The sequence below is a fragment of the Daphnia magna genome, linkage group LG2, assembly GCF_020631705.1.
Source record: "Daphnia magna isolate NIES linkage group LG2, ASM2063170v1.1, whole genome shotgun sequence".
Classification (NCBI taxonomy): Eukaryota; Metazoa; Arthropoda; class Branchiopoda; order Diplostraca; family Daphniidae; genus Daphnia; species Daphnia magna.
This window is the reverse complement of record NC_059183.1, coordinates 16,196,801-16,732,099: the sequence shown is the minus strand read 5'-3', so window position 1 is coordinate 16,732,099 and position 535,299 is coordinate 16,196,801. Positions and strand designations below refer to the sequence as shown.

At 40.2% G+C, this 535,299-nt stretch overlaps 82 protein-coding genes, 9 long non-coding RNA genes and 1 other non-coding gene across 182 annotated transcripts; 44 read left to right on the top strand and 48 right to left on the bottom strand.

The window, feature by feature from the left end:
* Positions 1–1,118: 1,118 nt before the first annotated feature.
* Positions 1,119–4,025, top strand: LOC116917686 (endoplasmic reticulum chaperone BiP). The gene is made up of 7 exons (XM_032923262.2): positions 1,119–1,278; positions 1,454–1,622; positions 1,681–1,912; positions 1,972–2,188; positions 2,251–2,588; positions 2,654–3,179; positions 3,240–4,025. The coding sequence occupies exons 2-7, from the start codon at positions 1,492–1,494 to the stop codon at positions 3,773–3,775; spliced, it is 1,980 nt and encodes a 659-aa protein (XP_032779153.1). The 5' UTR covers positions 1,119–1,278; positions 1,454–1,491; the 3' UTR covers positions 3,776–4,025.
* A 1,107-nt stretch (positions 4,026–5,132) lies between these two features.
* LOC116917690 (tubulin alpha-1 chain) lies at positions 5,133–7,459 on the bottom strand. Its single transcript, XM_032923268.2, has 7 exons — positions 7,300–7,459; positions 6,874–6,934; positions 6,788–6,809; positions 6,616–6,698; positions 5,672–6,558; positions 5,340–5,607; positions 5,133–5,284 (listed from the first exon to the last, which is right to left on the bottom strand). Exons 1-7 carry the CDS (start codon positions 7,417–7,419, stop codon positions 5,256–5,258), a joined length of 1,470 nt encoding a protein of 489 aa, XP_032779159.2. The 5' UTR covers positions 7,420–7,459; the 3' UTR covers positions 5,133–5,255.
* Positions 7,460–8,099: 640 nt separating this feature from the next.
* Positions 8,100–10,294, top strand: LOC116917695 (tRNA N(3)-methylcytidine methyltransferase METTL6). 6 transcript variants are annotated; one of them, XR_004391231.2, is made up of 8 exons: positions 8,136–8,260; positions 8,373–8,823; positions 8,993–9,220; positions 9,279–9,436; positions 9,600–9,642; positions 9,800–9,835; positions 10,005–10,046; positions 10,230–10,294. XR_004391231.2 is itself a non-coding variant. In XM_045169038.1 (6 exons), exons 2-4 carry the CDS (start codon positions 8,411–8,413, stop codon positions 9,433–9,435), a joined length of 798 nt encoding a protein of 265 aa, XP_045024973.1. In that variant the 5' UTR covers positions 8,100–8,260; positions 8,365–8,410; the 3' UTR covers position 9,436; positions 9,600–9,642; positions 9,800–10,294. The 6 variants fall into 6 exon arrangements, 3 of the variants coding, with proteins under 3 accessions (XP_045024973.1, XP_045024972.1, XP_032779167.2); XR_004391232.2 differs by having other exon boundaries at positions 9,700–9,835; XR_006643106.1 differs by having other exon boundaries at positions 9,700–9,835; positions 10,005–10,294.
* Positions 10,291–14,824, bottom strand: LOC116917679 (roquin-1). 2 transcript variants are annotated; one of them, XM_032923240.2, is made up of 4 exons: positions 14,667–14,824; positions 13,636–14,064; positions 12,888–13,578; positions 10,291–12,827 (listed from the first exon to the last, which is right to left on the bottom strand). In XM_032923240.2, exons 2-4 carry the CDS (start codon positions 13,750–13,752, stop codon positions 11,008–11,010), a joined length of 2,628 nt encoding a protein of 875 aa, XP_032779131.2. In that variant the 5' UTR covers positions 13,753–14,064; positions 14,667–14,824; the 3' UTR covers positions 10,291–11,007. The 2 variants fall into 2 exon arrangements, with proteins under 2 accessions (XP_032779131.2, XP_045024969.1); XM_045169034.1 differs by lacking the exon at positions 14,667–14,824 and adding an exon at positions 14,426–14,620.
* An 866-nt stretch (positions 14,825–15,690) lies between these two features.
* LOC116917687 (protein FAM102A) lies at positions 15,691–21,721 on the top strand. Of its 2 annotated transcripts, XM_032923263.2 has the most exons (8): positions 15,691–16,506; positions 18,764–18,884; positions 18,980–19,170; positions 19,435–19,583; positions 19,653–19,959; positions 20,187–20,603; positions 20,863–21,149; positions 21,231–21,721. In XM_032923263.2, the coding sequence occupies exons 1-8, from the start codon at positions 16,361–16,363 to the stop codon at positions 21,320–21,322; spliced, it is 1,710 nt and encodes a 569-aa protein (XP_032779154.1). In that variant the 5' UTR covers positions 15,691–16,360; the 3' UTR covers positions 21,323–21,721. The 2 variants fall into 2 exon arrangements, with proteins under 2 accessions (XP_032779154.1, XP_032779155.1); XM_032923264.2 differs by lacking the exon at positions 20,187–20,603 and having other exon boundaries at positions 15,708–16,506.
* A 419-nt stretch (positions 21,722–22,140) lies between these two features.
* LOC116917700 lies at positions 22,141–23,027 on the bottom strand. The gene is made up of 2 exons (XR_004391236.2): positions 22,419–23,027; positions 22,141–22,336 (listed from the first exon to the last, which is right to left on the bottom strand). It is a non-coding gene; the product is annotated as an uncharacterized LOC116917700 (long non-coding RNA).
* A 167-nt stretch (positions 23,028–23,194) lies between these two features.
* On the top strand, positions 23,195–26,608 carry LOC116917693 (adenosine receptor A2b). The gene is made up of 4 exons (XM_032923274.2): positions 23,195–23,332; positions 23,397–24,656; positions 24,985–25,098; positions 25,924–26,608. The coding sequence occupies exons 2-4, from the start codon at positions 23,961–23,963 to the stop codon at positions 26,254–26,256; spliced, it is 1,143 nt and encodes a 380-aa protein (XP_032779165.1). The 5' UTR covers positions 23,195–23,332; positions 23,397–23,960; the 3' UTR covers positions 26,257–26,608.
* A 696-nt stretch (positions 26,609–27,304) lies between these two features.
* On the bottom strand, positions 27,305–31,391 carry LOC123469756. The gene is made up of 2 exons (XR_006643108.1): positions 31,255–31,391; positions 27,305–28,618 (listed from the first exon to the last, which is right to left on the bottom strand). It is a non-coding gene; the product is annotated as an uncharacterized LOC123469756 (long non-coding RNA).
* On the top strand, positions 27,611–34,966 carry LOC116917684 (protein Fe65 homolog). Of its 9 annotated transcripts, none has more exons than XM_032923252.2 (16): positions 27,611–27,707; positions 30,565–30,692; positions 31,064–31,221; positions 31,300–31,472; positions 31,562–31,761; positions 31,845–31,969; positions 32,035–32,135; positions 32,190–32,433; positions 32,494–32,621; positions 32,749–32,754; positions 32,963–33,129; positions 33,216–33,338; positions 33,408–33,610; positions 33,679–33,858; positions 33,940–34,118; positions 34,188–34,966. In XM_032923252.2, exons 2-16 carry the CDS (start codon positions 30,647–30,649, stop codon positions 34,192–34,194), a joined length of 2,040 nt encoding a protein of 679 aa, XP_032779143.1. In that variant the 5' UTR covers positions 27,611–27,707; positions 30,565–30,646; the 3' UTR covers positions 34,195–34,966. The 9 variants fall into 9 exon arrangements, with proteins under 9 accessions (XP_032779143.1, XP_032779142.1, XP_032779147.1 ...); XM_032923251.2 differs by having other exon boundaries at positions 30,560–30,692; XM_045169035.1 differs by lacking the exon at positions 27,611–27,707 and adding an exon at positions 29,428–29,707.
* Positions 34,967–36,303: 1,337 nt separating this feature from the next.
* On the bottom strand, positions 36,304–39,274 carry LOC116917675 (putative fatty acyl-CoA reductase CG5065). Its single transcript, XM_032923233.2, has 8 exons — positions 38,978–39,274; positions 38,618–38,866; positions 38,412–38,557; positions 38,161–38,330; positions 37,961–38,093; positions 37,630–37,873; positions 37,304–37,557; positions 36,304–37,233 (listed from the first exon to the last, which is right to left on the bottom strand). The coding sequence occupies exons 1-8, from the start codon at positions 39,188–39,190 to the stop codon at positions 37,089–37,091; spliced, it is 1,554 nt and encodes a 517-aa protein (XP_032779124.1). The 5' UTR covers positions 39,191–39,274; the 3' UTR covers positions 36,304–37,088.
* A 133-nt stretch (positions 39,275–39,407) lies between these two features.
* Positions 39,408–42,209, top strand: LOC116917674. 2 transcript variants are annotated; one of them, XR_004391230.2, is made up of 4 exons: positions 39,408–41,015; positions 41,659–41,763; positions 41,839–41,956; positions 42,020–42,209. It is a non-coding gene; the product is annotated as an uncharacterized LOC116917674 (long non-coding RNA). The 2 variants fall into 2 exon arrangements; XR_006643107.1 differs by having other exon boundaries at positions 41,654–41,763.
* Positions 42,210–46,427: 4,218 nt separating this feature from the next.
* Positions 46,428–48,499, top strand: LOC116917672 (ubiquinone biosynthesis O-methyltransferase, mitochondrial). Its single transcript, XM_032923231.2, has 4 exons — positions 46,428–47,489; positions 47,549–47,915; positions 47,970–48,129; positions 48,223–48,499. The coding sequence occupies exons 1-4, from the start codon at positions 47,326–47,328 to the stop codon at positions 48,342–48,344; spliced, it is 813 nt and encodes a 270-aa protein (XP_032779122.1). The 5' UTR covers positions 46,428–47,325; the 3' UTR covers positions 48,345–48,499.
* A 556-nt stretch (positions 48,500–49,055) lies between these two features.
* Positions 49,056–50,248, bottom strand: LOC116917673 (coenzyme Q-binding protein COQ10 homolog A, mitochondrial). Its single transcript, XM_032923232.2, has 3 exons — positions 49,930–50,248; positions 49,656–49,859; positions 49,056–49,595 (listed from the first exon to the last, which is right to left on the bottom strand). Exons 1-3 carry the CDS (start codon positions 50,016–50,018, stop codon positions 49,148–49,150), a joined length of 741 nt encoding a protein of 246 aa, XP_032779123.1. The 5' UTR covers positions 50,019–50,248; the 3' UTR covers positions 49,056–49,147.
* Positions 50,249–51,143: 895 nt separating this feature from the next.
* Positions 51,144–55,823, bottom strand: LOC116917667 (4-hydroxyphenylpyruvate dioxygenase-like protein). 3 transcript variants are annotated; one of them, XM_032923226.2, is made up of 7 exons: positions 55,673–55,823; positions 55,517–55,591; positions 55,358–55,449; positions 52,021–52,774; positions 51,796–51,947; positions 51,610–51,722; positions 51,144–51,553 (listed from the first exon to the last, which is right to left on the bottom strand). In XM_032923226.2, the coding sequence occupies exons 3-7, from the start codon at positions 55,400–55,402 to the stop codon at positions 51,382–51,384; spliced, it is 1,236 nt and encodes a 411-aa protein (XP_032779117.1). In that variant the 5' UTR covers positions 55,403–55,449; positions 55,517–55,591; positions 55,673–55,823; the 3' UTR covers positions 51,144–51,381. The 3 variants fall into 3 exon arrangements, with proteins under 3 accessions (XP_032779117.1, XP_045024799.1, XP_032779116.1); XM_045168864.1 differs by having other exon boundaries at positions 55,517–55,596; positions 55,673–55,821; XM_032923225.2 differs by having other exon boundaries at positions 55,517–55,818.
* Positions 53,310–54,899, top strand: LOC116917670 (ubiquinone biosynthesis O-methyltransferase, mitochondrial). Of its 2 annotated transcripts, XR_006642972.1 has the most exons (5): positions 53,310–53,665; positions 53,752–54,124; positions 54,188–54,347; positions 54,408–54,595; positions 54,660–54,899. XR_006642972.1 is itself a non-coding variant. In XM_032923229.2 (4 exons), the coding sequence occupies exons 1-4, from the start codon at positions 53,499–53,501 to the stop codon at positions 54,533–54,535; spliced, it is 828 nt and encodes a 275-aa protein (XP_032779120.2). In that variant the 5' UTR covers positions 53,312–53,498; the 3' UTR covers positions 54,536–54,899. The 2 variants fall into 2 exon arrangements, 1 of the variants encoding a protein (XP_032779120.2); XM_032923229.2 differs by having other exon boundaries at positions 53,312–53,665; positions 54,408–54,899.
* Positions 55,824–56,442: 619 nt separating the features above from the next.
* On the bottom strand, positions 56,443–60,284 carry LOC116917664. Of its 2 annotated transcripts, XM_032923222.2 has the most exons (14): positions 60,148–60,284; positions 59,697–60,072; positions 59,258–59,448; positions 59,001–59,197; positions 58,775–58,928; positions 58,588–58,700; positions 58,429–58,519; positions 58,150–58,350; positions 57,957–58,079; positions 57,779–57,883; positions 57,607–57,717; positions 57,449–57,548; positions 56,799–57,381; positions 56,443–56,727 (listed from the first exon to the last, which is right to left on the bottom strand). In XM_032923222.2, the coding sequence occupies exons 2-14, from the start codon at positions 59,990–59,992 to the stop codon at positions 56,653–56,655; spliced, it is 2,340 nt and encodes a 779-aa protein (XP_032779113.1). In that variant the 5' UTR covers positions 59,993–60,072; positions 60,148–60,284; the 3' UTR covers positions 56,443–56,652. The 2 variants fall into 2 exon arrangements, with proteins under 2 accessions (XP_032779113.1, XP_032779112.1); XM_032923221.2 differs by having other exon boundaries at positions 56,443–57,381.
* Positions 60,285–60,404: 120 nt separating this feature from the next.
* LOC116917661 (pregnancy zone protein) lies at positions 60,405–71,804 on the bottom strand. Of its 2 annotated transcripts, none has more exons than XM_032923214.2 (13): positions 71,445–71,804; positions 66,542–66,852; positions 66,271–66,451; positions 65,991–66,159; positions 65,718–65,830; positions 65,233–65,637; positions 64,915–65,139; positions 64,437–64,820; positions 63,988–64,362; positions 63,120–63,926; positions 62,611–63,054; positions 61,715–62,539; positions 60,405–61,644 (listed from the first exon to the last, which is right to left on the bottom strand). In XM_032923214.2, exons 2-13 carry the CDS (start codon positions 66,760–66,762, stop codon positions 60,841–60,843), a joined length of 4,953 nt encoding a protein of 1,650 aa, XP_032779105.2. In that variant the 5' UTR covers positions 66,763–66,852; positions 71,445–71,804; the 3' UTR covers positions 60,405–60,840. The 2 variants fall into 2 exon arrangements, with proteins under 2 accessions (XP_032779105.2, XP_032779107.2); XM_032923216.2 differs by lacking the exon at positions 71,445–71,804 and adding an exon at positions 68,757–68,958.
* A 136-nt stretch (positions 71,805–71,940) lies between these two features.
* On the top strand, positions 71,941–73,946 carry LOC116917669 (tumor susceptibility gene 101 protein). Its single transcript, XM_032923228.2, has 9 exons — positions 71,941–72,150; positions 72,219–72,306; positions 72,371–72,436; positions 72,496–72,659; positions 72,718–72,844; positions 72,930–73,189; positions 73,252–73,383; positions 73,449–73,585; positions 73,650–73,946. The coding sequence occupies exons 1-9, from the start codon at positions 72,118–72,120 to the stop codon at positions 73,834–73,836; spliced, it is 1,194 nt and encodes a 397-aa protein (XP_032779119.2). The 5' UTR covers positions 71,941–72,117; the 3' UTR covers positions 73,837–73,946.
* Positions 73,947–74,114: 168 nt separating this feature from the next.
* Positions 74,115–75,234, bottom strand: LOC116917671 (60S ribosomal protein L9). 2 transcript variants are annotated; one of them, XM_032923230.2, is made up of 5 exons: positions 75,076–75,234; positions 74,774–74,920; positions 74,601–74,714; positions 74,326–74,539; positions 74,115–74,270 (listed from the first exon to the last, which is right to left on the bottom strand). In XM_032923230.2, the coding sequence occupies exons 2-5, from the start codon at positions 74,909–74,911 to the stop codon at positions 74,170–74,172; spliced, it is 567 nt and encodes a 188-aa protein (XP_032779121.1). In that variant the 5' UTR covers positions 74,912–74,920; positions 75,076–75,234; the 3' UTR covers positions 74,115–74,169. The 2 variants fall into 2 exon arrangements, with proteins under 2 accessions (XP_032779121.1, XP_045025658.1); XM_045169723.1 differs by having other exon boundaries at positions 75,024–75,152.
* A 604-nt stretch (positions 75,235–75,838) lies between these two features.
* LOC116917662 (la-related protein 1B) lies at positions 75,839–82,146 on the top strand. The gene is given in 17 exon segments (XM_032923217.2): positions 75,839–76,434; positions 76,621–76,703; positions 77,146–77,283; positions 77,349–77,652; positions 77,717–77,854; positions 78,014–78,401; positions 78,461–78,650; positions 78,717–78,815; positions 78,817–78,964; positions 79,068–79,132; positions 79,197–79,484; positions 79,555–79,746; positions 79,808–79,951; positions 80,024–80,136; positions 80,202–80,416; positions 80,482–80,894; positions 80,966–82,146. Coding segments are annotated over 17 exon segments (3,435 nt in total). The 5' UTR covers positions 75,839–76,133; the 3' UTR covers positions 81,182–82,146.
* LOC116917665 (rho GTPase-activating protein 1) lies at positions 82,061–84,844 on the bottom strand. Of its 2 annotated transcripts, none has more exons than XM_032923224.2 (11): positions 84,687–84,844; positions 84,502–84,616; positions 84,319–84,423; positions 84,025–84,258; positions 83,868–83,925; positions 83,584–83,802; positions 83,431–83,529; positions 83,170–83,363; positions 82,894–83,106; positions 82,716–82,822; positions 82,061–82,654 (listed from the first exon to the last, which is right to left on the bottom strand). In XM_032923224.2, exons 2-11 carry the CDS (start codon positions 84,542–84,544, stop codon positions 82,484–82,486), a joined length of 1,443 nt encoding a protein of 480 aa, XP_032779115.2. In that variant the 5' UTR covers positions 84,545–84,616; positions 84,687–84,844; the 3' UTR covers positions 82,061–82,483. The 2 variants fall into 2 exon arrangements, with proteins under 2 accessions (XP_032779115.2, XP_032779114.2); XM_032923223.2 differs by having other exon boundaries at positions 84,319–84,432; positions 84,687–84,843.
* Positions 84,845–84,923: 79 nt separating this feature from the next.
* On the top strand, positions 84,924–88,638 carry LOC116917663. The gene is given in 7 exon segments (XM_032923218.2): positions 84,924–85,181; positions 85,257–85,654; positions 85,735–86,557; positions 86,559–87,156; positions 87,222–87,667; positions 87,734–88,175; positions 88,178–88,638. Coding segments are annotated over 7 exon segments (2,988 nt in total). The 5' UTR covers positions 84,924–85,061; the 3' UTR covers positions 88,339–88,638.
* Positions 88,376–90,623, bottom strand: LOC116917668 (obg-like ATPase 1). Its single transcript, XM_032923227.2, has 11 exons — positions 90,470–90,623; positions 90,180–90,283; positions 90,036–90,119; positions 89,898–89,958; positions 89,706–89,833; positions 89,470–89,639; positions 89,337–89,414; positions 89,166–89,263; positions 88,869–89,106; positions 88,640–88,762; positions 88,376–88,575 (listed from the first exon to the last, which is right to left on the bottom strand). Exons 2-11 carry the CDS (start codon positions 90,274–90,276, stop codon positions 88,456–88,458), a joined length of 1,197 nt encoding a protein of 398 aa, XP_032779118.1. The 5' UTR covers positions 90,277–90,283; positions 90,470–90,623; the 3' UTR covers positions 88,376–88,455.
* A 1,779-nt stretch (positions 90,624–92,402) lies between these two features.
* LOC123470083 lies at positions 92,403–92,777 on the bottom strand. The gene is made up of 2 exons (XR_006643578.1): positions 92,539–92,777; positions 92,403–92,474 (listed from the first exon to the last, which is right to left on the bottom strand). It is a non-coding gene; the product is annotated as an uncharacterized LOC123470083 (long non-coding RNA).
* A 2,375-nt stretch (positions 92,778–95,152) lies between these two features.
* LOC116917660 (obg-like ATPase 1) lies at positions 95,153–97,545 on the bottom strand. 3 transcript variants are annotated; one of them, XM_045169720.1, is made up of 11 exons: positions 97,405–97,545; positions 96,944–97,051; positions 96,801–96,884; positions 96,667–96,727; positions 96,464–96,594; positions 96,213–96,382; positions 96,077–96,154; positions 95,897–95,994; positions 95,592–95,829; positions 95,408–95,530; positions 95,153–95,347 (listed from the first exon to the last, which is right to left on the bottom strand). In XM_045169720.1, the coding sequence occupies exons 2-11, from the start codon at positions 97,038–97,040 to the stop codon at positions 95,228–95,230; spliced, it is 1,200 nt and encodes a 399-aa protein (XP_045025655.1). In that variant the 5' UTR covers positions 97,041–97,051; positions 97,405–97,545; the 3' UTR covers positions 95,153–95,227. The 3 variants fall into 3 exon arrangements, with proteins under 3 accessions (XP_045025655.1, XP_032779104.1, XP_045025654.1); XM_032923213.2 differs by having other exon boundaries at positions 97,295–97,418; XM_045169719.1 differs by lacking the exon at positions 97,405–97,545 and adding an exon at positions 97,125–97,230 and having other exon boundaries at positions 96,944–97,053.
* Positions 97,503–100,972, bottom strand: LOC123466293 (sodium-coupled monocarboxylate transporter 1-like). Its single transcript, XM_045169718.1, has 16 exons — positions 100,838–100,972; positions 100,560–100,776; positions 100,083–100,242; positions 99,951–100,016; positions 99,827–99,878; positions 99,686–99,753; positions 99,464–99,618; positions 99,373–99,403; positions 99,198–99,307; positions 99,004–99,112; positions 98,777–98,886; positions 98,469–98,649; positions 98,289–98,375; positions 98,019–98,215; positions 97,758–97,953; positions 97,503–97,612 (listed from the first exon to the last, which is right to left on the bottom strand). Exons 2-16 carry the CDS (start codon positions 100,751–100,753, stop codon positions 97,586–97,588), a joined length of 1,743 nt encoding a protein of 580 aa, XP_045025653.1. The 5' UTR covers positions 100,754–100,776; positions 100,838–100,972; the 3' UTR covers positions 97,503–97,585.
* Positions 100,973–101,216: 244 nt separating this feature from the next.
* On the bottom strand, positions 101,217–105,015 carry LOC116917658 (sodium-coupled monocarboxylate transporter 1). 2 transcript variants are annotated; one of them, XM_045169717.1, is made up of 17 exons: positions 104,683–105,015; positions 104,237–104,542; positions 103,939–104,172; positions 103,592–103,751; positions 103,463–103,528; positions 103,341–103,392; positions 103,202–103,269; positions 102,987–103,141; positions 102,895–102,925; positions 102,721–102,830; positions 102,539–102,647; positions 102,364–102,473; positions 102,073–102,253; positions 101,913–101,999; positions 101,677–101,858; positions 101,402–101,622; positions 101,217–101,303 (listed from the first exon to the last, which is right to left on the bottom strand). In XM_045169717.1, the coding sequence occupies exons 2-17, from the start codon at positions 104,428–104,430 to the stop codon at positions 101,287–101,289; spliced, it is 1,977 nt and encodes a 658-aa protein (XP_045025652.1). In that variant the 5' UTR covers positions 104,431–104,542; positions 104,683–105,015; the 3' UTR covers positions 101,217–101,286. The 2 variants fall into 2 exon arrangements, with proteins under 2 accessions (XP_045025652.1, XP_045025651.1); XM_045169716.1 differs by having other exon boundaries at positions 101,427–101,622; positions 104,683–105,014.
* A 2,317-nt stretch (positions 105,016–107,332) lies between these two features.
* LOC116917986 lies at positions 107,333–113,735 on the top strand. Of its 2 annotated transcripts, none has more exons than XR_006643577.1 (3): positions 107,333–107,808; positions 113,239–113,365; positions 113,440–113,735. It is a non-coding gene; the product is annotated as an uncharacterized LOC116917986 (long non-coding RNA). The 2 variants fall into 2 exon arrangements; XR_006643576.1 differs by having other exon boundaries at positions 107,334–107,804.
* LOC116917984 lies at positions 111,759–113,863 on the bottom strand. 2 transcript variants are annotated; one of them, XR_004391357.2, is made up of 5 exons: positions 113,728–113,863; positions 113,234–113,326; positions 112,820–113,159; positions 112,327–112,752; positions 111,759–112,244 (listed from the first exon to the last, which is right to left on the bottom strand). It is a non-coding gene; the product is annotated as an uncharacterized LOC116917984 (long non-coding RNA). The 2 variants fall into 2 exon arrangements; XR_004391356.2 differs by having other exon boundaries at positions 111,759–112,752.
* Positions 113,864–129,612: 15,749 nt separating this feature from the next.
* LOC116917983 (transcription factor Sp9) lies at positions 129,613–153,165 on the top strand. 2 transcript variants are annotated; one of them, XM_045169714.1, is made up of 4 exons: positions 129,617–131,283; positions 147,230–147,352; positions 149,632–150,546; positions 150,662–153,165. In XM_045169714.1, exons 1-4 carry the CDS (start codon positions 131,197–131,199, stop codon positions 151,541–151,543), a joined length of 2,007 nt encoding a protein of 668 aa, XP_045025649.1. In that variant the 5' UTR covers positions 129,617–131,196; the 3' UTR covers positions 151,544–153,165. The 2 variants fall into 2 exon arrangements, with proteins under 2 accessions (XP_045025650.1, XP_045025649.1); XM_045169715.1 differs by lacking the exon at positions 147,230–147,352 and having other exon boundaries at positions 129,613–131,283.
* A 31,702-nt stretch (positions 153,166–184,867) lies between these two features.
* LOC116916149 lies at positions 184,868–187,381 on the top strand. 3 transcript variants are annotated; one of them, XR_006643160.1, is made up of 5 exons: positions 184,868–185,008; positions 185,130–185,628; positions 185,701–186,074; positions 186,139–186,455; positions 186,518–187,381. It is a non-coding gene; the product is annotated as an uncharacterized LOC116916149 (long non-coding RNA). The 3 variants fall into 3 exon arrangements; XR_006643159.1 differs by lacking the exon at positions 186,518–187,381 and having other exon boundaries at positions 185,130–185,502; positions 185,550–185,628; positions 186,139–186,403; XR_004390447.2 differs by lacking the exon at positions 186,518–187,381 and having other exon boundaries at positions 185,701–185,928; positions 185,985–186,074; positions 186,139–186,403.
* Positions 187,382–192,640: 5,259 nt separating this feature from the next.
* Positions 192,641–213,928, bottom strand: LOC116917617 (solute carrier organic anion transporter family member 74D). 3 transcript variants are annotated; one of them, XM_045170088.1, is made up of 15 exons: positions 196,110–196,179; positions 195,735–195,977; positions 195,482–195,661; positions 195,233–195,325; positions 195,047–195,169; positions 194,845–194,985; positions 194,610–194,771; positions 194,376–194,540; positions 194,094–194,301; positions 193,885–194,032; positions 193,619–193,821; positions 193,443–193,546; positions 193,254–193,358; positions 192,959–193,179; positions 192,641–192,876 (listed from the first exon to the last, which is right to left on the bottom strand). In XM_045170088.1, exons 1-14 carry the CDS (start codon positions 196,162–196,164, stop codon positions 192,965–192,967), a joined length of 2,145 nt encoding a protein of 714 aa, XP_045026023.1. In that variant the 5' UTR covers positions 196,165–196,179; the 3' UTR covers positions 192,641–192,876; positions 192,959–192,964. The 3 variants fall into 3 exon arrangements, with proteins under 3 accessions (XP_045026023.1, XP_045026024.1, XP_045026022.1); XM_045170089.1 differs by lacking the exon at positions 196,110–196,179 and adding an exon at positions 213,794–213,928 and having other exon boundaries at positions 192,876–193,179; XM_045170087.1 differs by having other exon boundaries at positions 192,876–193,179.
* Positions 198,118–201,075, top strand: LOC116917618 (facilitated trehalose transporter Tret1). The gene is given in 6 exon segments (XM_032923158.2): positions 198,118–198,713; positions 198,793–198,815; positions 198,817–198,994; positions 199,060–199,246; positions 199,336–199,440; positions 199,531–201,075. Coding segments are annotated over 6 exon segments (1,857 nt in total). The 5' UTR covers positions 198,118–198,383; the 3' UTR covers positions 200,565–201,075.
* On the top strand, positions 203,287–214,902 carry LOC116917619 (epidermal growth factor-like protein 7). Of its 2 annotated transcripts, none has more exons than XM_032923161.2 (9): positions 203,287–203,479; positions 213,196–213,321; positions 213,441–213,559; positions 213,626–213,721; positions 213,810–213,935; positions 214,031–214,113; positions 214,182–214,313; positions 214,387–214,513; positions 214,582–214,902. In XM_032923161.2, exons 1-9 carry the CDS (start codon positions 203,421–203,423, stop codon positions 214,629–214,631), a joined length of 918 nt encoding a protein of 305 aa, XP_032779052.2. In that variant the 5' UTR covers positions 203,287–203,420; the 3' UTR covers positions 214,632–214,902. The 2 variants fall into 2 exon arrangements, with proteins under 2 accessions (XP_032779052.2, XP_032779053.2); XM_032923162.2 differs by lacking the exon at positions 203,287–203,479 and adding an exon at positions 210,248–210,894.
* Positions 214,209–217,266, bottom strand: LOC116917620 (tyrosyl-DNA phosphodiesterase 2). Of its 3 annotated transcripts, none has more exons than XM_032923165.2 (10): positions 217,113–217,266; positions 216,743–216,859; positions 216,424–216,535; positions 216,304–216,348; positions 216,140–216,231; positions 215,871–216,066; positions 215,723–215,799; positions 215,553–215,658; positions 215,291–215,485; positions 214,209–214,334 (listed from the first exon to the last, which is right to left on the bottom strand). In XM_032923165.2, the coding sequence occupies exons 3-10, from the start codon at positions 216,526–216,528 to the stop codon at positions 214,287–214,289; spliced, it is 864 nt and encodes a 287-aa protein (XP_032779056.1). In that variant the 5' UTR covers positions 216,529–216,535; positions 216,743–216,859; positions 217,113–217,266; the 3' UTR covers positions 214,209–214,286. The 3 variants fall into 3 exon arrangements, with proteins under 3 accessions (XP_032779056.1, XP_032779054.1, XP_032779055.1); XM_032923163.2 differs by lacking the exon at positions 214,209–214,334 and adding an exon at positions 214,898–215,254 and having other exon boundaries at positions 215,315–215,485; positions 217,113–217,265; XM_032923164.2 differs by lacking the exons at positions 214,209–214,334; positions 216,743–216,859 and adding an exon at positions 214,898–215,254 and having other exon boundaries at positions 215,315–215,485; positions 217,113–217,161.
* A 912-nt stretch (positions 217,267–218,178) lies between these two features.
* On the top strand, positions 218,179–222,875 carry LOC116916542 (uncharacterized protein DDB_G0271670). 3 transcript variants are annotated; one of them, XM_032921798.2, is made up of 7 exons: positions 218,183–218,457; positions 218,857–219,498; positions 219,640–220,194; positions 221,320–221,536; positions 221,600–221,781; positions 221,846–221,989; positions 222,053–222,875. In XM_032921798.2, the coding sequence occupies exons 2-7, from the start codon at positions 218,857–218,859 to the stop codon at positions 222,164–222,166; spliced, it is 1,854 nt and encodes a 617-aa protein (XP_032777689.2). In that variant the 5' UTR covers positions 218,183–218,457; the 3' UTR covers positions 222,167–222,875. The 3 variants fall into 3 exon arrangements, with proteins under 3 accessions (XP_032777688.2, XP_032777687.2, XP_032777689.2); XM_032921797.2 differs by having other exon boundaries at positions 218,179–218,457; positions 218,839–220,194; XM_032921796.2 differs by having other exon boundaries at positions 218,180–218,457; positions 218,857–220,194.
* A 71-nt stretch (positions 222,876–222,946) lies between these two features.
* LOC116916540 (myosin-IIIa) lies at positions 222,947–234,858 on the bottom strand. Of its 9 annotated transcripts, none has more exons than XM_045170081.1 (29): positions 234,840–234,858; positions 231,359–231,542; positions 230,623–230,801; positions 230,436–230,540; positions 230,277–230,351; positions 230,154–230,207; positions 229,963–230,066; positions 229,793–229,874; positions 229,550–229,714; positions 229,317–229,481; positions 229,111–229,227; positions 228,914–229,049; positions 228,769–228,821; positions 228,497–228,699; positions 228,261–228,402; positions 228,001–228,193; positions 227,715–227,925; positions 226,599–226,785; positions 226,476–226,538; positions 226,301–226,388; positions 225,876–226,201; positions 225,211–225,805; positions 225,019–225,135; positions 224,744–224,958; positions 224,459–224,617; positions 224,289–224,353; positions 224,128–224,202; positions 223,762–223,971; positions 222,947–223,685 (listed from the first exon to the last, which is right to left on the bottom strand). In XM_045170081.1, exons 2-29 carry the CDS (start codon positions 231,489–231,491, stop codon positions 223,277–223,279), a joined length of 4,626 nt encoding a protein of 1,541 aa, XP_045026016.1. In that variant the 5' UTR covers positions 231,492–231,542; positions 234,840–234,858; the 3' UTR covers positions 222,947–223,276. The 9 variants fall into 9 exon arrangements, 8 of the variants coding, with proteins under 8 accessions (XP_045026016.1, XP_045026014.1, XP_045026017.1 ...); XM_045170079.1 differs by lacking the exon at positions 234,840–234,858 and adding an exon at positions 234,466–234,702; XM_045170082.1 differs by lacking the exon at positions 234,840–234,858 and adding an exon at positions 234,466–234,702 and having other exon boundaries at positions 226,599–226,755.
* Positions 234,859–236,860: 2,002 nt separating this feature from the next.
* LOC116916539 lies at positions 236,861–243,729 on the bottom strand. Of its 3 annotated transcripts, none has more exons than XM_045169524.1 (13): positions 243,468–243,729; positions 241,829–242,057; positions 241,375–241,580; positions 241,056–241,271; positions 240,685–240,963; positions 240,383–240,611; positions 240,185–240,305; positions 239,955–240,111; positions 239,305–239,877; positions 239,012–239,235; positions 238,726–238,885; positions 237,360–237,570; positions 236,861–237,245 (listed from the first exon to the last, which is right to left on the bottom strand). In XM_045169524.1, the coding sequence occupies exons 1-13, from the start codon at positions 243,523–243,525 to the stop codon at positions 237,233–237,235; spliced, it is 2,676 nt and encodes an 891-aa protein (XP_045025459.1). In that variant the 5' UTR covers positions 243,526–243,729; the 3' UTR covers positions 236,861–237,232. The 3 variants fall into 3 exon arrangements, with proteins under 3 accessions (XP_045025459.1, XP_045025460.1, XP_045025461.1); XM_045169525.1 differs by having other exon boundaries at positions 241,056–241,268; XM_045169526.1 differs by lacking the exons at positions 236,861–237,245; positions 237,360–237,570 and having other exon boundaries at positions 238,742–238,885; positions 238,995–239,235.
* Positions 243,730–245,653: 1,924 nt separating this feature from the next.
* LOC116916537 (chromosome transmission fidelity protein 8 homolog) lies at positions 245,654–246,596 on the top strand. Its single transcript, XM_032921793.2, has 3 exons — positions 245,654–245,773; positions 246,165–246,276; positions 246,346–246,596. Exons 1-3 carry the CDS (start codon positions 245,754–245,756, stop codon positions 246,547–246,549), a joined length of 336 nt encoding a protein of 111 aa, XP_032777684.2. The 5' UTR covers positions 245,654–245,753; the 3' UTR covers positions 246,550–246,596.
* LOC116916535 (NADH dehydrogenase [ubiquinone] flavoprotein 2, mitochondrial) lies at positions 246,544–247,866 on the bottom strand. The gene is made up of 6 exons (XM_032921791.2): positions 247,705–247,866; positions 247,476–247,598; positions 247,226–247,416; positions 246,937–247,144; positions 246,792–246,868; positions 246,544–246,717 (listed from the first exon to the last, which is right to left on the bottom strand). The coding sequence occupies exons 1-6, from the start codon at positions 247,741–247,743 to the stop codon at positions 246,624–246,626; spliced, it is 732 nt and encodes a 243-aa protein (XP_032777682.2). The 5' UTR covers positions 247,744–247,866; the 3' UTR covers positions 246,544–246,623.
* A 1,355-nt stretch (positions 247,867–249,221) lies between these two features.
* Positions 249,222–250,781, top strand: LOC116916534 (inhibitor of growth protein 1). 2 transcript variants are annotated; one of them, XM_032921790.2, is made up of 6 exons: positions 249,222–249,476; positions 249,537–249,818; positions 249,867–250,012; positions 250,070–250,160; positions 250,228–250,337; positions 250,402–250,781. In XM_032921790.2, the coding sequence occupies exons 1-6, from the start codon at positions 249,341–249,343 to the stop codon at positions 250,606–250,608; spliced, it is 972 nt and encodes a 323-aa protein (XP_032777681.1). In that variant the 5' UTR covers positions 249,222–249,340; the 3' UTR covers positions 250,609–250,781. The 2 variants fall into 2 exon arrangements, with proteins under 2 accessions (XP_032777681.1, XP_032777679.1); XM_032921788.2 differs by having other exon boundaries at positions 249,224–249,476; positions 249,876–250,012.
* A 136-nt stretch (positions 250,782–250,917) lies between these two features.
* LOC116916531 (ubiquitin carboxyl-terminal hydrolase 47) lies at positions 250,918–256,931 on the top strand. The gene is given in 12 exon segments (XM_032921783.2): positions 250,918–251,106; positions 251,808–252,053; positions 252,131–252,428; positions 252,491–252,910; positions 252,976–253,388; positions 253,459–253,664; positions 253,729–253,873; positions 253,942–254,509; positions 254,586–255,349; positions 255,408–255,835; positions 255,904–256,166; positions 256,169–256,931. Coding segments are annotated over 12 exon segments (4,206 nt in total). The 5' UTR covers positions 250,918–251,055; the 3' UTR covers positions 256,573–256,931.
* Positions 256,932–257,115: 184 nt separating this feature from the next.
* On the top strand, positions 257,116–260,921 carry LOC116916533 (zinc finger protein 12). Its single transcript, XM_032921785.2, is given in 12 exon segments — positions 257,116–257,273; positions 257,697–258,117; positions 258,119–258,340; positions 258,405–258,619; positions 258,680–259,067; positions 259,127–259,228; positions 259,296–259,527; positions 259,598–259,703; positions 259,769–259,917; positions 259,986–260,233; positions 260,302–260,508; positions 260,580–260,921. Coding segments are annotated over 11 exon segments (2,421 nt in total). The 5' UTR covers positions 257,116–257,273; positions 257,697–257,703; the 3' UTR covers positions 260,718–260,921.
* A 130-nt stretch (positions 260,922–261,051) lies between these two features.
* Positions 261,052–262,462, bottom strand: LOC116916536 (COP9 signalosome complex subunit 8). The gene is made up of 5 exons (XM_032921792.2): positions 262,431–262,462; positions 261,821–261,941; positions 261,689–261,759; positions 261,411–261,625; positions 261,052–261,343 (listed from the first exon to the last, which is right to left on the bottom strand). The coding sequence occupies exons 1-5, from the start codon at positions 262,445–262,447 to the stop codon at positions 261,108–261,110; spliced, it is 660 nt and encodes a 219-aa protein (XP_032777683.1). The 5' UTR covers positions 262,448–262,462; the 3' UTR covers positions 261,052–261,107.
* Positions 262,463–262,821: 359 nt separating this feature from the next.
* Positions 262,822–275,634, top strand: LOC116916532 (GAS2-like protein pickled eggs). The gene is made up of 11 exons (XM_032921784.2): positions 262,822–263,062; positions 264,507–264,789; positions 265,348–265,476; positions 266,897–267,046; positions 267,112–267,306; positions 270,262–270,369; positions 270,895–270,936; positions 271,040–271,091; positions 272,634–272,895; positions 272,989–273,173; positions 273,619–275,634. The coding sequence occupies exons 2-11, from the start codon at positions 264,568–264,570 to the stop codon at positions 274,962–274,964; spliced, it is 2,691 nt and encodes an 896-aa protein (XP_032777675.2). The 5' UTR covers positions 262,822–263,062; positions 264,507–264,567; the 3' UTR covers positions 274,965–275,634.
* Positions 275,635–275,800: 166 nt separating this feature from the next.
* On the top strand, positions 275,801–281,509 carry LOC116915927. 15 transcript variants are annotated; one of them, XR_006643414.1, is made up of 6 exons: positions 275,801–276,395; positions 280,254–280,860; positions 280,930–280,996; positions 281,095–281,228; positions 281,323–281,372; positions 281,429–281,509. XR_006643414.1 is itself a non-coding variant. In XM_045169522.1 (4 exons), exons 1-4 carry the CDS (start codon positions 276,894–276,896, stop codon positions 277,670–277,672), a joined length of 504 nt encoding a protein of 167 aa, XP_045025457.1. In that variant the 5' UTR covers positions 275,810–276,893; the 3' UTR covers positions 277,673–278,049. The 15 variants fall into 15 exon arrangements, 4 of the variants coding, with proteins under 4 accessions (XP_045025457.1, XP_045025456.1, XP_045025454.1 ...); XR_006643415.1 differs by having other exon boundaries at positions 275,804–276,395; positions 280,930–281,102; positions 281,200–281,228; XR_006643410.1 differs by having other exon boundaries at positions 275,811–276,033; positions 276,276–276,395; positions 280,930–281,228.
* On the bottom strand, positions 278,665–279,981 carry LOC123466279. Its single transcript, XM_045169523.1, has 3 exons — positions 279,346–279,981; positions 279,169–279,272; positions 278,665–279,098 (listed from the first exon to the last, which is right to left on the bottom strand). The coding sequence occupies exons 1-3, from the start codon at positions 279,727–279,729 to the stop codon at positions 278,810–278,812; spliced, it is 777 nt and encodes a 258-aa protein (XP_045025458.1). The 5' UTR covers positions 279,730–279,981; the 3' UTR covers positions 278,665–278,809.
* Positions 281,510–281,827: 318 nt separating the features above from the next.
* Positions 281,828–287,164, bottom strand: LOC123469935. The gene has a single exon (XM_045169289.1). The coding sequence runs from the start codon at positions 287,162–287,164 to the stop codon at positions 281,828–281,830; it is 5,337 nt and encodes a 1,778-aa protein (XP_045025224.1).
* Positions 287,165–290,547: 3,383 nt separating this feature from the next.
* On the top strand, positions 290,548–295,371 carry LOC116915922 (choline transporter-like 2). 2 transcript variants are annotated; one of them, XM_032921082.2, is made up of 14 exons: positions 290,548–290,658; positions 291,000–291,100; positions 291,169–291,367; positions 292,138–292,254; positions 292,433–292,596; positions 292,665–292,845; positions 292,971–293,092; positions 293,201–293,366; positions 293,436–293,667; positions 293,793–293,973; positions 294,039–294,313; positions 294,389–294,529; positions 294,600–294,967; positions 295,040–295,371. In XM_032921082.2, the coding sequence occupies exons 3-14, from the start codon at positions 291,352–291,354 to the stop codon at positions 295,126–295,128; spliced, it is 2,052 nt and encodes a 683-aa protein (XP_032776973.2). In that variant the 5' UTR covers positions 290,548–290,658; positions 291,000–291,100; positions 291,169–291,351; the 3' UTR covers positions 295,129–295,371. The 2 variants fall into 2 exon arrangements, with proteins under 2 accessions (XP_032776973.2, XP_045025452.1); XM_045169517.1 differs by having other exon boundaries at positions 290,938–291,100.
* Positions 295,372–296,539: 1,168 nt separating this feature from the next.
* Positions 296,540–310,656, top strand: LOC116915918 (GAS2-like protein 2). Of its 9 annotated transcripts, none has more exons than XM_032921071.2 (14): positions 296,540–296,665; positions 297,064–297,210; positions 297,342–297,485; positions 298,551–298,640; positions 300,368–300,742; positions 304,491–304,771; positions 305,799–305,940; positions 307,809–308,166; positions 308,551–308,878; positions 309,108–309,233; positions 309,346–309,389; positions 309,474–309,642; positions 309,721–309,978; positions 310,046–310,656. In XM_032921071.2, exons 5-14 carry the CDS (start codon positions 300,454–300,456, stop codon positions 310,298–310,300), a joined length of 2,250 nt encoding a protein of 749 aa, XP_032776962.2. In that variant the 5' UTR covers positions 296,540–296,665; positions 297,064–297,210; positions 297,342–297,485; positions 298,551–298,640; positions 300,368–300,453; the 3' UTR covers positions 310,301–310,656. The 9 variants fall into 9 exon arrangements, with proteins under 9 accessions (XP_032776962.2, XP_045025451.1, XP_045025450.1 ...); XM_045169516.1 differs by having other exon boundaries at positions 296,551–296,665; positions 307,809–307,935; positions 308,776–308,788; XM_045169515.1 differs by having other exon boundaries at positions 296,551–296,665; positions 307,809–307,935; positions 308,776–308,788; positions 309,105–309,233.
* A 136-nt stretch (positions 310,657–310,792) lies between these two features.
* LOC116915926 (UDP-glucose 6-dehydrogenase) lies at positions 310,793–313,241 on the bottom strand. Of its 2 annotated transcripts, none has more exons than XM_032921086.2 (8): positions 313,021–313,241; positions 312,491–312,858; positions 312,065–312,406; positions 311,866–312,003; positions 311,496–311,804; positions 311,291–311,431; positions 311,087–311,230; positions 310,793–311,014 (listed from the first exon to the last, which is right to left on the bottom strand). In XM_032921086.2, the coding sequence occupies exons 2-8, from the start codon at positions 312,827–312,829 to the stop codon at positions 310,982–310,984; spliced, it is 1,446 nt and encodes a 481-aa protein (XP_032776977.2). In that variant the 5' UTR covers positions 312,830–312,858; positions 313,021–313,241; the 3' UTR covers positions 310,793–310,981. The 2 variants fall into 2 exon arrangements, with proteins under 2 accessions (XP_032776977.2, XP_032776978.2); XM_032921087.2 differs by having other exon boundaries at positions 311,297–311,431; positions 313,021–313,237.
* A 1-nt stretch (position 313,242) lies between these two features.
* Positions 313,243–314,814, top strand: LOC116915933 (post-GPI attachment to proteins factor 2). Its single transcript, XM_032921096.2, has 6 exons — positions 313,243–313,406; positions 313,488–313,594; positions 313,675–313,817; positions 313,888–314,134; positions 314,206–314,418; positions 314,511–314,814. Exons 2-6 carry the CDS (start codon positions 313,564–313,566, stop codon positions 314,648–314,650), a joined length of 774 nt encoding a protein of 257 aa, XP_032776987.2. The 5' UTR covers positions 313,243–313,406; positions 313,488–313,563; the 3' UTR covers positions 314,651–314,814.
* LOC116915917 (polyamine-transporting ATPase 13A3) lies at positions 314,790–320,736 on the top strand. Of its 3 annotated transcripts, XR_006643401.1 has the most exons (18): positions 314,790–314,923; positions 314,981–315,036; positions 315,120–315,478; positions 315,550–315,754; positions 315,831–316,023; positions 316,086–316,207; positions 316,270–316,440; positions 316,511–316,720; positions 316,783–316,835; positions 316,899–316,980; positions 317,033–317,270; positions 317,330–317,542; positions 317,601–317,741; positions 317,814–318,014; positions 319,539–319,769; positions 319,833–319,912; positions 319,969–320,350; positions 320,419–320,736. XR_006643401.1 is itself a non-coding variant. In XM_032921068.2 (15 exons), the coding sequence occupies exons 1-15, from the start codon at positions 314,851–314,853 to the stop codon at positions 319,060–319,062; spliced, it is 3,288 nt and encodes a 1,095-aa protein (XP_032776959.2). In that variant the 5' UTR covers positions 314,790–314,850; the 3' UTR covers positions 319,063–319,153. The 3 variants fall into 3 exon arrangements, 2 of the variants coding, with proteins under 2 accessions (XP_032776959.2, XP_032776958.2); XM_032921068.2 differs by lacking the exons at positions 319,539–319,769; positions 319,833–319,912; positions 319,969–320,350; positions 320,419–320,736 and adding an exon at positions 318,083–319,153 and having other exon boundaries at positions 317,339–317,542; XM_032921067.2 differs by lacking the exons at positions 319,539–319,769; positions 319,833–319,912; positions 319,969–320,350; positions 320,419–320,736 and adding an exon at positions 318,083–319,153.
* LOC116936275 (glutamate receptor ionotropic, delta-2-like) lies at positions 319,310–321,619 on the bottom strand. Its single transcript, XM_045169518.1, has 10 exons — positions 321,450–321,619; positions 321,212–321,388; positions 320,995–321,153; positions 320,769–320,914; positions 320,669–320,703; positions 320,384–320,604; positions 320,214–320,322; positions 319,973–320,153; positions 319,815–319,900; positions 319,310–319,755 (listed from the first exon to the last, which is right to left on the bottom strand). Exons 1-10 carry the CDS (start codon positions 321,507–321,509, stop codon positions 319,430–319,432), a joined length of 1,500 nt encoding a protein of 499 aa, XP_045025453.1. The 5' UTR covers positions 321,510–321,619; the 3' UTR covers positions 319,310–319,429.
* Positions 321,620–322,060: 441 nt separating this feature from the next.
* On the top strand, positions 322,061–325,356 carry LOC116915920 (alpha-amylase). The gene is made up of 16 exons (XM_032921080.2): positions 322,061–322,240; positions 322,308–322,333; positions 322,406–322,413; positions 322,490–322,641; positions 322,707–322,864; positions 322,924–323,102; positions 323,161–323,299; positions 323,361–323,522; positions 323,579–323,723; positions 323,836–323,920; positions 323,990–324,128; positions 324,184–324,366; positions 324,434–324,627; positions 324,707–324,891; positions 324,962–325,056; positions 325,131–325,356. The coding sequence occupies exons 1-16, from the start codon at positions 322,101–322,103 to the stop codon at positions 325,280–325,282; spliced, it is 2,142 nt and encodes a 713-aa protein (XP_032776971.2). The 5' UTR covers positions 322,061–322,100; the 3' UTR covers positions 325,283–325,356.
* A 15,075-nt stretch (positions 325,357–340,431) lies between these two features.
* Positions 340,432–343,273, bottom strand: LOC116915921 (CWF19-like protein 2 homolog). Its single transcript, XM_032921081.2, has 8 exons — positions 343,050–343,273; positions 342,081–342,980; positions 341,743–342,018; positions 341,448–341,684; positions 341,233–341,388; positions 341,019–341,174; positions 340,769–340,951; positions 340,432–340,710 (listed from the first exon to the last, which is right to left on the bottom strand). The coding sequence occupies exons 1-8, from the start codon at positions 343,131–343,133 to the stop codon at positions 340,570–340,572; spliced, it is 2,133 nt and encodes a 710-aa protein (XP_032776972.2). The 5' UTR covers positions 343,134–343,273; the 3' UTR covers positions 340,432–340,569.
* Positions 343,274–343,441: 168 nt separating this feature from the next.
* Positions 343,442–345,036, top strand: LOC116915930 (replication protein A 32 kDa subunit). Its single transcript, XM_032921091.2, has 8 exons — positions 343,442–343,600; positions 343,667–343,746; positions 343,849–343,950; positions 344,108–344,221; positions 344,281–344,472; positions 344,524–344,661; positions 344,723–344,802; positions 344,858–345,036. Exons 1-8 carry the CDS (start codon positions 343,582–343,584, stop codon positions 344,937–344,939), a joined length of 807 nt encoding a protein of 268 aa, XP_032776982.1. The 5' UTR covers positions 343,442–343,581; the 3' UTR covers positions 344,940–345,036.
* Positions 345,037–345,085: 49 nt separating this feature from the next.
* On the bottom strand, positions 345,086–348,818 carry LOC116915925 (sodium-coupled monocarboxylate transporter 1). The gene is made up of 16 exons (XM_032921085.2): positions 347,982–348,818; positions 347,763–347,922; positions 347,631–347,696; positions 347,477–347,528; positions 347,345–347,412; positions 347,134–347,288; positions 347,034–347,064; positions 346,853–346,962; positions 346,676–346,784; positions 346,524–346,596; positions 346,424–346,460; positions 346,173–346,353; positions 346,015–346,101; positions 345,753–345,934; positions 345,492–345,659; positions 345,086–345,408 (listed from the first exon to the last, which is right to left on the bottom strand). The coding sequence occupies exons 1-16, from the start codon at positions 348,179–348,181 to the stop codon at positions 345,276–345,278; spliced, it is 1,812 nt and encodes a 603-aa protein (XP_032776976.2). The 5' UTR covers positions 348,182–348,818; the 3' UTR covers positions 345,086–345,275.
* Positions 348,819–348,973: 155 nt separating this feature from the next.
* On the bottom strand, positions 348,974–352,955 carry LOC116915923 (sodium-coupled monocarboxylate transporter 1). Its single transcript, XM_032921084.2, has 16 exons — positions 352,815–352,955; positions 351,615–351,942; positions 351,383–351,542; positions 351,241–351,306; positions 351,116–351,167; positions 350,969–351,036; positions 350,741–350,895; positions 350,643–350,673; positions 350,471–350,580; positions 350,282–350,390; positions 350,112–350,221; positions 349,867–350,047; positions 349,719–349,805; positions 349,476–349,648; positions 349,228–349,408; positions 348,974–349,139 (listed from the first exon to the last, which is right to left on the bottom strand). Exons 2-16 carry the CDS (start codon positions 351,884–351,886, stop codon positions 349,089–349,091), a joined length of 1,806 nt encoding a protein of 601 aa, XP_032776975.2. The 5' UTR covers positions 351,887–351,942; positions 352,815–352,955; the 3' UTR covers positions 348,974–349,088.
* A 28-nt stretch (positions 352,956–352,983) lies between these two features.
* Positions 352,984–354,040, top strand: LOC116915932. Of its 2 annotated transcripts, none has more exons than XM_032921093.2 (2): positions 352,984–353,582; positions 353,680–354,040. In XM_032921093.2, exons 1-2 carry the CDS (start codon positions 352,984–352,986, stop codon positions 353,885–353,887), a joined length of 807 nt encoding a protein of 268 aa, XP_032776984.2. In that variant the 3' UTR covers positions 353,888–354,040. The 2 variants fall into 2 exon arrangements, with proteins under 2 accessions (XP_032776984.2, XP_032776986.2); XM_032921095.2 differs by having other exon boundaries at positions 353,663–353,803.
* Positions 354,041–356,626: 2,586 nt separating this feature from the next.
* Positions 356,627–357,593, top strand: LOC116915934. Its single transcript, XM_032921097.2, has 2 exons — positions 356,627–357,131; positions 357,206–357,593. The coding sequence occupies exons 1-2, from the start codon at positions 356,725–356,727 to the stop codon at positions 357,429–357,431; spliced, it is 633 nt and encodes a 210-aa protein (XP_032776988.1). The 5' UTR covers positions 356,627–356,724; the 3' UTR covers positions 357,432–357,593.
* Positions 357,594–358,144: 551 nt separating this feature from the next.
* LOC116915916 lies at positions 358,145–362,549 on the bottom strand. 2 transcript variants are annotated; one of them, XR_006643336.1, is made up of 4 exons: positions 362,419–362,549; positions 358,778–358,941; positions 358,399–358,582; positions 358,145–358,325 (listed from the first exon to the last, which is right to left on the bottom strand). It is a non-coding gene; the product is annotated as an uncharacterized LOC116915916 (long non-coding RNA). The 2 variants fall into 2 exon arrangements; XR_006643337.1 differs by lacking the exon at positions 362,419–362,549 and adding an exon at positions 359,613–359,934.
* On the top strand, positions 359,970–363,644 carry LOC116915907 (beta-1,3-galactosyltransferase 5). Of its 2 annotated transcripts, none has more exons than XM_032921057.2 (2): positions 359,970–360,125; positions 362,464–363,644. In XM_032921057.2, the coding sequence occupies exons 1-2, from the start codon at positions 360,096–360,098 to the stop codon at positions 363,535–363,537; spliced, it is 1,104 nt and encodes a 367-aa protein (XP_032776948.2). In that variant the 5' UTR covers positions 359,970–360,095; the 3' UTR covers positions 363,538–363,644. The 2 variants fall into 2 exon arrangements, with proteins under 2 accessions (XP_032776948.2, XP_032776947.2); XM_032921056.2 differs by having other exon boundaries at positions 362,461–363,644.
* Positions 363,540–369,120, bottom strand: LOC116915905 (ataxin-7-like protein 3). The gene is given in 9 exon segments (XM_045169416.1): positions 363,540–364,031; positions 364,033–364,074; positions 364,076–364,102; positions 364,194–364,403; positions 364,508–364,620; positions 364,885–365,149; positions 365,220–365,488; positions 365,989–366,307; positions 368,973–369,120. Coding segments are annotated over 8 exon segments (1,326 nt in total). The 5' UTR covers positions 366,284–366,307; positions 368,973–369,120; the 3' UTR covers positions 363,540–363,926.
* Positions 369,121–369,210: 90 nt separating this feature from the next.
* Positions 369,211–370,972, top strand: LOC116915910 (arginase, hepatic). The gene is made up of 7 exons (XM_032921061.2): positions 369,211–369,421; positions 369,481–369,553; positions 369,622–369,728; positions 369,813–370,078; positions 370,163–370,219; positions 370,276–370,457; positions 370,513–370,972. Exons 1-7 carry the CDS (start codon positions 369,320–369,322, stop codon positions 370,734–370,736), a joined length of 1,011 nt encoding a protein of 336 aa, XP_032776952.2. The 5' UTR covers positions 369,211–369,319; the 3' UTR covers positions 370,737–370,972.
* Positions 370,973–371,480: 508 nt separating this feature from the next.
* Positions 371,481–373,490, top strand: LOC116915909. The gene is made up of 8 exons (XR_006643334.1): positions 371,481–371,663; positions 371,793–372,002; positions 372,071–372,298; positions 372,362–372,536; positions 372,601–372,760; positions 372,820–372,930; positions 372,991–373,084; positions 373,178–373,490. It is a non-coding gene; the product is annotated as an uncharacterized LOC116915909 (transcript).
* A 63-nt stretch (positions 373,491–373,553) lies between these two features.
* On the bottom strand, positions 373,554–405,540 carry LOC116915899 (cGMP-inhibited 3',5'-cyclic phosphodiesterase A). Its single transcript, XM_045169288.1, has 15 exons — positions 403,706–405,540; positions 400,300–400,992; positions 392,429–392,716; positions 388,065–388,206; positions 381,901–382,351; positions 380,599–381,169; positions 379,846–380,019; positions 378,005–378,116; positions 377,776–377,896; positions 377,231–377,250; positions 376,637–376,827; positions 375,640–376,005; positions 375,147–375,566; positions 374,907–375,086; positions 373,554–374,830 (listed from the first exon to the last, which is right to left on the bottom strand). Exons 1-15 carry the CDS (start codon positions 404,228–404,230, stop codon positions 374,807–374,809), a joined length of 4,278 nt encoding a protein of 1,425 aa, XP_045025223.1. The 5' UTR covers positions 404,231–405,540; the 3' UTR covers positions 373,554–374,806.
* Positions 405,541–407,672: 2,132 nt separating this feature from the next.
* On the top strand, positions 407,673–408,853 carry LOC116915914 (coiled-coil domain-containing protein 134). Its single transcript, XM_032921065.2, has 5 exons — positions 407,673–407,959; positions 408,043–408,164; positions 408,239–408,323; positions 408,390–408,565; positions 408,630–408,853. The coding sequence occupies exons 1-5, from the start codon at positions 407,815–407,817 to the stop codon at positions 408,801–408,803; spliced, it is 702 nt and encodes a 233-aa protein (XP_032776956.2). The 5' UTR covers positions 407,673–407,814; the 3' UTR covers positions 408,804–408,853.
* LOC116915903 (acylglycerol kinase, mitochondrial) lies at positions 408,798–410,928 on the bottom strand. The gene is made up of 8 exons (XM_032921047.2): positions 410,557–410,928; positions 410,366–410,485; positions 410,247–410,307; positions 410,014–410,182; positions 409,877–409,936; positions 409,400–409,807; positions 409,186–409,341; positions 408,798–409,124 (listed from the first exon to the last, which is right to left on the bottom strand). Exons 1-8 carry the CDS (start codon positions 410,664–410,666, stop codon positions 408,841–408,843), a joined length of 1,368 nt encoding a protein of 455 aa, XP_032776938.1. The 5' UTR covers positions 410,667–410,928; the 3' UTR covers positions 408,798–408,840.
* Positions 410,929–411,423: 495 nt separating this feature from the next.
* LOC116915912 (trypsin-1) lies at positions 411,424–413,138 on the bottom strand. Of its 2 annotated transcripts, none has more exons than XM_032921064.2 (7): positions 412,901–413,138; positions 412,694–412,818; positions 412,512–412,612; positions 412,187–412,448; positions 411,935–412,081; positions 411,769–411,859; positions 411,424–411,638 (listed from the first exon to the last, which is right to left on the bottom strand). In XM_032921064.2, the coding sequence occupies exons 1-7, from the start codon at positions 412,947–412,949 to the stop codon at positions 411,553–411,555; spliced, it is 861 nt and encodes a 286-aa protein (XP_032776955.2). In that variant the 5' UTR covers positions 412,950–413,138; the 3' UTR covers positions 411,424–411,552. The 2 variants fall into 2 exon arrangements, with proteins under 2 accessions (XP_032776955.2, XP_032776954.2); XM_032921063.2 differs by having other exon boundaries at positions 412,694–412,824; positions 412,901–413,130.
* A 1,130-nt stretch (positions 413,139–414,268) lies between these two features.
* Positions 414,269–424,201, bottom strand: LOC116915900 (sushi, von Willebrand factor type A, EGF and pentraxin domain-containing protein 1). Of its 3 annotated transcripts, none has more exons than XM_032921041.2 (15): positions 423,952–424,199; positions 423,849–423,889; positions 423,493–423,746; positions 422,944–423,359; positions 421,539–421,718; positions 420,012–420,224; positions 419,666–419,886; positions 419,368–419,579; positions 419,085–419,296; positions 418,839–419,015; positions 418,586–418,765; positions 418,320–418,505; positions 417,096–417,785; positions 416,947–417,028; positions 414,269–415,370 (listed from the first exon to the last, which is right to left on the bottom strand). In XM_032921041.2, exons 4-15 carry the CDS (start codon positions 423,002–423,004, stop codon positions 414,971–414,973), a joined length of 2,814 nt encoding a protein of 937 aa, XP_032776932.2. In that variant the 5' UTR covers positions 423,005–423,359; positions 423,493–423,746; positions 423,849–423,889; positions 423,952–424,199; the 3' UTR covers positions 414,269–414,970. The 3 variants fall into 3 exon arrangements, with proteins under 3 accessions (XP_032776932.2, XP_032776933.2, XP_045025350.1); XM_032921042.2 differs by having other exon boundaries at positions 417,096–417,209; positions 423,952–424,198; XM_045169415.1 differs by lacking the exon at positions 414,269–415,370 and adding an exon at positions 416,080–416,414 and having other exon boundaries at positions 423,952–424,201.
* Positions 424,202–424,359: 158 nt separating this feature from the next.
* LOC116934991 (pre-miRNA 5'-monophosphate methyltransferase) lies at positions 424,360–424,908 on the bottom strand. The gene has a single exon (XM_032942382.2). It carries the CDS (start codon positions 424,906–424,908, stop codon positions 424,360–424,362), a length of 549 nt encoding a protein of 182 aa, XP_032798273.2.
* A 1,511-nt stretch (positions 424,909–426,419) lies between these two features.
* LOC116915911 (solute carrier family 66 member 2) lies at positions 426,420–428,361 on the top strand. Of its 3 annotated transcripts, none has more exons than XM_045169417.1 (5): positions 426,420–426,841; positions 426,903–427,039; positions 427,267–427,302; positions 427,541–427,757; positions 427,824–428,361. In XM_045169417.1, exons 1-5 carry the CDS (start codon positions 426,561–426,563, stop codon positions 428,020–428,022), a joined length of 870 nt encoding a protein of 289 aa, XP_045025352.1. In that variant the 5' UTR covers positions 426,420–426,560; the 3' UTR covers positions 428,023–428,361. The 3 variants fall into 3 exon arrangements, with proteins under 3 accessions (XP_045025352.1, XP_032776953.1, XP_045025353.1); XM_032921062.2 differs by having other exon boundaries at positions 427,264–427,302; XM_045169418.1 differs by lacking the exon at positions 427,267–427,302 and having other exon boundaries at positions 426,422–426,841.
* A 42-nt stretch (positions 428,362–428,403) lies between these two features.
* On the bottom strand, positions 428,404–434,653 carry LOC116915901. Of its 2 annotated transcripts, none has more exons than XM_032921044.2 (12): positions 434,517–434,653; positions 431,335–431,443; positions 431,024–431,239; positions 430,483–430,961; positions 430,220–430,396; positions 429,888–430,151; positions 429,610–429,811; positions 429,397–429,532; positions 429,256–429,323; positions 429,089–429,130; positions 428,940–429,025; positions 428,404–428,877 (listed from the first exon to the last, which is right to left on the bottom strand). In XM_032921044.2, the coding sequence occupies exons 2-12, from the start codon at positions 431,372–431,374 to the stop codon at positions 428,695–428,697; spliced, it is 1,893 nt and encodes a 630-aa protein (XP_032776935.2). In that variant the 5' UTR covers positions 431,375–431,443; positions 434,517–434,653; the 3' UTR covers positions 428,404–428,694. The 2 variants fall into 2 exon arrangements, with proteins under 2 accessions (XP_032776935.2, XP_032776936.2); XM_032921045.2 differs by lacking the exon at positions 434,517–434,653 and adding an exon at positions 432,329–432,973.
* Positions 433,396–434,978, top strand: LOC116915908 (heparan sulfate 2-O-sulfotransferase pipe). The gene is given in 6 exon segments (XM_032921059.2): positions 433,396–433,837; positions 433,961–434,185; positions 434,187–434,217; positions 434,353–434,470; positions 434,560–434,726; positions 434,796–434,978. Coding segments are annotated over 6 exon segments (969 nt in total). The 5' UTR covers positions 433,396–433,564; the 3' UTR covers positions 434,951–434,978.
* A 100-nt stretch (positions 434,979–435,078) lies between these two features.
* LOC116915904 (flocculation protein FLO11) lies at positions 435,079–436,927 on the bottom strand. The gene is made up of 4 exons (XM_032921048.2): positions 436,787–436,927; positions 436,558–436,671; positions 436,366–436,498; positions 435,079–436,194 (listed from the first exon to the last, which is right to left on the bottom strand). The coding sequence occupies exons 1-4, from the start codon at positions 436,796–436,798 to the stop codon at positions 435,113–435,115; spliced, it is 1,341 nt and encodes a 446-aa protein (XP_032776939.2). The 5' UTR covers positions 436,799–436,927; the 3' UTR covers positions 435,079–435,112.
* Positions 436,928–437,225: 298 nt separating this feature from the next.
* On the bottom strand, positions 437,226–440,034 carry LOC116915902 (T-complex protein 1 subunit gamma). The gene is made up of 11 exons (XM_032921046.2): positions 439,896–440,034; positions 439,764–439,825; positions 439,313–439,489; positions 439,099–439,253; positions 438,857–439,043; positions 438,647–438,796; positions 438,432–438,590; positions 438,215–438,358; positions 437,955–438,152; positions 437,624–437,893; positions 437,226–437,561 (listed from the first exon to the last, which is right to left on the bottom strand). The coding sequence occupies exons 1-11, from the start codon at positions 439,918–439,920 to the stop codon at positions 437,445–437,447; spliced, it is 1,644 nt and encodes a 547-aa protein (XP_032776937.2). The 5' UTR covers positions 439,921–440,034; the 3' UTR covers positions 437,226–437,444.
* A 523-nt stretch (positions 440,035–440,557) lies between these two features.
* LOC116915896 (opsin, ultraviolet-sensitive) lies at positions 440,558–442,648 on the top strand. Its single transcript, XM_032921037.2, has 9 exons — positions 440,558–440,690; positions 440,761–440,895; positions 440,995–441,054; positions 441,127–441,246; positions 441,320–441,535; positions 441,600–441,730; positions 441,796–442,129; positions 442,192–442,293; positions 442,360–442,648. Exons 2-9 carry the CDS (start codon positions 440,852–440,854, stop codon positions 442,478–442,480), a joined length of 1,128 nt encoding a protein of 375 aa, XP_032776928.1. The 5' UTR covers positions 440,558–440,690; positions 440,761–440,851; the 3' UTR covers positions 442,481–442,648.
* LOC116915897 (peroxisomal membrane protein PEX13) lies at positions 442,568–444,427 on the bottom strand. Its single transcript, XM_032921038.2, has 5 exons — positions 444,205–444,427; positions 443,840–444,133; positions 443,515–443,762; positions 443,237–443,443; positions 442,568–443,166 (listed from the first exon to the last, which is right to left on the bottom strand). Exons 1-5 carry the CDS (start codon positions 444,297–444,299, stop codon positions 442,925–442,927), a joined length of 1,086 nt encoding a protein of 361 aa, XP_032776929.1. The 5' UTR covers positions 444,300–444,427; the 3' UTR covers positions 442,568–442,924.
* Positions 444,428–448,180: 3,753 nt separating this feature from the next.
* LOC116915895 (homeobox protein orthopedia) lies at positions 448,181–463,860 on the bottom strand. The gene is given in 6 exon segments (XM_032921036.2): positions 448,181–449,192; positions 449,279–449,393; positions 449,395–449,454; positions 457,237–457,360; positions 457,698–457,833; positions 462,497–463,860. Coding segments are annotated over 6 exon segments (1,803 nt in total). The 5' UTR covers positions 463,323–463,860; the 3' UTR covers positions 448,181–448,650.
* A 74-nt stretch (positions 463,861–463,934) lies between these two features.
* LOC116915894 lies at positions 463,935–465,187 on the top strand. 2 transcript variants are annotated; one of them, XM_045169414.1, is made up of 3 exons: positions 463,935–464,246; positions 464,893–464,993; positions 465,054–465,187. In XM_045169414.1, the coding sequence occupies exons 1-3, from the start codon at positions 464,056–464,058 to the stop codon at positions 465,128–465,130; spliced, it is 369 nt and encodes a 122-aa protein (XP_045025349.1). In that variant the 5' UTR covers positions 463,935–464,055; the 3' UTR covers positions 465,131–465,187. The 2 variants fall into 2 exon arrangements, with proteins under 2 accessions (XP_045025349.1, XP_032776926.2); XM_032921035.2 differs by having other exon boundaries at positions 464,854–464,993.
* Positions 465,188–468,461: 3,274 nt separating this feature from the next.
* On the bottom strand, positions 468,462–469,029 carry LOC116916290. Its single transcript, XR_004390578.2, has 2 exons — positions 468,801–469,029; positions 468,462–468,727 (listed from the first exon to the last, which is right to left on the bottom strand). It is a non-coding gene; the product is annotated as an uncharacterized LOC116916290 (long non-coding RNA).
* Positions 469,030–479,783: 10,754 nt separating this feature from the next.
* On the top strand, positions 479,784–483,378 carry LOC116917633 (putative mediator of RNA polymerase II transcription subunit 12). Its single transcript, XM_045168624.1, has 3 exons — positions 479,784–480,159; positions 480,647–482,696; positions 482,790–483,378. The coding sequence occupies exons 2-3, from the start codon at positions 480,658–480,660 to the stop codon at positions 482,917–482,919; spliced, it is 2,169 nt and encodes a 722-aa protein (XP_045024559.1). The 5' UTR covers positions 479,784–480,159; positions 480,647–480,657; the 3' UTR covers positions 482,920–483,378.
* A 2,430-nt stretch (positions 483,379–485,808) lies between these two features.
* Positions 485,809–491,132, top strand: LOC123469934 (adhesive plaque matrix protein-like). The gene is made up of 5 exons (XM_045169287.1): positions 485,809–485,817; positions 486,333–486,452; positions 486,655–488,203; positions 488,289–489,267; positions 489,317–491,132. Exons 1-5 carry the CDS (start codon positions 485,809–485,811, stop codon positions 491,130–491,132), a joined length of 4,473 nt encoding a protein of 1,490 aa, XP_045025222.1.
* A 4,666-nt stretch (positions 491,133–495,798) lies between these two features.
* Positions 495,799–497,757, top strand: LOC116915938. Its single transcript, XM_032921098.2, has 3 exons — positions 495,799–496,041; positions 496,110–496,607; positions 497,040–497,757. Exons 2-3 carry the CDS (start codon positions 496,114–496,116, stop codon positions 497,155–497,157), a joined length of 612 nt encoding a protein of 203 aa, XP_032776989.1. The 5' UTR covers positions 495,799–496,041; positions 496,110–496,113; the 3' UTR covers positions 497,158–497,757.
* A 2,821-nt stretch (positions 497,758–500,578) lies between these two features.
* On the bottom strand, positions 500,579–502,328 carry LOC116917463 (calcineurin subunit B type 2). Its single transcript, XM_032922931.2, has 6 exons — positions 502,177–502,328; positions 501,879–501,918; positions 501,642–501,818; positions 501,449–501,570; positions 501,270–501,392; positions 500,579–501,191 (listed from the first exon to the last, which is right to left on the bottom strand). Exons 1-6 carry the CDS (start codon positions 502,177–502,179, stop codon positions 501,144–501,146), a joined length of 513 nt encoding a protein of 170 aa, XP_032778822.1. The 5' UTR covers positions 502,180–502,328; the 3' UTR covers positions 500,579–501,143.
* Positions 502,329–502,610: 282 nt separating this feature from the next.
* On the bottom strand, positions 502,611–506,801 carry LOC116917459 (BTB/POZ domain-containing protein 9). The gene is made up of 13 exons (XM_032922924.2): positions 506,651–506,801; positions 505,944–506,146; positions 505,546–505,675; positions 505,439–505,477; positions 505,182–505,373; positions 504,918–505,112; positions 504,754–504,853; positions 504,465–504,681; positions 504,274–504,410; positions 504,119–504,211; positions 503,852–504,041; positions 503,407–503,593; positions 502,611–503,341 (listed from the first exon to the last, which is right to left on the bottom strand). Exons 2-13 carry the CDS (start codon positions 506,135–506,137, stop codon positions 503,045–503,047), a joined length of 1,971 nt encoding a protein of 656 aa, XP_032778815.2. The 5' UTR covers positions 506,138–506,146; positions 506,651–506,801; the 3' UTR covers positions 502,611–503,044.
* Positions 506,802–506,915: 114 nt separating this feature from the next.
* LOC116917458 (E3 ubiquitin-protein ligase synoviolin B) lies at positions 506,916–512,281 on the top strand. Its single transcript, XM_045170218.1, has 14 exons — positions 506,916–507,101; positions 507,157–507,318; positions 507,376–507,547; positions 507,610–507,780; positions 509,731–509,879; positions 509,945–510,037; positions 510,106–510,258; positions 510,328–510,376; positions 510,451–510,681; positions 510,758–510,857; positions 510,924–511,066; positions 511,127–511,326; positions 511,386–511,590; positions 511,659–512,281. The coding sequence occupies exons 1-14, from the start codon at positions 506,916–506,918 to the stop codon at positions 512,063–512,065; spliced, it is 2,421 nt and encodes an 806-aa protein (XP_045026153.1). The 3' UTR covers positions 512,066–512,281.
* Positions 507,333–509,387, bottom strand: LOC116917461 (speedy protein A). The gene is made up of 7 exons (XM_032922929.2): positions 508,912–509,387; positions 508,695–508,839; positions 508,439–508,616; positions 508,292–508,373; positions 508,149–508,236; positions 507,859–508,055; positions 507,333–507,775 (listed from the first exon to the last, which is right to left on the bottom strand). Exons 1-6 carry the CDS (start codon positions 509,276–509,278, stop codon positions 507,929–507,931), a joined length of 987 nt encoding a protein of 328 aa, XP_032778820.2. The 5' UTR covers positions 509,279–509,387; the 3' UTR covers positions 507,333–507,775; positions 507,859–507,928.
* On the bottom strand, positions 512,250–514,754 carry LOC116917462 (39S ribosomal protein L49, mitochondrial). Of its 2 annotated transcripts, none has more exons than XM_045170220.1 (4): positions 514,584–514,754; positions 512,778–512,960; positions 512,513–512,643; positions 512,250–512,436 (listed from the first exon to the last, which is right to left on the bottom strand). In XM_045170220.1, the coding sequence occupies exons 1-4, from the start codon at positions 514,660–514,662 to the stop codon at positions 512,290–512,292; spliced, it is 540 nt and encodes a 179-aa protein (XP_045026155.1). In that variant the 5' UTR covers positions 514,663–514,754; the 3' UTR covers positions 512,250–512,289. The 2 variants fall into 2 exon arrangements, with proteins under 2 accessions (XP_045026155.1, XP_032778821.2); XM_032922930.2 differs by lacking the exon at positions 514,584–514,754 and adding an exon at positions 513,072–513,246 and having other exon boundaries at positions 512,778–512,958.
* A 1,469-nt stretch (positions 514,755–516,223) lies between these two features.
* On the bottom strand, positions 516,224–522,431 carry LOC116917460 (homeobox protein unc-42). 4 transcript variants are annotated; one of them, XM_032922926.2, is made up of 6 exons: positions 521,544–522,431; positions 518,906–519,072; positions 518,393–518,500; positions 517,503–517,688; positions 517,291–517,429; positions 516,224–517,103 (listed from the first exon to the last, which is right to left on the bottom strand). In XM_032922926.2, exons 1-6 carry the CDS (start codon positions 521,947–521,949, stop codon positions 516,997–516,999), a joined length of 1,113 nt encoding a protein of 370 aa, XP_032778817.2. In that variant the 5' UTR covers positions 521,950–522,431; the 3' UTR covers positions 516,224–516,996. The 4 variants fall into 4 exon arrangements, with proteins under 4 accessions (XP_032778817.2, XP_032778816.2, XP_032778819.2 ...); XM_032922925.2 differs by having other exon boundaries at positions 516,224–517,106; positions 521,544–522,429; XM_032922928.2 differs by having other exon boundaries at positions 517,291–517,414; positions 521,544–522,429.
* A 10,837-nt stretch (positions 522,432–533,268) lies between these two features.
* On the top strand, positions 533,269–534,965 carry LOC116917457 (multiple coagulation factor deficiency protein 2 homolog). Of its 2 annotated transcripts, none has more exons than XM_032922920.2 (4): positions 533,269–533,584; positions 533,914–534,000; positions 534,113–534,303; positions 534,625–534,965. In XM_032922920.2, the coding sequence occupies exons 1-4, from the start codon at positions 533,382–533,384 to the stop codon at positions 534,720–534,722; spliced, it is 579 nt and encodes a 192-aa protein (XP_032778811.1). In that variant the 5' UTR covers positions 533,269–533,381; the 3' UTR covers positions 534,723–534,965. The 2 variants fall into 2 exon arrangements, with proteins under 2 accessions (XP_032778811.1, XP_032778812.1); XM_032922921.2 differs by lacking the exon at positions 534,625–534,965 and adding an exon at positions 534,406–534,576 and having other exon boundaries at positions 533,272–533,584.
* The last annotated feature ends 334 nt before the right edge of the window (positions 534,966–535,299 follow it).

Sequence of the window (535,299 nt, the reverse complement as noted above, 5' to 3'; positions counted from 1 at the left end):
CACTTTACGAGTCATGCAGTTGGCAAATTTTTCCGAAAGAAGAAAATTAAAAATAACTTCGTTCAACTCGAAAAGTTGTACAAATTGGAGACTGGTGTCTTTTCGGAATTTGGAAGGGAATGGTTTTTTGGGGCGAGTTCTCTCTTTTGCATACTTTAACAGCACTAAAAATCTATTTCCATGTTTGAATGGATAGTTGATCAAAAGACCATGAGGTTGGGGTACTTGCATATGGTATAAACTAGATATAAATCAATCTATATTTTCGGGAAAATTAATCGAAGTACATGTCCATCATGGTTTTCACCCTTGTGTTTCGTATATTTGTAGTTGTCCTTCTCCAACATTTACGTTTGATGCCCAAGGTTCAAAACAATTGTTTTTACCAATGCAACAGTTAACCAACTATCAAATTTTCTCAAGGACATGACATTATCAAGGGACTAAATAAACTATTCCGACTCACTACACTTCAGCTGGTCTCTTATTTTAAAACAAAAAATTAGAAAAGGAAAAATAGGGAAAAGCGAAAAAGTAAAATGGAGAATAAAAGTTATTTTCCACTTTTGGGAAGAAGCTGGAATTTGGAAGACAAAAGTGGTTATGGAAATTTTTGGAGGCAAGAAAACAATAAGAAAATCTGGTAAAGAGGAGGAAAAACGTTTCGCGCGTTTTTATATTTTTTTTAGGGACATGCGTGTGGGTATTTTTTGAGTGTCGAACCCCTTGTGTTTTACTATGAGAAACATGAACGTAACGGTTTTTTCATTTCTTTCCGATACAATGCTCATAGGTGTCCAACAGAGAAGAAGGGAAAATTACCCTTCATCTCTGGTGTCCAATAAGATAGTGACACGTCACGCAAACAAATTCGGTATAGCAATCGTAAGTGAAACTCAATGCTTCGGGAATCATCTCAAATAAAACAGAATTAAATAGATTTATTATTGCATCAGTTAACAGTAAAAACAAGGACGTATTCATGTGCAGCTGTCGTGGCAGTGTTAGATTTGAGAGAACAATTTTCTTTTCTTTTCTTCTGGAATCGTATTGCAATTGGCTAGATGGCCTGTTAGTCCTAATGTCGTGGACCAATCACAGTTCACCACGAAAGCGAAGCCCCCTAGCGGCCACGAGCTAGTTTTCTCCCTTAGAACATATATTCCGATCGAGAAAGAATTCACGTCATTACTACGTCAACTTCAAGACCGGCAAAACGAATTACACACTGTTCTTGCGAATTTCGATAGTTATTCTGATCCATAATCGTCTTATTGAGTAAGTTTTATTCCCACTTGTTTTTCTTAGTATCAACTAGTTCTGTTTGCTTGTGCATTGTATTCAAAGAGCTTTATACTTGTACATACCTTGCCGCTTCCCTTCACGTTCTGTCACGAGGGTTCATTCACCTGGACACGTTTGATGCTGACGCAGTTTTTTGCTTTTATAACAGGGTCTACTTCTTCAATACTGCAGTTTAAAAAACAGAAAATGAGATTCAGAGGGCAGTTTTTGTTGCTCACCTTAGCTCTTGTAACCCTGGCTGTGGCCAAGGAAGAAAAAGAGAAGAACAAGGAGGTAGGGACTGTAATTGGCATTGATTTGGGAACCACCTACTCTTGGTAAGTTTTGTTAGTATTCTGTTTTGGATAGCAGTTGCTTCACATTTTGTGTTTGTAGTGTGGGTGTCTTCAAAAATGGCCGTGTTGAAATCATCCCGAATGATCAAGGAAACCGTATTACTCCATCCTATGTTGCTTTTACTGCTGATAATGAACGCCTTATTGGTGATGCTGCCAAAAACCAACTTACTACCAACCCTGAAAATACTGTATTTGATGCCAAGCGTCTCATTGGACGTGACTGGACAGACCATACTGTTCAGCATGATATCAAGCTCTTCCCCTTTAAGGTGATACATAATTCTAAGATTTTCCATTGCACTTATGTCAAATCTTTTGGTGAAAACAGGTGATTGAAAAAAATGCAAAGCCCTACATCCAGGTGGAAACTTCTCAAGGAACCAAAGTGTTTGCCCCTGAAGAAATCTCAGCTATGGTTTTGGGAAAGATGAAAGAGGTTGCAGAAGCTTACCTTGGCAAGAAGGTCACCCATGCTGTTGTAACTGTCCCAGCTTACTTCAATGATGCTCAGCGTCAAGCCACCAAAGATGCCGGAGTCATCGCTGGTAAGAATATTAAAGAAATACTTTGTGCATCAGTTCTAGAATTTTTATTTGGTTTTTGCTAGGGCTCAACGTGATGCGCATCATCAACGAACCAACTGCTGCCGCCATTGCTTACGGTCTTGACAAGAAGGACGGAGAAAAGAACATCTTGGTTTTCGACTTGGGAGGCGGTACCTTCGATGTATCCTTATTGACCATTGACAATGGTGTCTTCGAAGTCATCGCAACAAACGGTGATACCCATTTGGGAGGCGAAGACTTCGATCAGCGCGTTATGGAACATTTCATCAAATTGTACAAGAAGAAGAAGGGCAAAGACATCCGTAAAGACAACCGTGCTGTCCAGAAGCTTCGTCGTGAGGTCGAAAAGGCTAAGCGTGCTCTTTCCTCGGCTCACCAAGTATGTCGGCATATTTCATGCTTAAAGAACCAATTTATTTATTCTAATTTCCCTTTCCTTTTTAGGTCAGAATTGAAATCGAAAGCTTCTTTGAGGGCGATGACTTCTCCGAGACTCTGACTCGTGCCAAGTTTGAGGAACTTAACATGGATCTCTTCCGCTCAACCATGAAGCCTGTCCAAAAAGTCATTGAAGATGCTGATATGAAAAAAACAGATATTGATGAAATCGTCTTGGTCGGAGGATCCACCCGTATTCCGAAGGTGCAACAACTGGTCAAGGAATTCTTCAACGGCAAAGAACCCAGCCGAGGCATTAACCCTGATGAGGCCGTCGCCTATGGCGCTGCTGTTCAAGCCGGAGTTTTGAGCGGAGAACAAGATACCGGTGAGATCGTTCTTCTCGATGTCAATCCTTTGACCATGGGTATTGAAACTGTCGGTGGAGTCATGACCAAGTTGATTTCCCGTAACACTGTTATTCCAACCAAGAAGTCACAAATCTTCTCCACCGCCGCCGACAACCAACACACAGTCACCATTCAGGTTTTCGAGGGAGAACGCCCAATGACTAAAGATAACCATCTTCTCGGTAAGTTTATTTTTGATAATCTACAATACTTAAAATGGCTTACGCGTTTTTTTTTTACAGGCAAGTTTGACTTGAATAACATTCCGCCTGCTCCACGTGGAGTTCCACAAATCGAAGTCACATTCGAAATTGACGCCAATGGTATCCTTCAAGTGTCGGCTGAAGACAAGGGAACTGGCAACAAGGAAAAGATTACTATTACCAACGACCAGAATCGTTTGACCCCTGAAGATATCGAACGTATGATCCGTGATGCCGAAAAGTTTGCAGATGAAGATCAGAAGCTTAAGGAACGTGTCGAGGCCCGTAACGAGCTGGAGTCTTACGTCTACTCTCTGAAGAACCAAATTGGTGACAAGGAGAAGCTTGGGGGAAAATTATCCGAAGCAGAGAAGGAAAAAATCGAGGGTGTCATTGATGAGAAGATTAAGTGGTTGGAGAACAATGCTGAGGCTGACTCCGAAGATTTCAAGAGACAGAAGAAGGATGCTGAAGATATCGTTCAACCTATCATCGCCAAACTTTATCAAGGTGCCGGCGCTGGTTCGCAATCCAAAGATGAGGAAGCTGATGATTCCAGCAAAGACGAGTTATAAACTAATTCACATAATTAAATAATTGCTACAAAACACTCTACTGAGAGCTCGAATCGTTTTTCCAATACGTGCGAAGTTACGACGTGTCCTGCTTCGCAATTCTCGAGTCTGTTTATAGGATAACACCATTAACTTATCCGTGATTTTATTTAGTTATTTTTGATTTTGCGTGAATGAGATGAAACAGTTTCTGTCTATGTTCTGTGAAGTTTATTTGGAGGGGTAATACATGAATGAATGTTCTTTACAATTGGGATTTTAATTGGGTTTTTGCTTGGTGGTTGAACGTCATTGGTGTGGCCTGAGTTATAGATTAGGTGGTTGAAGTACTCTTGTGTTAAACGCCTATAACCAACGCCCGTGCCCCACGTCAATTTTTGCAAGCCAGAGTCATAGATTACATGGTCTAACTACTTTGGTCGTCCGGCGTCACTTCTCACGAACCCGATTTTTTACACGGTGAGCATAGGCTGGCTCCCTTCGACAGTACTCCAACTACGCGGAGACCTGATGCACTACAATGCAAAAGGGTATCTTTTCCCAGTCAAACTCCACTTGGTGCAGTACTTTCGGAGGGAGCGAGGTTCGCGAAATTTGCAGGCGTTTTACATGGAGTTTACCATGTAATCTCTGACTGCCATAGGCTCGATCCCTTCGACTGACCAGCACCGTGCGGTAATCTGATATACTACAATGTAAAACGCTATTTCCCAGTTAAACATCCGCCTGGTGCAGGTCAATCGGAGGGAGCGAAGCCTGTGAAAAATGACGTGGGCGTAGAGTTGTTTGACCATCTAAGACTCTGGTATAGCGGTGGTTGGATGCTGAAATTTTAAACATTTTTCGATATCTATTGTCTTTTTGTTTGTTTTTTTACAATTTCAGAAAACATGTAATAAGTGTGTATTTGTAACAGCAAGCATTAAACAGTGTGGCTGTCTGATTTTGATGGTAAAATACATTTGCCTTTTTGGATGTCAAATCAAAAGTTTGAACTAGTTAAACTGTGTACTTTTAGTAATGTTTACATAGTACTTTTCTCTTAATTATTTTTACGACTGTATAGCTGCATATTCAAGTATTTCTTAAGTACTTGTTCGCTTAATAAAGACCAAGAATTATCATTTCATGCTTAGAACTTCAATTTCTGGTCAGAAAACAAGATATCTGTAATATTATTTAAGAAATATCAGTAATGATACATTACTGCTGTTCACACTAGTACTCGGTGAACTGCAGTGACGAACCATTCTAGCGTTCACTCAGTTGTGTTAGACACTGAGTGTAGATAGTAATAAGAGAACCCTCAGCATGCTTTTCACGACGAAATTTTATTGTAAATGAAAAACAAATGCAGTTGATTTGCAAATCCTTGTATTGAACGCGTGTAGCATGCTCTGCTGTGCTAGTAAAAGCTCGCGAGATAGATCTGAAGAAGCGGGAAAGTTTCGGTACGCAGAAATACCTGGATCGAATACCTTTAATATTCGTCGTTGCCTTCGCCTTCGCCTAGAATTTGGAAACATTAATATGTCACTTCTGTAGACGGTAAAACCGCAACTACCTTCAACGGAGTCCATGCCAACCTCCTCGTAATCCTTCTCGAGGGCTGCAAGATCTTCACGAGCTTCGGAGAACTCGCCTTCCTCCATACCCTCACCGACGTACCAGTGTACAAAGGCGCGCTTGGCGTACATCAAGTCGAACTTGTGATCGAGACGAGCCCAAGCTTCGGCGATGGCAGTCGTGTTGGACAACATGCACACTGCACGCGAGACCTTGGCCAAATCACCGCCCGGAACGACAGTGGGTGGCTGATAATTGATGCCAACCTAAAATGGTTAAGGTTTTGCTTTTAGGTTAGCCATTTCTTCCCGAACATTTCTCAAATTTTACCTTGAAACCAGTGGGACACCAGTCAACAAACTGGATAGTACGCTTGGTCTTGATGGTAGCAATGGCAGCATTAACATCCTTAGGAACAACGTCACCACGGTACAACATGCAGCAAGCCATATACTTGCCATGGCGAGGGTCGCATTTGACCATCTGATTGGCCGGCTCAAAACAAGCATTAGTGATCTCGGCCACGGTCAATTGTTCGTGGTAAGCCTTCTCAGCCGAGATAACTGGAGCGTAGGTGACCAATGGGAAGTGGATACGGGGATATGGAACCAAGTTAGTTTGGAATTCAGTCAAATCGACGTTCAAAGCGCCATCGAAGCGAAGAGAAGCCGTAATGGAAGAGACGATCTGGCCGATCAAGCGGTTCAGGTTGGTGTAAGTCGGGCGTTCAATGTCCAAGTTGCGACGGCAGATGTCATAAATAGCTTCGTTGTCAACCATAAAAGCGCAATCGGAATGTTCGAGGGTGGTGTGGGTGGTCAAAATGGAGTTGTATGGTTCGACAACAGCGGTGGAAACTTGAGGAGCTGGGTAGATGGCGAATTCCAGTTTAGATTTCTTGCCATAGTCGACGGAAAGACGTTCCATCAAAAGAGAGGTGAAACCAGAGCCGGTGCCACCGCCAAATGAGTGGAAGATCAAGAATCCTTGAAGTCCGGTACATTGGTCAGAGAGCTTGCGAATACGATCCAGAACAAGGTCAACAATCTCCTTTCCGATGGTATAATGGCCACGAGCGTAGTTGTTGGCAGCATCTTCCTTGCCGGTGATAAGTTGTTCAGGATGGAAAAGTTGCCGGTAGGTTCCAGTGCGAACCTCATCAACTACAGTGGGCTCCAAGTCGACGAAGACAGCGCGAGGAACATGTTTACCAGAACCTACAAAATAGGATTGTGGGGCAATGTTCCACAAAACTTCTCATACTCAAGTAATACCAGTTTCAGAGAAAAAGGTGTTGAATGAGTCATCCCCTCCTCCAATAGTCTTGTCAGAAGGCATTTGGCCATCAGGCTGAATTCTGAAAATCACAATTTTCGAATGAAAATGAGATACCATACAACCTGAAGATAAGATCGTGAGCCGTGATTAATAAGCCAAATATATTACCCATGCTCCAGACAGTACAATTCTGAAATATTGAAATAATAATTAATTATGTATTTTTGCATGTTTAAGAACTTTCTGTAACTTACCCCAGCAGGCGTTGCCGATCTGGACACCAGCTTGACCGACGTGGATTGAGATACATTCACGCTGGAAAACAGAATAATTTTATTTAGAAGCCCTGGCACCGATACGGCCTATTATTAAAAGACTTCCACGCCCAATATGGCTGCGGCAAATTATAAAATGCCGAAGGCAACGAATATGTACGAAAAAGGTGCGAGGGCAACTGACGCGCCCTGTGAGATCACCTTAACTTTAATACCGCTTTTAGTTGTAAGGTAGAATTTAAAAATTGAATCCGAAATAAAAGTATATTTAATTATTTAAATGGCAATACTGTTGATAAGAAAATTATAGTTCAAATGAAATTTTCTATCTGTGCAAATCTTATCTACGAAAAAACCATTACTACATAGAAAAAATGCTTAAATCCTTTAATTAACTTAACTTACCATGGTTAATTGTTTAGTTGGTAATAAATGAGGTAAACCAGGAATAAGAAGACCTTCGGACGCAGAATGGCCTAACAAGGATGCCGTTCCGTGGTGAAGTGGTGAAATGTACTCGAACATGAACCAATAAGTAAATTCTGGTGCTCGGCTGGACGATTATGATTGGTCAGACTGCAAAAGTAAGGCTCTCCCTGATTGGTTGGCTTTTCATCCGTAGTCGTCCGTTTCCTTTTGAGGCAAAACATAGCGCGAACCTTTGTTTCAACACCGTGGGTGGAAGAACCTTCACCAGTGTTACAATTTCCCAGCGGAAGTGCTTGGCTATGACTGATGGAGATATACTCTGGACGACAAGTGATATTCATTGTTTTTTTGGCAGAATAAAGTAATTTTCAGGAATTTGAAAATTTTGCTCTAAAGCTGATTCTGTTGATTATGATTCAAACTCAATAAAACTTCAAGCTAAAAAAAAAGTCAATTCAACTAGATTCAGAGTTGGGCGACAGGCGCGAGTTTGGAGGACCAATACTTTGATAGCCAACCACAAGTCCACAACTTTTGGATTTGGAAGTATTGGAAATTTGGAATTTGGAACCATGACAAATTCTTGCGAATTGCCTGATTGATTTAATGGCAACGCAGCTAAAATAACTGTTCTCTTTTTCGCTCGTGTTCTTGGTTCTTGCACACAAAAACTATTTCCTGTCAAAAACGGTCTGTGCTTCTTCTCTGGTTACGATTAAACATGGAGTTTAAAATTCGAAATGGAAATACAATTTGTGAGAAATAAATAAAAAAAAAACGAAGCCGTAGCACTGGCAACCATGGACTAGTTCCCTTTCTTGGTGCACCATCTTTTTCGATAGAAGGCTGAAAAGGATAAAAGCCCCGGCTAAACATGCTCAGAACTCAATTTGAAATCTTCATTTGAATTGAGGAGTACTCAATATGGCAGGAGTTGGTAAGTTGATATATTTTCTGGATGTATATACATTTTATTTCGAACATGTTTGTTATTGTCTGGGTATCGATGGATTAGATTTTTATGGATATGATTTAACTTAGATGTGCAGTTCTGTCAAGTGGGGACTCTTCCACATGTGCATCCGTCATGGAGAACATTGGATCGAATACCCAGCGTGTTTTGTCAGAAGACGAAGAAAACAAGTTGAAGAAACAGGATCAGACTCTAGTTTCTGAATTTAAAAGTATGAAGCTGGAAGCTGAAGCCAAGAGAAATTGGGATCTATTCTACAAAAGAAATGATACAAGGTTTTTCCGAGACAGACACTGGACAACTCGGGAGTTCGAGCAATTGCTTGGAATTGAAGGCGAGGGAAAGAAAATTTTATTGGAAGTAGGTTGTGGAGTTGGAAACTTCCTATTTCCGTTGTTGGAGGAAAATGAAGACCTTTTCATCTACGGATGCGATTTTTCACCTCGAGCTGTTGATTTTGTCAAGCGTGATTCCAGGTTTAATCCAGAGAGGATGAATGTGTTCGTCAGTGATATAACCGAAGACAGGTAATTTTTGTTTGTTTTCGTCTTTTTGAGCTACTTCTATGATGAGAAACTCTTGTCCTAATGACTGTGCAGGAAATTGGCATTTAGTCTTTCGCCCCTATCTGATGAAATATGGATAACGTTTTTCTTGCTTAGCTTAGCACCATATTGAATATCTTGTGTTTTCTAGTTTGAAGGATTTTGTTCCTGAACCTGTTGATGTAGTCAGCCTCATCTTTGTCCTGTCAGCTATACATCCAGACAAATTCCTTCCGGCGCTTTTCTCAGTTGCTTCGGTCCTTCGTCCTGGAGGTGCCCTAATATTTCGAGATTATGGCCTTTATGACATGGCTCAGCTTCGATTTGGGAGGGGGAATAAAATAAGTGAAAACTTCTATGTTAGGCAGGATGGTACCAGGTAACTTGTCCTGTGGGTTGCTGTCTTTATGTGGACTAAAATTTATTTACTGTTTTAGGTCTTATTTTTTCTCTGTGGAATGTTTGAACCAGTTGGCGATGGAGGCTGGATTTGATGTTTTCACCTGCCACTATGTAAATAGGAGGACCATCAATAAAAAAGAAGGGGTAGATGAACCCCGTGTGTTTATCCAGGGGAAATTCATAAAAAAATGAGGTGAGTGAGCATCTTGTCTCAACTATTTCCTTATTCTGATGATCCAAAATAATTTTCCTGACATTTTTTGTGGAGGAAGCATGTATTAGCTCTAACTGAATAACTTTGGTAAACTTGAACAATTTAGTGTCATGCCTTTTCTAAATTGTTATTGTTGTCATAGGTCTGACTGCTGCAGTGTTTCATTCAATATTTGCAATTTTGAGGTAAGCTTATATCTGGACTTCTGTGAATTAAAAGTAAAATGATTATATTCTGCATAGGTCATCTGAATATAAGGAAGATATTGCGTTCTGATTTAATTCTTGCTAAGACTCGTTTTGGAGATGCTTCACTGTTATAACAACGTCTTTTTCTTGTTAGGTTCGGCGATTTTGGAGTGGTGTTTCGTCTTCCAGAGTAAATATTTATCCCTTTCTCGCGTTACGCGGTGTTGTTAAATGATGATTATTATAATCATCTGAAAACAAAGGAAGAATATAAATAATTTGCCGATCTGAGGCACAGAAATACTTCCGTTGTTTGTGCTGTTTTTAATGTGGTGATGTAACCTACTGTCTTATTGCAGGTGATGTCTTCACAGGGGAGTTCCGTATGATTACTATGCAAGGTAAACATTATTCACGCAAAAAAAAACTTTGTCTCTAAATGATGGATTCTATATTTGCTACTCTTGACTGTTTGAATGACGACAGCCTTGACCACCAATCACTTTCTGATTTTTACAGTTTTATAGTTTTATGACTTCATTGTATTTTTTATTTTTACTGACAAATTGTCTTTTCTTCAACAGATGTAGCGGAATTTATACTATATGAGGAGTTGGAATTTTGGTCAATAAAATAATTTCAAAATTGACGATTGATTTGTGTATTTTCATTTTCCGAAAATCTTATTTATCAAGCACGTCTTGTTACACACGCAAAAGACGAAAAACCACAGATGCATTTGAAGAAAGATTAAAAGTTGCAATGAACGCCCACCACGGTGTCTTCAATCGAGCGAAGGGAATCGACATACTGGAATCTTAAGGCTACAATTTTCCATACTCGTTTTTAACTAGTAGAAATTTGACACGAATTGTAAACTTCGAATGAAAAATAGTAGAGCCGTAGGAAGCAAAATACAATAGCCAAGGTGGAAAACTTACTTTTTATGCAGTAACAAATATGTGAATCGATTATTTCAGACATTTGTGGGGGCGACGAGTGGTTCTCGCGAATAAAGGAGAAAAAAGAAAGTCTATATAACTCTGCCACAGTCCGCCAATGCCGTCGTAACGATTCGCATTAATATAATGCAGAGAAATATTGACCGTAACACACACGAAGAAAGAAAACTCAAGTGAGGATTTGTATAGTTTTCCCAGACGTAATTACTCGGATGCGGGGGGGTGAGAGAGGGAAAAACAACATACAATTGACGTTCGGTGACAGAAGAGTGTACGAATTGTCAAAATGATCCAACACGGATCAAGTCTGTGAAATTTGGGAGAAGATGAAACAAGCAAAACGCAGCACTTCGTTGAAAACGACCACTTAAATGTTTTTGTTTGTGAACTGCACAAAACGTCATTCCTGTTCCTCCAATTCATGCTGGAGACGAAGTTCCAGTTCTCTCATACCGTTAGCTATTCCCGTATCCTCATCATCACCGGTGGTAATTGCCAAAGGGTCACTGAAGCCGTTAAAAAATTTAACATCCCAGTCGATTGGGGCTTTGCCATGGACGGGTGTTGCCACACTACGGCGCTTCCGCTGCGTCAGTCTCAACTGGCGTTCCTTTTCGCGGATATTCTCCTCTATCATGTGAAGCTCTCGCGATAAACGTTGGCGACCTTCTGTCATACAACCTATAGAAGCTTCGCGTGTGGCCATTTTAAGTTCATCAATTTGCTGTTTGATTAATTCCAGTTCGTATTTCATCCGTTCAGATTCCGCAAGGAAATCGGGCACGGGTTCCACCGCGGGTGGCGCTGAGTCACCTTTAGACTCTTGGCCATCACCGTCTTCTTCGTCTTGTCCCTCATTCCAATCATCCCCCAAGTCACGACCGGTGGAAATCAGTGGAGTTCGCTTCATGGGTGTTGAAGTGAGCGAATGGCCAAAGGAGGACGCAGCCTGGATTGGGTTTGAGGCTCGTGGGATGATCCTTGAAAGTCGCGATATTGGACCGTATTTGCTACAAATGGGTGCGCCAAATGGGATGAAATCATCGTCAAACAATCCTTCTGCCCGATTATAACCGGTGGCGCCCTGAGTAGCGGCTGCTGCTGCTGCTCGTCCATTCCAAATTGAATAGTTCTGACAGCTGATATTAGTTGTGCCAATTTTCTCCAGCTGATCCAAAATTTCTTGTTTACGGCTCTGCAAAACGCCCAAACTTTGGCTGGCAAGTGATGGAATCAGACGAGCAGTTTCGATCGGCCGGGTCGGATAATCAGCCATCGGCGCCTGCGTTCCGTATTCTGGTTGAGGCGGCAGAGAAGGCGCTCCGTAGAGATGCGGTCCAGCACCGTAGGTTGGCGGCGGAGTCGGGTAGGCACTTGCTCCATACTGTCCACGTGAACGAAACGGAACGTGAGCGGCAGTGTAAGGCGGGGCCCCGTAATTCGGACGACGGCTCAATACGGGCGTGCCATCTGCGGGTGCTGGGTTAAAGTAAAAATTGGTTGGATCTGTTTCGGTGATCATGGCGATACCAGCTGCATCCACGCCCACCACTAAATTCTCCTGAGAACCTATACTTCCACCTTCGCCTGTTCCGTTCCTGAGTTTGCCAGAATTCTTTCGGTGACGGGATCGGTACCTGTCCAGCTCTTCTTCCGAATGGGCAAAAGTGCAATTGGCTCCACGAGGGCAGCCACCACGTAGCAAGTCGCGACACAGACTGGTCTTGTATTTGATGCCATGGGATCCATGAGCGGATTGCTCCGATTGTCTTCCATTGGATCTAGTAGCTCCGCCGTGTGAGGAAACAAAATCGATTAAACCACGAACAGTCATCCGGGCCGCTTCCAAGGCACCGTCGCATTCCGACCAGCTGGGCAGAGTGGCATCAGGGCAAGGATCAAGAGCGGCAAGCAGTTCCAGACTAGGTCGGAGATTGGACAGGTTGTGTGGATCACCTGTTCGTTGCAGGGCGATAACCAATTCCTGCACAGATTGGCCAAATGATTGCGGAGTTTGTAATTTGTCAATGATGCTTTGCATGTGCGATTTGTGGGCTGAGTCGCCGTACAGTAATGACGACCACTGATCGGGAGCGATTCTTAGGCCAGCCTCGGTGGCTATCTGCACAATCTGGGCGTCGTGTTCGCGACGCAATGAGTCGTAAGTTCTAAATTCATCTTTTAATTGCATCAATGAAGAATCGCCTTCTCTTTTGGACACTGGGAAAAAGAAAAAAAAATTGTCTAAAGATTGAAACAAATTTTCATTTTAAAGTGTACCTTTAAAACAGGAGGCACGGTATAAAAGCTGAACAACGTGGCCGATGCTTGTCTTGGATGCTTGTGGAAAGTGGGGTTCCAATCGCTGGACGACAAACATAACAAGGACTTTACGTGACAGGGCCGATCCATCTTCCAATGCAAGCAGAACGAGTCGCAGAACTTCTTCTTGCATGGCCGGTCCAAGAAATTGGCAGCCTCTAGCCCGGACAGCTGCCCAAAGATTAGCTGAAAGTTGTTGCGGATTTTGATGTTGCAATATCAGTTCAGTGACGGTGCGTTCTCCCAAGGAACGAGCTGCCCGAACAGCTCTGGCCCGTCCTTCCGATTCGGCAAGTTGGCAAGTGATCAAAGTCACCAATTTACGTTGCATAGGCCGAGATAGTAGCGGCACGCCTCCGCTGATTTTCAGAAAAAGAGCCAGCTCTTCGACACAGCGTCGACTGGAACGATACAATTGCCATTCATCCTTGTTCAGGGAAGACAACAGCGTTGTTGTTGACTGTAATTCTTCTTCCATAGGCTGATCTTCTTCGTGATTATCTTCATGGTGAGCGCAGTTGTTGTGGTGGACACTAGAAGGCGAGATCAGTTGTAACAGGGCTGTATTGACGGGCAAGTCTTCAGCTTCGATACTGACACTGCTTTGGTCAAATGGACATTGTCGACGGTGCAGCTTTGCAAGACATGTCTAGAACAGTGTTGTGATTAAATATATAATTGCATAAACACATGACTATAAAAATACCTTGCAGAGGGTATGTCCACAAGCAAGGCTGATGGGTTGTCGCTGGACACGGTCGAATTCGTGACGGCAGATGGGACAAGAAAGAAATTCAGTCCACTGAGGAGCTTGAATTGGCATTCTTTAACGTTTGTCCGCGCTGTCTTTGGTTTTCTACTTTTTCTTTTCTTTTTTTTAACACAATTGAAAGTTGATGACGGTTCTATTGTCACTTGTGTTGTCTCAATATGGAAAGGACACTTCAAAAAAAGGGAGCGGGAATCAACGTCAGGGGGATGAAAATTAAGAAGAAAAAAGAAAAAAATTGGTGTAGGAAAAAAAAGGGGGTAAAAATGGTGATATATGCAGCAACTCCTGTGCTGGGGCGGAGAGGGTTTAAGCAGTAGCTGGGCCTCCCGCCCGGTCCCAACTTACATGCTTCCCATAATGCCCCTAGAAAAAATAAAAGAAAAAAAGAAAGAGAGAGATTAGTTAAGCTGGCCAAACAGCAAGCAACTGAATGAAGAATTGTAAAAACGGGAACAGTGAGAAATTCACGAAATTAACTTATGTCCAGCAAAAACAGTTAGTGAAGTCAGAGACTCCTAATAACCAGATCGGACTGGTTATTCTTTTTATAAAAAGACCGAGGAGGTGGTTCAGGGTCTATCCCGTGCAAAAGTAGCCTCGGGAGTCCCTCTATTGCACAACGACACCGTCACGTTTCATCAAAAAGGGACACTAAATGTTATTTCTAAATTAAACTAATAAAACAGAGTTATGTTAAGGGATTAGAACAGGAAAATAAGAATACGTGTTTTACGGATTCCAAGGGAGGAGATGGTTAAAAAAAAAAAAAAACCGTCGACAAAATATGTCTTTGTTGCCTTGGGCCTGAGCCACATACACACACGACGCAGCACAGTAGGCACTTTTGTTTTACGAATTTCACGACGAAAATAAGATTTTTACACCACAAATTTCATCTCAAAATAGAGAGGAAAAGTTAGTCGATCGAACAAGATGCTCGACGAGTTGAAGAAATGAAGATTTACCAGTGAAAAGGTCAATAAAGTCCCGGGTCGATGATAAACGCTGCCTTCACTTCCATCGCGAGACTCGGCCATACTTTCCCCTCCCTCTGGCTCTGTTCGCCGTTTCCCCATCCCAGAACTCTTGGCCTTAGCAACGCCCTTCACCGCTAGCGTCGTCTGCTTTTCTTGTATCACGGCATTCCGCTTGGTGAAAACCAAAATTATTAGGTTTTCATTAATGTTTTCTCAATATGTTGAATATTTTATGACGTACCCAATGACTACAATTTGTTCAACAAATTTTAATCAGGATTGTTTCTTAAAGTGTAATACGTTGGTAAGATTTTACTGATCCAAGTCTTTGAAAAAATGGCGTCGATTTTCTGCTTTTTTCCGGAAATTCTCCATTAAAAAAAGCTCAGTGTCTAAGCAACGATTCAGAATCCAGAAAACCCATTAATTCGGATCACATTTTTATCTAGCTTTTATTTTTATCGATAATTTTGTTAATGACGATGCAAGGACCCTCATTTCTGAACACAACAAAATGTGTTACGCACTTACCTTTTTTGATTATCAAAAGGTCAGGTTGCCATGCCCTCATTGTCTTTATCAAGGGCAATCAACTGATTAACATCATTTATTCTTATCTTGTGCTATACACGCGGGAGGGTTGTCATGAGAAAAACAGATGAAGCCGCCACGTTGTTTCGCAATAATTCAGCAATTTTTCACGTTTCTTCGATGCGCCTTTTTTGTGTGTGTGTGTGTGTGAAACCCCAAGGATTTTGGCGCTTTTCTGTTTCTCTTTCACTCTTCCGCCATCATCAAGTTGTTAAGGCCGAATGGCGTCAGTGCCTTGTATTTCTCCATCCATGACTGATTGAGCCTTTTGAGGCGCAATACCTTGTAGGTTGCACGTGTACTTGAAAAAAAAATTAAAGCTAGATTAAAATAAAAAATACAGCGCCTTCGGAAACCACAAGCGCTTCTGGCATAAGTGCATGGGAGGGCTAAGTGCTTCCAAAACCGACCGCTAGATGGCTATCAAGGATAGCATTGTTGTCTCGCAGAAAGAACAGAGAAACAGTTAGGATAAGCTTGGAAGTTGTGAAGGTAGAAAGGCTGAAAGTTTTGTCAGCAAACAGTCGTGTTTAACGAAACGAGCAGTGACGAAGCTTTGGTCTTTCGATCGGTCGGACAAAAGGAGAAAAAGGAAAGAAAAGAACTCGCGATTACGTGTCGTGTGTATGATGTTGTTGATCCCAGTATTCTGTATTTAACATTGCACGCCATAGTGACCGATCGTTGGCGTCTTTTCCCCCCCTTTATTTCACAACCCTAAAAACGTTGTTAGTTCCTTTTTGGTTAGTTGGCTGTGTATTTGCAGCTGTCGCATTTTCCCACCTACAAGACGAAGCCAAAATTCTCTCAACATCCTACGTCTTTTTCAGTGGCTGAGAAAGAAAAACTGACCAAAATTATTTTATCCTCCTAAAAAGAAGAAAAACAAAATGGAAACAAGCCTTTGGGGTTTTGGTTTCAACACAGTTTGTCGTCTGCTCTCGCCTACGGATGCTGTAGCTGGGATATGCCATCAAACTAGTTGATTACAGTATTATCAAACATCAGTTAGCAACACAGTGTTTCTCCCTTTTTCCTGGAACAGTTTAACGACAACCCCCCTCCAAAAAGAAAAACTTTCATATCATATCATGGCGTTTATGCTGAAGAAGAAACGTTACAAATTTCAAGTGGAATTGTTCCTAGAAGAGTTAAATGCCGTCACCTTTCCGAGTGCTGTCCTTTTCGCCAAGTTGCGGCTACTAGACGGTGGTAATTTCTGCGAAATTTCTTCCAGGTACTAATTCAAAATTCATTATTTAAAAAAAAATAATAATAACATAAACGGAAACGGGAAACGGCGATCACGCCAGATTTCCTTTCAATCATTCGACCTCTCTCGTGAAGAATTGAATTCCCATCGCCACCCAGACATCATTGGCTTAAGACTCGTGAAATTCAACCATTCGTCACTGCGTACAGCCATCTTTCTTTTTTCTTTTCCTCCTTCCAATCATTTCAATTTTTGGCACGCATCTGGCATGCTGTGTGCATGTTTGAAAATAGCCAAATGTCCCTTCCCCTGGCCACATATCGCGTTATTGGATAGCGATATCCGAGAGAACCCGTGAAAGCGTTAAGCCCAGGTTTGTCGATGTGGAAATCAATGACGTTAACAAGTTTAACTCGGGAACTATCAGCTATATCCTTTATGTCTCGTAAAATTATTATTTTTTTGTCTTGTCTGGTTCTCGTCAAAAATGTCGGAATTCTTCATCATCTGTCGGCTTTTTTCCCTGCCCGTCTCGGTGGGAATGGCTTATCCTTGTTTTCATTATCTAGTCCATAATTTAGTGAAATACGTAATGGCTTTTTTTGCCCCTATTCGGGAATCGAGTAAGTTTTAAAAAAAAGTTGTACTTAAAGGAGAAGGTTCAAACGGCCATGACCGGGAGAAATCAGTATATTCCTTGTACCCAAAACGTTGAAAAAGTCCTAATCTACACTTAACAGCAAGGACGTTCAGACGAGAAGGGGACGGGAAAAAAACTTTCACGTGATATTGCATAGTTTCTTATGAATTGAATAGCTGCGGTTTTTCGAAGTCACGTTCAGCCAAGAAAAAAAAAATTCTTTTGTTTTGGTTGGGGGAGTAAGGGGAAGGTTATTTTTATAATCCAAATATTATGTGCGTTTTCCTCGTATATTATTTATTCAGCCTCATTTCCATGATTCCTTCCGGTTCCCAAATACTTTTCCAATTATTTCTTTTTCCTGGTCTCTTTCAACAACAATAACTGGATGCGTGGAGAGAAAGTCCGAGAAAGAGAGATTGAAAAAAAAAAAATAGTTGACAAAAAAAGAAAACCGGTGTGACTCTTGTGATCCGATTTTCTTTCTTCTTAATTCGTGTCCCCCCCCACTTTGTTCTCTCTTCTAAAGTGTCAAATGAGAGAGTATCTCTCGTACATACTAAACACACAAAACCATACCGGATTGACAGCAACACACACGAACCGGTTGCGAACCGGAAAGAAAACGTGATCTGGATTCATTCACTACACAAGTCTCTTATCTCTTTCTAATTGAATTACCAGTGCACCATATCTCGGGGAAAATGTCGGATTTTTTTATATTTTTATTTTATTTATTTATTTATTTTTTTATTTTAGATTTTATCCTTTTTGTTTTTGACTGTCAACTTTTTGTTTTTCCCCACGGACTGCGAGAGAGTGGAACTGAATCAAATCATCTTAGATCAAGGACGTAACTGATAAACCAAGTAGAAATCGGGGACTTTTACGACGTCTCCTTGTCGTCCGTTTTTATTTATTTGATTCGCCTAACTGACCGAATTCCGTTTGATCCTTCGAGAAACAAAAAGAGAGTCTTCATGCTCATCGTAGCGTGACTTTTCCTTTCAGTCAAGGATAAACAACAAAAAGTCTAATGATCTATTTTTACTTTTTTGCCTGGATTTTCCCATTTCTCCGTGGCTCCGTCGTGTTGTTTGTTGTTGCAAAGAAGAGGCCACAGGCATTGAATGCGATGATGAAAAACAAGGTCGGCATTGCAACACAGAATGGGCGGCGGGAGCGGCCAAGTGTGTAATTGAACGCAAAATCCCTGTACGTGTGTGGGTGCTTCATACTGACGTCGGCGTCGATACTTTTTCTTTTTTTTCGTCACTTTTCCTTTCTTTTTTTCTTATGGGTTGTTTAATTAAAGAAACGGGTGACGTCATTTGGCGGCTGTTTCAAAAGACTCGTTAACGATTCCTGCAGGAGAATGGACAGAAATAAATCGCATACGACATCAGAAGTCTAAAGTGTCTGGATTGAAGTGAGAAAAATGAAAAACAATTTTGTTTTATATCCATGTAGGAAAATGAAAGGACGAAGGAGAAACTGGGCGAGGGCGTTGGGTGTTGTTATGGTGTATCGATCCAGACTTTGTTTATGATGAAATGGCTTAGAGAACGTTTTTGTAGATGTAAACAAAAGTTCCTGGAAAACTCTGTTTTTTAACTTACTTTTTCTTTCCCACAATTCTAGGGAAGAAGTTCAGCAACACACAGTGCGATGGGCAGCGAAATTCCCGTTTGTTTGCAAAATGTCGGCCAATGCGTCCACAGGCGTGCTGGAGCCGTGCCTTTTGCGGATATCCGTCCGCAAGGTATATAAATATTTGAGCAAACACTCGCACTAATTACACATCACGTTTTCTTTTAAACACGCGGTTTTTTTTTTTTTCTTTCTTTGGTTTCACAGGAAGTTAAAGGAGGTCGATCGTACCAGAAATTAGGATTTGCCGACTTGAATTTGGCTGAGTTCGCTGGCTCGGGTTCCACTTTACGCCGCTGTCTATTGGAAGGCTACAACACGCGACACCGCCAGGATAATTCTATCCTTAAAGTCACCATTCTTATGACGCTCTTATCCGGCGATCCATGTTTCAAAGTGTTCGTACTTTTTACTTATTATTAGCTGCAGCAATAAGCTATTATTACGTGCGCAGATGTTTGTCTCTTCTAAATATTCTTTTTCTCACAATAATTTAAGAAGAAAAAAAACTTTGGATATTTTCCTTGCTACTTAAAAAGAAAAAGTCATTAAAAATCCGTTGTTTTTTTTTTTTTAAATAAAGCGAACCATCTGTTTGTTACGTCTTCACATGTGTAAACCGTTTAATTTCATTTCGTTTTGGTTGGGTTGTATTTGCACAGGCCAACACCGCGACAGGTGTACATTCCGGTGGATTCGCCTGTCGACAGCTCGACTATGGTGCCATCTGGCGATTTCGTTTCGGATGGTTTCGGACTAGTCGGTCCTTTAACTGGACCCTCTTCTAATAAATCCAGATTAGCTTCTTCAAGTATGAAATGAATTACATTTATTTGTGAGATCGTTGTTGGTTTTAAAAACATTTGTTTCTCTCTGCCAGGTGTAGGTGGCGGTGCAGAGACTCCAGAGCCGGATGAGATCTCTGGTGGTAGTAGTAGCACACATGATGTATATTCCGATGTCATGGGCGGCCTAATGGGCATACAGCTTCCCCAGCATCGAGATGAGCTGACTGTCGGTTCGACGTTACCGACATCCGCAGTGTTGGCCGAATTGCTACCAGGTCATTCTAGGAATTCTTCCGGTACCAGTCATTCTGGCAGCGGGTCTGCCTCCGGTTACGGGTCGTTGGCCAGTCAATCCCAGCACAGCCGACAATCCAGCTCTGGTGAGCTGGGGCATTTCAGGTCCGTTCTCCCTTTTCAATATTTTTTATTTTATTTATTTTGTTTTTTACCCCCTTGTTTTCGCCCTTTTTTCTTGTTCGTCGTATCCCTCCGCTTCTGTTATTTGTTGAACAAAAAAGAATCCTGGGGAAAGTTTTTTCATATTTTTGTTCGTCTTGTTTTTTTTGTTGGTTTTTTTTCGGATTCTTTTTTGGTTCCATTTGTCGATCCTTGCTGTGCGGATGTAGATTTCCTTCGTGGCCTGTCTGTTCGCCGCGCCTCTCCGCGCTTCGTCTATCAAAGCGCGGTGGCCTTGGCCATCAGCCTCTCCCCATTATTGCACCGCCCGTCTCGCTGGTGTCAGCCGAAGAGTTGGCTTGTAACATATCTTCCGGCTTTGGCGGCGGTGACGGTGGTGGACCGGAAACAGTAACGATCCGTTGCCAATCTTGCAGTCATACAAGCCCAGTACTACCCAGACCTCATACTAATTGGCGGCCCATCAGTCCGTTGGCTATTAACCGGCCACAGCCGCTCGGTTTAACGGCTTTAAAACTTCCTTCACCCGATGTTCCGCTCCGTTCTCTTGTACCGCCAGCCACTGTTGCCGCCGTCGCTGCCATCGTAATACCATCCCCGCATGAAAGTAGTCTGGGACATTCCAGGTATACTTGACGCCCACCCTCCCGCACTACCCCCATTTGTTTGTTTGTTTGTTTTTTTTTTTACTCTAATTTGTTTATCCGGGTCGTTCAATGGCCTCTGAGCTAGAATGGGTGGGGTGCGTCACCACGGACATTTTATGATGTCACACGTCGCGTGCTAATTTCGAAATGATTTTTCGTTTTTTGTTTTTTTTTTTTTTTCGTTTAGACGATGTTTGAAAATAAGAAATTCTTAATTTATTTTTGTCATTGGGAACAGGAATCCGAGCAACGGTTCGGGATTCAGCGATACGGGCTCGATGGAACGTCCGAAAATAGTTAGCAATTCCATTGGCGTCGCTGGAGCACCATCTGTCGGCTCGACGTCATCTTCTTCGGCGAGTGCAAGCAACACGAACACGTCGACTTCTTCCGCTTCCAGCACAGGCACTGCAGACAAGCGCAAAAAATTGGAAGAGCAAAGCAAAGAATCGAGGATCGATGCCAAACAGGTGATTGATGACCTCATCAAATCTGCTAATCTGGAACACGACGTCCACGCTGAAGGTACATGGCCGTTTCATAATCAGAAATTGTTTGTTTTGCTTTTTGGTTTTTTTTTTTGGCTAAATATTTTTGTTTTCCTAGTGTCTGGATTGCAATTGAAAGACATCACTAAGAACGCACAATCCAACCAGTGGGATCACGGCAAAAGCAAAGTCTATGGCGGGATATGGTGATGTGTTTGAACAGCGCAAAGTAAATGAAATCATTGCGTGAGGATTGGGAAAAACAAAACAAACTGGTCATATCCACAAAAAATGGGGAGCGGTTGTTGTAAAACAAGAAAAGAAAGCAATCGAATTCTTTTTAAACTTCCCGATGTTGAATGCCTTGTTAGTTACAAACAAAACAAAAAAAGAAAGGTGATTTTCGAGGATTGTTTTTTTTTTTGTTTTTTTCTAATTAATTTTTTCCCGTTCTCGTCGTTTGTCGTTTCGTGACGCTGTATTGATTAATCCTAATTGAAGGGGGAAAATATGAATAATAATTCAATTGGCGGATGGCAATGTCCGAAAACAAAATTATTTCTCCTACGTGTTCCGTCTAGCCTCTCGTTATCGCCGATATTTTTTGTATAAAAGAAAAATCCAACATTTGTTTTTCTTCATTTGTTTTTTTTTTTTGTTTCGCAATCCGTTACGTGTCATTTATTTGCCGGCCAACGCCCTTTTTCAATGTCGTCGATCACGGGCGCCTCATTGCTTCGATATGTTTTGAAAAATAACAGCGCAAAAGAAAAACTAAATCGGCCACGGTCGTCAATAAGTCGCCATTTGGAATCATTTCTCTTATCTTTCCGGTCGTTTCGCTCCGCATGCGTGCACAACAATCCGAAGGACAGGCAACAACAAAGTCCCTATATCTTTTTTTTTTTTTTTTCCAATTTTCTTTCCTGTTGTTTGTCATCAATTGTTATATATTTAATTATATATATGCTGTGTACTGTACGTCTCGCCTATAAAAGCCCAAATAAAAAAAAAAAAAGGGAAAAGTGTTGACCTCATTTTGTTTTTCTTTTTTTAAAATAGTACTATTATTTTATTTCGGTTCAATAGACGTGGACAAGTCGTTCAATCAAGTCGGGTTAGAAAAGCGGCAAAGAGAAACACTTGAAGTGCGTCTGTGTGTGAAGAGGGATGCGAAGATTGAATTGACACACGTTTGCTGGCCATCAATCAAGTCGGGTACAACTATATACCCCGTATTAAAGGGGAAAAAAACAACAACATAAAAACAATTTAAGTTAAATAGCATTTTCTATTGACTTGTTACCATGTATCGACGCTTGTGTTGATTACTTATTTTTTATATGTTCTTTGATGGTGGTGTAACTGGTCTTTATTTATACCGTTCCAACTGTTACGTACGGTATGAATCGATTGGATCACCATAGCGACAAAAGGTTTTTCTTTTTAGTTATGGCGGTCAGATAAAGGGTGGCAAACACGATCCCTTCGGCTATAGACTCCGTGTTTGCACGAATGCCTCCTACTGGATCTTATCGATATCTATCGCCTACTATTTGACCGTTTGTTGCAAATAGAGCGAGACTGGTTTCAATCACCGGCCATTCTTTTTTTTATTTTTATGCTCTCTTGTTCGATCCTTCTGGCTCGATAGAATAGTCTCTTTCAATCATGATCGTTTTTTTTTTTTTACTTTTTTTGTTTTGTTTTTATAGCTTTCTAAACTTTTATTCGTTTGCAGCATTGCACCGATAAGTCAGGTTAACAAACTGCTGACGGAATCTTGTTGTCGAATTTGTTTCGCTTTATTTTTCGTTTGTGTTGTTCTTCCTTGTTCCGATTTCACCTTGAACATTTCCAGATTCTCCATGCATTTGAAATTAGGCGGAAAAGCTTCGCATTTCAAACGTGGGTCTCCATATTGGGTGAGGCTCCCGATCTGTCTCTCTCTCTCTCCGAACCGTCTGTATCTGCTTAGTATTTTACCAACATTTCCATAATGCCAACAGCCAAGTTCAAGGAGGACGTGCACATGTATCGTCGGCGACTGGCGCAAATTTTGCGATAATATTAAAAAAAAGAAAAACAAGAAATCCAATTTCAAAATCCAATTAAATCTCGTTTCACTTCGAGCTCGCCGCTCACGTTACACCGCCTACTCGCTACTTGTTTGATACATCGGTGGATGCCTGATGTTTTTGTTGCATTTATACAGGACAGGTCAGTTCGATATGGATAAGAAAAATTATATATAAGGCTACTGTATACATTAAATCCGCCCTAGAGATATCCGGACATGGATCAGGTCGTGCCCGTCGGCTCACCAGCCTTGACATCCGTACTTTGATTTTGATTCCCAAACGAAGAGGGGAAAAAAAAAAAGAAGAAGAAGAAGAAGCGGATATGAGCCTATATACTATGCGTAGGGTCTCTCTTGGGCTGGGACACTGTGCGGACGGAAGGAGGCGTGACGACCTGCTGGCCATGTCACAGCAGGAGCAAGCGCAACAGAGGCTTTTTGGAAATAAGGCATACAGCTTCACGGGATGGAGCGAGAGAAAACAAAAAGAACTACTGCAAATGTCTTTTCGAGGTAAAAGATAGAAGAACGCTCGGAAATGGACGAAGGCCATGAAGAGACATTGAAAGAAGGATTGAGAGAACAGTCGACTCATACCCTGCCTCCTCACTACACCGTCTCCCCCCCTTTTTTTTTTTTTTTTTAGTTTCAAGTGTTTCGTCTTGTGCTGTCGTTTGGAATTATTTGTAGTGATGGACGTGAGGAAGAAGAAAAAAGTGGTGCGTGAATAATGTGAAATGACAGCAGTTTTGTGTGCTGGAAGTTGAAATGTCGACCCGGAACAGCAGCGTGAATAGTAGCAGCGAATCCGCCTGTCAACTGATGAACGAACATTTCGATATCGCAACGGGTGTCATCGTTTCGTGTAACTTGCTCATCTCGTTGCTTGCCACTTTTGGCAATCTCCTCGTCATTGTGGCTGTGGTTCGTTATTCCATCCTACGGACGCCTACCAATCATTTTGTGGCCGCCCTCGCCCTGGCGGACCTTCTGGTCGGACTCGTCATTCCGTTCTACGTTTCATTCTATTTCGATTTACCCGATTACGCTTGCAATCCAACCATTTGTCAAATTAAAAACTTTGTAGCCATGTGGACGACGTTGTGCTCTTTCATGTTACTCATCGGCGTCGCTCTCGATCGCTACGTGTCCATTATTCATCCGCTGGCGTATCCGAGGCTCGTCAGTCGACGCATCTCACGATCCATCGTCGCTTTTGTGTGTCTTTACGTCACCGGGTTTGTGACTTTACCCTACCTTTGGACTGGAGCCCTTAAGGATTTGACGGTAATGACCGAATGCGATCTGGTTTACGTCTCAGCCGCCAACTACGCCGTTTTATTCTGCGCCCATTTGGCTCTGTCTCTTATCGTCACTACTTTCCTTTATGCCCACATTTTTCGCGAGGCTTGGCGCCAGAATCGACACCATTTGCATCACGAAGCCAAAACTGCTCTCATGATGGTATGCACATTTTTCTATATTTAATTAGTTATTCCCCATTTTTTACCGTATCACCTTTAAACTTGTATTTCATTAGTTTCTGATTGTTATTTGAAGATCGTTAAAAAAAATGGGATTATAGTTCCAAGAGTAGATAGTACACAAGGTAACAGTTTATGTCGTTAATGACCTTTTACGATATGCATAAGAACCGTCCAGGTAGTTGATTATTGTGCGCGTCACGTGCACTGACTTTTATTACATTTTTTACGACACAAAAAAACTAATAACGCAACATTTTTTTCCCCCCATCCGATTTTCAACCCTAAACACCCACGACAAAACGCAGGTGTTGATCTTTGGAGTGAACATCGTGAGCACTCTACCCTATCTGATAGTTGTTGGCATCCGATATCGACACAACGAACAAATCGACCAGACGGCACTCAGTCGAGCTAAAAAGGTATTGTAGCAAGTTGAATGTTGACGCAAACAAGGGTGAAACTAAAATGCGACACGCAAGGCTGAAAATTAACACAATTTCCAGCGAAACTTTATCCAAACTCTTTTATTTATTTTTTTAAAGAAGAACAAAGTAGCAACTTTCGATCTGCAACAAAACGACGATAAATAACTATAGAGCTACCTCTGTCTTTGATGTTAAGCACTCTTCGTTTGAAGTCTGTTCGATCCGCCGAAACATTCAAAAAGTTTCTCTTTTCTCCTTGTATAGCCTTGGTGAACGCGTTTACCGAATCCCCCAAACCTCCAAAAGAAGTAAGACAATCCAACTTTATCAGACCATGTCTGAAATATAAAAACAAAAACATGATCGATACAGCTACGTGCATCCCGCGAACGCTCTTGATATGGATGATTTCCTTGTATTTGGAACCCGAAGGGCGGCGCTGTTGATGCAAAACGCTTCACGGGGATAAAAGGAATTTGTTTTTGCGGTATGACTCGAAAACAGTTCTTCAATTATTAAAAACAGTCATTTCAGCTGTTTGTCAGTACTTTCTTTTTTGAAATTTTTGTTTTGATGGAATCTAATTTCTGCGTAAGATCACGAAGCGAAATCGTGATAACAACAAGCGGTTCAATCTGGACATGCACGAGTCACTTCATCAACACTTGCGATAAAATAAATGATAAGCATTTTTTTTTAAAGAAGTATCTCATGCGAGTTATTGCCCAACCAAGCAGCAAAGTTCATGTCAGTAAAAAAACAAAAAATGGCGTAAACAAATTCTAAAAAAAAAAATGTTTTTCTCAACGCCCTTTGCAGGTTGTCATGATCTTGTATTTTGGAAAATCAGCCATCAATCCTCTCATTTACGGTTGGAAAAATCGTGAATTTCGCATGGCTTTCGCGCGTTTATTACGTTACGTTCCTTGTTCCAAGTGGGCAATGGAACGCTCGTTGAGTTCAATGGAAGTCGCCACAGGAATGGGATCCAGAGCTGGATCTATCCAGCAATCCGAGCGACGGCGATCGAGTAAAATCTATCAGCTAGAACTGCCACCTATCGAGTGGACGATGAACTCGAACGAACTTCCCGGTGAATATCTCCAGCAAACACCATTCACAGCAGACGACCATCACGTCACTCACTTGTAAAATTCCAATTCAATCGATGCGTTTCAAAAAGTTTTCACCCAGTATTCGGGTACGCCAAGGGTTGTTCAAGTCAATTCCCTCAATTCTCGGTTTTTATGTTTATAGATGCTTGCCATTATGCTGATAAAATGTGTAATACGATATCCCATAGACTGTTATTCTAAATGGCAATTGAAATGTGTTCTCGTTATGTTTACAACCACGTTTTATGTTATTTGTATTTCCTCTTTATCCGTCTGTAACGCATGCTAATACTCGTGTCTTTGTCAAATCAAACACATCTTATAAATAGCACCTAACTGGCTGAAATCCCCCCCCCCAATTGACGTAATAAAAAAAAATATATGAATCATTTTGCGTGACGCATTTTTTTTCTTTCTTGGTCCTGTTTCAACCTTCCATTCCATATGTGTACCCTATTCTCGTGGCCACATAACGAAAGTGTTCAACCTTCATCTGTTTTACCAAACACTCGAGTTCGATGGACGCAAGTCTGTTCGTTCGAACACTTATTTCATAAACAGAGGACATGTGTACAATGCTTCGATTGTGTACAAAAAAAAAATCATTTCGAGAAAAATGTATTCTTAATGGTTCGACAACATAGCTGTCGACGATTGAAACGTAAGTTAAAGTTATTTGGTAATTTCTGGATATAATAATTTCCAGCATTTAACTATTTAAAAATCCATCCAAATCTGCTCCTGATTTAATTTCATCTCTCCCTTTTCACATCAGTCTAGTGTAGCGTGAAGGCGACCGATTTAGAAACCGTTTATGGAAATTTTCCCTGAGTGAACACGTCGCCTGGAATTCTCATTCAACATTCTACCCAGCGGCTCTACAAAATGGGCAATATTAAAATGGCCTTATTTTAATGTTCACAGTGAACCCCAAAAGGTGTGCCGATGGAACAACATTAAACCCAGGACTACTTCAGAATGACGTCAATGAAAGCCAATGGGACTTCTTGGGAAAGGCTGAAGGAAACAGGAAAGTTTAATCATGTAAAGTGTTTTTGAGATGTTCATCTTCTCGAAGTAGGGAGTCTAATAGTTGGACGTTTAATTCCACATTTTATTTACACAGTCGCGTTAAAATGCCGCAATAAAGCAATCGCTAGCGCAATAATAATGCGAAATTTATGAAAACGCAGAACTCAGTGCTCAAGGTGCAGTCAGATGCAGCTAATAGAAATGTTTACTGCATTTTTATTTCAATTGAAAACTTTCCAAAAGTGAAACCGTGATAACCCGCATGCCGTGACCTTGGTAAGATAGTCATAAAATTTCACGGTAGATGGCTTGGGAATCCGTCGAGTCGACAAAACAAATTTGTTGTCTACAATCTATAGGCGTGTGCGTCGGCTGCAGAAAACGAGAAAAGTCACAATAGTTTTTAGGTTGTCGAGTGAGCGATGTTTGGTCAAAGATTATGACATCTCCCGACGGGTAAGTGGATTCTTATCTTCCCTTTTCACATCTAGATTGACAGTAGTAAACTTCTTTGTTTTATTTGTCTTCTCATTCTCGTTTGATCTATTGAGATGTCGTTTCCTCGTCTCGGAGGGTGGTTTCATTCTTTCTGGCATTGCTTTGGCTCGTGCCACACAAACCAATTCATCATCACATGTGTCTTGGTCAGTAGATCGTCAAAAAAAAAGCCACAAAGATTCGCATTATACAGCAGTGGTTCATTCGTGGCGTCTGGTCAGCGTTTGGTCGATATTTTTGCGTCAGCTGAAAACAAGTTGGAATCGGTTTTGTCGCAAAAGGGGTGTGGAGAGAAAAGGGGTTTCACAGAATGTTATACTGGCACTCACGTCATGTCGCCATCTTCCACCACAAAAGCAGAAAACAATTTCGATTTCGTTCATCGATTGCAAAACTGGTTTCAACCACACATCTAAATGCTAATGCGTATAAAACACTTTTTCGATCCTTTTGCTCTTCGTGACTTGCACTGAACCCTTAACTTTTGTTTGGCCAGACAATGCACTAGTCTTGTAATATCTTTGGCGAAAAAAAGACATCAGGAAATAATCGATCCCTTCTTTTCGGCAAGACGTGTGACTAATCCTCCGGATCACCTCGATAACCAAAGTTGTAATAGGTTTTTGATCTTGTTTGCTCGTTTTTCAGAAGCCTCTAGTTTACAATTAGAATCACACTTCTTTTTTTCCTTTTTTTAACCAAAATATCTACATGCCTGTTAGATGAAGTGGAACTCCTTCCCCATATAAATAGCTGATCATCAACGTAAATCAGAAAACGGAGTTCGTGTTTCTTGCAGTCAATGAATCACAGATAGCGGGTCGGCCATGAATATTGAGTGAATTCGAGGCACACGGCATAATCAAGTTCTGGAAAAGAAAGAAAAAAAAAAAGACTGTGGGATTACTAATGAATCCTTTCTTAAAGCTCGCTGTCGGAATGTTAAGAAGTCTCAACAGTGATATTGCCTCCTCCCTCCTTGCTACGACTGCCAGATCATTAATCAGCCATGCATGCCTCTCCGTCTCGCTACACTTAGGCTGCACGCGTAACTTTTTTTTTTTTATTTCTTTCCTCCAACTCTTGCCGGCCCAACGAGCTGGCTAAATAAAAACGTTGAATATTGGAGAAGAGCTTTTACGCAACTAATGTCGCTGAATAGGTGGCAAATGGGACTTGTTCTTTTTCGAATAAAACGAATCTCCTTAATCTAATTTTAGCTAATCTTTTTTGCTGCAAAAATTCGTTGACTAGTTAATGAGGAATTACTACCAGCACATCGTCGAATAAAACTTCCGCACCGAAATGAGAAAACAATCGTGAAAATTGCTGTTGGATTGAGGAAACCAATTACTGGTCGACGTCGCGGAAATTACGACTCCCCCCCAAGTTCGCGCGACAGCCATTAGGATCTTTACGATTTATGTTCTGATTTGTGTGTCTTACGAAAAAAAAATGCATTATGGAACTTTTGACCGCTAAGCGGAGCAATATCGTTCATCAGCGCACATCCCCCGCAGATGCTATATTTCTCTCCCCACTCGGCCGACTTTGATGGAGGAGTTGCGCAGGATCAATTCCGCCCTGCTAATATCCGAAAGATAGTCTCTTTCCTTTTTGTTTTTCATAGTGCATCAAACAGCTGGGGGGGTAATAGGTACGACGACGACGACGACGAGAGAAAGAGCCTTAGTCGATATGCACTGTGTATCGTTCTGTATCGGGGCTTAAGACCTACTACACTGGCACTCGCTTGCGCGCACACACACACACACAGCCAGTCCGTGTCCATCTGTCGATAACGTCGCCCACATCTCTTTTCGTTCTCGACGGCCATCAGTTGGATTATCCTTTTATTTTGGTGCTAGAATCCAATTAGTATTTTTGACCCGTCTCTTTTGTCTATTTTGATTGTGGCATCATGTTTGACCATTATCGGCCCGCTGTCAACAATTGCGGTATGTTTCCTAGTTGGTTGCTTCATTTTTTTTTCCTCTGTGTTTTCGACACCTTATTAGTCAAATGTCAATTAGTGACAATGGATTGTTTGGGTTCGAACGCAATGACACACGAGCAACAAAAAAACGTACGAACTTTCACATTTGGTTTGGATGTGATTAATTTCATTTCGATCGATCGCTGAGAGAAACGTCGTATGAGTCACAAGAGTTACAAGTTGGTCGGCCATCTTTCCCCGCCGTTGTATTGATCGGTTGGTTGCGAAGCGACGCCATATACCCCTGGTCCTTGCACTGAACACACGGGCGCCTACCCCGTTCTTTACTGTCCTTTTTTTTTTCCAGTTCTTTTATTTGAATTTGTTTTTATTCTACTACCCGCACGACTCACGCTAAAATTCACTTTCGCTGGTCTGTGACGTCCCTGCAACTTCGATTTTTATTTCTTTATTTCTTTGTTTTTTCTTTGTTAAAAAAAAAAACTTTCTCCGGTTGTTGTCACTAGGCACTGTTCCCTACCCCAGTTGCGAAAGTGTCACGATGACATAAATTATGTGAGAGGGCGGAATTTGTTTAGTGGAGACAACATTTTCCATCAGCATTTCTTATGTTGTTTCTGGCTGTGTCTTTTCTCTTCCGGTGATCTTGCGTCGTGATAGACGCCATAGGCGTCATTGCGTTCGAACCCTTTCACACGGTCACGATCGATGCAGCCCAAAAATATTCGTTTCTCCTTCTTTTTTTCATTGCTGTTGAATTATCGCCGAAAAATTCATTGAAGCTGTGGTTTGTTTTCATTTTGTTGTTGTCATTCTTTTCTATTTATTCGCGGGGGCATGCTCGGAATTGCAGTATAGCCTGAGCACGCTACGTTCAAACTTTGGTTCGGTATAACTGCTGATCGGTATAGGAGGCGGGGGGCCCTTATCATTGTTCAAGATGGGCGACCAGCCGATTCCTGGCCAAGACGAAGACATTTTTCTAGGTACTAACCTCTATGATTTTTTTTTCAAATCTTATTATTGTTCGTATTCGTTCTGCCCGATTACCGGAACAACGTTATGTTCGTTGGTTTTATTTTTTTTTACCATCTTCTTCGGTTCTTTTACGCGGAATTTCCGTTTGCCACATTGCACATCGGAATTTTCGGTGATTTTGTTATTTTTTTTTTTTTTTTCGGTTCGGCTCGCCTTTATTATGTTATGGCTTCTTAATGTAATTTTTTATGTTTCGGCTGCTTCCTTTACGATTGATATTTTTGGCTCGGATCCCTCATTTCTTTTGTGCCTTTGTCCAACTTGCATTTGCAATCTGATCCTTTCCAGTAATCCAATCGTCGCTGTTTGTCATCAACAGAGAACGGACGATTGAGTTACGAGAATCCCAACTATCAACTTCACTTGAACGCTGTTCGCCTGGAAGACGCACTCAACTCGAATACTGAACATTACAATCTGAACTCGGCTTTGCTCAGCTACAGCATGGACGTCATCTCACCGCAACTTTCAAACATGGTACGTAAACAATGACTTAAACGTAAAGCTTACCTGGTTACGGGGCCTAAACTGTATCAATTTCGTATCTAATGACAGGATCTCGGTATGGAACTCGAATTGGCCCGCACTGGTTCTAGCACCAGTTTGAGCGGCGGAAATGCCACCCGTCAAAGACGACACTACGCTTCACTTGATCCCATGTCCATGGGCGTTGACGTCCAAGTGGGTCCGGTGATGAATCTTGGCAGTCCAGATTTTGACAACAATAGGTGTGTGCCGCGATATTTTTTTAAAACACGCACTTTGGATAGATGGGAATACCAATACAATGTGTGTGTGTGCGTGATTTTATTTCCAGGGGCGTGTTGGACAATTACGGCACGTCTGTCGATATTGAACAGCGCAAGTCTGCAATGGAAAGACAAGGCACTGATAGCAGCAGCGTTGACACGGGCTCTCCGTCCGCGTCGGAGAGTAGCTGCCCTACAGCCACTGGCTGCGATAGTGAACCAGAAAGAAATGAAGATCAACTGCCGCCCGGCTGGGAAAAGCACGAAGGTCGATATTGTTTGACGCATTCTGTAACAACTAGTCGAGTGCTTTACTTCAAAAGATTTTTAATTTTTTTTCTGGTTGTACAGATGACGATGGGCCCTATTATTGGCACATCAAAAGCGGAACTATTCAACGTGAACCTCCTGAGAACAAAGATTCATCTAGCCAACCGGCAATGAATTTTCAACGTCAAATCGTGCGCGAAGCTGAGGTTTATCTATTTCTTACAGCAGTATTTAAGACAGAGATAATTATACTCCTCTCTATTATTTTAAGGCTATAAGTGCAAGCTTCACTCCAGTGGTTCCCAGAAGCACAACCAGCTTCACGCTCTCTGATTTGGATAGCATCCGATCCAAAGAGGATATGGCCTTCAAGTAATTTTGCATGAAATTTAGAAATTAAAATGCCCATCTATATTTCAATTCCAGTCTTAATCTTCACGATAGAAGGCGAAGTTTTCCCGTATCGCTCGGTTCCAGTGTTTCTACAGAATCGCGGAATTCTGCGCCAAAATCGCCAGCGATCCGATTTTCTGTCCGCTCCTTGGGTTGGGTTGAAATAGCTGAAGAAGATCTCACCCCCGAGCGTAGTTCGAAAGCCGTCAACCGTTGCATCGTCGACTTGAGCTTGGGCCGTCATGACTTGCTAGATGTGGTCGGTCGTTGGGGAGATGTAAGACACTAAATTTGTTCTTTTTATCAACTTTAACAAAAACTATTAATTTTGGTACAGGGCAAGGATTTATTCATGGATCTCGATGAAGGTTCGCTAAAGCTGATTGATACGGAGAACTTTGCCGTTTTGAATAGTCAGCCCATACACACTATCCGCGTCTGGGGCGTCGGTCGTGACAACGGACGGTAATTTCCCCCCAAAAGAAATTGAAATTGTTTTAGATGCTAGTTTCTTCAATTGGTGGAGGTGTTTTAATACTCATTATTCTTTCTTCCTACACTTCAACATCCTTGCGACTTTGCGGGAATACAGGGAAAGGTAAAGAAAAAAAAGGAATAAACCAGCCTGCTCGTTGCATTTGGTTGCGTTTCATCCAATTATCATTCCCGCAACCCATGCATGCTATGCACTTTTTGCAAAAGAAAAGATGGCACGCTCTGTTCTTTTTGTTTTTGTCGTTTTTCGTGACACCAATATCCATGTAAAACATTTCGTGATAATGGATCTCATCGCTTTTATTCGATAGGGATTTCGCTTATGTCGCTCGTGACCGTGTAACACGGAAGCACATGTGCCATGTATTCCGCTGCGACACACCGGCTCGCACCATTGCCAATACACTCAGGGACATCTGCAAAAAGATTATGATCGAGCGTAATCTGCAGCACGGCTTCGGCAAACCTGCTGAAAATGGTAAGCGACTCGGTTCTGATATTCATTCTTTTTTTGTCCTCCTCGTGTCGTGTTTTATCCTTACGTCCTTTATTACCTTTTTTTAGGCGCTAACGTGGTTGCTAACACACTAGGATGTAGCCCTCTTCCTGCATCTCGTAGCCGTCCCAGCAACTTGCCATCAGAACAACGGCGCCATACCAGCAAAATCGGACAGATATTGTTGTCGAGTACGTTATTGCGTAACGAGCCCGTTCAAATCGGTTCTCAATTCTCATCAATGGTTCATTTGTATTCAGGCCAGAGTTTCCCTACACCAATGGAAGAACCGCGTAAGGTGCTAAAAGCGCAGTACATTGGCAGCCTTCAAGTGCGTCGTCCCAGCGGTATGGATACGCTGAACGACGCCATCGATCAAATGGCAAGCCAAGTACCAGCTGACCAATGGCGAGACGTCAATGTGGCCGTTGCACCTTCAGTAGTTACCATCACCGATGCAGAGGTGAATTTTATTTTGCATTTAACACACGTCGTATCGGTTTACTAAAGAATCTCATGTTTTTGCAACAGGACGATGAGAAGATTATCGTGGAATCACGTGTACGATTTCTATCCTTCTTGGGCATTGGTCGTCAAGTAGAGAATTGTGGTTTCATCGTTCATACAGCCAACGATGTTTACATCGCTCACGTTCTTTGCTGCTATCCTTCATCCGGTGCCATCTGTAAAACAATAGAAGCCGCTTGCAAGGTATCATTTCTTGAAAAGTCATACCTGATATTGAATTTCTATCCAATGTCTTTCCCTTTTGGGTATCGCCGTCTCTTGCAGTTGCGTTATCAGAAATGCCTGGATGCTCACGGTGCCCTTAGGGGACGGATCACCAACTCGTCTTCGACAGCCCAGACGCCGACGGGTCGCAGCTTGGAATCATTGAGTGCTACTCTCAAGTCTGTCTTCGGTTCCATTAGTCTTGGATCGAAAAAGACGAACAAAACTACCGGCGAATCGTGAATGTTTTGCCTCCACCGCCGATTAAGTCTCCTTTTTATTATATATTTTTTTTTTCTTTCGTTCAGTGAATAATAACGGTGCGATATGAACAAAAAAACCAGATAGGACTCGTCTTTCGAGGATGGTCAAGAGGGATGTTCTAATAAAAGTATAAGAGAAATGGATTACATTTGCCCTATTCAAAGAAAACAAGATATATCCGCCCCATGCACTTAGTGTATTTACGCTCCTCTTTCGTCTCACAATCCCAAGCATCGTTTATTCGTCCAATCTTCTTCGCTTTCGTAGAGGTAACTCTCAACTTGTATTCTTTGTTTACCAGGTCAAAAGTTTTGAAGCTACCAGAACACGGTTTCTGTACATGAAGAGTGCTTACAAATCTATTTGATTTTGTGTTCCGCCTGACGCCGAACCTCTTTTTCAGGTTGGACTGTTTTCTCTCGTTTTTTTAATTATCTGCTGATTTCTTGTCCCAGTTCAGTTTTTTTATTGGCATTTCTCCATTGCTGGATGTCATACCTTAAAAAAAATTTATTTAGTGCCATCGCCGGTGCGAATTTATGCCCCTCTTTTTCTAGCATCTCAACGTCATGTTTGATGAACCCATCTAGTTTTGTTGACTATTTTTGCCCGCACCAACTCTGTAATCTCTATACATACAATGTGCGACGCCTCAAGATATCATCGTTAATCCACGAGTGTTTCCAAGAGCTAGACGGTTCGATGAGTTATGTTACTCGGTTCACACACATTACACATAAACATAATATCTTTTACTTGGTATTATAACAAAGCGACCGTTACTGATGTCACATTAACAATAAACATTTGACGTTAAAATTGATTGATCTATACTTTGTCCTTTTTTCTAACTTTGGCTATTACTTAATTCCCCTTAACTCACGACGAAAAGACAGATGCAAAGCCAAACATACGTACTATACACATAAACCCTTAATGAACCAGCTGTTGCTTTCATCGCCCTTGAATTTGACGGAAGCTACATCCTTCTGCCGGGCATCCATTAAAAGGAAACTTGTTCTACCAAGCCGAGACACCTGCTCTTCAAACGACGCTATATGCAGCTGTCTGCTTATCTCTATGATTTATGATTGGAAAGCAGCCTACTTCTGCTACACTGTGTTAACCCAGTCACATTTTCTTAACCCAGATAATGTAAAATGGTAAGGGGCAACTAAATGAAGTTTATTTTATAAATAAGTGACGTAAATGCAAATGCCCACAAGCATTCTTGGTTGGTTAGTATGCTTTATAGACTCCACTTGATTTATCGCCTCAAGTAATTGTTCCCCCCTTTGTCCCATCAACCTTTTATGTTTCTATTTTTGGTTTTTTTACCCTTTTGCTTTGGCAAATTTCGAGGAACTGCAAATTTTTTAGGTAGGGAAGTCGTCAGTACGGTGGAAGCGAAGGAAGAGAGACCAAAAATCCTTAATGGCCGCGTGTTTTTCTTTTTCCTTAATTTCATTTCTTCTGCCCCCCCTCTTCCCAGCGTTTACCTTTAAGGGTTTCCTGTGTCTGACTAAGTCAATTAGCATTTGTGTCGTGCCTGAGCAGTTCACTTCTTTATTTCTGTCTCCAAACAAATCTGTACAGGACAGTCAAAACCCAAGTGCTTCTCATTGTTTCTCAATTGGCCTATAACTGTAGCCTCTCCGAGATTGTTTAAACACGTGAAAAGAGAGATGACTCGAAAAAAAAAAAAAAAGGGAACTCTCAACAAGTGGCCTTTCTCCCAGCATTTTCTGTTCACTTCGCCACGTCTATTTAAAGGAAACTGGAGCAATCTAGGAGGACTGGTCCACATCGAAAGCAAGGTCAGTTCTGAAATTCTACTACGTCCACCAGTTGTGTCACGCCACCGTTAAGTAATTACTACAAATTTCAAGTTACAACTGTGCACAGGTAACAGAACATTTAACAGTTGTACAAGTAATAACTTACTAACAGTCAACGGCGGAGGCTGTTTTGTGACAGTGTCAGTTAGGGATAAAAATCGTCTCTTGTGCTCCATAGTCGTAAACTTAACCATTTCTCTTACCAGAATGTGCAAGTTTGCGTAAAAAATGTAGTGTAACACCCTAAGTACAAAATTGAGAGTGTAATCCTGTCTATTATTTAGGTAGTGGATTTGTTTAGGGCTTTTTTTTATCCATATGATATTTGTTATGTGTTTTTTTATTGTTAATCGTACTTTTAACGTTTGACAGTACAGCGAAGCGGTAAATGAAAAAAAAAACATTTTTCAGAATGAAAATAGAACAAAGAAAAGGATTGTTTTTCAATAGCTGTTAGAGTTCTAGCAAAAGTTGTTTGGGTAGGTTTTTTTGAGCAATTGTTTCTGGGGCTGGTCACTACTACACTTTCACACAGATATATTGTTAACAATAAATCCTCAATGAAAGGTAGGTCTTAACACACTGCTTATCGCTGAGGACGATTGCGCGCGCGATATAAGAAGCAAATATAATAACTTTAACTTTCCGACAAAAGTTTCATAAATGAATTCTGTTTTGAATTTGTTTTTATGGGAACAAAAGGGGAATAAAACCAGTTTTTCAAGTAAAAACCAAAGGTTGTTACTTTCTCTAAAGATTTGATTTCAAAACAACTTTAATAACAGTTGCCTAAAAACTAATTTACTAGATTATCTGAACAATTTTCCATAATACCTGGTCCTAAACCGAGCCATTAAGACAAGATATTTAACAAGTTTGCCAGCATAACTAAAGACATCTGAAGAAAAAATGCATAATGAGAATTTTTGAACATGAAATTCAAAGAAATTAGAGTATGAAAATGCCGATTAATTGAATCAATGAAAAGAGTTCTTCGAAGAAAGTTAGAAAGTAAAACAACCTGCTGATTTACCTACCAGTCTTTCACTAACTATTTATGCCATTGGTAAAAAAAATTGTGGCTTTTCGTTAATTGCAAGACAAAATTTACACTGACAAAAACTCGGCTAATAGGAAAATGGCAGTTTGCAGACAGATAGCTGGAAGTAAAAATGGCTTGAAAGTGCGCAACAGTACTGTGAAAACACTAAAGAAAAACAGGAGACGTAGAAACATTCGTGCCATGTACAACCTGAAAAATTTATCAATAATATTAATTCAAATAATAATTTTAAGATAGTTTCATTTTTGTTTTTAGATACCGGTTGAGGTTGCGTCTTGCAAGTGGCAAAGTACTGTGATCATCTTTAAGGACGTAACGTCGAGCTCCCTGTATGTAAGTTTCAAAGTAACTTTTCCAATCAATTTCGCGGACGTCAAAATAAAATGTTTTCTTGTCTTGATTTGACATCTCTTCCAGTAGACGAATGGGATTGTTACTGATGAATCGCCACTGATGTGTCGTAAAAAACTCCAAAGAAGAAAAGGCAAGAGTTGCTTTAGCGTACATTCGAACCTACGGATTGGTAAGAAACAGCGTGAAAAATTTCACTGAATTTTCTAACTTGTTAAGAAAAATGGCTCATACCCAACGACTGCGTTTACCGGTCAAGGTGTAAAACATGTCAAACAAATGGGCTGGGATAGTGTGAAACAGGGCTTGATTGGCTTTGAACCAGACGTCGTTGATTGTGTAAAAAGCGCTGGGATACCACATCATATCTTTGGTAGGATATTTCAACCAAGAGTCTACAGTAAAACGTTTCAAACCGCCCCAGGTGAGTGGGTTTCGATGGCCAGTGGTACAACTATAGACAGGCACTTCGTTTGGTCTGATAATAAAGAAAATGATGTTAATAAGCGTGCATATTACTTGTCTGCTCAGCTTCTTCTTCAACACATTGTTTTGTTTTTTTCACCTACGAATGGCTAAATGCCAGGCTGCAGCAATCATCAAATTGATTGGGTAATCAACGGGGATGATGTCACTGACTAGTTCTGCGTTAATCTTCATGATACGAAAGAATCCTTTCCCAACGGCGGCTATTGTTCCTATACCGTTAAGTATGATAGTGTTAGCAATTATTTTAAATTATATGATGGTAATTTTTTGTTGTACCTGTTGCCCCGTTGTAATTGTCAACCCAGCCTGGAATAGGTTCCTTGAGAGCTGCGGTAACGATGGATGGCCTCACGATTGCCAATGGAACGTTCCCACATTGTTCCTCTAGCAGCTGCTCGGCCAAGGCTTTGGTGTAAGTATATGTATTGGGGCAATTTCCTATTAGTCTAAATAATATTATCACAGTCAGACCTAGTGAAATTCACAGACTGAAAAATGTAAGATTGTTCTCTTAGGTAAGCCCTTACTCTGGCGCAATCTTTTTTACTACGTTATCGTCGAGGCAGTCAAGCAATTGAATTAATTTGACAGGATCAACTTTGGAGCGATACACCTGTTCTTTCATTTCCTCCCGGTCCAAATTGTTAAAAGCCGTGGATACGTGGACGAAAGCCTGCATGAATTGATTGGTAACGTCTCTACTCTAAAACTTTTTATAACGACGTAGAAAAACCTCGAGACGCTTCATTTGACGGCAAATGTTCAATAGTTGCATGGGTCCTTTCACATTCATTTCGATGGCATCCTTGAGCTCTTCATTGAATTTGATAGTTGCCGCGGAATTGAAGACAATAGAAACGTTTTCAATTAAGAGGTGCATATCAGAGACCGATAATCCGAATCCAGGAAGCGTCACGTCACCCGTCACAGCCGTAAGTTTTGCCATAACATTCAATTGCTCTTTCCTGACCGCATCGAATATCTGCGAGAAAATGTATTGCTATTTAGGCACTACTCTGTCCCTAACAATTTTTTTTTCTAGAATAAGTACAAAGATGTATTATTTTTTTAATGCAGAATTTAAAATTCATACCTGGTTGTTGATCAGATCCTGCAAGCGACATTCGACACTCTGGCCCTTCGACGGTCTCATTAATAGGTAAATACGCTCAATGTCAGGACAAGATCGTAAAAGCTTCTCCACTAGCACTTTACCCATAAAACCCGTCGCACCGGTGATAAAGACCGAACGGCCTTTATAAAACTCAGGTATACTCAGTTGTTCCATGTTTGTATTTTCTGACATTGAGGTAGTCGGAAAAATACGAACAGCGTTACACCAATACAAGACGCTTTCTCGTGTATCACTATTAGGTGACTTGAGTTTGTGAAGGTAGGTTGCCAGAGCTTTTATTTCCTCTTTTCGTCCCACTATGGAGTGACTGAAAGTCTTCGATAGATCCGTAAGGCAACAACATTCTGGGGCACGGCTACAAAAAATCAAGTTTAAATGAGAAAGCCAAATTGAAAGTCTTAGCGAAAGTGAAAACGTCTATAGATGCTGATCAACATTTCGACGCAATAACTTGACAGGTTGGTATGCTACGCGGTACGATTTCAGTCTTCGGATAAGCATCGATAGTCTCATCGAAAGCATAACCGGTATACATTTGTCGCTAGGATAGGTTGTGTTTGTTAGGCTAGCGGGTTTCTCATTTCCTAGATTATAAGACAACAACGTGCGCAACTGAAAATCCTTCAACTTGAGAAAATTTATCAAATAAGGGTAAACTTTCTGACGATATAGAAGGAATCAAGTTTAACAGCGAAAGCCATCCGACGACTGAAAGTCTTCGCAAAAGTAAATTTTTCCTGTTGACAAACTTATATAATTATCTTGATTTCCGGCGAAAAGTCGAAATCGAAAGTTTAAAAAACATTCTACGAGCTCGCCATTATTACCAACGTACCAGGTTCGGTGGAATCTTTTGTGCCACTAAACCCGTATGTAGATATAACAATCCGTATGTATAACAATCTATCCAAACAAGAAACTTGATTTAGTTTTCGACTTGCCAGCCTGCGAGGTTAATCACGACGAGGATGAGTATTACAAATGATGCTAGAGGAAATGAAAATTTGTATTACGTTAATCTCTAGCATGCGTGGGAGAGTGTTAAAAAGGAGGATATTCATCAACGATATAAAACTATCACAATTCCTTATTATTTTTTTTCTACATTAATTTGCGTCAAAATCTAATTATCCGTGAAAGCGACTCTCTGAATGGCTCTTACGTTTTCTATTTTCAAGTACATCATACGAATAAGTAATACATCTCAGATAATTAAAACAACTTTCACTTTTACCATGACCGACCGGATCCTGATTGACCTAGTTGTTTTGCTTGCCTGAATGTATATAGTCATCTTATGCCAAAAAAACACATTCCTAAATGCGGAGAGATTTAAATTGGCACACAGCTGAATGAGGTTCATACAGGTTCGTTAGTTTGGTCGATAAACCAGTTCCAAAGCGAATGTACAGAATGGATGAATACATGCATATCTCAACGACGCCTAAGAGGTTATCCATCTTCTCCAATTTTCCGAGGACTAAGAAACAAATTACTTAGGCTCACCTTCATAAAACAAAGATTGTCAACCAATAGGTAACTAGATCAGCTGAAAAACAACCTTGTGGGAGGCGCCTTACTTGACTTGGCAGCAATCAGCATGACATAGTTTTAAATGCAATTTTTTATGTGAGATAAAAAAAAAATCTATATCCCGATAGGGCTTCAATCAAACCTCTGGGGTACCCAGTGATACACTCGGTTTTCAACCACCTTTTTTCCGAGACTTTACTTCATAGATGGATAAATATTAATACCATTACATGAATAAGTGGAGGGTTATAAAAATATAAAACTGTAATTCCTCAAGGCATTTTCATTCACGCATGCGCAGCAGTTGGTGAGCAGACGAATCATTGAAAGAGCCTTGCGCAGTTTAGCTGCATCCAGCGAGATACTAGTAGAACCCGAAACATTGTTTTGACAAGTACTGTCACATTTCGGTTGCAGGTTTTCACTAAATACCAAGAAAGTCACGGGTTTAATCGTGTTATATGTATGATTTTTCGATTCAAGTCTATTTAGGTGTCAGAACTGAAATTGTACTTTTAGAACTTTTAAAACACCGCATAACTTTTATTAACAATAGTTTAATTTGACAACTATCAAAATCTTGTTAACCATTTAAAGGAAAATAAAGCTCATTTTTTAGATTTCCGGAATTTCAACTTTCGGTTTTAAAATGTAAAAAAAACTCCTTATTTAATGGTCTGTCACGAAAAAGATTGACATTTTCGTGATCCTGGTCAAATTTGGGGTCAACTCCATGTGTCAGCCCAAAATACCCGAAATTGTCAAAAATCGCAAATTTTTCTGAACATGAAAAATTGTTGTTGTTGAAAATTTTTGTTCATGAAATTGCAAATTTGGTCAAATCCAACTTTTGGCTAAAAACACGTCATTTGAACTCTAAATTTTAGAAGGATCACGAAAATCCTACTCGTTTCGTTATGGGATTACTATTTCCGGAGGTATTGGCTACTTCCGGTTACTTCCGGAAAAATTTTCGCGACAATTAGAAAAAATTAGAAAATTTTATGTATTGTTCTAATAATTTCAAATATTTTTCTTGAATTCGTTAGGGTGATGCGCTATTATTCCGTGTTTTTTTGTTTTGTTTTTTTTCGCTATCAGTACAGGCTGAGCAACGACAGTTTTAACTACAAATATTTTAGCGCCTCGTCTTGCAACTAGTAGTTGATATTCTAGGTTTTTATATTTAAAATTGGAATCAACTGTCTGAGGTTAGTAACGTTCAAGTACTTAAAAGCAAGAATTATACTAATTTAAAAATAAAATCTATTTTCGTTGGGTTTCAGGACGAAAAACTAGATGGCGTTGACGTGCATTTTGATAAAGATCGTGAATGACAAGTAAAATGCGTGTTAGAATCGTCATGGTATAATAACTTTTATACCATGGTATCGTAATATAAAAGTATCGTAATGTATTTTTTATTAATTTCACGGGATGCTGATTTGTGTGTGTGTTTTTGTTTAGGTAATCAATGCTGGCTGTTCTACACTTGGTGAATAATGGTCAGTTGAATAACATTTCTAGACTTGGGGCCCTCACTCCGTTCAGGAAGTTCCCGATAGGGTACGGCCTGGTCGCCAATTCGCCATAATATCTCGGAAACCGTTTGTTCTTCCGGCAAAACAGACTCCGTATACATGTCCTATGAGGCGTGCGCTGATCATCAACGCCTTCATCCCGCCTTCCCACTTTTGTCAAAATCGGCCAAAAACGACATCTCATGAAATTCTCCAAAAATCAGACGGCATAATCGAAATTGAACGCTGATTTCGATTTAGTCATTGGTTTTCTCTTTAGACTAGCCGTTTAAAAAATTAACGAAAACAGTTCTGTTAGCGCACCAACTTCATTTATGGTTTTTAACATGTAAATGAAAAACTATAAGACCAATAGAAAAATAAACCTGATTTCCGTGATTTTCATTCAATTCTGAATCTAAATCATGTATTTTAAGCAAAATTTGAAATTTGGCCAAAAATGAAAAAGTGGGAAGGGTATAGCCTTTCCACTTTTGTCAAAATCGGCCAAAAATGACATCTCTTAAAATTCTCCAAAAATCAGACGGCATAATCGAAATTGAACGCTGATTTCAATTTAGTCATTGGTTTTCTCTTTAGACTAGCCTTTTAAAAAATTAACGAAAACAGTTCTGTTAGCGCACCAACTTCATTTATGGTTTTTAACATGTAAATGAAAAACTATAAGACCAATAGAAAAATAAACCTGATTTCCGTGATTTTCATTCAATTCTGAATCTAAATCATGTATTTTAAGCCAAATTTGAAATTTGGCCAAAAATGAAAAAGTGGGAAGGGTATAGCCTTTCCACTTTTGTCAAAATCGGCCAAAAATGACATCTCTTAAAATTCTCCAAAAATCAGACGGCATAATCGAAATTGAACGCTGATTTCGATTTAGTCATTGGTTTTCTCTTTAGACTAGCCGTTTAAAAAATTAACGAAAACAGTTCTGTTAGCGCACCAACTTCATTTATGGTTTTTAACATGTAAATGAAAAACTATAAGACCAATAGAAAAATAAACCTGATTTCCGTGATTTTCATTCAATTCTGAATCTAAATCATGTATTTTAAGCCAAATTTGAAATTTGGCCAAAAATGAAAAAGTGGGAAGGGTATAGCCTTTCCACTTTTGTCAAAATCGGCCAAAAATGACATCTCTTAAAATTCTCCAAAAATCAGACGGCATAATCGAAATTGAACGCTGATTTCGATTTAGTCATTGGTTTTCTCTTTAGACTAGCCGTTTAAAAAATTAACGAAAACAGTTCTGTTAGCGCACCAACTTCATTTATGGTTTTTAACATGTAAATGAAAAACTATAAGACCAATAGAAAAATAAACCTGATTTCCGTGATTTTCATTCAATTCTGAATCTAAATCATGTATTTTAAGCAAATTTGAAATTTGGCCAAAAATGAAAAAGTGGGAAGGGTACAGCCTTTCCACTTTTGTCAAAATCGGCCAAAAATGACATCTCTTAAAATTCTCCAAAAATCAGACGGCATAATCGAAATTGAACGCTGATTTCGATTTAGTCATTGGTTTTCTCTTTAGACTAGCCGTTTAAAAAATTAACGAAAACAGTTCTGTTAGCGCACCAACTTCATTTATGGTTTTTAACATGTAAATGAAAAACTATAAGACCAATAGAAAAATAAACCTGATTTCCGTGATTTTCATTCAATTCTGAATCTAAATCATGTATTTTAAGTCAAATTTGAAATTTGGCCAAAAATGAAAAAGTGGGAAGGGTATAGCCTTTCCACTTTTGTCAAAATCGGCCAAAAATGACATCTCTTAAAATTCTCCAAAAATCAGACGGCATAATCGAAATTGAACGCTGATTTCAATTTAGTCATTGGTTTTCTCTTTAGACTAGCCTTTTAAAAAATTAACGAAAACAGTTCTGTTAGCGCACCAACTTCATTTATGGTTTTTAACATGTAAATGAAAAACTATAAGACCAATAGAAAAATAAACCTGATTTCCGTGATTTTCATTCAATTCTGAATCTAAATCATGTATTTTAAGCCAAATTTGAAATTTGGCCAAAAATGAAAAAGTGGGAAGGGTATAGCCTTTCCACTTTTGTCAAAATCGGCCAAAAATGACATCTCTTAAAATTCTCCAAAAATCAGACGGCATAATCGAAATTGAACGCTGATTTCGATTTAGTCATTGGTTTTCTCTTTAGACTAGCCGTTTAAAAAATTAACGAAAACAGTTCTGTTAGCGCACCAACTTCATTTATGGTTTTTAACATGTAAATGAAAAACTATAAGACCAATAGAAAAATAAACCTGATTTCCGTGATTTTCATTCAATTCTGAATCTAAATCATGTATTTTAAGCCAAATTTGAAATTTGGCCAAAAATGAAAAAGTGGGAAGGGTATAGCCTTTCCACTTTTGTCAAAATCGGCCAAAAATGACATCTCTTAAAATTCTCCAAAAATCAGACGGCATAATCGAAATTGAACGCTGATTTCGATTTAGTCATTGGTTTTCTCTTTAGACTAGCCGTTTAAAAAATTAACGAAAACAGTTCTGTTAGCGCACCAACTTCATTTATGGTTTTTAACATGTAAATGAAAAACTATAAGACCAATAGAAAAATAAACCTGATTTCCGTGATTTTCATTCAATTCTGAATCTAAATCATGTATTTTAAGCCAAATTTGAAATTTGGCCAAAAATGAAAAAGTGGGAAGGGTATAGCCTTTCCACTTTTGTCAAAATCGGCCAAAAATGACATCTCTTAAAATTCTCCAAAAATCAGACGGCATAATCGAAATTGAACGCTGATTTCGATTGAGTCATTGGTTTTCTCTTTAGACTAGCCGTTTAAAAAATTAACGAAAACAGTTCTGTTAGCGCACCAACTTCATTTATGGTTTTTAACATGTAAATGAAAAACTATAATGCCAATAGAAAAATAAACCTGATTTCCGTGATTTTCATTCAATTCTGAATCTAGATCATGTATTTTAAGCCAAATTTGAAATTTGGCCAAAAATGAAAAAGTGGGAAGGGTATAGCCTTTCCACTTTTGTCAAAATCGGTCAAAAATGACATCTCTTAAAATTCTCCAAAAATCAGACGGCATAATCGAAATTGAACGCTGATTTCGATTTAGTCATTGGTTTTCTCTTTAGACTAGCCGTTTAAAAAATTAACGAAAACAGTTCTGTTAGCGCACCAACTTCATTTATGGTTTTTAACATGTAAATGAAAAACTATAAGACCAATAGAAAAATAAACCTGATTTCCGTGATTTTCATTCAATTCTGAATCTAAATCATGTATTTTAAGCCAAATTTGAAATTTGGCCAAAAATGAAAAAGTGGGAAGGGTATAGCCTTTCCACTTTTGTCAAAATCGGTCAAAAATGACATCTCTTAAAATTCTCCAAAAATCAGACGGCATAATCGAAATTGAACGCTGATTTCGATTTAGTCATTGGTTTTCTCTTTAGACTAGCCGTTTAAAAAATTAACGAAAACAGTTCTGTTAGCGCACCAACTTCATTTATGGATTTTAGATCAACTCGGTTGGTCGAAGTCGGACTAACCAAGTTTACATTTCAGTTGACACCAAAATGAAAGTTGAGCCGAAGTCACGCCCACCACTAGGGCTCGGCCCCGTTTCCAATGGGTAGGTATTTGGGCGAATGGGTAGGTCTTCTCGGCAAAAAAATTGGATCTGGTGGGTAACGGTTCCTAAGACTTTGTGCCCAATACCTACCCGGGTACCATCTACCATGTGGGTAATACAATTTCGAAAACCGTTTCCATTACCCGGGTTCAAAACCCGGTTATCCCTGATTTCCTACCCGATTACCCGAGTTTTTCCCTGAAATCAAGTGACGCCCTTTGAATTTCCCGCCACAAAAAAATTTTTTTTGCTACCTTCCCTTTTAATTTAACTTGGGGCTTTGCAAGCCGCCATTTTCCAAGATGGCGGTGAGTATACCCGGTTTGCCCATCAAATCCGCCCAGCTACCCACTTTGGCAAATAGACTACCCGGATCGCTCATGGACGACTTTTTTTGGCGATGAACCGTGGTTAAACCGGGTTTTCGAGAACCGGGGCCGAGCCCTACCCACCACTTCATTATTCGGCGAAAACCACATTTTTCATAAAATGTGGCAGTGGTGTTGGTGTCCCCTCTCCCCTTCTCTCTATCTTAGGTTGTCTTCTATGTGCTGTCAATATTTATTAATTTTATAATTTATACGCTGTCGATTCTCGATTCAGTGTGCCCAACTGATTACTGCATCAGGTTTGAAAGTTTTGTTAATTCTTTTATTTTCTTGTTCCTAATTTTACCCCTTCTATTTTTTTCCGCCAGTCTTCAAGAAAAATGGTGGACAAGGGAAAATGAAAAAAAAAATAATAACGTCTGCTAGTTTTTTTTTAATTATTCGTGAATGCTTTGTTGCCATATAACAATTGTATTCGGCAAAGAAAAAGGGGTTGGGTCGTCTGCTTCGGTTCTGGTTCTACCATGCTCTAGGACCATGGTAGAACTCGGCCATATAGACTGGCGGTTGAAGTTGAACCTCAACCAAGGGGGGAAATATCAGTTGTCGCCAAAACATTGGTTCAGTTCAACCAGGTTGACACAAAAATGCGGTTGATCGCAACTCAACCTCATTCCTGATCAACCAGGTAGACGCCAAAACGCGCCTTTGGTCTCCACGAGACGGTCTCGAAGGGTCGAGACCGTCACGGCTACATCCCAGTGGGACTATTCCGGCCCTCTGATTGGCTCTCTCCTTCTCCTCACCCTAAAGCTCCTCCACCCCTACTGCTTGTGGTGTGTAGTGTGTGTGGGCTGTGGGGCGTGTGTGTGGAGTTTTTCGTCGGGCTGTCGGGCTGCTCCACTATGGCTATTTTCCCTCTCAGAAAAGGGGTACCCTCTTGCGGGGATTACTAAACAAAAAAATGAGGGTTTTGGGTCGGGGCATGGTCGGGGCGTATGAGTGATTTTCCGCCCGGTGGGACTGCCATCTAATGACAAATGAGTTTTTGTTTGTTTTCTTAGTCGAGTGAAACAGCACACCCGTAAGAGGCGCTCCCACCGGGCGGAAAATTACTCTTTCACCCCGACCACCCTGACCCAAAACCCGGGGCGGGCAGTTAACCCGATTATGGCTAATCGGGGCCGATCGCTACACTAGAGCCCCGTATATTATAGATCGTAAACATACTCGGACGTCTAAGAGGGTTCTATTTGAAAACACAAAATGCTATTAAAACGTTCGATAATAGCAATCCGAAATTTACCCAGAAATTACTGCTCAAAATCAACGTTAAGTGAAGATGAGATACAAAAATTCAGTAAAATGGCAAATGAATGGTGGGATATTAATGGGCCATTTAATGGTTTACATTCGCTGAACCAACTAAGGTAGTTTGATATAAAATTTTTTTAAAGTCCAGAATCAGACTTAAGTGAAAATTTTTCAGGGTACCTTTTATAAGAAATGGAATATCTTCTTATCAAAAATCAACTATCATGAATGCTACTCCTGCAAGCCTTTTGGCTGGGTGTTCAATCCTAGATGTTGGATGTGGTGGAGGCATTTTAAGTGAAAGTTTAGGTCGTTTGGGTGCAAATGTTACAGCAATTGATCCCAGCGAAGAAAATGTTGCAGCTGCCTCTCTTCATGCACAGAAACTAAAGCTTAAGAATGTTACATATGAAGTCAATTCTGTTGAAAATTTTCAGACCTTGAATCCGACTACTCTTTTTGATGCAGTTACTGCATCAGAAGTTATTGAGCATGTAGAAAATCCTGAATTTTTCATTCAAACCTGCACCAATTTGCTTAAGGTATTTGATCTTGCCATGTTTATTTTTATTTTGTAATTGAAATGTTTTTCATAGCCAGGAGGATCTCTATTTATAACAACAATAAATCGAACTGCTGCTTCATGGGCACTCGCCATTTGTGCTGCAGAATATGCCCTCAATGTTGTTCCAAAAGGGACCCATGATTGGAACAAGTTTGTCACTCCAGATGAACTTAATTCCTTCTTTACTAAGAGTATGTAGTTTGTCTGAAAAAAATTATAGTTACAGTATTTGTATCAGGTTTTCTTTCTTTCCTTTTTTTTTAAAATTAATTAATTAATTTCAGATGGTTGTCAATTGCGACAGCTTCATGGAATGGCCTACAATCCTTTCTTAAACAAATGGCATTGGTCCAGATGCACCAGTGTCAACTATGCTCTCCACGCTACAAAATCAGTTCACAATTAGCTTCGAATCTTACGAAAGAATTTGGATTGTTATTGTTTGTCGAACACTAGGTTACGATTATGAGCCTTAACGGTGATTTGTGTTATATTTTGTATTTAGTTGAGGAACCAACAATAGCTCATTGTTAATAAAATAAAATAAAATTGTGAATACTATCCATGAGATGCATCTTAAACAGGCCTCTTATTTAAAAAAGGCGCTATTGCCTTTTAGTAAACGGATGCAGCTGCCTCAACATGTCCACTTCGTCGTCTCGCTTTACAAGTGGTCAAATCAGGAAAAGCGCAGTGTGTTACATGAATTTCTTTTCTGATACAACTTCAGTAAAATCTTCGCGCGGCCACATCAGCTTGATTTTGCTTCGCTTTGAGTATTGTACGCACGCAATGCCCTCCACCAGAGCTGCTTGTTCTAATTTAAAAAAATTGATTCTATAATATATGTGAGACGGAAGCAAAAAGATACCAGAATTCCAACAAAGAATTTCGCGCCAGAACTTTACAGCTATTTCTTGGGAAGGAACTCAGTTACCGTACCCATTAGCCCATAGACTACCGGCGCGCTGTCGTATAGGCCATGGTCTGCCCCTTTTTACGATAACAACCCCCAGCTGTTGGAGCCAGTTGAGCGGAGTCGGCTCTTGTTTACATCAAAGCAGTTTCTTCCTATAAATTTTCCGTAACTGCTCTATTTGAACATAAAAACGTCTGATTCCGTGAACTAAAACCTTGTAATAGAGCAGATAAATGATGTAATATAGGCTACCACAAAAACCATACAATCTTTAAGAATTTTATAATTAATTAAACACCATACGATTTTATCGGTAATGCAGTACCATAACGTCTTTTTGCCTCTGCTGTGTAAGCAGTAATCATTTCTCTGACAACTAGGTCTGAGAACATCCGTGACAGTTGCGTGTGGAATAACGAACGGAATTCAAACGACAAGTAAAAGTCAAGGATGCAAGTGTTAGGGTTTCCGTTAATTCCAGGACTGAATTTCCAGATTGTCACCATGTAATTGAACAGATCTCTATCCACGCATACTGACTTCACCAATGTTGGTGAAGTTAGCGTGAAACTGCTTGTAAAACTTTCTACTGGAAAAGGTGGAAATCCAAATGATAAATCGGCTGTCAGATGGCAAGGTGTTTTGTGGGATGTGACTACTGAACTTGTACAGTACGGAATAAAATCCTTGTAATGCTCAACGTCATAGACAATATTAAATAGTTTCTCCATAGAATACCTGCAAAAATGTATGATCTCCAATCAACAATAAAAAAATGTTGGCCTACAAATTGTCTACCCTAATAAAAATTTTTCAGAATAATCCTTTCTTTTGTTTTCCTTTTGCAGCGCAACTGATAGTTTAAAGCCACGATTTGGAACAAGTAGGTTCGTTGCTTTAAATTCTCTGTGAAGTGTACTTAGTGAAGAGAATTTTTCCTGGTGGACAGGATGCCTTTGTCCAGTAGCTTGTGTGGAAATGCATTGATATTTAATGCATTTTCTACATAAAATAAAAACAAAACTTCTAGTCAAGATATCAGTTGTATGAAAAAAGATTAATAATAATTTACCTCGAAAAAGAAATCACGTTTTTCCTGGTTAGTTGAGTTTTACTACCACGAAAAAGGACAGCTAGAGGTAATGAGAAGTTTTTCGACATATTTTTTTTTTTACTGGCAAGCTTGGCGAAAAAATTATATTTTTGCGAATCACGAAGCAATATTTGGTTGCGGAATATATTAGCACACACGATTTAATTAAGGTTCAGGACTCTAGCATGACGCATTACAACAGAGGTAGGTCATGCAAGAGCAGTTGAAACTGACGCAAACGAGTAGGTTCCACAGTGCTGGTTGAGAAACGACTGAGCATGGCCTCTTTCTAATCAAGCCATCCAGTTCTCCAGCTTATCGTTTTATAAAAACCTGCATGAGTGAAAAAACTGGTATCACCTGGTATGCCTTTAAAATGAGCGCAGCAGCGCTGGACAAAAAGAAAAAAAAAACGTGTGCCTCATTAACACGATGCGGCAGATAAGTGATATTCTTTCTTTTTCCTTGAAAAAATACGTTATTTACCCAACTATTTCTTCCAAAGCTTGTTTAAGCTACTTAAAAAAAGGGGAAAAAATGGAACAACAGGTTAATATCTGGAGCAACCTGGTCGTTCAGGACAGAACATTCAACTAGTCAACTTTCAATCGTGCTCCCTCACTATTTCACAGAGGACTCATTGAACTCAAGAGAGAGTTGCATGTGCAGTGGAGTTATGCGTAGGTGTACTATACTTAAATAGAAGTCAAGTAACAGGTTAGGCTACATACGAACGCTAAGCAATGTCAGTAACCTGTTTTTGCAAGCTTGTTTTTTAAAACAAAAGTATGTTAGACAGTTTGATAATTGGGAGTTACAAGTTTTTCTTACTTCTTGGGCTTTTCCTATCGGATAAATGAAACAAATTTTATGCCAAGGAAAGACACATTTAGCCTAAGTTAGTGATGGGTCGCTAGGTCATACGTGCATGAAAAAGTAGAGCATAAAGTAAAATTTAAAAATAAATACAGTAAGCACCAAGATCAAAACAACTTTCATAGTTTTATTTAGTTGACTTATTTAGAAAATGCAACCTGCAGATCTTGGACAAGAACCTTTTCTAAAAATGAATGTGTAACGATTTTCACTCATAACTTTCCAACCCTCAATCTCTTTTGTTACAGCAAATTGTGAAATAAGAATACGCAATGGCAACTTCTAGTTTATCTAGTGTTCTATATAGATCAAACGAATGAATTTACCATATGTATTGAATACCAGCGCAAACAAAAAATAGAATGCAAACCGACAGCTTGTGCGACGACATAGTTATTAGTTAAGCTTATTCAGAAACTCCATATTGTTTACGAAAAAAGTTCCCCGTTGAGTGCATCATTGCACTCTTTATATACGTGCACTACCAGAATTTTTAGATCCAATCATTTAAACGGTAGCATTATACTTTTGGTAGAGAAACAAATGTTTAGGGTCTTATATCTTAAGCGATGCTGCTTCTTTCAAAATCAGGTTTTCCTCCTCAATTGAGCGAGCTAATGCCGTTACGTTACCGGCTCCAAATCCTCGCGCTCCTTTCCTCTGCATCACTTCCATGAAAAATGTTTCTTCTTTGAACAAGGGTGTTGTAAAAATTTGCAAAAGATACCTGTCCAAAAGACATGAGAATTATTCATGCACGGTCACGTGAAGAACTTAAATTACCTGTCGCGACTACTTGTATCTGCGGTATCTGCTTCAGAATCGAGGAGAATACCCAACCGTTGAAATTCGTCAATGTTGTAGCCTGCCGCTTGAATTTCTTTTCTTTTCCATTCCTGGAAACAAATGAATTCGCATCTAGTAAACTAAAACTCGTGGCGATATTTTGCGTTCTTGAGGATGTCATACATTTCGATAATAGGCTCTAGGTGGTGTCCGGAAGAGAACTTGTTTGCGAATCATGGAACCTACGCAGCTAGTAATGTCATGTGTGGCGAGGCCGATGTGTTGAAGACCCGGTCCACCGTGGCCTTGGAGAAAGGCACTAATATGAGTATTCTCTGTTTCAATATGCATCAATATAAAACAGTTATTCGATAAATCGTCGTAATGCACACTAACGAGAACAAATACCTTTCTCTGGAAGAGATTCAGCGATTACGATTTTTAAAGACGTGTCGTCCATTGCGTCCGGATTTGAATTAGAAATTCCGGATTCAGCACAGGGCCAGTAATCCATAACGCGCAATCTCATTCCTACACCATCTTTGATTACTAGACCCTCATTCAAGTCTTCGGTTGGATTCGTTTGAAATTTCTGCATGCCTAGGCAATTCTGATACCATTTGATGATGTTCTGGGATTCACCGGGATGGCACACATATGTCAGGTGGTCAACATGTGTAAAAGGTTCTTCACCTCGGGCTGTAAAAGACTCTTGAAATGTAGGAAGGAATGATCCCTGGTATTGCGATTTGTCCAGGAGTGTGTGGATGATATTGCCACAGCAGGATCCAACAATTGAATATCTTACTTTTCCCGTTTTGTCTTCCACTTCTGTGACCGGATGGAATAGCTTTCCCCCACCTTTCTGCATTTTATTTGTGACATGTTCCAGGTTTTTCACCTCCAACGCAACGTTAAAAACGGTATCAACCTGATTAACGGATGACGAGAATTGAGAAAATGGCACAAATTCTGGGCGATAAAGTTTCTTATTTTCTGTGACGATGAAAATGGATTTATGACTTCCAATCACCCACTGTGTGTTCACTGCCGTTTCTCTTCGACCTCTGAGAGAATATCCAAGTTTGTCCATAAAATATGAAACGATTTTTTTGCCATTAGAAACGGCCAACTCGATGTGATGTAACGCACTTAACCGCATCTTGAAAAAGAAAAAAAAAAACAAAAACAAAACAAAAAAAACCGAATAAATGTTAAACAAGTCCTTTTTTTCTTTGCTGCGTCTAAGACACTAAATGATTGGGAGGCAGAAGCAACGTTGGGTCTGTTAGGAGTCTTTTAAAACTATGATTACAATTGTTTTGTGTTGCGTCTTATAGACAAGTCTAATCGTTTTGTTAAAGAGGTCGCGTGGTCTCCGACTTCTCACTTCGAGAAAGTTTTTTTCCTTTCATCGTTAGTTATTAGAACAGGACTTTTTTGTTGGCTTCACACATTCGAAATGAAATGGATATCAAATGAGATAGGTATCCAACTCGCATTATTATTCTAGGCGACTGACGAAGCAAAATAGTTTTATCCATTACAATTGGACTAGTATGTAAAGCTTGGGTCACTTTCCAATCAATGCAGCACGGCAGGTTGCAGTAGTAATTTTATAATACAGAGCAGAACCTGTTCAAAATTAGATTGTAGTACTCGACGACCAAAAAAAATCCTGGATTGAAAAGCAAACATTTTCTGGCATTTTCAGTTGCTAATTCGTTCTCGTCAGTCTCGAGCGCTCATTTCTTACTGTTACGTAACCCTTTTCGTGTTACTTATACATTGTTACCTACCAGAAAATTTTTAAAATTAGTGAAAAACGCAATCCGTTTTCCCCCCTTTCTTCATTCTACTAAATTGTTTTTAACAAGAAATTAAGAATGCTGTGTTTTAAACGTACGATAACCGCAAATCAACGTTTCTGTAGAAATATTTCTCTGAAATCAACTGTAAGTGTTGAAGAGCTTCGAAAATTCAATGCAATGGCAAAGGAATGGTGGGACGTCGACGGACCAGTCAAGCCCTTACACTCGTTCAATAAACTAAGGTGATTTATCGACACTAAAAATTTCAAACCTTAAAAAATGCAAGAAGTGAGCAGAACGCTTTTAGAATTATTTCTTTGTTCCATAGAGTACCTTTTCTTGAACGTGGCATTTATTCTTGTCAAAAATCAGTCGTGACAAACGCTACCCGCGCACTTCCTTTAGCCGGATGCAAAATATTAGACGTCGGGTGCGGTGCGGGCATTTTGAGCGAAAATCTAGGTCGTTTAGGAGCAAGTGTTACAGGCATCGATCCGAGCGAAGATAATATTCGAGTAGCTCTTCTACGCGCCCACAAAATGAAGCTAAAAAATGTGTCTTATGCAGTCAAAACTGTTGAAGATGTCGACCCATCTAATGCTCATTCTCCAACTCTATTTGATGCCGTCGTCGCATCGGAAGTTATAGAGCATGTGGAAAACCAGAAATTTTTTGTCAAGAAATGCAGTCAATTGCTAAAGGTATTAGATTTTTGGAATCATTATTGCTTAATTAGAAAATTAGAACGCAAATCCTTGCTGTAGCCAGGAGGTTCTTTATTTATAACCACCCAAAATAGGACTGCTGCTTCTTGGGCCTTCGTCATCTTTGGAGCGGAATACGTTTTTAATATTATACCAAGAGGGACACATGAATGGACAAAGTTTCTCACTCCGGACGAGCTCATTTTTGAAACAGAAAAAAGTATGCAAGTCAACATCATTTACAAAAATCCAGTTAATTGTATTTTGGAGTGATTTTTAGATGGTTGTCAACTGCGGCAGCTTCGTGGCTATTTCTATAATCCCTTCATTGACAGATGGACTTGGTCTAAATCCACTAGCGTCAATTATGCCTTACACGTACAAAAATCCCATCATAGCAAGTGGTAAATAATTGATGGAAAATATCAAATTCACTATATAGCCTCGTTATGGAGATCTTAACAAATGGTGGGTCGTTTTCAAATTCACGTCATGCAAATTACTTATGCCACAATTTTCAACCTGAGTACAGTTTATGGAAATTGACTCTTAGCACGAACACATTCTAAGCAAAAATCGGCAAAAATTCATGTTAGCGTGTCCGATACTTTGACAACTACTTTGATCAAAAATGTATAAAAATTGTGATTGGGATATTGGCAGAGTTCTACACAAAATATTATATTGCTTAAATTAATACAATGGAGGGAATGAATAAATTGAACATGTAGCGTACAGCCCTTGAAATACAAGCCACAACGTGTATCATTTAGCTCAGTTTTGTCGGCGATCCTTACAGGTAGAAGCTGCATTACATACATGCATTTAAAACGTGAAGAAAAAGGACCACCGTGGATTTTCGATTCTATCCTATTTTAAATAAGTTTTTCCTTAAATTCCAGCTCTCTAACAAATTCCATTGCTAAACAATTTACGGCTCCACCGTTCTCTACGATATGAAGATCAACCCGCCAATTTGATACAGAACTAGCAGCCGTTAGAGCGTTGTTTCAAATACCCGTTTTATCCAATATTACGCAATCTGTCCAGCATCCGTGCTGTTATCCTCGTCAGTACTCACACCCCGCATATAAAAAAATAACTACTTGCTAATACACATAGTAGGAGTAAATGACCTTCCTATTATAACTCATACGTAGTGTAACCTTAGTCTATGTAACTTGAACAAACGAATAAACAATCAGCATATCAGGCAATTTTTTGACTTACCGGCAAGAGATGGGGTTCCCTTTTTGTGAGCAGCGCCGAGTTCATTGAGTTGGCCGTGTTTACGAGCGCTTAAAATTCAGCCTACGTTCACTCTGAAAAACAAAATAATTAGAAACGGGCTACGGAACATTCAACTGCTTTTAAAGACTTGCGGTGTACCTTCGGTTCATGAAACGCGTGTTGAACAACAGTAAGAATGTTGTTGATCAACCGCGATGTCCTACATACACACATCTAATCTTTCAAACACGAAATACAACACAATCATGTCGGCTAACTGGCAGTGCGATGGAAAAGAAACTGGAATAGACATACCACAACACTAAATCACTGACAGAGCTTGAAATTTTACAGCGTTTCTCTAGCACAACTGCAAACAATGTGTCGTTTTGCAACACACACTCGACTGGTATGCACCACAGATTCGGCAAATGACGCTCCTTGCCCCACTGAAATAACTGACTGCAGCAGAATTATAAATGTAAATAAAATTTTTTGAGGATGAGACAATGAGGAAAAGGGGGGGTAAGGAACTATTTGCCTCCCAGAAAAAAAAACGACACGTGTGACCTTTCTTTTTGCATTTTCCGTTCCACGACTCTAAATTTTAACCGACACATAACCTACAAGGACACAGGTAAGTATGGAGGATAGGCGATCATTTTAAGGAAGGATGAGTCGTAGAAACTTGTCACCTAGAACAAAAACAAAAATTGTCACCCATAAAAAATGCTTTTTCAAACGGAACACTGTACATTAATTAACTCAAATCAATTTACCTTGGAACGATCCATGCCGTATTTAACGGCGACTTAACATGGCCAGTATTTTACGTCGAACAGACACATTAGCGCTTGTTACAAGTCTGATTATTGGACCAATATAGTGACTTCTATATTTTACTGGTCGGAATTTTTCTGATTATTGCTTTCGCAGCCGTGGGTTTCCCTATTTTCTGGCCAGGTCGAAACGACCCGAATCATTTCAGCTAGTAAACCTGCACGTGCTGCTTAATTGCTGGGAAACGGTGCGTTAATCGAAGTTTTATGGCAGACTGTTGCGGAAAATGACGTAAACCAAATACGTACCTAGTGAAATTAGTAGATTTATTGTCATTCTGCACAAGTACAAGGAGGACACAAGAAGAGATACCTTAAAGAAAGCACAAGAAACAAATCATGCCTGCACGTACGTTATATTATATTATTTCAGAAAGCCAAATTGTTTAAATAATTTACAATGGATAGTTACATAATATATTCGTAATACATTAACTACTCGATTACGAAGCGAATTTATGGCATCAAAACGATTTGTTCCACGGTGTCTTCTTTGTCTCGTTTAACACTGGACGTTGGATGCGATCCATACTGAGGAAAGAACGAGCCAAGCGATGATTAATTGCTTCATTAAAAGTTCCATCAGGAAATGAGGGTTTTACCGACTGCTTCTCTTCGGAAAAAATCTCTTCAGCAGCAGCTACGAAATCCAGAGTCTGATGAGACAGCAATGACAAAGATCGAAGTAAAGGTGCTGTCGAGTCCATCGAAAAATTAAGCGATGGAGGTCCACAGCTACACGCTCCTGGACAACCGCAATCCGATTCTTTGGGAAGAATTTCGACTTCACTAACCTCTGCAACCGTTGGATAATCACTGCTCTCTCTTGTTGAGAGCGCTGCGTCTTCTTCTACCAGCCGAACGATGTGGAACGGACTGTCAAGATTAATCTCATAAGGCGGTGGAGGACTGGTTGGAATGAAAGAATCTATGGTATGGAGATGACCCGCGAGAACGGGAGACAAAAGCTGCACGGGAGTACGGCGGACCCGATTACGGTTCGGGGTTGAATTTCGTGAGCGGGCAGGGGTGGAAGACCTAGACGATGTCGGGGTAGCATTCAACAACTCCGTTGCGCCTGTTGGACATCTAGAGTGCCTCATCAGCTCCCGTCGTCTTCTGTTACCAGGTGTTGGTGTCGGCATCACTGAAACTCTTCCACTTTCGCACATGTTGCCGCTTGACCTACAAATTTAAGAAAACATGTTTTCTTAGTTTACCTAAATCGCAGCAATCGCTATCAAGTTTTCACTTTTCCAACTCAGCTAGTTTGCCAATCTCCGCATAATCTGGCGGTGCTTCGTAGCTTGGTGGGTTTTCTATTTCAATCTCTCTCTCGTCTGAATTATTGACTAGATTTCAAAGAAAGTATGAATTTTAAGCAATTCGTTTTCCACTTATGATACGTACTTATTTGGGAACGAATAAAATCTAGTCGGGCTTGGCGTTCTCTCATCAGTTGTGAATGAGATGACATGCGATAGAGTAAAGCCAAAATGCTGGCAATAAAAAGCACGACACCTGTAACAATTGATTTGATTGCATGTAATTTTAAGGTACGTTGTTAGGTAGTAGTTTATACCTAAGGTGGCAACGAGGAGGACAAATGAAGTGGCACCAAAGTCACCGTAACTGCTTATTTTCGGAAAATAATATTTCGGTGTATGTGTCATCCACCAGGTGGGATCTTTTGAAGACAACACGCAATCGAGTTTAAAGATAGTCAATTCATTTCAGTAATAATATTACCAGTGAAATACCTTTATCGCTACAACTTGTTTGTTCGTCGCTATCGTCTCCGCAATGGTTGAATCCATCACATCGCAAATCAGAGGAAATGCAACGATGATTCAAACAGACGAAATCTTTGAGTGCGAAGCATTCTGCGAAAAACATGAATGGTCAAGACAAACTTTCTAATTTCCCTTAAGCAACTTGTCGTATTATATTTACCGGTGTAACTGAAAACTGCGTAAGCGATGGCCATTTTGAATTCACTTGTCAATCTTCCTCGTAATCGTATGTAGAAACCAACGTCTACTGGAACCAGGTATTCTGAATTCACGGACTGCGGGCTAATCTCAGTTGTTAAGGATTCCATCAACGGTGCCAGCGATATCAGTCCCTGACGGATTTCTAGCATCGTTCCTCGTTCTTTTTTCAATCAGCAAACAACGATTACTTAGCATATCCACAGTTTTTGAAAGAAAACTAGAAAAATAAATGATTTACCAAGACTGCTGAGTTGTTCCACTCGAACGAGCAAATGAGATTTAGGAGTTTGTTGATAATTTGGCAACGGTTTGATCAGCCAGATGCAGTCCTGCCATTTAAAGATTTTATCTCATTATTCCATTGGTAAAAATGTATCTTTTAGATAGATGACATTACATATAGTTTGGCAGAATCTGGAGATGACATGTTATACATGGTAATCACACCCCCATAATCGTCCACCAACCCACCGCAATCCGTAAAGGGAATCTCGATTAACTCTGCGGATTCTATTCAATGAAAAGTTTTTCGAAAATAAATTAACTCAACGATTTATTATGGTGGATAATTTTGATAGCAGTACCGTTAATGAATCTGTAGCTAGCTCGGTAACCCGAAGCCCTTCCGCCATTAGCGAAAAACCGGATGGCTAGCTGATTGCTGTGGATCAGGACAACTGGCGGTCGGAATAATGCACTTCCAAGTGCATACTGTCTGACCTCGTCAGCATCACTTATCTGAATTACAAAGATAACCAACGTTCCTTACAGACACAGAATTAAACGAATAATAAACACAAATTTAAATACCTCGATAAACGATGACAATCCGAGCGCAAAATCGTCGAAAATTAGCATGATTGACCCGGTGAAAGAGGAGGAATTGTTGTAATCAAGGTTCAGCAACTTGACTTCATTGCTGTAATCTTGTGGATAAACAGATGGGAAATGAGGACTACTAATGTAGCCATTGTCGCCATGCCTGCCGCCAATCGTCCTTGTGTTGACTGCAGCAAAAATATGATTAGAGTTGATCTATCTCCTTTAGAGAAGGTGAACAATCTTACCAACGGATGCGAATTCAAGTAGGAAAGCGTAATCATAGCTACGACTAAAAATGAAATTTATCGTTAGTGTTCGGCCGACAGAATGGTAGTGATCCTGCGTGCGTGAATCATGCGGGAGCTTGAAGGATTTGCCACAAATCAGACGTGGAGTCGAATAAAAGTTTTCTTTGATAAGTAAGTGATCGCATGCACTGTTACGAAAAGAAAGTGAACGTATTAATGTGTGGATTCGAGAACGATCTAGAACGAAGCCAAACAAATGGTATGAGACGTTTACGTAAAAAACTAATCGGATTCATTTTTAGAGTAAAAAAAACAAAACAAAACAAGACCGTGCTATTCTTTGATAGGTTTCCAAGACTTGTGCAAATATCTTTACGTCATTTGTTATTGTCAGCATAAGTAAAGCCTTAAGTTACAAAAAAATTAATGAATTTACCTGCACCGGTTTGCGGCTGTGGTATTGGCAGTGATTTCGCAATTGGGAAGATTGAGAATTTTCACTCGCATTTGAATAGAGCAAGCTGGACAAGTAGTCAGCTCTACTGAACAAATACGACTGTTTCCAATTCCCACTTGCTGTTGGCCGAACAAAGTTGAATAGTAGCTGCGGGACGTGATAGAAAGGATCCGATCATAGTCGAGATTCTTTGCTATAATAGTGCCATTTTCTCCCTGGTCGAAGAAGAAACGTTTCGGTGCGTAAGGATTCTGAGTGCAGATATCATGCAGCATCACATTGGTGAGAGTCGGCTGTTCCGGCAGAGCGGAACGGGCCGTAGATTTGCATACTGTCCATAGCAGCAACAAACATCCTAACAAAAAAAAAAAAAACAATCAGTTAGTTTAAAACTATAAGTAAATCGAAAAAGAAGAAAGAAAATTCTCACCTAGAACAGACGCCAGTTTGGAATAGAACAAGTGTGTTGAGTAGTTTCAAGACAACTGAAACATCGAAGCAATATTTGCCTGCCTGATGGATGTCCACGTGAACAAAAAAGAAAATCCAATTATCAACTCCCCAATTATTTAGCGACGGGAAAGGCCAACACCGCATGAAATAGACGCGTGTACCAAACTGCGCACGAAGCCAAAACAATGCCGATCGAGAAAATACCAAACGAAATGAGTCACGGGGCAGAGGTGGTCAGAGTCACAAAAAAACTGTATTTTTCGCTATTGCTAAATTTAGAAACAAGACGCTGGTAATAAAGAGTTATTTCATCATTTGTTCTGAAAGAAGTTAGAACGAAGAAATTAAAAATTAAAAATGTGTTCAGGAGGAGACAAAGATCAAATGATATGCATCAATTGTCTACGTTGCTCACAAGTCTCGCCATGGTAACTACAATGGCACAAATACATTTGACAGTTTAATTGTGAGAGAAAAAAAATGATAAAAAAAAAGAGGAGGCGTCGTGTGATTGATGTACATTGGAAAAAAACTAGACACAAAAGTGTGGACGGCATCATATCGTTCAACTGGCGAAATCGTCTAGATCGTTCAGAAGAGATACATTGTGGGAGATTCAATCCAATAAAGAATCATGGATAATCTCGTTAACAACGAAGGGAAAATTTGTTCATCGTTGATTTGCAGCCGTCAAGAGGAGAGAGATTAGGGTGGCAATCATTACAAACGGTGAAGTCATTAAACCTTTGGGGGCGTGATTGTAGGTGGGACAATAAGTGCACTGATAGCTACCACATACCTGACAAATATCCATGACATAAAGTTCATACGTTTCTACGACCGTTTCGTTGAACCGCTCGGGAGCGTAGTAATCATAGACGCGAACGGGCAAATAACGGGTCATATTGGCAACGGGATGCCAGCGTTCAAATGTAAATTTGACACAAGTTTGGTCGCCGTCTAACGCGTCAAAGTAGAAAACCACTTTGTGGTCAAGGAATTTGGCCCGTCTGAGATTACGTACTCGTCTCGACAAAATGTACTCGTCCAGCACCTGCTGCTGCATGTAATAGCCAGTAGGAATGGCAACGTCTAACACGGCCATACCAGATTGGTTCGACTCCCGCTGATTAGTCCAGCTAGAGCAGATGTCGTAAGTAATGTGCGAATTATTGCGACCTGAGAAACTTAATCGAGGCAACACAGAGAATGCCTTCACGGCTGGAGGCGTCACGAAGCGATTGACGTCCACGTTGTATTGCAAAGAGAGCTGGGCAATGGCGTAACCAGCTCCGCGGGCCTGAATTTTCACCGTACCCCAAGCGTTGGGTATGTCCATAAACTGCGGCGTCGCCAAATTATTCTCCGTAATGTACATGGTTCGTTGCAACTGCGGATTGGATGTCGCCTCCACATGGAGAGTCAACGATGTCACTTCACGGATTCGGTGACGTACCGTATACTCAATCAAAGCCTAAAGGTAAAAAAGAACAATTGCACGAATTAAATTCTGTACTATGTGTGACAAAATTTTTCGATAGTACCTGAGTAGCGATGATCGTATCTTGAGTGGAAGCCCAACCCCCGTCAGTCAACCTGTGCGTATTGAGCCATTTGACGATGGGTTCAACGAAAAGCTCTTGACGCCCAACATACGTCAGCAAAGCATAAGCTGTGGTTTCGACATTGGTAGCGTCAAACGGATTAGGCAATCGAGGAAGAAGGAAAGGCCTTTGATTTTCAAGCCTTTGCGCAGGTAAGGGAACGGGTTCACGGCCCCAATAAATGTAACCACCGTCTTCGCGAGCATGTCGACGCAAAAGGCCAAAAGCCGCTTCCGCCGACGTACTCTTGGCCAACATCATGGCGTAGGCTACAATGGCCACTTCGTACGGATCACCAGCGCGATCCAGTAAGTTGAGATTACGATCGAGCCAAGAAATGGCCCGAGAACGAGAGACCGCAACTCTCGGGCCTAACTCGCCGGGCAAATCGCGAATGGTCGTTAAGGCGATGACGACATGAGCCGTTAGAGAAATGTTGCGATGGCGAATAGGATCGTTGAAGCCCCACGAAGTTGAACTGTTCATTTTACGATCGGCAAAACGAGGCGCCACTTCATAGAACGCACCTTCGGGTGACTGAAATTGAATCATCCAATCAACCGCCTTTGCAATGACACCTGGATCGATGTACAAGTAATTCTCCCATTCGTTAAAATTGGCTTCGGCCAGGATACGAGCACAAAATGCTGTCAACCAGACAGATTTAGACGAATAATCCCAATCAGCTCGGAAATACGAAAACGCGCCGTCTCTATGCTGGAACGACAACTGACGTTGATACGCGATATTCAGATGGTAAAACGCCTGCAATACACATCCATTTAATTAGAAGGTAATCCATTTGAATACAAAAAAAAAAACGAATATTCGCTTACCTGACGATCGATTTCACGTTTCCTTTGGGTAGTTAAACGCATGTACTTTACGGTGTAAAGGTTTGCGGCGAAGCTGAACATGTTCTGTTCAGCACAATCCATTGGCAGTGACAATAGGGATGTAGCATTGACGGGCATGTTTGGAAAAGCCGGGCCAACAACGTCACCGACCACCGAAACTCTGGCTCGGTTAGAGCCAAATACGTAGTAACGATCCTTCTCGTACGGGATGATTGGCGTCTCAGTCACGTTGACGTAGACATATTGCAAGAACCAGGCACGGTTGCTCAAGTCCAGCATGACGGAAGTATGACGGAATTGTGGTACACCGTCAGCTTCTACCGTGATTCGACGGACAACTTGATCTTTGCGAATCAACGATTTCGCTTGGATTGTCACTTCGATATCGCCGAGTTTCGTCGGAACGATGGGAATATAAACCACCTGTCATACGAAAGGCGTTATTAATTAATTGCTAGAACACAGGGAAAATGAAAAGAATTATTAACCTGTGAACCTTGGGCAGGTATCCATGTGAGATGTTGTTTTTCACCACGGGACGTACGGGCTTCGTAAGATTTGACTTCACCAAACTCTTCGACGTGAACGAATTTGTAGTCGGGTGAATCCATCAGGGTGACAACCACGTCAGCTTCGATAGTGGCGTAATTAAAGAGCGTAATCCTGATACCCACTTGCTCTCCTTGACGACAATGAGTTGGCATTTCAACGTTCATATAGAACGGCCGATATCCAGCAAATTCGCGGGCTGAACGGACGAGACCGAAACCGTTTTTAGGACTGACGGAAAAAGCGGAAACCACCCAATGAGTTGGAATTTCGGGGATCTGAACGCTAAAGATGGAATGGCCATGCGGTCCAATGTTGATGTCCTTCCAAAGCCACGAATTCTCGTACATGCGAAGCAAACGGTTGATCCGCTTCAAACGGTACTGAGCCAACTCTTGACGTTGATTTGATGGACATCCTGCTTCGTCAGATCTATCTTCGCAATCGTACTGGCCGTCGCAACGACGGTCGGATCGGTAACAAGATCCAGACATGCAAGCCAAAAGGCCGAGTGTGATGTTACAAGAATCCGGTCGTCGAATAACGTTGGCATCGGTGAAGACGACCAAAGAAGCATATTCGAATGTACGATTAGCATCAATGCCAAAGGTCGAAGCCGGATAATTAACCACCGTCTCAGCATCACCTTCGCGGGACGTCCAGTAATGCCTCAATGTTCCGTTAAGAGATTCATCAAATGACGTCATTTTCGTAATGACTTCTGCGTAACTCAGTTCGTTTCCAGCCTGACATTTCAGCATAAATTTGCAATTGCATCGAATATGAAAGTTGTAATTTCGATGATACCTGCATGTTGAAAAATCCTTTATCGATGGCGGAAATCCCAACGTATGCACCAGGATCACCAAGGACGACTACTTCGACAGTGTCACCGGTTTTGTCTTTCATCGGATTGAGGGTCAGCGTGAAATTGTTACGGGAAATTCCGTTAACAGGGAAAGTAAGACTGTCGGCGACCACCTCACCGTACTTGGCCACGTGATAGATAACCACCGTAGCAACCGGAGCCATTTCGGCGCTCAGAGGGATGGACAATGTTGTAACACTTGGAGAACTGCCATGAGAGCCCGTCAAAAGAACAATACCCTTGGATACGACAATGTAATTGAAAGTCTCTGCGTAAAAGTTGGTCCTCACGTGCAAGATGAGGTATTCACCCACCTGGAGAGAACAACAATAACACAACACTGTTAAGTCAATGGAATTAAAGAAAAAATCAAACATGAGTGACATACTCTTGGGCTTCTGGTAGATGTAAGAACTTTGATATGTTTGTCGCCAATTGAATAGTGAGTAAGGGCCAGTAATTCGGCAGAGGCCCGCTCTCCGTATCCGTCTTTATAGTTAGCAGTTAGTTTAAGAGCACTGATCTCATTCACTAAATCTTTGACGCGTTTATCGCCCGTCCCGACATTGCTCCCAGTGCTCTGAGCAAGCTCGGAGCGTAAATCAATCGTAAACTCCCAAATGCCCGGCTGTTCTGGCAAAGCTTTAGCCTCTCGGGCTTCTAGCGTGCGGGAAGCGCTCGAGCGGAACTGCACTACGGGCCGGATCTCTAATCGGTCGTATCTAAACCGCTCCGCTGGTAAAATCGATCCGTCGTGGAACGACACAGCCAACTGAAAAGAAAGAAAGAAATGAAAGAAATGAAAGAAATTTTCAAAATGGGCTTGCCATTATCCCACGGGTTGTTAAACATAGTAATCGACGTACGAAACAAGTGAAAGGCATGGCCGGCTTGATGACTTGCGGGCTTCCGCCAAGAAAGTTCAGTTTCAGAGACGAATTATAAATGCGAGCCGTCGAGAAGCCTTCTACGTAATCTTCACGGTAGCGATCACCCACGATGGCCGTAATTCGCAGCTCAACTCCATCAAGCTTGGGAACCATTCGTTGCAATTCAGCCATAGGGTATTTGAATGTATAAAAGCCTCGAAACTGCAACGTAAAGAAAGTTGAATGAATGAAAAAATGGGAACAGACAAGACACTGAAGAAAACGAAATTAACAATTTAAAAAAGAAAAACATACGTCTTTGAGAACTTCTGATCCCTCGTGGGTGTGGGGCGTAAACCAGCCACCGCGCACTTCTTTAAACGTAAGATTTCGTTCAACGACAGACTCGCGAATTGAACCGGGTCTATCCAGATTCAAAGTGTTGAGTCGCAGTGGTTTGAATGTGGCCTTAAGGGTTAAATTGCCTCTGACAGGTGCGCCACTCGTATAATTGGCCATAACAGTGCCATGGATAAAATCGTCGGAATCGAAATAAAAGGCTGGCATCGTCACGTTGACCTCAAATCGAGTTTGATAGTATTCCTCGACGTGGAAATGTTCCTCCTCGGTCTGACCCTGGGCCGTCACGCGGATCGTCCACTCACCAAACGTGGGCTGGTCAGACAGGGCGTAGTCCAGGCTGACGGCACCAAAGTTGGACTGCGGATGGCATGAAAAGAATGGGAATGATGCAACGATGATGATGACGCTAATTCACCTTGATTATTGCATTATTATACCTGTCTGGAGAGCCAACGGCGTACGACGAACCCTCGGGGATCAATCATGTACACATCGACGGCATCGTCGAATGCACGCAACTCGGTGTTGATTGGTATCGTCCTGAACCTCACTATTATTGCACGACGAATGGGAATAAAAATCATTAGCCAGATATAAGAATACTTTCAAAAATGACGACTGCAAAAACTCCTTTTTTTTCGGGGTTTTCTTTTTGGTGTGTCAACAATCGTATAATTTGCATACGAATCGTGAAATGTTACGTGATTTACCGATTTGGCTTTGGTGGTATACTGGTTTTTCAGTTTGGATGAAAATCGTCATGGAACGCTGAGAAAAATCGAGAATAGTCTCATTGAGGAAAGCGGTACCGCCCAGGGCTCGATCAGTGTTGCCTTCAACACGGAGACGGTATTGGCCTGGAACCGTTGTGCTTGGTATCTGTAACGCCACGAGCGGAATAACACACACACAAATAAAGGGACACATTAATATTTCATTGTTATGACTTCATTTTTAAGAAAGAGAAAAAGAAAGCAAATGAAAACTTACTTTAATGAGAAGAGTTTCCGGAATGCCCGGCTTGCATTCTTGCGTGGCCGAGCCAATGTCGACGCCGTTACGTAAAATAGAGGCACGGACTGAAAGAGTAATGGGTGAACTCAAAATGGAGACGGCCACGCGATAAATTTGACTTGGACGGATGATCCGGCTGGCCACAATAAAATAAGTCCTTAAAAAAACAAAAAAACAAACAAGGGAGGGTATTAGTTTACACGGTGCAACTCAATTTTCCTGGTTTACGACTAAACGATCATCTTACGGTTCTTCAAAGATAGCGTTTGCGTTGTCCCCAACGCCAAAAGGCCGGCGGGAGAACGGGTCAATATTGTTATTAAACAGATTTGGCCTTTGATTGTTGTCTCTGCTGGTATCCTGAAAATTGATACGAGTCGGTTGCGTCGGAGCGCTCTGTTGGGCGGCTGTCGAATCCAGCAAAAGTAAAACAAAAAGGGACGATGCGGCACCGAAGAAAGGCTTCATTGTTCCAAGAAATATTTGTTTATGTTTAGCTGCTTTTTCTTGGAGAAAATGGCGAGATCTGCTTCTATCGCATCACTGGACAGCACACGCCTGTAAAAAAAAAAATCAAAACCAACAAAAATGTTAAGCTGCGTGGATTGACCCCGGTTCACCATAAAAAAACGGGAACCAAACGCAAAAAAGAAAAATAGGGAGGGATAAATAACCGGGCGAAACACGACACCCAAAAATCCCCAAAGCCGGAAACGGAACTGTGGGGAGTCTTGTACGCTTTTAATTCCCATGGCGGCGTCGTGTTATTATACGGGACAAGCGAAGAGAGAGTGATTCCATTCATAACTTTTTTTTTTCATCATTATTATAACATTACCAGCAGCCGTGTTCGGAAAAATAAAAGATGAACTGCGGCTATTACAGCCGCCTACATTCTATTGTACATAAAGTCTCTTTTCAATTTCCAGGGGAAAAATATGATTGCGGATGTAATCCAACCGGGATTGATGGCAACAGCATGAGAATTTCTCAATGAGCTTGTTGTAAAGTTGACATTTCAAGAAAAAATTTTCCCGAGATTTTCGTGAATTATATGCACTGCATGTGTATAGACCACATCGGATAAGCTTGTATGCTAATCGTTTCGATTTCTAAATGTCATTCCCTTTTTAGTATGCTAACCAAGCAGAGGAGAGGGAAGAATAACAATTCGGGTGATCCGTCTCTCTCGCCTGATGTAGAGATGGCCAGAACATTTGCATTTTCTTTAGACAACAAAAAAATGAAATACTCTTTTGTGTACAAGAGAGGGGGAGAAAAAAAAAAGAAAACACACACGCTCCATCGAGTAAGGTCACACTCGAGATTTATCTATGAAAATACGGCGCCAGGGTGGAAAAAAAAAAAATACTAGCGTCGAACTTCTATTTATTTTTAAAATATTGTTCCAGCAGCTGCCTAACTCAATGCTGGCCTTTTTTAATCTTCTATGGTAAGGGGTCCGGCATATGTTTTAACGGTGCACAGTAGGACCCATCCCCTCTTCACCACCACACTACCTTTCTGGAAAAAAATAGCAATGATTTCCGGAGTCTTTGTACTTCTGTTAAAAACGTCTATATTTATCCCGAACGCCGTGACCCTTTGAAACGACCTTTTAAAAGCGACTAATAACATTTTTGTCCTTTCTTTTTTAAGTCGTGTTTTCGTATTTTCGCCCGTTACTTTCCCAGAAGAAGAACAAAAAAATAATAATAACAAAAGATGAGGGGAACGTCATCCGCAAACACGCAGAGTTGACATGACAGGCTTCGTGATTTTTTTCCAAAGAGAGGGGAGCCTCTTCATATGATGCCTGTCGATGAACACACGCGCGTCGCGCGATTGGATTACAGCAAATAAATCTCCCCCCTCTTCACTCAAGACTGATAATGATGATGATGCAGAAATCAATCATTACGTTCTATACAGAATCAAGAGAGGGGGAACAGGAAAAAAAAATCATTTCTGTCAGCGTCTTCCATTTAATGTTCCCTGAATGCGTCGTCGGGTGTACAAAAGAATAACACAACCGGCCGTTGCAATGGTCGATAATGGAGCACTTTTGATTTATGTTTTGTTCTGAAAACACCGGCCATTCGTCTACGCAATATGGCGCGTTAGTTTCTGTCAGAGCACGCGTGCAAGAGCCGGAAGTCGTCATTACCTTTCTGCCTTTTAAATAACAGAAAGAAGAAAAAGAAAAATACAAATAGAAGAAAGAAAAACTCTACCGGAGTTACCGTCATCATAAACGACTGTTCTAAACGGAGTTGGTTTCGTTAGAATTCTCTGAAAGTCATTTAGAAAAAGGTACACGAAAAAAAATGCTTTGATTGGGCCATATAGTCAGCGTTAATTCTATCTTTGTTGATACAGGAAACCTGCACCGTCTGACGTTACAACAAAAGGAAGAAAGGAGAGAAAAAAAAAATGTTTTTGTCGGAATGACGGGAAATTACCGGCTCGACGATGACCGGACGCACTATCGTAAATAAGCGGCAGAAACGCACACTGCGCTGGATAGCGACGCACCTCGTAATACAAAACCTTATAAAATCCCGTCTGCACCTTGTGACACGAGTCCGTTGATGATTGAACACTCCTGTCACTGCCGGTTGTCAACAAAATTCCATTACATTCAACACTTGACAGTTCTATCCGCTATTTTTACAGTGACAACGAAAATACTACGAAGAAGGTATTTTTTTTTTTTTCTTTTCAAGAGGAGCACCAGAAGAAAACACAAATCCCAGCTGTAATACAAAAAAAAAAACTATGACACATACAAAACTCTTATGAACTTTACGGGAGACCGACTTTGGAGCAACTGCAGCTGGCAGCGTACAACACGGCATACCCAACACGGACCAGGCTGGTCCGCCGATATTAGGGGAGGAGCTGTTGATGGTCTTATACTTTTATAGTAGTAGCTTCCACACTACTGTCTCTATACAGACTGTGTGAAAAAATAGGGTGTTCTCTTGTGTGTTTGAGATAACAAAAGACTTTGAATAGCCTCGAAGGGGAACGTAAAACCGTATATCCGTATTGAGAAAAAAACGTTGGGAATAGCTATTACGATAAAAAAAAAATGTACGAAAATCACAGTCAAGTGATCACACACAAGTCGAGAAGGTAAACCGTTTTCCACAAATCGTGTCTATTGAATAGAGCGCATAAATTACTATTTACCTGACGAATGAAAGAGAGAGAGAAAGAAAAAAAAAATAGCTTGTAAGGGACTGATCCATTGCGCTACATTAGATTAGAAAGAGTCAATAGTCGTCTCGGCAGATACATATAGATTGACTTAACAATTCCGTTTAAAATGCCCGGCACGCTACTGTTTTCCACTTCCCCAAATCTGGTGGTTTTTTTTTCCCGAGAGTTCCAGGACATGGTAAAATGAAACTTTTAGGGACAACAAGGGAGTCGTAACATTTGAAAGTGGAGAAAAATTCTTCCGCAAAATCCTCTAGAGACGTGCGCGTTTCCAGCGAGCCTCTCATTCCACATCGGTTCAATCGTGGGAGCAATAGTGTTCGAGGAAAAAAAAAAAGATAACAAAGAACAAAAAAAAGAAAAGCCATTTCCTGGTGTTTTCATTTAGCGTAGTTCAAATACTTGTGTTCTCTCACGAAAAGCTCTTGAAAAAACGGAATGGGAAATCGAGTGTTGCATAGAAGTTCGTCCCCCTGCCAACAAAACACGCCAAATTGCTGACAACTTCTTGATTGTTTTACACCATCCGTGTCGCTCCACTCCTCACGTCTGGTGTTTTCGAAAGACATCTGGAGCACATATTACAGAGTGCTAGCTAATGACGGAAATAACAATAGTGGCACGCGACATCCACGTTAAACATCACAAAAGTCTTTTTTCTCCCCCGATGATGACTTTGTCCCTGTCAACACCCACAACACACAAAAAATGACACGTCTTTGTCACAACGAGTAGCGACAGATGGGCATGAATGATCAGATAGAATTTTTCTTATAAAAAAAAAAAGGGGTTACAACGGCTGTTTTGGAACAAACATTTACTACCAATCTAGTGGATGTATGTTTCAGCATCTGTCGTGATATATTTCGCCAGATCATCAAATCATTCACCTAGACGATCAAAATGTCGATCCCACGGATCCGTGACCGATGACAACAAGTTCCCATTTGCTCTTTTTTTTTCCAGCGTGTTATCGAGACGACAATAGGGGCGAAAAGCCGAACATGATGTCTGTTACGATGTGACCCGAACAATAACGCTTGACCCTCCCTTACCACTAGCTTGAATTTCAACCCCAAACAGGGTGCGTGGGAGGGTACTTCATCCGCGACGGATTACCCTCAGTACCAGCAGCATAAAAAGTAGTAGTGATAGGCTCGTTCTTCACTTCTACTCGAGTGGATGAGTGTCCGAATCGTTTTTAGAAACGAAAAAAAAAAAAAAAAGATCAATAGAGACATCTGTCCAGTGATCCCTGCGTTTCACCTTAATTTTCGATGTTTGTCTCCCATCAAGAGACGTATTGATTGGGGGCCAAAAGTGTACGCTAAACACGCGAGACAGTGCTTAGTCGTCGTAACCCATCTGCTGATGTATTTAAAACGTTCAGTTCAGCAAGATCAGCACGCAATGTGAAGCATTGCACAATAACACGCTCCTATAATTTCCCGCCCATCGAAAAAAGAAAAAAACAAACAAACATACAAGTCCAGTATTTACTGGGGACGATAAATGATGACAGAGCACCTAGAAAACTAGACTTCATATTGAGAAGGATTATGCTCAATACTCATCGCATTTATCGGTTATAATTGGAAGGCGATGGATGGAAGATTAGCATTAACGTTATTTTACGTTAGAAACCTGACCGCAGCCAAAGTCTTTACATAAACTAACGTGGTACTAGGATTCACAATTTGGTACAAGACTCAAAAATACGGTGCTACTTTTAAGGATTCTTCGTTCTAAGTGATCAATGTTTTTATCACTACCTTCTCCCAAAACAACAACGTAAGGATTCGGCATCGAAAAATCAACGATGCTGAAATTTACAGAAATGTGACACAAAAATTTAGGCACAAAATTACACGTGTTGAAAAAATAATTTTTTTCTAGTTACTAGTTAAAGAAAATGTAAAACTAACCCGAAGTATAGGCCTTCGAAATGGTGAGAAGAAAACAGTGTTGAGGAAGACGGCGTGGTTAGTTTTTTTTCTGGGTGGGGCCCTCCACACACACACACACACACGCACTTGCACACACCCCAATGTCTTGGAAATTGAGGAATGCCTTTAAGAAATTATGTACAAAATTGAAATTTGATCACGTTGGCATTGCACTAACACGTCGTCGAATACCAAACGATGATTTGTTGAAAATATAAAAAGATGCACGTCAGAGTGCCAGGTTTCGGCAAACTGTACACAACAATCAGACTTGAAGCTTCAACAGTTACAAACTTTTTCAAACCAGACTCTAAGGCTACCTGCGGACCCTAGTTAGACTCAGGTGATGCCCACCCCTCTTGTCACAGGTGGCTCTAGGCGGAATTAAAGAAGAAAACCAATGCCACCTAGGGTTCAATTCAACAACGTGTAACCATCTAGCGGTAACTATGACTACTTGTAGTCACTACCAGTTGTAGTCCAACTCCCTATAGACAAGACTATGGAAAAGACAGACGGCGAGATTTCTTGTTGAGACAACAATCTTGTTATTGGTTTCAATTAAACGAGTTAACAGCTATTGGAACACCAAGGTTAAGTATCAGTGCGCTGCCTGGAAATTCGTCCTCTTAGCGCAGAACGATATTCCAGGATGGATTCGTACGTGAGTTCGCATTTGCAAAAGGTGAAATCACAACTAATGATGTCGCAACTTGGAAAAATGATTTTGATTGATCTCCATCTATTTTTTAGTATTATAAAAATCCGGATAAAACCAAACGGGATGTACAGAACTTGCTTCAACACTATAGAGGCCTACAGCCTAAAGTGGAAACCTTTGGTAACCTATTACATGCTGTTATCTACTGCCACCTTCAATAAACTATATTTGTCTGTTTTGACAGTGTTTAATGATGGTGCATCAAAACAGCTCTTGTGTCTTGGTGGAACAATTCCTGTTCATTACAAAGGTATTGTAATAAATAGTTCATCAGAATAAAGAAAGAAATGCATGGTAGCCATTCTTTAGGAAGCGACTACAACATTCCTGTTGCCCTCTGGTTATTGGAGACCCATCCAATCAATGCCCCAATGGTATTTGTCAGACCAACATCTGATATGAGATTAAGAATTTCCAAGCATGTTGACCATAATGGAAAAGTTTACATGCCATATCTTCATGTTTGGTCAGCAGTAAGTTCTTAAAGACCTAAAAAAAAATTCTTTTGATGACTAATTACTTTGCAAATAGAATGAGTCAGATCTTGTTGCACTTGTGCAAGTAATGATAATCATCTTTGGAGAACAGCCACCTGTGTATTCAGTTGCTGGACAACCCCAGACAAATCCCGCGGCAGGATATCCAGGATCGTTGGCAGGTGGATGTGTTTTTCATCTATGAAAAAAAGAACATTTTAACTATTGCAGACCTTGAGAAACTATTCACGTTGTCTAAATCTATAGGTTATCCACCGTATCCGACATCTGCCACTGCTTACCCTCCTGCGACTCCGTATCCACCATATCCTCCGGTGAATGGACCAAGCTCGAACTACCCAGCTTATTCGGGTGCATATCCGCCATACCCTCCTACTCCAGGAGCGATCACCGCTTCAGCATACCCTCCGTATCCAACTTCGACTGGTGTAACCAGTACACAGTCCACTGGAACCATTTCTGAAGACCATATCCGAGCGTCGTTGCTGTCGGCAGTTGAGGACAAGGTATGCATAATCGGTTTGGTCGCATCATGGAAAAAAATGAGATGTTTTTAATCGTTCTTTAGGTTCGAAGACGTCTTAGCGAAATATTCGCCCAGTCTCAGGCGGAAATTGAAACGCTAAAAAAGACAGAAAATGAGTTGCGCATGGGACAAAGTAAGCTGGAAGACTTGGGAAGACGACTGGACCAAGAACAGGTAACACTGAAATGAATAATATTTGTTAGCGAACATTCAAGGGAGTTACATTGATGAAATTCAAGAGCGAAGTTGAACGTAGCATCGCCTCACTTAGAGAGCGACATACTGAACTGGAGGACTCATTAGGAAAACTCAAGTCACAAGATGCAAATTTTGACGTTGATGAAGCAGTCGTTACCACGGCACCGATATACAGACAGTGAGTTCCAATTTCAGGAGTCTTTTTATTATTATTTATTTATTTTTAAATCTAATTCACCTAGACTACTGAATGCCTATGCTGAAGAAGCAGCAACAGAGGATGCTATTTACTACTTAGGAGAGGGATTGAGACGAGGCGTTATCGAACTGGACGTTTTCCTCAAGAATGTCCGCTCTCTTTCACGTAAGCAGTTTATGTTGCGTGCATTGATGGAACGGTGCCGACAACAAGCTGGATTATCTGCTTAAACATGGTTATTCGACATTATTATTACTCCTAGTTTTAATGATCTTGGTTTTTTCTGCCTTTGAAATTCATCAAATCTGATTTCTGTTCTAAATACATTGTTAGCCCTGAATTTTCCCTTTAAACTATTACTTATTAATATTAGTCTGGATGCCCTTAAGATATTGTGATTAATATACAAATAACTAAAATCTAATATCCTCAAAATTGCTCACACAAGTACTTTTGAGTTGCTTGTTTACTGTACTGTATTATTTTAGGAAAAATTGAAGATAGTTAATTCAGGCACAAGTACTGTGTATTCAGTTTCCTTCTTAAACAGTACAAAACCCGCTTTACTCCTTATCTACAGCTGCTTTTTCAGAGACGTAGATACCATCAAGGAATTTTCTGATGTCCTTGTTCTTGACCTTAACACACTGTTGGATGAAGGCAGCTGTAAAAAGAAATATGTTAGCATTTGTTAAGACAACTTATTTCTAAAAATTTACCTGATTGGGAGACTGCTTCAATGTCATTTCCCTGGAGTATCAGCTCATCTTTTTGGCCAGCAGAGTTAACTACAGTGACTCCCTTCATCATCTTTACTTTCCTGATGAACTTTTCACCCAAGAAGTTACGGATTTCAATGACAGTGTTGTTCTCAGATGTGACACAGTTGATGGGGAAATGGGCATATACAGCACGCATTTTGTATTCAAAACCCTGCAAAAGACAAACCCAGTTAATAGACCTGTCATTTTACAATTTTAATTCCAAATCTCACCTTGGTTACTCCTCTGATCATGTTGGAGACGTGAGAGCAGACAGTTCTGACAGCAGCGATCTCCTTCTTCTTACCAAACCATTTGTTAACCTGGAGTTCATCTTTAGCGATCATCTGCGAATGGCAAAGCTTCAGTATCCGGCATACCATAGTGACCAAACTGCATTGTTTACCTGCATATCTAGTGCCAAGTGTTTGAAATCGCGGGTCAATTTACCGCGAGGGCCAACAACGGTCACTCGCCTGGCATTTACTTTAACAGTTACACCTTCCTGAACTTTGACGGTCTGAGACACCAAAATCTGCTTCATCTTAGCGGCCTAGTGGAGCAAATATACAAAATTAAAGAATGATCGGGAACATTTATAGGAACTATAATGTATATTGCAATAATTATGAGTTTCTAGAGAAACTGTTGCTTACTAGGAGAAGTGTAAAGTTCACCAGATGAATAACGATAAATAACTATACATACCTTGGGTTGCCTCCACGAAAATCGCCAACCAAAAAGAATTAAAAAGAGGACTAAACAGCAACCACTTGGCCTTTTTTCCTAGAGGAAGAAACCGGGAGCACAGCCTTGCCAAATCGAAAGACACTCAAATGCGTATCGACAAAAAATTTACGATTCGGTGGTATCGATCTCGTTAAACGGCTGCTAACCTGCTATTTATTAATTTTCCGTTGGTTTTATATATATTTTTTAAAATATAATTTTTCTCTAAAATAACAATTAATCCTATTGATTGTGCTTTCATTATACAGGATACAGCAACTGCATGCATGCAGGGCTTTAACATATTTCTAGTTTTTCTACAAAGAATTTTGTTGCCAGAAAAATTCCAGATCATTTTATTAAGATAAAATTGAAAAATTTCTTTGCTATAAGATATTCTCGAAAAATAATAATTTTAATTTAAAATTACAAGCTCAAAAATGTGCTTTTTCAAAAAATGTCTAGTAGTGTTCTAACTTCCATAACTTTGTTTCGCTCTTTTTGACATCTTTCCCTCCGCTTCCCACTTTCCACATTTTACTGTGGTAGTCGGCAGGGTTTCCAGACAAAAAGGATTATAAAAAATAAAAAAATCGATACAGTTTAAAGTACTGTACATAACTAAAAAAAATTTTCTTTTGGATATAAGGGAATTTTATAACGTTTAATATAAACACGACAAATTACATTACGTTGAAACGTCTCAGTTCCCAGGATCCGGTCGGTTCTCGACCATGCCTGGCCCTCTGTCTGTAGACCGAGGTGTATGTCTGTGTGCGCATACATTCAGCGTATGTTGTTTTCCGCGTGTCAGTTTTTGTCACGCACTCTCCATTCCTCATCTCATTTACACGTGAAGAGAAGAAAACTCGCAGTGATCTATCGGATGGATGATGAAGAGTCATAGAAAATTGTTCGAGTGTATGTAAACGTTCTTATAAGTTATTTATCAAAGCCTGCATTATAAGATTATCTGTGACTGCTAATTGGAATCCACACGTGTCAGCCAGGGCAGTTGGTTAAGACGTAAAATAATCATGGCGACCCTGACAGAGTCGACTACTGTCGACTCGCCTTCAGCGAACGGTAACCATAAAGAAACCACTAGCGACTCACAAAAGAGTGGGCCTCCTTGCCAAGTAATCTCTCCCAAGAATCCCGATATCAATGATGAAAATGCCTGTTCTATTGAAAAAGCTACTGAAGAAGCATTGAAGGAAGGAAGTGAGAATAAGAAGTTTATTGAAGCCCCGATTCCTAAAGTAAATCCATGGACTGTCAATCGCGCTGGTTCACAGCAGACTGGGCCACTCAAGCCGTCATCAAGACATTTCCTAGGTAAGAACATTTTAACCCTTTCGCTTTGATCTGTCCTCATTCTGCAAATGGGTTTTTCTGAGAGTAAACACAGTTGTTCATGCCAGTAGGTGCACACATGGCCATGTACGAGGAGAATGGCAGTGTTAAGAGGCATATTTAAAAAATTAATAAAGGGATTGGTCTAAAATATGCATTGTTTCATAGGGAGACCACTCCAGCAACAAAGGCAGCAGCAACCTACAGTTGTTAAAGCCAACATAATGGATAGGAGAAAAGTCAATGTCAAGGTAAATAAAAATAAAAAAACTCAACAGTTGTCTTCTTGATGCAAAGAGAAATATAAGTAGGTTAAGATAAGATAAGGTGTTCAAAGTTTAGAAAGTATTGGTTTTTTAACGTTATTTAGTAGGCAACGTAGCGAGACCACGTGCGCTTTTTTTGTTAAGTTAAACCAGTTAAACGTCATAGTAGTTCTCTCGCAGTGGTAAGGTATGGTTGCCGTAGGGAAGTTCCATTCCTCCCCACCCATTGCAGAACATAATAGTGCCATATAGTATTTTGGAATGTGTAAAGGGAAAACAAAATATGATGCTTTATTTATCAAAAGAGATTATTTTTTAAAAATTATATCCATTTAACTTTGCCAAAGAGCACATTGAATTTTTTATTTCAGTTGTTGTACTGGTCACAGTTTTAGTCTTTATTTTTACTTGTTTACATGATAATTAGGCTAGCGATTTCAGTGACGTCGGTGACTGGCCGACCTTGGGGGAAGCTGCCGTCGCAGCTGCAGTTGTACGTCCGAAAGAGGAAATACCAACCGTTACGGTTTCGGTAGTCAATAAGCCTCGCACCTGGGCAGATGAGGTATCTTCCATTTCTTATTCTGTTTTCAGTTGAAGTTTACATATAATACTAATTAAAATATTCAGGTCATTGTCGAAGAATTGGAAGAGGGTGAAATCGTCGAGAATGATGAAAGAAAAAAGAAGCATGAAATTACAGGTCGTGTGGAGAAAGCCCTTACACCTAAAAAGAATCTGCGTCGTTCCACTGGGGAAGAGTTGGAAGAAGGAGAAATAGTGAGCTCGGACGAGGAGGCTCATGCACCTCAAATAACTGTCCGAAAAAATGACAAAAAAATAATTCAGTCTAGCCCAAACAATGCAACTTCAAACAATAAAGATAAACGAGGAGTAGAAAATAAAGAAAATCGCGCTGACAAAAGGAAAAAAGGTTGGTTGATCTTAGAAGCTAGTGCAGTTTGTAACGTGTGTAATATTTTTTATTTCTAAAATAGGACCGAAACCCCGTTGGGTGCCGCTCGACATCGAACCACCATCAGTGCGACCAAAGTCCCAAAAAAATAAATCGTCTCGATCACCAAAGGATGTGTCTAACAGTACTGCTCAAGATGGACGGAGAAGCGCTGCAAAAGGTTGTTGTTGTTTTTTGGTTTTTTTTTTTTTTTTTATGGGGGTGGGGTTGTTGTGTTGTGTTGTGTTTTGTTTGCTTCTTTCTTTCCTACACTCCTTCAAAATTGATTATCATTGCATTTTATTTGTTCACTTTCATTTAAATGTTTTGTAATTTGTAGGAGAAGTTAAAGAAAGGAGAATCAACGGCGACCAACAAGAATCTGGTGGTCCCCAAAGGAATAACCGTGGAATGTCCGGCTCTGGTCGTGCAGGACGTGGACGTCATCGATCACGAGGGAATGCACTTGGTCGCTCTCGATCAGCACCTCACGGCGATGGAATTATGGAATATTCAGATTTTATGGCACCCATATTCTCAGCTGGATTGGCAGATTATGGTACTCAAGACTCTCCATTTGTAACTCCGTTTGTTGGCATGGCCGTCGGCGGCGTTGGATTGGGTCATGTTCCTACCAACGTAGCTCTTCTCGTTCCCGCTGTTCTACAGCCACATACGAAATCGGTTGGAGATGCATCAGTTGTGAAAGATCTTGTGAGGAAACAAGTGTAAGTGAATATTTCCCGATCTCTACAGCCAAGTTTAATCATTTGTTTATATATTACAGTGAATACTACTTCAGTGAGGATAATTTGCAAAGAGATTTTTTCTTACGTCGTAAAATGGACTCTGAAGGTTACCTACCTATATCGCTAATTGCATCTTTTCATCGTGTTCAAGCATTAACACAGGATGTCAGTCTGGTTATACAAGCACTTCAACAGTCCTCTTTGTTAAAAATCAAGGACTTGGTGAAGGTATGTCAAGTTCCTTCTGTCCAATAACTGATAACTGAATTACATTTCGTGTTTCTTCCTGAAAAGGTTCGAACTGTTAATGACCCTGAAAAATGGCCCATTCTTCCTGAAACGATTAAAAGTGAAGAGCAACCAGAAACAATTATGACATCCACAGGAGGCAGTCTTGAAGGAGAAATCTGTAAATACTGACACAGCTAATTCCACGATGCCTGAACCCGAACCCGCTAAAGTGGAAGTGATAAAAACTGATACAATGAAAGTAGGGCCAGCCAAATCTAAATCACCGAAAAATGGACCAACTAAATCTGAAGGTTTGCAAAGTTTAGCTGTACAATCGCGTTTTATTAAACAATGCAGTTCTTTATATATATCTATATATATATATTTTTTTTTTCGTTCGATTTTTTATTTTAGTCGTGACTACAAACGAAAATGAAAAGACTAGTCTTCCTAAAACAAACGAAGAAGAATGGAAAGAGGTGAAAATACTTTTGCTATTTGAAATATTTATTTCCTGTGAAATTTCTCAATGCATATCATTAGGTCAAGCGCCGTGTTAGAGATAGGCAGTCATCAGTTTCATCCTCTAGTGGAATCTTACCCTACGAAGCGGCAGTGGAAGAGAAAATAGCTGGTCGATCGAGACAGTCATCTGTCAGCTTGTCCAAAAATACAATTGGCCCAAAATGTGAAGATAGGGAAGAACTCGATTTCCAATTCGATGAAGAATTGGACCGCCTACCAGTGGTGAAACAGAATACTTTTACCACTGATTGGTCTGACTCAGACGACGGTGAATACGACGAAGTCGGCGATGATTTCATAAACAAGGTAAACACCAGTAGTTGTTGTCCTTTTGCAGGTAGTAGGAAGGCTATTTAAAAAAATCTACCTATTTTAGATTTTGATCGTCACGCAAAGCAATCGGCCAACCAAACACGAAGGATATGACAGAACAGGAGATTGGACTACGCGCACCAAAATCACACAAGAGCTCGTACACGACATAGAGGATGGATTGCGTTACTACGAGCAGGACTTGTGGAACGATCACGAATGGGCTCCATCGGTTAATCCGACTTCATCTTTCAAGGTACTGGACTTCCTATAATTTTGAGATAGCATGGTTATTGTAAAAATTGTATTATTGTTAGACTGTCAACTTGATATCACGTGAAGATTTTGAAAAGATAGCACCGAAGTCGCAGAAACAAGATATTCCTCAGCCTCCTCCACCACCTCCACCTTCTCTAAGAATTTCTTCCATGCCCAATCGGGGAAGAGGAAGAAAACAAGAAGTATTTAAACATCATTATTCCATACAGCATTCCGTAGCATTAATGTAATTTCCTGTCGTGTTTTCCTTCTAGGTGCCACGCTTTTATCCGGTTACGAAAACGGATCCAATACATTTCGATGAACGCACACCTCGCAAAAGAAAGACGAGGCATGGCGAAAATCCACCTGTAGAGTGTCACGTTGGGTAATAGAAATTGCTACTAACTTACGTAGTTTGTTGAAAGGGTACATTGCTTTTTTCCGTGTTAGGTGGGTGGTAGATTCAAAAGAACACAGAGTACGAACAACCAGCGTAGGAAGCTGTGACTTGGGCACTAGCCCTGCGGAAAAGAGTTCAATAGCAGGTAGCTACGGTAGCACGCCGCAGTCGCTACCGACTTTCCAACATCCATCACACGCACTGCTAAAGGAAAATGGTTTTACCCAACAAGTATACACCCGCTATCGTGCTCGATGTCTCAAAGGTAAGATTATACGATTTTTGTCCTATACTTCTTGATAGTTGAGTTAATTTATCATTTATTTGTAGAACGTAAACGTGTTGGAGTTGGCCAGTCACCAGAAATGAATACGCTTTTCCGTTTCTGGTCCTTTTTCCTTCGCGCCAACTTCAATCGGAAAATGTTCGACGAATTCCGTCGCCTCGCACTGGAAGACGCAGCAGCTGGCTACCGTTACGGCTTGGAATGTCTCTTTCGATATTTTTCATATGGTTTAGAAAAACATTATCGCAACGAACTCTACCAAGTCTTCCAAGAAGAAACTATTCGTGATTACGAAACGGGTCAACTCTACGGTCTTGAGAAGTTCTGGGCATTTTTAAAATACTATAAGAATGGTAAAAAACTATCGGTTGACCCCAAACTCAAGGAATATTTGTCGAAGTTTAAAACTATTGAAGATTTCCGTGTTGTCCAGCCTGCAGATCAACGAAGATCCAAGGTAAGATTCCATCCATGTTTATTCTTGAGATACAGATCATTAAAGCATGTATTTTTCTTATTGATCAACAGTCACTAGGCAACAGGAAACGATCGGAATCTGAAAGCTTGGGTGACGCTCGCAGATTTACAAAGCAATCGTTTCATCATCAGATGACGAAGAGGTATGGTTCCGGAAGGATTGTTCATGTTTCCTCTGACGAACCAACGGCTAAAAACGTGAATACCGCTCCGAAAAACAATCGTCGAACGCGTTCACAGAGCTTTACTGACAATTCGACCGCGTAGGAAGAAAATCGGACTGAGAAGGGTGGGGAGGGATAATTCGACCTGATAAGGAAACACGAGTACAAAACGCGAAATAATGAAAGTCGGTTAGTTTACTCATAAAAAAGTCTGCCCCAACTTTTCAGATTTATCAATTCAAACAGACGTAACATCTTGAAAAAAAAAAATTATAAAAATAAAAAAAAAATTTTACGATATAGGACTCCAGTGAAGTAGTGTGCCTTTGGGTGGGGTGTAAACTTTCCTTTCCTCGTGTTTGCAAAACAAATCCTACACCTAACAAAACCATCACGCGATTTCATTTTGAATTATCCATTTCCCAACGGTGCGCTCGAAAGACGCTTTCATTTAGTTATTTCACTTTCAGTGTGAGAATTTCTTCTGTATTCTGTTTTCTACGTCGTTTTCTGGGTAAGAAGTGTGGACTTTCTTTTTGTTTGTTCATTTGTCCTGGAGAAAAAAGAAAGCTCGGTTTCGGGCATATGTATAATTTTTTTTCTTTTTTCAAGAAAGACGTCTAGGGGAAACATCAACATTTCATATTTAGAACGTCTCATTTTTTTGAGAATCTTTCGTGTAAGACTTCTATGTTTGATGCTCGTAGATGTAGAGTTTATCGAGGAATTCCTTTTTGGTTTTTGCGATGCCAAAACAGCGATTCATTTCGTAATTATTTAGAAACAGAAAATGTCCTTGGAATGTCAAGCTTTTTCATTTTTCATTAAGTGCATGGTAAACGTGCGTGTCGTTTTTTTCGTGGGATTTGGTAGGGATATTTTCATCTATCCTTTTTTGTGGGCTTTAAAAACTTTTGAACTCATTATTAATTCAAACGTGGCGACTCATCAATGAAGCAAAAAAAAAAAAATCAACTAAAAATTGTATATCATACTTTGTATTTTCTTATGCTCTTTTTGCACTTTCTTTCTTTGTTCATAAGTGACAAATAAATTAATATAGCCCAACTGGTTTTTGGTATTTTCTTTGTTATTAAGTTTTCTCATCAAACAAAACAAATATGGAAATGAGCTAAAAATCTAGCCTTTGTCCTTTCTCAGCAAAAAGTCCATTACGTTTCTTTTTATAGTTCACTAATGAATTGCTCACCGATGTTAGAATATTTATAATTTGAGAGGTATTTGTATACACCTTGACCTGCAAAACACTCACTTGACACAACCGAGAACTAAACTTGATAAGCGCGAGTCTAATCTTATAATGAAGAGGCTCCAAAAAGAAAACAACAAAAAACAAAATATAAATAGCAGTCGACGAGACTAGGTGGCCATTGGAATGTCTCAATTATAGGATGAAAATCTCTGCATAATGAGACAGTATGTGCTCTGTTAGGGCATTAATGGGTCCAATGGCCGATAAAGACATTTGCTGGTTCTGAGACCAGACTAAATTGGGCCCAAACACCACAGCAAGATTGAAAGATGTCATTTTGTTAAGGTCGCTTCTGTCTTGAACCTAAGACGCAACACAATTATTACTGTAAATATGTTAAAAAGGTGAAAAATGGCAATCCTACTTTAGCAAGAAATTGTGCGAGGTATTTCAGCAATATGTAATTATCTTCGGGCAACCGTTCCAAGATAAGCGTTTTTACCATTTGAGCACGTTCCTCCTTGTTTAAACCTATTGATGCATAGTGAAAGTAAATTTGGGTGATTGAGCTAAAAAATGACTTATGAAACAAAATAAGTTACGCTGAAAATTGATGACATCATCGAACAAATCGAAAGTCATAAGGGGTTCTTTTAGTTCCCGCAAAAACGTTTTTAACGTTACTGCAGCTAGATGATAATCGCCAGGAAAGTCATGCTGAAAATCGATCGTTTCACCCCGATTGATACGGGATTGGACATCACGAACCAATGTTACACTTGCTGAACGGCGGAATAACCCTTCCGTTTCGAGAGCTGTAAAATAAAGTTTACATTACAGTAATAGATTGCCTTCAGTATGATAACTCAGAGAATTACCATCCGGTTGGCTAAGAAATTCCACACATCGGCAAACTATCGGCGGAATCACCTGTCCGTTGTTGTGGTTCTTGATAAATTGCAGTGACACACCAAATTGTTGGGTGGGTAAAGGCTGGCTGGAGAAGGAGGAATCCACTTGAGAATCCTGTCCAGATTTATTTGCATTTTTTGACATCAACATAGCATCATGTCTACAATTCCCCGGAGAAATTAATAATTAATAAAGAAATTTCAACATAAATGCATGGATGTTTTTACATCATAACAGGTGGCGGTATGCAAACTTGATTGAGGTGGATATGGTTACCCAATTCACTGAGATAATTAACGTACATCATCTTCCGGCCAAATTTGATGCTGTAAATAAACTATTATTCTTCTGAAAGCTGTACACATTAAGAAGAGCTATACCTAATAAATGGCTTGAATAACTGCCAAATGACTCTGATGAAATTTGTTGGATGTACAAGGTACAAAGCTTTCAAGTTCTTTTTGTACTTGCGATCGAAAGCCCGGTATGCCTGTAATAGCCACCGAAAAGATGGTTTGTTCTGACTGTTAAGACCATGATGGAAGTACACAACAGTGTAATCAGTTTCAACATAATTGTCTAAAGTGTGCATCAGGTAGCTGAAAAGATGGGAATGTTTAGAATATTGATATGAGCGTGAAGGAAACTTGCATATTGATGTTACCTCAATAATCTATTATGATCCAACACTTTGTTACTTGGTAATCTGCATGCAGAAACAACTGAAATAAAAGACATTACAAAGAAGTGATTATGAACAATTACAATCAGGATTAGTAATAACATATAAATAAATTACTATAAAATAAATATAAACCAACCAATAACTTTGCGGCCATATGTGTCATCACCCACCACATCCACAATCCCATGTTGAGAAACATCAATGAAATCATCTACAACTTCCTTTGATAATTCACCTAAAACTGGAATTAGGGATGGATATTCTGGAATCAGAGATGGCAAGCCAAAGGCTTCTTCAAAATTCTCTTCGATGGTGCCATCAGACACAGGAGTTTCTAGAAATTCTTCTGCTTCTATTCCAATGACATCACCTTCAGCAAGAAAATGTTATTGTACTGTTTAGATGATGCCACATGAACTACTGAATATACCTTCTGCATTTACTGGTTGTTGAAGTTCAGTATCATCAAATTCCAAATTTGGTTCATAATCATGAATATCGGAAAGGCTTGGATATGGATCTTCTGCATCTCCTACTAAATATGCTGCCACAAAAATGGTGGTTTTTAAATTTAAAGAATGTGCATCATAACATATTAAAAACCATAAGTTACCAGGTATTGCAGATTTCGGTTTGCTGGGATTATCGCGATTCATTTCCTGACTCTTTGATGTGGCATTTGATTTTGGTTCTCCAAAAGATCTTTCGACAGAATGGAGAACAGTAACCTAGATAAAGCGAATGTACCAAATCACAAGCTAGATTTAGTAAAAAACGAATAATCGGTTCCGAAAATACCTCAGAAAAACTTATACAATCTGAAGCGGAAGATCGTTTTTTTGTATGTAATCAATCTGTTGCTATAGCTTTTAGCCGCAGGCAGCTGTCAAACCCTCATAACAAACACGAATGGTGCCGACCTATGTAGTGTGTGTGCGTACACCCCTTGATATGAGGAAGAGGAAACGAGCATTGTACTGTACACAATCGTAATACGGCAACTCTTTCGGTTTCAAAAAAGTTATGGTTGTTGAACCTTATGGCCCCGCGGTGTCTGAAAATGAATAAACGATAGCAGACGAAAATGCGATTGAATCCGCCAGGGTAAAATAAATGTATAGGAACTAAGAATCGTAATTGAAAGAAAAAATTGTGAATCTCATTAAAATTAAAATGTTGTCTCCTAGTAAAAAGTATTCTTTACCTAATTCTTCTGCTTGCTACTCATTTTCAAACTACCCTTTTGAAGATTTTCTTGAAGAATACCATGGTTTTTCTGACATCCCCATCAAGGTAACTCAATTAACACACTGTAGGTGACAATGACAATTTGAAAAATCAAAGAAAACCAATTGTGACATTTTTTAGGTTTTAATTTTGTCCTGTGGAGATTTACCTTTTGCAGTACATTCTACCACTCTCTGTTCCAATCAGAGAATTACCAACATCACTGTTACAGATGAATCTCCTATCACAACAGCAAGAAATGTCTTGTTTGTGAAAATTATTAGTGATACAAAATTTGATCCTAATAGTGATAAAGATCTACAATACTTATGGAATGTCTGGTATAATATGAAGTGGTCATCAAAAACTAAAAATAGATTTTTGAAAGATGTAACAGAATTATACACAGGGAAACTCCCACACAACTTGAAAGTTCCAGTAAAAAGTGATATGGGTTTGCTGCAGATTATTTGGGGTGTCTGGATTTCATCAGTTTCAGACATGAATCCAGACTCTATGCAACAAATTTGTGATCAAAGGTACATCTTATCATTTAGCTGAACTGTAAGAATGAATATTTTATTTTATAAAACATTTTTTATGCACTTTTTTTCAATAGATATGAATCAATTATCAATCACATTCATGGAATTGTGTCAAATAATGTTACAAAATCAAAAAGCAATGTTTACAAACCAACATTGGCTGAAGTTTGGGAGTGGTTGGTTGCTGTGACCAAAGATCATACTGATCATAAATCGACAAAAAACGCCAAGGAAATCCGTATCTATTTTGAAACAGGGAATTGTTGTGAAAGCCAAGACATTAAGGCCTGCATTAATCCAACATTTTTAAATCCAAAAACTGGTCGATGGGCACTGGATTCTTCCGTTTCTCCTTTTGAAACCTATTTTAATCTCAAGCAGTTGCCTCACCACGATTTTGAAAATGATTTTCTCAACTCATGCAAGAGAGGCTTATACAATCAAGTTAAAAACTTCCAGAAATGGTTGTCGAACGCCACGTTGTCGTTAAATATTGGTGATCCCTTAGAACTTTGCTATTGCAAGACATGGACAGAACTATTTAACATTGTAGACTGTTCCAAACTTCCGGATCATGTTGGGTTGGCAAACATTCTCAATGCTGCACGGCTCGCATTGGTTGACGATCCTCACGCAGTTCTATTGACTCACTCATCTCCGTGGCGTGACAACACTACTGGTGTGCGCTACGATTCCGCCAAAGAATTTATTGAAGAATCTCTCTGCTCTTCTGTACAAATGATACCGACTTTGTATGGTTTGATGTTAATTAATCATGTTCATCTGGGAAATCCTTTACCACTTCGAACAAGCTGGCGTCCATCGGTCCGTCTTCAGTGGACACACAGCCCAAGCTTCAAAAACATGCACATTAAAAGCGGTGGCGCCATTGGCGATTGTTTTTGAAACTATTCAAGCAAAATATTTGTGCAATTTCGAGTCGGAAAAACCCAAAATATGTGAATCCTCATTTACTCTCCTTGCCTATTGTTATTTGGTAAGCTCTTTCATCGCACGAGTGGAACTTGTTGAAACCCATCGTGAAGGTCTAGAACATCCGCCTCTTCCTCCGTCACTGCAACTTGCGTGGAATACTCTTCTAGCCTGGATGAAGGGAAGCAGGGTCCTCCATATGAAAATTAATCTTCTACTCACAAATAAAGAAGATGGGCCGCTACGGCTAGTATTGGCTACTCAAAATGACGCAACTGTACAGTATATCGATTACTTTGGATTGAGTTGCGATGGATGTGATATAGCGGTATCCTTCATGCTTTTGGAAAATCATAATCTTGACCTAGAAACTACGGCTTTGTATCTTACAAGTGGTATAGCGCAAACAACGATTTCGTCGTCTTGTTTTTTAGCTGATGCTTCCTCTACACTCTTCCATTTTCCACCGCCATTCAGACCCAAGGACAATTCAACAGCTTTTCTAACGTGCCTCGAGTTTGAAGATTTCTATCATGTTGATTTACCAGGAATTGCACAAGACGGTAATTATGTACACATATAACTGAGCAATCCACATTTAAATACTAACCTATCATCGTCTGTCTAGATATTATCTTGTCAACAGACAGGGAGCCACCGTCTGAAGCGGGGCATTGTGTGACACTTTTAGCTGGTGCGATTTGTCAGGAATTGATATTCCCGTGGCCGTTCAAAGTAGTTGATGTTCACACTTCCTGTGATGATGACGACAAACGTGTTCGCCTAATCTTACCAAAGTCGATGAACGAACCGCATCCCTTCGAGTGGAAAGATCGTAGAAAATGGGACATCAGTTTATTAAGTCCATGGAATCCCGAAAGTCTGTTGAAAGACCTTAACTTCCATCTTAGCGCTCAATTTGACTGCTGCGAGTTGAAACGTCAGATGTTGAACGAGGCAGAGAGTGATGCAATTAGCCCTATCACATGTCTCAAAGGAGTAAGAGAAATAATTCGAACACTTTTCCAGTCCACCATGCTGGATGGTAATCTTCTATACGTTATACGATCCAAGGTAAACATTTTCTTTAAAACAAGAAATTACTTTGTCTAATAATTTCGGAAACAAATAATTTTTTAGAATGACCCTAAATTGAAAAATCTGTGGTTCATTCGGGTGCATCTTCCAATACTAGTTTCCCCGTCTGGGGCTCCAATATTACTGTTGACTGCCAATGACCATCGTTTGGCACAGAAGTTGGTTGATTGTGGGAAACTTGAGCAAACCACTGCTACAGAAGACTTTAAACGTATTTTTGTTGAAGGAGTGTCTTCCTCCGAAGTATGTCCTATCTTCGTCAAATCAGAGGAAGAAGAAAGTGTTCTACGTTATTTACTGCGCGTTAATGCTACCAAAATATTCACAAATGTATGGCCCATCAAGCAGATACCTGTCGGGGAAACTAGTCCATGGCTTTGTACTTTTGTTTCCCCGAGCTATGCAGATCAAACAGGAACTGATGCTGAAATGGAGGAGTTAGTGGCTGCTACCAATAAGGTTTCCATCCAGACACAGGAGGGGAAAATATATTGTTTCAAGAGCGTTCGCTAGCATCGAGCGGATGTTCAAGATGTAAACAGATTAAGGAAAATCTCAAGCGTTGCTCACGATGCAGATCCGTGAAGTATTGCAGCGTCGATTGTCAACGTTCAGATTGGCCATCACATAAAGCGTCATGCCTCTAGAACGCAGTCTTCGTTGGCAATAAACTTAATGCATGTATTATTATTGGTTATCTTTCCCATTGTATTATCCCTTAGTTAAAGATACCCAAGGAACATGTGCAAGGTTGATGCAAGATTTTATTTCTTTTTGGCGTCTTTCCCAGCAGTGAGACCAGCCCCGGCATTGAACTTGAACAAGATAATATCTCCATCTTCAACGACGTAAAGCTTGCCCTGTTGTCGATACTTTCCTCCTGCCTATTAAGAAAAAAAAAATACAGGTAATTACCAAGAAATAAATATACCTACACTTTACAATTACTTTGACAGCTGCCTCACTGCCTTCCTCTTTTAAGTCGTTGAATTTAAAAACTTCCGCCATTATAAAACCTTTCTCGAAATCCGAATGGATTCGCCCTGCCGCCTGTGGAGCCTTAGTTCCTTTCTGAAGAAAGAAAAGGAGTGAACAACAAGGAGAGAGAAAAAAGCAGGATATCAAGAAGTGTTAAAAAAATAGAAATATAACCAAGTAGTAGGAAACATTAACAGACCTGTATGGACCAAGCTTTAACCTCATCATGGCCCGCAGTAAAGAAGTACATTAAATGGAGGCATTTATATCCTTGCACAATAATCTTCTCGAACGTACTGTTCGCTTTATTTTCTTCGCAGAAAGCTTTCCTTGCATCAGCATCCATGTCGGCTATCTTTCCTTCGAAGGCACCAGAAAACGGAATCATCATTGCGCCAGGGTCATTGGCATCAATCCATTCTTTGAGCTTCGGTAACCTATGCAAATATCAATGAATAGTCAGCGATAGCCATTAGGTAGGCATAGTCTCAAGCACCATTTATTCTTCTTCCGGATATAATCTTTTTCTGCCATGTTAACCAGATAAATAACTGGCTTAGACGTAATGAACAAATGCTTGTTCAAAATTTCAATCTGTAATGAAAAGATTTAGAAACACTTAATTTCTTGATACCATTTAAAATATTATCCACGTCATTTTCTTTACTTCTTGTACGTTCCAGTCACCATACCGAATATGCTTTGCCTGATCTACAAGGTGCGCCTTAACTTTGCACAAAATATCCTAAGGATGAAACTGCATTAAAAAACAGATACTTAATAAGTATAATTTCTATTACGTATTCTGTCTTCATCTTCTTATCGCTACGCATTAACGATTCCGTTTTTTTTATGGTGGCCAAAAGATATTCTTCATCTTTTAACCTGAGTTCTTCGTTGATGATTTCAATGTCGCGAACAGGGTTGACGTCGCCTTCAACGTGGGTAATTTCTTCACTTTCAAACGTACCTTTTTATTCAAAAATTTTCTTAGTTTCTTTTTTGGCGTGTTTTGTTACTTTTTGCGATTACTTACGACAAAGATGAAAAATCGCATCGACGCTTCGGATATGAGAAAGAAATGCATTTCCCAGTCCTTGACCTTCATGAGCTCCTTTTACTAACCCAGCAATATCCACAATATTAAGATAAGCTTGGACTTTACTATGTAAAAAGTGAACAATGATCATGAGTACTTTATAAAAGAAATGATATTTTTAAATCTTACCTAGCTGGTTTGTAGTGTTCACAAAGCCAATCAAACCGCTCATCAGGAACTGCTACCCTACTTACAAAAAAAAATCAAAGTTTAATATCACAGTTAGACAATTTTTTATAATTCAAAAACTAAAAAAAGTAGACTTATTTTCATTAGGATCAATGGTACAAAATGGGAAATTTTCTGCAGGTGCTGCACTTTTAGTTAAAATATTGAAGAAAGTTGATTTTCCTGTGTATAGAAAGATATTTTGTTACCGTTCACTTTACAGAAATTCATGCAATAACTAACCAACATTTGGAAGTCCGACAATCCCAATTTTAAGACTAGTACCAACACGTCCAATGAGAGGTTTAGGTTCTGGGGCAGCTTCTTTCTTTGGTGGCATTTTTTACCTAAAAAACGTCCGAAAAAAACTACAATTAATGAGCACATGGGCTGTAGGACAACTGAGTGACAGATTATTCAATAACATTAATTAAACTGCTGCTGCTGAAGGATCTAAAATAACCGTAAGACTCAGATTTTGAACTTGTACAAAAAATATCACTTAATGAAATAAGACGAAACATCTTACAAACCTGGAAGAAGAATTTCACGAACTCGATTCCAGTTAAACTAAAACAAAACCAAACGTTAAAGTAGTTATTCCCCAAAAGAGGGCGTAAACGTAGCTGAAGTGTATCTTCTAATCGCTAGATGCCTTAATTGCGGAAATGCTTTAAAATAAGAAAAAGTCTATTGCCCCTCAACTCCAGAGGGCACTAGTTACGAGGAAGGGTAGGCCTTCTGACCGTTTATTCCTTTTTGTTATTATGTGAAACCTTCTTGCAGTCTTTCCGCTGATATTCTGTTTTTTTTCGTTAACTATTTTATTAAGATAAAATCCTTCAGTGGTTATTTATTCTAAACGCATTTATTTCTCCAGAATCGTGCGTGTAAGCGTGTCAATGTGTCATAAAATGATGCTTTAGGTATTATATTTGTCATCAATGTCATTTGAAATGACAGTTATCATTTAAACCTATCTGAAAAAACAAAACAATACCAAAAAAGCATCATCGACGAAGGAATCACATAATAATAAAAAAGAAAAAACAGTCAGAAGGCCTACCCTTCCCCGTTACCAATGCCATCTGGTACGGAACGCCGTTTGACCAGTGCTTCCACGGCAGAGGCTTGGACTATCCTCACAACATTGCCAAATTATCCGAAATTATCCTTTTGCTCAGTCGTAATTATCCTAAAATCATGGTCTAACCAGAGTAATAGCAGAGTAATAGAATATTGGTGTAGCCACGCTTATGGCGGGCCCTCCCATTGCCTTTTTGGCCTGAAAGTCTTTCTGTCCCATAACGAAAGCGCCACAGCGGCTGTGTTGTGAACTTGTGATGTATTACGTTTTCGCTAGTTTTCGCTCATTTTCGTCGTCTGTACTTCAGAAAGTAAACAAAAAGTGGCTTAATTAATTAGTGTGAAAAAATGTATGTATAAACATATGGGTTGTTATAACAATAACAACCCTTAAAACTCAATTCATAGGTGGCAGTTACGGTTATAGGACACTTAAATCGATATCTTGCCTCATTTTCTCACAATCGATACGCGAAATTGGCAACAACTTTTGGGAAAAAATCCGAGAGGGGGAGTTAACATGGCCGTGGCTACACCAGGATTCCATTACTCTGGTTAACAAGAGTAATAGATGCCAACACAAAGAAGGTATATGAGATAAGTGTTCATAGAACATACGCAGTACATGCACGAAATTAAAAGATAAAAAATTTATATTTTTAAATATTTTTATTGTTTAAGTAGTCGTAAAAAGTTTAAGGCAGTATCTCCACTTGCCATTAACCACGACAAGCCGACACACTGCCTCAATTGAATTTGAACCCCCGGGGAGATTACCCGGGGCGTGGCTAAGAGAAGCCGGAAGAGGATGGAAGGTTTCGGACAAGTTTTTACGTGAGCGATTAACCGTTAATTCGGATTTGTGGGTAGCCTCTTCGCCCTCCAATGATATCATAGAACTTGAGGACCCCCACGTCCCCTTTCCGGACAGCGCAATCACAACCTTTGCTGCTGATCACAGTAGGGGCATGACCCCCTACGGGCTTATCACAAGTCAAGGGGAAACGGGGCCACAGAAAAGAAGGGAGCCCAGATATTCACTGCAACATATTTGTATAAATACCATAACATGTGAGATAATAAAAGAATCCGGAAATCTTCGGTCGCCCTTCCAACATTTTACACATACTTTTTCACACCAAACCTCCATCAATATCCTCTTCGAACTCACTATGATTGCGAATTTAAACTAAAGAAATAAAATGTGCATCGGTATAATATTCTTGCTGATACACTTACTTAACACAGCGAAACTCTGTTAGCATATTTCTCACGAATTATTACCACGACTTTGCAATTATTTTATCTGCATTAAAAAAACAAAACATGGATGATTAAAATTCTATTTAATGAACTCATTTAAAATGGTAAAACACCTACTCAATCGTGATCATGTTTCTCCCACACAACATTCTTTTCCCCATGAATAGAACCAATGGATCAATAAGATAACTAAAACATACAAATTATAATAGTAATGATGCAGCAAATACTCATACTATTCTTTTTCTCTTACCAGGCTTCAGCATCACTCAGAGGATGACCAACATCAATGTTTCTTTTTACTTTCTTTGCAAGACACTTGTTGGTTTCAGACATCAATACCTTTAATATTCCTGTCCACACAAAGCAGGAAAAGCTTCTTGGCTCAAGGGTCATTCTTAACTTTTGAAAACATGAAGTGTATACATATGTTTAGGGCCAAGTTAACGAAATGGTTGAGTTGAGTCAAATATGAATTTTACATTACTTTTGAACAGGTCCCACAAAGGGGGGGGGGGAATTTTCCCCCCCCCTTTTTTTTTTTTGGTATAATTTTAAATTTTGCTTAAAGTACATGATTTAGATTCAGAACTGGGAATGAAAATCACGGAAATCAGGTTTATTTTTCTATTGGTCTTAAACTTTTTTATTTAAATGTTAAAAACCATACATCAAGTTGGTGCGCTAACAGAACTGATACTTCCCACTTTTTCATAATTGGCATAATTTCAAATTTTGCTTAAAGTACATGATTTAGATTCAGAATGGAATGAAAATCACGGAAATCAGGTTTATTTTTCTATTTTTCTTAAAGCTTTTCATTTAAATGTTAAAAACCATAAATTAAGTTGGTGCGCTAACAGAACTTATTTTAGCTATTTTTTGAACGGCTAGTCTAAAGAGAAAACCAATGACTAAATCGAAATCAGCGTTCAATTTCGATTATACCGTCTGATTTTTGGAGAATTTCAAGAGATGTCATTTTTGGCCGATTTTGACAAAAGTGGAAAGGCTACACCCTTCCCACTTTTTCATTTTTGGCCAAATTTCAAATTTGGCTTAAAATACATGATTTAGATTCAGAATTGAATGAAAATCACGGAAATCAGGTTTATTTTTCTATTGGTCTGAAAGTTTGTCATTTACATGTTAAAACCATAAATGAAGTTGGTGCGATAACAGAACTGTTTTCGTTAATTTTTTAAACGGCTAGTCTAAAGAGAAAACCAATGACTAAATCGAAATCAGCGTTCAATTTCGATTACTCCGTCTGATTTTTGGAGAATTTCAAGAGATGTCATTTTTGGCCGATTTTGACAAAAGTGGAAAGGCTATACCCTTCCCACTTTTTCATTTTTGACCAAATTTCAAATTTGGCTTAAAATACATGATTTAGATTCAGAAATGAATGAAAATCACGGAAATCAGGTTTATTTTTCTATTGGTCTTATAGTTTTTCATTTACATGTTAAAAACCATAAATGAAGTTGGTGCGCTAACAGAACTGTTTTCGTTAATTTTTTTAACGGCTAGTCTAAAGAGAAAACCAATGACTAAATCGAAATCAGCGTTCAATTTCGATTATACCGTCTGATTTTTGGAGAATTTCAAGAGATGTCTTTTTTGGCCGATTTTGACAAAAGTGGAAAGGCTATACCCTTCCCACTTTTTCATTTTTGACCAAATTTCAAATTTGGCTTAAAATACATGATTTAGATTCAGAATTGAATGAAAATCACGGAAATCAGGTTTATTTTTCTATTGGTCTTATAATTTTTCATTTACATGTTAAAAACCATAAATGAAGTTGGTGCGCTAACAGAACTGTTTTCGTTAATTTTTTAAACGGCTAGTCTAAAGAGAAAACCAATGACTAAATCGAAATCCGCGATCAATTTCGATTATGCCGTCTGATTTTTGGAGAATTTCAAGAGATGTCATTTTTGGCCGATTTTGACAAAAGTGGAAAGGCTATACACTTCCCACTTTTGGGAAGGGTATAGCCTAATTTACTTATCAATTTACTTATTAAAGTGGAAAGGCCCTTTCCACTTTATCATTTTTGGCCAAATTTCAAATTTGGCTTAAAATACATGATTTCGATTCAGAATGGAATGAAAATCACGGAAATTTTTTTTTTTTTTTTTTTTTTTTTTTTTTTTTTTATAAAAAAAAAAATTTTTTTTTTTTTAAAAAATTTTTTTTTTTTTTTTTAAAAAAATTAACGTAGTCTGTTTTGCCGGAAGAGCAAACGGTTTCCGAGATATTATGGCGAATTGGCGACCAGGCCGTACCCTATCGGGAACTTCCTGAACGGAGTGAGGGCCCCTAGTATAGGTGAAACGGAGAGAGAGTGTATGATAACCGACAGAACGTACAAAACATATATGAACGCTTATGAAACCTGTGTCGAATCTCTATTATCGCTAACGCCATCTGTTGAGAAAAAATACGTAAAAAACGGTGTCGATGGCGTACTATATCAATCATCTAGACAGAACAGAATCCCTATAATGAAATTCTCAGCTACCTGCGTTAGCAAAGTACCCGAAGGGTTATTCTTTGTTTTTGTTTCATTTTAACAAAGTCACAAAAAGGAAAACATTAGATATTCTAACTTAAACTTACAGGTAAAACTTGTGACTTAAAGGTAAAGTTTTCGAAGAACTAAAAAAAATCTCTTGTTTGTTTTATTTTTGGGTTTAAAAAGAAACAGGAAGAATTTTTGAAATACCATATAACGGCAACGCCTTGGTTCACCTTTTGATTAGCGAGGCGGAAAAGCTCTCCTTGATGCAATAAAGCACACGAGTCGAACTTTTTTTTACCACATAGTACAAACGGTATACAAAAGAAAAAAGCGGGAATTTCATTTTTGGGTTTTATTTTCCTGGTTCACCCATGTTTCCACGTCGGGAACAAATGTAAACAGAACAAAGGGCTCATTTCTTTTTTGCATCTTTTCCAGCTGTGAGACCAGCCCCAGCATTGAACTTGAACAAAATTATATCTCCATCTTCTACAACGTAAAGTTTTCCTTGTTGTCGGTACTTCCCTGCAGCCTGTATGAGACACGTTAACACTGATTAAAACGTACACACAAAAATTGTCTATAAGATTACTTTAACGGCTGCCTCACTGCCTTCTTCTTTTAAGTCCGCGAATTTAAATACCTCCGCCATAATGAAACCTTTTTCAAAATCTGAATGAATTCGACCACCTGCCTGTGGCGCCTTGGTTCCTCTCTGTAACAAGTAAAATTTTGCTCGAGAATTACTTATATTTACGAGCATGTGCGTGACTGACTTGAATGGTCCAAGCTTTGACCTCATTGGGGCCAGCGGTGAAGAAGTACATTAAATTCAAAGATTTATAGCCCTGCGCAATAATCTTGTTGAAAGTACTGTTTGCTTTTTTTTCTTCGCAAAAAGCTTTACTTGCGTCGGCATCCATATCAGCTATCTTAGCTTCGAAGGTCCCAGAAAACGGTAACATAATGGCACCTGGATCATTTGTATCAATCCACTCTTTGAGCTTTGGTAACCTACGGAAGAATAAGGAGTAACTTGCCCGTCCATTAGTGTATATATGCAGCAATATTTCTTACGCACCACTTATTCTTCTTTCGGATATAATCGGCTTCTGCCATGTTAACCAGATAAATAACTGGTTTAGATGTGATAAACAAATGCTTGTTCAGAACATCGATCTAGATCAGCACAAACAGTTGTAAATCCGGATTTGGTAGAGAAATCACAAGTTGGGCATTTAATCTCTTATTTATTCCTTACTTCTTGCACGTTCCAATTTCCATAACGAATGTGTTTTGCTTGGTCAACAAGATGAGTCTTAATTTTGCAAAGAATATCCTGAAAATGAGGACGCATATAAAAAGAGTTCAGAGTCTGAAAACTATTACTTGATTACGTATTCTGTCTTCATCTTTTTATCAGTACGCATAAGAGATTCCGCCTTTTTAATTGCAGCCGTCAGAGATTCTTCATCTTTCAACCTAAGTTCTTCATTGATGATTTCAATGTCACGAACGGGATTGACGTCCCCTTCAACGTGAGTAATTTCATCACTCTCAAAAGTACCTGTTTTTGTTCAAAGAATCAAAAATTCACAACTGGTAGCTTTCCTGATAATTGGTTTAGTTCCGTATGACTATTACTTACGGCATAGATGAAAAATCGCATCGACGCTCCTAATGTGAGAAAGAAATGCATTTCCCAAACCTTGACCTTCATGAGCTCCTTTTACTAATCCGGCAATATCCACTATATTTAGGTAAGCTTCAATTTTGGGACTGTGATAAAGCTACAAAGTGAAAAACAATCAAGAATACAATGAATGAATGATATGATTCTTCAAACTTTACCTTGAGGGTTTATAATATTGAAGCAGCCAATCAAACCTTTCATCGGGGACTGCTACCTTACTTGAACACCAAACGAAAAGTTTAATATGACAGTTACCAAAAGTTTTGTTCTTAATCACTAAAAGAACACTTATTTTCATTCGGATCAATGGTGCAAAATGGGAAGTTCTCTGCAGGCGCTGCACTTTTTGTCAGCACATTGAAGAAGGTAGACTTGCCTGTGCAAAGTTGAAAGGTGAGATCCTGTCATGACTATTGGAAGAAAACACTTACTTACCAACATTTGGGAGTCCAACAATTCCAATTTTCAGACTTGTACCAATACGCCCAATAAGAGGTTTAGGTTCTTGAGTAGCTTCTTTTTTAGGGGGCATTTTAATCTTCTCTAAAAAAAAAAAAGGGGGAAAAATGTTTAAAAATAGAAAAAGCTGGTTACAAAATGGGAACATGTCTCAAACCATTGTCAGTCATATATTAAACAGAAAAAATGACAGCTTTGATAGATAGATATGCCTTCTGCCGACAGCTTATTCTTTCTGTTCGACGATTTTTTTATTCTCAAGGCAATTTATTATTTCACTAGGTCTACATCTAGAAATATCAAATATGTCCCACAATTTCAACATACCTTGGACAACAAGTCACAAAATTAAGAATAAGGTTAACTAAAACGTGCGAAAACCAAACCGGCACAAGTGATGGGGCCTAAAACTTTAAAAGCTACGAAAAGGTAACCACCTTGAAGTGTACGAAATACCAGCTAGGTGTCCAAATAATTGAAGCGGGAGTTTTTTGTTTTATTTGACTGCATTTATTTGACGAAGAAATGAGTTTTGCTGGTTTTGTTGCAAACTTTTGTTCAGAATGCGTAGATCTTGGCTATACCTCCTAGTATGATTTTTAACTTCCCAAGAAATTTTCAAAGCAAGGAACCGGTCACACGGTTCTGAAACATCATGGCAAAATGAAAATTTAACGAATTTTTTATGATAAACAAGCATATGAACAATGAAAGATGCAATCACAATTATTTCTTTTTTTGTTTGTTATCTTATCATAAAATAAGGAAAATTAGTTGCTTATTTACTTACTTCATCAGCAGTAGAAAGTTTACGAATAACAGTGCGGTCTCTAAGTTGTTCGGCAGGCATATCAATGGATCGCGAAACAGTGTTTAATGCATTAGTGAGCAGGCTGACTAGCGCTCCAAGTACAAGGGCAATAAGCATTCCAATCACTGTGTACCACAGATAAGAAATCCTTAGCAGAATAAAGACTGCCTGCTGCCTAAACAGAAAAACTAAAGTGACCATTATATAAACAAAGAACGATCAGGCGTGCAGTTTAAGTACTCATCGGGAATCGACGAATTGCCCCAATTTGGGCTTATAGGTAAAGAACCGAAACTTTCGTTATAAGCGGGACAATTTTCTATGCTGAAGGATTTGGTTTGACTGTTATGGACAACTCCACTGGATTTAGCAATTTGCGCGCTTAATCCGAGCCACATCATAAATCCAAATGCAGTAAGCATACCCACTGCAGCTCCCTTTGAAAAATTAAACAAAGTGTAACGCCAAATCTGATTTCGTACTGCATAGTTAAATTAAGTGGTTGTTTACGATGGGATTAGCCCAGGGAACGAAGATGCCAAGAGTAAAAACGCCTAATATCGATCCAGCCATAGCGCCATCAAAACTCAAAGTTGCCTGTTCGGAGTTCATAAGCAAATTGAATGAAGTGGAAAGATATAAATTCATGAGTTAGGCCTACAAAAAAACATATGCTTAAGCTATACATACGTCTAAAATGGTTTTGATTTGAGCTACAAGAAAAACCATGCTGAAACTAAGAACTCCAAATACAAATGACACTCCTTTGACAACACGAGTGGCGGTCCGCTCTCGCATGTTTGGAAAGACGGGTCGAATAAAATCCTCCAGAACTATAAGGGCTACTGCATTAAGGACACTTGATAAAGTGCTGCATGAAAGATGTTAACATAGCATAAGTTCCAGGTGCTTGTGTAAGATTTGAAAACAGTCACATTAGCCATTGCATACATGGAGTTATGAACTTTGATAACGAAAAATGTAATCAGAAGGCCTACCTGAGCGCACCACTGAAAATGCCAGCAACAAAAAGTCCTGGAAGACCCGGAAAATCACCAAGAACATCCATGACAAAGAATGGCACAATCTGATCTGCTTTGTCGATAACCTGTTAACCAAAAGCTGCCAAATTAATACATCATTGCTACATATGGCGTCTTTTCGTACGTTGAAGACGAAACTTTGAGTGTATGTGTTTGAGCGCTACCTTTTCGGGTTTGCTTACCTTGGCAGTTAACGGATCACAATCAAAGTACTTCGAGTACATGACTAAACCAACCACACCACAAAGAAGAATAATGCCACACACAGCGACCAAATTGCTCCACATAGATCTGATAAGAATGAATATGAATTGGTAAAGAATATTAGATAACGCTCATTGCTATGAAAATTGAGAAAGTGCATGTTCTGTTATACATTTTTGCTTTACGTAGGGTTTTCATCACAAGGAAACGTTGAACAGTGGTCTGATCGACTGCATACCAACTCATCCAGTAGAAGAAGCCTCCAATAACAAGTGACCAAACCTAAGATAGGGAATCGTCAGCTGAAAAACAAACGATACAAAATGATTTGTAAAAACACAGTTTACCGTATGCGGAGTTGTAGGGTCGATATCAATGCTGTAAAAAAAATAAACAATGTGAAAAATGAATTGGCACAGCCTCTAGAAAAGTGCCTACTTCAATAGTTCGATACGGGACGTGTTGTAATTACGCTCCCAAACTGGTCCCCAACCTCCAACGTCGTATACTCCTTTGATTATGAGAATGATAATTGAACCATACATCATTACAAATTGGATGGTATCCGTCCATACAACAGCTTTGATTCCACCCTATAAGCCCAGTTTTTTAAGGTAAAAAATTGCACTGTAATACTTAATTTCATGTATTTTAACTTACTATTGCTGTGTAAAATGTGCAGACGGCGAATAAAATGCCAACTGATGCCAAGGTATGAATTCCGGTCACTAGACATAAAATAGCGAACAATTTAAAGAAAATCTGAATCGAAAAATGGATGAAGAAAATCAAGAGCGCTACCTTGTCTTAGGGCCCAAGAAGGTCCAATTGCCACAATAGATAGATATAACAACTGAAACAAAGTACATTACGCGCTTAATTTATGACTTTACGGTACAGCACCAACTTAACGTGGACCCTTTACCTGCTTCACCACGAATAACACTGATGCGAGGCGTCTTACCACCAAATTGAATCGGATCTCTAAATACTAAAATTGAAGCGCTAATGGGGTAAAATATTGTTGACTCAATTTACAGATGCATTCAAAAGTTACCTGATTTGCTGAAACAATTTTCAATCGGTAAAAAATGGGTAAATACACATGAGTTGCAGCGGCGATCGAGAGAACTGCAGATACAGTTAACCAAACATACATCGTTCCATTGAGGTAAACCTCTGTTGGTGCACCTAGAAGTGTCGTTGCAGAGATTGAGCTGTAAAAAACGGAAAATATTTCATTAATATTCTGTCAATAGATTACCCTTTGTACAAAAAATGCTTATGAGCCAACTAGCGCATTTTGCATAAACAGTGGAGGACCAGAATTTCTGTTTCGTAAGACCCATTTAAACAAACGCGATAAAGGGTAAACGCTTGTTTGAGAAAATAGCCAGAAAATCTAACGTCAAACGCACGCAATAACGTTTACAGGGATTCATAGATGGTACCCTGTTCTCCAAGTAAGGTGGCAGAGGTTCTTGTGCGATGGAAACTTGAAAGCTGGAAAAGGTGAAAATGCTGTAAATAATACCTGGCGGCAAGAGACATAGCTACAGGGAATATAGGCATTTTTCTTCCTCCCATCAGGTACTCAGAGGTCGAATCACTGGCGCCTCGCCAAGCGTGGTAAATACCAACCAGTGATGACACCAGGAGAGTCACAGCGAAAAGAAGGTAATCGACCCATGTGAAGAGTTTTGGCCACGAATCTGATGTGGTCGCCATGGTATTTGCAAATGCAGAAATTTCTGTTGAAAAGAAATAAACAGTTGGAAAACACTAAGCAACTATAAGGCAAACAAGAAACACTTTTTTCGATCTGCAAGTCTTTTAAACTCTCTGTTGGAATGCGTTAGGGAAGTGGGTGTGACCGTTGCGGCCAAACCTGCGCTAGGTGACTGTCATTCTTTTCTACAGGCCACAACTTTTGGGTTCGCTGCAGCCTCTTTTTGTCGTCGAGGGTTTTCCTTTTAATTCTTTTCCTCGTCTCCCCATTTGCGTAGCCTCCAATACAAGCTGCGCCGTGCATGGACATTGTGCCATCTTTCCCTAAATGGCGTTAGTTTGCTGAATGTTTTAGCTTCTCTTAAACTTTTTATTTTGCGCTTTGCGTTTCAATTTCGCAAGTTTGCAGAAAGGATGTAAATTCACAAATGAGCTACAAAACGGTCCGATAAAATGAAAGCAATTTCAGGTTTTGTTGTGAACTGTGCATATATTCAGCACTCTACTGAGGCAGTTCGTTCAATGCGAACACTTCATTCACGTGCATCTGCTGTGAGATTTAGACGATATTAATCAATTACGTTAAACCAGTAACAAACAAAAGTGATCATAAATATTAATTATCTAATAACAAATGATTTTTAAAACATGGTTTTGGTCTATACAAACTTACGCGATCGTTGGAAGTGTTTTTTCTATTAACGACTTCATCGTTGAGCTGTTCGGTAGACATTTGCACGGGACTTGCAACGCAATTGAATGCTTTAACCAATAGGCTGACTAAGGTTCCAATCATAATGACGATTAGCACACCAATAAGCGTGTACCATAAATAAGAAATCCTTAGTAGAATAAAGGCTTCTCCCGGCCTAAAATAAACCAAGTAATGTAACCATATTTATTAACGCAACGTAGCCTAATACTCTTCAGAAATCGTCGAATTCATGAGTAAGGTAGTCGACGTCACGTTAAAGGCAGGACAATTTTCAACGCTGAAGGGTTTCACTTGACTGTTTTGGACGATTCCACTGGATTTCGCAATCTGCGTGCTCAGCAAGAGCCACATCATCAATCCAAAGGTGGTTAACATGCCCACTCCAGCCCCCTTAAGACAAAACGTAAACAGACGTAGAATACAGGAAACTATGAGTCTACTTACGATGGAATTGGCACACGGAACAAAAATGCCAAGAGTAAAGACGCCCAATATCGATCCAGCTACTGCACCATCGAAACTCACTGTTGCCTGCATAAAAATGAAAGGCGGTTGAGAAAAATCATGTGGCCATTAAAAGGGACATCGTGATTGAATTTCATACGTCTAAAATGGTCTTCACTTGAGCTACCAGGAAAACCATGCTGAAGCTGAGGCCGCTAAATAGAAGGGACACTCCTTTAACAAGCCGAGTGGCCATTTGATCAGGTAAGTTTGGGAAGAAAGGCCGTACGAAATCTTCGTAAACGACAAGTGCCACCGCATTCAGGACGCTTGATATCGTGCTGGAGTAGAAATTTGAAAAAAGTTACCTTTAAAATCGTTCGTGGCAACATGTTGTTATAGCAAATGTGGGCTGTGTTTCATCTGCCTAATGGTAATTTTATTTGTGAACCTGAGGGCACCGCTTAAGACGCCGGCAACGAAGAGCCCTGGAAGTCCCGGATAATCCCCAAGCACATCCATGACGTAAAATGGAAGTATTTGATCTGCTTTATTAATAATCTAATAAGATATAGCCATTTGTTTACTAGGCAAGTTAAGGTCGCCAATATCAATTTGGCAATTACCTGAGAAGTTAAAGGATCACAGTCGAAATAATTGGCGTACATTACAAGTCCGACGATACCGCAGAGGAAGATTATTCCACACACAAAGGCCATGTTAATCCACATTGATCTGTCATTTTAAGGAATACAAAAATCCCATTTCGACGGCAAAATTAAACATTTGTAAGGTTAAGGCGATTTACATTTGCGCTGTGCGTAATGTTGGCATGGCAAGTGAACGTTGGACAACTGTTTGATCCACTGCGTACCAACTCAGCCAGTAAATTACGCCTCCAATCGAAAAAGACCACACCTGTTGGGATGTTAACACATTATTTTTTAATCGAGGCACAAGAAATGTCGATGGAATGTCTGACCGTATGCGGAGTCGTAGGATCCGTGTCAATGCTACGAAAAATGGAATAAATTACACGGGAAAAGAAAATGAAACTATTGAAAACGTAAATACTTAAAAATTTCGATGCGGGAAGAATTATAATTACGCTCCCAAACAATTCCTAGGCCACCAACATCTGTCACTCCTTTGATTATTAAGATGATAATTGATCCGAAAATCAGTACAATTTGTATGGTATCTGTCCAGACAACGGCTTTAATTCCACCCTGTATAAACGGTTAATCAAGCGTTAGTTTTTACGATTTTATTTTTTCTTCTCTACGTACGGTTGCTGTGTAAAAGGTGCAGACGGCGAACAGAATGCTGACAGATACGAATGCATTGATTCCAGTGACTAAAGAGAACAGGTAAAGGTAAATCATAGCAACATGATAAATGTAAGAGCTCAATAAAAGCTATTCCCACCTTGGCTAAGGGCCAATGAAGGTCCATAAGCCACAATTGACAGATATAATAGCTAGTAAAAAAGAATATTCAAAAGTTAAAAAAAAAATTTTGCTTTATTGTGATGATGATTCGCTTTTTACCTGCTTCACTATGAAAAGAATTGATGCAATGCGTCGGACGAAACGATTAAATCGTATCTCTAAATACTGTCCGATGTAACTTGATAAACAATTCACTTGGCACAAAGAAATAAATGTATGTAAACTTACCTGATTTGCTGATACAATTTGCAGTCGATGAAAAACAGGTAAGTAAATATAACTGGCAATCGGCGTGCATAAAACCACGGAGAAAATAAACCACAAATACATTGTGCCATTCATATAGACGTCAGTTGGGCCACCGAGGAGTGTCGTCGCTGAAAAGGAACTGAAATAAACGAACGGGAAAATATGAAGTGATTAACTTTTCCGTTTCCCAATAACCTTTAAATTTAAGGTGATCTCCGCTCATCCACACTTCCGTTTGAACACTTCCCAACTCTTACCTACATTGGCATGTGGTTCAAAACGTAACACACACCAGAAAGTCGAAAAATGTAAACAACAACACATACCTGGCGGCAAGAGACAAAGCTACAGGTAAAATGGGCATCTTCTTTCCACCCATTAGGTAGTCAGAAGTCGAACCGCTGGAGCCTCGCCAAGCATGATAAATCCCAACTAACGAGGACACCAGCAGAGTCAAAGCAAAAAGAAGGTAATCGACCCAGGTAAAGAGTTTTGGCCATGAATCTGATGTTGCCATGGCTTTCACGAATGTCGAAACTTTTGCTGCTGCAACCAAAAATCAATTGTTAAAAAACATAACTGTTAAAAGGGCGATGAGTTTTGTGATGAAGTATTATTTTATACCGTCTTTTACTGATGCGATGATCCTTTCTCTCAGACCTACTTTTGTTGACTGCCATTGATTTCCCCGACGCAGACCTCCGTCGTATTCTGCCAAAGGTGCAGCTTCTTTTTGAGTTGTTCCACTTATAAAACTCTCTTATTTCTCCACACATGGTCCAGACTTTCAGAAACCTGGTCTCTATATCTATATTCATAGATCTATCTACTCCATAGATATAGAGACCAGGTTTCTGAAATTGTGCTGCTGTTTGTCATGGCATAGAGATATTGTTGTTGTATAGTTGACCCATTTCGATCTCGCTGAACCTAACCCCAATCGTTTCTCTTTACTAACCCTGACAAAGCTAATTGCAATCAAAGTATGCATACAATAAAGACAATTAAAACGTAACACAGTGGTTTATACAACGAGAATCGGGATTCAGCCAGCTTGACCAGTGACTAACCTTTCGAATGTAAAATTTCCATATCCTGTCCAGAGTGTTACGTTTGAAGCTATCATCAAGAGTTCTGCATAATCCGTTATAGCCCATGGGGACAGTGGCTATAAGTTAAAAACACAGGTAGATCCAAAGAACGACTGACAATATTTTCACTTGGGGCTTTCTTTGCTAGGGAGTGCCGCCACCTTTGGAGTTGGTTTTAAACGTTTCTTGTCCTATTTACGTCCCTCTGTTGTGTAACAGGAGTTTAGACGATGGCGGGCTTTTTCATCGTATAGAGACACTAGTGACTTATTGGCTTTTCATTTATGTCCAACAGCTTGAAAGGAATGAGGATGACAAGTCGATTTCTTACCTGAATTTACGTAATCAGGTAGTAGCATCTTTAAGCTCGGCCAAGGATTCTATATACAACTAGTAGTTACTGTTGTCGTATCGTACCTGTGACACACCAGGTAGTGCTACTTGACTCACCAAAGTCAGCCGCCTTTATAATAAGCGCAGCACAACGAAAACTTTAAATAGTTTCTTGGAAACGCACCTTTACACGGAAAAAATGAGTTGTAATTTCATAGCTGATAAGCATGAAGGTCGCTACACGGGTAGTAAATTGCTTTGCAAATTAAAAATGTTGTCTCGTCATCGCATAAAATGTCCACACCAGCAATGATTTCATGGTTGTCCTCTTCTTTTTTAAAAATGCAGCTATTTTTCTGTATAATGTAGCGTAAAAATGTAATAAAAATAAGCTGGATTTATTCCTAGTTCAATACGATTAAACACTCAAAACATACTGGTCGAACTACGTAATGTGTGCTTTACTTACCGAATTCAAGAAAAAGAAAACCCGCATTAAAATCCAGCAAATGTTGACAACTATCTCGACTATGTACCAATGAAAAACATGAATACCTGATGAACTTTGAGGTGTATTTTTGTTTCTCGTCAATTTGTACGAGACATGCTCTTCTTTTCTTTAAGGTGCGGTACTGTATGTGTATACTTTCTATTTTGCCCTCATCTTCTACGTTTGTTATTGCGATTGTTTCAATAGTGAAGGGTTTTCTCTCCTTTATTTTGGGGGGTCCGTGCTCGAGCTGTGAGGCCCGCTCTGGTAATTTGAGGGGTAATTAAATGGTGTGTATACTTCACTCCAGTATATAGGGGATGGGCCCTCTTGTTCTTTTCTCGCCTCCAAAAAGTCTCAACAAACAAGTCAGAATAGATATAGATAGACATATAGAGCCAGCCTTGTTGATGGCTGTCTGCTGAACGCACCAGATTTAGAGCCTATCAGTTTTTTTTTTCGGCTCGCTCTGTCGGTACATACAGACGGCCACTTTTTTCTTCATCTTTTCCTCCTCCCTTATTTATCCAAACCCCAAGATGTCGGTTCTTCTCCTTTTTTTTTTACTCTTTCTTCGTGTGTGTACACATTCGTAGGCGCCGATACTTGTCAGCAATTACAGGCCGCTCTCTATAGTTCTTTTTCATGTAGTCTCTGTCCCGCTACATGTGTATACACACACCTATACAACAGAAAGAGTGGGAGGTTCCTCAGGGTCTTTTGTTTTCCTTTGATCTTTCTTTTTTTTTAGAGACTTGTCCGCTCACACTCTCGAACATCTACGATCCGCCTCCAAACCGCTTTTCTTTTACCCTCCACCGGTAGAAACATAAAGCTTTTACACGTATGCTGCTGCATCTAATACATATAGACTCTATATATATACATATACCTCCCTGCTAGACTTTCTTAAAAAACCGAGAGATAACGGCAAATACACATCAAATGTAAAGAGTGTTTGTCGGCGCCCGTCGAGAAAAGAAATGATCAAAGAAAATGCAGCCCTTTTTTTGACTCGTGCTACGAGCGGCTCGCGCTATATAGCTGCAATAGGTGGTACTTCATCAACACTCAATTATATAGCGGTGTCTTATTGTATCTATATAGGTCTTTCTATTGTTTCCTTCTCTACAAGGAGAGATCCTACACAGAAGAGTGTCTAGGTAAATTGTGTTAAAAGTTGATTGGTAGAGGTCTAAATATACATGTAGAAATCGAATTGAAAGCGAGGAAAAAAAAACAAACCAATTTGGCTCTGAACGTTTAAAAAAATTTCAATGTTGGACGATGAGTAAAAAAGAAAAATTTAAAAATGATTTCGTCGGGAAAGATCAACCAAAGAGGTCGTTAGATGTGCGTCTCGACGGCGGCAAAGTTATATTGTTTGGTCGCGTCGGATGAATTTTTCTTTCTCCGGCTAAGGTAAAGTCAGTGAGGATGTGGTTGTTTCTACATAGGTAGATGCATATAAAAAAGGAAAAGAAAAAAAAGGGAATGAAGAAAAATAAAGGACTTGCGCGCTCTATTGCGGTCCTGTCATTACCAGCCGATATAGTCCACCACGTTCAGTCTGTAATTTAGTTCTGGTCAAATTGTTATTACCCACAAAAAAAGAGGAGGAGGATCCTTTTTTCTTTTTCATTCTTACAGTTGAAAAGGCCCAGCGTGACACAGCGTCGCCGCCGCCATATACGAAAGGTACAAAAAAAGGAGGCAAAAACAACAGATATGTGTAAAGGATGATGAAGATTTCACCTGCTGTTAGTCTAAAGACTTTCAGACACACATGTTCACAGACATTTCAGACCTGACAGCAGATGATGATTCTCCCTTTTTTCTTTCTTTTCATGAAAATCTTTTGCTTTGACCTGTACATTCAACAGTCATTCAGTAACCCTCTCCCCTTATGTTTCTGTGTTCCAGTAGCTAGTGAAAAGACAACATCGTGGGAAGCATTTTCTTTTTCTTTATCGTACAGTTAACTGCTAATATTATCCAACGTGCCACTTGAAATCGTTCAAAAGGGAAAGGCACTCTTTGATTTTCGCATTGATGATCCCCGTGAATTATGGGCGTTTTGAATATTACCTTTACCCCGAGTGCCGCTATTTTGGAATTTATAGATCCAACCGCCTCACGAAACATTGGCAACATTCTGCAGTCAACATAACAAAGATGAATCGATTGACTTTGTCTTTATTTTTGGAACGAGAAAAGAAACATACCTCAACACGCTAATCATCAATCGCAACAAGTCACGTTTGGCTTCATCGTGCCGGTAGGTAACAATCATCCTTTTCTTTTTAATGACGTTGACTTATCGACATGCTTCGAAAAAAAACAAAAACAATTGAATAGTCCTTCATCAGTAGTTGGTTTACTGTGTACTCGGTTAGTTTTACTAATTCCAGCACAGCGGTCTCAACTTAACTAGGCCTAAACCTATTGAATTTGTACAAGGATATATAGGCTTAGTGTATTAATAGACATCTTGCGCCCCTCTCAGCCTCTTCTTTTTTTAACCGCCGCCAAAGCCGTCTTTTAGACCAACGAAGTTCAAGTGAAAAAGAAAATCTATTGCTCCTCTCTGTTTCTTTAAAAAAAAAAAACAACTCGAAAAAGATGAAAAAAGGGGAGTCAATTTAAAGGGTATTGTCTAGTAGAGTAAAGCACCGACGGCAAGTATTAGTTTTCTATTTTATTTAAAAGAAAATAAGGGAGGGGAAAAAACATTGTGCAATGTGATTAAATGAACCAGCACGAAACGGTTGAACTCGTATAACCATTTGACCCCACGCGCGGGAGTTTATATAGAGCCCACTATAAAGCTGTAGATACCTATTTTTATATCCATATGGGCAGTTGTATGTGTGTATATAAGTACATATAGTTGTACAAGAATGATAGGGAATGATCGCGAGCCACGTAAGATATTGACCCCTCCTATATAGAGTCTATCTTTTAATCTTCTCACCCCTCATCATGTCTCCCCTCCATGGTTTGCTTTCTCTCTCTCCACATAAAAAGAAGAAAATAGCTCTAGGTTCATCCCCTTAAATCGGTTTGATCACGATATCTTTCACCACGATACAGTTCACGATAGGGCCGTATCAGACCCCCTTTTGATTTCTATAAAAAAGAAACCGAATACAATAAGATCTATAAAAGGCAATGAATCTTTTTGTCTCTTAACAGATACACGATAAAATGGTCGTCAATTTTACGTACAGGCCTAGGCTCATTGTGATGTGTGGAGCCATAAAAGCATGCTGGACAAAACGTTGGAAAAGATAGAAACGTTTCGAAACAGTTCCAGGAATGATTCGCTTTCGCTTATTTTTTTTTTATCACTCTGCACGTTTGCCTTAGCCCAGTGGGGAAGAAAAACTAAATTATACCAATTTTGATTTAAGATCACTTTGTTATGCTAAATGAAAAATGAACAACGGCAGATTTATATTCAATCACAAAAATTGTATAGATTTCTTTACTTACTTTTTTCACCCTCTTTTGTGCAGCAAATGACAATACAAACACAGGCCTAGACATAGACTTTTCTGCCCGTTAAACAGATGGTTTGCTTTTGACTCTTGACACACACCATCAGTGAAAAGGAATACGTAATCTCTCTAGTTGTATTCCATCGCCATTATTGTGGTGCTCCGCCATGACATTGGCAGCGGGATAACAAAAGAGCTGCTGATGAAACACTTTATCTTAAAAGGGAGAGAATAAAAAATTGAACGGCATACTGTGCTCTTGTTACTTTTTCCTGGCAGTCCATGTTGTTGGCCGTCAGCAGCTAATCAAGCTGGAACATGTCACCATATAGGCAATCTCTCTTCACATCCCTTTCCCCCACTCTATTGTGGTAGTATTGTCACAGTAGACTTGCATAATAGTCAAGACCCCCTCTTTATACGTGTGGCTTGACAAGCACGACTGGAAATTATTCATCCGCAATTCATCTGTTAGCTAAAAAAAAAAAAACAGTTGGCCGACACACTTTTTTCTGGTATCCTTTTATTAAAAAATAACCATCATCCTAGCACTGATATTAATTTATAGAATCATCATCATGTCATTGTAGATAGAGTTACGTTGCATGTGTTAATAACCTCGTCAATCCCTCGTCTTTCTGGCCTAGTTATCAGGAGGACAAAATAACGAGGGGCCTCTTTGTGTCATACGAGAATATCTATTTGATATTGGCTAATACTTACTGCGAATGACCAGCTGCTCATTACAGCAATGCTGGTCAATAGTTACAGAATCAGATGACTGATGCGCAAAAATAGCCGGAAAAAAGGGAACAGGGCGTGTATCGTAGTGTTCCATGAACTCGTAGGCCTGTATTGGTTTCCGATTTCATCTGCAGGTGTACAAACACATCCAACGGATGACATCGTCAACAGATTATTTCACCACTGATGCATTACGTAGAAGCTTTTAATGCTAATTCTGTTTACTCGTTACTCGCTATAGAACCCCAAAGACAGCACGAAGGCTGAAAATAGAAAGAAACAATACGGATAGCAAGGAAGAAGTTTGTTACTTTGCTTTTTAGTGCGTCTTGCATTCATTTAAGCAGAAAAGAAAAAAGCAAATACATTCCCACATAGCTTGTCAAATGTAATTATTGAGTTTTTAATAGTAATACGCCATAATGATACATTTATGTACGCCGTAAAAATTGCCAGTTGAAAAAACATTCAACCTGGAATAATAATAATTTGGATTGGTTGAAAATTCACTTCGTGTAACTGGATGATATACGCACGACGTCGTCTTTGACGTAGATGATTAAACTTGATTCTTATAACAAGCCCCACCCTTTATTTTGGAATGTTACGTGGCATTAACGAGAAGCTTCATCATCATCATGGGTTTGTTTTTGTACACTTTTAAAAACTTCGGCCCGCCCTGAAGCAAAGCGCCAATTTTTGTTTTCTTCTAGAAGCTAAAACGTAATGAGAAGGAAAGTTTGTGTTATTCCATTCATCGCCTCTTTGTTGTATATGGTCTGATTATATGCACGCTCAAACGATGAGACGATACAATTTCGCTATATAGAATCTCAAAAATTAGATTGACCTCAGCGGCATTTCGTCTGCCTTTCAAATGAAAAAAAAAGTTAACGACTGTGATTATCATTCGTGAGCCAATAAATGTAAAGAACTATTTTTCTACCTCATCTTTTGATGACTATTCATTTTCGACTGCAATTTCTATAACGCATAGAGAGTTAACTCACAAGTCATGGCATGTTTGCAATAATTTCAGCCCTTGTCTGTGGTTTTTCATGCAGCTATATATACCTGGCGGTTTGGTTGGATTCTTTATTTCGGTCTGCACGATAATGTTTTACCTCAAGAGAAAAAAAAAAGTTGGCAGAAATACGGTAAACTAGTTATACAATGTCAGTTGAAATGAAGGGGAGAAAAAGAAACGATTTACAGAGAGATGATGATAATGATTAGACTAAAGAAGGAATAAATGAGCTTGTAACTCTGTAAATCTTTAGGACAAACCGCGAGACACTCCTTCGTTTTCTTGCACAGTCTTGACAATTCATTAGAAATTGCGAATATTTATTCGTGGGGGGTCTCTGCTTTTCAATGGACGGGTTTTTTTTTTAAATTCCTTGGCCTTTTTGGCTCTATCCCAACGATTGAATTTCAGGTATCCGTCAAAAACAAGAGATCGGCGAAGCATTTATTAAGATTGTTGTCTTGATGAATACCAGAGCATTACGCAAACAACGATCTAGCAATAAAGAATATTTAAATAACGATATCCCGCGTCGCTATAAGTCACGGCCCTGCCACGACAAACCAAAATAGGACAAACCCTGCTGTTTTTACGTTCGAAACTCTTCTTATCTCTCTTTGCTTCTTCGCTGAATGTTGCCGAACTCTCGAAAGAAAGTTTCCTCCCACCTCGTCACGACCGCAGCAGAGTGACAAGCAGCAATGTGCTCTTCTTTTTGGCTTATAGATTATCACCGTAATTTTCTAAAAATGTCTAAGTCTAATGAATCAGTAGACTACAGGTTAACTATATAAGAATATGCACTTGTGCATGTGTCTCTATTCGAGTCACTAAAGACACCAACTTTCAAAATTCGAACTTTGAAAAGGGGTGGATTCATCCTATCTAATGAATCTCATGCAAATGTACACGAATGCAATTCATATTCGAATTGCTGGAAGAAACTTTCGAGTCAAGACAATACAGTTGGATTATGGATATATTTAATAACGGGGTTTCGTGCGTACGTTCCAATCGAGACGGTTATCATTCATTCGGTTCGTAAAAAAAACAGGATACATACGAAAAAAGAAACAGAAAAAGAAACGAATAGAAAAAGAGAGAGAAAACGAGAAATTCATTACTAGAACGGACTGTTGTATGCATATCCGCTCCAGCCATACCGGAGAAAAAAACAAAAAAATACATTTCGGGGTGTGTCTCCAGGACTATGGTGAAGTTGGATGATGGAGCAGCAGATGATGATGGGCAGGACGAGTAATGTCCTTTTTTGGAGGGGAAGTTGCTGCATGATCCCGCTGATGTATAGGCTATGCCCAACGAGGAGGGGGAATCTATCGTGGACCATCGAAGATGGATCAGCTGAGACTCTTGTACAAGAGTTCTCCGTAGATACGTTCGAAAACTTGGCAGTCGGTCAAAACATGCTATTCCACCGAAGGGGTTTCTTATTGGATTTGTTTTCGGGTTATAAAAGTATAGACGGAAGCTATTGGAGACATTAGACTATCATAGCAAAAACCATGTACCTATGGCTGCTTGTATTGATCCAGTCCATATAGTAGCTCCAGGAAAGAATTAAAGGCAATGGAAGAAAATGGTTAGGATCGTTGGGCGTGGCTGTTCTATAGTCGTTCGGTCCTCTAGAAAAGAATGGAAAGCAATAAATATGTTAGTGTTTATTATCAGACATTCGTGTGTGCCAATAAAAAAGGTGGTCACGCAAAATTCGATCATCTCGTCTAACGTGATGCGTATACGCAAGTGTAACAACTGGTGTTGCCATTCACGCAACATTTGAACGCGGGAGTACCGATGACAGTCCATCGGGGTCGACTGCCTTGTTAACGTGTCCCTTTATACTGTCGTCACGTAAAATAGGATCGATGACTAGCATTCGTTTGTTATAACGCAATGAATTTGATAAGAAACACCATTTTTTATTGCGTCGCTTTCTGAAAACGGAGTAAATTAAAACTTGGTTTAATTTAAATAACTTTCCAATGAAATGAAAAATCCTACTTGAGATTATGGTGAAACATTTCTTTTATCGTCGTCCAGACGCAGAAGAAACCTTTAAAAATAAATGTGACTGAGCGCTCGCTGACGACTGATTTCCAGATGTCCTAGGCCTAAAACTCGAAAATTCTGGTCACAAAAGATTTTGTTTTACCCGCGGACACAGAGAGGGTGGGATGCCCTTTTTCGATAGTTTCTTTTTCTTTTTTGACTTCATGTGACAGTTTCGAAAACGTTCCGATCCGATTCCAGTCGATGGGAAGGGTATAGGAAAATTTCCAGTCTATATACCCACACGTCCCACAGTTGGCCATTTTCCACCATATTTTGTCTGGGGCAGACACTTGAAAAAGAAAACAGTAATTTCGATGTGACAGTGCTGAAAGTTTAATTCATTCGAAAATTTTTTGTTATTACAACAGCGACTTCGGATTCCGAAACGAAGAAAATTGAAGACGGAATTAGCGAAGTCGACGCTACTCGCCGCAGAAGTTTCCACGTTCGTAAGGCCTAATTCCAATTGATAAGACAAACACATATGGTAGCGAGGTAGCCTATACATTCATATAGTTTTTAAGTTAAATACAAAATAAAAGCGAATGATGGTATTTTCTTTACAACAGGATTTTTATGGAGTGGAACACTGATGGAGAATGGGAAGTCGGCGGAGATTGAAGGCCGGATGCACAAGACACATACGCAATAAAGTCTAATGCGCGCAGACATAATCAAAACTTACAACTAGTAGTTTACGTTTTTATGAAAAAAAAAAAAAAAAATAGGCATCCGCCTATTTTATTCTTTTCCTAGTCAGGGGGAAAAAAAAATCTGCCGAGCAAACGTCAATTCTACTATGGAAATACATTAATAAGTTTTAAACTCTCTCTCTCTCTCTCTCTCTCTATACTTACACGTCAATATAAACTTCCGACGACGAACTTTTTCTTTTGTACTTTGGCTTTATAGCGACTATACGTGCTCATTTTCACGTATGCATAATGTGCTTTGTGTGTGAACATTCACGTCGGAAGGGTCACGTTCGTTTCATCTTTCTTTCTCATTGGTTTAATGTGCTGGCCTTGTAGATATTAAGGTCTATGGGAAAAAAGTAAAAGAACCCAACAAGAGAATTTCGACTACAACAACAAAAAATCCTATTGGAAACGGTGAAACTATTCAAGACACTCGAAATTTCTACTCGAGAATGATTTCACGTTAGATTGCGTGATTGCTTGCGATGTCGCTTTTTGATCAATAAACAACGTGAAGAGAAGAAACAAAACTGCGCTGGCTGTATTATCTATACTGACGGCGGGAGGGAGGGCTCCTCCCTCGGCTTTTTTATTCCAACAAAAAGTTGTTTTTCCTTTTTGATCCCGAAATATAGATTATCCTTTTTTATATAATAAATTTTCATTTTTGTTTCTCTTCTCTAGCCGGCCCACCCCTTTTTTTAGGGCGAAGGAAATATAAAAGAATGCGTAGCAAAAGAGAGAAAAAAGTACACGCACGCGGAAATCACGAACGACGTAAACGAACGACGTAAAGGGGGGGAAAAGAAGAAACTAGGACTTTTTTTTCTCTCTCCTTTTGTTAATCACGTGAGTGCGTATGGCTGTTTTTCGTGCCGCCATCGTTCGTCATTGCCGTTTGCTATATCCCAAGCCCAGACTTGTTCTTTCCTAACCTACACCGTAGCATATAGCGAGAGAGGGTGGGTAAGAAAAAAACAAAACAAAAAAAGATGGCGTCGCCGACGCTTACGATTGGCCGGCGCACCTGAAAACGCCAAAGGTATATATACAACACAGGCGGATGCAAACACGCTTGAACACCAGTCGACCAATCAGAGACTCTTGTGTTTTTGTTGCTAGCTATATAATTGTCTCTGTTATTTTTTATTTTTTTCCCTACATCGGCGGTGTGCTGCTCTCGGTGAATGTGGAGGGGAAACAACTTGGCTCAATTATAAATGCGTTCCGCAGTGCCATCATCATTGGAGCGGTGGAAAGAAAAAAAAAATATGGGAGTCCGTGATGCCCTTTTTTGCGTTCCTTATGCGTTTTCATAAAGCCGGTAGAAAAAGTTGGAGGGAAATACGTTGAAGGAGAGAATACGCCAGTTACACTGGGAAAATGATCAATTCGAAATCCTCGATTCTTTGACCGTATTTGCACAATTGTTCTTAAAAAAGAAATGTTTTTGTTTGCTTTTGAAATGTTTCCAGGTTGTTGTTAGAGTGGCACATTGCGTATAGATTCAACAATGCCGAGTTTGATGTAGGGATTTTGATATTTCAAATTCCATCAGCCGTTCTGCGTTCAAGGGACGCTGCTGTTTTTCGTGACTGTGCCATTATATCGGACGCGATGGGACACGCAGCTGCAAGCAAAAAAGTTCAAAAAGTCAATGATCGTGGCGGTAATGAGGTGACGCGACCTTCTGCGCAAGAAAGAAACGCAGAGTTTATTTATAGAGGAGGTCACCCTCCCCCCCTCCCAAAAAAAAATGTCGTGGCCTCTTTCTTTAAAATTGAAACACTATTTTTGCGGGTTGCGGCGGTGACTTAACGACCCTGCACATGTCTCTTCCTTAAGAAAATGAGAAACTTTTTGTATTTTTTTTAATGGAACAACGTAATATGAAACGTGAATATCCTATGCAAAGCAGCTATCGCATAGCCTAGGCTACATAAACTTTGAATAAATCAAAAGTGATGATTAGATTACTCATTCCGGTTTTTACTAGATGGATTACCTATTTTCTCTTTTCCTGAATTTTAAGAACAAAATAAAATTAACAATTTTCTAGCCAGTAGTAGAGGAGAACTGTCATTATCCATCTCGACAGCCAACATGTGCCTCTTGTGATGCATTGGGCTTGCACGTATCGATCGGCAACACCATCCTCATTTTATTATTATTATTTTTTTAAATCCATTGAGTCTCTCTCGAATGTTTCACAGAGACATATACGAAAGGCCATACGTCATACATATACGTCTATCTCGTTCTATGTCTGAAAGGAATTAGATACGGTGTGCAGGTTGCACGATCGTATCAATCAAACAAGATGGCCATCGAAATGCACGGTCACAAAAGCACAACTTTCCAACTATGGCATTATAATCGTATTAATACGAGAAATATTATACGAGGTTCAACATACGATTGCCCATGCTGCAACATTCCGATTTTGTCGATATCATTCCTGATCAAAATCTGCATTTTCCTTTTCGGTATGGAGAAAAAACACGTAACCTTTCTTGCTTTGATAATGGATTTTTCGAATAATGTAAACGACCGCGCGTATATATAGTCCTGATTTGATCTGAATATGGCCGACGGAATCGCAGTCGAACACGGCATGAAAAAATTCCCTTCCGGATGGATAAATGATACAGATTGAAGTATTTTGACAATTTTTTAGTTTGTACATATTCCTTAAATCTGTAAGAGAATCTGTTTTTACTCCCCTCAGTGCCTAATCGGTTGCATTCCGGCGGAATCATCCGGATTATTGTTGAAGCATGAAGGATTCGTACGTTATTCTTAACGGCGGAACACAGCAGACGGAGGGAGACAAAAAAAAATGGAAATACTCAGAAAATTTAGACGTCTGAGCTTTTTCTCCTTGGGTTGTCGTCAGCCCGTGCCCCCCTCGCATCCATACATTGTAAGTGCACTGGAATTTTGTTTGGTCTGTTTTTTAAAAGAAAAAATAAGAGGGGGAAGATACGGGAGAACCGTGACAATCGGAAGAGACACACTTCCAGAAGACAGTCGAAGAAACCCGTCGACAAAAAAAAAAAATGTTGGGTCACGTGCGTCTCGAACGACTGTGCGTCTTGACGTCGTTTCACCAATTTTCTTTGCCATAGGCTCTAAATCAAACTATTTAAAAGTGTAATTGAAACCAGCGATATTGCTGTCGAAGAGGGAAACAGTTCAGCATTGCTTCAAATGGATGTCTTTTTAACTTGTATAGTCTACATGGGTTAGTTTTATTTAACCATTTCATTATAGGCCTGATGAATGCTGGACAACTGGGCAGCTTTTCTTCGATGTTTTGAATTTACTCTAATAGAAAATCAGTGACGAACGGGGACAAACTAATGAAAAAAAGATACGACCGACGGCGAGCATTCGAAAAGAGCTGATTATTCGGATGACCCAAACTCTAAATGGCTTTGACTATTGCATTTTCTTTTATTGATTTTGAAAATAACCAGATACTTTGATGTCGACAACTTTTCTATGTAACTGATTTGGAGCTCAATTATACTATATTCGAGGACAACCAATCGTCTGTTTTACATCGTTTCTCTCTTTGTCTGTGCAACTCACGGCTCGTAAACGTTTTAAAAGTTAGCGCAGCAGCATAACTATAGAGAATAAATGGTATAGGGTCTAGCTTTATATATATATACCACAATTTCATGACGGCAAGAGCAGAAACTAAAACCGTAAACCAAAAATTGTTTTCGGGTAATATTTAAAGATTGTTTGAATCCCCTAGAAAACTTGTTTACATATCCCAACTCCACTATGTTTTCTTTTTTCTTTCTACACTACCGTATCTTTTTTTCATCACCAATTGCAGAGGGATAACATATCTTTAACTTTTTATACCTATAGGCTCGGTGTGTGTGCTGTATAAATATACGACATTAGGCCAGAAATGATGTTTGTTTTGGAAATGATCGTGATTAACTTTTCAGAGACCATCATCAGCTGATGAGGAGAGCCTGATATATTTGATCCACACACACAAAAATGCACAGGGAATGATGAATCGAGAGCAACTAAGAAGCATATATCATTGATTCGGTATATTATAATGGATATGCTCTCTTTGGAAGCTATGCTGTTGACGTCTGATGCTCATCTCATATTTATTTAAGATGATGGGTGCCACCGATTTCACATACAAGAATGCTGGAAGACGGAACGAAAGGAGTGCTCGGTGTTGATATAATCACTCATATCTAAAGAAAAAAAGAAAAAAACTATGTAGACTGCATATACATTTTTCCAAAGCGCAATTTAATATGAAAATAATTGGTCATAGGTCTTCTCTACACCACGCATGTGTTTATAAAGAAGAAAAAAAAAAGTTAATGTACATTGTTCGACCTTCAAAATCGAGACGAATAGACACCACTAGACTGTATATATACGTAACTCATTACGGGATGGTCGATGCTTCGGTTGCGGTCATTCATCCGCCCCGAAAATAGACCGAGCCAGCTATATTTCTATATTTCTCTTTGGTGTATATAAAAAACAATAACATACACTGAGCGTGTATGTTTGTACACAATCGTAATTTTTTTTTTTGTGGGCTACTGACAATGGGTAAGAATCTCCCCCCCCCCCTTCATTGTGTCATAATTCTAATACATTCATAACTAATCTACGTACGTAGAATATCAAATTAGATCACGTCCTTATGAAACATTTTTTAGTCAATGTCCTAGAGGACTATACGCAGGATGCAATAACCGAAAAACCCGCATATACAGTCACCGTGTACATAGATTTAACAGCTTCCTATATCATTACGGCACATTATCGGTCTAATGCGAAAAATATCCAACATCAATAACACATCAGCCCACTGTTCAAAGAGTTGTAGACACACTACATCAGTAATTAGCAAACCATTCGATAGGGGAGATTGCAATTCTATGGAGGTCTATTCAATCTACGTGTATAGTTATCACGTCCTGTGTAATGGTGTTTTTCTTTTCACGAAGAGTTTTGAACGAGGGAAATATTTGAGAATGAACCATTCCCTCCGGATGGATGAATGCGGTCGGTTGGGTTCTACTGTTTCAGTTTTTTTCTCAACACTAAAAAGAAAAAAAAAGTAGCACCGCAGAGCGTCTATATATATATACGAGACCGTGATTATTATTGTCGAAACCACCCAAATAAAAAGCCCTACTATTCATCAGCCGTAACGTTGCGGGAAGTTGAACGACATCCAACCGCGTTCTGGTTCAAACTGTTTTTTTTTTTCTTTTCTTATTCTCCTCAGCGGCAAATGTTTAAAAACCTGAAATTTTGAAATGGAAAAATTAGATGTTCGAAAGAATTGATGCGCTAGCAATCCGTGGAATTGAACGACCAAATCAAGTGACTGTATTCCATTCAAAACGGGCAGATTGTTTCATTTGTTACGTGTATATGACACTATACATTTTTTTGCTAATGTTTTTAGTTATTGTAGTGCGGGAAAATTGTACTATCGACTTGATAATCTAACAAATGCAAAGAGGTTGGGTTCCGTCGTGGTGGAGGAGGGTAGGTGGGAAGGAAAAGCCAGGGCGGAGCGGTGGGCCGCTCGGAACTTTTTTGTTTTTTTTGTTTTTTCTCTCTTCTTTTTCTTTTGAGTGGGTTTCGTGTATTGCTGTTGCTGGAGGAGAGCAAGCACACGGTCGTTAATTTGAAGGAGTAGGGAGGAGTGGAGGGGGGAGTGGGTAGGCGGAGGGTAGGTTAAATTGTTCATAATGATACGGTGCCGCTTGCGGCGCGCGGGAATATATAAAAAGGGGGAGGAGCGGACGGGCCAGCCAGCAGCCCAAGAAAAAGAAAAAGAAAATAAGAAAACAACAACAGAAAGAAACAAAAAAATGGCGCCCATCTTTATTTTTGCCTAAAGCTTTCATCTTGTTTTCTCTTTGCCTTTTTTCTATAGCGCATCATTACATCGAACTCTTTTTGTATGAAACAAAAAAAATACAGCGGCGCTATCATTTATTTCTCGTGCAGAACACCAAAAATGTGAACAACGTTCAATCGGCGGCGGCGAGAATATCAAACGAAAACAATAACCCCCCTCCCTGCCAATATTCTGCGTTGTACAAGGCGAAATTTGATTACTACGTGGACAGCATAAAATAATTAGCGATTTAAAAAAATGTTTTCCCCTTCAAGCTATTCGCATCCAAGATCACGAATAATTTAGCATTACATTTTAAAGCTCGTCATCAGCCGAATAGCCAATTTTTCTCCATTAACGTGAACACTTCAAATTGTCGTCATTTAGATATTCATGAAAAAAAAAAAAATGAATGGCGCCTATAGAGAGAATGACTGACAATTTTTATGTGTTCATCGACCCCCCAATAACGCTTCGTCTAGTCATGTGACATGTCAGCGTGTTTACCTAATACGAGAATAAGAATGAGATGATGATGGGCTTGAAAGGCGGAGGAAGGACGAGGCGTTTGGACGTGTGTGATGGCAGGTGATGATTGCGACTGTTCGTTAAAATAAAATTATAACGTTTGTGCATCAAGTATTTCTTATATACTTATGATCGTTATTTTCATATGTGCAGGCTTATCATGCTTTCCCTTTTCTCATTTTAGTAAGGACAAACTTGAAAGAAAAAAGAGAGACGACAAAGCGAAACAACGAAACATATTTTTCTATTCAAATGTAACGTGTTTACGTGTTGTTGAAAAGGAGAAAAAAAACAAAAAAACAAAATCACCTGCAATAGTATTAAAATGGGATACATCATCGACTGTGTTCGATATATATCCCCCGAGAAAAATGTTGGTTTTCAACATTTTGGCCTTTCATTTTTTTTTGTTCTCTTATGTCTCGATTGTTCCTAGTTCTTTTCTCTTGCCTCCCCGAAGATCAAGTGGGAGGTACTCGTCTGCGGGGAAGGGGGGCGTGAAAAAAAAAAATAGCCGCGACCGCCGGCGTGCGCGGTTATTTTTTTTTTCTTTTTCTCCTTCTCTCTCTCTCTCCCCGAGTAAAAAATTTAGAAAAAAAAAGAGCTCGCGCGCCTACTCTGCTTACGGTCCATCTTGATGGTTCCCTCCTCTTCTGAAGCGCACATGTAAGCTACATGGATGTGATCCAGCGGGGGGAACGAAACGAGAATAACAACAAACACGTCGAATCCAGACCCACCCACAGATCCATATAGACTGGCGAAACTCATGTCCAACACTGAAAACGCTTTAATTGCCGGTTATGCGCACCAGCATCAGAAAAATCAGGAATACAAGAGTTGTTCTGTATAGTCTATTCTGTTCAGTCAACAACAGCCTGGACAACATCTAAAGAAAGGGAGAAAAAAAAAACAAGGTTGAAAAAGAGTGGGGTGAAATTGGTCTCTTTAAAAAAAAAAAAAGAAACAAGTATACCGTCTAATTAGAGCGGGCGTGACAGCCCAAGAAGAAAAAAGGCCGCAAAAAAAAAAAAAATAGACCTGCATCCATGGCGGTAGGTGTGTGTAGTTGTGTACGCGGAAACAAAACAAAAAGGAGGCCGATAACACAAACAAGATAACAACTCTTTTCTTGTCTCTTGTTCTTTTTTAACCCATTATTATTGTATTTCCTATATAGAATGTAGTACAATCTTGTTTCTCTACATTTATATATGGCGTATAGTATAGATGTGTCATGGGAAGTTCCACAGTCGGAAGAAAGGGAAAAATTAGGGGCTCATGTGGAACATGGTGTTTAAAAAAAAGACAAAAAAACTCATTGGTTCGTGTATGATCAAACGAGGTATAGACAAAGCCGCTCCTTGGCGTGAAACAACTTGTGTATGTTATGCTCTCTAGCCAATCACACCACAGGCAATAAACGATGTATACCCAGAAATTAGAAGACGCTTCCTGCCTCTATAATTGTGATCTATTTTTCCAAAGGGAAAAAATTTTACGTTTAAATTGTATTGCGGTTTTCCAAGTCTATTTACACGTTCAATACAATCATATCATTCAGACTGGCATATCAAGAAAACATTTTTTAAAAAATACCTGTCCTAGAAATTCACGCAATGAAAGGCTGTAAAAATTGGCAAAATTGGTGTATTCAAATGTGGGAAAAGGTTATGAAGTTACATCGAAATATGTTTGAACTGAGAAGGCCAAGTTTTTGAAATCGCATTCGAACGCAGAGATTGCGTGCTATATACACTATACATGTTGCTGTCACTTGAAATGCGAGAGATAAAAATTGATAATATAAATCCAATCAACGTGATGATGGATGGCTCCTGGAAAAGTGTCGGCGCTTTGCACGACTGCGTCTCTGCCGCATGATAGACATTTTTTTTTCTTCTCTTGGACACCGCGATACGTTAGAGAGGCCCTTCTTAAACGAGGGGGGAAAAAAAACCGCAGCTATTATCTACAAGGAGGTGGACGTTGACTATTTGAGAGACTTTTGGGGAAGGAAGCCGGCGGATAATTAAGGCAAAAGCAGCGCTTTACAAGATAAGATTCAGCGGGCTAAAAAATGTCACCATCGTCCGCACATGAAAGAGTTCAAGTTACACGCAGCGATGTTGAGCGGCTCGCTCGTTCTCATTTTCTTTAGCGGTAAATCGCATAGGAAGGTACTTGACACTATATACCCAGCAGTTCGTCAATAACAGCTATCCTACGTACAGCGGCTTGTTGCATTTTATTTTGGAAAGAATGAAGATTTTGCTGAAGATGATGAGGCGGCAAAGATTTTTGAAAAGAAGGCGCACGGAACGTTACGTTGTTTGCTGATGATGTCACATGAGGAGTTAAGTAGTCAACAACAAGATTATCATCGCGGCAGAGCAGAAAAGAAAGGAGGACGTTTGTGGCTTTTTAATGAGGTCGTCCCTGTCACCCTCAGTGAGATGGTCTTCGCATCTGTGACATTCTTCCTCAACGCCGTGTTTTCATCTCAATGCAGATCACTATTGGCTATATAACTAGTGTGAAGTTCAGATCAATTGCTTTCCCTTTCATTTGTCGTTTTGATTTGCATTGTAATTAAGTTGAAACACAATAGAATCTTTGTCAACTTAGAAAGGTTTTCGATGCTCACCATCTTCGTTCGGTGGCAAATTCCGACATTAAACCGCTTCATAATATCAGGAAATAATAATTCAAACAGATATTACGTATATGGTATCGTATAAGCGAGAATCGAACACTGGGCTTTCCGGTTATGGGACAGTGCTATATAACAACTGGACTGTCAATGTCGAACTATTTCAAGAACTTGTAACTTTATACCCTATACATCATGTTTATGATGGAAGAATCCGTGATGATCAAAAGATTCTTTAGGTTCACCGTCTACGTATATAGCTCGAATATCTTGCCACGTCCACCAAACTGCACTTGTAAAAGTTTTAACCATTTTCACGGCATCCCCAGCAACGCACAAGCATCGATCAAACCGCTTTTTTTCGGGATGTAGATCCTCCTCCCATCTGGCCGATAGTTTCTCCAGCCAACGAGACTCCATGACGCGTTCAACACCGTAAAAGAAAATGTATATCAAATTCGCGTGCGGCTCATATAGGCAACATTATAATTATAGACATCATCCTTTTTTCTCCCCCCATCTATACTCGTTGTGCTATGCAGTTCGTTTATATACATTTCTATATAGCCAATGCGTTTGTCTAAAAAAAGGTATAGGCGCAAGAAGTATCAAAATACACGCCCGTGATCGTCGGCTTTGTATATATGGAATTATTATCGCATTGGATTTAGGTACAGAGGGTTGGATGGCCGGCTGACCCGAACCTTATAATTGTTGAGTGGGAGTTATCCATCAACCACCCCGTCTATGATCCTGCCCTCTTTGGTCCAAGGGGTTCTGGACGAGCCATCAGGGATATACGAATTGAGTCCCCGTGATATTTTGTTCAACTTTTTTTTTTTTTCATTCCCATCTTTTGCTACACAGCAAAATTATTTGTTATTTTCCCTTTTTTTTTTTGCAGCGTTTGGAGACACGCCTCTATAATAACCGATGGCTCTTGTTTTTCCTGCATTTTGGAGGGTAGAAAAATCCAGGAAAATATGAAAAAGTATTGATGAAATAATTACCAGGTTGAATACATGCGTGTGGGCGAGGCCAGGGGGTGTCCGACTGGCTATGACGGCTTTTCCGATGTGAATTTTCTGTTCGTTTCCACCTCTCCGCGAACATGAAGAATAACAACAAAATGGCCCTTTGTTTCTGTTTGGTGTCTATCAGTTTTGTCTTATTAACACGAATATAAGAACTGAATGCGTATGCGGATGTGGAAAAAAAAAACGAAAGACAGGAAGTGAAAGGGGGGGATCGGCAACAGCTCGTAGAAGGATTGTTGAATATCGAATGACATTAGCAAGTCAAGCAATGACTATGTATACATAACAGGACACGCCCAAATTTCGAGTTTGATCCAATGTTCCTCCTACCTTTAATCCTTTCCATATATAAACACAAGCAGTGATGGATCAAAGGGCTACTGTTTCTTTCTTTTATGCACTGGTTGTTCCAGCGAGCCGCTAGAAGGCTTCCTCCTTGTCCTCTTTATATTGTTTCTTATTACCATTATACTCGCTAATGAATATGCATACGAGTCACGGCCTGCTGACGTGACACAGTCGTTCAACGACTGAGAACAAATCCAATTAAAAAGCTGACGGGGATTTTTTGTGCGTGTTGCCATTCGGGAAAATGTAATCCTATTTGCGATCATATATATAGACAGAACGTCAAAACACTGGACATGGTTAAATATTGATTATATATTACAAAATCTGTATAACTATAAATTTTGTCTTATAGCGTAAATGGATCAAATTATTTTCTTTTTTCTAACTCTCTGCTGATTTATTTTTGACCTTCCTCCAGTGGAGCTCGTGACGAACGAGTTGGTTATCATGTCGGTTCGTGAGAAACCAGCAACCATATAGAGGAAGTGGTTTTCATTTTCAAACTGCAGGCTATCTACGTGCTGAAATGAAAATAGATGGATGTCTGATAGTTATATAATACACATTACAGTTATCTGTATATAGGTACTACACAGGTATCATTATTTACTATAGTCTACATATCTTGCAGCCCTCATAGATCCACTCTTTTGTTTATAGTCATCGGTCGTCGATCGAGAATCCCAATTTGTCACCCCACTGCCAACGTGTATATACTTGAGCCATTTATGAAAAACCTCCTCCCATTCATCTCCTCCTCTTTTTTGGGGGGTTTGTTTTTCTTCAGCACACCCGTCCGCCAAGATTATATAGTTCTAACACACAGCACACACACACACCCATTGGCGTATATATTTTATAAAGAGGTGGGATGTGTTGTTTGTTGCTTCTGTTGGCACAAATTACGACAGAATTCTTCTTTTTTTTAAGGTGAAACGAGGAAAACAAAATTTTGACTGACGTTTGTGTGGCTAAAACAAAACGCACACGACTTCTGAATGATTTATTAATTTTTTTAAAGATGCATCCGCCGTTGTTCTTTGGGCGGTCTACGCTCCCCTTTTTTCCAACCAAGTAGACGTAATATATCGATCCCACCCAAAAGACACGCGCTGCTTATATGTAGAAAGGGGGGAAGTTAAATGAAACCATATAGGCCTATAAGCTCAGTAAATACAGCAGCTACTAGAAAAAAGTCTATCAAGTGTACAAAAGTCTCCATTTATTTTTTTTTCAGAGAGAGACACAAGGGGAAAGAAAAGGGGAGAAAAAAAAAAGGGGGGTTTCAATATCGGTGGACCGTGAGCGGCACGACTTTAACTGTCTTTGCCACGTCGGGTTATTTATCAAAGAGAGGGAGGCTATAACTGTTATTGTGTATAGAGTTAAATTATTTGTCACTGGAATGCATGAAGCACTCGTGCTGTGTTTCAAGACTAATGTCTCTCTTTCTTCTTGTAGCATTCAAATGGGGGGGCAACAAACGCATTTGAATGGTTCCAATCGTTGCAGAACGAACTCAGGCAAATGGATGTAATCTGCAATCCGCAAGATTGGAACTTTGCGGGTGATAGATGAATCAAAATGGGCGGTCCTGTTACCTTGACTGTTGGAGTTTAAAAATTAAACGAGGCAGGGATGACATGTCGTTCGGTTTGCGTATGGCTTCGTTCATCGAAAAAGAGCAACAACTTATTCTGAGAAAGTTAAGGCTGATGCATTAAAAGGGAGAAGAATTTTGGTTACATGTTTACGTACATAGTATTTAGCCTTCATTGTACAAATGAAAAATTATATTTTGTTCGAAACCACAAGGTATATTTGAAAAGTGCGGAGTCGGCCTGCGAATTTTCTCATGTCGATTTCCTCCTTTTCAATGTCTCTTCTTTTCCTCGTTTCATTTTATTTCGGTTTCTCTCTTTGTTTCTCTTATTCCGCTGCTCTACCCCAACTCTGTTTATTTCCTGCTTTTCCATCATGGCCGAAAATCCTCTCTCTCTTCCTTCGTTCTATTCCCCCCTTCCAGATTTTTTCTTCTTCTCGTCTAACTATTTTTGCCATCACGAACGGGATAACAATTTTCTTTCCGAGTTTTCAAACAGTCGCGTGATGCCGCCACTCACGAACGATATCCCGATGTCATTCAACTTTGCATCGCTCATCTTATAAACCCAAAAACCTCAAAACTAATTCTTTGATGTGCTGTTCTCCTAGCATTCACTTAAAGTATTTTCAATTTAAGTTAAACCTTGCTCTAGCCCCTCAATTCATTTCACGCGCTTTGTATATATTTAACTACTGGAGACGGAGACATAAATCTAATGGCGGTTGCTGCTGGATGTGCCACTACCGTGTTCCATCGCGCTGATTAGCGATTTCAGAGAGAAAAGTACTGGGATATGCTGCCGGCTCAATCTAATCATTTTACGGAAACATGAACGCCGTAGCAACGCAACATCTTAGCAATTTATTCCTATATCGTAAAACTCTTCTTTCTAATCCAACGTGCCGTGCCTCACTTGATTTATTGGTCAAATTGGCGAGCTAGGCAAACGCTGTGCTTTTGAAACACGGAACGTTATAGAGGAAATCATTCTATATAGTTGCCATGAGAAGAACGAATTTCGGTGGGGAGGAGTCAGAGGAAAAGAGTTCACATGTAATAATAAAAATACATGGGAAAAGGGGTGGGAGAAAGGAAGAACGAACGAACGAACGAACGAAAAAATAAAAAGACGCCAAATATATTTTAAGAATGCATGTAATCATGGTGGTCGGCGCCATCAAGCCGGTGACTAGGAACCAACCAGTTACGACGAAGAGGCGACGCAAATAACAACAACCAAATGCTTTATACGTACATAGATAGCGTGAGTGTTATTCGTGCGGGAAAATTTGATTCCCCTTTCTTTTCTTAGTTTTAATTTTTTTTTCTTTGCTTTTTAAGTTTGTGTAGTTCTACGTATACGCAAGTGAAGCCGCTCTTCTGATGTATGGCTCTTTTTACGCACAACCGTATTTTTCATTGACGTATGTATATAAATACGCTCTTGTGTGCTGGCCTATGATTGCACAACAACGTCAAACGCCGCCTTTTATAGGCTACACTATAATAAAATATTAAAAGTATTATTAAAAAGGGTAATGCTATACATGCGCTCGTGGATGTCTCGAAAATATATTGCCCTTTTTTTTTCGTCTGTGTGTTCACCTCGCTTCGTGATTGGTTCAAGTCAACTGGCCCTATAGGCTATATTTACTTTTGTAGAAACCCACGTACACGCCGAGTGCAGCAGTAAAAAAGAAAAACGGAGGAAAACGACAGGAAGGAACAAAGGAGGTCCATTTATAAATACACACAAGCATCTCGACTGTTGATACACGAAAGACTGGCGTTCTGTTTTACATCCTCGCATCGCATTGGCTGGTGCTGTGTCTCTTTGAGGCATAATTAACCTCCAAGATACACAAAGAAATGGGCCGGTAGTTTTCAAAAAACAAACCCGAAATTGACGTTAAATTTAAATTTCCAAGAAAAACGACAAACCGCTTCTCACATAAAAAGAAAAAGTCCGGGAATAAACTGATGAGAATTCAAGTGGATGCGGCCTGGAAAGTTCAGGATGTTCGCACAGACCTTTAAACTTAAATCGTCTGTCTGCAGCAAGGAAGGAAGTCTATATAAAGGTATAAACGACAGGCAAAAACTTTAGCTACGGTTACTAAAGACATTAACTGACTGTTTTTGTTTCCTCCCAGCGCATCAACGGGGGAAACAGGTCACGAGGCATCACGCAACGATCGTATCGTCATTTTCACGAAATCAGCACATCGCGGGATATGCTACATTTCAAGATAAGCATTTCATGCATTCGATGGATACAATGGAAAAGTTTATTTTCATTTATGTTTCGCTTATTTTTAATCCGCATTTTTTTTTATTATTTTAGTTATTTCCTCTTTAAGAGAAAACAAACAAAAAAAATTCACGTCCAATCCGTAAAAGTAAACGAATTGGTGAGACTGCTGAAGAGTGACATCTGTTGGCCGACTCGCAAGAATTCCATGGCTAATAAGTTAAGTCGTTAAGTTCCTTTTTTTTTTTAATGACTCACGCCGTTCTACGGGAACAAGCAACGGCAGCTGGTTTTGTTCTTCCTGTCGGACCGTGACTAGCAGTCAGCCCATTGTAAGTGAGGAAAAAATAAAAGGAAAAATAATAAGATTGAATTATGGCTGTATATGCATCTTTGGTCTTTTGGCTGATGGTCTTGTTCCAGCAACTGTGTAATATCCAACTATACCGCCATCGAAGGCCAAAGACTCGTCTTTTCTTCTCTTAACAACTCGCTATCAAAATATATCGCCTTGTTGAAGCAAATTTGAATGAAAGGGGGGAAGGGGGGAAACCCACAAAGAAATCATAAAAATAAATCTTTAGAAGAAGCGGCAAAGGCATTGCCGTTTGAAAATTTAGAAAGGAAGAACCCGAAAGAAGAAAAAGTGCCGTGTCTACATATAAAAGTCGATGACTTTGTCCTTTTTTTTTGTCTATTAGTTACATCGTCTCGGCAGTTTCTCACGCTTCTTCTCCACAACGAAAAGAAAAATCAAAATGTCTGTCAACTATATTATAAGGCGCTATACAAGCTCAGAATATTTCATCGATTCGGTTTCAAAACGTCCGTTTTAAATATGATTGCGCTTTTTTTTTTTATTGTAATAATAGCCTACACTATAACAAACAGGGGGGAGGCGCTTTCCGGTTTGTTTTGCCCCTCAATTCGGAACGGGTCGTCTCAAATCTCTTTATATACAAACAACCATCAAGAAAAATGTATCACGTTTCTCAGAACATCTTCTAAAATCCTCATCATCGACTATCTATTCAGTTAGGATTGATAGATCGCTGATGTGCTTGGGGAATCTGCGAAGAATGAACCACACGACCCGTGAAATCGAATCAATTTTTGTGTGGAATTTGGATGTCACCTGAAATGCACACATGCAAGTTACTTGGTATACCAACCAAAGAGGAGGAAAAATGAAACGTGAATAATAATGAGGATAATAACACGTTATGGGGGATTGACGAGATGACAGTTTTGGCTGGCCGAACCAGTTAAGGCAGTAGCAAAAAAATAAAATAAAATAAAAAAATAGCAACCACACCTCGTCTATTATATCGTTGCTCCTGTGGTCTGCATATTTATAGACACAGGCACACACATCATAATAACGAATAAGGTGACAAGGAAATCCCAACTCAAAAAAGAAAGAGTCTCTCTCTCTTTTTCGTGAAAGAGAAGGGAGGAGAAGAGGGAAGAAATAGGGTGGGCTAGGAGGTGGAAAAGGGAGGATATGGGAGTCGAAGAAGGTGTGGTCCGATCCTCCTCCCTCCCTGAGACGGCCGAGTGACAGGCGCGCGTGAGCCACAGCAACGACCATATTTACATATTATACGCTGTACACCCATCAGTCAACAGACTTTTTTCTTTCTTTCTTTCTCATTTTAAGGAGCTCTTTTACATACCACAGAAAGGTTTCGTTTCATTTTTTGTTTTACTTTTTTAGTAGATGGAGGCGAATTATTATTACTCGGCTGGACAAGTCCGTCATGTCAATCATCGTCTATCCTTTGCACTGTACCCCAATGATGATGATGGAGATGGTGTGGAGAGTCTTCTGATAAAAAAAAAAAAAAAGAACGGTGGATAATCATCATCATCCGAGCATCATCATCTATGCAAATTTATAAGAAGACGATCGTTGAACGAAGAAATTCTACACATTTCCCTATTTAGCATTTCAAAGTCTGAATTGTTTGGCTGTTATAGGAGGAGGAGCTTACACATAGGCATAAGATACCTATACACACGTAAAGAAACGAAACAAAAAATTACATTTTCGTTTTTTTTTCTGTGTGTGTGTGTAACTCTTGCCTTATAGATGGGCGGTGTAGGAGGAGTGAACGAGTGGCCATCCTTCTAGGCATCATTGGTTCCAGCCCTCCTCCAATTGTTGCCCGTAAGGTCTCGGTTTAGTAGGGTATGCGGGCCCACCAAGTTCTTTTGGATGTTGTTTTTTTTTTAGGGAGGGTTGGGTGGATAGAGTGGGCTAGTCCGTAAGACCCGTGCTGTGTGCCGTACGTGCGTGTGGGAGCCGCCCATTGAACGCCCCTTTCCTCGCCACACCTACTGGAGAGGCTTCGGTTTATTCTTCCACCATTTTTGATTTTTGTTTTCCCCTCGTATTTTTATTTTTTTTTTCCTGTAATTTTTACTTCTCCCTTTTGTTTTCTTGTTCCATGTTGGTAACCTCCTCCGGTTCTTGGTCACCACCCCTCACCAACCCCCCCTGCGGTGCTCAAATAGGGTGCGGATGCACGTAGGAGAAGAGGAGGGAATAATAATTTGAAAAAAAGGTTCCAAAAAGGAGGTGGATAATGTACCGCCCTCTTCTTCCCTTTTTGCTCTTCTTCTTCTGCTGCTTTCCTCCTTTTTGCTGTTAGCTCTACCCTGCCCCCCCCCGTGCCCTTCGTGGAACGATAGACCAGCGATTCCAGCGCTCCGACTCTCGTCAGATCCTGCTGAAGCGGCGTCCAGTGCGGGCCGCAGCTCATTTTCACTCTCTCAAACGATTTGTTTTTATTTCTTCTCAATCCTTTTTTTGAAAACAAAAAAATATATACACACAACAACATCGTTCATTACCTTTCATTTCACGAAGAACCTTCCGACTTGTGCGTTTGTTGTTTTCGGTTTTCATTGTTTCGGTGATTCGGTGATTCATCTGCGAAATCTTCGAAAAGAAGATTTGCGATTTTGTGTTTCGTTTTGCAAAGTGACGGTAGAAATTTTTTTTTTTTTTCATATCCCACCGTCACATGCGATCAAGACAAGTGTGTTTTATTAATCGGGGCAGTTCTCTTCGTGACTTCTGTCAAATTATCAATTTTTAAATAAAAATTTGTTATTTCCAGTTCTGTGAGAGCTGGACGCAACCGAGTTCTGTTTCAACTATCCGTCGGGACGAGAAGTGTAATCAAAACAAAAATACAAGTGCCAAAAAAAGAAGAAGAAAGAAAGATTTCTCTTTGTGAGCCATCGACATAAAAAAAAAAAAAACAAACAAAAATTGCAACAATGTTGACCGACGTACCGGGAATGTTGACCCGCGCCGGCTTGTACCCCCACAGCCAACCGACGGCAGCCGTCATTCACGACAAATCGGTAAGTCTTTATTTGCCCCCCTCCCTATTCAAATGAAATGTCACACAGTGTGAAATGTATATCAATCGTTTAATTGTATCGGAAGGGAAGAGATAATAGGCGTATTCTAATATTGATCACGTGATTTGATAATACGTAAAGAGAAAGAAATTAGGTAAAGAATTTCTGATTATTGCCGACGTGTTTTTACGATTCAAAAATTTTAGATTTTTTTATTTTATTTTCTTTCGTTTATTTTTTTCACCCTCCCTCCGAAAAAATTCAGTCGCGTTTCGGTCTGTTATAATTGACTCTGCTCATTTGTGTGCGATGGGTATTACACGAGCCTTGCTGCCGAACTTATTTTCCTTAGCGAACGGGTCCGATCGGTAGACGAACTCATTTGGTTCGGCTGAGACAGACGGTCGCGCCTGCCTCTTCTACCCGGCGCCGCCGCTTCCTTCTAAGGGGGGGGTATGGTGTTGGTACAGAAGAGGAGCAACACATCCAGCAAAAGTAGCCTATCTTTTAATAGAGAGAAAAAGAGAGAGAGAGAGAGAAAGAAAGGGAATAAGAAGATGAGGATTTGACCTCGCCGCGATCGTATAATCATCACCGGCTCCAAACACCTTTTCTTTTTTTTTTTTTACCTTTCGCTTGAGACCTTCTGAACTGGCCGCTGCCTTTTAAAAAAGTAAGAACCTCTCGTGCTATCCGACATAAAAAAAAAAGAGTCTGCAGTGTTCAATACATCGAGAAAAGGGAGAAGAAAGAGGAAAAGGTTCTTCTCTTTTTCCAGCAGGTCGGGAGCCTCGTTCATTGATTTACATTCTAATGACTTGATATTAGTTAGCCCACAGTCCCGCGTCTATTGTATATACATTTGAGATATTTATTCATCATCATGATATAGGCTCCTATATATAACAAATATATACACGAATGGATTTGAGTTGATTATATTTATCTGATCGTATGCTGTGACGGTGGAAATGCATACACAATCAGTTGGTCGATAGATCCAATGCATCAGGTTGATTATAGGCCGTTATCCAATTCTTATCGATTACTGAACGCTGAGCAAATCACCGAAACGTTTCGGATCGTATATATTCAAAACACGCGTCTTCGAAAAACAACAAGAGAAATACAAACAAGCGATTTTGAGTGCCGGATGGATTTTGCCATCACGTCGTTGCGTGATCACGTCTAAACGCGAAGGTGACGAGCTACAAGCCTATATATAAGCCGAGAAAAATCAAATTGACTAGAATGAAAACTATACACACGTCTCTCTCTGTATATAAATGTATAATGAGCTAGAGCCTATATTGAGATTTGCGTGCCGCCACGTCGGCTGCATCATTAGCAGCGCGCGGTCTCATAACGAGATTCACGCAAACCAAACGGATGCTGTTTATTTGACCTCCCCCCCAAAAAAATTCCTCATTACATTTTTTAAAAAGAGGATTTCGGAACATCCTCGTTTTAACAAGATCTTGTCGTCGACTTTGTTGAAGAGGCGAAAAGGGGGTTCCCCACTTGTCACCTCGTAGTAACACAACAACAAACAAAACAAAAGGGGGGACAAGAGATTTTTGTCCCGAGATAGAAGCTAGGGCTATATATTCTCCCCCCCCCCCTCTTTTTTTCACTTAGTGAAGGGCTTTCGACATTGTGTACACAAATTCTTTCTCACATCTTTGTCAGCGATCTCAATCGGTTTGGGTATGCGCATTTGCTCGTTGGTGTCGCTCCATTTTACGGCCGTGTGTGTATGAGCATTAGGCTAATGCACAGCAGCCACAACTGCGAGGCTTTCTTGATGGATGCGCATCCGCCGCTCTGACCTTTTCCCTTCTTTCCCTCCTCACTCGAGTAGGTCTATATAAACTTCGAAATTTTAGCCATCGAGAGTCGAAAGGGAAATAACCAATTCCCACTAACTTCTGATTCGTTCTTTAAATTGATGCTGGAATTTTAAAACTTTCAAATAATTAAAGACAACTTCGATCGCCGTGTTACAGCTTATTAGTTGGCATCGCTTATAATCAGCGCGATTGTCTCCACCGTTCGAAGAGAGAATACAACGAAATCAATACATCGAGAATGTTGTTGATTTCAATTTGAAAGACGTGAAACAAAAGCACGAGCATATCTTTTCACGTCTATGATTTAGGATATTTAAAAAAAAAAAAGACGGGAGAAAAAGTTTGTGTGGCCTGTGGCCTTCTTTTATGTATATCTTCGTCTTTTTGATGCTTATTAGTTCTTGGCTGTTGGGCGCCAATGGGGTCCTCCAGTTTTGTTTCTTGTTTCCCGGACTTTTGTTAACTCTTGCGCCCTTTTCTTTCTTTCTTTCTTCCCCTAGCGCATCTTCTGCTTTTTTTTTCTTTTTATGAAGCTCAAACTCGTTCTAGTCAGTTTCGGTGCCTGCCACTCGATCATGCCAGCGTGTCACAAACAGGCACACCATTATCAACAGTTGATGCCTTTTCCTCTCTTTTTTTTTCTTCTTCTTCTTTCATCCTGCTCATCTTCTCTGCTCTCCGAACCGCAGCAAAGTCTTTTTGTTTTTTGTTTTTTCTTCATCATCTTCACGTTCAGTTTGGGGTTTTTCAGAGTAAAAGATTATATTCTCACACTTTTTTTTTTTTGGGGGGGGGGGGGGTTTCTTTTCGAATGGAAAAACCCTGGCCAAGTTCAATCATTGATGTGAACAACATGCAAAAATTGCCCAACTTCCTTGATATGTTCGTGTGTCGACATTTTCATTTGGGCAATCGCCTTCCAGCGGTTGCCATTAATATATAACGTCATTCAGTTGGATTCGTATATAGATAGACGGACCCGATGCATTTTTGCTTAAAATCAATCCAACACTTGAGGATTGGAAACTGTCTCACTAACGCCGTTTTTTGTTTGTTTTTTTTGTGTGTTTTTTTGTATTTGTTAATTACGTTAAAGCCCAACATTCTTTTGTGTGTGTGTGTGGAGAACTGCCATTTCCTACCGAGTTCTAGTCACGGGGTTAGCAGTCGTTGTCACCTTGCGTGTGTATAACGTTGATGACTGTATGAGAGTGAACGTCTAAACTTGCAGGTAGGAGAATGAAGGGCACGTTTACGTCAGCCTTCAAGAGGGGGGGAAATAAAAATGAGAACGAGAAACGTAGACGGAAAAAAACAAAAGTTAAATAGCCATCAAGGTCTCTGTTGTTATATAGCTTTCTTCCAACTTGTACTTCGTCTAACATCGTGCGCAAGAAACACACACAAAAAAAAGAGGGAAAATCAAAAAGGAAAGAAAAAAAAACAAAACAAAAAAAACTGCCTTGTCTGTAAATCTCCCATCAGTTATTGCCGAACTATTAGCTGGCCCATAGTCGATAGATGGCCTGAAGCCAAGGCTCAAGAACAATAAGGCCAGAAGAAGAAGAAACGTATATAGCTGCTGAAGCAGCAGTCCGTTCAATCAGTGGAAGCAAAGAAGTGGTACGTGTTCCAGTTTGGTTCTTTAAAAAGAAAAAAATTAAATAATCATTTCTTATTTTTCGGGGAAATTATATAAAGAAGAAGAAAAAAAAAGAAAAAAAGAAGGGACTTTTGAATTGAACCAATGATAGCGTTTTTACTTGGATATCATTGCGGGCTGGAAATTCGATCGACAGCTATGTGCCGGCTGATGCTCATCGGTCGCCGTAACCAAAAGAAGCGGATACATTGTCTCATTCACGTCATATCAAATTTGAAAAGGGAGGGGGAAAAAAAAAGTCGGCTCGCAAAAAGGACATAAAATTTAAAAAAAAAATAAAAGGAAGTAAAAAAAAGAAAAAGGCTTCGGATGACCGACACAAGTCTCTCGTTTCACATTGACGGAATGTAAAACTTATATATTATCCTATACGTAATATGTGTCTAACATGACACAATCATAGAAAACAAAAGAAGAGATATATAGTAGGCTTTAGGCTATATATATTCAAAGCGACAACTAAAAATGGCGTATATACAGTCATATATTTCTAATTGAGTTTCTATTTTTCCGCACGAAAAGAAAGAAACGCTTGCGCACATCTAAGTTTGAAAGAGCTCATTGCGCTATAAGCGGAAGAAGCGTAACCAAAAAACTCGTTGACTATGGCGGCCGAACTCTAATGAGACAGCTGGTCTGCATATATGGAGTATATAAGCACAGGTATATATGGTCGTGCCGCCGTCCTATAAGAGAAGCTCAACATTTTCTTTTTACTCCATCACGCTGGGAATTTCCGATTTGAACCGACACAAATGTGAATAAATGGCTGCAGCGTCGGTGTGTGCATCAACACGGCGGCTGCTTATTCGTGCCGAGTGCTGGAGATGTGTGTGTGTGTAACCGGAAGGGGGCGGTCACCCTCCAACGATCCCCTCTCATCTTTTTCATAGGTCCTGACGGCCAACTCTATAGGTAAAACAAAAAAATAAATAAATAAAAAGAACTTTGTTCTGTTTTTTTTGAGCGGGTTGATCTATCGAATTTGTTTTTTTCATTTATTTTTGATTTAATAGAAAATTTGAATTGATTGAATTTTCTATTTTGATGATGCGGATGGAGGGAAGCAAAAAAAAAGCAGAGATTGCGTGTCGTTCTTTTTTATTTTTCTATTCTTTTCGATGATTCTCTTATTCCTGCGTCGGCTGTGCTTTACCTGGGCAAAGGGTGATTTCATCCCCCCCCTTTTCTTTTCCCTTCTATTATCATGTGAATGAGCCTGTGGGGTCCACCTTTTTTTTCCTCTTGTTCTCTCTAAAAAGAGCCTCCAGCACATGTGCGCAGTCGATAATAACGTCTAAAAACTGAGTGAGAAAAAAGATCTGAGAGAATATACATTTGGATATAATATTCATTCCGTATATTAGGTCGTTCTTTAGTTGCGGTGTGTAATCTCAGGTATATACGCACAGATTGGCTAACAATGTGTATAAGGAAAACATCTTTTATGGATTTCTTCTTTCCAACGGCAACGCAAGCTATTTACTTGCATTTCTATCTATTCGATTTTTACGTGAATATCATGAAAAGACACACAAACTTCATGGGAAATTCGTTTACTTTTGGCCCCCTTCTATCGAGAGACACACACACACAAAAGTGTCCCGGTCATTTGTCGTTTCCGCTTTTATAAACATATTACCACTCTCTTCTCTTTCAGCTTCAAATAAAACGAGCATTTTCAAGAAATGCTTCTATAGGCCCTATATATAGCCTCTCTCTCTCTCTCAATTTTTATTCGATCAAAAACGAGCCAAGAAAAACGAAACGCCAACGAAAACAATTGCGTTTAATGACACGAAACGGCCGCCGACTTTCTTGATCACATTCAACAGCAGTTACGTCTTTTGAAAAAGATATATATATAAAGTGTACCAACACCTTATTTGATTTTATATTTGATTTTTTTTGTTTTTTATAGTGCATACATAGTGTTAACAGAACATAATATAATTGGGAAATGAAATGCAATCGACCGCTGAGAGAAAACATTTCCCCTCCACATTTTTACAACTTGGCATTAAACAAAAAAAAAAATTCGTATTGAGCGGCAAAATGTTTATGCTTTCATGTTAGTACATTTTTTTTTTGGTTTGCCACTTTGATTCGATGAGAATATTGCGACAAAAAAAAAATCAAAACGGTTCGCCCGTTAAACATGAGCCAACACGCAGACGGTATTCAGGTCGCTGAAGTGTCAAATATATAAGTTCTATTGATAGACATTATTACGGTGGGGAGGGCAATACGTTACAAAAGAGGCAAAGAGAATGAAAAGAAAGAGAGAGAAGGAAAAAAAAAAGGTAAAAGTTGGGAAGAAAAATTGTTGGCTTTTCTATAGTGTACGTGTACGTACATTCTACGTAACGTACTTATTGTGTACATACACTACTACCAACACACACGCAGGGATCCTATTGTGTTTTTGCGGCGTCAGCGACCATTTGATATAAAGTGGCAAATTTGTCGCCATAAAATCTGTTTTTTTTTTTCATTCCACATCGCCACGAATATTAAGGATTCATGTATAACCTTTTTTGGATGGGGCTGCTATATTTTGTACGTACAATATAGCCAATAATAAATGGTCTAGCCTCACTATAGTATTTAGCCCCCCCTTCCCAGACTTTGCAATCTTGTAGCCGTACGTATATTTAATTCTATACTCCGTTTAGACACGCCACACACGTCTAGGCCTTATTAAGAAAAAAACTCTAACCTTATTTGAAGTTAAGAAAAAAAAACACATTTTTCAAAGTTGAATAATACGAAGAATTCAGCTATAGGCCTTATGGAGTGATAATCATTTTTGATTCGCATTAGTGCTGCCTTGTCGATCGATATTAATGAAGCCCCCCCCCCCCCACAAAAGGTCCCGCTTTCAACGGTTGCTATTATTTATTTTTATTTTTGCGCGTCATTTGTTGACGGTGTTGGGCAGCAACGGAACACAGCAAACCGCGTTTAACCTTGTTCCATGCACTGCTGCTGGCGCTGTATGCCTTGTAGCGGCAGTGATGGCCGTGGCAATTTGTCCGCTTCTTTTGATTATTCGGCTCATTTGCGATTAGAGCACACTAGAATGAACCGGCCCCCTTTTTTTTTTGTCGAGCCCGTCGGCTTCACTGTTGAATATTGGATTAGGTTGTGGGCCCCGTCCACCACCAGCAAACAGCCACCAAAGCATTATAGCCTATGCCCATGCATGCGTATGTTGATGTGTGTGTTCCAGGCTCTTTTTCTTTTTTTTTTCTTTTCATCCATTTCTCTTGATCGATTTCGCGGCCTATAGATCGCCCATATATTTTGATATTATAAGTTCGAAAAGAAAAAGAAAAAAAAAACCCACATGGCAATCAGCTTCACCACCCAATTCAGCACACATTTTCCAGAGCTGATTGAAGCTATTCATTGCCATCGTATATATATATATAGTGTCGCTGTATATATAGGCCTGCATTTCTACGTCTGTATATTACGTTGGGAAAACTTTGCATATGGTTATAAGGCCTATATATATACGTAGTATAATAAATAGAAGAGAAAGAAGATGCATAATGAACTGGCGGCTGTTGAGTTGTCTGGCTGCGGCCTATATGTAATAACATGCACACAGTCAAAACTTTCATGGTCCGCTCGAGTTTTTTTTTTTTCTTAGCTGCATGAGTCAGTAACAAGAGGAAAAATATCGCCACTATGTTGCCGCTTATCTATATAAAGAAAGAAGAAGAAAACAAAAAAAAAAAAAACAAAAAAACCTAAAGGGCAAAAAAGGAAGAGGATACATGTAAGGACTCTGGTTCTGGGTTTTTTTTTATTCAAATTTATTCCCAGCTGTGGCTGATGATCTATACGTTTTTAACCTAACCTTCTGCGGCCGACTCAAGGGCCTTTCGAATATAAAAGCCTGTTTTTGGATGGTGATCGATGAGAGCCACATCGAACGTATAACCATAAACAAGAGCTACATATCTCTCTAGTATTATTATCATTATAATACACATATAGTTCTAGATATATATTTAAGAACCGAATCAGTGTTTTCATTAATCTGCTCACATTCGACTGTTATACGTTTCTTTGTCCATGTATAGGTCTACACTAAGTATATAGAAAAGGCTCGGATTGAGAGAATAGAGACTGTTCGTTTTTTCTTTTTCTTTTGAGAGTGACATCACACACAGACACTTTCTTTGACGGTGGGATTAGCGCAAATGTCAATGGGGGGTATGTGCTGATTCGATCGAATAACAACCTTATATACATTAGAGCAAAATCTAGGCAAAAGGCTATATGGATAAGAGCTTGCAATTCACTAATGTGAGGGCCTATACGTTAGCAGCCACACGCTTTGGTTGTATAGTCATTGTGTCAAAACCAGCTGCTACCAGGTTTTATTTTTTTTTTTTTACTTAGCCTACCTATTATTTGCCTCTTTTTTTTTTGTCAACTGTCAAACAGCATCGCTTCTTTTGCACTCACACGTTTTACCGAATGGACACGGCCAACCAGACCGCACCTTTTGACACCTTCCCTCCTCTCGGCTTGGGGGGGAGAAAGGAACAATAATAATAAAAGAGGGTCATCGCAAACAGTTGTCGCGATCCGACCCTTTTCATCTAATAGTTCTTTAACACTACATATATATGTGTGTAGACTACAGTATACGATAATGTTTGTTCTCTCTTTCTCTGGCTGTAAGCCGATTTTCATCACTTGATTCCGTTCATGTAAGCATGTAACACGACGGGAAAGATATAGGCCTACTGTCTATCTAGTTCATAGACGAACTATAGGGATTTGCGCTTCGAACATTTGTACGCGTTAATGTTGGGAACGAGCAGCGAAAGGAGGCGGAGTCAGGTATATACCATAACAGCGTGTACGGTTCTTCTTGTATACGAAACTGTTGATGCTGTTGAGCTCAAAGTTTGCCTATTGAATTGGTTTTTGTAAAGAAGAAAAGGAACCCTCCGACCATCTTTGTTGGTTTTGTGCTCAAGTGGCTGCTGCTGCTTATTTTCGTATATTTCTACTCAGAATAGAACAAACAACATAAAAGCTCATCGTTGCGTCATTCACTAAAGATTGCTACTGCTGTTTGGCTGCCTCTGTATATACTTTTCGGCCAGACATATAAGTGGTAAGAATCATCTGTTTGCGTTATTATTATTGGTTTTTCCTTATAGTCAGTGGCTGGTTTTTTTTTTGCGCTTCAAACCCACAAAGTATTTCTTTTTTTTTTTAGAGCCATTTCAATGTGTTCGCTAAAATCCACCGTATTTTCTAATAGGCCATTTTTCGACACACTTGCGTACCTCAGTTGAGTGCGTGTACAGAATTTTATTTTATTTTTTCTTTCCCCTTTGCTGATACTACATGACAGAGATGTCGACATTTGCTTCATCCGCTTGCCGTGTCGCTGGGCGCTCCACGGAAGCCAACGATGACACAATTTTCTCTTCTTTTATACACGCGGCACCGTCACACAGAACACATTTCAATGCAGCAGTTGCGCAAGCTCGTCTTTCTTTTACACTTTTTTGTGTTTGTGTGTGTGTTTCGGATGGTGCACCAAACGTTCACCGCCGTCAACAGGAAATCCCGAATATAATATTTTATTTTATTTTTTTTTCTTCTTGGAAACAATAACGACTTTGCATATAAAAGAGATAGTGGCAAGGTATACAGAAAGCACAGTCAACTAATACTAGGCCGTGCATTCTTTTGTCGGTAAATTATGCGCTCATGTTTTTCTTTTCTTTTTGCATGACCAATCAGAAGCTCTTCAGTTATTGGTTTAAATTAGAGATGACTGTGATTTGAGGAGGAAAAAAAAAATCGATGAATTCACCTTGAAAATCGGTGGACTGAAAGAGAAAATGCGTTCGTAAGAAAAGTGAGTGTAAAAAACTTAGGAAAAAGAAGAAAAAAAAAAGATTGGCCTTCATCATCATCATCATGACCGTCATCATCATCATCAACGGCAACACAGCAGCTAGGGCATATAAGCAGGGAGCAAGAAAAAGAAAGAAGCCATCCAACCCCCGCTGGGTTGGACGCGCTTCTGGCAACATTCAAAAAGAAAGAAGAAGAAACGTACATAGAAAGACAACGAAATAATAATAATACTACTACAAAAAAAAATGAGAAACCAAAGGAAAAATATATTTTTTTTTACGTAAAGAAAGACGAAGGGGGAGAACATAAAATAATTTTCGAAAAAATAAAATAAAACAAGAAAAAGGGGCTCTTGGCCGCCGCTCCGTCGGAGGTATATAGACTGGCAACAGTGGTGAGCGCACCTAGCAAAAGGGGATGAAGGCGGGCTATATAAAAAAGCCATAAGTTAGTCACCTGTCGAAGTTAGGAGGAGGCCAACTGGCGCCTTGTCTGCTGCCCACTATATGTGGCTGGAAGTGTATATAGAGAAGAAGGCTGACGTTATATAGGCCTATGTCTATAAATGCACCGCCTTGACTGGATTGCCGCCACTCGCTTTGGCACGCAGAAGGGAGACTCGATTGCTTCTTCTATATGAAGCGAGACCAATCAAATCGTCTTCAATCTTGGTTCAATTGTCTTCTCTACAAGATCCTATCTGAAAAAATGGGAAAGAAAAAAAGAAGAATCATTGTTACCTTTCGTTCGCTTCGATGGTCATTTGCATATCAGCTTCATCCATTCTAGGTGTGTGTTGAGGGGTGAAGTTTCAAGTAGAACCAACGTACATCACATATAGGCCTATAAGTTAGAAAGGAAAGAAAAATAGAAAGGATGATGGGTCATCCATCACCACCGACTCGGTGGGGTTTCTGATTTAAACTGACGCGAATGGAGGTTGGTGGTATATTTTTTATGACGTTATATATGTTATAGACAGTAAGCTAAGTGTTTGAATTGTACATATTTTTGCAATAGGACTTGAACGAGATCGAAGCAATGCGCGCTTGAATTTTTTTGTTTCTTTGGAGTTTAGCGGATTATTGCGTATCACATATTCCCACGTGGTGACTTTCATTTTAAAACAAAATATGTACTGTATATATTTCACATCGTGTTCTTTCTCGCCCCATTTTGAGTGCAATGTCGCGCGCTGGCTCATCATCAACTTTGGCCGACCGCAGGTTTTAGATTGCTAAGCAAACACGACATGACAGCTCACGTTGAGAATATAGACAGATAAATGGTGAGGTGGGGCAACAGCACACTCACACACAAGAAGTTGCATTGTGTGATGACGTTCTTCCATATATCCAAAAGCCGATGAGTAACAGCTTTTCTTTTTCTTTTTTTTTTAACAGCCATCATCATGTGGTTTTAGCGCCTTTTTCTCTCTCATCGTTCCGTTTCCGTGAGCGGTTGAATATTGGGCCGTTCTCAAGCGTGTAACCATAAAAATAAAAATTTCAAATTGTGTATATGAAAAAGGAAAAAGAAAATATATAGAGAACAGCCATTCATCAATGGCCGTCTTTAGCGGCAGGATACATCGAAAAAACAAAACAAAAAATCGATCAGATCGGAACTGGAGTTTTAATTGAACAATTTGAAGCACCCGTTCTAAAGTGTATAGTTTTCTTTCTTTTGCAAGTGGTCAGTTGTTTTTTGTTTTGTTTTATAGATTCTTCTTCCTTTTATTTTCTAAAGTGATGGCTCCCAACTGTGCGGAGCTCCTTTCAAAACGGCAGGCGGTCGATGGTTATATATATTTTTTCAAGCGCTACCTGCCTTTTTTGCCCCCCTTCTATCTATATGGCCTGTGTGTGCACATTACCAATCTATAGATCTATATACCGTGGTTAAATTATACTTAGTCGGAAGCAGAGCCATCAATTTTGGTTTGCCTTTTTTTTGTTTTCTTTTTAAACACGGCTATAGTCATATAGTGGTAAAACTTGATTAGGGCGTTTCCATCTCTTCCACAATAGAAATTGAATGCCGTTAAAAGATGACCAGCCTTTAACGACGTCATCATCCAATAAGAAACAAGCAAAATTTTCTACGACGCAATCGCTTCGTGAATTTATTTTGACATTCGACGTCGGTCGTACTAATTAGATAACATATTGTCTAAACAATTCCATGGAATTAGAAACTGTTCTATTCACACACACACACAAAAAAGAGAAGGTTTGTTATAATGAGATTCGAACTTTGTTATTGCAATTGTATATACCGAGGCGGCGCGGCACCGAGTCGCGACATTTATATCCATGTCGTCGATTAGGGCGATAAAATATTATGACATAAGACCGCGCGCATTAGGAGAACAGTGTCGACCTGCAATCTCTGTTCCAACATTTCGTTCCTTACTTTAAACTAATACGACACAAAAATAGTAAAGAACATGATGGCAAAGGCTTCCTCTTCTATTCGTGTATGGACGTTCACTGCGTGTGTGTTGCGTGTTGGCAATGCTCTCCTTTACGACACCCACCGCACACAGTACCACCGACAAAAACAACCAAAAATTGGTAGGGGAAAATAATAAAAAAAAAACAAAAAAAAACCGCGGCTATATGAACGAACGATGCTCCTCCTCCTGAAGCACATCACCAGCAGCACCTTTTCTCTTTCCCCTTGCGTTTCGAAAAAAAAAAATCCCTCCGGAAACCGTGACATTCGGTCGTTAGGTATAGACTATACTATATATAGTATACACAGTATATATATGACTATACTATGCATTTAGTATATAGTTTGAAACTTTCTTTCCCCCTCTCCATTTTTTTTTTTTATTCTTTTGAGTTTGGACGAATAATAACCTCGTGTCTTTAAATAATGTCCGGGTTGTTTGTGCTAGGAGTTTTTTTTTTTTTACTCATGTGTGACCTCTTCAACCAACTCTGTGGACTTGCGCCTCCGGAACTAGTAACATTTAATTGCAATTGAAATGTTGGCAATCGTGATGATGACGTCAGGCCGAATTCATGTGACTGTCACGCTCGTTAGTTAGTTATGTAGGGTATTTGAGTTTATCGTCAACTCAGGACCTGCTGCGTGGCGTGGGTTTTTTTTTTTAATGAATTTTCTGTAACGGTTTTTCTTTTGTTTTGCGGGATAAAATGTCTTTTTAAACAAAAAATGTTTGAAGTAAAACGTTATTTCCTTATTTTGGGGCTATTTTGTCGAGCGTGTCGTTCCTTTTTCGCACGTTCCGATAAACGGACCGCCATCCACGTCCAGTATCCCGAGGCGCAATACTCCCGTTACCAACCGAAAATGTTTGAAACGATTTTAGAATTAAAGCGCTCGTTCAACGGGTCCGAGTAGAAAATAAACGAAAATGATAATAATAATTTATGTTTTCCATTGTTTTCAAAATTCAAAAGAAAATGGAACCCCACTCTGTCGAAAGTAACTAACCGATTGAATAGCGGAAAGTTAGAATGATGAGTTTATTTGCTTAATGAATAGAATTCAGGTATGTTCATAGCCTGAAGGATTCTTACGCCTCTACAAAAGAGATTCTTTGAATTCTGACCAAAAAAAAAAGAGGAAACCGGATAAGATCCTCTTTTTTTTTTTTAAAAATTTGAGATCGTCGGGTTCATTCAACAAAAATAAAACAAACACATTTTCCACAATTTCAACCGAAAAAAAATAGAAAAGAAACAAAAATATTTGCTTTTTTCCTTCCTTAAAAAAAAATGTATTTATTTTTTTAATGGACTCTCTGCGTCACCATTAAAGAAACTTATGACTTTTCTTTTCCGAGGTCTAAGTCTCCTCCAACCGGCTTTCCCTGATGGTTATGAACATTTTTTATGTTGCCGTGCTACTCGCCTCTCTCTCTCTCTTGCGTTGTGTCTATAAATGTTTCAACCCCACACCGGGAAGAAGGGAGGGATGGATAAGAGCAGCTAAAGGGGGAAAAAAAAATAAAATAAAAATACGCCATTGGCTCAGCTCTTTCGGTGCGCTCCGCTTGACAACCGCAGCCAGGAAAAGAAAACCGTCTCGTTATAAAAACTAATAATAAAAAATATTAAAAGAATGTTTCGAGGGGCTGAGACAATGGGAAAATAACAGCATCCCCTCTTACCCCTCTTTCAAAAATAAAGAAAAATGGAGAAACAAAATGCGAGGATTGGACAGAAAAAGAAAGGAAAATCAAAATGGTCGACGATCTAATCACATAATTGGATCGCCGACCAATGGCTTCCTTCCAATAAAAATAGTTCGTTTTTTTTCTTTAAATCTTATTTTTTCCCTTTCTATTGGAACACACACACACAAAAAGCGCCATCTAACCTTCAAAATGTGTTTAATATTTTAAAACACAAATGAGGAGCCTCGCCCCGCTTTATTATTCAAAGTGACAGATAGGAAAAGAGAGAAGAAAAGTTAAAAATAAAAAAATGGTTAACTATAGTTGATCGTATCAAGCCCCGTCATCAGACGACCATTAGCGCTTCGTATATTTCCTTATCTTATTGAAAAGACATCGAAATGTTGAGGGAAGAAGAATTTTTTTTTTTACCTTTTTCGGTGGACATAATTGGTCAAGAGTGATGCGGTATCTTACCGTTAAGAAGAACTTGATGGTAGTAGCTGCCGCGCGACAAAACTGTTTGTTAACATCCCCTCCACACACACACAGACACACACAAAGAGATAAGAAGCGGCAAGGTGTTCTTACCAGTTTTTGAAGGACGGCAGAGGGGATGCACAAATGGCCCCGCCATCAAGTTCACACAATTGTTGTGTCCATCTCTTGAAAAAGAAAGAAAGATGGCAATCAAAAGATCTAGTATAGTCATGACGGTCTTGTTGGGTCACACTCGGCGCCTTGATCAATTACCTTCAAACGTTGTCGCCTTTTCTATAGAAAAAAATGATGACGGTTGCGGCTCCCGGACCTTCCGTTTTTCTTCTCTTTGTGCCGAGCAAAATTGTAAAGATTTAAAATAAAAAAAGAAATGTGAAAAGAAGCTGAGCTGGACGACTCATCGTCGAGTTGGGGATGATCCTAATCATCCGCTGGAGCGCTCTTCATTTTTTTTCTTTTCACTAATGGAGAGAGAATGCAACACATCTTTTAAAATAAAGAAATAACAAATAGGGATTCAGCCGGACTCAGCTGATGACATTCTGAGAAAACTTTCAACAAGAAATCCGAGATGCGACTATGTATAAGATGTTTGGGTTTGAAGGAGTCGGAACGCGAGTTGATATTCTTATATAATCGTGTCCAGCCGACGATGGTAATCCGATACGGATTGCAGGATTCGTTTCCTTGTTGTTATTTGTGTCCCTATATACTTTTTAAATCTCATTTTTCTATAAACAAGTCCCAGATTTTTTGTTTTGTTTTTGTTCTCTTCTTTTGGTTGTGTTAGTTTCGCTAAGAGGTACGGATCAAATTCAATCGTAATTCCAGCAACATAGGCGGCCGAGGAAGGGGCGATGCCTTCCAAAAATGATATATACGAAACAGAATGAGAATTTTGGAAATGCCCCTATTATATAACCCTGGGGCTAAAAGCAATTAAGGCCAATTGAAACGTTTATTGATTCGTCGTTGGTTTTGAATGATATATATAACCGCGGGACAAGTTTCAAATGAAAGCTAGACGATGGGGTGTGACTGTTCAATTTTTGGTTGTTGTTGTTGGGCGGGTCCGCTCTGGTTGATGCGGACAGAGTGTTCATCTATGCATATTGCTCTTACATTCAAACCTTATTTTTGTATTTCTTTTCTTCTTCTTCTTTCTGAAAGAGGAAAGAGACAGAGAGGGATGAATAAGAGTATGGCGGCTTGAGGGGGAACAGTGTAAAAGAGGGAAGGGGGGGAATGTTTTCGCCTTGTGCCAGGGCGTGTCCCGCCGATCACGCAACACACAGCAGACACTTCCAGTCTGGACGAATCCCATTGGCCAGTCTGGCCAATCATTTTCTTCAGTCGTTTTTTTTCCTTTTCCTTTTCTTTCTTTTGCTCAGATGTAAACTCTGTCTTCCCTCTCAGGAAGGGATGAATGCTATAAAAATAGGCAACGAGCACGAGATTTTCAGAGCTCGAGTCTGTATAGCCAGCGATATCAGGTTGAAGAAAAAACCAAAAGAATCATAATAATAATAAGACAAACTATTGAGCGCAGCAGACACAAAGTGAGCGCGCCCACGTTGACCTTTTCGTCTCTCCGTCTCGACGAGCAATTAACGGTAATGAACACCCAACCGCTGGATGGCTGTAGCGCACGTTCCAGCACACACTTAGTCCTTTGCGCATATAAAGATGGTGCAGTCCTCATCATCATTAAATCTCCTTGTTTCCGTAGGGTTTTTATTCTTCGATTCTTTCTCAAGTCGAAATCATTTTCCTGTAAATAATACGTGAAAGTTGATGAACAAGAAACAAAAGTTAAATAATTTTTTTTCATTAATTAATGAACTGGAATTTTGTTATTATTATTATGGAAAAAATTAGGCACAAGAGGCTCAGGCAGCGGCGGCTGCAGCGGCGGCGGCGGCGGCGGCCGGTCTGACTGCCGGCGTCCACGGTCTTCTCCACTCCAAATCGAGGCTGTGGCATTCGGAGAAAGACATTCTGGTATGTCTTCTTCTTCTTTTTCTTTCCACCATCCCACATTCACGCACATTTTGTTTTTCTTTATACCCACCACGTATCCCGAAACCAATCAAAGCTTTTTTTTTAGCTTATAATCATCTGCTTTCCTATCGCAAAAATAGACACATGCCGCACTTATGTCATACGACGGACGTGTAACGATTGACGCGTACGGTCATTGCGTGACGACGTGACAAAAGGTGCGCCGCTGTTGACGTAACACGATAGAACTCGATCAAAAAATGGTGTCTCTAATCAAAATGGGGGACCGCAAAAGAAACGAGAATCAGTGGAGGGTGAACCGAACGGATGGTTGACAAACACCGACCGTGTTGTCGTTTTCGGAAAAATAATGGCCAAGGTTCATTTAGACCTGTCGCGGTTGCCAAGCACCTCCATCGACCACACCCCATAATATCGGCACTATATAGTGTGTTCTTAATGATAGAGGGCAGCTTTGGAAGACAGGTTTGTTCGACACATTCAACCGTCACGTGTCGTTCAAAACGAGATTACCATACGCAGTCCGACGAGTTTGCCATTGTCTTTTGTTCTTTGTCACACGCCAAAAACAAATGGGACATTTTCTTTTTTTTTTTTTTTAAAGCAAAAATGCCGCTTCATTTTTAAGAGGAGCCATTGTTTTTTTCTAAAATTAGACCTACCGCAGAGGAAGAACTTTCTTCTTTGACTGTTCTTCGTTTGTGATGTGATTTAGTCGGCGTATATAGAGAATAGGCCAAGCTAAGCAGGTGATTGACACTTGTCAATGTGAAAGGGGTCAGCCATTTGACGAGCCATTGAACGGGACCACCGTGATTTCACTAGTTTTATCGGCCATTTGAATATCATCGTTGACTTACGATCTCGGCTGTGATGTCATTGTTTAACAAATCAAAATCTATACGTTGCCTTTTTGGATTGGCTTTCCTTCCTTGTGGTTTGAAAGCTTTTCTACACACACATCGACATGCACAAATGATGTGTATCAACTTCATTTACAGTCGGGGTGGTCTCTTTCTCTCTGAAACACACACATGCATAGATTAGATGGCCTATAGCTCATCATTTTCATTTGCTTTTGAATATCCTCAAGGACCTATTTAGAGAAGGAAAAAAGAAAAAAAGCTATATACGTATATATATCTCTCTTTTTCTTTCTTGACTGACTCGTTCCGTTCCATCTCCGCCCATATTCCTTCTTCCTCTTTAAGATCTCTTTCTTTTTCCCCTTTTTTTATTCATGTGTTTAAGGAAAGAAGAAAGAAAAAAAAAAATTAAGGCCTGCGGTATATTCCTTTGAATTTAGCCCCAGCTGAAAGAGGCCAGTAGGGAAAACTACGGACAGCCAATCTTTGTGGGACGCTTGTTTTTGTTTTTTTATTTATCCAGCAAAAAAACACACAGTTTTCCCTAAGAAAAAGGACCCATCAATTGACATATGTATATAATACAGGAACAACTTGCAGGACGAAACATTGAAATCGTCATCACAGCGGCTTTTTGTATTTTATTCTCTGAGGCGACCTTAACGCCGATATCCATGGATAAGTGGGCGGAGGAGGGGATGTACACTTTATATATACTGGCATATATCAGACCTGATTTCTGCTTTTTCTTGCCCTCCTTCCCCCTTTCGGTTTTGAATGTTTAGAGCGCGTTTGGTGGGCCTTTCTAACCTAGCCGCTAGTCTATTTTTATTTCTTTCTAAGGCCGATGTGAGAACATCTCGCCAGTTGTATCACAAGCACAAGTTTCAATGTGTACATAATTTTTTTTTAAAAGGTAGAAAAATAAGAGAGTTGGGGAAAAAAAAAAGAAAGAGGCCTGACAAACCAAATATTTGAACTTTGGCTTTTTTTTTTCCCTCCTTTTGTTCGCATTGAAACCCTCAAAATCTTTTTTTATGACCTTTTAAGAATCTCCAGAAAAAAAATTTTTCAAAAAAAATCAAATAAAAAAAAGGGGATCCCTTCGTATTGGACTGTTGGAGGTCTATACGATCGTATAAATTCTAATGCAGATGGGTCAATATCTCTCTACACACGGAGTTAAAACCTTGTTGAAACGCTTAAACGATACCTTTTGCCACCCCTCTGCGCTCGTTTTCAAAGCCAATGATTACGCAATATACATAACGATGATACACTACTATACTCTAAAAAGATATGTCACTCAACTCAATCTGAAAATAGCCCAGCCAAACTTGAAAGTAGAAGAACAGATGAAATAACGTTTCTTTCCATCATCCATTTGTGCAGGAGCATCCAGGATTGAGAGGCACGCCTTTGGCCATGTTGGCTGCCCAGTGCAGTAAGTTGTCGTCCAAGAGTCCGCCACCCCTGGCGGACGCAGCCGTGGGCAAGGGATTCCATCCTTGGAAGAAATCGTCAGCCGGAGGTAACAACACGAACGCATCCAGCACGACGGCGACAGCTACGAGCGGAAACAACACGTTGGCCACCTCTTCGGCATCGAGCGGAGGCCTCAACAACAACAACAACAACAACAACAACAGCGGCCAATTCAACGGCGTTCAGAACGGACAGTCTGGCCAGCGACAGGCCAGCGCCACGACGACAAACAGCAACACGTCGGCTGTAACGAGCTTGGGCGCCGCAACGGCTACGGGACTGGGCATGGCCGGCTATCACCAGAGACCCGGAATGGGAGCTACAGCGGCTGGTTCTTACGGAGGGGATCTGTACTTCAGCCATCCGCATCAGACGGCGGACATGTACCCTAGGACGGCCCATCATCCGTACGAGCAGGCTTGGCAGTTCCAGCAACACGTCAAACAGGAAGCGGCGGCCGGAGTGAACGGCTCCAGCTGGTGGGATATGCATCAAGCGGCGGCTGCTGGCGGATGGCTGGATATGAGCGGAGCGGCGGTCAATATGCCAGCGCATCACACGGCCTCGGCCATGCACGCGGCGGCCGCAGCGGCCGCAGCATCGGCCGCTTACTCGGCCAGCGATTACTCGGCTTCGCTGGCCGCTGCCGGAAGCACCGCCCATTTACTGTCCACCGGCCAACACCTTCTGCAGGACACGTACAAATCCATGCAACAGCATCACTCGTCCGTGACAGGCACTCCGTTCGGAGTTGGCCTCGGTTCGACCGGACACCAACCGACGGCTGCGTCCGTCTCTTCCGCCGCCACATCAGCCCATCAGGTAAACAATAAACCATTCCGTTTCCACTCGACAACAAACAGCCTGGTCATTGCCATTATTGCCACCACAATGCGATGTACTAACGTCACACATTCGTTGTTTGATTGGTCGTCAGGTCCCTTCGCCTCGTTCATCGCGTCGCTACACGGGACGGGCCACTTGCGACTGCCCCAACTGTCAGGAGGCGGACCGTCTGGGCCCGGCTGGGGCTCACCTGCGCAAGCGCAATATCCACAGCTGTCACATCCCTGGATGCGGCAAAGTCTACGGCAAGACGTCCCATTTGAAAGCCCATCTGCGCTGGCACACGGGCGAACGTCCGTTCGTTTGCAATTGGCTGTTTTGCGGCAAGAGATTCACGCGCTCCGACGAACTGCAGCGCCATTTGCGGACGCACACGGGAGAGAAGAGGTTCGCCTGCCCAGTTTGCAACAAGCGATTCATGCGCTCCGATCACCTGAGCAAACACGTCAAGACGCATAGCGCCGGTGGAGGCGGCAGCGGCGGCGGAGGCAACGGAAGCGGAGGAAGCGGTAAAGGGGGATCGAGCAGCTGCGGATCGTGTTCGGAGTCGGAAGAAGGAGCCGAAGATCGTGATTGCAACAGCCAATCAGAGCCGGGCAATCCTGGAAGTGTCAGCTCGCCCGGAGCTAATTCTTCCGTTAACAGTCCGACTCCGATCCAGCAGCAGCAACAGCAGCAACAACAGCAGCAACAGCAACAGCAGCAACAGCAGCAGCAACAGCATTTGCATCACGCCCATCATTTGCCGATTGTTGGGCATCATCCGCACCATCCGCATCATCACCATCACAACATGATGATGTTGCAGCATCACACGGACATGCACCACCATCACCAGCAAGTCATGCACTCGCTACACCATCCGGTGCATCATCACCATCAGCTGGGCATCGGTGGCCACCATCACGCCGGCCATCACCATCACTTGGGAGTCGTTGACGCTGTTGGCGATCACATTAAATCGGGCCATTAAAATTCTTTGATTATTATTATTATTATTATTATGAATGTATATATCTATAATTTTTTTTTTTTTTGTTTTTTGTTTGGCATGGCGCCAAATTTTTTGAAAAGAAAAAACAAAATGCAGAAACCCTTTTGATTTTGAAGAGGTTGACGAAAACCAAATTTGCATAAAGTAAATTTTGAAGGCACCAATTTTTTTTTTTTTTGCTTTGTTTTTTAGATACCACGCTTGCATTTTGGTCCCCCTTCCTCCTCCGTCTCCGAAGGCAATATTTTTTTTTATGTTTGCCTTCCCCGCCTCGTCCCCCCAAAACTGAATGTGAATATTTTTTTCTTAACCCTAACTCTAAAATGTGTATGCAAATGAATCGCCCAGGAGCTGAATTTGAATGTCGAGTGGAGACGTTGACAGAAACCAAAATTAGAAAAAAACTAAAACAAAAAACAAAAAATTGAAAGAAAATGTTTGCTTCAATCACGCGCGAACTTTGTGAAGGTTCGTCATCGCATAACGTGAATCACATATACTAAATATACTATATGTAAACTATACACATTATTACCACCCAATCATCGTCTAATGTTTACACCTGTGTTCCCTTTTCGTGTGATTTTCCCCATTTGTACCCCGAAATCGTCGATTCTATTTCATTTTCATCGTTTGTTTCATTTCTTTTGTGTGTGTGTGTGAGTGAGTGGACGACTTTGAGCGATCGGCTTCACGACCGCGACAAAAAATTCAATTTGACACAACAACAAAAAAAAAAACAAAAAAAAAAACTGCTGACAGTGACAAATGAATCAGCCTATTATTAAAACGACTATACAGTACATATTTTGATTTGAATAGTTAAATGCGATGATGACTGTTGGGCGAGTAATAGTCCAATTTCTCTGATCGTCGACAATGGCCCTCCCAGCAGCGTATTGTGTAATATACATCCTCTATAGCGAGTGAATATGTCTGATTGTGTGTGTGTGTGTGTAATGAAAAATGATTGATGATGTGATGTCAAACATGAAACAATTTCCTCGTCTATTTTCTTTCTTTCTTAATATTTCTCCCTCCACTTAACGGTCTGTACAGAATTTGAAAAGGCACGCCTAAAATGTTGGTCCGCTCATTTGTTTTTTGTTTTCTTTTCATTCTCTTCAATCGATTCTTGTTTTTCTTTTCGATTATCATGTGGCAGACACAACACAACATTTGACAGACAATAAAAAAAACAAAAAACTGGCAAATTTGCGGTGACTCTCCCAGTGTTTTTTGGTGTATCGGCTATCTGTCCAATCAGAATGAAATATTATTATTATTATTTTTTTCACTTCTCTATTAAACTTCATCAAAATGCACCCTAGACAGGATACAAATGTACGTGGACATGATTTTGTTTTGTTTTTTAAGCCATCAAACTCTCGTTGTGTTGTACCGATTACGCCCCCGTGTCTTTTCCCACACCCACTTCATCTAGGCTCTTTGCCTTGATCGCCTCCCCCCGATTGTGTTGTCTCTTTCCTCCCCTTTTCTTTTGGCCACACTGTTTCTGATTATAAAAGTACATACGATGATTCTTTCAAATATTATATCGATCAAACTGAGCTTTGTTATATACACGAAACAAAACAAAAGACGAATGGTTTTCATTTAACTGGCGAAACAAAAGCGGCCGACATTTTTCGATCAGAAACAAAATGGTCGCGACAATTTCGAATCGCTTCGCATCTCATCGATCATATGAGCAGCGCTTTCATTTCGTATCTCGCCGCGTGTTTCGATGTAATCACGACTGTGTCTAGCAACTCATTCAACGCAGATATATTTGCACACACACGTTTCTGACACACAGATGCTAGCAACAATAGCCTTAAAAGGTTCGTCAGCCAACACACAATTTTTGGTGTATACATTTGGAATAGGGAAGACTCGTCTTCATCATCAACATGGCCAATATCTCCATCAGCTTTTTTTTTGCTTTATTATTAACCAATTAACGGGAGAATATATCGAGTAGATGTACGATATGTACACAACTTCATCATTTCTGTATAACAGTCGTATGTGCGTGTCTATTTTTCGCTGTTGTGATAAGCTATTCAAAGTAGATGGGAAAGCAAAAAGAAAATTGTGATTAAATCGGGACCCGACAAAATGGCCAGGCCGTGACACGCAACAGTTGGGAATCTTCTTCAACGTTCTGCTGTAATGGAATTGTCTACGCACGTAGAGAGTTTTTTGTTTTATTAGCAAATTAGTAGTACAAATTCCCTTTGTTTCTCGCTCTTTCATTATCGGAATGTATTAATGCTGGCCGTTAATTTAGTGCAGGGGAAATGATAATGGAACAGAAAAGAAAACAACAACACAAATAATAAGACAATGGGATTAACCGTGGAGAAGGAAACACATCGGCCATATTGTCTCTGTTTTCAAAGAAAAGTATATTTAGACACACAACGTGGCATTATAGGGAAGAAGGCTGGCCTGGAGAGGGGCGGTACTTTCAGTTGACTTCGGAGCAAATCACGAGCTATAAGAAGCCCTAGTAAAAGAATGGTCCCCTTTCTTCTTACAAAAACAAAAAAGAAATCCGTCTGGAAATTTATTATTATTTTTTTTTAAGTGATGGATTTAAAACCAAGAAAATTCTAAATGGAGTAGAAACGGGAAAGAATTTTTTAAAAAATATTGAACATTTCCATATCGAAATCTTATAAAACGTGTATACGTCACCGAATAGAACAAAACATTTTGATTTCACGTTCTTCTTTTCCTCCCCCAAAATAAAAAGGGACCTTTTGTTTCTTTATTTCTTTTATATATAACTCGTCCCGCTTATATTTTTTTCTTCTTCTTCTTCTTCTTTTTCCATCTTCAGAAACAAGAAGAAAACCCAGGAAAAAAAAAAAAAAATTATTCTTAGTGGTTGCGTCTTAACGGCGCCGCCGCCGCAGACCTTTTTCCTTTCTTCCCTCCCACCCACCACCCTCTTATATACCTTTTTTTTTTTTTAATTTTATATACATAAATGGCGCCACGCGTGCCCGCGTCCAAAAGGTATAGTACACACTCAAGAGCCTACCCTTCTTTCTTTCTACCTTGCTTCCCCCCTTCTTCGACTTCTTAGATCGTCGTCGTCGTTTTGTGCGCCAGCCATTCGAAGAGCGGCGGCGGCCATTGAACATCACGACGATGCCCTACGGCTTTGAAATTCTTAATTTAAAATAAAAATTTAAAAAAGAGACAGAGGGGGAGAACATAAAAAAAAAAAACAAAATCTAATCCCGGACTTATTTCGGATAGGCCTTCCGCGGTCTTCCAATAGAAACACGCCCTTTTTTTTGGGGTCCCATGTCTATTCTAAAGAAGAAAAAAAACGTCCCCCCCCCCTACGTCATCCCCAGTATATAAGAAAGTCGGCATTTCCACGTATATAAGATGTACCTGCCGTGTTTGTGTAATAAGCCGGCCTGTAAACAAGTCGCAACGTTAAAGAGAGAGAGAGAGGGACTAGTAGTACAATCGTAAGGCTTCCGTATATCAGTGAAAATTAAAATGAGGGCAGGATAAAAAGTCGTATATAGTCAACCCTTATTTGTCATTGTCAATAACAGGTATATACGGAGAATAAATCTTTCTTCGTGAAAACGACACGACCGCGTGACATTTAGCGAAAAAACATGCGACCCGCCTCGCTCTTTGTTAATTTGCAGATTGTTTGTCTTATTATAGCTACACACTTTGTTGCATGTCGTAAGGTAATAAAAACATAGTTTGCATTTCCGGTGGAGTGCCATCATTACAGCTCCCCAACGACAAACGATTATATAATAACACGTAAAGTGTGTCTATATGTGAAGTGCATCACGTCGATTTTTATTTTTGAATGAAAACCGTTTGAGGTTTTCGGGAATGATGACTGGCTTTATTTGATTATTTATGGTTCTCTCGCCACGTTGGACGCACGCAGAGCAGCCAGAACATTTCAACTGTCGAATTTGTAAAAACGAATTTCGTTGAAAGGGCCGTAACGCTCATCGATGTTTGAAAATGATACAGGTGCGCCAGTCCCTGCGTTCCATTACGGAGGAAATATAAGCCATAGGGGATAATCGTTTCTTAAATATATAACGGGCCAACCATAACAAATGGTTGAACCATCTTAATATACTTGCTGAGTTAGTGAAGTCGTTCAACTGTCAATGTCGATGAGAGTCAAACAAATTTCGTTCTTATTCGTTTCAAAACGTTGCCTCCCAAACAATCTACGCTACGGTAAATATGCGTATATAGTAGCAGCGTACATATAGCTTTACGTATATATATGCTGTATAAGAAACATCAAAGAACTGGACCAGCCACAATTTTTTGGTTGGAAAAAGTGACAAGGCCTTCAGACAGCACCTGTAATTAAACAACACCTCCTCCCTTTTTCTTTTTTTTTTTTTAGCCCGGAAGAAAATGGAGAACACATTTCTAAGAATCGCTTCGACTCACTTTGAAAATTTGAGAAAAAAAAATGGCTAAATTACACAACGTTTTCTTTTTTCTTTTTCTTCTCCTATTTACTGTGTATATTATATAGGCTTCTTCATGTGTGTGTGTGTGTGTTAAATCCCCCCCTGTTGCGCAAAAGGATCTCACCTTTCACGGGTCCGCACCGCCGCGGAAGTTGTCGCTGATATCGCGGCGGCGTCGGGCGGCAGAATATGATGACACCTCATGCGTCTTTTACTCAAATTCAACCCGACGCCATCACTATAGACAAACATATACGATGGGTGTTGCTGGGGCTTCGAGTGATGCAGTGCGCAACGCATGTAGATATAAATAAATTGTTTTTTTTTTCGGTTCTTGAATTTTGTTGTTGCGGTAAAAATCAAAATAAAAAAATGATGTAAAAAAAAACAAAACAAACAAACAAAAACTGGCGGTAGTTTCTTTTGCGTAAGCTTCTTCTATGAGGGTATTATAATGCTGTTATGTACTGAATAATTTTTGCGCCATTGCGAAGGGCAGACGGGCCCCAGCTGCTGGCCAACAGGAAACGGCACGACATATGAAATATACACACAAGTGGGCAGAGAAAATGAATATACAAACAAGCAGCCATCATAATTCACTGCTTTAGAGTTTGAATAGATCAAAGAGAAATGCAAGGAGACGCGGAAGACAGGAACATATAGACGCAGAACGTGATCACCATCAGTCATTAATCAGCTGTTAAGCCATTCTTTAGCCGTGTGTCTATCTAACGCGCGGCTAAGCAAACATGGCCGATTAGACGAAGAAGATGGGGGGAATAAGGAAAGAAAACCTTGTCTGCCATCTTATATCGTTTGCCCTTTTGATATTTAAATCAACTTGGCTCGCGCGCTATACGAACGGCATATAAGGCGCTTTCGGGATGCGTTGCTAATGGCGACGTGCGCCGTCGTATACAGGTAATCCACGAAGACGAAAGACTTTATTATTTACGACCGGACATAATAAATAGATTTTGTTTGTTGTTTTTTTTTTTTTACCAAAAATATAATGCGGTACGTGTGTGTGTGTGTACGTCTTTTCTAAAACGGTTTGCAACAGAACGGCTACAAAAATCTGGAACCCTCGCCGTATATTTTATACAAAAGAAAGATGGGCCGGGGTCAACATATCCATGACCAACTATGAGAGCTGATTAGCATGCCAGTGGGGGGAGAAGTATTGGTGAGCGACGAAGAGAAATAAAAAATAAAGCACAAACGAAAGAAGAAAAGGTGAGAAAGAGAAGCCCAAAATTGAATGCGCGTCCTTTGGTGGCGCGGCATATAACTCAGGTTATGGTGTATGATGATGGAATACAATAAGCATTTCTCCAAAGAAAAGTTGCTGGTGCTGCATTAGATGACCTGTTCCCGTTGGCAACAACAGTGTGTATAACGTTCTGACTGATTTCCGACCTGTCTGCGCTTGGATGTTGGCCCCTTTTTTGCATATGACGTGGCAGCCATTATTCCCTTGAATTCTTTTTCATTTCCTATCTTTTGATTTCACTCACTTTTTTTTTTTTTCTTTTCTTTGTGAGATGCTGTCAGCAACTCGGCAAGTGCTTCAAACGCCATCACACAGCACACATGTACCGACGAGAAAAGGAAAACATCAAAAATGACTGACTGATTCCTTCGATTGGTTTCCCTTTTCTTTTTCTTTTTTTTTTACATCTTGCGGCGGCATCTTTTTTTTTTACCGAGTATCTAAAAGAAATGATAATAAAAAGAGCCGCTGCGCCACATCAAGACATTCGGAATCCATAATAGAATGTACACGTCAAAGATAACTGTAGCCAACGGCGCAATATTCAACGATCACGATGCAAAATGAGATCGGCCATTCTATACGAACGTCTGATGTGTAGTCAATCAATTCATTTTCCAATAATTACGTCACGAGGTAAAAACAAGGACTCCACAAATAAGCAATGGATGGTCTAAACAAAAGAAAAACAAAAAAACAGGGTTGTATTTCTTTTCATTCAAAATAGATTTTTTAAGGTTATGTAGCGCAGATGGACATGCCAAACACCAATGTCTATAAACGGAGACAGCCGTACATGGCGCCGTTGATTCTTCTTTGAAATGATCTCTGCTGGAACAAGATCGGGCAATCGGACGTACGAAGCCCAAACCAATTGTCTTGCCCTTTATATATATTTCTACGAATTTTGTGCTGCAACTGTAAGAGCGGCGCGGCTGTGTAGAGGTCGATCTTTTCTCATTTCGTTCCCCCTCTTATGCATAGCGTGCATGAAGCATCATGTCAGACAAGAGACGGCCGAAAAGAACAGCAGAAGGGCCCCAGCTCTTTACAGCGCCAGGAAATTAAACTCAAACTTCCCAAAATATTCATTTTCTCTCTTGCCGTATACACGCCTTCCTCACCACCCACCCTACCACATATATATACCTTTCGTTTTTTTTTTTTTTTTGACCTATGCGCCGTACCAATGTTGCGGTCGTGCTGTCCGTGTTGTTCTTCTCCTGTCTTCTTTCTTTTTTTTCTTCTTCTTTTCTTCTTCTTCTCCGGCCGCGCGGCACATGGCCGGTCTTCTTTTCTTCTGGGGCCTGGGCATTTTTCTTCTTTTGGATGGAAGGAAAAAAAGAAGAGAAAACAAGGTATAAGCCAGCACCCTTCAGGGCAGGTAGACTGGCTGTCGCCGCTCCCGGCCGCCATGCATATACGTTGCTAACAACAACGCACCGACTACCTTCTTCTTCATTTCTTACAACAACCTGAGCGCAATCATTTATTGTAAAATGCATGTTTAATGTGCTACACACAATATAGGCCCTCCTATTATTATCGTTATCAATTTGATTGAATAGTGTCCGAAAATGAGCCCCAAAAAAAAGGATTTTTATTCGTTGAATTATTTTTTTGTTTTGCGCTGGATTTCGGAGAGGGGGGGTCCCAATTCGTCGCGTATTCAGCGGCCTATAATAACACAAAATGTTTGGAGAGGGGAAAAAAAGACGCACAGCGGGGCGATGACAGATTTCATGCGGTGCAATTTGCTTGTCAGGCTCAGAGGGGGGGATCAAGGCCTGCAGCATTCCAGCCTAAGAGTGTGTATACCTACTACTGGAAAGTGGGGGTCAGTCAGTCAAAGAAAAAAAGAAAAAGTCTGAATATCATTTTCTTTTTTCCTTTTTTTTTTTTAAATTGAGAGTTGAAGGGAAAAAAAAACTCTAATGGAGTGCGTCTCAGGTACAGGGAGACACGTCACGATTGGAAAGGTGAGGCAGCAGGAGCGCCGTTCTTTTTGAAGTTGTCAGTTGTTCGTCAAGGAGAGGGGGAGAATAAGAGAATCTCGCCGCTCGACATCGGCCATCGTCCGCAGAAGAATAGAAAGAAAATAAAAGAGCTTCTTTGAAGTTGTTATTTGACTCTGGGACTCGAGGAGCTGATCTCTAAAGCAGTAGGGAAAAGAGAGGGGGGGAAATGTAGACTTCACTCAACGAAGACGAGTTCATAGGTAAACCTTTGTGATGAAACGGGGGGGGGGGGAAGAAAAAAAGGAATAAACTGCAAGTGTCCGTCAAACGCACGCAGCAATCGCTTTAGGGCTCTTCCTATATGTGTATCAAACTGACCAGCAATAAGACATTTCTCAAGTCGACAGTCGGGGAATCAAAAATAACGTAAGCACGTTTTTAACTAAGATATGGTGTGTGTTACGGGCCTGGATGGATACACTTGTAATATTTTTCCAATCAAGAAATACGTTGAAACGAGGGCGGAGATTTGCCTTCTTCATCCCCCCCTCAGACTTGTTGTTATTGTTGTTGTGTTTTGTTTGCCTTGATTATCTGGGATAGTTTGCCTGCTGTCTCGTTCTCCTTTGTGTGCACAATAACAAGATATCTAGCAGTGACCCTCGTTGGTTATTGTTCGAAATCGAAAAAATATTTAGGCCGGCCTTTATAACCTGATCTGTTTTCTTATATAGGCCTGTTGGATGGACAACTGATATTTTGTTTTCCCTAGAAAAGAAAAGAAAAACAAAAATGATTACGATTGACCTGGATGAAGAGAAAATACCATTAGATTAACTCATTGAGAAAAATGAAATGCTATTAAAACTATATACAGAGGAGGAATTATATCGTTTAATGGCTATTATTTGCAACGGCTGTCTGTTATAATATGTGAGTGCATTTAAGGCTGGATGGATGGATATAGGGATATTGAGTTTCGACGACTCTCTGATGGATATCGAGTATCGTATGGCCTTTTTGACTCCGGCTATATTCGGTTTTGTTTTTCAGTGAAATAAAGATGGAATTCCAATAGGCCAATGATACACACACACACATGTAATGATGCTGGAGGCCTAAGGCTTGACCAGCCAAACATTTTTACAGGAACCAGGCTCGTTCAGAAATTTAAAAAAATAAAATAAAATGGAGCGCTTGTTACACTCCATTTTGTTGTTGTGATGTAATCAAAAGATACGCGCAAGGAAAAAAGAACCAGATGGGTGCAAACTATTGGCTCTCTGTCAGCCTCATCAGTTTGTGTTGGGGAACGGGCGATCCATCTTATTGCTAATGGCTCTCTCTCTCTCTCTTTTTCCTTTCTCTCCTTATTAAGTGCGGCTATTGCCCGTTGAATCCACGCGCCCTTTAGCTGTTCATTTGTTTCTCATTCATGTTTGTTTCTCTTCTTGCCTGTCAGTCTTCTTCTTCTTCTTTTTTTCAAATGATTTTCCCTTTTTCTTTGTTTTTTTTTGCGTCATCTCAAGTTGTATACATTTGCCTATAAAGGCCAAATAATTCAAGCAATTGTTTCTAGATGTATATATACTGTCAGACTATTTTGACTCCTCCTCGTCGATGTTCAATGCGTGTTTTTGTGTGCGATGCCCTTACGTGCGTTTGTGTGGGTGTCTGCGGGAAATAACGAGCTCTTTTTTTTTCTTTTTGCAGAATCATCACGTTTCTTTTTTTAGTCGGAGGGAAATGCCGCCGCCGCATTGTAACAAGTACCGCAACAACATCAGCAAACAAAAACACACACAGACAAAAACGTTGAAATCTCTTCGTTTCTCTTTTTGATTTCTTCTTCTTGGGGTTTTGCATTAAAGGAACGTCGTGCATCAGGTTTGTGTAACGTGTGTCTATAACCCGTCTGGATTTCCAACATCCCATGGCATTTTTTTGGGGGCAAAAAAAATGAAAATTACAGAATTCCATGGCATCAAGCGCACGTCATCTTTTAAATAGATGTTGGCCAATTTGACGCCGGCAAAATCGGTTCCACGCGCAACAAACTATCAAATTGTGTTGTTGCTGTTGCTGTTATATACAGGATGATGGGAACGCGGCGCTCTGTTCAGCTGTGCTATAGACAGAATATTGCTGATCAACATGCTGGATGTAAATTAGCCTATAGCTATATACAATGAGAAACCTTTTCTTTCGTGCCGCTAGAAATTGTTTTGATTGGAATTTTCTTTTCTCGTGCAATCTGCAAAATTCAAGTGATCACAGACGAAATTGAAATGAAATGTTTTATTTTTTGTTTTCTTCTTTCTGCACACAATTGAAGAGAATAGACTCACGAAGAACAATCGGGGTAGAAGAATTTTCTTTTATTTTCGCAGCAACTTTGAATGTATAGCGCACGCCACCTCAACAAAATGCGCACAGTTAGTTGGCCGTTTCACGTGGACTATATGTGAGCCAACTAATGCTGTCCAGTATCCTGGAACCTTGGCAAATGAAGAAAAAAAAATCAAGAGGGGGAAGAAAAAAAAATAATGAAAAGACGAGTGCAGCATTCGCCCACCGGAACGGAATATAATTTCAATACACGCAGACCAAGACAGAATATACATAAATACGAAGATGGCCAGCTATATAGCCCCTAAAGGATATAGCTAATATATTTAGAGAAAAGGAAAAACAAAACAAAAACCTCATTTGAATGGATCATGCGATGCGTCCATCTCCTCAAAGAGTCCAGTCTATACGAAGCGTTGTACTTTTTTTTTTTTTTTACCTTTTAAAAATAAAAAATAAAGGAGAAGGGACAAGCCTATATAGACGAGAACCTACAGCAGACGCATTCGAATCTGATGGCCAGTTGCGCGTTGATGAGTTTCTTGATGCCCTTCGGGAGCTACTCATTTGATCTCATCGTGATGCTGTGTGTGTGTGTGTGTGGATTATTTTAATGTCTCGCCTAAACTATAAGAATAACCCAACAACATCTAACGGGGCCTTTGAAAAAAAACCTTAAATGTAAAGAAGAAAAAAAAGGAAATGACACGAATCGATGATAATGAAAGGATAGAGACAGGGAGATTGAGAATTGAGGGCCATATTCGACATCCATATATTTATATGTATATTTTGTATACATAACCAGTTGCTGTATCGAAAAAGAAAACGATATATAGCCACAGTCGATGATGAGCCGAGTTTTCTTTGATTATGTTTTGGGTTTTTGTTTCGTCCGTGCAACCGTTTCCCTTCATTTCTAATGCATTATTATTAGATGATTGCCTTATTGGTTTGTTTTCTCAGTTGATGTGTCCTCTTTGCATATGAGTAGATCTCTCTATATACAATCTGTATGCAGATATCGGAAACGCGGGAACCAGAGAAACTTCAAAACAACAGCAAGAGATTAAAAAAAAAAGGCACTTTATGTTCCACGGGGCTTTCTTATAATCAGCCATGAACTGTTCAATCTATAGTAATAATATAGGAAATGTTAACAATTATTATTTTTTTTTAAACTCATTTTTTTTTTTTTTTCAGAGCGTCGGCCAGACATTATTGTCCATCCGGCGTATAGTAGGACAACAGAACTCTGATGCGTTTTCTTCTCTTGAAAAGATTTGATCGCGACTAATGATATATGCCATGCACAAAACGAGTCTTCATTTGTTTGTAGGAAGTCAAGGTTTTTTTTTTTTTTTAGTTGTCTAAGACGCGTGAAATGGAATATTAAAAAACTAGGCAAATGAGAGTCTTTCCAAAGGTGTAAAAATGGAACACACACACACACAAAACAGCTGTGAAAATAAAAGAACGAACGCTGTTGGATGAGGACAAGTTCATTTGTATTACACAGCTAATGGTGTAGGAGGATTGCTAGTACAAGAGTCAGGGTTACTATTAAGTCGCCATCAAACGGAATTATTCTCACAAATTCAGTCGTATATGCATATACGTGTGTGTATTATTATACAGTAAAAAATACGAAAGAAATCTTCTTTTACGGTGCGAGAAAAAACTCAACAGTCGACGCCAGTCAAACAGCAAACGGCGTAAAAAAATGGGAGAACAAAAAAAAAAAATTCAAAATAAATACATCAAACGGAATTATAATTGAAGGGCGAGCACATTTTTTTTTGTGGCCTTTATTTATGCAAACAAAATTACAGATGCAAACCGGCCACCAACGAATTCACGATTGACCAGAGCTGTTTCACGGAGGACATACAGAGGCGGGGTGATAATTCAGCATTTTTACACAGCGCACACAGAGAACAACAACAGTCTGTTATTATAGATTAGATATATATAGTGTGAGCTTAGTTATATAGGACTATATATTTTATATTTTTTTTGTTGTTGTTGTTTCTCTTGACATGTCGTGTGAGTGCGGGTTGGAAACCGCAACAAATACGACATGTACTAACCCTCCCGCGAACGGTCTAGTACATTTATATAGTAGTCGAATTATAGATGGTGGGGGCTGGACGCATCAGTTAACCAATTGCATGTCTTGCGGGAGTAGGAGATGCTCCACCATATGACGGCCGCATTCGGTGTGAGAAAAAACTGTATACTGCATGTACGACATTCTGAAAATTAAATTTGTTAAAAGGAATAGCTTAGAGAGAAGGGGAAAATACAACCGCAGGGACTCGGGGTAGGGGGGGGGGTTGTAAACGACCGCAAAAATATTAGAGGATGAACTTCGTTCACGCCGTATTGGTTCGATTATAGCATTCCTCGCTTTTCTCGTGAGCTTCACTGCCCGATTCGCAGGCCATCTTTTGTGTATGAATACGGATATACGAGTGATGTGATAACATTCATTTTGCGATTGCTATTTTTGGCTATTTTCGATTGAACTTATAAGAAAGAAATGAATCCATAAACTGATGGATGTTGGTGAATGTTAAGAAAAGGCTGCGATTGATGGGGAGAAGCGTTTTAGCTTTCAGATTTTGACTATAGGCTGCGTGCCAACCCGTTTCCTCCGTTCTTGCTCTCCATCATCGGTCGCTCATATTCTTTTCAAATAGGAGCGTGTGTGTGTGTTAGAAGGAGAACAAGTGCGTGATGGGGTGGGTGTCTGAATGTTTCTCGCCTTATTTTTAATAGCTTTTGATCTACAACAACAACAACAATACACCACGCTATTACAGACGAACGAGTCTCCCCCCTCCGCTCACGGAAGGATCTCGGCCTCATTGAACTTTCTGGCTGCTCTCATGACACTTTACAAAGGCCCCCATTCAACCGGCTGTGCCAGTTTTCTATGTTCACACACACACACACACATGGCAAAAAACAGGTTCTTTTTTTCTTTTTTCGTACAATCTAATTTGATAGTGTCCGTAATTGGATAAAGCTGCGCAGTAAATGCAATCGACATTGCGAGGAGTTGGCCGTTGATCTTTTGACAGTAAATTACAAGTGCGCAGCGCTGTAAGAATTTTTTTTTAGCGATTAAAAGCAGTCGATGAACTTTCTATGCGTACATGTGGAACGACTTGTTATTAGCTGCACCATCCCAGACATGCGTAACCAATTGACATTAAAAGCCACGGCTCTTTCTTTTGAAAAGCCTATTCTAACAAAATTAAAACATGGAAATTTCAATAGATCGCTAAAGACTTGGAGCTGCAGTCATAAACTGCCATTCCATATAGACACTGGTGTTGGTTATCATTTTTTAAAGGAAAATGGCCAATCATTTGGAAAGACATCAAAACGGTGGTCGTTTTCATTTCTATTGTGTCCACATAACGCAAGTCCAAACTGAGCCGCCGCTGTTGCGCTTCTGCTTTATATTTTACTTTGGATGAATAAGACCATGCAATGTCCGCCCTCTCGTTCGCATCGACGCCGCCCGTGCGTTGCTTACCGGCCTCTTTTTTTCTTTTTCTTCTCCGTTTTAAATGATTAAGTTTGGGTTTTTTTTTCTTTCCTTTCTTGTTGTACCATCGGTGGGTTATGTGTGATGTTGCGCGACAAAGGAAAGAGAAAATCGAAGGTTTCTTTTTTTGTGCATGTATGTGTGTTTAAGTATAGAGTGGGAGGAGCTGGGCGTTATATGGATGTAAGTCTTCTTTTTACAGGGACGTCCTTCAAATGCCGCGGCTACGGTTGCGCTGCTCGTCGCCGCCGAATAAGAGGAAAGAAGACCATTGTATATTGATATACAAATCCCCCTCTTCCCATACATGCTCAGTCTTAAAAATATATATATATATACAGTACGTATATATGTGTATAGCTACACGCATAAGCCGTAGACATGTGTGTTGTTTGTTGTGTAATTCCATTGTTTGCCTCCAGTAAATTGAAGCTCAGACGTTATAATATGGAAGGTAATAAATAACAAAGAAAACCTATAATAATTCGGATAGAAAAGAAAAAAAAAGAATAAAAATTTATTCGTGTAATCCGCAGTTGGCTGCCGTTCCGGCGGGAGTATCAAACTGCGGGTATATTTATTTCATTTTTCATTATTTTTTTTTAAATACATTTTTAAACGCCTCACTTGAATTTCTTCCCATTGGTTGTACACGATTTGAAACCTTGACTGCATACAGTGTATTAATTTTTTGGGAGTTTGATGACGGCGGATGGAAACATATAAGTCACATAACCCGGCGTTTGTGCCTCTTTTCCCGTGTGGCCCGTCGACTTTGCGTCGTGTTACTTTAACGGCGGCAACAAAAGAAAAATGAACCGCGACGGAGCGATCAAGTCCGACAGCAACAACAACAGCTATATGCGCCGCTCATTTCCCATAGCATTTCATATTTTTTACCTTTTCCCACTTGCTGCTATGCCGCTACTCGTTCTCAACTATATAATTATCATCGCAGACACACAGACAAGAGTGTAGGCAACTGTATTTGGCTGCCGGTTGCGCCTTCTTGTAGATAACGTCGAGCTTATTATCGTGTTCGCCGCCGCGTAAATGAACGCGCAATAAAAATGGAGTTTTACACATTCACACACACACACACACACACACAGACAGTCAAGATAGAAATGTACATACAGAATTTGACAGACTTGTCTGGCAAATCAATGTCGTTGTAGTCTCCGGAGTTGAACAACTCTGACGAGGTGTAATTCTCCATTAATTCATTAATTATGTTATTCATATATGGCCTGATTACATTTTTGGAAGTCTGCCTGTTCATTATCGTTGTAGTCGTAGCAGGACGAACGAATTGATTCGTTGGCAAATTTCCATACGAGCGATTAGGGCACAGAAGGAAAAGTGGTTTAAAGAAATCGGATAATTGCGTTACGATGAAATTGCGGGACGCTGCTGGTCATAAGCGCAGACAAGCCGTTAGATGCAGAACAAATCCATTTTTTGATCAGTTCCTTTTATCCATTAGATTCGGGCAGCGATTCGTAGAAATCAGCGAGCGATTAAAGGGAAACATGACGACGCATTTGAATTTTTTTTTCCTTTCAACTCGTTTTGAAAAGCGGGAAAACGGGATACTTTTGATTTCTTTCCTCTTCACTGCTGCTGAAAGCCTTTCCATTGTACAAAGAATGATCTCGATTTATAGCATATCAAAAAAGGAGAGAGCCATCTCTTGAGCACAATTTTACCTGAACTTGATCATTTCTTGTTTCGTTCGTTATACGATGCGGGAACGAAAGAAAAACAAAAACAAAACATTTCGCCGTTATTTCTGATTGGTGAACGTTCCATAATTGTCCGCGCCCACCTGTCTCCCGCGATGTGTAATAACTCTTTGGCCTTCATGTCTCCTACACGCTGTTGTTCCAGAACGCTGTGTGGAACTAATAATAAACTGGATGAACCCACCTCGGCGCGCATAAAAAAGAAGAAATGCTGTGCGCACATTGCAGATTGGATAGATCCCAACAACCAACCCCATTTTCATTTTGAAAGTTCAGTTTCAAAACCAACCAGTAAGCGAAAAGAAACATTTTATTTATTTTTTTTTTAACAAGAACAAAAACAAAATGGTTCATCTAAAGTGATCTAATCAAAACACTCCCCTACTAGAAAAAAAATATATAAATGGGTCCATTTATAGAGAAAATAGAGGCCCCCTGATAGGATAGCATAGACACCTATAGCAGCAGACAGCAAAAAAAGAAAAAGGCCAACCCCTTTTATCTAATCAAACCTGCGGTTCGCCAGGTGTGGGCTATAAAAAAATTATTGCTCCATCTCACGCACCTCGCGTAAGACAACTATAGGCTACGGCCGAGAAAGAGAAAAACAAAAAGTGCGCTCACACAGCAGACTGGCGGATGGAAACGAAGTCAAACGAAGCGTTAAAAAGAAAAAAAAAAAAATGGCTCTTTGTCACGAACGTTGCCGCTAAGTCCGCCATTGGAAACAAAAAAGTGGGCAGGTCTCGCATCGGGAGGGTCATAAAGATGACACGCCATTATAGAACCAAACATCGTATCGGCGTTCTATTGGTTCTCCCGCCGAGCCGCAAAACACAACATTGAACGTTAGAAAAAAAAAAACACTGCACGATATTTGTTAGCACAGGTGACATCATTACGAGAAGAGCTCCTCAACTGGTTATTTTTGGTATCTTTAATGGCCCTTTCTTTATTTTTTTGGCCTATAGTTCTCCACCTATTAGAGTTGACTCTAAAGTCGGGTGCCAAATGCCAACGATAAATCATGAACGGGACAGGTCGTTAAGTTTGTTTGGTCTCCAATCATATCCCGCCAGCACACGGTCGTTGGAAGGGCAAGACAGAAATGCTCATCCCGTGCATAATGAGACGTTCGACTTAGAGCTTTCTATGTACGCCGCACTATTGTGGCATTCTATAGCCAAAGGGAAATAAACATTTGCTAAAGCCATTTTAAAAAAAAATATGTATAGGCTATACATAATGACCGTAAAGAGCTTTGTCATCGGCATATAGCCTCGTACGTAATGATTATAGTGCCATTATAGATCAAAGAACTTGTGAGACTGTTTCGTTACTGAACGTTTCGAAAATTGAAAATGAAGGGTTTTGGTCCCTTTTTTTTCTTCTGGGAAAGTTAAAAAAAAAAAAAAGGAAAACAAATCCAAACACATTTAGCGGCTATATTTATGCATAAATAACTAAACGTGTACAGACAAACTTCTCCTCTACTGCCTTTGAAAAAAAAGATGCGTAGTTTTCCTTAAATTTCTTTAAATAGCGGAAACACTTACAATCTTACAGACGTGTAGGGTCGCATATACAGTCCAACATGGAGGGCAATGTTTAAGGGGGTGGGGAGGAAATGTACTTGAAAAGATTTTTTTTTTTGTATATGCATACACGTGTATAAGTGTGTATGTGTAGAAAGCTATAAGAATCAATAGATTCCCATCGTTTTGAAAAGGGAAAAGATAATTTGACGCTACTGAAACCTTCCCACCCCCCACTGCCTTCATGCCTCTACACGGTGGGTTCCGGTATATGTAAAAAAAAAAAAAAAGGGAGAACCTTTTGGGGTCTTGTCGTCTCATTTTCACAACTGCCAGGTCTAATGAGGGCCATTAAAAGAAAATATAGGCGCGCATATATTCGTTTTTTTTTCTTATGGAAATTGATCGGTTTCTTTCGTTCGAGGTCACAACACACACACAAGGCCCATCCATTTTTGCATGTTGGTTATACTAGAGAAAAGTATACCTCAATTATCTCCGATCCAAAAGTTAAGTTTTTCATGGGCAAAAGAGGACCGAAGGAATAAAAGAAAAACGGGGGCGACTGGGGCATGTCGGCAGCTAAAATGTTCCATCCTCCTCCCTCTTGATGTTCTCTCTTTTTAGAATCAACCGGTCTAACACACACCCCAGTCATCAATGAGGTCTCTTATCATCATTTGTTATAATGTCGTTTAAAAAAAATGTGTTTGAATAAACAAACAAAATGGAAGTACAAAATCAAGAAATGGATATGCACAATTTTTCGATTGCTTATGTAAGATGAATTGGGGCTAGTTTGGTTCGTTTGCAGAAGCCATTCCAATCAGGGGATTACGTGAATAACGAAGCTATTCATAATGCCTAATAAATAAGGTGGGGATCTGTAGTTACGTCGTAGATTGAGTCATTACAAGTCCTGTCTATGTATAGCCAATAAGACGTAACATCTTGTAGCTATTTCTAGCCATTCACTGAAACGAGATAACGCGCAAATCAATTATTAATTATATTTTTTTTTTTACCTCTATCCCAGTTTCAATTTCAAAGGACCACGTGATGTTGTACGCGCAACAAACGGGTTTAACTAAGGTTTAATTTAGCTGAATGATTTGCAATTTCCCAGGGACGGTATAGTTTAATGATCTCATTTCAAATGGGACGCTAGAAGGAAAATGATTGAAAACTTCAATGCGATAGTGAAGCCGAAATCGTATCTCAAATCTCGTTTGATGACGCACACACAGATTTGGAAATGAAACGAAAAAATTCAGCGATGCGTCCATAAGTCCAACGACACACACGCATCAAACAGGAGTCGCTTCCTCGTCAAATGAATAGCGATTGTTAATGTTTGGTATAAATTGGCCCGTGTGCCAACGCTCTTTCAACTCTGTCGCTTGTGATTGTGTCACTGTGTGCACGGCCGTTCCTTCTCTGTTGTCCCCCCCTTTCATTTTATTGCTTTCTGTCATTGCCTCGTTGACGAAATGAAAAAGAAAAAAAAGGATGTGATTTGCTTTTCAAATCACCAGGTCGGCGTTTGCCGCTCATCTTCCGGTGTACAATGAAGTCCTTTATATTGGAACCCTCCTTTTTTTTTTCAATACGACGACGATTACGTACATTTGTCTATACACTCTGCGCACCGCTTTTTTATGGCGAAAAAGACCATGTGTTGCTTTGCAACCTGGAGAGTCCTATGTCCGCACGGGCGGGGGCGGCTTTCCACCCATTCATTTGACATCCAATTGTGTGTACATGTATTTCTATTGACGCCGAAGAGTTGGCAAGTTAAATGCTAGATACGTAACGAGACACTGTTAGCACATATTGAGGCTTTCGTGGGGTTTTTGCGATATAGGTCTTCTGCTTCGGCAGTCATCCGCAGAAATGGAAAGGGGGGAGCGTAAAAGAGGTTAATAGAGATCATCCAGTTTAAAGTTCAAATGCATTCATCAACTGACGCAGATGGCGATCTTTCACCGGAATTCATTTTTCCCGTTTTAATGAAATTCATCTGGATTTCTTTACAGAGGTGAGTTTGCTTTTTAAAGCGCCGCAATGAATATCGTTGATATCGGATGTATATTAGAATTTAAATTGTTTCTGTTTGATGAGATGCCGGCCAACAGAAAGTAAAACGAGTTGCAAAAGAGCGGAAATCGAAAGAATGAAGAACAAGAAAAGGAAGTACAGAGAGAAAGAAAAAGGATTTCCTTCTTCTCGAATGATGAAACCGTTGCCAGTGTCGAATTTCATCCGTCAACCGGTTCAGACTTCTTCTTCTTCTTCAGACGTCCCTTTTTACTAAGCAACTATAGTTGTTGTTTTTTTACAGACATTTTAGCACGTGCTATCAGCGTTTTAACGGTCGTACCTTATACAAGAATCCTGGCTATGTGTATGACAGGCGAACGAAACAGCTCGATCAAAAGGAGCTTTTTGGTATAACCCCCTTTTTTTCGGTCGTGTCTCTCTCTCTCTCTATTTACACACCATGTGTACTGCACATTGGAAAAACGAAGAGAAAGAAAGGGAAAACTGGTAGCTCTTGGTCCGACCACTCCCATTTTTTTCAGAGGGGGGGGGGGAGATCATTGCGAACAGAGAGCAATAGGGCGGATGCAGAGCTCAAATGTAATAATAAAATAGAAAAGAAAAAGAATAAGAATAAAAAAATTATTTCTTTCTTTAAAAAGATTGTGCGCTATATAGTATAACAAAAGACCAGCAACAAACCCAGGAGCGGTACATATATACCTCCTACAACTACCCCCTCTATACCCCTGCTCGACATGCCTATCCTTCCTATTTTACCTTTATTCTTTCTTGTCGTAGATTTTTTTTTATTATTATTATTTATATCCATCCTATTCAACGTGAAATGTCTGTGTAATTGCAGTTGGTCCCAAGAGTGGGAGGAAGGTCTGCGCTGGGACGATACACATTTTCCTATTCAATCAACACGTGTGCTACGCGATGATGTAAGAGAGTCACATATCGCCTTACTCTTATACGTCCCTTTGGTTGATGTCTATAAAAATCGACGAGGTTCTCTTATAACGCCCCATTTTGGTCTTATTTAAAAAAAATATATAGAATATACGTATATTTCTTGGATCATAAAACTACAATGTGCATTACATAGTGCAGCCTATTGATTCTGCTATTTCATACGAATTGAATTTTTATAGATGAAGAAAAAAATTGGACAGGAAGTTGTCATAACGGCCGTTTCGATTTAAAGATTTACAGCCTAACTATAAATTCTCGGTCTTACAATCGGCTCTTTAAATGATCTCTCTTAGGCTATATGCACTTTACAACACAACAAGGGATTTCATATTCAAATATGTTGGAAACGCAGTTCAAATTATCCCGGGTATTTTCATAGCCATGTCCAAATGAATTTAAATCGCTAAACTTAACAGCGCACTCTGTTTCTTTAGACTTTAATCGCCCTTGCATCTGTTAGTGATTGATGTTAAACGGGCCGGCGCCGTTTACCTGTAAACCGTGCCGTTACGGTATATACTTCACCCGGCGGCCAATGAACGTCTATCTGTTTTAAATAAATGCAACATTAACTGTGACTTTGAACGCTAATAGCCTATACTACATACACACGTCTGTCTGTGTATATTTGCTCTCCATAGTCCCTCAGCAATAATGAGAGAGAAACGAAAGAAGAAAAACAACGGGAAAGCATGTTGGTGAGCACGGATCGCGTGCCGTGCGGACGTCTAAATGTCTATAATACACAAATAGGATCCAAAGACCTATATGTAGCCATCCTATAAGACTACATCTACATATATACATACACCATTTATGAGTGTTTATGTATTCCCAAACAAACAAGCAAAAATAGCGCTGAGAAAGGAGCAGACGTACGGACGTATAGATCCATGGATGATGAGGGCAGTTACTGGCCTTCATAACCGTTGATTATAGGCGCCTGAATAGTACAAGAACTTTACAGTTTTATTCTTTTTGATTTTTGTTTTTTTTGTTTTTTTGTTTTGTTTACAAGGCCCTGACATAGGAGAAACGAACCGGCAGTCAGTGGCGAAAGGGGGGAAACGGGAAAATGAGTTGGAAAAAAAGGGCAACTCTAAGAAAACCCACACAGCGTGTGTCTGATGTTTGTTGCCGAAGACGACCGAGTCATTTCGTGTCGAGATATTTGCATAGAAAGCTCATCATTTCCTTTAAAAAAAAAAAAAAATGCCGCCGACCGAAAAAAACAAACCAATCATGGCTTTTAAGGATGGCGCGGGGTGGGCACGATCAACAAAATGATATTCTTCCCACTGCCTTAAAAAGAAAAGAAAAAAATGGCTGTTTATTTGTTCATAGCAGAGAGAGAAAAAAACCATTAAACTAACGCGTCACGCATTTATTTTAGAGTCAAAAGTAAAAAAAAAAAATAAATAAATAAACTCCCCAAACAATACATTGAGGGGAGCTCTGTTTTGTTCTTTTCCTTTTCCCAAGGTGCCTTTTTTTTTTAAATTATTATTATTGTGATTATATTCCTGTGGACCCGTTTTGTGACAATTTCCTTTACGTCTAGCCCTTTCTTCTTTACCTGTCCTCTATTATTATATCTGATTTTTATTCATTTTTTAACTCTCCCGCGGGTGTGATGACTCCGACACAAAGAACACGACATTTTGACCAGAACATTCATTTTTATGGATGTGTCTAGTGATGCGTGTTCTCCTAAAGCCCACGAGAAAAAGAAAAAAAAAAAAAGGCGTTCGACGCTATTTTGTCATATCATTACACAATTGTCACCGGGATAAAAAAAAAATAATAATAATAATTTATTGCACATCATACAGAGACCGGAAATGTTCTTTAGTTATTTTTCGAATGAATTATGTATCCTCTTTTCTCTTTATGTTGTATCAACATTTATTATAATCCATTGTAGACCAATGGAGTATGAATAATCGAGAAACGCATTGTTATCGTCTTTCCTTCGATTCTATAAATGTGTTAAATATATACTTCTTGGCTCTGTGTGTGTTATGATTTCCTTTTTTCCATTCGATTAAACCACATTGCGCCGATGCAGCCCACCGTGGAGCATTGTGTACATTATCAAAAATAAAAAATAAAATTCTTTTTTTTTTAAAGATATTTTATAGTTGAGGTTTTGGCGGTTTTGATGGTCATGACGGAGGGACCCTCCACAACCGCCAAAGACGGACCCAATAAAAAAAACAAACATGAATGAATGAAAACATTTTTCCCCCCCTCTCTCTGCTAGAATTTTGCCTTGTACTAGACCAGTCTCTAATAAAAAAGAACATCGAAACTAGTGAAAATGGTCCGATATACTTTTGGTGTACGATGCGAAAAAGGTCGTTTGTCAACGTCATCACCCGCTGAGAGCCAAAAGCCACAAGCTCAGCACAATGCGAAAGGGAAAGAAAGGGAACACACTCCATCCGTCCCACCAACAGCTTCCTCATTTCCGTATAATAAACAGCACAGTGTGTGTGATGATGATCCTCTGCGTGCTTCTCCCCCTGCTGTGCTTTTTCTCTTATTTCTTTTTCCCTTTTTTTTTTCTTTTTCACAAGCGACGACGATGCGCATCTACACTTTTTAAACGACCGCAACATTATAGTGAGGGGATAGGCTATACTATTGTTGTTATCTCTGCCGTTGGTCAGTGGGGCAACCCTTTTGCGAGTCGCCAACGATTAGCTGCAGAGCGTCGTTTTCAACTATACCCTGGGCGTCCACTTGAGTTTGATACTCAGACATGGGATCGAGCGAAAATTTAGACACACTTGCCATTTTGGATAAGAGGCCTAATGTATACAGACCATCTGATAGTTTGTCTCCCCCCCACCCATCGTTTCCATCTGCGTAAATTTCACAGATTTTTCAGCGTGACACAAGTCTCTATCGATATATATCTGTGCAGCGATAAGATATTAAATCTTCCCTGCCGGATGAACTGGGTCGTTTTCAACTGAAATGCGATACGAAGCATTTTTGGAAAGTATATGGAAACTTTAGGGTGAGTGGGTTTAGTATTGACAGCCTCTTTTTCGAATTAATTCCAGCTGACCGAATCGAAGCGGATGTGGCAACTTTCATTTCTTTTCTTTTTCGATTTTTTAATGGGTAAGTTCTGTTGCCCCCTCTCTTACATTTGAAGCGGATCGAATGGGCACTCAAAAATTCTATTGTAAACACAAAATAAAAAATTATTTGTTTATTTTTCAACCTCGCCACATAGTGGAAGGTTACGCCGCTCTATACAGCTTCCTTTGGGTTACACGATTCGAAATATTAGGAATCAATCAAGTGTGAAACATCTTCTCCCCCTCTAACCTTATTCTTTAGTGTGGATCTTCTTCTTATGTTTGATTGTTATTGTAAGTTTTTCTTCTTCTTTTCTACACGGCGGCGGGTATTCAAGTCAAGTGGGAGTGTCAAACGGTGTCCAATCCGGACGCAAAAGTCCCTGAATACACAGGATGATGACCCCCATTCTGTTGGAAATTCAATCTTGAACGAGCTAGAAAAATCCAATTTGCCATCAGTAGATTATCAGACATAAACTGATGCTTTTAGCCTCTATTGGATTACTGGGAGGGATGAGTCGAAAACGTTTTGATTGAAAATTGGTCTCATAGATTTGTGGAAACTTCAAACTGATTGCCAGATTCGACTAACGCATACAAATTAGGCGGCCAAAACTGTAACGAAAACATATCAATCACGACTGATGAGGTAGATGATTTGAAAGATTGTCAATTGAATTCAATCAAACGGGTTTAGTTGACTGTATAGTTGGTATATACTAGTTAGAATTCAATTGAAACGCCGTTGTTATCGCCGACTCTCTCATGCCCCCCCCCTTTATTGTGATGCTAATTCAATCTCGGCTCGTTGAACGGTAAAAGGAAGGGTGCATATATGATGCGAGTCGAAGGGAAAGCAAAAAGAGAGGGAAAAACTGAAAATAGATAAATAAATAAATTAAATACAAATAAAATATATAAAAAAAAAAGCCCGTCAGAAAAATCTAACTCAATCAAGCTGTCTGATCGGTGCGATCAATACGTGATTGCCTGGCGCTGGGCGGTTATGGGTATACATATATACAAAAATGTATAGGCACGGTCCTATAGACGAAGGATTATCCCGTCCCCTCCCCCACCTTCTATATTCCTTCAATCCATCATGACTTTGTTAACAGAGCCAGAAAGCTTATCCATCATTGCAACGTGATTGTAACGCGACGAAGGCACCCGCTCATTCCTTAATCAGCTCTGGGCAGTCAGGAACTAGCCCTTTTCTGGTTTCCAAGACGTTTGTTAAACAAACAAGAAAAGAAACAAAAAAGAAAAATGCTGCACAGTCGGAGCATCAAATCAGAAAATTACGCATTGTATAAACTTGCACACATGCGAGTGAATCAAAGAACCAAACATGAAACACATTTTTTTATGTGGCTGGATTGACGGAGGGGAAAGGTCAACAGGCCAGCAGGTTCGTTTTGTCATTCGTTGTATTGATGATGAACAAAAGAAGAGGTCGATTCTGCATGAGTCAAGTCATCGCGTGTTGGTTGTTCATTTTGGAGAAAAAGAAAAAGGGATTTTTCACATAACAAACAAACCTTCTTCAAGGTTGGATATGTATAATGTAGACTGACGAAAGGCCGATGGACTCTTTTGAGTCGAGCAATTTACTAGTCAGACTTTGAAAAAAAAAAAAAATAAATAAATCAAAAATCAAAAGAAAGAAACAGAAAAATGATGATGACAGGTCTGCGCGGGTAGCCCGTCCACACAACCCCATCATCTGCCATGTTTTGTTTTGTTTTTTTTTCATTTCTTTTTTTGAAATAAGAAGAATCTACTCATATAAGGACAAGGCGAAAGAAAGGGACAAGAGCTGACGAGACTGCAAAAGGAATACGCACTGTACATGTTGACATAGTTGTCGGTTAGAAAATGATTACAAGAAAAGGACGCGAGCTCTTTCATGTGGAAACGGGTGAGACGGCCAACATTCCCCCTCTCTCCACTTGTAAGACGATGTTTGGTATATTTCCACAACTGTAACTACTGCCCTTTTATTTCTGGAACGAGAGCGTAACTGGTGGAACGTTCGTTATCGTCAAATGTACCATATCTTAGCAAAAATCAGAAATCTCGATTTGTAAACGTCCCTTTGCTCAATGTACGTTGTCCAGTTGGAAATAGATTCACTGTGACGATGTACAAACATCATCGTAGACTGGTGGATGACCTCTTTATTTTGTAATGCGATTATCTTACGGGGATAACGCTGGACCCTATTTGTCCCAGACTGACTGATCGGCCAATAAACCAAAAAGAAGTTGGGCAGTGTTCCAGACCATTAACTTTTTCTTTTATTCTCTTCCATGTACGAAATGAAAAAAAGAAAAAAAACAAGTACATGAAAATGATTTCACCTGCATGCTCCACTTTGGCAATTTATTCGTTGAAAATTATTCAAGAAAGTCGTGCAACACGTTCTTTCCCCCCTCCTTTTCAACGAACGAATCGATTTTTCTTTTCAGTTGCAGCAGAATCACTGGAAAATGAGAGCCAGTTCGTATATATAGTTAAAGTTCACTCGAACGATTGCTCAATTGAAAGAAATCAATCGGAAGAATTCTCCTGTTACAGATGTTAAAGAAAAAAAAGGTTTCCATGTTATTGGGACTGCTCCGCTCTGGTGCTCTTGTAACAGATGACTTTGTCTCCACCCATTTTGTTCTATGTCCTCTTCATGCACGGGGGCAACCCCCCTCGAATGTGTCACATACCCGCATTTCGCCACACATATACAAAATGATGTGATGACCCTGTATATATATATACAATCCAAACACATCCATATAATACGTATGGGCATTAATATGGATGCTGGAGAAAAAGAATGGACTCTTGCAACTTTTCATGGCTACTGCTCTACGGAGGGGAAAAGGGCGTGACTGCTGGTAGTGACCTAACCAGCTGACCTGCCAACTCTCTGCATTTTAGTAATAAATACACGCATAGATAGCCATGACCCTCTCCAGTGTAAAATTCTCATTTTTTCTTCTAGTCTCCGAATTATAAAGAAACTATTGTCCGTGGTTCAACAATCGTAAGAATAACTGTCGGTCCCGACCATTTTCGTGATGGAATCTCCGGTGAACGAAACCTTTTTTTGTTATTATTTATTTATTTTTTATTTTTTTCCTCATCTGTGAAAAGTTCACGTCAAATTACACAGTAAGGTCGTTTTGACGGATGTGGAACGTTTGAATTTGCAAGAATTCGTGCAAGCCCAACAATGAAATTCTCTTCTGGTTTTGGCCTTTTTTTTAAAAATTGCATCTGATTCGTGAATGAAAGGTAAAACGCACACGCAGCTACGATTCGCATTCTGTTGGCTTGTTTCCTAGTATACAAAAAAAAAAGTTATAATTCTGTCTAAGTTTGCATGTATGTGATTTTGAAAGTCGACTATGTGTGTATTACACTGGAAAAAAAAAACGACTGATGAAGGTGGACACGGCGTCGGAATGACCATCGCTCACGCTCGCTGTTTATTACTGTTATTAAGACTCAAGATGGAAAACGTTCAAACGACCATCACCTCAGGCGATGGCCGTTTCTTTTATTCAATCTGAAACCCGAAGGGAGAACACAAAATTCACGCAATGATCGCCAAACAGCTGATTAGAGCAAGTAACAAGTAGGCGTCGTTGTACTAGCGATCTAGTTAACTATGATGCGAGATTACACAGTAAGAGGAAAAAATATATATATATGAAATTGTTATCGACAGGGTTTCAATTAGTTTCAGCTATATCCGTCGGAAAGAGATAAAAAAAAATGTCTTTATATTTTACTGATCCGTCGCCGTTGGGGTAGAGGAGTCCGTTCAACGACGACGACGACCGCACCGCCATGTTGTCTATTGTTATTGAGTTGGAAGTCACGGACATTTGAGAGTGAGATATAGCCGCCTTGTCTGTGAATGTATTGTAAAGCCTTACATGTTATGGTATGCATTTAAGCCGCGGAAGAACTTTTTAACGGCCAGTAAACTCCGTCTACAATTATAGTGTTTGTGATGCTCTCTCTCTCTCTCTTATACACAACAACTGCTACTACTACCCACACTATATACACAGCCCTTGCAAAATTATTTCAATGGCCCTGTATTTTTTGAAGGTTTTTTTTGTTTTTTTCCTCCACCAAAGAGACATTTTCATGTGCGTCAGTTCACCTCAAAATGACTGCCTTCTTCTTCGTAGAAGAAGTTAAAAAAAAAAAAAACATGGAACAAGAGCAAGTGGACTGTTGAGACTATCATAAACAGGCCATTGCACACAGCACGTTTCGAGTTCTTCTCATGGTGGTGCATAATGTTATACTTGTCGGTTGATGATGGGGCTGTTGGCGGCTTTGGGGCACTTGTGTGGGCGTGTAAATAGTACGGAGAACACACTAGGCCAGGGCACAGCAGCAGCAGGGCACAAGAAAACAAATGAGCGAATAAGCCATTCCCAGTCTTGTTACATGATGCCTTATGAGATACTTAAGAACGCTCGGCCAGCAATAAACATTCAACAACAACAAAAAATAGAGAAGAAAATGAAGAATATTATATACTGGAACTGCTTATTGTTTGCGGCTTTCTGAAGACTTGGTTAAGAATTTTTTTTTCTTTTCAAGTTCACATTTTTTGAATAAAAAAAAAAAAAGTCCAGCAAAAGAAATAGTGGAATGATGAGGGGCGTGGTCGACATGTGCCCAAGAGAGAAGATGCTGATGACCATATCGTCGTTGACTTGAGAGCCTAACTGCGCAGTCTTTAAAGAGTTTTGACTCGACCTTCGCGGTTTCGTTTTGGCTCAAAACTGAAATGAATGCGACACGAGACGTTTCCACGTGTCCCGGGCGGTTCGTCGTCGTGTTGTCACATTTCGACTTAATGAGCTCGACAAAACGCGACGCCCCCTTTTACCTCTTTAGACGGCGGCAGATTTCCCAGTGACAACAACGAGTTCTCTCGTTTCCATCCATTCCTACACCTCCCCCCTTCTCTTTCAACTTTGTGCTCATTTCGAAACAGTTCGCCTTTCTTTAGTTGTGTGTTTCTGGTTAATGAACTTTGTTCTTGTGCGGAAAACAATTGACCAGCGCGTACTCGGAAGTTCTTACAGGCAAATGATGAGGATGCTTGCCGGAAGAGAAGAAGACCGGCGCGCGCATCCGTACACCGCAGACAACAAAACGCCCCTCCCTCATCATGTGGCGCAGATATGTATATATAAGATCGTCTCTGTACTATACGCACTTTGAGGCCGAAAAAAAAGAGCTGATGGGCCTCGACTAACGATCTCCAACCAACTCCGCCCATTTTCATTCCCAATCACCGCATCGCGCGGACCGACTCTCCTTTTGTTTTGTTTTTTTCTTTTCTTTTATATAGTACATAGGATACACTTGAATGTTAGTGAGTAAGTAAAAAAAAAAAAAAAAATCTACGTACCCCCTCCCTCCGTGTCGCTGTTCTTTTGTTTTTCGGGGGGAGTTTAGTTTTAAATTCAATTCACTAAGCATATTCATTTCAACGGTCAATACACAAGGGTTTATAGGTACGCATTAGGCATAGGTCTAATTAGAATTGGGTATACATAAAGCCGACAAAGTTAATTAGTGAGTCAGATGCAATAATCATTGAAACTGATGTTATGTGTATGTGGAATTACAGTCACCGTTTCAGCTCGACTTCTCAAACATTTTCGCTAATTATCGATCACGTCTTGAGGACACTGTCCATGTAGAAATATGGTCGAATAAAAAAAAAAATTGCAGCTGATTGAAATTTGAACCGTGTCCACACCAAAAACTCATAAACCGCGAATCGTTTGTCGCTTTCCGTGTTGTACAAGGGGGAGGAGATTAAATAAAAAAAACAACCGTTGGGTGGATTGATGCCGTATTTTGGTGGTGTCTATGCGTGTATATACGTGTTTATATAGATTTATACACGTTGTAGACTGCTGCACACGTCTACAATAATAACTATGAATAAAGGAGAGACAGGGGGGGAGGGTGTGCGTATGCGTGGGAGTGCGCTGCCAACACACAAAACACACGAGCTCTATTATCTAATATATATATTATATATGTGCTGCTGCTTATTTGTCGATCAAACACGCAGTTGGGTGGGTGTGCGGATGGGCGGGCGGGACGGAGCTGCTGTCGGTGGCGGCTCGTGTTTCTTTCCTGGCAGCTCTGTACTCACTAATAATAATAATGATAATAAAATGATGTCGGCGCCTATGGACGAGCTCGTGCCCTCTGTGCATAACACAAGCAAAAGCATCTTTTATCACTCGTTCAAACCGTCAGGCTGAGTAGCCTACATCAAAACTCTTTGCATTCAAACGAAAATAAATGACCGGGTTTCAATTTACGTTTGGAGCGCAACCCAGCACACCAGTCGTCCATAACAAAAAAGAAACACAGATGGGATATCGTTGATGTATAAGAGCTACACTATAATGCATGTAGGAGGAGTGGATGTTTATTCACTGGATGTTACAGTCAACGTGAACCGGATTCACTTCAATCGACTATATTTATTCTTTAAAGTCAACAAATCAATGGTCTTTGGGGCAGCCCAATCGTTTTCTGTATATACTATGTACTTTTATTGTTTCACGGAACAATACTTTAAACAAAATTCAAATTACACAACAAAATGGAATGGATTTTTCCATTTGGGGGGGGGAATGAGGTAAAAACATTTGGTGAGGAGTGGTTTGCTGCAAATATAGATGATGGCGATTGCCGTGCCTTCGAGGGCGGTTGTTGTAGGTGAGAGAACTAATGGCCACGTTGGCGCCTGCCATAAGACGAAACCCTTCAGTATTTCCTCCTTCATATATTACATTTTTGTTCGTCTCTATACGCTAAGTCCGTGTATGTATGCTAATAGGCTGTGGCGTGGCGGCGGCTAAAGCGGCGCTGCCGTCCGACAGAGAGACGTATCCAGCGCAATCGATAGATTGCCCCTATGCCTATATAGTTCGTTTAGAATAAACGTAAAGTGTGTACACAGGGATTACTTCCCGTAAACTCCAAAAGACTAGACAAAATGAGGGGGTTCTTCATGCGTAGGTATAAGTGTGAAAGGCGCCACCTTTCTATCCGAGAAAATCAACTCCAAGCCGCCTATATTTTAACTAGCGCTTCTTCCATCCCTGATTCAAAATTTCCTTTAAAACCACATTTACCAATGTAAGGAAAATTCAACTGTATGCTGATCTTTGGCTTGCAATATGCTCCGCATCTAATCAATCTTAGCTCTGTATCCACATCTTTCTTTATTTGATCGGATTTAGCCGCCTGGAGAGCAGCAAAGAATCAGCCGGAAACGCACGTCTTCGTACGTTGTCAAAGAAAACAAAGAAATTGAATAGACTTTTTAGAAACCATTAAGAGGTGCAATCAAGGGCTGGAGAACAAAGGGGAGATGCAGCATATAGAAGGCCCTTTTTGCATATCTTTCTTTTAATAATACATCCACCGTGTGTGTGTGTGTGTGTGTGTGTGTGTAGCTTACAGAGAAGAAAGGAGGAGGGAAAAAGGGTCGTTTGTGTGTGACTTTGAATTCTAAATGCTCATTTCCAACGTCATTAGAGGACACACAAGTATCTGCTGGATGAAGAGTGTTTCATTTAAAAAAAGAGGTCGAGTCGTAAAAATGTCTTCATTTTCCTCACATTCTCTCGCTCTGTTAGTCCATTGTGAACGAAGGGGAAGCCTCGAGAACAAAGGTGATCTAGTTTCCAGCTGCGAAAATGGAGACGTTTTGTACATCGACTAATGTTATGGAGAGGGGAAAAAAAAACCAATAGAAGCGCGGGCCTTTGAAAAGGCAATTTGGATTTGGCAAATTCTCTCTCTCTCTCTCTCTCTCTCTCTTTATGTACACGCATAATATGACCATTTTTCGACCACACACTCATCCAAAATGTTTCTATTCCCCGCCGCACCAAGTAGTTCGCGGTCGGAACTTTTTCTCTTTCGCTTATTCAAAACCAAGGCGGTCGGCTCTTGTCATCATGTTGTTGTGCAACGGCCTTTTGCTATACGTACATGAGCCGATTCCGGAAGTCATTGGGCCGCCCAAACGATGGCCTAAGCAAAGGATACATAGGCCCAGTGAAGAAAAAAAAAAAAAGAAACTAGAAACCGGAAAGGAAGTTTTCAAAGCCTTTTCTTATTTTTATCCTCTTTCATTCTTCCTCCCTATTGTCTGTTTTCCTTGTGTGTTGGCCAAAGGCCCAGCATTGTGTTTGCAAGCCCTACATGCGCGTGCGCGTCGCTTCTAGTCCGCTATTATATTTACTTTGTCGGAAGTTGAATGGATCTGTTGGAAAATGCAATATCAATAAAAATTCTAGCGAAAGGCAGTTTTTGTAAGTGCAGCAGTAAAAAGGAATCAAAGTCAGCACAACTCAGAGTGCTGATCGACTTTGTTGGAGACTTAACAAAAAATGTGAATGTGTGCTGTGTCTTGTCGTCTGACTCCGCCCTGCCACTGACCATCCATAAGAGAGGCTTCTTTTGTTGTCATATGCTACACAGTGCCTTGTATAACAAGGCCATTGCCTTCACAGATCGGTCGTTTGCTACTGCAGCAAGTCTTCTCTAGAGGAACATTTTTATGATCCATCAATTGAGAGAAGAAGACAGGCCACAGAGCCCCAAGTGGCAGACAAGGCACCGCAAACATTAAACACAGGCAATGCCATCAGCTTTGCCAAGGGAAAAAAAAAGGGAACTTGCAAGACAAATGACCAGTAGAAGCCCTTCTTGTACGAACAGTTGGTGAACCTGGCCAACATAATTTCGCCCAAGTTTTTTTCCTTTTTTTCTTTCTTCGAAACAAGCATATCGTGTGCGGCAAAATCCACTTGGGGTCGAAATATGTCAGCTCGATCTGGCCACACAGAATCCATTAAGGTGATGAGCCCTTTCAGAGTCGTTTGAAACATATCAACCAAAAATGATTGTCAGAAACCTACTGCCACCGGCTATCATTGTGGATCGTTAACATTCTTTCGAGTATTTCGTTGGCCAGTAGAGAACAGGTTCTATATTTAAACATTTTTACTGTACATGGCGTGCGACGTACGGTAGCTGCTGCCAATTTTCGCTTCATTCACATTGTTGCTGGTTCCCATCACGTCGATGATGAATGATTGCTAAGACGTGCTTGTTCAGCCAAGAATCAATTCTAAAAAATGAGATTCACGAAAAAGAAGAAAGAAATAAGTAACATCGACTTGAGCGATTGGAATAAATTACGAGGCACGTTTGCGTTATATATCATGGCGCGCGCCAGGTCAGAAAGAGAGAGACTGATTATTGTCCAGTATAATGTAGTGAGATTGGCCCACCTATTCACATACCGTAAGATTATCTGAATTTAATTGAGCAGCGCTGCTACTGGGGGTGCGCGCAGAGGTGTGTTATTATCGAAGCATCGCGTGATCAGCACACCACACAGTGCATTGTCTTCTTCGTCAGTCTGTTCCAAAATATACTGTCTACACATTATGACTATGTAAGGAAAATCAAAGCATCCCAAATCAACTTTTTTCTCGTGCGATTAGGCTTTTTTTTTTCGTTTCTTGTTTTCTTTTTCTGTTGCAACAGGTCACCGATTGACCGGGAGCGCTTATTGAAAAATGATTTGGATGATAAATGCGAAAGGAGAATAAAAAACAAAACAACTGCTCCCCCCCCCTTTCTCCTGAAAAAAAAAAAAAAACAAATTTTATTCGATATGTGAATCAATAAAGGTGCTGATGAACTGGTGCGTTCCTCACGGCGCACTGACCGATGAGCTTATGAAAATGTACGGTTAAAGTAAATCAAGACATTAGCCATAGTATAATGAACGTGAAAAAAACAGGCACGGTTTTGAAATGTGCATAACTAGGTGGGTGACACTGCAGTTTCAAGCGGTTCAACGTAGTGTGGACAGAAACCAATTTACGGCAATCTATTCTCGCTATTCTCCAGGCATTTGAGAGCTAGTTTTTGACAAGTTTCAACATGAAGATGCGGTGGCAGCCTTCCAAGTCGAGTTGATTGCGCCAACAGAAAAGATGAGGTATGTTTGTTTTAATTATTTTGTTAACGATATGTTGTTAACGAGTCGAAGGTAAAGTAAGTGTTTATGCATTTCCCGAAGGGGATTTTTTTTTTTTTTTTACGAAAAGTATCTATTAATATCATTTTCCTCCACTAGATGACCGAACTGTTTCTAATAGATGGCGTTTGTAGCGGTTCTGATTCGAAAGAAACGAAGCGTGGTCTCTGTGGTTTTGATTGTTGCAAACTCGAAACCGAATTACAAGGTTTCGTTGCTGTTTAAAATTCCCAGTCTCTTTGAATATTAAATGGTTTTTTTCAGTGTCTAAAAAAGCCATTCCTATCAGTAAGGTATGACATACTAAAATATAAAGGTCTAAAACAGTGTAATGGCTGTAATGGTTGCATTTAGTTTCTATATGGCAAACCATTTGCATTTGGAGATGTAAAATGAAGTAGAATTTTATTACAGGAAATTTCTTATGAATTTACCACCAATTGTTACCTTGTGCTGGCTCCACCTCAAAGCAATATACTACGGAACGCCGTTTGACCAACTTTTTTTAGTCAACTCTACTTCGATGGTTGTCCGTTTATTTTGCAAATAAATAGATAACTTGCGTAGCCATCTAGTGGTCAAAATCGTCACTTGAAGGAGGGATTTGAATAGATGACGCCTTTAACGGAGGAGGAGTCTACCTAACTATTGTTGATCGATTGTTAGGTCGATTTCGATCGCCATTGTACAGTTAATGGCGTCGCGCATTGGAAGTATATGCGTGTGTGAGTTTCGATGGGCGTTGCACACCTTGGAGGCCTCGTTGGTTATCATATTGATAATAAAGGTATGTAAGGCAATTAGTTATGGAATAATTTCTCACTTTGTTCTTAGATTCGCCAGTTGAAGAAACGTGTGCACAGTGTTTGTGCTTGGCTTCCTCGAGAGGAAATTGCAGAACAAAGCCATACAGGTAAAAGTCAGAAGTTTTCTTGTTTTTGTTTAACATGTTTCATTGTAATTTCATATTGTATTGTTCATGCAGTATGGTGTCCTTCAACAATGTCCAACCATGGAATGAGTCACATGTGACTGAGACAAACAAATGATGCTTTTGCATTTTGAATAATTAAATTTTTATAATTGTATTTCATACAAGCTTGCGGCCTGCGTCAGCCAATAGGGTCCAGTAATCACATGGTCCGCTTTGACTGTGTAGTGTAACCTACATCCTTCCTAACTGAAAATGTTTGGCTATGTTATAGCTTCAACAGTATGAACAATTTTGTTAATTTATTTTCATTTTTATTGTTTTGGTTTTCTTTTCAGGTTTGGAACAAATTGTTGTGTGGAGGTCAAGCTTCAATTTGGGATGTGATTTGTCAACTGTTGGTTGAGATGGCAAAAGAGAATGGATTGGTAAGAATCGTATAATAATTGTTAATATTTCAACTCTGGTTATTTTGTCTATTGGCCTATACAGGATCAAAATTTTGTTCCGCACTCATCTTTGGAATCCTGTTGTGCTCATAGTTGTAGCGGAACATTCTCGTCTTTTCAGGTCAAAAATAACGTATGAGAAATCTATTATCCACATGAAATGTGGGGCCTGTTCTGGGTCACCGTTTTTTTCCCTGTGCGTCCGAAATTTTCACCCTTCCAGAGATTATTGTCCGCGTCCGAGAAAGTTGTACGACGATGATACCTGAATCGCTTGCTTAACTGACAAAAAATTACGAGCTAATGACCAACCCAGTGGAATCCTGGATACTTAATCATACGTGGTCAACACAATTTCAAGTAGTCAGCCCACCCTGATGGTAAATTGGTAAAATGAAACCACACATGACCTATTACTTTAGGTTCGACATTTGTGGATTGCAAGGAGGTTTCACCTTGGAGAAACGCGAGCAGCAGTGTAACGATTACATCCGGTGCACGGTCGGACGTGATAAGATCGTGCTAATGCTGGTAAACGGCGGAGTCGATTCCGCCGTTTGTGCTGCCTTTTTCTTAAAGCATTTCTGTAGGGTGACGACTCGTCGCGAGTGCAGGCCATCTATATCGATAACGGTTTCCTGCGTAAAGACGAATAGGAACAGGTCGCCACTAGTTAACAGCAACTCGGGCTCAATCTTCGGGTAATTTGAGATACTTTTCTGGACCGTTCAGAATCTTATGATTGGAAAAAATTTCCAAAATTCGTCGTCCTCTCACATCTCGGAATCTGTTTGTGTATAGCGTTTTGGGTTTAATCCTTACATAATTGAATGACCACCTTTGTCGAATGCTTTGTTTCGTTTACATCGATTATGCTTCAATCCTTTACAAGTGGGAAAAGGTTACGTTTAACCAACAAGAAGGTATTGTGCGTGACTACGTACGAATCATGGCTTAATGGGTGAGCATCAGATAGTGGCGCTGGATGATTGTGGATCAAATCCCATTAGAGGTAGAAAGTATACAATATGTTTGCTGATTCATTTTATTGACGTTATCATTGACAGTATACAAGCGTTTTTGTAATTTACCTTGGTAACTTTAAATTATTATAAGTGTGAACATGTTACCCTTAAACTCCTGGTAAAAGTTGAATCTTAAAATGTGTGATTCATGGTTCAATGGTAGAGCATAGGAGCGGTACGCCGAAGGTTTAGGGTTCGAATCCCAAAAGAGTTACGTTACATTCCAATGTAAAAATGAATATCCCAGAAAATAAAACGTTCCCGGCAATCCAATATCTTCGTATATAATTCTGATTTAAAGGTTACAAGAGTGCCTTCACCAAACATCTGTAAAGTCCTATTCTATAATAGCTGTTGGTTTACTCTGCTGCTGCTGATCGTACATACTAGAACATTTCAACTCAGATGAATAATTTGTAGTTGAACACATACTATGGTGATGAATCCTACTCAATATATTGTTGGTTGATTTCCCGATAGGGATTCTATCAAAACTCAAATATATCCAACCCCCTTATCAGGCACTCCTACCCTTCTACAACGACCGGTGAAACGACCGACACTTTTTCTGAGACTTTACCCCAGAGATGAAGCTGATGGCGCGGCGATTTCAGGGGTGTCGGCACTAATCTTTCGTTCGTTTTTTTATTTTAGATGCTTGGTCTCCTTTTGTAGAGGAAATAACGCAGCAGCTCCCGGTCGAGTCCCTGATTTTATCGGCTGAACGACGGAGTGTGGAGCAGTTTAGTCGGCACGTTCGAGTCGATTTCAGGGTCTCGTACGTATCTTTTATACGTTTTCTTATTTTAGATGCTGTGTCGCAAAACTTGACGTCATCTTGTAGAGGACATAACGCATAATTTTAAAAACGGCTAGTTTAACGAGAAAATCAATGACGAAATCGAAATCAGCGTTCATTTTAGATTATGCCGTGTGATTTTTGGAGGATTTCAAGAGATGTCGTTTTCGGCCGATTTTGACAAAAGTGGGAAGGCTATACCCTTCCCACTTTTTCATTTTTGCCAAATTTCAAATTTTGCTTAAAATACATGATTCCGATTCAAAATTCAATAAAAATCACGAAAATCTGGTTTATTTTTCTATTGGTCTTATAGTTTTTGATTTAAACGTTAAAAACCATAAATTAAGTTGGTGCGCTAACAGCACTGTTTTCGTTAATTTTTAAAACGGCTGGCTTTACGAGAAAACCAATGACTAAATCAAAATCAGCGTTCAATTTCGATTATGCCGAAGGATTTTTGGAGAATTCAAAGAGATGTCGTTTTTTGCCGATTTTGACAAAAGTGGGAAGGCCCTTCCCACCCTTCCCACTTTTTCATTTTTGCCAAATTTCAAATTTTGCTTAAAATACATGATTCCGATTCAAAATTCAATAAAAATCACGAAAATCTGGTTTATTTTTCTATTGGTCTTATAGTTTTTGATTTAAACGTTAAAAACCATAAATTTAGTTGGTGTGCTAACAGCACTGTTTTCGTTAATTTTTAAAACGGCTGGTTTAACGAGAAAACCAATGACTAAATTGAAATCAGCGTTCAATTTCGATTATGCCGAGGGATTTTTGGAGAATTCCAAAGGATGTCGTTTTTTGCCGATTTTGACAAAAGTGGGAAGGCTATACCCTTCCCACTTTTTCATTTTTGCCAAATTTCAAATTTTGCTTAAAATACATGATTCCGATTCAAAATTCAATAAAAATCATGAAAATCTGGTTTATTTTTCTACTGGTCTTATAGTTTTTCATTTAAACGTTAAAAACCATAAATTAAGTTGGTGCGCTAACAGCACTGTTTTCGTTAATTTTTAAAACGGCTGGTTTAACGAGAAAACCAATGACTAAATCGAAATCAGCGTTCAATTTCGATTATGCCGAGGGATTTTTGGAGAATTCCAAGAGATGTCGTTTTTTGCCGATTTAGACAAAAGTGGGAAGGCTATACCCTTCCCACTTTTTCATTTTTGCCAAATTTCAAATTTTGCTTAAAATACATGATTCCGATTCAAAATTCAATAAAAATCACGAAAATCTGGTTTATTTTTCTACTGGTCTTATAGTTTTTGATTTAAACGTTAAAAACCATAAATTAAGTTGGTGCGCTAACAGCACTGTTTTTGTTAATTTTTAAAACGGCTGGCTTTACGAGAAAACCAATGACTAAATCAAAATCAGCGTTCAATTTCGATTATGCCGAGGGATTTTTGGAGAATTCAAAGAGATGTCGTTTTTTGCCGATTTTGACAAAAGTGGGAAGGCTATACCCTTCCCACTTTTTCATTTTTGCTAAATTTCAAATTTTGCTTAAAATACATGATTCCGATTCAAAATTCAATAAAAATCACGAAAATCTGGTTTATTTTTCTATTGGTCTTATAGATTTTGATTTAAACGTTAAAAACCATAAATTAAGTTGGTGCGCTAACAACACTGTTTTCGTTAATTTTTAAAACGACTGGTTTAACGAGAAAACCAATGACTAAATCGAAATCAGCGTTCAATTTCGATTATGCCATGTGATTTTTGGAGAATTTCAAGAGATGTCGATATTGCCGATTTTGACAAAAGTGGGAAGGCTATACCCTTCCCACTTTTTCATTTTTGCCAAATTTCAAATTTTGCTTAAAATACATGATTCCGATTCAAAATTCAATAAAAATCACGAAAATCTGGTTTATTTTTCTATTGGTCTTATAGTTTTTCATTTAAACGTTAAAAACCATAAATTAAGTTGTTTTGCTAACAGCACTGTTTTCGTTAATTTTTAAAACGGCTGGTTTAACGAGAAAACCAATGACTAAATTGAAATCAGCGTTCAATTTCGATTATGCCGAGGGATTTTTGGAGAATTCCAAGAGATGTCGTTTTTTGCCGATTTTGACAAAAGTGGGAAGGCTATACCCTTCCCACTTTTTCATTTTTCGCCAAATTTCAAATTTTGCTTAAAATACATGATTCCGATTCAAAATTCAATAAAAATCACGAAAATCTGGTTTATTTTTCTACTGGTCTTATAGTTTTTGATTTAAACGTTAAAAACCATAAATTAAGTTGGTGCGCTAACAGCACTGTTTTCGTTAATTTTTAAAACGGCTGGATTAACGAGAAAACCAAAGACTAAATCGAAATCAGCGATCAATTTCGATTATGCCGAGGGATTTTTGGAGAATTCCAAGAGATGTCGTTTTTTGCCGATTTTGACAAAAGTGGAAAGGCTATACCCTTCCCACTTTTTCATTTTTGCCAAATTTCAAATTTTGCTTAAAATACATGATTCCGATTCAAAATTCAATAAGAATCACGAAAATCTGGTTTATTTTTCTATTGGTCTTATAGTTTTTGATTTAAACGTTAAAAACCATAAATTAAGTTGGTGTGCTAACAACACTGTTTTCGTTAATTTTTAAAACGGCTGGTTTAACGAGAAAACCAATGACTAAATTGAAATCAGCGTTCAATTTCGATTATGCCGAGGGATTTTTGGAGAATTCCAAAGGATGTCGTTTTTTGCCGATTTTGACAAAAGTGGGAAGGCTATACCCTTCCCACTTTTTCATTTTTGCCAAATTTCAAATTTTGCTTAAAATACATGATTCCGATTCAAAATTCAATAAAAATCACGAAAATCTGGTTTATTTTTCTACTGGTCTTATAGTTTTTGATTTAAACGTTAAAAACCATAAATTAAGTTGGTGCGCTAACAGCACTGTTTTCGTTAATTTTTAAAACGGCTGGTTTTACGAGAAAACCAATGACTAAATCGAAATCAGCGTTCAATTTCGATTATGCCGAGGGATTTTTGGAGAATTTCAAGAGATGTCGATATTGCCGATTTTGACAAAAGTGGGAAGGCTATACCCTTCCCATTTTTCCATTTTTGGTCAAATTTCAACTTTCGCTTAAAATACATGATTTCAAATCAGAATTAAATAATAATCACGAAAATCAAGTGTATTTTTCAATTGGTCTTATAGTTTTTTTAACTTACTGTGCCCTTCCCACTTTTCCATATTTGGCAAAATTTCAAGTTTTTTTTAAGATACAGGATTTTAATTCAGAATTGAATGCTAATCACGGAAATCAAGCTTATTTTTCAATTGGCCTTATAGCTTTTTTAAATTTAACGTTAACATCAAAACATAAAGTTGGGGTGGTAACGATACTTTATTTTTGTTTATTTTAAAATCGGCTAATTTAACGAGGAAAACAATTACTTAATCGATATTAACGGTTAGTTTTGATTATACCGTGTCATTCTTTTTTCTCCAACGCTATCGAAACAGCCCAACCTGATCGGGAACTCCCCGAACGGAGTGAGGGCCCCTAGTATTAGTTTTTTCATCAAGCCAGCTGTTTTGAAAAAAACGGGATAAACGGGGTGCTGGCGCACCAGCACTACGTTTATTTAAAAAACTATAAGCCTCACGTAAACCGGGGCCGAGCCCTTTTCCTGTCAATGTCAGTCAAGCAGGTAAGACCAGTTGTACAGACATCTACCGGCCAAAAAGTGTATAACAGTACTTAGATGGCATTGGGCGTCAACTAAACAAAATCAACACTAATATAAATTGTTGGAGAATTTTTGGAACACTTCATTCACTTACATCTGTTGCAGTTTTTTGTTCAAGGAATCAAATGAGAAAAATTCTGCATTATGGGGTTTGAATATGTAAAAAGAAAGACCAGAGTTAGGTTAACAGTTCGCCATACTAAATTTTTGACGTGTTCTTATCTGTCCATACTTTATCTGACAGAAAACAAGATAGAACCGTTGGCAAAGTAAGAAGGCGATTCCTCGATTCACTATGTCCACGGTTTCTTCACCTGAATGAAATTATCTGAGTTATTTGGTAAGAGCGATTAATAATGGCTTTCCCAAAATTGAAACTAATGATTTTTTGTCCCAAAATTTTCAGGTACTCATTGTTGTAAAAATGGCCTCTGTTGTCAGTAAGAGAATTGGATTGATGAGATATGGAGTGATGCTCTTTAGCCTGGCTTACCTTGGCCTTTCAATTGCTACAGCCATCTACATACTGGCATTGAAGAAGAGTATCATAGTAACCACCATAGCCATCTACTGCTACATCCAAGTTTGTGCCAACTGGCGAGCCATGTTTGTCAATTCGAACAAGGACTATGGAATACAAGTAGAAGAAGGCCTAGAGCAAGATATTCATAACTTTTGCCCAGAATGCAACATCTACAAAAACAAAAAATCCCATCATTGTCCTTTGTGTGAGTGCTGTGTTTTGCGGCACGATCACCACTGTTTCTTCTTAGGTACCTGTATCGGTTTGAATAACCAGCGCTACTTTGTGATTTTGTGTCTCTACACCGGCGTAGGCTCACTCTACCTCTCTCTGCAAATATTTCTCACATCTGATTGGGTTTTTAATCGTTGGTTCAATTATTTGGAACTGTTCATGCCGTTCGGGTACGCCTTTTCCTTAGCCAGAACAACAACCCTTTCAAGTGCATATATGGTGATTGTGTACAATTTGTCTGCTACCATTGGCATGTTCTGCATGTATATGTTTGGCCTTCCAAGTTCATCTTTTGTCTCAGAGCGTCACTTGGCACGAGTTTAACTCGAAAACGCACGTTTCTAAGAATCAGCAAATACTTACCACGTGGTCTAACTTCACGACCAATTTTGGCCACGGTTTGTTTCATTTCATTGTCCCAGTAATGTCCGGATTCCTACCTTCTAGTAAAGGTAAATTTCCTCGTACCAAGTCTGATGAAAGAGTTTATTAAAAGCGCATCAAATAAAATGGAACAACATTATATTAGAATGATCTTGAATATAAAAGACATACTTTTTACTATGCCTCCAAAGTTTTGATGAATTCTTCCTCGTTGAGCTTGCTGGTCGGTGGCGGCGGGCGAGAAGATAACATGGGTTGAAGTTCTTTATTGTTGGTTGAGGCGACCATTCCATTGTCCCCGACTTTCTCTTCGTTGTCTTCCGCGTACAGATCGAGATCGCGGACGGCGAAACATGTGAAAAAATCGAACACCACGCCAATCGTAACCACGCCTAGTTGCAATAACATTTTGTGAAGAATATGCTAGTTAAATTCTAATTTCATGTTAACGGTAATTGTAACTTACTGGCCGTAAGGATGTGTAAATACAATCGCATCTTTTCCTGGTCGTAAATCCAACAATTGCCCCGTACACCGCAACTGTCGGTTCGCCATAAAATGCACGCCTGATCTGAAGAACCCCAAAAAGCCAAAGAATTAGTCGAGTCCTAAAATTGCGTGCTAATAGTTTACGGATGATTGGCTCATTAATTACCAACTACAGCTCCGTAGACAATTGGGGCAGGAATGAAAGCAAATAGGCTGGTTAGCAGATAGCCAAGGCCGATGGCGAAAGACTTATCTTCTTCCGGAACGCATCTACGAGAACGGAAGTGAATAAAAGCATTGTCAAAGAGATAAAGGAAAATAAAAACGTGAATAAGCAATTACCGGAAAGTAATGAGTATGTTACTGACTCGACCCATTGAGCTCAGAAACTTGATGAAACCCATGACGGTAATGTAGATGAGGAACATTTGGAAGCAGTTGGAAGGACAATAGCCACCGATGGCTCGGCCGTTATACCACGATCCAGAATCCGTCATTGAAGTTGAGTTCTTCCATTCTTTGATACAACTGCAGTCGGAGAAAATCTAATAGTTACAAGAGATAAAACATGATTAACTTAGTTCTATGCTTTTCAAAATTTCCATTACTGTCTGGTCGCTGGTGTGGTTCATAATGGTACAGCCAGCGTGACATGCTGAGAAAAAATTGACTTCGCCATCCTCGGAGCAGGCCGGAGCGAAACGATTGGCAATGCAATTACAATCCTCGCTGCACGGTGTTACCGGAATGCCCAGCCTACAATCAGAAGGAAATGTCAGTTTTTGCGACGGCTTAATAGGATCTTAATTTCAATTACATGGCGCCGTCTCCATTTTCTGCATTTTCAAGGCCATGTATAGGTTTTGCGTTGCATCCTATGAATGCAAATGTGACTAGAAGAGTGACCCAAAGAATTCCAATGATAACATCCCAAACTTGAAGTTTCCAAGCGGGAAATTTAAACCGTGAAACAAGGTAGCCTGCTAGCAGCAATCCAGTGCACATGAACATGATACCAGTGAGGCCTAGAAGGAAAAGAAGAGGTCAATCTTTATTTTTACGTTTCCGGGGGTGGACACTTAAGACTTTTGTAATGTACCGTTAACGAGGCCTGACACAGAAGATGACTGTTGAAACTGTGTCTCCATGTACTTGGGTAAAAAAGTGAGGTATCCGCTCAAAGCGAAGACGAAAAAGACACCGGCGCAGTTGTTGAGCATGAGAATCTTATTAGTCAGCAATCGACGCAACGCAGCTGGGAATTCTAAAAACGAAACAATTTTTCAGTTACACATTTGTTCCCTTTAAATAAACGAATTCAGTTCTAATATACTTTTGAATGTTCGCGCTTCGGGTCTTTTCGCTTGTGTGTGTTGCTGAAGTGACGCAATCGTGCCGAAACCTTGGGCAGTGGTTGATTTTTTCGGAAGACGTCGTGGATAGCATGCCAATAACCAAAAGGCGGAAATTTGAATGATGCCGATCACCATAAAGCCTTCATTAAAAACAGAGGGGAATACGTCAGTCATCAATATGCAAAAGATAATTTGCAAAAGAAAAAAACTCACCAAGCCACCAAGCGCCAATCCAGCTGGGATCTCTAGGTTTGAGTGTCGTTGTTTCACTAAGGTTGACATAGATCCGCATGCAGATGGCGGCCAGACCATATCCGAAGACGGGGCCAATCAACCGAAGTGCCGACATGAGTCCTATAAAACCATTCGTAGAAGCTATTACCCAGCTCAATTTTTAAATGGAACTACAATATACCGATAAGCATAGGTGTCTGCTTTCGTTTGACATTGTCGTCAAGGTAAGTAATACCGAGGATGGAGAAGAGAGTTGTGCCGATACCGGACACGAATTGCGACATAAAGATGTAGATCATTGGACCTGTTGGGAAGAATGCCAATAAGATCTAGTCTATAGTTCTGAATGTATACATTTTTTATTTACCGATTTGCGTAGTGTCATCGCAGCTATCTTCCGGATTCATGGTGGGCATTACCGAGTCGGGCGATGTAGAACATACATCCAAACTTCTCGTCACTAATAACAATTGACAGCCGGTCAACAAAGAGGGGGAAAAGTAAAAATAAATAAATGAGTTCCAACATAATTTCCTGCACAGTTATGTAATCCCTAATCGGTGTTTCTTCACTTTGACCCGACAATTCTTATGATACGGTGTTTTGAAACTACTACCGTTCGTGATTGCTGTTGCTTGGCCGTAAATGAAGTGAGGGGCGACTACGAGTAGGGAAGCGGCGCCGGAAAATAGGACTCCGAGTGCAGCTAGTCGAGGCCTGTGTCCATGTCCGCCAAAGTAAGTCATCAGGAGCGAGAGCAAGATCTGACTCACTTCATTACCCGCCAGCAAAATACCTTTAAGAAATCAGGAGAAGAAAAATGATAATAATAAAAATCCCTCCACAAAGAAAAAGTGAAAATATGTTACCCGTCGTTTGACTTTTGAGCTTGAATTGTTTCTCGAGAGTCGTCAAAGTAGCAATAGAATAACTAACAAACATGGCCTGGAAAATGCCCAAGAAACTGTAGGTCAACAGGTACGATTTCTTTGTAGCGAACTTCTGCAGCCATTCGCCTTGAAAAGGACCAAGCCCACACCGAAGTGTCTTCGTCTTCCTCTTCCAATTTGCTCTTCTTAACTTTGCCCATGCTGGCCGCCGGCTTTTGGTAACTGAAAAATGGCAAGCCTAACGTGTGAGTCGATGCAGAACTTGACTACAGAACTAAAACAAACCAACTGACATAAATATAGACAAGTATTTGTCGAATTCGATTGGACTGCTAAGAGCGAAGGCCTAAGTACCATATCTCAATAGCATATCAGCGTAGAACTGGCCGTCGGTTAAGCTGTACTTCATCGTGCCGTCCAAAATAGATTAGATGACTTATCTCTTCCCCATCAACGTGGGCAAACAACCTATCGAGCACGGATGCGCACATTGATAAATCTCATCTCGTGGGACATTCAGACACCATCTCCGTCGCCATCCCAATGGCTTCTGTGGCCAACAAAAGAACGTCTGTGATATTGTTGCCGGGTCAATCGCGAGAGCTGATAACCTTATCCTAAACCACTACATTCCGAATGACCGATAAACTCTAACGACCACTGCCGGAAAGATAACACTGTGATGAAACAGATGGGAGAATATAAAAGAAACAAATCGTAAGCTGTTTAGGTTGTAGTCTATGGGACAGGATTAAAATCCGTTACATAATTGCTGATACGACAGATCGTAGCGATAAGGGTTGCAAAAATGACGTAGAAGCTGCAAGTTCATCATGACTTGAGAAAATGCTGGCCATCCTACTAGCCCCGTTCAGTCTTGAAACGTTGGTAAACCGCAACTGGTCAAACGGGTGCAGTTAAAATAGAAAAAAAAACACACAAATAGGAGAAGTGTTTAATGAATTGACACATTAGAACGCCGTCCATTAATGAAGAGAAATGATGGAAAATATAAAGAAAGATCCCTACCCAATAGGGTGGGACATCTGTTAGCAAGGCTATAAACACGGACAAAATGAGGGCGTGAAGAAATAAGACGAACACTCCATCCGCTATCCGGGCATTAAACACCCCAACGTTCAAATTTGCCGCTAGTCTGTCATTTCATCCCTGTGATTTCTTCCGTCGCAAAAAAAAAAGAAGAACTAAAGAAAGCAAGTGTACCGTTCATTCTCATTAATTCAAATCGCTCGTGCGCTTCGGCAGACGGAACGCGGAAGGGAAAATATAAAAAAAACACAGCACATGTGTACATCGGTAATATTCATTTTTGTTTCCACTTTGAAAGGATTGGCCAGTTTTCTTTTTTCTCCTTTAAATAAACCAGATTTATAACAACAAAAGAAATAGGAAAACAAAACACAAGATGCCACATTTTTTAGTGAACCGTTTTTACCATTCCATTAATGCGGTGTCCAAAAGAACGAGCAGGAAGAATGTCGGACGCGAAACGTATTTTTATTGTCATCAATCTAACGATTTTGAACGAACATTTTTACGCTCGTGTGAGAAAAGCTATTGCTCTGCGGTTGACTTCTATTCTGAATAGAGGTTTTGATTGTTTCACGCGGGAAACGATGATTTGTTTTGGTCAGAACGGCAGTGACACTTGGCCGACTTGGGTGTTTGAACAAACAGAGACGAACAGACGAGACGTGAGTAGCGCTGATAACACGTGTTTAAGTTGAAACGATAAACGGGGACAACAACACGTCTCGCGCTCCGTTATAATTGTAAAAATGAACAGACTGTCTACTACTATAACATAAACCAACTGCTTGTCCGCTATTTGACCTAATGGCATTGTACCTCAGGGCTTCCTTTCAACAGAAGCGTGTTAAGAAAATTATACAAGTGAGCATCTTTCGACTACGCGCGGCAAAAGGAATTTTCAAAGTCAGCAGTCACGTTGAAATTCTCCTCTAGCCCACGGCGGATATGAAATAAAAGAAAGAATGTTATACAATCCGAATGGAAAGCCATTGATCTAATCTGAATGCCACAATTGCAGCAGCATAAAATTGGCCATCGTGACAAACGAATCCACTGAACCCTAGAATTCGATTAATGCAGCGGGAAAAGGGAAATAAAACCCTACACCGCAATACAAGCCAGATGCGGGACGAATCGGCAACGGCCCAAAATAGTAATTTTACCAACATGTCAAGTAGCTACTATACGACATGACGGCACTGTGTGCTAACTGGCTGAATAAAGAAAGAAAGAAAGAAAAAAATTAGAAGACATATGGGACTGGAGTAGATGGTCGGTTTAAAACCGTAGGTAACAGTACCGTTGTGCTCTGCTAGTCGCCCGTATGTGCATAGCGGAACATTGAAAAATATTATCCACCGTAAAAGAAAAATAAGAAGCAAGCGTTGGTCGACGTGAAACTTCAGTTGTTTCTTTGAATCCGAGCTGATCGCTCCACAAAAAAAGACGATGGGTCTGGGAACTGTCTGAAGAATTTCAACAACGAATAACAAGCTGTTTTGTGTGGAATTAAATAATACGTTTTAAAAGATAAAAAACAACAAAAAAAAGGCAATCGTGTTTTGAGTTAAGTGAATGAAGAGCCCTCGTCAGGCCGCCAACGTTCCGGGCGTCCGCAGTTATTATCACGGACGGCACACCTTGGAGCGGATATGTCGCCGGATTGCCGCATCCAACGTAGTTGGCACTTTGACAGCGAGAGTGTCTAAGAAAAGCCATGGAAGTAGAAGGAGCAGTCAAGGAGCGAGTATTCGCGCTAAATCGTCCGCCAGTTCCATCCACCCGGATCATCCGCAAAGCGGAGTTTTACAGAAACGGAGCCATCAACTGTCGAAACAACGGATGGAACGGGCCAAGTCCCGGAGGAAAGCCAGAGAACGACAGCTTCAAAAAGTAGTGGAAAATGTAGATATTTAACTCGATTACTAATTTAATCAATCAAAACAAATTTGCGGAGCTTAAAATGGTGTGGCATTCTTTACAGGTTTGGGAGAACGACGTGTCCTCCGGGTTCAGAAGAAGTTTTGAGGAATTCAAACGATTCGCTAAACGCATCATCGATCGCCGAAGAAATTAGTACGGACGACTCTTTCGGTCATTTGAATATGAGCGCACGCAGTCGATCCAAAAAATCCAGCCAGCATGAACTGAGATCAGGCTGCTTACCAGTCGGTTACATTCCACAAGTAAACCAAAGGTTCTCTGTTCGATGCGTGAAACAAATGTTTGCTAACAGTTCTTTTCTGGTCAGTTGATGTGCGCTGCAATCCTTTCGTTGGGAAATTTGAATATCGGATTCATGTTGGCCTATCATAGCATTGCACCAGTCAACCATCTGCCGACCAATAGTCCCAACTGGCTCGCACCATGGATTTTGAATCTCTTCAACTTGGGAGGATTATTGGGAGCCCTACTTTCTTCTTTAGCTTTAAATAAAGGTGACTATAAATTAAACATTTCTTTTTTAGAAAAAAGAAAACCAGTTTTTTTTTGTTTTCTAACCGTGTCAGTTCTTTCTTTTTAAAAGGTAGAAAAAGGCCGTTGATGGTTACCGTCTTGATTCTAATAGCTTCTTGGCTGATGGTTATTTTATCGCACAACTCGTCAATGATCTTCGGCGCCCGTCTTATCGGTAAAAAAAAAACCGCTAGATGAAAACGGCCTTAGACGTGTAACAAACGAGTTCTGATTCCTAACGACGTAAATTTCTTTTCACACACAGGGGGGATCGCTGCGGGAATAATAACGGTGGTCAATCAAATTTATATCGCCGAGCTCGCCTCACCTCGACAGCGTGGAAGTTTAGGTGTTTTGCCCACCTGTTTCGGTTTGATCGGGACGCTTCTCTGCTTCGGCCTGTCATACGGCGTCTCCTGGCGAGACATTTCCATCACCGGAGCCGCACTCAACGGTCCTTATCTCCTTCTGTTGCTCTTCTACCTACCGGATTCACCGCGCTACCTGTTGAGACAAGGGAAAATACCATCGGCAGCTGCTAGTCTCAAGCGTCTCGCGTCTCTGGATCAATTGTCCGATATGCGCGATGCTTACGATCTACTGAAATTGAGCGGCCATGACGGTGGCCTACTCAAGAAGCCGTTCATGTTACCCGTTAGCATCGCTGGAGGGCTCATGTTCTTCAGTCAATTTTCAGGTGTTGATAGCGTACTGACGTACGCCGCTGATAAATTCCGCGACCATTCCAACTTCCCCATCGTGGTGCTTTACGGTGTCCAGCTGATCACGGCGCTCATCTGTTTCGGTACGGTGGACCGCAAAGGTCGCAAATGGCTTTTACTCGTGTCCGCAGCCGCATCGGCCTTGTCTATGCTTTCGCTGGGACTTTACGTCCTGTGCGAGGATATCGGTGTCTTGGGTCAAACAAATTTGCGTTGGATTCCTGTCAGTTGCGTCATTGTATATTGCGGTGCTTTCGCATTGGGATTAGGTCCCATACCTTGGCTTATCCTTGGCGAATTGTTGCCCATTAGGAGTCACGGAACAGCGACAGCCATCACTGCAGGTCTTTTTTGGGGCCCTTCATTAGTGGTGACAATGAGTTTCGGAGACATGCAAAACGCCATGTACTTGTCAGGCACCTTCTGGTTTTACACGATTTTCTGTCTGTTTGGCTATCTGTTTGTCCTTTTGGTCGTACCAGATATACGACCGGAGGCGACACTAGAACAGATTCAAATCTTCTTCATGGCTAGCGACAAAAGAGAACACGACCAATGGAGTTTCGCTGTCGCCTGAAGCATGCGCGACATACGCGCCCAGTTTTTTAACTTAAAATGAATAACGCCCTTTAAATTGCAGCTGTTCTACAGCAGGCATTTTAAAAAGAAAATCATAATCAAGTGAGACAAAAAAAAACAACAGTGGGATATCCCGGAAGACGATAATATACACCTGCTTGTACATATATATACCAGTATATCTATATTTTTAAACAGTAGACGCATAAAGCAAGATCCCCCATCAGTCTATGTACCTCAATTTAATCCCTCCTAAAACAAAAGAATTCTTTACATTGTATGATCATAAAAGAGCTGTGCCAGATGTCGACCTGTGTAACGCGGGCGTTGTTACAACGAAAGATTTACCTAATATTCAATTATTTATGGCAGCACCATAAAAGAAACAAACTCTGGTTTGGTACTGTGACTTTCTCATTTTCCCGGAGACAATTTTTGTTGTTGGTTGAGCAACTCTCTGCTTACAAGATTGTACAACAGGTCTATTAAACATCAGCGCTTATTGGAGACATTCCATTTCTCTGCCTATTAAAAAAAAAAAACCAAGAAAGAAAGAAGAGAGAAGAGACGAATAGATAAGACGATATCAGCATGCGAGCACGGTCCATTATTGGTTGTGTCGGATTGTCTGCTGTCTGGACGAACCGTCGCACTTTACATCATCGATCCTGGGCACTGAAAAGATCAAGCTTTAGGATCGGGCCATATTCGGTGTTCATTTTAGCTTGTCTGCTCATTTCCAAAAAGACTTAGCGCGGACTATAAAGAAAAGTTTCCATGTTTGTCACGACTCGGTGACAATAGGTCGACACAAGTCAGACGACAGTCGTGAAAGAAAAGAAAAAAAAAACTGATATAAAAAATGCGCAGCTCACGACGAAACGAATTACAAATCAGGTAGGCAAAATGAATAGCAGACAAGAAAAAATAGATGGCATGTCTGTTGAGGTGGTCGCATAAATTGTCGCGATCGTATAAGTCAGAGACGCGGGGCACAATCGTTACCATCCCGATTTTATTTTCACCTCTTCACTGTTTTCTTCAATGCCATGGCGACAAAAAAGAAATACCTGGAAACTTGTTGGGTGCCATCTTTCCAGTCACGAAACTCGTGTTCGCCATCGAAAAGTAATCGACGTCAATAGGAAGCTTATTTGTTACGAGTGTCATTAACTCGATGGTTTAAACGACATTTCACGCGCTCAAGCAAGAATAATAATTATGCCTGAAAAGAATTAAAAAAAAAAAAACCTCAATAATAATTTTAAAAAAAAGATCATCATAAAGACGTTAGTTATTATCAGTCAAGAGAAATGTTAGATGATAGAAGCCCTCCTCCGGATGTCGAACGCATATTCAAAGAATGTGATTTTACAGAGTGAGCTGTTTCAGTTTGGACACTGATGGACGAGCTAGACATTCCCGAATACATTTTTCTGTGGACTGGGAGAACCCAACGAGCTTTTCGTGCCGGATTGAATTCGAGAAAGAAAAAAAAAAGGTTTACAGACACAAGCGTTGTTCGTTCACCCGTGTAGCAAAAAGGGGAAAAGTGTGAGATCCATTCTTATTCTATTCTGTCGACGTAGACGTGTGCATGCGTGCGAGTGCCAGTCAAGTTGGCCAGTTCTCCGAAATATAGGCCTACTTTCAGTATTTCAGGTCCAGCTGTTTTCTCTTTTTTTTGTTTTTTAATGCACGGCACTAAAAATAAAGAACCCGGCCAAGTTTCTCGTTTTTCTCGAGCTACTGTCCATAAAGAAAGGGAAATGAAGTGGCCGCTCTAGGCCACACTTGATTTTTCGAGATATGATTCGGCGAGAACGGCCCTATATGGAAAGAAGCCTCCGATATATTTTTTAAAATGTGTATATAGATGGAGGCCATCAATTTATGGGATCACGACTGAGCAATCGGAGCGTGCTCTTGCATCAGGTGCGAAAACTGCAGTTTCTTATCATTTCCTAACCCAAATATGGCTGAAGATGGGGGAAAAAGCGGATACAGACTGGATCGTTGGAATCTTCCTAAATTAAACGGAATAAGATTGTATTTCACAAAGAATAAAATAACATTTCAAATAACCCCAAGAATAAGATATTACACATGGGTATAGTTCGATATGTGATTGCCCTCCACCGTAAAAGGGAAAGACACGGCGCGAAGCAATACATCTTTGCGTGCGCTGTTGTCAGATGGTAAAAAGCTCAGGAAATCTTGTATTCAACAGGGATATATAGGGGAAGTGAAAACAAAAACTTTGACGGTACGTAGGGGGTAGCGATGGGAAAAAACCCACAAAACTCGAGACTCGAAAGGGGAAGAAAAACGAGACGGTCTGGCACGCGCTTCAATGGGGAATCCAGTCGTGTGTCTCACTTGCAACGGTCGACTTGTAGGGTCGGTCGCAGAAGTATGACCACATGAAAAGGGTTTTTGTTATAGTTTGTATATGTTAGAGTATCATCAAAGTTTAGGGTATCAATCGACGAGCTTCATATATCGAGCGGAGAAATGCCAAAAATCATTTCTCTGATATTGCTGGCCGCGGCTGGAACACTGATGCTGAGTGAAGGGAAATGGATGACTGGCACAACAACACAAGTGACGAAAAGAAGCGGAACTGTGACGGATTTAGCCAGTATTTACGACAAGGCGACTAAACATCATCCAACGATTGGCAACAAACGTCGCCATCACACTGGCCGGCTCCATGCCAACGGATGGACCACTCGGTCGGCGGCGGATCAACATCCGGTAAACAATGCGTTTCTTTCATCTTCGACGCCATCGAGTGTAGCAACTGAAGAAGAAGTAGACCATCTTTTTCACCACCAGAGAAACAATAAACACGATGCCAACGCCACGGTTTCAAGCGCAACCACAACAAACAACGCCACATCCTTATAACGGGTAAAGCCCTAAATTTACTTTGATTTACTTTAGTTTTTTTTTACTTGCGATATACGATGTGTTTTGGTTTTCGGGATTAACGCCATTAAAAACGAAACGATAAATTCATTGGAATCAAGTCAAAGGACTTTCCCAATCAAGAAAATCGTTCCACTTTGATTGGATTGTGTTTGACTTGAACACGGAAAATCAGGTAAAAAAAAATCGGAGAATAATAAAAACAAGACGAAAATGCAAAACGTCATGTTCAACTATTTCTTTTTCTTCGTCTGTATAAGGCTATAAGTCAGAGTCCTGTTGGACAAGTCACAGCCCCTCCCTTTTTTGTTTTCTCACTCATTCTGTCTTCTTTTTTTGCTTTTAATCTTTCCCTTCGTTTCTAATTCCCGAGATAGAAATAATAATGAGACCACCTGTGCAGAAGTGAGGTCTTGTATTCCTAGCAGCGAAACAACAAAGCCCATCGTCTAGAAAATAAATAATCATAAATGGGAAAGAGAAAACCAAAAAACAAATTTGAATAAAAGCTTTTTTCTTTTTTTTTTCCTTTTTCTCTTTGTTTCGTCTCCTTTCAAGCAGCTTCGCTTTTGTTTGCTATAGAGAAGAAACAAAACAAAAAAAAAAAATAATAATTTCGTGTGTGTTGTGCGTGAACGATTGACTGACTCTGGGTGGGATTGAGGAAAAGAAAAAAGAAAAACCGGCTGCTCGATGACGGCATGGACAAGTTTGAAAGGAATGAAGTCTCCAGACTTGTATGTGCTGCTATACAGCTCATTAAGAGTCGAGCCCTTGATAAAGCTGCTACTTCTACAAGCAATACAACCTCAATGTATCTCTTTCCTCCTGTTTTTATACTTGTTGTTTGGTTTTTCTGTTTTTATCGTGTTGCCCTTCTGTTTTCCAAGTCCCTTCGTTTCTTTTGGCCATGGAGGAAAACGTTGTCTTGGTCGTTTTGGGAATCGTCTTTCTGCATATCCTTGCGCTCGGTTCTCTTATTAACAACGTCGGCAGGGTAATTCATAAAAGCTCACGAGGCGTGTTGCATAACGTCACGAGAGAAACAAGGGCGTTCTTCTTTTCTTTTTCTTTTCGAAAGAGCAAAAGTTTTCATACGGTAACGGAGGGCCATCGTGATCGAGTTGATCGTTAGCGCCCAAACAAAAAATGTTGTTTGTTTTCTTTTTTCTCTGCGTCAAAAGGTTTCTTGTCTTCTTCTTTTGAGGGCGAGAAGAATCTTCTTCCTGTTTATGGTTGGCATCTTTCTTCGTGTCGACTCTTTGGGCACCACCCGCAGTGCCTTTCCAAGGATTCTTCCAAGTTGGATTCACTCAAAAATCCATCCGTCAAATCTATTTCCAGTAGTTGTTACAACATAACAAACTCAAACGGCCTCCCCGACGATCACATCCAGACAGAATTTGTTTTTTCTTCTTCTTTTTATTGCCGAAAAATGAAAAAAACTTTAATTTCCTTTTATTAAACTACAATATCATATTACCGCCGCTCCACTCATCTTCAAAAGTATCAAATCACCCCCCCAAAAAAAAAGGGAATTGAAAAAAAGGATCGAGTGTTGGGGTCACAAAAACTTTGTAGCGGAAGAAATCCGTTTAGGAATTGCGGCGACCCTTTTAATATCCGTCATTCACGGAGAAACTCAAAACACTGCGGGCCGCATATTTTTATTTTATTTCTTTTTGAAGACTTGTACGTCATCTCTATGGAGAATGACCGACCAGCATTTTCTGTATAAACATCCAATTTCGAATGTTTTAAATAAGAAAAAAAAAAGAGACGAATCATTCGGCTAACGTGCGCCGACAAAAGTCTTTGCGAGTCAAAGAGAGCAGAAAACAAAAGAGAAACAAAAAGCGAAACAACCGCACACTTGATGATTTAAAGATTGTTGATGATGTCCTTATACATCGTTTCCAAACGAATTTACGGTTCTTCTTTCTTTTTTCTTAAGGCTTTTGACGATCTCGGCCGTAACTCACTTTAGAGGGGATCTTTCGTTTATTTATTTATTTTTTAATGATTTTCTTTTTCTTTTTGCTGGACAAGATGTTTTTGTTGATTCCCTCCTTTATGTTGAACTTTATACGTAACTGTGGACAAACTGATTTGAATAGGATGATGGGAATCACCCGTTTAGGTGGTGGGCAATGACGCAAAAAAAAAAATCCGGATTGAAATCAGCAACAATTTTTAAGATTTGGATCAGAAAAAAAAAAACTTTGCCAAAAATCTGTTTGGATTTTCTTTCTTTTTTTTCGAAGAAAAATCGTAAAAATCAATACGAAATGGGCACACGAGAAAAAGAAAAAAAAGAAAGATGTCCATAAACAAAGGAGCAACGAAAACGATGGCCGACGGCCAATTCGGTGTAGTATTTGTTAAAAATGGGCACGACGCAGGTTGTAACCAGAAAAAAGGAACGCGGTTCACGCGGTCCAAACCGACAGAAAAGGGAGGACAATATTTCATAATGACAACAATCCGGTCGTACCAACGTCGACGTAAATTGATTGTCCGGCATCGCAATAGTGATGCCTTTTTGATTGAAATTCAGCGAATGTGTGTGTCCCGCATGTCCACTGCCCATTCTAAAGTTAGAAGGCCTTTGCAGTACACACAATAGGTTTACATACCAAGGAATATGTAAATCGATGGTGATTGATTGGGCGTCGTAAAATGCAGCACATCAACAACCGCAATAGCAGCGCATTTAAAAAAAAAAGGAATATGACCATCCTATTTTTGTGTTGTTGTCCGCGAAGTGTTTAAAAGTGGACACTTTTTTTTTTTTTTTTTGCACGCGACTCGACCCAACTTTCCCGTTGTTTTTTTGTGTGTGTGTTTATAACACGTTGTTCGGTTAGCCGAATTCACGGATTGGCTCCTCTGAAAGAAAACAGGGGCTTTCAAGAATTTTAGTTTTGAAAAGTTTGGATTATTGGCCAATCGGAAAATGACAGACTTCCGCAATTCGGATATACGAAAGCTTTGTCCTCTACTCAAAAATAAATTCTTTTATTTGTTGCTTCTACGAAATCGGATTCGCTTCGATGACTTTTGTGATGGGGAAATCGAGCCGTGATTAAATCTACCTACAGACAGAGAGAGAGTCGTCTACGTGAAGCCTTTTCTTGTTGTGTAAAAAACTGTGCTGCATAAAAATATATGACACAATCGAAATGCGACCTGGCCATGTTACCGGCTTTTATTTTGGCGGTCGTTTTTGTCGAGCCATAGATACAGGTGAAAATACCAGCGGCCGTCCAAAGAATCTAAACATTCCAGTCCCATCCATCACTTTGTCTTCGTTTTCTTTTCTCGTATTCTTCGAGCGCCACGCAAAGAAAAGAAGAAACTTTTTTTTTCTGTTCAATTTTGCATGTGCATAAACAAGTGATATCGTCATTCAGAATCGCTCGAGTTAAAAAAAAAATTCGAAAGAATTTTCTTGCATATTTTTAACGATAATTGGTAAATGACTTCATGACCATATAGACCCTCCGGGCCGACGTGTATACGCAAATTCCCGTTATTCGGTTGCTGAATCATTTGCGATTTGAAATCATGAGCGATTCGTCTTCTTCTGAGGATGATCAAGAAAACAAGAGACGACGAAAAAAAATATATATATACAAATCAAGATGTTATTAGTAGCAGAAGCCGCCATGATAATACCATAGCAACCATCCAATAGTATACACGGCAGGTGGTGTCGGGCTGTAATAGTCGACCGTGTATAAATCACACCGTGTGTTTCCCTGTTTTCTCGTGAAACCTACACGTGGCGATTGGTCGTGAATGGCATCTAACGAGAAAAATAACAATAGCCGAATGCGCGTCCGACTGGCGTTTTCTCGCTCGTATCGGCCGGCGGGAAAAAGAAACACGACAAGATACGACGAAGTAGAGGTAAAAGAAAAACAAAGAATTATGGGCTTGTACCATGCGACATTGCGTGTGATTTAGAACGTCAGTCAAAAAAGATCTTTTTCATGTTTTCGTATAGTGAATTTTTTGTTTTTCTTTACCTGTCCGGCTGCGTTAAAATCTTGTGGCTTTAGTTGACACAAGGCACTAGACGTAATGCCCTCGTCTTTCCACGGCAAATGTGACCACTACACCATTTCCGAAGATAACTCGCATTTTACATAAATATAAACGAAAGGTGCCCCTGCTGGTGCCAACGCATCGGGTGGCCGCTATTTTTGGATGCGGTCGTAATGTAACGAGCAAATACGGTAGACGACATTTTTCGGCTTTTATTGAATACAAGTTACGGCAATAAATTCTAGGGGAGGGGGTTTAAATATTACGTTAAAAGCCACACCCCAAAAAGGGTTCAGCAGACGGTGAGAAAAAAAGGCTTGGTCAAAATCTTGATTTTTCCTTCATTCCAACAAACGCTACAAGGTAATCAGATACAAAGTGATGGGTGCAGCAAACGGCAGCAACTGGTCATTTGACGGGCAAAAGTGGAAGAAGAAGAATTGATTTGACACTGGATTGTTTAGAGAGAGAGAAAAAAACACACATTCTTTTTCTTTGAATGATAACCACACAGTTGTTGTATTTTCTTGTTTTGTTTTTTGTTTTTTTTTTTCGAAAAAAGAAAATTCTTAACAGCCGCCGGTCGTAAAGTAAAATCAACTCTTTTCTCTCTTGACTAAAAGGGAAAAAACTTATTTTCCCTTTAGTATATTTTATTTTTTTTTAACGAGCAAACGCCGTCTTCCGAAGAGACGACATTTTATAGACGTTCAACGATGACCACAAAAAGTCATAGTCGTCAAATTGAGTTAGTGTTGAACGAGACAATGACTTGGGCCATTAAAAATTATGAAACGAGAAAAGGAAAGAAAAAGTTCCAGATCGTTAAAAAAAATAGAACTGGAAAAGAAAAAGAAAAAAACAAAACAAAAAGAAAGAATAACATTACGCCGCATAGTCGTACAAAAAGATAATAAATCTACATACACAGTACACCTTTTCCCTATGCAGATACACTTCGGTCGGAGAATTTCAAAAAAACAAAACAAAAAACAAAAACAAAAAAGCCATATGTAGTTAATTAAATATACTTGCAAAGCCTGAGGGGATTACACCGTCAGCTGGAAATGAAACAACAGCAAACAACGCAGACACGCTTCATTACAATAAAGAAAAAGAAAACAATACGCTAGGACAGCATTTCTCAACAACAACAAAAAAAGGGACCAATAGATCGTAAAAAGAGCGACTGTCTCAATTCGATTGCTTTTTTCAAAGAGATGATGACTCGATTGATTAAGTAGTCGTGACAAGCGAAAGGGATCCAGGTCATCGTATACCCCCATTCTTTGATTAGCCCACCGTGGGCCGACTTAGCAACGACATTTAAAAATGAAGACAACATCAAAACCCCCAAACGATGAAAGGAATGAATAACAAATAACACGAAGCGATGATGAAGAGGAGAAAAAAAAGAAAAGAAGCAACAAGCATAAAATGATAAGAGCCCTATTATTTCCCTCTGATTAACTGTTCAATAGCTGTTGATGCATGCAATTGAAGCAGACAAGTCGAAAAATAAAAGTGAAAGAGACGCAATGTTGACTCTGATGGGATATGGTACCGTATGCACAGCCTTGAACAAATCCATTAAAAAAGCCTTGATTCGATCTGATGCTCAATCATCCATCCATCCAAGGATTGCAGCACGCAAACAGCTGACGGGCCCCGCTCATCGGCACTTTTATCCCTTTCTACTTTCCACCAGTTTCAACTTTGTCAGTCGACTATCGTCAGTATAGTAATGCATATATACATTAGAAATGCTCTTTTCTCCCCCCACAAACATATTATGTATATCAAACGTGTGTTGTATAACCAACACCTGTGTGCTCGTCTATCAATCTGAAATCAATCGTCCCAACCCCGGAATACAAATTCGTGGGAGCCAACCACCAGTCATGCGCCCAGCTGCTCTCGCACAAGGCCGCTATAAGAAAAAATTGCAAAACAAAAGAGAAAAAAAAAAGATTTTGTTTTTCCAGCCCGCCGGACATGTATGCTTAATGGAAGCAATGAGGGAATACCAACAACATACCCCGACTGCGTTTTCTTTTGTTTTTGTTTTCAAGGTGGTCACATTAAAAAAAAAAACCAAGTCACTACTACTACAAGTGCTGCTGCTGGAACCGCAAACTCACGTATGCAACATTTGTTTTTTCATTAAATCTTTGGCATCGATGGACGTGTGGGAGTAAGGATGACGACCGAAGAGAAAGAATGAACGAACGGACGCAACCAAAGACAGAGATAGAGAATGCCCTGAGTGGAAAGCGAAAAATAGCGGCTCTCTGCGCAAGATCATTCTCGTGCAATGCACGGGGCAAAACATTGGAGGCATGTCGTGAATCAAACCGTAGCTCCGGGAGTCTAAGAATCAAGGACATACATGCTTTTTTTTTTTCTATCTCTTTCTCTGTATCCCGCCATTCCATATTTAAAAAAATAATAATAATAATTTTATCGCGAGGCTTGGCATCATTAAATGAATGACAATCAACATCCGGAAAACGGGGAATCTCGGTTCCGGGATAGAGAAAAACAAATCACGAAGGGCAAACGTTGTTGATAAAGCGTAGTAAAGTAGCCACTATATAGTATTTAGTCGTTGTACTATTAGTAGGCAGGTAGTCGAAAAGTGCAGTAGAAAGCAGGCCAAGACCCGAGCGCTTCCTTTCTGCTGGCGGGGGGAACGCGTTCACTCACGCACCGTCTGCCCGTTCACAAGTGGCAATATGGTGGGCATGTTGGCTGGCTGCTTGTTTCAGTGCTCGTTCGTCTTAGTCAAGACAAACAGCCTTTTTGCTGGCTTGTGCAAAAGATTGTATCGCTCGCGTTTCTAGTACCATCATCAAGTGCCATGTCTTTTTGACAATCCGGGCAGTGCGGTAGCAGCCGGAACTGAAACGATCGATCCGGCCGCTAACTGACTAATTTATCCTTTAAAAAAATTTTTTTTTTCATATTTTTTTGCGGCCAATTAAGAAAATAATAATAAAAAAAATAATGTGCTCAAGTGCAGTGAAACGATCACTAGTGATTTTGATCATCCAGTGCTGCTGGTGTCTGACTGGCATCGTTGTCGACAGCAGTCGGGTAGGATTGACGGAAAATGAAAAGCAATCTGCCTTCGAGCAGTTGTTGGGTAAAACTGGCCGGTTAAGGATGTCAGGATCGTCTCAGACGTTACTCGAATCAACAACGACGTTACCTCCGACCATCATGTCGATTGCCATGCCGATCATGTTGAGTGATGAAGAGGCCAAAAGGCACGATCGGCGGCACGCCATCCACCATCAAAAGAAAAACAACAAAAAGGATCATTCCAAACGTCAACATCATGCTGGGTATTATACTTTTCAGTTCCATCTTGGAGAAAGAAAAAGAAAATTCCCATTTTTATAGATTTGTGTTCATAAAGAATCTCGTGAAAATCGTTTACGCTCTTCACGTGATGACCCACTTGTTTCAGGAAGGCAAACGTCTTTTTAAAGGGATGGTGTAGTGTTTGTTTTGTTTGTTTTTTGTTTGTTTTTCACTCGGTCGATGGGCAAAACGAGGCGGGAATTATTATCTCAACAAGAGCCGACACCCCATCATTAGCTCTAGTGATGAAGAATTGTTTTGATTAGACATGCCACTGTGGGGGCAAACCTGCAAACTTCATTTGTAGGCAACACCTGTTTTCCTCTCATTTTTTTTTTCTTTCTTTCTTTCCAACAAAACTGAAAGTTACGGAAATGAACAACAACAAATGGTTGACAGGAAAAAGACCCTTAAATAAGAACGGAAACGGCTGGAGCGTGTCACCAGTTGTAACAGTCTGGACTCGAATTTCCATGACTGCACTCGACTGTCTACGTGTCTTGCCTTGTGTCCGTGAGAAAAGATTAAGTATGATATGCAGCTTGCTTAAAAAACCATTCAATACGACTATACTGACGTCTAGTCATAACGAATCGTATAAGTAATAGAAGAGCAGAGCTTTAATTTTATTATTGTCTAACTACCTCACGTCGGATCATCCCCGCTGACGAATGTGACACAAGGCTGCGGTACCCGGCAGTCGTTAACCGTTTCCCGCGTTCGTATTTTTTTTGACGACAGTCTAATAACAAAAGCCCTCATCACACGGTGAGACAGAGCAAAAACTTTCGACCATAAAAACGATACAAGGAAGAAAATGAGGAGCATAAAAAATAGGCAGACCGTAATGATAAAAAGTCCTTGCCCGTTGGCACCAGACGCACCAACAGGGCCACGGTCCCCTTGCTGCAAAATTCGAAATCAAACAGCGCCCCCTATCCTAAGCCTCTTTAAACGTACGAGAGTGCCTAACTTTCTTTATTACAATATCCTTTCTTCTCCCCATGCGACTAACTCATATTTCCTACATACACTCTGACCTCCATTTGTTTTTTTCTCGTTTTCGTTACACGGCCAAAGTATACGTAACGTCATCGCATGGATCGATGCCAAAATTGCTCTTAATGGCCTCAAGTTATAAGAAACAGGGAGAGCGAAAAGAAGAAAAGAAAAATTCTAGCCAAGTTAGTTGTTGTTTTTAACGATTTCTAACGATCGTTAAGGAATACAGTGCCGCTTTATACGATACCGGATCAAAGAGAAAGAAAACACCTAAAAAAAAAATAGAATTAAGGAAAAGTAACAAAAGAAAGAAAGAAAAGGAAGGAGGTTTCCTTGTTTTCTTTTTTTTTTCCTTTTTTTTTCGCTAATAAAAAAAAAAAAAACTGCGTGAGCCAGAGGAGGCCGTCGGCATCCCGGCCTTCTTCGGCAATCACAAAGATCCTCCTCCCCAATTTTAAGTTCTCTCTAACAATTGAGAGACACTAAAAGAAGAAGAAAAAAAAAAAAAAGTCACCGTGAAAGATGTGGGAGGGGTAGCCAAAGTTTAAAAGGCTCGGCACGAGCGGCGACAGACGGATGACTTAAGACGCCGCCTCTATTTCTTTTTTCTTTTTTTTTTTCCCAGTAAAAGATCCTTGTAGGTGGATTATAAAGAAAACAAGACGAAAATGCGCGAATAAAACATACCTGGATTTCACTATAGAACTACTCGTATCTGCAATCACGATGGCGTGCCCTTTCTGCATACATATTCATCAGGAAACAATCAGGTTGCAGCATGACGTTGCAGCCATGTTGGCCAGATAAAGAAAAGGGAAACAAGATTGTTTGCAACAACAGCAAAAGAACTTTTAACGACATTGGAATGCTCTTTAGCCTCTGATCTGGTCCGTCGAAACACATTCCCTCTAATGGCTCTTCGATTTATCCTCTGTTGCATTGGGGGTCTCATCGCCTTTTTCGAGAATCGGCAACAACAAAGTTGTGCATTCGAAGGAGGGAAAGACACCAATAATAGAACAAGTTTGTCTTGTTTACCGTTTCCTTTTGCGCGACTCTTCGCGAAAGTCGTGAAGGGTATTTAAAGGGCGATCACGGTTGATTCGTCACATGTTACATCGACCCAATAGCCAATCGATGCAAGGGACACGAAACGAATTAGCAAATAGGAGAAGGAAAAACAATACGCAAAATTGGCGAGTTTAAAAACAAAATGTTCTCCGGCCGGGATCGTGTAACGATGTCAGAACAAAACATTATCTGATTTTTCTGTTTGACAGACGGCATGTTTGCACGCACGAAGAGACGATAACCCGACCAATCAGAGTGGTGGAATCCTATTGCAAACCAGCCTATAAATCGTTCACTCAACGCTGTAGCAACGGCACCATGTGCACGGCCTTCAGGTAAACGCAGCATTTTATTTCGATTTTTTTTTGCCGTTTTGAATTGTTGAATGACCGTGAAAAAGAAAAGAAAAAGGCAACGTCTGACGTTCTCTGTGACATCATACTGTTCACCACAGGGTGCAGTACGACACGGTCTACCGTACGGTGGTCAAGTACCAGACCACCACGGAGAAAAAACACGCCTGCTGTCCCGGATGGACTCACGCAGACAAACACACCCATGGATGTTTGCAAGGTCTCAATCAACTATTGTAACCCCTCCCAAGTCAGCCTATATCTAATCCTTTCCCCTTTGTTGCAGCTGTGTGTAACAAAGGTTGCAAGAATGGCGGCACTTGCGTCAAGCCTAACGTATGCACGTGCGCTCCGGGATACACTGGCCCGTCCTGCGAGTCAGGTATCATAACCGATTTGTCAACTGTCATGTACAGATAACGAACGAGGAAGTAAATCATGTTTTTTGTCTGACCTGTTGCCGTACGCAGACCTGGATGAATGTTCAGCACCCGGCAGCAATGTTTGCCAGCAAACGTGTATCAATTCCGCCGGAAGTTATCAATGTGCCTGTCACGAGGGTTTCCAGCTGCAAGACGACGGTCGATCCTGCAAATGTAAATCAAACGTTTTACATTCATGTTTATTCAATTATGCGGTAGAATTGAGAACATACTTCATGTATTTTTGTTTTGATCATTATTGTTGTTAGTTCGACTGGAATTGATTCCAGAGCTTCAAACACTTTTGATCAACTACGAGTCCATGTCTAAACGATTGGCCGCACTGGAGCAGGTAAAGTAAAACGTTTTCTATCGGCTTTGCTTTTGCTTCCATTGAAGTTTCTTTGATTGTGGTTGCAGGAACCCAAATTTAACAATAGCGTGAGTCAACCAATGCACACCGCACCACAGGTGGACGTTGTTGATTATCAGTCAACCATAGCCAATATGACGGATCATATTTTGTTATTGGAAGAAAAGCTGAACAAACTGGTACGCATAAAGATTTTGTATCTAAAATTAAAAACAAACATCTCTACTATAGTTGACTTGATCCGAACTGTAGCAAAACGAGACGACTTTGCTGATTGCTAACAGCAATAACTGCGTGGAATCCAGTGAATCCTCGAACAGTGATTCGCTAGAATCATTGAGCGCACAGATATCCATTCTGGAGGAACGATTGGCGGACTGTAAGTATTTGGGACGTTCTGTCTGCCTTGAATTTTTTGTTTACCTAACATTCGTCCTGAATTGACAGGTACATGCACAATGACCCCATCCGTTAACGCAATCAAGATGCGCCCTTAACCAACTTTGCGCCGTCCACCTTTCCCAACTATCTTGCCACCGAGCGGATCGTCACTTCCTTAAAAGTCCAATACATTCAAAAGAAACACGATTCGAACCAAGCCGAACTTCCATCCCCCTTATTATTTCGCATCATCACATCCAAGCCACTGACTGCCACGGGACGTGACTGTTTTTTGTTTTTTGTTTTTTTCTTGCTTCCTTTTTTAAATCGTTTTTGTTTTCGAATTCTGGAAGTTAACTGGAAATATATAGACACGCTATCATCGGATTTCACCTGGACTCTTTATATTTTTACAATTCAATTTCATAAGCGATCACAGGTGTTTGTCCCATCCTTACTTAGCATCGAAATCTGCTAAGAGCCCCCAATGATCGCTCGGGAAACACTGATACCCCGAAATTTTTTGTAAACCAATCAGACCAAAGAATTTAGGGACGGCAGAGGTGGACGTAGCCGGTCGTAAGAAGATACGATCGAAGCGACAACGCGGTTTGAATTGGCCAGGAAATTCCTTGTTGGTGTTTCGCATAGTGTCCCACGTCCACTGGCATTCCTTGCGCGAACCGCACGCTTCCCAGACGTCATACGTGCGATCGGGCAATCCCCCGACATTGGCCAACTAATAATAAAAAATATTGTGTCAACAGTCACTTACCATTTCAAACCACCAAACAGAGACCTCTTTATCGCGCATATTCAAATCGCCTCCCATTATGACGTTCACAGACTTATCGGTTCCAGTAATTTCGCGGAAACTGATGTTTAGTTGGTTCATTCGCTCATCTGCGAATTCTCCGGTACTTTCCATGTGAGTATTCAACAGCTTTAGCTTTAGAGGACCCATATGCGCCTTTAAATCATTTCAATCATTGTCAGATAATACTTCATAAATCGGCTTTTATCTGCTCACCACTTACCTCAACTTTTAGAAGATTACGTCCCATGGTGGTCTGTGGAAAACTGATGACGTCGTGGGAGTCGTAATGGATGGTAAACATGTTCAACATGGTAACCGTAAAATACCTACAAATCAAAGTAACATCTTGATATTGAACGAACGCACGACTACTGTACTTTACGTGCATACCCATCTTCATCTCCAGCTATGAATTTGTATTCAGGAAGATTGTTTTCCAAGTAGTCTAAAGTTTTTGGGATCACCTCCTTTAAATTGATTTAAATGCATCGTACATAAAGAAACAATCGATGAAAGAAATCGAGGATTTCCGTGTTACCTGGAGAAAAACAATATCGGGCCTTTGTGACTGCAGGATTTTGACGACTGATTTGGTTCGCATTTTCAGATTGCGATCGTCAAGTCCATCGATATTCCATGATATCATGCGGAATTCTGAAGGTGGTTTCGTAGTGGCGGTTTCGAGGAATTTAGCGACATCTTCTGCTTCGGCTAATTTGCTAGCAACATCCTTACTACGTAGAAAAACATTTGATCGATTCTTTAAAAATCTCAGATAACCTATTGATAACCTTATGTATTTTTTACTTAATATTAAAAACAATCTGTGGTTCATCACCATCTGTGAGCACATGTACTCCTCCAGATTTTTTTGCTCCAAAGTAAGCATCAAGTGACCTCTGTATAAAAAGAAATAGAATAAAATTAAGTTAAAGTAATTTATGGAATCAGATGCAAGCCAAATTACTTACTTGTAAATCCCAGTCTCTATCTTGCAAATAGAACTGAGCACATGCCTAGATGAACCATAATGAAAATACCCAGAATTAAATAGTGATGTACCATCAAGGGTAAAATGTTACATTACTTACCGTGTCTGTGCCTGTAACTTCTGCAAACTTGGTAACTAAATCGGCAGCCTCTTTTGCATTTGGGACATAACCATCTTCAGATTGAGATGAACTTGCCTCATTCATTGTGAATCTAAATGAAATTGAAAGTAAGATGTAGCAATATTACAGTATCATGACACACATCAACTAAATCTTCTTCAAACATTCTGGTAACAGCTAAAAAGAACAATAATTTAGAAGTTTAAGAATGAGAAAAAAATGGTAAAAAATAACATTTAAGAACAATAGAGAATGAATGAAGAAAACTGAGACTATTTGCTTAGTGGTTTCTTTTTACATGTGGAAAAGCTTCCGTTGATGGTTATGATGTGAAGCAGCAGAAATAAATGAAATCCATCCACACAAAATGTTTTTAAGTAATAGGTTTTGTCTGAATGCTGGTAAAATACCTATTCTGAAAAGTGAAATAGCATTGAAGGGAATATCGGGTTAGATTTTTAGTAATCAAGACGCAAATTGACGAATAAACGTTTCATGATGAAAGTCGTGGACAACGAATGCAAACGTTTTACAAAATCTTTCCTCATTACAAAAGTTAAAGAACCAACTGGGAAAAATTATGTCCTGATTTCTTTCATTTCTTGTACATGAATTTTTAGAATTAAAATTTTTATTTGAACATTTCATCTAAGTAGGCCTAAACGTACTTTTTAACCCTTCAGCCTTCACAAGGTGGTTACTACAGCAATGTGGGAATGAATTTTGAAAACATGCAGAACGCAGCGGCATCTGCAGTCGGAATGCACCGACATCTACAGGAAAGATTAATAACCTAGTTTTACTGGGGCAAGAAAATAAGAAATAAAGATTGGAGGAGAACCAAACCACAGATGGTAAGAACATTTGAACATGCCAGGCATGCCAATGTATGCCCAGGCAGCATCAGTCTCACCTGTCTGTGCACATATTCATTGTTCAATAACAGGTGATATTTGTGAGTCGTGACGTATTACGACAATCCGACAATTGCATAATGGAGGCAATGAATTACGTTGAAATGTTTATTTGGTTGCATGCATGCTGAAGCCCTAAAATTATTAAGTTTGGCATATCTGTCTGCGAGAGTCGGTAAAATGCACAAATCTGTTTTTATAGAAACCAGATTAAAAGTGTGCATTTCAGGCAATGCACACCTCTTGCTATTTACGAATAACAACAAAGCTAACTAGATTAGTTTAAATACCCAGTCTCCCCTTCTTTGGTAAAAGAATTAAGCAAAAACACAACTGATGAATGTTGTGACAAGCAATTTATTTTTCGTACACTTCAGTATTCATACCAACGAAAAATGAAAACATTTGGGTTTCGGTTTCTATTCTCTTTATGCGTTGTCACGCTCTCTATTGATAATCAAACAAGAGTTCCAAGAAAACGCTATAATGTCGAGCCAAACATGAAATTTTAAATATAAATGGTAAAAAAAGAGAGGGGGGGGGGTTTACTATGAAGAGGGAGTGGCGGATAATCAACATGAGGCACAGTAACTTCTAGGTAGTCTTCAAATATGCGTCATCATAATCCCAGCGAGGCTAAAATATCACACAAAAGAAAACAGCTATAAGCCTCTTTAACATACACAATAGACATATACGATGTCGACAGCAGAAGACCCCATGCGCACGTAATAATCGCGTCAAAGCAGGTGGGGGTGCATGAATGCCTGTTTTGCTAGACGGTTGCGCGAACGCCGATACTCGGGAAGAGGACAATCTTTGTCCAACTCGGCTCGTGTCAGGAGCAATCTGCTCGAGGGCAGACCCTTTCCCTAACCGAAACAATTAGTGACGTTGTTCATTTGTTTTTTTGTGTGTGGCAAAAGCAACGCCCACCGTCTAGGGAGATCTGCATTCGACGTAAGTGAAGTCACGAACACGGTGACTGAGATTGGCAGGTTATCCATCGCTTTTATTTTACTGACTGACGAATCTTCTGAACGTGGCACGAGACAGCAACGTCGACGTTGAAAATCCCTCATGCTCTTGAACGTTTGCTGTGAGTATACCGTTTTCTTTCCCTTATTATTTGACAGTTCTGTCCCCAACTGCACGCTGTCAAAATGGAACGTGAGAAACCATTATGGCGGCTGGCTGGTGGTGTTACTTGTTTGCTTTCAATTTCTCTTTTGCTATTGAAGATGAGAAGCTTTGTCCTTAATTGACAAGTGCACTTTTTTGCATATTTTCTGAGCAAATTCTTCTACTTCAGTATCTAAAGATCAATCTCGATTCCCTTTGGAATCTTATCTGCTACAGACGTAATGAATAGAAGCACAACAGTTGGGCTATTCCCTTTCTTTTTCGTTGAAAATAATCGTCGCATATACATGTCCTTGATAATAGTCAATAATGTCGGGTCAAATTGCCATAATCGAAGGTTTATGTATCACACCAGATGGAGACCAAATCCATTGAGACTGAGAACAAGAGTGAAGGTGAAGAACAACAATTGTCGCCAACCAAACCGACCCAACAACAGCAAGAGGCCGGCATACGTAGTCCACTTGGTTTTTTGAAGAAGCGCGTCAAGTCCGGCAGTGGCAAAAAGAGACGTGGTAGTGGTCATTCCGAAGGCGATTGCGAGTCTGTTAGCACGATCGACGAGGAACGTTCCGACAAGGTAATTGCATCACCGTCGTCAACGGCCGCCAGTCGTCGTCTTTCCCTCGACTCGGTATCAACGTCGCAACCGATCCAGAATCTGAACAGCAAGGAGAGACCTCGACAGTATCGAGGCATTGCCAAGGTTTTTCACGATTTGAAATATCGCTCTCGAGTTCGTAAAAGTCATTCAGCTCCACCCGCCGGTATGGATAATACCAAAGTATCGAGTCCAGTTTCGGTTGCAACAGTCGATGATGATTCGTTCTCTTCGTACGCGACGGCCATGGGAGCCCACAGTTCGGGCTATTCTACGCCGTTGTTGTCGTCCAATTTGGGCAGTCCAGAAACATCTTTGACAGAGAGTTTTGTCGAAGAAGACGAAGAACAGGCTGATGATACAACTACAGTGGAAGAGTCTCATAGTCCAGCTCAGGTAATTTTCAACCCGTTTGGTGCTTTACCCTTGCCACCCAATATTTCGCGCTTGGTATGCGGCGTTTATATTGTAGGTCCCACTCTTCGTCGCATAGATGTAGCTGATCCTTCTGCTTTGCCTAATTTACTGGGATCTCAGGTTGCTGCTGTTCAGTTGGTCAGTCCACCGTCTGAACCTGCCTCACCTTCTGCTACAATGGCCTCTTCTGAAACCTTAGCGGTGTCGATTCCCAAAGCTTCTAGTCTTGAAACAGAACCCGTAGACGTTGATGAAACCCTAGCAAGTCCCTGTAGCACTATCAACAAGCCTGAGTATCACCAACATAAAGAAGAAGAAGAAGAAGAAGCCCCTCCCGTTTCTACGGTGGCGTCTTCCGCCGGCGTTTCTACTTCCTCTTCTTCGCCTGCCATTTCCCGCCCAGCAGAGGTCACCACTTCGACTACCACGACGACGGCTGGTCAAAGGTCGAGAATACCACTTTTGTCGCAACATCGTTCCTCTGTTCCTTGCACGTCAACCATCCAAGAGCCAGCCGGTTCATTGAAAGCTCAACAGCCGGAACGATCTTCATCGAATAGCGAATTTCGATTCTGTTTCAGCGAATACGTAAACGGAGAAGCGACCATGTCGCCAACTAAAGGATTAATCCGTTCTCTGCCTATCGATCCCAAGCCGGAAACACCTAACAATACGGTACGTTTTGTTTCTATCCTTAGCCATTTTGGCTGATTCCGCGTAATTTTTTTTTAAAGCCTGAACGTAGGCCAAATGTGTAGCTGCCCCATCATTGGGAAAATTTGTTAGTTTTTTTCTTTTCGTTCGATATGCTTTTAACTGATAGAAAAGAGTCTATAGGGGGCCATGGGGCTCTAGGGAGAGAGATATGCATCTGTAGTCTTTCTCTGGAATCTCTCGACAGACATTGGTTTTTGTTGAAAGGGTGACGACAAGGACGCCTCTAGCCACTTTCTATTTGTTGCGTTTGACTTAGATTTGGTCCCAAAATGTTGTTTTTTCCTCGGAAAAAGAAAGGAAAGACCTTCATTTGCTCGCAGGATTTTGAAGCGGACTGTCTGTCAATTCTCCCGCTCTTTCTAATCTTGTTATCTTCTCACCGATCCGTGTGGTGCCTTTTCGAAGCTTTTCAGTTAGTAACGAGCCGGTTGTGAGACTAATCGCATGTGTCGCCAGCCCCTTCAACGTAACCTTTGCCCGTCTTTTCGAAAGAGAACGTTTCAACGTTGGTGCAATTCAATGTCTTCGAAAAAATCTTAAACCAACGCCTACAAGTGAACCAATAGCGAATAGTTTAGTTGATTAACTTCACGGATCAAAATTCACGTTTGCCCAGCAGCGAGTTTCTTGATTTTGACCGGCAGACCAAACTTGTTGTGTTGGGGGAAAGATCAAAAAAGGATGTCCACCACCAGAGCAGTTGTATCGCCAGTACGTCGGCCATCGAGCAAAGTAAAGTTTCCAAATGCAAAACAATAGTTTGCTTGTATTTTGAATGACGTTCAGTTTGAACCCGACCCCAGATGGGAACAAACAAAGGAAGCGATTGTTTGTCTCGGTATCTTATCGGACCGTTGTGTTCGTGTTGTTACGTTTTAGCTTTTGTGAACGTGGCAGCAAGCACGAAAGAGATTTCAACGTTTTTACGGACGTCATTACCTTTGCCAGCTTTCTCTTTTGTCCGCTGAACTCCATCTGTTTTAATTCACGTGCATAAAGTTGTGTCCGCTGTCACGATGTTTTCCTGTTCTATATTTTTAATTTCATTCATTTTTTTGTAAATCACCCTTGCATGTAAATTAGGCGGCTCATGATGCCAACGGCTATCCGAAGAATGAACACTTGTACAAAGTGCTGGTCATCGGAGAACTGGGAACGGGCAAAACATCAATTATCAAACGCTATGTTCATCAATTTTTCTCGCAACATTATCGAGCCACCATCGGCGTTGATTTTGCCCTTAAGGTCGTTCATTGGGACCAGAGCACCGTCATTCGCCTTCAATTGTGGGATATTGCCGGTATGTCCCCCCTTTCAGTTTCCATTTGCATGTATCGCTCAGCTCTTGTTTTGGAACAATCAGGTCAAGAAAGATTTGGTAACATGACCAGAGTTTACTACAAAGAGGCTGTTGGAGCATTTATCGTTTTTGACGTCACACGAAGTAGCACGTTCGAGTCGGTAGCCAAATGGAAACAAGATCTTGACACAAAAGTTCAGTTACCTGATGGAAGTCCCATTCCGTGCGTTCTCCTCGCTAACAAGGTACGCTAGGCTACACTAAACATCTGCAGAATTTTTGAATTAATCGATTTATTGCACTGAATAGTGTGATCAGCCGAAAGAAGGTATCGCAGCCAGTTCAGCCAAAATGGATGAATACTGCAAGGAAAAAGGCTTTGCTGGATGGTTTGAAACCTCAGCCAAAGATAATATCAATATCGACGACGCGGCGAAATTCCTCGTTGGCACGGTAAATACACTTACGAATTCATCATTTAAGATTTCTTTTTTTGCATTGACTTTTTTCGTTTAGATCTTACAAAACGATCAGTGGAGTACCAGCATCAAAGAAGAGGACTCTGACAAGCTGGATCTAAATGGCAAAGGAGGAACTGTCGGTGTCGATAAAAAGAACAATTGCTGTTGATTTCTCACGCCCTTTTTCACGAGCGTGTACTCTTTGCGTGCCCTATTGAGAGACTTGCGCCATTTCGTGTCAAGTGAAAAGCCTATACCGTTTGAGTTTCCTCGATTTCTCTTTTTCGCTAGTGGGGTATTTCCGGCTCTTTCCGGTTTTTTAATAATTATGTCGGGACATTGCGCCACTTTGAGGGATTGGGAGGGAAAAAGTTAAAGAAATGGCAAAAAGGGGGAAATGTGGGACTGTGTTCTGCTACTCTCCTAAAAAAAAATTATCCGTGTTTTATGCAGTTCTATAATTATGCTTTACGTTAAGTGAGCGCGCATCGACTATTTTACTAGTCCCTTGCCGGTTTATTTTTGTCTTGAAATGTTTCTTATATATCATAGTATTCCCTAAATGTGTCCATTTAATTTTCTCCAAAATCATCCAACTCAACCAATGGATCTGAATTCTGTGTTGATGGAGTACAACATCGCGGCAGCCATTGGCCACATTTTCTCTATTAATATCAGAGTAAAAAGTATATTCTCGCTAATCTGAGTTTTTAATGCAAATTTTTTTCGCGGTGTCTATTAATTTCAGCTTTTCTTTCTCTGTTTGGTTGGCATCCGCAAATGACGTCACTTTTCACGCTCGTCTTTATGCGAGTCTTGTGTATCTGCGCATCATCATATCATACGAAAGATGAATACATTATATTAAGCAAATAGAATCGATTCGTCTACTTGCTTTTTCTAACGTAAAGACTCGCACCTAGCACCCGAAATTTTATCGAAACGGAGATTGCTCCTTTCTATTGTATTTGAAGAGTGAATGATTGAATTATAACATGTGGGATCATTGCGGGTTCAGGTAACAAATGTTAAAAATCTATAACATGGTTCAGTCGAACACATTGTGTACTATACAAACGATTCCACACACCCTAACAGGTGGACGAATGGAATAGGAAATTGTTAATGACTAGATACTTGTCAAACTCGAGGTGAAATAAGCTGATCAGGTCAAATAGGAAAATTCAAACGGGGCTGTTAACTTGGTGTTATGGTCACGATAACATCGAACAAATGGACTTGAAGTAAAACTAGGAAATTGTGACAACATTTTTTTTTTTCATTCGTCAACTGATGTTGAAGATCGCTCTTTCATCTTTTTCAGCGTGTTTGTTGGAGCGTATTCCGTTTTGCGTAACAGTTGCCGGAAGTTGAACGGACCGTCTCCAGCATTGATGTCAGACTGTGGTGACATCAACGATTCCGTCACGGAAGTCTGACGTGTCATGCTGCTTCGCCGCAACGCATTGGCATCCTGGATGCTGCCAACACTCGTTTCACGTTGGAATATTACGTGCCGGGTCGGGGCACTTCCCGGACTAACCAGGTTCTCTTTACTGTTGCCATAATTGGACCTTGCCTTAACCGGATTGAGGATCACGTCTTTCTCTTTAATTCCAGAAGATCCTTTAAGGATTGAGGGTCGTTCCGCACTGGCGTCCGGGAATAATTTACCGATAGGTCTTTTACTGAAATGAAAAACAATTATGGATTTAGTGATGAATGATATCGCTAAAGAAATCGTTTCAAAGTTGATATAGATACCCTGTTGGTGATTCTTGATTGTCCCTCGCTCCGGCCAAGCCCAAAGGTTGCTGGACTCCGAGGAGACTGCTGGACGATGATTTTTTAAAGAGTTGCTTCCACTGCCCGATCATCTGGTTTTCACGATCGATGTTGATTTGATTCTGCGACATCAAACCACCTTCTCCTATTTGATCACGCATTTCTTGGTTGACATCGATCTTCTTCTCCCTGTTCACAATCACAAGCCATTTTTTTTTTATTTGCTCAAATTGAAGTCTTGTTCTAGCATCTACATAGCAGCAACGAGATGTTCTACTATTTAATCAGCCCTCACGTATGACAAAGTTCCAAACTACCATCAAGCCTGCTGGCCAACAGTGGTACCTGTCATGTTTGCCTTTCATTGCCCGCGTCAGCGGAGAATCCCATGACACATTTTCATCGAAATCTTCATCATCGCTGCGTCCACATTTACGGTTATATTAAATCATTTCTTATGCTATTACGAGTTTAAGTAATATTTGAAATGTTTTTGGTACTCTTACCTAATAGGGTTGCTTCCCAACGGATAGAGGAAAGCTTTGGAGTCGAGATTGTTGCCGGACTTGTACTAGAATGGACGGAATAATGAGAATATGAAATGTAAATGAAATAACGTAAGTAAAATGGCCGATGAAACAAGAGCTTAAAAGCACGAGAACAGAGAAAGGCGTACAGGAGTTTGAAGCAACATCTGTTGAGCCAACATGGCCGGCATAATTTTGAAGCCATTGGGACGGACGTAGTTTGCTGGCGGAGGAACCAGTTGACTGGACGAAATGCTGCCCTTACAACGACGCAATATCTGGTGATTCTCCTGGCTTAATTTGGTAATCTAACATGCACATAATTAAGAACAGATATTGACTGCAGACCGCCACCAAGGGGGATGGTTCAACAAGGTGATGAATTGAGACAGCGAGCCACACACAAAACACCCAACATAGTTTCCAGCTTGTACCTGAGCTGCAAAAGCTACCATTTCTTGTCGACGACGACGAATGGAGTTCTTAGTCTTTTCGTCGAGTGTAGCCGCCGACGGACTAGAAAGCACTTCTTGAGTGGCATCTTGCGGATATTGAGGTCTGCCATATTTTCGTTGCAAAGTGGAATTCTCCTGGAAACGTTCCATGAGTTCGTCTCCGTACTTGACTCGTACCTTATATCCTCGATAGGCTGATACAAACATCGTGAAAACGAGATACATTTTAAAAATTAATTTTAGTTGTTTGTTACATTTTTGAATGACGGTGGCAGCTTCATTAGGATCGACCTGTTGAGCCTTTCCAGCCATTTGCTTCATTTCTTGAGAAGTTCTGATTTCTTCAGCTTCAGTGAACGGCGTCATTACACCTGAAAGATGTAATCTCGATTGGTGAATTGACTTTACAACAATGTGAACGACGCGTGGAAATTCGATTGACTTACCGACTTTCTTGTTGTGCCGGGCAAGTCTCAGTTTGGCTAACCAGCGGCGGACGCAAGACTGGACTTGGATGATGCGTCTAATTTGTTGATCATAGACTTTAGACAGATACTCGACGTGGTAGTACTTGAGGAACACTTTCGTTTTCCCAACAGCCCAGCCGTCAAGTTTCAAGCGGACTAGTAACTTTTGACAAGTTTCACGATCTGCAACCACTCGTTCTTCGAAATCAAATGCCAAAAAGCAATATCTTTTGAGGAAATCAACAAAATTCAGTCGATGAGAGAAGCCTTGTTTGCGGATACGGACGGTCTCTAGGACGCCCGTGTAACGCAACTGTTGGGCTATTTTGGTCCGGTCGACATAGCCAGCCCGGCGAGTATCATTCGGTTTGATGCAACGGATGAAATGCGGCTCTCCTATGACACCTGGAGATCGTGCATCAGAACCAACTGATGAACAGCCAATCATTTTTTGCAAGAGTTCCATCAGAGAGTGACGGAAATAGGTGCTCACGGTCTGTTGAGCCCTCGTCTGTGACGCAAGGTCTTTGGCTAATATGGTACCAGGAGCGACCATACTGTTGAACACGACCGTCTAAGGGCCCAAAGAATATGAATGCGATTTTAATTTATAATATTTTGTAGAAATGTTGAAAATGGTGTACCTTGCCATCGTTCTTGTTATTGCCACGACCTTTCAATTCCGGTGTCGGCGTGATCAGTTTACGGCCGCTTGATGGTGATCCAAAGGGCGACTTGGAATAAAGATTGCCCGTTTTGGTGAGCGGGCAATTAAAGAGGAACTGAACGGTGGGATTCTGACTGTTGCGTAACAACTGAACCACTTCGTGTGGCAGGAAGTTACGATTTTTCTCCAAAAAGGACGTGGCCTCGTAACTGACGCGGCCTGCGTAGTGTTGGACCGTAAAGTCCAAACCGTGGGCTTTATGACGGATGTAATAGTCGGACGTTATGTTCTTTTGGAATTTTTCTGTAACGATTTCAAGAATCAGAATTTTACTTCACATTCAAAGATCATAAAAGAACGGACTAGAAAAATGCAATTCGTTTAATAAAAATTAGAATCAACCTATAAGAGAAATGTCTGATGCTCCAGGGAAACGGCTTTCCTCATCGAGAAGTGCCAGCAAACCCAGCGGCTTGGCCAGAAACATGTCCTACATTTTTGTGTTGAAAAATGACGTGTCAAAAAACCTGTTTTATGGAACCCCAACCATTAAATGTAAGCGTTCGGTGGTCCTTACCAAAACTGGGCGGTTGTCGGTGTACTCGACCACTTCAACGTTGATTCCCTCGGCCATATATTCCTAATGGAAATGCAATTTTAGATAAGAAACAAAACGATTGTCTTACGATTTGCATCGCACCTGTTGCTCCCAAGTGAAGACATGCTGATTAAAGAAATACTGGATCTGCTCGTTGGCGATATTGATGCAGAGTTGCTCGAAGGAATTGCGTCCTCCCGGACCCAAGTGATTCTCGAACCCGAAAATGTCCAACAGGCCAATGGACAATGGCTCCCCACTATTCAAATGAACATCGATGTTGGAATCGCTGATGAAGTGAATCATTGTTTACCATAAAGAAAAGAGGATAGAACAAGCAAAAATCCAGAACGTAAACGAAATAACCGTTCACCGCATAATTTTTTCCCTGTGTTGTATGGTCAACCGACCATTTCCAAAAATGAAGCAGAGCTTGTACTGTTTTTAGCCGAAGCAAAGAGCCGTGGAATTGCTTTTTTTTTTTTTTACTAGGTCATCTATTAACCTAATTGGCGGGAGAAGCAATGACCATCATTCAAAGATCAAATATAGCAGACTTGAGGATTTAGGAAAAGAAAACTATTTTTAGACTGTCGTACTAAACTTAAAGATGTTAATAACTTTCAATGATGTCGTGGATGGAAATATTTCAGGCCTCTAGTTGGCCGCGTGAAAGCAAAACAAAAAATGCGATATCGGTTTCGTTGTTATGCCTCCAGTCACCACAAACAGCTGTAACGATTAAACTGTCTTGTTATATCAGACAGTTTGGATTATCCGACCGTGACGACTTCATTCCTCCGGAACACATGTTATACAAGACGTGCCTGACCATTGAGCCTGATTGTAGTGTCTACTACCTTCACAAGTTACTATATACACGACCACCAAAGTCGTAGTAAGTAATTACCAGTTCTTGTGTGGTTTTCAATTAGCGCTTCTTCTTGTGGCTGATGTTAAATTCAAAAAAAAAAAAAAAAAGTCCTTTCTCTTTTATGTGTACGCTCCACAGAAGCGGAGATGTTCTGCATCGGTGACTATGGCATTTACAAATGAAGCGACCAACTACTTGTGGACGTCAACCCCACTGAAAACCGCATCCAAGGCAGTGGAAATAAACCAACGGCTCATCGCCACGGTCCATTAATTTTTGGGGGGAGTTTAGACGAAGACATGGCTGAAATGGCTTGGAATGAAAAGAAGAAAATGGCAACATACTAGACGAGACGCCCGAAGGATAAGTGCCGGTTGATTTGCTGAACGACCCAGTCGAATAGTCGTGAATAAAGTCCTTTAGCCATGGCCTCACGTGTGGCGCAGGCTGCGTCCAGTCCGTTGTGACGCGTGATCGTTTCGCCACGGGTCACTACACTCACTGATGTCAGAGCTTCCTCCACCGCCTCCGGTTCGACTCCCAGCAGTTTAGCCACTGTGTCCAAAACGTATTTCATTCTTGAACTAAAACGCCGACGGGTGAACATGTGCAATTTTTTAAATTATTTACCAATTTTAGTCTGAGCCGGATTTGCAATTTTGCATCGATCCGTGTTGTCTTTGCCGGGGCCGGCAGGGACGATATCCAGGTCGCCAATATGAATCACAGCCGCCATGACGGAGTAGATGGCGTCTAATTCGTCGCTAGCGAAACCCAGTTGGTCGAATCCTTTACGTACTAATTGATACTTTTCCGCGTTGATCTGTTCAAAAGAAAACAGAATTATTGATCTGATAGGACGCGCTTTCAAATTTAGAAACTCGTCTGACCTGTCGCTCGAGGGAAGTCAGCGGAGGAAGAGTGACATAACGATGCGATCTCCTTCCACTATCGAGGAAGTAATCGCCCAGTTTGTTCTCAGCAGCCAGTCCGTCACAAAGGTAATAGAAAATGTGAAAGTTCTTCTCATTTCTGCACACGGGAAATGGAAACGAGAGAAACTTGTCACGTCGAGGACAATTGACAGCGCCATTAAAGTTTATCTATAGTGCAGAGAAAGTCATACGCTGCTTGCTGGACGACACGCGAATGTTCCAGGAGATAGACCGACAGCCGGGCACCGGAAACCATACCGGCACTTGTGAACGTGACGTCCAAGTATTTACCGAAACGCGAAGAATTGTCGTTAATGCCCGTCCTCGCATTGCCAAATGCCTCCATGATTGGGTTCATCATGAGTATTTTTTCCTCCAGGTCCCGATTAGGAGCCTTTGTGTGTGTGTGCAGATAATAAGGTCTTACTGGTTCGAAAGATAATAATTTAAAATAGTGGAATACCTTGCCCAAGGTGACGAGTTGTTTGAGGAGAAAATTGGCCGTGACCGTTTTGCCTATCAAACGAATTACAAACCAGAAACAAAAAATTTAAACGAAAAGTGGGTGGGAGGGGGAGGGGGAAAGAGCCGGATTTTCTTTAACAAACCTGCTCCGCTTTCTCCGCTAATGACGATACACTGTGATCGGCGCTGGTGCAGCATGGCGTGATAAGCAGCATCGGCCATAGCGAAAACGTGAGGAGGATTATCTGATCGTGCTCGATTCCTGTACATGTAAACCTCCTACACAAAACTATGGAATTAGAAAGAAAAAGAGGACAGTTTTTTCTCTAGAGATAATTACCCTGTCGGTATAAATGTTTAATTCAGCGAAAGGGTTGACTGCGACTAGAATGTCCCCAATGTACGTGTAGATGACATTGTTCCTGTAGCGCTGCTCCAGCTGGTCTACAATACTTTCCTTTTGTTTAGAATGATATCATTAGGAACGGTAATTTTTAATGAATGTCAAAAATGGTAGCAATTCAAAAAGAAAAGAATTTTCATTACAATGGAAAAGTTTTCCAACGAAGCCAAATCGTCCAGGTAGATGCGCTGCAATTTCGCCTTGCGGTCCGCTTTCAACTTGCCTTGTTTAGTTGTCGGTTCCGGAGCTCTTCTTTTGTTTTTAGCTCCCATTTGCCTTTGTACTTCTCTCATTAAAGGATATCGAATCTGCAGCCACCAAAAAACGAATTTCAATTTCTGAATCATTCGTTTTAAAAACATCGTCATATTCATACCGAATCGGGATTGGGTGGCACTTGACTAAGGAATGGATGATCTAGCAAAGCGCGGGAGAATGGCCTCTGTTCGAAATCTTTCACCAGGCAAACGGCGATAAAATCATTGAACGCAGCGCTCCAGTCTCCCGGCTTACATAAAGTCGGTGGTGGATTCCGAGGAATCTGGAATTCAAATGAAAATTATACCTTTGCCTATTTCATGTTGTGATGAAGAAAGAATTAAAAAAAAAGGCAATGAACCTGAAAGAGGGCCCTCATCGGATGGAGATCAGATAGCGGGGGGTCTCCATCAGCCAGTTCGATAGCGGTGATACCCAAAGACCTGTCGATGTGAATTGGGCACGACAAAAAGGCAACGCTCATTGAAAATGGATGAGGAAACGGCTGTGTAAATTACAGAGAAATCCTACCAGACATCGCAGCGCATATCGTAAGAATAGTCCAGCTGTTGTTCGCATGCAATCACCTCTGGGGCCATCCAATAGGGCGTTCCAACCGACGTGTTTTTACGATCCTATGCGTTTAAAAAAAAAATAGAGAAAAACACCAGAGGCATGATTTAACGAGGATATTTCCAATGATAGGCAGCTCTTAATCGTACCAACGTAGCATCGGTATGAGACGAAACGCCATAGTCGATCAGCTTCACGCCAGCCTAAATTTGTTGAATAAATTTTAAAAAATAAGGTCAGCTATTCGTATCGTCCTAAATTTAAATAAATACCTCATCCGTCAAAAGTATGTTGTGACCTTTAATGTCCCGATGCATGCAGTGGTTCCTATGGAGGTAAACTAAACCCTGCAGCCAGGCAAAAGACCAACGTAAATCAGATTTAAGAAACATCGAGCTTCAGAATTATATATTGTGTAACGTCGAGCATACTTCGATGGTTTCACGGAGAATGTAGGCAATCTGCTCTTCAGTCAGCCGGCGATTATAGCGCTTCAGGCCGTGAACCAAGTCGGTGACGGAACCGCCACTGCACAGCTATATAGTTTTCAAACAAACCGAATCGCTTTCATTTCCCTTTTCTTTTTGTGTGTGTGTGTGTTGTAAATCGTTCACTCACCTCCATGACGAACCAGAGCTGGTCTTCCTCTCGTTTGGATGGATGTTTCTTCAGGTAGAGACCGTGAAAAGCCGGAATATTAGGATGGAGGCAGAGATCTCGGAGAACAAGAAATTCTTCTTCGATTTCTTCGATATTATCGGCTATTTGCTCCATGACTTTGACAGCCACGGACTGACCTGATCACACAATTAGAAAAAGACTGGTTTGACTTCAGTTTTAATCAAATGTTGCGGTTAGGTGGTATCCGTTCAACAACTTACCAATTATCGCCACCGTACGGCTGACCATCGATTGTATTCCAAAAATAGGATGTTTTTCTTTTCGTTTCCTCGTATATATACTTGGCTGGGTTCGCATAATTGGCGATAAATTTGTTTCATTCCTCAACACACCGGAACGAAATGACGAATTCCAGTGATAGTGGAGTTTCAGCCGCCTACCTTTTCCGTGTTGGCCGTGAAAAAAACCCAACGGGATGCGACTTCCTGCTCGTTATAAGCGGTCAGCGCCACTACAGGCACAGTGGATGTCAATTCCCATCACCTGACGAGGCCTATTCTTTTTCTCAGCTTAACACTTTGATTGGGCGAGAAAGCAAACGTAACTGGAGACGGGCATTCATCCTACCCGCCCCCCCGCCGTCCGATTAGCTCATCCATTGTACGAGGCTATACGTACGTAACTAATTGCTAATTCACGATACCGTTATGAAAGAAAGGGAGTAAAAACATACCCATTTCGAGATCGAAAGCTCGGAAGACTTCGCCATAGGTTCCCTCGCCGATGACTTCGTCCAAACGGATCCTGCCCGAGGGATTAGGCAGAGACTCGAAGTCGATGTGTTCACTCAGTCCCAAGTAGGACATGGTTAACAGGCCAGCGGGAGGTTGCTCAATCGTTTCAAGTTCTTATTATTCCTGTAAATCGTTGTAATAAAGTACAGGGTGAATCGTGATTGATGGCCAAACGGCAAGCACTATCGTGATGCGCTTAATGTACGTTCACTGAAGCTGAACGGCCAAACGTAACATTTTAAAACAAGGGCCACGAACATTTGAGATCACAAAAGTTTTAAAAAAAAACTGCTTTAAGGGCGAGTGCACTTTTCTTAGGAACAATAAAAATAAACTGTTCCATCCACCATGTTGTTGACTAATGGCTGAAATTTCAGCAACTAAATACAAATACCCCAAAGTCCTAAATGAATCATTTTTTTTTTCAGCACTCGATTTTGGGACGGGATTGAAGAGGGGGCACGATTTAGTTTTTTTTTTTTTCCAACTAAAATATAAACCGTGACCGATATATGAATATAATAATGTGACCATTATATGCGCTGTTGTTGTTTCAGTTTCTCTCGGTGTGCGTGCAATGAGCGTAAATTGTCGTGAAGGAAAAAAAGCACGGGCCTCCGACTAACCCACAAGTTCAATGACCAGATCGTCAGCAGATCTCTCAACGGAGGGAATATAGAAACAAACGTTGGCATCCTTTTTTTTTCTTTTCCCTTTAATTCTTCTTTTATCTCACAGCCTGAGGATTCAATTACTTGTGAAATGAGCCACGAATAAAAGGCAAAAACTCTTTTTTTTCCCTGTCGAAAGTGGCACGCCTTTTTTTTTATTTGAAATACCAAGACCTAAAGGATAGCAATTCGGTTATAAAAAGATATCTATTTTTTTTCAAATGAGTCTCCTAGATATAAATAAATAAAAACAATGTAAAATCAAGTAGAGTGATACTCACCCACTGAGGTTCTGGCTTACAGCCGTGCTGGTTACCTACTGAAATGTTGTCGAACATTTTCAACAGTTCCAAGCGAAAGATGACAAAGAGAGAAGGGTGGGGGGACGGAAGCCAAACAATAATACAAAGAACTATGCAGACGGTGTATATAGAATGCAGTGAACCGTCATGTTATTCACAGGATGAGGTCGTTGAAAATGTCAAACTCCCCCCTCTGGTGTTCTATCGACCCTCTTCCTCCCACCTCCTTTCCCAGTTGGAAAAAGTATAATTTAATTACGAAGAGCTGAAACACAGGTAATAACACAGCAGACCTACGTGAGCGCATCTTATCTCCCTTCTTCACAAAAAAAATGGGAAAACGTGGGCAGTGCATACAAGACTTCCGCGTTAGTCACACGCGTGAGTGTCCTAAACAGCAAAAAAAAAAGAAAAGATGTCGGAGAGATACCATAGAGCTGATACAAATGCCAATATGAAAAGGTACGACTATCTTTAAAAAAAAAAAAAATGGTCCGTCCAGATAACGTAAATATCACCACACTACACGCGTAATCGATTTTTATCGCAACTGGTTTCAATGCAAATAACAGTCAGACGTCAATCATAAAAACCTGAAAATCCAGGTCTTCTTTTCTTTTTCTCTATCTCCATCAAAATGATTTATTTCCAATAATGATGCGGCTGTCGTGAGAAAAGAGAAAAGAATAACAATGACGTTTGAATTCGTTAAAACGTCTTGGCCCTTTCCGTACAACTTAAAGTGCGGGGAGAAAGAGACCGACGAGTGACAAGTTGACCGACAGGTGCAGCCAACTGATTTCTCCCCGGGATTTTTTCAAATTTAACTCGTTGCCAGGAGAAAGTCCCGCTTGTACAATTTTTAAATGTTTCAGCAAGTGACCGTTTCCTTTTTTATTTTTTATCATTTTTGATAGACTGGACTATCAGGCCGCACCAGATGTTTACTTTTTCCTGCTGGATGCTGCAAAGGGAAACGTGCACAATTTCTCCACTGACACACGTCGTCGCCTTATGTTCTTCATTATAGAGATTCCCCCCCCCTTTTTTAATATTACACTGTTTATAAATTTCTGGTTTTCTATATTTCCATTTTTTTTCTTCTTTCTGTTGGTCATTTGTGTGACTAATTAGAGTTACCGGAGAAAGTAGCAAGAAGCTTCGGCTAAATTGTTGGAAAAAAATTGTATCCGGTTATTATGTTACGTCATTCTGGTCGGACGGCATTTTTTTTTTATCACCGCTTATCACAAATCAATAAAAGGAAAAAAAAAAAAGCCCAGCTTTTCTCTGTTCTATGGTACTGAAACCATCCAGCCGGATCAGCTTTTACCGATGGGGATAGAATTTATACTGGGTCGCATGTACCCAACGGGGGCAACTCGTAACACAGATTACGTTAAAAAAAAAAAAACATAAAAATAAATACTGCGGCCAATAAAGGGAAAAACCAAGGCATTTTTGGCGAATCTATCGCAAAGTGACTCGCTTCTTTCTTTTATTTTCCATGGGAATGTAACACGGCTAGCTTGAAATTTGATTACAAAAGAAGAAAAAAAGTTACAACTCTTTTCTAAAAGGCCGAAGGTGTAAAATCCTGAGCGGGAATTTCAAATAAACGATGCGAACCAACATAACAGGAAAATTAGCAAATGCGTGTAGATTTTCAAGGTTATAACTAATAAAGCTGATGTGAATTTCCTGTCCTTTTGTTTCCATTTCCATTATTGAATTGATCCTATTTCCGCTTATCCACTAACGATCACAAACACCGCTATTCTTCGATCGAATTAAAGGTTATAGTTTCCGAGCTATAAACATTTTAAACTGGTCATTTACGGGCATGTATATACGCTTACCGAAATACATCCACGCCTGTCAGGAATATAAAGGTTTTGACGTTTACAAATGTCGTTCATTCAATTTTCAAACTCGACTGTTGGCAAGTAGCCCGGTGAGAGATTACCTATCCATGCATAAATCTTTTTCTGTGGCATCTATTTCAGCTGTGTAAACTTACGACATGCAAAAGCGGAGAATCACAAGGAAAGTAGTCGTTAACACAACGCATACCTTATCGATTTTGAGGAGATGAGGAAATTCCGTCAAATGTTACATAACGATGGACACCAAACACTTGCACGGCTTTTCCTGACAGTTTTTTTTTTTTTTTTTGAGGCTTCAGGTCTTCCTCTCTTTTGACGGATGATAAGGTAAACAAACAAAACCAAAACAAAAAATGCCACAGGGAGAGAAGAGCAAAACGGTGAGCGACTTTCCAAGCCAACGGCTGATGGGCGACTGATTCAAAAGAGCGGACGGGCGTTACTTTGCTACTGCATGTATACACGGCGATATCTCTCTCTCTCTCTAGTTGGGAGGAATTTCTCGTATCTCCAGGTGAGAGATGGAAGGAAGAAAACGGCTGAGTAAATAATGTGGCTTACCTTGTTCAATGAAATTATCGCAATCATCGGGCACGCTTTTCGGTTGCTACCGCATTAAAAAACCACACGTAGCGGCATTAAACTACTTCACAAAAAAAATACATTAAACTCCCGCAATATTGAGAAAAGCTTTTTCCTCATACATTCAAATGGAACGAATTAACACCTAGCCCAATTTAATTTCAGAGATAATTCTGTTTTCCGTGACTTGTGTATACTGCAAGGGTTTCACCTACTTTATCGCAATCTCGTGTGCCAGCACCAGGTATTATAATATCGCATCCCTTAAAACGTTAGTGATAAGGCACATATTTACAATGATGTCTACTGGCGATAAAAATATGCAGCCGTATAACTTTTCATTCAAATCTTTGTCTCTCGTCAACTCCTGGTTTTTTCTTTTCTTTATCAAATATTTATTTGTCCTTACTGGAATTAAATAGTTTTTTTTTTTTAAAAAGGTCTCCAGTTCGTGTTCGACGACGCAACGCTATAAAGAGTGTTCTGTTACACGAAACACCAGGTGACTCGATTGAATGAACGCCAACACTAACAGCGAGCATCGTCCTGTTACGGTGGCTGGTTCGTCATCTAATCGCTGATTCGCTTCGACACCTTTTTTTTTTCTTCTTCTTCGTCGTCGTTCGTAACGGTTAAGGTTCTTTTCTTCTTCGTTGATGTCAAAGCAAGTGGCTTTTTTTTTTTTTTTTGGCTACAGAAAAAAAAAAAAAACGTTCCCTTCTCCCTTTTTCTCGTCATCACCCTTCACCACCCCACTCGTGTTATTGTGGCGCTTTACGGCCGGTAGGCGACACAATCTTCCGCGCACGACTGTATATGCCTTATACAGTCCAGTGAATATATTTAACTTGTTTTTTTGTTTAAATTGCGGTTGGAATTACATTTAGCCTATATGACGAGGCAAATTTAATCTGTTTTTTATTTTGCACGATGCAAATCGGTGTATTAAAAATAAAATGGTAAGGAAGAAAGGAAAAAAAAGACATCGTCACGATAACAACTTGTCCCGAGGACCCTTTTTAAAAAGATGCCAATTTTCCCACATGTTGTGTGTTTATCCAAACATAACGAAAAAAACATGTCACACGAAGGTCCACAAAATGTTCAATGGCCTGATGGATGACATATTCGATTTTCGCTTCGGTCGTAAAATTGAATTGCCACTAGCGAGTATTACCAATTTCACGAAACACCAATTTTTTAAACGAGCGCAAATCTTTTAAAGTCGTCGCATTTTTTTTATTTTAGAGACACCTTTTATGGATTTATCCATCGATGGAGTGTAATGGCCTTTGTCGAGAGTTTGCATTTGAGACCAATCCTTAGCAACAAAGCCATAAATCAAATTTCCTGTTTATTTTAGCTCATCCCCTCTCAAATGGATGAGATTTTCATTTGCCTTGAGATGATCTCTTTGAATATTCCCACTTGCGTAACCTCGTTCTACTTTAGTTTATTTTCTAATCCGAACCGTTTTACGTCTTTCATTTTCACGAAACGTTTTTATCACTGGATGTAGAACAAGCGACTATAAAAAAAAAATTTTCAAAGCTATATTTAAACGTTTCAATCAAGATTACCGTTAGAATATTTATCTATCACCGAGACAATCTATCTTAGCAGGTCAGACGATGGCCCACCAGTAAAACAAATCGTTATCAATCTCCTTCTTTTCATTTTCTTCAACAGATCTTAGCCTTAATTTTGAAGTTTGTTGGTGAATTATTGCAACACCTGACAGGTCACTGTTCCATCATACATGTGGAACATCAATCTTGAAAATCGCTTCTAATATATTTTTACAATAGTGTTTTGTCTTCTTATGACCGACTGAACCCAAAAAACATTGAAACACTTGCAAGGTGTCCTTGCAGCGTGAATAGCAATTTTCACCCAATTTTAAATGTTACGCTCGTCACTTGTGACGTGTACTGTTACAAATTTTAAAACTATTTAGAAGACCGAAAAAAGGAAATTAAATTGCCGAATATAAATCCACGTAACACACGAAAAGCTGTTTATACTTATTCAACGATTCCATTTGACAAACAAGGAGACGTGGCTGGGCAGTGGAGGAGGGAACAGAAATGTGCATTACGGGATTTATAACAGCAATATAAGACAGACACGAGCATGCGAAAAAAAAAGGGGGAGCTTTCCATCAATGCGGTTACTGTCGTTGTTTCTGTTATTGTGTATTTGATGGGATATTATTATTCTAAAAACATGTTTCGGGAAAGAAAATGTATGTCACAAAACAAAAAAGAAGACCTATGTCTTTTTCACGCCGGTCGACTCAAAGACGCGTGTAGCGTAACAAAAGCGAAAAGCTAAACAATAGGGGCCACATTTACATCTGGCGATGCCAAGGTTCAAAATGTTGTGCTTTATTAAAGAAAAACAAAAAAAAAACGTTTATGTATAATGCTATAAAGCGATTCAAATTTAGAAAAGGTTGGAGAATTGAATTTAGAGAGGGAAAGGTGAAAATGGTTTTACTCTATTTCGTAATGTGGCGCTTCAGTTAAGTGCGTTGATTTGAACGCAGCTGGCGAGTGAGGTGACCAACACTGGCGATGTCCAGTCGATGTCTGAATCCAGCAAGGGTGTCTCTTCCGATCACGAGCCACTGATGATAATGCATAGCGAAACGATGGGCAAAATGTCCTGGCGACCGATGCGGGACAAGGTGTGTAATCGCATAACTCGCCTGAGAAAAATAACAGAACAATTCAATCGACTGCATCTACAAGTCACGAATAATAATTATTTATTTTTTTTTTTCTCTCTCTCATTTTCTATTCTCTTACTAGCTGGAAATATATGGGACAGATGTCAGCTGTTTGTTGCCGACACCGTTTCTTTTTCTTTTGCGTCATAAAAATAGGGAGGGCTCATTAAATCTCTATTGCCGTGTCTGTATGGCCGGACATTGAACGAAATGGCCACACTTAATCCATCGCACATTAAGGAATCCGTTAAAAGCAAATTGCGTTAGCCCAATAATGAGAAAACATTAAAGGATTTTTTTTTTTTGTATCGAACCGGAACCCACATTGGACATTAGCAAAGTCGATGTGATTTGTTATCGGCTTTTCGCACACTTTGGAAAAAACGTGGTTGTGCGCTTTCCCACACGCAATCAGCACCGCCACGAACAAAATGTAAATGTTGAACAATTTTACACGTAACGCCACACTATATATCCAATGCCGACGTGGTGGTTGGCGTTGATTAATGATAACTACCTTTTCACTCCCAGCCCTTCCTAGTTAAAAGAAATCAAGATGTTCAATAAAAATACCGTCCGCCTTTTCTTTGGATTCCCACATCGGCCGCTATTATTAAGTTCGCATCATTTTTCTCGGAGGTCTTTTACATGTAAATTCCTTGTCATTCTATTGTGCATTTCGCTGCTTGTTTGCAACAAAAGATTTCATCCGATTCTTTTCTTTTTTAACGTTAATATTTGTGAAATCGAATTACAGCGCGCCACGTTCTTTGTCGACATTTGCAGGATTGAGTTCAAAGACCGTTCAACGTGAAAACCGTTAAAATCTGAGATAGCCTCTTATACTATTATTGCCGCTCGGCGTATTGTTGTGATTTGTGAGAAAATCATCGGAAAACCAATGAATGGATTTTTTTTTTTTCACAAGAAAAGCTGTTCAATTGTTCCGTCGCCCTCCTATAGAGACCAGCCGAGACGGGCCATTCAGCGCAGTCTACCGCAGTTTCAACTCGTCGATTTTTGTTTATCCTCTCACGATCTAGTCTCTTTCTCTCTCTCAAGAAAGGTGATGGGTACGCTTAGAAAAAAAAAGGAAAAAAAAAATCGACTGGATAATAAGATAGAGAAAAGCACCTTGGAAATTGGGCGGACAAAAACAGGTAAAATATCCAGGCGCTGCGTGAGAGTTGTCGACACAACGGCCACCGTTTTTGCACGGATTGGAAGCGCAGTACGTTCCCATTAGTCCCGCCGCTCCTTCGTTAATTGTTTTGTCGACTCGCGTCACGTCACCCTGTAAATGTATAAACATTTCGTACTTTGAAACGATACGGTTCGTGTCACGCGACCGATTCACTGTCCCGAATTGAAGCCAAAGTAGTTGATAAATAGGAGGGTATTACAGCCTATGGATATTTACGCGCAAAGAGCCGTTTTGACGATGATGACGACTGTGACGTATCCTGGCATGATGGTTCGAATGGCTTCGGCGCCGATGTTCACAGCGTGAACCGGTGAAACCTAGCGGACATGTGCAGTTCAAAAAGTCACGTCCTAGATGGCCTTTGACTTGTCGGTTGACGTGACACGTTCCCCCGTTCAGACAGTACAAAGTGGGACAGTACGGCGTCTCACAATGAATACCTTCATCAGAAAAGAAGATTGTCAACAGGCTTCTATCAAATCAACTAAAAGTATAGTAAGTATGTTGACCTTTTGTTCCGACTCGACACGAACATTTGAAACTGCTAACTATCCGGTTGCTGTAATCGGCGTAACGCGTGGACCGAAAACAAGTCCCTCCGGCCAGGCAAGGATTTGGCCAACACGGATCTTCTGGATCGGCCAATGTTTCGTTTATTGTTGTCAAAGAGTTTCGAGAAACGGCCTCTCGTCCGCTGGCCAGCTGGTACGAATTTTGATGATGTCTACGGTTTTTGTATTTGATGTGTTTGCTGTCGCTGCTCGTTTGTTTGTCATCGTCTTCGCGCAAAGTGTGTGCGGCTGCTGTTTTGCCCAGTTTGCCAACAGATTGCCGAGTTTGTATGGCAGGGGATCTGTCCAGTGACTTGCGGTTTGGTAATTTCGTTAGGGCTACAATTGATGGATGGACGGGCCGGTTAGGTCGGTGCTGACAGCGAGCATTAGAATGTTCAGATGATTTGACTACAGATGGGCGGTTTGGACAAGGCCGGCATTCCGTCTGTCCAACTCTGTCTTGATACGTTCTCGCCGGACACGGCTGACAGCTGCCTTTCAACTGGAAAGTGTTGACTGGACATTTTTCTGCATGGTTTAGATCAAAGAGAAAACGTTCATAAAAGCGGCCAGTTGAAATTTTGCGGATAGAGGATTTTTCTTACGGCAATTGTTGGTGGATGAATTGACGACGTAACCCGGCAGAGGACAAATCAAATCGAGTTTGGCCAGCTGAAAGGATTTGTTGAGGAGCTCTCCGCCTGCCGCTTCCAGTTTTTTGCGGAAATCCGCATTCTTTTGAATTAAAACTTCCGTTTCAGCCTTTTGAAATCGAATTTAAAAAAAAATGCAAATCACACAGAGAACTCACAACGTGCTGAAATGAAATTGGTACTTTTATCTTTTCAATGAGCATCTCGCCTTCTGGAACTTCGGAACCTTCGTAAAAATAGTCATCGTAGCTGAACGGCTGATAACTAGCGGCCACAGTCCACGACAAGTTGAGGATGGCAATACTGCGATTTTATTTTTAGAAGGAAATGATTTAAATATCCTTCCGCCCAATCAGTGAAAGGAATTTTTGAAAAGTAACCTCTTATTAGATGACATTTCATGATGACATTGAGCTGTCAATAAACTACAATTGGCAGTTTGACAAGCTTCTGCATTGTGATGAAGCAGGGCCGTCTTGGCCGTCTCCATGAGTTTCTCAACGCCAACTCTATCATCGCACCAGGAGTTTGATGGGTTCGTCGGTAACAAATGTCCGAGCTGGAACCGGAATTCAGCAAACATGACGGTGTTACCCGACGCGGGATCAACTAACACATTATTCAATCAAAAAAGTAAGCACTTAAAGTCAACAACTGAAGAAAAGCTGTAACATTTTTTTACGGTTGAGTTGGACGTCGTAGTTGCAGTTGAATTTGGCATCCGTCTCGTTGTTTTTCGCTACGCAAAACCGTTTGAAAACTAGGGGACTGTCAGTGTTAGAGCCATTGGAAAAGGATTTAGATTGGACGACATTGACATCACATGTGACGTGAACTGCGCTGTCGTTCGTCGTCGGTGCCTGGAACTTGGGCAGTGCCAGATGGACGTCCTCAAAATCCGGTACGGTCAAATTCAGACCGGAACACTGGCTCGAGTCCAATGGAACGGGGACTTCCAATTCTATCGCACATCCGGAAATCATTTGAATACATTAAATTGAACCCTTTCTAGAGGTCAAACATTCAGAAAGGTTCAAAACTGTTCAAACGTACTGATACATTTGGGAGGTCGGCTTGTTCCAGGGTCGCTGTAACAATCCCAGTTTTGTTGGACGAGATGGCGGTCAGTTTTGGGCGTCACGTATCCATTGTCGCACGTGTAACGACATGTCGTTATGCTGACGTCATCACCGACGGAAGAACAAGCCACTCGGCCGTACTCGGGCGACGGTGGCGGCCTGCACAGTCTCACCCGTTCCCGGCTCTCTTCTGACCCATTTGAGACGTAATCAAATGTTGATGATGTCCTCCGATTAGATTTTATGTGTTTCCCGAAGAAATTTTTTTGAACGGACTCTACTGCGTGTTTTACCTGTGGCTGATGCAGACGGCATAACTTGCAGACTATAACGACAGTAAGCGTGATGCCTAAAGGCTAAAGATCTATCAGTGATGTTGTTGTCACTGTCGTCCAGCTGATAAGCCACCTTGACAACCACCCGATGTGTTCCTTGATCCAACAGAGTACCTGGCTGAGGGCCGAGGACCACCTGCGTTCTCATCTTTTCTTTTTGATACCTTTTGCAAATAAAATTCGACAGAAAAGCGGTTATGCGTCATCATAAATAATTCTTTATCGTTCGTTTCCCATCCCTTTTTTTCTTTTTGAACAAAAATGGGGTGGTGTTCACTTGATTCTTTTCCTTTTAGATACAGTATGGCCTTGTTTTATGGAAATTGACTATTTTTTTTTTTCCTGTTGTTGTTAGGTGATCAATCAAACTCGAATATGTTTTGTTTTGTTTTTTTTTTGTTTAATTTTTTACTTGTTGGAATAGAGACAGGGGCGGATGATGGGCTCAGGCATCCGGACGGCGCCGTCATGATGGGCGTCTACCCCGTTGTACAACTCGGCGTCGTATCTATCGGGTGAAATCATTGAACTTGCCGGGCAGATAAAACATGGTCGACTTGCCCTTCGACTATGCCGTTTCAGGTTATTCGCCCAATGGCTTGTCGATATTTGGTCTGTTCTTGCAGCATCACCGTACATGCCTGTCATTTTTTTTTTAAAGAAAGGCACAAAGATTTTAATCATTTCGCTCTAAAAAAAAAAAAAAAGGGCGGTCGCCTTATTATCTGTACAGAGAGAGGAACTGGAAATGGTCAAGTGTGTACAGCAGCCAGAAAAGAGCTAGTCGTATAAGGTATAATGAGAAACGAATTACGTTGTGTGTATTGTACGGTTGGGAGAAAAAGAGCCAACGCCTTTTAGTTCTTCGTGTTTTGTCTATAGCTCAACACACGCAACAGTCATGTTCTTTTGTTTCTTTTCAATCATGCCCGCAAGAAGGCAATTGGTGAGAAAAACTTATTGCTGTCTCCCATTCGCTTCTTTCAGAGTGAAACCCCAAAAAAAGAGAATAAAAATCATCTTTTTCTACAAAGGAAAAGCTCGTTCGTTGAAATTTGCCTCCCTTCCAGCCATTCTTTTTTAACAGCTTCATGAAGGACGAATCAACTTTACATTACCCAAGGCTATATAGGGAACAAAATATGAATGTCTGGTTTGCTAAACAGCAAGCGTCATCTCCTTTAGCGGATTTTTACGTTGAGAAAACAAAACGTAAAAAGAAAACTGGAATTGTTTGGCGCCTCTGTGAGCACCAGGTGACACGTCATTCTGATCGAAGAGGACTGGCTGTCATTCCATGTTCCAATTTTTTTTTCCTTCGCCTTTTCAAACTAGCCGCCAAAAGGATTTTCCACAACATAGTCGCCCGAATTTTAAAGCTATGACATATTCGTGCAGATGCTGCGTGTTGCAGACACGGATAATATCTTCCAGACGCTGACGTATCTCGACTTCTTTTCACTTTCGCGATGTGCTACTGCCGTAACGCGCACTATATTTATATCCACTCTTCGCTGCTATATAAGCATCACGCAACACCATCGAAAAGACCAAACGCGCACACCACATCAGACACTCAATCTTTATCTTTTTTTTTTTTTTTTGTTTTGTTTTTGGCTCAAGAAAAACTCTATATATTTTTTCTTTTTTTATTATTATTATTAAAGCGCGAGATAAGAGCGCATTAAACACACAGAAACAGCAGATGCTTGACGACGAGATTATTTATCACGAAGCGCGTTGTTGTTCTACCACACGAAGAAAAAAAAATGCAGTTTTTTTTTCTACCATTTTTTAGGGGGGGTTTGAGGGTTTAGCGTGTCAAGTGTTGGGCGTCGACTTATTCAATCTCAAATTAAAAAATGAAAATAAATAAAGAGTTAGGAGAAGGAAATAAACCGTTGCAAGCTAGTCACAACACCAACGTTTTTATAACCCAATTTCCAAAAAAGCATATGTACGGCTATAAAAGTAGTAGACAGAATATTTAGCTACTGGTTCTCGCCTTACTCGCAAGCAACAACTTAATGTGGGTCGAAATAAAAACTTACCCAAAAAGACGAAGAGCAACGATACCAACAGTTGGCAAAGGAGGATCGGCATCATCATTGCTGCCGGAATAAATAATAACAACGGGAGCACGTTAACAATATCTTATAGAAACTTGAAGCGTCTCTCGTCTGTATAGGTTCTGGCAGAATTTTTTCTATGTGTTTTTGTAGCGTGCAATGTTTAGAGAGTCTAAGTGCGTCACGCCATACGAGCAACGTCCGTCCGGCGTGAACCTGCCGGCGCGACTGTAGCGAACGAGGGACTGCCAGTCGCACCAAAAAACAGCACGTCGGCCACTCGGGCGCTATACCAAAACTTTCTTCACCCCTACAGAGAAAGAGTGGAATGACTGGTATGAAAACAAACAAACAAAACGCAACAACAAATGAATAAATAAGAGAGACGAAATAAAAAAAGTGATGATCGACACGTGGGAAATAACCCCGCTGAATTTTTACCCGTCGCGTATAATATACGATTTCTTTCCCCTATATACTTTCGATCGTATTACACTAAAATAAGAATAATAGAATGCGGGCGGCAGAAAGCCAAAATTGGGCTGTCGTCGCATTATTCCGCGTGTATATTCGATCTTAGTTGATTCCTATTATTCATCGACGACATAGAAAACTAGCAAATGATTAGTCAACACATCTTTTTCTCTTCTCCTTTGCATAATCTAATTAACTGACATTTACACTTTGTTCGAATTCTCGAATACGTCCCTATGTAATATTGATCGCTATTTTCTTGAAAACGTATTTGTACTGGATACAGTTGATACTTGAACAGAATTGGCTGTTTTCTTTCTAGATGTCCGCCCATTCACGATTTGATGGGCTGATCTCGATCAGATCACTTCTTTTTTTAATAGACAGGATGTCACGACAAGAGGGAAGGATAGGAATCTGAAAAAAAAAAAATCCCAGAGTCAGTGACTGAAAGAAGAATATGAGAAGGCAAAAAAGAAACTTTTGGGCAGTGCCCCACGTCCTTCGAATATCGTCCCTCTATACTGAGACTCTGATGGATGGCTCGGGAATCTTGGGGGGGCAAACGGCGGAAGAGTGCGGAGGAGTTGGCTAGCGTGACGGGGCCTCGTATTTGTTTTGTGTCCTCTCGCATAAAAATAAAAGAAAGGGAAAAAAAAATATATAGTGCTAATAAATCAACGTAGAAGAGAAAACTTGCCTTTTTTTGTTGTTGTTGTTGTTCTGTCGTGGTCCTCTTAACACCGTGAACGTGTAGGGAAGATATGATCTGCTGAAAAGATGATGGCTTACCTAACCTCTTTGAAAGCTGTCTTGACCCACAAAAAAAACTATTCCGTACGTGCTCGGCACGCGTATTGATTTATTCTCGTTGTTTCGGGACTCCCGCCATCTTTTTCTTAAAACAAACACTGAAAGTTTTGAAAACGTGAGCGTCGTGCACGAACTGATTGAGAAAACCATCCGTCTCTGCAGCATGCAAAGCAAACAAAATGGTACATTTCTTGGACAATGCTAAACGTTTACACTTAAAACGCATTCTGTGGCATAAAATAGGTACTGCGCTCCATGGGAATGCTTGTATGGATTCCCATTTTGAATGGAAAAGAGCGCGATTTTCGGAATTTTATTTCGTTACAGTCTATAATTCAAAGAGTTTCATCGTATTACACGATTCCACACTGCAAGACAAAAGAAAGTGGGGCATTAGTACGTCGGAATGGGAAACCCATCACGAAAAGTCATTGTGACTAAAGGTAAGCATTTGATAGCCGATGCCACGACCAAGTGGCATAAACATCCGCTTTCTCATCTCAGCGTCTAGTAGTCGCCTGTAAATCGATGTTTGCCCCATAGCATCCAATTTCTTACGATGACTAGCAAAGGAAACCTTTTAGGAAGTCATGACTCGACTGCCTTTTTTTTCTCGATATCGTGATTCAATATCTTGAATCATGCAAAGACATGACTTATGATTGCGGACATCGGTAGCTGTATCAAAACGGTTTATTCTTTGATGGTTTCAAGGGGAAAACTTTGAGTGGCACATGTGGGATTACTCACAAGTCACAATGACTGCTTTCTTCTCATAAAGTGTGACGGATTGCTTTCCTTAATAGCGTCTCCGCGCCTCTCGCGAACCCAACCATAAATGAATCAAAGATGCTTCAGAGACTACGCCACCTGTCAACAAAGTCGTCAACTCCATTGACGGAACCGATGGCGGCAAACTATTCACTGGTATTGTTGTGTGGTGTATATACTTCCGTAGTTCTTGTTTTTTCGTAAGAAAGAATGCAAATCGTCATACAATCGTAAGTAAAAACTTTCAAATTTATAGTGAATCGTGTGAGTTACACCTAACATCATCAACTAAGTTGCATGATGGCTAGTGGCCTAGTACTTTTCATGCTTTCAATGCAGACCATCTTCAACATCAAGAATGTCGAAGGTTTCAAACATAAAAAATTGGAAGTTCATAATTTTTTCTGATGTGCTTCTGAACTCAAGCATTGTGCAAAATGAAGGAAGTGCTTGATTAGAAAAGCATAAAAGTTTTGTTTGCATTGAAACCAAAATCTGATGAATCTTGACTACTAAACCACTACTTATTTTTTTATGTTGATGCTTTTGACCAGTCCATCATTTCACTTCATGTGATGTTTAGAAGCCTTCCATTTCATTAATACCACATTTGAATTAAAGAACAGGCAACATCACTGAATATTCTATGATAGAATTCCAAGGTGATCTTGAAACCAAATCAGAAGAGGCCTTGGGAGGTAAGATCATTGGTGATTTACACTTTAATCATGAGGTAATTTTGATGCATACAAGTTAAGCAGAAAATGCATGAAGCTAACATTTTGATTAATAAATGGGATAGGGCAATCCAATCATGATTATTGGGCATCATATCCTCCATGGAAAAGTTCAAGATCTTGATAAACCCCTGGTAGTTATTACAAAAGAAAATGATGGCATTTCCGAAATCAATGTCAAATACGGTGTCACAGCCGTCATCAAAAGAAAGTTTATATTTAAGACTAGACCCAAACCGATTGTTGGCGAAATGATCAAGAAATTGTGATAATTTTGTATGTATTCACTACCTTCATACACCACTTTTATGGGTAATCTTTACAGTAAAGCCATTTTTGTGATTTACAAGCCGGGTTGGATTTTAAACCCCGGGCCTGGAGGTGGTTCCGTCAACGATGTAAGACCATCACGAGGTTCACAAGCAAAGCGCCCATTTCTATGTCACAAAGGATTACTTTTGTTGTTTCAGCTGGAAATATTTTAAAAAAGAATGTTTAGGCAACAACATACCTCGGACCAGCTTTTGGTTCGCGCCCAGCCTTCAGGTCATCAATAATTTCTTCGGTATCTTTCTCAGTCAAATCCTCCTGTGAGTAAAAGTTTGATCATGATGTAAGAAATATGTAAGTTTCCAAACAAAAGCAAAAAGTTTTACGTAATAGTTATCATTGATTTGAATCATGGGTGCATTGACACAAGCTCCTAGACATTCTACTTCCAACAACGAAAATTGTCCATCCGATGTAGTCTCGCCATTGTTGATGTTTAGTTTTTTTTTCAAGCAATTCATGATTTTTTCAGAACCCATCAACCAACATGGTGTGGTGGTGCAGACCTGAACAAAGTTCTTCCCAATTGGGTTCCTTTTAAAACAAAAGAATGCATACAATATTAAAACAAATTTGCTATTTCTTTTACTTATGGCATAGAAAAATAAAAATAACCTATTGAACATGGTATAAAAAGTGGCTACTTCATAGACTCTCATTTTTGGCATACTAAGCATATCAGCAACAGCATGCATTGCTGAAATTGGTAGCCATCCTCCAGCTTGGCGTTGGGCTAAATCCAGTAGAGGAATAACTGCAGCACGTTTGTGTCCCTCAGGGTACATATTGATGATGGCATTGGCTCTCTGAATAAGGGCAAATAATTGGATGAAATGATTCAACAACTCGGAAGGACTAGATGTACCCCAATGTTTTCTTCTGTAAAATTGAAAGGAACATCTGGGTTATTTTGCGGTGTGTCTCGGTGGACGAATAAACTATCACTTAGGGAAGCAGAGGATACTGTGAAGCTCCTAACCTGCAAGCTCTGGTAATGAGAAATTGTATAATAAGATCAGCTGTGCATTATGATAATTTCTGTTGGAAAGACTAGCTAAGCATGTCTAACATGAATATATTAAGAGGTAACTGACCAATGCCCTTCCAATTTTGTTTGCTGTTGAAGAAATCATTTCTTTTACAATCAACCAACAAATTGGTTGTTTTTACGAAGATATAATTTTTTCACAAATCTACTAGCAGACCGACGGCACCATCAAATGTGCACTAGCATTTGACTAACAAAAAGCGGCCGTTCCAAGATAACGGTACATGTAGCACTCAACCGCTTCACTTTTCTATTGACCCCAGTTGTACTTTACATAATCGATATACACAAAACACTCAGATAATATCGATCTATCCCTCGATCTTTAACCAATTCACCGTTCACAGGTTCGAAAAACAAAACCTAGGTTTACATCTGCATTTTCTACTGCAAACGAAGTAATGAGGTCTTAGTATCTCAGCGTCAACGGCGTAATACCACTACCGGTGATGCTGAGAAATCATCTTATTTCATCCGTTTCTGCTGCTTTCACAAACTGGTTATCACGCGCGCACTTAAAATCTCCCAAAACTGGCAGATCTGCCTAAGTTGCCCTACGAAAAGGGGTACTCGGCAGACCTACGTACATCCGATTTTAAGCATGTTTCATTTATTTACCAGTGCGAATCTCGACTAGGAAAAAGCGTAGAAAAATAAAACGTAGAATAAACTTAAAATTTCAGCAAAATTTTTTCACTAAATAAAGGATAAGTAAATGATTTCTTTAATCTTCTCACTTTCGCCGCTTTCCTATCCTTTCCATGTTAATTTTCCTCCTTGTTTTTAGCAGGCAGGCAGAGTTTTTAAATTTCGCAACTCAGCATTCAGTACAACTCTATGAGCCCTTCGAATGATTGTATTTGTATCTTTTATTATTTGCCTTTATATTTTGACTATTAAATCCCTGTTTGGCAGAGTGAGTGAACAATGTAACGCAATTTTCATGTCTTCGCACTTTCCGCCTTTTAATTATCAGGTGTATCACTATAATTACAAGCTTATATACAGGACGCACAGCTAGGATCAGCCTCGAGGCAATCGGGGGGCATTTCGCTGCTTCGGATGGGGTTTTCGCGGTTCAGGGCCTCAAATTTTTTGCCCCGCATCCAATTGAGGTCTGTAATCGGGGACAACCAATCGATTCAATGAAGGGATATAATCGATTGAGTTGTAATCGATTTCCCCAATAAAGCGACGTGATTACCCCGATTACAACCCCGTTATGCTCCATTCTACCCCCTTACCCTGAAACCCATGATTTTTCCCCAGTTGACGAAGTAGTCAACCGATCATTCCCCGATTGGCTTCTTTTTAGGACGGGGCGGGGACCCCGATTACAGCCAAGAGCCAAGAGCCAATCGAGGCCGATCACTAGGGCTTGGCCCCGATCATATTCTAATCGGGGACACCGCTAAGCTTCCCCGATAAAAATGAATCGGGGAAGTTCGGTGCGGGGATTTCTTTTTTCGGTGCGGAACGGTGCTATAATCGGTGCTGCACCGATAGCACCGCTCGGTGCGATCACTACACACAGCTAAATATAACGAAATCTGGCAAATCAGCACCTTCACTTTATCAACGCACAGTCAACAAAAACGTTTTAAGGCATCAACTCTTCAACTGCGTTAAATCAACTAAGAAGCTTCTTGCTTCGAAATTCCCTTTCGTTCCTTTTGGTCAAGATGCTTAACCAAGTTGCAGTGGAGGCCCTCTATTCGGCCACATACTTGGAGAACTATCTTGATAGTGTTGAGAATCTCCCCAACGATTTACAACGACATATTTCTAGAATGAGACAGCTCGACGTCGACTTCCAAGGTATATTTTAACAAAATTAATTTAGGTTCGCCAATTACCTTAGAGTTTTCTCGACTTTAGCCATTCTGCGGGACATTGAGCACTACAGCGACGCTATCCAAAAGGGTCCAGAGGCGCAAGAAAATCAAGTAGATTCTGGAGATGAAAAACCAAGTGGATCTGGTTTGACAGCCTCTACTGGTGCAAGTGCAGGTCACTGGAGAAAACGTCTCTTACAAAAAGTGCAATCTGCTCTCATTTCTTCACTAGAAATAGGGGATGAAAAACTACAGTTGGTGCAAACAATGCAAGATGTGGTTGAAAACAAATCAAGGCAACTGGAAACTGATTGCAAAGCTTTAGGTAAATTATAGTATAAGACTAGAATGAAAATATATGTAAAATTTGCAGTTGTTACAGAGTTTAGCAAAGACAGAGAATCAACTGACTGTCCAAAGGATCATACTCCAAACAGTCGGGAGGTGAGTTCAGCAACTGGAGGAAATGCAGGCAATACAGGAGAAAGAACCAAAAGAGCAAGAAGAGCACGCCCAGATGTAAGTTGGTCTATTTCTTTCTTTCCGACTTCTAAAGAACATTTTTTTTTTGTTCAGGACCGTGATTCTCCAGTTCCCACTACACCAGTAAATGTTGGTCCTTCTCAGAGGAAGACGTCGAATGCGACAAATTCAGCTACTGCATCAAGTAGATTATATTTTTTTCCAACTAGACAATAGAAAAACTTATTAAGACATTTTCCAAATTGGTTTAGCTGGAGCTAAAAAGAAGAAACGTCGTTCGGGAAGAGAGAAGGAAAGAAGTGCTTCACCTCAAGAAATTCCTATTGATCCGGACGAGCCGACATATTGTCTTTGCGATCAGGTGAGGATTTAAACTATAATTTATTTAATATTTTTTATATTTATTTTTTTAAATTTTGCGAAAGGTTTCATTTGGTGAGATGATTGGCTGCGATAATGATCTGTGCCCTATAGAATGGTTTCATTTTTCGTGCGTTCAACTCACAACAAAACCGAAAGGCAAATGGTATTGTCCGCGCTGTAGAGGTGACCGACCTACCGTTATGAAACCTAAAGCTCAATTTCTTAAGGAACTTGAACGGTACAACAAAGAAAAAGAGGAAAAGGCTTAAAATGTGTTTTTTGTGTGTATGTGTCACTCTTATCTCTACCATTTCGTTTTCTTATCACTTGTGTATGTATAAATCAGAAAAAAAGACTGCCTCCTTGTTATATGTAGGTAAATTTTTTTTTTTTTTTTACAAATTGTATTCCGTCAAAGTTTAAATAAAGACGCTCTACTTTCTATTCCCGTGTTATGGGGATGGGGAATTGGTGAACAAAGTCAGCTGGGAACGTGTTTAATCATCCACGATTTGGCATCGCCGTCTTCATAGCAGATGAATTTCCCGACAAGAGAAAACTGAAAACAGTATAGTAAGAGTTCTCACGAGAAAGGGTGTATAATTTGCGTTGTTTGATATTTATTATGAAAATTTCCGTCAACGAGCCCATTTCGAATATACTGTCGAAATTTCAGTGACAACGATTCAAGAAAAACAACTAAAAAGAGCTCTTTCATGGTTTGCAAAATGGTTCCAGGTGATAACACTCCTGCTGTCAAAGATTCGGTAAGAACGAATTCTTGTCCATATCAGCCATTTGTCGCCTGTGTAGAAATCGAATGACGCACTTAATTTACCTTTTCTTTCATTTTGTTTTATTGAAAGACAGTAGTATTAAAAATAGTGTTAAAGACATCAAGCAACATTCATTTAAGTATTTGCATCTTTATTGGGTGGTCTTATTCTAAACTTTAAGTTTAGGCACCATGGTAGTAACCAGGCCTATAGGTTAAACTATTAAACACCTAATGTTTTATGATTTACCACATAGTTTTATAGTGAGAAGAGTCCCAAATGTATTTCAAAAGGAGCAGTCAACTTTTACCATAGATTTTTCAACAAATAAAGCCATCAGAAGGGAAAAGTTTGTCATCAAGTTTGCCTATCATAAGAGTATTTAGAGGCAGTATGATGTGTGCTATTTCAGCAGAAGTTGGTCTTCATCCTGTTTCCAGTCCCTTGTGCCAAGAAAAGCTTGCATCCAACACTCTTCTTGTGTTATTAATAGACTACCCTTCAGCCTGAATATTGAAAAAAAGAACTCTGTTTCTAGCAATAGGCACGTTCTTCGCCAGACTGGACCGTGGGCTGGACCGTCGTCCTGTCGTGCAGTAGTTTTTTGTTGTTTTTTTTTTGCCCCATGATGCTTTCGTCTTCAAATTCTTTTGCTAATGCGTATGTATCGGTTTTACATGTCACTTTTCTAGGAAAGCATGATTTTTAGTGGCAATCCGAGTGCAACTTCGTCTAGTGGTCAACATGGAGAGATACGGATGGCTTTAATAGTTGTTCAGGATATGACGACAGCTACTCTGCAAATTGGCCATACAAGCCTTTCGTTGGCCTCCACTGCGTCAGTAAGAACACTGGTGCAGCAGGTCGCCACATCAACAAACTACATGAATGGCACGTTCTCTTTACTTTTACAGTCAACAAATTCGGAATCTAGTTCTGTAAGTGTAGCGTTTCGGCAACTTATTCCTAAATTGCTAGGCTAGGTTTGTATTGAAATTATCATTTATATTTGAAGGTACTGTTGAATGAACGTCTTCATGAGACGCTCGAGGCTGTCGGCTTTGTATGTGATAATGGGCATACAAGAAACAATCTTATCATCGCTAACACTGGTTCTGAACCTCCTAAAAAGGAATCACCCGTCAAACCAGAATTTTCGACATTTTGTTCGAAACGAACCATGGATCGTACCACAGATTCAAATACAACATTGTCGAATAGAACATGCTCCAAAAGAATCACAGATTCTTCTCCAGATGGCGATGTCAAACCGACAGATAGAATTAGCGACGTGCTTTCTTCCCGCCGAAGAGGTATTCGAAATCGCGTAGGTTTATCTAATGCTTTTCTTTAAATCAATCTTGATTCATTTCAGGATTCGTTGGGTTGGTGAATCAGGCAATGACGTGTTACCTCAATAGCTTAATTCAAACCTTGTTCATGACACCCGAGTTCCGTAATGCCATGTACAGGTGGCATTTTGACGGTACGGAAGAGGAACAGGCCAAGTCAATTCCCTTTCAATTGCAAAGTCTCTTCCTCATGCTTCAAACGACGGACAAATCTTCAATTGGGACTACAAATTTGACACGCAGTTTTGGTTGGGATTCAAGTGAAGCTTGGCAACAACATGACATCCAGGAGCTCTGCCGAGTCATGTTTGACGCGCTCGAACATAAATTTAAAAATACGGAGCAATCAGATCTGATCTCTCGACTATATGAGGGAAAGATGATGGATTACGTTCGCTGCTTGGAATGCCGAACAGATAAAGCACGCGAAGACACTTTCCTCGGTATGTAAAAATTTAATTTGTTAAAAATTCTTGATTATGTCACTCATGAAGGTTATTACTCTTAGATATCCCGCTCCCAGTTCGTCCCTTTGGGTCTCAGACGGCATACGCCTCAATTGAAGAGGCCTTAAAGGCATTTGTGGCACCGGAAACGCTGGACGGCAATAACCAGTATTGGTGCGAAAAATGTGGGAAGAAGTGTGACGCCCACAAGGGTCTCAAGTTTTCACGTTTCCCCTACTTACTAACTTTACACCTCAAGCGATTCGATTTTGATTATACAACACTTCATCGCATAAAATTGAATGACAAGGTCACCTTCCCAGAATTCCTACATTTAGACTCGCTTCTCGTTGATGATCGAAATGGTGATCCAAATGCTTCTAATAAAGACTCCCAAGATACGGCTATTGAAGACTCAATGTCTGAAGCTAGCGGGTCGTCGCGTGCAAATTCGAGTAACGGAATTGAATCTCAAGTTCGTCTGCGTCTTACTTTTTGTTTTCCCAAACATTGATTAACGCAATATATTTTTTTGCCTGTTGCAGGATGATGATGAAGGCATCGATGTAAGGACAGAAGGATGTACTTCGAGCACGTCCTGTGCTTCAGGTGCTAGTAGTGGCGATCAAAATCGCAAGAACCGTAGACAAGGCCAATACAATTATGAACTATTCTCTATCATGATCCATTCCGGTAGTGCATCCGGTGGCCATTACTACGCTTATATTAAAGATTTTCTTACACGTGAATGGTATGATTTGAGACATAACTTTATTTTACATTATCCTCGTTTAAATCCATATGTTGAAAATTAGGCATTGTTTCAACGACCAGACAGTGTCTAGCATTACGTACGATGATATTAGGAAGACTTACGGAGGAGGACCTTCGCGAAGTGCCGGTTATTTTACCAGTGCCTATACCTCTAGTACCAACGCCTATATGCTTATGTACAGACGGGTGAGATTTTTAGCCTACCAATTAAAGCTGAAACTTCAACAAAGCTAACATTTTTTTTCTGATGCCAGATTGATAAAGAACGTAACGTGAATTTCATGTCCCCGAGTGAATTTCCCGAGCACCTTCAACAACTTCTCCTACGAATGCAAGAAGAAGAAAAAAGCCAACGGGCTGTCGAAGAACAGGAAAGGAACACTTGCCGCATCCAGTTATATTGCCATCATCCAAAACGTGGTCGCATTGACTTGCCATTAAAACTTCACAAAGAAATTACCCTGCGCCAAGCTGTTTCAATCGCATATGAACAGATTGGCGATCTGTCCGATATTGGCGTCCCATTGAGCCGCTGCCGGCTAGTCAAGTATAATGAACTTTACGACAATGTAGAGTGCAGCTGGGATAATCGAATGGAGGAAACAGTCGACGATATCTTTGACGGAGTTCGTTCTTCCTACAAGTTTGACTTGCTCCTAGAAATTGTGCCAGAAGGTCAAACTTTTCAAATTTATGCTCCTGGAAGTCTTAATGCTAAGGTCTTTATGGTGGATGTGGATGCAAAAGAACAACTTTACCTGCCAGTTTCCATTCGTATGCCTTTCAGCAGTACGGTTCAAGATCTTAAGCTCAGCATTAAATGTAAGCGTATTGAGGTCCATCATTTAACCATCCTATGCTTAATTTTAAACTTGTCTTTTTAATTATTAAATTCTAGCTACAATGAACATTGCCGAGGATCCCGATCACATCCATCTAGTAACCATAAGTTATTCTAACGAATTACGTAGATTGACGCAAAAAGACCGTAGTTTAAGGAGCGAAGGCTTCCAGAGAGCGGAGAAGGTATACGCTACCGTATTTCCCTCCAGCGATGAGAGCGAATTCTTATCGTCCTGCAAGCCTCGCCTGTATGACCTTATCGATCAATATGAAAATGCCCTGACTGTTCGTATGACGCTACCCAAAGCCGATAAAGAGACACTAGATCGCTTGGGTATCGATATTGTTCTTCCTGTAATCCCCACGGCTTCCAATTCTCCAAACGCAGTCAGAACAGCTTCTCCAATGGAGTCGTACAGTCCCGAGGATGCTGCCTCGGACGACTCCCTATCCCACCTGGAGCGTGAACGCGCCTTGTCCGAGGGCGAGGAAGAAGAAGAAGAAAATCGTCGACGTCGTCTAGGAGACATTGAAGACTTTGCCGTCAACTCCGCCAACTCCCAAGAATGCTATTCAGAAGGCGAAGAACTTCCTCAGCGTCTTCCCAATTCTACCTCATCTGCCTCAGCCAGTGAAGACAGCAGTTTGAGCTTGACTAATAGTGAACGTACCCTATTAGGTGATCCTCCTGAGGTAGGAGAAGAGGACTGTGATGTTGAGATCGGTCTCGCCTCCCGAAGAAGGAACGCTTTAGTTCAAGCGGGACCTGAATCTGTTGATTCCGTACCGGAGCTGGAGCCTGTCAAATATTTTTTCAAGGTATCTACAATTTTCAGTGTGTTGCGTTTTTGAGCAATTAAAGTCAATTCTGTTTTAGGTGATTTCAAGCAGGGAAGATGCAGACGAGAGAATATGTACAGCCATGGTTGACAAACGAATTCCCTTGGCAAGTTTCAAATCTGAACTAGAGGTGCTCCTCAACGTTCCTGCCGAGTTTCTTTTACTGTACAAGAAGACCCCCACCACGGCATCGACTTTCGGTACAACCGAACGTGAATGGGCTCAACAAAACGAGACGCTGGAAACCCTAGGAGACGACCCACAAATAGCTGTTCGACTTGGCAGGGCACTTAGACCAGGCGAAGTCCGCGGAAAGATTTATCAGCTGAAAATCAATGATACTCAAGAGCGGACACAGTTATTGTTTGAATGGGTGTTGTCATCTGGTATTCAAATCGGAAAAATGAAACGAGACATTTTGGTCGAATTGAAGAGTCGTCACGGTGTTGAAATCCCTCCTGAGAAGTAATAAGGTTTTGCTCAAGACTGTCTAAGCCCGCTTTATTTACCATAGATGTTTTTGAATGATTTAGATGTGTTTTGCGCAAGAAGCACTGGCGCACACCTTCGACTGTCTATGGAGACGAAAACGAAGTACTGGATACGGAATTGCTGTACATTTTCAAAAACTGGGAAATGTTTTTACAAGTACTGGATGTGAATGACCCCTATGACGTTGCGTCCAAATATCGAGGAGCCGAAACTGTCATTTTCACCCGTCGGTGGCGACCGAGTACGTTTACGCTGGAACCGTTTGTTGACACACCTCTGGCTGAATTTAATCGTATTGTACTGGGCAAAAATTTTTCGAAATGAGCGGTTTAAAACCTGACCAGATCGAGATAGCTAAGGCACCTGGGACGTTCCCATGTGAAGGGTCCCTTCTAGGAATCCATGACGATATTACATGGGTGCCGTTGCTGACGACTGGTTTTGACGATGACGGCTCCTTCAAATACCCTTGCTCTGTGCAGACGGACGGGGACGTGGTCTATTGGCGTGAAAAAGGCGAACTGCTCAAGAAACTGACGGAACAGGAGCGCAGAGAGATTCTTAGCCGAGAGAATACCGATGCAAGCGTCTCCGGAACTTCCTATCCATCTGTATCCGCTTCACCTCGCAAGGAACGCCCGCTAAGAATCTTTATAGACTCGCCTAAATCCACCAGCGTAAAAGAAACTGTTGAACCCGACTTGGATTGATCCTACAAAGCTATATATATATATATAAATATATATGAAGTATATACCTCTCGATGAAAATTCTATTCAAATGGAGCGTAGGAATTTTTTCAAGAGCATCTTTAAAAGGCAATGGATGAGGCATGTGCTGAAAAACAATCTTCTTTTCTTAACCTTTCCCCTGCTCTATTTCGCTACGCTCTCATTCAACAACAAACCTTCTTCTCAAACAATCAGCCTTATGTGGAAAAAGTAATAATAAAACATAACTATTTGTCACGAGAAATTTCGTTTTTCATTACTCTTAAACATGGAATGTCGAGAAGTGTTCATCACCGTTACATTCAGAATAAAAATATACGATGATGAAGACGGCGTAATCTCCTTTTGTTATCCACGTAACATTATCAAGCCGGACTAATTAACGCCACCCCACAGCGTCGGTTCTGAGGCTCACATATTACGCGAACTGAGTTCCGGGGTGAACGTGGGGTGAAACGGTCATCATTTTCAAAACGTTTCGAAAAAAAATATATATATATATAGCTTGGCTACTATGCTGCCATCTGTCGCCTGGAGAGTTTCATTAACGACATCCCTCTCAACTTCTCGGGCAAGCTTGCAGTCAGCCATTTTGGCTCAATTCTTCGATAAATCCGCCTGTGCTTCGTTTCATCAGCTGCACGCTTCTTAATTCGGGTGGAGTTTAAGACTCTTCTAAGGTAGTTATCTTTAATTTTTGTCTCAAGATAATATAGAGTTAGGAACGGTTTGGCATGAAACATGGACATCGTCTATCGTCTATTTAGCAATCAGGCACACGAGCTGCCGAGGTTGTCGTGCAGTCAGAATTTTCGTTAGCGCGACGCAACGCTGCATTAAAAGCATATTTTACCATTCAAATTGCTCCGGTTTATTTTGACGTAGAATAACTCAGTTGATCTCGTTCTGTGTGTCTAATTTCGGGTCATGTTGGCTACCTTTGCTATGTTCGTACGTGTGCAACTACCTAACTTTTTCACTTCCAAATTTATCTAAAGTCATTTGTTCGTATTTCCTTCTAAACACAAAGTTTTACAGAGAGGAGCCGGTAAACGTTCATTACGTATATCTATTCCGATTTTATTTTATTTTTGGCTTCATAGATTGGAGATGTCTGATGGGATTGATAACCACGAGGAGACCAATGAAGAGGCTTCATTTGTCATCTTTGCAGAAGGGCCTGATGGGATGACTCAAATAGATCAAAATGATGAAAATCAGCAACTTTCTATTGGTGATGATGGAATCACAATAGTGGTAACACCTGAAAATGAACAGCAGGTTTCTGAGCTTTTAAGAGCTCTTCAAGCATCGCAAGGGGGAGAAGATGTCCAAATCCTGACAGAAAGCGGTGAGGAAATTCACCAATTCAGCAAACCTAAAGATGAGACAAGTGCTGAGGAAACAGAAATAGTAGAACCACCAAAAAAAAAAAGAGGACGTCCACCTAAACAACAACAGACTCCCATTACCTCTAGTAGTGTGACAGCAACTGAGACAGCTAACAAGAAAGCAAAACTAATTCGAACTAGCTTTGCAAGAGGCTGATGCCAGTGTTGCTGAAGGGATTTCCAGTTTAAAAAGCTCTCGTTTGAGGGAGAAGGCTGCTAAACAAGGGGGACTAAAGAAACTTTGGATAAGCAAGGAAGATCTGGAGGAATCTGTGGAACCAATGGAATCATTTGATCGTGGTGAATTAAAATCCGATGGAGAGAACGAAGTTTACGCATGCGATGAATGCCATGAGGTATGATAACATAGATCTTACGGAAAAAACGTTTCGTTTAATAACCACCATATTGTCGTCGTAGCTTGAATTTGGGTCTATCGAGGAATTAAAAGACCATAGAAAGGAAATACACCCAGCGACATTCCATTGTGATATATGTGGCATTGGATTTGAAGATCAAATTGGATTCTTCGAACATTTAAAGACTCACTACGAAAAACAAGCACCGAAGAAAGGACGTGGACGACCACGAAAAACACCTGCCCTTCCTTCAACCCCAGTCGCGTCCAGTTCAAAGTTTGTTTCAGTGAACTCCAATAGTACGATAAGATAATAATTATTTTTTCCAAAAAACAGAGCACCGGATGAGGCTGTCAATATGACTTGTGAAACTTGCCAGAAAGAATTTCGTAATGCGAAGGCACTGGATTCTCATGTCCGTAATGCTCATCCTGATGCTATCACAAAAGCGTACCATTGCGCCCAGTGCAACACTAGCTTCCGCTTTAAAGAAGCCATGGAGACTCACATGGAAAACGTTCATGGTGCTGATAGACCAGACGACGGTCCTCTCCCTGAGCCCGGAAAATCAGTTGAGGATAAAGAATTGGATCTTGCAGAATTTGAAGGAGAAGATATTGGCGAAGAAGTCATGGGAGAAGACGAACAGGGCTCCGAAGACGTCGAAGAAGACGAGGAATACGATGAAGATGGCAAAGATGAAGTCGACGAAGAAGAACTTCAGGTATACCTCTCTTTCACTGTCTTTTAATGTTTCGTCTTCATGTACCTATTGCACTCAAGGAAAGTGGTATAGCTGATTATGATCCAGCCATTGATGGTCATTGTTGTCAACTGTGTGGAGCAGTCTTCTCGGCAAAGAAACGCCTTATTCAACACTTAAAGGTCAGACAATTTTGTGGTGGGGGTGAGGGTAAAAGGTGTTTTATCTAAATGCTTATGGTTTTTGCAGGAGGATCACCATATAGGGTTTAAACGAGGCCGGCGGCCAAAGTATCCTCCTGTGGAGACCGCCGAAGATGGAACCTTTCCTTGTCCAGTATGCCAAAGGACCTTTACGCACAAAAACTCGTTGGCTTATCATGTGCGTACTCATGCCGGAGAAAGACCTCATCAGTGCGAGATTTGTGGCAAATCTTTTTTTGCCAATGGAGCATTGAAAGTCCATATGCGAGTCCATACCGGTAAATTGGGTTTAAAAAATTTGTTCAAAACACCTACTTCACTCATGTCACACTTCTAATTTTTCAATAGGTGCGAGACCGTATAAATGTGATGAGTGTGGGCGTGAGTTTCGCCAATGGGGTGATCTCAAATATCATTTCACTTCCTTGCATTCTGGTGTGCGACAATATCAATGGTAAATTTATATTTTCGAATGGAAGCTAATCAGAGATTTAATCCATCCTATTACCTTTTCTTTAGCGAGTTCTGTGGCAAGTCATTCGCTCGAAAGTATTCATTAATCGTTCATCGGCGTGTACATACAGGTGAACGTAATTACAAGTGCGAATTCTGCGGTAAAGGCTTCCGTGCTTCGTCCTACCTTCTCAACCATCGCCGGATTCATACAGGTAATATCGAAAAAAATTAAAGCTGGATATCACAGCAGACTAACTATTTATTTATGAACATCTTTCAGGAGAAAAACCCCATCCCTGCCCAGTATGCTTCAAACCTTTTAGAATGCGATCTGACATGAAACGCCACATGCAAATGCATGCGCGTGACGGCTCGGATGTTTCATTACTGCTAGCATGCGCTGAACAAGGTATCGATCCGCTTGAAGCGATTACGGCAGATCCGGATGCCTTGGCTGCTCTAAGAGAAAAGACTGCTAATTCTTCTGAAGTAAAAACCGTTGCTCCCCGTGCAAATCGTGGCCGCAAGGTATATAGTCTATTTGTTGCCATGTTTTTCATTTTGAATTGCATTAAAACATTCCTTTTCCACCTTAGCAACTGAAAAGTGAAGAGGCAACTGCCGTTGCCGCAATTCAGGACGATGAGGACCATGATGAAGGATCCGTAATGCTGACCATCGTTCCCAATGAAGATGGAGAAATGGTAGCTGTACCCATTCACGTACAGGATGAGAATGACGAAGATGACGATGGAAACAAAATGGAAGTCCATATGGATGGTGATGAAAACGCTGATTCAGAGGTATGGGGATTTGTAGGATATCCGATGGTATCGTCAAATTTTATCAAAATTTTTTCTTCTTGTTTGTGCAGGAAGTTCAGCAGCTCCAGCTTATTAACGAGGACGAACTTATTCAAGAAACTGACAGTCTTGGTGCAGTGACTATGCGAGACCCTAATACTAATACATTGTACGTATGGTCTGTGTTCCCAAATTCCCAGACTAAATGAATCAGTTGATGCAGTGACAAGCGTCCTAGTATTCTCAGGTGTGTGCGAATGGAATCGCCATACATTGGGATCTGTCATTTTTTTCCTGATTTTGAAGATCATTGCATAGAAAATTTTTGAGCTTCTCCTATTGAACCGTTGCCCCTTGTACAGATGTTGTACCATGACATAGAACAGCAGTGGAAATACAACAGGGAAACAAAACTTGTTTTTCGTATTTGGTTGTCTTTATCGTCTCAGCTCCAATGAATAATGACAAGATTGAGTACTGCATTTAATTACATACGAAATGGATCGTTATCACACACTCAAATGGTCTCATTTTTTAAAATGATTTTATCTTATTAATCAAGTTTATTTCCTTGGGTATAAACAAAAATGTTATGCTATTCAATTTTCCAAGAAGGAGACGAATTGAGTAAGACTCTGCAATTGCTCTTCATTTCGCATCAATGGGATATTTGCAGGTGTCGGTCGTTTAGGTATAATTAACTGGGAGGCCGGATCGCACGTCCATCCTTGTTCTGCTTGTAACTTAGCAAGTAGTTTTTCTGCATTTTCTGGATGGTCTACATAACCAACCAAGTCTGCAAATGTAGTTGAAGTTATGGAAAGATATGCTTTTCCTAAGCCAAGTTAGAGTTTTCATAAGAACCCAGAAAACATTGTTTGATTCAAAATTTTCCAAACTACCTATGAGCTGCAGTGACTTTTGTCGAAGATTTTCTTCAAGAGACGTCATGTACGGTTCAACAGAAGGAGGCCATTTCGTATTTCTAAGAAGGTTAAACACTGCATTGTGCTCTTTCATCCATAATTTTTTACCAACTTCCCAAATTTGCCCAAGCAATGGAAATGAGGTTTTCTCTTCATTTGAGATTCGTTTCCAGAGAAATTTGGCATGGCATCTGCAACCATAGTAAAATTCATTTTTAATAAAGAATATTTAAGAAAATGGCCAATGGACTTACAAGTCAAAATTGCACAAGTATATGCTAAGTAACTGGCAATGCAAATCTCCTAATGCCAAGCCATTGGCACCCTATGAGATACGAACGATTAGACGAACGATAGATGATTTCAAAAACAAGGGGAAAATGTACCTCGAGTTCCTGCTTTTCTAGTTCTTGTGCTGTACTTTCAAATAAAACTATTTTAGACGACATACCTCTTAGCCACACACAGAGATTTCTTTCAGTTAAAGTAAGTCGGCGATTTTTAAAGCTATTTCAATTAAACAGTATTCTAAAGTTTTTATGCCGAGTTTGCCTGAGCAATTTACGTGTTTTTGCTTTGACGGCAATGCTTTATCGTCTGTTGTGTTGGGAACATTAAGTAACAAGAAACGACGCTAGGCGACTTGGAATTTTTCAGAGAAACACGAAGGTGAATGATTTTCTAGGCGGGATGTCAGACTAGCGTAATTTAAAGAGTAACATGGAGTAACCATGTAACGTGATGAAAAGGAAATGGCTTTTCAGAACCTACACTCGTGAAAACAAGTATATGGCTTGTCAGATTCCCTATTAGTTCCTTTTAATGGCGGTGAAAAAGGTGAGTCCGAGTTTGGAACGAATAATGGCGTTTGTACAAAAACGTAACAAACTCATTTCGCATTGTAACTAAAAAATCAAATATGAGTGTATTTTCTTGTTTGGTAATTATGAAAAAAAAACTTCCATACACGTGGCTGATGAATCTTTATTATAGTACCTTTTGGGTCCATTCATCCTTGAAAATTGAAGGTATAATTATTTGTAAAACCTTGAAATGTTAAGTAATTGCTTTGCAAATAACTGCGACTGACTGAAAAATCTCTCATCATATCAAACGTGGCGGCAACTGTAAAAGGATGAAGGTTCTTCAGATTTGCTTTTATTTTTTTGTTTTTCGAAACTTTTATCCCTCCACTTAGTTCGTTTGACGGACGTTAGTAGGCGGCACCAATTGTCTACAGTGTTTTGGAATTTTTGCCGCCCTTGCCCTTGTTAGGGGAGGGGTACGAAAAGCAACCAATGGGAATTTTTTTCTAATGCCTGCAGGGTCCCCAGCTCTCCGTTATACAAATGAGTTGGGGGATGGTTAAAGGACGACGGAAGGCCGAGTTTGGCCACAGACACATTCTTGAAGTATACGCGTGAGGATATACCTCTTTGGCTCCTGCTGAATACGAGTCAGAAGCAAATGTTTATTGCTAGCATCTTGTCTGCCAACAGATGAAAATATAGTGAAGCATGTGTCGTTAGTGAGTGTATAACTTGGGTGTGGTGCGATCCTTATTTTCCACTGTACACGTGTCGTTTACATAAACATGATTCCCATCTGGGATAGTCATTTTTAAACCGGTAAGATCAACATTTCTTATGTCTTTTCATTTTCCCTCGCTGGGAGAATCTTGGTGTGAATGCATATTGCCGTCCTTGGTCAAAATACCGGCCGTTCAGGAATATCTTAAGTTTTTCAAAGTCTCCCTTGGGAATCGGGGCTCTCCGCGTGTCTGTTTCTTTGCATATGGTTCGCGGTTAAAACAAGAAAAGAGAACCACAGAAGAGAAAAAGAGTTTGTACACTTGTGGATAGAATACAAAGCCCCCTTTTTTCCAACTATCACACTTTGGCTTTAGAAATTCAAACGTTATCCGAGGCAAGCGAAACGTTTTCATTTTATGCAAATTTTTGGATTTCAAAGAAAAATTTAAATTTCGTGTTTCTGATTGAAGCCTCTTCTAACCTACTGTTGCAATCAATTCCTCGATGAAAGACGTGATGGTATAAATAACGACGATGAGTAACTGAGTTCGTAAAGGCTTCCAAGATGTTTGCCAACGGACGTGTTTTATTGATGAGTGTAAATAATGAACTAATAAAAAGTTGCCTAGTCCTTGAGCCAATCGTCCTAAAAGCCTAATCTTGGAATTCTTACATGCATTTAAGATGTTGGTTTTTCGTGTTACCATCACCATTTTTTTTCCGGTGGCGTAATGGATTACATTGGAATTTATCAAGAATTCTAAAGATAAACATTTTTTAAAGACAGCTGTCAGATTAGAGTTTCCTCGTTTCATCAAACTGATTTCGATAGCTGTCGATCATCATCGTTATTTTTGTTTTAAATCGTAGTTCACTTTAGAATTCCCCCCCCTGAGAAAAATGGTGCACCAAAATACGCTGTCTTAGATACTGGATAATAGTAATAATAATGTTTTTTTTTTTTTTTTCAGGAAGAAACAGTATAACCTTTTTGACATTCGTGAGAAAAAATGTGGCAAACACTATATTTAGGATCTTCAGATAATTTTTAACAAGACATATTGGATTTTAATCTTTTCTTTCCTTAGGGACTCTGTCGTTATGTGAAAAATTCTAAATAGGCTGTTGCCATTTCTTTACCCCAAAACATTCAAAATGCATCAAGTAGTAAAAAAAACGAACGATCGTCTGTGTGCCGTAAAACGTTTGAGATAGGGATCCCCTATTGGATCACGTATATCATTCCCCCCTCGCACTTTTATGCAGGCCTTTTCACATGTAGAAAGTCCATCCGAGTTATCACGGGGTTCATAAATCAAAGAAATCATGCACGATAAAAATTCATCCCATTTTTTTTGCTGTGTTGCTTTGCTTCAGATAGTCGACTAGTGACGCAGTTTTAAATAAAAAGTTAAAAACAAACAACTAGGTTAACCGTATGCGACCATACGTTAATAGAGACATAATGTTCCAGCATGCTGCAGTGATCATTAAAACGCCCTTGTTCTCGTTTTAATAATTATCACCCTTTGTTTCCCAGGCGACAACCCTTTTCCATTTTGTTGGACCGTGTGTCACACAAAAGTTTATTAGCCTCATCCATGTCTCGATTGGAGTGCATCGCTGTGGAAGCCGACTGCGAGGGACAAGAAGTTGTCCTAATGGAGCCGCGCCCTTTCAGACCTTTCAAATCCAGCGAAGAATATCTGGTGGCCATGAAAGAGGATCTAGCGGAATGGCTTCACCGACTCTACCACCCGCAACTCAACATCGACTTTGACAACTTTATGGACGTCCTGGAAGACGGCGTCGCCCTTTGCAAGGTATATTAACCCATTGGGTTTTTGCACGGCTCAAATGTCGTGAACCGTTTGTTTTTTGGGGTTGTCGTAAACAAGCGAAAGTGAAGTTAATTGTTTCATTCTTGGTGTATCTAACCTGAATATTTACTATACGTTGATAAGAGATGTAACACTGAGATAACATTGATAAGAAACAAACAATAGAAAAATTGCGTCGTATGAAACGGTCTGTTGAATTTCGTACTTTCTTGGCGAACAGACAGCGGCTTTTCAAAAAAAAATGCCGTAGAAGAGAAAGTTTTCGGAAATGCAAAGTTTCCACGCGTGGATAACAGACAAGTCATTGCGGAAATAATTTTACTTTTTATTCATTCACAAAAAGATTGCATCATTCAAGCCTTAAGATTTCTCTGACTATTGCCACAAGATGAAACAACGAGACACATCACGAAAGTTTTTCTTTGACTCGGTCTTTAACCGTGAAGCCCATGCATAATTATTGAGGCAAAAAAAAAAAAAAAAAAAATGGGACATTTAATGACGTTTTTCTTTTGTTTTGTTGTTACTTTTTTTCTACAGCATGCTAACAACGTCAGGCGGACAGCGATGGCCTACAAGGAGAAACTGGAGCAACAAGACAGTCAACGTCGCCGCAAGTTCAGCACTCACTTGGACATACCTGATCGCGATATACTCTTCCGGTCTGAGGTTGTTATACCGTTTTATTATGGTTATCAAAAGAAAAGCCTTGCCAATTTTCGTGTATTTTTAAATACGTGAATTGGGTGGACACGATAGAGCGAATATTATCCGTTGATAATTCCGTCATTGGCGCCTTAGTTCATTGGCCATTATCAATAATAGCGTGCTGGGCGTGTGTCTCGAATTGTTGTTTAATGTTTCCTTATTTAGGCGTTGATTGGATCTTCGTGCGGGGGGTGAACACCTGGAGCCTAGATTTCTTTAGACGGCACAAAACTTTCCATTGCACATATCTTGGCACAGTGTGGGTATACCGTTTTCTTTTAAAGCCATCACGGTTTTCGATCATTATGAAAATCCTAGTCGTATACACACAAGTAGGCCGCTAATGTCGTTCAGCCAACGTGAGTCACGCACGCAGAAGAAAATGGGAAAGATGCCCAGTTGAAGCTCCTCTATGTCGTGTAGGGTTAAAGAGAATCCGATAAAAGTTCCCGGATGTATCGGTATACCAGGAAAACAAATTTTTTGTTTTGATTGCAAACCCGCAAAAAGTTTATGTCGATCGATAGTTAAAAAAAAAAAAAAATCTGGTTTTTAATCGGTGAATGGCCGGAAACTTTTTCCGAAACAAATAAATAAGCGGCCAATGTTTTCTCAAGAAAACGATGTGTTTTGCAAGTAAATAAAAAGGGCTAGTAAAAAGAAGCGCCTTTTTTTTAACGGATGGAAATGTTTATTTTAGATACAATCCGTTAGATTTGACTTGCCTTCCATATTTTTCGACAACGCCCCGTTTACTGCATCGGTTGTTTGTCCGTGTCAAAGATTTAAGTTAGATATGCAACATGATTCGAACCCAACAGCTGAAATGACGACGAAACGTGTTTTTCTTCTCTCCCCCTTCCATTCGAATGTTTTCTCTTTAAACGCGAGACATTTCGGGCGTAACCTTTAAAATAAAGAATTCGATTCCAATAGGCGATAAGTCAAGTCCAACCAGTTTGGCAGTATTTACAAGGTCACGTAATATAAATAAACCACGTTTCACGTACGCAATTGTCTTCTATACAGCGAAGATCTATTCGAATTTCAGTGCATTTAAGTTAACCACATCCGTTAAAAACAAGTTTTTCTTTTTTTCCGCAGCTCGTATCGGTTTTGCTATTACAATAGCCGCGTAAAGAATTTACTTTGCCAATGGACATGCAAAGAAAAGGCAATCTAGAATACATACGTTTTTTTTTTTTTTTTGAAAAGTGTGTATAGTAAAAGCGCCATTTTTAAGTGCATGTTATTGCACTTCGTGAGAGTACTCGGCGGTTTGGAGGGAGGGGGTAGATCTGGTAGATGACCCGTGTACAAAGGAGGGGAACTTGATGTGTTTGCTAACCACACTTCGATATGGTGTCATTTTTTATTGTAGGTGAAACCAAAGAGTTTCTTCGCCCGGGACAACGTTCACAATTTCATTCAATGGTGTCGACTCTTAGGCATTTACGAATGTCTTTTATTCGAAACGGACGATTTGGTTCTACGTAAAAATGAAAAAAGCTTTATTCTTTGCTTACTGGAGGTATTCATAACTAACATGTTTTTTTTTCTTAAAAATAAGAATTAATTTGTAAACATTTAAATTAGGTCGCTCGACGTGGTGCCAATTTCGGTATGCCTGCTCCAGTTTTGGTCCAATTCGAAAAAGAGATCGATCGCGAGATAGCCAAAGAAGGGAACTTGGAAAATGGTAACGAGTACGACGAAGAGGACATGGAGTTAATTGAATATGGACCTCAGGCACAAATAGTTACCAACGATCTACGGAGTCTCGATGAAATGGTAAGTCGATTGTAGCCTATCCTGTAACATGCGTGTCCTTATACGTAAGACTATTTTTTTTTTTATCATCTGACTGTTTTTTTGGCGGACATCCGTGAATCCGAGAAGGGTTCTAATGGATTCTTGCCAGGGGAATGCGCTTTATCCGGCCGTAGGAAAAAATCCATCTCGAGTGTCTGTGACGTCTGCGTAATGATATAGCAGTGTCCATATAAGATAGTGATGTGATCGACTGGTTGTGTGTATAGACTTTCGAAACATCTTTTGGTGTAGGCTGTTTTTTTTTTATTTTGGGAGGAGGGCCCCATAGAAAGTCGTTGAAACTCATTGCGTGAAACGATATGATTTCTCCCAGCGATAGAAAGTCTAATATCCAATTGTCCATTTCGATCCCGAAACTTTCAATGTGATTGCACAGTGGGATATTCACTTGCGCAACTCATTACCGTTTCTTTTCTGCACTCTAAAAATATTTCTATTGTAACCGAGAAGAAGTATTTTAATTGAGCTCGTTTTCTAAAGATACAGCTGATGTCTTACAGTTTTGCACCCAAGTTAGTCGAAGCATAGCAAACAATCGTCTCATTCCCACGATCTCCATTCATTCACGAATCCTTATACACACCCTCTTTATTTTCATCTCTCCCATGTTTTGAAGAGAAATCTACAAAGTGTGTGATGCAATTCAACACGAATTATTTCTCCGATGTCCCCGTTGTGTTGGGAGTGGACAGATTCCAGACAGATTGGTCGAGCGTATTAGACAAGAAAAAATTATCCATCATCTTAGCAATAAGTAGATCTAGTGTTTCATCTTTCACGCTCGAACGCTTTGGTCAGCATTTTTGCCGCATCCCATTGAGGCGCATCGATTTACCCTAGTCGCAGTTCGGTCGGCCACACTCACGTTACAACGTAACGGATGAAAAACAAACGAGGGCGGGGGAGCATCCTATAGACTTTTGGTGGGCACCGTTACTGGAACACGCGAGGAAAGCGGGGCGTGAGAGCGCAGCGGCATGGAAAAGATAACCAAGAAAAATCCTTCCGAAGTTTTCTTTTTCCTGAAATAAACTCTCCGCTATTATTCGTTTTAGTTACCGCAAAATTTAGAGGATTGCACTTGGAAAGCAGGAAAAGTCCACGTTTTTTTTAATTTTATTATTGTGATTAAAACAGTTGGATGACGGCTACTTGCTATCAAAATCCCATTTGAATGCGGATATTCAGTGATCCATCCCGTTTGTTGCATAACACGAGAGATTGTGTTATTCAGCTTTTAAAAAGCAGGGCGTTATAAACCATCAAATTCGACAGCCATGAATTTTTGTTTGTTATCATTTTGAATAAATGTGGTATCGCATCAATCTTGTACGATGAAAGGGATACCTGTAGTTCTTGATCGATCTTTTGAATATTTTTTGTTCGAATGTTTGATTGACAATTTTATTGAATTCCACTCCGTGTTCCCAAATATGGAATAACAATTCATCCGGTTTGGCTGTATCAGATTATTCCGATTGCGCTAGTGATGGGAAGGGGTTATGGATGCCAACAATAATGAAGTAATATTTTTCTCTTTTTCCTTTGTTAAAAAGCGAGTTCGACCAAGATTCGCTCATGTTAGATGTCAAAATCGTAAAAGCGACCTACCTGCAGGGCTTTTTGCATTCACGACCGTGAAAGTTTCTCCTTTTCGGCTTTTATAATGAAATAATCGTAACGATGCCATTTAAAGAATTTTTATTTTATTTTTTTTTTTTGCCATCTTAAAAAAAAAATCTTAACTAATTCGACCTTCAAAACGTGTCGGCTGGGCATTTTTCGGTCGACAGGTACTTGGTGGACGTTGCCACATTTCGTGTACACGTCGACCGATTCTTCCTTGCAAATAAGTGGGACAAGGTCCAGATACTTTAAACCTATTATGTTTTGAAGTTCCTTTTGAAATATCAAACGGATTTGAAGGTTCGATTGTACGAAATGTCCACCACACAAGTAGCCGCTAAATCCTTGACACCAATGATTTTATTTTATTTTATTTTTTCGCCCTCTTCACGCGTGCCACATTTGACCTGCCCCGCAGTCTCAATGAATTGACACAAACTTGGGTAACATCTTTGTTTTCGATGTAATAGCGCGTGAAATACTTTTATGATTTTTTCCAAACTGCGTTCATAGAATCGCGGGAACAAACAGAACGTACGCCCATTGTTCTTTGCTGCCTTTTTTTCCCGACCTGAATTTTTTTGTTCGTCTTTAACGAACTCTGAATGTCGTTTATCTTTTATATTTCGGAAGCACCACCTGCCATTCTTTCGGCGCAACGAGATTTAAAAAATATTTTAGCTAACCAAAGAATAGCTGCCACATGATGTAAAAAAATTTTGATTCATTGATGTACATTTCGTGAGAATTTTCGCTACGTTGTGTGATAGATATATTGCGTGAGACTGGTAAAAAAACAAAACAACATCTCTCTTGTGTGTGTTGTACGAATAGTTGGGGATCTATTGATATTTTCACGTACGGCAACTCAAAGTCACGCGGAATTGGATCTGAGCACTGCTGAGGACACACTAGATTGAACTCAATGTCGAAACAATCGTTCTCCTCCAAAATGCCACCGGCAACTCCTTAAATGGATATGATTTTTTCAGGGGTCTCTCACGCACGCAAAGGGGGGAAGACCTTGAACTGGGTTTCACATCGTCCGCGAGTTCGTTGGTTTCCATGCACGTGTAAAATAAACGCCACGTACTTGCCAAGAATTGTCGTGATGCACAGCAAGAGAATTGTCAATTCACGCAAGTTTAAATATATTAATGCGGTTTTGTTTAGCGGTTGACATGGCCAACAATCAGATTTATCGCCTGTCTTTTTTCGTTCACTTCCCACCTGACTTATCGCTGATTACATTATAATGTCGCATTTTATTATTTTTATTATTCAAAGGTACGAGATCTCGTGGAAAACTGTTCGTGCCCGACTCAGTTTCCCATGATTCGTGTCTCAGAGGGCAAGTACCGGATCGGTGACACAAAAATGCTCATTTTTGTCAGAGTAAGTTATTTACACTTTATTTTCTCTTTCTATCTAATATTCACGCGTTCGCTTCGTCTCGCTAGTTTTGTTCAAATTTATATTATGAAATCATAAAATTGTGTAGTAAAAACCGGTGGTAATAAGTCTATATAAGGTGTACGCATGTCTGCGCATAATAAAGCGATAGGGTTGACTTTTGCCTCGGGTAGGGTAACCAATTATGTCCTAAACATGGCCTCCTGTTTCCATACATTCCAACTCTTTTTTTTTTTTTTACCTTAAAGGTAAAAACAAGTATACGTACTGACGTTTGTTTAGCTACTTACCAGTAACAACAGAGAAGTGAAACAAAGTAACATACATATTTATGAGCCTATCGAAGCCTTTAGGTTTTCGTTCACTAGTCTTCTTAAGTATTCCAATGGGTTCTTACGTATTCAATGGCTGTCGTCATTGTTTTCCCATTTACTAAAATGAACTCTGATTGATCACTGTTTCGCATTTTAAAACGCATCCTTTTGAATTTCTTTTAAATAAAAACAGGTTCTACGCAATCACGTCATGGTTCGTGTCGGTGGGGGCTGGGTAAGAGCTTTTTTTATTTTTTTGTCATCTGATTAAAAAACAAAAAGGAACACTCCGGCACTGATTTCTTTTAAATGTTTTTTTTTTTTTCCTTTTCTTGTAGGACACACTATCGCACTATTTAGAAAAGCACGATCCATGCCGCTGCCGAGCAGGTAGGAAGAAGTTTTAAATTGCCCTTCTCTTGGTGAAGGTTATAATTTCGAATCTCGATATTGGCTTATGCAACTGCTTTTTTTCCCTTCCAAAAAAACGGTCGATTCATTATCGTCAATATAGTACAAGGTGTTTTGAAAAAATTCGAGGGTGATGACTTGCGGAAGGCGTATACAAAGAACACTCGAAATCTTTGAAATGACTCACCCGAGCCTTATACAGAAACCTTAACCTCGCAGTGAGAAAAATACGGGGAAAATCTTATGCGCGAAAGATTCCATATATAGGACATCCTGAAATCGAACGCGTACGAATATCCCATGAGGAAGGTAACGAAGCTGAAAGCTATTAAATCCAAATCTTTAGAGGCCTATAAGACAGAGGGGAAAAGAAACCTTCTTTTAGGAGATCTAATCAGCATCTAGGCTATACCGACCGGGCTTTCTTTTACATGGAACAACAGTGAATCGTGGAGATGTATTTCTTTGGCTAAAAACTCATTGGTATTCTATGACATCATCGCAGGCGGTGAACACAAGATTCTTTTTTTTATCCGAAATCGGAGTCTAGTCCGTGCGGGTTTCTTTTTTTGTGATTGCATTTTTGAAAAAAATCAGAGACATCTATTTACATGTACGAGTGCGGGTTGAATAAGGAAAGTTAGCCGTCGAACTGGTCAAGGTAAACGGGATGCGATGGCGAATGCAAGGCCAGCAACAGATCACGATAAGATTTGAAATATACAAAAGAGACAATGTTTACAGGCGCGTGCAAAAGAATGGCGACCCAACGACGTGTTATGGATATGCCCAGTGCGGAATTGTGTTTCGCAAGGTTATATTCTGTAAACGTCATGGAACTGTTTCTCAAATTTCTATTTTTGACCGTTTCCCTATAAAGACTCTTGAATTATCAACGAAAAAAACAAAAAAAAACAATTGCATCCTGGATTGCCTTTTTCTCTTTGCAAATGACAACAGAACATTTATATCTGTCTGATGAAAAGCACAGTGAAAAAGAATCAAAGAGACACAAGAGGTTCTTTTAATGATAGCCCGGATCCATGGGCATTTCAATTGATGGTCATTAAACCGGGGAGTAACGAACATGCGAACTTTTGACGAATAGTTTGGCTCACGTCAAGAAAATTTCTTTTCTTTTAAATCATATGTTACCTTTTATGGGTGCACAATGCCATTCGTTTTGTTTTATCATGTTGAACGCATGGCGTCTTCTAAAATAAAAATTATCGGTTGCCAAAAGCTTTAATTTCAGCTTAACTGCAATGCGGCAATCGAGAGAATTTTTTTATTACTGAAAAAGGTTGACAACGAAATTTCAAGAGCTTTTGCATGTTGCACGGGAATAAAAATGTACACGTTTTTTCAGTTACAAACGCACGGGAGTGGTACACGCAACAATTCTTACAACTCCCAGCAACGCTACTAATAAAAATAGTTTTGCTTTTTAGCATACGGATTTGGATCAATGCCACTTTGTTTCCTATTCTAGTTTAAAAAATGTACATCTTCCTAATGTAGGTCATCGAACACCGATCACGTCCAAGTTAAGCGTCAGTCAGAATTCCCGTGGTACAACGCAAATGGAAGTGAGCTACGAACGGGGAACATCACCACCCAATTCCCGTCGGTCTTCTGGAGCGTCCGTTACTGGAACAACTCTGTCACGCAAAAATTCCATGACCGGAACGTCGATTTTGCCATACTCGTCATGCGATTCTTCAGCTGAAGCTTCCCCGAATCGGTTTCATGCTCGCCACAGAAGTCCGTCTCCCTCAATCAGGTACAAACAAACAAAATTTTTCCTTCGATCAAACAACTTGATCTTTCCTTTAAAAATAAATTTACATTTCTAATGCCAATGTTTTCACATCAGGCATTACTCTTCTGGAACTTTGGGAAGTAGTCCAATTTTCCAGAGGTCGGGGTCTGCTCGCTACAGTGTCAATAATTCATGCAATTACGGTCAGCCGGCTTATCAGCAAGAGAATAATAAAGTTATCCCGACTTTGCAAGGCAATGCAGACTCGATCGAGTCTGACGAAAGTTTGCCCGGTAAAAGTAAGTACATCAGCTGTATATTTCGTATTAACTTTAAGGCAACTTACGTATTCACTTGTTCAAGAGTCAAATGATCTTGTCACGTATTTGGTATTTACAAATTGCGTAATGACTTAAGTAGGGCTTAGTTACTCTTTCACCTTTACCAACTTTCTCGAAAGCCATAAAACAAAATATTCGCCTATAATCTTCTCTTATATTGCGTCGTTTAAGGTCATTCAAAGGACGTAATTTTGTAGCAATAAAAAGTACTTATCGCATTTGTTAACTTTTGTTCACTCGAGGTCAACACTGCCAAAGCCATTTGTTGCTGCAAACTCTTATCTCAGCAAACGTATCTTATCGGTTACCTTCTACTCCATGTCCCGCATTAGTTTCAAATTGTTTTTGACATTAATATTAATCTTTTATTTACATAAATTAAAACAACGATTGTATTTTACAGGAATTTGGAGCCCCGGTTACCGACGATCGCCCAGCGTGGGCAATACTCAACAACCAAAGCTATCTCGTCTACACGATGATCATTTCGGGAATAAAGCTAACCGAACGAAAACCAGCTCGATCAATAACACTGATAGTAGCTCAGAAATATCCGACGAAGGCTATAGAACTGGAATTGGAGCTGGAGATGTCAAAAGCGAAGAATTGGATGAACGACCAGATTCAAGTTGCACTCAAGTGTCGCAGTCGAGCTCTTTGGAATCGGGTGTGTCCTCTGCTGGACCACTAGATGATACCGATCCAGTCGGTAATAACTATAAACAAGAAAAACAGGAAAACAAGTACAATTATAGCAAGATCCCTCTTTTGGGAAGTCTACGCAATATGGGCAAAAGAGCCAATTCCCATTATTCGACAGAATCGGTCAGCTCGTCGAGAAAATCATCGCTCGATTCAGAGTATCGTTTGCCACTTCAGAGCAATGGCACCAGCACATCGCCTACTTTAACAAATTTGGGCTTCCGGCGTGAAGCATTCGGTAGACATTCTCTACGCACACGATCATCCACCACCGATGGTGACAAGTTAACTGTCAGAAACAATATCAGCATTGGAGATCCCGTACCGAAAAATACATTCACTTGGAGCGGAAGGAACAGACGACAGCGTCCAAGCATACAAACGGAAGCAACATTTATTGGCAATAGGAATCCGGTTCCTGGGTCTAGCTATCGATCTCGGTCGGTCAACAGTGCGGCGTCGCGTGAACATTCTCGAGCTTCTTCCACATCACCGAGTAGCCGAAGACGAAACATCTTTGTCGCTTCATCGGGATATGGAGCTCCTACCTCACCAGAAATAAAACCAATTCCAAATTTGAAATTGCAGAAACCGAGTCAATCAAAACAACAATCCAATTCGCCACTGCAATCGGATCCATCCAAAATATCGCCTCTTTTACGTAACATGCTAAAAGATGTCGAACTCGACAATGACGCATCGATACTAAAGAAAATGGAAGAAATTGTCAATCAGTACAAAGCGCGAGTTGAAAGTATTCTTGCTGCTGAAGGAAAGACGTTGAATGAAGATTACACGGCCAATGTCACACCGTTGGCTTCCAACAAGATCAGTGAACAGCAAAAAGAAGATCCAGCACAAAGGAAAGTCAAGAATGGGACTTCAAAGTTAACCAGACGTAATTCGCTAGATTCGAGCCTGTCACATTTACCAACTCGCATGTTCGTTTCACCAAGAAAAGATGTTGTATCACAATCTCCGTCAAAAATCCCAATGCCGAGATTCTATCGTCCGAAAGAAGACATGAGAAATCCTTGTTTGGTATAATCAGTTATTTCTTATATTTTAAATTGATTTACTTTTACTAATTGTGGGTTATAAAATAAGCACCTTAATCTCCTTCATTAATTTAATTGGTAATAATTAATTTAGAATGGTAAATAACGTTTTATTATGGCAAGGAAACCTTTCACTTTAGGAAAATCTTTTGAGCTACGTCACATTTTCGAGCCAGGATTGTGGGCTGGGATACATGACCGAACATGATTTTAAACATAACCTTATGATAAAATACTGGTGAAAAAATTTTTATAGAAAAAATATTATGTAAAAACATTTAATGGGAATGGTTTCAAGCTCAAACAATTTCTTCTCTATAACCCTGTGCAATGTTATATCTAATGGCAATTCGTTGTGATCAAGCTAGTTAACAAATACTAAAGTTGCTAATAACTCTTTGTGAAATCTAGCAATGGCATATTGAATTTCACGTGAAAATTCCAAGCGTGCTGTTATACAATCAAACTTTATGTAATGTTACTTAAAACATTAACAAGGGAGGTGTTAGAAACGCGGAAAAAGTTCAACAAGTTTGTTGTCCATCCCTTTGATTATTTTTTATTATTATAAAATTTTTCTGATGGAAGCAAACATCATTTTTCTGTAATTTCAAACCTTTGTACTGTGAACAATTGGAAAATAAACCTGCTTCGAGTTATTTCGTTGATCATGTTCCAAAGAAAAGAGATTTCCATGCCAACTGAGATTGCAGTCATGAGATGAGTCACGAGACATATGACCCAAGCGACACCTACGTGCGCGCTGACTTCTACGCAAACGTAACGTGATTACGACACGTTACACAGAATATTGCTGACAATCTTGACGAGAAATCAATTCGCAAGTTGGTCACTTACGCGCCATGCGCGCGTAAAAAACTCGTGTTCCAACCTTTTCACAAACCATCGTGTACTGAGCGCCATCTCTTATCCAAAAGAAATAACAGAATTGGTTTTTCTTAAAATGTGTTGAAACACAAGGCTGTCAAACGAGAAGCGGAACTAAATTGATAAATTACACATCTTCACGACTGTTTTTCGTCGAACAAAAAATGGAGGTAAGATAATACAGGTTATCCACGTGCATCTGAAGAGAAAAGAAGATCCGACATTTGGTAATAACTTGTTATACCGAGAATCTCACATTCCCTTGTCCTGTCACTACCTCCCACTTTGAGATGAATGGTCCCATTTTCTTCACCATGAACTATTCCATTTATAGTTTTCTTTTGCCTTATAATCCTATTTTCCAAACTTTCCTTTTTGTATAGCAGTACTTTTACCTCCATATTTACTCTAGATCGTCAACATTGGCCAACCAAATCGGTTGGTTAGTAATGACGTAGGCGAAACATTGGAAAGCGATGGAACGAGAACGATCTCTTCTCCATCCGTGACCATGCTGTCATCGTTAATCAAAGTACGTCGATTAACAAGATCTCGATCCCGTTTTTTCAAAGTTATTCTGTCTTTATTGAATTTTGGTCTTGGGGTTGAGCCAAGGCGCCTTTTTCATAGTACTTGGGTTGACCTCAAACATATGACAACTAGTGTTTATATTTGTCGTTGACATCAAACGTCGTTCTGCATCTCTCAGTTTACTGTTCCTATAGGATTTGAATTTCAGTAAAAGCATTCTGTTACGCACACGAATTCGTAACGGACACACACAAGGATTACCTACTGTGATAACTAAATTAGAGACGACATGGCTTCCATTTCCAAACATGTTGCAAAGTATGGATATCTGCTCATCCTCAAACGTTAATACCCCTCCCCAGATCGTATGTGGGAGACTGGGAGGAGGCATTTTTGTCTTTTCTAATGGCTCCGGGACTTCTCTACCTCTCCGTCACTGAATGCTGACCGCATGTCCTCGTAGCTGAGAGCTTCGTAAACGTTTATCTAACGTTCGCCTATGACGCGCCTGCCCATCATTTGCGTACGTATGTTCAATCTCGTTGCACGAGGATCTACGATCTAGTTTCAAACGAAAAATTCAAAGATAATAAGAATAGAATTAAAATGTCGGATTCACCGTCATCAGCAACAGCTGAGAAAACATCCATTCCTGAGAATGAGGAAACTGCTATTCCTGTGACTGCAGAAACTTCTACGCCTGGGACTGAGGTAAATTCTACCCCCGTAACTGGGGAAACTGCCATCACCGCGACTGAGGAAAATTCTATCTCCGTGGTCGAAGAAACTCCTCTCCCAGTGCCCGATGAAACTGCTACCCCAGAACGAGAAGAAACTTCTATCCCCAAGATCGAGCAAGATGTCATTCCTACGACTGAGGTGGACAATGACGAATCGAAAGAGCCGGAACTAGTCCCAGATCCAGAAGATCCGGCATTCAAGGAGCTACGCCAACTCTTAGACGACTTTCATCCTGTATGGAAAAGAAGCACTGAGATGGCCAATGCTACATATGGCGTTGTTGTTTTCTTCGTCCAGGTATTAAATGTCTTTTACTGTTTATGGTTTATAATTTCTGGTGTCATTTGCAATCCTTTAGTTGTGGGCCTTACTTATTTCAACAATGAATGTGGATATAGACCCTACTGGCTTGATAGTTGGTATCTACCTCGTTATGCTCGCATCATTCATGAAATTCGAAAAGTAGTTTTCTCCATTCATTTTCGATTGTATCTTATTCATAAAGTGTTTTTTTTTTTCTCTCAATTTGTAGGGTAGCGAGTGTCGATCTCACTCGCTATTTGATCGTTTTTGCCATAATGCTGGGTGGGATGTTGGTTGCTTTACATTCCTGGAGTGTATACGTTTGCCAGGATTTGTTTTGCCACTGTGTTTCTCGAGAAACTTTGGATCTATTGAATGCCGCAAGTTGCCGATGGGTTAATCAACGATTCATTATTGATTTATTGATGATTGGAACTGGTATTTCGATCGTGATTTTCAATGAATGTTTTCTGTGCGTTCTTATCTTCTTCAAACCTTAACCGAAGTTCTTTTGAAATGGAACTTAATGTTTAATCTTAATCGCATTTTCCGTAACCAGTTCTTTTTTTGCAAAAAAAATTCATGCATTTACATTTCATGTATACCAAGGATTTTGTCTCGTCTGTTTTTACCTCTATATTTACTCTAGATCGTAAACATTGGCCAACCAAATCGGTTGGTTAATAATAACGAAGGCGATGCATTGAAAAGCGATCGAACGAAAGCGATCTCTTCTCCATCCGTGACCATGCTGTCATCATTAACAATACGTAAAAAAATTTTTTTTTTTTTTTTTTTTTTTTTTTTTTTTTTTTTTTGGGGGGGGGGAAGGGAAAGTTTTTTTTAAAAAATATATGTTTTTATCAAAAAAAATTAAAACCAGTTTTTATATTTTTCTCGGCCCCCAAAAAGATAAAGGGGCGCAAAAGGTCGTCCCAAAAGAAGCTGAAAATGAAGAAAAAAATTAGGTAAGTATTCTAGGGTGTTTTCATTCGCCATTATAATTACCTTGGCCAGACGTCCCGGATGTTAAACATCAGCAATTTAGTAATTTCAAAAGGTCACGAGTTGAATAACAAACCCACACCTGCCCTGTAATTTTCCATATAATTTACTGAGGTGTTTCGCAACAGGAAAGATTTAATCAGCTTTTAACGAGAGATTAAAAGTGTCCAAAAGGGCGTATTCTTAATTGGCTAAATGTGAGGAAGACGCTTTCTAATGTTTTTATTTGACTGTTTCGTGACAGCTTAAAAAAAACTTGGTATACATGAAATGAAAATGCATGAATCATTTAGAAAAAAACTGGTGAAGAAAAACAGGAAACGAGGAAAGGCAGCAATGCAACATTGATTAAATTCTATTTCAAAACTATTTCGTTGTAGTTTTGAAGGAAAGAAAGTACAGAAGAACTCCGTTAAAAATGACAATCACACCACCACAAGCAACCATTAATGAATCAATAATGAGCCGTTGAGTGAACCATCGGCAACTTGCGCCAGTCGATGTATCCAAGGTTTCTGGAGAAGTACTAATCGTAGAACAGTAGTCATACAAGTTCCGGCAAAGGTAGACACTCCAAGAATGTAAAATAATCAAAGTCACCCCCAAGATCATCGCGAAAAAGGTCAAACAGCGAGCGATATCAATACTCCTGACCCTACAAATCAAGGGAGAAAAAACCCATTTTTATTAAGAAGACGCAATCGAAAATAAACACGGAAAATTACTTTTCAAATTTCGCCAGTGTTGCGAGCATAACGAGGTAGATTCCAACTAACAAGCCAGTAGGGTCTATATCCACATTCATTGTTGAAATAAGTAAGGCCCACAACTAAAGTATTATAAGTAATGCAAGAAATTAGAAACCACAAACAGTCAAAACATTTATGTGTTTAAATTTATACCTGAAGAAAGAAGACAAGCACGCCCAATGTAAAATTGATCACCCCAGTAAATCTTTCCATTCCTGAACCACAGTCGTCTAAGACTTCTTCCGGATCTGGGACAAGCTGTTGATCTTTTGGTTCGTCACTGCCCATCTCAGTCATGGGAATGTTAGTTTCCTCAGTCATGGGGATCGAAGTTTCTTTGGTTACGGGGTCGGCAGTTTCCTCAGTCACGGTGATAGAAGTTTCTTCTCGTACTGGGGTAGCATTTTCCCCAGTTACGTTAATGGCAGTGTCCCCAGTTACGGGAGCAGAAGTTTCTGCAATAACTGGAATAGCAGTTTCCTCGCTTTCAGGAAAGGGTGTTTTCTCAGTTGTTGCTGATGATATAGAATCCGACATTTTAATTGTATTCTTGTTATTATCTTTGAATTTCGGTTTTTTAGTTTAAGACTAGATACTCATGCAACGAGACTGAGCACACACAGATGTAATAATGAGCAGGCGCGTCATAAGCAAACGTTAGCAAACGTTTACGAAGCTCTCAGCTACAAGAGGACATGTGGTCAGCCGCGGTCAGCATTCAGTGACGGAGAGGTAGAGAAGTCAAGGAGCCAATCAAAAAGACAATAACGTCTCCTCCCACATTCGATCTGGAGAGTCGAGAAATAGCACTGCCAGTGCTCCCTAACCTCCTATGCCATACTAGGCTATTGCACCGTCAGGCCGCTAGGGGAACTGAGGGATTGCTATAGCGGCGCGCGGCGCAACATAGTATCCAAGTTGGCTGTTAATCTGTTTATTCTGTTATAGTGTTAGATGCGATGTTGGAACTGAGGTCCTGAGCCATTCAGTGCATTTCGGTTCATTTGCAATCTAAATAGCCAACTATTGTTAATCGAATCTCGAATCGATTTTTTATGCAGTTATCAAGAACCAGGGCAGCCAAACTGATTTTTCCTTCGTCGTTTCTCGTTTTAAATCCGTGGTATTTTGGAGCAAACCAGCAGAATTAGACGGTATACTGGCTTATCAAGTGGTTGAAGAGATGGATGAAGAAGGTGCTCAAGATTCGTCATTTTTTACTGTCAAAGAATTGTAAACAAGCTTGAATTCTAAAGGGTAAGCAGAAAGTGATGAAAGATTTTCTACTCTTTCGTTTTCTCAGTTAGGTTGAGTATTGCGCTAAGCCACGAAAACGAAAAAGTTTAGAAATTATAAAAAATGTATAACAAGTGATGTGCAAGTTTGTTCTATTTCTGTACTTTTTGTTTATGAAGATAATAATCTTGCGGTATCATACTTACAATTTTATAAATTTATTGTTCTGTTTCTGATGGAGGGGAAACATTATAAATAGGTTTTTTTGCAACAGAATTTTACCCTTTATTATCAGCTAGGCACGCTACTGAACTATACAACCATGGTAAACAAACATACCTTAATTTTTACCATGTGATGGCATAAGGACATGATTTTTCGCATTGCCATCAAAGTTGCAAAACTTAGAGCATAAAGGATGCTGTGCAGGAGGTATGTCAGCAATAACAGAACTAATATAAACATGAATTCTCCTGATTCTAGTAATTTTTATTGGTTCAGGGCCTCATGACACATCAGTGATACAACCAATCTACAGTGAGAAGATTGTACATCTATTTTGTGCCAAGTATCATCAGCCATCTTTGTTTCTGAATCCTTCTCCACATCTCTACTTTGCAACTAATATTCAGACATAAATTACAATCTTCCAATTTTGTACTTTAGTTTTCAAGGTTATCCAGTATTGCTCTTTAGTTATATGACTTTCTATGATTGGACTGTAAAATTATAATATTCTTTCTGCTTTTAACTGACCTCCCTACAATTCAGCCAGCTCCCTTCTCCAATTGACCTTATGAGTAAGTTAACTTGTATTTTCCATTTTAAGAGCATTAAAAATATTCATTTTTTTAGCTAATAACACTTCATTTGGTCATATTTTCATCCATTTAGAATTACTCAATGTTTCTCGATCCTCTCATCTAATCAACCATCAAGATACCGTTCGTCCTTTTTTGCTTAATGAGATGTAAAATTCTTATATCTTCGTTCACTTTAGGGAACGCAATAGTTAAGCAAAATAAAGAAGGTGTCATAAGGAGATGTAACACCATCAGTCTGCGGCGATCAAACAAGTTCATTAGTTCACCGTGGAACGTCTTGTCGTGGTATGTTCCCTCTGGAAACACCTTGACGAGACACTTCTCAAATATAATTTCTGTTCGCCTTTCTGGCTTGTCTATTCTCATCACACAGATTACAGTCTTGAGCACACAATCGATCAACTGTGGAAAAAATGGAATTATACGTTAGAGAGAGTTAGCTAGTCTCAGCGCGAGTGTGGCCACGTAACTGCCTCTGTCGCTCCAACCACCCTTTCAGCAAGGGAGAAAGGGGAGGGTAAACAAAGTATACAAAGTGACATCTATGACGGGAAAAACAGGCTTCAATTTCCAAATTATCCATTTAATGCTGTGCTGGCGGGAACATCGCCGGCATCATTTCCGCTGTCGTCGGAAATTAATAAGTTGTTCTCTTCTACGACGCACAGCTTGGAGACGGGGCGATGATAGACTCCATCCTTGTTCCGTACTAGAGCTGAACGAGGAATCCCATCCTTTCCTGGGTAGACTTCATCAACGTAACTGACAGGCCACCTCCCCCTTGTAACGTTTTGATCGACGATGAGGACCAAATCTCCAACTTGAATATGGCGACGATCGACATACCACTTCTTCCTTTTTAAGAGGGAGGGCAACACTTCCGCAGTCCACCTTCGCCAGAAGTGGTCGGCAATGATTTGCGCGTTTCGCCATCGCTGTCTGGAATTTGGACTTGACTCGTACACCACGTCTGCTGGGAGGCTGGGGTTAGCGCGAGCTAACAGAAGGTGATTCGGGGTGAGGACTGAGAAGTCGTTTGGGTCCGTTGAACAACGGCCGATCGGGCGGTCGTTCATGATTGATTCTACTTCGATCAAGGCGGAGAGAAGGACTTCATCAGGGAATGCATGATCTTGAAGAACGAAAGACAGCGAGTCTTTGGCTGACTTGATTAGGCTCTCCCACGCGCCGCCGAAATGAGGGGCCGAAGGCGGTGAAAATATCCATTCGATGTTCTGAGCACCCAACTCGTTCGCGATGGCGGTTTGGTTAAGACGGTCTAATCCAGCTTTCAACTCCTTTTCACCGGATGTGAGGTTTGTTCCGTTGTCAGAGTACATCACGTCCGGCCGGATTCTTCGGCGCGCAAACCTCCAAAAGGCCAGCAGGAACGAGGAGGTGTCCAGGTAGTACGCCATCTCGAAGTGTACCGCTCTGCTCACCAAACATGTAAATATTATTCCCCATCTCTTCTCTCTTCTCCGACCAACAGTCGTCAAGATCGGTCCGAAGTAATCAATTCCGGTATTCGAGAAAGCGGGTCGGTCATCTTGAAGACGATGAATTGGGAGAGCGCTCATGAGTGGAATGTCTGGTTGGGCGCGGTGACGCTTGCAATCAAAACAATTCTTGATAATGCGGTTGACTGATGATCTGCTCCGCGGAATCCAATACCTTTTGTGTAGTCCGGCGACCGTTCTCTCAACCGTCGCATGTCTGAGAAGAAGATGCTCCCTAGTTACGATCAGCTTCGTTACAAGATGGTCCGCCGGCAATAAAAACGGGTGCTTAATGGCCAACGGGAAGTTGCTGTAGCCCAAACGGCCGCCTACGCGGATTAATTTTTCTCCCGCGTCGAAGAACGGCGTTAACGTGACAATTTTAGACCCTGGACCCAATTCCTTTCCTTCGCTGAGCCTTCTGTATTCGGTTCTGTACTCTTCAAGCTGGGCGAGGCGGACAAGGATCATTTCGGCTTCTCGTAGCTCGAGAATTATTGGGTACGGCTTGGATCTTCTCTCGGCGGCAGGCCTAAATTTGTTGTGGATGAAACGCAACACCCAGGCGATGATCCTCCTTAGTCGGCACATACTGGAACTCCTCTGCAAGATGGGTAGAAGCGGATGAGGGGTGGGAACGGAGACATTCCCGGCCCATTTTGAAAGGTTGATCTCAGGGTCATCGACTGGCTGGACGAAATGTTCTGGCATTGCTGGCCAGTTTGCCCGGGGCTGAAGAAGGAAATCCGGGCCAGTCCACCATCTATAATTTTCCGTCAAAGCGGAGGCCTCAACACCACGGCTGCAGTCGTCAGCGGGGTTTAAAATACCCGGCACATGTCGCCATTGTTGAGGAATCGTGAGGGTAAGAATTTCCCCGACTCGGTTTGCCACCCAGGTGTGGTACCGACAATGCGTTGAGTTAATCCAGCGCAATACAGTAGACGAGTCCGACCAAAATATTTCGCCGTCTATCTTCAACCGAAGCTCGTTCTTGATAGTTCGGGCTAGGCGGGCGCCAAGTAGGGCGGCTGATAGTTCCAAACGAGGGATTGTAAGATGGTGGATTGGGGCGACTCTACTTTTTGACATTACGAAAACGGTCGTGCTGGTTTTCCTATTCTGCAGTAACAAATACGCCACTGCGCCGTAACCCAATTCACTGGCATCCACGAAGATATGAAGTTGGACGGACGTTGGGGGAAAAGGTTGAAGACACCTGGGCACGGCTACGAATTCCAGATGATGCAGATTGGAGACCCAAATTTTCCAACGTTCAAGCAATGGTTGTGGTAAGATCTCGTCCCATTCTGGTTTGATCCGGCAGATATCTTGAAGTAAAATTCTGGCAGTGAGAGTGACTGGTGTCCAAAACCCGAGGGGATCATACAGTCCGCAAACATCACTCAAGATGGTCCTGTAGGTGTCGGAGCCGGTTTGAATTTTCACTTTAAAAACGAAAACGTCTTCTTGCCAATTGAGTGTGACACCTAGCGTTTTCTCGGCCGGAAGCGCGTCTAGATTTAAGTTCAATTTTGGTTCAGACCTGAGATCTTTAGGGACAGATTGAAGCACTTTCCGTGACGTAGACATCCATTGTGTCCAGTGGAAGCCGCCTTTCTTCAAACCTTCTTGGAACTTGCTTCTAAATTCTATGGCTTCCTCTACGGTATTAAAAGAATCCATGTAGTTGTCCATGTAGCAGTTGGTTTCTACCTTTTCGACTAAACCCGGGAACTCCTCTTCGTTATCGGCGGCAGCTCGGCGCAGGACATAAGAGCAAACTGTGGGCGAAGACGCGGCACCAAAAATTTGAACTTGCATTTCATACACGTCCGGAGGTCCAGCGGTGTCGGGGGTTCTCCAGAGGAAGCGTAAAGCGTGCTTGTCGGCAGGACGGACGCGGACTTGGTGGAACATTCCCTTGATGTCCCCGGAAAGGGCTATCGGTCTTTCTCTCAAACGTAACAACACTCCAATTAAGCTCGTCAAAAGATCTGGGCCAGTTAACAGACAGTTATTGAGAGAAATTCCGCGAAATGTAGAGGCACCGTCGAAAACTACGCGACATTTTCCGGGTTTGTCCGGATGAAAAACTGCGTGATGCGGGAGGTACCATGTTAGGCCTATCGGGCCTTCCAGTTCATTTCCTTGCAATTTTATGGCATGCCCTTGCGTGATGTAGTCGTTGATGGTGGCTTCGTAAGACTTGGCTTTCACGGGACATTTTTTCAAACTCCTATCCATTGTGTGGAACCGTGATAATGCCACCGAATAGTTGTTAGGGAGGTTGGGTTGATCCAGCTTCCATAAGAGCGGCGCTTCATAGCGTTCACCTAAGTAGCGCACATTTTCTTCGAGCAGCTTTAGAGCTCTGGCGTTGTCTCCACTGATTGGCGCCTTCACATCCGGATGTGTACCAAAGGATTCGATTGACCATAACTGGTGGACCATCTCGTTTAGATTGGATTTTTTTAAATTCTGGGTGAGATTGATGGAGGGTGGTGAATGTTGACCGGTAGCTTTATAAAGGGGGCCGCGAGCGCACCACCCGAATACAGTCTTGATCGCCCATGGCCCGGGAGATTCGCTGGTCGATTTCCGAATTTGTAAAGGTTCGAGCGCTTCTTGATAGTCGGAGCCTAGAAGGATCGTTATCTTCGAGAAATCTACGGGCGGTAGATCTAAGTCAGCCAAGTGTGGGTACTTCTTCTTTTCCTTTGGCCAATCGACATATCCAGGATGGAGGTTGAATGTCGTTAGCGCTGGAACCTCGTAGGCGCTGAAAGAGAAGGAATCGTCGAGCGAGGAAATGTGCAGGTCCGCTCTTTGGACCGATAACAACGGTCCGTCACCGTGGAGGGTGCCCATCTGCATTTTTTCGCGAGGTGGATTCAATTTCAGCATACGCAGGACATCTTTGGTCACCAGGGTCATTTCAGCTCCGGGATCGAGGAGGCCGTAGGTCTCGAAGGAATAACCATTTGCTTCGATCTTGAGAAGTACGACGGCTAATAAAACTTGATCCAGTGAAGTTTTCTTGCTAGTAATGCAAAAGTTCTTGCCCTTTTTTAAGATTGATGGCGCTGCTGGGGCCGCAGGTTCTGTTTTAGGCGTGTCGGACTGAGAAATTTTCGGCGGAGCAAACATCCGTGGAGCTCCGTGTACCATCGGGTGATGGTAAGATTTACAATTGTCTTGGCCACAAGCCACCTTTTTTTCACAGGCTTTACTGTTGTGTCCAGGATGAAGGCACCTGAAGCAACCCCCTTTTTCTAAAAGGAGCTCAGCTCTGGCTTTAGGCATCAGTTTAGAGAATTTATTGCATTTTTCCAGCTGGTGTGGTCCGGAGCATGCTACGCAAGGCGCGCGGTGAGACATGTGAAGGATCCGCGGGTGACGGACGGCCGGCATTTTGGGCTCTTCCTTTCCTCTCTGCGCTCTTTCTCGTGTCCGGCTGACGGTGGGGATCGGTGGTAGCACTGGAGCGGCCCAGGTCCCAGCCATAACTCGCGATTCGAGCCACTGGTCGAAGTCGATAAGCGTGGCGGCTCTTGGTTGAAGGCTGCACATTTCGTCACCCCACTTCTGCATCAGGGCCGGTGGGAGCTTTGAAGTTACTTGGTAAAGTAGGCCTGGGGCGAGGAGATCATGTAAGTGACCCCCGTTGGTCAAATCCGCGACCGAGGCTTGGATTGCGCCAGAGAAGACGCAGAGGGCCTCGAAATCGCCTTCCTTCGGTCCGACGAGTTGTATTAAACTTTGTACATGGGCTCGGACCACCAGTTGAGGGTCCCCGTACCGTCTCTGTAGTTTCGCCAGAGCCGACCTATATTGTGCTGGATCGCGCAACGAATTCGCAATGCTGTTGCGTACCTTTTCGCTGAGGTAATCTTTAAGGAAGATGATTCTTTGTGCATCGTCCGGCACTACGTCATGGACCAGGCATTTGAAGTTCTGAATAAAATAGGACCAATTCCGAGGGTCTCCGTCGTAGGGTGCGAGGTTGATCCGTGGGAGCTTGGACGCTAGCCAAGATGATGGGTGGTTCTGCGTCGTGTTCCAGTTCGGGTCCGTTATCCAGCTATCCGTAGTTCGGCTAGGACTTGCCGGGTGTTGCTGAGGCGCAAAGGGTGATGGAAAGGTAGACGCAGTCGTGGCTGGGCCCAGGGTCGTGGCTGCGGTATGAAACGTCGGCGGAACTTGCTGCATGAAGGGTGGGTGGCTAAATACCGGATGAGGTTGATAGCTGTAGGTAGCCGGATGTCCAGGTGGAAACATAGCGGGATTGCTGGCTGGAAGCATAGCTGGATGGCTGGTGGGAGGCGTAGCCGGAGACGTCGTTGGATGGCTGACGGGATGCGTAGCCGGAAAGCTGGCTGGAAGCATAGCTGGATGGCTGGCTGGAAGCATAGCTGGATGGCTGGCTGGAAGCATAGCTGGATGGCTGGCTGGAAGCGTAGCCGGATGGCTGGTTGGAAGCGTAGTCGGGTGGCTGGCTGGAGGCATAGCTGGATGGTTGGCTGGAAGCGTAGCTGGATTGCTGGCAGGAAGCGTAGCCGGATAGCTAGATGAACCCATAGCTAGATGGCTAGCTGAGAGCGTAGCTGGAAAGCTGGTTGGATACATAGCTGGATGGCTGGCTGGAAGCATAGCTGGATGGCTGGCTGGAAGCATAGCTGGATGGCTGGCTGGAAGCGTAGCCGGATGGCTGGCTGGAAGCGTAGCCGGATGGCTGGCTGGAAGCGTAGCCGGGTGGCTGGCTGGAAGCATAGCTGGATGGCTGGCTGGAGGCATAGCTGGATGGCTGGCTGGAGGCATAGCTGGATGGCTGGCTGGAAGCGTAGCCGGATGGCTGGCTGGAAGCGTAGTCGGGTGGCTGGCTGGAGGCATAGCTGGATGGCTGGCTGGAAGCGTAGCCGGATGGCTGGCTGGAAGCGTAGTCGGGTGGCTGGCTGGAGGCATAGCTGGATGGCTGGCTGGAAGCGCAGCTGGATTGCTGGCAGGAAGCGTAGCCGGATAGCTAGATGAACCCATAGCTAGATGGCTAGCTGAGAGCGTAGCTGGAAAACTGGCTGGATACATAGCTGGATGGCTGGCTGGAAGCATAGCTGGATGGCTGGCTGGAAGCATAGCTGGATGGCTGGCTGGAAGCATAGCTGGATGGCTGGCTGGAAGCATAGCTGGATGGCTGGCTGGAAGCGTAGCCGGATGGCTGGCTGGAAGCGTAGCCGGGTGGCTGGCTGGAAGCGCAGCTGGATTGCTGGCAGGAAGCGTAGCCGGATAGCTAGATGAACCCATAGCTAGATGGCTAGCTGAGAGCGTAGCTGGAAAGCTGGCTGGATACATAGCTGGATGGCTGGCTGTAAGCATAGCTGGATGGCTGGCTGGAAGCATAGCTGGATGGCTGGCTGGAAGCATAACTGGATGGCTGGTTGGAAGCGTAGCCGGATGGCTGGCTGGAAGCGTAGCCGGATGGCTGGCTGGAAGCGTAGCCGGGTGGCTGGCTGGAAGCATAGCTGGATGGCTGGCTGGAAGCATAGCTGGATGGCTGGCTGGAAGCGTAGCCGGATGGCTGGCTGGAAGCGTAGTCGGATAGCTGGCTGGAAACAAAGCTGGATGGCTGGCTGGAAGAACAGCTGGATGGCTGGCTGGAAGCATAGCTGGATGGCTGGCTGGAAGCATGGCTGGAAGCGTCGCTGGATGACTAGCTGAAACCGTAGTCGGATGGCTGGCTGAAAGCGTGGCTGGAAAGCTGACTAAACGCGTCGCTGGATGGCCGGCTGAAACCGTAGTCGGATGGCTGGCTGAAAGCGTGGCTGGAAAGCTGGCTGGAAGCGTTGCTGGATGGCCGGCTGAAACCGTAGTCGGATGGCTAGCTGAAAGCGTGGCTGGAAAGCTGACTAAACGCGTCGCTGGATGGCCGGCTGAAACCGTAGTCGGATGGCTGGCTGAAAGCGTGGCTGGAAAGCTGGCTGGAAGCGTTGCTGGATGGCCGGCTGAAACCGTAGTCGGATGGCTAGCTGAAAGCGTAGCTGGATGGCTGGCTGGAAGCATAGCTGGATGGCTGGCTGGAATCGTAGCTGGAAAGCTGGCTGGAATCTTCGCTGGGTGGCCGGCTGGCTGCGTAGCTGGATTGCTGGCTGGAAGCGTCTCTGGATGGCTGTTTGAATGGCTCGTTCCAGGGCCGAAACCAAACGATGACGATTCGGAGCTGCAGCTTAGGGCTGTTTCTTCGTTTGCGTGTTGTGGGACTTCATGGTTTCCCCACTCACGATCTTCGATCATGAATTTCGATTCATCTGGAGCGGTGTATGCGATAGTTTCACGTCCTTCAACTTGCGGTGGGCGGACGAAGGTGCCGTTTCCAAACCCTATTGGCTGGTCCCAACCGTGGAACGCACCTTCACCTCTATAAGGGTCAAGTGAAGTTACTCTTGGTCTAGCCCCATGATGACCGTCGTCCACGTCTGGATGTTGAATCGGTGCGGAAGATGGTCTCGGTGGGGGATGTGGCGGCGAACGGCCTGGGCGTAGGCTTGGGCTTCCGGAATACCCGTGCACTCCTTGGAGTTCTAGTTGGTTTACCCGACGTCTTAAGTCGATCCAGTCGGGGTCAGAAGTCGGTCGAGGAGAATGCGTTTGATTCATTTCTTCATTCAATAATGGCTGTTGGGAAAGCCGCGAGCGGACCGATGATCTGCTTGAACTCGACTCACCTACTCTGCCGAGCAGATGTTCTTCGATGGTGTTGAGCCAGAAGTCGAGGTCTCTTTCGATCGTGCCGATCCAGACCTCACTTGTTAAATCGTCGGGGCAGATTGCTTTGTAGCACTCGTTGTGGTGATTGCATTCCTGGAAGGCGACGACAAGATCTTCCTTTCTGTTTTTTATTGATGTCCGACTACCATGATCTGCCATCAAATCTCGAACGAGATTTATTAGAATTGTGAATCGCCGTTTTGCGTTGGCTCGAAGCACTTTCAGTACTCTCGGGTCTTCTGTGTGTGATTCTTCGTCGTCGTCGGCCGTTGGGTCTGCCATGATGGTGAATCTGGGTGGCGAGTTGTTGGTGACGTTGTTCAGGGCGATAAAGTCAGCCGAATTGGCAGACTATAAGCTTACGATAGTGCCACGGCCGATAAACACAAGAAACTCGACGTCACACACGAATACAGTTTGTCACTTCGTGCCACAATTGTTGACTTAATTTCACAAGTTAAATTTGGATATACACTTGAACTACGTAATTACTCCCGACTTTTTCAGATGTTTGTGATAATCACCGATATGTCTGGTCCTGCCACGCGGGACTTGAGGGGGAGAAATCGTCTCGCCACGAGAGGCTGAGCGGGATCAGTTTCCCGGTCGATGCACCATTGTGTTCCCTCTGGAAACACCTTGACGAGACACTTCTCAAATATAATTTCTGTTCGCCTTTCTGGCTTGTCTATTCTCATCACACAGATTACAGTCTTGAGCACACAATCGATCAACTGTGGAAAAAATGGAATTATACGTTAGAGAGAGTTAGCTAGTCTCAGCGCGAGTGTGGCCACGTAACTGCCTCTGTCGCTCCAACCACCCTTTCAGCAAGGGAGAAAGGGGAGGGTAAACAAAGTATACAAAGTGACATCTATGACGGGAAAAACAGGCTTCAATTTCCAAATTATCCATTTAATGCTGTGCTGGCGGGAACATGGTATTTGCTTTGTTTTGTTTTTGTACTAAGTACTAGTTAACCCGTAGGCTGCCACCCAGTTTAATCCCCCTATTTTTTGTTTTTTGCATTGTAGGGACGGGCCAATTCTGCATCATGATCTACTTGCTATGCGTTGGGACAGTCGTAAATGCCATTCACCGCAATGGCCATGTCAGCCACTTGGGTTTTTCTGACGTTTAACGTAGTAAGAAAGGTTTTGGACTGGTATTATTGCTTTAAGTTAATTGTCGAAAACATTTTATTTTATTGTTGCGAACCGTCAAAGCTCTCAGATTGGTAATGACGTTTTACCTACGGTAGCGAGAAAAATTGGTTGTTTAAGTTAACAAATCACAACTTCCTTCCAGAGAATTGATTGCAAAAAAAAAAAAAAAATCAATCAATCAATCAAAAGGAAATTGTTTTTTACCCTATTTCCTAAGAAGAAAAAAAAAGGTTTGCATGTTTGACGCTAGTTTTGCAGTTTTCTTGGTAGACATGGCCATATGCATATATTTTAACGTCAGTTGTTTCCGGATATCCAAGTGAAGAAGACGTGCAATAGTTGGTGTCAGCTTTCCAAAAACGTTTTGGTCAAAACCGCCAAACAAGGATTAGGCTTTAATTCAAGACCAGACATCAACGAGGTGGAAAAATTCTATATTTATTTAAAGTGGAAATTGGTATTTAAATTAAGTTTTGGTAATTTTCTTAGAAATTCCCGATTGTCCGTGCCTGGCTCAACCTTGCAAACTTTTGGCTTCCTCGAGCTAAATTAAGTATTCCCTTCTGCCAACTGCCGACGTTGCTTGCCGTGCATAGTCTGGTCCTTGCTTGCTGAACGAAGAGTAATCGTTACTGATCACCTTGAAAAAGAGAACGCAAGTTCATATCCGCTATGATTGAAGAAGCTGGTACGTACGAAAAACTAAAAAAAGATCCCGCGATAGGAGCCATGAAACGTGTGCTCAATCCCACTCCGCTTTAGGCAATTCATACTCAAATACCATATTGTCTGTTAGTTTTTTTGTTGTTTTTTCGCTGTCCAAAAAAGGGGATGAGCAAGTCGCCAGCCATTTTTCGACTCAATGGAATGCAAATTTTTTTTTACGACTTGCCATAAGGGCAAGGGGTCGTGCACCTTTTATTTAAATTTCAGATTGGGAATCGTTTTTCTGAGGAAGAAGAGAAACTTTCACTTTTAGAGCGTAAGGCAAAAAACGCGAAAATGATGGGATGCACTAGATTTTGGAATACTTCAATAGAAATAAGCAAGATAAAAGATTCATTCCTGCCCATTTATTTTTAACGATTTCATAAAGACCATTTTAGTTGTTTTTTTTTCTTTCTTTTTTTTTTTTTTATTACTTATTTTTGCTTATTTTTGCTGATGTCACAGGATCTCTTCGTCCACGATGCATTCTATGAATTCGCTAATTGTTGTTCTTGCAAGAAAAATGGGTGGGGACTTCCATCAAGTTTAATGGCCTTGGGTTTTAGGATTTTTATTTTGTATACCACCGATCGACACTCCCGAGTCCCGACAGCATCTTGTTCCATCTTATCCCACCCCCCAACCCCCCCCGTTGGCGAGTCATAATCTGGATGCTTATACCTTTTTATGTGTTTTTTGTTTTGTTTTTTAAGTTTTTTTTAATTTGTATATTTACGTCTCTTACTCTAGATCTCGAGAGAGAGTTGGTTTATCGGGGACCTGTCAAAAACCGATCCTGTACTGACGTCGTCTGTCTCGTCATCTTTATTGCTTTCCTCGTTGGTTGGGGCATCATTGGCATTTATGGTGAGAGTCGAATTGGCATTAAATAAATTTCAAACTATTGAATCAAAAAGTACTGTTAAGTCACTCTGTTATACACCCACGCAGTAGAAAAAGTAAAAAACTGGGATGCGATGCATTATTTTGAATAGTTGTAGTTTGTTGCCTGATCAATATTTTCTTTTTTGTTTTTGGTTGCCAGGTTTCATTCTGGGTGATCCGCAACGGCTTCTCTATCCAACGGATAGCTATGGACGGATATGTGGTGTCGACGAGAAATTGAAGGATAAGCCGTACTTGTTCTATTTTGATTTGACTCAATGCGCCGACTCGTTTCTGTTTACTAGTGGATGCCCGACACCGCAGGTCTGAATAGTGACATTCCTAATCATTACTCTGCCATTAACTAATATTGATTTTCTCCAATCGTACAGGTTTGCGTCAAGACATGCCCCGTGGAAAACTTTGTGGCTATAGATGCAGCAGCCGAAACCGGAGAGGCCTTAACCAAAATTAAAATGATATGCAAAGAAAATGTTACTGTTAGCGAAATGAGCGTTAAAGAGCTCGTAGATAAGGGATATTGTGCCAGCTACTACATCCATAGCGAACCGTGTAAGGACACGCTAGTATAACCAACTTTTAAAAAATTAAGCTTTCAAACGACCTGATAGCATTTGTTATCTATCTAACCTATACTTTTGTGTACATTTTACCCTTCCGTTCCACCATTTTGACAGTGGCCGGCAGATGTGTTCCTTTACTTACCAACACGTCCGACATCTTCTCAAATTCCACCCTAGAGCCTGTGGTACCAATCGAGAAAATAGTCAACGTTGCCAGTTCCTTGGCACATTTTGTGGTAAAACACATTTTTTGTTTTTTTTCAAACTGATTCTCCCTTTTTTTTTAACCTCCTTTGCTGCTACCTACTCTGCTAGACATTTACGTTTTACTCGTTTTCATGCAGATTTTAGACCGTATTTTCCAAGAATTCTCTAAGACTTGGTGGGTTATATTGATTGGGCTGGCCATTTCTATGATAATGTCTTTTTTCTGGATTGTCCTGATGAGATTCGCTGCTGGTCTAATGATCTGGCTATCAATTGCTTTCATTTTAGTTCTGCAAGGAGTCGGTAATTTCTTTCCATATTAAACGATTTTTAAATTTTTCTTGGAGATTCAATGCAAATCACAATTCACAGGCACCTGGTATTGTTTTAAGTGCTACACGGAGTTAAAGGATTTTCCTGAAGCCAACAATCAAACTCTAGCCGAAAATGAATCCGCGACTAACCTGATTACATCGAGTGGGAGATCTATTTGGCAGATTATTGCTATTTTTCTCTGCATTTTCATGGCATTTACTATCTTAATGCTCATCGTTTTACGTAATCGTATTCGCATGGCTATCGCTCTAATCAACCATGCCAGCAAGTATGACTCAATTGATACAAAATTATATGTTCGTATTGAATTTTCTGTTTTAAATTTTGTTGTTGTTGTTTTATTATTATTATTATTATTATTTTGTTATTTATATTCTTTTTTGTGTGTTAAAGCGCTGTTGGAGATATCCTGAGCACTCTGCTCTTCCCCATTTTTCCGTGGGTATTCCAAGTCCTCGTCATTGGCTATTTTGCTGCAGTGGCGCTTTATGCAGCTTCCATTGACAAATCCAATTTCAGAGTTGTGGGTCCCGACAATAAAACGAACATCAACTGCAGTTGCACATCAGTGATCGTAAGCATTAACCAAGTAATTTTGGAAAATCATTAAAAACTGACACAAGCATTTTCTTGATTTAGGACTCAGTCGGGACTTGCATTCCACTCGGATTCGAGAAAATTTGCGACATCCAATGCCCTGGATCCACCTGTAGATTCTTTGATACTGGTGCCGATTTCTATGTGACACTCTTACAAATCTACAATTTTTTGGGTCTATGTTGGAGCATTTTTTTTGTCTCCGCTTTATCCGAAATTGTGTTGGCCGGTGCCTTCGCCTCTTGGTACTGGGCATTCAGTAAACCTCATGACGTACCAGCCTACCCGTTGGCTAATAGCTTCTTCAGGACTGTTTCGTAACACCATATTTTCTCATGTTGAAATTCCTATTGGAATTGCTTAACAGAATCTGAAACGTTTGTCTTCTGCAGATACCATTTAGGAACTGTCGCCTTTGGCTCTCTGATTATCAGCATTCTCCGTTCGATCCGCGTCTTGCTGGAAATCCTAGAATCGAACGCGCGTGAAAATTCGATCAATTGCTGCTGTTGTATCATACAGTTCTTCGTGCGGTAATATCTTTAAAGAATTCGTAATGCATGTCTGTCTTTAATTCAAATTTGACCAAACAAATCATTCTAGGATTCTAGAGAAGATTATTCGATTCATTAATCGCAACGCCTACGTTTTATGTGCAATAAACGGAACAGGTTTTCGTCAATCGGCATCAGATGCGTCTTCGCTAATTTGGCGTAATGTTGCAGACATCGTTGTGCTGGACAAAGTGACAGAATTTCTCCTGTTTCTCGGCCGATTCGTTATCGTCACAACGTTGGGCATTGTATCATTCTACGTCTTCACAAACAAAATTCCTTATGTCAATGAATGCATATCGCCAACCGATTTCTTCATAGTTCCAATCATCAGTACCGTACTGGGGGCTTATTTCATTACCGGGCTGTTTTTCAGCAGCTATAGCATGGCCGTTGATACCATCTTCCTCTGCTACCGTAAGCTACCCAACCATTTCTCTTTCGTTTATAACTTTAAATGGTTTATTTATTAATTCATTTGTTCGACAGTTCAAGACACGGAAATTAACGATGGATCCGCCGAAAAACCCTTTTACATGTCACAAGAATTAAAGGAAATCCTTGGGAAGAAGAACTAACCATAAAGCACAAACTATAAAGCTTTGCTAATATTGCTATGCCATCTTTGCTTTTGTCACCCCCTTCTCTTTTAAATTCAAAGTGCACAGGAATTTTTGGACGCGTCGCCCGAGTAACTTCGTTGTGTCCATTTGGAGGAATACCAATGTTGGCACATTTCTCTTGCCTTATTATATTATTGGACGTATGTTGCTCTCATTTACATTACTCTGATGTCACAGTACACAGATGTCTTAACATTTCCCGATAGGGCTTCTTGTTACATGACTTATCATGGCTGCTACAGGTACGACTACATTTGCTTTGTGACGGTTAGCTCGATGCCGGATTTCTGTGGGTTCATCAATGTGTTATGCATTTTGGTTTTTGTTGGTGCGTCACCTCACATTTCACTTTTCTCTGAAAATCATTAGTGAAAGACGGAGTGTGAAGCAATGAACGTCAGATTTCAATTTTGTTGCATGTTATTTAGTGCCACTAGATATCTATACGAAACCCTGTAATGTTGACAGTAGGCCCTGAGCTTTCTTCTACGATAGCTGTCGTTGCATGACGACCAAAACTATCTAATGCCACGACATCTTTCATGGCAACACACAAATATTTGTCTATTACCACGAACTAAACTGGGTAAAGCGTAAAGGCGTCGTTTGTTCGTTTCATTGGTAACCTGGCATTGGACCGATCACTTGTTTTCTTGCTAAACTTCTTTGTTTTTTCAGCCTTATTCGAAAAACAATGACAGTGGGAAGTAAGGAAATGGTTTGTGGGAACGTGATACTAGTGTTCTACTGTTGTACTACGACCTACGAGCACCGACAAATCGACTGCAGCGGAGCAGCGCCACTGTCGTGACTCGTGAGTTAAGTGGAGTCTACTCTGTATACGCGCTATACTATGCACCGACAGGCCAAAAATGCACTCGAGCACCGAAAATCTGTCGGTTAGACCCGACCCTGGAGAGTGGGATTAGCTTTTGAGAGTGAGCACTGAGCAGATGACTTCAAGCATGACTTCAAGTCTCATACTTTGTGACATATTTGGAAATGGAAGCTTTGTCGTCTCAGATTTAGTTATTACACTAAGTAAGCTTTCTGTGTGTTTGTTAGGAATTTATTTGTTTAACAGAATGTGCTTTAATGAAATTTTAAATCCCACAGAAGCAGTTAACTGCAGACGTTTTTTCATTTTGGAAGCATTTGCAACGCCATCTATTTAAGAAGTATTAAACCACAACAAAAACTTCCCCGCCCTTTACGAAATAAAAATTGAGGTATTCATGTGAAGAAACATTTTAAACTCTTTAAATATTCAAGGAGTTGCAGTAGAATTTCATTCTTCGTGACTAGCCTAGAACAGGTGAGAATGTCATTTAATGACATTACAACCACGTTTCGACCGTCTCATGTTTAGTCTGCTAGTGCATACCACGTTTACAGCGAAGAATGAAGTGTGCAGTTTTGCATTGTGAATTTCAACAACCTCAACGTGTAATACTAAGAAGACCTTTCAGATTGTAGAGCATAGTCCATTTTGGTAATTATGATTTCACTGATTTAGCAGCTTTGAGAGTAACCCAGGCTGGGACTTGTTTTAAAGCAGTTCATTGTAATGTGTAGTACCTTACAGAATGAACTTTATTTCTTTCACTTTCTAGTAAAAGAGATAAACATGCTGATGCATGATTCAATGTAAATAAGGGTTATCACCACTTTTGGTTGCTAATTTCATCCTTTTGAATCAAGCTTTCAAAACACTTACATGTTTCGTTGTGCTCCAATCTGTCACTGTACATTTCTTAGAAAGGAACATGTTGTTAACCAGTGGGAATTCTTATCTTTGGTCATAGAGAAAAATAAGAAACTATATAATTAAACAAGAAAAATGTATAGATAAGATAAAATTCACATATTTTATTTTGTTACATAAAAAAGGAAACAGGAAGAGAAAGCTCAAAAAGAGCTTATATTGCCAATCGATTTCCGCTCCTTGGACTTGCGCACCGGTATCTTACTCGAGCAAGCACGTTCGTATCAATGTAGACGGCCAACTGGATTTCTTGGTCATTGCTGATCGGCTCGGTAAGCTTTCGATTTCTCTCTTCAACCTCTTAGACTATTTGGCAGTGTGAATACCGTTTTAAAGAGCATAAATGGCTCTTAGTCAACAATCGGTATTGAAATCGTTACAGAATTCCTTTCTTGTCCAATAGAGGCGCCATGGCTACAGTTGATATCGACCCGTTTCGGAGCTGAAACAAGTTCAATAAAGTCGCCAAGAAGAACCCCACCCATCTTCACTGTGAAAAGTCTGTGAAAGAAGAAAATTTCAGTGGCTACTATTGCTTTAAAAATTGGTACGTATCAAGTTATTCTCAAGTTTAGTTCTTAATATTTGGATAACCACTATAATCTGCTCCAGAGATTTCTAAAGATGTTATTTTTATGGCCGCAATTAACTTTATGATACAGCTCTATATAATTTTAGAAACCACTCTAGTATGACTTTACCAGTTTCAAATGACGGTTGATCGCCCTGATATGATATTATTCCATTAGGAGCCGAGGGCACTAAAATTCTTTTAAAAATAATGAAATGGATCTTGTGTTTCGTCGTAGCTTTCGTGACAGTTGAGCATGCGCTGTGCTTTCATCGAGTTAGTTGATTGTTTTTATTCGTCAGCTGGTGTTTGTTAAGGGCGCAGCTGGTAGTTTCTTTTCTACGTCGTTTACGTCTACCTCGGACTAGCGTTTCTACACATCGCCAGCTCTTACCGGAGGTGACTATTCAGATAGCCTCTTGATCCATTCATCGCATCTTGATGCGTGACGAGTATCCTCTTCAGTCTTCCATCTATGCACACTCGTTAATGCCCTCCCCACTTGAAAAATGTGAAAGAAGTGCTAGTCATACGATAAAGAACTTTACGAAGCCACGAAAAAGTCCCAAACGAGCCCAGTAGTGCTTCTGCGCACTAAGAAAAACAAGTGAATTTTTTAAGGGAGGATATACCCACATTAACTGCTCACCTGTAAACTCGGAAAAAAAACTCATGTCGCAGTTTGTCACAGCTTAATTGACCGATTGGCTAGTTCAGTCCCCACAATAGTCATCATTATGAGCAGCCGTAACGGCCTTTTTTTTTTTATTGGCGATTATTTGTTGACACTCCCGTCGTCCTGGTCATGCGCGTAAAGTGTGAATTTTGTTTTTCCCCCTTTGGATTGCAATTCAACAGAGCGTAAAGGATTGCGTTGGTCGTGGTTATTTTTATGTATTTATGACTGAAGAAGCTGAAGATTTTCTCGGGAATGTGCATGTGTGCGTACCGCCATATTACTCGACTCATTCAATCACGGAGACTTTTCTTTTTTGCTTTCTCGTAACCTGGCTTCTTCTTTTATGGGCAATTTGAGTCCAGTTGGAGGTTGGACGTCGGCTGAATTCGTTCCGCGTGAAAACGTCATCGACAAGGGTCGGCAAAGAAGTCGGGCGGTGCCGTGAAGTACAGGTGAGATTTCGCCTCAACTTTCTCACGCCTCATCAGAAAAGCAAAAACGGCGAATTTCTGCTTCGTTCTTTGCTTTTCTTCTTTACTATGTTCACTATTTTATTCCGTGAAAAGAGAGTATAGGGAAGACGGCCTTGTATGTCGTAAGAATTAGCACCGCCATGTATAATCGCTATGCTGGCGTCGCCCGTATAATTATTCGCTCGCGCCTTATCCCCACTTGCCTAGCGTAATACTTTGGTGTTGTTCCTTTGTTTTTTAAATGCTGAAACAGGCAAGAAAATGCAAAGATTTTTTAAAAGAGGGGGGTTCGTGTGGCTCGCATTGCTAAAGAGGCATACATTTCCAAGTTGAACTGATGACCTGTTGTAGTGTAGATAGATAACGACGCTCTTATTTGTCCATTAAAAAACGTTCCAAATTGCTTCGCTGAACATCAAAGTTGTTTCACGCCTCGAGGACAACAGCGCACCGTGAAACCATCCCAGATCATGTTGCATTATCTATTCCCTTGTTCTTGTTTAATATCTCAGTTCATTTTTAGCAAGCCGTGTTACAAGTCCGGTTTCTCTTCCATTCAGCCTCTGGGTTCAAATGAATATGCATTGTATATGTCAATGTTTGAGCGGGGCGTACATAACGAGTGCGTACAATAATATTTAAATTCCGTGGTTCTAATGACACGCGGGCGGAACACTCCTGTCAACTACACGGGAAATTTTTGCCTCGCGATGTATACGATGATTATGTTGTTGTTGTTTTACCAGCCATTCCCTACACCCTTCTGGGTTTCTTCTTTTGGAAAATGATTACGTATGGCGTCATCATTTGCTCATCAAAAAGGAGTCACCACATCGTGATTGAACACACTGAATTCATTTCCTTGAATCTAGAATCAACGTGAAATCGCGATCCATATTCCCTCGGTTTACCCAATGACGGGCTTTGACGCCAGGAGCCACGTGAAGTGAACTTTGATTGGCTTAGACTTTTGTTTGAAACGCTGACCCGAATGAACTCCATCATGACCCCCCAAGAATTGCGCCGGAAACTGATGGATGAAAAGGAAAATCACGACAGTGATCCCTCTTTTTTTTTTTTCCCCCTCTCTTCCTTTTTATGTGCAGATTTACTCCGGCACGTTTGCCAGAGACACTTCCTCGTTTACTTTTGAAAATGTGTTTTTTATTTATTTATTTTTTTCCCATTGGAGAAGGTCACACGCACAAAACAGCGAGACTGGGTTGGAGATGACCAAATCGGGATCGAAGTTGAATGCCTATGTTTTTATGTTACTGTTGTGTTTTTCCCCTTATATATCGCTTTGTTTTCCAAAAGACGTAAAATGGGTAGGCAAATCTATTATTAATCAGACCGAACATGCTACAGTCCTTATGTTTGCCGAAGATGATAATCATGCCGCGTTATGCGAAGACTTTCGCCGACAATTTTTCTTGCCCGCCATTTTGTATAATTTGCTGGAAATTATTGTACACAAAGCAACCGTAAAGAAAACCTTTTTATCGTGTCGTGACGACTACCTAAAAGGAATAACGCAGCTGGTGTTGCGTTCAATTCGGTTCAAAGCGTTCCTTTGTTTACTTGTACACATCAAAACGTTTGTATTTCTATAAAGGAAAGCGAAAATTGGCCTTATCGCGTAATGACTAGCTGATTGAATAAGTGGTTAAGTAATCGAGTTGAACTATGATTGATGTCTCTTTCAGGTCAAAGGTGGGAAGAGAAAATTGACGCCAACGTTCCAGCAGCATCAATAACGCAAAAGAAGAGGCTTACGTGCAAGGAAAAGACAATGTCTTTTAGGCGTCAGCACAGACAAACTGGAACGGGAGAAGCATCTTCGCGATGGGCGTGGCCACCAATGGGAGGAGGTGGTAGAGCAAGTGCGGCTAACGGACCCCGAGGCGGTAGTTTGAGCGCGCTGGACCTGCTGGATCGGTCGGCCGATGAGCCAGACGTTGGCTGGCCGCAGACGGAAGCGGAGCTGGCCAAATTTTATCAATCTAGCATCATGGATCAACAACAGCGGCACTTGGAGCCGCTCCGTGAAGATTTGGCCGATTGGCTCAACAAAATCCTTGGTGAGTTCAGCCATCCATACAACATCATCACTTTTTCTTTTTCCTTCTATCTCTCCTTCCGTTTCTTCTTATCGTCCAAGACCCATTGTCGTTTGCTACATGTGTACATACTTTAGATACGCGCCGGCGTGACTTGAAAGTTCTCTGAAGGCTCACGGTCGTTGCACATATAAAAGATCCAAAGATAGGGATCCTTTTGCGTGCTAGTCTCTAAGTCAGCGGGCGGCTATTTTCCCTTTTTTTTTTGTTGAATTTCGTTTCAGATGGCAGTTGATTTGCACTTAAATGTTTCTATGGCCTTTTCCGTGATAACAAAACGCCACAAGTAAAGAGCTAGAAGTACATCCCTAAATTTACAAAAGAAAAAAAAAAATCTTGGCGAAATTTCCCAGACGGGCAAAAGAATTGTGATGGGAACAGTTCCAATAATCCATATCCTAGCTGTCTGTTTAGTTTTTTTCCTTGTCTGACTTTTTGGCAGATTCCCCTCTCAATCAAAAGTTTGGCTTTCGCTAGTCAGTCTCCATCACGTTGACCATCGATTGCGCAAAAAAAAAACAACAACAAAGAGATAAGCTTTTTGAACATGGTTTATTCATGGAAATGACCTTTGTCCATTCTATTCGCTGAACACATGTCATTCATTTTTTTTTTATCCCCCGGAACATAACAGAGGGATATAGAAATATCAAAAATCATTCTGGCGTCGTGTGTATTATATACTCCCACGAAACAACCTGTTGTCACGATCAGCAGAAATATTCCTTTATGGTGTTTTTTTGAATGAAAGCCTCTCTCGCAATTCACGAAGGCCGGACCATGATTTGCCAGTTAACTTATCGAAAATAGGGATAAAAGAAAGACGAGTACCGCCGCCACATATTGAGACCATTTTTGACCAGTCGAGAAACATGGGTAGGGCATACCTTATTGTTGTTCGTTGCGGTCGTTGCATAGTAATAGCTCGAAAAAATTCATAGTGTTTATCTCTATATGCACTGTTTGTTTGAAATGAGAAAAGAAGAAAAAAATGCTTGTTCGAAAGGACGATGGAGTGGATGCCGTTTTGAATGTGTAATCCTTTCCAGTTACAAGATGCGTGTACCGCATGTTTATTTTTTGTTTGTTGTGTGCTGTTCTGTCTTGTTCTCTCTGGATGGAATAGCGGAACGAACTAGGTGTGCAAACGATGCACGCATCAAATTTGACGAATCAGAGTATCAATTTGTAGTTTATCCTTTTTTTTTGTTCTCTCTCTTGGATCTGATTTTTTTTTTCTAAAGGCTATTTTATGATGTGGGAGTGTAAGCCAATGGGCAAACGGGCGAACAGTCATTAACAGTGCTGTCCGTCCGCTGTCTGACTATCCTCCGGTTTTCATAACAAGCGGGATTGAAAAAAACTTCTTGTGTATAACCGACGGCCATTCTGAAAATGGATTAGTCAACGAGCAGGGGGTTTGGTATAGCAAAAATAAGATGGAGTTGCTGGTTAGGAGGAGGACAGGCCGTCGGTTGTTTACGTGGAATCTTTAAGAAAAAAATCAGGAAAAAAGGGGGGCGCTTTTGAAATTTGATACTTGCCAGCTGAACGTTTTTGGGGGCGGACGGGGGTCGCTTTGGGTTGCTGACTTTGAAAACTAGATAGACTTTTGGGTGTGGAGGTTTGCCCTTTTATTTTTGCTTTTGGCTGTCTGAAACATTTGAAAAAAAAAAGGACACATCCGCCAGGCGCGAAACGAGTACCCTGCGACCCATTCATCATCGACGTATAGAGATGTACACAATATTTACAGGATATAAGAATTGTAAACAACCAAGGCCACAAAGCGTAGTCATGTTATATAGAAGGGGGGGGGGGACCGACATGTCGGGAATATTACGTATTATTTACGTAAAGAGAAAAAAAACCAAAAAAACAAGAAGAAAGTTTCTGCTTTTACGATCGTCTCTTGTTTTTCTGTGTTCTCCAGCCAGAGCCATGGGTCACCCCGCTGCGCTAGCGTCGGGATCGAGAAGAAAAGTCCCCCGGCCCTTCTTCCAACTACCGCCGTTATTATCATATCATTGCAACCACCAGCTATAGAAGGGAGAGAGAGTAGGTCGAATAAAAAACAAAAAAAGACGCATATAGTTAAGAAAACGATTGAAATTCATACGTGAAAACGTACTTACCAGGAAAACACAATCGAGGATCCCTGTCCTTTCCAAATATTGTTGGCCTGCTAGGGTTTTCATTTGATTAATCACGCACGAATCAGATTTATTTTGAGGAGGCTTCAAACCATTTTTGACAACGATTTAGTGTCTTGTCTTCTTGCCCCCACCCGCAGCGCGTGAGCATACACAGCCACGTCCCTTATAGGCTTCTTAAGAAAAGCAAATGAAAAGCAAACATCCCACAAAATATGTGTCCATTACGACATACAGGATGTCTGTGTGTGTGTGTGTTTCGTTGATTCAACTTCTTTTCGTTTTTATTTATGATTTTTTTTTTTTTGCGGGAAATTGTTTTCGTGTAGAGCGCTTGGCAATCTCTTTGCAAATGCTTCACGGCGTGTGAGATCAAACGTCTCCACCTCATCAAGTTTTTTTTTGTTTTCACCCTCAAGAGAAGGTCGTCATCCCGCCCAAACAATTTTGGGCTCTTGTTTTACATGGAAATTGCTGGCTCAATTTTTGTTTTTTCTTCTTTTAGTGTCAGAACTGATTGAGTCGTCAGAATAAGAAGCATTTCTTTTTTCTTCCTTTTTTAACACGCTACACACTATCCATCATCACAAAATATTATGATTGTAATGCGCAATCGGGAGATCGATTTTATTTTAGGTTCGGCTGATCCCGGTGGGCTTCTCCCGGTGTAAAGGGCGTGAAATTGGATATACTAGCTCGCAAAGTAGAAGGAAATAATAGTAACAACAAAAGAGAGGCCATACCATTAAAAATAGGCAACTACAAGAATGTTCAAACATAAAACGGAATAAAATATATAAAAAAAACCAGGTTCGTATTGCTTCACAAAACAGCTGTGTTTTAAAGTGCAAATATTCTGAACAGCAGCAACAAGCGGCGGCTGAATTATACCATTACACTTCCAAGGTCTTATGCTAATTACAGCGTCGGCGCGTGTGTAAATCATTTCCGATAACGATCCAATCGTAAATCGGCACTGTACCACAACAACAATGCCAATCAATTCTTGGATTCTCCTCTTTCTCAGATTTTTTACATTTTCGGTGGCTATTTTTCTTTTTCTTTCTTCTTGCCGTGTATGGTTTGCGGCTATGTTGGCATTTGTTTCTGTAGTGCAAAGATAGTCAGTAGGTTAATTAGCCCGTCTGTATGCACGATTGCGTGGTTGGCATTATTAAAAATGTGCAAACGCGAAATAACAAGATTTTTTTTTTTCTTTTCTTACTTGGACTTGTAGAAGCTCATTTCCTACCATTCGATTATTCAAAGATTGTATTTCGTAATCGCGCGAATTGTGCGACGTAATGACCAGCTGTTATTCATAAGTCACGTTCACGCATTTTCTGCTGTCATTTCAAGGCTGAATTGAAAGTGAAGATGAAAAAATGAATGGCGAATGAAGGAAGTTTTCGCGAGAATAAAAGAATTCGGAATATACCCAAGGTTGATTAGTCGTCAGATTCAATATAAGCTCCTTATCTGTTTACAACATTTTCCTTCTTCTTTTTCAATCTTATAGCTATTCCATAATCTTTTTGGTATGTGTGTGTTTTTAGATTTGGATTATTTGACGTCGTCCAACTTTATGGATATGCTGGACACTGGCGTCCTGATTTGCCACCTGGCGCGACGCATTCAAGGGATAGCCAAGGACGTTGTTACGAGTCGCTCGAGGGCTCTCTTCGGTGACGGTGTCGACGCTGCTGCGAAATATGACGATGCTAGTACGGCCGCTCTCCTCAACGTCCCGCCGGATAACGTGAAACAGGCACAACAATACCTCCAAGCGCTCCTTAGAAGTACCAATAATCAAGCAAATCTTCTAGCCGCTGCCAAGGTCTATTCTTTTTTTTTTTTTCTTTCTTCGTGCCATCCGTACTTACCGTCAATAGATATAGTATCGTAAAAAGAAAAGATGCATTAAATATGACTAGCCCAAGTAGTTGTGTGGACTGGTATAGGTTTTAGCCTTTTGGTGAAGAAAACGAATAAGACGAAATGGTTGGCCGTGGGGATGAATACGCAAGTAGCTAAAGTTTTTTAAACAGGCAGAATGTGAAATGACCGTAGTAAACGAATACGTTTTAGAAAAAAAAAAAAAAAGGAGCCATATTTACAAATGAAACAAAAAGTCATCTTATCGAATAAGTGGTCCAAGTTACATTTGTGTTTGTTCGCACTTTGACAGTTTTATAAGACGGATGAATTTGACACTTTTCCCGCGAAATGGGAGCTCGGTTCTTTTTCATTTTCTGCCTTGAATTGATCAATGACTTGGATTTGTTCCTAGTTGTCTGGTTCAAAGAAAAGAAAGGCCATTTCTCTTTTCAGTGTACGTGGTTTGTTCTCTTTCTGTGTATCTTTCCAACTTTTTAAAATGAGAGTTTGATGCCGAATATGGTCGTCTGCTTGGCTTTCTTAGTATCTTGAAGCCACATCCAGCTGAGTGATTTCCCTGTGTACGTATTTATTCTTGTATTTGCGTCTCGTCGTCTTGGATGACTAATGTTTGACTCGGTTTTCCAAGATGATACGAGAACAACTCTACCGCATATTAATCATGCAACTTTTCTCTTACTCAACCTTCAAGGCTGCCATTATGATTAAAATGGTAAAATGATGAGGGCCGTCGAGGGGCGAAAACAGCTTACAGGAAAATAGAAAATAGAAAAATGGAATTCAATGGCACCGTGAAATGGGAAAATGGAATAAGCCGGTTTTTTTTTTTATGTTGTAAATTATAGACTTGTGACTAAATAAGCAGAATGATTGAGCCAAGCTAGTCATGTTGATTAATAAGATCCCTCCTGTAAATCTGTTGTCGCCATTGCTGTTAAACTATTCTCGTTTCTATTACATAACAGGCTGTGCCGCAAGGAAGAGTCCGGTGCTGGGAACGAGCGGCCAAAGGCAGTTTCTTCTCGCGCGAGAATGCCTGCAATTTTCTGAATTTTTGCCGGCAATTGGGCATCCATGAAAACCTTCTGTTCGAGAGCGAAGATTTAGGTACGTGTTTTGTTTTCTGAATTATTTATTTCTTTCCCCATTTGTGATTAATTCCATCGGAAAATCTGACGTGCTGTGCCTGTAACTACTTTTTTTTTTTTTTGCGTGTGGGCCCATCCCGAATGATGAGAAAGGAGTGCGCTATTATCTTCAGTCTTCCCTTTAAAAAAAAAACATTTTTTGATTGTATGGAAACGTCCGGTTCTTCAAAGAAGGACCGCTCGTTTTGATAGCAATAGGAGGTGGAAGCTAATGGACCGAACCCATCCGATCCATTGTTCGTACGTAGGAACATGGGACGACGGGAAGCTCGTTACCATTTCCTCTTCTTTTATCAGAAAGAATAAAGAACTCAAAGATTCAATAGTATAAATGATGACAGCGATATTTAAATGGCAAAAAAATGGATCCGCACACGCCACTGTGCCACTGGCACGTGCCTAGCGGAACAATGGCAGTTTCGCTCATCATTTCTCCGGTCTTCACCAACGCAAGTTGAGGGGGAAAAAAAGGAGGAAAAAGGCCAAGACAATCACGCGTTTTTTTTTTTTTATGGGCTATAAATACCTTTTTATGGAATACTTCAAAATTTTTTTTTGCAGCAAATCCAACATAATATATATTTTTTTTTTGTCCAGGTAGATTTTCCCCACCTCCTTCTGCCCATTCTGTGGGGCTATATACAATCTAGACGCTATAGGCAGAGTTATCCATATCCGGAGCGAATGTGATTTGTGTAGTCTCTCCCGTTATCTTATTATTTTTGTATGTTTCCTTCATCGGCTTGAACACTCGTCAAGTTTCTTTCTAAAAAAGGCAAAAAAGAAAACAAAAATGAGGATAAGATTAAGATGAAGTCCCAGATTCTCTTAAATTCTTTCATGCGTGCTAGTGCCGTGATGTGTTGTTTAGTTTGTTCACGACACACACACAAACTTCTGAGGGAAAGAGAGAGAACATCATCATGACTGAAGGCGTGGGGGGGTTGGCTGACGTTACACTGTGGAGATAGATGGAGGCTCGTCTTCTGTACCTTTTTTCTCTTGAAAACGTCAATATCGTTGTTGGTTGGCTGGCCAGGATTGCGTGAGTCGACCTCTACCTGATGTTATGCTGTGTTGTTTGTTTTCTCTTTTGCTTTGATGAAGCATTGGAATTCCGTTGCCCCCCCACGCCAAAAGATTTACGTATTTTTGGTGCGATTGTCGTCAGGTGTCGAGAAAATGAGATGGAATCTCTTTATCTACCTTCATCACTTCATCTCTCGCACGTATATGTAATACTAGAATCGGCCCAAGTTTTTCGTTTTTCTTTTATTCATGCACCACCGCCCAGCTAAGGCGCTGAAGATCAATCGCCTTATAAGCCGGATGGACAGCAAACATTAAAATTTTATTTTTAACCCAGCACATAGTGTGTTGTGTGCTGGAATTGGAAATGAATTCGACGGGCGCAGACAGCTCTCTCTCTCTCTTTGGTTCAGCTTTCTCGGCAACTCCGAAATGGATCAATGTCGACGAGCCAATCGGCAAGACATTAGCATAGTTTTTGCACGGCGCATTGAAACTCCAACTCAATGATTATCATTCTGGCATAACTGTTTATGCTCGACTGTGAGAGTGTGGGAGCGAGAAAAAGAAGACGGGGAAAAAAATTTCATTCGTATGACTGATGACTTGGAGCCGAGTGTGTAGCTGTTTTAGGATAGATATCTACTCTCACCCTATGTTAGCTGTAAGGCGGATTCTGAGCTGTAACGATGATGGATCGTGCTTGCGTGTTATGAAATATGAATTAAAGACATGTTTTTTTTGTTTTTTTTCTGTTTTTGTTTTTATGGTGATTGTTGTCTGCGCGTGCTTGTATAGTGTTGCACGGACAACCGAGGAATGTGATCCTATGCCTACTGGAGTTGGGAAGGGTGGCTGGCCGATTAGGCATGGAGCCGCCCGGATTGGTGCAGCTGGAACGTGAAGTGGACCTACAAATCGAACGGTACCAATGCGGTCTGGAACAGATGACAGCCAATCTTCTTCGTCTACGTGACGATAATGATGATGACAATGATCACGCTCATAATGATCATAATAACCATTCCGTTCCTCAAACCACCAACGAACCTTTAACCCCCTCTGATGAAAGCAAGGCCGTCGATGAGCCGTCAAACAACGACGTGATGGGCCACGAACACGAGGCCGGACAAATACCTGTAGCTCACCTCAACAGGTCCGTTTCTTCTTCTTCTTCTTCTATTTCTACGTCTTCTCTTATTTTTCATTGGCTTTTGCTTGGCGGTGGATGACGTTTCACGTATTTATTTGTTTTTTAATGGCTTCCCACACGCGTGCCACCAAAAAAACGAAGTACTACGCCTCCTTCCAGTACAGTCGGCCTAATCTTCCTCTAATCTTCTAAAACATCCTACATACCTTCAATTACCTAATTCATTGGATTATTCATACAATACGTGAAACGGGCCTTTTTAATGATTAAACCACAGAGATTTAATTACCAGCTGTTGATTACTAGATAAATGAAAAGTCACGTTGACTCGAAATAAAAACAAACAACACAAAAACACTAAAATCGGACCTGTTCGCAAACTAGCAGATCTCTAACGTACTCGGTGAATGCCAAAATGGACGACCAAGACCCATCATTACTAACCCGGTGTGGCTCGCCAACCCGTGACGAATACCTTCCTTCATTACTTCCGGTAGCGCCGACCGATGACAAACCGGCCTGTTGTTCTCCCGTGTCACCATCTCCGTCCAATACCTCAACCACTTCTACCACAACGACTAACGCCAGCCAAACTCCTTCGATTGTTTGCAGACAAGCCGATGAGGTGAGTTCATCTCCTTCTTCTCCGACCAACAGCTACGGCAGATTGCCCTTCAGCCGGCCCATCAAAAATCCATCTGAATTAGACAAAAAGGTCAGAGTCGTCGAAAAAAATCCAGCTGAACACAACACTCGTAGAAAAGCTTCCATATTTACGCACAGCAATTATAGTGGCTTTTCTTGTGTGGGTGGTTTTTGCGAGACCATTCCGAGCTTCTTTTTAGAACACCATTTGATCTGCTGGCCGCTTCCCTAACGAAATTAGCAATTTCATTGTTTTGGTTTTTTTTTTTAATCGACCGCTTTACTTTTGTTTGGAGCAGGTGGAACATTTCTTATTAAAATCGCAAGCCGAGTGCCGTTGTGCGGAAAAGTATTGTGATCGTCTCAAGATTTACAAAATATCCGAAGGACTTTATCGGATCGGAGACCGGAACGTCTTCATCCGTGTATGACAATTTTTCTAAATAAATACTTGTTCCAACAGCTGTTTTTTTAGTTTTTTTAAAGGCTAATTTTTACGTTTGTTTTCTTTTGTTTCTGCTTCACTTGTTTCTGTAGCTTTTCAAGGATCGTCACGTCATGGTTCGCGTCGGAGGAGGATGGTATGACATTACCGTTAATACAAACGTATTAGATTTATTGCATATATTTGTTTGCTCTACGTCGATTGAAAAAACACAAAATAGGGACACGCTTGAGCACTATCTCATCCGTCACGATCCATGTCGTCGAGGCCATGACCACAGCCGCAGCCCTACTCCAGAGTGTGGAGGCCGGCCAAGGCTGTCTAACGGAACCATCAGCCCGGTTGGCCCGTCGCTTATGACCAGCTCCACTCCCTGCCTGTCGCACGAAGTATTAAGCCTTACCTTTAAGCCTCTTTTGCATTATTTCATTATTCATTTTTCTCTGTTTTCCGTCATGGCTTTCAAGGCAAGAGGCAGGACGCCGGAAAAAATTATGATCGGTACGGTGACACCAACGTCGTCGTCGACGAGCGTCGCCAGCAATGGTCGCAGGAGATACGTCGGTCGCAGTCTCACAATGGATCTGAATCAGCAAATCAACACTCATTTTAGTACCAACTCGATGGCAACGACACCGAACAGTCGGCGTAGTTCAGGAACGTCCAATTCAACTTCAAGTTTCACCACGCATACCAAGCTGTCCACATTGACAGCAGCCTACAAGGTATCCTCGAAGCTGTATATTCATGAAGATCGATGGTTAAAGATCGATCTTTTTCGTTGGAACATAGCAGGAAGGGACTCTCTCACCTACAGGTCTAACGCCTACGGCATTGACACCTACGGCACTGACACCTGAGCTGAGCAAAACGATGGGCTTCAACTTCGGAAGAGCTCCTATGATTCCGGGACGAAACGGTTCTTTCAACGCTGGAAATAGCATCAAGCGATCACGACCCACGCCTGTCTACAATCGTTCACGAACCACCGATCTGTCAGACCTGGCGCGTCGTACAAACGCTCTCATCTCACCCTCTCTACGCTAATAACTTCATACTCTTTCAGGTTCATTTTTAGTTACTAACGTTAACAACTACTGGTATAATAGTATACAAGTTAGCGTTACGTTTTCTGAAGGGAGGGAAAAACAAGAAACACATAAAAAAAAACGTTTGTAAATAACTGAAATAACCTTTAATGGGATGGCAATTCGCGGCGGGGAGTAGATCCTTGAGTTGTTTGCTACTCATAAGTTATACACATTACCAAATAATAATTCGTCGTTGCCATAGTTGCACGTACATAATGACAAGTTTTTAACTCTGTTCCTCTCTGACATTTGGTGCCAGATCTGTTGATTTGTGTTTTGTTAAAATAACCATTACAAGTTGTCTCACCACTATGCAAAGCTATTCTTATCTGCACCCAGGAAACCTGCACATTTTACAAAAAGTAGGGGATAGTTTGCTGCACATAGCTTACCAAGAAGGTCCTTTTTTGTCTGGTATAAAAGGTATATTAGCAGAAAACGAGTTGCATCGTTTCTCATTAAATATATTTGAGAAACTAAACTCTTAAGCGACAGAGAAGAAAGTAGCGTCTGATGATTTCAAATAAGTAGGAGAAAACCACACCAATTTTAGAAGATACCATGATATCGAAAAACACTGGTTTGTTAAAGAGGTTAAGATTGCACCAAGTTACGGAATAATACTTTCGCTTTCTTTTTAAATGCCATTCGTTCCGGCCCAGTTGTGGTCCTACAAATAAGAAGAGATTTTTTTTTTTTTGTGGTACGTATATAAGCAAGTAAAGCAATAACTTTTTCTAACCTGGAAGCTCTGCCCATGGCGTTTTCCAATGGTTTCGACATGGAAACCAATCTTGGCCAAAGCAGAATGGTTGAGAATTTTGCGGCCGTCGAAGACAAATGCTGGTTTTAGCATTGAATCATACATACGTTGATAATCGTAAGTCTATTGAATTTTAAAAGAAATTTTTTATGTAATCCATCATTTTCTTGAACTTTCACCGACGTTTACTATAAATTGGTCCCATTCCGTGCAGATTACAAGCGCATGGGTGCCCTTGGCAGCTTCATAGGGGTCCGTGTGAATACTGATGCCACTTTCTTCATCCAATTGATCTAGATCCAGTAGTATTTGAGCCTTTTCAACCTAAATAACAACAACATGCACCACTTTAATGGAAAAGCGATTGGTTATGGCAGTATGCACTAACTTTAGGATCGTAGATATGAAGAAAAGCTCCTTCTTCAAGAAGATGCTTTGCCACATGAATGGCGGGTGACTCGCGAGTGTCACCAGTGTTCTTTTTGAAGGCAAATCCTAAAATTGCTATACGCTTATCCGTGATAGTGTTGAACATTGATTGTACGATGCGCTCTCCAAAGCGCGATTTTTGATACTCATTCATATCGATGACTTGTTGCCAATAAGCAGCTACGCTCGTTAAGTTGAGTGATTCACTAATGTAGACCAAATTGAGAATGTCCTTCTGAAAACAGCTACCACCCCATCCGACTGAAGCCTGAACAAAAGTAGAGCGACACGTAGAAAAATTTCCCTACCAAAGTAATGTAATCAAATACCTGGAGAAATTTGGGTCCAAGACGGGAATCGAGCCCGATGGCCTTGGCCACTTCACTGACATCGGCACCGGTTGCCTCACAAACCGCGGATATGGCATTAATGCTTGAGATTCGTTGCGCAAGAAATGCATTGGCAGCCTAAACAGGATATCAGGTTAATCACCGCAGGAATGAAGCAAACATTATGATTTGCCAATACTAGTTTCGAAAGCTCGGAAGACCAAGTGTTCATCTCGATGATTTTATCCGCCGAAACCCAATGACGATACACCCAAGAAAGTGCACTAATGGCTTTTTTTCCCTCTTCACTTTCTTCGCCACCGATTAGAACTCGATCGGGATTTTTGAGATCATTAACTGCAGTGCCTTCAGCTAGAAACTCTGGATTAGACAGTACTTGATAGCTAACTCCCGGTTTTGTATTAGCTTTCAAAACGTTAACGATTGAAGCAGCAGATCTAACGGGAACGGTGCTCTTTTCTACGACAATCTTGCTTCGATCGCATACTTCAGCGATAAGCCGAGCGCAAGATTCGACAAACTGCAAAGAAAAAAATTCATTAGTTATCATAAAGTTCATTAGTCTGGGCAAAATTCGATTAAAAACCACTATTAGGCTCGTTACCTTCAAATCAGCGGCACGGCCTTTGCCCAGGCCAAAAGTTTTAGTTGGAGTGTTAACCGAAATAAAAATCAAATCAGCCTCTTTCAGGGCAGGAGCCATATCAGTAGAGAAAAACAAGTTCTTTCCTCTACACTGTTTAACAATTTCTTCAAGACCTGGTTCATAAATAGGCAGCTTTTCTGAGTTCCACTGGTTTATACGCAGTTCATTCCTGTCAACTACAGTCACTTGAATATCAGGGCAATTTAGAGCTAAAACACTGCATGTAGGGCCTCCAACGTAGCCAGCTCCAATGCAGCATATTTTGCGAACTGGAATTTCAGCAATGTTTGTGGCCATTTTCTTTTTTAGTATTTGTCTTGTATCACCTAGTCAAATGATATTAGTTACATTGTACAATTACTCATGCTTGAAATGGCAGACTTCAAAAATATATTTTCACAAAGACTTTATTAAAATTGAAGGTAAGATCAGAGCAATACCACATTAAGAACACAACCAATAAAATTGTATTTATATAATTCACATACCTTTAAAAACTCAACTGCAATGGAAGTTATCAGAATTCTAACTGGAGATCAACAAGTAGGACCAAAATGTAAAGCAGAAAGTAGGCGAGTCCTATCGTATACGTGGAACACAGTCGTGAAGTCTGACGTTCATGTCTCTGAGACACGTTGAGCTGCCCATTGTTTAAAAAAGGCCGATGACCGGAAAGGCTTTCCGGGGGAGGCTACAGGCTAGCAGGTGTAAATAAAAAAATGAAGTAATCGAGTACTGCTGCTCAATACAAGAAACTCAAGTATACTCATGCCTAATTGCAGACAACAAGAAATCTAGCAGACGATTTTCCACCCGATCTCTTGTTATTTCGTGCAATCCACTGATATACCTCAATATTTTTGTGTGAAAGAGAGTAAAATTTATTTTTTATGTTCCTTTTAACTCTTATCATGTCGTAAATTATATCCGTATCATACTGATGTGGATTTCGTAGGGTGTATCTACTGAGCTAAACTGTCACCATACTAGCCTTTACAGACAAACATGTTGCAAGTTTCAAAATATGTTGTATGACCTTGCATCCAGAAAAAAAAACAACAAGTAAGTTTTATGTTTGAAGAAGCTGCAATGTAACCATCATCACTCTTCTCTTTTAATTGACATTTTATTTATGCTTCTAGTTATCATGGGAAAATATGGTGGTCGGATGCTTTTTCGAACAGTAGCAGTGCTGACAGTTATGCTACCATTTGTTGGTTTTGTTGTATGTGTAGCATGGTCTTTAATCTTTGACTTTAAAAGTGCAACTGCAACCCATTGTGGAGTAAGTGATTTTAACACAAATGTGCCTAAAGATAGTCTTTGTTCACCTATATCATCTATATTGTGAACAGGTGCACAATTACCTTCCATCAGTATCAGCTGCCATTGGGGACTATTACCCTCAAAGATTTATTTGGAGAATTGCCATAGCATTACACACAATTCCTAGGATACAGATAGCTCATGTTTACTATATGTATTTCATTTCTATTCTCCCCAAATGGCATGAAAGTACTGTGTTACTTAACTGCCTATTAAATCTAGTGGAAGTTTTGTCTCTTTTTGGTCTCACCTTCATCTCCTCTACTGACAATTACAGTAAGTAACACTGAAACTTGTGATAGTTTGCATACTTTAAATGGAAACTTTTTTTGTGTGTTTATTTGCAGCCATCCACAAACTTTTTTTTATCACATTCCTCCTTACGTCGACAATTTACATGGCACTATCAATATACCTTCTTAGACATCGGATAACACCGCCTAGCGCATTGGAAGTTAAATCTGGTCGATATAAACTGCGTTTATTTGTAACCACTCTCCTTGCTGTTGTCGGAGCCGTCTGTTTCTTTGCTCGTCACAATAACTACTGTGAACCAATGAGTATGGAAATTTTTTTAGGCGGAAAGATTCCTGCCAGTCCATAACATTTCTTAGTATACTTCCATGTAATTATTCTTAATTCTTCCATTTAGTGTACACATGGTTTGCCGTGTGCGAGTATCTGGTCATTCTCTGCAACATGGCATTCCACATGACGGCTTATTGGGATTTTCCAAATCGAGAATGGAGCCTACGGCAATCATCGTTCATTCGCCAACAGTTCCGAATCTGACATCCTGCAACAGTGCAATTTTTTCCCGCCTTCCGAGTACCCCCTCCTTCCACCCCTCCTTTAGCACAACTTGCAAAGCGATTGACATACTGTGAAACACTTGATTGAGTAAAGCCAATACATCTGGCCTCTCGTCGACGCACCTGGAGGCCATTTTAATAGTCCCCATTCGATCGGCTCAGTTTAACTCGAGCAGCACCATGGGTAGGGTGTGGAAATTTTTTAATAAGTTAAAGTGTTCGGCTGCATGCAACACGTGTTGTTGCACGTACGGTAAGTGGATTTTGCACATTATAAGTATTATGTCATAATTTAACTTTGTATTGGTAGATACGTTGAAAGATGAGCAGTCTCAGGTCGTCAAATTGCCTAATGGAGATATGATCGTAACTTGAATCCTTCGTCGTTTCTTTTATCATGGCATTCGAATTATAATATTGTTTGTTTTGTTTTTAATTAAAAAATTCAGGTTATCTATGGCTATGAAAGAAGTTTTAAGGGATCCTTCGGATTAGCGATTCTGTCGTTCTTTACCTTATTTATCGGACTAATAATTGCAAGTGTTCGTCCAGGTGGATTGACGCCATGGTTTTATCGACGTTCGGCTTTATCCAGTGCAACAAAAGTCATGCTGACGCCGAAATCCTTTTTAAATGTTCAGCGTGATAGTGACGGTCGTCGATGGTTTATTTGGCTGCACTACCGTTTTATTTGGTGTGCTCAGTCTGGCAAATTTAAACGCATGCGCTGCGTGGATGAGATAGGACTGAGATTTTCCGACATCCATGGCTTAGGGAATGGCCTTGATCCCACTAACCATCGTTTAAGGTACAAGAAGTAAATTTGTGTGATTTACCTGTAATGTTTTACATTGACCTTACTTTTAAATACGCTAACAGAAAGGAGAGCTATGGCAGCAATACTACGGAGGTTGCCTATCCCAGTTTAATTTCCTTGTTGATCTCGACATCGATGAAACCTTTTCGCCTCTTCTATTTGGTTGCCATCGCTACTTGGATAGTCCAGAAGTACTACATCTATGCTGGTCTTATAGGATTAGCTGCCGTAGTAGAGGCGGGATCGAGCGTTTTTCTTCAGTTTCGGGTAATAGAGTTTCGTCTTGGTAATGTAAACCGTTTCCACATAATATATTTTAAATAAAAAACAAATCTTTTTCCAGCATCGACTTCGTTTTCATCGCCTGTCGCTTCTCAATTGCGAAATAACGGTTCTCGGTCCTGGTCATGACAGACGTTTGATAATGTCGCATGATCTAGTACCAGGGTCAGTCATTCAATTGACATCAAAAGGCAATATTACAATGCCGTGTGATGCTGTAATTTTATCTGGTAGTTGTATCGCTCGAGAATCAGGTATCTAAACGAATTGATTAGTTTGTAAATCATTATATCTACTGTGTATTGAAACATCCCAGTTGCAGCCAATCCAAAGCACAAGTACCAGCTGCCTAAATCTAGAATGGAACTGTACGATCGGCAAAAACACCGCCAACACACTCTATTCCGGGGATCTTCTATTGTTTTGCAAACTGAAAAAGTAATTTGAATAGCGTAACTTTCAAGACTCACAAAATAACTAATCGTTTTGTTAAAAAAAAGGTGATTGCTTTAGTTATCCGAACCGGGTGGAGTACGGAGAACGGCGGTGCCTTTGCAGCCAAAATGGCTAGTATTAGCTGCCCGTCGATTTTTGATCGCCATCGTGACCACCTGTTTTTACTTCTCGGCTTAACAGGGTTATGCTCTGCCGCATATGGAATTTACGTCAGAGTATGATGATCTCCCGTTACAAATTTATGTCATACTTTTAAACGTAATGAGTTTATGTTTCAATTTTTAGCATTCTTCACTTGATATTCCGAATCTTATCCTTACGGGAATGAGTTTAATCGTCATTTGCCTCCCACCGTTATTTTCTCCTGCGCTATTGCTTACCAGTCTTTATCCGCTTGTCCGTCTTTATCAGGATGGATTCCGTTTTAATTCTTTTGATGAACCTAGTTCCGTTTTAAATCGTGTAGGTGCCACCGACACCGTCTGTTTGCTCGAGGTAGTATATATTTATATCTATCAACTTGATCATGATGAACCGTAACATAATTGTGATTCCAGAATGCACTTCTGCGAGATGCAGCTACAAAATTGCTAAAAGTTTCATCCACCAGGTGCGTACAAGCTTATACATGGAAATCGCAGATGCAAAATTCTAAAAGAATTATGGTTAACAGGTACGATGAGTGGACACGTGATCCGCAGCTAACCTTATGCATGGCCTCCTGCGTCAACCATTTCACTCCGAATGACTTTCAGGTATTACTTTTACTTTGTTTCTTTTGCATACATTTACTAAAATGTGCCCCAGGTGTTTTCGACTGCGGCATGGAAAATTATTACCAACCAGAACAGCCACAGAGTGCAATCGGTTTGCAATGAATATGAAAGCTATCGCGTAACCAAAATCTATGCCGATGAGACCCATTCTTCATTACCATTCGTCTTGGTCAGAGCTGACCCAATTGAATCGGTAAACGCGACTTCGTGGTATTTCATACGAGGCCCATATTTAAGGGTTGTGGATTTCGCCGAAGAGTATTCGTTTGGTAACTGAACAAATGGAAACTACTAAATGCATTATCAATTCATTATTTGTTTTTGTTAGAACATAAAGAAGAACAGCTTGAGTTGGTAGCATTTGCTGGACGCCAACTGACTGAAACGGAGAAGTTGTCAACTCTCGAACCCGACTTAAGTCTTCTGTTGCGGAAATTTCAGCTGTTAGGCCTAGCCTCAGTGGATTGTAACATATCAAAAGATTCCAGTGCAGTTGTTTCACTACTTCGCTCAGCCAACATAAGAACCTTGATGATATCAAGTGAGTATTTTAAAGAAGAATGAAAGTAGGGATATACTTACCGAATAACCACACACAGAGAGGGACGTGAGAGAAGCCGTCCATCTGGCCCGCAACGCTGGGATTATCCTCAACAAAGAACCTGTGGCTCAGATAGAAATTCCGTCAATGGAAGGATTATATCCTCCATCGCTGAGAGTCATTGATCTTCCAGAAACTGGTACGAATTTTTCCAATCAAAACCGCTTATATTTTTAATTATTTCACCGTTTTTAAACTTTATCCTTTCCAGGTTCAGGAATTGATCTTGAAGAAAACAGCATTCCGCGTAAGGCCCACGTTGTTCTGACTGGTGACATGTTGGATGCATTGCTAGAATCATTTCCAGAAATGGTTGATCAGATTATTGGCCGTGTAACTGTGTTTGCCTCTACAGACACCCTCCAAACGAACCGTTTCTTGGAAAAACTGAATGGACTGAATCGCAAAATGCGTAAGTCATAATATTCGTTACTTCGTAAACTGTTGGAAGACCGGTTGTTCTATTCGTTCTTTGATTAGTTGTGTGCAAGGATGCTGAAGATTGCTACCTCACGGTGCCCGTAAATTGCCTGACTTTGGCTCCACAAGATGAACATCAAATTTTGCATCGTGATTTATGCAATAGTCAATCTATCAGCAGTATTAGGGAGTTACTAGGGCAGAGCCGAGCCTCTTTAGTGGGATCTCTTGGGATCAGCAAGCTTATGGTGTGCTATATGGCTGCCCGGCTTACTTCCACCCTATTACTGTATGATAATCCGTCTCCGGCTATTCAAACCCTCTTCGTCGATCTCGTTTTAGTTATGGCTCCTACGATGTTATTTGGTTTCACGCAGCCGAATAATCATTCTCTCTCGAAAAAAAGGCCATCTCAATCGATCATCCGTTTGAAAGAAATATTGTCCGTCTTTTTTCAGCTGGCACTCGTCGTAGCCACACAATATTTTGCGCTGATCATGGCCCAGCATCAGCCATGGTTTGAAAGAACTTTGCTCAAGACGAATTGGACAGATGATTCCTTTACTTTATCGGACGAAAACTACGCAGTTTACTCCTTGTCCCTCTTTCAGTATTTAAATCTGTTTGTGGTTTTTTCGTCAGGGGCTCCTCATCTCCGTAGAATTTGGAGTAATCTAGGTCTTACTTTGTACCTTCTAACACTGGCAATCTTTTGCTCTGTTGTGGTTCTAGAACCACCGGAACAACTCAAAATTTTTATGGCGTTGAAAACTCCACCTGTCTTTGACTTCCGCCTGGCGTTGTTCTCGCTAGCCGTCATTTACATATTCACTTCCTTGGGAATTCAATGTCTGATTGATTACTGCTTTGTTCCAGTTTGCTTCTCACGTGCCTCGCCTCGTAATTTATCGGATCTGGAAGGTTTAGATAGTGCTAGTGTCAACGTTTTATATCGACCTTCCACTTTAACGACCCAAACACATCAGCTTGCCAGCGAGAAACTTTCCCGACCCACCACCTTAAACTTACCCATCTTTTAAGTGCAGTATACCAAGATCGATCTTTCTGTTCTTGTGTGATATTTTATCGACTCATATGTTTTAAATAATAAATTATTACAGACAACCGAAACAGGTGCTTTCTCAGGAGTTAAGCTTAGCTACACTCGAACAACGAAGCTACTTAAAGCTGACATTTCCCATGCGTATGGGGCGTAGTAAATATGGCAACCTTATCGAACTTCTAGGCAAACAGGAGCTAATGTAGGTTTTTACTATGTGTCGTTCTCAACGCCACTTCGTCAGCTTCTATTGTTTGATGAAAGAAGAAATGGGAACAATGCCATTCCCTATTCCAAGGTATCGAGTGCGATTTCAAATGCAAATTGTGCATACGAGGTAACGTAAGTTATTTGGTATAAAATAATTCTCGTAGAATATATCCGATATCTTTATCAGTTAAAATCATGCGATCAATCTCTTCTGTCAGTTTCTCAATCTCTAACTCCAATTGATAGATATTTGCGTTTGAGTTGCTCTGCATGGCCACCGCAGGTTTGCAGACTGTAGAAACCGGAGATACAACAATTGGATTTGTTTTCTTCTTACGCCAAGATTTGCAGTACTGGAAAGACGTCTCCCAAATAAACGTGATGGTAGCAACGGCCAATCCAGTGATGGTAACACAGAACAGGCCAAGAAAGTCACCGAGTTGCATCGCTCGTGACGTATAACCTGTAATGGAGCTGGTAAGTAACGTACTTGTTTTTAAATGAATTAATATAGTTTTTTACCGCCTCCTATTGAACAAGGGTTTTTTCCAGAAAAACTCGGATGTCGTGAAAATTCTAGAATTCCCACTTGGTCAATCAGCCTTAATCTATAAACTCAGGTTTGCAATAAATTTATTCTAATTAAGTTTTTTTACAGCAATCTTTCGAATGGTAGTTACGCTCGGTTGAAAACTGAAGTGAGAGACGAGTTCTTAGCAAAGGCAAATCCGTATTCAACAGTTAAGTAGCTTTTATCAGTTATCAGAAAATAGCATTGCGTCACATTTTTTGCTTGATTAAGACGATAATTTGTTAGCATTACTTCAAGAAGCAAATCAAATGGACCAAACCATATGTACCCTGTAGAAAAACCATAATGTCGCTATCAGCTTTTCACCCATGAATAGTAATAATTCCAACCTCTTTTTGTTAGGCTAAGAGCAGCTTCAATGGAAGCTACAAGACTTCCTCTGCCCGTTTCTAGATGTTCGCTGAGCACTTCTAAACTTACGGCACTCGTCTGATTTGTCTGGAAAGTACCAATTCTTCAAATGATGGTAATACATTTAACAAATTACAGTGAATCAAACTTGGTTAAGTCCTCGTGTATGGTGTTGGTTTATAGGTATTGGTTTGTTGCTCAACGTTAGCCATTTCACATCCTTGTACGCTGACCACGATAGCTCGCGAGGATGCTGAAGCGACCGCTCTCGATAAGGCCGTGCCAGAGAAGCAGTCAAATTCGCTGTGTAGAACGTCGTTAAAAGAAGACCAACTATCCACCATGTGGCCATCAGAACGCGTTGGGAGTCTGAGAGCAATATTTTCAGTTAAAAATAGCATAAATAATATGAAAAAGCAATGTCAATTTTTACGAATTGAAATGCGAAGTTTGTGATCTTGCCGAAACCTTGGAAACGTTCAATGTAATTAGTAAGACAAACCTAGTAGATGAACTAATATTGTCAAGGTTACAATGAAACCACTACAAAGAGAACATAATCGCTAGGTCTTCCACGGAAATAGTTGATTGCTTGAGGGTGGAACTTCAAGTGAAGTCTGTAGAAAATGAGCATGACAGGGATCATGCCAGCGATTGATAGAGCTACCAAGAGCCATACCTGTCAGTCAGTTAAAAATAATTATGACATGTTTGGCTTCTTTTCTCTTTTTTTTCACATGTAGAAGCATTTCTTTTTACCTCAATTTCAAAAGGAGACAGTAGCGCAGTGAGTGAATTTACTCTGGATGGCTGTTTTTGTAGCGTTACCCATTCATCTTGTCCTAGCGGAATAGATATATCAATCACATCTCGCAAATGAGGCAAGGATGGGACGCGAGCGGCGATGACATCGATCTCCTTACAAGGTAAACTTTACGTCATAGCTTAACATTGTTTCCAATAAGGAAATAATTACATTTCGTTCTAGCAACCCAATTAAGCCGTTCCAGCTTCCGTTTTGTTGTCGAAGACCAATACCGCTAGCTTTCGGCAGTGTAATCAGTTGATAGGTGAAATTCAACTGGGACTGTAGTAGGTCGATAATTCTCAGCACTTGGTCATTGTGATCGGTTGCTCCTCGATAAGGGTCAAGCTGTATTTAAATTTACTTAATATCCTACGCGTTAGGTAACTGATATGAAATGTTAACCTACCGCAGAAGGTGCACTGATTCCCACTTTCAAAGTGCGCCCTTCTAGACTGTCTCGTGTCATATCGATACAAACAAACAACACCGCGGTTCAAAAGTCTACTATGCTGTTTTCGACATCCAACAACCAGCAAATGAGCGTCACTGCGACTCTGTCGGTATGTCTAATGTCGTCTTATCCTTATTTTTTCTTTATTTTGGCATGCGCATAACCATTGCTATTTTTTCTCGAATAATCAACAGGAGGCAAGTTTAGTTCTAAAAGGGGCAATGCAAAGCCATAATAAGTTTTTTACTTTGGGCATCAAGTAATAGATGTGAAAAACACAAAACCAATAGATCTTTATTTCATTTGATTAAAACGAGAAAAATAAGGCGAAGTATTAATATCGTTAATAAGAGTTATTAATTCCGTCTCTTTTAGGTAACGCTTACGTAATGAAGTACTTGACTACTGGAGACTGATAGAGCGTGAGAATTCCACCAGGTTTTGCGGCTGATTAAAACATACTGCGTGAGAAGTGCAATCCAGTCCAGCAGATGTTTCATTATTTACGCAATTGAATGATACGGACATCGCGCACCGTTTGCAATAAATAAGACAATGTAAATTCCAGCGAGCAGTGTTAGTTGGATAGGCCCTCGCTCAAGCAAAATGTGGAAGCTCGTCTTCTTTTTGGCTTTTAGCTTGGCCAGTCCGGCTCTGGGCCAATACAACCCTAATTGCGATGGCAAGCAAGTAATTGTCCACTTGTTTGAGTGGAAATGGACGGATATCGCTGCCGAATGTGAAAGGTTAGTAACAACAGCGACATAGACATGGAGAGAGAAAACCTTTAATCATTTGACGTTTCTCATTCAGGTTTCTCGGTCCAGCAGGTTATTGTGGTAAATAAAATAAATGTTTGTTTTTTTCTTAAGAAATTGTATCGTTCAGTAACACGAATTTTTATTTTGTAGGATTCCAGGTATTTTCATCGATCGCAAGGATGACTGAACAGCGGGATGAGGAATTTTTTTATTTTATTTAATTTATTTTAATAGGTTTCACCTCCGATGGAACACGTAATCTTGCCCAACGATAATTACCCCTGGTGGCAACGTTATCAGCCTGTCAGTTACCAACTTTATTCACGTTCTGGAACACCGGAACAATTTGCCGACATGGTTCGTCGATGCAATGCCGTCGGAGTCAGGTTAATATTGCCTTTATATTACGAATTTGCTTTGAAAAGCACTGTAGATGAAATGCCTTATTTAGGACGTACGTTGATGCTGTTATCAATCACATGACTGGATTGGGTCGCGTCGGTGTCTCCTATGGTGGATCTTCCTACAACGGTGATGCCCGCGATTTCCCCGGAGTTCCTTACACGGCAGAGCATTTCACGCCCAAAAACCTATGTCCTTCTTCTGACGGTATAGTCATATTATATTCATCTATATTTTCGTAGCTTCCTACTCTATGAAACTTTCAGGGAACGTTAATAACTACGCTGTTGAGGAGAATGTGCGTAACTGCTATCTGGTGGGTTTGACGGATCTTTACGGAGCCCTTGATTATGTAAGGAATGCCGTTGCTGGTTACCTTAACAATTTGGTGGATCTTGGTGTGGCGGGCATCCGAATTGACGCTGCCAAACACATGTGGCCTGCTGTATGTGATATTACTTGGCTATTATTCTGTGTGCTTGTCTGACTTTCTCTCTTAAAAGGATATTGCCAACATGCTTTCACGCGTTAAAGATCTGCCAACCTCGCATGGATTTCCCGCTGGATCAAAGCTCTTCGTTTACAATGAAGTTATTGATAGAAATGATGGAGCTGTTACTGTAGACGAATACTACGATACTGGTATGAAATGATTTTATACTATGCACATCTGTGTTGTTAAACAGTTTGTTGTGCGCACTAGGAATGGTGACGGAGTTCCGTTACTGCATGAAACTCGCTTGGGGTATTGCCGATTATGGGCAGCTGGGTGGTTTGGTTGATTATGGTTGGGGTATGGCTAGAGATGATCGTGCCTTCGTCTTTGTTGATAATCACGACAACCAACGAGGACATGGTGGAGCAGGTAAACGTCTATTTTAACGTATTATCGTTGTACAGAATTTTTACATCCCGTTTCAGGTGACGTAATCACGCACAAGACACCACGTGAATACAAACAGGCTGTTGCGTACATGACGGCACATCCTTACGGATTTGCGCAGGTTATGAGCAGCTACTACTTCACTAACACCGACGAAGGACCACCGCATAACGCTGATTGGAGGTATTTGAATGATTTTTAAGACAAACAAGCTCCAAGTACAATGATACTCCAAGTTCCATATTGAAACTGGTTGTGAAATGTTTATTACATATTCTTGATCCGATCATTGTAGTACGGCAGACGTTGTTATCAATGCTGATGGAAGTTGTGGTGGAGGATGGGTTTGTGAACATCGCTGGAACGTCATAGCAAAAATGGTGCTTAGCTAATTAAGTCTCTTTTCTTTTATGATGAGTGTTTATTTAACTTAATATTTTATGTCTAAGGTTCGCTTCCGCAATGCTGTAGCTGGCACAGCCATGGAAAACTATTGGAACAACGGTGGAGCAGTAGCATTTTCTCGTGGCAATAAAGGCTTCTTTGCGATGGCTAAAGGAGGTTCCATGGATCAAACTCTTTCAACAGGTAATATGTCGCTCCATCTGATGGTTGTTCTTATTCATCAATACATTTCGCCCAGGCCTACCTGCTGGAACTTATTGTAACATTATCGACAGCTGCGCAACCAACATTAATGTGGGTTCAGACGGCAAAGCAAGGATTCAGATCAACAATTATGAGGAACCTATAGTTGCCATTTGTGTTGGATGCACCGCCGATAGTGGCCCTACAAGTGCACCGTGCACGGGGTCGAACTGTGGAGGTATATATCTTTGCTAGGTTTATTGTTTATGAACATATGTAATGTTTGAAATCTTCTTTTAATCTAGTTACCACTGCGTCTCCTCCAGTTGATGGCACATGTACACAAGCGCCACCAAGTGGAACAAGCCGAACCGTAATATTCGTTCAGAAAGCCACAAGTGTCGGACAAGATCTCTTTATTAGAGGGGGAATCGATCATACCAAACGGCCGGGTTGTGTAGACAATGCTGGGACATCGGCCTGTGCAATTTCGATAACGGTGACCGCATCAAGCATAAATGAAACAGCAAATTCATTTAGTATTAGAGTAACGGATTCTTTTTCAACATCTTGTGTAGACTAATTCGTTGGGGACATCGACTCACTACGACAAGTATAACGCTTGGAGAGTAGGAGACACAAAATTGGATTGGTATGGTGTTCAATCGGGCCAGGGTTCTTATAACGGTCAAGCCTCCGCTGGTTCTCCTTTGGCCTGGACCTCGAATACCGCATCCAGCTCTGGATTTCAATCCTTGAATAAGTATGTTGTTAAATCAATGGATTTTTTGAACATGTTTGTATTCTTTTCTTTTTTTTCGCATTTGTTTTAGATGGGGCGATCACTATTGGATGCTGGATGTAAATATGGATTGCTCCGAAACAGAACAAGGATGGTTTGAGCTAAAGGCTTTCCTAACTAATTCTGGTATACACCATGAATTTACAGAGTTGTGTTATTGTTTTGAAAGCACGTTCGATGACGATGTTTTTTGTGTTTAGGTTCTGGTTGGGAAAATGACATTTCACAGGGTGCTTGCACGGGCACAGCTGGTGGAACGGCCCCGTACACAACTAAAAACCATATGGGACGCTGCGGCTACATCAACGTTTTTACGTTCAGTGGCAACAGTTGTGAAATCAATGCGTTTTAGGCCAAGGGAAATAGTTACAGTATCCCACGACTTTGAGTAGAACAAATAAAATACTTAAACAGGCTCAAACTTAACTCTGCTAAGAACACATAATTTTTTACTATGGTCATCACGTGAGTGTAGTTTAAAAATTTTGAAATATCCATTCCGATTAGATGGAAAGGGTGTAGCCTTCCCACTTTTTCATTTTTGGCTAAATTCTAAATCTAATTGCAAATACATGATTTCCATTCAAAATTGAACGAGGATCATGAAAATCAAGGTCTTTTTTGCCTAGGACTTGTAATTCTTTTTAATTTAGTAGAAAACGGAAGATAAAAGTTGTTGTGCCACTAGCACTTTTCTTCCAAAATTTCAAAAATTACTAAACCGATAAGAAAGCTATTACTATAATCCAAATCAGCGTTCAATTTGGTGTATAATGTGTAATTTTTATGGAATTCAGAGAGATGTCCGTTTTTGCAGATTTTGACAAAAGTAGGAAGGCTATACCCTTCCCACTTTTTCATTTTTGGCTAAATTCTAAATCTAATTGCAAATACCTGATTTCCATTCAAAATTGAACGAGGATCATGAGAATCAAGGTCTTTTTTGCCTAGGACTTGTAATTCTTTTTAATTTAGTAGAAAACGGAAGATAAAAGTTGTTGTGCCACTAGCACTTTTCTTCCAAAATTTCCAAAATTACTAAACCGATAAGAAAGCTATTACAATAATCCAAATCAGCGTTCAATTTGGTGTATAATGTGTAATTTTTATGGAATTCAGAGAGATGTCCGTTTTTGCAGATTTTGACAAAAGTGGGAAGGCTATACCCTTCCCACTTTTTCATTTTTGGCTAAATTCTAAATCTAATTGCAAATACATGATTTCCATTCAAAATTGAACGAGGATCATGAAAATCAAGGTCTTTTTTGCCTAGGACTTGTAATTCTTTTTAATTTAGTAGAAAACGGAAGATAAAAGTTGTTGTGCCACTAGCACTTTTCTTCCAAAATTTCAAAAATTACTAAACCGATAAGAAAGCTATTACTATAATCCAAATCAGCGTTCAATTTGGTGTATAATGTGTAATTTTTATGGAATTCAGAGAGATGTCCGTTTTTGCAGATTTTGACAAAAGTGGGAAGGCTATACCCTTCCCACTTTTTCATTTTTGGCTAAATTCTAAATCTAATTGCAAATACATGATTTCCATTCAAAATTGAACGAGGATCATGAAAATCAAGGTCTTTTTTGCCTAGGACTTGTAATTCTTTTTAATTTAGTAGAAAACGGAAGATAAAAGTTGTTGTGCCACTAGCACTTTTCTTCCAAAATTTCAAAAATTACTAAACCGATAAGAAAGCTATTACTATAATCCAAATCAGCGTTCAATTTGGTGTATAATGTGTAATTTTTATGGAATTCAGAGAGATGTCCGTTTTTGCAGATTTTGACAAAAGTGGGAAGGCTATACCCTTCCCACTTTTTCATTTTTGGCTAAATTCTAAATCTAATTGCAAATACATGATTTCCATTCAAAATTGAACGAGGATCATGAAAATCAAGGTCTTTTTGCCTAGGACTTGTAATTCTTTTTAATTTAGTAGAAAACGGAAGATAAAAGTTGTTGTGCCACTAGCACTTTTCTTCCAAAATTTCAAAAATTACTAAACCGATAAGAAAGCTATTACTATAATCCAAATCAGCGTTCAATTTGGTGTATAATGTGTAATTTTTATGGAATTCAGAGAGATGTCCGTTTTTGCAGATTTTGACAAAAGTGGGAAGGCTATACCCTTCCCACTTTTTCGTTTTTGGCTAAATTCTAAATCTAATTGCAAATACTTGATTTCCATTCAAAATTGAACGAGGATCATGAAAATCAAGGTCTTTTTGCCTAGGACTTGTAATTCTTTTTAATTTAGTAGAAAACGGAAGATAAAAGTTGTTGTGCCACTAGCACTTTTCTTCCAAAATTTCAAAAATTACTAAACCGATAAGAAAGCTATTACTATAATCCAAATCAGCGTTCAATTTGGTGTATAATGTGTAATTTTTATGGAATTCAGAGAGATGTCCGTTTTTGCAGATTTTGACAAAAGTGGGAAGGCTATACCCTTCCCACTTTTTCATTTTTAGCTAAATTCTAAATCTAATTGCAAATACATGATTTCCATTCAAAATTGAACGAGGATCATGAAAATCAAGGTCTTTTTTGCCTAGGACTTGTAATTCTTTTTAATTTAGTAGAAAACGGAAGATAAAAGTTGTTGTGCCACTAGCACTTTTCTTCCAAAATTTCAAAAATTACTAAACCGATAAGAAAGCTATTACTATAATCCAAATCAGCGTTCAATTTGGTGTATAATGTGTAATTTTTATGGAATTCAGAGAGATGTCCGTTTTTGCAGATTTTGACAAAAGTGGGAAGGCTATACCCTTCCCACTTTTTCATTTTTGGCTAAATTCTAAATCTAATTGCAAATACATGATTTCCATTCAAAATTGAACGAGGATCATGAAAATCAAGGTCTTTTTTGCCTAGGACTTGTAATTCTTTTTAATTTAGTAGAAAACGGAAGATAAAAGTTGTTGTGCCACTAGCACTTTTCTTCCAAAATTTCAAAAATTACTAAACCGATAAGAAAGCTATTACTATAATCCAAATCAGCGTTCAATTTGGTGTATAATGTGTAATTTTTATGGAATTCAGAGAGATGTCCGTTTTTGCAGATTTTGACAAAAGTGGGAAGGCTATACCCTTCCCACTTTTTCATTTTTGGCTAAATTCTAAATCTAATTGCAAATACATGATTTCCATTCAAAATTGAACGAGGATCATGAAAATCAAGGTCTTTTTTGCCTAGGACTTGTAATTCTTTTTAATTTAGTAGAAAACGGAAGATAAAAGTTGTTGTGCCACTAGCACTTTTCTTCCAAAATTTCAAAAATTACTAAACCGATAAGAAAGTTATTACTATAATCCAAATCAGCGTTCAATTTGGTGTATAATGTGTAATTTTTATGGAATTCAGAGAGATGTCCGTTTTTGCAGATTTTGACAAAAGTGGGAAGGCTATACCCTTCCCACTTTTTCATTAGCTTTGGCTAAATTCTAAATCTAATTGCAAATACTTGATTTCCATTCAAAATTGAACGAGGATCATGAAAATCAAGGTCTTTTTGCCTAGGACTTGTAATTCTTTTTAATTTAGTAGAAAACGGAAGATAAAAGTTGTTGTGCCACTAGCACTTTTCTTCCAAAATTTCAAAAATTACTAAACCGATAAGAAAGTTATTACTATAATCCAAATCAGCGTTCAATTTGGTGTATAATGTGTAATTTTTATGGAATTCAGAGAGATGTCCGTTTTTGCAGATTTTGACAAAAGTGGGAAGGCTATACCCTTCCCACTTTTTCATTTATTGGCTAAATTCTAAATCTAATTGCAAATACTTGATTTCCATTCAAAATTGAACGAGGATCATGAAAATCAAGGTCTTTTTTGCCTAGGACTTGTAATTCTTTTTAATTTAGTAGAAAACGGAAGATAAAAGTTGTTGTGCCACTAGCACTTTTCTTCCAAAATTTCAAAAATTACTAAACCGATAAGAAAGTTATTACTATAATCCAAATCAGCGTTCAATTTGGTGTATAATGTGTAATTTTTATGGAATTCAGAGAGATGTCCGTTTTTGCAGATTTTGACAAAAGTGGGAAGGCTATACCCTTCCCACTTTTTCATTTTTGGCTAAATTCTAAATCTAATTGCAAATACATGATTTCCATTCAAAATTGAACGAGGATCATGAAAATCAAGGTCTTTTTTGCCTAGGAATTGTAATTCTTTTTAATTTAGTAGAAAACGGAAGATAAAAGTAGTTGTGCCACTAGCACTTTTCTTCCAAAATTTCAAAAATTACTAAACCGATAAGAAAGCTATTACTATAATCCAAATCAGCGTTCAATTTGGTGTATAATGTGTAATTTTTATGGAATTCAGAGAGATGATGAGATGATGAGGAAGGCTATACCCTTCCCACTTTTTCGTTTTTGGCTAAATTCTAAATCTAATTGCAAATACTTGATTTCCATTCAAAATTGAACGAGGATCATGAAAATCAAGGTCTTTTTTGCCTAGGACTTGTAATTCTTTTTAATTTAGTAGAAAACGAAAGATAAAAGTTGTTGTGCCACTAGCACTTTTCTTCCAAAATTTCAAAAATTACTAAACCGATAAGAAAGCTATTACTATAATCCAAATCAGCGTTCAATTTGGTGTATAATGTGTAATTTTTATGGAATTCAGAGAGATGTCCGTTTTTGCAGATTTTGACAAAAGTGGGAAGGCTATACCCTTCCCACTTTTTCATTTTTGGCTAAATTCTAAATCTAATTGCAAATACATGATTTCCATTCAAAATTGAACGAGGATCATGAAAATCAAGGTCTTTTTTGCCTAGGAATTGTAATTCTTTTTAATTTAGTAGAAAACGGAAGATAAAAGTAGTTGTGCCACTAGCACTTTTCTTCCAAAATTTCAAAAATTACTAAACCGATAAGAAAGCTATTACTATAATCCAAATCAGCGTTCAATTTGGTGTATAATGTGTAATTTTTATGGAATTCAGAGAGATGTCCGTTTTTGCAGATTTTGACAAAAGTGGGAAGGCTATATCCCTTCCCACTTTTTCATTTATGGCTAAATTCGAAATCTAATTGCAAATACTTGATTTCCATTCAAAATTGAACGAGGATCATGAAAATCAAGGTCTTTTTTGCCTAGGACTTGTAATTCTTTTTAATTTAGTAGAAAACGGAAGAGAAAAGTTGTTGTGCCACTAGCACTTTTCTTCCAAAATTTCAAAAATTACTAAACCGATAAGAAAGTTATTACTATAATCCAAATCAGCGTTCAATTTGGTGTATAATGTGTAATTTTTATGGAATTCAGAGAGATGTCCGTTTTTGCAGATTTTGACAAAAGTGGGAAGGCTATACCCTTCCCACTTTTTCGTTTTTGGCTAAATTCTAAATCTAATTGCAAATACTTGATTTCCATTCAAAATTGAACGAGGATCATGAAAATCAAGGTCTTTTTTGCCTAGGACTTGTAATTCTTTTTAATTTAGTAGAAAACGAAAGATAAAAGTTGTTGTGCCACTAGCACTTTTCTTCCAAAATTTCAAAAATTACTAAACCGATAAGAAAGCTATTACTATAATCCAAATCAGCGTTCAATTTGGTGTATAATGTGTAATTTTTATGGAATTCAGAGAGATGTCCGTTTTTGCAGATTTTGACAAAAGTGGGAAGGCTATACCCTTCCCACTTTTTTCATTTTGAGCTAAATTCTAAATCTAATTGCAAATACATGATTTCCATTCAAAATTGAACGAGGATCATGAAAATCAAGGTCTTTTTTGCCTAGGACTTGTAATTCTTTTTAGTTTAGTAGAAAACGGAAGATAAAAGTTGTTGTGCCACTAGCACTTTTCTTCCAAAATTTCAAAAATTACGAAACCGATAAGAAAGCTATTACTATAATCCAAATCAGCGTTCAATTTGGTGTATAATGTGTAATTTTTATGGAATTCAGAGAGATGTCCGTTTTTGCAGATTTTGACAAAAGTGGGAAGGCTATACCCTTCCCACTTTTTCATTTTTGGCTAAATTCTAAATCTAATTGCAAATACATGATTTCCATTCAAAATTGAACGAGGATCATGAAAATCAAGGTCTTTTTTGCCTAGGACTTGTAATTCTTTTTAATTTAGTAGAAAACGGAAGATAAAAGTTGTTGTGCCACTAGCACTTTTCTTCCAAAATTTCAAAAATTACTAAACCGATAAGAAAGTTATTACTATAATCCAAATCAGCGTTCAATTTGGTGTATAATGTGTAATTTTTATGGAATTCAGAGAGATGTCCGTTTTTGCAGATTTTGACAAAAGTGGGAAGGCTATACCCTTCCCACTTTTTCATTTTAGGCTAAATTCTAAATCTAATTGCAAATACTTGATTTCCATTCAAAATTGAACGAGGATCATGAAAATCAAGGTCTTTTTGCCTAGGACTTGTAATTCTTTTTAATTTAGTAGAAAACGGAAGATAAAAGTTGTTGTGCCACTAGCACTTTTCTTCCAAAATTTCAAAAATTACTAAACCGATAAGAAAGTTATTACTATAATCCAAATCAGCGTTCAATTTGGTGTATAATGTGTAATTTTTATGGAATTCAGAGAGATGTCCGTTTTTGCAGATTTTGACAAAAGTGGGAAGGCTATACCCTTCCCACTTTTTCATTTTTGGCTAAATTCGAAATCTAATTGCAAATACTTGATTTCCATTCAAAATTGAACGAGGATCATGAAAATCAAGGTCTTTTTTGCCTAGGAATTGTAATTCTTTTTAATTTAGTAGAAAACGGAAGATAAAAGTAGTTGTGCCACTAGCACTTTTCTTCCAAAATTTCAAAAATTACTAAACCGATAAGAAAGCTATTACTATAATCCAAATCAGCGTTCAATTTGGTGTATAATGTGTAATTTTTATGGAATTCAGAGAGATGTCCGTTTTTGCAGATTTTGACAAAAGTGGGAAGGCTATACCCTTCCCACTTTTTCATTTTTGGCTAAATTCTAAATCTAATTGCAAATACATGATTTCCATTCAAAATTGAACGAGGATCATGAAAATCAAGGTCTTTTTTGCCTAGGACTTGTAATTCTTTTAAATTTAGTAGAAAACGGAAGATAAAAGTTGTTGTGCCACTAGCACTTTTCTTCCAAAATTTCAAAAATTACTAAACCGATAAGAAAGTTATTACTATAATCCAAATCAGCGTTCAATTTGGTGTATAATGTGTAATTTTTATGGAATTCAGAGAGATGTCCGTTTTTGCAGATTTTGACAAAAGTGGGAAGGCTATACCCTTCCCACTTTTTCATTTTTGGCTAAATTCGAAATCTAATTGCAAATACTTGATTTCCATTCAAAATTGAACGAGGATCATGAAAATCAAGGTCTTTTTTGCCTAGGACTTGTAATTCTTTTTAATTTAGTAGAAAACGGAAGATAAAAGTTGTTGTGCCACTAGCACTTTTCTTCCAAAATTTCAAAAATTACTAAACCGATAAGAAAGCTATTACTATAATCCAAATCAGCGTTCAATTTGGTGTATAATGTGTAATTTTTATGGAATTCAGAGAGATGTCCGTTTTTGCAGATTTTGACAAAAGTGGGAAGGCTATATACTAGCCTGTTTCATTTCCGCAACTTTTTAGAAATCCTTCACGTCATTTCAGATTGGGGTTAGGATTGTGGCAATGAGTATAAATACAAAAAATTTCGATCCTAAAGTGAAATTTACTATCCCCGCCGTGCTTTTTACATTTCGATTTAGGCTTTTTTCTATATTTTTTGGTGCGCTTTGGTATTGGTTTTCAGTTTTTTTTTACGTCACTTGCACCACTTATTAACTACTATTGTACAGATATTTGGGCCAAAAATAAAAAAAAAATAAGAAGAATTAGTATCCCCGCCGAGCATTTTTCTAAAAAAAAGTCATGTTTTTTTTCATTTTCAATACTTTATTATTACAAAATACATTAATTCATTTCAACTTTTACATTTTAGTAAAGTTTTACAGATGAAAAAAGTTAAACCATGTTTAGATTAGATTTATCAAAAGATTCTACTCGCTTCCTGTGGTCTTCGATGACTTGAAATAAAAATTCTTTTTGTTGATCGTTTTGGCAGACGTCCTTAAAATCGCTAATCAATTTGACCCCGCGTTCGGCACAGTCATTAACTACTTCTAGTTGATGAACAAACTGTTTAATTATATGATAGTCCCCCATTAAATTCCAATATTTTACAGGGAGTTGCATCCAGTCTGTTTGACAGTTCGATAGACCCATCAATGAGAACATTTTCCAAGATCGTGGACCGATAAGCGACAACAACAGTGGTATTTCTTCAATATTGAAATCAGGGAACGACGGCTTCCCCGGGGAAATTCATTAGGTTTCGGGGTATTGAACAGTTTATGAGCGACGAGAAATCGTGTGGTATCTGACAAGTTTTCATTGAAAATACACAACACAACAAGTTATTCGGATAGATACCACAAATGTCGCTTACATGACGCGATAGCAGCACCAGCAATTTCCTTACATTCCTTTTCATACCAAGTCATTGCGCCGATAAATTTAAGATCGTCAATTGGAGCAAAACAAGCAATACGTGTCCGAAGACGCGTATTGCGAAACAGGGCCATTTTTTAAATTGTCGAATAGTCTTCGTCATCCAATTCTATATGATCTGATAAGAGATACATTTTGAGAATGTATATACTCTTGCTCATAAACCTGGCGTGGTTGACAATTATACATTCTCAAAATGTATCTCTTATCAGATCATATAGAATTGGATGACGAAGACTATTCGACAATTTAAAAAATGGCCCTGTTCGTTTCGCAATACGCGTCTTCGGACACGTATTGCTTGTTTTGCTCCAATTGACGATCTTAAATTTATCGGCGCAATGACTTGGTATGAAAAGGAATGTAAGGAAATTGCTGGTGCTGCTATCGCGTCATGTAAGCGACATTTGTGGTATCTATCCGAATAACTTGTTGTGTTGTGTATTTTCAATGAAAACTTGTCAGATACCACACGATTTCTCGTCGCTCATAAACTGTTCAATACCCCGAAACCTAATGAATTTCCCCTGGGAAGCCGTCGTTCCCTGATTTCAATATTGAAGAAATACCACTGTTGTTGTCGCTTATCGGTCCACGATCTTGGAAAATGTTCTCATTGATGGGTCTATCGAACTGTCAAACAGACTGGATGCAACTCCCTGTAAAATATTGGAATTTAATGGGGGACTATCATATAATTAAACAGTTTGTTCATCAACTAGAAGTAGTTAATGACTGTGCCGAACGCGGGGAAATTGATTAGCGATTTTAAGGACGTCTGCCAAAACGATCAACAAAAAGAATTTTTATTTCAAGTCATCGAAGACCACAGGAAGCGAGTAGAATCTTTTGATAAATCTAATCTAAACATGGTTTAACTTTTTTCATCTGTAAAACTTTACTAAAATGTAAAAGTTGAAATGAATTAATGTATTTTGTAATAATAAAGTATTGAAAATGAAAAAACATGACTTTTTTTAGAAAAATGCTCGGCGGGGATACTAATTCTTCTTATTATTTTTTTATTTTTGGCCCAAATATCAGTACAATAGTAGTTAATAAGTGGTGAGTAAAAAAACTGAAAACCAATACCAAAGCGCACCAAAAAATATAGAAAAAAGCCTAAATCGAAATGTAAAAAGCACGGCGGGGATAGTAAATTTCACTTTAGGATCGAAATTTTTTGTATTTATACTCATTGCCACAATCCTAACCCCAATCTGAAATGACGTGAAGGATTTCTAAAAAGTTGCGGAAATGAAACAGGCTACTATATACCCTTCCCACTTTTTCGTTTTTGGCTAAATTCGAAATCTAATTGCAAATACTTGATTTCCATTCAAAATTGAACGAGGATCATGAAAATCAAGGTCTTTTTTGCCTAGGACTTGTAATTCTTTTTAATTTAGTAGAAAACGGAAGATAAAAGTTGTTGTGCCACTAGCACTTTTCTTCCAAAATTTCAAAAATTACTAAACCGATAAGAAAGCTATTACTATAATCCAAATCAGCGTTCAATTTGGTGTATAATGTGTTATTTTTATGGAATTCAGAGAGATGTCCGTTTTTGCAGATTTTGACAAAAGTGGGAAGGCTATACCCTTCCCACTTTTTCATTTTTGGCTAAATTCGAAATCTAATTGCAAATACTTGATTTCCATTCAAAATTGAACGAGGATCATGAAAATCAAGGTCTTTTTTGCCTAGGACTTGTAATTCTTTTTAATTTAGTAGAAAACGGAAGATAAAAGTTGTTGTGCCACTAGCACTTTTCTTCCAAAATTTCAAAAATTACTAAACCGATAAGAAAGCTATTACTATAATCCAAATCAGCGTTCAATTTGGTGTATAATGTGTAATTTTTATGGAATTCAGAGAGATGTCCGTTTTTGCAGATTTTGACAAAAGTGGGAAGGCTATACCCTTCCCACTTTTTCGTTTTTGGCTAAATTCGAAATCTAATTGCAAATACTTGATTTCCATTCAAAATTGAACGAGGATCATGAAAATCAAGGTCTTTTTTGCCTAGGACTTGTAATTCTTTTTAATTTAGTAGAAAACGGAAGATAAAAGTTGTTGTGCCACTAGCACTTTTCTTCCAAAATTTCAAAAATTACTAAACCGATAAGAAAGCTATTACTATAATCCAAATCAGCGTTCAATTTGGTGTATAATGTGTTATTTTTATGGAATTCAGAGAGATGTCCGTTTTTGCAGATTTTGACAAAAGTGGGAAGGCTATACCCTTCCCACTTTTTCATTTTTGGCTAAATTCGAAATCTAATTGCAAATACTTGATTTCCATTCAAAATTGAACGAGGATCATGAAAATCAAGGTCTTTTTGCCTAGGACTTGTAATTCTTTTTAATTTAGTAGAAAACGGAAGATAAAAGTTGTTGTGCCACTAGCACTTTTCTTCCAAAATTTCAAAAATTACTAAACTGATAAGAAAGTTATTACTATAATCCAAATCAGCGTTCAATTTGGTGTATAATGTGTAATTTTTATTGAATTAAGAGAGATGTCCGTTTTTGCAGATTTTGACAAAAGTGGGAAGGCTATACCCTTCCCACTTTTTCATTTTTGGCTAAATTCGAAATCTAATTGCAAATACTTGATTTCCATTCAAAATTGAACGAGGATCATGAAAATCAAGGTCTTTTTTGCCTAGGACTTGTAATTCTTTTTAATTTAGTAGAAAACGGAAGATAAAAGTTGTTGTGCCACTAGCACTTTTCTTCCAAAATTTCAAAAATTACTAAACCGATAAGAAAGCTATTACTATAATCCAAATCAGCGTTCAATTTGGTGTATAATGTGTAATTTTTATGGAATTCAGAGAGATGTCCGTTTTTGCAGATTTTGACAAAAGTGGGAAGGCTATACCCTTCCCACTTTTTCATTTTTGGCTAAATTCGAAATCTAATTGCAAATACATGATTTCCATTCAAAATTGAACGAGGATCATGAAAATCAAGGTCTTTTTGCCTAGGACTTGTAATTATTTTTAATTTAGTAGAAAACGGAAGATAAAAGTTGTTGTGCCACTAGCACTTTTCTTCCAAAATTTCAAAAATTACTAAACCGATAAGAAAGCTATTACTATAATCCAAATCAGCGTTCAATTTGGTGTATAATGTGTAATTTTTATGGAATTCAGAGAGATGTCCGTTTTTGCAGATTTTGACAAAAGTGGGAAGGCTATACCCTTCCCACTTTTTCATTTTTGGCTAAATTCTAAATCTAATTGCAAATACATGATTTCCATTCAAAATTGAACGAGGATCATGAAAATCAAGGTCTTTTTTGCCTAGGACTTGTAATTCTTTTAAATTTAGTAGAAAACGGAAGATAAAAGTTGTTGTGCCACTAGCACTTTTCTTCCAAAATTTCAAAAATTACTAAACCGATAAGAAAGTTATTACTATAATCCAAATCAGCGTTCAATTTGGTGTATAATGTGTAATTTTTATGGAATTCAGAGAGATGTCCGTTTTTGCAGATTTTGACAAAAGTGGGAAGGCTATACCCTTCCCACTTTTTCATTTTTGGCTAAATTCGAAATCTAATTGCAAATACTTGATTTCCATTCAAAATTGAACGAGGATCATGAAAATCAAGGTCTTTTTTGCCTAGGACTTGTAATTCTTTTTAATTTAGTAGAAAACGGAAGATAAAAGTTGTTGTGCCACTAGCACTTTTCTTCCAAAATTTCAAAAATTACTAAACCGATAAGAAAGCTATTACTATAATCCAAATCAGCGTTCAATTTGGTGTATAATGTGTTATTTTTATGGAATTCAGAGAGATGTCCGTTTTTGCAGATTTTGACAAAAGTGGGAAGGCTATACCCTTCCCACTTTTTCGTTTTTGGCTAAATTCGAAATCTAATTGCAAATACTTGATTTCCATTCAAAATTGAACGAGGATCATGAAAATCAAGGTCTTTTTTGCCTAGGACTTGTAATTCTTTTTAATTTAGTAGAAAACGGAAGATAAAAGTTGTTGTGCCACTAGCACTTTTCTTCCAAAATTTCAAAAATTACTAAACCGATAAGAAAGCTATTACTATAATACAAATCAGCGTTCAATTTGGTGTATAATGTGTTATTTTTATGGAATTCAGAGAGATGTCCGTTTTTGCAGATTTTGACAAAAGTGGGAAGGCTATACCCTTCCCACTTTTTCATTTTTGGCTAAATTCGAAATCTAATTGCAAATACTTGATTTCCATTCAAAATTGAACGAGGATCATGAAAATCAAGGTCTTTTTGCCTAGGACTTGTAATTCTTTTTAATTTAGTAGAAAACGGAAGATAAAAGTTGTTGTGCCACTAGCACTTTTCTTCCAAAATTTCAAAAATTACTAAACCGATAAGAAAGTTATTACTATAATCCAAATCAGCGTTCAATTTGGTGTATAATGTGTAATTTTTATTGAATTCAGAGAGATGTCCGTTTTTGCAGATTTTGACAAAAGTGGGAAGGCTATACCCTTCCCACTTTTTCATTTTTGGCTAAATTCGAAATCTAATTGCAAATACATGATTTCCATTCAAAATTGAACGAGGATCATGAAAATCAAGGTCTTTTTGCCTAGGACTTGTAATTATTTTTAATTTAGTAGAAAACGGAAGATAAAAGTTGTTGTGCCACTAGCACTTTTCTTCCAAAATTTCAAAAATTACTAAACCGATAAGAAAGCTATTACTATAATCCAAATCAGCGTTCAATTTGGTGTATAATGTGTAATTTTTATGGAATTCAGAGAGATGTCCGTTTTTGCAGATTTTGACAAAAGTGGGAAGGCTATACCCTTCCCACTTTTTCATTTTTGGCTAAATTCTAAATCTAATTGCAAATACATGATTTCCATTCAAAATTGAACGAGGATCATGAAAATCAAGGTCTTTTTGCCTAGGACTTGTAATTCTTTTTAATTTAGTAGAAAACGGAAGATAAAAGTTGTTGTGCCACTAGCACTTTTCTTCCAAAATTTCAAAAATTACTAAACCGATAAGAAAGTTATTACTATAATCCAAATCAGCGTTCAATTTGGTGTATAATGTGTAATTTTTATTGAATTCAGAGAGATGTCCGTTTTTGCAGATTTTGACAAAAGTGGGAAGGCTATACCCTTCCCACTTTTTCATTTTTGGCTAAATTCGAAATCTAATTGCAAATACATGATTTCCATTCAAAATTGAACGAGGATCATGAAAATCAAGGTCTTTTTTGCCTAGGACTTGTAATTATTTTTAATTTAGTAGAAAACGGAAGATAAAAGTTGTTGTGCCACTAGCACTTTTCTTCCAAAATTTCAAAAATTACTAAACCGATAAGAAAGCTATTACTATAATCCAAATCAGCGTTCAATTTGGTGTATAATGTGTAATTTTTATGGAATTCAGAGAGATGTCCGTTTTTGCAGATTTTGACAAAAGTGGGAAGGCTATACCCTTCCCACTTTTTCATTTTTGGCTAAATTCTAAATCTAATTGCAAATACATGATTTCCATTCAAAATTGAACGAGGATCATGAAAATCAAGGTCTTTTTTGCCTAGGACTTGTAATTCTTTTTAATTTAGTAGAAAACGGAAGATAAAAGTTGTTGTGCCACTAGCACTTTTCTTCCAAAATTTCAAAAATTACTAAACCGATAAGAAAGCTATTACTATAATCCAAATCAGCGTTCAATTTGGTGTATAATGTGTAATTTTTATGGAATTCAGAGAGATGTCCGTTTTTGCAGATTTTGACAAAAGTGGGAAGGCTATACCCTTCCCACTTTTTCGTTTTTATGGCTAAATTCGAAATCTAATTGCAAATACTTGATTTCCATTCAAAATTGAACGAGGATCATGAAAATCAAGGTCTTTTTTGCCTAGGACTTGTAATTCTTTTTAATTAAGTAGAAAACGGAAGATAAAAGTTGTTGTGCCACTAGCACTTTTCTTCCAAAATTTCAAAAATTACTAAACCGATAAGAAAGCTATTACTATAATCCAAATCAGCGTTCAATTTGGTGTATAATGTGTAATTTTTATGGAATTCAGAGAGATGTCCGTTTTTGCAGATTTTGACAAAAGTGGGAAGGCTATACCCTTCCCACTTTTTCATTTTTGGCTAAATTCTAAATCTAATTGCAAATACTTGATTTCCATTCAAAATTGAACGAGGATCATGAAAATCAAGGTCTTTTTTGCCTAGGACTTGTAATTCTTTTTAATTTAGTAGAAAACGGAAGATAAAAGTTGTTGTGCCACTAGCACTTTTCTTCCAAAATTTCAAAAATTACTAAACCGATAAGAAAGTTATTACTATAATCCAAATCAGCGTTCAATTTGGTGTATAATGTGTAATTTTTATGGAATTCAGAGAGATGTCCGTTTTTGCAGATTTTGACAAAAGTGGGAAGGCTATACCCTTCCCACTTTTTCATTTTTGGCTAAATTCGAAATCTAATTGCAAATACATGATTTCCATTCAAAATTGAACGAGGATCATGAAAATCAAGGTCTTTTTTGCCTAGGACTTGTAATTCTTTTTAATTTAGTAGAAAACGGAAGATAAAAGTTGTTGTGCCACTAGCACTTTTCTTCCAAAATTTCAAAAATTACTAAACCGATAAGAAAGCTATTACTATAATCCAAATCAGCGTTCAATTTGGTGTATAATGTGTAATTTTTATGGAATTCAGAGAGATGTCCGTTTTTGCAGATTTTGACAAAAGTGGGAAGGCCCTTCCCACTTTTTCATTTTTGGCTAAATTCGAAATCTAATTGCAAATACTTGATTTCCATTCAAAATTGAACGAGGATCATGAAAATCAAGGTTATTTTTGCCTAGGACTTGTAGTTTTTGAAATTTAGTAGAAGACGGGAGATAAATCACGTAATCAGTTTTCAGGTGCAAGCGCCACGTACCTTTAGGTAGTCGAAGCAAGTCATTTAAGTGGTTTCGTTATGTTCATATATTTAAAATTTGAACCTCATCCTAAATGGTAAAGAATGTTGTTCTCGTTTTGTAACTTAGTTCAATGACACAATTCAATACGAACACACTGAGCGATATTAATTTAAATTATTTTTCATTATTTTAACGACGCTGTGAAATCATACTCTTTCCACTCTGCAGCAAAATCTAGTACCTTTTTTCTTTGCTGATCAAAGTTTTCTCGACGAGGGCGACGCCATGCCTGCGGCTCAAGGTCCAAAATGCCCCCCAAGATTTCCTAGAAACATCACTATGTTTATTAGTCTGTTAGCTATTTGGTAGTTTTCTTTTGATACCTGTGCAAAGGCACTTGGAAAGCGTTGTTCATCTTCAATAATATGGGCGAATCCAGATTGCATACCGAAATCCACAAAGAAGTATGACATTCCCTTCGGGACAGCTTTCCTTACGTCTTTGCCTTTCAGATCGATGACTTTCTTATTCATCGCCCATTCAGACTCGCACTCCAATAAGGCTTTCTGCAGACCGTAAACTAAACATATTACAGCCTCTTATATATATATATATAGAAAAAACTTAATATACTTTAAAATATATCGGAGCGGTTTCTCCAGCCGATATAGATAGTGGGACACATTCCAATGCCATGTGTGGAAAACGGTTGAGATGCATAGCCGTTTCAAAGAAAATTGCGTCAGCTTCCCGTGCTTCGAACATCCTCGTCAAGGCTTTTCGGAACATCTATTTTAAAATTACAGAATGAAACTACTCATCGATAAAACTTCCGAATCACTAGAACCTGCATTTCTGCCCAAACATCTTCGTCTAATTGAGTGGAGCAAGTTACATGAGTGCGAGGAACGATTAAACAGTGTCCAAGAACTAATGACTGATGTACAGGTAATGACAGATAGCACTTTTGTCCAATGGCTATAATTAGATGTTTTTGCATCACCTTAAAGTAAGAGATTATTCAGTAAATTGCGGTGAAAAAAATGATACTTCGTGATATACCTGTGAATCAAGACAAAGCGAGCAGGAATCCAACACCTTTTCTCGTTTTTTATGCTGAGTTATGGCAGCTTGCCTATCTCGAGCTTCGGCCGCCACGTTATCTACCTCTCTATTTGCCCGGCTTTCAAACATATCATCTAAATCGAAATCATCATTGGTCTTATCCATCCGTTTTCCAGCCAACCGTGAAAACATGGCATCCTGATCTTCAGCCGTCCCCTGCTTTTCTCGTGTATACTAACAGATCATTCTTAAAATTAAATAGGGTTTTGATAAACGCATAATTTAACTTTACCATCTGACTGAGAGAATACTTGTCGTCATCGGCAAAGTAGCGAACGCGTTCGCCACTTTGATGAGTCTCTGCCTTCAATTTCTTTCCTTTGCCTTTACTTCCCTGCAAAGAGCTTTCGCCATAAAGGGGCACGGGCAAGGGGTGCTGACCGCCTCTAGCATCCGTTCTTGTCAGAACAGCGACATGCTCTTTGTTGCCCGCCAATCCTTCCTGTTTCCTCCGAGCCATAGTTTCCCTAGCTGACGCCAGTGTCAGTTTAAGGGATTTCACCAAATCCTGGACAACCAAATCCAATTAAATAAATAACAAAATTAGACAATGTGATAAAGGCAAACAACCAACTGGCCCATGATTTCGGCTTTAACAATTTTTGCACCAATGGCATTCAATTCCTGTTCGGTCCACGTTTTTTCATGATCTCTTGGCGATAGAGGTTTATTCTTTTCGTTTTCGCCTTCTGAAGATGATGAGGATGAAGAAGGCGATGAATCCATGCGGTGTTTTGATTTTGCTTCAGTTTTCTTCCATCCCTGCTGTGTTGAAGAAAGACGCTCTCTCGCTTGCGAAACTTCATCACCCTCACTCGGTCTTCTAAATCTTTCTTGAACTGTTGACGATTTTTTAATTCTTTCGGTATATTTTGTCTCCCGAGATCTTGATCTGGATCTACTTCTACTTCTGCTGCTTGTCCTATGTCGGCTGTTCCCAGCAGATTTTTTTTGCTTTTTCTCTTCAGAAAAACCACGAGAAGCACTCATATTTTCATTTGGTTGAGGGATATTTGCTTCACATCTTTCGGGTGGCAAGCCTGTTCCACCGTTTTTCCAATAGGGATTCAGTTCCCTACTTGTTTGTCCTGGCTTCTCCATCATTATTTTTCTTGCAGTTTCTTCTTCCTTGTTCAGTGATGTTCTTTTGAGAGGCATGCTGCTTTTACTGAATATTGGAAGCAGAGAAGGAACACTCATCCATTCATCTCTCTGAAGAGGAGCAGCAGGTGAGGATTCTACCATCTCTGAAATCTTCTCCACCCACTCGTCAGAGTCAGAGTCAGATGAATTTTCTTTTTTTTGGTTTTTTTTGTTTTTTTTATTCTTTTTATGTTTCTTGTCCTTTTTACTTTTTTTTGGTTTACTTCCAGACAATTGCGCATCAAGTTCGGGTAGCATCCATTTGTCTTCACCATTTAATTTTGCCAACTCTTTTTGGGCTTTTCTTTTCTCATAATCTCTTTCGGCCTAAAAGAAGTAGGAGGGAAGAAAATCGGATATGAAACAATAAACAAGTAGGATAAATGTTGATATCACCTTTTCTAGGATTAGCTGTCTCGCGTCTCGTTTCATTTGTCTGATTTCGTTCAAGTCATTAGAACTTTCAAAATTTATCGACATTTTGAAAATTGCTAATAATACAATGCCAAGTAAAATTGAACCCAGACAGTGCACCCAATACAAAATTGACACTGCAAATATTTACACCTATTGTTAAAAAAACGAAAACATTCGTTTGGACTCCCGATAGCTAGAAAAAACTAAACATTGCCAACAGTTCAAGTATTTAATAATTTTTTTCTCTTATGCAAGCAACTTAGTGAAATAAAATTTAGATACCTATTTTAAAAATCGTATTCTTCAAATGTAACTTATAATGTAGCAAATAAAATAAGAATATTTTTATTATTGTCAAGGCCAACACTGGTAAGAACTTTTCCCGCCGTCTGTCAAGAAAGAAGAAACAGAGGTTCATACTTCATAGCAACTACATCGCAATATTCCATGTTCAACGTTATAAGCACTTCATATAAAAAATTATTACCAGTTCCTGCAAGATTTATAAAAAATGTGGGACCAATCAGGAAGTAAGAAATGATAGTTTTTTTTTCTATTTCGGCGTTGAGTATGGCGAATTATTCTTTGTACTCTAGGTGAGTTTGGAAATCAGATGGCCGGTGGGTTCTTCACTGGAACTCCTGGTGGAGGCCAACCTACTCCTGGAGAAAAGAAGGTATGAAAAAAAAATTGCTTATCTCCAGTTGAATTTTCATAGCTTTTTGTTTGGTTTTTGTTTTTTGCCTTTTCAAATTTTTTCTTTTCGCTTATTTTGTAGGGGGGAGCACAACGAGCTCACAATATTGTACCAGTTAACATTAAGGATATATTGGATGCAGTTGACGAAAAACTAAAGATTGAGGACACTGAAGCTCATATGGTATTTCTTTCTTTGTAAATCATAATATTTTTAAAGTTTAAAACTGTAAATAAGTAAGTAAGGAATATTGATGCTGGGTAGATTTTACCTGTTTCTGCATCTCTTGAGACTGAGCATGTAGTTTTTCTTTTAACCTTAATTCCTGTTGTGGAATTAGGTTACATTTGTAGGCACTGTGGAACAGATTGAGTCCAAGCAGACAAATGTTTCATACACAGTAAGGGATGACACAGGTTCAATTGAAGTAATCCAATGGATTGAAGGTGAAGGGGTAAGATTCATTTCTTGCTGATTTATTTACAAATTGTTTATTTTTACTAAATGATACAGAATGCCATGGCTCATATTCAAGTTATGGAAGGGAATTTTTGTCGTGTTGTTGGGTCAATCAGGCAAACAAATGATCGCCGACACGTCATGGCCTTCCGTGTTGCGAACCTAACTACCGCAAATGAAATAACGACCCACTTGTTAGAAACGCAATGGGTTCGTATGAAATTGAGGCAGATGAAAAGAAAAATGGTAATTGAAATGAGTATGTGTTATGGGCAAGGATAACATTGTTTCATGTAGGGTCAACCAATGAACAATTCGTCGGTAGTGGGTGCTGGAATGACCGGGCCTTTAGCTTCTTTGTCCAATCCCTCCAGTGCAAGCGGCATCCCTGGGGGATTGTCGAGTTATCAGGCATTGGTTTACACTATTATCCAGGTAGCACTTCGTTTTCTTGTCGAATCCACATTGAGTGTTATGGCTTGCTGAATGATTCTAGGCAACAACCGCTGAAACTGGGATGGAAAAGTCTCAGATCTACAACTCTGTGAAAGGGAAAATGGGCCAGCGAGATGTAGAGTAAGTCTAAAATTTGTACACCCGGAGAATTTTACTAAATGGCTTTCTTTGATAGTGCTGCATTGGAATTCCTGTGCTCCGAGGGGCATATTTACTCTACGGTGGATGAAGATCATTTCAAATCTACAGATAGCTGAACATAATTCAAAGTTAGTTTATTTCCATTTTCGTCAATTGTGTTCTTATGTATTCAGAGTTGGTATCTACCAGTAAAGATACAATGTGCCTCAATTATATTGCCTATTGTTGATTGGTAATCCAACTTTTCTTTACGAATCTAATATCATTCTTCATCAGTCTATTTATTTTTCGTCGTCAGGAGAGTCACGTTAAGAAAAGTCAATTCGCACACTATCCAATTTGAAAAATGTACCCGGTAATACGATTTTGGCGCAGATATCCAGATTTTCAGAAAGCTTCAATGGGAGGTATCATATCACTAGCTTCCCTATTAAACGATTGGTAAAATGCTGTCAGTTATTAGGAAAATGAACTTCTATTATTGGGGACAATCTTCTTGGTAGTTCCCACAGCAATGTTCTGGTTCTTTGTCCAACACTCGCCGTAGGATGTACAGTTGCGATATTTGGTTGTGACGTAGCTTTACTATTTGTTGTTAAACATATAAACTCGTCAAATGGTTGAAGATTGCTTATACATTTTGTTTTAACGGTAAAGGCCGATCTTACTTGGAGTGACGACGTTGAAGTGTACTGCAAAGCAGCTTAGGATTCAATTGGGCAGGGTCTTGCGACCCAGCCAAAAAGCTCACGATAGTTCCCACGATCAAAACGATTGATACGCTCATCACCGTGTACCACAAATAGGAAATCCGTAAAAGTGCATTCACATCCTCTCTAAACACAAATATGAAATCGTATTAACATTCGAAATGTAAGATATTTTTTCTTCTTCGATTCTATATTTAGATAGATAGGCCAAAGTTATACTCTTGTATCAAAAAATGAACTGTCGACGAATTCACAATGGTTGAATTTGGCGAGTGGCAACCATCTGCGTTAAGAGATTTTATTTGATAGTCCATGATAAGACCGCCTGATTTGGCAATGTGCGTGCTTATTCCCAGCGTCATCATAGTCGCAAATGATAGGGCTATAGCCGTTCCAGCTCCCTTCGGCCAATGCGCCAATCAAAATAAAAAAAAAAAACGGTGAAGTAGGCCTTTGAATTTTTGGAACTATAAATACTTACAGTCGCATTCGCCCATGGAACAAACATACCCAAGCTGAAAACTCCAAGGATTATTCCTGCCATGGCGCTGACCAAACTCAGAGAAGACTGCCATAGTAGTTAAACAACAATATTAGAGCTTTGAAATATATATATTTTTTTATGTAAGAAATTCTTACATCCAGGGAGATCTGAAGTTTTGAAGTAAATAAAGCCATGCCAAAAATGACGCAGCCAAAGATAATTACAGTCACTTTGGTGACTAACGATGCTTTACTATCCCGCATGAGCGGGAAAAAAGGTCGTATGAGGTCCTCTAGTATAACCAGCGATAGAGAGTTTAAGTTACTGGAGAGAATACTTCAATCAAAAGAGAAGATAAAAAACGGTATGATTTTCTGATGCTTTATGCATTTGTAAATGGTAAAACCTAGTAACTCCACCGAAAATTCCTGCGGCGAAGATTCCTGCATATTGCATTTCAGATTATTATTATTATCAGGCTTTCAATTATTCTAGAATTTTTGTACCTGGTAAGCCGGGAAAGTTTCCAATAGTTTGAATAACAAACAAAGGGAAGATCTCATCTGAATGTTTAACTATCTACTAGAAAATACGTTTTAGCAGTATGTCGATCCGCAACAATAAATGAAAATACTGATGAAGTAAAAACGTCTCTCACATTAGCCTTAAGAGGATCACAGTCGAAGTAAAAAGCATAATTTACAAGGCCTGTTAAGCAACAGAGGGATGTCATGCATGCCAGCATTAAAAAGTTGATCCAATGCGATCTGAAAATACAAAGATAAAATATAAATAAAGATCGTAAACATTTCCGTCTGAATCGGAATGGGATTACATTACGGCTTTTCGCATCGTTGGCAAAGCTAAGCAGCGTTGAATAAACACCTGGTCCGTGGCGTACATCGCGGTGAACAGAAAAAAGCCTCCGATTGTTAAAGACCAGACCTAATTCCAATGGGAGAAATCAACAAATAACTAAATGTGACGTAAACAACAAAGGTTTTTGATAGTAATACTGTGTGACGGGTTGTAGGATCAAAATCGATGCTGCGAAGCGCAAGGAGGTAAACTAAAGAATTGTCATTAACAGCTGGGATTCACTATAACAAAAATTACTTTAAAAATTCAATGCGTGACGAGTTGAAATTGCGCAAAAAGACGTTTTCTAGTCCATCAACGTGTACAATTCCTTTGATGAGCACAATGATTATTGATCCGTACATCAGACATAGCTGTACGGTGCTAGTCCAAACAACGGCTTTGATTCCACCCTGGATTGTCATATAAATGTGTAGTTACCTTCTTTAAAACGTGGTTAGTTACATACGATAGCTGTATAGAAGATGCACACGGCGAACATGATACTCATCGAGACGTGCTCTTGGAGTCCAGTCACTTACCAATAAAAGATTGACAATTAATGCTTGGAATTGCTATGGGCTTTAAAATCCTTCTTTACCTCTTTTTAAAGCAATTGCTGGTCCACTTACCATGACAGTCAAATAAAAAATCTGTTTAAAAAATTCATTAGTACAGCCGTGGTCCAGCAACAAAAAAGAAATATATATGAAAGACATTCTTAAAGATTTAGCATTTTATGTTTAGATAAATACCACTTTGATCACGTAAAGCAGCGCAGCCAGTCTGCGTATGGTATGATTGAAGCGCATTTCAAGATACTGAAATACAAACAAAACGTAAAACAGATCGCTTGTTAAGCGGTACAATATTTGAGAGTGTCTTACTTGATGGATCGAAACAAGTTGAAGCTGGTGATAAATGGGGAAATAGATGTAAAGGGATACGGGAATGGAAAGACCGACGGCAATAATTATCCACCAGTACATTGATCCAGTAAGGTATACGTCTGTCGGTACGCTAAATAACGTTGACGCCGATAGTGAGCTACATGAAAGAGAAGATAAATCATGGACCAACGAATAAAGCTGTTAATTTAATACTACCTTGCAGCTAATGACATGGCAATGGGAAAGATGCCCATCGTTTTTTTGCCCATAAGATATTCGTATGTCGAATTGCTTACGCCTCGCCATGCATAATACATGCCAATCACCATTGAAATAAACAATGTAAAGACAAAAATCAAGTAATCACCCAACCCGAATATTGCACGCCCCATTTGGAAAGATTCGAATCGATCCATCACCCTTTCGCAACGATTAATTTAAGAAACACAGGTGCACAAGCACTACATTAACCGTAACGAAACAATAAATTTCGCTCGACACTACACCGACTGTAGTGCTGACCGCACTACACCGCAACGCGCAACACTGTTTTTTATCGCGGCCTTACGCCGACAAGCTAACAAACGAATGGCAACTGCATTGTATCTCGTATAGGTTTTACGCGTAAAACCAAATGAGCACGCATTTTAAGTGATCAACGGAAAATTCAATGAGTCAAATCTTGCAACAATGTGGTTCACCTTGACCGTTCCGACTAGAAAGGAGGTTCATAAACGTTGGCCCACAAAAATCCTATCCATGTCTCGCTAAGCAAGTTTAACTCGCCATAGCACTTTGCACCTCCAACGATTAAAAAAAATTAAGCCTAAAAAATGCAAGTGGTCAGGCAGGTGCCCTATCGATGCAAGTCCAATAAATAAAATTTATAGAAGGGCAGAGAAATCTAACGGTGTACACAGGGAATTCACATGCCCTTCTTTATTAGAAGTTGGCGTTCAACGTAAAACGCGAGAATGGAGCATTTTATAATCATTTCGAACACAAAAAGAGGTACTGAGCATGAATTGCTACGACCCGTTATTTTCCCACTGTGCCGTGTAATATTATACGAATCGATTCTCTAGATCAACTGCTACGAAGCGTTTCACTGGTTTGGGCTAACACGTTGCTGAAACGCATGTCATCTGAAAGAAAACTTGTAACGTAACCTTCGTTTCATTTAAAGATAAAGAAAAGAAAAACCCAGATTGTCATTTTAGAAGGTCAATGTTAACGTAGATGAATTGCGGTTACGAGAAAACTGTTAAGAATTGACCTTCTAGAACACCAAGGTCTTGCTGAAAGGTCAAAACGTATAAAAATTTAGTCTAGTTCAATGTTGTTGGTTTTGTTATTCTGGGGCGAGTCCCCAATCTGAAAAAAGGTATAAACGCAAGTATCACATACCAAAAACGAAAAATAGGCGATTGCAAATCAAGGAAAGTGAAAATGTAGACCTTACCTTGCACGATGGAAAGCAGTCACTGAATTTGCATAGGAGTTTGGGATCAAGTAGTCGCGGATTTTGTCGACCTGTCATAAAGCTAACTATTGTTCCCAGGATCAAGACGATCAGCATTCCTATCATAGTGTACCACAGGTAGGAAATCCTCCAAATAACAAATGGAGCTTCATCTTCACTCCTGGTGAAAGAACAAATGAGGTTTATGAAAATAATTATGTATCCTCAATCCAAACAATTTCATTTACCCTTTCATTAATCCTTGGCTGATTGCTGTTATAGTAGAATTGAACGATGCGCAACCCGCTGTGCTTAAAGTTTTCAATTGATTGTGACGTAATCCACGTGATTTTGCAATCTGAGAACCCACTCCGAGCCACATCATTGCTGCGAAGGAGATTAGCATACCGAATCCAGCACCCTTATGGGAAAAAAACAAAATAAAATAAATTAATAGCGCATACAAATTTCAATTAAAACGTAGCACTTACGATTGCATTGGCCGACGGAACGAACATGCCCAATGTAAAGACTCCGATCATTGCTCCGTTAACAGCTCCATTAAAACTGAGAGTGGCCTATGGCATTATGGGAGCGTCAATAGTATTATATTTTGAAGAGAATCTCGATTGAAGTTACGTCTAAGATGGTCTGAACTTGAGCTACCAGTAGAACCATTCCAAAGTTGATACAACCGAATAGAATTGCTACTCCTTTGGTGACTTTGGTAGCGGTTTGGTCTTCAATGGAAGGAAAGAAAGGCCGAATAAAATCCTCCAAAACTATGAGGGCCACGGAATTCAAACCACTCGACAAAGAGCTATCGAAAGTAAAACCGACATTCAAATCGTGGGAAAATTAAACGTTTGTAGAGAATTTAATACCTTAAAGCGCCTGAAAAAACTCCTGCGACAAAGAGACCTGGCAAACCCGGCAAATTTCCAACTGTATCCATGACAAATAAAGGCATAATCTGATCGGCTTTCTCTATAACCTGTTGGCAATTTCTGTTAGTGGAACACTTAAATCAAAGCTATTTGATTTATGTACTGACTTTTGAAGTTAAAGGGTCACAATCAAAATATTTGGCGTATACAACGGTGCCACCAAAACAGGCAAAACCGACAATTCCTGCTGCTGCAACCAAATTGCACCACATGGATCTGTAACCAAAAGAAGAGAAAAAGGATTGATGACCAACAAAGACATTATGCCATTATCATTATAATAACGACTACTGTACATTTGTGCTCTGCGTAAGGTTGGCATGGCTAAGAAACGCTGGACGATGGACTGGTCGACTCCATAAAAGGAGGTCCAATAAAAAAAGCCTCCAATTATCACAGACCAAATCTTCACGGAAAATGAATCATTTAATTAAAGGTCATTATCTGACAAGAGAAAGAATATATTACCGTATGGCGAGTAGTAGGATCAAAATCAACACTGTAAAATCCGAAACCAATATCGTGTAGAAATCATTGAGTGAAACTAGGGCACTTTGTTTCAATACTTAAAAAATTCCACACGCGACGAATCAAGGTTACGCTGCCAAACCGTTCCGAGACCTCCTGCATCGTTAATTCCTTTAACAAGGACGGTGATAAAAGAACCATACATGACAAAGATTTGCAATGTATCTGTCCAGACAACCGCTTTAATGCCACCCTATAAAAGATACGAAATATCTAGATATTTTAAATGAAACTTGTTAATGAAACATAAACGGGAATAACTATACGAGCGCAGTGTAGAACGTACAGACACCTAGCATAACGCCAACGGAAAGGTACACATTGATTCCTGTTACTATATTTACGAAGAGAATAGATCAAAAGAATCGTTCGCTGAGTTTCGGCCGAATTGAATGCTGACAATGTTTTAATACCTTGTTTCAATGCCAACGATGGTGCGTACACTACAATGGCCATGTAGAACAACTATTGTAAACAAAGATTAAATAAAATGAAGCCGCAGAATAATTTTCCATCTTGAATTAATTTAATCGATTACTTGTTTAATGATGTAAAGGACGGAGGCGATACGCCGCACGATGTGGTTGAACCGTAGTTCAAGATACTGCCGATATCCATATTTCGAAATAAAAATAACTTTTGTTGTATGCAAATAAATTTAAAGAATCAAGCATGCAAACCTGATTAGCTGAAACGACCTGAAGGCGATGGAAAACGGATAAATAGAGATAACCGGTAGCGGGCGTACAAAGAAACATGGCCAACGGCATCCATGAATACATCGTACCTGTCAAATAGATGTCCGCTGGGGTCCCTAATAACGTCGTACCTGAAATAGAACTTTTTGGAAGAATAATATCATCGCATAAGATGATATGTTGATTTGAAAATAAACCAATGTCTAACTACAACCTCGCAGCCAAAGACATTGCGATCGGAAAGATGCCCATGCTTTTTCCTCCCATCAAATACTCGGAGGTTGAATTACCACCTCGCCAAGCATGGTAGACACCGATCAGTAATGACACCAGCAAAGTTGAAGCGAAGAGTAAATAATCCACCCAGCCGAACAACAATTGATGGCGTGAAAGCGCTGAATCTTCCATCTTTTGAAGATGATTCAGGATGGCACGTTGCGGACCGTTGAATGGTCGTAGTGCGACTGCTGAACCTGTAACCCACATTGAAGCTGTTTCCACGCTGTAGTTGATGCCCTTTGGCACTCTTCACAATCTGATCTCTGTAATACAAAAAACAAAAACAAAATACTATTTAAACAGTTAAAAGTAGTAACACGAGATGGGACAAAAGGGATGTTTCTGTGCTCTCGCATAAATAACATTTCCGTCCGGTTTGCGTACTTCTGCCTTTTTTTGTTGGAATAGATATAAGGTTTAGAGCTTCACTTAATCTTGACCTAGTTTGCGATCAATGAAGAAGGAAAAAACACATAAAAATGGACGTTTCCTTATTGGGTGAATGCCAACTAGCTTAGTGACGTAGAAAACCATTTAAATTTTTGTCGTAAAATGTCAGTATTTTGAACTGTAAATTTCGTTCCTTCGTTTTGGCTATGAAATTCTTTAAACTTAAATTATGTATAAAAAAAAAGAATAATACAGCATGTTCAATAAATCAATTTCAAACGTTATCAAATAAGGACATGCGTTGCAATCGGGTTCTTTGTCAAAATCCGCCTTTTTGCGATAGCCAACGGCGCATTCCGGAGCTTTACGGCACCCCAAAAACAAAAAGAATTTGTGGAACGCATCTGATCGTCATCAAGAATTATTGCGCAGGCGTTCGCGCAATGCGCCTGGAATACATTATGTTTCAAGAGTGTTGTATCTTTTACAATCTTCAAACAAAGCAAAACAGAAATCCATTCGTAGGAACTGGAATTTCTTTTTTGTTGTTGAACGAGACCCGCTTACATTCGCGAAATAAAAATTTTATCGTCGCACTGTTTTCTTTCTATTTCGAATCAAACCCTGTTTTATTAAATGTAATTTTAGGTCGAAATTAGCGAACGTTTCTAGCGCTTTCTACGGGTATTGTAACTTCCGCACTTTTCTTAAAACTTGGAATATAGGGTAACATATAATAACTCACCTCGGTTGGATTGGTTTCTGCATTCGTGGTTACATCACCGACGTCAGCATATCAACTAGAGGTTCGCGCATGCTGCATAACTAGTCCATCACTCACAAATAGCAAGGGGAAATTCGTCGTTGTGGCGTGAAAAGAAACTTGGTGGACAGTTGTGTAACATGTGTAACAAATGATTGAACTAGTGAGGCCGCCCATTCCGAGTAGAAATCTAAAAATAGATAAATATAGTTTCTGTAAGAATATTAACATCAGTCAATTCTTACCTCCAAGTCGATCAGGTATTCAGCAAGTCGATACGAAGTTCGGCTGTAGACAGAGGATAAACAGAATGCAGCTAAAATATTATGCATTTTGTGGATTGCTTTTGTTTTCTGTCGTTTTCCAAGATCACTCTGTCGACGGCCAGCAACAAGACAGTAGCAAAATCGATTCTAATGAACATCGTCGTTTACCCCGGTCGATTTTGCTCGTTAAAAAGGTTATTGTAGTTGGCGCTATTGGACTTTTCGCTGGTCTTGTGATTGGCCACAAGAAAACCAGAGAGAAAAATCACATCCAAGCTTGGCATGTTCAAAACTACAAAAAGAGATCCATCAGTGACGTGAACGAAAAAAATTATACCAATCCTGATTACGACGATCCCGAGTTGCTTCGAGTGGCAAAGATTTTCGATAAACTCGGTTGTGGTGGCCGTCTTGTTTGCGAACTGCATCAACAAAATCCAGAGGACCTTAATGACACTGGGCTCAAGATTGTCCAGCTGTTTGGGTAACTTAAATTAATTTTTATAATATTCTGTACAGTCGATTGTAGACTTACTGTCAATCATTTTCTAAAAAAAAAACAAGTCTCTTTTTTCTGACAGTGATAAACAACCACCGACTGTTGATCAACTGAAGACCGACCAGAAGGCAGTTTTACAATATGCGGCATTCGTCGGAGCAGCTTTTCCCAAGGATTTGAAAATCTGTTCACGTTTGTTTCCCCGTTGTCCGATCGCCGGGCAGGCACTATCGCATGCCTTCAGCAATGCAAATGTACGTCCTCAGGTTGCTGAAAAGCGTTTAGCATAATAGCTTTAAGCTTTGGAAAGCGCCAACGTTTGCTGAAAATGCATTTCAACGATATTTCGTAACGAAATCAACTCAAGATTAATATGATATATTATGATAATAATTACTTCGCGATTGCCTGCGGCATTTAAATACAATTCACATTATATTGGTTATCGGAATCCTTACCAAATTGGCATTGCCTCATTATTTTGAATAATTATGATGTTTGGGCTAGTAGGACATGCATTCGACTGTTCAGTACGGCAGGCGAAACCCTGCAGATATAGCGTTATGAATCAAGCAAATGTTATCCACAAGTGAAATTGACATTTTTTGAAAAATCACGTTAAAAGTTTTTCCTTTTGCTGAGTACCGCAATTGGAGATTACGCAAATTTGTCCAACATAAACTTATTCCTGGCGCCCGTATTCATTGTAACTAGGAATAAATATTCGATTGCCGCCAAATACTTTCCGATAAAAAAAAGAAGCGGTTCCAATACAAAGAAAATTGATTTTTCCTCCAAACCTGTTTTGTCTTTAAAGTTTTTTGTTTTCTGAGGCAAAACTCAACGGGAATCCAAATCCAATTCACGAGAAACTAAAGACGCATCACAAAAAAAAAATATCTTATGTTAAAGAGTCGTATGCATTCAAGTGGATTACATTTAAATTTTGTGGTTGACAAAGCGTGTTTAATCCTTAAAAAAAAAATTCCCGAATGACCGATTTCCCTTAAGGCAAAACCGTGAAAGTGTGAAACGCTGTTTCACTCGTTTCCATGTTGGACGAAGGTGTAGCCAATTTTCACTATGCAAATTTTGCGCAGTTTATCATTTCCATACTGTTCGAAAACAGAAGAACAAATGGGGAGCGTTGTGTCCAGGCCCACGCAAGACGCGTGAAAAAAAAAAAAAGATTTGCATACGAGGACTGCACCCGAACAAGGAAACAGAAATTCGAAATAGCCAGAAGCGATTTGGCGCTACCGAATCAAAGTGTGATGTTCACGATGGTACCTATTAACGGACTTTCATTCATGAAGTAATCAACAACAGGCAAATTGTTGTGAGCTACATGACTCTGTAATGTATCGCAAGTAAAATTTGTAGAGCTGCAAGTTTACGGTGACGCCCTGTGTGGGGTTGCGTGCAACATAAATTACCCGAATGGATTTCAAAAATGAGATACGGGAGTTTCAAGTATTTTTTTTTTTTTTGGCAGCAGAGTCTAATAGGTACCCTGGGGAATAATCCAAGGTGGAACAGGTAGGACGGCACAGCGAGTCGGAATAATTTTTTTAAAAATCATCATCTGGTTTCAACCTGAGGGCTTTTGTTACTTCTGGGTGAATAATTTCGAGTGACGTTTCGTACTCGTCCAATCTATTCACAAAAAAACAAAAAAACAGCTGTGTCACAATTAAGAAAATTTAAAAAAAAGAGAAAGAAAAAAAAAAAGCTTTTTAAACCTGCCAGAGATGAGACAATCAGAAAGAAACCCAAGAAAAATCAAATGATACACGCATTTCGTCTCCGTTTTCGAACGATAAAGGAGTTCACGACTGATTCAAAAATGGTTTCTTAAGCGATTCAATAGGCAGAATGATTTTGAAGTTGCGCAATCAAAATGGAAGTTGCGCTTTAGCTTCACGACCAGGTGGCTTTAAAACTGGTACGTTTTGACCAATACGTGACCGATTTTGTGGACTCTCCGGCGCATTGGAACGCTGTTTTCTTGGTCAAATTACCGATTTCTCTTTTAACTTTCGAAATCAAACGGCCTCGTTAGATGCCGTTAAGAAGAAAAAAAAGGTCGCGCCCAGCATCCAGCCGATAAGCCTTCATTTTCTCAACGGAATTTATCGAGCATCAACATTTTCTGATGGGAAAAATGCTTCAGCTCGGATCGACATTAGATGCGAAAGGCGACGTGATGCAAAGAATGAAAAAGTAACACAATATAATGACGCAGTTATTTACGCTGCTGACCGTTTTGAAGAGGAAAGAGTTTATAAACGATGTAACGTTCGGAGTTCCAAGGCCGTAACGCACCCAAATGGGAAATCCCTTTTCGTTTGAAATTACGTACAAAATGCATACACAAAAGGACGTAATGAGTTCAATGCCAAATTCAAACATCAAAGGCTTTCACACAAAAAAACGATGGCCAGTGTTCATCTCTTACTATCAATAGGGTCGTCCTTGCAAGTTAACGAAATTACGCATCGCAGAATGACCAAGAACTGCTGCACTATGAGATCATCAAAGAGCCAATTCAATTCCTCAAAAACTGCCGTGTCACATACCTTTTCAGCCATCATAATTGAAATATCTCGGCATTGCAGGGCGTCTGACTCGGTTTAAATTAACACGCAATGGCATTCGAGTAAAAACCGCCAGTATGACGATAATTGAATTACGCCGAAAGAAAGTTATTTGACCAAATCGATAAACAAGAATTTTGAAAAAATAATAAAAAATACGCCGTGAAAATGTACGTAAGCTTTCGCTAGCCTGAAGTGATTTAGGCTTCAAGTACTTCGCCCACGGTGCGTTCCTCTTAGCGGTGCGCGTTATTATCGTAACTCACATTATGGACAATCGCGGTGAATCACGCAAGGTCGCCAAAAGCCCAAGTTACGCGCCTGGATATCTGGCACAAGATCACCCTGTGAGGATTAATTTAGCACCCAGAAGAGGATTTAAAAAAAAATTGGACAAGGTCTTGAGCTTATATAAAGAGACCCCACCAAGTTCCAGGAGATAGCACACACTTTCGATTTCTTGTCAACTCTGGTGCTCATTCGATAAACCTCTGCCAGAAATTCACAGTCGCCAAGATTCGAAGATCGTCATGTTAAATTCACGGTTTACCTGGTATTTGGTATTGCTCGTTTCCGTTCATCTGTTTGTCAACGTGCAAAATAGCGATGCTGCCGAAGAGCACCAGAGTGGACACCGCGTTGTCCGTCAACTCAATTCCCGCACCAGGTTATTACTCGGAGCAGCTGGATTGGCTGCCTTGGCTGGATCAGTTGGTCTAGTCACAGGTTTGGCTATCGGCAATCGCCATAGTCGACAACACGATGGGTTCCGCGTGAAACGATCCGAACTTGGGTTCGAAATTGACGAAGCCATGGTTCTCGAAGTCGCCGCCATGGACGAGTCCGGCTGTGGCGCTCGTCTTCTCTGTGAATTGCATCAAGAAGAACCTAGTCAATTAAATGGAACAATCTCACGTAGACTCGTTCAGATTTTCGAGTAAGCGACATCTACTGTTTTCAACTGAACAGCTATCGTTAAAAAATAATGAATTATTACATTTCTTACATTAGCGGTCAACAAGCACCCAACTTTGATCAGCTACGGACAGAGCCGAAAGCAGTTTTTCAGTACGCAGCTTTTGTGGGGGCCCGGTCAGCCAAGAATCTGAAAATTTGTGCCCACGTATTCGATCGCTGCCCTTTCAGCGCCAAAATCATCCTTGAAGTCCTCAACATCAAATCCGCGTCATTCGTCCCTGGACAAAGAGAAACAGCAGCAAAAGAAGAAAATGATTAGAATATTTATTGAAATCTAACTTAAATATCACTCAGTCGGATTTATCGTACTATCATCAGTATTAATCATACCACAGCAACGTTCTCTAGTGCATTGAATGTATCGCAATACGCTTAAGTTAATAGAAGCCATGCTAATAAATATAAGCGAATGTAAAAAGTGGATAGAAGTTGATTCCTTTCTTTAATTGAGATGAAGACATGTATATACTCTCTCAACTGTAAAAAATAATAAAAACTTTGTGCAATCAACCATCAGCACTCTTCTGCTACAATGAGTCTTATCCCCTAATTGAAAAGAAAGGGAAAGAACAACAACCCTGTGGAACGACTTGTGAGTTTACAACCACACTCGTATACTGCCTAATTGATCCTATAAATAACGACAAACAATGCAGCTGCTGCTGAGGGGGGGGGGGGGCTAGCTTGATGATAGAGCCTTTTATAAACAATGCGTAGATGACACTCATAAAATGATAATTCCTCTTCTAGGTAACATAATGTACGTATACGTGTTGCACCGACAAGACACCAATGGCAGAAGAGGGAGGGGGAAATGTGAAGTGGCGAGTCAAATGACTCAAACACACACACAACAAGTTTGAAGGTTATTCGTAGACCGGATGTTCTTATTCCGTCTGCCATTTCCGTGTAATGTCTAACTAAAGCCGTCTCATCTAACGAGTATACATAATGACGGAAATGAGCTCATACCTGTGATATGCCGACAAGTTGATTCTTCTACTATTTGGCTGTTGGTCTATAACCATCTGAGCAGACTATGATGCGGGAGGGATGTGTTCTTTGGAAATGGGAGCCGTTCTGTTATGTCTCGTGATTTGTAAAGGGTCGCACATGAATCTCAGGTTCCGTTGTTAAGTTACATGCAATGCATCTGAGGCCAACAACAACAAAAATGAACGGTTGAGTGGGAAAATAGAAAAGAGACAATTTTGTGCGGGAAAAACCTATACGGGCGTCAAAGGAGACAGTAAACGCAGAGTCGGTCACGGTTTCGTGATCGGCGCAATCTCTGCTGAAAGAGCAGCATTTGTCTCCATCACCGGTAGTCTGTTCAATGTTCATCACGGTCCGTCACTTTTCACGAAAATTCTTCCGCACTAGTTTTACCGTTAGCTTTCTTGTTTTCTCCTTTGCAATTCAAATAGAAGAAATACAGGGTGGGGAATCTCAGTAAATCATATGCAATTTCACATGGGGAAGACATTTGAACAAGGAATAAATTACAACTTTCCCACTAAAGGAGTTTTAGCTTTGCACCAGTTTCTGATCGATAGTTAATGGCTGAAGGAAAAGTTAATTTTGATTTACAGCAAGGGTCCTTACCTTGTGAATCTTCCGAGATTTTCCTCTTCTCCTCGCATTTGCCGTGGTGTTTCGTTGTCATTAGTAGTAAACTGACCGTGGACGGATAAACCGTTAACAGTCAAGCAAACTGAGTTCCGAAACCGTTAAGGCCTATCGTTCCATTCATAATCCAGGTAATTTATCTAGAGAGGGTGGAAAAATAGACACTATTTAGTGGATGTATGCTACATGTCAATCCCGTAGACAGACAAATCAGTCACTGTGCAACAGCCAAGAATGGTTCAGATAATCGGTTAGGTGCATAACGGTGACGACCGTTAAATATACGGAAAGCGCATCCACAGTGAAAATAAAAGGAAAGCAAATCTGATCGCCGTTTATCTTGACGTGAAAGCCGACTCATTTTTCTCCCCCTCCAAGTCTAGCAGGCAATCTCTCTGGCGTTGAAAAAAAAAAAATTATAATTGCTGACAAGTAAATCGTCGTTCACTAATTATAAGTTCTCTCTCTCGACGGCAGCTTGCTAAAAAAAAAAAAATCTAGAGTTTAACCTGGCGGCTAATTACTTACTCCGGGTTTACGCAAGGATTTCGTTATTCATCGATTGAACAGCGAGAGCGGAAAAGACCCTCTTTTTAAAAACATTTAACTCAGGTAGAATACTATCTCACCATCTATAGACGACACGGAGATGGTTGGAAATGTACACGTCCTAACTCGGCCTTGCTGTCCCATAAATTTAGTCATAAAAAGAACGTGTTCCCACAGAGAAAACTCTCCAACCAAACTTTGTTTTCGCTTTAAAAAAAAACAACATTTTGTTGTCTAATAAAGTAAGTGTTTATATTTTTACATTTTTGGTTCGATCGTTTGGAATTCCTGAGGCGGCCGTACGATAACAGCTTTGTTTGTGTTCAGTTTTTGCTTCATCACATATTCATATGAAAATGTCAGACGGTCAGACGCAGCAGCGTCCCGTAGATAAAAGATCATCCATAGGGATGCCGATCGAGAAGCAGTTAATCTTTTCACAGAGCCCCACTGACAAGTTCACGTAAAATAGGAAAATACATGCACACGCCCAAGACTCCCCCCTTAAAGGATACTGAGTCTAACCCTGCCAAGTACTGTTGATCAAGCCAAGAGAAGCCCCGCCTTTCCAGACAAAAACCCAGCTCCAAGTATAAAGCAGAAGAGTCGAAAGGTGCGGGGCTCAGTTGGGCGCCATCCGCCAGTGAACATAGCAAGGAAACACAAGACAGCAGAGAGAAAGTTGACTAAGCTGAAGACAATGTTTCAAAAATACCTACGCACAAAAAAACATGGATATTAGCGCATGGAGTACTTAACAAAACCCGCAAAAATGGTGAGCTGTCAATTTTGTTTTTCTTTCTCCTCCATCCCGCCCTAAATTTTTTTATAAAAGGGGGAATATGTCGCCCACCGACCAGTGTTCAGTTCTGCTCGATTTAGTTTTTGGCTCGTTCGTGGGTTTGGTCGAAAGCAGGTGCACGCCGCATCCCGCATTGGGGGTTCAATTAGTTTTCATCGTTCGATTGAAGGACACGGTGCGTTGCGCCACCACGAAGAAACTGCGTTTTCCATACAAATAAAATAATCTTGTACTAAAAAAATGCGTCTTTTCCCGATCATTAAATCCCCCCCTAAAAAACAAGAAGAAGAAGAGAAATGTATATGAAGGGTATCGGGAATTTGGTTGGTCGTTTTCCCGCACGTGCGCCTACAGAACCTGTTGCCGTTCAGTCGGCAGAGCGTGAAGTTACGGCTTCTCGTGAATTGCTTATAAAAATAGAGGGAAGTTTGTTTAAACCCCAAAAGTCATCAAAATGTAAAGATACAAAAGGTTGTCTCGCTTGTGCAAGTTTCCGGTTTCTAAATTCATCCACACACACACACACACAAGAAAGATGAGCAAATGAGTTTGCAGAATGGAATTAGTTCTCACAGGTAAGCCGGGAATCGTGTAGGCAAAGGACAAAGTTCAAAACAGAACCTTTTTTTTCACCTGTGTGAACTTTGACGCCAGGGAATATCAGACGATTTTCTTTTGTTTGAAAGTCTAATAACAGTTGGAGTCTTTTTTTTGAACGCCGCCCTTTGCTCGACGATCTTCACTTGATTGCCGTGCACGACCTTAGACTTTCTTTCGGGGCGTGTACTTTTCGTTCAGAAACCGAAAGACGGAGGAAAAAAAAAAACATTTTCTCGCGCTCACGTTATTGTGTAGATCATAGTAAACTAGGCAACCCGTAGCAGCCAACACGATAGAACAACATCTACCATTGCGTATAGTATTTAAGAATAGCGTGACCCGCTGATTATCTCCAGAGTATTTACGTGTTTTTTTACCCTTCATGCTATTCACTTTTTCTCTCTTTCACGAATGTATTTTCTTCCCCAATCTTTTTTCTTTCTTTCTTTCCTGACGTTTTTTTTTTTAGAGAGGATTCATTTGATCTACGTATCATTGTAATATGAATCTTTCGCCGTCAATTTTTCTCACGGAGGTAAAACGCCGACAGAACGGTGTAGCTCTAAGTTCGTGTTACGCGTGAATTAGTGAAAATGACCATGCATCATGGCAAAAAAAAAAAAAATGAAAGGAAAAAATATGTGTGCCCGAGGCAGTAAGAAAAAGAAGCCGCCACTGGTATTTGAAATGGCATACAGTCATTGATCACTGAAATGGACACCTGGCATAGCGAACGTAACAAAACAAACGACGCGGGTGCCCGTTTTCGTTTGTTTGTATAGGCGAAAAAAATAAATAAAACGAGAACAGGTTTATGCCGTTCGTTTATCAGAATTGATTACTCGAAGGAGATCTATATAAACTGGATTCAAGCGTCGGAGTACGCATAAATTTCACCGCCCGGTCTCTTTGTTGTTGCTTGTTAGTATACATTTTTTGCAGTTAAAGATTTCCTCATTACGAAGCTACGGCTTTTTTGCATGCGTGACTTTCCTTTGCACTACGGCGAACTTTATTAAAGGACGACCTTGCTCTGTCTTATAGTTTTTTTCCCTTATCAAAAGTAGTATAACCAACATAGAAGTTTAATGGCTCAGATAGAAACACCTAACTTTCAAACTTCCCCGACTTCATGGCTCCTCTCGTCGAGGGTTTTAAAGTCATCCTCGCAGCATCTGATTACATAAACTCGGTTTTTTCATCTCTCGCACTCTCAACGGGATATCTTATAAACTGACCATGCGTGAAGCCTTTCGGCCAAAAAAGAAAAAGCGAAAATATACAAACAAGAATTCTAACAAAGGAAAATGTTACAATTCCTTTGTAAATGCACTACGCCGGGGGACTGCGAATTGTAGGAGCCTGTCATTTAAAATTTGCTTCGTAAATTGTTCATTCCGTTGGCGGATGAAAGGGAAGAAAAAAAAAAGGGGAGATGAAAAGGAACAGTGCCATAGTCTTGTAGAGCTTGTCAGCTGCCGTCGCCAACTAGCACTAACACGAGAAACAATGACGCGACAGGCATTTCTGAATCATTCGTCAACAGTTTCTTGCCTTGTCGTAAGAAAAGGTTTAGAATCGCCGAAAGTCTTTTTTCGACTCGATAGTACATGTGTGGCATTCAACAGATGTAGTCGATGAAAAGAAAACTGTTTGTCGAAATTACCTTGAATGCAACATTTTCATGTTTTTGTTTAACAAAAAACAGAAGCAGTTGGACGGCTGTTGGTGGACTCCGGTTGGAGCGAGTCTTCCTCTGACGAACCCTGTGACGCAATCCCGTAGCGGCGGTATAACCATCCAGTTGATTGCTGCCTTCCTTCTTCTGGTCACCGTTGGTCTTTGTTTCGTCGGACGGACAACTACCCCGACGGAAGAATCCACAACTGCTGCGCTGCTGCAAACAAAGGGACTGTTAGATATTCGCCAATTTGATTATCGACTCAACAGTCCTCAAATATGTGCCCAACTTACCGTGCAGCCTTTCTTCTTGGCCCTCGTTCATTCGAAAGCCAATCATTTCCGGCAGCGGCAGGTCATTCGACAGACATGGGCGTCACAGCGCGATCTCATCCGCCACGTCTTCCTGATCGGCCTAGCCGATCAAACGGGATTAGAAGGCACGATGGACGTCCAAAGCCTCTTGGAATCTGAAAATGCGAAATACAATGACTTGGTGCAGGGCGAATTTATCGATCATTATCGAAATTTGACTTACAAAAACTTGATGGGCCTCAAATGGGTCGGCCAATACTGTCCGTCAGTGCGTTTTGTTCTCAAAAGTGACGATGACGCTTTCATCGATGTTGTCCAGTTGAAAAAGTTTATCGAGCGGACTTGGCCTAGTGGTCCGTCTGCTGAAACTTTGATCTGCAATGTCCACGAAGACGCTCCCGTGCAACGTTCAGGTAAATGGGCCGTCAGTCACGAAGAATATCCTTCAAAAACATACCCGGCTTTTTGTTCCGGCCTTGCTTACGTCATGCGACCTGAGCTGGCCAATAAATTGTTTCGTTCGGCCAATAAAGTTGCAGCTTTGTGGGTAGACGACGTTTTTGTGACGGGCATATTGGCCGCTAGTGTTAACGTGCGACATTTCTACCTTAATCTTCGCTACACCCATCAGCAAGATGATGTGGTCCAGTGGCTGGGCACGGACCTACCTTCAAACCCTCTTCCTTTCATCGTTTCCGAACTGGACACGAGCCGGCCTGAATGGCCCCAATTGGCTCACCGGCTGTGGAACAGAACTTGTACTTATAATGCAGTCGACAGTGATTCCTAAAAGACGGAGCAAGTGATTTAATTCGTTTCCTTCAAAATGTGCCATACACAATTCAATCCGCAAGAATGTCAATAATAATACACTTTAGTATGCGTCCGATCGTCAAAGTGGAGTTTGTTAGATTCATTTTCATTTCTTTTTTTTTGTGTGTCGTTTTTTTTTTTCTATATCCCCCCCGGTCAAAAAGCACGCCCATTGCCGGGCTTTTCTCATTTGATATTTATACCTTTTGATTGTGGGCTTGAGTGGCGTAGACGTCAAGGTTGCGGTCAAGAGAGAACAGGAAGGAGTGGGCGGAAAAGAGAAATCAATCGGAATGAATGAATAAGGTACGAAACAAAAAAATAAAGGGAAAGAAACAGAGAAGGAATAATAAATAAAGACATCGGTCAGGCATCGCCTTTGAACTTTTTGCCATTGTTCTTCTTGCTATTGGTTTTGCTGTTAATAACGTTGGTTTGTTGCTCAGTTCGACGTCTTGCCGACGAGGAAGTTGGAGCTTGCCGATGTTGAGGTGGATTCGGCAGGCGAGGCCTCCTGCGCCAGGCGTCGGTACGTCGTGACTCTGTTACAACAACAGCAAACGAAAACATGCAATCAAAGTCACACTTCTCTGTGGTGGCGCCATTCAAATTGAATAGAAGAAACCCACGCACCTGAGTAGTCAGGAGGGAAGCGATTGAGTCTCCTTCATCCCACGTATCGACGTCTATCATCTCTTTGTCCTTATCACCCCCAGTGCCGGGCAGGAGATGACTATCCGTTTCTGAATGGTTCTCCAATATGACTTGACGAACATTTTTCCGTTGAGAGTCCGTGTGTTGAGGACAACGAAGCGAGCGAGTACACATCCGGCCTGTATGCTCCTACGAAATAAAAAAAAAAATAAATGTGAAAATAAATAAAGAAAATACGTGATAAAAGGATATGTTCACGATTCAGACAAGGTTCTATAGAAATGAATGTCTACCGAGATGACGCCGCACATGGTGGTAAGAAGGGTCCGGCGCTCCATCAACCCCATCGTCTCCATTGTATTACCACCAGTTGATCCAGTATTCAAACTATCGCTCCCGTCAGCTCCTGCATCAATAATAATAATAATAAAAAAAAAAGTTTAATTGTCTTCTCAGTAACTGCAAGTCATCGTTGATAACAAGCGAAGATCACGAGCAGACGACAAGGTCATCTACTCATTTTAATGCAGGATGTTTTAGGGGGGGAATGTGTTGAAGCTTTTCATGCCTAATTATTTCTAGAGAATTGTTTGTCGCCCATAAGAATGGTTGAGTCCAGCATTAAAGAGGCGATGAAACAAGTTAACATTCGACGGTGTAATTTAATTACCCGGAACTGCAGACGCAGATGACGCAATGAACGGATGACCACTAGAGCTGTTGCTGTTGCTATGGTTGTCGCCATTGCTACCGTTCTTCCATTTTTTGCGCCTTGGTGAGTTTTTGTCTTTCTTGTGCAAGTGATGACGTCGTTTGTTCTTGTTGCCACCTCCGGCACCTCCTTCGCCACTCATAATTCGGTGGTCTTGCCGATCGCCGGCTCCGCTCGCCGTCCAATCGTCATCGTCGCAGTCATCGTCGCTCACCAAATCGGCCTAATGAATTAACCATTCCGCATGAGTTTGTCGCTGGCGAACGCAATGGATTAACGATTAAACAACGGACCTGTCTGCTGGCCGAAGTGGCGATACGCCTTGATGCCAATCGTGAACTGTTTCGCCCCATGCCCATACATTTTTCCAAATGCGGAGCAAAACGGGATGCGGCCATATTGCGCTGGCAGTTAGGACAGACGCATTCAGCCGGTTTTTTGCTATTGACCGCTACCGATGACAACATCTCTGACGCTGCATCGAAATCCATTGTTTCTCCACCACCGCCGCCTGTCGACGAACGGGTAGTCTCGTCTGCATCGAAATCGCATTGTGAATCACCTGAAAATTTATTATTATTTTTTTTAATGAAGAAGAAGAAAGGTCAAACTTTTATTATTATTATGCCGATGATTAGGATACGCCCAGAATTCTAAAAAGAACGAAAAAGAAAATTTAACGATCCTGGTTGATTGAATTCGTTCTTTTTACGACTGGTGTTTTATAGTCCACTAGTAATGGCCTGAAAGCAATAAAAACCGGTTGAAATGGAGATTCGACTCGGTTTTTTCTTTTCTTTTTACTAAGAATAACCGAATAGCGGAACAAGTTACAGAAGGCTAACTATATTCAAAACTCCGGTCTATTGAAAGCGGACGACTCCGGTGAAAATATAAACGAAAAAAATAACAGGAAACGTCTTTCGACGCGCAAGTGAATAAAGGCATCTATCAATCTACGCTTGACTGCAATGGCAATGAGAAATTATGGCGTTAAGACGTGTTTCTGATGAATAGATTATTTCCGTTTCATGCTGACGAGAAATGGAATAAATTTATTACCTGTTACGCCGTCTTCGAGGAGAGCGGTGAGTCCCAATTTAGCACCGCGATGGACTTCAAATACGATGCCAAGGATGACGTCGTCAACAATATCGTCGTAGAAAGACTGAGAGGCTTCAAGGATAGCTGCTTCGCTCAACGGCTGGGGTAGCACACCACCCCCTGTTTCGTCTTCATCGCCGTCCAGCCCTTGAACGTTTCCCAATGGATCGTCGAGCACGTTCAACGGAACTACCGTGATCGAAAGTGTTGGAGGCTGTTGTTGTTGTTGTGATCCTGATGCTGGATCCACCATTTCATGAATTTAGCCGCTAATATTCTAAGCACACGCAAGAAAAGAAAGGAAAAAGAGAACACCAAAACAAAGGCAGATCATTAAGGATAGCCAGGTGCATTCGATTTGTAACGTCATTGCATCAGAAGCGGGAGTTCAAGAAAAATTCAGTTCTCGTGAGTTTGATATCAGAATTTTGTTCCCCCCTCCCCAAGAAAGAAAAAAGTGCTGACGTCATTTATTTATGAATTCATATCAAATTGAATGTGTCCGACAATCGCTGGATTTTGTTGTCCAGTCACGATCGGCTGAGTCAATGTTGATTCTTGTCTTTTTTTTTTTTGTTGACTCCATTTTTTTTTTATCACTCTATTTTTGCGGATTCGTTCAGCTTAATTTAAACAAGCGACGCCATTGGATAGCAACAGGTGCGGGACACATGAAAAGGGAACGACAAACTTGGGTAGAAAGAGAAATTCGTCACGGTGCTGTAGGAATACTGCAGGATACGGGCCAAAATACTTTCCGCCCTTCTCCCCACCAGTTAGGTGTTTCTCTTTTGCCGTAAAAAGATGAATGATATCATCTAACATGAGGGGTGGAGTACACACAGACACACCTTATGAAGAAACCAGACGCTTACTTTTTGACGACCTTATAAGGGGAGGAAAAATAAAGAGGGAAAAAGCGAAGACAACGAGGAAAAAGAAGGGAGAAAAAAATGACACGTTGGGCGTTCATGGTAACGCAAAAAAAGAAAAAAGAAAAAACGGGACACTCGTAAAATTGGCACGGCTGGATAAAACACAATCAAATTAAATGGCCACTAAAGCCTGTTTTTCTTGTCTGTTGCCAGAGAAAATTAAAGCGGAAAAAGTTGGCAAGTTTCTTCCATTAGCGCATCCAAACGGAAATGGCGTTATAACTTGTCTCGATGGAAAAACAATGTCAAATATCAAGTTTTTAAAAAAATTTTATATTCAAATGTTCTATTCGAAAGAGGTCAAAAGATGAATATAGTTGGCCCGAGAGACAGATTGCATAGTAATCACGAGTACCGTTTCAAACGCTACGATCGTATCATTAAGGGAAGACGGGATGACGGATTGCCAAGAAGGCTTTTTACTTCATCCAGAGCTTCGAACACAACAAGGCTTCTAAATACAAAAAACACGAACAGTGAAAATTTTATCAAGGACTAACCAGCAGCGAGATAGTGTCGCCACCCATCTATTTTGATTGCCCGTTTCACTGTCAGTCTAACCTTCAAAGCCAAGAAAGAGAGATACCTTGCAACATGAAAAATAATTAAGTGGGGACCCAAGGATATAGTATTTCGAAATTCAAATGGAGAAAAACGTTGTGGTTCCAAAGGTATAACATTTCCATAACCACATGGTCGACGAAATGGTAAACCAAAAACTATGCGCGCCACATTTTCCACCCAAAAGAACATTGCATTTAGAACAAATGCGACACAATTCACGATGCGCATTCGATGACTTTCAATCATCCTGAACAAAGTTTTAATTTCATTTGTATCCCCTTCAGGGTTTTTCAAGACGTCTTTGCCGATGGCAACGCATGACTTGTAATTGATCGAGAAAAAAACCAAGACTAGCTTTATCAACGGGGCGGGAGGGAGAAAATTAAAATAAATAGTATTTGTCATAGTGCAGGTAATTTTCTATTTTGGTCATGGGAAAAAGGAGAGAAAAATCGGTTCAAAGCTGCGTCATCTACCATTAAATTAATCTAAGCAATTTTATAGGAATTCTTAATTATTCAACCCAACGCACAAAAGAAATGGAAAAGGCCAGGGGATATTTCTAGAGGCTTTTGACCGCGGGGTGGTGTGGCTGTGGTTATTGTTTTCTAAGAAGAAAAAAGGGGCTCCAACGAAAATTTTTATCACACAGAGCGCGGCCACGATCTATGACCCCAAAACCGCATTACCTTCAACCTCTTTTCTTAGCTCATTCGCTCTCACTCTTCTTTCCTTGTTTCATTGGAACCACCCACAGAACACCAGGGCAATCGTCTGCCAAATATACGCCCGATCGCAGGAAGTGAAGGTCTTCTATGAACTTGCATTTCCTCCGCAATTTCTTAACCTCATCTATTTCGTAAAATCTTGTGAAACAGGAAGCCCCACACAGGCTAGCTGAATTTTGAATTTTGTTTCCATCAAAACTTTTCTATATATTTACTGGGAATTATTACACGTCTCAATTTGAAAAAAAATAAAAATAAAACAGAAATCGATACCACTCGACAGCCTTGGGTGGAGGCAGCCTGTACAGATTTCACATCGATCATCTTAGTTTGGAAGGCATAACTATGCGTAGTTCATATTTACCTCCAGCTATTAAGTATACCTATGGTCCTATATAGGTATACTTCATGCTCCAGCTAAAAATACTTTCTTATAAAAATAACAGTTCGCAATTCTCTGCCATCTGACGGCCATTCATTGAAACTTTCACTGAAAACCAAGAATCCCTTACCCCAAAAGAGAAAAACGAAAAATAGCCGATCGATCCATTGGAACACATGATCTATATATGCAAATAACTCAAGGCCTATTTTTTCGCCATCTGCTTTTTACATGTACGCAAAAGAAGTTCTTTACTTTCACATGTCCCAAAAAAACTCAATCTGTCTCGATCATACAAAATTGTGATCAAGTAATGCATAAAGACCAACTTACTTGGAGATTTGATCACTACAATTTCGTGGGATGACAAGAACTCGATCTATATAAAAACAAACTAGCTCGTAAGGCTGAGGTATTTTTTTAAAAAACAAACAGTACAATACAAAACAGACGAGATACTTGCGGTGTTTTCTCCGAAGAGGACTGACTCAGCAGTCAACACTATTGGGGAGAAAACCTTCTCTTCTATTTGGAGAAAAGAATAAGCAGACGACGCGTCTGACGCTGTTGCTAGGCGACAACTAAGATTTCTGTAATTAAAGCATTCATGCTCGCGACCCAGTATCAAATATCAAGGCCACTATTGCGCAAATGTCTAAGCAAACGTATTAATTGTGAAAATGTTCAGGCCATTCTCCAACTTCCAGCAATGGATTTCCATTTTGTCCTCACGGAACTACTCGAAAATAGGAGTCATTGGAGCCCCATTCGACAAAGGACAAGTATACTGCCATTTTGCTATCGAACGTAATGTTATTTCAATAACATCCGCTTATTTTAGCGTAAAGAGGGTGCGGCCCTTGGACCAAGTTTCTTACGTCAGGCGGGACTTGTCAAGCATTTGGAAGCAATTGGTGATTTGAAATTTCCTTGCTGTGTTTCCTGATTGCACAGACCAGTCTTATAGGCTATGCTTCAACAGGTTGTGATGTTCACGATTTTGGTGATGTTGACTATCAGCCCAGTCAAGAGGATGAGACTGTTAAGAATGTACGGAATATGAAAAATGTCATAGCTTTCAATGAGAAGGTAATGTCTACAGCAATAAATTATACTATGGTTGCTAAGTTGTACGAAAGTGGATTTTAAAGAAAAAAAAACCTTCCTACACAGCTATCCCAGAAAGTCAGCAAGATTATAAATGAAGGCAGGATGTGCTTGACTTTAGGAGGGGACCATTCTATTGGAGTAGGTACTGTTCATGGGCATCTGAAAGCCCAACCAGAGACGTCACTTCTCTGGGTCGACGCTCACGCTGATATTAACACCCCGGCCACTAGCAATAGTGGTAATGCACACGGTATGCCACTTTCGTTCCACATCAAGGAGTTAACCGAATACCAACCCGAGTTACCTGGCTTCCAATGGCATAGCCCAATGTAAAGTTAACGCTTTTTTTTCTTCTTCAAATTTGGGTCAGCAAAACAAAAATAAATAAGTAAATATTAATTTTATTTTTAAAGGATTTCTGCTAGAAATATAGCTTTCATTGGTCTCCGGGATGTAGAACCTTACGAGAGGTATGGAAAATAGTGTACTTCACCACCATTTTCCTAAATGTTTCTTTAATTCATAGATTAATAATCGAAAAATTGGGAATGTGTGCCCTGTCTATGGAAGAAGTACATGGAATAGGCATCAAAGAAGCCGTCAAATATGCTTTAAGTCGAATCGACCCACGGAATACTAGACACCTCCATGTTAGTTTTGACATCGACGCCCTCGACCCTCTTGAGGCACCATCGACAGGAACCCCAGGTAATGGGGCTTTCTTAGTCGTTAATCGTCAAAAATAAACTAACCTTCTTTACAGTTCGAGGAGGATTGACGTTGAGAGAAGGAACCGAACTATTAAGGAGTGTGCATCGCACCGGTCGATTATCTGCTGTTGATATTGTAGAAGTAAATCCACTCCTTGGCTCAGCAAATGACTTGAAGATTACACTAGATGCAGCTCGTCACTTGGCAGCAGCAGCAGCTGGTTATTACCCAGGTGGATGGGCTCCAAAAGGTATCACCGATATACCCCAGTCTTAAACCAAAGAAGAAATTTGTTAAGTGCATCTTCAACTTTTATGATCTGTTGATTTTATTCGTTAATCATACATATTAAATTCAGCAAGGAAAAAAAACAAACAAAAAACCAAGGCCCAAGAAATCTTACAAGATCCTGTGCCATTCCCTAAAGATTTTCAAATGGTAGTCTATAACTATTGCTGCCTCGTTTATGGTGTTTTTGTTGCTGCTCATTAATAAAAATAACCTTGTGGTAATTAATAGTCCTTCTAGGCTCAACAGCATACCAAAAAGGCTTTCCGTTTCATGCACTTGGTACGCAGACTCAAGCAAAAAAAAATGTGCTTTGTGTCAAAGGGATAGGAATTGAATATATAAGAATGAAACTCGAAGTTTAAAAAGGTTAAAAAAATGGCCACTTTCTTACTTATGTAATGGATGCAAGAATTGTATCAGCAACTAGCAATTATTGGAATTTTAAGCAAAGAAAATATTTAATGATCAACTATTGGAGATGACGAATACTTACATGCAGGAGATGCAGACAGGACACAAAATGCGAGTATATAATACACCTCATATCTTGATCGCTATTTCTTTCTCAACTGGATAGCATCTAGCTCGACACGGTAAGGGGTTTTGTGCGTTACCACGTTTTCGGAAAGATTGCACCAAATATGGCGGGTGCAAAATTTCGCGGGAAAAATTTTTTTATTCGGCTGCTTCGTTACCTTTCCCCTTATTTGACGTTGAAAAGCCAGAGGCGTAGCTACAGGTTATTGAGTTCCTCTTGACCCTGGTGTGCAATTGTGGATTTTGTGGTTCAGCTGTCTTGAGTTGTGCCATAAGTTCCGGTGCTCAGTGCAGTCTTGACAGAAACACCAGGAAAATACCAGATATTACACATAATGAAACGTCAATGCAACAAAACAAAAGTGGACTTTAAAGGTAGTGGAATATTAAGTGACATTTTTTATGTCGGGTTTCCCACGTGGTGTGGGAACAAGTGTTTTGTTTCATTGGCAAAACCCAATTCCATAAGGTGGCTAATCTAAGTTTCTGAATTCTGATGCCTAGGATATGCAGGTCAGTTTGACGATGGATCTGAGCTACCCTTTGGAATCGAAATCAAACGTTTTTTATGAAAGTGTACTATCGAAAGTGATGAAACGAACAGATACAGTCATTTACTGTCCTTCGAACGAAACGGATTCAGCAGCCGGCATTCAAAAGGTGGAAATCGTTGGATCGTTGGCCGCCGTTGAATCTGCTCGTCTATTCATACGGGTAAAAAAAAAAATAGTTGTTTAATGTATTCGTGGCAATTGTATTTAACTTGACGTTTGTTTTTTAAGGATTATGTACCGATTGAATTTGTCACCAGCTGTAGATCTGATCGAGTCGATTCTCTCGGGATACACCTTCTTGTAGCTCATTTTTCCTCTACGTTCGGGGTTAAGATGGTTTTTAAACTTGTTGAAGAAGATTCTAGTTACCAGGTGAATATCCGTGGTCATCAATATCGATTTGAGCTGCTAAGGGAAGCAGTACACCATTTCTGCCACATCGTTCAAACTCCCTCGGTATACGAATTTATTTATTTTTTAGTTTGATCCGTAAAATGTTAATAGTGTACTTTTATTCAGGAATCAGTGGAAATGGATTTAGGGTCGTCTTCTTTTACATCGCAGACTCGTACGCAACTGCACTCAGCTAATAGAGGAAAAATCGGGAGCTCGTATTTGCTGCCCAGTTGACGGCAATTCAGTCTTAGTAAGAGGATCACTAGAATCCGCATATTTTGCCAGTGAAATGATAGCGGTGTGTTCCCTTCTTCGTGTATTGTGCATTTTTTCTAAGTCAATGATTCAGTATATTCTCCTAGGGCGTGACTCCATTGCATTTAAAGTTCCAGTGCCCATCGTCTGTGGAGATGAATGAACGCATTCGATCGATCGCCCGTCAAATGGATATCTCCGTTTCCACTGACAAAACAGATCCAGGCTTCGATGAGCTTAATTTATCTACATGTGAATGGAATACTCGTAAGTACAGGTTTTAATTAAAAGTTCCTAAATGGCAGCTATAATATCTTTGATTTTAGGTCACCTTTATGAACTTTGGCGTCTACGTCGAGGTTTGCACTTAAGTTTTTCCATTTTGCCAACACAGCGCCACCTGTGGTCGCATTTAGTAGAATTACCCCACAGCTTCTGTAAGTTGTTTGCGTGTCTTGCAAAGATCTACAATTGAATGATGGTCTAAATCTCTGTAGTCAGGAAAGTGAACTCCAAAATTTTCGGGCCTCAACGTGAAGAGCTAGCCCTAGAAGGGCATAGGACATCTTGTGATGAAACTTTAAACTTAAGGTTTGTCTTTAGTAATGTTCCCTATAGCATATAGCATTGTACCATATCTTTCTTGATTATTTGTATTTTATTAATTCCATGTTTGAACTACAGACGCATTTGAGGCAAGTTACACTGGGCCGATGGACGAACAATTTGGTTTCTACCTCAAGTTCAAGGCCCAGTTCACAAACCTGTGCTTCGTGCATTTTTTTAAATTTCCAAGCGTGCCTTTCAATGTGTTCAGCAACGTCCGTACAGCTTTAATACCCTATGTTAAAACCAATATCCATATCGAGCTTCGAACGAGAAAGAAACAAATTCCGTTCCTTTTTCATTTTGTTCAAAAATATAACGGAAGGTTTGTTTCTCCAAATAAAATTTACTTACCAAGAAAGTTTTGATAAAATAAAATGATGAAAATAAACTTACATTTCTTTCTTCTTGGTTCCAGTAGCCTAAAAAAATGCTTCAATGAGAGAGAGAAAAAAACGAGTAAACGGCAAATGTATTTGGTATATATAATTCAAAATTATACGTAAAATATGGTCAGTCGTCGGACGTCTAGTGTGCAGTTGCTTACTTGCTTTTACATCTCGTCATCGTTATGTGGATATGGAATAGTTTGTACGGTTTGCTAGGTCGACACTGACATACTTGTACGAATTCACACATTGTGATGTAAAATGATGTAAAGGAATCAACATGCAACATAACGGGATGAAGGAGACCACGGAACGGCGCAAAATATGTAGCAAGGGGTTTAAAAATGGCAAACATCCAAATTTGTACACGTATGTCACATCGTCATTATGATTTACACACGGATGAACTTTAAAATATCATTTAGTACGTAAAAGGGACTGAAATGATGACGGCAATCCGTCAAATATTTCATTTCTTGATTGCACACAATCACTAACACGGCCCACCAACGCAACGTACAAAACTCGTCATTAACTCTTTTAACTTACTGGCCAAACATGAACTGATGGACCATTTCTATTGCCACCCACATGAAATCATCCCATACAAATTTTAAATACTAGCTTCAAATTTGTAAAGAGAAGGCTGCTAAAAATGACCTATAAAGCCCGTCAAGAAACGCTATTGGAATGAAAGCAACCAGTTTAAAAAGGTACTGAATGAACAACAAAGTTTACCTTAACAGAAACGAGGATTCAGAAAAAATGCACTCACTTTAGGCCATATAATGATGTGATATGATCTATTGGGCCAATCTATTTCAAGAGCGGATATAACACTCATTTCTGTAGTATTGGCCATTTGGTTTTATCTGCCATTTGATCATGATGTATAGCCGGAATTTGTAATGTAATTGGCCTCTTTTCCTCACTCTGCGCACGAAGACGGGATGGCAACAGTACGAATAAAATCGTGTTAACAGTGAGAAAAGAAACCTTGCTAAATCAGCTGATTCTGAATTTTTTAAAACATGCACAAAACTTGGCGACCTCGTCATCCGCAATGCAGTGAATCTAGCCTTAACCACTAGGTGATACATTCCATTACATTACTTTTTTCGGCCACTCCATAAGCGTAAAAGGGTCATTGTCAGTGCGAGTTATCACAGGTGGGGAGGGGGGGGGGGAGGGACTAAATAGAACACATACGCAAGACGAATAGGTAAAATGGTTTAAAAGTGTTAAATAACACAACCAATTGGGTCACGAATACACCATATTAAGCCCAAGATGGGATGTCACATGAAATCGACTGATTTCAAAGTTTCGAATCTTCCTTCTCCTAAAACAATAAAAAATACGCAAAATAACAATGAATTCTGTAATATTAACTAAAGGTTAATAATATCAAAACTTACGAAGCTAAAACTGCGTTCGAACGATTTGGGACTATTTTCTTCGGCAATGGGTTCCATACGGTCTTCGCTCAGGCTAATTGGACTGGAATCACCCGAACTGTTATTGTCACCGGAGTCAGATCGGCCTCCGCCAGAACACGATACACCCGCATTATCAGAAGACGGCCGAAGCTCACTCTCCTGTTAAAAGAAAAAGTCACCACTATCCATTTTCTGCTTTATCTAAAAAGAAACACAGACCTTTATCTTGGCCACCCAATACTCATGATTCTCTTGAAGATGTTGAGTCTGTAGGCAAAGAATCTTGCGACCTGTTGGAGACCGTTTTCGATGGACTGGGGTGTCGGAATCGCTACCAGAGCCCGCAGATTGGCCAGGATCTCTTTCCAATTCGGGCACGCATGAGTTTTCTCCTGAACTGGCCCTCCTGTCGTCGTGGCATCCACTTCCATCACTGTAAAATGAACTCGGAAGGCTTTCGTCGTCATCATCTTGGATACCGTCATCCCACTCTCCGGGCAAAAGGCCAGCTTCCCCATAAGCATTACACAACGGAGCCACCAAGTGATTAATAAAAGACTCTTGTAGTTTGGCCAATTGCGGATTGTTACGATCCATGTAGGGAGAGATGGGCATGCCCAGGGAAGCTTCTTCGTCTCCCTGAAACAATCAATTAAGAAATCCATTCATAAATCAGGGAGAACAAAGCGTTAAGTTCTTGAAAAAAAATTACCTGCTCATAGAATTCTTCTGCGATGCGGTGAGTCCACCGGACGTGGATATCGTGTATCTTGCACGGACCATTAATATCTGCCAATTTGATACACATCTGCATGGCCAAAAGTCGATCAGTCTCGTTGTTCCAGTCGATGCCCGGTGCGTCAGCGTCGTTCATTTTCGCATTGAATTCAGCCAAGATTTCAAAATGGCGTTTAAGGTCCGTGGCGAGAATAGCTTCAATGATGAGGTAGCGAAAACGTTTGAATTCCGCCCGTTCTAAGTGAACAAGGAAGTTGAAACGAGGATCGGAAAGAAAAAGGGACCAAGCAGCCGCTGCGTGATGATTCTCCAAAACAGAACGGTCATTGTACAAGATGGCCTGGTGCATCGCACAAATCCAAGGGGAAAAAGAACGAAACAAGTTTAGATTATTTGCGCTACCTGCAAATTACGGTGAGTGCATTTCGTGAGTTTCTTTTTTTTTTCCTGTTTGAACCAATCTACTCAAATGGATATTCTCATTGAACCCTAAGAGCATGTCATTTTAATGAATTAAAGCTATTCAGATGTGTTGCAACGGTACTTGTGAAAGGGAACGATTCGTTCCAGAAACACGGTGCAAGTCAACAAGCTCTCCTTCCATCGTCTCTTATCCCATCTATATATAAAATCGATAGTTTCCCGAACAAAGACAGAAATAATGAGCAACTATCGTCAGCGTAGAGTCAAATGCAATCCGAAATTGGGTCCCCCAGCATAACCTCCACGAAAATGGAAAAATCTTTTGTTCCATCAACAATCTGGACATTGATGGAACGCTATTAGATCAATTCCAGCTAGACAATGTACGTATACAAAGGTACTTATTTACAGGCAAGACGTAAGGTTCTCTTCAACCGAAACGATATAGACATAATTATCGAACGGCACGCACTGAAGAACAAATTGCTTGTTATAGGCACCATCATCAAAGTTAAAACAAAATAATAATAATAAATTCAAAAAAGTACCTGAGGGGCAAGGGTAGTGACGAGAAAAGCATTGGTTCTGCCCGGATGGTCATAGTCGTGCATGGTTGCTGCTGTGTAAAGAGCCATCAGTTCCAGAGCTGGAAAATTGGCACCCATGATGCCGTAGGAATCTTCAAAATTGAACGAGGCCCGTTGTACAAGAGCAGGACTTGGACTAGACGAATCCACACCTGTTTCATCGCAAATTTAATACACACAATCAGAGTTAGTGGAAACGTGATGAGATTAATTCAATCCACTTTAGGCTAACACATTATTAACTCGGAGGAAAAATTAGTTTTTGTGCTGATTGACTTCCCTAGAGTGTATCAGCTTGAATGATTTCAGCAGTGCACATCTCATCAGGTGGTAATGTTACCATTAGAAAGGTAACTCAAATCTTTTATCCACTGGAGAATTTACAGCCTACTACCATTTCCTCACCGTTGCACATTATTTTTTTTTTCTAACCTTTTGGATTTCCAGACAATCAAGAGCCAAGTGGCAACACATTTCCCTCTTTGTCCGTTGCCATTGCGTCTTTATCTGACGTTATTGACGAAAGAATTCGGTAATCATCCACTCCACTTGTACTGTCATTTCTTTGCCGACTACTGAAAGACATAATACTACAGCCTTACATATTCTGTCGAATGAGTAGTTTTCCAGCAAAAGTCAATGAAAATATGATCCTTATCAGTTACTACTCTTTTAACGTCGTTCGGGCTCTTCCTTTTCATTCCGTCGTTTAGCAAATACAATGACCACATCACTCACGCGTATTGAGGGGCCATTAGCGAAGAAGAATCAATGCTGGTCACGAGTACGGCCTAGCAAATCATGTTCAGAAAACCTTCACTACTCGTTACCGGCCAATGAAAAAGGGACCGGAGAACCACTCAAGCAAAAAAAAAAAAAAAAGAAAGAAAAACTGTACAGTATTCCATTACGGTTCGTTCTTCAAAGAGTTCCAGCGCGTTTTATTGATCTTCTTCTTCTCTCTCTCTCTCCCTCTCTCAAGCAATCTAAGGGTTCCCAGTTTCTTACAAGATCAAGATAGAGAAAAAAAAAAGAGTGATGGAAGAATTCAGGATGAAAGAGAAGCAAGAGAATGGATAATGGGCGGAGGAGATACTCACCAAGAATTTTCGCCAGAGCTCGGATCGGAATCTAGCGAATGAACGGTAAATCCTGGAATCGGTTGTGATGTCAGATAGAAGACGGCGTGAAGCACGTCGGAGGCGTGCGTTCGGTTATGATCTATCAGATAGCAAACGTACAGTGATTAATTCAACAATGCGACGCATGAAAGCTCTCCTCAGTTTTCAAAAGCTATCGAGATGGAGCCAACCCCAAAATGAAACTTACATGGCTTATCGCGATATCCGAGTTCGAGGGCGTGAAAAAAGTGGAAGAATTCGCGCAAGGGAATCTTGAACGTATCAAAGAGTCCCACTTCTGCAAAGACTCGATAGCACGTCTGGCAATCAGAAAGAGAAAAAAAAAAATTAGAAAATCACCTTGAACAAGAATTTCATGAGAAAATAAGGGAATCACAGCTTTTACTATTTTTTTCGGGTGTATGGAACGGGAGATGGCCAGTGTATCGGGAATAGGAAAGAAAAGGGAGGTGCTACAACATTGCGCCAAAATAAAAAGGAAACACACGAGACAGCAAAAAAAAAGGCAGATCAAAAAGGAAGAAACGGAAGGCCACCCATTTCCTTTTCACCTTTGGCTTGGGTATAGCCTCATGATATGTATACAACACCATCACATTCCATCTACAGGCCTCGTTTAGTTCAGTATCCGGCCATATGCCATTTCCTTCCACGTGGTAAAGCACTTCCGGCACCACTCGCTCATCGTTCCTTTTGACATTTTCAATACATGTTTTGATTTCAATTTTTTTTCTACCAGCGATTAGATTTAGATCCTTGAACTTTGCACTCGTGTTCCCATTTCTTTCTATCTCCTCCCATCGCGGATACTGTTACCTTATTGCAATTCTTTTAGAGTCTTTTTTGTTTTTATTGTTGTTTTGCGGTAGCACATTCTACTAACACGGGCAGACGGATAGTGGAAAGAAATGCAGCAACCCAAGAGGATAGCCAATATCTCTCTCATGGGTGTCGGGAAATAACGAAATTCACTACTCGCAACTAGAATCCAGGCAAAAATAGTCGGGCTTAGATATTTAGAGTCTATATCATTGCTTTCACTAGCGTCACAGAATACGAATGTACATAAACCGGCGGCAAGATACTTTGGTCAATGATGCAAGTGCGTCAGCGAAAAAGTCGTGTAGCATGTACATTTGGAGAAATAAAAGAAGAGCGGGGATAGTCAGAGGCAATATCCCATTCCATGGCTATTTGGCCCCCAAAAGAGAAAAAAAATGAGATAGAGGCGAGATCATAAATCTTGTGTTCGGCTCTACTTGCGAATATAGCTGGACGAGTTCATCTTCATTGCAAAGATATCATCAATAATGAAAGGCGAAAAGGCCTTTTTTGCGCAACTCGCTAAAAGAGCCGAGCTATTCCGCACGATTTACAGGCAGTCGAGTGCGTGCGATGATTTTCTTTTTTCCACCAGACTGCACTTGTTCATTTGCGACATGGGCCGCACTTCTCACGCGTTCATTATCTATTCACAAGGAACAATGAATTCAACCAAGGAGTGTCGTCAGATTAGCAACGATTTTGGCATCACCCACCGTCATACACTTAATTCATCTTTTATTTTTACTTTCATCCGCTTTTGTTTGTTTTGTTTTTTTCCCTTACGATCACGACGCCTTCACGCACGTGCTAGCCGTTCCAAAACAGAAACCAAATTTATACGCCTTATCAGGCGTCCTGCCAAGAATGCATCGGCCTTGCAGAAATTCTCCAATCTTAACCGGCTATTCTTAGGAGGATCGAAAAGCAAAAGCGGATAGTTTTGGCACACCGTTTGAGTCATTCAATCCTACCAGTGCGTGACGTCAGAAAACTTTCTTTATCTATCTATTGAGGATGAGCTGTAATCCCCGATTTTATGGTAAGCAGTCAATTTCCTTTGCTTGGAGTTTGTTTTGTTTAGTTTTTGTTTTTTTTCCATCAGCTATTCGGGGACACGAAGCAGTTGTGGACTAGCGCAAGAGATGTTTACAACTAATCTTAAATAACTAAACAATTTTTTGAAAAAAAAAAAACTATTCTTACCGTAGACAAAATTCTGTCGGTGTAACGATCCAGCAGATCAAAGATGGGATAGTCCCATTCTTTAAGGTCGTTTAATAATTGATCGCATTCCAATTGGTCCAGGTCGAAACGAGATCCATCTTCGAGAAAAATTACTCGGCAACTTTGCTCATCTTCATGCACCTTGAACGACTCCTATTTCAGCAATTGAAACGGAAAAATACAAAACAAAACATGAATATTAAAACATAGAACACAAGCAAAGAAACAAGAGTGGAACTTGTCTCCCGATTGTATTTTATTATTTCCACCTGTCACACAATCGGGCAATATAGAATTTCACACACCCAATCAATGTCACCATGGAAACCGTTGTACTGCCATTTCTCCGTGTTAAAAGATGCAACTCCATTTTCACACGCTGAGTAGTAACACCCCCCGGCTTCTAACACTCAAAACTCTTCAACCTCCCTTTGCTGTTCGGCGAATCCCGGACCTCGGTTGGGGTTTCAATCGCAATTTACTTTCCACACCAACGTATTTCGAAACACTCACTTTGTATAAAAACGATTTTTGACGTGATCCAATAAAAACCAACAGAAAAAAAAGCCCGTGGCCAATGGAACAATAGTCAACCACAGAACAGGATTGTCGCATTAGCCTCGTAAACAAGACTCCGAGGGAATTACAGTAGATGCAATGAGACTAAGCCAATTTAGGCGCAAGTTCCAGTTTTAAAATCAATTCAATTACATTTCATTAACTACATCATACCCGATTGATGACGTAGTCTTCGTCAGTAAGATCCGTGCCAGGTGCATAGGAGCAATCGTACTCTTCCAACTCAGTGCGGATGAGTACTGGAAGCTGGAGGGATTCCGGCTGACTCAATGCAGTTCGGCTACTGGGTATCGATATCTCTTCGCAATGGTCACTCGAATTCGGGGAGTCGGAACTCTCGTAATCAGACGTCCGCGGCTTGACGCTGCCATGTCCAGATCCTCCACCGCGATGAGCGGAGCGTCGGCCCGGACGATTTTCTTGTTGAATTTCTCCATTGTCCGTGACGTCTCCACTTTCAAGTTCATCGTCTCCAGCTTCGCCGTCCCCATCATCGTCATCATAACTGGTTATCTGTCGGTTATTGTTTCCGCTTCGATTGCTGGTCAATGTGCGCGTTGTGACATACTCGGTGATCCGCAACACGTTAGAACTTCCGGATTCAGGAGCTTCGCAATCCGATCCTGCGCCCGTAGATCGTCGATCTTCATTTACGACGATCGGCTGCTGAGATCCTCTTCGGCTTCCACCTCCACCAGCACCGCTTCCGGCACCCGAACTCCGTCTGAAATGTACAAGTAATTAAGGCAAAGTTTAGAAAACGGCGACTTGCCCCCCCCCGCCCCCTATAAAGTTTGTCATTCGGTCGAAAACCAAACTCTCCCATTCTCTTCAATTTGCTCGACGTTCCCGCGTTGCTCTTTGCTCTCCCATGACCAAACTTTTTTTTAGGGGGGTGGTGGTCCACGTCAATGTAACCAGACTATCTGTCCAGACGGCCACGCGATTCGAAAATACGAGCGAGACGGACGCTACTCATTATCCATGCGAAGGAAGCTAGAGCACGAGAGAGACAAACTAGTAGGAAACCTTTACTTTAGCTCTGTTGCAAAGGATCCTTCAAACATTGAGTGAATTTATTTTTCAAAGCGATTTTTTCTTGCCATTCATTTCATCACAATCCGATTGATTGAAGGGCAGGGAATCTCCGTTTTCCTGGTGTTTACGTGTTTGACTATCTGAACTAATCATAGATGAGACGCTATTTGCTACTCGCATTTTCCCTCTGATAAAACGGCTATCAATTAGACGATCTTCTGACTGCTTTCATCGGTCTCGCGTCAATAATATCTACACACACACACACACAAAAAAACACGCTAGAAATCGATGAAATCCGAGACGTTTTCAGCGCAGGAAATTACAACTCGTCAATGATTAACGGGAAAGGCCAGATTGTATACAAAATGAATACGAACGATTGTCAATCAACCTGTCTCAATTCTTTATCAGTACCTGGTGCTCAGTCCGGAACCTCGTCGGCTGTCGACGGCAGATCCGGGCAACGAGAAACTAATCGCTTCATTTTCTGAATCGTCTCGATCCCGCAAATGTTGTTGTTGGGCAGTATCTGAATCAGCCGTGATGAGGGCGGAACAATTGGACGAATTATCGAGAGAAAGAAGACCTCCCGACGAGTAGTCATTGGCCGTCACCGTCGTCGACGACAACGGATGCAGACTGCAGACCGTCTTCCTTTCACGCATTAGTCGTTTGCCGTTCGGATGTTGATGGTACAACGACGTCGTCGAGTGGCTGCGGCTCTTGTTGCTGGCCGACGGCGTCGAATTGTTGTTGTTAATGTTGTAGCCTAATGTCGTTGACTCATTGGCGGTGAATGCAACTAGGCCCGGAAGCGACAGCTGACTTTGATTTGGGCTCGATGATGACGTCGCACCGGAACCATCTACATCAGAAAACAACAACATCCGAGGTAAAAAAAAAAAATTATGTAATAATGGAGTCGTGTGTGTATTCATACATTATGAAGTATCGTGCGATCGTTTCCTGTCTGATAGGCAAAATCGATTGGAACAATCACGCATGTCAACGTGTCCAGAGATTTCATCGTGGAAAAAAAAAAAACATTTATCTTCCTTTAACCTAAGACTTATAACACCTTCCTCGATCACATTAGACATAGCGAAGGATAATGAAGAGAAAAGGAAAAACACGGCGAAAGAATCGATCAACGTGACGCATGTCTAGCAGCAGAAGATCCTGCATGAATGGATCTTTGTTTTCATCCATTTCTTATTATAACGCAGCAACTGCATTTGCTCAGAAATAGGGATCACTTCTTCCCACGTCGTATAATACAATCCCTATACGTAACTTATCTAAATAATCGCTACTTTCTGAATAAACCTCTTTTCGATTGCGTCATTCGTCTAATCAAATAATCGAATGTCTACTAGAGAAAGAATTCGGCACGCGGAAGACGATCGGCGGTGAGACTGGAAACAATGCGTCGCATCATTCACCTTCGTTGAGTGTGTGGCTCACGTATAAACATAATGGAAAAACACGGCAAAAGAAAGACGAATGAAGAAAGAGGAAGAAAAATAAATAATAAGACGATGGAGCAGCACGCGTGAGAAGAAAGAGAGATTGTCACGCGCTGGCTGTCCAATTTGACGGGCGGAGAAAGACGTCTGGGGGGGGGGCTTGGATGTAGTTGAGTTGCATGGTTTAAAAGGTGAAGAGCAGGAGAGAGAGAGAAAGGATAATAAAGAAACAAATTGAATGCGTTAGACATAAGTGTTGATCCGCGATTTGTACGAACAAACTGCAGCCGCGGGACGGATAACGATCCGGAACGGTACAGAGGGAAAAAGAACCACATTTAGTTGATTCGTAAATGACGTCATACTCGGCATTGAACACGCATGAAAAAGTACGGCGGAAAAAAACGGAGATGACAAGAGCAAATGAAAGCAATCTCATCTTTATTTGGGGATTGAAAAAAAAAAGAGACTGGATTGTGGGTCGGATTCTATGTACGTCGACGAAAGATGAAAAGACCACCGCAATTTCACAAGGACTAACCGGATTTTTGAAGAGGGGACGAAAATGGGATAGGACAGGCATCAAAAGAAATGTTAGCCGTAGACTACGTTATATACAGAGGGAGAACGTTTTTGATTACAAGAACTTGATGACCGGACGATCACCAATTCATATGAAATGTCTTCTGGCTAATTGAAAATCGTCCAAGCTTGGTGAGCTCAGATTATTACGCGAGTGCATCAGTTTTTCTCGAGCATTACTTTTTATTTGTTTATTTTTTTACTTTAAGGATATTTGTTATTTGAACAGGTTTCTGTCATCCCGATATTGGTTGTCATCAAATTGGGTGGAAAAAAGGAATCAAAAGTTTTCATTTCACAAGAGATATCAATAAAAAAGATTGCGAATTTAATCACAGAAAGACTCCGCCAACTTTTCGAGATTATGTTGACTTTTCCCCCTTCCCAGATTCCAGTAAAACTACTCTGAGGTTACTTAAGCTACTGTATACCATAAAGCCTTTTCAAAGAGACCAATAGTGATGATTTTTTTAAAGATTAAAAGTGATCAATAATAATTTCTTTTTAAAAACTAAGAAGCCCGAATTCAACCACAATAGATAAGCAAACTATAAAGACACACACACACACACACAAAAAAAAAAAAAAGAGTTGTAGACTTTACTGGCAACAATTTATATCGATATTTAATACGTGCACCTCAAACGCTAAACCGCCTGCCCCGAAAGACAATCAAACATTTAGCGAGAATTAGTATTCGTACCGATTGTAATTAGTACGCTGGCAAGTAGTACGTCTGACCGTGATCGAAAAAAAAAAAAAACGTGCCGAGATTTGTATCTCGTGTTCTTCCCCCTATTTTCTCCTCCATCTTTTCATTCCCCTCTCTTCCAGTTTTCATTTCGCCACACGATCGATCCGACACTCCGATCGTTCTCTCCCGCATCCAACACTCGCACGCACACGCACAACTACACAGTTTTGAAACACCAGGTTTCTGCGCACGGCGGATAGAGGAAACTCGAGCGAGAAAATGCTTGAAAGCCGAGCCGTTGGGGCGTAGCTGCACAACAACTAGACCGCAAGCAAAAGAAAACGAGTAAAGGATTCAGAGATTTTTTGGGAAAAATGGGATGTTTTGTTTCTTGCAACGTGACAAAGGAAAACATGGAAATAATGAGTTTGCCTACGGCTTTACTAGTGGGGCGCACACGAATGCGAACAAGTATACAAACTGAAACGGGGAATGGCCTGCGCAAATGGCGCTAAACGTTAAGTTGTCCCCCCCCCCCGGTCGATAATCGTCCATTCTACGCTCTCCTCTGTATACACACTTTTCCCGTTGGGTAAATCGCGGCAATGGAGGGACCCACGTTGTTTGCTGAATAGCCCAAAAGAAAAGTTTGCGCAAGGCTGAAGAGTCAACGATCGAATTCCGCTAGCTGTTTCCTCATTTTCTCTGACGCGTGCCTTGTTAATGTCTTCCGTCACTTGCACTTTCATGGCTTATCGTCTCTGCTCCCACTTTGCTTGTGTAACACTTTACTCCATCCAAATTAAATCATAGTTTTGAAAATCACTCGGTTGTAACCCGTTTCTTTGGCAACACCTTCATGCGATCAAGTTTGAAACGCCGGACCGCATAGATCAAAGGGACGCCATTCGAACATCTTGACTTCGATTTCTTCTACGCGTTACACGCCCGTTTGTCCTTGCTCTCCTTTCGTTGCCAATCGATATCGACGATGTACAAACTTGCATCAAGAGAAAATAGAGAAAGATATACACACACACGCACACAAAAAATGGGTCTTTGGGCGGAGTGAATATGATGGATGAATTGAGATGGTCTCACAAAAGATGATGAAGCTGCTGCACGCCGGGGACTTAAGAAAAAATAAAATCTTACACATTGTGAGGCGGAAGAAAGCTGTTACTTATTCTGATCCATCGGGATTATTGTAGAGCCTTTTTTTTTATGTTTCATCACTCATCAATTTTCCGAAGAGATCCGTAAGAGTAGTCATCCCCCCTTGTGGGCCTTTCATCCTTTCTCTACTCATTTCCATAATGGACGGCTATGGTGCCACTAGCGTCTGATGACAGTCCGGCAGCATTCACCCTCGAAACTATTAGAGTGCGCAGTATTAAAAGAACTTGGACGTTTCATCACGGAAGATTGAATATGGTGGGGCCCCTGATGGATGTTCACCTTGACAGTAGATTGTCAAGTCTGTGTGTGTATACCTTGGTACGCTTGATTAACGTACTAGAGCCCATAGGTTGGCACCACTTTCTGTGCGTCTGAGCAATTTCCGGATATATATATTGCGCTAGCTCAACCAACGCACATCCCCGCTATATTGCTGTGTGTATAATCGGTTTCTAGTTTAGAGGTTGTATTTTTTTTTCTTTTCCAACGTCTTTGTTGGTTTCGATATTCGCTTTGAAATGGAAAGATCGAGAAGAAGGCAGAGAGAGAGGCTCCATTTTGATTACACGCTGAAACAAATAGCAATTTTTCTTATTCGGTCGACGCCCTGGCGCCAACCGACGTCAGCCTTTTCAAAACATCCATCAGTCTGAAATAGGAAATTGAGCCGTCACCTTTTGCCGTTCGTTGCCAATCACCTGCCGCTTTCCTGAAAGGGCTACTGTCGCTCGTGTGGAATAATTCGTTCTGCTGAACTTCAGATTGTCTTTCAAGAAGAAAATAACTCATTTATTATTTAAATAGCCTCACTTAGGAGAGAAATGGAGAAAAGTGATGCATGGAAGCGTGAATACGATCACGCCAATCACATAGCGTTCCATGGTGGAAGGCTTTGTTAAATGGAAGGCAGTAACTCATTGCAGACAGGGAATTTTTTTTCGACGCCCTAAAATTCAAGTCGTATAATAAATAGAAAACAGGCTGGCATCGTTGCTGTGCGTATATATCGCTCTTCACATTTTATCTGTTTCTGGAATCCATAGCAATATAATAAAGTGCGAGCGCGGAATAACTCGGCCGACGCGTGGCAGAGCTTGGTAAGTTGCGGTGGATAAAAACAAGACAATTTTCAGGCCTGCGAAAGAAAACGAGCGGACTTGGCGGGATTAAATGCATATGTGAAGGAAAGAAATACAGACTCGCATTTCGCTCGAGTGAACGCAGGCGTTTTGGAACATGTTCAGTTGGCCGATATATATTTTTTTTTGCCATAAATGCGGCAGAACTGTACATTATTATTCTTGCCTTTTCCCTATTTTATTTTTTTATTTAACCCTTTCATTTTTTTCCCCTACATGTCATACTCCCGTCTCTGTATGTACCCCCTTTTATCGTGTGCACTTTGCACACTCAATAGCGTGCCAAAATGAAGTTATCAAACCCTCTAGCGCGAGCTCGCTGCGTCTCCAGTCAGCGTCACTGGCGTATACGATCCCAACTCAATAATGATCTCTTTCGTATCCTTCAAATTTCTATCTTTATTGGCCTTTTTTTTCTTCCTCGTTCTACTTTTCCCGGCAACGCCAGGAAGGAATTCTCCGGCTGCTTAGGTAAAACTAAGTTCTAAAAAAAAAACGTCCCGCTACACCCCCAACGTACGACAATAAATTTAGAAAATGGAATGTTTGATAAGCTGATACAACCGAGAACTAACCATGAGTTGTTCAAAAGAAGGAGGCGAACGAAATGAATTGAATTAAAGTCTTGCCTACCAACATTCTCTGGTCTGCTAATGAAAAAATGTGAGCCCAACTTAATGAACGCCAGGGTCAGCCAGAGCGTAACTCAAGCCGAAATGTGGTTGCTGAAACGTACCAAAAATAATCAAATAAAATCCCGCAACACATAGAACTACGGCCAGCCACAGCCAGCAGGTTCGTAAAATAGACTCACGTAGAATAGAGGACGCATAGTAGGATGTACAGCCTGCTATACAAAATCGAATAAAAAAAAGGGCGAGGTAAGAAGTAAAATTCGATTACACAAAGTATAGGCGATATTTTTGAAGAGATAACAAGATTTGGCAGCAGAGAGGTTAGCGCCCAGCAAAAAAACACAATGTATGAGAAGACACGCACCGGCTGATATTTGGCTAGGGCTATGGATATACGATGACTTGGGGGACACCGTATATTAAAACTATATGCGAATTACATTTTGAATGCGTAAAGCGCGGGCGCCATATCTTCTATTAACGATGCCTGTAGACACAACGGGGCACAGTCTGTCTATTTTACTTTGTGTTCGCTATAGATTATAAGGCAATAACTGATACCCCTATGGATAGAAACAAATAGAGAGAGGAAAAAAAGCAGCGGGTGCCGCCATCGCACCAAACGATCAAATTCTTATCTTCCGTCATGTACGCGCTGTTATACCGACGCCCGTTACGACAAGGTACTTTTCAAAGTGGGCAACAACAATAGGAAAAACGACCGTTTGCGACGATGAGGAAGTTTTTAAAGTCTTTACGCGTAAAGAACACATCAACAGCAAGGCGACATATGAACAATGGCCCATTTGAAGTACATAGTAGGAAAAAAAAAAAATAAAATAAAAGGTAACTACTATTCGAAAATCTGTCGTGATAGACTCACCTAAACCACTCCTGAAACTTGCCGTGCGCTTCCGGCACGGCTCCGGTTCGATAGTCGGCATTCCGGTAGCTGATGTCGTCGTTGTCCACGTACTTGTCGACATCCTTCGTAAAAGATTGGGCGGCACGAAACGTTTGCCTTTCTATAAAAGAAAATGAAGAAGGAAAATGTCAAGTGTCACGAAATGTTTAACTTTGGTCCACGCTCCACTTTTTCTTCATGAGTAATCAATAGAATAAGAAAAAAACTAGAAAATTCAATCTCATAGGTAACACTAGTTCTCTTGTTGCTGTACATCTGATCAAAGTTGTTTTTAGGCTTAACAAGTTACGTCAACATTGGCAAAGGGTCGAGAAAGGATGGCCGCTAGAAAAAGCGCGAAAATTGAATTTGGCCAACGAGTAGTATAGTGCATTCCCTTTTCACAAAGTGCATATATATATAATGGCAAGAATTGTATGCACAAGCGGACAAAAGGAGACTGGAAAAAAAAGGATTGTTGCTTCTGCTACTTCTGCAGATTGAACTACAACTTTTCATCCATTACAAATAGGATCGAACGGTCAACAACAGGCTCCCTCACAATAGATCAATGTGTATTCTAACAAATGTATGCTGTTCATGTTAAAGTATCAATAATAATTTTTAAAAAAACTCTTTTGCATACACACAACAGAAAGCACATAGAAATAGGTTTGGTGTAAAGATTTCGCCAACATTCAATCTCAAATGTCATGAGCGAAAAACTCTTTGTTGCATCACTTGGCCCCATTTCCTTTTTGTGCTCAATGATTGCGCCATCCACGTTTCCCAGTTTTTTTTTTTAAAGGGACAATTTCCGACATTCTTTTTAATGCCCCCCCCCCGAAAAAAGCGCTTTACGTATTGATTCCAGAGTCAAAGTGTCAACGGAAAGTCATTGGATAAAATCAACTTGAAAGCAAAACTGTCGCTACTACAGACACTAACGTTCAAATCAAACAACTCGTTAGGGAACGCATAAAGAAAAAGAAAAATCGACCGTCTACAGATTTTAGTTATTTTCTCTTTTAAAGAACCAAAGACGCACGACGATATCGATTGATCGGTGCCCATAACGTGGATTAAAACCGTAGTTCTATTTTCCTGGCAATGCCGAGGTTAAGAAACAAAAAAAAAAAACAATATTCCGAAAAATACATAAATAATTCTATCAAGCTTTGTGCCTGCGTTGCCAGACAATGGACAGAGAGCCGTGTGAAGAAAAACAACTGTTGTTGATACAGTAATATCCTACGCATCTTCTTTACTCGGCATTTTGTCTTTTCAAGCTTTTTGTATGACCAATTTCTTGTTTCCATTGGCGGACTGACGACCCTCTAAAGAAATCAATTCTATAAATTGTTCTACTGTGCCACTGTTTTTAGCTTTGTAACGGATATGAAGAGGCTTTTTCTTTCGCTTTTACTAGCGAAAACGAAAATAAGTTCAAATCTTAAGTCGAGTCGCTTTACGTGGCATAGCACACGCATGGTGTCGCATGAATAGGTTACACAACGGATGACAAAGGATGACGAAGACAATGTCAATAGCAAGAACTCGGCAGACTGAAAGTGTTGCCACCAAAAAAAAAAACAGAAATAGTGAAGGAGCGAAATAAAAATGGAATAAAAACAAATGAAAACGAGAAAGAAAAAATGTTACGCCCAGTGCTCGGCAACCAACAGGCGCAAAAGAAGAAAGGTAAAAACAAACAACTCGACTCTCCTACCCCGACAAAAAGAGAGATAGAAAAACTATGTGTCGGAATAAAGTTTTTGATAATAAGAAGAAAATGGCGATCTCGCACCTCATTGAGCCCTACGTGTGTATCAATGTTTAACTTTGCAACAACAACAAAAATTGGTTCGCTAGAGGTTTTCGTTTAACACACAAAAAGAGTATCAACCGAAAAAGGTTGCACGGATTAACGGAAAGAGTTGCACGACCCTGGATTTTTTGTTAGGTGTAACATCTTCTGCGTTCCATCCCTTTTTGTGCTATTATCGTTTTCAAGATCTTGTTCTTTGAACTGTGCCTTTGTGCGTCGCCTCCGAGTTCCACGAACCTCGTGGGTGTTTTCCACAATATTCTTCTTTTTTACCGTTTCAGTATTGTCTATTTACGTCCAACACAATCTTTTTCTTTTCTAAATTTAGAAAATATTCTAGGCGTCCTGTGAGAGACTCGTGGCGGTTGATTTCAAATGCTAAAAAAAAAAATCGATTTCCACGTCTACGTTTCGCAGTCAAGATCGACAATCAATATGCTAACTCGGCTTACGATGCGACGACTCGTACGCGTACGTCAAACTGGATCATTAACCCTTCCTTATTTCAAGCTGCAACCGGCCACGGATGTCACTCATACTCTTTATCATAATCCTATTAGCATTGATAGTATTTCAGAAACGAGCAAGAAAATTGGTCTGTCAGTCGAAATACAATTAGAATGGCTGGACAATTAGACACGTTAATAGACATGGAAGCGAATTTTTTTTCTTTCTAGGCCACCTACCATTTGCGAAGAGAAAAAAACAAAATAAAGAACAATGAAAGATTGAAAAGAAACCATCTAACTGGATTAATTCTTTTTTTCAATTCGGCCCAGTGCGTATACGATGTGCGTCTTGGACAAAGTCAAATACAATGTTGTTCATTCTTCTTTTCCTCTCTGTCCATCTTGGCCCGATTGTTCTCAATTTCTCTCCGCCCAATATCTTCCGTTTTGTTGGCCGTTACAACTACACTACTATCCTCTGCTCTCTATTTCTTCCCCGATATTAGGTTTTTTTTTCTTTTTTGTTGTTGTTGTCTGCTCTAGAAACGTCGGCACGACAGACCGGTCGATATACAAAAAGGTTGTCTTTACAACTACGGTTGACTGTCTTTGCTGTTTAATATACTCAGAACTTGAACTTGTGAATTTCTGTTTGCTTTTCTTTCATGTTTTGTGTTTGCTGTGTAAATGTAAACATGCTAATTGAAGTAGTGAAAGCTCCCGAGTCCTCCAGCCCAGCAAAAATAAATGGAATATGGCAGCGATTCCCAGCAGGGCTTCAAAAAGAAAAGATCAATGTCTATTGCTTTTCTTGGTAGGGCAGCCACTTTGGGCAGGTCATGTGGATATTTCCATCACAAGTAACGGGAAGGATCAAGGACCAGAGGAACTAAATTCTTTGTCGTATTTTTGTGGGGCGTTGTTATGACAAAAATCATTCACTTTAACACGAATTTTTCTTATCCTACCCCGATTTGTGAGTTTAGTTTTCCTGCGCTTTCGGTTGTTATTTTCCACCACATGACATCACGAACATATTTTAAGCCGTCCAGCTCATACTCATTTGCATCGGACTATTGCCAACCTTCGATGGACCCAAGTCAAAAACGTAACTCGAGAACGAACCTGATGACGCGGCCGACCAAAAATGTTGGCAGCCATTAAAAAATAAATAACGAAATTCAAAAACCACAAGGACTTTAATCAATAATCAGAGAGGCGCTTGACGATTGGTTCCAATTAAGATATCGCTTTCTTGTTGAACACCTTTAGAACTGTCGTATGCAAACAAGCAAAGAAACGAAATTTTCGAATTACGTAAACTCAGTCATTATATGACGACAGCAGTCTGACAAAGGTCGACGTGCGTCAGCGGCGGATATCCCTAGAAATAAACCACCATTAAATCATTATTTTCCTTCAACTAACTGGTGTTGTGTCTCGTTTGTCTATTTCAATAATTGTACGAGGTCGCCGTATTCAACACGCGAAAACGTTTGACGAGCGGCCCCTCTGTTTGGGAAGTTTCCCGTCGCCAAATTCAATTTGGAAATTTTGCCTTATTCTCTTTCTCCACTGTATGCGTCTTGGACGAAGTTTTGATGAATGATCTGGGCACTGGAAGACCTTTGACGTCAACTAATATAATATCCCTCATGATTGGAGAGAGAGAGAAGGCGGAGTGAAGGATAAAATATGAAAAGAATCGATGGCAGAACTGAAAAGAAATGATTTTTTAGCGCCCGTTTTGTCAACGGGCATCCCCAGAAGAATACAAAAGTGCCTCCCTCTTACTCCACCTCCCCCTAAAAAAAAAAAAACGAGCAATGACGCACACAAAGTTCTATTCAACCAGCCCCATCGTATTCATCAGAGTCTAGGCGATTCAAGGGAGGCAGCATTTTACCGGAGCTCTCTCTCTCTCTCTCCCAAAAAGATTTAAGATGACACAAGGACGGCCCAATAAGGCCACCGGACGAGGATGGATAGGTTAGTTGGATGGAGGGGAAATTTGGCTTTGACATCACCAGTTGAATGAAGATGTAGTTTTTTTCTTTTCAATTTACCTTGGAAAGGTGCTGGAATAAAGATTCGCCCGTGTAGGGAATCTCCTCCGTGTCAGAGGCGTATTGAACGTCGGAGAGAGCGACGTGAGGCAGCGTATGGCGCGGTCGCCTGTCCATGATGGATCCACCACCCGATTGATGAGGCAAAGGTGGACTCAGCAAATTGGCCAATGCTTTCAAGCCGCTGGCCAGTTGCGGTGGCATCGTCGATGACTCGAGCAGCAAGTCGGTCACAAGACCGTGAGCTTCGGACAGCAAGGCCACGTCCAATCCCCAAAGAGCAGCACTCTATTTGTACAAATGACACAACGGGTAATTAAATTTGCCAAAAGTAGAAGATAGTTGACAGGGTTTTGTAGACAACAATTTTAACAATCAGTTCAATCAACAGGCGTTCGTTCAACGTTACAAATGAAATTCCTGGAACGAGTTTTTGTTTTCTATTTGAAGCACACGTGTAGTATTCGGAATTCTTTTTTTGGAAATGGAGTTTCAGCACGTCTGAGAAGAACTCGCCCTTGAGTGTACGTCAGCGATGGAGCGACGTCGCAGGAATTCCAAGTATCAGTGAATCATGGATCAACAATTTTTCGATTTGCATGTTGAAATAGGCAAGTCGCCGCAAAAATTCCAAAGAAACAAATGGCGCCATCACATTTTTTCTTCCTTTCTCTTTAAATACTATCTCATTTTTTTTTATTGTCCTTGTCGTCATTGCTTTTGTTGTTCACTGTATTATATATTCCATTTTTCTATGACTTGCTGGCATCCCATCATCATCCTCTACAGAATCTACAAGTAGACAAGAAAAAGAGACGAGAAGCGCGACCCCGATCAGCTTCTCCTTGGGATAGACCAGAGTAGTAGATTCGTAAAGAAATACGCTAGACACTATAGCACAGCAGCGCTCCTTTTTTTTTTTTAAATACAGCTGCAGTATGCGGGAATGGGTCACGACGTCAAGCAACGAAGGAGGGAAAACAGGGGGGAAAAGATTTTGTTTGTTTGTTTTTACGATTCTGTGGTTCTTTCTTTGCTATTCGCTCGCACTCGGGCGCAGGAATATATATGTATATTTTTTTAAGAACTCTATGACACGCAGTGTCACACAGGTGGTCCCACTGCTGGATTCCCTGTAGCGCCGTCAATGTCGTCCATTTTTTTTTGAAATCTTGCTTTTGGTTTCTGCGAGAAATCAGTTTGTATTTTCTCGATAAAGTGATATTGTATTCCTTTCAACTTTATAGGCATCATGTATTACGTAATCCAACTGTTATTGGTTGTACTCGTATTTAGATTTCCCCCAATCCACAAAAATGTAAATACAAAAATTATAGGCAACCAATAACAATCGCAGTTTCTCAATGGCTTTTACTCACACACACACAAAAAAACGATCATCAAACTCTTATTATTACACCCTACTGAAGGGAAACGTCGTTTAACTTTGATGCTTGGACAGTAAAAGAAAAAAAAAAAAGTTCGGGCCAGTCTGGGGTTCGTCGTCGCACATCGATCCGTCCTAACCTAAAGTTTCACGGTTACGAGAGTTGCGTGCCAGTACATTTACTGCGTACATACGTATATAATACCGTATGTCGTGGTAGTATAAAAATCCAGCCGAGTGGATAGCGTAGACACACAAAGAGTATGTCAGTTTTCTCCTCCCGTTTGGCGATCGAATTGTGCAGCATGCCCCACCGGCCGTCGCTGACTCGCATTACTCGGCCGACAGTTTTGAGAAGGGAGACTTTATTTCCTCGAGACATTATCAGCCGATTACCTAACCCTCCGTAACTCTACGGCTCCCCACCATTGTTTCTCTCCAGCAACCACCCTGTCTTTGTTCTCTTTGCTACTTTTCATTAGGACGTCTATCATGGAGTGTGTATCTGGTACGACGATGTACTTCCCTTTCTTGTACGAAGAAAAATGGGTGTGTAGGATTCTTGAGCCACGATGTCATCATTAGCAGCGTTTCGCACAAGAGTGGCAACACGTGTACGACGAGTTAATCAAGTTTAATCGTTACATTTGCGAAATGCGATTTGTTTTGCTCGTTGGCCTCCGTCGTTTGAAACAACGTGAACCGTGCCGATGACAATCGCATCGTTGCCAAATTTCACACGTCCAAGTGAATCCGCAAAAGAAAAAAGAAGAAGACAAGTTTTCATTTGCGAGTTGTAAAAACTGCGGTGAAATGAATTGCTTATAATAGTGATTTACTGCCGTGTTAAACCATGGCTAGACATTAAGAAAACAATGAAGGTCCCGAAGATTCAAACAAATTTTCCCGTTTTCGATCGTGATTCGATTTAAGAGACTATCGACCCGCTGCTGAATCTAGAAACAGACAAAAGCAAATTTTTTTTTCTCTCTTTTACATGTGCGAAAAGGAATAAGGGAAGTGAACAAAGGAAAGCATCGTAATAATTCATTTCGAGTTGCCTATCGACGATAGTGATGGGCTGTACGAAAAAAGCTTCAAAATCTAAAGTTTCGTCGTGAATATAAAATAAAAAGAGGCGGATTCTCTCGATATCGATCGCAGCTGTTAGCTGAGCCTTCCGAGACTTGCAGCAAAATGGGATCCCTCAATATTTTCGTCTTGTTATTCTCATCAGCAAACAATTCAGAGACAATTGCGATGAAAACTGGCAAATCTTTTTCAATTAAAACCGAAATATTTCCATCGCATCTTTCACGCTCCGCTTCCCTACACCGCATTCTCACGTAGAAGTCGACATCGTAAACTAAACAATAGAGGAAAGGCTGCTGATGTTTCTTCCCCTCTCCCCTATGACGTTTATGAAAGAAGGAGTCCTACGAACGCCTTGGATAATGAACATCTTATGAGACAAAGCAACGATGGCCTCACTGTCAAATAAAAAAGGGTCCAACTTCTGAGACAATAGGTCTGCCATATTAGATGATGAGCCATAAACCCAAAAGAAAAGGTAATGAAAAAAAAAAAAATTGCAGCTGGTGCCAACTTGAATTTTGATTAACGCATTTAAAAACTGGACAGGCAAATAAATTCGTGATTGTTGATAGCAAATAGAAAGAAAAAAAAACCAACCACTGGAAGGCCATTCAACAAGTTTGATTTCGTCTATCCCGAAACCTGATCAACGACAAGGCGCCATGTTTTTAGAAAAATCCCCCCCCCCCTTTTTTTGGAAGACCATAATAATTCGTTTTTCGGATGATGCGTAGTCGTGCACGATATAATGACCTCTCTAGAATCGTCTACATTCCACCACCCCTACCCGTTTGAGCAATAAAAACGAGCCGAGTTCCTAGTTTTATTGTTGGGGAATTTCCAAAGCAAAGGGCTTCGTTTTGCGTGTCAAGGCATCATCTGTCAACCCGAGATCTGTCAACGCCACCATCATTATAATCCGGGAAGGGGGGCATCATTATTCCTCTTCCCGATTTTGTTGATATAGTACAGACTGTTTTGCTACTTGCGATGGTATCAGGTTCGTGCGTACACGAGAGAAAAACAAAAGAGGACTGCCAGGGCCTGCTTCTCATGATGGATATCATTACTCAACTGGAGCTGCTGTAACGCCAGCAAAAAATGGGACACTCAAAAGAAGATGTTGCGGCCTTTTATTATTATTTTTTTAAGATGAGCGACACACTTGACGTTTCCAATTAAGGTAATCATCTTTGATGAGAGGGAATTTAAATCTATAATTCATAACGAAGAAACAAGTTGAAGACGACGTATCTGAAAGGTAAATCGGATGACGCCAACTCAAATTTCGCCTTGTTAAATGGAAAAGATGTCAGTAAGAACCTCACGCATGAGATGCTAATTATTTCTTTTCATTGACGAATGAAAGTTGAATAATTTCAGCTATTCGTCTCATGCCTCTGTAGCAATACGAAAGTTGCGTCGCCTTGGTAGCGCCACTAAACGGAAGAATTCCACAGAAACTGAGCAACAAAAAGTTTGTATAAATAATACTAAAATATAGAAAAAGCATAAAAAAAAAATACAAAAAAGTTGAGATTAAAAAAAGTATATATTAATATTATTTGGCTTACACTAAGCCTGAAGCTTGTTCCACTCACACGACATTTTCGATTTATTGGGATTAGGGTTCTATATGTAAGGCTTATTACTTTCAATCTGAGTTGATAATGGATGCCGCAAAGAGCCAATGGCGCACACAGACAGTACGACCAGTGAATTCAATGATGACGCACACAATGATCGTACGCTCTTATCAAACAACGGTAGGGGATTGCGGCCAAGAGATAAAATCAGTTCCATAAAGATATAAAGATCAAAGTTAATCCTTCCATCAGACTTATTAGGAGATGTCATCAACATTTCCCGCAGTCGCCACCGACTTTGTTATCAACCAGCATTTTTCACTCATGTCTTAACATACTATTTGAATATTATCGTAACATAAAAAAAAAAACCATAACAGATATGAGCTGTTATTACGCATCTTCTTCTGTTTGCGCATGTTTTTTTCTCGCTAGCGGATTGGGTACCAGTTTACTCTCGGCTCAGGAAGTAATCTGTAAAGTGCCCACGATCAAGGCGGTGCGCTATCCCCGTTAGCCTTTGACATTCGTTGGCGGAAACCAAACGAGTTGTAAACGATATTTTATTAAGCTGATAGCACAGAGATTGCGTGGACCCAAGTAATTAAAAAAATCTTGTAGCCCCAAGAAACCACTCCATTCCGTTAAGAGAACAACCTTCTGAATCAGCCGTTCTATGGAACTAATTGTTCACAATAGAGCCACTAATAATCAGAAGTAGCAATCCCACCCCTTCTTTGTAAATTACGGAACAAAAAAAAAAGTTTTGGGCATCGCGACAAGTGCCGTCCAAACGCTTTTCCTTGCCAATGACGTCAAACGTCGAGCCCCCCTTTCTTATTTTGGCAGGACAATAAAAACAAAAGAAATGTCACGAAGTAGTGCCCGGTGCGTGTAAGATAAAAACACACGAAACATCGCAAAGAGCACTAACAAGTCCGTCCTCAATCTCAACTTTTTTTTTTGCCCGTACAAAAACAAAACGTAGCAAATGCCATTTAGACAAAGCTGAGAGATTGCTGTTTCTGCCTATCTTCATTCGTAATCCTATATGATCTCACCTTCTAGCCGCCTAGACAACTACCGTGCTACTATAAAAATGCGTTTTATTATGTTGGTCGAATTCAATTGGGTTTGTAAACAACGCCGTTTGTTAAGTTTCCACGTCTTTGATGTCCCCGAAATGCAGCAAATAAAAGGCGGTAATTCTCCATTGCGTCATCTAAGATGGATATTCCCTTTTGTTTTTAAGGTCCCATTCCACAAGCAAAAACCTTTTACACGAAAAAAAAAAAGGAGGAAGAGACATGTACGAGTTCTTTATTTTTTACTAGGCAGAAACTAAATGGAGAAACCCGTGAAACGGCGCAGCAGCTTGGACGCCAAGGATTTATAGCTGGACTCAGCGGAACAGGCGGACGGGAGGGAATGTAGTAATAGTATACAGAGAGTTTCTTTTTCCGGGTTCTCGGCCTGGCGGCCATCACGCGCTGGGTCCATCTCGTGCTTTGACGTCATCAGCGACGGGCCATTTCATGTTGATGTACGCACAACGAAAAGAGAAAGAACAAGAGTGAGGGGGGGTTCCAATAAGCAAAAGTAATCAAACGAACCAAACGGCAATAGATGCAATTTTACGTATCACTGTATCACGACACGAAGGGGATTTGGAAAAATACAATTTGCCTTTTCTTTTTAACGCGATTACTGAAAAATCAGAAATTGCGGTTCTTCCAATCACACAAAACAACAATAGCAGAATTGCAGCGTGTTTTAGTTTAAATGAAACTTCGCTTATCGAATTGAAGAAATTGCTGTTTTCTTTTGTTTGTTTCTCCCAATCCGACGAGATTGGACAGCCGGTGTCCGCAAATCGATGGCCGAAACCCAATAGCAGAAGAAGGAACGTACAGAACAAACGCAATGAACGAGAACAAAGGAAGAATGTTACTGTCGCGTGCAAGTAGCCAAGCTGAAGAAACTTTATGCGTGTACCGCAATTGTATGCCTCGTCCAGGGGATTACACAAATCGATTCCGCATTTAGATTTTCACAACTTCTCTCCCAACAACGGATGTTGCACTCACGCAAAAAAAATAAAATAAGTAAATAAGATTACGCCATTTATACACATTCCAACTGACACACATTCGACTCGAACGCGATAACAAAAACCGTGTAAAATGTCGGCATTTTAAAAATTGAAAGAAAACTGGTTTTTCTAAGTCGGCTTTGGAAATCAAAAACACAGACACACACAAAACGACGTTGACATATCGAAAACTCATTGTGATTGCTGAAATATGGTAAGCGTGAAACGGATCGATTGAGCTAAGGCAACGGCCTTGAATTGTCGTGAAATTCTTCTTTGCCCTTCAATTGCAAGCGGCCCGTTACCGCACTGCTGTTTTTCTGTCAGATAAACGGGGAAACAAATAGCCTCTGTCGTTTTAGTCCGTTAGCGTTGCGGGCAGACATTTTATTTTGTTTTCTAGCGTGGAAAAAAGTTTCAAATTCAAACCCCGTGGTCTAAGTGTCTATACAAATCGGGAGCTGTAGTTGTCGGTAAAATGAAAATTCAAGACCCACCCTCATTACGTATTCGCCAGGTGCGCCCTGAAGCAGTTGCTGGACAATTCGGACATGTGTCGTGCTTTTCGGCCGTTTAAAAATACGAAAACGGCCACGCATTTTTGATGTGCTATAGAGAATCAACAGCACGCAGCTCCCGTTTGGTCAATTTAGTGGCCTGGAATCGTGTCGATTCTCGGTTGCGATTACCCTCTCAATAAATAACATCATCAAAACAAAAAGAAAAGAAGTTAAAGTTGAAAATTGCAGTTTCATTTGTATAGAAAAAGATTCGTGACTATCTTCTTTTTTTCTTTTTAACCCTTTCAAAAACCTGACCATGTCGAGCATCTCCATATTTGCATGACAGATGAATAATAAATAAAAAGATACCCTACGACTTTCGATCACGACACTCACCACGACGTCCAATTGAACAAAATAACCAAAAAGCCAGAGAACCACACAAATAACAGATTGATCGAGATTGAGGGAATGAAGGAGGCTGCCTTAAATGGGGTGCCCAATGAACTGGAATTTTTCTCGTAGCCCAGTCGACCTCCTTTCCAACGGTTTTTGTTCCTTCGTGTCTCTTTATGACGGGAGTTCGTGTTTTGAAAATTCAAACAGTGGCAAACAAACAAAAACAATATGCGCCAACCATTAACGGGTTATTCGACATCGAAACAGGTTCTTTTCAATCTACTGGACAAATTAACTCGCTTGTTGACAGTTGTTGGCTTTGTTATCGGCCGGCCGTATTTTTGTTTTTTTGTCCAGCAGGTGTTGGACAGGACAAAGGGTGTTGTTTCACCAATTGTATACCGGCATAATAAATAATTTTTAAAACAATACTGACTTCGTGGCAGCACTTTTCGCTGACGACTTTGAACGCAAGAATTTATCAGTTTTTGCCCCGTCCAAGTTTGTTGTTTAAGATCATTAATAATGTCGATATCAAGTCGCCATCGTGCGACGAACATCAAGGTTTCGTCTACGTTCCAAATAGGAATACAAGGGAGTGCATAGTTGGCGCCCACTGGGCCGGGCAACAAATAACCAAACAAGGAACGTTGGCAACAATAAAAGAAATAAGAGGCCGCCTCAAAATTAGAAAGTGAGGATTCCCCCCCATTTTGCAATAAATCGACATCGGAACAGCCTGTTGATTTACCGCCGAAAAACGAAACCCCAACGAAAACAATCGATCAGAAAACAATAAAGGGACTTACCGACACCAAAAGATGGTCCTTCTTGTTGGCCAGCAGGGCCGGCAAGGACGTCCTTCTCACTTTGTTGTTGCCTGTCGCATTGCCTTGAGAGGCGCCCGACTGTCCGGCAGCCGAACTTGCCGCCGACGCCTGTGTCGATGTCAAAGCGGCGCTGGAAGTCCTTCGACGACGGGCCGCCATGACGCGCGATTCGTGGTCTACAGCCGACGTCCGTCTGCTTCCGGCGCCACCACCATTGCCACCCGACAGCGGCGGTAATTGAGGGTTGGCAAGGCTATTACTGTTGTTCAAGATGGGCACGACGTCCGGTTGAATCAGTGACGTCTCAGTGAATTTAGCTAACAAAACTCCTAGCAATCCGGCTAGGTAAGTAACGGCTGGACGGAGAATGATCGGCAATGACGGCAGAGTGACACAGCCAGCGCTGCGGAGTAGAACGACCGAGACGACGATGAAAGTAGATTGCGAACTAGACAAAGTGTCGGTCAATCTTGACGTGGCTGCCAACGTCAACGTGTAGGTCAGCAAGTAGAGAGGATGGAGCAGAAATTGGGTTGTTTCCCTGCGCGGCAGGGCCATTCCGGCTAGTCCAACAGCGGCCCCTCCGTCTTCCGTCTGCATGTCCTGACGGTGTCCAGCTTCGTTAAAATGGACAGCAGCTGCAGCTGCTGCTCCTCTGGCGTCCCATCCATTCTGTTCAGGACAAAAAGAGAAAGAAAAACAGATCGTCGTGAAATGCACTTTTACACAATCAATCTAGTTTATACTATACGTCGCCGAGCACATAAAGGAGGAAATTGTATAATAAGCCTTTTTTGTGTGTATGTTTTAGTAGATTTCTATGAAACCAACTGCGTTGGGTAGCAAGGACAAGAAAATCCCCCTTAAAAACAGAACTCTATGACCTGAGTTGGACATTTTCTCAGAAATTTATCATTGCAGTTCGCAGCTGTTTTATAGCCGTTCCAAAATGATGATTCCAAAATTCTTTTGCCTCTTGTTGGTGAGATTCCTCTCACCGCCATACATCACTGTTTTTCAATATCACGGAAAAGAAAACGGAAATCCTGTACAGCCAAATTTCTCTTTCGTTGTTGATTGCCAAACGAATCTTGCATGAAAGATCAACTGAGTGTACAGGAAAACACGTGTCAAGTTGGACATCCAGCGCGAAATGCAATAAGAAAAAAAAAAAAACATACGAAAGAATTCGATTTTTCCCCCATTTGTCACGTTGGCCGTTCGAGGCCCTGCACGTTCCAACACAAATTATTTAAGGAAAAGAAAACAAAAAAAGTTCTGAAAAATGAATCAATCTTGTAGTGGTTTTGTTCTTTTTCCCACTACATTATTCCGGTTACGATGGGACACACCGCATGTCCGATTAGGAATGTGTTACGAGTTGCTAACGGTCAGAAGTGATGCAACAAATGGCTATGTGTCGACCTTGTCACGCTCATTTGTTCGATCTATACGTGACGTCACACTTGTCTGCAGTACGAGAAAACATTCCCACACTACATGCAGATCTGCAATCTGTGGCTTTTAAAAGACGGCGTCGTTTACTCCACCACTTTGCTTTGTTCCACCTGCAAATTTCGTGATCCCGAATGCGACAGAAAATCCGATTCTTGACGATGCTTTTAAAAAATAATCGTGAATAGCATCATTAATTCAAATCTCATTTGAATTTTTCTGGTTGGCGTGTTCACGAAAGATACAAGCAAATGAGGTAGCAATACTGTTTGACATTCGCTCTATCTGGTTATTTTGTGGACAAACGGCTTACCCTTTTTTTGTTTATGTTCTCATGTTCGTTTTCCAAGTCGTTTGTTTAACGATTGGAAAGCGTTTTTCAATGCCGTTAGGAGGCAAGCGGACGGAAAAGAATAGGCAAAAATTAGACACGAGCAAGTGATTCATTTGAATTTGGCGCCATAAATCAGCGAAGCAAAAAAGGAGAAGCGAAGGATATAGCATTAATAATTGAAGAATCGTCGCAAAGTTGGGGAAGCTTAGCACCGATCATAAAACATTCAGCTGGACATGACACGGATCCGACGCCTTGTGACAAACAAAAACAACAAAAAAACGGCGAGGACTAGAGTGTCCTGTTTACTTATATGCGTATCGATGTCAGATTGGGATCTTCATTGTGTCAGTGAAATCAATCAGTCGGCTGGATGTGAAAAACACAAAAACCTTGTCCTCCGTTTACGGTCGGGACTTACCGCAGACAAAAATAGACGACCGGTCCGCTCGTTGTCTTGACAGACGGACCAAACAACAACCTGCTAAAAATAGGTGGATAGTCCTATCTGTCTTCACCCGCCCATTATAAGACAATTAAAAAAAACTTCGAAAACGGACGAAGAAGGAAAAAAAAAAACGCATAAAGATTTTATGGAAATGGCGACTACTTAATTTATTTCCTAACGTTTTCTTTCTTTTGCGGGATTCCCGAAATCACTAAGCTTGGGCTTTGTTCAAGCGTGTGGTTTATCAACACAAAAACAAGAAAAGAAAGGGAAAAAAGCGAAAAAAATAAATCCAAAAAAAAGGGAAGCGTGAAAAAAAAAAGATTCGGACTACAGGCCAAAAAAGGTAAAGATATCAAATTGCTCCACATAGCAACTGCTTCCGGATTGGGCAACTAGTGACCAGCAGAAGAAGGAAAACCTGTTCGAACAACATACGATTTCTACACGTGTCAGCTAGTTGAAACCTTGTCCATTCCACATTCTCTCATTCGACAATTGCACGTTATTTCCACGCGAGATAAAGCGTGATGGAACGATGTCAAAGGCAATTCCATCAACTGCAAGGTAACTAAACCAGAACTCCCGTCACCAATTCGACGTGAGCCAAGGGATTTTTGAATATTTTCTTAACTGAAACGGTTTTTGCATGCGAAATCCTCTCCGCATGAGGGAAATAAGATATGATAACACCTTCCCTCATCTTTATTGAAGTTGACTTTGTTGTTGACAAAACGTCCGTGGCAGCTGCTACGCAAATTCAGAGTTTCTCGCTTTGCATTGCGCGGGTTTTGATGTTTAACTTTCCCTTTTTGTCTATTTTTTTCACGGTCGAAAAATCAACAACTCGACATGTTGGATGGGATGTCACAAGGTGCACGGCTAGTTAGATGGAGTTTACGTGTGAGTTTCGTATTGATCGTAAAACACGTCCAACCACCAGCTGGCCACCACCACCACACAGAACCCACCTATAAAAGCTAACCCGCTGGTTAGTGATTATTCCACTGCACAGTGACATGCTACACTCTTATTAGGTATTCCACTAGGTGTCACGCTCAAATTATTCACGGAAAAGGCACCTGACGCATTTCTAACAAAAACAAAGGGGGGTACACACTGAAAGAAACAAGTTTTTCAATTACTACCTGAACTTCTAGCGCCGACGACAAGAAGAAGCCAACTGTTTCACCGACGATGCTGCCGCAAAATGTCAGGTAGATACCCGTCGGTGTCCACGAATGGCGGAAGCCGAGGGCCAGCAGTAAATAACCGGACATGAGCGCGAAAAATGGTACGGTGAGCGAACAGAGTTCGGAATAAATCCACACCACGTCCATGAGGACCCACAATATCGTGAGAAGAGATCCAACAATAACCGAACCGACCGCTAGGATCCAAGGTGTCCATCTCGGAGGGCAATGGCGTTCCACGGCCGCTGAAATCCAATGAAAAATATCCCGACCCGTAGAACAAGCTTCACGGAAGCCAAAGATCCGCCCGCTTCCGCTTTCTAAAACGCGAACAGCCACGGAAACGTAAGGACTCCCGCTCGCACCGATTTGACTGTTAGCGTCTTTATTATTATGATTTTGCTGTTGGTATTCGCTTGAACGGCTTCCACGACGAGAACTTCCCCTCCGCCCGGCGCCGCTTGCTGTCAAGCTTCCCATCTCGTTGCCGTATGCAATATGCGCGCACAAAAGTCAAAGCGTAGCCTTTCTGATGTTTGCAATTGAATGGATCCTATAGAAGAAAAGACGCTCGAATGCGGTGCCGACCAGACGTGATCTGCACACTGACACCCAACAATAACAAGGACGAAGTAATACGACGATCGGGAAATGTAGGGGATAGAGAAAGAGAGTTGTTTGGCGCAACACAGCCGAGTCAATTCAATGTCAAAAACAGCAAGATTGAATAATACGACCGAGGTCGGGTTCACCCGCCGCGTGCATTCGACACGTTTTCCCCAAACTTCTCTTTCTTTTCTTTTTTTTTTTTTACTTCTTTATTCTCTTCTTCGTCTTCTTCTCTTTTTGCTGCCCATCAGGAAATGAACTTGCACGGTAATAGACAGTAGCGCCAAATGCAGTACGGGCCAGTTATCTTATTCACAATGGGCCGAATGACAAGAGCTTGCCATGACAATGGTTGGCTAATCGAAGGAGATTGTGCCCACGACGATGGACGCGCTGACGACAAACCAGTTGCACATGATTTGTTCACAATCACTGTTAACATCTGCATTGGAATTTAAATAGCGCTCGTTAAAATGTACCCACGCAAAGATTTTGTCCACAATGTGTTGGCAATACGAGTTGTAATGTGATTGAAACTGTTGTGTGCTGTGGCAATTTTGCTAGTGTCAACATTTTTTTGGGGGAGAACAGTCCTGGGAAGATGACCCTTCTTCCCGTTTTAACGAACGAAAAATAAAGGAAAAGTGTTGGGCCAGCGGTGTGAATAGTTCTGCGACGGCCAGAACACTGAAGCCCATCGGCTGTGTTGGCAAGGATTTTGAAGCAAAGCCAAACAGGTGACGTATATATATCATACGAGGGAAGGGGACAAAAGGAGAGAAAGGCGGTCCGAAGGTGTGTGACAGAATGGGCCAATAATACCGTCGCTTTTTTGCGCGTCCACTTTTTCAAAGTCTAATTTAGTGCCCCGCGTTCACCGTCAACTCGTCCGACACGCAAAAAATCACTGGATTTTTTACACTCGACGCATCAACACTAACGTTCCGGTCGTTCGGCTTAATTCTACCATGTCGATGGCTAAAACACAAGATTAAAAAATATTGTTTGTATGTTGAATTAAAAAAATAAAAAATAAAAATGGAGATAAGGGAAATCAAAGTTATTAGAACACACTCCAGTTCACCCTGATGGAGAATTCAGGTGACACTGAACCCGGTCCAGTCCCGACTACCCAGCTATATAGACCTCGGGACGAAGAGGAGGAGGAGGAGATACGAGTGGGGAGGTGTTGGGAGGTATAACGAGTACTGAGAGAGAGTTTGTAACGGAGGCAATCTGGAACGCACTGCTGTTGCAGCGAATCTAACGCAGGCGCAGTCTTGTTTCTACCCCATCGACGTGATGACGTGCATACACGCACGGGGTCTCTCTTCTCCTCCTCTTCCATCTGCGCCTTTCTTTCTTATTTATTCGCGTTCAGGGCGTCTAGCGTACCGTGAGCGACCGCTGTGTCTGAACGAAAGACGACTAACTCTCGACACTCATCGATCTTTTTCTTTTAATTTCTCTTAATAATACGAATTTTAATGGGAGCGACGTTATTGAAAATATGGAGTCTCACGTCATCACGAAGAAATAAAAAAAAACGCAGATTTTCGTTTTTAAGAATATCAAAAGGAAAAAAAGGCAAACAAAAAATCAATAGAACAAAATTTTTAAGACCGTTTTTCCAGTGTTGTCTGAATCAACAACACCACAACAACCAAAAAACAAATGAATTTAATCCACATGTCGAAAAAGGGATCAATGGAACCCCAGCTAAAAAACGTACGAGTAAATTTAATGCATAAAAAAAAAATCAGGAAATACAAAAGAAAAACTGTTCGGCAATTTTCATTTGCATAGTGGCTGTGGTAGTGCCACTGTTATCAGTAGCAGCGTTGGTTGGGCGATCACGCTGTCGTGACAAACGCGAGGTAGCAAAACACGCACGAAAAGACGGTGAATGCGCATTGACGTACTTCGCAGAATCAATGCTTCATCGGATAGTTGGTTCACACAGCTCGTTGACGAATAAACATGGATTATTTAAAACAGGGAGCAAAACAGCCTTGCTCCGTATTTTTTGGCATATGAAAAATAAAGTCAAAGGACGAATACACCCAACCCCTAAAAAAAAAAACAAAAAAAAAAAAAACATTTTGGTCAGCAACCAGAGAGCTGAGTAAAGAATATTAAAAACCAAGTTTGACCGCTTTTTTTTTTGCCATCACTAGAGGGGAGTCTTTAGCGCATTTGAAGTTTGTGACCTTCAAGGCAATAGTCATCAAGCGATATGCACACAATTGGTATGCCAGCTGATTCATGAGCTCTCATATAAAAAAAAAGCGTAATTGAATCAACGCACACCCTTGAATATTTGTGACCATCCATCAAAGAGGTCGACGTTTATCATTACGGATCTTCAGTCTGTGCAATGTCACATCTCGTTGAGCAACACAAAAACGCTTTTATAAATGCTTTACCTGACTCACAGTCCTAACCTAATATTCTTGATCGCAGCTTAATAAAGAAAGGTGGACTACCAGACCATGCAAGCTGCCAAGAACTTGGCCACGAAGCAGAGCGTCCTTCGCCGTGGGACGTGGGGGCCGTAAAAGACTTTCTCCGAACGTTTTGACAAGACCGACCTTTGCGTGCCGTACAAACATACAGTCGTGACTAACGTACACAAACCCAAAACACTATACACACAAACATATACTTAATGTTAATCGTGCTTTACATATACGTAATTTTGTAAATCAGCATTCTGATTCTACGTTGTTTACAATCCAACAATGGTGGCACAGTCAAATAACTGTCCTTTTGTTAATTACTGCAATTTTTTTTTTGCCTCTAGATTCTGTGATTTCATTTCATGTTTCTTTTTAAAAGTTATCAATAGAAAGAAAACAGCAAATGTGAAAACACAAAAAATTTCTAATATGAATTTGCCAAAAAAATCTTGGACTGTCGATCGCTGTTGAACGACATCCAACATGGCGCTTTCACTTTGTTAATTTTCTTGTGCAGTGTCGTTGCCCCCATGACACGTAAGCTACTTGTAGCAACAGGTAAACAAATTATCTTTCGACGTCAAAGCAAGAATTGAACCAGATTTTTTTTTTGTACTTCGTGTGTCTGAATTAGCAATGGTCACGAGTTGGGTTACATGAAGAAAGTTTAACATTTACAACACAAACACTCACGGTATAATTTGGTATGATGGATGCAATAAATTACGAGCCCTTCAATTAACTCAAAAGAAGCAGTTGGGTAATCAAATGTTAATGAGGGCTTACCGGGAAACGTGTTCAGAGAGGTTGATTAAGCTGCAAACAGATTCAAGAGTTTTACTTTGCACGACCAACTCGTTTCACACTAGTGAAACTACTCAACACGTGTTTCGCTGCTTCATTTACTCAAAAACGCCATCTGAAGGGGAACGATAAAATCAGCGCAGACGACGGAAAAAAACAACAACAAATAGTATTGGAAAAAAATATTATGACATGGCGGGCCATTCGAAAAAACTATGGCTCATTTTATTATTTTGTGCATCAATCGTAAGAACTGATGAAACAGTAGCTTCGAAACAATCAACAGAAAGTGCACCGGGAAAGCAGGATGACATCAATACTAACGCAGTTGCTCTATGTAAGTCCCGAATGTGCTCTCTTGTCAAAGCTTACCTATTACAAACTTTTTTGTTTATTAATGTTCATTTCCAAAACTACTAGTTGAAAGATTGTTTCAGGTCAAAAGAAACGAACAAAAAGATGCTGTACAGCGAATTCTGGCCATCAAATCAGTTGAAAAGCAGAACAAGCTTTTAAAGCTTGTCATTACTAAGATTATGGAGGTTAGCAACAAAATTTTTATTAAACAATTTTTATTCAACAAAAATTGGGTTTTACATTTTCATAATTTTCTTAGGTTCTTATGCAAAGTAGGATCAACCTTGAAAGCTCTGGTTACCTTCCAGGATCTGGATTGCCTCTCACTGAATCTCTTCGGGATGGTATGCTGTTAGTTCTGGTGTTTAACCGTCAAATTGTGACAAATATGTGCTTTTAACTGTTTACAGCTCTATCAAGCATGATTGAAAACACTGCATTTATGGGGGATCTTGTACTTTATTTACCTGATGCCACAAAAGCATTCCTTAAAGATAATGAGTGGAATACTATTTTCAAATGGAGTTTAAGTCTATGTCAAGAGACTGCCTTTCTCAGCAATAACACAAAGAAAATGCTGCATTTGGTAACTAATCTCAAAATTTAAGATGACAAGCCATATTCCCTGCCTAACTCATTAAATATTCCAGGTTGCTCAAGAATTAAATCTCATTGAAAGAGAACCAGGTTACTTTAATCCATATGCTGAAGCCAACCGAAGGAAGCCAGTTGATTTACCCGAGATTCCACAGAAGAAAAAGGTAAAAAAAAAAATATCGAAAGGTCCTTCGCTGTCCGGGACAAGATTAAAAACTGAATTGTGAAACCTAAAAATGTTGTATTTTTTCACAAAATACAGAATTATCTGCTGGTGGATGCGCTAAAGACTTTTATAGCATCTGGTAAAAGGGTAACTCTGATAGGTTTCACCTCATAGTTGTCATTGTCTATCGAATACCATCTTTCAACATTTGTAGCTTTTTCCTCTTCCACTTTATCACTTTCTGGAGCAGAACTTTCTTCTGTTTTAGGGATCATTTCAAATTGGCGAACAGGGATCTTTTCACGATTTATGTGACTGATTCCTGTCTTCGCCCTAAGCCAACCTTCTTTCATGAACTCGAATTTGCCGACATTTTTAGGACCTATCGAAAAACACGTTTTCAATGACACTAAACAGTCCTTAAGCAACAAGTTTTGTGTTACCAAGGTTAAGTTCTAAATGTTTTGGCTTATTTGGGAGGGTGAAAGCCAAATTATTTTCTGTTAAAGTTTGGAATTCGACGGCCGAGAAATCCTTCTGGTGCCATACCCCACAGTCCGGGTTAATAATATTGGAATAATCTTTGGTCTGTTTGGTTTCTAAAAATAATCAATAATTGGAAGACTTCGTCATCAGGTTTGGGAGTGAGAATATTACCTTTAACGGATGTAGTTCGCGGTATGAAAGCATGCCACCAGCGAGCATTCTGTGCTGATGAGCCGTACCTCGGCTCAGTGGGGTCTTGCAATGCATTTGTCATACAGTTTCTGCATCCATCACAGGGCACAGTGTACTGAAACCGTGAGTCACATTCCCAGGTAAGATTTTTGAATGCTCCAAACAAATATGCGGCATATGGTTTAAGTGGTCCCCATAGCCAATATTTTCCGATTCTTTCATCTACGTCTCGAAATGCCCCCCATTTGAGTTCACCAAGAGCGTAAACTGGTTTCCCTGGGGTCTTTTCCCCATCTTCCAATACCTCTACTTTCATGACATCTACATGTTTCTTATAATCTCTTACGATTGCCATCGTCGCTTCAGCCATTAGTTTGATTCTATCATCTGGAAGAAAATACAGTTCATTTGAGACAGCAGTTCCTAATAGGATTACAATTTCATTGGCAATAATACCTTTATATTCTTTAAAGATGGATTTTGCAATGTTATTTAGCTTTCCCACAGGAATTATACCTAGAAAGTAGCAAAGAAAATTTTGAAGTTTTCCCAAAAAGATATTTGAGGACAACATCCATTTAGTAGAATTATACCTATTGGAAACCGTTGAACAGCAAATCCACTGTCATTCCTCCTTAACAATCCAGTCACTGCCTCAGTCAGTGCCCCATCCCCGCCAGCAACTACAACTGCATCACAATTGTCCATCACATCCATTAAGCCCCTAGCTTCTCCAACAGATTCTGTTTTTACCACACTGACCTAAAAAGACAAAAGGTAGAGCTTATTACTGGTAAAGGGAACAACAATATTAAAAGACACAAACCTTCATTCCTGATAGGTAGAGCAAAGGGGCACAGTACTCCTCAAACTCTGCCTTTCCTTTACTGTATTTTCAAATGGTACTTCTATCATGAAAGTTCAAAATTTACATTTACAGCATACCCATCATTTGATGCAGGATTCAAAACTACAGTGATCTGGCGAACAGGTACTCCGATCGGAAGTGGAGCATCTCCAAAAGTTTTTGCTTCCTCACAATATAGTTTTAACATCTCATTAGTTCTGCAATGGAATGGTTAGCTCGTTTGTACGATCCGTTTTCTAGAAATATATTTCTCATTTGTGATACATACCTGTATTTTTTTACGCCATAGTTTACTCCATAAGAAACAAGGATAACACCAAAAGTGGTTTTTTTCCAATTATTCCGTAGAGTTTTAAAGATACGAACAATTCTTGCCATAGTGAAAATTCACCGACTTTTCGAGATCCTGTGTTTTGAAAATAGACGAAATGCAGACGATCTTCCAAAAATTCGACATCTAGCGGTGATGGCATTAATAAAAAATTTCCGTCTTCAACAACAACATCGTTCAACGTCTTCAACATCGACTACGCACTACTACGCACTCACTTCAACACTGACTACTCTCAACACCTTAATGCTCATCAAGTACCAAATGCTTCTCAAATGGATATGCTTCAATTCTTCGCCATTGAATATGCATCAATTCATCAATACTTCGCCTAATATGAAAGAAAAATAGTTTAAAATGACACGCAGGCACTAGGACACTAAAAAAACCAAAACGATCCTCGATCTAGTAGGTGTTAGTACCGTCCACTACACCATAAAGATCGAACCCACTAACTTGGTAGAGAACTGGTAGTTTGAAGGTTGTTGGTTAATCTTCCGCCTCCAACAAGGTGGGGTATAATTATCGAGCAATGATATCCTCTTCGATACCCGAAAACCTTTTTGCACATACAACGTATTATAGCAATGGACTATGTATATTTCATATGGTATACTGTATGTATAGATACATAAAATGTATCTAGTTGTATATTTTTTATGTCGTTAATTATCCGTATATCTAAAAAGCAATGTATGCAGATGGCCCAAAATGCGTTCGATGTTCCAGTTATTCAATTAGCACACAAGGCAAACATTTTTTAATTTGACAGAAAAGGGGTTAGAAGAAAAATAGTTTCCTTACTTTAAAAACGAATATCACAATGTAATTCTGTCCATCATACTCAAAGTGACTTGTGACGACAGACGCCAAACGAACTGATAAAAATATATTAGTATCTTTGCCATTTTTTTTACTGCAGTGCATCAACAGCTATGCAGATAAGGAGTTTGTGACGTTAGCTGGTGATAGTTTGACTGAAATCCAATCGACAAACGCTGAAACCTCCGTATAGACGCCTTATTTGAGACAGATAAAACAGGGGAAAAATTAATCGGTTTCATTTAAAACCATTAAAACCAATTTCTGCCAATTACAGCTGAACAAACTGAACAATGAATAACATTGTTGTATTATCAGCCTACTTACCGGGATAATCTGGTTGACCACAGCCTTGACCCCAAGATACAATGCCGACTAGATTTTCGTCTTGTAACATAAGTTGACCACCAGAATCTCCCTACGCGTGTGAGAATGAACCAACGTTTTCTTAAGTTTGATTTGAATCAGAATCAAATTATATAAGCTGACATACTTGACATGAATCGTAACCCCCAGATGTATAACCAGCACAAAGCATCGAATCATCGATGACTTCTGCACCATATATTACGCGACAGTCTTCGTCCGACACAACAGGGATGGTAGCTTTTAAAAGAACATTAGATAAACTCCCTCCTTCCTGTGGGAAAAAAAAATGAGAACAAAGTCTGCTGTTATTTTAATCTCTCGGTAAAGCTACAATGTAAAGCTGACTAAATTGATTATTCAAAATTGAAACGCGGACCTTTGTGCTTCCCCAACCTGCAACTGTGACCGCCGTCCCTGGATGGGTAAAGTAGCCTTTTCCGGGCAGCTTAACTTGTTTCAAATAGGGATTGAAAGTAAAACTTCCATTTAATCGAATGATTCCAATATCATTTTTCAGCTGAACTGGGTCATATTGTTCGTGCAATACGAAATTAGCCGCTCTCAATTCTTGTTCGAAACCACTATCGAGATCTAACCTGTATTCTCCAGCAACAGCCCAAACTCCAATAGGATGAAGCCTGAAGGTAATAAGTAATTAAAACTTTCTTTTACGCCTTAACGTTTGAGGATATTTCCCTTACTCTTCTATGCAATGTGCAGCAGTAATAATATTTCTTTCATTTGCAATTGAACCTGCACAAAAATGAGAGCGCCCGAAGAAACCATTTCTTTGCAAGGAAACCTAATTGTTAAAAACAAGAAATACAGAAACATAACGGTAATGAATAAAAAGAAAATGAATTTTCGGTTGAAATTAACGAACCATCCAGGGAAATTCTCCCTCTTTAGCATTCGTGCCACCAACAATGCGCCCCTGTCGTTTAGTTTGCGGTAGTCTTGTTAGTTTACTGTCAAGGAAAACACTCAAGGGAAGTCGTGCGAGACTAGTTGTTGCTTCAAAATACAACGTATGCCCCATTAAAAATAAATACTAGGTCATAATTCTCTTGACAATCTACACAAAATTTACCTGCACTAGTTGTCACCAATACCGTTAGAAACAGCAAAAATACCTTCATCGCGTGTTGGAATGTGGTAGTCCTACTGTACCTCTAGGGCAGTAGGTAATAATGCGGCTATAACTGAATACAAGATGACCTGCATTGAAGTGCAGCATGTCTTCCTATTACAGGGTTTTTAAAACACTTTGCCGGACTCCATAAGTCACACTTTCCAGCCCACCGTACGTGAGTTGCTATGCTCCTTATCTGGATATTCAAACAAAAATACATGAGATATTTAGCGATATCCTATCAAAGTTACACCTCCAGAGACCGGAAAGGTCTTTGTTACAAAACAGTACTGAATACTTTATTTGCTAACGTGGAAAGCGGATATGAACCTACGTACTTTCCTAATTAATGATTCCAAAATGAGTTTGGATCAACCGTCCTATGCGAAAAGAATACCGAGCGGAGTTAGACATCGCATGAGCTCTTAGTTCTCGATAAACTAGCAAATAAAAGATAATTAAAAAATAGAAAACTCTTCTTTACTTACCGCTGGATAATGACTGTGTAACTATTTATCTCTACGTTTTGGCATAAGTAGGGCGATAATTTGAACTTGCGGTAACCACATTACAGGAACCGACTCTATCCCAGTCTAATCCTAGTTGTTCATCCACCAATAAAACACACGGCTAACATTCCTTGGCGGTATACTTCTTTCAAAGTTTATCGTCACGCTCGTGAAAGAGTTGCACAACTGAACGCAAGAATGCATTTCTTAAAGATGGGAAAATGTATCAAAACCAGTGGTAATCATAATTAATTACCTTTCATCACTTGGTTGTTTTGTGGATCGTTTACACGTCGAAAGGTGCTCCACCTAAATGGATGTTGATACGTTGGTCTGTACCTGTTGTTTTTATTGCAATGGATACGGAAAAAATGTACCTCTTGCTATATATGGTAACGTTCTCTGTAACACCAATGACGGACCAATTGTTCCAATTCACTCTATTGATTTATAGACTCTACCCAGTTGTGTATACGGCACCACAAGAAGCAGGTCGTCAGGTACTTGTCCTCGGGTTTTAAAGCAGCAGATGGTAGTTGTATGAATTTCCTGAAGAGAAAACAAATATCTCAGTTGGGATGAAAATTCTTGACAACACTTTGAATTCTCGATAAAAACAGTTCACGATAAACTGCCATGGCATTTCAATTACCTTCAGTGAACGTGGGAATCTTCTTTTCGTTGTTCTGCAACGCATGATATCTCGACAACAGGTTGCATACAATGAATTCCGTGAAAGCTATCAAAAGACCATCAAACTGACTGAAATTGTACAAGAATTGAATTTTCACTTTAGTGAAAAGCGGAACCTGCCGCATTTGCTTTTCCAAATGATTTTATTACTTACGTCAAGCATCAGTCATTTAAATACACATGTGACATGTAGAAACTATTGATGGTAATCAAAGAAAAGTGAGGCAATAAATGTAGTGCAAATTACTATTAAAAAATCAAACGGAAAGGAAGTTGTGTCTTGGGAAGCACCCTTAAATAAATGTTAAATCAAACAGTTAATAGGTGATAAGGAAAATGGCATTATGTACACAAAAAAAACTGAAGGTGACCACTGCAAACGCAGACAAATCGGCCAATGCCCTCGTAAAAAGGCGTGTTGAAAAAAGGGGTTTATGTTTACAAACACAGCTTAACAAAAGCGCGGTGTATCCACCAAATCGGATTATAACGACGATAATTTGTAACGATTCAAATCTTCCTGACGCAGGTATTTTCAACATTTCACAAGTAAGTATATGGGTGAAAGTAGATGACGTGGATGAAAATAGAAACCATAACAAAATGGGAGAAAACGATTCAGTAATCGTAACGGTAAAAGACTTAACCAACAACAGAATAGAATATACGTACACATTTTGGATTTCAGCTGTAATATATCCCAAAGCTGAATGGAAACAAGTTTTTGTATCCAGTTCCATTCAATTTCATTATGCGCCCACCAGCAACAACAACAAAAGTTGGTCAGAAGAAAATCCTCTTTCTTAAGTTTCCCCACCTTTCACATCTACCAATCACCCCCAGCGTTACGTTTGCTATGTTTATGGTGATGATGGTGATGATGGCGCTTCTTTTCGCCGTGATGATGTTTACTTCCCGACTTGGGGTAGACATCAGAGACGACCATTTCGCCTTCTTCACGAACGACTTCGCTGTGACGAGTTCGATAATTCGGGTCATCGAGGGTCTCCTTGCGAGAAGCTTGAGCGTGATGGTGATGATGACTCTTGCTGCGCTTCGGTTGTTCAGGATCGCGTAAATTATCCCAAGCCTGACGATACGATTTGCTTAACCCAGCCGCGCCCGTTTCCCCTGCTCCTGCATCAATGCTGGACGAATCAAACGTAGCGGCTGTTTGGGTCTCGCTAGATGCTCCCCGTCGCCGATAGCGTTTATCATTACGAATGCTTTAGATAAAAAAACAAAAAAACATTCGAGAACCCGTTAGCATTTTTCTGCAGTCTTTGCGAGATAAATTTTAAAGATGTGCTACAAAATTGTTAAAACCAAGCAACGATATCGGTGGCTCAAAAAAAGCGTTAACGACATCCACAGATGTCGTTCTGAAGATTAGTTTCTTTGTTAAAGGTATTCCAGTAAATCATGTCAGTGCGGTTGAAAATGTAATTAAATTTTAGCCTTCACCAGACCCACGCCAAAAAAGAGTGTTAAATAAGAAAGTAAATGGAAAGGGAATGTGGCAGGGGAGAAGCTCATGCGCGTTTTCAAAACTAAGTCAATTTCTGCTTTCTGTTTTGGGTTTTTTTTTTTAGCGGTGCACAATGGAGAATATGAAGCCGGTAATTATCTTTAAAATAGAAAAACTCTCGGATCGTAAACGTTTTTCTTTTTTTGCAAACTAGACTGTCCGGATCGATAACATCAACTGTCAGATTCAGTTCAAACATCTCCAGGCATGCATGTGCACAAATGGACATTTGACGCCTGAATCCCCGTGATACTTTCCATCCGGATATGTCAGTCATCGCGTGGGAAAACGAACTTGTCTATTTACCCTGGAAATCGACTAGTTGACGAAGAGGATATATTTGAGTAGAGAGCGTCAGTCGTCTTCTGTTATTTACGTTTTCGGGATAAAAGGAGTCGGGAATTTTGGGGGTGAAGTCAAGAAGGTGGAGGCAAATTACGGTTGAGTGATGCGGGAGTTAACGACGAATAGGAAGATATTAAATGTTTATGGCTTCTGGGTGAGTAAGGGAATGCAATGGGATTTAAATTTTAAAAAAGGTGGTGGTATTTAAGGCTGTGATGCAGCAATGGTGGTGATAGGTGCTTTTTCGTCAGAAAATTGTCCAGCTTTTGGTCCATTTTTGGACGATAGAGACTTGTCAACGCGTCCAACTGTCTGGTCCGGGAAAGGCAAGGCTAGCCAGCGTGAAGAAGATTGGCTCTCGATCGTTCGCGATATCGGCTCACCTCGTAGTCGCAGACTAACATGTTTTATGTGTGTATAAAGGTAGGGCGTAGGGAAATACACAGACATAGGCAAGATGGAGACAAGAAAAAAAGTCAACTGAAATTAGTTACATACGTCGATAGAACGGGGGAAAAAATGCTTCAGAATAAACCATCATTAGAAAATTTACTTCTAAATGCACATTTTTCGTCGATTGATAGTTAACTTCATCAACAGAAATCGACCAGTTAATCTAAAAGCATTCTGTACCATAACTGTTATCATTTCTATTAAAGCCATTATCTAAAAAAAAAAAACGCATTCGCTTTAATACCACTTTCTACCGAGTAGATATCAAGAGGCACACAGGTGAAACAAATGCAAACTAAACCAGTTTTTTTTTCCTGGGTGTTCCCAAGTCTCAGTGCTCTACTCTACTACAACGATCAATTCAAAACTCAGGCCACTATTTACTATAAATACGAATATTTAAAGCATGCGTGAAGGGAGCGGGAATTGGGTGATGTTAGCATTATGAATAAAAGAAATATTGATAACGGACTTACCGGCGGAGAACAATGACAAACGTAGTAATAATGGCCGATAGGAAGACGAAACCTCCGAAGACTCCCAAAGCTATGATACCTCCTAATAAACGAAAAAAGAATCAGTCAGTTTATTAGAATGAAAACATATTGCCCCATAAAAAACGTACCTAAATTCAGTTTTGGCGTAAATCCTTGGCTGTCGGACTCGATGGTATTTTGGGGCTCGTTGACATCAGGGGGGACATTATTCTTGACATTAGAACTATCGGCAATCTCGTTATCTTGAGGAGACAGATAGACAGGACCATTGGGTACATTAAGTGCAACGTCAGGTTTAACTCTGTTGTTGTTGTCATTAGAAAAGACGCCTGCCCGGCTTTGGCTTGTGCCAGTGGGTCTGTTGTTAAGCTTCGTCAATCGTGTCGGGTCGAATGGTCTCCGAGTAGGTACAGTCGGCATAGAAGTGCTTTTCGGCCGAACAGTAGTAGTAGTAGTAGTCGTTGTTGTCGTCGAACGAACTGTATTCTCCACTTTTGTGACCTTTGCGCGAGTGGTGGTTGTGCTCTTGGTCGTTGGTGCCGGTGTTGTTGTGCTAATTGTGCTAGGTATCGTGCTTCTCGTCGATACAGCAGGTTTCATGGTGGTGGGCGCAACTGTGCTGCTAGGGCTGATTTTAGCGGTAGGCACAGGTGGGTTGAATTTGGAGGCAAAATTAGCCGGGATGAAACCCTCATCATGGATTTCGTCGTAATACTCGTAATCATATTCGGCTTCATGTGATTGTAGGGGGAGGTCAATCTTGCGATCGACCGGCACCGCATTCTTTTCCGGCTGGCGAGAGTCCTCGTCTTCCGCGTCTTGAAATTCAATAGTTTGTTTTTGTCGTAGTTTTAGTTTTGTTGAAAGAAATTGAAAATTTTTTAAACAAAAAAAAATTTTTACGATCCCGCCCCATTATAAAAAGGAATGAGAAGAAAGAAACATTTCCAAATCAATCCAACCGAGTCATCCTAAATTCAAGTCACGAATAGAGACACAAAGAAATTTTACTGTTACTCCCTCCCTTTCTTATTTAACAAGAAATCACTGTGATCTACAGGACAGATGGTTGAAGACTACATAAATGCCACTTGTAAAAATGCAGACTAATTGCACGGTGATTTGTTAAATGTTGGAAATGTTAGACCGAGTGCGTTTTTCCGTTGCTTAAAATGAAGTCATTTGTTTCGTCGTGAGTCACAGTCACGCAAGTAAAGTTACATACGTCTTTTCGTTCAACAACAGCGAATAGAGAAGGCTCATTTTTTCGAGGGGGGCACAGGCAGGCTGAAGTCATGAATTTTCAGGCGTAACACGACAATTATATTAGAAAAAAATGAAAAATGACTTACCTATGCATGCTGGTGCATCTTGGTCGTAATGGCCGTCGGACTGGCACACGATTCGGCTTGGGCCTGACATTCGATAACGTGAGTTGCTCAAGCAGTAGTATTCGACCACTGTTCCGGCTATGGTCGAGTTGGTAGAGAGCCGGAAACCACCATTGTTGATGACGGGCGGTTCGAGACAATACACGGCTGTTTAAAAGAAAATGAAATGGGGAACGCATACGTGATCAATCAGATTTTTTGAATCCATTTTCTCATGAACTACTTACGTTCACAACGAGGTGGAGGTCCGTTCCAACGACCATCGATATCACAGATAAGATCTCCACGACCGATGAGTTGGTAGCCATCATTACAAGTGTACGAAGTCATGCTGAGATAGTGGCGTGTGTCGTTGACCATCTTGTAACCACCGTTCGGAATCCGGGCCGGCATTCCACATTGAACATCTGGAAAGCATATTGATGATGATTGAAATTCAATGCACATTCCAAAGTATCGAAATTCGAATATCAAACTTACATTTGCATACGGGCGGATATTCCCCGAAGAATCCAGATGAGAGGCATGTCCTGGTAGTTGGGCCAACGGCCATGTGACCCGCATCGCATCGGTATTCAACTCGATTTCCGACATTGAAATTATCAGCTATCAGTGTGCCGTTGGCTGGTTGTTCAGGACGGCCGCACGACTTTGGACCTTTAAATTAGTATCGATCAAGTACGTCGTTTCTCTCACGATTAGATTTACGCTAAGATTATGGCTTACGATGTTGGCAAATAAAGAAGAGTTTGCGGTTGCAATTGGTGTCCGACCAAAGCCATCCTTTGGTGCCATCGTAGCGGGCGCAATTCTCTCCGCCACCGGGCAAATTCCAAAATGAAACAGTGACGTCTTTACCCGAAAGCCATTTCCAATTGCTACGATCGACTGTATCTCGCATCAGCCCTAACCAATACTGACCACTTGGGTCATTTCGACTAACCGCAAAAAAAACACAACAAGTCAGAAAACTAGAAATTAAACGAAAAAATGGGGTCAAATTTCATACCTGTGCCGCCTCCATAATTCCCAACTAACGAATCCCTGTAAGGCTGGATTGGTTTCATCAATCAGTGATCCGCCACGGGCTTCACAAAATTGCCGAGCCTCGTTGAAGTTGAGTGGTTGATTGTCGTGAAACAGATAACATTTACCGTTATAGGTAGCACTACTGCCGGGCTCTTGATCACGGAATTGTGGACATCTTTCGATAGGCAGAGCCTTCAGGAAATGCCACAGAATAATCAACGTCAATGAAACCGTACGCCAAACGACGGCAATTTGTATGTGATGATTCGGAAAATTACCTGATCGGTGTAGACGAATGCCTCGCAGATAGAGAGGCTATTGCCCGCAGGACCCTCCAGATGAACGCTGACAAAAGCACCGGCCATTGGAGGATTGCATGGTAGGAAGAGTGGGCGGCCTTCTTCAATGAAGCCAGTGAAGCGGTTACAGATGGCATTGACTCCCATATCAGGCCGGCTGTTGCCTACTCTCACAACAATCGTGGCTGGTTTGCCATCCTCTGTGATTAGTTGTCAAAAGGAAAATCATGATTAGAAAACAGTCTATCAAATTTGAAAAGCCTTGATTACGTACAAAAGATGTGTCTCACGATTTAAGAAAAGAAAAACTCTGTGATATTCTTACCGCAACAAGGTTTGCCAAAGTCGAGTCGCACCAGCTGGACCATGTATGGCTCAAGAAGGTTGACGTACCACCAAGGCGAACGCTCTACTTCGGTCAAACTACACGTTTCCGATGTGAAAAAATTGCTTGTGCTACCATCAACAGCCCGCTCAGGAACGCCGCCTAAAGCCACACTAGATTGCATAGGCGCTTTACCTGCTGCTACATTTAAAACTATAAAAAAAAAAAGGAAGATTATGTTAATTTTGACGGGATTCTGGACCAATCTTCAATAACATCCAACAGCTTGAAAAACCGTTTTAACAAGGAAACCTAACGGAATTAGATAATGTATACCTGTATGCATAATACGACTAACTAATGGGTACATGTATGGTAGGTACGAAAGGTGAAGGAGTTACAAGCCCCCGTGGAAAGAAGTAATTCATTGTGATTGCAGCCGGGCTACTAAAAACGAAATTCCGGACCGTTGGAAGAAATGCCAGATGGTATGACACGCATGTAGGAGGTTCACGTGGTAGTCAAACGACAGATGTTGTTGTGTTGAGAGAATCATTGCATGCGGTCAAGCTCGCAATGAAGAGGAAATCAAACGCGGTTCTAACCGTTACTTTCCTTATAATGTAGCGATGTTTCCGTAATAAAAAAAGAAGGTGGAATTTTGTTCCTTCTTCTTTAGTCGGCAATATTTTATTTCAATTTAGGGAGGAGCCTGAACTTAAGGCAAGAAAAAAAGAGGGCATACCACGAGCGGTAAACTATGTTACGGATTTATACTGTATTTTGGTTATGATTGCGGTTGTTTGTTGTTTTTTTCGTATGAACGAGAAAACACGGAGGTAGTGGTTACACGTTCGACTGGGAACCAAAATCGCGACGGACATGATTAATGTCGGTACGCGCTGGTTTGCGGCGGTAGACCGGGAAACAGGACATCAAAACGACCTACTTGGTATCTTAAGCAATCAACGTGTACACCAACGGTCAAATTACCAAAGAAATTATTTTTTCTGTATCTCATTTAAATGAGATGAAGAAAACCAGGCCATCAATGACTACGTGATTTTTTACATTAGATTAATCTAACGATACCGTGATAAAGTGCATCTTTTTGCGCTTAAATGGATAAAATAAGAGATGCAATGCATTCGATACACAAAAGTCCTGGCGATCCATAAAATGGTACCATAATATCACATAATACGTGCAATTCTCCTTCCCTTTTATCAGAAAAAAACTCGTTTATTGTTCTGAATTTGTTGATCAGGATGGCGCAGCTGCACGCTGATTACGTGAGCGGTCGTCGGCCAATAGCCACCCCGGTCATTGACGTACCGACCATTTACAATCCATGTCTACTGGACAGATATTAGTTTAGGGAAGCGAGAAGGGTGAGAGGCGACATGCTTCCGTGTTTGATTTACAATAAAACAACAATAGCCATTGTGAAGTGAATAATAAAACGGAGCAATTTTGCTATTTGTTTTGTGAGAGCGTAAAAAGAGAAAGAATGATAAGATGACTTACCACAGAAAGGTATGCCAGCTGGTGTCCATGTGCCGTTGGTAGAGCAGAGGCGTCGAGATGGACCAAGCAACTCGAAGCCCGGCTCGCATTCGTACGTCGCTACGGTTCCGGGTCTTATGTTGTCCGGCGTGAAAGTCACCACGGCGTGTGAAGGGGAACCCGGATACCCGCAACTGGTTACTATAAACACAATTACAAAGCAAAACCATTTGAAAAACAAAAAATGTATATTATAAATTCACCGATGCCTACTTGTTTTATGTTTAAATTTGCAACGTTTCCTGAAAACTAATTTTAATACAACGCGTTAACGTTTCGTTATTGTTGCATTTAACGACTGGAGTGAAGCTGAAAAGGAACGTGAGCGCACGGTACTTTGTCGTTGCATGGTTGAATTTCAACATGCAATATCGTCAGCACGTTGACATTAGCGTAGTTTATTGTGTATCTGAGGATCATGAAAGTGATCTTTTTCCTTATTCGTGTTTTTCTAAAGATTTAACGCTTCAGGTTACAAAAGAACGGAACATTGAGCTCCGAGCTACTGTCATTATTTCAGCCTGCCACTGCATAGGCAGAAGGGGAGGCAACCAGGTGTAGCGGAGCACATCTACGACGCGTGATGTGAAACGATTCGATAGGAAATTTAAAAGCTACGTCAAGTTATTCTACTAGGTTAAACGCCCAAAGATATATTAGCCCGAGTGCCAACAATTTTGGATACAAGGCGCCTGGCAGGAGAATAATGCGAGGTCGCTGCCCTCGACAGGTATCAAATTTGTGTAAACCACCCTGAAGCTGTGGAGAAGAGGATAATCTGCGCTGATTGTTGGAAACAGCATGACCTTAAACAAATTGGCCAAATTTTAACGAGGCACTGGTTTTTTTGTGACGTCAAATCTCTCGATCTAATCGGCAAAGATGGATGAAATGGGTTTCAAACTCCACGATTTCTACTACACAATAACAAAAAGGGATGAAGATCTCAAAACGTTCTTTTTTTTATATCTTTGCCTAAAGCTTCTTCTTTTTTTTATCGCTGTTTACAGTATTGTGTTAAGCGGAGCAAAAGAAACTGAGAATCGAGGAAGAGTGAACAGCTAGACGGAACCGTTAGATTATACTGCCTCCAGAGAGATGGAATCCTTTTGGCTAACGGCTGAAAAAAACGACGTTGAACGCCATTGCACCCATGAAAGAAGTCTTTTATATCTTCCTGTTCTTTTATTCTTGACAACCCAACAAAAGTTTCCATCAGCTCGTTAAAACAATTCTTCAAAGGCGGAATCACGCTTCCACACCTAAGCTAAACTATCCGCAATCTTTTCTTTATTTCGGTTCTATACGTCAACTCTTTTAGCATGTCGCCATTACGATAAAAACAAAAACTTCCAAATAGACTTACCGGAACGAATCAACATCAGAGTGGACAGGAACAGGAAGAAGAAACTGCTCCGCGCCATCATTGAGTCCGTTTAATCTCCAAACGTTGGATGTTGTTGACACTATGTCGCTTTGTTTCCAATGAACTTAAATCACGAATCGGCCGCAGCTAAGGCCAGTAGAAAACACTGAAACGAAGAATAACTGAACGTCGAAATAGAAGACTTGGAGTACTACTAGTCGATTGGACGACTGGCGAAAGACTGTGGGCTAAATCGGCTCGAACACCACTACTTGGTAGCCAGAAAGCCGGAAGAAACCTGGACGGAGCGACCGGTGAGCAGAAGGTGGAGGAGGAGCGAAGGCATCAGTGGTTCGTTGGAGGCAGAGCTACAAGGACCGCCACGGGACCCATTCGGTCGACTGGGCACATTGTTCCTAAAGGAGAGCATAAATTCCGGCGGCGATTACAAGAAATACCTTCCCTTACGGATGTAAGACTGCAATGTTGCTTTGATGGATAGTATACAAGGGAAACTACCGTTGCTCATTCTTCTATCTGTTCACTCACCTGTGCTATTCTTTCCAGAAGCAGAGAAGGTGCAATGCACTTGATGCTCGCAGATGGTTACACAAACCTGGACTCCCCATTCCTTCCCCTGTTTTTTTGCTCACGCCGTCACCACGTTCGGGAGAAAGAAGCTAAAGAATAGATGACTGCTCGTTTGAATCGAGAGGTTCGGTGCGAGAAAGTACACGTGCCGTCACAGGCACCAAGTTTTTCGGACAGGTGCTAAGCGATGGGAAAAGTTTTTTTTTCTTTTTCTAAAAAAACAAAACAAAACAAGCTTATTACATTCCCTTTTCATGAAAGAAGTAGAGAATTAAAAAACATTCGAAAAGGAGGAATCAAAATGTTTAGTTTACCAGTTATTGACCTTTTGGCTGGTCTTTGGTGTCCGTTTCACCTAAGCAATTAAAGAGATTGGATAAGTGGCTGTAGCTCGTAAATAATTTGCATATCATTTACCCACTGAAACTGTTTTATCGTTTTTCACCTCCAGATTTTTCTGAACCGGATTTCTATCCTACTGAACTGAATGGCTAGCGCTTACAGGAGAAATTACATCTTCTTATCACGCGAAACTTCTTACGACATGCCAGGCATCCGGCCATTTAGCTGGAAGGAAGACTGCGCATTGGGGCAAAACGGAGCGCTTGAAACCCGTACTAGCGTGCTATGCTGAATAATATGTTATGGTTATTGAGAAATCCGCGCCCACCTCCAGATGCTAGGGTTTTTTTCACAAAAAAACGGGATACGTAAAATGATTGTACAGAACAGCATCGGAAAAAAAAATCTTACCGAGTAACAGTAAATAAGACTCAGTTAGTGTATTTCCTCTTCCCACTTTCCTCCAAGTTTTTTTTTTTTTTATTAAATCGCTAAATTGGCTGTTGGTTTATGGCGGTACCACAAGACCGGCCGTTGCCATTCCGAGTGACCCAGATGTTCTTGTAGTTCCATGTCCATTCGATTGCGAAAGACGTCGTCGATGTGGTCGAGCACTTTGCTGCGGTGAATTAGCGCATCGAATAAAGGAAAAGGTGGGCGATTGGCTCGTCGAAGCCGTCGAGTGGCATTACGGTAGCATTTCCACGGCTGTGGCTCAACGACAATGTTGTCTGCCCACGTAGCGAGACAGGCCAGCAAAGATTCTAATCCAGCGTCGCCGTGATTCAGGTGAACCCACATGGTAGTCGAAAAGCAGAAAGCGATATCAAAACGTTTCCGTCCAGAGTCATGAGTTTCCAAATAGCGAGTCAACAGTTGGTCGCGTTCTTCAGCTTCCGCCACGACATTCACGGTTTGGAATTGCAACTTAGATTCCAGTTCGTTTGATATCGCTTCGTTGGCTCTTTGTACCAGCTGTGCGTCCAAATCGACACCCATCATGCGGACGTCAGACTGGCCAGATGACAGCATCTTGTACAAGCCTTTTGTCAGCTCCTATCAAAGAAAGAAGAAACATATCGTCATTATGCAAACATTTCATGTAACATGTTGACGTCGTTAGCACCACAATCTTTTTTCCATCTGTTTTCCGTTGCAATGACCCCGCCGAGTATGCGGAATTGGAAAATGCAACGGTAAAGCAACAGGCGTCTTAAGTTTACTACTAGTGCGTCTTATTGCTTGCTCGATTGGATCGCAATCTCATACAAAATGCGTAACCCAACCTGCGATGGGAAAATAGTACGGCATTCGACAATACCCTCCCCCTAGTCTTTTCTTCTGAGTAACAGGGCACCGAACGCTGTACACTTGGGGTTGATAATCCACTGATGACGGGTTACCGAAAGAATAATCGTTAAATATAGAAGATGGTGTGGAAAGGCAGCACTTGCAGCTGTTGACTTGTAAGGCAACCATCCGAACGATACGTTTGCACTTGACCAACCGGAACCAGGTCCAGATCCCGCTTTGAGGATGGGCACAGAATGGGGGAGGAGTCATGTCTTTCGGATTGGTTTTTTATTTTCTATTGTTATTTTGAAAAAAAAGGAAGGATGTCGCTATTGTCTACAGCTAATATAAAACCTTTGGATATATTTATTCGGTGGTCAGTTCCAATTGATCGGCATTCGCCTATCACGTCGACCACACGTTGCAGCCATTTTTTTTTCCTGTAAGAAGCAACCAACTGTGTCAACAGTTGCTGGGAATACTATGTCGCGGCATTTCACGACAAATTCCAATCAAGACAATTTGAATGCAAATAAAGCGTTTTTTTTAGTACGGTTCAAAATAAGGAAAATTATTTTTACTTCCAAAGCTTTGAGTTAGACAAATTTCAACCAATCAAGACTTGGCTAGCTAAAAGCAATTTCTTCTTACTTCAATACGAGAAATCAGTTTTCTATCGACATCCTGCAGTGCCAAGCTAATTGACGAAAATAACTGTAAAAATTAAGCTTCATCCTGCCATTAGGACCCTATTACTATTATTGATAAAATAAAGAGATAAAAATATGGTTGCAATGTAAGTATTTGTGAACACACTTCTGATTAACGGGTCGACTAAACATTGTAAACAAGCACTAGTTGGAAATACAGTGAAAGTATGGCAACTAATCTCTTCGACAAATCGATTACGACAAAACAATAACAACAAGGAAAACCGTAACTTAAAACTGTTTACAGTAATAGCCAGACATACGAAAACTGTACAAGGTAACGTGAGAATCTTACCCCAGTATTGCAGCCCACGTCTAGGCATAGTAGAGGCTGATGAGATGAGAAATATTCACAGAATTTTCCCTCGAATAACGCCAAACGATTTTGGGTGGATTAAAGTCATAATAATTGATAAAGTTCCCAAATTGGGCAGCACCTGGTTCGAAATCGTCGTTTTTCTTTTCTGCTTCCATGTGTCTGTTGCTTCTGTCACCATCTGCTGACAACTGCCGACTTTTGACAGTTGCGGTACTGCAATGCGGACTTCTTAGGTTCGTCTGCTTGATTTCGGTGTGTGGTGACGTTTCGTCAAACACCGGACAAGTTAATTAAAATAGTTTTACTGTTATAATAGTTGTGTTAACTATTTATGTATTTGTCCGCAACATGAAGATTAGACCATGACTTTTGGTCCATTGTTAAAAAATCCGCTACTGAATCCATTGGATATCCTCCGTTTTCTCATTTTTGGAATGGAAGGGCAAGATGATACGGGTTTGTTGGGAAAAATAACTGTTTGGGCCGTCTTGGATTGGTTTTCTTCGCTTGCCATGATAGTCGGTGGTGTTTTACCATACATACCGCAATATTTAAAAATCAAAAAGACACAGAATGCTGATGGCTTTTCACTTTACGTCTGTTTAACACTCCTGATTGCAAACATTTTGAGAATCCTCTTTTGGTACTAGTTTTTGTACTTGTTTGTTTTGTTTCTCTAACTTTAACAATCCACTTATTCTTAGGTTTGGCAATCATTATGAAATACCGTTGCTGATTCAAAGCATTTTCATGAACTTTACCATGCTAGCCATCATCCAGCTTTGTGTGAAAGTTAAGCAAAGCAAGCAAGTCATACATGGAAAGGAAAAATTGTTTACAGGTACAATTTGAATTCTACTTATTTTATTCCTGTCACTGCCACAACATCTTTCACAGAGTATCTGTTGAAATGGTAAAACCATGGAACTATTTGAGATTTTTACTTTATTGTTCAAAAAGTCTGATATGGTACTGTGAGCAACATCTATCTCTCAGGTTGATGCTCTTGGTTCACCACAGTTGTATAAGTTTAAAAGCACCAATTTTCTTTGCAATCCTATTCAGCAGATGGCACAGGATCTTCTTCCCCTTTAATTCTTAGGGGTATGTTTATCACTGTCCATGGTTCTTTGAAAACTTCAAATATCGGTCATTTACCGTTAGTGGATCACAAGATTAATTTAACATTTCTGATCCGTTTTTCCGCATGAAATAATTTCATCCTTATTCTTGACTATTCTCTTTTCTTCTTCAAGAGGTGTCTTCCTAGTATATTGCATGATAATTTAGGCATTGGAAAACCTATGCGTTTACCTATGTTTTCTTTGATTTTACACATTAGATTTCGACTGGCGATTCTTCTGGAAATGGACAGACTTTCGAAGTTATTTAGAATTCGTTGCTGTATTTACACTTTCGACTTCTCTGTTAACATATCTCTTGATCGGAAACGTTATTTTCGTCGAGGCGCTTGGATTCACATCGTTGTTCATTGAAGCTATGCTGGGTATTCCACAGTTCTACGACAATTACGTCTCCAAATCGACTCTTGGAATGAGGTGATTTCAATCAACTTCAATTCTATTCTCAGTAATATCACTTTTTATTTTGGGATTTCATTGCAGTCGAGTAATGGTTTTTCTGTGGCTCGCCGGCGACTCCTTCAAAACGCTGTATTTCTTTACCAAACAGTCTCCAATCCAATTTTGTATTTGCGGAGCTCTGCAGATCGCCGTGGATTTGGCCATTCTCTCCCAAACTGTTTGGTTTGGTTCTACGCCGGGCCGCCGTAAGGGTTTGGCCGGATCGCATGTCGTACAATAGACGGCCATCAATGGTACAATGCATTTTTACCTGAATTCTCTTTCATTGTCAAAATTTCATTATTAAAATCTTAAAACTTCCATTTAAATTGAGTGTCTTCGTACAAACTTTAATGTTTTGTTTAGCCAATAATTAGTTGACATAGACTGATGCCTACTACTCTAGTCGGTATTGTGCTTCTCGTTGTGCCCTTTTGCCTTCCACTTTTGGAAATCAGCCATCGAATTCATTTTGATATGAAATACTTTTCAGTGTTTCAGCATAACTGTATGTCTTTTTATACTGTATGTTTCAAACAGGTTAAAAAATAAATAAACACTTATAGACGTTGCATCTAAACGGACGGATAGATCATGTACATTAAATCGAAAACAACGATGCTAATAGGAACCATATTTACTTTCGTAACCTTTTTTTCTTTGTACATTCACAGATAAACAGTGCAAATTTCTTGCGTCTTTGAATCACCAGTCACATTAACTATTCAAAATGCGCATTTGATTCTACCAATTGCTTGTCGAATTCTGACACTGTACAGTGCAAGGGCTAGAATTTATGTTTACTAGACCCTTTGGCGTTTGCAGTCTCGAAAAATTTAATTTTGGTCGAAACGTTTCGGAATAAATTACGGGCAGTTCTGGGGGAGATTTTACAAATAAACGAACTTTTCCACTAACTTGAATAAGGAATGAAACGGATGACGGCTAAAGTAATCGCGAAAAGAGATGGAAGCAAAGATGATGCGAAGAGATGAGACCCAGAAGAAGTTGATTGCTTGGCATTCGCCCGTCGGCGAAGCTTATTTGTCTCTGCTGCCTGAGATTGGGATAGGCACTTTGATTCGCTTAAGCTTACCTAATAAATTAATGTTTACATAAGCTACATACGTATTACAATTACACAAAGCTGTAACTTACCATGCTATCAATCAAGGCCTGACACGTTTTCTTTAAGAAACGGACATCGGCAAATTTAGAATCGTCATTTGCAGAAGAGGAATCGCCTGTAGCAAAAGTATTATTATCAGAAAACTTATTCTTTCGTATTTTTCGGAAGTCGGTATTACATTCTTGGTGGTAGCATTCTTGCATAATTCCACGGTAAGGAGCTGAAAAACAAGGTATTTATATAGTGGCATATTCAAAGATATTTAATCTAACGTTTATAGAAATAGAAGACGATACAGTTTTTTTTACTGTGCCTAAGTGGAATTTTCTTGTTCATTAAACTTACCTGTGTCAGTGATGAGAACTGCTGGGAAAGATTGTTGGTAACCCTCGATATTGTGGTACCAAAATCGACTGTAACATGCAACGTAGAAGTTTAAATAAATATTTTAATTTTTAAGACAGAAATGTAATCATAAAATGTTACCTATGGTCGCTTCGCAACAGATCAATCCAAGCAGTCAAACGTTCCAATTGGTCTCCCACTTCTGCTTCCAAATCCATACGCACTTTCTTCAGCCGATACTTGCTACTACTTGATTTCACCGTCTCAACAGCTTTATCTGCAATTAGAATGTTTCAAATATGAATTCACCATCTAGATAAACCAATTTGCATTCATAATAAAGAAATAACAGACCTGCTGTTTTCATGATTGTTATTTCTCTATTGTCAATGCGGAACGTCCTTGGATTTCGGTCAGCAGTATTATCTTTCTGAGTTTTTTTCTTGTTTTGCGGTTTCCCATCGTTTTTCCAGTTATAAGCTAAAGTATCAGCCAATGTAGCATCAACATTTTTTCTATAGAGAATGGCCAAAAAGTCTCCTGTCTTGTTTTCTGCCTGTCAATTCAAGAAAAGCCTTTAAAATAAACTTTGTTGTTAATTATAGCACTTTGCTAACGTCAGTGGGAGGTACCTGTATATCTTCCCAGAATAACGGTAGAGCCGTTTGCCATTCAGGCGAAAGAGTTTGAGAAAATTGCGTCTCGTTATAATTCATGATCGTATCAAGGACATACGCTCCCTTCAATTGGGCACCGTAAGGCTGCAGGATTTGTTGAATGAGAAAATCACGCACGAAGAAAATACTTCCCAAGCAACCGACCTCTTCCAAATCAAATGCTACAAAGATAATGCTATGCTTGGGGCGGCAACCTCCTTCCGTCATGGCTCTTGCAACCTAATAAGATTGGCGTTACTTATCGTTTAAAAAGAAAACTCATTCAGCAAGCACAGACGGAACATCACCTCAAGGACAGCGGTGACCCCACTACCGTTATCATCCATTCCGCCTGAGAAAGGTACCGTATCCCAGTGTGCTCCAATCACCAACACTTCATCTTCTTTCGTACCCCAAAGCTCTCCAGGTAAAATGCCGATCACATTAGTCCCAGTTGGGACGTCTTCTTCACCTCCTTCTGGAAACTGTGCAACGGAATGTCCAAAAGAAAGTGTGTCACACGAAGAAAGTGGGTGATAGCACTTTTGTCCATAGAAAGCTTAATCCGTACCAATGCAGCGAATTCTATGGGGTGGAATATTTGATTGCCTGTGACAAGTCCAAAAGAGCGCATTTTCTGGGTGAGATATTGCACAACGTTGGCGCGTATAGTCTCATTATTGAGAAAATTGCGCTCTGTACTGAACACGGTTGTAATCATGGTGGTAATATGCTCTTCATCCGCATTCAAAAGGTTCATTTCGTTGCGTGCCGAGCGCAAACGTCGCCGCTGCCTTTGGTCCTCGTCAAGCGAATCGACATCTTCAAAATGATATTCTTCATCGTGGAAAAAGAGCCTGCTATCATTTGATAGTTGAATAAAGCTCGAAACTGTTGAATTGGTTGTCGTTGAAACAGTTGGGATTTCAGTTGAGTTTTGGTAATCCGTGAAGTACGCAGGAAGTATAGCGCTATTGTTATCAGTGGTCGCTACCACTTCGATATTGCGTAATTCTCGCGGTCTGGCCACTTCCACTGTCGTTGAACCATCTGCAAATAATGCAAAATGTTTGACAATTTTGTTGTAAAGGATTGAATTAGAAATGTCTTACTAAATAGCCCCGGGAAGATAAGTATTTGCTCGCCCTGTTGCGGAATTCTGCCCATGCTAAAGAACATCCTGGTCCATTGTTCCATGAGTTTCCGGTCATTTTCTTTCTCTTCTTCACTCGTTTGCTGAGTTGTGTTGCTAACATCAATTTCTGTCGCCACAGGCATGTTTAAAGAAGCATGGCCAATCACGTTTTTTTCCTGATGGCAATGGCTCACTAGACAAGCAAAATATAGAAAACTTAGATTTGTTGAATTTCTTTAGAGAAAGTGAAACGATGAATTTGCTATTTCCTAATTCTTTATTACTCACCCACGACTAGGCTCACGAGCAGAACTATAACGATTTTCATAGTTCCGTTTTGTTTCACTCCGACAAAATGTGGTTAGGTTGCGTTGTTGGCCAACGCAAAGCAGACCTCCTAAGGAACAATGTCACATAGTGATTACCGTATTAACTTTACAAAATGGCATCAGTGCGCAAGCTTAAGGCAACATGCACTAAACCATTCAAAATATGGATGGCAAAATTTATTCCAAGATGATAAAGCAGCTTTGCACGAAAGAGCAATTTTGTCCTAATACGTAAAGAACAATCGTGAGGATAAATGAGCAATGTGGAAATTTAGGTCATCGTATCCTATTGGGAGAACACGTTCTCATCCTGACTTGCATAACAAAAATGAATCAAAAACATATTTTTTTGTGCGTGTCTACGTTGCTAATACGATCAGAAATATCTTTTTAGGCTATACACAAATAGAGCGCAATTTCCGCCCCAAAGGGGGGCGGAATAACAAACATTTTCTTTAAAAATTTTTTCAATTCCGTCTAGATCATTATTGGCAATGTCCTCTAAACAGTTCTGAACGGTAGGTGGTTCCGCTCTGTTGGCGGAACAGACGTTATGATGAAAAAAACATAACATCATCTCGTACATACTTGATGCGGTTGAAATTTTACCGGGAGTTTGTTTTGCATTTAACATTGTTTTTGTTGTTTGACTTTTTCAACTTGGATCTAGCACAATAACACTGTCTGCACCTTTGATTCAGAAGTGAAATCGATGGGCGGACTTAATTATTCAATCGTGAAAGCGTGACAGTTTTTTTTTGTTAGTCCGCTGGATGGAAACGTTTCGCTCGAGCAGACATTATCGATGGAGAAAATGAAGCATAACAAAGCATGGGTGAAGGCTAGTGTTCTTTTGTTCTCGGTGTGAATGACACAGTGGGAAAAAAAGAAAGGTGAAATTTTCTGCCTCATAGCTAGCCAGATGTAGAAATTAGAGTGTACAGGCAACTTACCAGGATGACGATATCCTTGCGTAAGGTGGAAATTATGATGACACTGCACGTATTCGTATGCCTTGCATGTATCACGCAACATGCAATTACTTTGATTGTCTTAAAACCAATTTACTGAATACTGCGCTGTAAATCACTAGAGAAGGTCGTCTTCGACAGTGTTCTGACAACAGAACCGGAAAGTATATGAAAGAGAAAGGAGCAGCAGTGGACGTCTTGAAATTCAAACATGGACTGTGATCCAGTGAGCTCTACCTGTCCTCTTTATAGATGGGGGCCTAAGCCCTCCCCATAAGGGCACGCAGCTTTCAGAACGACGGGACCGTGTAGTCACAACTTTCTCCATTTACAAACATCCGTCTCTTGGAAATTTGAAATAAAAAAATGAGGTACACCTGCCTCAGACAAAAGGGTATATATATTTCTTATTGGGTTTCACGTTCAGCTGGCGCTATCGATTTTCCCGTGAATAAACAACTGGGTTGAAGGTCTAGTTGGGAATGAAGTACTCCGCAAATATCGATCTATCAGTTGCCAGAGAAATTGGCAGTAATTACGAAATTGTCCAAAAGGATGAGCTAACGCACACGAACGGACGATTGTAAATATATGATTCCGGTTTGTCAACATCATTGAGGCACGTACTGAAGCGGTGGGGAAAACACAACAAACAAATGACAAGAGAGTCAAGGCAAACAGAGACTACATTGTTGGTACTCAGATCGGTGTAGCGTTAAGAGTTAAAGAACCCGGTGATGGGGAGAAAGTGATGTGCAGAAAGACTACTTTCATTAAAAACCCTTACGAAATATCCGTGAAAGAAAAGAGGTGCATTTTCTACTCGTTCACGCAAGTGAAATGGATTTCTTTTCTCTTGGAAAGTAAAAGAAACAATGATAAGAACAGCTGGTTTGGGTGAGGAAAACTAAGATGCATGTAGCGATTACAAACGTCAACCAAATAAACTGTCGGTTTCTATCGTGACGAACGGCTGCTCTCAATGCGGGATGAATTGAAAAAGGCGGAAGTGAAAAGGCAAAAGTTTCCCATACACGCGACCCCTATCGGGAAAAAACACCAAGATGCGCCTCAATAGCGAGCGTTCAGCTGAAGTAGGTCATATCGCCATAGGCCGTTTTCAACTCGGAGGATCGGGCACTGGCGTTCCAGCAGAACTGATACCTGCCAGAGGTGGATGAGTACGTGGTTGTGGTAGTCTAATGAGCGAGTGAAAGAATGGTGGCGAAGAAATGGATGGTATTTCTTACCATTCTCGTGTGTTCGGTTCTTGGATGGCATTATTATTCGTGCAGTGGGAGTTGTGTTTTCGGTCTTTCGCATCATTTAGACAAACCACCGAATGTAAAAGAAGTATTGTTCTTTTTCCGAGTGCCCAAAACTGGTAGCGAGATGACAGTTTTGCTATTACAATGGCTTCAAGGCATCAATAGCTTCCACCACATACGCTTGCAAAATACCGTGAACCGACGCCTCGATACGTTTGAACAGGTAGAGCGTTACATTTAGAAAAAAGTTTACGACCACGAACAAGTCGAGTTGGTTGAATGTCTTCTTAACAGTAACCCAAAAGTTCCGAAAGAAATTTTTAGCTATTTCTATCGCAAATTTTAGGTGAATTTACGTGAAGAAATTTTGGGAGTCTTGAGTGCTAGTGAGGGGCTACCTGTAGCTTTCGATCGCCACGTGTATTTTACTGATTTGAAGCGTTTGCTCTACCGAAGGACATCCGCAGTAATGAAGGTGAACTATTTCAGCAGCCTACGTGACCCTGTCGATCGAATAGTGTCCCAATTTTACTACAGACGAGCTACTCCACGACCTAATATTAAACTTCCTCCCTCACGTATCGACTCGAATGCCCACATCATGTAGGTTACTACAAACCCATATTACCTAATCTCCCAATAACGATTATTCTCTTGGATTTAATTTGATCGGGAACTACGACCCGTCTCTTGAACCGAATGAAATAAACGTTTAAATATTTGCTCGTCAACACGCAGATCGGTTTCAAACAATGGAAGAATGTTTAGAAGCGGCCGAACCCGAGTGTTCTTTCGTGACAGGTCAACATTACGATTTACAAATCCCTTACTTTTGTGGCCACGATGAACACTGCACGTAAGTCTAAACTTATCCATTAAAATAGAGATTTAAAAATTCATACCTTCGATCCATCATGGTATGGAAATTCCTGGCTGAAATTTCAGGCAACTGAATAATGCACGGGCGCTGGAACAGGCCAAGACTAACGTGGAACTCCATTTTCGCGTCGTCGGTGTTCTTGAGCAACTTAACTGCACCCTCCGTGTGGCTGAGCAAAGAATAGGAACTTTCTTTGGCGGCGTCCAACAGTTGTATTTCAAAGAACTTCTGGGTAAGGCAAATAAAGGAAGGAAAAAGTGCACATTTTTTAAAAAAGAAAAAAACACTTACGTTTTTCTAGAACCACGGAAAAACAAGAATCATGGGCGTCCAAAGCAACTCCGGGAGGACTTACAAATGGCTCTGCGAAAAAACTTGACAATGGAATACATGTTTTACTCTTTTGTGAAACAGAGGCTTCTTGAGCAATGCGGCAAAAACCAAACGAAAAACTAAACAAATGAACGAACAAACGAACGAACGAACGACAAAAACAAAAACAAAAAAAATTCCAACCTAGTCACTATGCATTTATGTTCCAAGTTGATCATGCACATTTTAACGAGATCTCGAGTACACTTAAATGACGTTCCAAACCGTGTTTTTATTTTTCCCAAATCATGGATTTTTGGGACTAGCAAGTTTTTTATTTTTTGCTGCCTCAATAAACTTTTCCACCAAAGACTGGACACAAAATGGGTCTTTCTTTTTACTACTTCTTTTAGGTTCGGCAGGTTCGGCAGGTTTTGCAGTGGCGGCTTTGGAGGGTTTACTAGTTTTACTAGGACGAACAGCACTAGCAGTGGCTTTGACAGTTTTTGCAGAAGACCGTGGTTTGGGTGTTACTGATGGAGCACGAGTGACCGGATGAATGGTGAAAACATGGTTTCCTTCATCGTTTAGTTCAACAGCGATCGTGGATTGGGGGACTAGTGGTTGTGGGATGGGCGTTGAAGGGGGCATGCTTTCGTTTGAACTTGAGGCGCTACGACTGACTCGGGTTTTCGCTACTGCAGACGTTCGAGGTTTCTTCTCTCGCACGGACGATTTTTTAAGAGGAAGTTCGATGTTTCGCCATGCAGCTATGGATTCAGGAGTCGAATTCGATGATTTAGTCAGTTTAGATCCAGATTCATTTGAACCATTGTCATCCACCACCCTTTTAGTTGACTGACGGACTGGTGTTGAAGCTTCCGGAAATTGTAGGGCTATCGGTTCTGCAGCTTGCTGAACATCGATAAACTCAGTTGTCATAAGGGTCGTTTCTTCAGTTAAGGGAGAGCTGTATGAAGGTGTTGGAGCTTCTGTACCTTCATCCAAAAAAGAACACAATGACTCAAAGTATGAGTCATTACTTTCTGATGGCTGATTTCCTACAGCATCCAAAATGTCCGACAGAGTAGGGCTAGGACTAGGAGGCAGTCCAGAATTAGGTGTTAAATTTGCTGACTTGCCCATCACCATCTCAACTTCTTTGTCATTGAAACTAATGACAGAAGATGCTGGGCTTGATTGAGATGATGAGATTGGGGTTATCCAATCAAAAACATTTTTTTGCTTTGGAGCCATGGCTTTAGGTTGGTAAACTGAATATTGATTTGATGGCCAGATGAAAGGTTTGCTGCTGATGGATGGAGGTGGGGTGGCTACATTACTTGAAACACTGCTCAAAGTACTAGCATGTGATGTCCAAGATGAAACTAAGAAAAAATAACATGACAATCATTACTCAAATCACTGGATTTAAACAGCAAAAATAACAGCATATTATACTATGGTGAAATCATTTCAGCATTTAAATTCCTATTTTGTTTAACTAAAAATGTTTAAAGCTTCAGCACAACAATTTAATTAGCTTGTGGATGTCTGACCTGAGCATGTTGATGTCATGGACTCTGTATCCATACTCCTTGTTTTGAATTTAGAGTTTGCAGCTGGCCCAGGAGCTGCTGCATGCGATACCACTAACGGGCAGACATCCTGGGAAAACAATGGAAAGGGGCACTGGAAAACAGATAAACTTTAGCAAAGATAAACATATAAATCTAAATCAAAACATTTACAGAAGCATTTTCACAGAAGACAGCAGCTTGCTCTAGATTTATCTGGTAGAGCTTCACTGACGAACGAATTCCACCGGCAGCACACGAGGGGCACTCGGCCGGCGGTGAGCCAACCTGCAATACATTCACAACCGTTAATGGAAAATGTCATCAAAATCGAATGCAGTAAACACAGTCGTTGGAAAATCATGGAACAGAGAAGAAGAAATACATATAAAAATTGTCTTACATTTCCCGCCATCAGAGAACCCGATCTGTGCTCTTTTACAGCCGGTCGCCAAGCATCAGACGACTTATTCACAAACGAAAATCAACGTATTTTGGTTCAAGAATGTCATGTTGCCAATTCGACAATAATCAACCTTGACTGTCATTTTTTTTTCTTTCTTTGGTTTTCTTTTTTTGTGATATGATGTGAATGTGATAGTGATAATTTATAAGGAAATTAACATAATCTCAAATTAATCCTGCCCTTCTTTCAATCTCAACATTATTAACAACTTTTATTTTTGACGAAGGTACCAAATAGGTCATATTTTCAGGGCAGAGATCCTTCGCGAATGTTCTTTGGAACGGCCCGACGTCCGACCGCCTACGAACTCCTATTTTGGCTTTAAAACGTTTACTAAATGTTTACAAATCTGATATAATGTTGAAGAAACACCAAATATGAGCAAAAATGGTGTATTTTGTTCACGAAGATGATAGCAAGCAAGTCATTCTATGCCAACAGAAGATCAATTAATTACTCAGGAGGTTGACAAGAACAAAATTAGCCAAACGTTAATTCGCATAGCAGAAGCGTGAATGATTGAAGCCATTGTATTATTAATTAACGCTCGCCATGGAGTTCCAGAACACAAGGACAAAGGAACACCATCGCTTCTTTATTCACGCATGGCCTCTTGATCAGCTGCGCCTCCAGGAGCAGGTGCTGAGCTATCGCCACCCTTCTTCTTGGATCCAGAAACAATGTCGTCGATGCGCAAGAGAAGAATTGCAGTCTAAAGAACGAACGCAATTAGTAAGATATCTTAAAGATCTTTAGTTTTAATGAAGCACTAACCTCAACAGCCGTCTTCAGAACCTGAAGCTTAACTGCAAGGGGATCCCAAATTCCAAGATCCTTCATGTCAGCCAGTTCACCTGTTTCGCCATTAATACCCCAGGTTGTTCCGCCAGTGGCGTGCTTTGCTCGCAAGGCAGTCAATGTTCGAATGACCGTTGCACCACAATTCTGTGCCAGAGTCCTAGGAATAACTTCAAGAGCTTGAGCAATTGCTCGATAAGGTGCTTGAGTTACTCCAGTCAAACTCTTTGCTTTCTCAGCCAGGGCCTTTAAAGGTGAAATATCAATAGTTAAATAAATGTAAAAAACATTTTTGAAAATGACATACGTAAGCCAAAGCCATTTCAGCAGCACCACCTCCGGGAACAAGTTTGGGTTCCAGAAGAACGTTACGGGTAACGTTCATGGCATCTTGCAGATTTCTCTCCACTTCGTTAAGTACGTCTTTCGAGGCTCCGCGAAGAAGAATCGTGCATGCTTTAGGATCTTCGCACTCAACAACAAAGCAGAAGTACTCATCACCGATCTGTTGACAACGGAATGTTATTGTATAATTCCAGATTTCCTCGTACAGTTTCTGAACATCACCTTCTTGATTTCAAAGAGACCAGCCTTTGTGCCAATATCTTCTTCACGGATTTCATCGGTACGATTAACAATTGTAGCACCAGATGCGCGGGCAATACGGTTATTGTCAGACTTTCTCACACGACGAATGGCAGTGATACCCGCCTTTAATATAAAATTTAACAAAATGTAAGTACAAGACATAAACTTGAATGAAAAAACAAAACAAAATTACTACCTTGACCAGATAATGTTGAGCCAAGTCGGACACGCCCTTTTCAGTAAAGACTACGTCAGGCTTGACCCGGATGATATCCTCACATGTTTTTTGGACGTATTCTTCCTCAAGCTCTAGGATGCGTGTGAAGTCTTCTTCTTTCATTATCTCAATGTTAGTCTGCCAAACAATAGATCATAAAATAAGGAATATCATTACTATCCATCAAGACGAACCTGGCTTTCTCCCTTCTTGTATTCCAAGTTGCAATCAAGCAACAAGATACGGGGTTTGACAATATGGCGTCGCATTTTAGGATGAGTAACATCTTTATTAAGCATAACACCACGCAGAACACACGAATCTTCCATTGTGCCTCCGGGGACCTAAATATTTTTAAATTTTGCTTAAAAACCGTTTTTAACTTTAGTTCAAATCTCACTCACCTTTTCAACTTTAGCGTATCTTTTGATGTCAATTTCCCGACGTCCATTTTCGTCGACTACAACTGTGCTTACAGCATCCAGAGCAATCTGGCAAGCTTGTTCAGACCAACGATTAACAAATTTAGTTCCTAGACATGATTTGATAATGGACAGCAATTGGGAACGATCGTTCACATCCACGGGGGTGCTAGATAGAAACATTTGTAAAATAGGGCATAAAAAATATAATACTGAAAGCAGACCTGATTTGATCCCTTAGAATAGTAACAGCATCTTCCAAGGCTTGGCGATAAGCAGAGATAATCAAAGTTGGATGCATTTGCTGTTGCAGAAAGGGTTCTGAGACAGCAAGAACTTCTCCAGCTAGGATAATAACAGAGGTAGTACCATCACCAACCTAGACATAAAACACATTATGAAGTTTCACAAATTTTACATTAAAAAAGGTGATCATACTTCTTCATCCTGAGTACGAGAGATCTCAATCATGGACTTGGCAGCTGGATGCTGAACAGTGATTTCTCGTAGAATAGCATTTCCATCATTGGTTAAAACAATGCCACCCATAGGATCCATCAACATTTTCAGCATTGATCGTGGTCCAAGACATGTTCGAATAACATCTGCTACAGTCTGTTGAATACGGCAATAAAAAAATAGTATGATGTAGATTTATGGATGTAATTTGCTTAGCTAAGATAGAAATGGAAAAATAATTCAACAAAGAACAGAAAAGAATCATGCACATTATGTCAAAAATTTATCTCATCTTAATTAGAGCTATTATAATAGCTAATTCCCAAACAAGGTACAAAAAAAACAATGAGTATTGACTTATCATGATTTCCTTGGTAGTTAAAAACATCTACTCTCAATTTTGACAAGTTCCATGCGGTTTTTAACTTACCTTGCCGGCTGTGATATTATCAATCTGAACCTTCTTTCCACTCTCCCTCTTGGTATTCTGACCTTGAAAATGAAAAGTGCTGTAAAACAAGTGATCACATTTAGATTAAAGTTTTGCATTTGCAGTACTTACTAAGAACGATGATTGGGCCGGACATTTCAATAGTTTCGTGACACACGCTCTGAAAAGTCGAAGTCACGTTGGGCTCTAACAATTCTCCTTCTTCTGTAACAGCGTTGCCGAAAAATATTTTCGCGTTCCGCCTAAGAATTTATTTCATCAGTTTATCTCCAAAAACGAACGGTTACGTGTATTTATTACATTTCCAGGGTGAAACGCAATAAAAAAAAATTAGCTATGAGTTACAATGAACTAATACATTTTCCATAAATTTTGTGATTAATTTCAACTATAAAATTTCTTTTATGTTTGTCATTATTCATTAATGGTTTACTTTTTTTAAACACGGAAATAAGATATCTTATGCAATCCTTCGAAGTGATTACGGAAATATCTCTCTCCGGCTAATGTCTTAGCTCTTATCCCGGTATAACATCACATGTACAGTACCTTCGACTCTGAATCTGTCCACACCCATCGCTGTTCCGCCCCTGTGATGTAGCCTTCGGATATAACCCTATATAGCACTGCTTCCGACTTGCAGCTGTTTAATCTTATTTACAAATCAAACATAGTCTTGCGGCCAAATAACAAATATAGGTTTAATACTTATTATAAGCCAATTACATGAGTTCTGATATCAAGGAATATGTACACACATTTACAGCTTCTGTTTAATACACGACCACAGAGGCGATTCCGTCCTGATAACTGGATTAGGTGTAATATTGCGTATAAATAGGATATGTTGGATTCAGTCAGATTTGCATTTGACTGAAGGCACTTCAGCGCTCGACACAGATCCAGGTATATATAGTTTAATATTTGTAGGTCTATTCTATTTAAAGAACTATTTTAAAACCATTTTTGATTTCAGTGAGGAGCGGCTAATTTCAGCTGGCCTCTGCAAAGATTTACTTGTTTTAAAATCTGTTTTCGAACACATCTATTAATTTCCCAAACCAGCCATGGCCCTAAACAGCACACTTATTGCTTCTTTTGATGCATTTCGGTTCGTTTAGAAATCTTATATCAAATTACAATGTGCACAAATACCAAACACCTACATTTCCCAAAACTACTTTATTTTTACGTTAAACTTTATCTACAGATCAGACCGGCGGATGATGGGGTGGAATACACCCGAAGACTACATGTCCTACGTTCATCCGTAATTACAAATTGTTTAAATTACGCTTAAAATCATAGGAAAACTACATGAGCCATGCAATCGCAATTTCAGATACTGGAAGACGTTCGAAGCTCCTAACCCATTTCTCCACTATACTTTGGGTTTTTTCTACATCATCTTCATGTTTTGCGCCTTGATGGGAAACGGAGTTGTTATCTGGATATTTACAAGGTAACCCATAAATTCTCCGATAGAACTATTCAGTATCGGAGAATGACCTAAGCAATGGTTTTCTTTTTAAAAGCTGCAAGAGTTTGCGGACACCATCCAACATGCTAGTCGTAAATTTAGCCATTCTGGATTTTATCATGATGATGAAAACCCCAATTTTCATTATGAATTCCTACAATGAAGGCCCTATTTGGGGTAAACTGGGCTGTGATGTTTTTGCCCTTCTAGGAAGTTACAATGGAATTGGCTCTGCAATGAACAACGCAGCCATCGCCTACGATCGCCATCGGTTGGTTCTAAAAAAAGGCAAAAAAATTATGAAGTACACAAAATTCTATTATTTAAATTTTTAGTACCATCGCTCGTCCATTGGACGGCAAGCTGACTCGCAAGCAAGTGACTTTGATGATTGTCGCTATCTGGGCCTGGGCAACACCCTTTTCTATTTTGCCATTTTTTGGCATTTGGGGAAGATTTGTTCCGGGTAAGTTAGAACTGAAAAAAAAAAAAAATCCATCTTTGCATTAAAACTGCTTTTCACATGAACAGAGGGATTCCTGACGACCTGTACCTTCGATTACATGACGGAGGATTCTTCAACCAGATTTTTCGTCGGCACCATCTTCTTCTATTCTTACATCATTCCTCTAGCATTGCTTATTTTTTACTACTCAAAAATTGTGCAATCAGTTGGCGATCATGAAAAGACTCTTCGCGATCAAGCCAAGAAGATGAATGTTACTTCGTTGCGCAGTAACCGCGACCAGAATGAGAAATCAGCCGAAGTCCGTATAGCCAAAGTTGCCATTGCATTGGCCACGCTGTTCGTTGTCGCTTGGACTCCTTACGCCTTCGTTGCACTCACAGCTGCCTTTGGAAACAGGTGAGATAGCGTTTCGTTACATCGAAATGTTTCCTTCCATGAGACATTTGTTCTCTTCACAGGAGCGTCTTGACACCACTCATGTCCATGATACCGGCCTGCTGCTGCAAAGGAGTGGCTTGCATCAATCCGTGGGTGTATGCAATCAATCATCCTCGTTACCGGTAAATATCCTGTTTACAAAATAATATTAAGGAAGCATAAAAATTTTGTTTTTCTCTCGTTCTTAGTATGGAGCTGCAAAAGAAAATGCCCTGGTTCTGTGTTCATGAACCAGTTCCTTCTGACGATTCAAGCCTTGCCTCGGCTACAACGGAGATGTCAGGTGTCGCCAAGGAAACCTCATCGTAAAACCTGCAATATTTTCAATAATTTGACCAAGGATCGAAAAAAGATTATGAAACGATTATGCACTCATCTTAGTAAAACAGAACGTAGTTATCATCAATAGTTTAATGAATAGCCCACTTTATATATTGGTTGAAGTACGAATAAACAAACCCAGCATAACAAAAAAATGAATCACCATGGTACGACTTCGTCAACGATTGAGCGATCTCTATGCAAAAGCCTTTAAAAATGAAATAATTGAAAAAGAAAAAAAAACTTGGGATTAAGTTCAACAATAGAATCATCATCTTAGCCGCCATCAATCTCAAACTCTATTTACGGACGCGAGCTTGAGTAATGGTCCAAAGAAATGACTGGTGTTATAGCTCAAATTACAGAAGAGGGATCACCGCCCGATAATATACAGCAATAATTTTGCTTTGGCTTTATCGTTGGTCAGAGAAACTATACAGGCATGGCGTTTTCATGTTTGGCCAAAATTTTGATGTAATTCGCAGGTACGAGGCCAGTGTGTTGTGCATCAGTACCAGCCAACATCCATCCTTTGATACGGGGTTGAAGTGCACGAGGAGCTAATCGAAGGGTCTGACCAGCTTTGAAACTCAATTCTTGGTCGTTTCCGGCATTAAAATCGTAGTCTGTCACTGCAGTATAATGTTCTCCTAGACCATCTGCCCACTTTTTTCCTAAAGAAATGAAAACAAGGATCTTAGTAAATGAATCTCCACTCAGCAGACAACGAAGGTATACGCCCACCGAGTCCTTCAGGTTGGTTGTCAAGAGAAGATATAATTCTCCAAATAAAATATGGGGCAGAAATTATGATGGCAAGGAATAATGTGATAGGCCACGATGATTTGGATTTTTTAATATCAGCTTCTGTCAACAGACCCGTAGATAAGGTATCTGAATTGGATATGGCCGAAGACCATGCAGTATTGATGGGATTATCACGTCTTAAACCTGTAGATAGAGATAAGTAAGAATAATTAATACACGTCGGAAAACTGACGTATGTTATAGAACGGACGCACCAAAAATATAAAATAATTTGTGAAGGGCCCACTTCGCCGTCCGGAAAATTGCCAAAGCAGAAAATACTTTGCTTAGATGGGTTCGCATACGTGAAAATTGATCTGCCATTCCTAATACTGCTCTAAATGAGCTGTAAACTGCATTGAGGGTTGAGTCCAGCATCATACTAATAGAGCTAAAGGCATGAACGATTGATTCCAAGCTCTGAAAGGCAGGTTGAGAACTCTCTTCTGCCATGGAAATAAACCTTTTCAGGCAATTGAAAGAAAAAATTTTGATTTTAAGATTTTTTATAATATTTTAACTTCCACAAGAGTAGTTTACCTGTTGTCACTTGTCCCTCCATATGTTCTCCCATAAGAGCTGTAGCCCCCATATCCTCCATAACTGTTGCCATATCCTCCATAACCAGTGCCATAGCTACTTGTAAGGCCCGAATAACCTCCATACCCACTGCTGTAACCATAAGGGCTTGAATAACTTGAAATGCCTGTTCGATACGGTGAATAACTATTTGCTGCTCCATATTCATTTGTTGTAAGATTGGCTCCAGGTACTCTAGGTGGTAAAGGAGGAACATTAGGTCCCATATTTGTCAAAGCACTTCCTCCACCTCCACTGCAAGTTAAAAACAGAAGTTCATGAAAAAAATTTTTATAAAAATTCTGCAAAAAATGTATACTACGCACCTCATGACGGGTGCTGGCAAGGGGCTTCCAATATCCCCAGCAAAAGCCCGTGAATTGACACCAGCTCTTTCCCATGGTTTTAAAGGAGCTGCCATGTTTTGACGATTCTATAAATCGGAAAAACGAAGACAATCTACCTTTACTCCCAAATGTAGGACTGATATGGGTTTTTGTCAACAACAAGACACCATTAGAAAGGAACAAATTCCACATAGAATATAAGACTAATTTCTGCCGATAGATGGCATGTCGAATTGTCAGAATTCATTCCAAACAACTTCAGCTATTTCCGTCAAAGTAGTATCTGCAAGAACGAAAAAGGGGAAATCTTTGAAAAATATGGTTATGTACAATATATTCCCATTCAGTTCCTCTTCTCGATTCTCAATTTTAACAAATATAAGAAAATTCACAATCATTTAACAGGATTTCTCTTCCATTCGTATTTCATCTGAACCACATTTTCGACAATGAACTCTGATTGAAGAATGAATTGCATGGCGCTGAAGAGCTTGGGAACCACTCTACATAATATAAACATGTCATGAAAAAAGTGAAGTAGGCCGTACCACCAGCTTGCTCATATAAGAACACGGAGAGAAGGTCCTTAGATTCACGCTAGCAAGCAATCACTCGTCTGAGATTGAATTTCTATTCGTTGTCGTGCGGCAGCCAATTATTTGAGCTGCCTATATGGAAGAAAGAGGAGGAGAGATGGAATGGCCTCCGAAGTGCCTACACCGTGAGTTGGCGCTGTGTTATATGTATAATTTGTCTGAGTGCGGTCGTGAAGCGTGCGTGATTCTGATGTGTATTCAACCACTGGTTTTTCATCCAACCATCGTCGACTGCCAATAGCTTCCACGGACGTTTATGGCAGCGTAATAAAAGAACTCCGTGCTGAATAGATGCCCTAAACATCTTTTGAATAGATGGGCAGTCATTTCATAACAAACCCATCAAATCTGGGTTCGACAAAACTTAGAAAAAACACGAATAAACAGGAAAAAGGTTAAAGGGTTTTAACTGATTGAATTCGTGATAAATTCAGCCTTCGTTTAGCACGAAAGAGTAAGAATTTGACAATAAAAATGCGTAAAGCGTACGTAACACACCTTATCAGGTAAAAATGAACAGCTACAGGCCGTAGTACCTATTTCAGAATTCATATTTGCTTCACGGGAGTGTCAGTGACGTAAACCGTCCAATCAACAAAGGCAAAACGTGAAGAATTCATTAAACTTTTCAGTGTCATCCATTAACATTGCAGTGTAAAATCAACTGTGGGACCTGAAAATGAGTACACGGGTCGTGAGTGCTTACACCTGCGTTGCAATTGAGCTTGTTCACGTGAATGATGAACGAAAATAACACGCCATATGGTTTCAAACACCGTCACTGGTATTGCTGCTGATTAAACAACAACAAGGTAATTTAACAACTGGATAGTTCTGCATTGAATAGAACAGCCTTTTACACCTGTCATTTAACGCTCTGTTGCCATAAAATTACTATTCACAGCCATAAAATCTACCACAGATTTTATTCCCCCAAAAGACAAAAACGATTGCATACATATATCCAGGAAGGGCCTAATATGAGGCTAAAAAGCCAGAAAAAAGTTTCATTAACAATCTTCCAATATCTATTACTATCAGCGTTGATGGGCTCGTCTCGACGGAATGATGGTAGTCTTGTATATTTCCGCCAGATACCTTTTATTCTCTCCTTTTTTTCCACGTTGATAAGATTGATTTTTCGGAGAGTATTACAGCGGTGTTGGTGATGAATTGATATCGACGACGATGTCTGTGGCGGCGATGGGTTCATTAGATCTGAGATGAACAACGTGACGTATCGAAGAAACCGATCCGTCTAAAAACAAGTCAATGAACGGAAAAAGTATGAAAGAGGGAGGCAAAATAAGTGAATAGCGTGTCTAGCCGGAGTAGTATAAAAAAAAAAGGGAGCGACTTTTTAGCCACGTAAGATGGTTGTGATTAGTCGTGTTGAAGTGTGAGGCCAAAAAAGAGAAAAGACGATGAGTAGAGAGAGAGAGAGAGAGGCGAATAGAGTGAAGAAGAGCCAAGTTTCTTTGATGATGAACCAGCGGGAGCAAAGTAGGCCTCGCCTCTAACAGCCAGGGTGTGAAAAATGGCTGATTGAAGAGCTCGAGTTCTCATTTCTCTGGCTGGCTGGCATTATGACTGCCATACTCACAATCCATGCTGCCGTAAAAATAGGAACTAAAGGGGAGGACGTGCAATGAAAAGAAAGTCTATCCTGCTCCCCACTTCCCCATATACTTGAAAAATTTATGTAGGAAAAGTGGGTCTGACTTTTCGAAGGCAAGACGAACATAATAGACATGTGGATGGTAATACATCAAGATGAAGCCACTGCTAGTGCTACTGTACTATATCAACTGTCTCGTCCCTATCGTCAAGCTGGATATTTAAAAGTACCAGTCAGCCATAACGAAAAAAACTATTAGCTTACGTGCAAGTACATCGCGTTAGAATAGAACGTGTGTGAGCCTCTTGGCTTCTCTTTTGTTAACTAAAAAAAAAAATTCTTAGGATAGATACAAGTATGGAAGACAGCAGCAGTCGTCACGACCTGAGCTAATATGCCGGAGCATATCCATCAGCCTCTCGCGCGGCACTGGATGTCTCTAGCTGCTGTTGCCTGCCTCTTGAAACCCGACAACGACCTATTATTTATGTATGCAAATGTGTGTGTGTGTGTTTTTTTTTTTCTCGTCCTTCTAACATTTTCAGGAGCAACAACCCACTTATTTAAATTGACCTCGTTGAATAGTCAACGTATTTATTTAGTTAGCTTATAATGAGGCCCGTGATATTCTTGCATGTTCATGCCGGGCAGAGTGTTATATGATGTATAACGTACAGCTACTATATGTAGTCCAACGCCTTCGGTCCTAATTACACGTACTGTATAATAGGGCAAGAAATAAACGCCCCTAATACTGCCAATTATTTGGCATAAATCATTTTGTATATTTTTAATATGCCCATGTTTTGTTTTGATATAGATTCTCATCAATCGGCTGCCTGTATTGTTCTAACAAACGTACGAGAGTGAGTATAGCTTTGAAACGATTATATTATAGACCAAACAAGGGTGATACAATCGCTAGGAACGAAAAGATTCGACCAATTTTATAATAAGAGATTTTTTTTTTTCAAAAGAAAAATAAAAACAAACAAAACAAACAAGACACAAAAAAAAATGGAAATGAAGTACAAAAGAAAAAAAAAACAATTCAAGAAACATGTACACGTATATCATATGTTAAAAGAAACAAATCATTTCTTAATCTAAATACCTCTCACTTTCAGTTCACTTATACAATCATGGAGAAACATTGAGAACAGAAAATGTTTGGATATGGATTTTGATGGGGAACGCAGTCATCAAAAATTGAACATCAAATTCATTTTCTCATATTTACTGTGTACGAATGCTGGATGATGAACACCTCAGAAATATAAGAAAACAAAAGTGTGTGGGCTTTGGCATTTTTTGGAGTCATTCGACAGAGGGGTTTTATAGCTGAAATACTGGGACAATAATTTTAAAAAAAAGGGCAGACTATGAAAAAAGAAAAATGATCAATCACTGAATAAGTGAAGGAATGAAACGATTCGTTGCATTTTACGATTTCGTCGTTTTTTTTTTTTTTTACAAACAAATGAAACACTGCCACAATGAAGTGAAAATAAATTATCATGAAACTATTTTATATACGACAAAGTATATATATATATACGGGATATCTCAATAACACGGCACAACCATCAAAACAAAATAAGAAACTTTTTACGACATTAAACTTTTTTTTTTTCTTTCTTTCCTGAATCGACATGGAACGACGAAAGGAACAGACAAGAGAGGAATTTCTCTTTAAATGTTTTGGATCGTTTTGTTTCTTTTTAGCTTTTTTTTTTTTTTCTCGCCTGTTGGCCTCTACCCAAAAGGCCTATATTTGTATTTACAAAAAGCTAACGTAAAATGCGGCCGGTATATATATATATAAAATATCTGAAAATATGAATATTTTTCTAGTTAGGGTTGGAGAGGGACCCCTGCCGAATATTCCTACCGCGTTATGTAGTGGAATATCCAAACGAGAAAAAGACTTTCTATCAAAAGAAAAAAAAAGATAGAGGAGATGTTCTACATATAAAGAGGTCAAGGAGCTGTAGTATACGTAGGAGAAAGAATCCCCTGTTTGTTCTTTGTTCGATAAAGACGAATTGATTTTGCGGCTCTGTAACAAATGGCATGGAAATAACCGTGTCCCGTAGAAATATTGTTTTGACTTGAACGCTCAAAAAATTGGGACTTTTTCTATCTTGGCTATAAAAAAAAATTTAGAGAGTATTCCTTGGTTATGTCGGCAAGATTCAAAAAACGTTGACTTTAAAATGAGGAAGAAGAAGAATCTGAAGAAATGAGAAATTCTCCATCACGTTGTTGTTGTTGTTGTTGCTGCTGCAAATGCAACTGCTGTTGGTGATGATGACTAACCGAAAATCCACCGGCGATGCGAGCCTGATGTTCAGCCGCTTTTGCTCTTAATTCTGCAACGCTGTTCATCCGGAAATCATCAACCGGTGACCGGGCGTGATGAAGTTGAGCTGCCGCATAGCTGGCCATGTAAGTACTGGCTTCGTTAGACGTCGGTGGATGCAAATGAGACAAGTGACCGTGTTGATGTTGGCCGGTTGTTTGAATACCTCCCGGAGAATGTTTGCTGTTGTGTTTATTGCCGTTGGGTTCTCTGTTAGTTTTATCCGGTTGTTCGTCGCCACTCGAATGATCACGTCCGTCGTTCGGCCCAGTCCCCGAATCTCTCGTCCGTTCGCCATGTCCTCCACCGCCGTTCTCTTCGTCATCTTCTTTATTGCTTTCGTCACCACTAGTCAACTGATGCGCCGCTTCTAGGGACTTTCGGTGCATACCTGTTTTGAAAAATGAATGGGTCATATTGATTTTTAAGGAATAATTGAGTGAAATCTAATGTTTAAAAAATGAGTAAAAATCGTACCGAGTAGCCATGGAGCGACGCATTCATTTTCTTTGGCTGATTTGACGATCGTGTCCGGTAAAGGTAGCGAATGGCGGACCATTGCGCCGTACAGTCCGTATTCGGCCATGATGGTTCGATCGGCCCCAACATTTTTCCGTTTTACGCCATTTAGCCCGTCGGTTTTGAAACCATACCTAAAAATATTCAATTGATTTCATGAATTTCTATGGTCTTTAATTAATATAATGTTAAGCCTATTGTAAGGTGTTGGTTACATCGATATCCCTATTGACACGCATATTTAAAGGTATACAATTGATGTACATGTAACAGAGAATGATCAAATGGTGTAGTAGTGAGGGGGAGGAAGGCTTTACTCACAGCGGGGAGTATTTGTAATTGGCGCTCGCTTGTTATTGTATAACGAGACCGGTACGACCGTGTACTACGTGCTGTTGTGCACAGAAAGGGAGGAGCAGAGATTGTGGATGCTCATCATCCATCGCTCCCTTTTTTCCCATGTTATACAAATGTAACCTTACAATGATACACCCTCGTGTAATAATACAAGAGTCAAAGGTTATTTTTCCCTCAATATTTAATGGCCTAATAGAATACGAAGAAACTGACTCCCTATTCGAAGCCATTTTTTTTTCTCACGCTTTGAATAATTTAACGTAATAGTTATGACTCACATTTTTCTTTAGATCACGGTACGTACGATTCGCAACTGACGGATGTTGCAAGAGCAAAATAAAAGGAGGGCCAAAATATTTGCCAAAAAGAGAAGGGCCACGCACAATTATGAGGAAAGGGCGCCTACACATCCATCCTTTTCTAGTTGTTTGCTGGGGGATATTATTTGCTGAACTACCCTTGTTTATTCATAGCGCACATTTTTTTTTTCGCACCCCGATCTATGTAAAAATAATTGCTGGAGCACGCGCGCCTATTCACTAACCCCCAACTCAATTTTTACATAGGCCATTTAAGCGTTAATATTCCGGATAGATGCACACGCGCACACACCAATTTCCTAACAGAATATCTTTGCGTACAATGTAACGATAGTCCAATAAAAGAGAAGCCAAAAGAAAAAAATAAAAATAAATTGGACTGTAATCAATTAATTGGTTTGTAAGGGGACATCAGCGTATACAAGGGTAGAAAAAAGTAATCAGCAATCTGAGAGAGAATCTTCTGGTCGTCTTTGTATGTGGATAGGCTCCATTGGGTGTGCGCGCCGTACGCTTTTTTAAATAATAGACACCACTTCTTTTCTGAAAAGAGTGGGCCATTGCGACGCCTGATGACGTCAGTGCGACTCGGATTTCGGGTGAAAGAAAAGGGGACGAGAGAGCGACGTCTGTACTAATTGGTTCTTAATTAAGAAACGACGCTTGGCCTTCCCAAGTAAAACTTGTTTTCTCAGCGTAAGGCTTTAGCGTCTACTATTTTTTATAATAAGTGTTTACGCCTCTCGTTTTCTGCTGCATGTCTCTTTTGTTTTCAGTTGTGGACAGAGAGCCCGTGAAACTGTAGATCCTCACAAGTGCACTTTTTTTTAATACTCTGCCGCTCTTCTTCGTTTCTTCTAGCCAGCCATTTGTTCTTTTAGCGCTTCCTTCGTCCACTCTTTTACACATCCATCCGTTACAATACGATACGGCTGCAACATATAAAAAAAAAAAAAGGTACCCTCAACAGCCGGCACTTTCCCGTCTATGGCGGCCCTGTGCGCGCTGATTGGTCATTACAAGCCGAAAGAGGCAAGCCGTACAGATGTATTGTCTTACATCTCTGTTTCTCTTGTGATTCGTACAGCTGGCAATGTCATTCTTTATTACAAATTAGGTCTTCCCATGTTAACTGTTAGAAACATAACATGGAACATTTTATAAGGTCTCTTCTCGTTTCTTTCATGTTTTTTTTTTCGCAAGGAAAAATGCTGCGCAGAGCTGATTGCTAGGATGAGTGCTCCTATAAGGAGCCATCATTCGGAGTAGGATCGATGCGAATGTATTGAAGGAAATAAGCAATCAGAAACGGGACGCTCCAGTCATCTCTTTTTTGAGCTTATTGTCTTCTCTTTTTTTCTCTCTCTTTACAACAGACAACGGAATCTCTGTCTGTATGGTGATGGATTATAATACGAAAGTCTACTAGATAGACGTCGTCGTGTTCTTGTTTGATTTTTAGAAACTTTTTCTTTCCGTTCGCCATCATGTTCAACAAAAGACGTGTCAGCCGCAGAGACGCAGCAGTGGATTGCGCCCGTCTGTGATTGGCTGGTCACCAAAGAAAGAACAAAATTCGGGTAATATTAAAAAGAGGAATAAAAGAGCCGAAGAGGAACAAAAAAATTGTTCTCTACGCCGTCATCCTTTGATGGCCAATAGAAAAAGCTGGAAAACAATAGAGGCGCTATACGTACATTGGGGTGTTGAGGCCCGAAGTTCATCTCAAAGAGAAAGGGCATGAAGTTGCTGCGGCCAACCCTTTAAAATCTACTTTTCTATTTATACATAGATACCCACCCTTTCTTTCGAAAATCATAGAAGAGGGAGAAAAAAATGTTTCTAAAGTCAGAAAGAGAGTGAAACGTATAGGGGCTTCATAATCAAGTCATTATCAAGTTTCAAAAAATGAGGGTAAAGAATACGGAGGTATTGACTGTCATCAGAGTATTACGTTAGCGTTGATTTCTTATTGGCGAATAAATGTTGAACATTGTATGAATATTAATTTAGGTGGAGTTCTTGGCCAATGGAAAAAATGTCGACATCATCACATTTTGCATGCTGATCATTTGACGATATTGTCAGACGAACCTTAAAAATTCCCTTTTCCTTTCAAAATTGGAATTGGATGGAAATCAGACGAAAAGCGATGACAACGCGAAACCCCACCCAAGATAGGTGTGTCTCCCGTTAATTGTTTTACGTGCTCTGCCCAATGGAACAATCAAACGAACGTCGTAGCGAAAATGGATCGAATCTACATATCGCCATTGATCAGCTCTTTTTCCGCTTGGCGTATCCTTATTGAATTGTCGACGGGAAAGCTGATGATTTGATTACATACACCAGAAGCTCATCATTTTCAACTTGATTATCTACGGGCCAAATAATTCCGATGACTGCGGCTTTTGTTTTCTACGACTCATCAGAAATTCTTTCACTGCGTATTGGTTGATATGAACAGATTACGGAGATTGGTTCGTAACTTTCAATACAAAATGGAGAGAAAAGAGTGTAATAATTTATTAATAATTCACAAGGAAAGTCGTCTAGCACGTACTCAAAAATCCCAATTTTAAGACTCGACATGGCAAGAAAATTGGAAATGAAAAAAACCGCTTTATTAAAAATCGCGCACGGAAATCGATTCTCGTGAATTAAACGTAATAATCTCGAGTATCAGTGGTAAATAATAAGGGGAAAATCCGAGTGCAAAAAATAGGGTGAGTGTGAAAAAGGTTACTGGCCCCCCTCTCTTTGGTGGTCACATGATCCTCCACTCATTTGCACAGCTCGTGATAATGTGACGAAACAATATACACATACACAGACCACGTAATAATAAATACCCGAGTCCCTATTGTGTATACGTGTGCTGAGTTTATTTCGCTGTCGTCAACATGAACGACAGAGGGGGGGACAATGTGACAATAGCTGGCCACCCTCTCTGTGTTTGTCAAGTATTTTGTATCACTGGAAATATACGGAACGGGGGTGTGTGTACATGTAAAGGTGAGGAGGTCGAGATATTTCGAATGAACAAAAAAAAAATTTTTTTCGCCTTTGATTTAGAAGTTCTTTTATTTTTTGGATCGCAAATCTAAACAGGATGTAGCGCCACCTTCAATGCGGCAATCTGTGTAAATATAATCTCGTCTACAACCCTCGTATTCTTGCCTCCCCCCTTTTTTCCCGTACAGTTCTTTGATCCTATTCAAACGGATGAGGTGAGAACTGGCAAGCTCAATCTCGCATCTCGTATTTCCATCTTCAACGGTGCTTTTCCTTCCAAGAAAATAATAATTCCTATTCACTCAATCTGCTGCTGATTATTTCACACCCACTTTTCTTATCCGCCTCACACACTGATGATATTACACCTTTTGTACTTCCCCACACCTTCTTTTATATTTAATCATAACATCGCGCCCCTTTCTCTCTTTTTTTTTGCCGCAAAAAGAGGGGAGAAATGCAAACGTCTTGATAACTTTTGGTGGTTCATCGAATTAAAAAATCTCGTGATATTTTAAAGTTAACACGTACACAATCATTTACTGCCTACGCGTTTATCGTTAACAAAGAGAGACTCGTTACGCCAACGCGCCCTTCGACACCCACACAACGCCTTCGCTGAATACTCTTCGCATTGAAGGAACGACGAAGAACTGCATTTTCTGGCGTGGCGGGAAAGACAAACGATACGATGAAAAAAAAAATGGTGAAAGACGATTGGTTGATTGGGTAACCAGCTGACGATGGCGGCCCAGCAATTGGATCGAGGACACACGCATTAAAAATAGAACGAAAAAAATCGATTTCTTTTCCCTTCTTAATAGGCAATTGAACAATTACAGAGTTTCGAAATTTTCGTTTTTACATTAAGGAAAACTAAGTGCGAAGGATAATTTTAAAAAAAATGGATCTGTACGAGACGAGCCATTTGAAAAATATAGATTTTTCCCAGCAATAATAAAAAGGGTGGACGTGAGGGCGAAGAGTTCCAGTTCGAATAGAAGACAAAAAGAAAAAGGGAGAAAGGGGAATAATAATAAAAACGTGGCCAAAACGACAGGACGAATGGCTGCGTTCATCCATTCCGCCAAGTGCCTCCTCTTTTACCCCCTTTTTTTTTTCGTTTGGCTTCACCAGCATATCCTCCTCCCAATGACGGGAGTGTTCAGCGCGGGCGCGCATTTTCAACCCATTTTCCCCAACAACAAAAAATAAGGGGAAAAAGAAATTCATAATTCGATTACACAACACAGACCCAGTTCGTCGCTTTTCACGAAACTCTCCCCTACCCCTTATTTCATTCTCTCCCACATTTTACTTTCACTTAACTCGTCCCCAACATTTTCATCTCCCCTCTCGTGATTCGTCATGAACTTTACTGTGCAAAATTCATTTCTGGATCCGATTGTAGAAGAAAAAAACAATCGGGTACGTTCTTCCATGTACACTTTTGTTTAGAAAGAAGCCGATTGAATTGATAATTAGCCAAGGCATTCATCACGTCGTCACCCGAAAACAAAAGAACACGAAGTGGGAAAAAAGGACGTGCATATTGTAGCCTCGTTTGTTATTTTTCAGGAAAAAAAAAATAAAAATCCCGAGTATTCACGATAAGAATTCAAGTGGTGAACGCCAAAAGATGGACGAGAATAAGATACGCAACGTACACGGCTAATTAACAAAAAAGAAGTTTTTTTGTTGCTGTCTCTTAATTAACTCGAACCAAAGAGCCAAAAGTTTCTTCGACCATGCTCATTCAATTGATTCAAACTGTCATCTCAGAAAAAACAAAACAGGATCCTTTCGCCATCTTTGATGCCTATTTTACATGTATATACGCTCCACGCAATAATACGAGAGTTTTAGCTGGCCTCGTGTTTGGGTATGTTTCTTTTTTTCGAGTGTTCCAAACACGGGGATCGGCATCTTACGCACGCCCCGCAAGTCGAGTGTTTCTACACGTATATTTTCAAACACTACTGACACACACACACACACGCACAAAAGATATGGCTATAATAGGCTTTAAAAAAAATCTGGTCATTTAAATCCCAAACGTAAACTTTGTGACTCACGAAAATTCTGCATTCACACAGATAACAAATAAAAGAAAATTCCAGTTTCTACGAGCACTTTGCATCATCTAATTGACAATCGAGACAACCGATGAGCCAACAAAGATGGATCTCCTTTTCCCCTTCCCCTAGTGCACCACCACTACACAAAGGTCTATTTTTTCTAGATAGGCTAACGAGAACCAATGACTTGATAATAACACGGACTAGCACAAGGGGGGGACTGGTGTCTCGAAAAGTCGAGGGTAGGAAAAAGACAATCCATTAATCGGCCTATGATGGGCGATTCGCTACAGAATTTGTTACAAGAACATGACTGACCTCCCCAACGTGACCCGAGCGCCGTTGACGCGACGGGGGGAGGCTCCCGGTTTACAAACCACTTTGACAGATAATCAAGATGAACGGCTTTCTTTTTTTTTTTTTTAGTGCGGCGACCCGCTTTCGGCCATCATCGGTGCTCTTTTTTATCCGGGGGAGGTTTTTGCGGCTTGCCCGAATGATCCCTGAATCACCCAGAAAAACTTTGATGGGGCCTAAAGCGAAGAAAGGTACTAAAGAAAAGGGAGGAGCCCCCAAAAATGGGGTGAGGGGTTCTTCTTTTATTTCTAAAAAGAGAAAAAGCCAATGACTCGGACACGAATTTTTACTTGATGGATCTACGACTGATGGGCGACAGTTGCGTTGTGATGCATCTGGCGCATTGGCTCTCTCTTCTATTTCATCGATCGATATTTAAGAGCAAACGCAGGGGTTATTTGAATATTAGAGAGTTTGGGTCAATCGAGCGGACCGCTCAACAGGACCACGATAACTCGGGCTGCATAACTGTTACACTTGTAATTCAATTATGGATGTTTGGCTCTGCTGCTACGTTCCGAGCCATCGGCCAACTAAAAGAAAGACGAGATTGATGAGAAGACATTAAACAAACAAATGTCTTTTATGTGTGCTCGTAGGAAGAAAGAAAAAAAAAACACATTTGTAAGTAAGCGGATTGCCCTGTTTTTAGCTGATTCAATTAAATCGAGATGCTACTCGTATAAAAAGAGGCGGATAAAAGCCCATCAATATTGATTTTCTAAAAATGTCCACAAGCCGAGGGTTTCTCTAATCCCTAATTGATTGTGGGTCTCATTGAAAGTGGGCATTAGTGGCCTACGCATTTTCATGTATAGGCAAACTTGGATCTTGACTGCATCTTGTAATTGCATACGATTCAAGTGCATTTACAATTCTTACATGCAACCATTCAAAGAAAGAAATAGAGCGGAAAAATATGTTTTGGATGTATAAAGACATCTGCAAGCGGACCCGAGATGTTTTATCACAAAAGCCCAACACGGATGACAAGAAGGTTCTGCTGGTCCCCACCCTCTGTTTAGGGGGTGGAGGCAGCTTCCGTTTCCTTTCCTGTAGTCACAACAAGCCTATAGTTCTGCGCTATTATGTATCTAGTTTGCACTTCTTTTCATGGACTTGTTTCCTGTAAGAGCTACATCGAATGAATTTTGTAAAAAAAAGGGAACTGGATAATTGCAAATTTCGTGTGCTAGCAGATTTAGTAATCATTAGAAATGATGATGACTTATCACAGCTGCATTGTTACACGTAAATCTGTGATTTAATAACCATAGAGTATCAACACTCTGCACTCAATAGCGCATAATGGTAATAAATCACAAAATATCTGTACAAATGTAAAGACTATCCGCTCATGTCAATACATTAAGATGAAGGCATGTAATCAGGGGGTAAATATGGATCCCGCGGGATTTGTCACCCATACATACGCAACACACAACAATACACCAACGCTCCCCCTAACAAAAAGTTCCTATTTGTGACCCATCGTCATTGCAAGTATTACACGTCCTTATGGTGCGCTAATACCCTGACAGTTATCCTCTCTTTACTTGTACAAGTCCCGAGAGAATGATGTAGGGGGGAGCTTCATCAATCACGAAGAGAGATAAATACTCTACATGTGAACGTGAAAGTACACGTTAAACTGACTAGTAATCCATATAAAGTACTTGTAAAACCAATTGAGACCTAATCAACATTTATCAATATAAGCTTACAGATTACATTGATAAAGAAATTGAATCTAAACATGCGCGGAGATACGATATTCGATTAAACTGACCTGAATGCGATCCTCTGGTAGGTCTGTTTTTAGGGACAGCATTTCACGGGCATAGACGTCAGGATAATGAGCCTCTTTGAAAGCTTTTTCTAACTCTTCCAACTGATAACTGGTGAAGATTGTCCTGTTTTAAAAAGAGAAAATCGACAATTAATTTTTCAGTTGATTTTTTTTTAAATTAGGTGCTGGGTTTTTATTAGGAAGGTGTGAAAGGTAAAAATATTTGCCTCTTGATTGACTCTAGGCCTATAATGTTATTTCGTATTTAGGCCTATAAAGTCAATTTAATTTACAAGATTTAAATATTTTGTAAGGAAGGGGAATTTCAGGTTGTGGGAAAAGCCATTGACGACGGGTGATTTTTGCAGGATCGCCGCAAGTCGATGGATTCATGACCATTCAAAAAATTTGTTTTTGGCTTTCATCTTTTCTTTTTGTGGTGCTGAAATACGTAATCAAACCTGTGCCTTCTCTTTTTCTTCTTTTTTCGATTAGGATTGTTGGCACCGTTGACCCCGTTGTTGTTCGATCCGCCGCCACTGACGTTTAACTCGTCCAACTTGGAGCTGTTGCAATGGCCGCCATCACCACGTCCCTCTATTCGCATTAATATGAAATAAAAATTATCATCACGAGAGAAACGAAAAGAAATAAAAATGTGGGAGAGAAACCAATATCGACTTGGGGATTGACCTAGTGACGATCGGCTTATTTCGAATATAATCAAATCGGCTCAGTATATGTCCCCCTACACCGCAAGAAATGATGACACACAAGGGGGAGTGATATATGGCACCCAAAAAAAGAGGATTATATGATTCATGGACTGAATGAAAAGATGACGCCGACATCGGTATGCAACGAATGGCTATGAGTTGATTAAAATAAAATATTGAGCCATATATACAATGGGCGTACATTCAAATGATCCCAATAGACGTGGCAGATGTATGAAAGAAAAAGGCAATAAACTACGACATCGAACCTATTATGGAGCTACACCCAATGGAATGAGGTATACGTACACGAGACCTTTATACAATTAGAAAAATGTCTGACGTCGATATGCACGCGTTTAGCCAATAAATCAACCTATTGTCTGCTATTTCTCGATGAACATCAGGAGGGTCGCAAACTGCATACTTTTGATATTTTCCCCCAATTTTTTTGATTAAAAATCGAAAATGGTTGGTAGGCCTGAAAAACTATTTTTATCGACTAGGTTTTTAAATTCTTGCGAGTCGAAGGGTGGGAAATGCCAGTGACAATTTTCTCGTGAAAACGACTTCCTAATACGCCACTTAGTCAACAGCACCAACGGGCGTTTTCGACAGCAAAATTGAGTGAAACGAGCAATTGGCCAGTCGCGACGACGATTCGCCCTCTCGACTCCCGATTTCCTTCCCCTCCCCCCTTCCTTTTTCGTTACCTTTTGATATCGACATTTCCTGACTTCGTATTCGCTCTCTTGTACTTTTTTCACGCTCACTACAAAGGCAATTCGTGAAATGATGTCACGCAATCAACCGCTATACCTTATTACGAACGATGTAATCCAAAATATCGTGAATGACGTTCATCCTGATCACAGGAGTTTATGATATTAAGAATGACATTTAACGCGAGCAAAGTTACAAGATCTAGGCCGCCAATGGGTTCGGCAACAATTCAAAAAGGCTTGAAGCTATTCCGAAAAACAAAATTGTGAAACATTTCTTTAAAATAACAATAAAAACTCCAGTATCGATTGGTAAAAAACGATAGTCTCTACGACAGCATGAATTAAACAATCGCCCGGCGTTACATATTTGAAAAGGGACGCGTCACGCAGATGGCGTCGAATTCAAAATGGCCGCCAGCGAAAGTCAACGAGAACAATAAATACACATTTCATCTATAAAAAAAAAAAGTTGGGGCTATTGATAAAGCAACAATAGAGGCAGCCATCTTTTATAAGGCCTACATTTCCATCTATAGGCCCGTCATCCAGCAATGGCCACCCGAAAATGTCCAAAAACAAAACAATTGATTTACAAAATAAAAAAAAAATGTTTCTTATAGATTTTTACACAGCAAACTACTCTCGATGGATACAAATCAGATAGCGGAAGCAATTGGATCAAAGTGTCGTCGTCTTGAAGATTCAAGGAAATGACACGTTTCCCTTTTTTTTTCTTTCAACGTGAAATCTCTATAGGCTCACGATGGAATCTCACGAGGAAAAAGAAAACGATTGGTTTTCTCCGTTTCCGGTTGGAAAGCAAAGATTATTGGCTATCCATGTGCTGCTGACTGGCTATCCAGCGGACTCACACTAACTAGCTACGAACGTTAATGACGAATCGATGGACATCCGAGTGCTACTTGTACTAATTTCGGGACATTCGCCAGGTGACACTACACACCGACCAAAATCTTTACAAGATTCAAACAATTTCAACAACAAAAAAATGTATGGACAAGCCAACGGCGGTGCGAAACACAATGCCATCACATCCAGTGAGTTAAATGGAACGTACATTTTGTAACTACCTCCCCCTCTCTTCCTGTCATCTTTTCGATCGTTTTGCCTCTTTTTAAAGACGCTTTCTCACCCCCCTGTGTGTACACTTAATGGCTTACAATGGGGAAAAGAATATAATAACTGAAAGCTGCTGTCTATTGAATGGCCAGTGTCCAGTAGCCCCACACCGTTTTCTGTGTGTAGGTGTAGTAGGACCACCTCCGGAGCAAGTGCCCATGTCAGCTGTGTTGTGCGACAGTCGATTAAGATAAAAACCGGACAATCCAATCACATTAGATTTCTCTCCTTTGTAACCTTCCTAGTAGACTCTGTGTGTCTACAAAGGACATGCGAGCAGCAGACGGAATAGACACATTTATCACTTAAAGATGATCGCGATGTAATTCGTCCACGCCCCTTTTTCCCTTTCACTTTAACTCTCGCCATGTGAGGTCTATCAAACACGTGAACACAAATTTTACCTTTTTTCATCTCCAAATGACAATTGAAAAATTTTCCTTTTAAAAAAGCAAGTTTGAAAAAAAAATAAAAAATAAAATGTACGAAAGTAGTTATTATCCAGTCATCACTTTGAGTTTGCTCACCACCTTAAAAAGTGCAAATACTTATTATCTCTAACGTCCGTCCCCGTTGATTTCAACACAAGCCCTATAAATATTTATTTTGGAAAAATTCGAGTGAGATGATTTCCCGTAAAAAGTGGCAACGAAAATAGAAAAAAAAAAAACGACGAGAAAAATGATTTGGCTGTTGTGGGTTTTCCCTCAACCGATTGTTGTGGTGTGTGTACCAACAAACACATTGAAAGGGAGGCATTGAATAATATCCAAGTAAATAATAATAATAGACGACGGCGACGACGCCAAGACTTGTCGAGTTCTTGAGTTACCCCACAAGCGTGTCATGTTGCACACACACACACACACTCTTACTATCCCATATCTCGTGTAACGGGCAACGAGCTTTTTTCTTATTTGTTTGCGTCTTTTCCCACCCTCTTTCGTATCGCACAAGAGCATCGAGTTGCTCGATTGCTTTCAAGTTTTTTGGGTTTTCTATTTTTCTCCGAGACGTGCACATTCGCGTCAAGTTAAAAAAAAAACGATATTCACAAAAGAACTAGAATTTTTTGGTGTTATGGTTCTTCACACCGTTTCTTATTTATCCTTCCCTGTGTGGGTTTCCCCTTTTCTTTGATAGAACTCACACCTTTTCGCCTCCGTACTCCACCCAAGACGTTAAGTGGTCACACACACATTTCTTTAAAATACAAATGCAATAAGCTCCATCCACGATTTGTTCCAAAAATAAAGTCAATTTTCTCATATTAGCCCTACACACAAATAGAGTAATGATCTCAAAATATGTTGGTAAATAGGCGAATGGTACAAAAGAGCGGAAAAAAAAAAGCACGGGCTTGAAAGGCGATCCACGCTGTTTGGGAAATAAGTTTTGACAAGTGCTGACATGTTCAGGACATCCTCTACGTTCCATGTCCCTAACTGAGGAAGAAGGGCCGGAAACGGCACGAACAACAAAAGCTAGTAGCTGTTGTTGTGGTCCTGTATGGTCCATCGTCACAAAATGTGTGTACAACCAATAGACTTTACTAGGACAGCCATCAAAACTTTGTCCTATTGCCATATTCGTTATTTTTTCCGTTATTATTGTCAGATTTTTTGTTCGGGGGGGACCTCCCCTTGCCGCACTGATTCCATGTGTCTCTGTGATTTGAGTCAATGTGGGCGTTTTGTGTGTTGGACATCTACAGAAAAATTGTGGACCGCAATAATCTAACGCGAAAAACCAAATGCATTGACATAATAATAAAAAAAAAAAAAGGACGACCACAGGATGCAAAAGACACGCCCAAATAGAGACGATTTCATAGTCTCTCAGAGTTCGGCAAAAATACGAAGAATTGCTCAAGACGAGGGTGTAGTAAAATGCTATTCAATTCGTCGAGTTTTCAATGAAAAATATTCGAGATCGAGAGCTTGAATGACCGCGAAGGTGGTGGGCGGGACATTAGTAATTTGAATCTTTCAAAACGTGGTAAAACGGTCGATGACAGGGAACAAAAGTTTGTGTTTACAGAAGAGTTCACGACTATAGGCCTGTTGTTGGAAAACATTCGGCAAAGGTCAACGAGGGGTCAAACTATGACGCAAAGACGCAAGGCCTGTCTAGGCCTGTAAAATGCGGGGGAAAAAAACAAGTTTCTTTGTCCTAGGCCTAAAACGTTTTTTGACTATTCAAGAATGTTTTGACCTTTCGATGCGAAATGCAAGAGGTTGGGTAACCAAACGAATCTAAAGGCTTTCTCTCGAAAATTATTTAAATTCGTCTTCTACCTTTTTGAACAGTTTCGAAACTAATCAAAATTATGCACGCGAAATTGTTTGTTCAAGGCCAAATATTTGTGATCGAATTGCAGAAAATCGATTGTGCTAAAAATTGATGACAACCCATTGATTATTGTTATTCTAGTCCCATTACAAAACACTTACCACTAATTGAAAAAAAAACACACATAACGAAAAAGATGTAACGCTACTGATAAACAAATGTCGGAAGTCACCACTACAGGCAAACGCACAAAGTGTTGACTTTATGTCAATGCCGCAGGCGCCGACTCAAAATTTCTTTGTTGACTGTCGCGTGCGGGAAAAATTCTCACCACACACACAAGTAAAAAGGAAAACTAGGCGAAGAAAATTCAAATGTTTATCTTACCGGCTGACGCGTTGGTATCAGATCGCATGGCGGCGCTGTCTGGCGACGGGAAAACACCGACGCTTGGGCCACCACTCGTACTGTTGCCGACGGCTGTTGACGCACCAGGAGCCGACGCCGAGACACTACCGATACTTCCGGCCGCGACGGCAGCCGCCGTCGGTTGGTGAAGAAAAGCCGCTGCAGCCGCCGGATTGAAATACATCCGACTAGCGGAGCTCAGTGGATCGCCTACCATGGCAGCAGCAGCGGCTGCAGCGGCCGCAAAATTCTGATGATGATGAGTGAAATTATAGGCCGCTGCTGCGCTGCAACGATTGCCCGAAGCTGCCGCCGCAGCTGCTGAGGCGTAGCTGGCCGCTGCGGCTGCCGATAAGGCCGAAAGGGCCTGATGAGCCTGCAGGCTATTGTGATGATGGTGATGATGGCCGCTTAATTCTGAACCTTGACTCGACTGCTGGCCATTGTTTCCTGCAGACGATGAACTGCCATGATGGCTGTGATGCTGATGGGCAGGGTGAGCAAACATGGCGGCCGCCGGGTGTTGGTGACTGTGATGGTGATGATGGTGAGCAGCAGCAATCATGGCGTGACTATAAACGTGCTGTTGGTTGCTAGCACTGGCAACGTGGTCGGTCTGATGATGAGAATGGCTACCGACCGAGCTACTCGTGTTGAGACCCAACAGTTCCTGAATGGCGAATGGCGAACGTTGTGGCAACGATGAAGCGGCCGACACGCCACTCGATGCGGCCAACAAACCGCCCAGTAATCCTGGAGCGGCCATGTGAATGTTACGATCTGGATGCTGAAGTAAGTTCATCATTCGAACACTTTCTTGAGGGGTTTTCACAGAAAAATGTTATTCAATTCAAGGTCAGTTTCGATTTGGAAAAAGCACTGAAATGTTTGCACTCGAAGAAATGTAGTTCAACGACAGCGGACGTCGGTGATGCTGTGACGCCCGTTGGCGACTGACACCGAGCAACTGTCCGCTTGCCGTTGTGAATGCAAAATGAGATGGCCAGACTGAAAGGGCGGGCAAAAAAACACGCACGCACGTGCTCTCTTCGTATCGTATGCAAAAAATAGGAGAGAAGAAAACCTTTGAGGTTCCAACCAGGCTGCCCAGCTCTCAACGACTGTCTACACTAGTCCGGCACTCCAGTCCACACTCCAGCACGGCCAGGGCTATATAGCCACGGCAATTATTTGGCTGCACTGGTGCACGATGGTAGAAATAGCAGTAGCATGTAGTAAGGGAGGTTGGTAGTTTGGGCCACGACGTCGACGCCATAGACGGAGCTTTCTGGTTGGAAGTTGAACGGGTGGGAGGGTTGGAAGGGGAGGTTTCCATCTCTACCCCTCCACGGTGGACTCTATATGGCAGCGATTGCTGTGCACACCCCGGTAGATGGGGTGAATGACTGCCAAATTCGTTCCTCTATTTTGGGGTGGTTGGGGTGGCTGGGAGGGTGGAAGAGAAGAAATGAAAGAAGAGGGGTCGTTCAGCCAATGAGAAGAGAGCTTTGGTGTTTTTTTTTGTGTGTGGAACCTTCATGTCTTGCTGTGTCGATCCCAGGCCGAGACGTGACGTCGACGAATGTAATCGGCCCTTCATTGGATCCAAAATGGCGGCTCAGACACGACAAGAAGCCGCCTCTAACAGCCAATCGTGTAAAGCGCCCTGCGCAACGATGGCTAGCTGCTGTTCCCTCTCTTCATACACAAAAATGAGAAGCCTACACATGTATGTAACAAATCTTGGTCATCATTTAATTGTGTTTATCGTGTTGTACATTTTTAAGTTATTAGTTAATTATGGAAATTTTTTTGCAAGTACTTGAAATTTGAATACGTCTATTGCTACACACCTGGACATGATTCAGCAGCATCCTTGCGAGAGGTTCAATTAGTTGAATAAAGTGAGAGTCATGCGGGTTCAAAAGCTACACAACAGCGTATCTATGGTAATAGCAGACAATGTTGACAGAACAATAAATTGGGAGGAAAGGAATCTATATCCATAAATTCATCAACTGACGTGCTATCACTTGTTTTTATGTGAGAAATTTGAAAAGAAATAACGTTTAGTTTGCATCAAGATCATCTGATCTGATGGCATGTCCCCGTTGTAGATAACGCAACAACACGCGTTTACGAAATCTTACGGCTGTCGCTGTCTGACAACAGCAACAAAAACGTTGAAGGTTAAATATAGGATTCCAACAATCACAGTCAGCCATCTTGAACTATTTTTGTATTCACGTTGGACGCACCTGAAACGGCCAATGAATATTTTCTTTTTTTTTCTTCTTGCTAACTGTGTATTTTGAAACCTTTTTGTGTGCAATTAGTGCTTCATTCGGACAAATTCTTACCATTTTTCCGCCAAGGTTTGACACAGACGTCCGTACAAAATCCATTGAGAGGACATTTTTCCAGTCCACACCCCAAGGCTTCAACCGGAATCCAATAATTCCAGTCAGACATTACGGTAATTATAACAAATAGGATTTTCCTTTTCCTGCCCTCTAATCTTTCCTCATATTTTTAGATACGCGTTTAATGGCCTATATAATATTGATACAGACCGCTCGCAAAAAGACGACACTCTTCTTTTTCGCACTTTAAAGCCCGTACATGCAGCAGTGATGTACACACATAATACAGAATTGATGCGAATGACGAGCCATATTTTTCGACACTTTCAAAACCTGACACGTCCATTAACTTGAGACCTATTGATCGTCGTCCCCCTCGCTATGTCTCTTTTTTAAAGAAAACTTTTTCCCCCTTCTTCTTTGGTCCTGTTCGGTCTCAACGTGTCGCCCAAGTTGATTGGTCCTACTTTTAAGGCGGTCAAGACGAGAGCCTTTTTTTTTTTTTTACAGACATGGACGTAGTATAGACGGAGCGCTCTATTCTTTTTCCTTTTCTTATGATTATGCACTTACGCGGGGACAACTGCTGTCGCTATAATTGAAATACAGTAACGCAGCAACTTAAGGTTTACAAAATTGGGAGGTGAATGGGGACGTATTAGGCTTATTGTTATTCGACCACTTAAGAAAGTCCAGTTTCCCACGCTATCCAAGTAAATATCCACAGCGTTGCAGTGGATTTGATTCTGATGACAAAACGCTAATTTCATCAAACCGATCATCTTAAATCGACTACGAAATACATTAGATCTGGTTAGGATGGAGGCAATACGCGACTTCATCAAGCCAATCGGCGCTCTCTTTCTCATTAGTCGACGTCTGCCTGCTGCACATCGTTCCGCATTTGTTACACAAGAGATAACGAGCAAGCCTATAGCTGACAAGATCATCGGATTGGCTTGTTTACGTGCGTTTCGCGGATCGTTCCTTGTTTTCAAGTCGGTGGAGAAGCCACATGTCACGTACGCGGACATGATGCGTCACATCACACGAGTTTCCAGCGTTCCATGTTGCGCGCTTTAACAGAACAACTGAATCTAACCAAACCAATTATTTGGTATCGGTCCCTTATGTCTTTGCAAACGACATCGTTGCGCAATGTCGCAGAGGATGTGAATATATGGATCACCAATAAATGGGTGCTTTTACAAATTGCGTTCGACAAGGAACATGTGAAATAATAAGCTAATTTCAGTAATAGTTTACCGAGCCTTGTAATTAAATGTAATGCACTTTGTATGGTACGTTTATAGGCCATCTCCTTGAGGTACTGCTGTACATTATACAATAATGAATCTAATCTCCAACAAAAACCTCCAGATGTTGTCGTATTGATTTTTCTTTAAATTTAATCTCACGCGTTGACTAAAATTGCACCGAAACACATCAAACGCGGAATATTTTTTTTTTATTATTCGTTGCTTGTGTTACGAGGCCTACGTGTATGTAAAGAATAGCTAGTCTAAGAAATCAAAGTTGCTGATTAATAATCAGCCCTAAGATTCATTAAAAAGTGTGTGAAGGGCGACATAATTACGGAGAAGAAAGGCATAGGGAAAAGCCTGCATGTATGAAGAGTTTGTGTGCTCATCACGAAGACAATAGACGGCCTCGTTATAGACGGCCATACATACATAAAAAGTTGGTCTATGATGAGGGCATCAAGGCCTTTTTGCCATTACATAGGCCTGCCTTTTATAGCTTATATAGTCTCTGTATGCTGTCTGGAATGCTTGATGAACTAATGTGAACGACTTGTAGGAGAAAGTCGCCTTTCTCGCCATCATATAATAATTAAAAGCTTCGACGACGAAGAATTGCCATCTGAAATCGACAAATGCAGCCGACGGGAATAAAGTCTCTTTCAAGATGCCGAACATGTTTTATAGAAGGGCAGCAGTCATTAATGAGTTGATTGTTTCATCTCATCTTATATTTGCATATATGTGCGTGATGAATCTATATGCAGTAGGCCATAAAAGGCTGGACGCCAAATCGACTAAAGAGGCCTGCATCTTCAAGCCTAAATGAATGAGTGGTGAATGGGGAACCATTAAAATGTGAAAAATGACGCCACCGAATTTGGGATTCCCTTCAATCTTACATATATAGAATGCATTGAGTTTCTTGAGGTTATTTGATCCATTATTTTCACGTGTTAATGAATTGTCATTTGAAGACATTGTGGTGATTGGGTGTTGGCTGCTGCGAAAAGCCTCCAACATTTTTCGTTTTCTTTACAATTGAATATTCTTTTATTAAATTTTTGGACAAACCCGCACATCTAAAAAATTTTACGGATTTATTTTCATCTTTTCTTGTATTTCGTCAGCCAAGATGTCATTTGTCAATTCATAACCGATTCCCTCCTTTTAAAAGAAATAAACAGGGTAGAAAAACCTGCTGCTAATGAAGACGACATCTGCACTAACCCTTTCCAAGATTTCGTTGTTATTTGATTAACTCCAATCGGTGTCGACGAGCTCGTATGACACGCTGCTGGTGATATCATAACAATACAATAAACAAATCCCACCAACAAAAAAAATCGTTTAGGGCCCGCTGCTTTTTTTGTTGTTCCGTTTCTTTTGTTTATGACCAACACAATAAACGGAAAAACAAAGAATACACGATGAGGCTCTAAATATTTTTTCGTATTGAAATAAATGTTGGCCGTTTTATTCTACAGTGCCCATTATATCAACTTGATGGGGAAAAAAATGTCCGTTGACATTTTGGAGACGTTATGGCTGCGGCTATACGACGGGTCTATAACCAAAACGAATTTAGAAATCCAACCAATGAGAATATAGCTCTCCAAACAAACGTGCTTTGCCTGATGTCCGTCTTTCAATTATACGTTTGCACTGACGCTCGTATAGAGAGCCCTTGTGTCAATACACAGCCGCAGTACATACGCGCATACACATGACTGGACACTCATCCACCAAATTTCCCATTCGTTGTCCGGAGTTTTCCTGACGTTGACTCCATCAGTGAAATTTATTCCCATCAAATTTAAACGTACGTTGCAAGTTGTTTATGCATTTGAAATTGAAAGGAAGCGAGTCTTCAATGATGAGCTGCATTCTTCCGACGAAAAAGTCCAGCGGCCGAGTTTGAAAAGACGGGCACGTAAGTTGAATTTGATCGAATCAGGCCTAAACGACAAGCGTCAAAATCCCCAAGAGCATGAAGAAAATTTCTGTTTCATACTTAAAAATTTGAAAAATAGCCCAATTGATCTCGATTCAACGACAAAGATTTGCATACAGAACGGCGGGCAAAAACTTTTCATGGCCATTCCTCGCCTACAAGGACGATAAATTTTGCAGCTAAGTTGAATTTTTAATATTTTTCAAAAAGGTTTTATGTGTTGACGATGAAAGAAACGATCGTAACGAGGCGAAAAGAGGATATTGGTTGACAAGCAAATCATTAACTATCGCCTAACATCAAAGAAGCTTTCAAAGGTCCATCAGCATTTACTGCTCTATAAATTGAAACGAATTAAATCGGCCTAAAAAGGGAAACACGTTTATCACAATCAATTAAAAACCACCTCAGTGTTAAAACTCGCTAAAAACAACAAAATAAAATGTTAACGTCCACATGTTTGTTTTAAAAATAGAGTCGAATTTCAGGCAATTTTCAGTGTACGTTTTGGAAGCGTTAATAGTTGGATGCCAAAAGTGGGGAATATTACGGCCGGATGCCATACAGTCTGTGCGGTTTATCTGATCCATCAATCGCGATGTCAGCATGTTGGCCGTGTTCAAGCTATAGGCTGGAAAAAAAAATGAGTTGCGCACAGTAATGCAATCACCCTTTCGACAAAGTAGTGATAACAGCTGGCTCACCTGCCTTGCTGATAGTCATCAAACAAAGAGAGAAGAAAAAAAAGGTTTACAATTGTTTCCATTATTTCTTATTTTTAAAAAATAAGCGACTTTCAACACTTTGAAACAAATAAATGTAGGGGCTGGCAATTTTCCAAAATTTTGTAACAAAAATTAAACGCTTCACGACGCCCTGTTATTCACGAAAATTTACTTGGTTGTGTGACAATCATTTCCCTGCTGCGTTCAGCCTGTACTGGTTACAGTTGACTAATGCCACTACAACTTATCAATAGATTTCCGTTTCCTCTGTCGAAGAGAATTTCATAAAATGCCAGAATATTTATGATTATAAAGAAAGAGAGCGCGCTCACGTAGTTTTCATTGTCGTGCGTTATCCGTTTTCCTGTTATCGTTTCTTTGCTGTATAGCTCTACTGCTCTGGGCTATACATAAATGCTCGTTTATGTGTGTATGCTGTAAGAAAAAGAATTGTGCTTTGTGATGGTGGCACTTCACACCACAGGGTGCGATAATTAAATCGATAGAATATGTCCGCTCCGTGCTGGTTGGTCGTTGACTTGACGCTTTGAAAATAAAAAGAAAAGACACGAATGACACGATCGCCCCCATCATCAATTGATGTCTCGAATAACCAAAAATTGTCACCTATAGTTGACAATGGATTTCACGCTTCTCCATATCTTACACGTCATTAGCTTCCGTATTTCAGGACTTTGGGTCACGTAACAACGAGCTTTTTTACTATATATGCTGTAGATACTCAGACTTTTAATTCAGTTTAAAGGGACAAGCTTGTCAATTTGATTGGCTCAAGAATGAATTTCCTTTTATACAATGCCGTCACTCACTTTTGCTGACGGGAAGTTGCATTATGCAATACTATTTGCCCAAATAGCCAAGAGGGATCCAATCAATAAAGGCCGGAATAACAATTGGCACGTCTATCTGCTATATGAATATATCTTATTGATTTTCATATTAGTGCATCAAACACACAACACCCGGTAAACGGTGATTCGCAACGGCGCCAGGATGTCGACGTTATTTGATATACTAATTGGCACAGTCAGTGCTGCCGAATGGCTCCAATCACGTTTTCACGACGATTGGCTTTAGACGAGGATATACGACAGGACCGGAAATGCGTCAAAATAGCTGGAGGTATATATCGGAACGAAAGCAAATGATCAACTAACGGATATTTTTTTTTCTCTTTTAGCACAAGAATTGACTATTTTTATTTCGTAATAGTTTCCGGAAGGAAATGCTCCAACGCAACCGTGGCAGATCACCTTTTTGAACTTCCATTTTTGAAAAACGAAATGCGCATGGAGGATACCTCTCCAACTTCCGTTTTACTTTGTTTCTACGGAAGTCGGCTTCTTTCCGTCTTCCTCTGAATTTCGTAATTTTTTTTTTTTTTACCCAAAAGCTTTTCCGTTTTTTTTTTCTCGTTTTCTTTTCATTTGGCGTTTCCTGATTGACAAGTCTGATGCTGTGCCACTATGATGGTTACTTGCTGGCTGCGTCTCCAAAACTGACAGCTGTGTTCCTTCACACTATATTTTTTAGAAAAAACGTACCCTACACCCTTCAGTTTCAAGCCAAACGATGATGGCCGTGTTGCAAGTCACAGCTCGTCAAATCTTAAACGTTTTTTTCTAAAACACTAAAATACATATTGACAGAGTGGCACTAGCCAACTATTACGTCATAACAGATACCAAGAACAAAAGGTTAGAATTATTACGAACTGACAAATGAAAAGTTTGTTTTTTCGTTTTTTGTTTTCATTTCGGCTTTGTATCTATTTGTTTTGGTGTTGGGTGTGCACGCCGTTGAAGAGTATTGACTTTATTTAAGCTACTCAGAGTTGCTTGAAGACCTTCTTCTCTGATGATCGATGGTTGGTTCAATAGTTAACTGAATGTTACCGTTGTGATGTGATGTCTTCAACAAAAAAGTCTCAAATTCTGGGGCCTCGTTGTGTCTTTTGTAAGTTGACCACGTTCGAAATTTACACGAATGTAAAGGAAGGCTGACCATGTTGCAGCCTTTTTTACTTGTATGTGTTGTAGGGTTATAGGCTTTCCATAAAAGACGGCTGCCTATTGAAAACAATAATTATTTTGACTATCCGCTGAGTTGCAAAATGTGCGACCACCAGCCATTTTTCTTGAAATCAGATTACATTTGCAGATGTTGGGTGTCGTTTCCAATTCCAAAGGATAGCGAAAAAGCCGGCGGGTAAAGTTCTTTTCCTTTTTGTAAGCAGAACGATGACGCGTTCGATCCCAGTGTTCAACAGTGTCTCTGAATTCCGTAGATACACGGATGGTCCAAGATGATGTTGGTATGTTAGGCCTGTTTCATTATTCCAGTATATCCAACAGGACCTATTACCATCAAATGTTAGGCCAAACTACTCGTCAGATGAGACATGTTGAGTGTAATTTTATGCTTGACATTATATACATTTGTTTATTATATTTCTATCCACAGTCACGCAACGATTCTAACACGCTAACTTTCACAAAGATGAAAGTTGCAACTGTACTTGTTTAATTGACTTGTCCTGTGTGCAAAAGTGCCTTGCTTGTTAGCGATTTTCTTCTACTACGTTGTTGATATCCAGGCGAAGATGTGAGTCATATCTTTGCATAATTACTTCATGTGTTCGTTGAGTGTTGCACTTCTTATTATATAGCCAGAACGAAGAATTTTCGACATCCGCTTCCCCAATCTTCTCTTTTATCCATAAACTCGCAACTGGCTGATCTTCAACAATTGAAGACTAAAATGAAAGTGTAATTACACGCTTTTCACGAGGGGATGTAACAAGAAAAGAGGGCGTCCAAGCGCATCGCCGGAACGGCCTAACAACCGACTTGTACAATCCATATACAGGCCCACCGAATAAGCCGTTAGGGAATCTATAATATTAAAACACCATTTACGTATATATAGTGAGTGGTGCTGCTGGGTAGCGATGGATGTTCATTGGCTCGTACTATTAGGTTCCCCCATCTTCTAAATAGAGTTCCAAATTGGAAGGCACAACACGTCGACGAGTTACAGTTAGAAAAAAAAAAAGAAACGGAGAAAAAGCTTTTGGGACCAGAAAAAAAAAAAGACCCAAAGTAGAAAAGGAAAGAGGGGCGGGCTACTATAGATATATACGAAATTGCAATGACATTTCAAGTGGCAACATGGAAAGTCAAGCTGCTGATGACGATGGATGGACATTACAGAGGGAGGAGCTGACTTGTCAGTCGCCAGCCAATCGCAACAACTTGGAAACGCAGCGTGTGTGTCACACACACTCCGTCTCTCTCTCCACATCCGTCTACACATAGTTGAAATATAATGAGGCAAGCGAACAGAAAAGGAGAGAAACAATGGGTGATAATTAGTGTGGGACTGCAGCGTCGTTGATTCGTGGATGGAGGGCAGAGATCCGTCTTGACGCATCCATCTTGGCACTCATGGGTGTGTCAACTGCCGCACTAATTATTGTCCCAATGGCACGGAATCTTCGTTAATCTTTAGGAAACGAACGAAACGACCCTTCTGTTTTATTAGACCCGAAGAAAAAGCGGAGAAGAAAAATTCTTAATCAGGCCACACACAATGGACTCCGTGTATTGCTCTCTCGGCTGGATGTGATTAGCTAACGAAGAACGCATATTTACTAGATGATTGCAAATTGGGAAGTATTTAATGCTCTATCGATCTTAGGACATCGATTATCCATCCTCCGTATGCTCGTATAAAAGTTAAATCAAAAGTTAACTGAGCTATAGTTCACAAAGGGAATGTGCTGGAATTTAATTCCGCAATTGGAGGCTATAGTCGTGAAATGACTTTTGGTGGAGAACACGATTGAAACGTAAATAACCCAACTATATTAAAATGCCATTACTAAGCAATCAAAGAAGTTTTTTTTTTATCAATTTGAAACGTTCGAGCTGCCACCATTCGACAATGACCATCGAGAAGGTGCGGCTGATCAATCTATGAAATCACTCGGACATGGCAATCTTTGAAGTGTTCGCAACGAAAGTGGATCGCTCAGCACTCGACTCTTTTTTTTCGGATATTGGCGATTGGTTGAGCCAAAATTTCCCACGAGCTTTCCCTGTTTACAGTCGGTCATCATCCACAGAAGACGCTCTTCTATCCCTTCAAAATTGTATGTATCTAACCATGACAGAAATCTTTGAAAACGTTGTCGTCCAATTTCCAATAACGTTTGATCGAGGATGACAAATAATCGATATCATTATTAGATATTTTTCCAGGGACACATCAAAACTGATGTGCGGTTTCCTAGTTTACATTATCGAACAACCATATACACACACAATGCTATAAATATGAAGCAAAAAAGATGGCTTCCCATGACATTTGTGATGGAAATGAGAGGGCGGCCAAGTAGAATAGAAACTGGAAACTTTTGCAACCGAACAACCACATCCACTCACACGACGAGCATTTTTCTCTATTCTTCTTGAGCTCTTATCAATCTATGGCTATATGTTCACACGAAATGTTGTGTGTATTTATATAAGAAAAAAAAAATTTATCCGACGCACAAAGAACTGAATTGCAAGCTTTTCTTTTTCATCAAATATATATTCAGTGAGGGAGAATAAATCGAGGGCTGGTCTGAATGCGTAATCGACTCAGCTTGGGGGATGTTGGGGTCGCCCTTTTTGCTTATCTCTTACGCGACGCTTGCTGCTGATTCGCTCCCCTCCGACTAACCAATAGGATAAGTCGGGACAGAAGAATAACAGCAACGTATTCATCAAACGAGAGTTATTACACAGTACATACGACAACATACTGCTGTGCATAGACAGAAATCCTCTTGTTCTTGCGCTTCGGGTATATATATGTTAGCATTTATATACCTTAAGGTTCGTGGGAGTCTCATCACTTCATTTACAATTAAGGTACGTGTTTTTACTTTCTTAATCACCTTCTGTGCTGTGAACAAGTGGAACACTCTGCAAAGAACGACTCCAAGAAAAATCAACGGTCTTAATGATGCCGCTCTATACGAATCTCGTGATCTTGTTCAACTTTTTTCTGCTATTATAACAGCATACAACGAAAATAATGTGAAATTAGTAATGTAGAGAATGAATCTTTTGCTCGATTCTACATTTAAAGATAGTGAAAAAAAGAAAGAGGACATATTCTCTGATTTGCATACCGGGTGTGAGAAAATGAGCGCCTAAACGTTGGTGAGGGATGAAGAGGCTAAAGAGCTCTGTCGTTAAGTTGTGGCAATCAAATTGACTCGTCAGTTATATTGCTAGGCCCATGGGTTAGTACAGGATTGTGCGTCTATCCAAAAAACGGCCACGTCCATCTTGAAGAAAACAACTCGGCCATGGTGGACAATCATGACTCGGACATTATTACAGAACCGGCCGATGATGTAGCACATTCCTTGTGTTTTCTTAAAAGGCCAGCTGGAACCTCTTGAGACCGTCACTTTGCATCAGTCGAACAGGAGATAACGAAGAACAAGTCACATTGAAAAAATTGTTTTTATTCACCTGGCTGGTGCTGTTGCTGGCCCGTTTTTGTCCAACAGCGCTGTGGATTCGTTGCCACCCCTCACTTAGTTGGATAATTCTTTCAAATCGTGAAGATGATCAACATCCAAGAGTTAAATAGTCATTTTGTGTGTATAGATGGCGAATGAGTGGAATGCTTTGGTAATTGAGGGCTAGATTGCCAAGTCATTCAACCCATTGGCCAGCCATTGTATTGACAGAGCGGACAAGATGCTTCACACACAATCTACCAGCATCCCAACTTTAGAAACCATGTATCACAATGCAAAACTATTTCTCTTTTTTATGTTGGGAATTCGTGACTAATACAGAGATCTAAAACCGCCGAGTTGAACGAATGAGAACAACACGAAATTTTAAGGAAAATTGTATTTTTAGTAATAAATAAAACGCAGCTTCTTGAAAATATTTTTCTTGTACTCAATTTAACTCGAGTTGCAAAAAATGGTTCGAGATTTATTATTGACTGATGTGAGCCGGATTTCATATTGAGTTTGCCGCCGGATTTTTACCGAGTATGCGCGTGAACAGAACATGGGAATTCTAATTATCTATCAAATTAAGCAAAGAATGTTAACAACTTTAACAATATCAATATGGCATTAGACCGACATAATACCATTAACTCCCATAGCCTCCGGTGGTATAATTTTAATGGAAATCAAAGAGGACATTTCACATGAATCCCTGTGAGGATATAACGGACATCCCATGTCTTGGTATCCATAATGCCCAGATTTTAAAAAATGTCTATTTAGTCGTAAAAAATAGTGAAAACTAGTAAGTCCAATTAAAACTCGATTCACGGCATTTTTCTAAATTTGTTTTGTATAGTTCTCTTTTCTTCTATTGAGGCCTTCATGTGCCAATTGTTTTCAAGTATTCATCGCTGAATGTCTTTGCATATCGTCACTTTAGATGTGCAGGTTTTTGTGCGTGTCCAACGACAAAGGAATTTTTAAAAAATGTCGAGCTGAAATCCTTAAATTTCCGATGCTGGTTTGTTTTTGTTCTTGATTATAACCAGTTATTTTCCTTAAGAAAATGGTATTGTTAATACAATGGCGAACACTGCCTTACTGATTGGGTAGATAGTATTTTTTAAAAATATGGGCGTTTCTAACCTAGCCTGCAAGTACAACAGACGCTGAACTGCGGCCGAGAAAAGCCTAACTATAAACAATGTGAGGGGAGGCATTGTGTCCTTGTGGAATTCTTAACAATAGTCGTAATAGCTGTCCGTATTTTTAACAGCGCTAGATTCAGTATGTCCCAAAATGGGCCTTGGCTTGTCATTCGATAAACTCGAATAGCACAACGATTTTCTTTTTATTGCCCTTCGCAAGCAGTTAACGGCATAGCTAGAACGAGTTAAAAAGAGGGCGGCATTAGAAACCATCCACCGGCTCATATTTTCGAACTGTGAAATACTTTAAACACTTTGCCGGAAGGTTACAGAACGAATTTCTAAACGCAGTGCCTTCGAATTCGATAAAGGTCGGTTGGCATTTGTGGAATTTCAAAGTAGCCATACGTTAGTGCTGCATGAAATGTGCTTGATCGATGGGGCTCTAGGCCTCTGTGCCATTCCACTTGTTTTATTTTCTATTTTCATAATATTCTATATTGCGGGTATTGTGAGTAATTAAGGCCACTGGCCTTGTAATGATTTCTTATTTTCGCTTCAAATCGCATACCGTTAGCTGTGGCCATAGAGTATGTCTGATTTATGGTAATGTTGGGACTATAAGCAATTCGTTCAGAACAAAAGGACGTAACTTTACAGAACTTTTGGCTTTGTAATCTCATCCGCTTCATCATCAAAGTCTATTTAACATTCGACGTCATTTTTAAGCTTTTAATGATTGATTACGGATTACGGGGATATTCAGTTGAGACGACTAGCTCAAATTAAGAACTTCCGTTGCAGAATTGACGCTTTCAACTTCGAATAGTAAAGATGTTCTTATATATTACAAGCAGATCAGAAATCGCGTGATGTCTGTAATGTTGCAATTAAACTGAAGCCAATCCTGAACTTTCATTTACTCTTTACTTTTGGTCTTCTACTGTTACGTTATCGAACCGCCGGCTTCTTGCGGGCCTATTCCTTTTCCTCATTTCGTACTCTGTTAAACACATTTCAGTACGGATCACTGTGCTAATCGACACATCAGTTGGCGAATGGTCTTTGATTGTTGGTTTCCTACATTTCTTGCAGAAAGTTTGCGGCCTTTGTAGGTAACGATGACTGGAAATCATATCATTTTATTTTTTTCTCCTGCATACAATAGAGAATTAAGATGCCCTAGGAAAGAGGTTTGTAGTCATCTAGCGATACGCCTTACAACTAAACCTGTTCAGGGAAAGCTGTTCGAGAAACTCCTCCAAGAGATGGCCGAGCTACTTCAACCTTATACGTCAGCTACAAAACAAAGCATAACAAAACAATATACTAATTTGATGTGCTGTACGTATTGCCGTCTAGATCTAAAGAACTCTTTTTCTGTGTCACATGCACGGACACTTCAGTGGACGTGGCAATTATTCGTCTTGTAATCAGTTTGGGACAAAAGTATACTGCCATTATGCAGTAAACCCAGTTCAGTTGCGGAGCAAAATATGGAAATGGAACAGATTTTTCTTCATTAAAATTTCAAACTGATGCCCTCCTTTAACTAGCTAAACTATTCTTCTCGTGAATAAGGGATATCACTGGCAGTAGCTGAAGCCAAACGCAATAATTTTGCTGTTTCATGCACTACATCACAAATATGCCACTCTTTAGCACCGAGTCGGAATTGTTCGCAGCTTATTTGAATTCATCTTGCCAGTCAAGCCAAGCGCACATGTTCCAAAATGGAAGGCCAAAATAAATGCAAGATGTGCGGAGTCAGTGATTTAGGAGAAATGCAAAAAGAAATGATTTCCTAAGGATGCGCATGGCTTAGCATTACAAACAGTCAATGATGTAACGTGCGAAGAAATCGATTCGAAATTGTCATTTTCCCAATTTAAGTTATTGAGCTCTCTATTCGTGACGTGTTCTTGCGGAGAAACTGAGGAGAAAGCCCGGTATATATGATATGCAACACTGCCTCGTATTTTTCTTGCCACTTTGAAAGAGACCAGATAGAATATTCTGTCTGTCTATTTTGTTTCTTTTTTACCTTTCTCCGGAAAACAAGGGGAGAATAACGACAACTGGCGAGCAACTTTCTCCTAGTCTGAGTAACCAATAAGAAAACAGAATGTTTTGTTTACCGTGGCCGGAAAACTCGAGAAGAAAGAGAGGTCAAATTTTTTAAAAAGAAGTCGAAGAATATACATAAAGAAAGCAAGAGGGAAAAACAATTTTTTTAGGAGGAAATGGTGAACTCCAGGATGTAACACAGGCCACTAAAAATGGCCCACAAAAACAAGCTGGCGAAGAGGGGAGACGGAAAATTGGTAAAACCAGATAACGCGGAGAAAACTTTCTCTCCTTTCTTTTCTACCTGCCAAAAACGCCAGAATCTATTGTTCACTTTCTCCGACAGGACGATGACCTGATGACAAAGCCAAAACACCAACATTCTTTTATAAAAAAAAAAGAAGATTGCCTTGCAATCTGATCTCATGATATCATCTGATACGATTAAGTGTCATCCCGTTTTTATTGTTATTGGGTCAAGGCAATTTCAGTCTATTGTTTCGTGATTCCCTTACACGTTGCTATACCGCCAACATTACCTGCATTTCTTTAGATGGAGATTAACCACATGTTGTTTTTTTTTCGTGATTACGAAATGGAGAGAAACCAAAACATGACTAACCTACAAAAAATGTACAACGACAGAACGAAGGGGAGAGTCACGGACTGTCCAAGGTAGTGACGACGCCGGCCTCGTTTCCCCCCCTTCCTTCTGTATTCTATTTCCCTTTGGAGAAAGTCAGGAGTTACGAAGTTAGTCATCGAAAATGGGCGCCAATCGGAAGCAATTTCACGATATTGCCACAAAGAGAGCTCAGCATCATTCATTTCCCTTCAGGTTAATAACGTCATCATCACGTAAAGGCGGAGAAAGAGATAAAGGAGGACTGCTTTCTCCAGTTCAGCGTTCCAGGTTTTTCTCTGTAATACCATAAAAGACAAAACACGCCGAACGATTACTCATCCAATCGAATCACCTTGCCAAATATTTTAGCTTGTTTTTTCTTGTTAGAGGAGAAGATTATTGAATATTCCAAGAGGATGATGCTATAACAATGTTTATACTCGATATCAAATGCTGCGTATGTCTACATAGTTACAAATCTGCGACAGACGAGCTGGTTTTTGAAGCCGGATCTCTTGTTTTCGAAAAGGCAACGAAAGTCTAGAAGTGAAAGTTAATTCCTGGCGGTTAATCGACGATACAAATCCTGTCGGCATCGTTTTCTCACGGATGTGCTATTGTTACCACTCGCGTGAAGGAAACGGATCGGGGGAAAACCAGATCCCAGTCTCCAAAACGCTGTATGCTTTAAAACTGTTATTTTCACTAACGAAAAATAAATGGACATCGACCGTACATTACTGGACAATCGGCAACGGTCGGGTCATCTTACTTTTATTTTCTCCACATCGCATTACGTCTATATTTGTGTAAATAAGAAAGAAAAATACTTGTGCTGTTGATGGCCTTTACTTTTGTTAAAGAATAAAGTGGGAGTCGCCCAAGGTGTTTATAGAATTCTCTAAACTTTTAAAAACAAGATTATCTTTCACTCGATTATTTACTTTCTCAACCACCCTCCATTTTTATTTTTCACCCCTCCATCCTTTAACTCGTATCCCTCCCCCCTGTTGCCGTTTTTCATCCAGGAGCGTGTGGAGGTCGGCCAGTTCAGGTCAGAAGAGATGAAAGGAAATTATAGAAACTAGGACAGAATATGATCGCCTAAGACTTAAAAAAAGGCTCAGCCCTTCGTTGTATAGGCCTATAAACATATACAAGAGATGGCTATCAGTTTGATAATAAAAATTTCTGGAGAAAGGGCGAGCTGTGCGGGTGACCGACACGGAAGACTGGATGCATTAAAAAAAAAAAAAGGCCCACGAAAGTTTTTTTCAAAAGGAGGGAAACGAAGTGTTTAAGGGTGGGTTGGTTGCTGTTGATAGACGGATGCGCAAAGGTATAGGTTTTATGCGTGTGTCGAGGTACACAGTATAATTATTCCTCTGCGCAGTGGCCTTTCTTCTCTTACTTTTCCCATCGTTTTTCCCTCCTCTTTTCTCCTCCTTCTTCTCTGCATTTCTATTACCACCTACTCTTTGGCCACCCCATGGAAGAGAAAATGTAGGTCAACCGCTGGCAACAAGGTCCGGGAAAGTTGGCTAGTTGAACAATCTTAAGGGACCCGTGCGTCAGCGATCAAGCAGTCAGCACTCAGCCGCTACCACGGCCAGCCACCCCGGGAATCCCTCCTAACGGCCTGAAACGATAAGCAAGCCACAAACTAATAAGGAGTCATCATCGAAAGCGATATTTTTCATCGTAAAATACAATTTCCGACTACCGGTTGCGTTGCGACATTCGTCTTCGACGGGAGAAAGAGAAGGCGGTCCAGATCGGAGAAACGTTTGTTCTTCGCTTCCGCTCGGCCACTTTAAAGAGGAGGCACAGTCACTGCATCCAGACATTCACTGGCCATCCAGCTACCAAAGCGAATACATCGACTTTAACATTCCTCTCCATCGAATTTCTTCTTTATTTGTGAAAGAAATAACAAGACAAAAAGAGGTAAGTCGTCTTCGGTGTTGTCTTCAGTTCCTAAACTGTGAATTGTTTCAATTATTTAACTTCACCGTGGATGCATTTCGTTCACCTGAGATGTGTGATAGTCGCATTGTTTAACACATGTCATCTTCGACGTGTAAACAATTGTGCATTTGACAATCTGGTTTGACCAGACTTGCAAGATATCAGCGTGTTCAACATTCAAATATCACATGCGTGAACGATCGCACGATCCCGTTCAACCAGTCCTTTCATTTAACCCATCACTTGGACAAACCAATAGTTAACGTAATGCCATTTCAAAAAAAGTGGGTTGAGGGCTGTGTCGCTCTGTTTATTCAAAATATTCTCACCTATTCAAAAGGCTCCAATCTGCAAGCTCATTGAAGCATTTCAAATGGCAGTTGAATCATTTTTTCCAGGCCAAAGAAAATCGACAATTGTCCTACTAAACTATGCCAATATTAACTCTCTCCATTTTAATTTACAGATATTTTGAAAATGATGAAAGCCTTGCTCGTGGCCTTCCTTCTGATAGGAGCAACCTATTGCCAAGACGCTGTTTCTTCTGAGCAATCGACACGCCATCCCGATGACAATCTGATCGTTACAAGCACGGACGCGTCTGATAACAAAGAAGTAAACCAAGAGGATGAAGCCACTGTTTTATTACCAGAGCCAGTTAATGTAGCTTACGCCGTTGGCGTCAACGAAGAAGGCACCGTCCCTCGCATCGAAATCGACTTCGACGGCGTCCCCGTTGTTCACGGAGTCGTTATGCCCGATGACCCCAGTGACACGAAAACATGGCGCAATGCTCGTGTTCTCAACAACGTCCTCATTGAAAGACAACAACAAAGAGCAGACAACAACTCGGCCATCCAAGAGCAACAAGACATGTTCATCTACAGGCCAGCCAGTTCCGTCCGCGTCCTCAACGACGGTGACTTCCAGCCCAGTCAAGCCGATACCTCAGCCTTCTCACCGTCGCTACCTTTCCCTGCTTTCTACTACCAGAGATTCTATCAGGACAAGAGTACCGTACAGCCACCGCTTCCAGATTCTTTGGCTGTTGAGACGGACGAAGAAGATACTTCCAGCAGCCCCATCGATGCTGTAGAACAAGCGACTGAAGATAGCACTGTCGACGGTCGTGGTTTCAACATCAAAAAGAAGAACACGGGCATCGTCAAAGCCAAGCCAGGATCGACCTACGGTTCCGGTGCTCGGCCAATTAGTTTCTACGTCAAACCAGAAGAGGCCAAGACCATCCACGATGACCGCAGTCCTTATGAATACGAGCCAGCTCAGCATCAGCCGACTAATTATTACACCAGTGATTACTCTACTCAGGAATCTGTCTCGAAACAAGACATCCAATATTATCAACAACAACTAGAGCAACAACAACAACAGCAATTGCAATTGCAGCTGCAAGAAGAGCAGCAAATGAAACTGAAACACCAGCAAGAGCAGAAGCAATTGCAACTGCAACAAGAACAGCAATTGAAGCTACATCAACAACAACAATTGCAATTGCAACAAGAACAACAATATAAACTGCAACAACAACAGCTCCTCCAACAACAACAAGAACAAGAACAGCTACAATTAGCTCAGGCTCAACAACAATACCAACAAGAAACGAACCCACAACGCACTGGTTACTACCAACAAAACGGATTTCTACCTGGAAATGTTGTTCCTGCTCCGGCTGATGCCTTCACCATTCAAGACCAGACCTACACCAGCGGAGGCCAGACTTTCAATGTACCCATTCCTGTACCCAATAATCGATACGTTCAACAGTACAGCCAACAACAGATTCCTCAACAGCAGCCACAATACCAGTACAATTTCCAGCAATATCCTCCTCAGTTTTCGCAACAATATTACAAACAACAGCAACAAGTTCAACAGCCACTCGACTTCCTCGGCTCAAAGTTTAAGGAACAGGTCCAAAAAGCTAAAGACAAGTTGCATGGAATTACCGATCCGGTGGTCGATCCGTTAATGGAAGCTGGTCAAAAGATCTCCACTAATTTGGGTCTGCCAGATCGCGTGAATCAGATCAACCAGAAGGTGGCCACTCCCGGTGTTCTCGTTCCCTTGGCCATGGTCGGTGGCGCCGCTCTGGCCCTCGGCGGTCTCAGCACGGCAATCCATTTAAGCAATCCTGAAACCAAGCATAACGTCTTCAAGACCCTGAAGATCAACAATTCAACACTGGCTGAACGAATCACGACTGCTTTGCATCCGCATCTCAACATTTCTAGGGTTACACGTTCCCTCAGCGATGAAGAAGACGAAGGCTATGCGGCTACTGAATTCGTTGATGAAGAGAAAGAAAATCTTCTTGATCACGTTCTGTCAGCCCTCAACGGTCCACAGAAAGCTTTCTTGGCCCAGATGCAACAAACTGGTTTCGACGAATGGCAGAAAACACCATGCGCAAAACGAATCTTTTGCGACGTCATGATCCAGCAGAGCGACGATGCAATCAATCTCATGGAAAAACGCATGTCCACATTCCTCAGTCTGTAAGTTTCTTCACGAGGCTATTTTCGGTTACATTGTTGTCATATATTAGCATCGGCAGAATTTGAATAATATTCCCGTTTTCTTATTTGCAGACTGGACAGCGGTGTGGCACGCAATTTGCAAGCTTTGACGTCTGACGTGATGGATGGAATTCGCCGTAGGAACTGTCGAGCGTTTGTTTGCGGCAGAGCCCAACCTGAAATTTTGACTCAAAAACAGTGAAATGTCCTTTCCTAAAAAAGGACCGAAAAGAAAAAGAGAACATCGAACAAAAAGAAACTGCTTCATCACCTTAGCGCCCAATGGCGTCAGTCCTTATTCCCCCATCAGCTTCCCGTCCATTTTATTTTTTTAAATACGCCTTTCGTTAATAAGTTATTGATGATATATTACTTATTATTGACTAATTCTCTATAGTTTGGACTATCATCAACAGCTTAAAGAAACAGCAAACTGTTTTATTATGAATGCCAATCATCGAACTGGATTCGGCTGATTGGCAAATTTGAAAGAGGTCGCTATATATAGTATAACGCGCTGTTTTGTTTGTGTGCGCAAAAAATTGTTGCATCGACGTAACGCACGCATGTTTTTCTCGTTCGACATCCCCCACTTTTTTTTCATAATTATTTACTAACGCTATATTTACAACGATCTGAAAAATACAAATGTCAAATTTTATATCTTGTATCCGATTCTTTGTGGGCAAACGTTACAATGGCTGGCCATGTACACTAAAATCTACTCGGTGATTTCTGTTACTAGGACAGTAACGGTGACGCAGTGATTTCTATCTAACACAGCCGTTAACGCGTCAGGAGAAAGCGTGACGAAAGGGTAGACTGGAAACACTTGCTCAACTGAGAAAGCGACGGGAAAACGTCCAGTTTTCCAGCTTAGGATTAGAGTTATCTTAGGCGGCAGAGATACTAGACGATTCGTTCCACCTAGTTTGAACTGCCAAATGGAATCTTTACCAAAACTGGTAATAAAATTTTTAAAGAGTTAAATCAAAATAGCATGGTTGCAGCTTTAAATAAAAATACTCTTCAACGATTAAGACGTCATTTCTGTGAATAGGTTGAAATCTAATTTCGCAACGATTTTCTATGTTTTGGTTAGCATAGTTGTGACATGAATAAATTATTTAAAAAAAAACTTTTTAAAAGGCAACCTCTTTAAATATCAATCGGGCAGAAAAATCGTGACTACTTGAATGTTGCGTCTGGATTGAAGCTAAACACTATTTAATTATTCATGCACGAAGTCATTAAGTATTTGAAACCTACACTCACCCGCATTCCTTTTTGCTGTTTATCAAAACTACATTTACTAAATATGCAAAAGAATAAAATTTAGTGGTAAACTTTAAAACGCAACATGTCCATCGTCGGAGCCGTTGAGGCTAAGTGTGAAAATTAACAGCTGGAACGCAAAAGAAATTTTTTTTAATAGCGACCATTAAGTTAGCGAATTGTTTTCTTACATTCCAAAACAATCAAGTGACTGATGAAAGTTGGTGAACCTATCCCGCCTTAATGATGGGGACATCATTGATATTGAATAACACTCTTGGAGTTTTCTTCCTTATGTGGACTGGAAAGCTTCCGCCGAGGACGTCCGATCAATTCCTTATTTTATTCATCCCAGAGGCGATATTTTCCTTATGGGTTCATTATGTATGCATGGTGAGAGACCGCCCAGAGGTCGCGTCACCTTAACAACCGACGGCCCTAAGTCACCAATAAACCACCGACTGTTTTTATCTTGCTGGCCTTCCGTTTCTTATCGTTAGCGAACGACATCAAACATTGTTACCCAACGGTCGCCATTTTTACACCAATCTTCACGAATTTGACGACCCGACGTCCCATCTTGAAGATGTATCATGACGGTTGTCGTGTAAAAGTAAATGATAATGGACCCTTAACGCTGTAACCTACAGCTAGCGGCAATGACGATGGCCGTAGGTTACTGTTTTCTATCAAAACTGCGTGTTGCGTCAAACTCCCGCTGATGAAACTGCGTGCGCACACCATCGGCTCTCTGCCACGGCGCCAAAAATGTCTTTGGTTATTTTCTTTTTTTTTGTGAGGTTGATAAGAGTTTCAAAATTGCGCAAAGTCCGTACCTGGCGCGGTCATCGAGGAATCATCCGTTACATTTGACAGCAGCTTAATGAACAGCTAGTCGCACGTCTATGGTTCATCCAACGGGCCCTATAAATAATTTACGATTTTGTGCGCAACCAAAATTCCGAAAAACTGCTGCAGGCGTATACATGGTGTCGTTGTCTTTCTTTCTTCACAAGCTTGGAGCAAAAAGATGTTAATCCAAGTTTATTTATTTATATTTTTTCCTCCCTTCTTTCTTTCTTCTCTTGGAAATCTCTTCTTTGTGCCGATGGGGAAACTCGGTCAGTGTGTCTTTGCCTCCCATACGCCAGGATGGAACGAGCAGAGTTCCTCCTCGTGCCTCATCGGTTTGCGGCCGTAGAGAGGGGATGGGTCCCGATCGGATATGGCGATTGAATTATAAAAAGAGGTCTGGAGTAGAAATTTTTCTGTTTGAAATCAAGATGAAAAAGGTGCAGAGGATAAGAAATAAGAAACGAACAATGTTTCAACAAGAAGAGGAAAAGGGCCACCGTGTGTTGTAGACCCAAAAACGGCTTAACAGGACCTTTAACCGATTTGTTGACCTACATTTCAAGGTCGCTAATGCTATCCTTTTATTGTGTCCGTGTAACTTAGGCTTCTTCGTTGAAAATCTACTAAATATGCGGGAGCCCCGTGCCATGATATCCATTTTCAATGCGATCTTTGTATGGGAGTAAACCTCTAGAACCCAACAGCCTTTCCTGCGTTAAAGGCCGTGGATTCAGTTAACAAAGAAGCTGTTTGACCCCATTCTTCTCTCGGTTCGACTGAGGTTATCCCTCTTTCGTAGATGCTGCTAGTAGGAAAAGGGCCAGCAACTCAGCTTTTCACGTTTCAGATGATGGACGCTGAAAATGTTGCGTACGTTTCTTCACCACATTTTTTCGTTGCAATTTTCTCATTTACGTTTCCGACTTTCCTTTTACTATACTAATTGAAAAAAAAATATATGATGGCTCTTGTAAACCTGCACCAGATGCAAAAAAAAAAAAAAACAGGGGTGCCATCAGGAAATGCCAATCGTGTGAACCCTCAGCTTTCATTGACAAGAGAGAGCGGTTAGAGTGTGTTGGGGAAAAAAACTAGTCAGTTCACTTTACAGCTCCCCGAGAAGATTGCGATGATTAAAGAAAATGAAAATCATGTGTCGTCAGACTCGCTAACCCGTGTTCGAATCAATGTGTCACATTAAAAAAACCTGTTCGTATCACCTTACAATCCGAAAAGAGAAAGGCAATAGGACTACCCATCTATCGATAGGATTTGTTAGTTTCTCGTTTGATCTTTACATTTTATTTTCTCCCTTTTTTTGATATGCTGATTTTGATATCAGCAAATCACAGCAGTGTGGCTTTTTTGTTATGAGGTCATCTGCGACAAAAGAAAATGTAAACAAGACGGAGAAAAAAAATATAAAAAGAGAGAGAGAGCGCAGGGTACCTTTGAATTTGAGTTCAACATATATTCCTCAATCAGAAATGCGTACGGGTTTGCATTCACCAAGCGACGAATAAGCAGACAAGGAGGAGATTCGAAAGAGTAGCGTGGGTTCTCTTCGTCTTCGTGCGAGCCAGTTTGAGGTCAACCCTGGACCCAGTCAGTTGAGCCTCCGGAGAACTCTCTCATCTCTCAGTGTCATCGCTGGCATCATCCCACAATCACTACGTGTTTCATACCTCTCGTCTGTGGTTGTTTTTTTTTTGTTTCGTTAGCCGTTTTCCCATTGTTTTCGTGTCTTCTTAAAAGATACACTCGAGGGTTGATTATTCAACGGCAAGGTGCACAATTGTGAGACAAGAACTGCCGCATCATGCGGAAGACCGGGCATCGCCATTGGCGGACACGCAATTTTTGCCACTATATAACGGCATTGATAATTCTCATAGCTATTTGTGCTGCAGCAGATCAAACGGATGACGAGTCGCGTCTTGTCCTTATCAAGAGAGGCAGAAGCGGCGGAAATAAGCGGCCACCCTCAAATCGTAAGCAATCAACACAACAATTGTTGACCCATTCTTTTTTCGTTTACAAAACTCCCGATGAAGTTACAGTCGAAAAAGAGAAAAGCCAAACGGTAATTCTTGACACCAATTACCTGCCTCCTGTGCAACAATCGTCCCCAGTTGTTTCTTCAGCTCCTCCTTTAAACCAACCCAGTTTGGATTACCTTCCGCCTCAGTCTCCGTCTACGGAGAGTACAACGAAGAAACCCACCATTTACTTCCCTCCTCCGGCGAGAAATCCAGAAATTGATCCAGCAAATGTTTCTCTTTTCGAAACGACCGAAAAACTTGTCGCTTTGGAACCAACCAACGAATCTACGAACAAGGTGAACATCGCGCCATTGTCTTTATTTGATGACAACATCATTCCTCCGGCAGGTGTAGTCGAAAGGATCGTCGTAAATAATAGCAAAAACAAACAGGAAAAACAGAAGAATCAATACTCTATTACGAGCCAAGTAGTAAGAGATCCGCAACCGCCAAGTCCACCAATTTACGATCGCCAAGATGATAGCCTTTTCGATTTGGAATCTAGTTACGAGGATAACAAGCCAGAGCAGAGTCCTAACTTACCGAGCTCTTCCTATAATTGGCCCACCCCTACGAAAAAACCCAATACTCCATCGCTGTTTGATTTCGTTTCTAATTCAAATGACGATTCAAAATATTCTGCGCCGGCTGCACCCTCAAGTTTTGAACCTTCGCGGCCATCGATTTTCATTGAGACGAAACCGCCAGCAGCACCTGGATATGCTGCAGCTGCACCTCCAGCCGCCCCATCAGCAGAACCGGGTCCTCCTTCGCCTCCAGGGATTTCGAACGGTGATTACAACCAAGTTCATTTGACGTGGGCGCAACTTCACGCTAGTTTAACTCCATCGACGGATGCCGCGAGTTTAGTGTCTTCCATCACTAACAGTGGCAATACTTATGTCACCAGTGGGGGCGGATCTCGGCCCGCTCCTCCAGTAGGACCTCCAGCACCACCGGTTGTTGGTCCTCCAGCTCCTCCCGCTCCTATACGACCACCGTCTCCTCCCGTCGTCCCAACACGCCCAGGTGGAATTGGTTCGACTATTGGCTCAACAATAGGTTCAACAATAGGTTCGTTAATTCCAGGTGGCATTGGGTCAGGCATTGGGTCAGCTATTGGTTCAACGATCGGCTCGCTAGTTCCTTTCACTCCGCTCCCTCCGGCTCCTCCACTCACCTTTGCGCCTTCGTTGTTTGATGGGAAAGCAGATCCTTACGGATCAGCATATTCCAATGCTGGAGCTTCGGCTGCCCAGCCGCAATTGTATCAACAAGAGCAGCAGCAGCAACAACAACAAGCCTCCTACTTACGTTCTTTTGCCGGCTAGTCCACCAGCATCAGCTGGGCCACCTTTAAGTTACAGCCCTTCCTTCGCAAGTGCACAACAACAACAAGACCAATTTCCCAGCTACGTTTTTGTACCGGCCAGTCCTGCAGTGGGGCCTCCATCAAGTTACAGTCCTTCATTTTCCGATGTTCCACAGCAACAGCAAGAAAAGCTTCCACGTTACGTTCTTCCACCGGCCAGTCCATCAGCAGACCCGCCGTCAAGTTATAGCCCTTCTTCCTCGAGTCCTCAACAACAACAACAGAGTTCACCAGCAGGACCAACCATCATCATTTATTCGGGATCGTCCTCTTCTCCTAGCCAACAAAGTGACTCAGGATCGCAGTACGGTGGACAACCATCATTCAGTAGCCCACCATCCAATCCGCCATCTTACCAAGGATCCTTTAGCGCTCCTCCAGCCAATCCTCCGTCCTATCAACAGTCCTTCAGTAGCCCTCCCCAACAGTTTTTCAGCAATCCACCTGCAGCCCCTCCTGCCAATCCCCCATCCTACCAACAGACTTTCAGCAATCCACCGGCTGCACCTCTAGCTAATCCTCCATCGTACCAGCAATCTTTTAGCAGTCCACCTGCGAACCCGCCATCTTATCAACAATCCTTCAGCAATCCACCGGCTGCACCTCCTGCCAATCCTCCATCTTACCAACAGTCGTTTAGCAGTCCACCTGCAAATGCTCCATCATACCAACAGACTTTCAGTAATCCACCGGCTGCACCCCCAGCCAATCCTCCATCCTACCAACAGTCGTTTAGCAGTCCACCTGCAAATCCTCCATCGTACCAGCAATCTTTTAGCAGTCCACCGGCTGCACCTCCATCATACCAACAGACTTTCAGCAATCCACCGGCTGCACCTCCATCATACCAACAGAGTTTCAGCAATCCACCGGCTGCACCTCCAGCTAATCCTCCATCGTACCAGCAATCTTTTAACAGTCCACCCGCAAATCCACCATCGTATCAACAGTCTTTCAGCAATCCACCCGCCGCACCTCCAGCGAATCCACCATCTTATCAACAAACGTTCCTTTCCCCTACCGGCAAATCCTCCATCGAACCCACCTTCGTTTAGTTACGAATCTTTCAGCCCATCTTTCAATCCTCCGTCTGCTCCTAGTTTCAATAACTACGCACCAGCCAATCAGCAAATTTTTAATCCTCCGGCATCTCCTAGCTCAAACAGTTATGCTCCGTCCAGCCAACAATTCTTCAGTCCGCCTCAACCTCAAGCAGCTCCGCAGCCGCCTGCTCCCCCACAGCCACCGGCTCCTCCGCAGAGCCTTTTCAATTCTTACGGCGAACCCATTGGATTGACTGGAGTGCCAATCCAACCTAGTTCTCAACAAACTACATACAATTCAAATCAGCAACAACAACTGCCCAGCTACGTTCTGTCACCAGCCAGTCCGCCAGCACCGGTAGGTCCTCCGGCAAGTTACAGCTCATCTTTTTCGAGTCCTCCAGCACAAACTTTTCAAGATCCTATTCCAGTTTCCAATCCGTCTTATCAAGTGGCTGTATTATCACCACCTTCGGTAACTTACGTTCAACAACAACAACAACAACCTGTTATTCTACAACAGCAACAACAACCAATTTTTGTTCAACAGCAGCAACAACCTATCGTGGTCCAACAACAACGACCGGTTTTGGTACAGCAGCAACAACCCATCGTTGTCCAGCAGCAGCAGCAGCAAGCGCCCATTGTTGTCCAACAACAGAGACCTGTCTTGGTTCAACAACAGCCCGTTCTCGTTCAGCAACAACCAGTCGTTGTCCAGCAACAACGGCCAGTCGTCGTCCAGCAACAACAACCCGTTTTCGTTCAACAGCAACAGCCCGTTCTCGTTCAACAACAACCTGTTGTAGTACGGCAACAACGACCCATCATCGTGCAACAACAAGCACCGGTATATGCTCAACAACAACAACAACAATCTTCTTATGACAGTTACCAGCCATCTTATCAACAGCCGGCCTACCAACCAGCGTTCCAGCCATCGTACGAGCCGGCCTATCAGACGGTTATTCAACAACCTGCACAGCCAGTTCTTCAACCCGTTATCCAGACGGCCGTTCTGCAGCAAGTTCAGCCCGTCTTCGATCCCGTTTATCGTCCAGCTGCCGCAACGCAAGTATTCCGTGTACCCTTCAAAGCACAGAAGGGCAATAAAGCAAAGGCCAAAGGTAAAGAAGGCAAAGGCAGAGACAAGTTTAAAAGCAAAGGAAAAGGTCCGTCCAACACGTACGACGCTCCGTCCAATAGTTACGGAGCGCCGCCATCGTATAATTACCAGCCATCCGCTCCCCCAGCAGCCGATCCGCCAGCACAGGATGAGCCAGCATTCGATAGTCTTGTGGAAGTGTTGCAGCCGCAGTTAGACATTCAATACCAGTATAAATATTCTGGACCACCAATTATGGGTCGTGGTGAAAAGGCATCCAAGAAGCTCAAGAAACTCTTCTATAAGGGAGCCATCCTTTTGGGCGGATTAGGAGCTATTACGGCCGCACCCATCGTTCCTGGAGTCATCGGTGGCCGTAAGAAACGCGAGACTCGACAGCGGGACGATATCCTTCTAGCCAATTTGACTCCTTCAACTGAGATGATGCAAGACTCGTACATTCCCAATCCAAAAATGAAACTGGATTTATTGACAGTGGAGAAAGTTATTGCCCATTCGGATAATAACTCGTCGTTGTTTGACAACCTGCCGTTCCAGGGAGCTCCGATTCCGAAGAAATTGCGCAAAGAGCTCGCTCGTTATCTACCACCAGCTGAAGCCATCAACGACACCGAGTGCCTTCAGAAATCTTTCTGCGAAAATCTTATCGAATTAAACGACTCACCTTTTCAGGACAGTTTTCTCTTCTTCTACGCAGCGTAAGTACCTTTCCGCTGTATTTACTTAATTTATTAATTTTTTTCCCCGGTTTCTACCATTTGTTATACAAGTTGTTATGTGAAAAGAAAAACCGCATCATCCTTCTTGTTTGACGCGAGAGCTATGGTGCAAGAATGAGATATCCCACAACAGGAATAAAGAATCGTATATGACATAAGATCAGCGTCCCGTTATACACGAGAAGTTAAGTCATCTAGTGCCCTTTTTTGGTATTAGGTGAAGGAATTTGGTTGATCAGGGCAAGAGTCAAAGGCTTTCACCAATTTTGGGAAGTGTCTTGTTGCATTATGTAGCGCAGTATAAAAATAGACTCATTACGACGAAGTAGGTTGTTTGACAACGTTCCCAAATGTCCGCTCATCGACCTGTTGAACTCTTCCAAGTGCCAGATTGCATTTGTGTCCGCCCTCGAGATCTATAGATTTCTTCGTGTAAACGATTAGATCTTTTTGCAACGAATTCCTTCTACAGTGGCTTGTAATCAGTGAAATGTGATACCTGAGTTACACGACTTGGTTACTTAAACAACAAAATCATAAGGATATTCTGAAAGTCGATCCCATCCACTGCAGAATTGGAAGATTAGATTTTAATGTATTGATTGTGTATCTCTGTATTAAGATCAGCTTATTAGCATTTAGAAAATCGAAACGTAAAAGTGCCGAACAAGCGCGTGTTTACATTTTTTGTATTTACAAATAGCATAGTGTCTCTGTACAAGGAGAAATTCAGTTTGTTTTCGACAACAAGCTCATTCCTACCACCAGCAGATGTCTTGAACGAGCTCGGACTGTTTTTTTAAAGAATAATAAAAAATGTATAGAATGCTGTCATGCGCAAAAAGCAAACTATAGGTGGCCGGTTGTTAAGGGATTTCTTAGTTATTTAATCAATCAAGCCCAGATTTTAATTCTTACATTAGAAGCAAATGGTATAAGATTAGAATCCATTTGCCAGCTTTCTTCTTAGACCAGGCTTTAATAGAGAACACGTTTGCTTGGTATAAAAATAGCCTCTAATTTCTCTCTAAATGATAAGAAATTCAGGTCAAACATCTACAGCGTCTTGCAAAGTGTACTTTTACATCTCGATAGCAAATTATAGGTCGACAATCGAAGCTTGATTCCAAGTATTGTCAATGGCCCTCTTAACGTCCATTCCCGCATACAACATTCCTTGTTTTTATCCTCCTATCGACTACGTTAATGACAGCAGCTGATTAACATGGCGTTCCCAGCCGATAAACAAACCCCATAAACATCGATCGTGTCCTATTTTCCCTATACGTTTAATTCAAGTCTTAACTTTGGGTTATATAGCATCAATGAGGTCGACTAAGCTCGTAATGTGTAGTATGCACGTGTACATCAGCTATAAATATGTCCTCGTTTGACTCGAAACAGTCTTTATTTATTGTCAAACAGCCGTGACGTGATGCACGTCGTCGACGGCATTCCACGATCCCATGCCGTATAGCAAGTCTATGTTTTGTTGCCGCGCTTTTGGTAGTGCGTTTGATTGCATTACGACATAGAGTTCCTTTCCCTTGTATTCAACCTGAACTTCGTGAATTTTATTCATTGAAATCAAAGATGAAATACTTTGTGTCCGCGCACATCGCGTGACAAACTTTCGATATTTGCCTCGTCGCTCGTATTATTTTCTTATTTATGTTTCTCTACGAACATAACGACAACAAAATTCTCGGTGGAAATGCGTGAAGTCGGACAGCTTGCGCCTTGTTTGCTACCGTGCCAAAGTGATGGCGCAGTTGGTTGAAATCACGTAACGACAGTATACGACAATTGCGACTATATCGTGTTGCCGTGTACAAGCAACGGGATTAAAGAAACTTGGGCAATGGCGTGCGTTAGCTCTGTAGATTGACCTTGTCAGGAATATCGCGTGCCACTTACTTCAATATATAGTGAAAAAACGCATCAGCGTGTCGTTCTGTCGCTCATAAATCGACCCAATCGAAACTTCTTCTTCGGGGTCTTTCTTAGTTGCGTTTCCTTTTGACGGTATTGCAACTGCAATGGCACTATCAAGTTCCAAAAAAGAATGAATCCACGTTAAACCGATGGATTTCAGACGACAATTTATTGTGCTACTACTAACTATTATTTGATTGTCTCCGTTGAACAAAAGCTTTCTACACGCTACCCCAAAAGTCAGACGTGACTAAAGAGGCGATCGATTGAATTGGCAATCGAATTGCCATACATGGTTTATCAGACCCAAGAGAAACATGCCAAATCAATATTCAGTTACTTGGAATTAAGAATAAAAGTCTCTTAATTTTATTTCCCTGCTTAAATAGGGAATAATCTAATTCTGTCCTTTTTTTTTTCTTACTGTTTATTTTTAGTCTGTCCCCTGAAGCGGATACGAACCCGTGGTTGCAGCAGTCATTGACCGCTGCCAAGAAACAAAAGTGCAGTGAATTTTATTGCATTAAAAAGACGGAAGTGAATGAAGAGGACGGCTTGGAAGCTGGCGATGACGATACTAGTGGAACAAAATCAGATGAACCCGCAGAGGCTGAAGGGCCACCATTAACTGGTTAATTGCGGGACCATCTTTATCATGTACACCTTATACGTATTTTAGTAGGAATGAATGATATTTTTGTTGTTTCCTTTTCTCATTTGCCGCAATGTACGTAAAAGTAGCCTAACCCCGTTTTCATTATGATTGACATAGCCTGTAAAGCCAATCAACAAAGAAGTGCATATAGCTCACAGCAGGTCTGGAGTCAATACATTCTATAATTTTCACGCTGTGTCCACTTTTGAATTTATCTCACCGCCATTTTCCCTGTACTGATTCAACAGTGTAAGGTATCCAAGAAGACAAATTGCATACAGGAAAATAATTAGTCGATTTCTTCCGAAATTTCCTGTTAAGAAAACCTTTATTTTGTTTCCTGTGTAAATGGCTGCTAGAATTTGCCAAGACCATCGGTTCTTATCAGGAAAGAAGAATTAATATCTCAACATTTTTTACCGTAAAGGCTGACGCATCTAATTGCATTATAGCTCCAAGGTGTAGGAGGCTTGTGAACATCTTTCGGTTACCGTTTTTTACCTTCAGTTTCAGTTGCACTTGTTCCACTGTGTTTTCCTTCAATCAGCCTTCGGGAATTTACGGTCTTTCCTGCTTTTATTGTTATTATCAAATAGGATTTTTCTTCAAAAATCTTGATATTGCGCAGTATAGTTTTCCCGAAATGGAATACTGAACGTTAGCCGGAACATTCTGGTACGCTGAAAGACGACGAAAAAGGAGAAGGGGAGTTGAAAAATTAATGCCGCATAGATTTAAAAGGCACAACCAAATCAAAACAAAAAACGTCGGGTATTGGTGACATCGAACGTATAATATGTTAGCGACAGATAACTAATATAAAGTACAGCTATACAACGGCTGCTTATGTCAAAGTCCTTGATCAGTTCGAATCAATTATACAATAGGTTTATTCTTCCTTGTTTAATAATCACCAGACGCCGATGGGTTTCTTCCCTATATGCAGAATTCAGCCTACGTGCTCCAATGCTGACATGTTGTAATTCGGTCATACGTCAGTATCCCGTTATGTTATACGGGAATGTATACAAAAAAGGAAGGAAACGTATCATGCTAACAAGTCTTCCTTGTAATCATACAGAGAAACTAGATGCTATATGAAACTCTTCCCGAAATAGATATCAGAACATCACTTTAAATGGTGACCCTGTTGCCGAATGATTGAACTTCATCACTGATTTTAAAATCACATTTTCCCTAAAAAAACAAAAGCTGCATTTCATTCGAAAGCCACAGAAAATTCTATTTCTTTGTTTACATTCTGATGTAACTAACAGGCATTGTATGCCGTTTCTATCGTATTGTCATTCGTATCGAGCGGAAGCAATTAGTTGTTGCCGTACACTCAGAAGCAAAGCAACAATGTGTTTTGACGTGCGCCACGTTGCATAACAAGGGAAATGATGCTACTTGGAATGTTTCTTTTTACCGTTTAATATTTCTAATGCGTGCTAATAGTCCGTGCTGTGACACACTAGTCTATACAGCATATTGGAAACAGATTTCACTTGGAGTACTTAACGGTTTCCTTTTCCCGTCACGTTATACTACCAAAGCTCTGCTAAGTTGTCAGCATAGATATGCACAAAAAGTAAACACATATTTGACGGACGCTAAAAGAATCTAACGGAAGGGAAAGCGTTGCAAACGAAGAGAGATCCGTCTCGCATGGACACCATCAACCTTGGATGGATCCGCATCCTTTCGCTGACGTCAATATTTTGCGCATAAGTCAAACTTTACCCTTTTCTTTCAAAAATCTCTGATAATAAAGATTTACTAAAAAGTTTCTAATGTGTTAGCAAGAAAACTGCTGTTACTATATTGCACATCAGACAATGATACGGTGGTTGAATTTCTATTGTTCGCTCCTTCCTCCGGCGTCCGGATGGACGCATAGAGTTCGAAACTCACGAGGGGCGTCAATAATACCTGGGATATATGATGCCAGGTGTTGTGTAGAGGTTTTTGACGGCAAAAACGTATGTACTAGAAAATACATCAAGACAGAAAGAAGGAAAAAGGAAGACGTGCGATATAAAAAGCCGACTGTCGCTCCTCAGTTGTATGCATTCACTTATTCAGCGCCGTCCTGTTGCTTCTTCAACTCTCTTTGTCAGTGAAATATTGTTCTTTCTTCAAACTGAATTTATTTCCCAAAGTGCGAAACTGAATTCTGTTTTTGATACGTCATTTCTCTGACGTCCACCAAAGCCGACAGCCAAGAAGCTTCAAAAAACGTGCAACCGGCACCTTTACTATTCGCACTGCTCAACGCGTAGGAATTTAGTCACGTTTTAAGGTGGGTGTCCAAATTTTGAAGCAGAAGAAAACGTTATCCTCATTTATCTTTTGAAAATTGATTTATAGAAAAATGACAAACCAGGTTTTCACTGTGACCATGTTTCTTCTGGCTTTGGCTGCCAGTGTCATGAGTGCTTCTTTGTTGCACCAGTCCAGTATCGAAGACGACAACGAAATCGATCACATGGAATTGGCGAAGACCGGCGATAAGATAACCATGCTGGAAATGACCAAAACCCTCCTTCTGGAACAAGTAGCTCGAGCCACATCCACTAGCGAAGTGTTGACACTCAACATTACGAATTTGGTTGTCCTCTTGGTGATCAAAGCCATTATCTTTGGCTTTGGATTCTTGGGCAGTTTTGGACGTCGGTCATCACCGCCTTCATTCTCCGAGTTCCTCATCGATCGAAATGATATCATGATGGTGATGAGCTACGCGTTGGGTTCTGCCACTGAAGACTACAACTGCCTCTACCAAACGGCATGTGACGAGCCAGAATCCGCTCAGAAATACACGTCCGCCATCAAGATGCTCGTAAAGGGCGCAAAGATGTTCAAAAAGTAGGTTAAAATGACTGATTGTTCATGTCAATGGTTGCTTTATCTCCCATCGTTCAAGGTATGGTAAGTAAAAAGATATGGAGAAAGCATCAGACAGAAGTATTACTTGCTGGATAGGGTATGTCCGTCTTTAGTGACATTCCATGGTATTAAGTAACCGTTCTTTTGTGCATGACGGAAGAAAACAATAAGGAAAATGAGACCAGACATTTCTGAAGGACAAGGATTTTCCATTTCTGTCAAAAAGTCATGTAGAGTGTAAATTCGGGGAAAAGTCTCATTTTCTATTACATCTACATAGTGTTGTTAAAATCACGAATATTCATATACATTTACAACTGGCAATAATCTATTGTGGCCAAAGTTGTAATCAGGAAAAAGAAAGCTAAGGATAAAAGAAATGCAATAATTATGTTATTTTTTCTTCCCTAGTGACATTGGCTTCAAACCTGATTTCGAAGATGTCATCTACGGCGTGGAGGAAGCCATCGAGTTCCGCAAAAGTGGTGGACTCTGTCGCAAACAATATGTCTGCAAACCGATGGAATGAATCTAACTTTCTGCGCATAACGCATACCAACCTATCGCTTCTGGCTAAAACTAGTTCTGGATTCAATTGTTTTCTCCATTCGCTATTTATCGTCTTTCTAACTTTGGTAAACATATGAGCTAACTATCCCAACTCTATCGATCTGGTCTTCCCACGTTCGTCCAGTTTGAATCGTTCAGAGTTGGGATTGATACCTGATTTACAAAACTTTCAACGACTTTGATTCTTTTTCTCTTGTTTGACTAAGAACATTTTGGCTTTGAGGCCATCACTTTCTTGCAACACCCAAACTATCGGTAGAGCAGAGCATTTATACATGTTTAGAGCAACCAGTATATGATAACCGTGTACATAGGAGACTCCCGTTTAATTCGTGCTGTATGTGATCGTGTACTTTTCCTCAGTAAAACTGTACTTCAAGGTAAATTTAATGACAATTAAAATAAAGCTATTAGGTCCCCTATGATCAAGGCTGAAAATATTGAAACAACCACGTTGAGATTTATAGTTTTGGGGTTATTCAAATTCACAGTGGCTGCGCTAAAAGCACTTTGATTCTGTTTCAACAAATTTTCATAATAAACGGGAATTCAAATCACATATTTGAAATCAACGTTCTACTGGTGTTGTAGAAAGTTAAGTTTTATCGAATTTCAAGTCAAATTTTTAAGTCCGACTGTTTAAATGAAAAATTCGGGCTTAAAAATAAGAGGGACAAAAACAAGTCCGACTTTTTCGTGAAAGTCTTATTTCCTCTGTTGTTTTCCGATTTCAATTCAAAATCGAACGAGAAACAAAAAAATTAAGTTAGTTTTAATGTCAGGCTTCCATAATTTTTAAATACAGGTATAAAAACAAGTACAGACAAATTTGTTGTAGTATGAGTAGACTGCAAGATACCGATAGATTACTTTAGATTCCAAATTTAACCAGGATCATAAATATTTACTTCGTTTTTACGTGGGATTTCTAGTTTTAGAGTTATAATTTAAACACCGATATCGCTATAACAACTAGTACTTCTTCTTTTTTTAAAGAAACTGCATAATTAACGGGGAAATTAATGCGACAGTCGAAATCAACGTTGATTTTTTAGTAAAACGTGTGATTTGTATTGAATTCCAAGAGTTGGCATTTTTTGCGGATTTTGACTAAAGTGGGAAGGCTATACCCTTCCCACTTTTTCATTTTTGGCTAAAATTTAGATTTGATTTAAAATACATGATTTCCAATCAAAATAGAACGAGGATCATGAAAATCAAGGTTATTTTTGCCTTGGACTTGTAGTATTGAAAATTTAGTAGAAAACGGGAGATAAAAGTTGTTGCATTTTTCTTCCGTAAATTTCAAAAATTACTAAGCCCACAAGAAAACTAATACTATAATCAAAATCAGCGTTCAATTTGGTGTATAATGTGTAATTTTTATGGAATTCAGAGAGATGTCCGTTTTTGCAGATTTTGACAAAAGTGGGAAGGCTATACCCTTCCCACTTTTTCATTTTTGGCTAAAATTTAGATTTGATTTAAAATACATGATTCCGATTCAAAATTGAACGAAAATCACAAAAATCAAGATTATTTTTACATTAGACTAATAGTTTTTTTATAAATGAGGAAAATGTATGATAAATGCTGGCGGCGCCAGCAGTTCGTTATAGCAACTAGTACTTCTTCTTTTTAAAGAATCTGCATAATTAATGGAGAAATTAATACGACAGCCGAAATCAACGTTGAATTTTGAGTAAAAAGTGTGATTTGTATCGAATTCCAAGAGTTAGCATTTTTTGCGGATTTTGACAAAAGTGGGAAGGCTATACCCTTCCCACTTTTTCATTTTTGGCTAAAATTTAGATTTGATTTAAAATACATGATTTCCAATCAAAATTGAACGAGGATCATGAAAATCAAGGTTATTTTTGCCTAGCACTTGTAGTTTTTTTTTAATTTAGTAGAAAACGGGAGATAAAAGTTGTTGCACCACTAGCATTTTTCTTCCGAAAATTTCAAAACTACTAAGCCGACAAGAAAACTAATACTATAGTCAAAATCAGCGTTCAATTTGGTGTATAATGTGTAATTTTTATGGAATTCTAAGAGTTGTCCGTTTTTGCAGATTTTGACCAAAGTGGGAAGGCTATACCCTTCCCACTTTTTCATTTTTGGCTAAAATTTAGATTTGATTAAAAATACATGATTCCGATTCAAAATTGATCGAAAATCACAAAAATCAAGATTATTTTTACATTAGGCTAATAGTTTTTTTATAAATGAGGAAAATGAATGATAAATGCTGGCGGCGCCAGCAGTTCGTTATAGCAACTAGTACTTCTTCTTTTTAAAGAATCTGCGTAATTAATGGAGAAATTAATATGACAGCCGAAATCAACGTTGAATTTTGAGTAAAAAGTGTGATTTGTATCGAATTCAAAGAGTTGGCATTTTTCGCGGATTTTGACAAAAGTGGGAAGACTATACCCTTCCCACTTTTTAATTTTTGGCTAAAATTTAGATTTGATTTAAAATACATGATTTCCAATCAAAATTGAACGAGGATCATGAAAATCAAGGCTATTTTTGCCTTGGACTTGTAGTATTGAAAATTTAGTAGAAAACGGGAGATAAAAGTTGTTGCATTTTTCTTCCGTAAATATCAAAAATTACTAAGCCGACAAGAAAACTAATACTATAATCAAAATCAGCGTTCAATTTAGTGTATAATGTGTAATTTTTATGGAATTCCAAGAGTTGTCCGTTTTTGCAGATTTTGGCAAAAGTGGGAAGGCTATACCCTTCCCACTTTTTCATTTATCGCTAAATTCTAGATATAGTATAAAATACACGATTTCGATTCAAAATTAAACCGGAATCAAGAAAATAAAGTTTTTTTTTTACGTCGGGCTTGTAGTTTTTTTAATAAACGGGGGGAAAAACACAGATAGACAAATTTGTTGCGCTATAAGCACTTTTCTTCCGTTTATTTAAAAAATGGCTAGTTTGACCGATAAACCAATTCTTTCCTCGGAATCAGCGTTAACTTTTCATTTTAATGAGTGGCTTACATCGAATTTCAAGAGATGTCTAAGAGAAAAGGTCTTCCCACTTATTCATTTGTATCCACGCCGTCAAGCTTCACCGTCAATTTTTCCTTGGGGTAAATCATAATTTAAACGTTCAACCTGGAAACTAATCGGCAATTCTTGTTTCCAGGTATTCATTTGCTAATTTCCGCTAATGCAATCATTGACTATATTGCTGTTTGGGATAGTGTTAGGAATTGTGCGGAAGGTAAAATTAAGCTCTGTTAGGGATGCACGGAGGCAATATTTTCGAATGAGATTTTTCTTCTGCAAGAAGATCAAAGTGTATTTTATTTCAACTTGAAAAAAGGAGAGGTAAGAGTTGAATATAAAGGAAAAGGGTCAGGTTAAAAAAATCTTTATTTTGAAAAAGAAAATTTGAAGTCATGAAGGACGGGATAGAAAATTCCATACACCGACTATTTTTTTTATAACACTCAAAAAAAGCCAACCGGGTCAAAGCGGGCGTGAAGAGCAGAAAGAGGATCGACTGGTTTCATGGTGATTGGAAAATAATTATAAATTTCAATTTGAAATACACAACAGAAAAAAGTAAATACGAAAATGCAGGCAAACAGTACTTTAAACGATAAAGTCGAAATTCGCTCTAGACACAACCTAAGGGACCAGACGCGCGCGCAAAAATAGAGTGGTTTCTTTCCGGGAAACCACCCGCAGACGGTGGCCGCTTACAATAATAATAGCAATTTAAAAAAATTGTGATAATAATTCCGGACGACCCGCCTGCTAGAACTAGTGGGCAAATGAACAATCCAATCGAAGTTAACTCATGCAACACGAAGACGATATGACACGCAGTAAAAAAAACTCTTGCTGAACCACAGGAAACTCTCAGTGCAACACGTGCCAGGCATGAAAAATATCGTTTGGTGTTGTATAGCTTCTTCTATACGTCAACGACCATTTTTTTATGAACGTCTGTGTTTCCAACAACCTGAATAAGATACAACTCAGCTTAAACGAGGCCCATAACATATGTGTTAGAAAGTCAAACGTAGTAATCAAGGCTTACGGCACAAAATTCTTCGAATGAGATTTTTCCATCTTCGTCCTTGTCGGCGAAGAGAATAGTTTTATCAACTATCTGCTGCAATTGGGTGTCCTTCAAGTTGTTGCCCACCATCATTTTTAACACCTTAAAGGAAATCATTTTATAGTGTCTATCACATGAAGGAAATCTCACAAATATACTTGAAAGAGTTCGCCATTTGAAATGGCACCATCATTGTCCATATCATATATACGGAAAGCAAAACGAAGCTTTGACTCCTTGTCTCCCTTGACACTGAACTGTGATACACCTTGAATGAACTCTAATTTGAGAAAAATAATATAATGTAGTCCATTGGTACTATAATTTGTGTTCATTTACAGAAAATGTTACCTTTGAAATCAACTTCTCCATTGCCATCTTGATCAAATATGTCAATAACTCTCTGAACCAATGGATTTTGCTGAAGTTCCGGCAAAGACATAAACTCATCCACACTGAGAGAACCAGAGTTGTCAAGATCTAGTTTCCGAAAACGCTTTCCCAATCTACGGATTTCATCAGCATCAACTAAAGAGTAACAAAACATTTTATTTTCCTCTATTCCCATTTTTTACTAATACTACTTACAGTTTGAGCACATCTCCATGGGAAGTGAACTTTCATTGCCCTATATTCAAATAAACACAACTATTTTAGTAAAAAAATATGTGTGGTATACAAAACTATTTGCTTTAAATGCTGTATGATTTATAGAGAGGATGTAGTAATAATATTAATACTGGTAACAAGCAATGTTTATCTGAAAATAAACCTAAAAGTCTAGCAGAAGTCTATATTAACAGACCAGGAGAACAGAAATATTCTTATTCTGGAACCACTAATACTGTCGTCGAAACCACTAAGCAAAGCAGAAGAGAATTATTACCATTGTTCTTTGATTTCAAGTGGTTATCTGGACAATTAGAATTGAAAATACGACGGTAACTGAACCACTAGTGGATGCACTCGAGCTAGAAATCAACTGCAGGCTAAAATTCCTTCTTTTTTTGCATTTTGAGCACCGTTGTCAAATCTCGAATATCAGGTTGTATAACCCTCGCTGTGCGTGGCCACCCGCTCTTATCGTCTTATGGTAGGTAGAGAAAGGAGGGGAGTACGCAAGTATTGATTCACTCCTGACTACCGAGCCAAAGAAACTCAGTATATTGGTGCCCCCGCATTAGGCTATGCGGGAGATTACGTGTGAAAGGTTTTTGTTTCACACTCATGCAAGCAATTATGGCCGCCAGAACGCTCAGAAATGTTAACACGGTTTGTGATCTTGAATAGATGTTGGAAAAAGGAAACAGCCAAACTGTGTTAACTATGCAAACGATGTTTATTTTTAAACAATAGGCTTTCTACATATATAAATTATTAGAACATCAGCACCAATTTCAAACAAACTCGAACAAAGAGACCAGCATTATCGACTGGGGGATAGCTTTAGCTAAAAGCTAGGCTCATTCATTGCCAATTCGAATCCTTACTCCAAGTCTACTAACCAACTTCGATCATCACAATGAGTATTATAGCCTCTGCCTCTACTTTAGCGATATCAGGGATGGGAACCAAATTCCATTTGCATGGTGTGTTCGAACAACCATAGCACTAGGCTTTTTTGACATGTTGGCGTAGTAGAAGCATTAGGTATTTCACGACAAAGTCGGAAAACCAGCTGATCAATACCTAGTTGAGGCAAATAAAAACCGTTCAAACGTTCATGCAATTAAGAAGAGCCTCAAATAGTATTGTTATTGTCTTGGACTGCGCTGCGAAGTGAGTGATCCAACTGTAAATCTGATTGGAAGGTTGATTTCTTCCTCCTCCTCTAGGTTACGGCGTTCACGATCAAGTGGCCTCGGATTAAAATTGCTGAAATGATCGGGTAATGGTGGTGGGACAGGTGGGGTAGTAGCATCGGCTACTACTAGGGGACTGGGGTTAGATAACGGTGCGTCTACAGGTAATTGAGGAGTTGAACCCACCAACTCTTCAAATCCATTTCCATCCTCTTGAGCAGGACATTCAAAATGAACACAATGAAAAACCTAGCGGAAGCAGGCAATAGAATCATGAAAGGTTTTCAACGATATAGTTGTGACAATGAAATTACATCGTTTGCTGTGTTTTGAGTTCCAACGATTCTTACGTAGACAACCGGTTGTGGCACAAAGCTTATACTTTGCCATGATTGGCAAGGCTGACGACTCCTGTCACAAACCGTAATCCAGTCGCGATTATTTGTCGACACTTCAACATAAAAACTATATCGACGATCATCGCAGTCCCAAAGCAAAAGCCTGAAAAAAAAAAGTATCTTAATATCCAATGCCTTTTCTTATAATTATCCTTAAGCAGTTGATGTTTTTTGGAAGAACTTAACTCCCATAAAACAGTTATGTTTTCAAATACTCCAGAGTTTGAGGAATCATTCTAAAAAAAAACAACTTAAGCTAAGACAATTTTTACTTACATTCATTATTTTAACGACTACAACCACAGAAGTTTTCACAAAACACTTTGTAACTCTAAAATGTTTAAAAAATCATGCAACGGACCTCATTGAGCTGACGACATATGGTTGGGCTAACTGAACGACAATCGCCCCTGATCCCAGCTGATGACAAGTATAGCCAGAATCCCAATCATAATTTTTTGTGTCTCCATTTAGCAATGCGTTTCTGCTTCGACTTACACCTTCTACTACACATGCAGAAAGCTGGATTGTGGCAACATTATGTTTTGGCACTGAGAAAGGAAAGCCGTGTTGAATATAACAGGTAAACATTGATTGTTACATTTTTGTTTTCATAATTCTAGGTTACCTATTAGCTCTTTTTCCAGTCGGACGACCACTGGTGAGTAATATGCTTCAAGAGAAACAACATGGAACACTTTATTTACGGTGTTGTGGGTTCCTATCGTACAAAAGATAAAGTTACAAGATTGTGCATTTTCCGATATCAAAGGGTATCTTTACCAACTATCCTGATGAAGCGTACAACTCGCTGGGGGAAATAGACACGCTGCCACGAGCGGCAATGATAGTTTGAGTAATCAACTACCCGTACCCAATCACGCTGATCCATGGAAACCTCGATGAAGTATGAGTATGACCTTTAAACAATAAATCTGAAGCACTACGCCTTAATGGTTTCTTAGAAGTTCTACCTCATATCTCTGTCCCACAGCAGAACTTTTATGTGGTTTATGATAGAAGGCTGTCCAAGTCGGACTACAATACCAGCGTTACCGTCTTCGATTGGATGTCGCGTGAAGCCCCGTTCCATATCATAATTAGTAGTCTCGCCATCTAAAAGTGCGGTGCGCATTTCTCCTTGCAAAACCTGGGCCCCGAGTCTTGAATGGGCTACGTTTACTTCAGGCACTACCAAAAAGATAAAAAAATTTGCAATGCAATTTTTGGCGTATCTACTGGATTTGGTAGGAGTTATCATACTTAATTGGCCACGATAAGGGAGATCTGAATCGCGAGATTCAGTCCGAAATTTCAGTGCGTCAAGGATAACATCACTGGATACCAAATGACTTGGCCGTACCTATGATAATATTGACAAGTTCTCACTATAAAACTCCACGGGATGTAAAATTAAACGGAAGTACTTCATTTAGGAGTTCGGAGAGCGTGATTAGGGGTAATCTGACAGACTTCAGGACTGAATTGAGTTCATTGGTTGTGTCTTCCTTCACGACACAATCGTCATAGCTGTTATGATGCCACCAGCGCAAAACGGCGCGAAAAATTTCTATTTCAGTGACGCAGAAAGAATCGCGCTGAAGAAGATCACAGAGCGTTCCCTTAAGGCGAAAGTCCGGAATGTTCATTAATATCTTGGGTAAAAAAGGAAACGAAAACTAACTATTTACTGGTGATAACTGAAGAAATGCTTCGCTTTGGAGAATATCCGTTGCATGTTTATCTGCATATTGCCTGCATGCTTCCATAAGAGCGCGTAATTGGTATAAGTTGGCGACGTCATATACCAAACACATGTTGGTTTGACTAAGAATAGATTTTAAGTAGTCGGAAACAGACTGCTCCAATTCCGGAAAAGCATACTATTCAAGTAGAAGAAATTAATATTAAACTATAACGTTGAAACACTGCTAACGTTTTGTTATACCTGATGTGCTAGACCCAACAGGTCTTTCACAAGTTCCTCCTAGATACAAGAATATAAATGTGTACTTCTTGAAAATTAGTTTTTCTTACCAAATATCAGTTACATACCTTCATACTGCTAAGGCTGACATACCCGGTGTAGACGTACTTGAGCAGAACATGGAAAGCTGCAGCACTAATCCCTTTTAGCTCAATTTCACTTTTTTGGCTTTCCAGCAAGCCACCAAATAGCAAAGCCCTATGGACGTATAAAATTTAAACATAGATACAGTAGTTCCGAGAAACACGAAGTCGAGAACATTATCAATCACGTACACACATGTAAGTACGTCAGCATTAGTACTGAAATTATTTGGTTTGATAGCTTATTCTGAGTAAGATTTCTCACTTCATGGAAGATAGTATGGGTGAATCAGAATAAAGGTGAATAACAAATATTTTCACCAGACCATACACAATGCATAACAAAACATTCTTTAAAATGTCTGAATACATAAGTTGTATACCTGAAATATTCACTTCTTGATGCCAAGATGATCTTATGGGCAGGAATTCTGTGGTTTTCAACAATAAGGGTAATATCCTGGTAATTATCACTCAGAAGAAGAGCGTTTAAGTTGTCTGACAAGGATCGGACATGATCAACTTCCCCTAATCCAAGTGGTGGGGCAACAAGACCTAACTGCTGTTGGCTGCTCATATCTGAATTCTAACAGATAAAAAAAGTATTAGATAAATTTCATGCTCACTGTTCCTATCAAACAAACATGAATTGTAAAAAAAAGAATAAATAAAATAATAAAAAGATAAGAATAACAGTAAAAGGCCTAAATAATTTGGATTTGCTCAAATAATAGTAACATTTGACAATTTCACTGGCATCCTTCCATTATTGCATATCCTTTGATGACATATGTCAGCTATATGGAATTTGTCTCATTCCTTGCTCACTAGCTGAATTTATTTTACTGAATAAAAACTAGGTGTTATGGAAAGTAAAGTAAACGAGGATGTTCCAAAGGGCCGTTTCCCTGTATAATTTAAAGACCCACAAGTGATATTCTGGGAATTTGTCTTTTCGTATACGGCACCTTGAATGGGAACAGCCAAAAATAGCAGGAACCATAACAAACGATATTTCTTCACATAAAAATACGTATATCTATTAGATACACCTTAATAATCATACCTACAAGCTAACGACGGCTCTTACCTTATCTTATGCAGTTTGCGACAAATTTATTTCTACATAATAACACCACATCACTTGAAATTATTATTGTTCTCTTCTACTTTACAAAACTGCGATCTATTTTTTGCTATCTGATCACGAAGAGTCGTCGTCAGATTTTGTTTCTGTTTTTCTAAAATAGGTGTACTGCAACTGCTGTCTACTTCGGGGATTTCTCGCTAGATGTCACGACAAATGATGCAGAGTTGCAGACGTCAAACTTTGCGTACTTGCAATTGCAGCACGCATGTTGACTGATTCCCACATATTGGGGAAATATCAATATAAATCAAATCAGAAGGCAAAAAGCATTATGAGTTCCCAACGCGGAAATGTGTCTAGAACAAGAAAACAAAAGCATACGAACACCATAAGTTATAAAAATAATAAGCATGGTGAAACACCTAAAACTAAAGCATTGAATAGTTTGCAGGTATTAAATATGAAGCCTGTGTCTTGAAAATTAAAAGTTACTAAAACCTCAATAGATATGCAACGTCTGTTCCCACTGCAAGGACGTACTGGAGTGGAAAATAAAATACAACAAGTACAAGATGCTGAGTGCTCCTGCAAAATGCACAAAATGCCAAGAGAAGACTGTGAAGCAGGCTTACTCCATTCTTTGCCAGCCTTGTGCAGAAAAACTAGAGGTTCAAAGTAGCAATTTGTTATTTGGAGCTTTTTATAAATAGTCTTGTATGGTATAGTTGTGTGCCAAATGTGGAAAAAAGGAAGAAATTGTGTGTCGACCAGAACCCACTGTAGCTGAAAAAGCACAAATGGAAGCGAAGTTCCAAATGGAACTAAAATCCTTGAGTGAAAGAAAGCGTCGAACATTCTTGAGATATCTTGATCGTCTTGGTAAAGCCAAGGATGAAGGTTTGTTTTCAAAGTTATGATCTGCTAATTCTTAACATAAACCATGGTATTTACTTCTGAAGATGATGGTGAGATAGAATCAGGAGAAACAAAACGAAAACCCACTAATTGGATGGAGGAAGCTGAAAAACGCCTAGAACTTTTGAAACTTCGGGTAGAAAAAGATGGAGAGGATGATGATGACGAAGAAGATGATGATTGGGATGATTTTGGTAGTCCAGATGAAGACTTAAGTGATATAGAGAGTTCATAAAAATACATTTAGTGTATGAATGATTAATTGAATGAAAGGGGTGGTCAATTTTACTTACTTAAATAGTTTTTATGCGTTGTTAATCTGGGAATGGCAGCTGTGGGTCGTTGTCTTGCACCAGCTTTAATTTAGAAGGGTAAAAAACTATGTTTGGCTTCTGATTTGGTGGAGTGGTGACGTTTCTTGAGAGTCAACCTGTTACCTGCAGCCCTTGCTTCCTTCTTGGCTAAAATAGCTGCATTTATTTGTTCTAATCTGAGATAGAATGGGGAAAAAATCAAAATATCAGAAGCATGAAAGAAAATATTATCGAAACCGTGCTACTTATTAGCCACACGTGGTACTCACTTCAAACAAGGCTCACACCGCCTAGAAAACGGATTGGGAATCGATACCAATTGGATCAGACTGCGACTGTCACGATCCTGAGCTGGATCTAAGATTTAAACTTTTTTAAAGTGTGCACCATTGTTGAAGTTAGACATACATACAGCGTCTGCTCTGATATACTCCTGAATGATGTTCGTGACGCTTGCGTCTCCAAGCCCAATGCTCTGGACACAGGCCCATTATCTATAGAGAAATAAGGCAAAAAAAAGTGAGCTTGTCATCACAAATTGAAAATGAGGTAGTAATACATCTTCGCAAACTTTGCGTGAGACTAGGGCTAGGTAATCCATACGAACAAATAGCTCGTAACGTAAACGATGCATGGGTACAAAATCCTCATTGCCGTTCTGAATCGTTGCAGTTTCCCATTCGACAACCACTTCTTCAATTAAAAAGTTCTCTTCTTCCATTTCATGTGCAAGCAGCCTAAGTTTTGTCATGATTATTTAAAGTTAGCGAACCATGAAATGTAAGTTAAATAATTAATAATTCGTGGCTAGTTACAAGGCGGTACAGAAATTGTCGTAGTTATATTCTTTATGTCGAAACCCAGCTCGAAGGAAGTAAGTGAACACCATAGCCAGCAAGTACGAGTCTGCAAATATCTTGCATTTATCGTGCTCCACAAATTTCTTTATGCGATCGTCTTCTGCGATTTCAAATTCAGTTAAAATACATTGTTTCAAATCAGTCTTTTTGTGTGAAACAGGAATATTCCTACCCAACAAAATGAAGAAATCTTTCATACGTGATGGGGTAAGTGAAACAGCCATCGTCTTTTTTTTCCTTGTTCCCGTTGCCCAGTTATGTTGAAAGCAATTCCTCACATTACCAATCCAACGACCAAAATCACATATCGCGTCAAAGTATGTGTTAGGGCAAGCATTTTCATCATCTTCATGGTATTGGACAGTTTTCTTCCTCTCAAAAAGCTTGGAAGGTCCAAGTAACCGTGGAAGGACTGTTTCAACAGCGAGTCGCCACTCCTCCTGTCCGACCTTCCTCTCAATGGCGTAACATGGTTTGCTAATAGTTGTAGATTGGGAAATCGAAATTTCCTCGTGCTTAACGGTATTCCCAATAACCATGATGAACGTAGATGACGTTATATGTAAAACCACGAATGTTATCTTCGAATATCAATCCAAAGAACAGGGTTGATTCGAGAACGTTGAAAGCAGCAACCTATTAACTTCACCATGTGCTTCACTTTACCCTTCCCATACCGTTGGTGTTCGAAATTCATAGAACACCGCGCGATCTGCTATCCAATCAGAGAACGCCAAATCTTTTCTCGCTTTTCGTTAATATTTTTAGTTTTTTACCAAATATATTTTAGTTGAGTTATTTGTTTAAATTCAAATTTATTTTAGGAAAATATGCGCTGAAATTTAAAACAAATTGTAATATTGTTTGCGGCGTATGGTCTGGTGTCAATCATGCGTTACTGCTTTCGCCTTGGGGGATGTTGTTCACTCGATCCTTATTCAACGTCAGCACTGAGCAACGACACTAGTGATGTAAAAGTTGTCAAAAACAGTTAATGAAAAGCAATCTAAAATGCGTATCGAATTAGTTATTCTGGGCAGTCTTGTTTTGTCTACATCAGTTGTTGGAAATGCGTATTACCAAAAAAAGCAATTTTATCCTTCAGTGGTTCACATCACAAAATCCAATCCTAGCATGATGGTAACATTGAACACTTGGAGTACTTTAGGCTAATAAAATACAAATTATTTCAATTTTAACAATAGGTAATGTACATTCAAGCCCTAGTCATTGTAGTTTTGCTAGGAAAGCTGATGAAGAAAATATTTTTTGGGCAGCTGAGAGCTGCTGAAGTTGAGGTACATTTGACAATCAATATTGTTATCCATTTTGAATTCAACATCAAATTTTTGTATTAAAATTTTAGCATCTTATTGACCGGTCATGGTATGCCATCACAGAAACATGTTTGGCTTTCACTGTGTTTCGAGAAGATTTTTCTACCAAATTTGTCGCCCTGTTCACCGTTCTCCTGTTCCTTAAAGCATTTCATTGGCTGGTTGAGGACAGAGTTGATTATGTATACATTACTCCATTAAAGAGTTTACCTGTAAGACTTATCTACAATCACTTTTCTTTTACATTCTAGATGGAAAGAAGTCCCATAATCTCCTGGTTATTTCATTTTAGAGTAACATGTAAGTCTCAAAGGAATGCTCTTTTACACTTCAAATCAATTTTTGATTCAAAATATCTTTGGGACATGTTTTAGCATTGCTTTTGGTTTTGGGGGTTCTGGACTGGCATTTCATTCAAGTGGCATACTATGCCACTCTGACTCAGGGAGCTTCAGTTCAACTGGTATTTGGCTTTGAATATGCCATTCTATTGACTATGGTAGCAATGGTAACCGTTAAGTATGCCCTCCATACGTACGATATCAACCGTGAAAATCCCTGGGAGGATAAAGCCGTCTTCTTGCTGTATGCAGAACTTGCCATAGGTACCAAACTCATACTTCACTTTTTGCTCCATAAAGCTGAATGAGAAAAATTCAACTAATGTGTTCATAAATTTAGGGTTCATTAAAGTCATCCTATACATGATGTTCATGTTAATCATGATTCGAGTGTATACTCTACCGCTGTTTGCAGTGCGACCAATGTACCTAGCTATGAGGTAATTCTTTTTATACGTGCTAATAAGTTTAATCGTGACGTTTTCTGATTTTGTTTCGTGGCGCAGATCGTTTAAAAAAGCGCTAAGTGATGTAATCCTTTCACGGCGAGCCATTCGCAATCTAAACACACTTTATCCTGACGCCACAACAGAAGATTTGGCTAACACAGACAACGTCTGCATTATTTGCAGAGAAGAAATGGTTACAGGTAATTTATTAACATCAATCTCTTCAGTATAGATTTACTGATGTAATTTCCTTTGATTAGGAGCTAAAAAGTTACCATGCAACCACATCTTCCATGCCACTTGCCTTCGATCATGGTTCCAGAGGCAGCAAACTTGCCCAACATGCCGACTCGAAGTTTTGCGTGCACCTGGAAACCCTATTGGAAACCCAGCTCCCCCAGCTGCGGCTAATATGAGGCCCCCTCAACAGCAAGCCGCGCCATCTCCTCCTCCTCTCCAGGTATTCGCACTCAATGCATCAACGTTGCAAGTCGAGGTACAAACTGTCGTTCATCACAGGCAGCCGCAAATGCACCGCAAGCAGCTCCTGTTCAACCGCCGCTACCGCCTTTCATCCCTCCTCATCATCCATTCAATTTTCCGTTTCCCATGCCGAACATACCACAACAAGCTGGTGCAAACGATGCTCGCTACGTTCCAGACGCAAATGGACAACGTCCTGTAATGCCACCACCGTTTTCCCTTCCTCCATTCATGCCATTCGGTTCGTATTTGTGTCTCGAAGTCGGATCACACATGTTCACCGCCTATTTATTTATTTTTTGTGGTTAGTTGTTCCACCTCCGAGACCGCCTGCAAACCTAGGCGCACTCAGTGATGCTGAATTGCGCGCAATGGAAGGACAGGAAAGGCGACACCTGGAAGCAAGGATCCGTGTGCTCAGGGACATACAAACTTTGCTTGACGCGGCTGTGCTTCAGATGAATCAGTATGGAATTCTAGTGGCACGCCTAGAACACGAATCCAATAATAACACTGAAACTGTAAGAAGCACCGGAGAAGAAGCTCCAGCGGCATCTGGCCAGCAGGCGGAGGAACAACAACCAGGCGTCAGTGCAACTTCTCCACCAGTGGAAAATGAAGTTTTGACCCCGGAAGAAGAAACTAACTTGAGTGACCAGGAAAGATTAAGACGTCGACGTGTACAGAGATTTATGAATGGCGGAGAGCAAAACTAGATGTTTACTCGTTTTCAAGGAATTATATTTATAAAGGGTGTTCACGTAAAGAAAATTTATTTGGTTGTATCCCTTCGTGTGTTCTTTTGCCTCATAAGTAGGATACCCATTCAAATGTATCCTTGTAAATAATTCCTCCATTGCTTGGTATTGGGTGGGACATGGACTGTCAAATGTGACGACGTTTGTAACTAATACATGTATTTTACCTTTTCAGTTGCTATTCAAAAACCAGCATTTAATAACCACTTTTTGACGTGAAGAACATAATCTCCTCTAAACTTAATGTACATGGCAACCTCATGCACTTGAGAAACAACTTGTCTTTTTGTTACTTCTTCCAGGTGGGACTTGATGGCTTTTTCCAGAGCCTATAACATCAAAATATAACATTTATGCTCATGAAGTCAGTAAACCAAACTAGTAGGAAGAGAGAAGTGAATTTACCCATATGTCTCCTTCTATATGCTTAACCATAGTGATTTTTCTTTGGTTTCTCACTGCTTCAAAGTTCAAGTAGACAGGAACCATGAAATTCTTTGTTCTTTTCACAAAATATGGTAAATTAGGTGGTGTATCTAAGGGGGTCAGACAAGAAATGTAATGTAAATGAAAACACTGCAGAAACATTGAAATATGACTGCTTCTTTTTGCATCATATTCTTAATGGAGATCACATTCTGTCTGCAAGACTGAATAAAGAAAGATTAACCTGGTGGTGGGGTCCAATCAGAGAAACAACTTCCATTTTTAGGAAAAGATGGGACAACAGTGGGAGGTTTCAATCGTTCCACAAATTTCCAGTTGTCGGATGAAACTTCGTGGTACTGTGTATAATTTTCTGGAGATTTTTCTTTTGGGTTTGCTGAGTAGGAACTATAAAATGATTTTATCTGAGGAGAAAAATCATACTACATATGTAAGTGAAGTTCTTACAGCATTACAGATCGAAGACCTGTAACCTTGATTCAAACCAGATATTTTTTTTTATTAGGAAAATTCTTACGTTAAGGCAGGATGCAAAATCAAACCGACGGGTATTCATTTGTTGTCTAAAAACAAACGAACGTGCCGCCACCGAAGCCATATTAACCGTTGATTTTGGTAAAATAAACTTAGTGAAAACAGCACTTCACAATTGCAACTGTCCAGTCGTCTGCAGCTGAGGGAAACAAAAACGATGCCGAATGCCCTACTTCCTTGGCAAGCCAGAGAAAAAAATTTTATTCTGCAAGCAACTTGAAAAGAATTAAAATAGCCAAACATTGAAAAATTGCACTGCTAGTTTTTTAGAAGATTCAAGAGTCAACAAAATTACAGAAGATAACAGATAAAATGTAAATTATGTCGGTAAAAGTAACTGGCAAGCCTGGAAAAAAAAATGGCTCAAATTCTATCTGCTTTTGGTAGTTGCAATTGCAAATTGAAAGCTAGGACAAATGACACGATAGGATTATACATCCACGTTGAAGAAAAAACAGAATAGATCCGTTAAAGTATTAACTTGTTAAACGTGCCACTTTTTTCTTTTTTGTTAAATCTAAAGTCGAAACAAAAGCACTTATCCATCTGCTCGACAGTTGTTTATCAAACAATGATAAGTCTTGGCTTCGACAACTGTTCGAGGGATTCAAAATTGTCCTTTCTTCATTTATTGTGTTAAAATATATAAACAATTTACTCTGCATTTGCAAACGATTTATTCTCTACATATTTGAAAATACTTTGCCTTTTTTTTCTTTTCTTTGGCAATAAAACGGTATGTCCTCTTTGCATTTCATCAATATTACTGTACGTTACAAAAAAAAAGCGATTGAAGATACCTTTATGGGACTATAGTATGTTAAAATGATGACAAAAATGTTCCGAAGTTGCTTATATGGGGTGTGACTTGAAACTAAAAAATAAAAATTACATGTTTTATAGCTCAAAATTGTTAACATTACACGTAGTCTCGTAGCACAACAACACAAATGAAAACTGGAGACTGCGGCACCAAGGCGACATCGTCAATTGGTGTTCGCTTCCCTCCCGAGACTATTCTTTTTTTCTTTAAAAACTTGTTCTACGTAATTTCTCTGTATTTGTTCAGTATAAATTTTTGCATACGCCAAAGTCTATTTTTTTTCATGTGGGTTATATTCCAATCTCAAGGAAGCATCATCTCAACGTTCTCAACATAACGATAAATTTTTAAAATCTAATTCCATATCTATCGAGTAAACATTAATATAAAAATCTGTAACTATAAATTATTCTCTTTCTCTAAATATTAAACAAAATTCTTTTTTCTTTTGCGTTGACCGTCAAACAGTGCTCCCTCTTTGAATGTCATGAATATTACTGCATTTTAAGGGAGAATAGCAATTGGCGATATCTTTATAGGACTATTGTATCTTAAAATGCTTAGGAAAGTGAACTTTGGTTGCTCTGAAAGTGTAGGCTTATACCAAATTCAAGAAAACAAAAAAATACATAAAAAAATACAGTTTGTCTCTAAATAGCAATGCAGGATCTCTAAGGCAGGATGCAAAATCAAACCGACGGGTATTCATTTGTTGTCTAAAAACAAACGAACGTGCCGCCACCGAAGCCATATTAACCGTTGATTTTGGTAAAATAAACTTAGTGAAAACAGCACTTCACAATTGCAACTGTCCAGTCGTCTGCAGCTAAAGGAAACAAAAACGATGCCGAATGCCCTACTCCCTTGGCAAGCCAGAGAAAAAAATTTTATTCTGCAAGCAACTTGAAAAGAATTAAAATAGCCAAACATTGAAAAATTGCACTGCTAGTTTTTTAGAAGATTCAAGAGTCAACAAAATTACAGAAGATAACAGATAAAATGTAAATTATGTCGGTAAAAGTAACTGGCAAGCCTGGAACAAAAAATAGCTCAAATTCTATCTGCTTTTGGTAGTTGCAATTGCAAATTGAAAGCTAGGACAAATGACACGATAGGATTATACATCCACGTTGGAGAAAAAACAGAATAGATCCGTTAAAGTATTAACTTGTTAAACGTGCCACTTTTTTCTTTTTTGTTAAATCTAAAGTCGAAACAAAAGCACTTATCCATCTGCTCGACAGTTGTTTATCAAACAATGATAAGTCTTGGCTTCGACAACTGTTCGAGGGATTCAAAATTGTCCTTTCTTCATTTATTGTGTTAAAATATATAAACAATTTACTCTGCATTTGCAAACGATTTATTCTCTACATATTTGAAAATACGTTGCCTTTTTTTTCTTTTTTTTGGCAATAAAACGGTATGTCCTCTTTGCATTTCATCAATATTACTGCACGTTACAAAAAAAAAGCGATTGAAGATACCTTTATGGGACTATAGTATGTTAAAATGATGAGAAAAATGTGCCAAAGTTGCTTATATAGGGTGTGACTTGAAACTAAAAAATAAAAATTACATGTTTTATAGCTCAAAAATGTTAACATTACACGTAGTCTCGTAGCACAACAACACAAATGAAAACTGGAGACTGCGGCACCAAGGCGACATCGTCAATTGGTGTTCGCTTCCCTCCCGAGACTATTCTTTTTTTCTTTAAAAACTTGTTCTACGTAACTTCTCTGTATTTGTTCAGTATAAATTTTTGCATACGCCAAAGTCTATTTTTTTTCATGTGGGTTATATTCCAATCTCAAGGAAGCATCATCTCAACGTTCTCAACATAACGACAAATTTTTTAAATCTAATTCAATATCTATCGAGTAAACATTAATATAAAAATCTGTAACTATAAATTATTCTCTTTCTCTAAATATTAAACAAAATTCTTTTTTCTTTTGCGTTGACCGTCAAACAGTGCTCCCTCTTTGAATGTCATGAATATTACTGCATTTTAAAGGAGAATAGCAATTGGCGATATCTTTATAGGACTATTGTATCTTAAAATGCTCAGGAAAGTGAACTTTGGTTGCTCTGAAAGTGTAGGCCTATACCAAATTCAAGAAAACAAAAAAATACATAAAAAAATACAGTTTGTCTCTAAATAGCAATGCAGGATCTCTATAAAATTACCGTCTGTCTAAATGGTAAACTTTATGTTTGAAAAAGTGGGTAGAATGGCATTCTATATTCACCAACTGGCATTGGGATTAACGTTATTCAATACAATTTAAACCAAATGTGACAACACGTTTGCTGTTTGGATGTTTGTTATACTGTATTCGCCATTACAAGAAAAAGAGTACAAACACTTGGGATATTTTTTTGGTATTCATGGAACAAATTCTTGGGTGTAGCTATATTTATTCAACTTGGTAGGACAGCGAATGTTGCATCAAAAAAAGAAATGTGTCACAAAGAAAAAAAAAGACGTACTAGGGATAATGTTCAGTGAAAACGCTGTCATTGGAAATTACATATAATAAAATTGCAGTAGATATAGTAGTTCAAGATGTAACGTGTAAAACTCAAATAATATCTTTTTTCAAATGACAGGGACAAGTAAAAGAGCTTCTATTGAGTTTTTTTTTACACCATCAATGCACAGAAGGATTGAGAATGAAAAGTGTCATTCATGAATGTTACGAGGGTTATTGCACAATAAAAACGATAAAGAAAAAACAAAATGAAATCAGCAGAAAACAAATTGGCAGCTACATCGGGAATTTATAATACAGAGACTTTCGCGCTTGATGATTACATTATGAGCACGATATAATTACGATAGACTGGAGCCCTTCACCAAAAAGTGGAATGAAATTCCACGTTAGAAAGATTTGCGAGGGAATTTGCGTCTGATGAATACAATTTGCAAACAAGTTTTGCGGGAATTTCTTTTTAACTGATCCACAACTCAAATGGCGGTCATATAAACAGGGATTAAACATACGTCAATAAAGACTGGAATGATTTCTTTCATTCACTGGGAATCGTGGTTAAATTTAAAGCAATCGAGTGAGGCAACTTAAGATTGGTACTGAAGAACGGGAGTGGTCAGGTTTGCTGAATGGGCGGAGTTCATGCGCAGCGCAGTCAAGCTTTTGTTGTACCATTCGTCCTCGGAGGTCATACCTGCTGCGTAAAAAATGGATACATTTTCATTTTTGTTTTAATTCATTTTGTTTCGAAGAAGAGAAGAAACTGTAACCACAAATATTATCAATTCATCATCGGCGTCCGTCCTATATAGAGTTCTACCTTTTTTCTTGGTTCGAATTAACGAGTAGCCTACTTCATTTTTAAAAAAAAAGGAACTTACCCATAGAGTCTTGGCGAACGGTGGGCATGTGAGGTGGAGTATGAGCTGAGACTCCGAAAGGTTGCGCCATGGACGTGTAAGCCGCCGCAGCGCTATGATTCATTTGGGTTAGATCCGACAAGTACTGAGAAAATTCATTCTATGAGTTCAAATTCTTGAATTGATATCGACTCGGATAGTCAGATAACTCAATCACATTATACGATACATACTTGAGGATATCTGTTCATCTGGAACGTATTAGGGTGAGGATAGGGTTGATATCCGCGACTAGCCGTCGGGTAGATATTCCGCATCATTGCGGCTCCATTGCAGGCCGGAAGAACTGACGGCGCCAGAGCTTTTTGCAATTGTTTCTCTTGTTTGCGATATTTGGCACGGCGATTCTGGAACCAAACCTAAAGAAAAATCTGATTTAGTGACAAGATTCAAGACAGCAGTAAAAATAAAACCTGAATTATTCATTCTTCTCTAATCGCTAATGCATTCATAATATTCATGACATGTACTTCTCCTGTTCTTTTTTTCAAGTGGCTGTCCCTACACACGACTGGAACACCCTCTCTAGGTAGGAGATCCCCCTCACCCCCCCTCTCGTGCGCAGCACTTTGCCAGTAGAAGCGGAAGAGACTCCTCGTCTACAGCTCGTCGGGCCCGAATTGCTTAATAAAGTGAAAAATGCCCTCCCGCAGAGCACACATGACTGTATTTGAAGCTGATGCGACACCCTAATCAAACAATATATGGCGTGTACCACAGATCGCGGCGGCGGTCATCTGACTGACAACCAGTCGCCTAATCCGCCTGCTGTTGTACGAAACCGCGGTATATACTCGATGCACGGTGAATTTGAGCCGTCTCGAGACACTGATTCAGTGCACGTGCATTTTTGCTTGTACTCCACCTTCTGGCGTTATTTCGGGACTTCTAAGAGCCCTCCTTGAATTTCAGATGTAAAACCCATTTTCTTTCAATGACAAATGCAATTCGTTTGAGCAGCTCAGTAAAAGGACATTTGATGGCCTGACAGTGTCTATCAATACGCGGCTATTGGATCAGTTTGGCATGCTGCAGAACGGAGATACATGTGCGTTGATTTTACCTGAATGCGAGCTTCGTTGAGTTTGGTGACGCGGGCGAGTTCTTCGCGACAGTAAATGTCCGGATAGTGACTCTTGGCAAACGCTGCCTCTAATTCTTGTAATTGCTCCTGGTGGTTTGCAATTAAAGACATTAGTATGATTAATGTAGCACTGTAACATAAGATCAGATTAGATTTCATTACTTGGCTAGAGTTATACCAAACACTTCGGTATCTACAATAAAGCTGTTAACGATAAGTTTACAAATTCAATTTTTCTGATGATATCAAACTCTATTCTATAATAAACGTATGGCCGTGGTTAGAATCTGTTAAACTAAACTAGCTGTACCAAAAACATTTTTCCGCAATTAAAAGGTTTAACCCCAACTCAGTTGATTTTAGGCCTCGCGTCATTAACCATAAAAAGGCGTTCATTGAAATGCTTTGGCTTATGACGTAAAGGAGTCCAACGAATAAATTTTGAATGAAAACTAAATATTGGCTTGAATTGGGATGTATATGATTTTTTACTTGAGTGAAGGTTGTGCGATGTCGACGACGCGCCGGAGTTGGACAAGAAGCCGCCGACGGGTTGTGCAGATGCGAATTGCCGACGCAGCTATTCGATCCTCCACCAGGACCGACGCCACCCAACGATGAGCTCTCCGATTTCAGTTTTTTGAAAGCACCTTCTGGACCTTTATATAAAGGGGAAATTTTAAAATTGTATTTCTTGTTTTATTCACAATAGTTTCTCTTTGCATGTACAACACTTCCCAGCACATCGCATCGAGGCCTAAAGCAATGCAACATGCAAATAGATCATCAAATGAAGAGTAAAAGAAAGCTCACGTCCCCTCATTTTCTTTTTATAGACGCTCGCATATGCGACAATCCCATTCTTTCACACGAAAATTGAATTTTAAAACATATTGAATTTGGCCTCTTCTGAGTTCAAGAGCCTGATGCTATTCGCACTTGAGAAAAGAGTCAAAAAAAGAGTTGAATCTTCTGCCATCGAGAGGTTACACCAATATGCTGGCCACTTGGTATTTGCTATTGTGTATCTCTTTTATCGGAATACAGCAAAAATGATTAAGAGCACCATTTCTATTCAGATCGTCACTTATTTGTCTAAATCCAGCTTTGGGTGTTACCCTCTACTGTGTAACGACACACTATAAAAGCAGCTTGACGGATTGTACTTGACTGCCCGTCTCTGTGTAGACTACGCATTTAGGGTTCGAGGGGCTCTTCTTAATCCTCCCCGGTTTCAATAGAAAATTCGGCGAGTGTGTATCTAACGGGTACAAAGAAGAGCACACACACATAAAAAAAAAAGAGTTACAGGATCTGATGGGGCTTTATATCAGGGGGAGAGAAAAAAAGGAAATGATTGACCCTAGAGGTCGGCAGATGGCCCATTCCGGACAACTCTTTGAATATGGAATCCCGCAGCTCGCTCTTACATGTTGTATTTGAATCAAATCTTTTCTTTTTCTTTTTTTTTTACAGGACAAAAGTGTTGAAAGAGTTTCAAAGAACTGACAAATGATGGGGGTTAACCTAACTAACTGGCACAAAGAAAGAATTGATGCAGTCCTGATTGGCGACGCCAATTGACGTCTGCGATTTTAAAAAAAAAAGGAAGACAAATCCTGTATAATTAGGCCGAATGGAGGAATGCTAATTGACAACCTGTTCTGTTCAGAAAGGCGTCAAAGGTCATTTTTTTTTTTTTTCAACATCGTTCACGATCTTTACTAATTCCGCCACGACTACACATCTCTTGTAAAATTCCTTCCGATATCATTCAATTGTCTTTGTCAAGTCAGAGGCCTAGACACTTTTACTATCAATTGAACCATCAGCTGTCAAAAAAGATTTCCCTTAATAGGTCCTTAATTCTTTCAAATTAAAATATGGAATGGACTAGTTTTATACCTAGGACTGCCAATACTCGTGTAGCGCTGGTAGTAATGTCCTGAATTGGAATATCCGTCAGCCAACAAAAATGTCTAGAGAAGGATTGTTTACCTCGCCTTTTTACCCTTTTGAAACGTCTGGCTGTTTTTCACCTGGGGTGTTTTGATTTGCAAAAAAGGATTTTACGGACCCATCCCTTAGTCCGAGTAAACCGTTTAGTTCTCATTAGTTTTACGGCATGGGTTGTGCAACATTTTTTTAACGCAAAACAAAACAAAACACAACAAAAAAAGTACAAAAACTAAAAAAAAAGAACATCCGGATGAGGTCAGAAAGGTTTCCCTATAGGTATTGTGCAAGCAAAAGTCAGGCAGTTGGACTGGAGCGTCTCAACTGTTCGATCCACTCAATTATTTGATTGCAGAGAAAAGCCACCGTAAGTGCAGTGGCCAATCAAATGACTTTGGGCTGATGAGTGAAAAAGAAAAGTTTTTTTAGACGTTTCCTTGGAGCACTCAACACGGCTCACCGCTGCTGTCTGAATTTTTTCCTTGCCTTTGATCTTATTGCTGCATACCTTGCACAAGATCCAGTGCGGAGTGGATGCGCTACACTGGCGGCTACATGCGCTGGATAAGTCTTTTGTCTTTGTCTCTGTGAAACCATTGCTGCATAGTTAGACTTGTTCTTTAGCCTCGAAAATCGATCTTTCAATTCAGCTTTCCAACTTTAGACAAGTTTCTCGTGTAGCGTTCAAAATATCCAAACAGGATCAAAAGTCAGACTTTGCCAAACTGATCAGCAATGACACTTTCCAAAAGCGTTTCTATATTTGTAATAGTTTTAAAAGTTTTTTAAGGAAATCATCCCATTCTAAACTGGAAAAAAATAGCAACATATTTTGAATTCAATGGCAAACTAGAAATTTGATATTCCAAGTGATCGTTGGCGCAATTCTCAATGGAAGTGCTTTGGCTTTTCGAAAAAAAAAAGGGGTTTAAACTAGCCTACTGCTTAAATCATTGAATTGATCATTTGACACTCTTTGCAATACGATATATCTACCAGCGGCAATCTGGTACATTTATTTTTAAAAACTATCCTTTATTTTGTCTAACATCAGCCGGCCTGATTTGCATTTACCCGATTATCTATTGACCAAGCTATAGGACACCTATTCAGCAACACATTCTACAATTACACGCTACTAAAATAGATTTTAAAAAATGAGATAAAAACTTACCAGGTAGACCAAGTGGATTTCCGGAATTCAGCAAACCTCCAGCTCCTGATTGAATGCTTTGCGAGCTGGATGTCGACGGTGCGATGCTCGTAATCGATGAATTGCCACCACCGATCAAGTTGTGATGATGAGACGAATGGTGTGAATGATGATGAGACAAGCCCGCCGAGTGATGATGGTGATGATGATGGTGCAAGTTCTCCAGAGCGTAGAGTGAGGTCAAGTCAGAGGTTAAGCCCGGCACGGACGTCGGGATCAGGTGCTGGCCGTTGTTGCTTCCACCTCCGCTGCAAGTCTTCCGTTTCATGTCGCCGTTATTGGAACTTTGCGGCGAAGACTCGTTACTGGTCGAATGTAACAAACTGTTACCAAGTTCTAACTTGGATGACGAAGAATAAGATTCCATTGTGTAATGGATAAGTGACAAGAGACGTCGGCAATCGAGCGTGAAAAAGCGACCACCAGATAAAAAGAAGGCTGGTGATCAAGTTTGTTGCGGATCGTCAATTCTAATCAGCATAAATGACGTTCATCAATAACAGCTGAACAAAACCGTGAAACCGGAGCTTGAAACGGAAATGCGAGGATGTCGAGCTATACTTTTTCTTGTTGTCGACGAAAAGAAGAGAAACAAAAAACAAACGCGCACCGTCAATAGCTTCTACGGAAAATAGTGTAGCACCTGTCCAATCTTATTAGACTCTTGTTGTGGCTGCGGCGGCTCAAATTAACTTCATCTTCGTCAGGGTAGCGGCAATGAAAGGACAAGAAGAAGAGCTATGTCTATATACGGGGCACAAAAGTTCAGCCAACTCGGTCCGCTCCAAATCGCGCAAAACAATCACTGAACACACGATGCCCTCAATGATAAGTAACAAAGTTAGCCCGTCAGGCTCAAGTCTTATAGCACAGAGGACGGGACGGCGTGACTCGGATGGATTCGGATGGTCTACGGGGAACGGCCCTCGTCCCAGTCGAAGGGGAGGAGTCCTACCATCCGATTGGATGATTCCGACGAATTCACGCTATTGCCGGCGTCTGTAGCCTCCCGCATCGCAGCTGCTAGCCGAGCTCAAACCTACCCCTAGTGGCTGATTACACGAGAGAGGGGCGGAGGCTCTCTCGTACACGTTCGCTTCCTCTTTCACGACGACCAGCGCAGACGTCGATCGTGTATTTCAACTATGGATCGAAAGCGGGACGCTCCTTTCTTCATCGTCGAGGCAAATCAATAACCTGTTTTCCTTTGGCCGTATACTATTAACTATGTAGTTACGGTATATAGTGCTGTATAATATAAAAACGATGAGTTAATGCAAGTGTTGTCCGTCGTTGTCGTATTAAACAAACAGACGTCCCATTTGCAAACAAATGTTCAAATGGATATACTGTACATCATTTTTTGTTGTTGTCCAGGAAATCTGTTTCGAGTTTCGAGATCATACGAAAAATGTATACGAGAGTAACCCTTGTTTCGATTAAGGTTTTTCTTTTCTACCCGTTGTTTTAGGTTTGCTTTTGTGTTGCTGACACAATCTGCAAGGGCACAATTTAAAGCAAGTTGTTGCGGTCAATGCGGTAATTTCATGTGTTTGCCTAAGATCATTATGAATGAAATTGACTACTGTCATCCAGTTGAGTACTCGTGTCTACTACATTCCATCAAACAGGCAAGGATGAAATTCGCTTTTCCGCAGCACGCCGCCCTCCAACGCGATTACACAATTAGGAGCTAACAAACTATTGAAAATCGCATCAAACCAGGGCGTCATCGTTCTGTAGCCCAACGTATATTTTTTTAAAATATATATCTTAGATGTGCTATAAATATATGGGTTATAGTCAGAGTTTCTTCCTGCCTACAGGAAGTCACAGAAAAAAATCTAGTTCCGAACAAACTATATGTATATACACACCGGACGGGAAATCCCCATATTTGGACCGGGGTGAACGGACTATGCGCAGTGTACGCATCCATAGAAGGATGTACACAACATATACGGAGAAAGACATCAATGGCGTCGGCAGACAAGCCATGCATGGCTAACATCATTTCATCACAGGTCATCCATCTAAATCACCTTTTGATCAATCCTAATTGAATGGAATTGCTGACGGGTATTCCTGTTCAGCGGCAAAGACATTATTAAATACGTCAGCGTTGATAACAAAAGCATCACTAATCTTTGGTACGTTACACACTGCCATGCCTAATACATCAAAAGAGTAGATATACGCTTTATAGGTATCAAACAGAAACGATGCTGCACTTATTAAATTCGTATTTTTAAGGCATTACGTAATGCCCACGTAATAGCAGGCCGAGCGTGTCAATCAAAATTGACGTGCTAATAAGCGAGTGGTTAGATAACTGCGATCACGTAATAATTTGTAAGGCTACCATTCAAAAGAATGTTGCACCTTTCATGATTTCAGAGGGTGTTTTCTCTTTCTGGTCCTTTCTTTTCTGTGGTCTGACCACGGGACTTTCAAATTGGCTTTTTTAAGAGGGCTCACCTGCTGGCAGCCGGCGCTGGAGCGTGTCAGCCGCGTGCCGCACCCACCTCGTATCCCCCCCACTCGAAATGTTTTTAAACGACAGCACGCGACGGTGAGGGTGTTAATGTTTACATGTAGTGAAAAGAGGCAATGGGGAGCTACAAACCGACTTTGCTTGTCACAACAAACTCTGACGGTATGAATAATACGGCGTATTGTGCAGCAGGCGAGTATCTGATTGGCCCATTGTCATCTATCTGCACAATATGAAAACGTTGACAACATAATCAATGCCATTCTGATGCCATCAGGTCGTTGTATGGCCTCTTTTTTAATATGACTCTAACGTTTTGTTGGGTCCTCATGTGGAAAAGATTGCCGTGTCAGCATTTGCAACTTGTGCTGTGATTCAAACGGATTTTTCTTTTAAATCGCTCTATCAAAACTTGGGCATTTAGGGCGAGTTTTTGCGATTGTAAACCTGTTGTTTGCGTAAGAAACTGGGATTTGGGAAACGTTATTCCTTAATTATCGAGTTAACGAAAATGAACGTTGCGTGCTACAATGTAACGCATCGGAAGGCTTTGTAACAGGTATAATTTTACAATTAAGCATCAGTTTACGATGGCTTTATACGTAGCATCTTTTACCACTGGACATCACAAGAAAGAAGGATTTATATTCTGGACAGAACTCCATGTAGTCTTTAATGTTGTATATCACACGAGATTGTCCTACATTCCTGTAAACGTTCCCAGGAACTTCCTCGTAAAGGAATTCAGTTTTGCAAGTGCTGGATAGGTGCTAAGCAATTCTTAGCGGAATACAGCAGTTCCAGTTATTCAACACAATGATGCAAGGCAACAGAAATATATGGTTTTTTTTTCTTCAAATTCCAATGGTAATTGTGCCCAGCAATACTGAATGAAATTAGCGTTCAATGATTACAATCTGTACTGGAAAAGTATATCTGCGTACTAGGCCGAATTGAGTTGCCAAAGTTCATTTTCCAAAAAGTAAATTTAGCCACCTGAAACGTGTGTTTCGACGAAAAGATTTTTACAAAAGTGCGTGAATGTGGCTTGCATCATAGCCTATACTATACTCTTGCCAACTGGCTCCAGTGGAGGAGTTCTTGCGTGCTCGTTACTATATACGAGCAATTGCTTTTTAATTTTGCTTTGCCTCAATCGAAAATAACAGGAGAGAAATTGGGGTCTTATATCATCCGAAACTCTGCATGACAAATCCATGCGCCTAAGTGAATCAGCCGTTAGTTGGAACAAGGGAGGTGTGAAACGTCAACTTTTTCCGAGCTAACTCGTTCAAATGATTGGCAGGTAACAAGATTCCACTTCGGTTAGCATATCATTCGTACTCAGTTTTTAATTGGAACAATATTTCTTGTATTTGCATGTTCCTGTATTTGTAAGACGTAAACAAAAAAGCACTGAGAAAGTGGCAGGAAGGGGCATTTTTTGTCGGCAGCAATTGTTTTTTTTTTATTGTTCGTAAAAAGAATATGTCGTAATTTACACCAGCTATACAGTGTTTCTCTTTACGAAATTTGAGTTTCAGCTTACGAACAGACATCGCCACATAATTGTTGTTCTAATAAACATAATAAACAATTCACTACATTTCGATTTAACAATATTTGCGTATTCTATTCTCGCCTCGTATATCGTTCAACTTATCCAACCAGTAATGTTGAAAGATTTAATGTTGTTTCATTGATTGTGCAACGGTCCATCTCTAATCCAGCAACTACGACTGTAAATAAGACAAACCAACTTAACCAGGAAACTTGGACAATTAGGTTCCGTACTGTTACCAGAGTCATAGAAGCCAATTGTTGTTGTTGGATTCTTGTTTGATTGTGGCCGTAGTGATTAGTAATAAAAATGCAAAGAGAAGAACATATCCATTACGATGACGCCAAATCAGTCGATGAAACTATCGTGACTGTATCAGGTGAAATTCTTTAGCTGCTTGGTTAAATTGCAAATATTTACATGTGATTTGACACGAAATGATTTCGTCTCTATTGTTCATTTCTTCGGAAATGAATTTTAAAAACTGCTGATGCCATTCAAAGAGCGAAATTCAACTGTATGTATCGAAACAACGTGACTCACCCCCCGTTTGGGTGCGAGTGAACCTTTGCCTAGTTGTTACCTAAAACCGTCATCATTAGCTAACTTAATGTGAAACCAAATGAAAAGAAAACAAATGAAGGCATTTGCTATTGCCATCACAACATCAGCCTCTAAAATACATTCATTGTTCGATTATCGATACGAGTTTGATGCATTTACTCCGTCGGGAAAAGATGCCTTTTCACAGTTTTTCAGTCCTCATCCCAACTTTTGCCTCGATTACGTCATACAGTAGGTATGACGTACAGTGGTACTCCCCTTGAGCGATTGGACATACAACTTGTTCGTAAAAGCAGGGAAATATCGTGACGCCAGGCCGTTTTTCTTCCAATAAATGGTGTTCCTTCTTGAACAATACAATTGATTTAAATGAACACACACAATGGCTAAAAGTCACGTTGAAATTCGTATTTCATTTTTGAAACCGAGAAATTCGTGTTGAGTTTCGGACTTCTCTGATACCTTTTCCTATACCAACTATGTTTACCAAATGATTCCGTTTTATATTCTGGAAGTATTTCCAGTAAGATTCATAGATATTTTTCTTTCAGGTTTCAATCTCTTGGAATTTCTTCAGATAGGTATCCATGATTTCTCGAAAACTGGAATCCATGAAGCGTCCTATTCTAAAAGAATTCCGGATTAAACTCAAAAATATCTGTTTTTGAACAACAACATACGGATCAAGCCTAATATAATTGAATTTCATTCTGAATGGCCGTTGACAATGTTCCCATTACATTATCAACCAGGCAAATAAGGAAACGATACAAGATATATAAACCACATCGGGTCCAAAAGTGCCCTACACTAAAACCAATAATGTTCTTTAAAAAAAAAACGAATAAATGTTATCATTAACTATGATAAATCAGTTGAATTTCGTTTTCCTAAGACATAATGGAAAAATACTTGACTGTCACCTCAGAAACCGGCCGAAAGGGGCGTTTTTGTCAGCAGAACTGTTTGTTTTGTGTCCTTCGTAAAAGGAATAAGTCGTGATTTGCACCAGCTATACAGTGTTTCTCTTCACGAAATTTGAGTTTCATCTTACGAACAGACAACGCCACACAATTGTTGTTCGAATTCAAACAATAAAATATTCACTAGATTTCGATTTGATAATGGTTGCTTATCTTTTCCACGTCTCGTATATTGTTCAACTTATCCAACCATTAATGTTCATAATTTTGATCATTTTCATTTGTTATTTGCAAGAATCCTAATGCTTAATAGCGCAATACACATATTGCGATTTTAGTTTAAGTACGCAGATTGGATTTCATATCACAGTCTATATAATGTAAATGTAAGTAAATAACGGTTACGACGTCCCTAGGTCGGGTGGTAAAACTATCGCGCGTGTGGCAGGTAAAATCCTTTAGTGGATTGGTAAAATCGCTAATATTTATACTTAAATTGATACAAAATGATTGCGTCCCGATTGTTCACTTCTTGGAAAATGAATTTTTTAATTTGTTGAAACCATTTATGGAGCGACAACTATATGTAAAGAAACAATGTAATCGTCTGAGACTCACCCACGTTTGGGCGTGAGTGAGCCGTGAGCCCTTCCCTATTTCTTTCCTAACTAAAGCCGTCGTCATTATAGCTAACTTCATGTGAAACCACCTCATTTGCTATTGCTACCGCATCAGCCTCTAATACATGCATTGTTTTCTATCAATACGAGTTTGATGCACTAACTCCGTCGGCTAAAAATGCCGTTTCTTCAGTTCAGTTTTTCATCAATCCTGACCTCAACTTTAGCCTCGATTACGTCATAAAGGGTACTCCCCCTCGGGGATGGGAATGTAACTTGTCCGAAAAAGCAGGCAAATATCCTGTCGTCAATCCGTTTTCTTTCCATTAAATGGTGTGCCTTATTGGATGTTAAGTTTGATTGACATGAACATACACCACGACTGAACGTCACGTTAAAATTCGTGTCTCTTTTTTGAAACAGAGGAATTCGTGTTGGGCTGAGGACTTCTCGGAGTCTTTTTCCTTCACTAGCTATGTTGACGAAATTGTTTGTTTTATATTCTGGACAAATTTCCAGTTTGGTATAGATGAGTTCACCTTTACTTGAATGAAATAATCTCATTATTACCTCAGGTTGCCATAAGAAATTTTCGAGGTTGGACGCTTATAAGTGAAACTCGTCTAACATCTGTACGGATGTAATTTATTTTAAAAGAATTTTATTCTGAATAGCTGTTGATAAATGTTCCATTAGATTTACAACCAGATAATTCAAGGAACGATACATGGTATGGAAATCTAATTGCGTCTGAAAGTGACCTACCATAATCAACAATGTTCTTTTTTAAAAACTGAATAAATATAATTACCAATTATAGATCAATTAACATTTGTTTTCCATTTTTACATAATGAATCTCAGCAGAGATGATCATCTTTTCGTGTTATCTTTATTTTTCGATAACGTCTCCGGCTCTTTTCTTGTTTCTTTCGATGACGAAGTGAGAAACTCGGATGAAGTTGTCCACCGCCATCAAATATCATTTTTGTACCTTTCCTATAGATGTCATCCTTTTATCGTCCTCCTATATATCTGTATTTCAAAGTCCCCACTTCATCATAAGAAAATCCGGAACGTCAAAGGCAAAAATCAAAAATAAAAATAAAAGACGTGGGAGGAAGATGTTTCGGTTGAGGAGGAAACAGTGACGTCGATGAGAGAGAAATAAAAAAAAAAAATGTATCAAAACTCGTTTCCTCTTTTCCTTTTCAAATGTCACTCCACCCTCAAGAAATGAGGAGAGCTTATGTATACGGAAAAGGGGGGAGGGAAGTTTTTTTTTTAAGGTATATATTTAAGAAAAAAGAAAAAGAAAAACTGCACAAGAAAAGAACGACAGAGTCGACACGCATATAGTCACGAAAGTCTCTAAATCTTTAAAAAGAAAAAATGTCTTTTTTATTTCTTATTTCTTTATTGAACGACGGCGGATCCCTTTGTGAAGAGAGGACGATCGAGCAGCATCAGACGCCCGCTCCATCGGTGCGCGATTTGGCAATCAAGACTCGCTAAGTGGAAAGGAGGGTATAGCAAAGTGAAAAGAGAAGTCGGATGGCACAAGAAGAGACGGATCTCCACGCAAAGAAATGAAATAGGAAAGAGGAAAGAAAGATATAGATAGAGAAAACTTTAGTTTTTGTTTTTATCCCTGCCCTAAAACATGTGTTTCTCTGTTGTTGCGGCAGTGGCAAGAAGAAAGAACGGCTTTGTTTTTTAGTGGGTTGCAGCACATCAAACAGAAAAGCCCCAAAACGTTTCAAAGAGAAGCGACACAATTTGTGGGAGACGTGTGGATGACTAGCGCGACAAAATGTAACAACAATATATTTTTGCTTTTTGTTTACGTTTTTACACGATAACAAACGTAAAACGAAGAAAATAGATTTTGCGCAATTCGCTTTTCACGCGTGTTTTTGTATGCAAATCATTTTGCCTTGGTGTCTGTGTCAAGATCGGCAGAGTAAGGAGAGCCCTCCTAGCCGGTAGAATAGTGGAGAGCTTTTAAACATGCAGTGACACAATTTATGTGACAGCCGTGACAGGTGGTGGACTAATAGACCAACTCCATTGATAACACAGCGGGAGATTCAAAAGCTTTGGCGCGGGCGCACAGGTTTCGCTATATATTTGTGTATACATTATAGACTCTACATAGCCTCGGCTATTACTGACCTTTGACCGAGCCCCCTCCCCCCTACTTCTTTCTTTTTTTTTATTTTTTCGCTTGTTCTCTCCCCTCCTATATAGTTAGCTACTTTGTAACTCTATTCACGGAGAGCTGACACGCCCACACACATGGCAACGCAGCAGTGCGTTCTATTATGAAGTCTTCTCTTCCTTTTCCGTATAGATGCCGATTTGGTATGTACGCTGCGTTATTCCGCTTTCTATATTTTTCCGGCTGATTTTGGTAGCGATGTTGCCATTAAATAGCTACTCCAAAGTCCACTCGTATTTAAAAGATATCAACAGCCACTTGTTTTTTTCCGATTAATTGAAACAAAGATCCTTGCACTGAATCCCTTGGAACTGTGTAGGCGTATAACCTTCTTTTGAGTTTGCCATCTATTATTATGCGCATTATTATTCGGCTTCGGGATTACGATATACATAGAAGGAAGAATAAGAAGGGGAATAAAGAAAATATAGTTCTATATACTATATAGAGATACATGGACGGAAGTGTGTGTAGCGCTCCTGCCAGAGGATCGAGATGGAGCGCTAGAGGCGAGAGCGAAAGAGAGAGAGAGAGAGCTAACGTGGTTGTCAGAGAAGGCACGAGTGACTTGAGGGGAAGGTTTTGCTGCGAAATGCAAGAGAGGAATGAAAGGTAATTTCATTACCCGACAACTCAGCGAGGCAGCCCCATATCCCTCTATCTCTTCTTCGGCTCTCCCAGAAGCAACATCCCCCTCTCTTTCGCCTTTCCTCCCTCAAGCCCTTTCATCATGCCGTTCTCTCTTCCCTTTTCCAATAGACTTCTCTCTTTTTCTTCTTCATCTTCTTTTTTTTTTTCTTTATCGTCAATTTCTTTTTATGTATATACACACACATATACAGCCTTATATATCTGGAATTTACTTGCTGTAGTATATATTGCTGTAGTATCTAACAATCTGAAAAACACTGCAATGTATTCTACGAATATAATTTTCTTTTATATGTTTCGACCGTAACGATATTAAAGCGGTACATGTTTTATTTATATCACACATTTATTTGAATGCTTTTTATTTGTAATATTCACGTGAATGATGCGAGGACTTTATTCTTCAGGTGTCGGTAAACCTAATCATTTATTTAACTAGTCCCCTTTTTTGTTTTGTTTATATAGACTTAATGAAACGCAATTCTGTACGCTTATAAAGGTAATGACGACTAACATGAACGGACTTTTGTTGTGACGCGTGACTGGCTGTGCTTTGTGTACATACACGTTAAATGTATGTAAACACTTGTCTAGATAGTCTAAACTTGTCTATTATGCCGCTCTATAGCATCAGGGCAATGTTCAAACGAAATGCTGGTGATGGACTCTCGACAGCATCAAAGATGTCGCTTGTGTGTATCACTGTTGTTGTGGAATAGACAACGGAGCAACGACACTGCGTCATGAAAATAGAACGAGAGTCACTTGAAATTCAATAGCGCTCGCCATTATATATACATAAGAACAAGAAAGAGCGTCGACGATGTATATAGATGGTGAGCAAGAAGACTTGGTGGAGATGGCATCAATCAATACTGGAGGAGGTCCCTCGACGATATGATAAAGTGCCGCGTCCTTTTGCTCCCGCTTTGCTGGCCACGTACAGAGGGGAAAGGCATGTCGACGTCGTCAAGGCAACCAGTTTGTGGAATACGCCTTCTTTCTCGCCATCTTGGCTTTTCTCCAGTTCCCTCTTTTTTTTCTAGCTATCACATATAGTTTTCGTCTTTTATTTAGATTCTTTTTATTATCACCCACGTTCATCATTTGTTTTCGATAATAGAAAACTCGTCTTTGACTGCTATTCAAATCCCGATCTTACAAACTTGTGCACGAAAATGTGTTTTAAAGTTTCGTCCTTAAAGAGATGCTTTTCGAAATGTTGAGAAATGGTAAATAATTCAAATGTCAATGCAGTTTCTCTTGTTTTAAGTCACGAACGAAAACTTGGTTACTCCAAAGCTCATTAATAAACAAGATCTCGTCCAACTTTATAGTCAAAGGTATACAAACACAGGCCTATTATTGACTTGCGGTTTTAATAAATACTTGATCCCGCCTCTATGCTCATAACTCTTCAGCACAATCTCTTAACATCAGCATATATAAACACAAAACCAATGGCTTTATAATGTAGTACAAGATATACTGTATACGTATACATCAAAAGCTTCACACCTCGATCAAACCGGCAGGCCTTTGCATCACGATCGAAAATAGCCCAATGCAAGCAGATCGGTAAGGCGGGGCGAACACGAATGGAGGGACTATATAAAAAAAGACACAGAGGGTTGGAACTATAGAAAATGAAGGGAACAAGTCTTTTTTTTTTTTTATAAATATATACTTCAATTGCTATTCCCGAAAGGTCGATAGATGGACAAACCGGAGGGGGGTGTATTAGCCACCAAAGAGGCATATGTACGTCACGCCTGTGCATCTGTCGCTCTTTTATCCATTCAGGTTTTGCTGCTACAATCGTGCTGAATAAAGAGGACTATATGTAACACACTGATGATAGAGTATGGGGGGAGAGGTGATGTAGCGAACATGTACTCGAAGTATCTATCTGTGTCGAAGCACTTGTTCACCACCTCATCACGATCATCATCCCCCCCCCCATCACAATCGCGAATCAATCGCCTTTTTCACCCTCCTGCTGGGGTTTTTCCCCCTAGTTCATTTTCTTTTATCCTATTGCTAACTATATATTTACTTTGAGCTATTCTTTATAGCTATTTATACGCTTGTGGTACAATAGAATACATTAAGTATGTAGCTCCGTAGATGTCGAAACATTCAGGTTAGTAATTTTGATTTTAAATGTTCTGGGGTTGTCAATGAAATTTGTTCCACATTCATCATCCCATATTTTATGCATGTAAAACAACGAAACAGATGATATTACCTAAATCGAAACCACATCCTTACATTGTCGTTGAACGTATTATGTTTTATCTTGGTCCCTACAATCGCACTGTATAGGCCAAAGAATTTGTTTGGATTTTAAAAGTAAAAATGAAGCAAAATGTCAAATTTGAATACGAAGGCAATTGAAGTATTCCGAAAGGCTAGGCCAAGGCGTGAGTGCTTGAAAAGAACTCAGTGGGCTGTGAACAGGTCTATATGATGCAATGAACGATATAACCGACTATACGAGAGTGAACGTTTGCGTCTATAAGCGGCCGTGACCCATAAACTGAACCAATAGCACACTGTCACGTCATATCGCACTTGCAGACTAATCTCTAAAATCTCGGAGCGAAAGCAGATCTTTATCTCTTTCAATTTGTGTCGACCTTGTTACCTACTCCACATACATCCCTGTAATGTGTAGAGATACTAACACGACACACGGTTGTTTGATTCGCTGCCTCGCTTACTGAGTTCCAGTCTTTAAAGAACAAATTTGGCCATTGCATCATCATGTTTTCGATCACGAAAGTCGTCTTGATTTTAAGTTACATCGGCTTTAATAATTACCAAGTGATGGCTAACGGGCAATTTCGAGGTGGACACGGATCGCATCAGCACATGAAGAATCAACACGAACATCACGTTCCCCAACCGCATGGAAACGGTCCTGTTCTGTCGGTTCTCGAAGACAAGAAATTAATCCACGATCACGAGTAAAATTTACTTTAGGCCTAAAAGTATTTATTTTTATTCAACTAGCCGTTTAAGCAAATAGAAAGTGCGATGTAATAATTTAAATAATTTTTACCTTTCCAAGTCCATTTCAGCCATGTTTCTTTTTGGTATGTATGTCAGTCGTGAGTCCTTGAGAGCAAAATCCTGGGGGTAGGGTTACGAAAACTATTTCGGAAAAGACGAAAAAAATGTTTTGTTTCATGTCGGAGAAAAGATTTTTCTTACCTATCCCCCTTGTCTAGTTATTTTCCTTTTCTTTTTCAAATGAGGTCTGAGTCATAAATTTGAATAATTTTCTTTTTTCCAGGCATTTGAAAGAAGATTTGAAAGATGTTTACACCGAAGACGAAATTTTCAAAATGACGTCGGAAGAAATTGAATTCCACTATTTCAAGTAAGCGGATCTTTCTTTACGCAATTAACGATAAAACTCATTGAAAATAATTTTTAAAAAATAAGCCACAATCACATCATTTCTGACGCGTGACTAGCAGTCCTGTTTGAAGGTTACACGATTACGATAACAATAACCTGCTGGATGGCATTGAAATCATGGCAGCCATTTCGCACATTGTACCGCACGATCCTGATTTGGATTTAGGCCGGCTACCTGAGGGTAATGTCCTAACTACGGAACAACAACAGAAATTACAAACAGCCAGGGAAAGGAAGGCCGAACAACTTGAACATTTTACAAGTAAGGGCTTCACTTTCTCGCTAATATCGTACGGAAATCGAAGATCAAACAGAGCACTCGATTAATTAAATTCAAACGATTTTATGCTTCCATTAATTATAGAAATGATTGATAAAATGGTGGAAGACAGTGACCTAGACAAAGATGGATTCATCAATTACCAAGAATATAGGGGGGCTCAGAATAAAATTTAAACAGAGATCAACGATATTATCTTGTTTTGTTTCGGGAAAACCTTCTTAAACTTAGAAATAAAATTTATGGAAAAAAGTATGTTCTTATACTTGTTGATGGTATTGTTTTATTATGATTTTTTTACAGAGATGATTGATAAAATGATTCAAGACAGTGATAAGGATAAGGATGGATTTGTCAATTATCAAGAGTACAAAGGCGTCCGCCGACCAGATGGCGTTTAAAATCGTTGGCAACTGTCGGGACTACTTCGTGTAACCGCTAGATGCCACTAGCTACCAAATAAAGATCGCAATCGAAGCCATTTATTTAAAAAAAATAATAATAATAAAATGAAATAGAGATCCAATAGCATATCGCTAACCTTATGGCCAATGGATAGGCTTTCACATTAGCTCTCCGTGCGCAAACACATGATATCTTATTCACGCCAATCGATTGCACGAATATATTAATGAAGAAAGGGAGAACAGCGAATTTCGCGTTTGTTATCTTTTGTCCCCGTGTCTTTAAACATGCTCCGTTGGCAAGACAACGACTTCAATAACAATCGATTAATCCATTACGTATACAGACATGTCCGTACACATGCGAAAATGTAGATGAAACTTTTATTTTTACGTGTTTGGACCTGCCCGAGGCCATCTGTTTGCCACCCGATCAACTAACTGTGGTCTCCAACAAGGATCAAATCCTCTCCATTATTACGTAACAATAAGGGAAGATCCTAGACTAGTCACGTCAGTTCCCCTGTAGATGGCGTAATAATTCCTTAGCCGAATAGCAGAAAATGGCAAAAAA

Excerpts from the sequence above, each read along its gene's own strand:
- LOC116917686 (XM_032923262.2), top strand. The coding sequence starts at position 1,492 with ATGAGATTCAGAGGGCAGTTTTTGTTGCTCACCTTAGCTCTTGTAACC. Across the intron at positions 2,189-2,250 it reads AGATGCCGGAGTCATCGCTG|GGCTCAACGTGATGCGCATC; the intron begins GTAAGAATATTA and ends GGTTTTTGCTAG. Across the intron at positions 3,180-3,239 it reads TAAAGATAACCATCTTCTCG|GCAAGTTTGACTTGAATAAC; the intron begins GTAAGTTTATTT and ends TTTTTTTTACAG.
- LOC116917690 (XM_032923268.2), bottom strand. The coding sequence starts at position 7,419 with ATGTTCGAGTACATTTCACCACTTCACCACGGAACGGCATCCTTGTTA. Across the intron at positions 6,810-6,873 it reads GATCGGCAACGCCTGCTGGG|AATTGTACTGTCTGGAGCAT; the intron begins GTAAGTTACAGA and ends TCAATATTTCAG. Across the intron at positions 5,285-5,339 it reads TGGCATGGACTCCGTTGAAG|GCGAAGGCGAAGGCAACGAC; the intron begins GTAGTTGCGGTT and ends TCCAAATTCTAG.
- LOC116917695 (XM_045169037.1), top strand. Across the intron at positions 8,824-8,992 it reads AGTGATATAACCGAAGACAG|TTTGAAGGATTTTGTTCCTG; the intron begins GTAATTTTTGTT and ends TGTGTTTTCTAG. Across the intron at positions 9,221-9,278 it reads GTTAGGCAGGATGGTACCAG|GTCTTATTTTTTCTCTGTGG; the intron begins GTAACTTGTCCT and ends TTACTGTTTTAG.
- LOC116917679 (XM_032923240.2), bottom strand. The coding sequence starts at position 13,752 with ATGCCAATTCAAGCTCCTCAGTGGACTGAATTTCTTTCTTGTCCCATC. Across the intron at positions 13,579-13,635 it reads GTGGACATACCCTCTGCAAG|ACATGTCTTGCAAAGCTGCA; the intron begins GTATTTTTATAG and ends ACACTGTTCTAG. Across the intron at positions 12,828-12,887 it reads CCGTGCCTCCTGTTTTAAAG|TGTCCAAAAGAGAAGGCGAT; the intron begins GTACACTTTAAA and ends TCTTTTTCCCAG.
- LOC116917687 (XM_032923263.2), top strand. The coding sequence starts at position 16,361 with ATGGCGTTTATGCTGAAGAAGAAACGTTACAAATTTCAAGTGGAATTG. Across the intron at positions 19,960-20,186 it reads GGTGAGCTGGGGCATTTCAG|ATTTCCTTCGTGGCCTGTCT; the intron begins GTCCGTTCTCCC and ends GTGCGGATGTAG. Across the intron at positions 20,604-20,862 it reads AGTAGTCTGGGACATTCCAG|GAATCCGAGCAACGGTTCGG; the intron begins GTATACTTGACG and ends CATTGGGAACAG.
- LOC116917693 (XM_032923274.2), top strand. The coding sequence starts at position 23,961 with ATGTCGACCCGGAACAGCAGCGTGAATAGTAGCAGCGAATCCGCCTGT. Across the intron at positions 24,657-24,984 it reads CCAAAACTGCTCTCATGATG|GTGTTGATCTTTGGAGTGAA; the intron begins GTATGCACATTT and ends GACAAAACGCAG. Across the intron at positions 25,099-25,923 it reads CACTCAGTCGAGCTAAAAAG|GTTGTCATGATCTTGTATTT; the intron begins GTATTGTAGCAA and ends CGCCCTTTGCAG.
- LOC116917684 (XM_032923252.2), top strand. The coding sequence starts at position 30,647 with ATGGGCGACCAGCCGATTCCTGGCCAAGACGAAGACATTTTTCTAG. Across the intron at positions 31,473-31,561 it reads CCAGATTTTGACAACAATAG|GGGCGTGTTGGACAATTACG; the intron begins GTGTGTGCCGCG and ends TTTTATTTCCAG. Across the intron at positions 33,130-33,215 it reads CGGCAAACCTGCTGAAAATG|GCGCTAACGTGGTTGCTAAC; the intron begins GTAAGCGACTCG and ends ACCTTTTTTTAG.
- LOC116917675 (XM_032923233.2), bottom strand. The coding sequence starts at position 39,190 with ATGTCAGAAAATACAAACATGGAACAACTGAGTATACCTGAGTTTTAT. Across the intron at positions 38,094-38,160 it reads CAATTACAACGGGGCAACAG|GAACAATAGCCGCCGTTGGG; the intron begins GTACAACAAAAA and ends TTAACGGTATAG. Across the intron at positions 37,234-37,303 it reads GCAAGACGCAACCTCAACCG|GTTGTACATGGCACGAATGT; the intron begins GTATCTAAAAAC and ends TAAATTTTTCAG.
- LOC116917672 (XM_032923231.2), top strand. The coding sequence starts at position 47,326 with ATGCTATTAAAACGTTCGATAATAGCAATCCGAAATTTACCCAGAAAT. Across the intron at positions 47,490-47,548 it reads CATTCGCTGAACCAACTAAG|GGTACCTTTTATAAGAAATG; the intron begins GTAGTTTGATAT and ends AAAATTTTTCAG. Across the intron at positions 48,130-48,222 it reads TAATTCCTTCTTTACTAAGA|ATGGTTGTCAATTGCGACAG; the intron begins GTATGTAGTTTG and ends AATTAATTTCAG.
- LOC116917673 (XM_032923232.2), bottom strand. The coding sequence starts at position 50,018 with ATGTCGAAAAACTTCTCATTACCTCTAGCTGTCCTTTTTCGTGGTAGT. Across the intron at positions 49,860-49,929 it reads AACGTGATTTCTTTTTCGAG|AAAATGCATTAAATATCAAT; the intron begins GTAAATTATTAT and ends TATTTTATGTAG. Across the intron at positions 49,596-49,655 it reads TCTGAAAAATTTTTATTAGG|GTATTCTATGGAGAAACTAT; the intron begins GTAGACAATTTG and ends ACATTTTTGCAG.
- LOC116917670 (XM_032923229.2), top strand. The coding sequence starts at position 53,499 with ATGCTGTGTTTTAAACGTACGATAACCGCAAATCAACGTTTCTGTAGA. Across the intron at positions 54,125-54,187 it reads AATGCAGTCAATTGCTAAAG|CCAGGAGGTTCTTTATTTAT; the intron begins GTATTAGATTTT and ends TCCTTGCTGTAG. Across the intron at positions 54,348-54,407 it reads CATTTTTGAAACAGAAAAAA|ATGGTTGTCAACTGCGGCAG; the intron begins GTATGCAAGTCA and ends AGTGATTTTTAG.
- LOC116917667 (XM_032923226.2), bottom strand. The coding sequence starts at position 55,402 with ATGAACTCGGCGCTGCTCACAAAAAGGGAACCCCATCTCTTGCCG. Across the intron at positions 51,723-51,795 it reads CTAGAGCCTATTATCGAAAT|GAATGGAAAAGAAAAGAAAT; the intron begins GTATGACATCCT and ends ATTTGTTTCCAG. Across the intron at positions 51,554-51,609 it reads GATACAAGTAGTCGCGACAG|GTATCTTTTGCAAATTTTTA; the intron begins GTAATTTAAGTT and ends TCTTTTGGACAG.
- LOC116917664 (XM_032923221.2), bottom strand. The coding sequence starts at position 59,992 with ATGCTGCATGATATCTGCACTCAGAATCCTTACGCACCGAAACGTTTC. Across the intron at positions 59,449-59,696 it reads ACAGCCGCAAACCGGTGCAG|TGCATGCGATCACTTACTTA; the intron begins GTAAATTCATTA and ends TTTTCGTAACAG. Across the intron at positions 58,701-58,774 it reads TAGCTACAGATTCATTAACG|AATCCGCAGAGTTAATCGAG; the intron begins GTACTGCTATCA and ends TTCATTGAATAG.
- LOC116917661 (XM_032923214.2), bottom strand. The coding sequence starts at position 66,762 with ATGAAGCCTTTCTTCGGTGCCGCATCGTCCCTTTTTGTTTTACTTTTG. Across the intron at positions 63,055-63,119 it reads TACCTGCCCAAGGTTCACAG|GTGGTTTATATTCCCATCGT; the intron begins GTTAATAATTCT and ends TTCGTATGACAG. Across the intron at positions 62,540-62,610 it reads AACGTGAAATCGATCGTCAG|GCGTTTTACCATCTGAATAT; the intron begins GTAAGCGAATAT and ends TGTGTATTGCAG.
- LOC116917669 (XM_032923228.2), top strand. The coding sequence starts at position 72,118 with ATGGATTCGTACGTGAGTTCGCATTTGCAAAAG. Across the intron at positions 72,151-72,218 it reads TGAGTTCGCATTTGCAAAAG|TATTATAAAAATCCGGATAA; the intron begins GTGAAATCACAA and ends TCTATTTTTTAG. Across the intron at positions 72,437-72,495 it reads AATTCCTGTTCATTACAAAG|GAAGCGACTACAACATTCCT; the intron begins GTATTGTAATAA and ends GCCATTCTTTAG.
- LOC116917671 (XM_032923230.2), bottom strand. The coding sequence starts at position 74,911 with ATGAAGCAGATTTTGGTGTCTCAGACCGTCAAAGTTCAGGAAGGTGTA. Across the intron at positions 74,715-74,773 it reads ACTTGGCACTAGATATGCAG|ATGATCGCTAAAGATGAACT; the intron begins GTAAACAATGCA and ends TGCCATTCGCAG. Across the intron at positions 74,271-74,325 it reads TGAAGCAGTCTCCCAATCAG|CTGCCTTCATCCAACAGTGT; the intron begins GTAAATTTTTAG and ends TTCTTTTTACAG.
- LOC116917665 (XM_032923223.2), bottom strand. The coding sequence starts at position 84,544 with ATGAATCGCGATAATCCCAGCAAACCGAAATCTGCAATACCTG. Across the intron at positions 84,259-84,318 it reads ACAACCAGTAAATGCAGAAG|GTGATGTCATTGGAATAGAA; the intron begins GTATATTCAGTA and ends TTCTTGCTGAAG. Across the intron at positions 83,107-83,169 it reads ATTTCTTAGCCAACCGGATG|CTCTCGAAACGGAAGGGTTA; the intron begins GTAATTCTCTGA and ends TTTATTTTACAG.
- LOC116917668 (XM_032923227.2), bottom strand. The coding sequence starts at position 90,276 with ATGCCACCAAAGAAAGAAGCTGCCCCAGAACCTAAACCTCTCATTGGA. Across the intron at positions 89,415-89,469 it reads AGAAGATGAAGACAGAATAC|GATATTTTGTGCAAAGTTAA; the intron begins GTAATAGAAATT and ends TTTCATCCTTAG. Across the intron at positions 89,107-89,165 it reads ATCCGGAAGAAGAATAAATG|GTTACCGAAGCTCAAAGAAT; the intron begins GTGCTTGAGACT and ends ATATTTGCATAG.
- LOC116917660 (XM_045169720.1), bottom strand. The coding sequence starts at position 97,040 with ATGCCCCCTAAAAAAGAAGCTACTCAAGAACCTAAACCTCTTATTGGG. Across the intron at positions 96,595-96,666 it reads CAATATTATAAACCCTCAAG|TCCCAAAATTGAAGCTTACC; the intron begins GTAAAGTTTGAA and ends GCTTTATCACAG. Across the intron at positions 96,155-96,212 it reads AAAAGATGAAGACAGAATAC|GATATTCTTTGCAAAATTAA; the intron begins GTAATCAAGTAA and ends CCTCATTTTCAG.
- LOC123466293 (XM_045169718.1), bottom strand. The coding sequence starts at position 100,753 with ATGGCGACCACATCAGATTCGTGGCCAAAACTCTTCACATGGGTCGAT. Across the intron at positions 99,113-99,197 it reads ACCCTACGTAAAGCAAAAAT|ATCTATGTGGAGCAATTTGG; the intron begins GTATAACAGAAC and ends CATTCTTATCAG. Across the intron at positions 98,216-98,288 it reads TTCCCTGGGCTAATCCCATC|GGAGCTGCAGTGGGTATGCT; the intron begins GTAAACAACCAC and ends AATTTTTCAAAG.
- LOC116917658 (XM_045169716.1), bottom strand. The coding sequence starts at position 104,430 with ATGAATATAGATATAGAGACCAGGTTTCTGAAAGTCTGGACCATGTGT. Across the intron at positions 103,529-103,591 it reads AAATTGTATCAGCAAATCAG|TATTTAGAGATACGATTTAA; the intron begins GTAAGTTTACAT and ends TACATCGGACAG. Across the intron at positions 102,254-102,363 it reads GTCTTAAGCGGTGCCCTCAG|CACGATATCAAGCGTCCTGA; the intron begins GTTCACAAATAA and ends TTTCTACTCCAG.
- LOC116917983 (XM_045169714.1), top strand. The coding sequence starts at position 131,197 with ATGTTGACCGACGTACCGGGAATGTTGACCCGCGCCGGCTTGTACCCC. Across the intron at positions 131,284-147,229 it reads CCGTCATTCACGACAAATCG|GCACAAGAGGCTCAGGCAGC; the intron begins GTAAGTCTTTAT and ends GGAAAAAATTAG. Across the intron at positions 150,547-150,661 it reads CCGCCACATCAGCCCATCAG|GTCCCTTCGCCTCGTTCATC; the intron begins GTAAACAATAAA and ends ATTGGTCGTCAG.
- LOC116917617 (XM_045170088.1), bottom strand. The coding sequence starts at position 196,164 with ATGAAGTACAGCTTAACCGACGGCCAGTTCTACGCTGATATGCTATTG. Across the intron at positions 194,986-195,046 it reads GCAGACACCTATGCTTATCG|GACTCATGTCGGCACTTCGG; the intron begins GTATATTGTAGT and ends ATGGTTTTATAG. Across the intron at positions 193,547-193,618 it reads AACATACTCATTACTTTCCG|ATGCGTTCCGGAAGAAGATA; the intron begins GTAATTGCTTAT and ends CCGTTCTCGTAG.
- LOC116917619 (XM_032923162.2), top strand. The coding sequence starts at position 210,554 with ATGTGCTCAAGTGCAGTGAAACGATCACTAGTGATTTTGATCATCCAG. Across the intron at positions 213,560-213,625 it reads CACCCATGGATGTTTGCAAG|CTGTGTGTAACAAAGGTTGC; the intron begins GTCTCAATCAAC and ends CCTTTGTTGCAG. Across the intron at positions 213,936-214,030 it reads CGACGGTCGATCCTGCAAAT|TTCGACTGGAATTGATTCCA; the intron begins GTAAATCAAACG and ends TATTGTTGTTAG.
- LOC116917620 (XM_032923163.2), bottom strand. The coding sequence starts at position 216,528 with ATGAATGAGGCAAGTTCATCTCAATCTGAAGATGGTTATGTCCCAAAT. Across the intron at positions 215,486-215,552 it reads GTAATCTTCTAAAAGTTGAG|GCGCATATGGGTCCTCTAAA; the intron begins GTAAGTGGTGAG and ends AATGATTTAAAG. Across the intron at positions 215,255-215,314 it reads TGAATATGCGCGATAAAGAG|TTGGCCAATGTCGGGGGATT; the intron begins GTCTCTGTTTGG and ends TTTTATTATTAG.
- LOC116916542 (XM_032921797.2), top strand. The coding sequence starts at position 218,857 with ATGGAGACCAAATCCATTGAGACTGAGAACAAGAGTGAAGGTGAAGAA. Across the intron at positions 220,195-221,319 it reads CGGAAACACCTAACAATACG|GCGGCTCATGATGCCAACGG; the intron begins GTACGTTTTGTT and ends CATGTAAATTAG. Across the intron at positions 221,537-221,599 it reads TCAATTGTGGGATATTGCCG|GTCAAGAAAGATTTGGTAAC; the intron begins GTATGTCCCCCC and ends TGGAACAATCAG.
- LOC116916540 (XM_045170081.1), bottom strand. The coding sequence starts at position 231,491 with ATGTCCTACTTGGGACTGAGTGAACACATCGACTTCGAGTCTCTGCCT. Across the intron at positions 228,700-228,768 it reads AACTCGTCACCTTGGGCAAG|GCTCCTAATCGGGACCTGGA; the intron begins GTATTCCACTAT and ends ACACACACAAAG. Across the intron at positions 223,686-223,761 it reads AATCAAGAATCACCAACAGG|TAAAAGACCTATCGGTAAAT; the intron begins GTATCTATATCA and ends TTTTCATTTCAG.
- LOC116916539 (XM_045169524.1), bottom strand. The coding sequence starts at position 243,525 with ATGATGATGCCGATCCTCCTTTGCCAACTGTTGGTATCGTTGCTCTTC. Across the intron at positions 241,272-241,374 it reads GCCGTCTGCATCAGCCACAG|AAGAGAGCCGGGAACGGGTG; the intron begins GTAAAACACGCA and ends CAAATGGGTCAG. Across the intron at positions 239,878-239,954 it reads TTCATCCACCAACAATTGCC|AAAAATGTCCAGTCAACACT; the intron begins GTAAGAAAAATC and ends TAAACCATGCAG.
- LOC116916537 (XM_032921793.2), top strand. The coding sequence starts at position 245,754 with ATGCAAATCGTCATACAATC. Across the intron at positions 245,774-246,164 it reads ATGCAAATCGTCATACAATC|AACAGGCAACATCACTGAAT; the intron begins GTAAGTAAAAAC and ends TTTGAATTAAAG. Across the intron at positions 246,277-246,345 it reads ATTTACACTTTAATCATGAG|GGCAATCCAATCATGATTAT; the intron begins GTAATTTTGATG and ends TAAATGGGATAG.
- LOC116916535 (XM_032921791.2), bottom strand. The coding sequence starts at position 247,743 with ATGATTTCTTCAACAGCAAACAAAATTGGAAGGGCATTG. Across the intron at positions 247,599-247,704 it reads ACAAAATTGGAAGGGCATTG|AGCTTGCAGGTTAGGAGCTT; the intron begins GTCAGTTACCTC and ends TCTCATTACCAG. Across the intron at positions 247,145-247,225 it reads TTTTATACCATGTTCAATAG|GAACCCAATTGGGAAGAACT; the intron begins GTTATTTTTATT and ends TTGTTTTAAAAG.
- LOC116916534 (XM_032921790.2), top strand. The coding sequence starts at position 249,341 with ATGCTTAACCAAGTTGCAGTGGAGGCCCTCTATTCGGCCACATACTTG. Across the intron at positions 249,477-249,536 it reads GCTCGACGTCGACTTCCAAG|CCATTCTGCGGGACATTGAG; the intron begins GTATATTTTAAC and ends TCTCGACTTTAG. Across the intron at positions 250,161-250,227 it reads AAATTCAGCTACTGCATCAA|CTGGAGCTAAAAAGAAGAAA; the intron begins GTAGATTATATT and ends AAATTGGTTTAG.
- LOC116916536 (XM_032921792.2), bottom strand. Across the intron at positions 261,760-261,820 it reads TAGAAAAGCAGGAACTCGAG|GGTGCCAATGGCTTGGCATT; the intron begins GTACATTTTCCC and ends CGTATCTCATAG. Across the intron at positions 261,626-261,688 it reads TACTTGTGCAATTTTGACTT|ATGCCATGCCAAATTTCTCT; the intron begins GTAAGTCCATTG and ends CTATGGTTGCAG.
- LOC116916532 (XM_032921784.2), top strand. The coding sequence starts at position 264,568 with ATGTCTCGATTGGAGTGCATCGCTGTGGAAGCCGACTGCGAGGGACAA. Across the intron at positions 264,790-265,347 it reads ACGGCGTCGCCCTTTGCAAG|CATGCTAACAACGTCAGGCG; the intron begins GTATATTAACCC and ends TTTTTTCTACAG. Across the intron at positions 273,174-273,618 it reads CGAAAGTTTGCCCGGTAAAA|GAATTTGGAGCCCCGGTTAC; the intron begins GTAAGTACATCA and ends TGTATTTTACAG.
- LOC116915927 (XM_045169519.1), top strand. The coding sequence starts at position 277,001 with ATGTCGGATTCACCGTCATCAGCAACAGCTGAGAAAACATCCATTCCT. Across the intron at positions 277,555-277,667 it reads CCCTACTGGCTTGATAGTTG|GGTAGCGAGTGTCGATCTCA; the intron begins GTATCTACCTCG and ends CTCAATTTGTAG.
- LOC123466279 (XM_045169523.1), bottom strand. The coding sequence starts at position 279,729 with ATGTCGGATTCTATATCATCAGCAACAACTGAGAAAACACCCTTTCCT. Across the intron at positions 279,273-279,345 it reads TGCTTGTCTTCTTTCTTCAG|TTGTGGGCCTTACTTATTTC; the intron begins GTATAAATTTAA and ends ATAATACTTTAG. Across the intron at positions 279,099-279,168 it reads ACACTGGCGAAATTTGAAAA|GGTCAGGAGTATTGATATCG; the intron begins GTAATTTTCCGT and ends CTTGATTTGTAG.
- LOC123469935 (XM_045169289.1), bottom strand. The coding sequence starts at position 287,164 with ATGCTTCCAGCCAGCCATCCAGCTATGCTTCCAGCCAGCTTTCCGGCT.
- LOC116915922 (XM_032921082.2), top strand. Across the intron at positions 293,974-294,038 it reads GCAGTTGCACATCAGTGATC|GACTCAGTCGGGACTTGCAT; the intron begins GTAAGCATTAAC and ends TTCTTGATTTAG. Across the intron at positions 294,968-295,039 it reads TACCATCTTCCTCTGCTACC|TTCAAGACACGGAAATTAAC; the intron begins GTAAGCTACCCA and ends TTTGTTCGACAG.
- LOC116915918 (XM_032921071.2), top strand. The coding sequence starts at position 300,454 with ATGTCTTTTAGGCGTCAGCACAGACAAACTGGAACGGGAGAAGCATCT. Across the intron at positions 305,941-307,808 it reads GTTCGAGAGCGAAGATTTAG|TGTTGCACGGACAACCGAGG; the intron begins GTACGTGTTTTG and ends GTGCTTGTATAG. Across the intron at positions 308,167-308,550 it reads CCTGTAGCTCACCTCAACAG|ATCTCTAACGTACTCGGTGA; the intron begins GTCCGTTTCTTC and ends GCAAACTAGCAG.
- LOC116915926 (XM_032921086.2), bottom strand. The coding sequence starts at position 312,829 with ATGGCCACAAACATTGCTGAAATTCCAGTTCGCAAAATATGCTGCATT. Across the intron at positions 312,407-312,490 it reads GCCGTGCCGCTGATTTGAAG|TTTGTCGAATCTTGCGCTCG; the intron begins GTAACGAGCCTA and ends TTTTCTTTGCAG. Across the intron at positions 311,231-311,290 it reads GGGACCAATTTATAGTAAAC|ACTTACGATTATCAACGTAT; the intron begins GTCGGTGAAAGT and ends AAAATTCAATAG.
- LOC116915933 (XM_032921096.2), top strand. The coding sequence starts at position 313,564 with ATGACCTTGCATCCAGAAAAAAAAACAACAA. Across the intron at positions 313,595-313,674 it reads TCCAGAAAAAAAAACAACAA|TTATCATGGGAAAATATGGT; the intron begins GTAAGTTTTATG and ends TTATGCTTCTAG. Across the intron at positions 314,135-314,205 it reads CTCCTCTACTGACAATTACA|CCATCCACAAACTTTTTTTT; the intron begins GTAAGTAACACT and ends GTTTATTTGCAG.
- LOC116915917 (XM_032921067.2), top strand. The coding sequence starts at position 314,851 with ATGGGTAGGGTGTGGAAATTTTTTAATAAGTTAAAGTGTTCGGCTGCA. Across the intron at positions 316,441-316,510 it reads CATATGGAATTTACGTCAGA|CATTCTTCACTTGATATTCC; the intron begins GTATGATGATCT and ends TTCAATTTTTAG. Across the intron at positions 317,742-317,813 it reads CATTGATCTTCCAGAAACTG|GTTCAGGAATTGATCTTGAA; the intron begins GTACGAATTTTT and ends TATCCTTTCCAG.
- LOC116936275 (XM_045169518.1), bottom strand. The coding sequence starts at position 321,509 with ATGACACGAGACAGTCTAGAAGGGCGCACTTTGAAAGTGGGAATCAGT. Across the intron at positions 320,605-320,668 it reads CAAACTTCGCATTTCAATTC|ACTCCCAACGCGTTCTGATG; the intron begins GTAAAAATTGAC and ends TATTGCTCTCAG. Across the intron at positions 320,154-320,213 it reads TCTTAGCCTAACAAAAAGAG|GGTACATATGGTTTGGTCCA; the intron begins GTTGGAATTATT and ends GTTTTTCTACAG.
- LOC116915920 (XM_032921080.2), top strand. The coding sequence starts at position 322,101 with ATGTGGAAGCTCGTCTTCTTTTTGGCTTTTAGCTTGGCCAGTCCGGCT. Across the intron at positions 323,921-323,989 it reads GGAACGTCATAGCAAAAATG|GTTCGCTTCCGCAATGCTGT; the intron begins GTGCTTAGCTAA and ends TTTATGTCTAAG. Across the intron at positions 325,057-325,130 it reads GGCTTTCCTAACTAATTCTG|GTTCTGGTTGGGAAAATGAC; the intron begins GTATACACCATG and ends TTTTGTGTTTAG.
- LOC116915921 (XM_032921081.2), bottom strand. The coding sequence starts at position 343,133 with ATGTCGATAAATTTTGAAAGTTCTAATGACTTGAACGAAATCAGACAA. Across the intron at positions 341,389-341,447 it reads CGCTTTGTCTTGATTCACAG|GTGATGCAAAAACATCTAAT; the intron begins GTATATCACGAA and ends TCTTACTTTAAG. Across the intron at positions 341,175-341,232 it reads ATGTTTGGGCAGAAATGCAG|ATGTTCCGAAAAGCCTTGAC; the intron begins GTTCTAGTGATT and ends ATTTTAAAATAG.
- LOC116915930 (XM_032921091.2), top strand. Across the intron at positions 344,473-344,523 it reads GGCAGATGAAAAGAAAAATG|GGTCAACCAATGAACAATTC; the intron begins GTAATTGAAATG and ends TGTTTCATGTAG. Across the intron at positions 344,662-344,722 it reads TGGTTTACACTATTATCCAG|GCAACAACCGCTGAAACTGG; the intron begins GTAGCACTTCGT and ends GAATGATTCTAG.
- LOC116915925 (XM_032921085.2), bottom strand. The coding sequence starts at position 348,181 with ATGGATCGATTCGAATCTTTCCAAATGGGGCGTGCAATATTCGGGTTG. Across the intron at positions 346,963-347,033 it reads ATCCTACAACCCGTCACACA|GTCTGGTCTTTAACAATCGG; the intron begins GTATTACTATCA and ends CATTGGAATTAG. Across the intron at positions 345,409-345,491 it reads CTTCAACGTCGTCACTCCAA|TAAAGCTACGTCACAACCAA; the intron begins GTAAGATCGGCC and ends AACAACAAATAG.
- LOC116915923 (XM_032921084.2), bottom strand. The coding sequence starts at position 351,886 with ATGTGGGTTACAGGTTCAGCAGTCGCACTACGACCATTCAACGGTCCG. Across the intron at positions 351,037-351,115 it reads ATCGTTGGCATTGAAACAAG|TAACAGGAATCAATGTGTAC; the intron begins GTATTAAAACAT and ends TCGTAAATATAG. Across the intron at positions 349,649-349,718 it reads TTCCGTCGGCCAATGCAATC|GGTGCTGGATTCGGTATGCT; the intron begins GTAAGTGCTACG and ends TTTTCCCATAAG.
- LOC116915932 (XM_032921093.2), top strand. The coding sequence starts at position 352,984 with ATGATTGAACTAGTGAGGCCGCCCATTCCGAGTAGAAATCTAAAAATA. Across the intron at positions 353,583-353,679 it reads AAGATTGTCCAGCTGTTTGG|TGATAAACAACCACCGACTG; the intron begins GTAACTTAAATT and ends TTTTTCTGACAG.
- LOC116915934 (XM_032921097.2), top strand. The coding sequence starts at position 356,725 with ATGTTAAATTCACGGTTTACCTGGTATTTGGTATTGCTCGTTTCCGTT. Across the intron at positions 357,132-357,205 it reads AGACTCGTTCAGATTTTCGA|CGGTCAACAAGCACCCAACT; the intron begins GTAAGCGACATC and ends TTCTTACATTAG.
- LOC116915907 (XM_032921056.2), top strand. The coding sequence starts at position 360,096 with ATGGAGTACTTAACAAAACCCGCAAAAATG. Across the intron at positions 360,126-362,460 it reads TAACAAAACCCGCAAAAATG|AAGCAGTTGGACGGCTGTTG; the intron begins GTGAGCTGTCAA and ends AACAAAAAACAG.
- LOC116915910 (XM_032921061.2), top strand. The coding sequence starts at position 369,320 with ATGTTCAGGCCATTCTCCAACTTCCAGCAATGGATTTCCATTTTGTCC. Across the intron at positions 369,422-369,480 it reads CCCCATTCGACAAAGGACAA|CGTAAAGAGGGTGCGGCCCT; the intron begins GTATACTGCCAT and ends CGCTTATTTTAG. Across the intron at positions 370,458-370,512 it reads ACCATCGACAGGAACCCCAG|TTCGAGGAGGATTGACGTTG; the intron begins GTAATGGGGCTT and ends CCTTCTTTACAG.
- LOC116915899 (XM_045169288.1), bottom strand. The coding sequence starts at position 404,230 with ATGGGAAGCTTGACAGCAAGCGGCGCCGGGCGGAGGGGAAGTTCTCGT. Across the intron at positions 392,717-400,299 it reads AGGACCATCTTTTGGTGTCG|AGTGCTGCTCTTTGGGGATT; the intron begins GTAAGTCCCTTT and ends TTGTACAAATAG. Across the intron at positions 378,117-379,845 it reads CCGACAGAATTTTGTCTACG|ACGTGCTATCGAGTCTTTGC; the intron begins GTAAGAATAGTT and ends TCTGATTGCCAG.
- LOC116915914 (XM_032921065.2), top strand. The coding sequence starts at position 407,815 with ATGGCGGGCCATTCGAAAAAACTATGGCTCATTTTATTATTTTGTGCA. Across the intron at positions 407,960-408,042 it reads TACTAACGCAGTTGCTCTAT|TTGAAAGATTGTTTCAGGTC; the intron begins GTAAGTCCCGAA and ends CAAAACTACTAG. Across the intron at positions 408,324-408,389 it reads CACTGAATCTCTTCGGGATG|CTCTATCAAGCATGATTGAA; the intron begins GTATGCTGTTAG and ends AACTGTTTACAG.
- LOC116915903 (XM_032921047.2), bottom strand. The coding sequence starts at position 410,666 with ATGGCAAGAATTGTTCGTATCTTTAAAACTCTACGGAATAATTGGAAA. Across the intron at positions 410,308-410,365 it reads AATCCTGCATCAAATGATGG|TAAAGGAAAGGCAGAGTTTG; the intron begins GTATGCTGTAAA and ends TTGAAAATACAG. Across the intron at positions 409,808-409,876 it reads CATCTTTAAAGAATATAAAG|ATGATAGAATCAAACTAATG; the intron begins GTATTATTGCCA and ends ATTTTCTTCCAG.
- LOC116915912 (XM_032921063.2), bottom strand. The coding sequence starts at position 412,949 with ATGAAGGTATTTTTGCTGTTTCTAACGGTATTGGTGACAACTAGTGCA. Across the intron at positions 412,825-412,900 it reads ATTGGTGACAACTAGTGCAG|CAACAACTAGTCTCGCACGA; the intron begins GTAAATTTTGTG and ends TGTATTTTGAAG. Across the intron at positions 412,449-412,511 it reads GCTGCACATTGCATAGAAGA|GCTTCATCCTATTGGAGTTT; the intron begins GTAAGGGAAATA and ends TATTACCTTCAG.
- LOC116915900 (XM_032921041.2), bottom strand. The coding sequence starts at position 423,004 with ATGATGGCGCGGAGCAGTTTCTTCTTCCTGTTCCTGTCCACTCTGATG. Across the intron at positions 419,887-420,011 it reads CTTTGGCAAACCTTGTTGCG|AGGATGGCAAACCAGCCACG; the intron begins GTAAGAATATCA and ends AACTAATCACAG. Across the intron at positions 415,371-416,946 it reads TTTGTCATTGTTCTCCGCCG|CATTCGTAATGATAAACGCT; the intron begins GTAAGTCCGTTA and ends TTTTATCTAAAG.
- LOC116934991 (XM_032942382.2), bottom strand. The coding sequence starts at position 424,908 with ATGCTGTCATCTGGCCAGTCTGACGTCCGCATGATGGGTGTCGATTTG.
- LOC116915911 (XM_032921062.2), top strand. The coding sequence starts at position 426,561 with ATGACTTTTGGTCCATTGTTAAAAAATCCGCTACTGAATCCATTGGAT. Across the intron at positions 427,040-427,263 it reads AAAGGAAAAATTGTTTACAG|CAGATGGCACAGGATCTTCT; the intron begins GTACAATTTGAA and ends AATCCTATTCAG. Across the intron at positions 427,303-427,540 it reads TTCCCCTTTAATTCTTAGGG|ATTTCGACTGGCGATTCTTC; the intron begins GTATGTTTATCA and ends TTTACACATTAG.
- LOC116915901 (XM_032921044.2), bottom strand. The coding sequence starts at position 431,374 with ATGAAAATCGTTATAGTTCTGCTCGTGAGCCTAGTCGTGG. Across the intron at positions 429,533-429,609 it reads AACAATCATGAAAACAGCAG|ATAAAGCTGTTGAGACGGTG; the intron begins GTCTGTTATTTC and ends TTCTAATTGCAG. Across the intron at positions 429,131-429,255 it reads AGTTCTCATCACTGACACAG|CTCCTTACCGTGGAATTATG; the intron begins GTAAGTTTAATG and ends CTTGTTTTTCAG.
- LOC116915904 (XM_032921048.2), bottom strand. Across the intron at positions 436,499-436,557 it reads TCTTCTGTGAAAATGCTTCT|TGCCCCTTTCCATTGTTTTC; the intron begins GTAAATGTTTTG and ends TCTGTTTTCCAG. Across the intron at positions 436,195-436,365 it reads CATGACATCAACATGCTCAG|TTTCATCTTGGACATCACAT; the intron begins GTCAGACATCCA and ends ATTTTTTCTTAG.
- LOC116915902 (XM_032921046.2), bottom strand. The coding sequence starts at position 439,920 with ATGTCCGGCCCAATCATCGTTCTTA. Across the intron at positions 439,490-439,763 it reads ATAATATCACAGCCGGCAAG|ACTGTAGCAGATGTTATTCG; the intron begins GTAAGTTAAAAA and ends CGTATTCAACAG. Across the intron at positions 438,153-438,214 it reads GTCTCTTTGAAATCAAGAAG|ATCGGTGATGAGTACTTCTG; the intron begins GTGATGTTCAGA and ends CGTTGTCAACAG.
- LOC116915896 (XM_032921037.2), top strand. The coding sequence starts at position 440,852 with ATGGCCCTAAACAGCACACTTATTGCTTCTTTTGATGCATTTCG. Across the intron at positions 441,247-441,319 it reads GTTATCTGGATATTTACAAG|CTGCAAGAGTTTGCGGACAC; the intron begins GTAACCCATAAA and ends TCTTTTTAAAAG. Across the intron at positions 441,536-441,599 it reads ATCGCCTACGATCGCCATCG|TACCATCGCTCGTCCATTGG; the intron begins GTTGGTTCTAAA and ends TTAAATTTTTAG.
- LOC116915897 (XM_032921038.2), bottom strand. The coding sequence starts at position 444,299 with ATGGCAGCTCCTTTAAAACCATGGGAAAGAGCTGGTGTCAATTCACGG. Across the intron at positions 444,134-444,204 it reads TTGCCAGCACCCGTCATGAG|TGGAGGTGGAGGAAGTGCTT; the intron begins GTGCGTAGTATA and ends TTTAACTTGCAG. Across the intron at positions 443,167-443,236 it reads CAACCAACCTGAAGGACTCG|GAAAAAAGTGGGCAGATGGT; the intron begins GTGGGCGTATAC and ends TCATTTCTTTAG.
- LOC116915894 (XM_032921035.2), top strand. The coding sequence starts at position 464,056 with ATGTCTTGCTGTGTCGATCCCAGGCCGAGACGTGACGTCGACGAATGT. Across the intron at positions 464,247-464,853 it reads AAAATGAGAAGCCTACACAT|TGCTTCATTCGGACAAATTC; the intron begins GTATGTAACAAA and ends GTGTGCAATTAG. Across the intron at positions 464,994-465,053 it reads AATTCCAGTCAGACATTACG|ATACGCGTTTAATGGCCTAT; the intron begins GTAATTATAACA and ends TCATATTTTTAG.
- LOC116917633 (XM_045168624.1), top strand. The coding sequence starts at position 480,658 with ATGATGAAAGCCTTGCTCGTGGCCTTCCTTCTGATAGGAGCAACCTAT. Across the intron at positions 482,697-482,789 it reads ATGTCCACATTCCTCAGTCT|ACTGGACAGCGGTGTGGCAC; the intron begins GTAAGTTTCTTC and ends TCTTATTTGCAG.
- LOC123469934 (XM_045169287.1), top strand. Across the intron at positions 486,453-486,654 it reads TGAGGTCAACCCTGGACCCA|AACTGCCGCATCATGCGGAA; the intron begins GTCAGTTGAGCC and ends TTGTGAGACAAG. Across the intron at positions 488,204-488,288 it reads ACAACAAGCCTCCTACTTAC|ACCAATTTCCCAGCTACGTT; the intron begins GTTCTTTTGCCG and ends AACAACAACAAG.
- LOC116915938 (XM_032921098.2), top strand. The coding sequence starts at position 496,114 with ATGACAAACCAGGTTTTCACTGTGACCATGTTTCTTCTGGCTTTGGCT. Across the intron at positions 496,608-497,039 it reads GGCGCAAAGATGTTCAAAAA|TGACATTGGCTTCAAACCTG; the intron begins GTAGGTTAAAAT and ends TTTCTTCCCTAG.
- LOC116917463 (XM_032922931.2), bottom strand. Across the intron at positions 501,571-501,641 it reads TGGAGAAGTTGATTTCAAAG|AGTTCATTCAAGGTGTATCA; the intron begins GTAACATTTTCT and ends TTCTCAAATTAG. Across the intron at positions 501,393-501,448 it reads CAAATGGCGAACTCTTTCAA|GTGTTAAAAATGATGGTGGG; the intron begins GTATATTTGTGA and ends ATTTCCTTTAAG.
- LOC116917459 (XM_032922924.2), bottom strand. The coding sequence starts at position 506,137 with ATGAGCAGCCAACAGCAGTTAGGTCTTGTTGCCCCACCACTTGGATTA. Across the intron at positions 503,594-503,851 it reads TATGTCGTCAGCTCAATGAG|GCTTTTGCTTTGGGACTGCG; the intron begins GTCCGTTGCATG and ends TTTTTTTTTCAG. Across the intron at positions 503,342-503,406 it reads CTCAAAACACAGCAAACGAT|GTTTTTCATTGTGTTCATTT; the intron begins GTAATTTCATTG and ends TGCTTCCGCTAG.
- LOC116917458 (XM_045170218.1), top strand. The coding sequence starts at position 506,916 with ATGTTGACTGATTCCCACATATTGGGGAAATATCAATATAAATCAAAT. Across the intron at positions 507,102-507,156 it reads AAGCATTGAATAGTTTGCAG|ATATGCAACGTCTGTTCCCA; the intron begins GTATTAAATATG and ends AAACCTCAATAG. Across the intron at positions 509,880-509,944 it reads AATCCAATCCTAGCATGATG|GTAATGTACATTCAAGCCCT; the intron begins GTAACATTGAAC and ends TTTTAACAATAG.
- LOC116917461 (XM_032922929.2), bottom strand. The coding sequence starts at position 509,278 with ATGGTTATTGGGAATACCGTTAAGCACGAGGAAATTTCGATTTCCCAA. Across the intron at positions 508,617-508,694 it reads GACAATTTCTGTACCGCCTT|GCTGCTTGCACATGAAATGG; the intron begins GTAACTAGCCAC and ends GACAAAACTTAG. Across the intron at positions 508,056-508,148 it reads CGGTGTGAGCCTTGTTTGAA|ATTAGAACAAATAAATGCAG; the intron begins GTGAGTACCACG and ends ATTCTATCTCAG.
- LOC116917462 (XM_045170220.1), bottom strand. The coding sequence starts at position 514,662 with ATGGCTTCGGTGGCGGCACGTTCGTTTGTTTTTAGACAACAAATGAAT. Across the intron at positions 512,961-514,583 it reads TGATTTTGCATCCTGCCTTA|AGATAAAATCATTTTATAGT; the intron begins GAGATCCTGCAT and ends ATTTTTCTCCTC. Across the intron at positions 512,437-512,512 it reads ATATAGAAGGAGACATATGG|GCTCTGGAAAAAGCCATCAA; the intron begins GTAAATTCACTT and ends TTGATGTTATAG.
- LOC116917460 (XM_032922925.2), bottom strand. The coding sequence starts at position 521,949 with ATGGAATCTTATTCTTCGTCATCCAAGTTAGAACTTGGTAACAGTTTG. Across the intron at positions 518,501-518,905 it reads ATCGCACAACCTTCACTCAA|GAGCAATTACAAGAATTAGA; the intron begins GTAAAAAATCAT and ends GCAAACCACCAG. Across the intron at positions 517,430-517,502 it reads AGATGAACAGATATCCTCAA|AATGAATTTTCTCAGTACTT; the intron begins GTATGTATCGTA and ends TTGAACTCATAG.
- LOC116917457 (XM_032922920.2), top strand. The coding sequence starts at position 533,382 with ATGTTTTCGATCACGAAAGTCGTCTTGATTTTAAGTTACATCGGCTTT. Across the intron at positions 533,585-533,913 it reads AAATTAATCCACGATCACGA|GCATTTGAAAGAAGATTTGA; the intron begins GTAAAATTTACT and ends TCTTTTTTCCAG. Across the intron at positions 534,001-534,112 it reads ATTGAATTCCACTATTTCAA|GTTACACGATTACGATAACA; the intron begins GTAAGCGGATCT and ends TCCTGTTTGAAG.